This window comes from Callithrix jacchus, chromosome 16, assembly GCF_049354715.1.
Source record: "Callithrix jacchus isolate 240 chromosome 16, calJac240_pri, whole genome shotgun sequence".
NCBI classification, from domain to species: domain Eukaryota; kingdom Metazoa; phylum Chordata; class Mammalia; order Primates; family Cebidae; genus Callithrix; species Callithrix jacchus.
Window position 1 is genome coordinate 28,110,845 of NC_133517.1, and position 576,716 is coordinate 28,687,560.

The 576,716-nt window shown below is 39.4% G+C and overlaps 3 protein-coding genes, 1 non-coding gene and 1 pseudogene across 19 annotated transcripts; 2 read left to right on the top strand and 3 right to left on the bottom strand.

The window, feature by feature from the left end:
* The first annotated feature begins 12,304 nt into the window (after positions 1 to 12,304).
* Positions 12,305 to 415,595, top strand: KCNB2 (potassium voltage-gated channel subfamily B member 2). Of its 3 annotated transcripts, XM_078352632.1 has the most exons (4): positions 12,305 to 12,430; positions 13,175 to 13,451; positions 41,368 to 42,040; positions 413,195 to 415,595. In XM_078352632.1, exons 3-4 carry the CDS (start codon positions 41,462 to 41,464, stop codon positions 415,349 to 415,351), a joined length of 2,736 nt encoding a protein of 911 aa, XP_078208758.1. In that variant the 5' UTR covers positions 12,305 to 12,430; positions 13,175 to 13,451; positions 41,368 to 41,461; the 3' UTR covers positions 415,352 to 415,595. The 3 variants fall into 3 exon arrangements, with proteins under 3 accessions (XP_078208758.1, XP_035133055.1, XP_035133056.1); XM_035277164.3 differs by lacking the exon at positions 13,175 to 13,451; XM_035277165.3 differs by lacking the exons at positions 12,305 to 12,430; positions 13,175 to 13,451; positions 41,368 to 42,040 and adding an exon at positions 410,062 to 410,891.
* Positions 95,444 to 96,263, bottom strand: LOC118148545 (HAUS augmin-like complex subunit 1 pseudogene; annotated as a pseudogene).
* A 74,337-nt stretch (positions 415,596 to 489,932) lies between the features above and the next one.
* TERF1 (telomeric repeat binding factor 1) lies at positions 489,933 to 531,125 on the top strand. Of its 13 annotated transcripts, none has more exons than XM_035276495.3 (11): positions 489,933 to 490,265; positions 496,735 to 496,830; positions 504,302 to 504,423; positions 505,987 to 506,073; positions 509,505 to 509,654; positions 511,615 to 511,727; positions 515,317 to 515,376; positions 517,016 to 517,104; positions 522,702 to 522,752; positions 524,081 to 524,184; positions 529,619 to 531,125. In XM_035276495.3, exons 1-11 carry the CDS (start codon positions 489,956 to 489,958, stop codon positions 529,793 to 529,795), a joined length of 1,359 nt encoding a protein of 452 aa, XP_035132386.1. In that variant the 5' UTR covers positions 489,933 to 489,955; the 3' UTR covers positions 529,796 to 531,125. The 13 variants fall into 13 exon arrangements, with proteins under 13 accessions (XP_035132386.1, XP_035132391.1, XP_035132388.1 ...); XM_035276500.3 differs by lacking the exon at positions 529,619 to 531,125 and adding an exon at positions 526,207 to 526,297; XM_035276497.3 differs by lacking the exon at positions 529,619 to 531,125 and adding an exon at positions 525,440 to 525,659.
* On the bottom strand, positions 501,951 to 502,054 carry LOC118148673 (U6 spliceosomal RNA). The gene has a single exon (XR_004735592.1). It is a non-coding gene; the product is annotated as a U6 spliceosomal RNA (small nuclear RNA).
* Positions 531,126 to 541,112: 9,987 nt separating the features above from the next.
* SBSPON (somatomedin B and thrombospondin type 1 domain containing) lies at positions 541,113 to 568,914 on the bottom strand. Of its 2 annotated transcripts, XM_008982770.5 has the most exons (6): positions 568,597 to 568,914; positions 557,345 to 557,539; positions 550,933 to 550,998; positions 548,076 to 548,166; positions 545,695 to 545,871; positions 541,113 to 543,037 (listed from the first exon to the last, which is right to left on the bottom strand). In XM_008982770.5, the coding sequence occupies exons 1-6, from the start codon at positions 568,808 to 568,810 to the stop codon at positions 542,920 to 542,922; spliced, it is 861 nt and encodes a 286-aa protein (XP_008981018.3). In that variant the 5' UTR covers positions 568,811 to 568,914; the 3' UTR covers positions 541,113 to 542,919. The 2 variants fall into 2 exon arrangements, with proteins under 2 accessions (XP_008981018.3, XP_003735007.4); XM_003734959.7 differs by lacking the exon at positions 550,933 to 550,998.
* Between the last annotated feature and the right edge of the window lie 7,802 nt (positions 568,915 to 576,716).

The window sequence follows — 576,716 nt, forward strand, 5'->3', positions numbered from 1 at the left end:
ACTCCCATCCCACCGTAAACATAGACCTGTATCTTAATTTTCTTGTTAAGATTTACAAACCCTCTGATGTATTTCACCAAATCTAATTCTAATAATACTATAATCTCTAAAACAGGACACATAGGGCATTCATTTGGTACTCTGCATCTTATGAATAGTATTTTACAAACTTAATCTCACTAAATCCTCAAATAAATTCTATGAAAAGGGAATTATTACTCATATTTTATAGATGAGAAAACAGAGGCTCAGTGAGGTAAAGGAATTTGCCTAGGGTTGCACAGCTATTCATCATCAAAGCTGGAACGTTACCCCCATCTTCTGAAACCACTTTCGTGCTTTTGCAAGTATCTAGCAAAATACCTACTCTGGTTGCTTTCCATATATAATAATCAGGACAAATTTAAAAGAGGGAATCGTCCATTTGACTCCTGATTCAAGTGTTTCAACATATCTGATTTCAGAGTGAGTAAAATAGTCTATAGCTTAACAATCAACCGTTTCCACAGTCTTGTTCCAAACTTCGCTGTCAATTCTATTATTCACCAATCTCTATATGTGCTTTGGCTCTAGTGACACTGAGCTACTTTTTTCCTAAGAAATGATAAAAATTTATATTGTTAAAAAAATTGGGGTCATCAGTTGATTTTGACCAAGTCCCCACTGTGAGTCAGCTACTGAGAAGGCACAAAGAGAAAGAATTCATGTTTATTGAGTGCCTGCCAGGATTGACACCTTTACATGTGTTTTTTTAAATGGATACATAATAATATATACTTACATAGTACATGTGATATTGTGATACATGCATACAATGCATAACTATCAAATTGGGGTATTTAGGATAACCATCACTTCAAACACTCATCATATCTTTGTGTGGGGGACATTTCAAATCTTCTAGCTCTTTTGAAACATGCAATAAATTATTGTTAACACTTGACTATAGTTACCTATCGGCCAATAGTTAACTGTAGTCAATAATTAACTATTGCCCAATTGAAGGCAACGTTATTCCTTCTATCAGTGTGTTTGTACTCATTAATTAACCTCCTTTAATCTCGCAGCTCACCCTTCCCAGCCTTTTGTAACATTCGTTCTACACTGTGCCTCCATGAGATCAACTGTTTAAAACTCCTACGTATGAGTGAGAACATGTGACATTTGTCTTTCTGTGTCTGGCTTATTTCACTTAACATAATGACACTTAGTTCCATCCATGTTACTACAAATTACAATTTTTTTTTTTTTTTTTTTTGAGACGGAGTTTCGCTCTTGCTACCCAGGCTGGAGTGCAATGGTGCGATCTCGGCTCACCGCAATCTCCGCCTCCTGGGTTCAGGCAATTCTCCTGCCTCAGCCTCCCGAGCAGCTGGGATTACAGGCACGCACCACCGTGCCCAGCTAATTTTTTGTCATTTTAGTAGAGACGGGGTTTCACCATGTTGACCAAGATGGTGTCGATCTGTTGACCTCGTGATCCACCCGTCTCGGCCTCCCAAAGTGCTGGGATTACAGGCTTGAGCCACCGTGCCCGGCCTCAAATTACAATTTTTAATGGCTGAATAAAATTCCATTATGTATATATACTACATTTCCTTTTACATGTTATTTTAATTAACCTTTAAAATAAAGTTTCAAGAGGGATATATCTTCTTCCTTCTTACAGCCAATATCCCAAAGCTTTGAGTAGCTAAATAACTTCCCCATTCTCTGGTTATGCTATGTTAATAGATATGCTAATTACCTGGAGCTGATCACTGTGCATTATATATATTGAAACAACACTGTGTATTCCATGAATATGTACAATTATTTATAAATTAAAAATTAAAAATAAATGTATATGTAAATCACCAATACATAAAATTTTTTAAAAATAGGCCAGGCAGGGTGGCTCACACCTGTAATCCCAGCCAATCACAACCAATATACCACGTCTTTGAGAAGCTTAATAACTTCCCCATTCTCTGGTAATGTTTCGAGTTTTTATTGAGCCATATAGACGGTTATGACTTCAAAGCTAGTGGTTTTTAATTAGATGCTAATCACCTAATTAGAGAAACAGATGGCCTTTGAAATTCTCTATGAAAAGTAATTATGAGACAGTATTTAATACATACATTGTAAATCTAATCTAATATTGATGGAAAAAATATGTCTATTCACTGATCATCAGAGAGATGCAAATCAAAACCACATTGAGATACCATCTCACGCCAGTTAGAATGGCGATCATTAAAAAATCTGGAGACAACAGATGCTGGAGAGGATGTGGAGAAAAAGGAACACTTTTACACTGTTGGTGGGAGTGTAAATTAGTTCAACCATTGTGGAAGACGGTGTGGCGATTCCTCAAGGCCTTAGAAATAGAAATTCCATTTGACCCAGCAATCCCATTACTGGGTATATATCCAAAAGACTATAAATCCTTCTACTATAAGGACACATGTACACGAATGTTCATTGCAGCACTGTTTACAATAGCAAAGACCTGGAATCAACCCAAATGCCCATTGATAATAGACTGGATTGGAAAAATGTGGCACATATACACCATGGAATATTATGCAGCAATCAGAAATGATGAGTTTGTGTCATTTGTAGGGACATGGATGAATCTGGAGAACATCATCCTCAGCAAACTGACACAAGAACAGAAAATGAAACACCGCATATTCTCACTCATAGGTGGGTGATGAAAAATGAGAACACATGGACACAGAAAGGGGAGTACTAAACACTGGGGTCTATTGGGGGAAAAAGGGGAGGGCCAGTGGGAGGGGGAGGTGGGGAGGGATAGCCTGGGGAGAAAAGCCAAATGTGGGTGAAGGGGAGAAGAAAAGAAAGCACGCTGCCATGTGTGTACCTACGCAACTGTCTTGCATGCTCTGCTCATGTACCCCAAAACCTATAATCCAATAAAAAATTAAAAAAAATAAAAATAAAATAAAATAAAATAAAAATATGTCTATTCTAAATGTTACAACTTTCTAGAATAAATGAGTAGCAGATAATGGGTTGTAGTTTAGGAGACTTTCTTCTACCTAAAGTAGCCAAGAAAGGCTTCAGGGTGTAAATAAGATTTAAGTGGAACTTTTCAGAATTCTGATTGGTGAAGAAGGAAAGAAAGAGTAATTCGAAGATAAGAACATGGTGCACTTGAAAGTATGGAACTGAGAAAGTTCACGTCTCTTTGATGGACAGTGACCACAGGGTATGTGTTGGGAGTGAGGGTGGTAAAATGGGAGTAGAGTCAAATCATGGAAACCTTGGAACCCCAGGCTAACAGATTGGGGATTTATTCTATAGGCAACAGGGAATCATGCTTAAATCCAGCTGCAATGTTCTTAAACCAAGCAGCAAAGATTTTGGAAGGTGAGATGGGAAGGAAATTTCCATTGGAGGGAACTGTGGGTATAAGGCAAGGAATGAGGCAGAGCGTATGCGTATGCGCACGCGCATGTGCAAGCCTAGATTAGAAGACATTGTGAAATAAAGATCAAGACTTGGTAAGTAACAATGTGGGGGGAGCAGGCGATGAGTTAAGACGACTGTCGAAGCTTCGGTACTGGGAGATGGTGATGTCATGGGTAGACATGGTGATAAAGAGGAAGTGCTGTTTATAATGATTTCTATACCTAGCTATTTATGATGGGTTTTATATCTCCAGATATCTCAGGAGTTCTATATCTCTGTTTCCTCATTAATTTGAGATCATGGCAAAATATTCCAGTGGAAGGATCCAAAAAACAGTTGGAAACATAACACTAGTTGTTATAAAATTGTTCGAGGGTTAGAAAATATGGTTTTGGAAGTTGTCTTCTTATAGATGAAAGTTCTAGGGGTGACAATGGTTCCCAACGAAGAAAAGCGTAGGGACATCAGAGAGGAGGACACACTCAACACTTAGCTGGCTTTCCTCATTTCACTGTTTCCATGAAACTTTCCAAGGAGTAACCCAACTTGTGGTAGAATCGAGTATGTATTTCTTAGCCACTAAAACTGCAACTCTAACTTTGGTAGCTATAAAATTGCCATCAAGTATGATCATATGAAGAAAAAAAGGAAGGAGTGTCAAATAGGAAAACTAAAAACCTTGCTAAATCCACAAATTTTCTTTAGGAAAAAAAAAAATGCAGTACTTTTACCGAAATCATTTACTATTGGATAGCTAAGGAAATTTTCGTTTTAACATGACTTAGAATTTTAATTCTGTAAATACATAAGTAATGACAGGATATAGTAATGGGTAGTGCAAGTATTTAGCAATGTTAATGCTTATAGAACTGATATAACTATACATTTGCAACATAAAAGAGGCTCCAAGATATATTATCTAATGTGCCTTATTATATAAGTAATCAAAGCATCACATCTTAGTTGCTCATTACGTTCATGAGGATTATCAGGGAAAAAGGGTTCTAATAAACAGCATTTTGGGGAGTTTGGGGGATTTTCTTTGAGAGTATGAGAAAAGTAACTCTTGACCACGAGCAGTTACCCTTTGAAAGTCTAAGTATCTTTTTATTTTGTTTCACTTTGTTTTCTTCTAAGGGGGGCTTGCTATACTTGACAACTAAAAAAACAATACTTTGTATTTTGTAATTTTTTGTATATTGTAAAATGCATATTTTTGTAAATAGAAGGTTTAATTCTCTTTAATCTGATATTTTATTGTATGCATTTTAAACCATTGAATATAATCTCCATGTTGTCTTCATACTTACATCATCAATTCTTCGGACATAGGATTTGTATCTCAGTTTCATCATCATTTGTTCTGGTAGTACAGTTTTAATGTCCTTCTTCCTATTTCCTCTTTAATTGTTTGTGCTACTCTTTTCCGACTCCTTTGAATGTGGCTACATTCTTCTGGTAATAAAGTGTAGAGCATCGATTGTAATGTTCCAGGTCAAATCTTAACAGAGTCATTTAAATGTCAGCAGCCACATTTTTCAAATGAAGATGCCAAGAGTATTTTACAGCTCTGAAAGCCAAACAATAATATTGTCTACGGGCACTCAAATCTAACGCTTCGGGGAATAAACTGGAGAGTTTGTAAAGAGACAGGAAAGTGTTTCTTCCTTCCTCAGCATTTTCTATGTAACTAATTCAATATATCCACTATGCTTTTTCATTAACTTTTTTTGCATTAGTTTCTAGTTCTATAACTATTGGTAATTGCCATAAGCAATATAGAAAATTACATAAGCCAATAACCTGGCACAGTATCGGAAGTCTTATGTCTGGGAACTCCCTTGAGCTTATAGCTCTTAATAGGTAAATTTCATTTTATGTATTATATAGAAACACATTATTCTTCAGACAATTGTTTCAAAATATCCTATATTGTACCATTCAGATTTTTAAATGAATATTGTGCAAAATGCTGAGCCTCAGAGATTTTTCATAGGAATACATTTATTAGAAATATTTTAAATTAATGCAACTTAGATTATGTGATGAGATTATACTAGATTTCTTTTGCATCAACTGTTGTCAGATGAAGTTGTCATGACTATTGCATTCAGTAATTTTAAAACAATATAAGAGATTGACACATTTTTCTCTGGGTACTATGGCTGGGAATGTCACCCGATAGTAGTAATGTACACCTCCAGTTATCATATTAAGGTCTAGTTTTGTGGTGAGAATAAGTATAGAAAGAAGGAACAAGAGAAATTCTCTAATGCAAGTGAGATTTCACCCCCCAATCCAGTTAGCATTAATCATAACAAAAATGTGTTCTTAATTTTTGTTGCTGTTCTCAGGAGAGGTTAGTTTTCTATTATACTTACTCTCTTCTGTGGTAGAAAGAAATATGATAAGACGAGTCATAGCTAACTTAAATTTCATGAAGATTCGCTTATTTTATAAAACCAAGATCGTCAACAAAGTGCCAGATGAATGGATCAATTCCTGGGGTAGTTTGGGAACTTATTTGAAAGCGGGGGCAGAAAGTAAAATTAGATTGCTTTTGTGCTGATTATCCTCATTTAGCCAGATAAATTTCCATGTTTGATTCTCCTTTTCCATTTCTGTATTTTAAATTTCAGTCAAAATCACTTGCTCTTTGCTCTAAAATATATACCTGTGTTTATTGAAACAAGTCTTCATTTTTTAATTGACTGGAAATAGAGGGTTAAACAGAACCAAACACGTAAAATGCACCTTGATAATATTTTACATAATTATATATATGTAATATATGAAGTCAAATATTGGATATGAGTGCCATCATTAGAATATATGTATTCAAGTCCATAAACTGGCCATTTGTTAGTAGTAATTAAGCAACCTGCAGAGTGGCATTATTGAAAAAAATAATAATTCTTTTGTCTTTGTAGTGTATTTTAAGTACAGTGTTTGAGTTCATATACCTTCTCACGTGTTTATCAATTTTCACATTTATTTATCTTTAATACTAGTTGTTCATTGTGTTAAGCTCTTGATATAATTTTACTGAATATACAATGTCAGGATGCTGATAAAACACTCTGACTTTATACTTGTTACCAGAACATGTTTTATTTAGAACAAAACATCAAAACATAACTTTAATTAGTCCTGGGAAATGATCACTGTCAGGCTATAGATCCTAGGAATAACCGCTATTTCTATTTGATACTGCAAAGAAGCTTTTCAAGGTACAAGAGTACCAACTACAAGGAAAACCAAAAAATGTAGCCACATAACTTCTTCATCATTCTTATAATTGATGACCCCTTTGAAAGTATGTTTCTGTTAAATGTATCCTCAGCTCATGCTTTATTCCCAGTAGGGAACAAAAGCACTATTGGGATTAGTTGCCACAATTTAAACTCAGTTGATTTGTTGAGCCTGTGTCCACTTGGAAACTTATCAGAAAAGACTGAGAGTAGCTAATTTAATCTTGCTTTTTATGGCTTTTGACAGACAAGGTCCTTGCCTGGCCAGTACAGACATATTCTGTCATTATATCCACTATTTGTTTATAATGGTGTGAGGTCTGGAGCTGGCTGGGAATAGTGCCCGTGTATTTGCAAAGCACCTCTTTCACTTGTGACAGGTTACATTTTCTCAACTGTTGATGATTCCATTTCCTCTTGTTCTGAACATAGGAAGTGCTTTAAATTTACTTTTTTGCTTTTTTGTTTCTTTCTTTCTTTTTCTTTTTCTTTTTTTTTTTTTGAGACAGTCTTGTTGTGTTGCCTAGGCTGGAGTGCAGTGGTGCAATCTCAGTTCACTGCAGCTTCTGCCTCCTGGGTTCAAGTGATTCTCCTGCCTCAGCCTCCTAAGTAGCTGAGACTATAAGCACCCACCACCATGCCTGGCTAATTTTTGTATTTTTTTTTTTTTTTAGAGAAGGGATTTCAATATGTTGGCCAGGCTGGTCTTGAACGCCTGACCTTGCGATCCGCCTGCCTCAGCCTCCCAAAGTGCTGGGATTACAGGCATGAGCCACCACGCCTGGCCCTAAATTTGCTTTTTCTAAGAGCCCCAGAGCTTTTTGCTCCACTGTGTTGGTGGTACGTTTAAAATCTTGAAGTGTTTAGGACTTCTGGGTGGATTGTGATCCACATAGATATCTTCCCTGTGTGAGTCTGAAACCCTTCATCATAGTCCAGGGCAACATCCCTCATCTCCCAAGTGCCCAGCCATCTCGGATCAAATCTACAGACAAAAGTCACTAGACAACGAGTGAACACTGTGGGTGGATCAGCACCAGTCTGCCTGCTGGGAGAACAAAAGCACATGATCTACCTCCATTGCCCTTTATGACCAACAACAAATTATTTTCTTTACTTAGATTGTGTTCAGCAACACTCACATTTATACCTAAAAATGAAAAATATATAATAATTATATAAATATAAATATATTACTATAAGTACATTCATAAGTTACTATTATTAATACAATACAGAAATATATTAATATGAATTTATTGGTAATATGAATTAATATTTATATTAATAAAATATAATCTATATAATATTTTATACAATAGTTTCCCACATGAGCTCCAGACAATTTAATGAGACAGGCAGAGAGGTATTATCAATGTGGGTGCAGTAGAGTAATATAGCCTAAAATGTTAAGGTCATACTGCCTTAGATCAAATTCCAATTCATGTAAGTATGATCCTGAGTTGAAAATTCTCCCTAGTTCAGTCACCCCCTTTATTAACTGGGAGAAGAGCAATATTATCTACTTTAAATAACTATTTTAAGGATTAAATTAGCAAATACCTATAAAGAATTTAGCCCAGTGCCTGACATGTAGTAAAGTTTTTAATTTATCGTTGACTACACAGCACAATTACATAAGAGAGATGGGACTCCAGTCTAAGAATCCAATCCTTGTTCCACCACATCATGGAAAAATGTAGCTACATTTCAGATCCTAAGTGGCATGTTTTTAAAATCTCCATTACGCTGACCCCAAACCCCTTACCCTAAGCTTCATGGATTCCTAACAACAAACAAGGCTGCTTAGACACTACTGATATCTGCAAATTGGTCTAAGTGTGGATTCCAACACAATACTTACAGTCATGCTACTACCTGGCAGCAACATGTGTTTAAGCATCTGGCATCTTTCAAAAAGTTCATATTCAGAATAAGAACAGTTAAAAAAACACAAATACGGTCAGTCTGGAGCTTATCTCTTACTTTAAATCTTCAAAGGACAGCCAAGTCTCAACTAATTACGGAAGAATCAATGAGCTAGTACTTATCTCTTCAATGAAGAACACACAGACAGCTCATTTTTCAAGGCTTCACAGCAATGTGCTAGTGTAAGATTTCAGTGGCTGCTAAGATTCTGTGAGTTGCTTAAAACTGCCCAAGCTTTCCTATATTTTTATTTAGAAGAAGAAAATAAGGTGTATTAGATTTAATAATGTGATAAACTCTATGTACCTTTCGGTGGTCACTTTCTTCTATGACAATAAGTACCATCGTAATATCTGCCCTTATAAAAAATAAATTTAAAGAGTATAGTCCCAGTCTGTGTCTATACATGGTTTATGATTAAGAATGTAAAGTGGTGTCTTCATGGCTCTGATATTTGAAGATTAATTCCAACACTTTTTTGTATAATCAGTTTATACCAAATAAAACCTGCCTCTCAACTCAGAGATAGCTTTTTAATATACATCCTTCTAGAATATACCATGTGCTCACAAACACACTTACATATATGTTTATATGTTTCACCCTTTAATGGGGGTCACATCATTTTTACTTTTTAAATTTTTTTAATTAAATTTTTTTATTTTAATGGCTTTAGAAGCGTAAGTGGTTTTTGGTTACATGGATGAATTGCATGGTGGTAAAGTCGAGATTTTAGTACAGACATCACTGGAGTAGTGCACATTGTACCCAATGAGTAGTTTTCTATCCTTTACTTCCTCTTACCCTTATCCCTTCTGAGTCTCCAGTGCCCATTATTCCATTTTGTATGTCTTTGTGTACCCATAGCTTAGCTCCCACTTATAAGTTAGAACATAGGGTATTTTGTTTTCCATTACTGAGTTAATTCGCTTAGAATAATGGCTTCCAGCTCCAACCAGGTTGCTGCAAAAGACAATATTTTATTCTTTTTTATGGCTGAGTAGTATTCCACGTTGTATTTACAGCACATTTCCTTTATCCACTGATTGGTTTATGGGCACTTAGTTTGGCTCTGTATCCTTGCAATTGTGAATTGTCCTGCAATAAACATGTTGGTGCAGGTATATCTTTTTTTTATTGGTTTTGCTCAAATACTTTATTCAATCAAAAAATAACAAGAATCTATTATGTTTGGTATTGTGTGCCTATACATATAATTTTTATACACCAGCAAATGATATATGAGGAAATATATTTTTCATCTAAATTGTATCTAATGATATGCATAAGGTTATTTCAGGTTAAATTTATACTATACTTATTTTACCAAGCATTATGAAGACAGCATTTTGACATTTCAAACAGATATTTCTCTCCCGTACTGTAATATAATTTAATCATATCTCAAGCTAATTCTGAGAAATTCAAAAATATAAGCAAAAGTAATAGTTCCATAAATATCAGTAAAGATAAACAAAAAAACTTAAAGGGAGCAATGTGAAAACATGCCTGACTTTTCAGCTAGATCATTTTAACTTTCTTTGGCAAACAACTGAACAAAACCCCAAATTACCCAAATTTACTAAGGAAGTGGAGCCACATGATGATAATCAACACAAGAGTCTCTGCAGCCATCCGGAATTCAAGCTGTGCATATGGAGAACTCTGCTATTCCAAACAACTTGTATACCAGGGGTGATTCTCTATACTCCATTTGGACTATGAGTCATTTGGGAAGCAAAATTAGACTCCCCCACCCAAAGATTGTTTTTTCTTGTCATTGCATGCTCACACACAGGGCTCAGAGTTGATGGATAACTTACTCCTAGCACCCTGCTTCCCAGAAATGGAGATAGCAGAATTGTATTTTACCCAATAGATAATTTACTCTTGACTAATGACCGCTTAGATAGCAGGCAAAAGGATTTAAATTTCTAAACCCTAATGGAAATTTAAGGTAAAAATTGAAACAAATATTTGTCAAATTATTAAATTCTTAGCGAGATGATTAGTAATGCTGATACAGAGCTAGCAAAGTAAGGAAATTTTCAGCACCACTAAGTTTATGAAAAGCATGCAAACTTAAGTTTAGGCACACTCGAAATGAATTTGAAGAAGTCTTTCTAGCCTAAAAATATTTTGTAAATTTCATTCAATTAATAAATATTGACTGACAAAAACTACAAAATAAATCTTGGTTAGATGAATAGGTATCTCTCACGTGTGACTTTGGGTTAGACATAAAGAATGCAAACAATAAAGGGATATGGAATTGTTTCTAGAGGAACCTAGAATTTAAAATGTTAAGAAATGTACACAGAAAGTAAATACATGGTATAAGGAGTGGAAGGTGATATGTGTCTTTAAAAGATTTCTGGGACATTTGTGCGATGGACGCCAAAGGGGAGAAGTCATGGAAGAGGCAGAGTTTGAAGTGACTCTTCCAGGACTGCAATGGTTTGGACCTAAGACCTGGAGAAGAGTATCACAGATGCTCACATGTAATGGCACACAGGTGTGCAGACGCTGTTTGGTAGGAAATGGAAAACCAGGGAATATTTGTGAATAGGGAAATGATATGGTCAGGGTTTTGCGTCAGGAAAAGCAATCGGCAGAAAGTATTTAAACTGTGGGAGGGTGGAAAGGCTGGAGGGGAGGGAATGGACAGCCTGCAGGGCTCTGAAGTGCGGAGCTGGAGCTTGGGATCAGGCCAGAGTTGGGGATAAAAGTTTGGGAATCTGGGTGTCCTCTTCCTAGTGTTCATAATTGAGAAGCCCCAAGAAGAGCAAAGGGCAGGGCAGTTTCTTGCTGGAGGGCGACAGCATCAGAAGAGCCAACCTCCATGCTAAATATCTCGTCTAATGTCTGACATCTCGAAACAACAACAACAACACACGCGCACACACACACACACACCACCCCAAAACCAAAAACCCTCAGTACAAAGTAGGGCCACCTCCCCAAAGGGTGGTGGGAAATCAAGGTGCAGAGAATCAGAGAGGATAGCGCACTCCAGGGCCCACCAGGGCTAAAACTAAGGCAAAGATGACACAGAGTATATTTAAAACAGTGTACTTGGACCTTCTTCAACAGCCATCTTTCTTGGCCGATAGAAACTCAGGAGTCCCTGCTTTAAATAGATTGTTATGGCCTGCGTTCTTTTCTAAAAGGTGTTTTAAGCTACTTTGTTTTCCTGAAAGCCTCTGCAGCTGCGCTGGCTGTGCCTGTGAAGGAGCACTGGGGTCAGGAATATGTAGGGCCAGCGACATTATTCAAGTTCATTGTCTTTACCGCGCCCTGAAAGTGGGGTCCGAGTGTCTGCCCGGCGGCCTCGCCAAGAAGGAACTTGGCATAGTTTTCCAGCTGGTAAGTAGATAGGCAAAGGAAAAAAAGCAGGGTATGAAGAGCGCCCCCGTGGGAAGCAAGAGTTAAGCCTGCCACCGACCCGGCTTTACCCTCAAACCCAGGAAAGCGGTGTCACTCAGGGCTAGGAACTGCCCCCGAACGAGCTGGGCTGGAGGTGCTCGGAGGAAAGTCAGATCTTATCTGCGCTCCTAGTTATCTTCGCGGCTCTTTCTCCAGGAAAATAATCCTGGCACCATCACTCAGGAGCCATCTGTCTTCGCCCCAGTTCCCCGGGGTCAAGCGGCCAGCCCGGGGTCAGGGTCGTGCTGGGGGCGGGAGGACAGGGCCGAGGGAATCCCGGGAACCCGCCGGAGCGCGTCGCAGCGGGGCGTCCCGGGGCTTTCCCGGCCTCCGGTGCGCGGCAGCCGCGGGCGCTGCGTCCCTCCAGCCCAGTGCAGCCGGGTGGGAGCTACCGAGCGAAGCAGGTGGGTGTGGAGGAGCCGGGTCTGGGGCAGCAGGAGCCGCGGGCAGGCGGGAGCTGAGGGAGGTGCCCGCAGAGGTGTGGGCGGCGCCCGCCCGCCAGAGCCCCGGCCGCGCCCTGGACACCCGGGCGCTGTCCCTAGCTGAGCGCACAGCTCCGGCGCCGCGAGGCCGAGCCCCGGCGTCCCCGGAGGTGCCCTGCGGGCTCGCACAGCTCCGCCACCCCACTCCGCCGCCCACCTCGAGAGCCGCAAGCGCCGAGGAGGAGGAGGGGGAGGAGGCGGAGGAGGAGGAGGAAGAGAAGGCGGCGGCGGCTCCAGCCGGCGGGTGCGCGGAGCGCGGGAGGAGGCGGAGCGGGAGGCTGTGGTGGCCGCAGCCGTGTGTGCGCGCCGGGCTGGCGAGCTGCGGGGCGGGGGAGCGGCGCCCCAGAGCGCCCCGCCTCGCCTCCCGCGCGCAGCCTCTGCCCTGCTCCGCCACAGACACACACCCACCAAGCACCCACCGCCCTCCGCCCTCCGCCCTCCGCCCCCGCGGCCGCCGCCGAGCCTCGGGCAGCCCCAGAGAGCGGCAACTCCCGGGCTGGCGCGACTCGCTTTCCGGCTCCTTCCTCGCGGCGAGCTCAGCCCCGCTCGATTTTTCCTCTTCGGTTCGAGCCCTCTCTCGTCTGGGTGGCGGTGGCGGCGGCGGGGGATGGGGACCCCGCGTGGGGAAGAGGGTGAAGATCGACGAAGATTATTGTTCTTTTAAAGGATGCCTTAGCTTCCTCCCGCCGCCTCTCCTCTGAGCCTTCCTACTAGAGACCGCGAACCAGAGTCAGGGATGTAAAGACAGGGGGAAAGCACGCCAGGAGCTCCAGCCAGCCGGGGAGACCCTCCTCTTTGCGGAGGGGAGGGGGATTTCCAGCGACAGATCATTGGCGAAGGGGATCGTCGCGGGGAGAGGCTCCCCGGAGGGAGCGGGGAATCCCGCAGCCCTTTGTGGTGCCCGAGCCCGTGCCGCCTGCTGAGCGGGGTCTGTGGGAGCTAGGTAAGTGGAGGGGGCATTGCTGCCCCTCGAAGGGGTCTTCCTTTAAAAATGAATCATCGCAGCAGCCTAGCCAGACTTGAGTTGCTAAAGGAATTGGAAACTGCCATATGGCGCCCAGTGGACTTACACACAAAGCTGACTTAGCCCTGAGAGGGTTTTTAATGTAAGGCTCCTTCCTGGTGGGGAAGGCGCTCAAGTGTTAGCCCCTGAAAAGCTTCCCAGCAGCCTGACTGGGAAGGGATGGGGATATTATTTCTAGGAGCCGAGCTCTCGTTGCCTTCCGTCCATTTGTTGGTAAATGCCACTCTCACATGCACACACTTGTGGGACTGGATTTAGGGAGTGTGATGTCTCTGATGTATGAACGATCCTCAGAACACAGAGACATTCATGCATTTTATTCTTCAAGCGGTGCGCGGTCTCCGTTCTGTAGCACGATTCCCGAGAGGGAGAACGGGTCTCTAAGGAGAGAGCTTCATGGCTGTTTCCAACACACTCTGTTGGGGACTTGGGAATACGTTTGCCCTGAATAGGACATCGACCAAAAGACATCGAGCATTTGCCTCATCATTCGCTCCCGATGCTTAATGACCCTCTTCAAAATAGTATGCCGCCATCCATTTTCTCGAGTTATGAGCATTTATGTGTATTCATTCATAAAAACTATGAGTGTGCAGTATGCACAAACATGCCATTTATGCAACATTTATGACTGCACATGTGTTTCAACAATAAGTAATAATACAAGATGCAAAAAATTTAGTATGCACAGATGTACACTGGGTTAATTCCACGCAGGTTGAACATTCCTTCTAATCAAGTTGTGCAGTAATGTCAAGATGTTAAGTATCATATCACATTTTCATTTTTGCATTAATTTTTTTATTTTGTTGGGAATCTGATTTTTTTTAACCAAGGGAAAGGAAGAGTAAGCATTTTGTTGTTATTGCTTTTTAAATGTGTAGTATAGTGTGGGATAGAGGTCTCTTGGTTTATTTGCCAATAAACAGCAATAGAGATTTCAGTCAAAAATCTTGTCTTACCTGTCAGTGGTGAATAACTTACAGGAAAGATTTTGTAAAAGAGGGTAATATTCTAAAGTTATATATAAAGAAAATAAAGTTTTGCATTATGTATTTCACTCTTTAGGTGTGTGTGTGTGTGTGTGTGTGTAAATATAAAGTTGTCCAAAACTTATAGTACATGAATAAAACCCATAGACATCTAGACTAGAGAGTTCTTTGTTTTTCAATTAACTCAAACAGTTTAGTAATTTGGCACATTACACATGTGTATGCACATTTAATTGCTGTTTGAGGGGGTGTTTTTTAATGTAAGGGTATGGATAAAGTGCTTGTATGGTGGCATGGACTCTGAAAATACTGAAGGTCCAACGTAGAAATAACTTTCTTCCCCAGTGAAGGAAAAGTATCCTCATCACCTAGAAGAGTTAATATGCTTCCACAAAGTAATTACCATAATCCCTTCCCTCTTGCCTTCAGGTTTTTGACAATCGTTTATCACAGATAGAATTCTGTCTGATGCACCCTTCTTCCTTTTCTGGCACTACTCAGACTTGTGGAGAAAGGAGTGAATTTCTTGGCAGTTCTATTTGTTTCTTCCTCCTTTAACCTTCACCTTCCCTCTCCATGTTAGTGTTCTCAAATCTCCCTCATACACAAACCCACACGTATCGACTCCAGAAAAGCACTCTCTGCCTGCCACTTTCAGCGTTCTCATCTCACATCTTTCTTCTCTATTGCCTCTCTTTTCTTTTCTCCTATTTTTCCAAATAGAATCAATCCATGCATCAGTTGAAACTATTTCGCATTTCACTGCTTTCCAAGTCCCACAGTTCAACTTTCCAAGCATATGTATTTACTGAGTTTTCAAATGGGGTTAATGGGAATTATTACTTTATCCATTCCTTTCTGTTTGGGTTTTAAAACTTCATTGTTTATGCAATAGGGCAACTGCCTGCCTTAACTTTCAGCATGGTAATAAAAGTAAGCTTGCTAGAATAACGAAATGGCAGGATATAGTTTCAATCACCTTTCTTGGCAGCCTAAGAGTGTATCTGTCCAGGTTTTTTGTATACCTGCCTGCATGTCTACAGATGCACAAGTCTGCAGAGCATCTTTGTTAAATATTGAAAAAATATTCATTCTCGAATGCATATCTGGCGTTCTTATATGGTAGAGAGATCAGTATATGTGTATAGCATGTTGTGAAGGTAGACCCAAACCTAGGAGATCTATAAGATATATTTCATTCTGCCCTAATGCATTTTTTTTCTTTGTAAAGAACTAATTAGTTTCTTTGAAATTTGCTGTCTCTTAAAAACTAATTCCAAAGGGAGATTCTTAAAGTTGATAGGAAATCTCACACATATTTTAAGGAAAATGCATAAGAGTAAGATATTCTACTTATTTCAAAATGTAAACTTTTTAGATTTGTTTATATGCTTCAGTTTGATTTTACATAAAATTGTGATTCCTATTATTTTCACAGAGACTTCAGAGAAGTGGATGGTACAAAGGCATTATATGTGATTTCTTTTTAAGTCCAGAGGTTTTTTGTTTTGTTTTTGCTAGAGTTTATGGCCTTGTTATCCCCAAGTGATAGAACAGACTTTATAGAGCAGAGCAGCATTAGGTTTTTTAGTCACATTCTACAAGTGTTTTTATAGTCTAGATCTGTAGCCCATTCTGTTTCATTGCTTAATTTCTCCTTGTGCCTCTCAAATATGTAGTCCCACCAACTCTTTACTGCAAGTACGGGTTGTGAGCCAGAAGGTCATGTGTGTGAGACCAGGAATCCCTTGACCTGTGTGAGCCAAACACTCTTCTATTATCTTGAAAAGGGCCTATTCCTATAGGTTGAATTTTACCTATCTTTGCTATCTGATTTAATGTCTCATAGCTACTCATGACTCATTAATTAATTCATTTATTACTTATTAAATATATAGAAGAAGAATGTTTGAATAGAATGTAACGAATGCAAAAGATATAGAAGATAAGCCCTGCCCTCAAGAATTTTTTAGGATAAAAAAAAAGTTGAATAACTTATTGAAGAATCACAGTTATAGTTCAAAATGAAATATCTCTTTTATAAGGAAATACACTTAATAATTTTATACTTAGCAAATTAATTTAAACAAATCTATGAAGGGGATCATGAAAATTTTCACCAACTCTGCATTTGGCAATTGTTAGAAAAAAATAACAACAGTAATAATAATTGTATTAAAATATTTAATTTTAAATTAGAGTATTATAAGTAATACTATTTATTTTATTGACATATATAAAATAAAGTTATTGTTATTATTATTATAGCACCTACTTGAGGCAGATACTGTTTTATGCATTTTGCAAATATTATTTTCATTCTAACAACCACCCTATGGGGTAGCTGTCAGAAATGCCCTTTATTATATAGATATGAAAACTAATGCCCAGAGACTTTTCAACCCCCATATTTTCAACATGAATTTGAAATAAGAAGGTAGTTTAGAGGCTGATTTTTATAATGTAGGTGTGATTTTATCAGAATGTTAACACATTAGAAACTACTAGCTTTACAGGGACCACAGAAAATGAGGCTGGATGATTCAGACAATCTGATTGGTCAGTTTATTTTCATTTTCAGGTTTTTTTAAAAAAAGTTTGTGAATTACTTTGAATATAGTATTACAAGTATGTTTAATGTAGCTATTTTTAGAATTATTTATGTTTTTAAAAAAATATTAGTTCTGAAGTATAATTGTTTTACTCGTGGTTCCATGTTTTTCTCTGTAAAACGTGAATATTGCAATGGAAATGAAAACATCGTTACTTAAAAGATTTACATATTAGTATAGTGTCTAGAATGCATTTATTTTATTAACTGCAGAATTACTATGATTAAATTATGAAACCATAAATGAGATTTTTCTCAAGAAAAGTTTATATATTTGAAGAAAAGTTTTTTTCTCAATAGCCCCTACTTCTGTTACGTGAACAATGTCATCCAGATTAAATTTGAAAGTTGAAATGATTAAATATTGCCTGCCGGAAGCCATAGAATCAAATATTTAGATATATTCTCATGATTGACATTTTCATTTTTCACACAAATATTAGGTCTTACAGGTTCAATCACATTGTATAGCCAATCTTGAACCTACAATTGGCTTATTAGATAAAGTTTCATTTTAAAAGTTTGGTTATTTTGGAACTTGTATATGTTTCCTTATAAAAATAGTACTTTAAGTGAAGTTTAGCTCCTCAGACCAATTCACCAAAGCCCTTTTAATAACTAAATATACCTGAAATACAGCTGTTAGTACTAAAAAAAAAAAAAAAAAAAACCAAAAACCCAGCCATTATGTATAGCAATACTCCTGGGAAATCATTTGATTTAAATAATGTTTATTGGCTTCCTCTGTGTGAGACTCATTTAAGATACAGAGGTGAATGCAGTACTGCCTAGGCCCACAAGGAGGAGAGAAAATGGAGAAGGCATTTGTACATAAGTAACTGACATTAGGAAGAATGAAGGAAGCATTATAAAACTGACAGAGGCAAAGTGTTAAATATTTGATTCAGAGTTCTACCATGAGAGCCAGGGACTGCATATTCCTCGAGGTTCTCATTTGGTAGTTCATTCTAAAGGATCTACTGACCCTCTCTGTGCCAAGTCCGACATAAATATGAATAAAACACCATACACTTACAGCCTACACTTGCAGACAAATAATTCACAACAAACCATTATAAGTGCTATTGGTAGATTGGGATGGCAATTCAGTGGAGTCATTGTATGACAGAAGAATCCCAACAGGTAGCTTTGTGCTTCTAAATGTATTTACAGCCATGACACTTTACTCAGTCAGATCCAATACCCCCTTTTCATATATAATACTTTGTCATCTCCCCTTTATGTTCCTAAAATAATATCTACACAATAAATCCTATCTACACATATAACATTAAAAATCAATATAAATTCCCTATATGTAATAGAAAGAGTAAATAAGAAGAAAGCAGCTTATGATAAAATAGGAGGTTTATCAATATGTATGTGCTCAGATATAACTACACTAAAAGATGTACTAAAATAGTCAGATGCTTGCTACTTAAAATGCATAGGTTTGGATAAGGAGATAAGTTCAGATAAGATCGACGATAAATTTGGGTAAGAAGATAATATTCAATTGAATATTGTTGACACTTTTGTATATGTGGCATTTTAAAATAAGAGCAAAAGAAATATATTCATTGAATGTGACAGCAGCAATTGCAAACATGTGGGTGTACTGGATTAGTGAATCAGTTAACAGGAGCAGCATGATAGCTGGTGACATAACTTTCCAAAATGGTGAGCAAATCTTGGTGATAACACCTTCTATCATTCCTAGAAAATTCCTGTGTAAAAATATGCTATGAACAATAGGGCTAGTGTTTAGTCACAGATAACGGCAAGCAAGTTTTTCATTTACACAGGTGTCTGGTAAGATGTGTAAAAGTTATGGAGGGAGCAATATTTCCTGCATTTTTGGGTCTTGCCCTTCAGATATTTCATAACTTTAGGAAACTCACTCCAAAGGATTCTATTCCTCTCATTCAGCAGCACTGATTATGACTATATTCTCCCATTGAAGAAAGCCAATCCAATTCTACTGTGTGGGTGGCTATTTTGAAAAAGCCAAGCTCTCTAAGTTTTTAGTATGAAGGTAAGTTTAATGATTGACTAAATACAAAATAAATAGCAACAAAATGAAATCATGTAGATTGCTAAGCATTTAGAGACATCCTATTAGTGGGCACAATCTGATGATTTGATTATCACTGTAAGGAGTTTCATTTTCTACGTGGGATAGACAGACAAGACTTCACAGATAAAGTGACATCTAAGTTCCTTTTTAAAAGATGAATAAGCATTCTCCAGGTGGAAAAGGAGGTGGATGGAGAACATTCTAGGCAGAAGGAACAGCGTTTACAAAGCAGTGTCATAAAAAGGGCTTGGATGGTGACTGAGGCTCAGCATTGGCATTTGTAGGAAGTGATGGGAGACAAGGCTGAAGAAGGTAGGGGATTAGATGTGAAAGGTGTTTAGTTATCCTACATCATTTGGATTTTTTCCTGGAAGACGAGTGGGGGAGGGGGCTAACTGCAATTGTTTAATAGGTGGCAGAGTCGACTTTATTTTTGGTGACAATCTCTGAGCTAATGTGAAGAGAATTAACTTTAACAGGAGAAAAAAATGATACTTGGGAGACTAGTTAGGAGTCTTTCAAGGAATGCAACTAAGATAACATCTAAGACTTGTCTTAAAGTCTTAAGGCGAGAAGTGGGGGCGTTTTGGATTCCTGATGGCAAACACTTGCAATCTAAGGGAATCCAAGTTTTCCACCTCCCAATACACGTCATAAGAGTAGGCATTAGCCTCCTTTTTTTCTTTTCAAGGGTGATTGTATTAGTTGAGGTAACTTGAACTTCTGTGATAAACTTCCATATTTCAGTGGTTAATAGAGTGGAAATTTATTTTTTGCTTATGTGAGAGTTCAATGTGTGTGTTCAGTGCAGTGATTTGGGGACCCAAATCTTGCTCTTGATATTAGAAACATGAAGTTCTCTGCATCCAGCTAACATTGTGAAAGAGAATGAACAGAGAGAAAGCACACCCAAGTAGTGACACACCTGGTGTCCATTCATACTCTGCTGGTGAGATAGTCACATTGTTCCGTATACAAAGAGGGCTGGAGTTTGCAACTTCTAGCTGGGAGGCCACTTTCCAGTCATATTTCTGTATGATGGAAAGGGAAGCACAGATTTTGCTAAACAGAAATTTCTGCTATGTTTTGCTCTCTGGCTATAGGTAGGAAAACCTCAACCCCAGAAGACAACCTGAATCTCACCTAGTCACTGTTTTCATCTCAAAGTCCAGGTTCTATGGCTGATGCTGAATGCCCCCCATCATTTAGTCTGGATATGGACCCTCATTGTGCAGAAACATTTGTGCTAAAAGGCAAGTTATCAGCCTCCAGTATACAGGCATACCTCATTTGTATGGTGCTTTGTTTTATGGTGCTTAACAGTTGCTGCGAGTTTTACAAATTGAAGGCTTGTGGCAGCCCAACATCACCTGAGTCCCTCAGCATCATTTTTTTAACAGTGTGCTCACTCCATGTCTCTGTGTCACATTTTGATAATTCACCCAATATCTCAAATGTTATTATTATATAGGTTATGGTGATCCATGATCAGTGATATTTGATGTTACAATTGTAATTGGGGGCACCATGAGTTGTGCTCATATAAGATGGTAAACTTAATGGATAAATGTGTGGGTTCCGACTGCTCCACTGACTGGCTATTCCCACCACTCTCTCCCTTTCCTTTGGCTTCCCTATTCCCTGAGACACAACAATATTGAAAATAGGCCAATTAATAACCCTACAGTGACCTCTAAATGTTCAAGTGAAAAGAAGAATCACATGTCTGTCACTTTAAATCAATAGCTAGAAAGGATTAAGCTTAGTGAGGAAGGCATGTTGAAAGCCAAGACAGGCTGAGAATTAGTCCTCTTGTTCCAGTTAGCCAAGTTGTGAATGCAAAGGAAAAGTTCTTGAAGGAAATTAAAAATGCTACTCCAGTGAGCTCGTGAATGATAATAACAGAAAAAGAGTCCAATTACTGATACAGAGAATGTTTTAGTGGTCTAGGTAGATCAAATCAACCACAACATTCCCTTTTAAACCAAAGCCTAATCCAGAACAAGACCCTAACTTTCTTCAATTCCATGAAGGCTGAGAGAGTTGAGGAAACTGCAGAAGAAAATTTTGAAGCTAGTAGAGGTTGTTTCATAGGTTTAAAAAAAAAACCATCTCTATAATATAAAAGTACAAGGTGAAAAACAAGTGTTAAATATGGAATCTGCAACAAGTTATCCAAAAGATCTAGCTAGATGAAGGTGGCTACACTGAACATGAGATTTTTAAAATTTCCTTAGAGACAGGGTCTCACCTTGTCACCCAGTCTAGAGAGCAGTGGCATGCTCACAGTTCACTGCAGACTTGAACTCCTGGACTCATGGGAACTACCCCCTTCAGTCTTCCAAGTACTTGGAACTCAGGTGTGCACCACAACACCTGGAAATTTTTTTTATTAAAAAATTTATCTAGTTAAAAAAAGACAAGATCTCACTATGTTACCCACAACAGATCTTTAATGGAGATGAAACAGCCTTCTGTTGAAAGGTGATGCCACTTAGGCCTTGTGATAGCTAGAGAGAAGTCAATGCCTGGCCTCAAAGCTTCAAAGGACAGGCTTACATTCTTGGTAGGGGCTAATGTAGCTGGTGACCTTAATTTGAATTCATTGCTTATTTTCTATTCTGAAATCCTAGGGCCATTAAGAACGATGCTAAATTTACTCTGCCTGTGCTCTAGAAATGGAACAATGAAGACTGAATGGCAATGTATTTGATTAGAGCATGGTTTGCTGATATTTTAAGCCCACCCTTAGAACCTACTGCTTAGAAAGAAAAAACATTCTTTTCAAAATATTACTGCTTTTTGACAATGTTCCACATCATCGAAGAGCTCTGATGGAGATGTACAAGGAAATTAATGTTTTCATGCCTGCTGGCACAATATCCATTCTATAGCTCATGGATCAAGGAATAATTTTGACTTTTAAGCCCATTATTTCAGAAATACCTTTTATAAGGCTATACCTGCCGTACATAGTCATTTCTCTGATAGATCTGGACAAAGTTAATGCTTCTGGACAGGATTCACCATTCTAGATGACATTAAGAACGTTTGTGATTGATGGGAGGAGGTCAAAAAAATCAACATTAACAGGAATTTGGCAGAAATTGATTCTAACCCCCATGGATGACTTTGAAGGGTTTAAGACTTCGATGAAGAAAGTAACTGCATGTGGTGGAAAGAAGTAGAATTATAAGTGGAGTCAGAGGATAGACATAAATTGTTGTGACCTCATAATCAATCCTGAGCAGAGAAGAAATTGCTTCTTATGGATGAGCAAAGACAGTGGTTTCCCGAGATGGAATCTACTCTCGGTTGAAGACACTGTGAACATGGTTGAAATCACAACTAAGGATCTGGAATATTACATCAACTTAGTTGATAAAACAGAAGCAAGATATGAGAGGATTGACTCAGATTTGAACAGAGGGCTAGTGTGGGAAAATGCTATCAAATAGCATTACATGCTACTGAGTGATCTTTTGTGAAAGGAAGACACAGCTGTGGCAAACTTCATTGTTGTCTTATTTTAAGAAATTGCCATGGCCACTCAAATCATCAGCAGCCACCACTGAAATCTGTCAGCAGCCAAAAAGCATCAAGGCAAGACCCTCCATTAGCAAAAAGATTACAACTCCCTGAAGGCTCAGAGATTGTTAGCATTTTTTCCCAATAAAGCTTTTTAATTAAGGCATGAACATTTTTATTAGAAATAATATAAAATACAGTATTTTATAAATATTACCTTTACGTGCATTGGGAAACCAAATATTTCTGTAACTTCCCTTATTAATAGGTATTCACTTCATTGCAGTGGTCTGGAACTAAACCTGTAATATCTTGAGATATGCCTGTATAATGATAGATGAAGCTTGGAATTATTGCATTTAGAATTTCCCTTTGGAAAAGTGAAGAATGGGAGACATAGACCAGTCATTGACTCATAACATGGAAGAAATCGTAATGGATATTGTTAAAGACACCCCTGTCCTGGCAGTCAGGCACATTCCTTCCTTAGACCCTGGTTTGCTATCTTGGAAGAAATTCTTTGTACCTTGTTCTATGTAGACCTGCCACCGTATGGGAGGTTCTTCATTGTCCATTACTCTCCATGGCCACTTCCAAATGGGTATTGGGAAATATACCCTTCCTCCCTTCCTGGAACTTACAGGGCCTTATCAGCCTGCTTCTTCTCAGTCTAAGCCTAGATGCCTAGAGTGGTTTTGAAGTCATTGGGTTTTTTTTTTCTTTTTTAATTTTTTCTTAGGCCTGAATCTTAATTTCATTGACAATACAGTTTTCTCAAAATTTTCATAGGTTACTTATGTATTTGCTTTCTGTCAGTTACACTGCTAGCTACAGTGAAAGTTCTCTCCTATTCATAATTGTTGAACCTGTTTCATTCCTTTGTTTCTGTCTTACCCACCCATGTCTTAAGTGGTTATGTTGGGAGTCGTCTCAAAAATAGGCCTGAGTGGTTAGGTCACTTCATTAATGACATGTTTACTGCAAGGCTGAGTCACTTTGTTGAACTCAGAGGTTATAATGGGCTTCTGTTACTCAAACCCTTTTTCATTATTGTTTCTCACCCTTATTGTCCCTAAAGCAGTGGGCTGTTGCAGCTTTATAAGGTCTTCTGTTTCAATCGTTTTGTATACTTTGCTACAGGCAGTGAGGAGCAACTGTCACCCAGTTGCTCTTTCCAATCATTCTGGCTCTTTCCTTCTTTAGACCCTGGTTTGCTATCTTGGAAGAAATTCTTTGTACCTTGTTCTATGTAGACCTGCCACCGTATGGGAGGTTCTTCATTGTTCATTACTCTCCATGGCCACTTTCCAATCATTCTCTCTGAAGTTATAGGCCTGCCTTCTAAGTTAGCACAGTTGTGCCAGGACATGACAGGGTCCAGGCATCTTGTCTTGTATATTTCTTTCCTTGCTGATGGCCAATGCCACATAATTAGATTTTGGAAAAGGTAGCACTCGCACCCCACTAACCTCAAGGTATCAATGTTAGGATAATGCTAGCTCATCCTGTAACAAACACCAGAATGTTAGTGATTTGGCATAACAAAAGTATGTTTCTTACTTACATAACAATAAAACGAAGGGTGTGAGAGCATGGAACAGTCACAACCAGTTTTTAAACATCTTGACCCAGGTTTGACAACAACACTTCTGCTTGTAGTCTGCTGATGAGAACTAGTCAGATAGCCCTCTATCTAGATAACTAGATGCAGGGGCTGGTAGTAGGGGCTGTGAAATGTAATCTTTGGCTCAACAGGAAATTCTCAGTGAATTCTATAAGGTGAACTATAAATTTAAACAGACAACTAGCCACCCCTGCTGTAATATTTCTTCAAAATAATCTAGGAGGGAAAAAGTGTTTGAAGTACATCCACTCACTAGTTAATCCATGCTGTGGCATATCCTTCACCTCACTCCTGTGTTCTCATTGGCTCTCTGGGACATCTTCCTCTGGGACACATCTTTCCTTCTTTCTGCAAAGCATCAATCAGCATTATAGTGCTCTTACATATAAAAGACTCTAGCTAAGTGTATTGGGATAAAGGATGGTAATTATAGCATAGACAGAAAACTAATTCTAATTAAATGTTAGATGTCACTGCTCCTAAAAATGTATTGACCATTTCTCATCACAGGGTTTTTCTCACTGGTCCATATCTCACTGGGGCCCAGGCTCCAGCCATTTTCTGGATGCTTTACCAGCCACTTGCTAGGTCTCCTCTTCTTCCCATCTCTTCATCCAGAATTTTCCCATTATTCTTTCTCAAGGTGACAATGGGTGATGCCAAAAGACAGAGGTAGTTCATTATGCTGAACTATTTAACTCTTGTTTGCCTCTGACTTTCCCAAGGGCACTTGCCAGTAATAGCCAAGTAGCCCATTGTGGGTGGGTTTTGTTTTTGTTTGTTTGTTTTTCTGAAACGAGAAAGCAATTCTTTCCCTAGGAGGACTTATTGCTTCTTATACTCTAACTGGCTGGAAATTGTAGCCAGTTTTTTATAGGTGCACATTCAGCTAATATTTGTTAAACACTTTTCAGATGTAAAGTTCTCTGCTAGGACATGAAGTTAGGCAAACTTAGTCCTTACCCTTTCGAGGCTTATAGTCTGCCTGAAAACAAACACAGAACGCCCAGATCCCTGGCAGGGTTAATGGCAGTGAGTTTGCCCACGTCCAAACAATTGATGATTCTTTGGGTCATGGACTATTTCGAAGGGGATGAGGAGTAGCGGCATGCAGGCTATGGTGTGCTGAATTGCCGAAGTTGAGACATTATGCTGTCATTATTTCCCAGAGATAAATTCTGTGCCCTGCTTCTGGTCACCTCGTTGTTTTTTTGCAGGCTCCTGGTCTTAAGCTATGTGGTTCTTTTGACACTCCCCACTCCTGTTTTCTAATAGTTAGGAGAAGCCAGTCCTAAAAGGAGACAGCTAGGTCTGTGAACATGGCATCTAGAGAGAATAGACCAAATGGCAGATGGCAGTACTGGTAGACAGGAAGTTAGATTTTCTTCCTAGGGAATGTCCTGGCCGAATATGTAAGCAGTGTCTGGGAGCAGGCGATATTTGGAGATTCAGACAGGCAGGGCCGACAGAAACAGGCAGGATTAGAATGGTCCAGCCCCATAGGCTCAGAATGCTACCGCTGACACACAGTTTAGGAAGAAGTCTCTTCTAAGTAGCTAGCAGCGGCCCACAGAGTTAAGACATCTCCATTCTCAGGAAAACAGGGTGATGTTCACGTGATTAATGAAGGGATTCAGGCACAATGGCCAGGACCGTTTCTTACGCCGTCATCAAAGTACCAACCCCACTTTCCTGGAGTTCCACTACAGCTTACTAACTGGACTCTTAGCATCTTTTCTTGTCCTCTCAATTAATTTTATCCTTTGTTTTTTTTTTGTTTTGTTTTTTGTTTTTGTTTTTTACAAAAAGCAAATCTGATTGTGTCACTCATTTACCTAAAACCTTTCAATGATTTCCCACTTTTCTTAGGATAAGGTTAGGTTGCCCTTCAACTTGCGGGCAACCATATTCCTTCTTCATTTCCCAGGGTATCAGTAGTAGAAGGCTGTTGTACATGATGGGCTCTGGTCAGTCTGGCCCCTGTCTGCCAGCATCATCTCAGGCATCACTCATTCCTTGTTTTCTGTCACAATTTCTGGCTTTATTTGAAGTGCCCTGGGATTTCTTGCTAGAAGGCCATCACACATGGTTACTTGGGATGCTCCCTCTTCCCACTTTCACCTAATACATTCTTACTCATGTATCTGAACTCAGGTCAAAAATCACTTGCTCAAAAAGTCTTCTTGTCTCCCATAGCAGGGGAGGTACTTCATCATGCTGTCTTCTAGCCACCCTGATTCTTTATGGCACTTGCCCCGATCTAACTTTAAAATGTCAGGCATTTACTCATTTAATACCAGCTTTCTCACACTAATATCAGCATCCGTTGTGAGAAAATAAACTCAATAAATTCAGGGACTTCCCCTTTAATGCACTGCTTCATCCACAGCACCGCCCACAACTCCGTGCACATAGTAGATGCTTATTATTTGTTTGTTGAGTAAATGAGTAAAGGAATAGATGGAGCTTGGGCGCAAGTCAAGTTCTAGGTCATAAAATGGAACCGGGAAACCAGTTCCCAAGAACTGCTGTTCAGGGCAGGGCAGGATAGGACCGGAGCAAGTCTGCCTGATGATGAAGTGCCAAGCCATGACCATGCAGTATTTACACTCATGAACTCTTTATATTTTTCTTGACAAGGACCAGGATGGTCCTAAAACCCAAGAGGGAGCAGAGTTTGTAAGTGGAGGCCCAGCGTCTGCCACTGCTGGGAATGGAAGTAGAGGTAGAAGGTGGTAGAAACACAGTGAAGGCAAAACATGGTGCTTCCAACAGAATTTTTTCTGTCATCCTTATTCAGAAGAGGGCTTATTTCTTATTTAAGAACTGACCCTAGCCTCATAACTTCACAGGAAAGTTATCTAGACCAGTGCTTCCCAATAGAACTTGATGTGATGATGGAAATGTTCTCCATTTGTGCTCTCCAATAGTCACTAGCCACAAGAGCTATTCAATACTTGAAATGTAACTTGAGAGACTGAGAAGTTGAATTTTAAATTTATTTAATTTATGTTGAAATAGCCACACATGACTAGTGGCTACCATGCTAGATAGTATATAGGTCTAGACTATTATTAGCATGAACTACTTTAAGAAACTAAGTTTCAAAAGCCGTATGGTTTGAATTTTAGACATATTCATTTACAGCCAGTCTTGGCCTCCAGTTCACCATATAAACATGTAAGCAATCTCTGGTGCCCAGTGCCAGTTTGACTTTGATGAGTATCTCCTCGGTACATCCTATCGAAGGGATTTGAATGAATTGTCTCTTGTTTCTGTCCACAGGAACTATTCTTTATTGAGGGTTTTTCTATCTTTAGGTGGGCTGTATAAAACGTGAAGTATTATACACATGGAGAACACGTTCTCTGCAAGTATCTACGTCATGACTGTCTCACCTCTAGTGTTTCCAGGCAGTACTTTTTTTGATTACCCTCTCTTCTCTCTTTCTCTCCTTCCTCTCTTCCTGTTTCCTTTTTAACATCTAACATGAACAGACATAACACCATGTCCTTTAACAAGTTCCTTTTCTTTTGCATATTGATTTCTTTTCCTTTGTGCTTATTTACAAAAGCTGTTTATCAGTCCAGGTCCTTAACAACAACAACAAAACAAAACAAAACAAAAAAACACAGACCAAAAAACAGTTCAAATCATTAACAACACAACAAAATCTCAGAAATGCTGATCTTCCGGCTTGCTGATTAATACATTTTTGGATATTGATCAGCTGTAATAATTTCAATATCAATCACATGAGGAATGTAAGGTAAGGCACTGCTCTTGGTTTTTCCCAGTTTTCACCTAGATAACACTGTAGTTGCTTTTAATCCTTTGAACGAGCCCATTTGTCTGACTCATGAATTCTTTTTCCTGTTTCCACAAATAAAAAACTTTCCAATGAGGGAATAGCAGTATAGGAGTGTGGTGTTTAGAAGGCAAAAATCTGAAATTTGATAATAAAGTAACATTTTCAAAGAAAGGGTCTATCTTTACTCCTTTTTCCCTAGTCTGAATAGCTTAGAACAAATGTGTCTCAGGGCTTTCATGCTAAATGTTCCCAGTTCATAAAATCATGATTATTAATCAGGTTATCATTAAATATTAACTTACATTTGAGATAAATGTCATTTTAAATTTGGAATCCTACTTTTTTTCTAAATCTAAGGAGAGCATTTTCATTAGGTTTTGTGGAAAGAGTGCACATAGAAAGCTTAGAAGCTATTAAGAAGCTACTTCTTAAACTTGGCTTCTGGTTTCATTCGAGCCCAGCCAAATAGTTTCCAGCATAATAAACAGGATTTGTAAATATCTATATGAAGCTAAAATAGAACACTATAGTAATTGTTTTTGTCATTTTTTTAAATCTAGGGAGCTATTTTATTGCAGACATTTTATAATATTCAGAATACAGTGCTTGATGCATTGTAGATGCTCAATAAATATTTATTGAATGAATTAACAAGTTAATAAAACCTCAAAGAGTTTTAAAAATTACAAATGGTGGCTAAGGCTATTATGTTCATAAATCCATGCTATATTTCACAGAGCTGCATGAATTAAAATATCTATGTCATTTGCTAGTACTTTATATTAGTTTCTCTTCTTTTACAGCAATATGTTTAAATCAGGGAGAGAGTTTCAACTAGGTGCTAGTTAAATAAATATTCAAGTCCATAATGTTATCTGGGCCTGCAAAACGCATGCTAGAACACAAAACCAAAAGTTTCTGTAATATTCTTTGCAGTGATCCTGTGGGTTTCTTGAGAGCAAAGGGCTACTTTACCCACTTTTGTATCTCCCATGCTCGATATATAGTGACAGTCAAGTAAGATTGTTTTGGAAAGAGGAGACAGACGAGAGAGGAATAATGGATCTAAATCAGTATTTCTTATTTATATTTTATGGTCTTTTTCCATTCTGACCATTATTGGAATAGTAGAAATTATAGACTTATGTTGTAGCCAGGAATCATTAATAATAAGGTTCAACTCCCCAGTATTTATAGGTTTCACTGGGTGTGAGATAGTCAGATTACTCTTGCTTCACATTTTTTCTCTTCCATTGTTTACATTGTATATTCATTTTTGGCGCTCTGTGGTAGCAAAGTCTAATGGAAAGAACTAGGTTCAGAAGCAAGAGCTTTGGCTAGTGGCCCTGATGCTGAAAAGGCCCTCAGAAGATTGTTTAAATCCACCAGTGTTGTTCACCCAGTTAGAGTGAACCCCTCTTCCAACTACTGTAAATTTTATATTTTCAACATTTAAAAAACTTTGGTAGGCATCTATTTTGACCATAAATCTTGAATACTAAGACTGTTAGCATTACTTCTGAAAGTCACATACTAAAACTTATGTTTGGTTTTAAAAATTCGGAGCTGCTAAAACAGTTGCCAATTCTGTCATCTCTATCCATAAGAGAGTCGTAACATCAGAGTAGGTTTTATACATGTCATTCAGGTCAAAGGGTAGACAAAATATTTTAGGAATTATTTGTGGCTCACTCTTACCTTCAACATCATGCTACTAGGATTGCTCAATATTGATCCTATATTTTCTATATTTATTATGGGCATCCAGAATCCTTCAATTCAAGGGAAATTTCCAGTGTCATAAGGTCAAGAACATGGGCTTTGGATTAAGATAATGCTGGGTTGGAATCCTGGAAGCAGTACCTCCTAGTTGTGTTGTAAGCAAGAAACTTACCTTTCTGAGCCTCAGTTTCTTTACCTGTAAATAAAACATAATAATGGCCACCCCAACGTGGGATGAGAAATAATGAGAATTCTCACCATGGGAATTAACTGTGATAAGCACATTGGCCACATATAATAATCACTCAATATTTAGTAGGTGACAAAAATGATAATCATTAACAAAATTCACAAAGCAAATGAGATCCTAACTTTGGCTCTCCTTCAGATACAACTCTAAGGATATCCCTACATTCTAGGAAATGTAAATTTTACTTATGGGCTTTTTTATCTAAGCTGAAATAAAATCCAAATTGTAAAACTCAATCCATCACAATACCTTGTTTTACACCGACATGTTCTTTTATTGTAATCCTGACTACATGCAGCTTGCAAAGATGAAAAACAGTGCTTTAAATATCACCATCTCTAAATCCAGAAAAACTAGTTCTTTCTTTGAAGAAAAAATAAATGAAAAAATAACAATATTAAAGGAGAATTTTTTAAAAGGAAAACAGAATCCATAATTTCACAACCCTTAACCACACTACTCCTTTCAATGAGAATAATAGCCTTCATTTATTTCTGAATATTTTCTCCCTTGGTCCAAAGTAACATTCTCTGTTATATACTGTTGTATATACTGTTGTATATAACCATAATTATTATGATTTTTCCACACGGTTTATCTCATTATTTCAAGACTGCATCATCTGGTACAAGTCACGTGAACTCAGGGCTTCAGTTGGTCCATCTGTGGTCCCTAATTTTTACATTTTTATTTTAGAAAATGTTGATGGAAATTGATGAATTCATATTCCTCACCAAATGCTTTGATATTTTCTTATCAAATTTTGCTAAATTGTATTTCTAGCAGTAAATTTAACATCCTAAGATTCATAGATGCTAGTAGGTCATCTTGCCCATCTGCCTTACTTTTTTACCGTTAATTATTTATTATTGTTGTAGCTTCCTAGTGTTTTAGACAACAGAGACACATGGTAGATTGAGAAAGGGGGCAGGGGTGAGGGAAGGAATATTTATAAAGTGCCATACACAGATGGATGCTTAAAAAATGCTGTTTAATGATCCTTGCTGATGACAAGGATGGATGAAAAATATTATTCCCAAGGGATGTGGAGATGGTGGTGTCTATAGTTCAGGGAACGCTTCCCTTTTCTATCTAATAATGAATAGAAAAAAATCAACCATTCAGTCGATTGTGACAAAGTCCAAATTTTAAATTAATTCCATAATATCAATTATGTGTTAGAAACTTGTTTTTCATGCCTGAATCTAGAGCACAGTGTTTTGAGTATGAATAATCAGAAAAAGAAAGAAAAGGGACTTCCAGTTGATGCTATGCTGAGTGTCTGAAGGTGAATTTTGGAAGTAGTTCTGCTTTGAGGCTGAAGGTATGGTATCTTAGTCCTTTGGGGCTGTTACTACAGGATGTCTTAGACTAGGTAACTTATAAACAGCAGAAATTTATTTTTCACAGTTCTGGAGGATGGACAGTTCAAGCTCAAGGTGCTGGCAGATTTAGTGTCTGGTGAGGGCCTCTTCCTTAGACATGGTGTCTTCTTGCTGTGTCAAGGACACAGGCAGCTCTCTGGGGCCTATTCTGTAGACACTAATTTCATCTTGAGGGCTCTGCTCTTATGACCTAATCACCCCCAAAAGGTCCCACCTTTTAATACCATCAACTTGGGGAGTAAGATTTCAACATAGAAATTCTGATGGGATGCAAGCATTCAGACCAAAGCACATGGCCACCTGTGCATTGTGTTTAGAATACATCACATAAAACTCCCACCTTTCCCCTCACATGATTTTCCATTCCAAATACTGCCTGGCATGTATTTCCATTATTATAGGATTATCCCTTTGAGGCATCACTTGGAAATACATTCTATTATTTAGAGAGAGAAGAGATCATTATTGACAGGTATAAGTTTATATTTTGAAGAAAAAAGAAATGGACTCACTAACTTTGACACTTTCTTTGTTTTTTTGTTGGAGTAAATTCCCTCACCAGACATGAAATATCTTTCCTAGGGGTGAGTGAGTGTAAGCTGAGAAATGGGAAATTCACTTGTATGACATTTTAAACTTAAGAAATTTACCAAATTCAACTTTTTCCCATTCCTCATCAGTCCCGTAGAAAATGTAGATGAGTTGTATTCACACAGAAATCTCACAGAATCATAAAATCCCAGTGATAGGAGGCACTGAGGACCATCTTGTCAACCTCCACAAGCTAGGAGTTTCTCCTGTGCATACCTGACAAGTGACCACCCGGGCCCACATGAGCACTGCCAGGCGGTGGTCCTGGCAGTTTTTTGAGTAGCACTGTCCATTCTTGGGCAACAATAATTACTAGAGAGTTTTATGTATGTATACTTTGTTCTCTACCTAGTTCCAGGAAATCCAGGTCTTATTTTTAACCCAGGCCTTGTTAAAGTTGGCAAATAAAGATCACCAGAACTTCTAAATAAATTGGAAGTTATCCATAATATTAATAACTGGTATTATGTTAACCAAAATATCTCACAAAACAAAGATACTAGCACTTTGAAATTTATTACTTATTCATTTTTGGGGGGGTAATCCACAACATGCGTTAAGCATTCGTATTAGGTGACACACTAGCTAAGTACGAAAGATGCAAATATGGGTACAGAGATGTTTATCAATTTTAAGTAACATCTAGCAGGTATTTCTAGTTTCAAGCTCACATGGCAACTTGTGCTTTGCTGTTGTTGCTTTTATTAGAATTGTAGTTAGTTGCTGGTATGTTTGTAGAATATCTGTCTACCTCCATGAGAATGTAAGCTGCACCATGGCAGAGACTGTGCCTCTAGCAGCTTTAGGATTCATACATATTTGCTGTATAAGAAATGATTCTAGTTGAATAGTTACAACGAGAAAAGCACTATAATAGAGAAAACAAACTTCTAACCCACAAAGCAGGAAATATTAATTCTTTCTGGAGATGGTACTTATTCTTGATCTTGAATAATGAGTAAGAGTTTATTAGATGGAAAATGCAGAAAAGAACATTTCATACGTGGAAGTCATATTGAATTTGAGGACTAGCAGGTAACCCGAGGTAGCAGGAATGAGAGAAAACTGCTTTTAAATAAATAAGGAAGGAAATAATTAAATCTGATTATTTACTTTTTTATTCAACTAATATTTATTGCATGTTACTTGGGACACAATGATGAATAAGATCAGATATGATCCCTGCCCTCCAGGAACTTAGAATCTAGTGAAACAGATGGATATTCATCAAATAATCAAAGTAGTCATCCCAAAAAATATAAAATTGATGTTGTGACAAATGCTACTACAGGTGAAAGGTACCTGGTTCTATAAGTTCTTACAATGAGAGGATTATTTTATGGTCAAGGAGGCCAGGGGGCAATAATATGTGATCCTTGAGTTGGTATCTGAAGGTGAAAGGGACACGAAAAGATGTACAAATTCCCTGTGGCAGAGGGAGAATAGCACATTAAAGAAATGAAAGAAGGATTTAGAACAGCAAGGGACGTATAGAAGCACAGAGGTAAGTGGAAGATAGACCTTACAGTCTTTGTATAGTGTCACATCTTAATCCTGAGAGCCAGGAACCATGGGAGCATCTTCTACAAGAGATAGCCCCGACCTGCTGGTGTTTGGGCTATAGTATTCAGAATTGACTGGAGAGATCCAGGGCAGAAGGAGGTAGTTATTTTCAAAACCAGTGCTAAGGAAGCAGAGGTAAGGAAAGAGCAGTTCTGGGAAGTGCACCTCTCTTTGCAAGAACACAGTTAAGTTGCCTGACTGTAGCCATCACACCCTTTACTGAAACAAACAATATGTAGGAGTTAACTCATCTCAACTTGGTATAGTTTGGATTAGTATTTTTGACATGGGAGTAGATTAAGAAATAAAAGCTTTTTAAAACTCTGACTAGAAGGTGAAAAGCAAAGAATAATGAAGTGGGATTTAATGGAAAGAGACTTGTATAGACAACTAGAGATCTGGGTTCTAGTTCAAGCTCAGCAACTATCAGATGAGGTCAGCCAAATCATGCAACCTCATTGTATCTCAGTTTTAAAAGATGTAAATAAATAAATTGGACCAGATCATATCTAAGCTCCTTTCTGCTACATTCTGTGATTTTAGTCTCAAAACACGGAAGTATATAAAGCATGGTGTAATACTTAAGTCGTAGAGACTTCTCAGTATTTGAGCTTTTAATATAGCCACATCACCTATAATGTGTTTGATTATGGAGAAACAGGAACAGAATTGTAATTTAAAGTGTATTTTTGCTATGAAACAAAGATCAACTGAGAAATAGTTCTTGTACAAGAATCTTACTACCCAACATTGCAGACCATGTTATGACATGACCTAAAAGTTAATTTTTACTGGAAGAGATTTAACAAATTGTTCAAATCCTATCCAAATTTCACAAACATTTCCATATTTTGTTTCAAAGAGGCTAAATCTGTCTTATGCCAAACATCCAAATGGAATATAAAACATATGTCATTCACCCAAATAGTAAATTGTATCATTCACATGGAATACAGGGTAGTGACTGAAGTTCGTGATTTATTTTTCAGGATATTACAGGGTGGCCCATTGTTTCCCATTTCTTTGTGTACCAATAGATTCTCTGTTGGTTGCCTTCTTTATTTTTTTCATCACCTTTCATCTTTATCCCCTTCACTACACTGTGAGTCTGGGAAGACTTGCAAAAGGAAAGATTTAGAAGGACACATCTTGAGTGCCAATGTAAAGGGCGCTCTTACCATCATAATAAAAACCCACTAGCTGAATAGCTGAATGCGGATATAAAAGTTTGAGCCCTTTTCTATATGTGTTTTAAAGCAGACTAAAAATTTCCAGCCATCACTCTACCTTGTAGTCTGTAAAAGGTCCAAGATGCTTTATAACTTAATATTATATTTTTCAGAATAAAGAAGGGTTTTTTTCCTAGTCAGCTATGTTTTATAAAAGGCCATTTTTCTAAAGACAAATCTGGTGTTTTATTCTCTAATTTTAGTGAACATATATGTCTAGGACCCAATTCTTTAAATAATTATCCTCATGAAGAAAAAATGTATTACGGGTCTAAATAGTTTATTTATAAATTTGGAGACAGCTATGATATTGAAAGATGCTCATATTACGTATCCTATTTATTACTTGTCTTGTCCCCACTTATTGCAACACAATGCTTCCTTTGACCACTGGAAGCAAAGCTTTTAGGATTTCATCTGAGTGTATCTAAAAAAAGCATCGGTTATATCAAGGATAAAAGTTCTAAATTTTTTTTAAACTAAGGAGTATATAGTTGTGCTATAGTTGAGGAACAAATTGATATTAGCAGTCTTTGGTTGCAGAAAAGAAATGCCACCTTCCACTTTCTGAGGACAAGAACAGCATTTCAGTTATTCCTAAAACTTGATATATTAAAAAACAATAAACGGTATGAAATTTATTAAATATTTCCAATCAGGTTCTAAAGTAATGCAGGTTTCAGGTTTGTTGAATTTCTTAGAATAGCTGAAAATTTCCAGGACCTTACTTAAAAATATATATATTTGAATGTTTTCAACTTGTTATAATGTTATTGGTTTTCATTAGTAAATTTTGGAGATGCTTTTAAAAATTGCAGCCAGTAATGGAATTAAAAATATACATTGATTTAATCTTCATCTAACAGCTACGATGCCATTTTTCCAGATAGCTACTGCAAATCATATTGTTGTTCTCTGAAACAAACATGCTTCTGCAGAAACTTAGTACTTAATGCTGTACATGAAAATGTAAGAAAATGCCTTAGAGCTATATATGGAGTGATTCAGACTTAAAGGTCTCAGAGCTGTTTGTTTGCAGTGCCTGCTCAGCATGTACTAGCAACACAAAATGAAATGTTAAACATCATTTACATCTTTAGAAAGGTTTGCTTTTTATCTTCACAGGATCGCACATGTGACTTACCCTTCCTGGCTCCATGAAGGAAGTGTCAAGTGTGTGACATAATGCTAGTATTTCTGAGACTACAGTAAACCCCACCTCCCCTCCAAACCTAGAGTCTCAAGCTGTAATTAGGATGCCATGATGAGAAAGTTGTGTTTTGTCAGGTTTGGCCCTGAGCGGGTGGCAGCATAATGCCACGCTGCTGGTAGAAGCAGGGCGCAGCTGTGCAAATCTCAAATGTTTGTTGTTGTTTATTGTTTACAGACCCACTTTTTTTGTCTCTAGCAGACTAATGAAGGGAAGTCGAGTGTATTTGCACTGGCCAACGGATTTGTAGCTGGCTTGATTGATTGAAGGCGGTGAAATAAATCAACAAACTGCCCAAAGAAAATATTCACTGAAATTCTGCCCTTGACGTAAAAACATATGTTCTGAGGTCTCAGAAAAAAGTGTCTTGTGTTTATACTGACAATTTATGTTTTTAAATTATTCACAGTTGCATAGTACCTACACAATTTAAGCACTGAATTATTGCATTTTATAGTATACTTATATGCAGAATTGAAGTACATGATTAATTTTATGGGGTAAAAAATCATTATGATAGACATAAATTCACTTATGAAACTGTATGTGAGAAAAGGTTAGGTCATATCTACTTTAATTACTAAAACTAAAAACGTAAATTTTGTGAACACTCTAGGGTAGTAAAACGCAATACCCTTACCCACAGGAAACTGGCAGATTCATTGCTAGAGGTAAAATTAATATGGCAGAAAAGAACATAAACTTAAAATGAAAAGTTAAAGGATAGAAAATCAACTAAATGCTAAATAAAATTAATGAAACTTTCATGATGTTCTGAAGGTAGTTGTTTCAAGCCACGATAAATATTAAAGTAAAGGGTTCTTGAAATGAAATATGAAAATCACCTTCCTCAAGAAACTAGACATGGAAAATGTTTCATTGACTGTGAGGCGGCATGATAAGTTTATTTCTGTCTAAAGTAAGGATGGTGATTGGAGGGCATAGGGACGTAAAAGCAGCAGAATCACAGTGAAAGGAAAAAATTAATCAAGGGTCATAGGAAATCAAAGAATTTTAGGCATGGACAAGACACCACTTAATGGGTAAGGAAATTAAAGTTCAATTAGCAATTGAGGGGGATATGGAACTGAGGTGTCCTGAGCCTCACACAGAGCCCCTTTTATGATTCCATATGCCCTCCAACTCTCTTTAGATGTCTCCTAGAAGGAGACAAGGTATTTTCTAGCCCAGGAGGCCTTTATCTTAAAATAGGCTACAGAAAACTTAGAGAAGTACATACAAGTCTGAAAAAAATATAGTTTGGTTTTATGCTTGTTTAAGAGGCTGTGAGGATGGAAAGATCTAGGGATCAGGACAGGAAGGGAGAAGAAAAAAAAGGAAGAAAGGTAGGTAGCACGTGGCATAACAGACATGCGGGAAAGTAAGAGAGAAACCCACAGAAGAAGAGATAGAAGGGAGAATGGCAAGCAGGCAGGCAGAAAGGTTCAGTGAGTTTCAAAGGCACTGTTGATCAGGGCTTATGCTCTGCAGCTTCCATTTATTATAGGCTTATTCTGAAGGCCTGATTAACTTTTGAAACACTATTCACAGCTCTTCAACTGCTCAGGAACTTACGCCTTTGAGCCTGCACTCTTCATCAGGTAACAAGGAGAACATTCTACTCTGGGAAAATAAAAAATCTTTTAACCACAGTAACAATAATAAGAGCAGTTCATCTTTAAGTCTTAAGAAAGTTAAATCAACAGGCTCATTTCCTCACTTTTAGTTTCTCTAACCCTGCTATGAAGAAAGGGCATTGAATTTCAGTTTGTCTTTTATTGCGGAACTTGTAATCAACACTGGATTTCTTATAATAGAAAGTTCTTGATCAGTGAAGAAGATATTTTGAAATTTAAGTCTTATGACCTGACCTCTCTTCACTTGAGACACACACCCTACGAAAAGGAAAATTCACTATACACAATGCACGTGAAATTGTTTTAAGACAAATAGGGACCTACAAGTGACTATGATATAGCATTTTCTTTTTTAATAACTTCTTCAAAATGGCAAGTCACACCATGCCCTTCACCACAAACAAATGAGATATTTGTGTCATTCTGGAGTTAGCTCTCTTCCTGGAAAACTTCTTATCTGATTTTATAATCAGTTCAAAAATGATTTATCTTCTTCACATTAGAATAAGATGTGGTGTTCAAAATGAACACCGTGTTTATTTTATTTATATTTCTATTCAAATTCAAAATGCATCGGTTCGTACTTTGTCATTTATGTGGACAATTTGATGATTGATTGTGGAGATGTCAGTGTACCTGCAACTAAGTTAATGGAGACTCCACATTCAGATTAATCACTGGAATTGCCCCATCTCTATTACTTTCAGCTGTTCTGGCCTGATCCTGATAGTGTTGCTCAATTTTTAAAATATGTGTAGTTAATTGTCACTTGAATATAAAATTTGAACGTTAACATCAGTGGCACCAAAGACAGATGCTATGAGGTGCCTGTTATGCATGGGTTCAGTGCTCAGTCAAGAAAAGCTGAATTCACAATCCCAGGCCTTTATAATTCAATGGGAAGACAACATATATGTAGAGAAAAAATTTAAAAGCTAGAATTTATTTAATAGACACTGATATAGCTTTTAATCTTAGTTTTCTTTCAGTGCTTAGAAACAAAAGTTTAGGGAGAAATATGAATATTCTTATTCTATTCAGATATACCTCCATGTAGTGAGCATTTCACATGAATGATCTCATCTAATCATCGTAATACTGTCCATGAAATAGATACTATTATCTTTATTTTGTAGATTAGGAAAGTCAAGCCCAGAGAATTTAAGTTGTTTTCTAAATCATTATAGATCTTCTTATTTTTGTAAAAATAAGCATTTTTCTCATGTGTGATGAAAATGTGTATATATATGCTTAAAATATTCATGTAACTCTGTAGTTGAAAAAACTCCTGATGCAAGAATATTTTATGGCCACATTTGAAATACTTTTTATATAGTCCATCTACATTTTTCATTACCTTGACTTATATTCATTCAAGAGGATCTTTGGCCTCAGATGGAGAAATAAATTTAACTTGCAGGTTGGAGAAGCCAGAGGCATGCAGAAATTGGTGTGTATCTTAAAAGAGAGGTCTAATTATAAAGACCTCTTAAATCTAATAGTTTTTCCCTTTAATATAAGCCGTTGACTGTGTGAAACATGATGCTTTACATTAAAGGTGGTGTCTTGGACGAATTGCTTGAAGCTCCATGATTTTCTGCAAAAACATTAGAGGGGAAGATAACTAAGAAGATGCCTGCTGCTGCAGATCAGAATAATAGATCAGTAAGAGGGACTATAAGAGCAGTAATGCATTAAAGAATTAGTACACAGGAGAAAAGAGTCATGAAGCAGAAGAATACATACACACAAACACATACACACACATTCTGATGTATATTATATACACATAACATAAATATAGACCCATTTTAAGTAAGTGATCCCAATAACTCCATGTATGCATTTTCTGGCCATATACATTACTTTGGTCAGCTCTCTTATGGAAAATAAACAATTGATTAACCGTTTAATATTTATTAAATTCCTACATTGTATAAGCACAGTGCTTGGTGATAGGAAGATAATAATCAAGAAGATGGCCTTTGTCCTCAAGAGCTCCCAGCATACTATGGGAAAGGTATATTGCAACGGTATGGTGAAAGTTTCATGATCCCAGAGCGGGAATATTATGGAGAGTTCTCTGAAGGAGGTGAGGTTTGAGCTGTCTCTTGTAGAGCAAGTACTAGTTAGTCAAAAGGAAACAAGAAAGGTGATGGTCTTTCTGGAACACAGTATGGAAAGGCCAGGAGCTTGGAAGGGAATGTTGTGTGCAGTCTGGGGTTGCTGGAATATAGTCATGAGGGAAAGATGAGAGGTGAAGGTGGAGAGGAGGCTGGACCTAATAGGACTAACTAGGCTTTAAAGTGCTCTTAGTACTTCATAAATAAAATTCCAAGAATGATGAGATTTTACAGGGTTTAAAGCATGTGAGTGGCAAGGTCAAATTTGTATCTCAGCAGAGCATTCTAGTAGCTATGTGGAGAATGGTTTTTAGGTGGTTAAAACCCAAGTTTCCGATCTAATTTAAGGCTGTATTAGAAGTGTAGGCCAGGGCTGGCATGGTGGCTCATGTCTGTAATCCCAGCACTTGGGGAGGCCAAGGCCAGCGGATTGCTTAAGTTTAGGAATTTCAGACCAGCCTGGGAAATATAGTGAGACCCTGTCTTTACAAAAAAAAGAAAATACAAAAATTAGCCGGGCATGGTGGTGCATGCCTATAGTCCCAGCTACTTGGAAAGCTGAGTTGGGAGGATCACGAGCCCAGGAAGCGGAAGTTGCAGTGAGCTGAGATTGTGCCACTGCACTCCAGCCTGGGTGACAGAGTGAGACTGTATCTCAAAAAAAAAAAGAGTCCAGGCAAGTGATGCTGAAGGTTTGAACCAGCATTGTGGTAATGGGAACCTTGATAACACTGGTGGAGGCCGTAAGCAATGGCTAGGAGTTATGACTGGTAAGACTTGGTGCTTATTTGGATGTGGATGGAAGGATCGGAATTTCGCAGAGATTTAGTGATGGTGACTGGGTATGACATGGAGAAAGCCATAAATCTGAGATGGAGGATGATCAGGAACTGGTTGGCACCTTGGTCAGTTTACCTTAAGATGTATGTGGTTTATCTAGATGGAGTTGGTTAGGTTGGGGTGTGGTGGCCCACCCTGTAATCCCAGTACTTTGGAAGGCCGAGGCAAGTGGATTGCTTCGAGATCAGCCTAAGCAACATGGAGAAACCCCGTCTCTACAAAAAATACAAGAATTAGCCAGGTGTGATGGCACATCCCAGCTACCTGGGAGGCTGAGATGAGCCCAGGAGATCATGGCTGCAGTGAGCTGTGATGGTGCCACTGCACTCCAGACTGGGCAACAGAGAGAGCCCCTGTCAAAAGAAAGAGTTGATCAGCACATGGATCTTTTAGGCTGCAGCTTGAGAAAGGTTTCTCGTGACATGTTTGGGAGTTGCCAGCCTGTAGGTAGATACCATTAAATATGCAACCCCTTCTGTGTTGTCTTTTCCCCCTTTCTTATATCCTAAAGCAAAGATGTGTATCTCCAAAGGTATTCAGTCATTATATTGTACGTTCAGGTTGTAACAACAGAATGATCCCATAGAACAGGAAATACTCTAGGAAAATGCAAGTAACCAAGTGATTGTTGCTTTCTTCCAGCTGTGTCAGTGGAAATGCCTGCCCCAGAGGGATATTGCTTCAGTTGATCTCATTTTTTTAAGGACCGTGGCTCTGGGGCTTTGTCCAGCTCAAAATGGCAGAAAAGGCTCCCCCTGGCTTAAACAGGAAGACTTCGAGGTCGACACTTTCTCTTCCTCCAGAGCCTGTGGACATTATCCGGAGCAAAACATGCTCCAGGAGAGTTAAAATCAACGTGGGGGGCCTCAACCACGAAGTCCTGTGGAGAACACTGGACAGACTGCCCAGGACACGCCTGGGGAAGCTTCGAGACTGCAACACACACGAGAGCCTCCTGGAAGTGTGTGATGACTATAATCTGAATGAGAATGAGTATTTCTTTGATCGGCATCCAGGAGCCTTCACTTCCATTTTAAATTTCTACCGGACAGGGAAACTCCATATGATGGAAGAAATGTGTGCACTTTCTTTTGGCCAAGAACTTGATTACTGGGGGATTGACGAGATTTACTTAGAGTCCTGCTGCCAGGCCAGATATCATCAAAAAAAAGAACAAATGAATGAAGAACTGAGGCGAGAGGCAGAGACTATGCGAGAACGAGAAGGAGAAGAGTTTGATAATACCTGCTGCCCTGATAAAAGAAAGAAACTGTGGGACTTGCTGGAGAAACCAAACTCATCAGTGGCTGCAAAGGTATGAAACTCATGATATTACTTGCTTGTGTGTGGTCAGAAAAGATGCTACCTACATTCTAGAGAGTGTAACTTTTTTTACTGTTTTGGTAACACAGAACAAAGCATGGCTCCCAGACAGTGAAAAAATCCTTTCCAAAATCCTATTTAGTCTGATATAGTCATTAATCCTGGGTAATGTCGTAAAATGCCATTACCCTTTCATAAATATTATTATCTGTAGAAAGAGGCCTGGGCAACAGAGGATGAAAGAGAGTCCTGGTTTTGCTGGCGGTGTATAGTGTTGGTGACTTGGAGGCTGAGGAGAAAGCCCTAGCTCAGACCCATCAGACACTGAGTCTTGTGGAAGACCATGGCATGGGCTCCATCTTGAACAAAGGGAAGGTACTGTCATTGGAAGGAGAGGAGGTACCTCTTAGCCTGGCTCTGTAGAGGTTCAAGGAAAGAGATGAGAGCATGGCTCCAGGTAGCTCGAAGGGCAGGCACTGCACACGTGAGGAAGGGACTGTTTTATTAAGCTGTGAAAGAAATGAGTCAACATCCAAACTGCATCCACGTACCCCACCTGGTTAGGCCTCCTTAACAGTGCATGTTTCTGACCGTTGATGAATAAGTTTTTTTTTACAATGTAGGTTATTACCATGTCTCAGAGTTCATAAAGTATTTGCTTAAAATGAAGGTAAAGTCATATTTTCCCATTGTGACTACATATATCTAAATCTCACAGTAAATCTTTTGTCACTAATTTCAGTATGTAATTCAACTGCATGATTCTGTTTGTCTAATTTTATCTAGAGCTTTCAGGGTTAGCCCAAACCAATTTCCATTCCACATATCTAGTTCTGTATTGCAGTATGAATGATAAGTAAAAATTCAAAAAAGCCATATTTAGCTACACAAGTATAGTATTGACATTTCGTGCATAATGGATGAAAATGGAGTATGGAATGGAGAAGGGAAGAGTGTGTCATCGCATGGATTCTTTTGATTATTTATCTTTTTTTCTAATACCTTCTCTCTTGTAAATAGTAATGATTTCAGAAGTTATAATAGACCATCTGAGATTCTGGACTAAATATTAAGATTCTACGTGATAATCTACAGCATGTAAATAATTAGCTAATGCAGATGATCGTAAAACTGCTTTTTTTGGTTTTGTTTCTGGTTGACTTCAAAAGGCATTTTACTTTCCAGCCAGGCCATGCACCTAAGTGAAATAAAATGATATCTGTTGTATATAACAAAGAAAGGCATATATTTTGTGGCAAATGGAAGACTTCAACTAAGTTTTTTTTTTTTTTGTAGTTTTGGGTAAGTTGCTCACTTTAATTCTACGTGTAAGAAAAAAATTAATGTGCCACATTTGTGGGCTTTGATTGAGAAAGGATACTGTTCTTTCCAATATCAAATATTTAGTTACATGCTTGAGTTACTACTAAAAATATGGAGTGAATTTTGAAAATGAATGAGACAGATTCTGGGTTTAAGTGAGTGTTGTGGGTGTTAAATGAATTCTTTCAAGCCTTTAGGCAACTAAGAAATAAATCATTGTTCCATCAAAAGTTCCAGAGAAAGTTAGTCAACTATATAAAGATAAAGCAATTAAGTCAAAGAAAATTTGAAAGGTTCCTGTGGTTTATTTGTTCATAATGACATTATTAACATATATCTAAAGTTAAGTATGGTAACAGAAAAACATTTAAGATATATGTATATTTTCCTGAAGAATTTCTCACAAGGATAGAATAAGGTCAATAACCTGATTTCCTAAACAAGGGAGTTCATTTAATCTGTAAATTTCAGAAGAAACAGCAATTTCTTAATCTCTGAGAAGGTAATTATGACCATGGCTCATTACAATAGAGCTCTATATATGCATCTGACAGATTATTTAAATTTGCTTCAAGTTATGTCTGTATGTACAGATAAGAAATCTGCCTAGAAGCTCTACCCAGCTAGACATTGGTTTTGGAAACTTTTATATATTTCTAAATGGTAAATGTGTTTCCACATTGTTAATCAAGCTAAGTTGATTCTTTGCTAAATTTTCATAAGGGATTTATGTTTGTTTATTTTCCTCTCTGCTTGAACGTTGAAATATTATTGAAATTAATTTATATTTGATTATATAGTAGTTTAGTGAAATTATTGTTCATTTGTCTGGGGTTTAGAGCCTTTTAAAAATGGCTCTGTGTGATGCCTTCTATAAGCCACTACCTTTTCCTTTGCTCTTCTCGAGTCCTATAACTTGTTTTTTTCTTTTTGGAGTAATTCTTGGTGAGGGGAGTGGTAATGCAGGTATGTGTGGTTAGTAGGTTCACAACTTAAGAACAAGTAGTAGTATCACAGCTGCAGTAGGATGATATTCTAGCTCTCATTATTCATTTTGTGGGTTCATCAGGCTCTTCCCTATGTTATGTGGCCCTTGTGTAGGAATGCTTGGAACTTCATGTTCTTCCTCACTTGCTTAGGAGGTAAGTCAGCTTTGTAGCAGAGTATCTGTGGTCCTTGCTGTTCCAATTTTTGCTTATTCAGTTTGGTAATTTAGTTGAACATATGCCCTATGTGTGCCACACACATTAAAGTAGATACTTAGACACTCCATTCTTTCCAGAATTTAAAAATATTCTTAAACTATTATCTTTAACTGGGATTTCATATCATTGAAAATATCTGTGTGTTTTTCTCTTTCTGTTTTTATATAACTTGTAAGATTTCTGTAATGAAGAAAGTGTAAAAGCTCTAAGATTATTTGCCATATCCCTAGTATGGAAGGAAAAACTTCACTCTCTCTATCATGTGTGCATAACAGGCTAAAATACTTATTCTTCGATATGAAATAAATACTCAATAATCAGTTAAGTAATAATTGTTCATCCCACGCTCTATGCCTCCCCTATGATATAAAAAAGTATTACAAGGTCCACTGACCTATCATTTTTGTCTTTGGGTGTTACCCTGACAATCACAAGTCAATTCCTATGGAACATATTCCCTGGTGTCACATAAGGAGCCACTTCTCTTACTTGGATGTTCTGGTGTTTTAATAACTGAAGAAAAGTCCAAAACAGGGTTTAACAATGTGGTATATCTGAAATATCTACATTTAACAAATTAACATTTTTGCACATATATAGAAAGCCATGAAATATCATCATACTATTCAAAATATAATGACAGGGCAATAGAAAGAGTTATTTCTTAGTTCTCTGGGATGCCATATGATTTGGTAATGGGACACATCAGCTGTATGATGGACTCTGTCTTTTTTTACTCTTGTCAGTGTATCTTGGTGTTTGTGCATGCCCTCATATAGAAATAATGTACAGTTTAAATGTGAGGTGGTTTGTGAATGCGTGGCTCAGCTGAATGGGCCCAGGGCATGGCTGGAACAACTCCCTGGGTTACCACGACAGGAATCGTTGGCTTTAGTGTGCCTTTCATAGGATTGGGCAAGGGGAAGCAAAGGGCTCAACTGCCTGCCAGTTTCCTGGGCAAAAATGGGAATTAGACTTGATCCTGTACCTCTTCCAAGCCAGGACAATTTAGTCAGTCTCTGGACTGGAAACATTTTTCTCTATTTTCCTTGGCCTCTTCCCAGAGAAACTGCAGTAGCTATTTCCCTGTAAATATTGCATATAGTGACTTAAGTCCAAGAGGTGTTTAAAAGCATTTTTGGGAAATGGGTCTTGTGGCAAGCAGTATTCTCAGCCTTTGGGATGAAACAACAATCAGGAAGTAGCACAGCCCACCTGAGATCTGAAAGAAGCGAGATTCATCAGTACCACACAGGACCCTCACTTTGGATGTCTTAAGAAGGTCAGGAACAAAGGAAATCAGCTGGGTTTCCGGCAAATCCAGCTATCTGGGCTCAAGGCTGAGTCCTCTGAGGGAAGCTTCACTCTAAGAGCATAAGTAGATGTGTGTAGGGGGCAGGGCCAGACAACAGGCTGATCTCAGATGTCAGGTCAGGAAGTTAGAATGTAAGCAGCCCTTATTGGATAAGAACAGCAGGAGGCAAAATCTGTGGAAACACATTTCTATTCATCTGAACCAAACAGCAAGAGTACCCAGCAGCTTTTTCAGGACAGCATACAGATCAAGTGGGGGCATGGTTTAGGATCTGCTTCCCACTCCATAGGCACCACTTCCTCCCTCCCTTTCCCCCTCTCCTCTTTCCCCTCTTCCTTCTCTCTCTCTCTCTCTCTCTCTCACACACACACACACACACACACACACACACACACACCCCTACCTTGTGCCCCCTCAGGAACTGGCTTTATTTTAGCTTAATAAAAAGGGGAGAGGGGATGCTTGACTAGAGAAACGTTTTTCTACTTTTTTTCATCAATAGCCCCCTAAGGAGAAAAATTAAGTTAAAAGGAAAAGTAGAGTTCAGAGAGCCACAAATGTTGGTACTATGTAAGTTTTTAAATTCCTCCTCAGTTGCACCAGTTTTCTCCCCCTAAAATTGCATGGGATGGAGGGAAGGAGACGACTGCGTTTCCTGCCTGCATCTTACTCCCTGTACACACCCACGTGTCCGTTGTTGGCATGGTGCAGCACAGCACCTGAAGGGCCAGGAGACCTTAGCCATCCTTGGATCATGTCGGGAGCTGGTGGTGGCAGATGGGCAGTCTGTGCTTGGAAATTCAGCTCTCCACAGAGCTAGGGGTCCAAGTAATGAGTTTCTTAGATGCTGGTGCCTGTTCGGTTGCCCTGTTGATAGCTCCTTCAGAACTAGCTCCATATTCCAACCAACTTAAAGGGTAGGCCTTTCAAGCTACGAAATAGTAAAAAAGCAAGCAATCAATCAAAACAAAATAAAAACTCCTGTGTACTTATCAAGAAAGAAAGAACACATAACATTCTTATTATATTTATAGTATATGGATCAGTTATTCTAATGCTTTGAATGAAAAATGACGGAAGGCCTTGCAACAGAACCACAAATGATTTTCTTTCAGTTCAAGAACAGAATTTTCACATGTTGTGCTTTTAAGTAGATCCAGCCAAGGGAACAACTTGGGCTGTGTAACACTCTTTGTTTAGCTTTCTGATGACCATCTTAGTGATAAGAAAATATTACAAAGGCATTGAAACCACAATTGAACCAAAAACATGAAGTGATGCAGTGTGAACAACACAGTAACCCCCCTGCATTGAGGCATCTCTGTGTACTGTGCAGTACTCTATTCTTATCTGCAGTGGGCTAATTAGCATGCCAGTCACACTGTTTCTGTGTTGGTGGCTTACCATTTTCCTTTCTTCCCCTTTGCTCTCTGCAGCCCATATGTACAGATTAAGCTGTTTGTATTCTTCCAATAAATAACATAGCATAAGAGTTCAGAGATGTTAACAGGAAATGATAGAGTTTAAAAGAACTTGGCCAATCTGCAGAGGTTTAGCTTGAGGATATGCTTTTTCCTTTCTTAAAACGTATCATCCATAAAGACTAACAGTTCATAAACCTGAAAGAAATATGGCATAAGAAAATAAAACAGATAAGACAGATAACAACATTGGGTTTTGGTTTAAATGTCTCAAATATTCTGTTTTTTAGCTGCAGCGATTCTATTTCTAGATCCATGCTTCTCTGCTTTCCCAGAAAGGCTGCCCTGAAAACTCCCCACTCTGTTCAGTTGGCCATGTTTGATTATGGGAGAGAAGGCCAAGAAAAGAGGAGGAAGTCATAAAAAAGCTCACATCCCCATGTCCCATGGTGACCTAGGGTACCGTAGCTTCTGGTTTTATGGAGATAGCCCTGGTTAATGCCTTTTGTCCCAGTCTAATTATTAATAGCATCTCTTTTTACTCTTCAAAGTGTCCCAGTTTGCACAATGAACTATGTCGTCACCTTGCAAGTGAATATTTTTGAAAAAGTAAATTACCCAAGAATCATGCCCTATTTGGTTCCTCTTTGCTTCTTGGTGGCATCTGAAGAGGGCCAGTCTTAATTTCCAAGCAGGTTTTCCATCACTTTAGAAAAATCATTAGTTTTTGTTATATTAAAAGACATCAGATTCTTTTCAAGCTTTACTTTTTAAACCTCAGTAAATACAGTGATTATCATTTTCAAAGATAAAAAATGAGTTCTCCTATATTAGTGTTATCACAAAATGGAATACATTGGCAGTATTTAAATATTCTGGCTTTGAAATTTTATATACACTGCTTTGGTTATTAGCAGATTTGTTTTCTTTATTTCAAGTAGAGAGTTTGTGAAGTAAATGATCTACTTTTTAAAGCATAAGTCTTATGAAGGAAGGTTGCAATATTTAATACTCTCCACTTTGGAAGACTCTAGAAGGGTTCAAATAACATTTTTGATTAAGTGTTCTTATCTGAGCTTTCTCTACCATTAAAAGGAAGAAGAAAAACACTTTCCAAATGCTAAGAGTTTATAAGAAAATTTCCATGAGGCATATGCCTTGATTTCAGGTAGCCACCCCATATTGTTTACTTTTAAGCATTTATGTTCACTAGTAGAACTTCAGTCTGAAAGTTCATCTAATAAGTGCATGAAATTACTTTTTTCCTCAAGGAGACGGTTGGTCATTTTCTTATCCATGTTTATTTATATTGTTGCTACTTAGCTTTCCCCCCAGCATGTTAGAGAGAGTCTTATAAGGATTGATACATTGATATATATGGTATATATTGGTATACTGATTGCCATACTATTGATTAGCATTGTGATTGTGATATGGTATAGATACAGCAGTTAGTTACACTGGGACTAAACATGAGAAGATGCTATTTTGAATGCCACTGATATTTTCCTTTTTCTTAGCCACTTTTAAATTTTATAGAAATATTTGGCATATAATATGAAATGAAATAATCTTTTCCCAGAGAAGCTATAAGATTGTTTGTTAAGGAATGTTGAATTAGTATTATTGAACATTACATATTACATATAAAATATTAAATGTTTTATTGGATGCTAAATATTGCATAAATTGAATCATGAAAACTAAAAAGCTTTGGCTACCTCATTAATTTTTAATTCCTCTACACTTCTAGTTTGTTCCACAAAAGAGGCTGTCCACTAGAAATACATACACCAATTATTCAAAAAAAATTAAAAAAGAATTTAAAGCAAAAAATAGAACTGGAAGAAACATATTTTAAATCATGACAGTAACTCTACATAATATTTTGATTTTCCACGAAATGTTTCAAATTATTTAACAAGTGAAATCTTAATTTTTTTAAAGAGTTTGAAATTCATAAAGAAAATATGTTCATAATTTTAAAAACTTACCTTTCTGGCTGTACCTAACATTGATAACTGACCCTGAGTAAGAGCCATTCCTAACTGAGAGACTCTGTCTGTATGCCCATTTGAATTGATGGTTTGAATAAAGTAAGATGTTTTTCTTTATCTTAATTAACAAAGTTGATTTGAAAAGAATTGTGACCAAAACAGCTTCTATAGGAAAAAACAAAACAGCTGCTAAAGTACAATTCATGACATAACCATAAATTACAGTAGTTATTTTTGTTTTGACCATTGACTTTGCATTGGTGGTTTGATTCTATTTGAGAACAACCTCAGAGTTCCATGGCATTCAGTAATCTGTAATGCTCTGAGGTATAAATCTGCATTATGTATAATGTGAGCTTGGTGTGTAGGAGCTAGTGACTTTGAGAGTGAATGAGCTTAGCTGGTCACCCAATGCTGTCCACTTTTACCCAATTTGTTTCTTTCTCCTCACTAGTTATTTGCACTAACTCTCATTAAATGTTACAATATTTGTAAGGGAGATTATGTGGCATAGTAGAGATTTATAAAGCTCTCAGGACACATCCTTATTAAAAATATTCTATCTAGAGATTCTAAGAGGGGGTAGAAGCTTTTTAAGATAGCAGTAAGCTTGGGACTTATTTTTGCCCAGTAACAGCCCTTGTGGTCATTAAAATCCTTTCTCCCTCTGCAGCAAGACAGTGAAAGATGAAGGTGACCCCACACCATACCAGCAAGCCATTCCATATAGTAGTGGGCATTGGAGGCAAGCTGCACTTTACTGTATCTATCAGCAACATCCAGTTCTTAACCTCCTTTCCCAGTGTCTCCTGGACTGTAGTAGATTATCACTTTAGAGTTTATAAGCAGAATGTTGAAGGACTTGAAGAGACTGAGACTTCCCTGAAATTGCTATGTCAGGCTTAACACAAACATAATGAAGCTAAAATAAAACAGCTACTTATGGATGAGTGGGGAACAGAGACATGTAGTAACTGGCAAAGAGACAGGAAATAGAAAAACGGAAGAGGAAGACATTTGCTTTCATCTCTCTAAAGCTTTTCCAGGAGACACTAGGAACTAACATCAGAACTATACCAGACTTTGCACCTATATAGTATTTATTTTTGGCTGCATATATATCTAGGTTTAAGTTAACTCCTTAACTAGTGTATAAAATGAATGTATTTTCCCACGTAAATCATCTCCTTTAATGTCTTTACAAAGTTTTAAGTAAAGAAATTCCTCTGGATATTACTAAGGACAGGTACCTGAACCCAACTGATGTTTGTCGTCAAGTTTCTGCGTCTAGGGTGGCTGAAGCTGGTAGCAGCAGCCCTTACTGAGTGGTACCCAGACACACTAGTCTGGTGTGTGTGTGTGTGTGTGTGTGTGTGTGTGTGTGAGAGAGAGAGAGAGAGAGAGAGAGAGAGAGAGAGAGAGAGAGAGAGAGAGATGTTACTTATATATACTCCATTAGAATGTGTTCTATTATGAAGAAGCCACCTGCAGAGAAAGCAATGAACTTCAGCATGTATTTGGTAATTTAGAGAAGATGCAACTTTGTCATCCAAATAAGACAGTCAGCTCATTCAGAATACACAATTTTGTGATAACCTGATAGGGCATGAAAATCCATAGGAAGTGCTCTAATGGTCCAAGAATAGAGGGAAGAAATATTTTTATTAGTCTCCGAAGATTTTGTTTCAGGATGCTAGAGGTCATTGCCACCCTAGATTTCATGCTTTAACTTATCTCTCACGGAGTCACTCGTGATGCAAACACAAGTGTTGAATGCCACTTTAAATAACTACTTCAAGCCTACCCCACAGCAGTGCCAAGGACAGCCAAGTCAGCCTAGGGCAGCTCCACATGGGTTTGCTGGGTTGCAGCATCCGTCACTGTAACCAACCTCAGGATATTTGCACAGGAGAGGAAGAACCCTAGCCTTCAAGTCATAGTTTTAGCTTTAATCAATATACTATCTAGAGCTCAGTTTGGAATATTGAAGGGCAGTTGTCCTATCGGGTGTCATCTAAGTTATCAACCAAATGGATTCTTCAAATATAGATTTTTTTTTAAACACTCAAATTTTAGTTTATTCTTAGAATTGCATTTGTCTCTGGCAACATTTTGTATAGGACATCTAATTTGCACATTCATGTCAGAGCATGTGGTTTTATTCAGAATTCGGTTGAATTAAAACATAAATCAATGCCGCTATCTAGGAAGAACAGCAACAGATTCACGCTGCAATAAATTAGGTGTATTTCATTAATACAATGGAAATTTTCTTTCACTTTGGGAAGCTAGCAGAGGCCCTACCACCTATCCTACAGATGGAATGAACTATGTGTGCAGTGAACATATGAAATAGTAGGCCAGAGTCTAGGATAACATGAATTTGTCATTTTGTATTTGCTATGTAAAAAAGCTAACACATTTTATATTTCTTAAGAGAATTCTGCAAGTGTGAAAATTACTGTGTTCTATAAGTAAAGTAATTGCATTATGAGTAATATTAAAATTCAAAGCAAAAAATCTGTTTTAAGTGCTGGCCTTTATTTTTCAGACTCTAGCTCATGAGCCATTATAAATATTTTAAATTACATGGAATATTTACAATGTGCTAGTCACACACACCTTTTAAAAATAGTTTTATATAGAGAGTAGCCTGAGGAAACTTAAGGCAGTAAACTGTTTTGATAGGCAGATTTTAACAATACATCAAGTGTAATTATGAGCTTAAAGAAGTAAATATAATTAAAAAAAATTGTTTTGGGTACTGTGTTTACCTGTCTTGGTTATTTGGCAAATGCCAAAACTTTGATGAGCTTTTCTCCCCTCTTGGACTTTGATGCATACATTTAAAAATAAGTGAGCCGAAAGACCAGATGGCAGGTGTTTGCTGTTTATCTGACCTGGCTATGGTTAGGTGGTGCAATGGTGTACTTTCTATGCAGAAGAGTTTCTCTAAGGCACCATATTGCCACCACTGGGAATTTGGAAAATATCCAGATGCCATTTTCATTGTAGCACAGCCCAAGTAAGGAAATGTCTTTCTTACTTCCTTCAGTCCTATTTTCTTTCCACCAGAGGAGGCTGTGCTAATATCTACATACTTGCATCTCAGCTCCTGCCCACTGCGTGCTCTGCTCACAGCCCCACTGAGCCCCTCAAGAGGCTCCTCACCTAGGACTGTTTGGGTTATACTTTACTGAACAACCATTGATTTTCTATTGAAGTTCTTTGGTTCCAATCAGGCTTCACATTTATTTTTCATCTGGTTGTAAATCTTTTCATGAGTCGATATCCACTTAAATATTAACAAAAATGGATACTGTGAGAGTTCCAGTTGAAGCAGCTAGTGCACCCTCCAAGTGGATTTCATTTGGACTTTATCCTATAGAGGAGGTATGTGTTTTTCTTTAGCCTAAAGCATCAGAGGCTGAAACAAGGTAGACTTTTCTCTCATCAACTCTTTAAAATCAACATCTTAATAATACTTTTCCTCTCCCTTCGAGAGAAGCCAATTCTTCACCCAACCTCTGCCCTCCCTTAATCCACGAACTCAGGCTGGGCAAGTTAAGCTGGTTTTATTTTCTACTTTCTCATAATAGCGTCACTATCCCCAGAGCCTTCTGTTTTGAGCAGAAATTTAACTCTGGGGAAAGAGACTGTTAATTGATACCTGATTCAGTAACAGATGCTTTTCACAAGGCTGTATTAGCTTCTGTTTTCAAAGTCCTCTGTGAGGTATGGATACAACTTCCTACTGTCATCAGAATGTTCTTGCAATCCTTACTCTATCTTCTTATTCTGAGACCAGTTTTTTTCTAACAATACCGCTTCCTTCACAACTGGGGAAAAAAAGAAACTTGTTCCCTGCAGTCCAGGGTCATGAAGTGAAAGGCACATTCTCACATCCCCTCAGTAATTAATATGACTTTCTCGAAACAGCAGGAGGGGAGAAATTTATATTTACTTTGAGTGTCTCCTATGTTCCATACACTGAGCTTAGGGGTTTTTGGTGTTGACTCTATAGCTTTTTTGGTAAAGGGCCAGAGAGTTACTATTTTCTGCTTCCTGGGCCATAAGGTTTCTGTTGGAACTACTCAGCTGTGCTGTTGTGGTGAGAAAGCAACCACAGGTACTGGGGAAACCAATGGAAGTAGCTGGGTTCCTATAAAGCTTGACAGCATGTGGATTTGGCCCATGTGCCATAGTTTGCCAACCACTACTTTATATTAATCCTATGAGAACACGTCATTAATTGTATTACAGAGATTAGAGACTTGAAACCCAAAAATATCAAATGTGTGTTGAGTGTCCCACACTACTGCCGTATTGACATTCATACTCAGTCTGGCCACAGCCTGGCTTTCCCACAGTTGGATTTCTAGTTGTATTTTTCATTCCTTTCCCATCATTGTCCAGTGTTCTCATCACTTCTGGATATTTACTGACGGCTTTGGTTTATCACTTAAAATCACCTTATACCATGCGCTCTTGCTATACCACAGGACAATAGTGAATCTTAAATTCCACCCTAGATGTTTCACATTTTGAACTCTGCTAGCATGTGGATAAAACTAGTCTGTCTTTGGGATCTTGAGTCTTATTTACAACCATGGAGCCCTCTTCTATTTCCCACAAAATCTATACTTTGTCCCTGTTACAAGCTCTTTTAGCTTTACTTACCCTACTCCTTTTCTACTGAGTTAGGGCTACTGGATACACTGCCATGATCTAGAACTTGATCATCTCCTGCTTGGACTATTACTTTAACTCATGAACTGGACGTTCTCATTTCATTCCCCACTTCCCCCCTCAATTCTAATCCGTTCTCCACTTAGCCAGCAGAATTAAAATATGTCTTTCTCATGGGCCACTCCTGAATTAAAAACTGCAGTGATTCCCCACTGCCTGTAGTCTAGTCCAGACTTGTTAGCATTGCATTTAGGATCCCTCACAACCCTCCTGTATAACCACATGCTTTACCACTTCTCAAACACAGTGCCGCAGCTGTTGCAGACTACCAACCATTCCTGAAGACAGGGCTCTGGTCTAGACAGGCTGTTTGTTGAATTCAAAAAAGAGTATTTCCACATGGCTATATCCATCCAGAGGGGACATCATTTTTTCTAGTTTGAACCAATGTGCCTCATATACCAACTGCAGCTACGCCTACACGCACCTGGCACAGTCACACCCCTGTGGCCACCACTGCTTCCTTCTCTGTCTTTCCTTGTGTCTCAGCTCCTGTGCCACTCTCCTGTGAGGTCTGCCTGACTCTGTTTCACCTAAGTGTTCCCCTAGTTCTCTCTTCATCTTTGTAATCTCTTGATTTTGACTGTTCTATGTTCAATCCTCAGCTAGTTTGCAGAACTTGAAGAATCAGATCATGTTTCTTATCTTCAGTTACTGATACCTAGCACAGCTTCTGACACATAAAGAACACTCACCACCTGCCTCCAAATGGCACAAAAGGGCAGGAATAACAGCAAGAGTAAATGTTTCACAGTATTCCTATTTCTCTGTGAAGACTAAATAGCATAGATGGAGGTTGGATATCTGATTCTAGCGATTAGACCTGAGTAATGTTGGGTTTGTTTTCAACAGTTTAAGAAAGCCGGATGACTTCATGGTTTTAAATGGTTGTACATTTTTCATATAGGCTGAGAACCACAGATGTGGGTTTTTCATTTTTACATTGTATAAACTCTTCATCTAAAATAGCAGTGTAGGCTGCTCTGTATGCCACAGGGTTTATGCAAAGAAAGGAATTCGGTGCTGCTGACAGGCAGGCTTTCAGATGCTTGGCTCTGCTTTGCTAAGGTTGCTCATTTGGTTATCTGAACTGTAGGTTCTGGGAACTCTTGTCATAGGTAAAATGTAGCCTTTGTGTGAATGGCAGAGGAGAACTTGATCTGACCCCCAGGGTTTAGGCAGCCCTACTGCCACTGATGGCAGATGGGTAGATCATTTATTTACATTCAACCATCCACCCTTTACAGGACCTGGACCCCAAGTGTGGTTTATGAAGCAGGTTCAAGTGCACTGGTTACCAACTCGTCTGAGTTCAATGAGACAGAACACCCCCACACATAAGTTACGTGAAGCAGATTTATTACTTACAGATAGACAGCAATGGACAATAGAAACCTAGAAGTCAGGGCTAGCTGCGTCCCTGCAGACTCAGGAAAGCTGCCCAGGGCAGATGGAGTCTTATGTGCATGGGCCCTACTTGCATTGCCCAAAGGACCCCAGAAGACATCCTGTTCTGGGCTTTAAGGAACTAAAGCATTGAAAGGCATCCCATTTCTACAATAGACTAGACTAGAGTCCTGGCTGTTCTGGTCAGTCCCTCCCTGTCTCAGATGTTGCACTTCCAGTACATTCTACAGTTATTCTAGATAACTACTTAAATCAAGATAGACCGCCAAGATAATGTATGTTTGTGAGGATTTGAAGATAGTCTGAAAAATAATGAGTTCTTTTTAAAACTTGCATGATTTTAGAGATAAGATCTTGCTCTTTTGCTCAGGCTGCAGTACAGTGGTGCCATCATAGCTCACCATAACCTCAAATTCCAGGGCTCAAGCAATCCTCCGGCCTCAGCCTCCTGAGTAAGTGGGACTATAGATGTGCACCACCTCATCCAACTAATTTTTAGATATTTATTTTTTGTAGAGATGAGGTCTTGTGATGTTGCCAGCCTGGTCTCAAATTTCTGGCCTCAAGTGAGCCTCCCCGCTAGGCTTCCTAAAGTGCTTGGATTTACAGGCATGAGCCACCATGCCCAGCTTTGAAAAAAATAAATTCTTAGTGGTGTAATGTGAAAAGGAAGAATCAGGAATCCTTATTTTTTACTACAAAAGGTAAAAGAATAGTAATGATATCAGCTTATGGGAACTGACTTTTATTGTAATCCAAAAAAAGATATTTTCTGGAAACTTCTAGGTTCAGAATTTAAATAAATATTAGGCATTCATTTTTATCTCAAAAATGCTTGTGATCATCATGCTGCTTGGTCATAAAAAATGTTCAAATTTTATTCTGGCATTTCAGACCTTACTGATGGGACTCTCTAATTTAGGTTTTCAGAAATGGCTTCAGTTACTCCCGTTTAAATTCTGACTTGTTTCAATTTAATAATTCACCAAATTACTGTTTGAAGAGTTAGTTTGTACATTAGAAATCTTTAAGCCTTATATACATCTTCTAATAATTTTAATGAGATAGTTGCTAAGAATAAAATTGTTTTCACTTGTTTAAACCTTTGATATGCTGTTTTGATTTTTAGAAGATTGTATTGTAATTTAATTCTTTCAAAATTCTGCTGCAAAGAGCAAAAAAAACCTGTCACAGTATTTTCAGTTCTGCTGTTAATTATCCGTGCACTGATCAGGGGAAAGCAATCTTTGAAGAGATTGCAAGATTTTATAGGAAATGAAATTGATCAATAAAAAATGAGCAGAAAATGTTCTTTGTACTAGCATAGATTTGAGTAAACTTTTATTTGGTGTAGTATTTAGAATTTCAGAGGAGGGATCTCATATGCAAATTTGATCAGATAGAGAAAGCTTTGTGAATGAGAGGAATAAAAATATCAAGTAGCAGGAATAGAAAAATGGCTAGAGAAGAGGGAGAAAGTGCAAACAAAGGCAAAAGGAAAGGCAGGAAAGTGTCCAGTGCATGCATGGTACTGTAGGGAGACTGTCGGTGGTAGGAATCAGGCCAAAGGGCCAGGATGGGCCATGTACCGCCCTGGTTTGAGGCCCATCTGAGAGTCTGCATCCACACAGAAGGGTGTAGGTGGGTGAGGTTTGGCCTTGTAGGTGTCAGCTGCTGGTAGGAAGCGGCTAGGTAGGTAGGCACACAGGTGAGGGGCACAGGCTCAGGGGTAAGACAAACTTAGAATGGAGGCTCATTTGCCACTTAACCACCTTGGTGACCTTGCTAAGCCTCAGATTCTCAGCTGAATAGTGAAGAGGGCATTGATATGTACGGAACACAGTGATTGTGAGGATTAAATGGTCTAGTTAGCTGAATCCCTGGTGCACATGCTCAGCTAGCATGTATTATGTTACCCTTTTTACTGATACTAACTTGTTCTGAACCATTACAAGGAGGGATTTTTTTCCATAAATATTTAGTATTCTTTTGTTGCAATTTGAGTAATCTTAATTTGTGAAGGACAACATCTGCTTATAGATAACAAACTATTTTTATCTTATTTAGAACTAAACCTTTTAAAGGCAGTTAATTAATGTTTATTGACTTGTTCAAATTGTCGTGAATATGATACTTTAGATAATGGATTCTGAAATACAAATTAAAATTTAAATCTTAAAGAGGAATTTTTTTGAAAATATGGAAAATAGATCCTGCTAATAATAAAAAAAAAAACGAAAATAAAAAAGAATGAACTGACCTTCCAAAGTTTGCTTACATTAGGGCATATGTATTTAAATGTTCCAGTCTGATGGGTGCTGTCATATTAATCATCAAAAATAACATAACTACCTGGAAATTGAGTAGGTATAAATAGTTCTATTCTTGTTCACAAACAGTGTCTTTTCTTTGAGAGAGGGAAGTGATCAGACTATCACTTTGCACTTTCCGGTAGGGCCGATTGGCTCATATTTCTTATGCAAGTATTTGTTAGTAGTGTATGAAATTGAACACAGATCATTGATCTAAAGCCCTGTCATTATGATGTATTAACAGTAATGTGTTTGATTGCAAATAATTATTTGGCTCAGGAAGAAGTGGATTCAATGTAAACATAGTCTCATCTATAAAATTTGTCCATTCTTGCTGAACTGCGAGAAGTCTTGAATTTATTAAAAAATCCTACAATAACTAGGGAGTGATTAGAATGCCATTATTTGTGGAAAATAACTAGTTTTTAATTACTAGTTTTTCACAAAGAACCATATTTTCTGAATGCAAGATTGAAGTGGCACAGCATTTGTTTTCTGATGTGTAAATTTAAATAAAAATTCTCTCACAATCAAAATTTCAGGTGTTGTATTTAGATTAGCATTTGGTAAATTATCTTCTTAATTAAGAATAAGGATAGGGAGTGCCTGGGGGCTGGTAGTTCATTTAATACCACTTCTTATTTTCCCAAATTATTTAAAGCAGTACAGATATGTATAACGTGCCTTAGAAAGCAGATGCTACTATTATCTCCACTTTATAGATTATGAAACTAAGGACAAGGAGGTTAATTCATTTGCCCGTAGTCACCCAGAGAACACGTTGTGGATTGTGGATAGAGAGATAGAAAGATAAACTAGATAAAAAGACAGACTAGGTAGATAGATAGGTGAAAGGAAAATATAGGTAGCAAAATAAAGAGAAAACTGGGAAGACTGGCATATAAAAAATTCATAACACAAGTGCCTATTATAGCTGGTGGGGGAGGATACAGACCGAGTGATTTTTAGTGCTAAAGCAAACAGGAAAACATCAATAAAAAGAACAAAATTCTATGTAATCTGTACTTCTCAGGCAGGGCACATGGACCTTCTGTTACTAGGTTCCTTTCTTAGTAGGTTCCTCCCACTAAGAGGAGGTGTTTATGGTCAGCTCTTTGGGATGATCATCCATTTATTGAACAAATATTCACTGAGTACCTGGTGCTGTTCTAGATCTCAGAGAGTTCCAGCCTTGAACAGAACAAACAGACAAAACTACTACCACCACCACCACCACCACTGAATTTCCATTCTTGAGGGAGGAGATAGGTAACACACAAAATAGATGAATACATACATAACAATAAAAAACAGGTCAATAATACGGGGTAGAATAAGGCAAGAAACACAGTCAGGGAGTGCCTGGACTGGTAGTTTCATTTCAAATAGGTTTCCCAGGGAAAGCTTCACTGAAAAATGTTTGCTTTTGAGCCAACTACTGAATGGTTTTCCACCTGGGGAGATTCTGTCCTTCAGGCACACTGGTAATACAGGAGACTTTAATTTTCAGCTCTGGGGGAGAGGGTGCTAGGAGGCCAGGGCTGGTGCTGAACCTCCCACAGTGCACAGGACAGCCCACTAGGACAAAAATGTGTCTACTCAAAAATGTCAGTCATGCCACTACTGAGAAGCCCTGGTCTATTGCAAGTAGCAGTGGAGTGATCCTGGGGAAGAATAGTAGGGCCTCAGCTCAGAGACATCAAAGGAGTCTAGAATCTGTGGGGCCGTGTAGCCTTTTAGCAGGGCTTTTGCCTTTTTTCCCTGAAAAATAGCAAGAAGCCTAGGTGAGTACTGGGCAGTAGTGTTCTGGCTCACGTGGCACCAGGCTCCCCCCAGCTCCTGCATTGAAAATAGACTTTCGCGGGGTGGGAGAAAGATGAACCTGGAGACTAATGTAATAGTTCTGCAGAGACTGAATCCATTAAATGGTACAACTATATAGAATGAGTACATTTATTTATTGAATAAAAAATCATCTAGAATATTGAGATTTCATGTCTTTCATCTTAAAACTGGGGTTTATGGATACATTGTCCTAGATACCCATGTTTTTTAAATTATAAGGGAAAATGCTATCTTTCACAGTTTAAGTTTCAACAGTTACAGCAATAGAATATATCTAAAAACAAACAAAACCAAAAAACAAAAACCACCTCTTTCTTAAGTTAAACCAGTTTAAGAATGCCAGTGGTGGTAGGTTTGTTTTCAGCAATTCTTGTAATTAATTATCCTTGTTTGTTGCTGTCTAAAAAAAAAAGGAAAGAACATTTAGAGAAAAGTAAAACCAGGCACAGACAGATCTAGATACCTTTATTAAGGGACATTTAAAGAGTATTTTCTTAAATGTCAATCAAAGACAACATATAGACACAGGCACAAACAGGCAAACCAGACAAAGATAAATATGAGGGAGCCCATGAAACCAGGGAAAGCTAAAGTCTAGGAAATGCCCTGGACCTTATTTGACTCTGGAGCCTGGGAGTGAGGCTTAGAGGTGACAGTCCTAATGGCCTTTTCTCACCTCTGCTCCTCAGCGCTGTTCCATTTAAATGAAAGATGCAGTCCTTTTGGGTTTTGTTTATGTAACAGAAAACAACTATTTAAAAATTGTTTTACCTTTTACTACTTCCCTAACTATAAATAGCAGTCATGATTTATAGGATTTATAGTCATGATTTATAGTCAAGATTTAAAATGTAGACCAGGATTCAACCAATGATAACATAAACCACTCTCACCTGCCCCATGCCTTTGCAGGCACATGGACTATGTAGCAGGAAAACCACAGCAAATATCTTTATAATCGTCATTTAGTGAGCAAGTAAAATATTGTTGCTATCAAATGAAAAAGGCATGATCTTACACATTTTTAATGGTTAAAATCATGGAAAAACCCTTTGGTCTTTGCTTGATGGTTATTTGCTCTTGACAAAAACTACCATCTGGAGCCCAGATTTGGAGTTGTTAAAGAAAAAAAATCAGAAACCTTTTGCTCCTTTCTCTTTCCCCATCGCTCCCATCTCTCTTGGCTCTCTAGTCTCGATTACCACAGAGAGGTTGAAGTGGTTTGGATGAGGCCCCTGGAGCCTCACCTTACTAAACATGACTCTGGAACTCTGCCAGGGATATACCTACCTCTGGTACCATAGGCTACTCATCTCTAAGGTAGGGTGGTCATAGTTTCTGTCCCATGGGGTCTTGCTGAGGATTGAATGGTTCAATAGATGTGACATGACTTAGGATAATACCTGGCAAATATGGTTTTTTTGTTGTTATTTCTTTCCGTGGCCAAGTGGTGGAGTGTAGGCAAGAGATGCAGTAAGCTTTGTACACAATTCCCACCAACACAGAGGAATTGCAAGGCATTCCCTAGGAATTCCTCATAATATATAAGTTGATACAATTTTCTTTTAAGAAACTCTCATGCATTTATTTATTTCTTCTTAACTGCGTTTTCTGTGAATATGTTTATTTCCGCAGTTGGAGCTTAAACCCCTTGAGGGCTTGTTTTATTTTCTTGTTTTATCTTTTCTCTCTCTCTGATGCTCAAATTAATGTTAGAGTGTGGTGCAAAGCATTAAGCACATGATCAATAAATGCTCAGTTTTTCAATATTTTCTTTATTTCTTTTCTAAGAGACAGGGTCTCTCTAAGTACTCAGTCTGGTCTTGAATTCCTGGCCTCAAGTGATCCTCATGCTTCAGCCTCTCAAATGTTGGGATTACAGGCATGAGACATGATGCCCAGCAGATGTTTCCCTTTGAAGATAGAAGTTACATCAATGTTGGAAAATAGAGAAAAACCTAAGTTTTTACATATGAGTGATTATGACAAAATATGATTGTTTTGTACTAGATATCTGTTGGTGTTTTTCTGAGCAGGTTTGGAACATACCTTATTTCAGCCAAATAATGGCAACTGACATTTATTGAATTTGTCATTTGACATTTTTAAAATCTATATTTTCAAAAGAAAAAGGAAACTGACAGTTTGAAAGGCAGTAAGTTTGAAACATTTAAAAGGGTATGGTATTTCTGTCTAGTCAGATTGCTTCTAAAAATTAATTGCTATTTCTTATGTTCTCTCTTACTCTAAGTAGACTCTTATTAACCCACTAGCATTCCTAAAAAGAAATTACATAGTGATGTTTCTCCAGGTGGAGGAGAAAAAGTATCCACACTGCCAGATACCTTAGGCTTACCAGAATGAATTCCTACAGCATTTCCATTCCCTATCTCTTACTAGAACAAAAAACTTTTATAAATTAGCCACTTGGAAATCTGTGAGGCTGGTTACCAGTGTCAAACCCATTGCTATCTGTCAGCCCTACTTTGAATGACTGTCTTTGAGGAATGAAAAGCTTCCATTTGTAGCCAATTTTTAAGGTTGAGGTTTCAGAGTTCCAGGTGGTAGTTAAATTAGAATTTCTCTATTGTATACAGAAGGTCTAAGATGATTGGATTAGTTCACAAAAAAGACAACAGAATTTATAAACTGAAATCATTTTTGAAACAAATGCGTTAAATGTTTTGTAATTCCTGCACTTAGTCACAGAGGGGGGAAGAAAACCTCTTAATAAAAAAGAACTAAGGAAATTGAAAAGCCTGATAGCCTGATAGGGCAGAAGGATGCGACGTCTGGAAAACAGACAAGCATTAATTGTCTACTATAATGCTTTTTATGTTATCTTATTGCAGCTGCACAATAATCCTCTGAGTTGGATGCTCTCATTCTTACTTTTGAGGATGAAAAACTAAAGCTCAGTGAGATTAAGTAACAAAACCAGGGGCGTTTTCAACTTCAAATTCTTTTTTGTTTTGTGGTTAATTCTTTTTTTTTAATTTTTTTAATTGCATTTTAGGTTTTGGGGTCAACTTCCAATTCTGCTTAGAGTAATTCCATCGGCCATGATGTCCAGACACTATAAATAAGCCTTGAAAAGCGAAGGTAAACTAGTCAACAATCCAACCACATCACATTTTTTAAAAGCTGCCTCCAGTCCTAGGACTTAGGTCACTTCCAGGGTCATTTATTTAATTTCCTAGTCATCAGGAAGTAAACTCTAAAGAATGAGTAACATATGATCCTCTCAAAGGTTGCTAGGTATTCTCAAACCTGGTGTTGGCCTCTTTTAATTTTGTATTAAAATTATTGAAATACGACCTATGGACAGCGAAGATGAAACTTAGATATTCTGTTTGACCTTGTGCTACAGTGCACTGCTCTCAAGAAACCATTTTTTCCTGGAATTTACTCAGTATGTATAGACTAGATGGTACAGAAATAATAAATCCTGATTTTGTAACCTTGATGAAACAGTTCATCAAAGCATTGCTGCTTCAGCACCTTGTTTTTGTTTTGCCTGGCTTTTCACACTAAATGACAATCCACTTGTCAGCCTGTCTGCTGAAAGCTTCTTGAAGACAGAGAGTGTAGCTCAGCTCATGATTTTCAGCTCCTCGCACAGTGACAGCATGGTAGGTTCTCTGTGGATGGTGGCTCAGTGAAAGAAGCAGTGAATGACTTGTTCCATCTAAATATACTTTTGTAGCCTTAGTCCAAATATTGAAAATATAGGGCCAGCCACAGTGGCTCACACCTTTAATCCCAGCACTTTGGGAAGCCACAGCAGGAGAATCAATCATTTGAGCCAAGGAGTTTGAGAGCAGCCTGGACAACATGGTGAAATGTGGGCTCTACAAAAAAACACAAAAATTAGCTGGGTATGGTGGCCTGGGCCTGTAGTTCCAGCTACTCAGGAGACTGAGGTGGGAGGATCACTTGAGCTGGGGAGGTTGAGGCTGCAGTGAGTCATCATGATCACACCACTGTACTCCAGCCTGGGCCACGGAGCTAGACCCTGTCTCAATGTGGGGCGGGGGACAGGAAAGAAAAGAAAATATAAACTCTATAACAGGATGAAACTTTAAGTCACTTTTTATTTGTTAAAGTTATTACATCCAGATTACATGAAGAAAAATAGGATTAAATATTTCTTTGTAATTGGGCATGTGTCCATGAGCTGGAGCCAGAGTTAACTTTATAAAGTGATTCATTGAATATCTGAAAGAGAATGGATTTTTCAATGTTCATTTGCTTTCAAGATAAAAGGGTTAATCTTATGCTCCTTGTGCACTGTTTTTGTGGAACACATATACGGAAAAGCCATTCTCCTGATTTTTGGACTGGAACAGAACTGGCTCTGGAACATGGTCACATCTCTTAAATCTGTAAGTTCTGTCTTCCTCATGTTTACAGTGGTGCATTTTTAGAGTTTTTTATTATTATTTTCTAAGTTTTTTTTCCAGTCTGAGGTTTCTGAGTCTCTCTGGAGAGTGAGTTTCTTCACCTTAAGAGAGACTCTTCCGTATCACTCGTGTATTAAACTTGGACCACGGAACCAATGATCGCAGCCAACACTTGCTGAGTACTTACTCTAAGTAGGCACTGTTGTAAGCACTTCAGTGGAATGACTCACTTTGTCTTAATGAGCCAATAAGATTTGTATTTCTTTCATCCCATTTTACAGGTGAGGGAACAGAGGCACAGAAAAATTAAGAAACTTGGCCTGCCAGTCATGGTGGCCTCTGTCTGCATTTCCAGTGCTTTGAGAGGCGAAGGCAGGAAGACTGCTTGAGGCCAGGAGTTTGATACCAGCCTGGGCAACATAGCAATACCCTGTCTCTACAAAAAAAAAAAATTAAAAATTAACCAGGCTATAGTCCTAGCTACTCTGGAGGCTGAGGTGGGAGGATTGCTTGAGCCCAGGAGTTTGAGGCTCCAGTGAACGAACTCTGATGGTGCCAGTGCACTCCAGCCTGGGTGACAGAGCAAGACACCATCTCTAAAACAACAACAGAGTAACAAAAAAAAGAAACATGCCCTGAGCCACATAGCTGGTCAGTAGCCTAGCTGGGGATTGAACTCACAGTCTGATACTAGATCCTCCAGGCTGAATCACTGTGCACACTGGTCTACTCAGGCAGCAGTACAAAACTTGCAGGAAAAGATACCAGCAAGGAAAGGACAGGCAATACTGGAACAGACAGACAGCTCAGCTGAACAGGCTGCCCAGGGCCCACACCAGCAGTTTATTTCTTTCAGACCAAAGTAGTATAAGGTGACCCTGAATGTGTAAGTGTAGGTTACTTCTTCTTCAGAACATATAGAATGGATGATGGCAAATAAACACATGAGTTTAATTCATTGAGAAGGTTTATTTGTAATTTTGGTCTGTGTGTCTATTGCCTGCTTTGCATCAAAGTTTGTAGTATAGATAAAAGTGCATGTTTAGCTTTTCAGCATATGCTTTCCTGTTAGTTCAGTATATGAGTTAGAATAATGGCTCTCAATAGGAGTGGTACCTCTCTCTAAGGAGGCAGTGTGTGTAGGGGGATTGTCTCAGTTCTTGCAGCAGTATCAGCACTTGGTAGTGGAGACTGGGATACTCTACCCCCTGCCATGCTTACAGCCATCCCACAGAAGGAGGAACTGATTGACTTCAAAAGCCTGTCTGATTATCTAAACCTAGAACCTAATTCTGTTGACATATTTTTAAACTAAGTTTTAGTAAACGCTGAATTTTTCAGGAATACAACAAAAGTGTAAATCTAAGGACAATTGTACCTTCTTTTGCTCTGAATTTTACAGGGATGTTCGGTCTTTCTGAGAAATTGTGTATCAGTTGCAACACTGCTCATGTTGTCTAAATCACTAATAACATACATCTGCAGATGCTGCTTTCATGGTGATTATACAACTAAGGGCAGGCATGTTGTATCTAGCCTGAGTATTTACATTCTGAAAATACGAATTACTTTACTATAACTTATTTTCCTTTTATCTCTTTTATATTATACCTAATTAGGCTCTTATAGTGATTTTTAAAGTGTATGTGTAGATTATCCATGAATTTCACTAAAGTATAGTAAAAGAGGCCACCCAAAATGACGCAGTTCAAAGGAGGTGCTCGTGCTCCAAGTGATAGAATTCAGAATTTGTGGGTTAAACTCTATCTATTTGGAGCCATAGATACCCAGAGTTATTAATTTTACTCTTTAAAATTTTAAAGCAATTTTAATGATAAATAATTTAGTGACCTGAGAATTACTTCCTTTTTAGACACTATGTGGTACAGCTAAGATATGTTTGTATACTGTCTACCTGCTTTGTCATTGGTTTGAATTTTACTAAATCCAAAAGCAGAATAAGAATGGAGGTGTCTTCCTGAGATGGTTCTCCTCATTTCCCTCCCGCCTTTTTTTTTTGTTTGTTTGTTTTTTTAGCTTCTCTCTGAAAGAACATTGGAATCAAAAAGGAGCTAATACCACTGAGCTAAAGGACAAAGTTACTTCTTTTAAAAGCAAAGCTCATTTTTCGCCATGGTAATCAGCATATCATATGACATACATGCCACATGGCCTGTGTAATATGAATCCTTTCAGAAATTTATTTCTATCAGAGCATAATGAAGTTTCATATTAGTATAGCAAGGACAAGAATAAGATGACGCCTTAGGTTGATTTGGGACAAATCATTACTGTGGTGTCTTGTAACAATTTACTTGTAGTTTGCAAGAGGTAACACTTGCATTTTGTTTTTTAAAATGCTGAATGAAAGTGAACCATATGCTATGAACACAAGATAAATGCATGCTACTGAGTCTTAGAAATGGCACGTTCCCATTTCCTATGTTACGACCAATGAAAAAACCTGGGATTCATTCGATTTATCAGGATGTGTATTTATAGCTGCTTACATACTCCAGTTAAAAGAAAAACAAAAGTTAAAATCGCAGCTGAGCATAGTATTACCATAGCCACTGCTCTTTTTTTAATCATAGTAGCTAAAACCTTTGGTTCTAATTTAAAATTGATATTTGAACAAGGACTGATGAAGGAAAGGAAGAGGAGATCCTTTGATAAGTATGCATCACACCTTGGGGGAGGTTAAGAAAGAAAATGTTTCACTCAACTTTAAAAAATCCTTTACCCTTTTCGCTTGGAGATACCTTTCGTTCAGTCAGTTCTTTTTTGCTAACTTCTTTGAAAATCTCTTGTAACTATAGTACTTCCTAAGGGTACTTTCCCAACGCTAAGACACTTCATATTCAGTTGATCTAGTTTCTTAGGCATTCAGAGGTTTAATAGGTCCCTTAAGGCTCTGTGTAGCTTCAAATCCGATGACTCAAATAAGCACAGACTTCTATAGCCAGACACTGATCTGCTTCTTTCAGGGCATCCAATAGGATATTCATTGTTTTGGAGCTTAAAGTTTTCTTTACAAATATGTAAATCAGCCTAATAAACCCTGATAGTCTTTCACAAGTAATAGGAAATTAAATCTGCTATCTACTATGGGAGTGAAATTTTATTCTAGTAATCCTAATGGCAAAACCATAGAATTTCATTATGTGTTTAGGTATTACTAAAGAAAAAGTCAAGAGAAGAGTTATATATTTCTATTTCTTAATCCCATTTCTTGTTCTACTCAAATTTTCCTGTTCGCTAGACATGAATTCTCAAGATTTTAAGGAGAGGATTCAAGGAAGATAATATTCTTATACATAATAGAGAAATTTCACTGAAGGATAATCAGACCAGATTACCAGTGGATTGAAGATATAATCATATCTCATTCAACTTTGGATCCTGTGTAGGTAGCAAGGGTCTGGGTAGACATTCAGTAGATAATTAGCAAATTCAGATTATTTTGGCTATTATTTTATGCAAAGTTTTTCATTTATAATGTTAGCCTTTTGAATTATAAGAATAGTATCACTAAGAATAATCTTACATAAGTTTACATAACTAAGAACTAGATAATCTCTTAAAATGAATATTTAGCCACATAAAGTATACATGCAAAACTTAAAGCATAAGAAATTTACATTTTGGCTTAGGAGATTCACATTATTATTGAATTATGCTATGTCCATCTGCTCAAGTACTGGATATATTTAGGCTCTTGTGAGCCAAATTGAAAGATTCAATGGATTATTCATCTGCTTCATGGTTTAACACATAGAAACATAGAAAGAGAGAGTCATCTTCTCTCTTTGTTTCATGATAAGGAAATTATGAAATCTGTACTTGGGTTAAGAATGACTTTGTGATTTTCCTGTACACTCTAAAAGAGAGAAAATGGAGTTAAATATAGTAGAGTAAGTGTTTGCATTGATACTAAATTTAAGAATGGCTTTTCTTTTTCTTAACCTAATATCTCAAACAATACATCAGTATATACCTGTATGTCATAGGGGTTAGCTGAAAACTATTAAGACTTTGGGTTAAAAAAATAGAAAAATAATTTAAAGGGTGAGAATTATCAACTCTGTGTGTGTGTGTGTGTGTGTGTGTGTAGATGGTTCATTTCTCCATGTAAAATCTACCTATTATGTTGTCTTAGGGGCTGCTCACGAGTATGTTTCTTATGTGAGGCATGACCACATGATTTGCATTGGCCAGTAAAATGTGAATATTGTCGTGGGGGCCACCGCTGGGCAGACAGTTCAAGAATCAGTGTGCAATTTGCACATTTCCTTTTTCTTGTCTTGGTGAATATGAATGTGTAGTTGAGGTGGATTTGCCTTCAGCCACCATTCTTGGTGGTGTTTTAAATGAACACCTGAAGGTCTTTGCTGGATGTATGCAGTGAGAATCAGAGATTTTTGTGCATTAAGCTTCTGAGATTTTAGGGCTTTTTATTATAGCAGCATAACCTAACCTAATGTAGCATACCTTGACAAAACCAAAAATATCCATACAAATGACTTTTGTTTTGTTCCCCTGAAGGAAAATGCAAGTTGGTCTGGTGTAAGCATTTATGAGAGAATCTGAAGGAATAAAAACAAATAAAAGGCTTTTTGAATTTGAGCTACTTTGAAATTTGTAGACTTATTTTAGGCTTCTTTTATAAAGTTGTCAGAAGAACAGACAACATATAAAAGGAAGTTAGCTTTGATTACATTGAGTATTTGGCATGCTTGATAGTCAGTGGTTGTAATTTAAGTTAGAAAACAAGTAACTATATTTAGTATTCATGGTTGTTTGTTGACATCCTTTAAAGTTTGTGTAATATTTACATTTTAGAAAGATACACTGAGCCCTAAATATATGTGTGGAGAGAAGTACTTTAAAGTACCAAAAAACTGTAAAAGACTTACTCAAAGAGTTTTATTAAAGTCTTCAAGTCCTTAAGGTACACTGATTTTTGTTTTGGGAGTTGTAGACACATTATGATGTGTTGGATCATCTCTTGGGTTATGGAAAAGGCAAAAGAAACTGGCTCTGGCATCTTTAGCGACTAAAGAGAAAAGTGGCAATTCAATGCAAGAAAAGACAGGTTTTTATAGAATGTGTCATTACTGAGGTAAGTATTGAGAAAACTAGCATATCTACTTTTCTTTCTTATTTCTGCTTTAATTCCTGGGCAACTCTAGGGAAAGAGTTTAGAACTGATGTCAGATCCAGGTTGGGCTCTGATCTGTTTCTCATTTTATGATCCTTTAGGAGGCTGTGTTAGATATAGGACCACAGGGATTAAGGACCACTTCAGGTGCTGGGTAAATTTCCAGTAACCCCTTCTTGATCTAGAGCCATAATCTGCTGCCATGGCTGAATTGATTTTGTGGTGATCAATTGTTAAGGCCATTTTTTGTGTCATTTCGGATGATGCAATCTGCTGGGTTATGGTTAATGACTTAAATATTGAACGAACCTGAGTCTGCCAGACTGCTCTGTTCATTGGGCTCACAGGAAGAACATTAGAACTTCTTTTTTTCAGATGGAAAGAAAAAGAAAATTTCTGTGTAGAATGTCAATTAGTACAAACTTTTCACTAGATTTCTGTGAGGATTGTTTCACTGAACTCTACACACAGTAATTAATTGAACAGATATTGTGCTAGACACTGTAAGGGTAGAAAGATGAGTGAAACTAGCCTCCATCTCAAGGAATTTAAAGCCTACCTGAGGAAATGATCATTCAGTTATATACCTCATCTTGATATTGCAGATGACTCAGCTCCATTGATATATATGTTAGCCTTCAAAGGAATTGAAATGGCAATAAGAAGATAAAACAAGTTCCTTATTATTGAGACGTTAAGATGTTTTCAACTTCCAAAAAGTTAAAAATTTACCTCTACCACAAGAAGCAAAGCAATTTGCACTGCTCCTCCATCCTGAGTCCCTGCCACTGAGCGTTAGTCGAATGGCCCACCCCCTTCCCTGGTACGGTGATACTTATATCACTAAGAATATATTTTCCAAGTCAAATATGTAGTCAGGCAGAAGAATTGTTAAACTGCTGTAGCTTGTGATGACTAGTCTTGAAGATTTGGTTGGGAAGGTGTGGGGAGGAGGTTGGGCAGTTGACATTTCAGAAACAAGGAAGCAGAGTACTTTATCTTGGTAACTGTAGACTTGGCTTTTCTTTTGGTAATGACCAACATTTCTAGATGAACGTGTCAGTGGAAAAGCTATAAAAATTTCAGCAAGCTCTATGCTCATCACACAGCAGCACTTTTCCATACCCGAGAATCATTGACTCAGCAGATCCAACTCAGTAAACACATATAGTAAGAGTACAGATGTCCCTCATCCCTGCCCTGCATGTTACTTATAAAAGAGTTTCCTTGGCCAATTTACTTACTCTCTTTTTAAAAAAGCATAATAAACCATTTTAAAGCATTTGAATAAGTAGTTTTAAATATTATAGCAGATTCAAAACACCAAATTAGATTAGGAAAAACTTTCTTAGTGTACTCACACGAGTCAAAAGTGATGGTTAACAGAACCTGGCCACGAGAGGACACAGAAAACAAGAACTGGTCCGAGAACGAAAAGTTCAGCAACCTGAGACTATTTAGGGTAAGAGGATTCTTCACAGATTGAAAACCCCTGAGGGTGTTGCTATTTTGCAGATCAGCCATGTAGTGGGATCCTGTCACACACTGGGGAACAATCAACATCTTGCCATTAGCATGAACTCCTAACTCCCTAACAGATCCCTTCCTGTGGTCCTCCCCATCCTCAAGCTTCTTCCTGCCCATTATCATTTCCCACTCTGTTTCAGCCCTCAAACTCTCTCATGTGGCCCTGAAGGGTATCATGTGTCTCTTGCCTCTAGGTCTTTCTGATTTCTAATTTCTGAAGTCCTTGCTAATTCTACATATACTTGAATTCTCACCTTATACGTCACTAGCTCTGAGAAGCCTTCATGGAGTAAGGTGGTCCAGTCATGTGTTCCCATGACACCCTGTATTCCTGTATCTGGCCCATGCTACATTGTATTGCAATTGTTTGTTTAATGGTCTTAAGCAGGGTTGCTGAGCAATAGCTCATGGACCAAATCTAGCTCCCACTTATTTCTGAAAATAAAGTTTTAGTGGAACATAACCAAGTTTGTTTCTATGACTTTATTTATGGTACAATGGCAGAGTTAACTACTTGAGACAGACACTGTATGTCACACGAAACCAAAACCTATCTGGACTTTTCCAGAAAAAGCTTCTTGACTCCAAGTTGTTGTTTTTTGTTTTTTGGTTTTTTTTTTTATTCTGAGACGGAGTTTTGCTCTTGTTACCCAGGGTGGAGTGCAATGGCGCAATCTCAGCTCACTGCAATCTCCACCTACTGGGTTCAGGCAATTCTCCTGCCTCAGCCTCCTGAGTAGCTGGGATTACAGGTACGCACCACCATGCCCAGCTAATCTTTTGCATTTTTAGTAGAGACGGGGTTTCACCATGTTGACCAGGATGGTCTCGATCTCTTGACCTCGTGATCCACCCGCCTTGGCCTCCCAAAGTGCTGGGATTACAGGCTTGAGCCACTGTGCCCAGCCGACTCCAAGTCTTAAGAATGAGCAATATGTCTGCCAGGTTCACCACCAAATCTAATATTTAGCACAGTGTGTATACGAGTGGATATTGCACATATTTTAAAGGAATTAACTAAAAATAGATACAAAGCAACTGAACAAGGAAAAATTAGGATAATTTGTCAGCCTCTGTTATGTCCTAAGCAATGTCTAGGTGCTCATGTCACCTTTACAGCAACCCTATGAAGAAGGCATTATTATACCCAATTTGTAGTTGAGAAGCTGAAAGGAAGGTGAATAAATGATTTCTTAAGTGTTACCAAGCTGAAATGGCTTACCTAGAGTTTGACCTCAGATTTCCTTTGTAGTAAGGTACTCTGATGTTGAGAAACTATGTAATATATCATAGCAGCAAAGAGCAGCCTCTGGCAGTGGAATGCAAGATTCAAATCCTGGCTCTACTGAGTACTACCTTTCTCACCTTATCCAGGAAGTCATTGAATTGCTCTTTGCCTATTTTTCCACAGGCATAAGAAGTTGCTTACCCTCTCTGGCTTTTGTCTCCACATATGATAAATGATGATTTTAGCATCTTACTGGGATGCTGTGATGTTTAAATGAGATAGTATGTATATAATGCTTTGAAGCACTTCAAACATATGAAACAATGAAGGCATGCTCATCATGGTTATATAAGGCCGCCTCAAAATCCTTACTAACAACTTCAGAATTTTCGAGAAATTGCATTCTATTTTTAACTTATATTTTACCTAACTTCAAAGAGGATTCTCAGTGATATTTTATGTAGTGTTCTATACACTCTTTAAAGGTAAGGAAGTGATTCAGGATACAGCTACATTAAAACAACATGAAGTATTATATCTTATTTTCTGTGCTGGGCTAAAAAATAATTTTCTATCATTGTTGTTATGAACTTTGGCTGTTTTTGGTATTTTTCAAATATATATATGATGCCAAATGTGATGCCTACATTAGCATGTGGTTTACCTCCTAAGGATTTTCTACTGGTTTATTTTCTGCTGATGTTATTGCCTCTGCTACTGGCTCCAATGTTGCAGGAGCATTGGGAAACAGTCAACTGGTTTCCATTTCTATTGCCTGAAACCAGCATGCTTTCCTTTTTTTTTTTTTTTTTTTTGGAGATGGAGTCTCCCTCCATCACCAGGCTGGAGTACAGTGGTACAACCTTGGCTCACTGCAACCTCCACCTCCTGGGTTCAAGCCATTCCCTTGCCTCAGCCTCCTGTGTGTCTGAGGAGCGTACCACCACGCCTGGCTAATTTTTTGTATTTTAGTGGAGATACTAGTAAGACAGGGTTTCACTATGTTGGCCAGAATGGTCTCAATCTTCTGACCTCTTGATTCCCACCTCAGCCTCCCAAAGTGCTGGGATTACAGGTGTGAACTACCATGCCCCACCCATCTTTTCCTTTTTATAAGTGACAGGATCAACCCACTGCATAAAGGAACTTGGAAGTCTGGAGTCTACAGCTTTTGGTTTTGTATCATTGTTTTTGTTGTTTTCAGATGAAGCATCTGTGTGTTATCAGGAACCATAAGAAAGTTTCATGAACATTTTTAAAACATATAGATATGGCTACTCACTGGAAATGCCATATGCTCTGCAGTTATAGAAATTGATTTTACAGTCTTGCTTTCAGTCTATCCCAACTTCTTGAAAGTTGAAATTAGCAGAGAGGTAGAACATTTTATCCATCAAATCATTGTTAGAAGAAGGATTAATTTTATTGGGTAGATGAGTAGAGTTTATCCCTAATGATACAGTTAAGATTGGTTGTTCCAGTTCCATATGGGAATATTAAGTTGTCCTGGATTCAGGGTTCTAGAATTTATCCAGCCTGGAGGTCCCAACCCAAAAATGCTAAAAAAGAAATGAAACAGGTACTGGTGAGGTTGCAGAGAAAAAGGAATGCTTATACACTGTTGGTGGGAGTATAAGTTAGTTCAACCATTATGGAAAACAGTGTAGTGATTCCTCAAAGACCTAAGAACAGAAATACCATTTGACCCAGCAATCCCATTACTGGGATATACACCCTAAGAAATATAAATCATTCTATCATAAAGACACATGCACACATATGTTCATGGCAGCACTATTCATGATAGCAAAGACATGGAATCAACCTAAATGCCCATCAATGGTAAACTAGATAAAGAAAATCTAGTGTGTATATGCCATGGAATACCATAAAGCCATAAAAAGGAACAAGATCATGTCATTTGCAGGAATGTGGATGAGCTGGAGGCCATTATCCTTAGCAAACTAACACAGAAACAGAAAATCAAATATCACATGTTCTCACTTAAAAGTGGAAGCTAAATTATGAGAACACATGAACACATAGAAGGGAACAACAGACACTGGGGCCTACTGGGGGGTGGAGGGTGGGAGGAGGGAGAGGATCATAAAAAATAACTAATGGGTACTAGCCTTAATACCTGGGTGATGAAATAATCTGTACAGTAAACCCCCATGACACGAGTTTGCCTATATAACAAACCTGCACATGTGCCTCTGAACTTAAAATGAAGGTAAAAAAATAAATAAATAAAAATGGTAAGTTCTAGTCACAACCAGTTCTATATTTTGGTTTTAAGAGTATATTGCTACCTACAAAGAAAGGATATCAAACAAACTTTTTGATTATTTTTTATATGTTTTATATATTTGAGGCAAATTAAGAGCATTTCATTTATTGTTCTCTTAATTAACCCTAGTTTTAACTCTCAGTAGGAGTTGAGGTACTTGACTTTCACCATTTGTGTTTATTACACTGGCCTTTTATTTGCTAGCAGGGGATTATCATTAATAAGCATTTTTCACTAAATGATTTCAAAGATAAAACTTCAGTAATTAAGTTGCTAATGTACATTCCATTGGAGAGTATGGAAAATACTGTTCTTAGACTTTCATCTATTACCATTGTGCCTCATCATTTAGAAAAGGGGAGAATCATGAACCATCTAAGTTTACAAAAGGAGGCAAAACTGGAGGCACAGACCTTTCATCTGGCAGTAATACTGGAAGTTCTGGTTACAAATGTTATTGGTTTCTTTTTAGTGGTAAAATATACATGAAAAACTAATCTTTAACCCTCTTCGTGTGGAGTTGAAGTTTAAATCTTGCATTGATTGCTGGTTGGTGGGACTCATTACAACTTGATTGATGACTGAACCTCCACTTTGAAGTGAACAGAAGTGTTCTGTTTAGGGGCAAATATTCAGGCAAGTTGAGTTGTCACTATGTTACTGGAAAGGTAAATCTAAATTCTTGAAATAGGTACTCGTGTGGTTTCTTGACCTGAGTGGCTTGAAATGCTAGTTCAGTGTAGGACAGTCTATCACAAAAACAATCCTTTGAGAATATCACCCGAGCAGTATTTCAACAAGCCTAAGTGATGTTGGCAGCCAACTAATGAGGACATGGAGTCATGAACTGAAGCTCCACAGGCCTGCACAAATTGACACATACATTTTAACTTGCTTAGGTCTTTAGAATTGCAACTCAAGTTTGTCAGCAATCAAGTAGTTGAAGTCTTATGCTTCTCTAGACAAGTTCTATTTCTGTTCACTGTGTGCCCAGGTTGGGAGCGGGGAGGGCAGTGAAGGGAAAGAAGTCCTGGGAAAACTCTGTTATCTTTCCTGAAATGAGAAGTATTCTGTTTAGCTTAGAAACTTGATTCTTGATACTAATAACTGATATTGAGCAGCTCCAGCCATTTTCAAAATCTATTAAGAGAGCATTTAATTCTCAGAACATCAGAATCAGTCACTGAGTGGTCTGTTGTGATTGTTCCAGGCTAAATTTGGGGAGGTGGCCTCAAGTGTGTCTTTACTCCTCCTTTTTTTCAGGGTTGCATGATGAAATCAATAAGTAGAATTTTGCCACAGATACTACTGAATCATGGCTAGAATTTTTTCTGCCCTGCTAAATTTCAGTCAAAGGAGGACTGTGCATTTTGCATTATTTTAGTTTCTATCATTCTTATCAATATTTGCTTATTTCACTTTATACAATTTCTGTATGAGAGATTAAATGAATCATACTACCTTATTACATAGGCAGACTCCAGTCATTTTTTTTTGCATTAAAGATATACACTATTTTTTATGTAATAAAATGGCTATTGCTGAAGCCAAAATACAGCCATTTTACTATGACTCACAATTTTATGAGTTGGGAATTCAGGCAGGATATCGCTTGGCAGTTTTTCACTTCACCTTTCACTGAGGTCAGCTGGTTGAATTCGGCTGACAGCTGGCTGATCTTTGTTCATGAGCCCGACATCTTCATGAGAGCCTCTGGAAGGCTGGGCTTATGTGGGATCCTCTCCCTTTCCACATCGTCTCCAAGTCTTTCTATATGATCTCTTCAGTAGGATGGTTCTCCATGGCAGAGAATTCATGGTCATGTTTAATCTGTCACAAATGAATAGTCAACTTAGTTTCCTTTGAGGTTAAGCACTGAAAAAATAAAAAGTTAGTATGCCCACTTTTTATTTGGCTTAATGAAGCCATATCTCCTACAAACCTAATGTATACTTCATTCATTCCTTACTTATCATCTTGAGTTGTCACTCTCAAATTTAACCTCTGGACATTTCTTACATAGCCTTCTAACTGGTATTTTTGTCTACTGCTACTGCATCCTCTCCACTACTGCCAAAATCATTATACTAAAGCACACGTGGGATTGTTTCACTTCTCATCAGTGGCTCCTGTTGATTTATAAAGCAAAGTCCAATAGCCTTATCCTGGCACACAGGGCCTTCCATTATTTGGTTCCCGCCTTCGTTTTGACCATGACACCCACCATTCCCTTTCCAACTCTCCCGCAACCCCTTTGCTGTCATGTTCCCTTGCACTCTGGCTATACTGTTTCCCAAATGCAACATGCCTTTGCATGACCATATACTTAGCAGCTCTCTCCTTCTTGAATGTTATCCCTTCTCCCCATATCTACTAATGTGGCCTATTCATCCTTCAAAGTTCCATTCATACTCACGTGCCTTGCACCTTCATAACATTCTGCTTATACTATCAATACAGGAGCAGATCACTCTTTGCTAATACTCATTTCTTGGGTATCAGAGATACAGAGCAGAGTGGTCAAGAGCACAGGCTCTGAGCCAGATTGTCCCAGAGTTAATCTTCATTTCACAACTCACAAGCTGTACTGTGTTCATTTAGTGTCCTCATCTTTTCAAAACCTCAAAATATGATCGTATTTGGAAACAGGCCTGTTGCAGATGTCGTTAGATTAGATGAGGTCATTCTGGAGTAGAGTGGCCCGCTCTTACTCCAAACTTGCTGGTATCCTTATAAGAAGAAAAGATGCAGAGATAACTCTGTACAATGTAAAGAGACACCGGGAGAATGCCATACCACTTTGGAGGTAGAAATTGGCATGATGCACCCACAAGCCAAGGAATACCAAGAATTATGGCAGTACCAGAATATTGGAGAAAGATATGGTGTTGATTTTCCCCCAAAGCTTTCAGAGAAGGCTTGGCCCTGCTGGCACCCTGATTTTGGACTTAGCGCCTCCAGAACTGTGAGATAATATGTGTTGCTGTTTTAAGCCACCTAGTTTGTGGTACGTTGTTATGGCAGCCCTAGGAAATTAATAAATGAGCTGTATGACTTGGAACAAGTTATTCATCCTGTCTGTGTGTCAGAAAATGGTTATAACAATCAACTTACTTCATAGAGTTTTATATATATGAAAAGAGTTAAGATGTAGTAACTACTTAGAACCCAACCTTCACACAACGAATGCTCCATCTATAATCTATTACTAATGCTTATGTGTATGCATCATCCTCTAAGGTAGAGATCATGTCCTATTTGTTTTATATACTTTTTTGAGAAGCATTATGACATAGAAGAAAGAGTCAGTGCTCAGAAAAACAAAAACTCTGAGATCAAGTTCGGGATGTGGCATTTAAGAGCCATTGTGTGATTTTGAACAAGTTACTTAAATTTGAGCCTCAGTTGCCTTATCTATAAAATGAACAAATAATGTCAAATTTGCAGTATTCTTGTGGAAATTAAAATTAACATGTATCTGACACATAGTAGGTACTCAAATAACGAGATATGTATACTCTTCCCCAGAATCACCCAATAAAGTGCCGTGAACATACTAGTTGTTCAAAAAGATGTTTTTAATCGTATTATAAATTAATTGTTTTGTACCCATTTAAATTAACATTTTTGGCAGTTCATTCTATGTTTTTCTGCAAAGTGTTTTTGTGGTTTTAAATTCTGCGTCCTTTCACTTAGACTCCAAAGGTCATCCCTATCTTGGATTAGAATGCTGAGTAGAAGCACATGACTTTTAAAAAATGTATCTTTCATTATTTAATGAACTATCCAGCAGTCTTACCCTCTCCTGTGTTTTGTGAAGGAGAAGAAAATGATTTTAACGTTCTTGACAAGCTTTTTATGACTGCATCTTGATGCCAAGTTAGTTTTCTCTTGTTCTCACAACTTTATCGGGCAGTCTTGCTTAGAATATTTTATTTCGTTCCTGTTGTGCTGTCACTTTTAGACAGCCAATCAACCTAAGCATGGTTCACCATGGTGTGTGCCACTCAAATATGCAATAAGAAAGTATTGCAGCACCAGGCCAGGAGATGAAGTTAATTAAGAGAAGTAGGCTGTAAAAAGTCACTTGGGGGAAATGTCAGGAAGAAATGCAACGCCCCATCGCACCACTGCTGTGCTCATTACCAAGCCTGACACAGCACAGCTGGGACATGGCGTTAACAATGGTTCCACGCAGGCCGGCTTGCTCCTCGGCAGCTGGTTATGTCTGGGCTACGTTGGGGGCTCCACACTAGGGGTTTGTAGTGTTGGCAGCTTTTGATTTTGTTCTTTGGGCCTATTTGTGTTGTTACTACCGTCTGAGATGTGAAGATTTTTAACTGCATGGCTTTAAAGGATTTTCATAGGAGGAAAAGAGAATAGGATTTCATGAGAACCAAGTGGTCTTATTAAGACAGCTTTCCAAGTCATTAGCAAGGAAAGGAAAGTCTTTCAACAGTCAGATGTTACAGATAAACAGAGCGCTGTATTTAAGTACTTTTAGTGCTGTAAAAAGTGCTTCAACCTTTGAAGTTACACACAAAATAATTTGGTCCCAGACAAATTTCATTGGAAAGAAATATTCCAAATGAATCTTTCTTCCAATTTCAACTTTGTCAAGATAGTGATTCAATAAAGTTTCTAATGGTGGCAGGTGAGCATAAATATAGACAAGATGGTAATTAAATAGAATTTATGTTTATAGGAATATAAAAATTATACATTTAAGCTAACTTTGTGATAGAAGCTGCAAAAATGTCACATCCTTAATATCTTCAAAAGGAGAAATACTAATGTAGCAACTGAAAAATAAAGACAAAGGGGGGAAGAAAATGGACAAATTAATTGAAGAAAAGTAAATTGAAACAGCCTATTTTTTCAGTTGTACAGTGGCAAAGATTGCAAAGATTTTGAAAAACAGGACTCAAAGCTGGTGAGTATATAGAATACATTTATCTCCCTAGAATAAGTTAAATTGGCATCATTTTCTAGAAAACAATTTAGCAGTATGTTTATATTATTTGACCCAATAGTTTTATTTCTAGGAATTCGTCCTAAGAAATGATAAGAAGTTCACAGTATTAGGTGTAAACACTTCTCACAAAATTATTATAATAGGGAAAAACTAGAAACAATTTTAGAAGAGTGACTAGATAGTAGTGGCAAATCCATGGAATTCTGTATACTTTGAGGAATACTTAATGATATATGTATATACTCATAATCCAAGTAAAAGAAAATAAGGAATTATAGATGGAATATTATACTATTGTATAACACTATTTTTAAAAATAGGAAAATGCATCTAAGCGTTAATTATTATCTCTGCATGGCAGAATAATGGTAATTTATGATTTTATTGTTATTAACATTTGTCATATGAATTAGTAATTATTTCACCATCAGAAACAAATGGGCCATTAGTTTTTCAGCCTGGAGGCATGAGAGAGAGAGCCTCAGCTCCACATCCCCTGTGGTATGGGTCCCTCCAGAGACAGTTCATTGGTCATTTGGGCCAGCATGTGATTTGCATGAAGGTCTGATAAGCCAAGGAGGAGAGATCATTAATAGTCCACCAGGACTAGTTTCCATGGAGAAAGAGACCCGAACAAATAGATGTTCACCACTTACCTGCTGTGACTTGTGAGCACCAAAAGATGAAGTGTTCCTTGCTGAGGGACAATAAAGCTGTATCTGAGATGAGAATCAGGTTCCAGATTCCAAGACATCATTGCTGGGCAACAAGTGCCAACCTACGACTAGAGGCTAGAGAGAAACTGAGATTCAGCACCTGGAAGAGCAGGCCTGAGGGACCGGTATTGAAGAATGAAATCAGGATCTTATGGCCAAGAGTACAGATTTGGTTAGAGAAGAGACCAGGGCAAAATGAGTTATAGAGCAGTGGACTGTATTGTGTGTTGATATAGAGAGGAAAGGTGAAGACCTGGGTACCTGCCTTAAAAACGTGCTGATGTCTCCTGGGTTCCCTTTTGAGTTACTTCCAACACAGTGTTTGGGCAGCATGGGCAGTGGTAATGCTAAAGAGAATGACACATATCACAGGCAACCAGAGGGACAGCAGTACTGATGTGGGGAGAGAGATGGAGTTTGGGGAACAGGGATGGGACCAGTGGAGAGGCACATGAGAAGCAGAAGGAAGGAAAGTGGATTTCCTAAAGTAGAAAGTACTATCCTTCTCCAAGGCACTCCAAGGACCCCTTGTTTCAAATGCAGTAATTTGGGGGAGAGAGATGGAGGGATGGAAATTTAGCAATGTGTTTATTGGAGACTGAGCTAGAGAATGTAATTGTGTTACTGTTAGAGTGACTCATTCTTTACTATTGCATTTCCAGGCTGGCGTGTCCTGGCAAATGCAAATATATTGAAATGTAAGAAGAATAATGAGGATAAAACATGTAAGTGTCTCTGTGCCTAACAGTAATACAATAAGCAAGGAAATATCATTTTTTGATTTATATTTTATGATCTATTTAGACAATGTTTTTCAATCCTCAAGTGTAGCTATAGACAATTCCCCTTCTCTAGTCTCTAAGGTTTTATCATTTCCATATTGAATTATTGGTTTTAGAAAAAAAATTTTGTTTGTTATAAAAGAGAGATCCATATGCACTTGATTTAGGACTAAAGCAAGTTTAAATAACAATATAAACACTAAAAATAAAAGTTAATTTATCTTTCCAACACATTTTAAACAGCACATATTTACTTACAAAATTGAAATTATAATTATGAAATAAAAGTGACTTATTTAACTGAATTAGTAAATTAAAATGCAAAAATTCACTCACTCATCATTATTAAACATTTATTGAGCATCTGCTATGCATCAGGCACTGGTCAAAGAGCCAGTGTTTGAGTGGGAACCGAGAAGATAAGATCCTGCCTAATGGAACTTATATTCTCATGGGGCAAGAGGTAGTGATCTGAAATTTTTTCAGATATTGATGAGCTCTTTGGGGATTTCAAAGTAGAGTGATATAATAGAGACTTCCAGGTAGTTCCTGCAGATCTTGAGGTTGAAAAAAGTCCCATGGAGAAGGAGCCTGCCTTGTGTATATCTATGGCAGATGTGGCAGATGGGCGTGGGCATTCCTGGTGGAAGTGGATTGGCTGGGATGGGGAGGTGAGGGTGGACAGGGAGGCAGGTAGAGGCTGGGGAACTGGCCAGGGAGAGGAGGCGGGACTTGTTCTGACTGCTGTGGGCAGGCAATTGAGAAGTTAAAACAGAGGTATGTTGCTATCTGATTTCTATTTTTTTTTAATTACTACAGCTTCTATGTGGAAAGTGGAGTCTAGGGTTGTAAGAGGGGAAGCAGAGAACATGTTGGGAGGCTACTGAAATAGGTACATGAGAGGTGCTGATGCCTTGGGTGAGAGCTGTGGAACTGGAGATGAGGAAGTAGATGTCATAAGTTAGAGATGCCTGTGAGTGTGCTCCTGGAAGCTAGTGACTAGACATAAAGGAAGGGAGCTAGCCTTGGGGTATCACCAACAGTGAGGCGGCCGGAAGGGGGAGAGGGCCATCAAAGGAAACTGATAAAGAATAGAAATCACAGTGGTGTCTCTCCAGATGAGAGATAAGAGTATCTCAGAAAGGAATGGATGAGACATCAATGCAGCCACACGTAGGCCACCACTGGGCAGACGAATTAAATCAAAACTAGTAGTTAAGAGTATTTAGCTTCACAACTTGGCCCAACTTGTGAAATTTCGGCTACACCAGTTATCATATTGATGTCAACCATCTGAAGATCATAAAAGGATGGTTACAAGGAGGAGTTAAGATATTCAAAGAAGTGATTTCACTTGATAACTTAATAATTTAATGCAATTATGTATAACAAGTAATTTTCTATGATGGAGGTATAATTTTAGTTACGAGTGATGTAGTGGAGAGTAGGATTGTTTCATAGAGGATTAGAATGAGAAGAAATATGAGAGGTTATGGTCTAACACCTCTTTCATTTTAAAGATCTGAGACCCAGAGCATTGAGGAGAATTCGTTAGACATCATATAGCAGTTAATGAAATATTCAAAGCTAGAACTTTGGTCCATGTTTCTTAGTTCAAGTATGTCCTTAACACACTCTCACAAGTGCATGTATTTGCCTTCAACAGTGATTTGAGAGTAATGCTGAAAAATAAACTCTCTTGGAACATTTAAAGGTTTATTTGATTGATAAAATTTCAGTCAAAACGTCTTTCTCAAGAAGTTCCTTTATGAAGTGAATTACATTTAACCATGTAAGAAGAAAAGACATATTTTTTCTGAATCAAAAAATTAGCATAATACATAACTGCATTAGAGTTTATCATTTTCATTAGAGACAAGAGATTTTCCACAATAAATATTACTAGTATTTTCTGTTGCCCTTTTATTTGTGCTTGTACATAACCTAGAGTAGACATAGATAATATCGGATTTGGAATTTACTACAGAATCTGGTATCAGGCAAAAACACCAAGGAAGAAATATTTAATATTGTATATAATAATGTCAATTATGATTAACTTAGTATAATTTTATCTGTTATTCTTGGAACGTTTGTAAAATATTTTAGACTATGGAGCACTACGTTTCTGTGCACACTTACGTAAATCATTTTTTATTAACGTTCCCAGTCGACTAAAGCATTATCATCTAGACATTTTCAGTGCTACCACACTGCGCAGACCCAGAGCATCATCCCATTGAAATCTAGCATCCAGGGCTGCTGTTCCACATGGAATATTTTCACGGCTCTCCCTGGAGTTGTACAAGTTGTGGGTCTGGCTGTCTTCTTTCTTCTTATATAAAAGATCCTGAAAACCTAAAATAGCTTTTTGTTGTCCCTACTAAAGTGCAATCACTTAATAATATTTCAAAAGAATTTGGTGACTTTTCTGACCACAGGGTTAAGATAACAGGAAAACAAAATCTTCAAATCAATGAATAGAAAAGGATTAGAGCAGGGAGTTGTTGGAGGGAAGAGAAAAGATAATGACTCTTAAAGCTCTCCAAATCACATCTCTTGAAAAGTAGATGTTGTACTGAAATATAATCCCCTCAGCATCAAAGGTTTAATATTCGAGTGTTCCTGCTTAAATCAGTGATATTTCTTCCTCCAACTGATATGAATAAAAATGGAACGCTAAACTAAGTTAAGAAAAAGTTTAAAAAAGAATCTAGACTTTAAGCAATTGAATTATGATAATATGAAGATTTACTTCATATTTTTTATTTATGTTTACCAAATAGTATTTTTAAGGCCTATGTATGCAATTTATTTGCCTCTTCCTGAAATTTCCAAGACAAACTATGCCTAACAAAAGGAGAAGGATATGATCTCTTATGTGTACAGTAAAAATAACACTTATAATCAACCAAAAAAATAGATAGCATTTTCTATATCCAAAGATCTGTCCTAAATTCTTTAAAAATATAGTAATGTATTATTCCTCACAACTGACTCTATGATGTAAGGTTTATTATTAGTCTCATTTTAAAATGTGGGTAAGGAATTAAGACATCATTAAATTAAAAACTGAATTACTCTAAAGAAAAACAAAGACAAATCAACTATTAAAATGAGTAAATTCAGAAGGCAAGTGGTTTACATAACATACAAGGTTTTGGTAATTAAAAACATATAGGCCGGGCACGGTGGCTCACACCTGTAATCCCGGTACTTTGGGAGGCTGAGGCAGGCAGATTGCCTGAGTTCAGGAGTTCGTGACCAGCCTGGGGAATGTGATGAAACCCCATCTCTACTAAAATACAAAAAAAATAGCGGGGGCATGGTGGCATGCAGCTGTAGTGCCAACTGCTCAGGAAGCTGAGGCAGGAGAATTGCTTGAACCTGGGAGGCAGAGGTTGCAGTGAGCCGAGATCGTGCCACTGCACCCCAGCCTGAGTGACAGAGCAAGACCCCGTCTCAAAAAACAAACAAACAAAAAAACTATATATGTACACACACACACACACATATATATATATGGGCAATACAGGCATTTTGTCTCACTGATCTCACTGAAAGGGTAACAGAAAGACCTCAGGTCAAATCCAGTGAGATCAGATTTGTCAAAAAAATTATTTTGTCTCCAACCAGTAATGACCTTTCAGTCTGCCCTTGGGTGGAGGGAACACCTTCAAAACATTGCCTTTATCACTGACCTGATGAAAATTGGCTCAGTCAATGAATCAAGACATGTATGTTGAGATTGCTTTAAATTTATGAATCCTGGACTGCAGGGCAAGTAGGGAGCACTAAAGAAAAGGAGAAAAAAACCTATGTGCTATCCATTTTCAATCTGAGACCATATTTTAATCCTCAGAAGGTTATCAGTATTTTCTTACAGATTCCTGACAATTATGCATATGGATGATGTTAAAATATCATTTTTAAAGTTGATTGGTATTACAAGATAGATACCTGTATTAATTTTGCCAATACCTTTCAGAAAAAGTCTTTTGTAATAACAATTATCTAAACAAGTCTCTTAAATGTAGATGGGGTCACCCTATTTTCAGATGCTCCTCTGGGAACAGAGTTGACTCACTGCTTTCAAGCTTGCAACTCTTGGGTTTTTGTGACCCTAGCACACTGAAGTTTGGTATCTGAATCTGCCAACATCTCCATTGTTATTTCAGTTACCTATGACGTTTATATCCTGCAACATGGACTTTCGATGATCTATAGTTTCTCTGATGAAAAAGACTCCCTTGCCATGGAGACTGCCCACGATCTGTTTGGGAACAGAAAGGCAGAGAGGATATGTGTAGCAACTGGCTTTGCTGTTTACTGCATGGCACATAGAGCTCTTTACAATGGACTGTGAAAGGGATATCTTCAGTTTCAAAGTACCTTTCAAGTGTATTGTTCTACCAATTGCAACGTTTTGCCTTGTATTGGTGATACATGAGAATAGAAAATATCAGGCATTAGCTCACTCCAATTTGGCTTAAAATCCTGGGTAGTCTACTTTCTGCCCAACCTTGAGAAATTCATTTTTTTTCTGGATTCTCACTTCCTTGATTTTCAAATGGGAACAATAGGATTTGTGTCAAGCACTAAATAACTATTAATTCATTAATTAATATTTTTGCCTGAAACATGTCAAAAAATCACTAAATAAAAACTATTATTTAAAGTGGAAAAAATAATGCCAGCTCACTTACTATTGAGTTCAAGTGAAATAGCGCATATAAACCTTAAAAACTCCATACAAACTTCAGGTACTCTCAAGTAGTACATCCCATGCAATCATTGTAATATTTTACTTAAAACTTATCATCAATATATTCTGTGACTTTTCTTAGGTTCCAGCGATAGTATGCATTAATATCATAAGCCTGACTATTGTCCCATTCCAACTTAATTCACTAACAAATAAAAATGATTTATTGTTCCAAAATCAAAGGATTGAACAATGCAGGGTTCTTGGTGAAGAGTGACATTTAACCTGTCTACAAGTGACCAGAGATTTGTTATACAGGTACTCAACTTTGGTAAATGTAAACATAAGCAACATAATCTTTGAAAACACAAGGAAATGAAATCAAATTTAATGGAAGAGATACTGGTGAATTTCTAGAATCAGCTATCGTTCAAGTTCTTAGTCATGCATACTGATGACATTTTGCCCTGCTTTTTTACTTCTTTAAGTTTTCCATCTCTTTTAAGCAAATGACATCATGGAAGATGCTATGGGAGGTAGAAACACTTGCCTGAAAATCTGGTTCTAATTCAGGTCTTCATAGTAAAGTTTGACACAGCGAAGCAGACAGTGTCAGGAACTGAGACATCAGGGTCAAAGTCTAGAACAAGATGAACAGAAACAGCTGCCTTGGGTTTGTGGAGGTTAAATGGACATCTGAATGCTACTGGATGAAATAATTGATTTTTCCTGAGGCAAGTATGATTTTAGTCTTTAGAACTCCTGAGTTTTTTCAAGTTTTAACTTGCTAAGAATTATTGTTTTAATATAAAGTGCAGCATGAGAAAATCAGCAGGAATGTTCTTTTCAGTAGATATCAGATTTAGATTTTCTGTGTTTTAACATTTTTGGAAATTTAAATATGACAGTATTGATATGCTCTCCTGTGGAAATAACATTTCTGTCAAGTTAGCATTATTTTATTTACACAGGTCCCATGTGCGCACACGTACACACAATCTCACAAATTAATGTTGTGGAATAAAAGAAAACTAGATAACAATGGCTCAAGAGCTACTCCATGGTTATATATGGGCTCTCTGTTTCTGTCCCACTGTATCATTATTGTGTTTTCCATGCTATGGCCAGAAAGTGTGAATCTGAAGTTAGAAAGATAAGCTGAAAATAAAAGTGAAAACAGTGGATTTCAAACAGGCAATTAGCTTCCAGATGAATTCAATCATAGCAGGAAAAAAACCTACAAACAAGCAAAACCAACAAAACAGGCTATTACATCTGGTCTCTGCAAGTCCTTAGGGAACCTGCTACTATGTCTATGATAACTGTGAATTTATATTCCTCAAAAAATAATGTTTTAAATATCTTTCACACTGTTATCCAATATACATTGAGTCACTGACAAGACTATGAAATTTGTTATAGGCGCCTAGACAAATATTTCTAATTAGTTTCAGGTTTCAGCAGTATTTGACTTGGAAGAAACAAAACATAAAAATAAAATCCCTCTTCCATCGAATCAATGTTTTGCTATGTATTAAGATCTGACCATCTGTGGAGTGTGTTCAGTTGCTGATACATCATCCTTCAGTCTAAGCCGTGCTACGAGAAATGAATTGCAATCCACATTGGCCTGTCCTAGCCACTCAGGAGTACCTGATAACCATATTCACGCCTCCAGTGTAGTCTCATTATAAACCCTTGATGTGGTTAAACAGTGCACTTGTTAGTTGCTGTCGTTGGCACACTGAGCATTCAATTAGCAGAGTTCTTTTCTTCTGCTATAAATTCAGAATGGTCCACATTTAAAATTCATCACCAGAATGAAGTAACGTGGAAGAGTGAATTTCTTGAGCTGTTGCAGTTATTCAGATGGTATCTTACCCGTTCTCAATACTCAGAGATTATGGGTTTTAACTCCCACACTGCTGCTGAGATAATGACACCAACTCAAAGCATAAATGTGGACGATCTAAATTTAGTCAGGTAGCAGTGGATTCTCCTGTAGAAATGCTGCCTGTCTTTCTGCTAGGAAGGATAGGGAAACGTAGCTAGTCACACATTGATGTAAATTAGTTTTGCTCCTGAAAAAGAGCGTAATGTACAATCTGCAGTAAGCATCTCTTGTTTCTGATAACATCACAACCTCTTCTCCCAGTGCCATTTATTGGGTAAAAATCATTTTATTAGATATTGATTAAATGCCAAACAGCAAGGAAACACCTTTTAATTTTAAATGTATGTATTTTATAGATACAGAAAGAGAACTAAGATGTCTTTATATTAGCTTCTACCATTGAAGGATTTGTTGTCATCCCAGAGGGTCAATGCATGATGCTGGGTGTGGAATCAGAGAGGACTTGGGTTTAAATCCTAGCTCTACTCTAATAACACTGTGAATGTAGACAAGGTTCTTAAATTGGAAACTCAAGTTCCTGTGCTGTTAAAGGAATCTTCCTCACCTGAGTGTATGTTCTTACAGTGAAGTGAGATCACACAGTGAAATGGGGGATTGGGCACAGCATAGATGCCAGTCTCTGGCTGTTGTAGTTAATGGACACAACTTTTTCTCTATGCTGAAGAGTAGGTGTTTATAAGGGCGCCTGCTCTTATAGGACTTTTCTGATGAGAATTGCTTCAGGATGCTTTAAATCTGTCATCTTGTGACTAGGTACTCAAAGTCTTTATCTCTCTTCTGTTGGTTCTGTCCTTTCTGAAAACATCTTATTTCATTTCATAAATAACTTTCTGTCCCTACTCCATCCTGACAGAAATGTTCAGAGGAGATACGGTTTCCTTGGAGACTCAGATATATGATAACTTACATATAACCACAGTGGCTCATGGGAGCTAGGTGGCTAAATGCTGAAATACTTTTGAGGGATCAAAAATATCAAAGAAGCAGAGGCCGTGTATTGTCCCTGGCAGGCAGGACCCTATGAGCAGGTGATAGAAATGGCTAAGGAAGCAGCATCAGTCCACATCACAAGAAGAGACCAAACCTCCCTACGTAACACCCACTGCCTGAGCAGGCCCTTGGACTCCACATTTGCAGTAGATAGGAAAAGAAGGCCAGTCCAGAAAATAGTAGCATGGTGCTCCTTATGTTATATCGAACTGAGCACAGAAAGTCAACACCAGAACAAAAGTATGCCAACTTGCAGGGTTTATTGCCGGCGACCACGGAGGACTCATGTCTCTCCAACCCGTAGCCCCGAAAGAAGAGAGACAAGACCTTTTTTTTTTGAGACGAAGTTTCGCTCTTGTTACGCAGGCTGGAGTGCAATGGCGGGATCTCGGCTCACTGCAACCTCCGCCTCCTGGGTTCAGGCAATTCTCCTGCCTCAGCCTCCTGAGTAGCTGGGATTACAGGCACGCACCACCGTGCCCAGCTAATTTTTTGTATTTTTAGTAGAGACAGGGTTTCACCATGTTGACCAGGATGGTCTCGATCTCTTGACCTCGTGATTCACCCGCCTCGGCCTCCCAAAGGACAAGACCTTTTTATACCCACAAAACCACCTTGGGAGTGGGGGTGGAGATGGGAATGAAAGCTGTCAATCACCTCCCAGGCTAAGACGAGGGTGAGGGGCTTCAGACATTCCGAGGGCCAGTGGATTCAAATCACCTTCTAGGTGGAGAGGAGGGTGAGGGGGTTCCGGACATTTCGAGGGCCAGGGGACTATTTGACACTCTGATTGTTATTTAAGGGGTTCACAGATGCTGAGATTAACATTCATTTACACATCGTTTGGGTAGGGGTGGGATCCATAGATTTTTAATTATTTGGCGCCAGGATGGAATTATCTGGGGGTGCTTACTCTGGTAAACAGAGGCCAGTAATTCTGGCATTTACAGATAAGAGAAGGTATGCAGCTTTACCTCAATTTGCATCCTGCAAATGATCTAGCAGTTTACAAAAGCCAAGGTTAGCAGTCATTGTGAGGAGAATGGAAACAGTTTAGTTCTTTATAAAAATGGCATTGTACAGGTTCTAACTCTAGGCCGGCTATATCACACTTAGACCTGAAACTAGCCCCAAGTCCACCTTTTACTAATTACATACAGTGGATACATCATTTGTTTTCTCTGAATCTCAATTCCCTTATCTGCAAAATGAAAATCACAGACCTGTCTGCCTCTCACAGGATAGTTATCGGAATGAAATAAGATGTTGTATGTGAAAGCACTTGGTAACCTGTGGTTCTGCTTAAACCGACTGCTGCATGGCTCTGAAATCACACACTGAGGGGCATACAAGGCCCAGGATGAAGCAAAAACTCGCTTTAATCCTCTGTAGTTTGCCTTCTCAGTTGTGCAAGATTTCCCTAGGGTACTGGTTTAAAATACAGATTTCAGGGCTTCACCCCTAAGTTTCTAGTTTATTTGGCCCATGATGGAGACTGGAGTCCACATTTTTTTTTTGTTTGTTTTGTTTTGAGGAAGGGAGGAAGGCAGGAAGGGAGGGGAGGAGGAAGGGAGGGAGGAAGGAAGGGATGAAGGAAGGAAGGGAGGAAGGGGGGGAGGGAGGGAGGGAAGGAGGGAAGGGAAGGAAGGAATTCAAGCAATGAGAGAGACATTGCTGACCTGGATCTAGAGGTTTACAAGTTGATTTCCTTTTTTGAGAGAAGGAAAGAAAAAAAAATGAGTAAAGGAGAGAAAGAAAGAGGAAGAGAGAGGGGGAGGGTGAACGGAAATATTGCTTTATTCTGAAAAAAAATGGGTATTAATAATGGCCAATCAATGTTTCATTTAAACCTATGAGAAGGTGTGATATGGTATTGACAAGAATGTATATTTTATGTATTTGAAGTGGAGAGCTCTATAAATATTTATTAAGTTTACTTGTTCCAGATCTGAGTTCAAGTCCTTGATATCCTTATTAATTTTCTGTCTCATTGAATCTAAGTCTCTATGTATCTGGGTGTTAGGATCGTTAGCTCTTGTTGTTGCATTGATCCTTTTACCACTATAACTTTGTTGCTTTAAAATCTATTTTATCCACTACGAGAATTGCAACTCCTGCTTTTTATTTATTTATTTATTTATTTTTGCTCTCCATTTGGTTGGTAAATCTTTCTCCATTCCTTTGTTTTGAATCTTTGTGTATCCTTGCATGTGAAACAGGTCTGGATGTAACATGCCATTGGGTTTTGGCTGTGTCTTTTGATTGGGGGATTTAGTCGATTTAAATTTAGGGTTACTGCCATTTGATGTTAACTGGCTGTTTGATCCATTCGTTGATGAAAATTCTTCTTTATGTTGGTGCTGTTTACTTTTTGGTGTATTTTTAGTAAGGCTAATACTGGTTGTTTCTTTCTGTGTGTGATGCCTCTTTCAGAAGCTCTTGTAAAGCAGGCCTGGTGGTAATAAAATCTCTGAGTACTTGCTTGTTCATAAAAGATTTTATTTTTTTTTCAGTTGTGAAGCTTAGTTTGGCTGGATATGAAATTCTGGGCTGAAGGTTCTGTTCTTTGAGGATGTTGAATATTGGCCCCCACTCTCTTCTGGCTTGTAGTGTTTCTGCTGAGAGATCTGCTGTAAGTCTGATAGGCTTGCCTTTGTGGGTAACCTGACCTTTCTCTCTGGCTGCCCTTAGTATTTTCCCCTTCGTTTCAACCCTGGTGAATCTAACAATTATGTGCCTTGGGGTTGCTCTTCTTGAGGAATATCTTTGTGGTGTTCTCTGTATTACCTGGGGTTGAACATTGACCTGCTTTGCTAGTTCAGGAAAATTTTCCTGAATAATATCCTGAAGGGTGTTTTCCAGCTTGGATTCATTCTCTCCGTCGCATTCAGGTACACCTATCAAACGTGAATTTGGTCTTTTCACATAGTCCCACATTTCTTGGAGACTTTGCTCATTCCTTTTTATCCTTTTATCTCTAATCTTGTCTTCTTGTTTTCTTTCATTAAGTTGGACTTTGACCTCTGTTATCCTTTCTTCTGCTTGAACAATTCAAGTGTTTAAACCTGTGCATACTTCTTGGAGTTCCTGTATTGTATTCTTCAGTTCCATTAATTCACTTATATTCCTCTCTAAGTTGTCTATTCTCAATAGGATTTCATCAAACCTTTTTTCAGAGTTCCTAGTGTCTTTACGTTGGGCTACAACATGTTCTTTTAACTCACAGAAGTTTCTTATTATCCATTCCCTGAAGAGTGATTCTGTCATTGGGATGCGCTCGTTCTCCTTCAAGCCTTGTTCCATTGTTGATGTGGAACTGTGATCATCTTTAGAGGGAGAGGCGTTCTGATTTTGAGTATTCTCAGCCTTTTTACGCTGGTTTCTTCCCATCATTGTAAATTTATCCTCCTGTCGTCTTTGAAATTACCAACTTTCAGATTAGGTCTTTTGATTGGACGTCCAAGTTGTTAGTTCCCAGGGCCAGAACAGCGGCATTAAGACTGATGGTGCTTTTCTGCCCAGGATTCTCCTGTCTGGCTTCCTTCTTGTGTCTGTAATGGGCGACTCTGCCTTCCCGGGGCTCCAAACCTCGGTCAGAAGGGGAACCAGTCTCGTTTACTCTGTGTCGAGAGCTGCCGCGCTGAGGTGCCATCACAGCCGCTGCGCCGGTCTCAGGAGTCACGCTGGTGGCCCGTGTGGGTCCTCCAAGCCTCGGTCAGAAGGGGAGCCAGCCCTGTTTACTCTGCTCTGAGAGCTGCCACGCCGAGGTGCCAGCGAAGCCGCTGCGCTGGCCACAAGTGTCATCTGGCGGCCCATGTGGGTCCTCCACTGGGGATCTTCTGCTCTGTGAACGACCAGAATTTGTCTGAAAGTGTGACGTCCTCTAGTTCTCTGTGCTTTGACTGAGAGCTGCAATCCCGAGCTGTTATCGATCGGCCATCTTGGATCGTTCTCTGGAGTCCACATTTTAAAGAAACATATGGGTGATTGGTGAAAGCTGGTTGATTCCTTTGGGCCACATTTTTAAAAATGCCGTTCTTCCTCATAAGAGGCCAGACTACTGGGAATGGGTGTGTTTTGGGGGATAACTAAGAAATAATAACATGGAAAATTGTATATTACAGGCTGGAAACTGTACTCTAAAATTTGGAAAGCTTATAAAAAGTTGAATAGGGAAAAAAGTTTTAAAAAAGATTTTATAAACCTATAACTTGGCTTTTCTTTGCCCAAATGAGGCACAGTTTTTTTAAGGTGAGTGAATGAAATGAATAGAAGAAGGAAGAAAGTCAGATAAGGTCAACAGATTTATTCTCAGTAGTCTTTAAGCTCAGGGCTGAAGGTATTATAATTTGCTTTGCTAAGTTTCTTAAGTTAGTGAACAAAAAGATAAGTTTAAGTTGAGCAGAAAATAATTTATTGTTTTTGAAATGCTGGATGCCCTGTACAGGATTATCTCAATATTTAACTGTACCCAATTAATGAAACCTAAGGCTACCTATTGACAAGGGGAAAAAGCTTTTCTGTGGTACATGAAGAGATTCAGGCATTTTAAGGTTCTCAATTATGTCACCCTTTCTCTCTTAGGTTTTAAGTCAAAGGATTCCTTTTGAATTTGCACATTTTGTTGAAATTAAGTGGAGGACCTTTCCGAGTTGAGTTGTCAGCTTCTATTTCTTGCCCAGTCAAGCTTCCACTTAGAATAGCTATAAAATTAGATCTGCAGTGGAACTATAGCTGTAATTTTAAAATCAATATGGATTTTGATTGTGCAAGTGGCATGCTTATGGGGAGTGGAACCTCACAACAAAGCAATGCCACATCTAACAACCTCATGAGTGGTAAGAGTCAGTTTTACCAGGCATTTTTTATTCCAATGTTTATGAAATTTTTAAATCACCGAAGTCAGACACATCTCAGCCTGTGTAAAATTCTCTAGCTCTTAGGCTTTTTTCTTTTTTCATTCAGGTCTCAGTTCATATATTAAATGTGGTTCTAAGGGTTCATCAAACTACCTCATAAAAAGGAAACCCTTTCAACTCTATCACATTTTTGGGCTTCATTTTCAAAGCACTGCCTGAATTTTCAATCACTTTGTTTTATGTAGCATTGTCTGATGTTTTCTTATCTGTGTATGCATTTGTTTACTGTCTTCCGGTTCCATAGAATGCAAAGGTTATCAGAGCAAAGACTTTCGCCTATCTAGATTATTGCTCTTTCTAGGACCTGAAGCTATAACTGGAGCACAGCGAGAAAATTAATAAATGTTTACCATATATATTAAGAGGAAGAGTTAACATAATAGACACAGTTTTCCCAGGGCTCTGTGTTCTGTACTTTGCCAGTTACTGAAATCTGATGGAGGAAGAATAGAGAGGCTTAAATGGATCTCACAGCTCTTACACATTCCTTAACTAAGTGGCTTCTACAATTCCTCTCTCTCTTAACACTGTGTGGCTTCACACCTTGAGCCAGGTGTCTGCTCAATTGTGATTTATGCAGGCCACTTCCAAGTAGCAGTGAAATAGTGACTGAATAATTAAAGGTCACAGGCGCATCTATGAGGCCAAGGTCGGGGGAAATGGTGTGTGCTCTTTCCTTTCCCTCTCTTCCCTCCACTTTTCTTAGCTAGGAGGTATCCTTATGTCACTTTCTGCTTGCAACCTGTGTAATAATTTTGCTCTAATCCTCCCATCTTTCCAACATGAAGATTCCTGCCCAGTGTCTGAGCAGTATTTTGGAAGAAAACACTCTTATTTCCAATTCCAAAACAAAGGTAGTCAGTGATGTATGTTGCAGAGAGAAGAAGAAGGTAGACAGTGACAGGATTTGGGATGGAGGCAAGAGAACATTGTTTTAGAAAGGCAGGGCTTTGGTGCCCAAATCAGATTGTACTGCCTCCTCCATCCTACTCCAGAGAGACTTCAAGAACTCTCATCTTTGAATGGCAGGATCAACTTCCATGCCCTGAAGGTCCTCGCCTATTCAACATGGAGCAGAAACCCATGCATTTTGTCAGTATAGGCTAGTATCACAAAAATGCAAAAAATTGACAGTAGACTACAGCTCTCTTGATTAGTGGACATTTTTACAATAGGCTCTTAATTATTCAGTCACTATTTCACTGCTACTTGGAATTGACCCTGTTTGTCTTAGTCATTCAGGTCGCTGCCTTCCCCTCACTGTGAACTCTCCATCTAGCGGTTTCCCAGACACTGAATTCCGCACCCTCCCCCGTCCCCGAATAAATAAACAACCAATTAAAAATAGAGCAAATTTTGGCAAGTGCTGTCTACAGCCTATTTTAGAAAACACACACCATAATATTATCCAAGCAGCGTCTGAAACTCTTTAGCAAGGGATACAACTGTGGTGGAATGACTTCAGGGCTCACAGCATGGAGCTTCGGCAGTGACATCTGGAGTCTTTCATTATGTGGTTGCTGGTGCTGCACAGCCTCCCACTCACCTTGGTACCTACACACACTGCTGTTTCTCTTGCATCTGTACGGTGGGGAAACTAAAAATACCCGCTGAGATGGCAATGTAGACTGACATTAGCTCATAATCCTTGCAAGCTGCACATGTGTATTTAAAAAAAAAAGAAATCCCAAAGAACTAATGTACCAAATAATTCAGGTTTCTATAGGAACAAAAAACAGAGAAGGAGGTTCAAGATTAAAACCAAATAGTGCCCCCAAATTGCTTTTTGAGTTATTGTACCCTTAGAATCAGAGAAACTCTCCTTCTTTTTCTTGCCCATTAATTCACACTATTAGTTTAAAAATACAGTGTTGCTGTGTTGTCATATATCCAAGTAGTTGATAAAACTACAAGATTTTAATAAACATAAATTTTTATTATTTTGCAGTTGATATTGAGATAGAACACTAGTGAAGGAATTTTAATTACTCATTTTTTTCAGAGAAAAGGCCTTTTAATATGAAAATGGTATATTTGGACACAAAAACTGCTATACATAATAAGAAACCATGATTTGATCAATTATGACATTATCATCTCTTCTAAAAACACAGAAATTACATTATTAAGCAATTCCAAGAGGAAAAAATCAGTCTGTAAAGTCTATTTAATTTACTTTTTTGAGGAAAATGATGTTTATGTGACTCTGGTCACAGTTCTATGGTGTCTGATTTCTTTGTAAGTTTACCTTCAGTGTTACCTAATTCACTCTTTGCTTCTTCGATTTTCACTTGAGCAAAAGATGGATTCAGCATTAAATCTAAATAGAACTCCATTTTTTTCTTCAAAGGTATGGTCTGTCGTTTTAACTCTGATACTGCTACTAGGGACTGATGAAACAGAGAAGCATCCATGCCTGTGGCTGAAAGTTGCTCCTCTGCAGCTTTAATTCCAAATCTGAACTCCTCTGACTTCACTTTTAGAAGATCTCTGCTCTGAAGATGACTGTCAACTTTGGCCCTGTCCAAAGACAATTGCAACTCTACTTTCTTGAGATCCTCTTATAGATACTTTTCTAATACTAAAGTTGTGGTTAGGTTTTTTTTCAAGATTCTCCCATTCAATGTTGATTTCTTCAGTTTGGGATTTCATTTGAAAAAGATCAAGTGTCGAATTACTCACTTTAGGGATAAACCTAGCTAGTGAGGTAAGTTTTGTTTCAAGGGCCATGTGCTGTCAACCAAAGCATACAGATATCTGGAACCAGTGCTGGAGAGATTGGCAGGGGAAAAAGTCACACTCTCCATGAGAAGGTATTGAAGAGGCCTGGCTTCTGATTTATATTCACTTGTTTTTTGTTTCAAGTCATGTATTACCAGGTAGACATCCCTGTCCTGGACCTTGTTGCATTCTAAAAGGTGCTGTAAAATCTCTGGTTCACAGGTTCACCTCATACTGTGGAATGGGATGATCTCCATTTTTTTTAAATCACACAGCAACCTGCACCTCTTTCTCCTCCTGGGGCTCCATAGCTGCCACTCCTGCCACTTCACATGGAACTCCTTATGGTAGAAGTGCTCTGCAAGCCCCTTATTTACTAATTTTCATTCTAAGAATACTATTTTATTATCTTCAAACTTTATTTTATCTAAATCTCATCATCCACAAAAAAAGAGTTGTTCAATATTTCGCGGTATACAGACATGGTCAGTTAGCTTCAGGCAACAAAATAATCTTCAAAACCGCAACAGCAAAATAAGTTTCAGAACCATTTGGTTGATAATGATTTATTAAAGGACCTTATTATTCATTGGAGGTATTGACGCCTTAGAGCTGTGCTATCCAATATGGTTGCTACTGAACTCTTCAAATGTGGCTAGTCTGAATTAAGATGTGCTGTTAAGTGAGAGATTCACAGCAAATTTGTTTTGAAGACTTAGAACAAAAAAGGAAATAATTTGTTTATAAATTCTTATACTGATTTTGTGCTAAAATAAGGTTTTGGATATACTGTGATGAATAAAATATATTATTAAAATTAATTTCACCTGTTTATATCTACTTTTAAAAATACCTCTTCCAAGAAAATTAGTCTGTTTCTATTACATTGCACTGCTTTATCTGGTTATCCTACTGGGAAACAGTTAAAATACAACATTGCCAAGCAAGACAGAAATCTAACAGGCAGTTTAGATGTTCTGCCAGAGAACCTGATCATTGTTTCTTGAGAATATACTGCAAAGACACCTCCCGAAGAGGCCGTTTTATAGCACATGCTGATTCAAACCTGAGTCCCTCTTCTGCCAGATCATCCATATCACTTAGTGCTAGCTAGAGAGAGTTAATGGATCTTAAATTACTGGAACGAAAGGATTCAAATAAACTAACATGTGCAGTAGAGGGAGACATTTCAGTGCCCTCTGAAGTTTGTCTGTGATAAAACTGAAGCATTTCCCTTCAGCAGCATTGTTATCCAAGGTTGGAAGGCCTTCCAGTACTATATTTTATTTTATTTCATCTTTTCGAGTTAAAGTTTCACTCGTGTTGCCCAGGCTGGAGTGCAATGGTGTGACCTCAGCTCACTGCAACCTCTGCCTCCTGGGTTTAAGCGATTCTCCTGCCTCAGACTCCCGAGTAAATGGGATTAAAGGCACCCCCCACAACATTGGCTAATTTTTGTGTTTTTAGTAGAGATGGGGTTTCACCATGTTGGCCAGGGTGGTCTCCAACTCCTGACCTCAGGTGATCCACCTGCCTCAGCCTCCCAAAATGCTGGGATTACAGGCATGAGCCACCTCGCCCAGCCAATACTACATTTTAGATACATTAATTCATTGGATTACATTTTAGGTCCTTAGACACAAGTGAATGTGGTCTCTGGACTTTTGTCTTCCTGAGACTTTTTTCTTTTTCTGTGAAACCTAACCACCTGGTTCATGAATATTCCAGAATAGGAAATAGTAATATAAAAGTAATTCTGTTTATTTGAGCCTTCGTTTTGATACAAGAAAAGACCATAAACTTACAGGAATGCATTTTTAAAACAGTCCTGCTAAAATATGTACATTTCATCTCTTAACCTTTTCTGACCTGTATATCTTTATTTGTTCCAAATGATTCAATCCCAACATATTAGTAACAATTTCCCAAACATAGCAAAAAGCTTCTGCCATCTGGTGGTATATGTGGAGGATGTGGCAGTCAAGATCCCCAGCAGGATCAAATCCCCAGTCCAGATCCCAGCTTCCAGATCTGTTTTCTCCAAAAACTTGAAAGATGGAATGAAGTGTAGCAACCCAATACCATCATCAGTTCACCTAATGGTTCTTTCTCTTGCTTCCCGGAAAGTTAGTTTTGTCTTTTTCTACCATAGTAATTACATGACTTGACTTGAACATTTCCATGCACTTGTTATTTATTACTGATTTATAATTTTTTTAATGTTTGTGGGTACATAGTAGGTGTATATAGTTATAGAGTACATGACATGTTTGGATACAGGCATGCAGTGTGTGATAATCACATCATGGAGAATAGGATATCCATCCCCTTGAGTCTGCACTCATTTTAATTAGCAGTTGTTTTGTTTTTACAGAAGTAATCTGGCATTCACACCACAGTTTTAATAAAATTTAGACTAAAATTCTCAATTAATTACACAAGTAAAATAAGGATCTTATGAAATCTGTGGCATGATTTCCCCGTCTTTGAAACTGACGGTGACAAAGACGGTGATGTCTTTGACAACTTTTTGAAAAGTTATCTCCCAGTTTAGTGTTGGAAGCTGGTTTTCATAAATCTAGTAAGTGTTCATAGTGTTCATGTAACCTCAAGCATAGGCAATATTTCCATCTTTCATGGTATTTCGCCTGCTCTACTAGACCCTTAGACAAATTGTTTATAGTTAACAGTTTGCCTTTTAAAATATAAGTTTGCAATATCTAGAATCAATTTTTAAAAAATCATTTTGTCAGTTGGTGCATATTTCATGAGTAGCTATGACATTACCAAGCCTTCTGGGAAATGTTAGGGATAAATTGATGAATAAGATATCAATCTAATCCTTATGGATTATACACCAAAAATAAATAGTGTTTGACTTTTCTTAGGGCTTTGTTTTGTTCTGCAAAATAGGAATCAAAATGTTTGCAGAGTTTCAATGTGATAGACATTGTAAGTTGTATGCAAGTGATTCAGAAGAAGAAAAGCCCTGCGCCTCTGTAACTAGTCTTCTGAATAATGTCTACACAGTCTTTCACTATAATCCAAGAATACTGAGACTAATTGGAGCATTTCTTGACCTTCCAATAATAGGTAACTTTCAAACATGTTATTAACATAATCTGCCATATAAAGAACAGCTGAAATAATGTGATATGAATATCATGATCAACCTTGATGGAATAAACATCTTCCTACAGATACACAGTGAGATGGGGATGAAAGTCCTTTTTCTGTGTCAAGCTTCCAAAATGGTTAACTTATTAATTTGAATACTTTAGGCAATTTAAAAAAAGGAATAAGAGGGATGTGAATAATCTAGATAATTAAACCCTACTGTGCAGCTTCTTTGAAAGTCTACGGTTTATGTCATAAGGATTATGTAAGAATCTCTTAAGAGAGCTTATTATTTGATTGTTTTGGTCTATATAGCAGTGTTAACTAAAACATAACCCGTATTCACCAGAATTTGGTTTGAAGTGGATCTGTCTTGGACCACTATCTACTAAAGTGCTCCACGCATCTTAGTTCCCTGTAAAAAAATCATGTAGTAAAGCTCTGAGCGCCCCTAGACACCAGCACTTCCATTTGGGATCTGTTCCAGCTCCGACTAGAACTCGTCATGTGAGTTTATTCAAGACACCATCTACCTGAGCTTGAATTTCTCTATCTATTAAACAAGGGAGTGGGCCCCAAATTCTGATTTTACAAAAATTAGAATACGATAAGAAGGAGGAAACTGGAGGTTTACAAATACCATTTTGTGTGTGTCTTTATTGACTGGGTGTTAATCATGCTGCCATTTCATTGCAGCATTTTTGTTGTAAAGATTTCTGTTCTGTTCTAGTCAGCCGGAGTCAATCAATGTTGAGGTGAACTTTCTCTGGCTGTATTGATCGGGTGAAAGTTATCCCCAGAGCTGGAGGAAGCAAATAAATTCCTTCTACCAACTTAAATAGTAGAGATGCCTGTCACAATTTAGGGGCATTTCTCGCAATTTGGAGTTGTTTTGATTCCAGGAGTACAGACACTCAACTCTAGCTTTGAAGAGGAGGGCTAGAGATGAGCAGAGGGAGATACATCTGGGCCCAAGGAAGCAGCTCCAAGGATGGAATGGGGAAGAAAATCAAGTGTCACTTGTTGAAACACAGTGGGTGGAGATGAAAGAGGCAGGAAAGCGAAGGCTGTGGTCTGCAGTTTCTGGTTGTTCTGATAGAGGACTTTGGAACCCAAGCCACCTGGACATATTTCAGAGACAATGAAGAATTGAAAGGTTTTACAAATAGAAGGAAGGTTGATAGGATATCAAGGGAAAATATGAGTGATGACCCTGTGAACTACTTTAGAGGAACCAGGCTCCCAGCACACAGGAGGCCTTGACCAGATTAAAAAAATAACTCATTTGTCATGTGTCAGAACATGGAACCTGTATTTCAGGGTTAGATTGGAAATAAGAAGAAAACGGCTCTTGGAAACGGTATATTAGTATTATGAATAGGGCCTCTTTCAAAAATATCTGACTGAATTTACAAACTCTTTTTTCTACTTTTTATGTTTTTATGAAAGAAGGTATTTGGATCCCTATCGGTTGGATACTAAATTGTTCATTTAAATCTGTTTTTCTAAATAAATAATACAAAATTTTACAGTTAATATTGATCTTCCTGGCTATATTAAAAATGCATCAACTACCACTGCAGATAGGTCCTTTACTTTCCTTATTTAATACATGAGAAGATGGATTCATAAAGAAGTCAGGTGGCTGGGCGCGGTGGCTCAAGCCTGTAATCCCAGCACTTTGGGAGGCCGAGGCGGGTGGATCACGAGGTCAAGAGATCTAGACCATCCTGGTCAACATGGTGAAACCCCGTCTCTACTAAAAATACAAAAAATTAGCTGGGCATGGTGGCGCGTGCCTGTAATCCCAGTTACTCAGGAGGCTGAGGCAGGAGAATTGCCTGAACCCAGGAGGCGGAGGTTGCAGTGAGCCGAGATCGCGCCATTGCACTCCAGCCTGGGTAACAAGAGTGAAACTCCATCTCAAAAAAAAAAAAGAAGTCAGGTGCCCCAAATCACAGTTGTGAAGCCTCTGACCCACTGAGGGTGGCCCCAAAGATAGACTCTCATTGGCACAAACGTTCTTTCTGGCTTCAGTTTTCTTAGTTCCCTCATGATCACCCCTTTCTTCCACAGACCCCCAGATGCTCGAGAGCTTCCTGATCAGTGCATAAGCATATGTTCATTAGTTAAGAGTGCTTATGCCGGTAGGTAGCTTATCTACAAATCGTTACTAGAGACAGAATTAGAAGCCATGCCACCTCCTTTTTCTACTCACTCTGCTCTTCTGTTTAAATTAATCAAGTCTCTATAATCTTCATATTAGTTAACTACTTAAACATAAGCTATTTTACAAATACATGCTAAGTTCTTAAATATCTTCATTCTGCCTAATGCATGCTTGACTTTCTGTACTGGTGTCTCAGTCAGCGCATATGGAATTGGGTAGTTCAGGTAGAAAACTTCTCCAATTAACTGTATGTTCAGAAACCTGGGAAAACATCCTCAAAGAAGCAGCACTTATTAAGTGCCTTTTCCCTGACAGATTTTACCCTACCATAGGATGTTAATATTTTGTGCTTAGGGAAGCACTTTTTCAACAACAAAAAAGAAAACGTTGTGATTCTGTGGTACACTGTTATGTCTGGCAAACCTTCTTTATAAGCCTGAGATGGCTTTTAACAAATGGTTTTTGCTCGGAGGTGTGGCTTTCTTTTTTATTAAAGAAGGAATGGAAAATCTGCTAATTATAATGGAATAATGGACTCAAAATGTAGATTAACCCTATGTGCTCACACTAACAAGATACTGTGATTCTGCATTCGTTTGGTCAGCACATCATATTGTGCATTGCAATGGGCAGATTCATATGGCAGTCCCCATGACACCCACTTCCTGATGTTCACATGTAGATGGGGCCTATGACTTGCTTATAAACAACAGAGTAAAGCAGAGGCAGTGGGATGTACTTGGGTACATCACAGAACACCGCAGTGCATGTCTTGCTGGAGCCTCTCCTTGCTGGCAAGCTGCCATGCTGGGCTGCCCATGTTGGGAACCCACCTAGCAAGGAGATAAGGTGGCCTCTTAGGGCTGAGGGAAGCCTCCAGCCAACAGCTAATGAGAAATAGAAGCCCTCAAGATGACATCCATTAGGAACTGAATTCTGCCAATAAAAGCAGACCCTTTCCCCGTCAAGCTCAGCACCACCCAACAGACACTTTTCCAGTAGCCAGGTCAGACACTAGCAGGAGACCCAATCAAGCTGTGTCTGGACACTCCTGACCCACAGAAGCTGTGAGATGCTAAGCCTCTGTTGTTTTAAGTCACTGAGTTTGTGGTAATTTGTTATATAGAAACAGGAAACCAATGCAGGCACCCTTAGTATTCCAGATACATGTTGAAAAATTGGAAACGGAGCAGTGAACAAAACCAAGTCCCTGTTCTGAGGAGCTCGTATTTCAATAAATCTAAAAAATAGATATTTTAGAAGCTTTAATTCATCTCAACTATAATTTTAAAGTAAAAACCTCATTGGTTCCAAAATGGGAAAGAAAAATTTGCTTAAAATATTTATTTTTTATTTTTATTATTTTCTGAGGCAGAATCTTATTCTGTCACCCAGGCCAGAGTGCAGTGGCGTAATCATAGCTCACTGCAACCTTGACCTCCTGGGCTCAAGTGATCCTCCCACCTCAGCCTCCTAAGTAGACAGGCTTGTATGACCATGCCTGGCTAACTTTTGTATTTTTTGTAGAGACAGTGTCTCACTTTGTTGACCAGTCTGGTCCTGAACTCTTGGTCTCAAGTGATCTTCCTGCCTCGGCCTCTTAAAGTGCTGGGATTGCAAGCATGAGCTACTGCATCCAGCAAAACGAGCATTTCTTTTCTGGTCCAAAGGAAGAAAAACAATGCTGAACATATCTCAGCACTGACTTACCAGGTGATATTATTTGAGGAAAGAATGGAGGACAGAGGTTGTCAGCTACGGAACACGAGTTCTCCATGGGCTCTAGCTTTAGAATCAGAACTCTGCAGTCCCATGATAATGCAGTTATATAATACATGTCACTATTTAAAAAAAAAAAAAAGATACCAAAAAGCTTAAATACGTAACTGCCAAAAGTCACCAAAATAAGAAAAGCAATTTCAAAATCAGCCTAGTGATTCGATTTCTATGGAAAAACGATTGTCTAATAGAAAACCTAGAATTCATTCAGCATTTTCAGAAGATTGAAGTCACATTTATTAAAAGCATGTATGTTAGTGCTGGTGTTCAGACAAGAGAGCTGAGAAGGGCCTGAATTTCCACACAAGCTACCTGGCTTTATAAGCAGCCCCAGAATGCCCAGGCACACAGGCCACAGTACACCCTAGGCCCAATGTCCAGCAAGTTTGAGCTGACAGTCACTTGGGGGACCAGGAGCCTGTACTGTATTCGAGAAACAGCAAAGCTAGTAAGGTCACATTCTATGGAATAGACTTAAATGTTTTCTTGGAATTAATATGTAATTAATATATTCTTATATGTACACTGTCTTGCATGTAGTTAAATGACTCTAACATTTCTATTGTATACAGAAGGCGTTCATAGAGCTAGCTCTTGTTGAATTGCTGTTATGGCTATTAATATTATATATTGAGCACTAGTTCTGTCTAGACATTGTGCAGAGCACTTTGATATGTTTTTAATTTTATTTTCTTAAAAGGATTATGTCCCCATTGAATAGAAGAGACTAAACCTTAGAGAGCCCAAGACACATACGCAAAATCCAACAATGAGAAAATGTTGGGGTCACAATTTCAATTCAGGCAGTCTGATTGCAGAACTGGTGCCCTGACCACTATGCATGGCACTTCCTGTTAATGTGACAAGCACAGTGCCAGATGCCATGTTCTTTCATTTGTTCTTTATAACAAACCTGCACTCTTTCATGAAAGCAGATTTTTATGGAGAAGAGGATACAAAAACTTGAGGATTATAGATGCTGAATCTTCTTTAGAGAGGGAGTTCACTAGGAGTGAAGAAAAAAGCAGAAGAAGGGATTTACCCTAATGGCTACCAGAGATATTAAAAACACTTTCTGGTGGCCTCAAATTTGAATATTTTCTGTATAACTAATCACGTATTCTGTCATTGACAACCTTGCGTCTAACCTAGAAACAGTAGAAAGTATATGGTCCAAAAGCAAGGTACCATCAGTTCTGCTCTATATTTATTTTGAAAATTGGAAATTGTCCCAACACATTTTGATACATTAGAGAACAATTTGAGCATAATGAAAATGTCTTGTTTTCTTATGCATCATTTTTATCCATGATAACACTAGGTGAATGCGGAAAACTGCATCCAGCTAAACAGAGCTGTATAGGAATGTGCAGATTGCATACAAGCTCACACCTCAAACATCTGCAGGCTACCTCTGCTCACCATGTGTTCCAAGCCACACCCATCTACATCTGGTATTAGAACTTTCCTTCTGACTTCAGATAGCCTTCCTACCATACTTCACAATGATTTAACAAACTGCAGCCTTGTGACACTCACTTCTGCAAGCAAACTCCAGTTCTTTTTCACGATAAAATATAGTTTTATTGTAATATTTATACATTTCTTAACCATTTAGCATGTGTAAAACTGTGTTATTTTTATCAGGTTTTAAAAAAGTGTTTCCCTGATTAAGTATTTTGGGTTTTTGTTTTGTTTTTATTTTTGTTTTTTTGAGACAGAGTCTTGCTCTGTTTCCCAGGCTGGGGTGCAGTGGCACAATCTCGGTTCACTGCACCCTCTGCCTCCTGGGTTCAAGTGATTCTCCTGCTACAGCCTTCTGAGTAGCTGGGACCACAGGCATGTGCCACCACCACACCTGGCTAATTTTTGTATTTTTAGTAGAGACAGTTCGCCATGTTACCCAGGCTGCTCTTGAACTCTTGGCCTCATGTGATCCACCTGCCTTGGCCTCCCAAAGTGGTGGGATTACAGGTGTGAGCCACTGCACCCGACCACTGATGAAGTTTTTGAGGGTCCCATTTTTCTGACGAGTCCTGTGGGATTTTTTATAGATTTTGCATAGCCCAGTGATTTTTTTTTTTTTTTTTTTTTTTTTTTTTGAGACAGAGTTTCGCTCTTGTTACTCAGGCTGGAGTGCAATGACGCGATCTCGGCTCACCACAACCTCCGCCTCCTGGGTTCAGGCAATTCTCCTGCCTCAGCCTCCTGAGTAGCTGGGATTACAGGCATGCGCCACCATGCCCAGCTAATTTTTTTTTTGTAATTTTAGTAGAGACGGGGTTTCACCATGTTGACCAGGATGGTCTTGATCTGTTGACCTCGTGATCCACCCGCCTTGGCCTCCCAAAGTGCTGGAATTACAGGCTTGAGCCACCGCGCCTGGCCAGCCCAGTGATTTTTAGGAATGCGTGTGTACATGTGTAACTTTATTGCAGAACTGACTTTATTGTCCTTTATTGTGTAGATTTTCCCCATTAGGGTGTGTGTGCATGTCATGCACTTGAAGGAGTAGCTGGTAATTATCTGAAGTACTTCTTTACACAGTGGTTTAGCAGGTTAGCAGATTTTTCCCAAGAACGAAGAGCTAACAGTGCATCAAAATAACACTTTTTAGGAGAATTTTTAGAGGATAACCCCAAGGAATGATGCTCACTTCATTCTTTATTAAGGTTAGTATCTCAGGAGAACTCTCACTGATAAATACGCATTGCTCCAGTGCCTCCGGAAGGAAGCTTCCAGATAGTGATGTTCTCACCTGTGCATGCCCCATGTCATCGTTAGATCTAGCTAATATTGGGAGTTGGTGGATTTCTCTTAGGATCAACATTTGGGAATAGGCCTAACCCTCCTCCCTGTACACATCACTGTTGAATAACATCCAAATGAAAGCCTTACTCTGAGGTTAAGGCCTTGGCCTGGTAACCATGCCAGCTCTCTCTTCTTACCTTTCTAAAGTCCTGCATGCTCCCCTTCCCCCACTTCAAATCTTCAGAAGTGTATGTGTGCTTTTTGAGCTATGTGCAGACCCAGAATCTATGAGAGCTACAAATAAAACATACTTACAGTTTATGCACTAAATAAATGCTAATGTAACTGAGGAGTGTCAAACTAATTGTCAGGAAGTGAATGTAAGACAGTGACACTACAGACAAAAAAAGAAGACATTTGAAATATTCATGTCACACAATACTCTTGATGTAGAGGAAAACCAGGTATGGTTAAGTCTTGGTAAGAAATCCATGACTTCTGAAAAATAAATTAAACTCATTCTCTAAGAAATGCCCAAGAGAAGATTCAGTGTTAACAATGGGAAGAGTCCCAGTAGCAGGAGGAGTAGGCCCCACAGTGGCTGGTGACTCCTTATTGAGAGGCACTGATGTCACCTGAAGTTAATCCCAACTCCACTTCCATCAGTCAGGTAAGCTCACCCCTTATGGGAGTTCATGCCTTCTAGAAACTCCACACTTAACAATCTGTTCTCTCATTCTATCTTTGTTTTACACAGTATCCCAATGGAAAACAAACTTCTCTTCCAGAATTTCCAAAATAATAATAACAATAACCGAACAGTCAGCCTTATTGTTGTGGTCTCAGTCTGATGCCAGCCCTGGGCTAGTCATGATGGCTGGTGTAGTTGGGGAAATGTGATGCTCTGATTGGCTACACCTGATTCACATGCTCAATTTGGAGCCAAAGAAGGAATTGTATCACTTGGATCACATTAATTGAGAAAAGAAGATAGCAGTTTCTCAAGGAAAGTTTGAGGTGCTGTCACTAGAAGGAGAATGGGTTCTGGACATGCAAGAATATCAGATGGCCCCTCTCAGAGCCTCCTAAGCCAGGCTCTGTGCTAGGCACTGATCCTGTAACAGTGAGCATGAGACAGGGATTTGGATATTAATTCAGTAAACACACAGGTTAGGAAACTTAGCCTAGAGAGATGAAGTCACATTTTTCAACATTGCACAGCTAGTTAGAGCCAACACACTGTCTAGAAATCATAGCCAATATCAAGATGCCATCTTGCCTTACTCCTATAGCAAGCTGACCTATTTGAAGCATGGTTGTCTGTCAAGCACACAATTGTGTAGGATATTACTGTTATAGCCAATTGTATGCTGGAATTAACTCATACCAGCTGGTGCAAAATTATCATGTACATCTCTTTCCTATGTAGATGTGGTGATATTTGCACTATAGAAATTGGCAACCATCACTGTGAGCTGATTGTTACACCTTTACCGACATACTACCAGTTACCATGGTTATAGGAATTTAGTCTTCAAGCAAATTTCTTTTCTTTTCCAGGATACTTAATAAAATTCACATAATTACTTATACAGATGGATAGATGTGACAGGTCGGGAAGTTCTTAAACCACAGAGTTTTTGTTTCTTTTTTCTTCCATTCTACTCCCAATCCCAAGGTCTTTAATCTTATACATTTAGTACAATCTATATCTTATTTTCATATTTGGTGCATGTTGATCAAAGTGAAACCACAGATGAGAGGAGACTACTGTACCACAAACTAAGTGGCTTAAACAGCAGAAAGGTATTGCCTTGCAATTCTGGAGGCAAGAAGTCCTAGATCAAGGTGTCAGCAGGGTATCTCTATTAGTAAGGCATCTGTAGGTAACACGTATGAATTTTCAGCATCAGACTTGACCTTACTAATACTGATTTTTTTTAGTATAGCAAACAGACTAGACTTTAGCTATGTTCTTCTTAATTGCCCAAATTAGTGGCCAATCACCTATACCTAATGTTTTCAACTATCAGATTTGTTAGCATTATCCTTTATACTAACATGCATTTATTTTGGTAAAATGGGAGAAAGAAGACACATCAACCCCTTGATAAACCTAACTCCAAAAGGAATCTTTATTCCAAACCTTTATTCCAAAAGAATAAAGGGATTTGTATCCGTTTTTGTGGCTACTGTCACAAAGTGCAGTAGGCCCCCCTTATCTTCAGGGAATATGTTCCAAGCCCCCCAGTGGATGCCTGAAACTGTGGATACAGTATGCCTGAAACAATGCCTGCCTGAAACATACTGTATACAGTATGCTTTTTTCTATACATAGATGCTTATGATAAAGTTTAATTTATAAATTAGGCACAATAAGAAATGAACAACAATAACTAATAATAAAATAAAACAATTATAATAATATATTGCAATGAAAGTTACATGAATATGGTATCTTCCTCTCTCTCAGAATATCTTGAAATTTACTCTACATATCTAAGGGTAACTTAAACTCCCGCCAGTGAAACCGTGGATCATAGGAGATTACTGTACCACAAACTAAGAGGCTTAAGCAATGGAAAATGGATTGCCTTGCCATTCTGGAGGCCACAGTCCTAGTTCAAGGTGTTGGGAGGATTGGTTCCTTTTGAGGGCTGTGAGAGAGAAATCTGTTTATGCCTCTCTCCTAGCTTCTAGTGGTTTGCTGGCAATCCTTAACATTCCTTGGCTTCTGCGGCATCATTCCAGCTCTCTTCATCTTCACAAGGTGTTCCTGCTGTTTGCATCTCTGTGTCCAAGTTTCCCTTTTTGCATAAGGACATCAGTCATATTGGATTAGGGCACACTCTGATGACCTCATTTTAGCTTGATTACATCAGTAAAGACCATATCTCCAAATGAGGTCACATTCTCAGGTACAGGGGTTAAGACCTCAACATATCTTATTTGGGTGAACACAATTCAACCCCTGACAGTATTGCAATTAAATTGTTAAATTGTCACGCACTAATATCAACAGGTAAAATGTTCTTTGTCAAGCTAGAGTTCTAACAAGTAAATATTTCATTCATTTTGAAAAACAGGAATTCTTACTGAGTTGATTTCCATATTATTCAGCATGTCTTCAGGACCTGGTCTTCAGTCTTATGCTCTTTGTTCAAATGCAGCATTAATTTTAGGACAGGGCTCAGCCAACTCAGCCCACTGCCTTTTTCTGTAAGGTCTACAAGCCTAGAATAGTTTTTACATTTTTAAAGGGTTAGGTGGGCCTGGCATGGTGGCTCATGCTTGTAATCTCAACACTTTGGGAGGCTGAGACAGGAGGATTTCTTGAGGCCAGGAGTTCAAGACCAACTTGGGCAATGTGGCAAGATGCCCATCTTTAAAATAAGATTTGTTTTTTCTTTAATTAATTGGATGTGATCACATGCACCTGTATTCCCCACTACTTGAGAAGCTGAGGTGGGAGGATCACATGAGCCCAACAGGTCAAGGCTGCAGTGAGCTGTGTACATACCACTGAACTCCAGCCTGGGAGATGAAGTGAGACCCTGTCTCAAAAATCAAAAGATGAATAATATTTCCTAAAGTGAAAATTATATAAAATCCAAATTTCAGTGTTGTCAATAAATAAAGTTTTATTGGCACACAGCCACACTTATTTTTATGCATATTGTCTATGGCTGCTTTCACACTACACAGGCAGAGTTTCAGAGTTGCAAAAGAGTCCTTTAGTCTGCAAAACCTAAACTATTTACTCTCTGGCCATTTACAGGTCAAGTTTACTAACCCCTGTTTAAGGATGCTAATTTTGTTACCTATACCTCACTCACAACTAATTGCTGCTGCTCCAGAATGGCACAGCCCAGTCACTGAAGCAGGCAGGCATGAGGCTGCCGACCTTCGTGAGGGGTGTCTTCAGTTATAAATTAAAGCATCGTCATGATTCTCCCTATTCTGTTACTATCAGAAGAATCACACAGCTAATTAATGAGCATTTAATTAGAAAATGGAACCAACATTGTTAATGAGCATGCTTAATATTCCATCGACAAAAGTAACTGCTGGCATCAAAGGTGTGTGGTCATTGCCAGCTCCAGCCCCCACCCAATATGAGCATTTTATGTCTATTTGTTAAACATACACTCCATGTATAACTTTCATCTTGAAATAATTTAGTTCCATTGAAACCACTGGGATTGTATTTAATCCTTTCTGTATTAGTTTTCTTTTGCTGCTAAAGCAAATTACCACAAATTTTGCAGCTTGAAACACCACAAGTTTTCTATCTCAGAGTTTTCCAGGCTAGAAGTCCAGTGGGCCTGACTGGCTCCTCTATTCCAGGTCTCACAGAGTGAAGTCAAGATGGCAGCAGGCTACCTTTCTTTCTGGAAGTTCTGCAAAGAATCTGCTTTTGTGCTCTTTCAGGTTATTGCCAGAAAGAGGATCTGATTTCTGCCAACAACCTGAATGAGGGTAGTGGTCCCTGCTTCCTGGCTGGCAGTGGGTGGCAGCCTATCTTAAGGCTACATGACTTCTGCTCCCATTGCCCCCTCCATTTTCAAGCTGCGAAGGGCATGTCAAACCCTTCTCATGCTTCAGACCTTCTCATGACTTTTTCTGCCTCTAGCTGGAGAACAATCTCTCCTTTTAAGGGCTCATGTGATTAAATTGGTTTCTTTTGGATAATCCAGGATAATCTCCCTATTTTAAGGTACATAACCTTAGCTACACCTGCAAAGTGCCATTCATCATGTAACTTAACATACTCAGATATCGGGAATTAGGGCATGGCAGTCTTTCAGGGGCCATTCTGTCTGGCACACCTTCTCTGGATCCCAAGTCTCTCCATCTCTGTTTTTGCCTAGAAGACTCTGAGGGATCAGCACTTGGCCCTAGAGACTGCATTTGCTTTTTCAATTTGGGAGCCCCCAGAGAGTTTCTTTCTCTTGCAAAGTTGACATTTCAAGTTAATTTTTCATGGGTGTATCACCATGTTATTCCCATGCAACATAAATAAATGGGCCCGCCACCACAGCTCAAAGCATTTATACTTAGTTATTTCATAGAGCTGTGTTAGAAAACCACTGCATACATCAACTGTGATATAAACGTGGCCTGGTAAAGTTGGGCAGTGTACAACCAGCTTAGCCTTAAGCTACAGGCATAAAGAAAAGTGTGCATCTTGGTCACACAGTTTATTTCTCCAAAAGACAAAAGCCAGGGAGTCAGACTGGAACACCTTGCCACTTTGAAGTTCAGAATACATCCATTTTCATGACTGCTCAAATTATAGGTAAATTGTCACCTTGCTGTATATTGTAGTATTTCTGGTTATCCATCTAAATCTGGTTGATGTCCAGGTTTAGAAGAATTCCTTATATTTGATCCGAATGTAAGAAAACTTGATGAAGCATTTTGGAAGTTCAGGCTGAATTGTAGTTGCATTTTTGAAATGCTAGATACCTAATAATTAAAGAGAAATTCCAGCAAAGTGGAAGTGGAAATAGTAATGGGGAATTAATCTTTTTGTTCACTGACAACAATCCTGGCACAGAGGCCCTCAGAGTGCAGACCAGGACTTCATAAACACTAACATGCTCGTGAATCACCTGAGATCTTAACATTCACGTTCTAATTATCAAGGTCTGGGATGAGGCCTGAAACCATATTTCTAACCACTTCCCAGGTAATGCAACCTCTGCAAGTCTGTGGGACACACTGAGTGGTAGGAATTGAGCCTGTGAACATAATGGATCAATTTCTTCCCAAAGGGTTGTTTTTTTATACTAACTAATTATGACTTCTAGGTTACATATGTTCATATTACTGGCAAAGCCAAAGAGCTCGGCTTTCCTTTCCTTTCTTGGTATTAGGATTTAAGTATAACTTTAAGGATGCTGCATTTCCTCAGCATGGGAAGAACAACCATGAAGAACGCCATTAGTTTTAATCAACTCAAACCTCATTTAAGAGAATAATGTAATTTAAAGTGAAAATTTGGATTCAAATAGGCTCTTGATGACAAGATTAGCATAAGAAGATAATTTCTTTAAAATATCCTAAGTATAGTTGGAAAATGAGACAATGTGGTTTAATTATTTGTGTTGATAGGAGACATTTAGGGCCTGAACTAAAATATTCTATTCCTTCATTCCCTCCTCTGCATCTCATTTAAGCCCCCTAGAATTCTTTGGAAAGCCCAGAGATGTGCTAGCTTTTATCATATTGGGAGCGGTTCCAGGAAGTATGAATGTGAAATTTTAGCATTTGTGTAACTGCCGGCAGGTGTGCTCTGAATGTGTAGTGCAGGCTCCACTTTCAGATTTCAGGGAAGAACTACGGAGTTTCTCGGTAACGTTCTGTGATGCTAGAAGCTTGGTGTGAAGGCTGGGCATTCCTGGGGAGGGAACTGCCTGTCAGTGGCCCTGATTCTGTGTCTACTGGCAAGGCTGGATCCAAAAAAGTTTCCTCTTCCCCTTTCTGCAGTCAGCTGCAAATCCTGAATGAAGGTAGACAGAGGCAACACCCAAGATGCTGACACCATGTCTTTCACCTTCCAAGATCAAAGAATTTAGGAGTGCTACTAAAGCAATATAATCCAATTTATTTGAGATTCTGGATCACCTAGATTAGGCTTGGTTATCATGAAAATGGAGAATTATCTTCTCAGGGATCTGTCATCCTGTCACTCCGCTAAGTTTGCCTGGTTGACAGGAAAGGCCCCAAAGGAACTCCATGTAATTCTGCCTGGGAATACGAGGCCCAGTGTCAATGAAGAGTGCCCTGTCTCTGCTGCTGAGATTGCACTGCGGTTTAGCGGGAAATGTTTCTAAACTTCAGTTTTATGTCCTCACCTCTAGTATTGTCAGGAGCAGCCATTTGCTGTTTTCATAAGATGGAGGTCCCCTGCAAATGCTGGTAAATGTACTGAGTGTTTAGGAAGAAGGATGCAGAAACTTTATTTGGGGTGTGGCATATAAAGAAGAGAAAGTAAAGCATCTGTGTCAACAAGGAATTCAAAGTATAACAACTCCCCGCTGCCTCCGGCCTTACAATGTCTTATCTGTGTCTACTCTGTGGCATGGTGGTCAATAGTGCAGGCTTTAGAAAGAATCAGTCGATTTCTGATACATGCCCTAATATCTACTTGTTTCACTGGGCAAATTTTATTTCCTTGTGCCTCAGTTTCCTCATCTACATATTGGAAAGTGTAGTACTGTACTTCATAGGCTTATCATGAGATTAAATAAGTTTACAGATCTGAAGTGGTTACTACAGTGCATGGCATTTATAAGTGTGCCAGGGAGGTTAGCTCTTATTCGGATGCTCAGAGAACCAGAGGTAACAGAAAAGAAATCAGAAGACATGGGTTCAAATTCTGACCTTTTTATAGATTTAGGTTTATCACAGTGTTTCCAAAATTCTTTGTAAAACAGGGACCATAATACCTATCTACCATGGTTTTAGTTAAGCTAAAAGAACAGTTTATGTGAAAGAGTCTAGCAATAAATCATCACTCAGGGACAGATGGTTGAAGTCCTACTTGTTATAGCAAATACGTTCTCCTAAAAGGTATTAAATTAACTGATAGCAAGCAAACTAGATTTTTATGTAAATTAGAAATCTATTTGGAGACAAGTATCCATTATGAATTATGGAAGGGATGCAATTATTTTCTATTTAGTACTAATCCTTTCATTTTGATTAGATTAGGTTATAATCCTGACAGTGACATTTATTGAGTGCTTTTTACTTTATCTTATCAGTCCTCAGCACACTCAGGCAATATTATGGTAGATAGTATTATGATCACTGTTACACTGCATGTTGGAAATATGTGGCTCAGAGAGGTTTAGTAATTTACCCAAGGTCACACAGCTACAAAGAAGGAGAGGCAATGCTGTAGCCTAGTTTTCTTTGACTCCCACAAAAGTGCTCTTTGTAACTATGGTGTTTTCTCTTCTCTACATCGAATCAAATCTCATAGTCTCTTAGAGCAATTTTTGTCATGACAGTTCAAATTATAGATCAGATCTTAGTTTTAGTTCAAAGTCTGAAGCAAAGTCGTCAAATGAGAAGAAAAATATAGAGCCATAAAAATCAGGTATTGGCCCATTTCTGCCACCAACATGCCATAAGACTGATCACTGTTTTCCAGTCTTGAAATATCTGCTCCCCAAATCAGAGGCAGCCCCACAGTTTTGTTCTAGAAGAGGCTTCTGGACAATATTGAGTTGAAAGGGGAAAGAGCTTTTGAGGCTCTTGCCTTGAGTATGAATTTGCCAAGCAAGCAGATAGTTTGTATTATAGTACCATGCTTGCTAGATGATTTTGCATGCTTCATAGAGATTTTGGAGGCTAAAGCCCCCCGCCCTGCCACATTATAGTCTTACACCTTTGACTCAGTTTCTGCTCACAATAACCAAAATATATGAGGATGCAATAGTTTACTGCACTGTGTGGTCAGTATTTAGTAGTGTTACTAGATTTAACCAGACCACAAAAAACAGTTCTACCCTAAAAAAAAAAAAAAACCTCTGTATTTTACAGTGGCCTGGTCAGGAAAGTTAATCTGTTTCTGCTTAGCAAGTTGTACTAGGAGATTTCACAGTTTAGTTCATTGCTTTTGTAAAGTGTTTTCCCTCATCTCTGTGAATAGATCTTTTTTGGTAGGGAAATTGGAGCTATCAATCTATCCAGTCTAATTTCATCCTTTTCCATCAGATGAACTCTACTAATGAATCAGGAAGCCCGTGTGTGGGCTGGGAGACGGGAGGGAGCAGAGAGGATATAGAATGAGGAAATGTAAGCAGCACTGCCAGTGATGCTCATGCAGAGAAGATATGCCCCACCATCACTATTATAGCCTCTCTCCCACACACACACTTCTTTAAAAGCAAATTCTTAGAAGCCTTGGCAGAACCCTGCAAGTCCCTCTTCTCTCATTTCCCTTCCATGCAAATCACATTTAACAGATGACTTGCATGGCTATGCACTTGACTAAAAGACTGTTCACTAAACTACAGGTCACTGGAGACATACCACTGAGGAATTACACAGTCTCATAGGAGAATATGTGACACAGAGTAGGTGCTGAGAAGCCTACTGAAAGACCAGATTTGAAGGTGGTTGAGAGGGAGAAAAAAAGAAATGAACAAGTTGTGGAATAAGAACTAAGTTAAAAAGGCAAAGACATATGGGACATTGGTCAGTGTTTCCTTGTTCCTCCTCTCACCAACTCTGAGACTGTGGCTCACTTAGCCTTTGTGCTCTTATCTGCAAAATGGGATAATAATAATTCCAATCTCCTATTATTGTAAATATTAAGTGATAAAATGAATGGAAAGCAATTAACACTTAGTGCTTCCATTCATTCACTGTTAGAATTATCCCTTTTTACCCCATCGTAGAGTCCAGTCTCCACCACTGAGAACTCTGTAAGGGATCATCACTTAAGATCCTGTGACTTTTGAAATGGGTCAAGAGCTATCCTTCTGTCCTTGTCTTCTTTTTTCTCTTTATTTTTATCTTTCATTCTACAGGAAACTAGAGTGAGCACTCTGAATTTCCCCCTGTGGCTCTATGGAAACTCATAAAAAATTGGGCAACTACCATGAAGTTAAGCCTTTTCACTCTTTAATCCCAGAAGCTATTTCCACTTAGGACACTGACTTTGGGAATTCACTCAGGGTGATGGCAAAATATTAAAGGAAAAATAGTAGAGAAAGCTATAGAATATAGTCTCAAACCCTTTTGGAAGGTCTAAGCATTTTTTCTATAGTTGATGGCTGAAGGCAGCCAGAATCTCTTTGCAGAAGCTAGAGAGATTAAGGCGCAAATACAAAAGAATGTGAGTAGTACCTAGCTAGCTTGTTTACTTGTGTAGTCTTAAAACTAACCTTTGAGTTGGACAGCCCTCTTGGAGGGGTTTACTAAATAAATGCAAGTCTCACTGGCTGGTAAGGGCTGGTGGTTGCAACTGTTTACAGCACTCTCCAAAGAGCCTGTAAGCCGCCCAGTCACTCCGCCGAAACTGGCAAAACATAATATTATGTGTCAGTATACTTTATTCATCCATCATTAAGTCAAGGTCTGCAAGAGAGACCCCCACAGGTAGTGACCCCAACAGTGGTGCCCAACATAAGGTGACTCCAACAACTGACCACCAAGCTTCGTAAGTGTTGCTGAGTCTTTGACCTCTTTCTAAAAATAACTACATGATTATTTCTTTTTCACAGCTCAAGGGAGAGCACCTCTTCTACAAGCTGGGTTCTTCTAATTAGCATTTGTATTTGTGAAGTTTTCTTGTATAAGACAAACATATATTTGTAAGCTGGCCATAAAGTTGTAACTACCATCTTATTTCTGTCTCTTAAATGAAAAATGCACAAGCCAGCAGTGTCCCCAAACCACTATGAAATCCAGTCTCAATCAAGGCATATTCTTTTGTAGCTGGAAAAAACTCAGCAGCCATTTAATGCCATTTTCTCAATTTTATGGTTGAAGAAACTGTATTAGAGAGGTTAGGTGACCTGCTAAGCATATAGTTATTCCAGAAGAGCCTGGAACCTTTCCCACTACACTGTGTTGTTTCCACCCTCAGACGGAAAAGCTCCAAATAAACATCCTTCTCACCTTTAGAAGACAGATGCCTGAAGGAAGGGCATCCAAGTATTTTAGACAGTATTAAATCTATCACTCAACTTGTGTAGATCACTGCAACTTCCTTGAATTTTCATTATTGGCTTCCAGGCACATCTAGTGTACCTAAATCATCACCTATAAAGCTCCTTACTACCTCCAGTGATGGCATGGGCTGAAAATATGAATTTGTTTTTACAATTTAATATACTTCTATGGTTAACAAATCCATCATGATACTAAAGGAAGCTAGAACTGTTGGGAATAGGTCCCTGACCTTGGAAACTGATGAACACATCTTTCCCCACCTTGATCTTTGTTGCATCTGAGAAGAACTCTGGGCTGCATAACTCCTGGGTCTGACCCAGCATGCTCTACCACCCACAGTGAAAGCACAGACATAGAACCAGAAGGACCACTATTTATTAGACATCCACAAGTTATATTACTGATTACCTACTCCTCAATCTTCAGGCAGGCAAACACGTTTTTAGCTCTCATGAAGTCATTTATTTTCACACTTCTTAATATTACACATTTTCTTCCCTTGGTTTTAGACTTTTCTACCTCTGGCTGTGAGGTTTGCCTTGTGTATTATTTGTGCAATGGAGTCTCCTTAGTCTGGCCTCTTTTCTGCCTCTTATCAGATATTCTGCAACTCTCCTAGATGGGAGCATGCTCTTTCCTAAGGAATGTTGTGCAGAGGTACAAGGGAATCTATAACTTCATCCAAGTTTGGCCTCTCAGCCTTCATGATCATTGAGTAGAGCAGTCACTTGGAACCCATTCTGGTTGCTGCTGGAAACACTGATGCTGGAATCTTTGAAAAATGCAGGTGCCAGGCCTGCTAGAGACCAGTGAAACACTGTTTCAAGGGAGAGATAATGGCATCGGTCTATTTTTTAAGTTCACCAAGCTAATCTAATGGGCAGCCAGGGTTAAGAGCTACTTACCTGGAATTTTCCTATAGCAGAGAATAAAACTAAAAATAGAAATAAGGAATGGAAACCCAAAAAGGTTAAACAGATGGTACAATGTCAAGTAAAGGAGAGTTGATAGCAGAGAAGGTAGGACTGGGTGTTTGTCAGTACATCATGGATTTTTTTTTTTTACTGTCTTTTCAAGAGTCATTGATCAAATGCATCATTGCATGAGTCTAGTATTACAGCCCAAGATGGTGTGGTGGTGGCCGTGACCTGTGATAAAGAGGCTTTTGGGGCCTCTTAGGCAAGAAATGAAGGAACAAAGTGGTGTGTCCTTTGTTTAATGGGCAGTGACCAGTAACTCTGATTCCAGTTTATGCTTACTGAAGTGAGCCTATTATTTTTATATTGGTCTTCCCATAAGACAGCAACTTCTCTAATGATGGAAATGTGCCTGTGCCAGACACACAGCAGGAGCTAAATATGTGCTTGTAAAACAAATAAATCAAGGAGGAATGAGTAAATGAACAGCTGAATTATACCTATAGGCCAACCCACTGTTTTGCTGGGTGTTTTTTTTTTCTTTATTATGGTCCTCAGTGATCTCATATCAGGGCATATTATGGAAATGAAGCAATCCAAATCCTGTCATCTCAGAGTGAAATCCTCTAGAAAGTTATGACTTAGGTATTTTTAAGAAAATGCTGCTTTCAATGGATGTCTGTAGTAACCTTCAATCCAGTGCTGCTGGAAACACTGATGCTGAGGAATATTGATTTTTTTAGAAACTTCATTAAAATTTTTATTTTTAAGCTTTACAAAATCAGATCCTAGATAGGAGACTATAAGAAAGTCTACAAAATGACTCATGATAAAAAATATATGTATTAGGAAAATGTTTAATTATAGTTTATAAATTATTGATGTTGTGTAGCCAATAGACTCTTCATAATTTTGATGAAAAACTTAATCTTCTAGACCTAAGATCTTTTAAATGATGCTATTATCAGCTAATCAATTAATTCAATTTTATAATACAAGTGTTACAGAACCAGTCTTAAGAAAAGGGTATAAAAGTAAAAGAAGTTGGTCTTCAGTGCACTCTCCAGCCTTAATCTTGTAACTTACATGGTAAGTGTTCATACTATGCACATCCTTACAGGTATTGGGACAGGAGGTGTGTGTGTAGGGGGTGGAGGAGATGGGCGAAGGGACAATGAGAATTTTGAAAATGGAAGCAAAAGTGCAGCAGATCAAGCAGTTGCTACCTTGTATAATTATGGCATTGATGAAACCACCCCAAGTTCCCTCCTTACAATCCACTAAAATTTTACTGGATGGAAAATCAAAGTACCATATACATGCTTTAATTAGGGAATTATTATTTTGGTGTTAATGGTTCTACTGTTAATAATAGACTTGTTCCTTACTTGTAGATGCATTCGTATTTTCTCATCCCTAAAGTTCCATTTTACAGAGCACCTCATGATATACTAATTTTTTTTCAGTATATGGGTGAGTTAAATCACATCCATATAATTAATTCTTTACTGTCTACTCAAGGGAGAGATATGTATTGTGTGCTTCTATGTCAGGTGTTTCTATGTCTGAAAGAAATGGGCCTTCCAGACATCCTGACCTATACCTTCCTTCCTTGCTTAGTTACTCCCATTACTTAGGCTTCCTGTCCTTTTAGCCTTTGTTTTTATATAGTGTTAAATTTGACACCAGTGAAATCGGATAACTTTGGATCTACTTAAGCCATCTGAATACCATGAGTACATGATAACCAAACACCAGAATTTGGGGACAGGCTGTCTAGACTTCAGTCTTGACAATGCTTCTTACTAGCAGCATGACCTTGGGCAGGCTACTTAACTAAGACTCAGTTTCCTCATCTGTAAAATGAATAAGTCATATTACCTACCTCACTGGCTACTTATGATGATCAATAAAATAATGTATATAAAATAACATATGTTAGTGCTTAGGATAAGTAAGGAGCTAGATGGTTAAGTACTAACTGCAGTGCCTGGAATTTCATGGGAAGCTATACCAGCTGCAGTGTGTGACTTCATAAGCCAGAAACCCCTTTTCAGTGAATTACCAACTACTTATTACACATGTCCTCTGAATATAGGACTGTGCCAAGCTCAGGATTTGAATTGAACCTTGAAGTTTCATTAGGTAGGATTTTAGTTAAGCGGAGAAGAAGAATGATCTATGTTGGTCAGTACAATAGATGGCCTGTAGTTACATGTGGCTACTCAGCACTCGAAATGTGCCCAGCCTGCATTGAGCTATGCTGCCAGTGCAGAATACACAGCTGATTTTAGAAACATAATGCAAAAGGAGTTGTAAAATATCTCATTAATAATTTTATATGGATTATATATCAAACTTATAATGTTTTGGATACATTGTATTAAATGAAATATATATATATGTTGTTGTTTTTTTGTTTGTTTGTTTGTTTGAGACGGAGTTTTGCTCTTGTTAGCCAGGCTGGAGTGCAATGGCATGATCTCGGCTCACCGCAACCTCCGCCTCCTGGATTCAGGCAATTCTCCTGCCTCAGCCTCCTGAGTAGCTGGGATTATAGCCACGCACCACCATGCCCAGCTAATTTTTTGTATTTTTAGTAGAGACGGGGTTTCACCATGTTGACCAGGATGGTCTCGATCTCTTGACCTCGTGATCCACCCGCCTCGGCCTCCCAAAGTGCTGGGATTACAGGCTTGAGCCACTGCGCCTGGCCAAATGAAATATATTATTACCATTTATTTTACTTATTTATTTTTACTTTTTAAAAAGATGACTGTTAGAAAATTTGAAATGGTATATGTAGCTTCTACTGAATTTCTAGTAGGCAGCACTGTTTTAGGTGGTGCAGATCATCCAGCATTGAAAAGAACACAGGCGCAGGGAGTGAGCACTGTTTGTGGACTCACACAGCTTACAGTCTAGGCAAGGGACACAGTACCTTACGTGACTGTGTTCATAGCCCGGGGGCTTTGAGCTCACCTGTACCATTTGCACTCAGTGGTGGAGAGTGGAGGCAGGATAGTTGCAAAAATGCCTGTCACTCACCGAAAGCCCGCCTACACAACAGAAGAATTTTCCTAACCAGTTTAGAGAACTTAACAGCAAGTTTTGTTTGTCATCTGCAAAACTGGATATCAAAATAGTAAAACAAGGGTAAAACTTCTCACTGCTGCTTCTGCAATCTTCAAAGCTTCTTTGTTTGGAGAAAAATTTCTTGCATTGGTTTGCGTAATGTTTTGGTCAATATAGTTGAGACATGTTTTGTAGTACTTTGTTGAAATAATATCAGATGTGAAATAAGCCAGGGTATAGAGAACTTGAAACAAGAATTAAAAAGGCACATTTTAAAGCTTTTAGCCTTGTCAAGAAATAGCTATTTTGACTTTCAGATAGATGGCTTTTGAGCCTGCCAAGTGAAGGAAACGAAATTTAAACTAGTCTACCAGAACTTTATTTTTCTTCTCATATATGCCAAATGTGAAGTGGCTGTTCTGCCTTCCAGTCAAGAGTGTGCTCTCATGGCGTTGCCAGGGCTGCACAGTAGATTCCTTCCATGCACCCTTTCTACACAAAGCCAAAACCACAAAACATCTTGCGCCTTCATTTTTGGAAATAGAAAAAGGAAGGATGGAAAGAAGGGTGGAAGGAAGGAAGTGGCCATTGTTGAACTTCTTTTATGTGCCAGGCCCTGTGCCAGGCATCAGCATGTGTCACTGAGGAGGCATGGGATGGGCTAGAATTCCCTGGTAAGTAATAGAAGGTATGAAACTAACAAATGTCGTCCCAGGACATGTGTGACAGTATGGCACACCCCAGACTCTGCATCAACCCCTAATCTAGACTTCAACCACATAGGTTTACCTTTTAAAAGTTCCTTCTGCCCATTTTGTATGTCTGACTCATGGAGTGGCCTGAAATCTGCATATACCACCAAGAGCACTCCATGGTGTGGAGTGTGGCCCAGTCACTCTGCTGAGGTGTGTTGGCTTGCCTTTTGATGAGAGTGCAATGCTCATATTTGTGACCTACTCATCATTTCCTTCTGAGCTTGTATCACTTTTTATCATTGCTAGGTTTTTATTTCTGGAAAATTCTCTTTAACTCATGAATTCATAATGGAAAGCATAGAGACACTTGATCACTTCCCATACAGATCGGATTTTTGAAGACTACTGACTTATACAAGAACAAGGGAAAACACATCAGATGGACCCGTTTCTCTTTGCTCTGAACAAAGGCTTGTAGAGAAATAGTGTAAGGAAAACACCACCCATACTCAAGGAAAACATGAACCCTTCAAAAATGTACATAAAGGGAGTTTAAACTTTTATAGAATGTTCCCAGCAATTTGCATTTGGTTTAAATGAGACAAATCAAAGGAAATAATCTTTGCTATCAATAGGTTATAATGCTTTGCAACATCTGGGAAAAGAATGCCTCTTTATTAATTGAATTGAATATGCAGTGAATAAGTAATGATAACTTTATGGTCAGCAACCTAAATCTGTACATAAAATGTCATGTTCTTTGAAAGAGGGTTGTGTGCTGTATATGAACCAATTGTTTTCATACTCTGAAAACAATAATTCATATCAAAAACTTAATTACCCATGTGCACTGTAACTATGCCAACCACATTAAACCCTGATTTTTAAAAATTTCACACCCCTCTTCTCTTCAAATGAATGCTAACTGGAAATAAAGTAGCATTTTTGTTTTGCTTTGCCCTGAATTGTGCGCTAAGTGATATTAACTGGTTATTTACTGGATTTCTTTTTCCTTTTCTGAGATGGAGTCACACCGTTGCCTGGGCTGGAGTACAATGGCAGGATCTTGGCTCACTGCAACCTCCGCCTCCCAGGTTCAATTGATTCTCTTGCCTTGGCCTCCTGAGTAGCTGGGATTGCAGACATCTGCCACCATGCCTGGCTAATTTTTGTATTTTTAGTAGAAATAGGGTTCACTATGTTGGCCAGGTTGGTCTCGAACTCCTGACCTTGTGATCCACCCGCCTCGGACTCCCAGAGTGCTGAGATTACAGGCATTAGCCACCGCGCCTGGCCTGGATTTCTATCCTATGCTATTTATTCAGTCCTGACAATGCAGGCTGGGTCTTTACAACAAAAGGGAAAGAAACAAGGAATGAAAATTCATTCAACTTGCAATGTAACAAGGTGGCACCACATACTAGAGCCCCAAAGTAACACCGCCATTCCTCCTGTAGCTTTAGGACAAGCTTTGCCAAATTGGAGCTGCCTTATTGGAACACCTACATGTTTGTCTGTAGAACATAAACATAGAACATAAACATAGCTTCAAACTAGCATCTTACTTGAAGAAGTCTGGTTATAAAGTAGACAGCCATCACTTTAATTGTCAATTTAAATATGTGTCGAGTGCTTTCTTTGATGTCAATTGTATTATCTTACAATTTAATTTTGATTTGTTGAATACAACTTTCCCTGTGCCAGGTAGTTACTGAACTGCTCACGTACTTTATCTCATTTAGTCCTTGCCGAAGCCTGTGAGTTTGTTTCTCTTGCTTTTACAAATAAATAAACTGCTATTTAGGGAAACTGAATGAATGACGTGACCAAAAGAAATGAAAGTGAGAACCCAAGTCTAGGTCAGCTGACTCCAGGTCTGGTGATAGGTGTGTTGGCGTTCCAGTATTCCAGTATCGATGCTGAAGGATGGAGAGAAGAATGCCCTAGATTGTAGTACAGAAAAGCAAACAGTGCCAGAGTTTTCTATACAATCATCTTTTTCGAAATTAGAAAAGTTATATTCATGCTATCTATGGAATATAATCTGAGTCACAGCTCCATGAGGTGGTCCATTGCCAGTGAGCACTTGGAAGAGCCCTAACCAATGCCACACCAGTGATGACCATCTCCAATATGCAATGATGCAAAATCCTAGATTCTATCTCCAGTCTAAGAACCCTGTACCATGGTGGCAGACATTCATCCCCAGGAGCTGGCATTTTATGGCCTGAGCATATATACTAGATCTCTACCACTTGTCATTTTACAGGCTCCTTATCGTAGACCATATATTCTGTAGTTGGAATGCCTTGGCATCGGCTGCTCCTGGACTCTTCCCATGAGCAGTTATGAGATGGCAGTAGTGCATTTTATGCTCTCAAGTGCATCATTTTTTAAAAATATATCACAGCCTCAATCCTGCCTTCGCTAGGCATAGTAATAGAGCTATTGTCTTCCTGTACTGCTAAAGGCAGACCCACAGAAAGTATTATATATAGTTCACTTTTATTCACTTGGCTTAGCTCTTAGTGATGTCAGAGATACCAGGCTCCTATTTCAAAGTAACTTATGGGTGGCTGTGTTCTGATGGAGCTTCAGAGGGGCACAGGACTGCTCTACATGCTATCAGCTAAAGTGCCTGGTGACTGAACTGAATTATGTTCTGATGCTTTTGCCAGTCTTAGGTACTCATGAATTAAACCACACCTACTTTAGGATGAAACTTCAAATGGAAAGATCAACGATTCTTCTGCCTTTACCACTTTTAGATACTGATCCATCAGTATCTCAATTTCTTCATTAGTATGACAGATGGTATTGATGAGTCTTCCCAACTGTGGTCTTTGATATTCAACACATATTCTGTACAATACAATACATTACAGATCAGATTGGTATGTTAGGCCACCTGCCACTGAAATGTCAATTGATGATCTTTTTCTCTTCAGTTTTTCATTGATGTGGGCACAAGACTATTTCACCTTCATTCTAAAACACAGGTGATGCAAGATTTTAGAACAGGTGATGAGAGATTCACCATGTTGGGTTAGGGAGTGTTTTGGGAGTGTGAATCAACTGTATTTTTACTATTTTTCTATGTATATTCAAGTTTAATAAATGTTGAAGTACATATATAATACGTTGATATAGGTATATCAGAAATACTATATACACTTAAATATATAATATTTTCAAATATAACATATTACATGCATTTTATATATTAGTGCTGTTTGAATTATGTTTTGTTTTGTGTATTTTCATTTTTACTTATTGATATTTAGTGCTTAACATTTTAGAATCCATATATTATGAGAAGTCTAGTTAAGAGACATATTTTTTCTAAAGTTCTTCTATCTTGTGGGTGAATATAGTGATTGTCCCTCAGAACTAAACTCTTTCAAAGACCTGAATGATTGAAAGACGTAAGTCTTCCAGCATGTCTTTGGTTGCATGATGAAAGTTGGAAAGATAATATTCAGACAAGGATTATACTTCCCCCAAAGTTGATCAAAAAGTAATTCTGTATTTAGCCTTAAAAGGGAAGAAAGTTCTGACATATGGTACAACATGGATGAACCTTGAGGACATTGTGTTGTGTGAGGTAGGTCAGACACAAAAAGGCAAAGAGTGTGTGATTTCATTCCACTTATCTGAGGTGTCTTGAATAGGCAAGTTCATAGAGGCAGAACATAGAATGGTGGGTCCCAGGGGCTGGGGGAAGGGCCCATAGGGAGCTAGTGCTTAATGAGTATGAGGTATTTGGGATGTTGTAAAAGTTCTGGGGTTAGTGGTGATGGTCTCACAACAGTGTGAATGTGCTTAATGCCACTGACATGTACAGAGACAGAAAAATGAGAATATGTGTTTATGAGAAAGCATTTTTTTGGTACTGAAATCCTCTAAGGAAAGTTACAACGATTCTATTTTCTTGGCCAAAGTTCCAAAATAAATAGAGGTTAAGTAACCTCAAGATCACTCAGTAAATAAATGAAAGAGCTAAAAATGGAACGGAGAGTTTCCCGACACTCTTGAGTCTTTCTTGCCCTGCGTCTTGATGAACACATGCACGTCCTTCTCTGCACAGTGAGGTTGGCAGCATGCATGAGGGGTTGGCAGCCCGAAGAGAATCTTCCATGTCTTAAAATAGTTGTGGAGTTCTAAAAACCTATCATGGCAGAGCAGATTCTGTTACAAATGCTGACTCCTCATCCCAGCCCCAGCACTCTTTACTAAGGAACTGAGGAACTGAAGGAAATAGATGGCCTTTGAATAACCACATTGTCATATCCTGATGAATTCCTGCTATTTAGATACTTAATTGTTTGGGTAATTTTTAGCATTGCTTTTCCTCTTTTTTTTAAAAAAAAAAAAAATAGCATCTGTCAAGTTTGCTAGAACCTTTTCAGTGCCAAGGAAATTAATAGAAATTTTAAAATCAATTCAATTTCAACAAACATATTACTCTTCAATTTGCTTTAAAAGGCACATACATTAATTGAAATTCTTTGGAAACCTACTCAAAGTTATGAGTGTAATAATTATATTTCTATGAAAAAAAATGAGAGCATAGTATTATCAAAGATAAACACAGCTGGACATTCATTAAAGCGGTGAAAATAGATTTTATTCACTAACCACTGAGAGTAGGGGCAGAAAGGAGCTCCATTCTGATTTGGACAGCAGTGACTGGGCCTTTGAAAGGGAGAAGGAGGAAGTGGGAAGTGAGAACGAGCAGAGAAGAGAAAAATTACAGAGTTGGTCTGTGTAAATACAATTAAGGTAGCTGTGCCCCCTAGCTGTCAATTATCTAAGTTAGGATGCTATCCTTCCACCACGACTGGGAAACAGAGGCTCTATTCTTCCTTATGATTATGTTTCAAAGGAATGGCATTCAGGTCCTTGAGAAAGACACTCTGAAGGTTTGATAGATGCATATTGATCTCAGAGAGACAGAAGAAGGATTCTCAATTCAAAATCCTTTTTAGCAAATGCTCTAAGAAAGAGTAGTCAGAGGCCTATGGTCAGGTGTAGGCTAGAATAAACTGTAAATTCTTTGGACGGCCTTGAACTTTTGCAAACAAGAGCTCTAAAGCAGGGTGGATCATCCCAGGGATGCAGCCTTGGGTTACTAGAAGCCATGCTATAAGTTTAGTCAAGTCTCTTAATGCAGAGGTGTGAATGGAATGTTCATGCCAAGAGTTTCTACAGGTCTTGGTACCCTTGATGTTATATCTTTATAGGAGAGAATATAGTGTCACATAGAGAGGTGACAATAGAACGTTTGGCTTTAAGCTGTGCTTTAGGTCTTCTGTGTCACATTAGTTAAGAGAATCATGAATGAAGTTTGACTTTAGATAAACACTTTGTGTGTGATTGCCTTTGTTTGGAAGAAAAGTATCAGTGGTTCACCAGGCTCAAGGAATTCTCCCACCTCAACTACCTGAGTAGCTGAAACTACAGGCATGCACCACCATGCCAGGCTCATTTTTATTTATTTATTCTTTTTGTAGATACAAGGTCTCACTATGTTGCCCAGGCTGGTCTGAAACCCCTGGGCTCAAGCCATCCTCCTGCCTCAGCCTCCCAAAGTGTTGGGATTACAGGCGTGAGCTACCACATCGGTCTTTTTTTTTTTTTTTTTTTTTTTCAGAATACAAATTAATAGTTTGAGTAAAATATTAACAAAGTTATATTAATGAATGGGTGTTTGGTAATCTATTCAGTTTTTTCCTTGTTTTAGTTCACAAGCCAGACTTTCCCCACTTAAGTAGGATATAAGATTTATTAGCCTAGCTGGAAAAATCTATGTTAAATAACGCATATCAGAAAAAAATAAAGAAATTGTAATTCAGAAATGACATCCTGTCTAAATAGCTTTCATAAACAGAAAACTGTATTATTCACCAGACCAAGAGTAATACCTGAGGATCAATAGACAATATCTATAAAATAGGCACTAATTTATAAGAAATATATTTGCTACTGAATTAATTTGACATTGCCCTTCCTGTGAAATTTTACATTGTGCAAGTTTTTTTATTTGTTTTTTTCACGTATTGCATACTTTTCTCATCTTTCAGATATGTGCATAATACAAAACCATGCCTTCTGTGTTTTTCTATTAAAGATATTTTTATTGTCTCCTTTTAAAAGAGGTTGTTTTCATTATGTCGAATAGCTTAAGAAAATATTGATTTCTGTTATTCCTCTGTATTTTACAGAATGGAATAAATTGTGCTTTTTTGACATCTTGCTCATAGTTTTCAGAACTTTTCTCTTTGGATTTATGGATATGGGTTTCTGTTTTCAAGTTATATAGTCTGTTATTGCACTTGGTCTAAATGCTTCTGTGAGAGATACTAGAACACCTCTCATTCACTTAAAGGACTTAATATTCAATTTGCCAGGGTGAGATTGGAAGATTAGTCATGGGCCCTTTGGGTTTCCCACTGGGTATTCAAGCATATCAAAATGGCAACAATAGACCCTGGAGACTACTACAGCAGGGAGGAAGGGGAAGGATTGAAAAACTATTAGGTACTATGTTTGCTACCTGATGAGATCAACTGTACCTCAAACTTCAGTATCACACAGTGTACTCATGTTATGAACCTGCGTATGTACCCCTGAATCTAAAATAAAATAAAAGCTAATTTAAAAATAACCCTGATTTCCACTAATCTTCAATGGGAATAGATACTTCCATGGTGGAAGTGTGGGGTCGAAAGTATTGAGCCGTGTATTATGAGAAATTTTCCAGGCCTCTGTCAGAGTAGTTCCCTTTTTTTTTTTTTTTAGAGTCCCAGGGAACTTCTCAGCATCATGATCTTTTTCTATTTGTGGGGATTCTGAACAGTCCTAAACATGACATGATCAAATAAAGTGATTAATAATAGAACCACCTGGAATGACTCCAACAGGTGCAGCCATTAAAGTGCAACTGAAAGGATGACTTCTGCATCTCGCTAAACAGATGGTTCACCTATGAGTGACAGCTCTGTTTTTAATTAGCTGGTAATAAGAATGCAATGAACTTAGAGGGGATAACAGGGAGGAGTGATCCAGTGTTCCAACTCATTCATGTCCCTATGGATCATAAAGGAATTAAGCACCATTAAAAGGAAAGCCAATCATACTGAGAAGCCTGTAAACTAAAGTAGTCACTTACATGGTTAATAGTTAAATAAAATATGTGATTGTGTGGGGAAAAAATAGTTAAGTAACACCCTGGATCTATTTTATAGCCCATGCCTAGAAATTTCTATATGTAGCCTGTGTTTATTTTTACAAGTCCGTTCAACTAATGATTTCAGATTTCTTAACTACCTTAGACACTTTTCCAGCCTGAGACTTTCAATAGCCAGATGCCTCAACTTTATCTTCTATCTCACACTTAGTTGCCACCTTTTTCTAATGGCTCTGCCCTGCACATCTGCTCTTACAACAAAAAGAGACCGGAAATGACATTAGAAGAGCTCTGGCTTTGAGGTAGACACTTTTAGTACCTTTCACCATTTAATCTTTCCAACCATCTCCATATCACTAATGAAGAAACTCAGATTCAGAAAGGTTAAGTAATTGCTCAAGAGCGTGTTGATAGCATTTATCAGAGCATAGGGTCACTACCAGGTCCCTCTGATTGCCACCTACTATTCTCACTATGCATGCAGCATCCTAAGATCTTGTCACTGACTTAGTCACCCACTGATGAGAAAGTGTTTCTAGTATCTACAAGAGTCTGCTTGGAAAAGAGCAGTTTTAGGATTTATAAGGTATATTTGTGCATATTTTTAAAAGGACAGGCAACATTTATCACACTTACTAAAGAATTAACCTTGCTTTCAATGGCTGTAAGCTCTGGTGAAGATTTAGAAATAAATATAAGGAGAGAGATGTTGATAGAGGTCCACCTCCCTAGTAAAAATGACTTTTAATCTCCCCATATAGACTTGTATTTACTATATGGCAGCCAAGACCTATTTAATAGATGAATACATTTGGAAACCTCCAGATAGCATTGGAGCAATGGAAAATGAATTGTCAAAATTGACATTCATTTTCCAAACCCTAGAATTACCATGTCGCAAGGCTGTGGGTTGCATTGGAAAAATGTCTGTTCCTGTGCTCTGCAGCATTCATTGAGAAAACTTCAGTGAAGAGATTATAGGAAATGAGGAAAAGATGAAGCATAGCCTAATAATTTTCTTTCAGTATAAACATGTTTAGAATGTGTGCATGTAGCATAGTTATATGTCATATTTCATTTTCTACAAGCCTTATAAAATAATTATATTAATATCCAATTTGACCTATGGTTGATTAAAGTCATTATTTCAGCTAGTAAATAATTTTTGGTGAGGGCCTAGGGAGATTGTTTGGGCAAAGGAATAATAAACAATTTTCTCTTGGGAATTCTTTCAAAAGTTGCATTTCAATTAAGATGGTGTTGGATAACAAAAGCAGTTGAAGTGGAATTATGGATTTGAAGTACTTACCATCCAACACTAAAACAACTCATTAAACCCCTACTGTTAAAGATTACTTAACATTAACATCCACGGGCACTTTCTGCCCCCCCAAAGTCAATGAAAGTAGTGCTGAGCCACAGAAACCTGTGATAAAAGGCTAAGCAGTGACTTGGCTAGAGGCCCAGATGTGGATGTGGTTCATCCACTATAAATTTTACTAGATAATCATAGTCAATTCCAAGCACTTTTTGAAAATTACTTCTATTTTTTTATCTTTGGGCACCAGATCTGCATCCAGTCTATCCAATAACCTTAGACTAGAGGGAGAAATGTAACATCAATATAAATCCATTTATTATATCATTTCATGATATAACAACACTGGAAATGAGCGTATTAGAAATTAACCCCTAATTTATTGTATGTAACTCTCTACTCAGTCTCTTTATTTGGATGTTTAATAGATATCTCAAAGCTAAATCCTGAGTTCATCCCTCTCCCGTACCACATAGGCATGATCCCATTTGCCCCGTCTTGGTAAATGATACTACCCAGTGGTTCAAGTCAGAAAAATAATGTCTTCTTGACTCTTCTTTCTGTCTCTTTCCCTGTGACAACTTCTAAAGTCTATAAATTTCACTTCCATAATCTACTTTCAGTTTGACCATTTCTCAATACCTTCCCACCACTTATCCAAGGCGCAAGCTTCAATAGCTCATGCATTGCCCTTGGACAAATTTTTTAAAGGGATCTCTTTCTCAAGGCAAAATCAACTGTTAGAATATTGCTATAATATACTCTTTCTCTAAAGAAAACATATCATGGCCTATCTGCTGGAAAGCTGTTGTAATAAATATAAAAGTCCATAATGCTCATGCTCATGCCATAAATGACACCTCTGGGATTGTGTCATGCAAAATCCACAGAATTGTGTATGGCAGCCCTGAGTGAGGCCACCATTGTCTGATGTCTAGACTACTGCAAGAGCTATCTATCTGGCCTGTATCCTCTTTTGCCGTCCTGCAAAAAAAACACAGTCAGTGTTTTCTCATGGGGCATCAAGAATGGTCTTTTAAAAATTATATATCTAATTTTGTCCTTCCACTGTTAAAAAGCCTTCCAATGGCTTCAATTTTGCTCAAATAGAAAGTAAAATCCAAACACCTTTCCATGGTCTATAAATACCGCTAAGATCTGGCCTCAGCCTGTCTCTCCAATCTTCCCTCCAACCTCTCAGGCTGACATTTCATCAGTATCCATTGACGGGGTTTAATGACTGGTATCCCTTCTGACTGACTGGTTCCCTGCCATGGTGGACATTAATATGTTTAGAATGTACTTTACTCTGCTCATTTGGCTCTACTCATATGAATTTTATGGCTCCTGAACACAGCAAGCTTGTTTTAATCTGTGTTAGTTTCTTAGGGCTGCCCTCACAAATTACCACAAACTGAGTGGCTCAAAATAACAGGAATTTATTTTCCAACACAGTGTGGAGACCAGAAATCTGCACTCAAGGGGTCAGCAATGTTGATGCCTTCTAGAGGCAGTGAGCAGGAACCTATCGCCTGCCTCTCTCCTAGCCTCTGGTGGTTGCCAGCAATCCTTGGCATTCCTTGGCTTTGGGCTGCATACCTCCAATTTCCCCCTCTGTCTTCACATAGAGTTGTCCCCTCCTCTCTGTGTCTGTATCCCCTTGCCTTCTCTCATAAGAAGAGACTTGTCATTAGATTTAGGACCTCTAAATTCAGGGTGATCTTGTCCCAAAATTCTTAATTTCATCTATAAAGATTCTTATACCATTAAGGTCATAATCTGAGGTTCTGCATGAACGTATCTCTTGGAGGACCACTGTTTAATCCACTACATTTTTTAGCAGCTTTTGCATGTAAAATTTATTCCCTGCATATTTTTCACCTGGCAGAATTGGCATTGTTCCTTTACTTCATCCCAGGCTCTTCTCAAGGAATACTTCCTGAGAGGGCCCTTTCCTGAGTACTCTATATAAAATAGCCTTCCCTTCTCCCATCCATCTTGATTCTCTTATTCAGCTTTTATTTTTGTTTTTTCATGGTACGTTGATATCACCTGCCATATCATTGGGTTATTATTTATTTTTTGTTTATTGATTATTCTCCTGACTATAAGCTCCATGAGGTCTTTGTCTTCATCTCATTATTACCTAATAAGGAATCAGCAAACCATGTCCCACTGGCCAAATCTGACCTGCTATTTGTTTCTATGAAGTTGATTGGAGTACAGCCAAGGCCATATGTTTACAGATCATCTATGGCTGCTTCTGTGCTGTAACAGCAAAGTTGAATAGTCATGACAAAGACTGTATAGCCCACAAAGCCTAAAATACGTGCTAGCTGGCACTTTACAGAAAGCTACATGTTGATGGCATATGTGTCTGGGTTATATTATATACTTGTTGAATATTTATTGTAAAGAGTTATTTCTAAGCAGAGAAATTTAATTTGGTTTTAGGGTTGACACTGAAGAGAAAGATATCTGGTTTCTTTTTTTTTCTGTTTCTAATTTAGAGCGATTCATAAATACTAATTTCAGTCGTGAAAAGAGGAAGAGGAAATTCTGTTAAGATTAGAGAATGCAGTTTTTAGATCACAGATTGCTTTAAGGAGTATGCCATCTTGTTTAATTTCCATAATGACCCAATTAGGTCAATATTATGCTCTCTGTTACGCAGGAAGATAAAATGAGGTCACTCAACAGTAAGGGGCAAAGCCAAGACTCCACTGGGCTCTGATTTCAGGTTTCAGTCTTCCCTTTGCTTCTGTTCCACAGCAAATATCATCTTCCAAAGAGCGTAAATCTAGATGCCTCACTAGGGCCATTTCATACATCCAGCAGTTTCTATTAATAAGTATATATCTTGAAGTATATTCAGGCTTCTCAAATTATAAGCATTTTCTTACATCTTAGCATAAGATGTAAAGATGAAAGGGTGACAGCTGGCCGGGTGCAGTGGCTCTAGCCTGTAATTCCACCACTTTGGGAGGCCGAAGCAGGCAGATTATCTGAAGTCAGGAATTCAAGACCAGCCTAACCAACATGGAGAAACCCTGTCTATACTAAAAATACAAAGTTAGCTGGGCATGGTGGCACATGCCTGTAATCCCAGCTACTCAGGAGGCTGAGTCAGGAGCATCGCTTGAACCTGGGAGATGGAGGTAGCGGTGAGCCAAGACTGTGCCATTGCACTCCAGCCTGGGCAACAAGAGTGAAACTCTGTCTCAAAAAAAAAAAAAAAAAGAAAAAAAGAAAAGCAGAGAAAAAGGAAAGGGTGACAGCTATTTCAGAGCAGAAACAATGCCATAATCTTTGTACCCCCAAAACCTCTAGAAGATGCAACATAATAACCAAGGGAGATAGCCAATAATTAGTAAATGTAATTGTATTCAAATACCCAATACAATATGAAAAGAAGTACTCTCTAAAGGCCTGAAAAACTTATGATATTTTCTTGAAATCTCAAATGTCCACCTTAACAATAAAACAATAGGTACATGGGTTTTCTTTAAAAATTTAGATTATTTGTGTCATTTACTGCTTTTTCAGATTCTTCAACTGTTTACTAAAGAAATGTGAAATTAAAAGGTGGGAACATAAACATGGGTATTTTTAAAGCAACTAGTGAACCCGAAAAATTATCCTAGAACATAGGAAAGAATGACAAAGCAGGAAAACTGTGAGAAAAAGATAGAAGATACTACTAACAAGGTCATGGAGAAAAGGGAATACTTATACATAGGTAGTGGAATATAAATTAGTTCAGCCACTGTGGAAAGCAGTTTGGTGATTTCTTGAAGAACTTAGAACTACCATTTGACTCAGCAAACCCATTGTTGAGTATATACCCAAAGGAATATGAATCATTCTACCATAAAGACACTACCACGTGTATGTTCATCACAGCACTATTCATGATAGACAAGACATGGAATCAATGCAAATGCCCATCAATGGTAGAATGGATAAAAAAAAATGATGTACATATACGTCATGGAATACTGCACAGCTATGAAAATGCATGAGATCGTGTCCTTTGCAGTAACATGGATGGAGTTGGAGGCCATTATTTTAAGCAAACTAATGTAGGAATGGAAAACCAAATACTGCATGTTCTCACTTGCAAGTGGGAGCTAAACATTGAGAACATATGGGCACAAATAAGAGAACAATAGACATGAGGGCCTACTTCAGGGTGGAGAATGGGAGGAGGATGGGGATTGAAAAACTACCTATTGGGTACTATGCTTGTTACCCAGGAGATGAAATAATCTGTATACAAAGCCCTGCAACCTGCAATTTACCTATGTACCAAACCCTGAACCTAAAATAGCAGTTAAAAATGAATAAATGAGGAGAATGATCCAAGATGGCCGATCGCTAACATCCCGGGATTGCAGCTCTCAGGGAAGGCGCGGAGAACTAGAGGACGCCACACTTTCAGACAAAGTCTGGTCGCTCACGGAGCAGAAGATCCCCCAGTGGTGGAAACACACGAGTCGCCAGCGTGACTCTCATGGTCAGCGCAGCGGTTCCGCCGGCACCTCGACGTGGCAGCGCTCGGCGCAGAGTAAACAGGACCGGTTCCCCTTCTGACCGAGGTTTGGAGCCCCGGGAAGGCAGAGTTGCCTACTACGGAAACAAGAAGGAAGCCCGACAGGAGAATCCTGGGCAGAAAAGCACCATCAGTTTTAACGCCGCTGCTCTGGCCCTGGGAACTAACAACCTGGACGTACACTCAAGAGACCTAATCTGAAAGTTGGTAATTTCAAAGACGACAGGAGGATAAATTTACAATGACGGGAAGAAACCAGCATAAAAAAGTTGAGAATACTCAAAGTCAGAACGCCTCTCCCTCTAAAGATAATCACAGTTCCACATCAACAATGGAACAAGGCTTGATGGAGAACGAGCGCCTCCTGGTGACAGAATCACTCTTCAAGGAATGGATAATAACAAACTTCGGTAAGTTAAAAGAACATGTTGTAGCCCAACGTAAAGAAACTAGGAACTTTGAAAAAAGGTTTGATGAAATCCTATGGAGAATAGACAACTTAGAGAGGAGTATGAGTGAATTAATGGAACTGAAGAATACAATACAGGAACTCCGAGAAGTATGCACAGGTTTAAACACTCGAATTGTTCAAGCAGAAGAAGGCATATCAGAGGTCAAAGTCCAACTTAATGAAATAAAACATGAAAAAAAAGATTAGAGAAAAAAGGATAAAAAGGAATGAGCAAAGTCTCCAAGAAATGTGGGACTATGTTGAAAAGACCAAATTCACGTTTGATAGGTGTACCTGAATGCGACGGAGAGAATGAATCCAAGCTGGAAAATACCCTTCAGGATATTATTCAGGAAAATTTTCCTAAACTAGCAAAGCAGGTCAATATTCAACCCCAGGTAATACAGAGAACACCATAAAGATATTCCTCAAGAAGAGCAACCCCAAGGCACATAATCATTAGATTCACCAGGGTTGAAACGAAGGAGAGGATACTAAGGGCAGCCAGAGAGAAAGGTCAGGTTACCCACAAAGGCAAGCCTAGCAGACTTATAGCAGATCTCTCGGAAGAAACTCTACAGGCCAGAAGAGAGTGGAGGCCAATATTCAACATCCTCAAAGAACAGAACCTTCAGCCCAGAATTTCATATCCAGCCAAACTAAGCTTCACAACTGAAGGAAAAATAAAATCTTTTATGAACAAGCAAGAACTCAGAGATTTTATTACCACCAGGCCTGCTTTACAAGAGCTTCTGAAAGAAGCATTACACACAGAAAGAAACAACCAGTATTAGCCTTTCTAAAAATACACCAAAAAGTAAAGAGCACCAACATAAAGAAGAATTTACACCAACAAATGGATAAAACAGCCAGTCAGCATCAAATGGCAGTAACCCTAAATTTAAATTGACTGAATTCCCAATCAAAAGACACAGCCAAAACCCAACAGCATGTTACATCCAGACCTGTTTCATATGCAAGGATACACAAAGACTCAAAACAAAGGGATGGAGAAAGATTTACCAACCAAATGGAGAGCAAAAATAAATAATAAATAAATAAAAAGCAGGAGTAGCAATTCTCGTATCGGATAAAATAGATTTTAAAGCAACAAAGATATAGTGGTAAAAGGATCAATGCAACAACAAGAGCTAACGATCCTAACACCCAGATAGGAGACATAGATTCAATGAGACAGAAAATTAATAAGGATATCAAGGACTCGAACTCAGATCCAGAACAAGTAAACTTAATAAATATTTATAGAGCTCTCCACTTCAAATACACAAAATATACATTCTTGTCAATACCACATCACACCTACCCATTAGTTTAAATGAAACATTGATTGGCCATTATTAATACCCAATTTTTTTCAAAATAAAGCAATATTTCCATTTACTCTCCCTCTTTCTCTTCCTCTTTCTTCCTCTCCTTTACTTATTTTTTTTTTCTTTCCTTCTCTCAAAAAAAAAGAAATCAACTTGTAAACCTCTAGATCCAGGTCGGCAATGTCTCTTTCATTGCTTGATTTCCTTTCTTCCCTTCCCTCCCTCCCTCCCTCTCTCCCTCCCCGCTTCCTCCCTTCCTTCCTTCCTTCATCCCTTCCTTCCTCCCTACCGTCCTTATTCCCTTCCTTCCTGCCTTTCTCCCCCCCCCCCAAAAAAATTAAATAAATAAATAAATAAATAAAAGATCTGAAGGACAGAGCAAGGGATTCGATGTCTATATGGTAAGAGTTTTAGGGAATGACAGGATTAGTGAATGAAGAAGAGATATACAGGTATCTGCTACTTTCTAAAGTAAACAGAATAGCTATAACCCAATAGATCTAATAGGTTCCCCAGAAAGGTAAATTAATCAAACATCAAACAACAAATATAGTTTTGATCATGGTATATTAGGAATTCTGCTGGTATTTGTAAGATTATTTAGGGGGTAAAAAAAGAATTTATAGTAATGAATAAGACTTTGAATAGAAGAGTGGAAATTTCACCAGTCACATTATTCTAAAAGATGACAAAGATATAGCAACCTGAGACTCTGTCCTTTCTGCTTTTTTATTTATTCATCTACTGTGTATGGTTGCTGGGCATGCAATGCTAGATGCTAGTTTTATACAACAGAATATGGCATGTTCCTTGTCCTCAGGGAGTGCATAGTCAGACGAGAGGCAATTTCAATAGATGTGGCCCTCAAGAAAGGTTTCTTAGTGGAAGAAATTTTCCTCTCCACTCAGGAAGGAAAGGACATTATGGGCAGAAAAAACAGTGTATTCAAAAGCACAGAGGCAAAAGAATACTACTTGAAACCTCAGAGTCCTGGGCTTTTCTCCACTTCTTCACACCATACTTTCAATTTTGCAGCACTGGAACTTTCAGACCAAATATTTCCTAGGAAAATTGACATCTTCCTTTATTTTTTCAATGATATTTTCCAAAGGAAGAAGTGCACAAATTAAGGCAAAAGATTGAAAAGGATAAAGAAAGAAAAGGACACGTATCTTAAAGACAAAGCAACTTGCCCCTCTGAGAGTGAGCTATCCTGAGAAGTGAGAGATTTACAATGAAATATTTTGCCTGTCTAATTCATTCAGAAAGCCCCAGGGCAGAAACCTGTTTATAGCTTATGCAATGCTGAATTGGCTGTCAACATTCAAGTCATAAATAATAATAATAATGGCACACAAAAGCCAATAAATGCAAAAGCAAAGGCTTTCATTGTAATGTTAACTCATCCAAATTGTACAAGTATAATCTCTCTTAATATCTGGATAAACTTTCCAGGGCTGTTTTGTTATATGAAAAATGTGTAATATAGTCAAGTTGAGATTTTAATGAGAATCTTAGATTTCATAATTTGGTGCTTTTCTAAGGCTTGTGGTTTGAAGCCTTCACATTATATTCATAGGAAGTTTCATATTGAGAAATAGAAGCAGACTCTCTTTTGTATTTGTAGGTAACACTTTTCTTCCTGTATGGAAACAATAGCACATGCATGGTGGAACCTAGTTTTTTTCAGTAGAGGTCATAGATTTGCTCAGTGACCTTCTCATCAGATCCAGCTTAGGACCAGCAGCTCACTTTCTCGTTATAGGGCTACCAGAAAGGAAGAATTGCGTTGCCTGAGACAGAAAGCTGATAGTTCACTTCTGTAAGCACATATGTGGGATGGAAGTTCCAGCCTCTAACTTATCACTGGCCACACACTCTTATTTCATTAGGGTAGAAAACCACTCAGCATACCTTCAAATTCACTTAGCTAACTTACTTTTAATTCAACTTAATAAATATTTATTGACCTCCTTGAATATGTCTGTGTTTAAAACATATGCTAGGCAGAGTGCTAAATACACAGATTGAAATATAGTTACTACTCCAGAAACCCACAAAATTATAATCCATAGGAATAGTGATCGACTACACAAGGATTTAGCAAGATAATACACAATTAAAGAAGCATAAAGTACTTTGAGAGTTTGTAGGGAGAAATTACAGGAAAAGATCTGAAGCAAATTCTTAGGAAATAAACCACTAAAGATAACATTTTAAAGATGGACAGGATTTTTAAAATCAAAATTTATTCAGTTAATAACATATTAGTCTTGAGTAAATGTAGCCCCAGTTACACAAAAATATTCTTTGAGTTTCTAATATCTCCAATTTCAAGATTACTCATGTAAAATTCTTACTACATTCACGTTCTGGAGAAGTTGTTAAACAGCAACAATTGAAATATCATCTTTAAACTAGTAAAAGAAGTAAAGAGAAAATTTATCCATGAAATTCACTTTTAAGCTACGTTTATAAAGCAGTCTCCTAGGAATTACAATGCTACCCAGTTTCCACTGAGCAATTGTATAATCACAACTACAGCACTGAAAATAAGTGAGAGGAAATTCAAACTTACTTTGTAAAAGAAACAAACAAAGTTTCTGTGCTTCTGGATCAGTAGGAGAGATTTGTTGAATGGCTCTAACAAGACCGTTAGATAATCTAAAAACAAAACAAGATGCAACCACTCATACAATTTACATTTATGTAACATAGATCTAAAAACATTCTCCTAAAAATGATGATTTTTGGGGTGGCACAATTTTCACCCATATAAGACAGTGAATTTAAATGACAAATGTGTGTGTCCTGACTGCTCCACTGGTCAGCTATTCCTCCATCTCTCCTTTTCTCCATGGACTTCCTATTCCCTGAGGCTCAGCAATATTGAAATTAGGCCCATTATAACCCTGCAATGGCCTCTAAGTGTTCAAGTGAAGGGAAGAGTCACTTTTTCTTCACTTTAAATCAATCACAAACTAGAAATGATTAAGCTTAGTGAGTAAGGTGTCTCAAAGCCAATTTAGGCTGAAAACTGGGCCTCTTGAGCCACACAGTCAGCCAAGTTGGGAATGCAAAGAAAAAGTTCTGGAAGGAAATTAAAAGTGCTACGCCAGTCAACACACACGATTAGAAGGAGAAACAACTTTATTGCTGATATGGAGAAAGTTTTAGTGGTCTGTCCAGAAAATCAAACCAGCCACAATACTGCCTTATACCAAAGCCTAATCCAAAGCAAGGTCCTAACTCTCTACAATTCTGTGAAGGCTAAGAGAGGTGAGGATGCTGCAGAAGAAAGTTTAAAGCTAGAAGAAATTTGTTCATGCTGTTAAAAGAAAGAAGTCATCCTAGTATCATAAAAGTGCAAGGTGAAGCAACAAGGGCTGATGCAGAAGCTACAAGTTTTCCGGAAGATCAAGCTAAGAACATTGATGAAGGTGGCTGCACTAAACAACAGACTTGCACTGTAGATGAAAGGGCCTTCTGTTGGAAGAAAATGCTACCTATGACTTTGATAGTTAGAGAGGAGAAGTCAAGGCTTGATTTCAAAGCCTCAAAGAACAGGCTGACCCTTTTTAGGGGCTAGCTGGTGACTTTTCAAGTTGAAGCCAAAGTTCGCTCACCTTTCCAAAAACCGGCCATTAAGCATGATGCCAAATTCTCTCTGCCTATGCTCAATAAATGGAGCAACAAAACCTGGATGACAACATATCTGTTTATAGCATGGTTTAGTGACCATTTTAAGTACACTGTTGAGGCTTACGGCTCAGAAAAAGATTCCTTTCAAAATATTACTGCTCACTGACAATGCACTTGGTCTCTGATGGAGATGTGCAGGGAGATGAATGTTGTTTTCATGCCTGCTTAAACAACATTCATCTTGCAGACCATGGATGAAGGAGTAATTTTGACTTTACATTTTGTAAGGCTATAGCTGCCATAGACGGTGATTCCTCTGATGGATGTGGGCAAAGTAAATTGAAAACCTTCTGGAAATGATTCACCATTCTAGATGCCATTAAAAACATTCATGATTCGTGGGGGAAGGTCAACATATCAACAGTAACAGGAATCTGAAATAAGTTGAGGGGTTCAAGACGTCAGTGGAGGATGTGACTGCAAATGTGGTGGACATAGCAAGAGAACAAGAATTAGAATTGGAGGCTAAAGATGTGACTGAATTGCTGCAATCACATGATACATCTTTAATACATGAAGAGTTGCTTCTTATGGATGAGCAAATAAAGTACTTTCTTGAGATGATGGATATGCTGTGAACGTTGCTGAAATGACAACAAAGGATTTAGAATATTACATAAACTTAGTTGATAATGCAGCATTAGGGTTTGAAAAGATTAATTCCAATTTTGAAAGATGGGTAAAATGTTCTTCAACTGCATTGCATGCTACAGAGATGCACGCTGAAACTGTGAAGTTTCATTGCACATTGAAATTCATGCCACATTGGAAGTGGAGTCAATCTGGCAAACTTCATTATTGTCTCATTTTAAAAATTGCTCTACCCACTCTAACCTTCACAGCCACCACCCTGATCGGTCAGTAGCCATCGACACTGAGAGCAAGACCGTCCATCAGCAAAAATTCTCTGAAGTCTCGGATGATCATTAGAATTTTTTCATAATTAACTATTTTCAATTAAGTCTTGTACATTTTTATTAGACATAATGCCATTTCACACTTAATAATTGACTACAGTATAGTGTAAACATAACTCTTTTGTACACTGGGAAACCAAGAAATTTGTGTGACTCACTTTAATGTAATTTTTACTTTATTGTGGTGATCTGAAATTTAACCTGCAATGTCTCCAAGGTATGCCTGTAGAATTAAATGGACAATTAATCTATGACATTCACATTTAAATATTCTAATTATAAAACATTATACTGAGAATTATAGTTATATCAAGCTTCTGTTTGATCTATTGTATAATCACATTATGGCAATATAACTAATAGAGGAAACATCAAAATTATTTTCATCTCATAGGGGAAAAGCCTCTTGCTGTGGCTCTAGACCTTCAGAAGGAGGCTTGTTAAAGGAGAATGAACTTAGAAGGTGGCTCACTTTTTTCAGGTTGTATAGAGGAGAGACTAAATCCAGAGCTTGGTGTAGAGACATTTCTTGTTGCCCATAGAGGATGTGCTATACCAGGGAAGTTCCTCAGTGGAGAGAGAGAATTCCTAGGAAGCCTTGTACTTGCTTTCAAGAACAGAGGAAGGAGAGAGGGTTCTTTGTTAAAGAAATGCCTTCTGAGATCTCTTGGTAACATCTAACCTGTGATAGGACCACGAGGTAGAGGTGGGAGACCAGCTGCCAGTAACTCCTCATTCAGTTCAAGTGGGAAGGTTGAATCTAAAGGTCTCAAGTATCTGCCAGTTCAGGGAGCCCCAGGAAGTGCTTTGGAGTGCCTTTGTAGAGGATGAAGGCAGTCTGATGAAGGAACCATGCCTTAGAGTCCTTACCCCAGCAGGGTGGCATCCAGTTCACATGGGATGCTGGACCTGGCTTCCTGTGTCATCACAACCAGATGCTCCTTTTTCCTTGAGGATCTGGCCATTCAGAGGATTCCCTGGTGGTTCTCCCAAGCCCTCCCAAATACCTCATTTCCAACAGCAGAGACGTAAGTATGCATTTTGGAATGTTTAAATTCTTCCATAATATATTTTGTCTGATTTCATCTCTCTTTTAAGGTTATTGAGATTTCTCTCAGCTGTCAGAGCTCTCAAACTATCACCAAGAGTTTTTCTTTCATGGGAAATAGCTGTCTTTGATAATAGTAATTTGCTAGAGTTTTTGTGGAAGTATTTAGGATTGTACTTTATACATGTCCAGTCTTTACATGGATAGCTGATCTTATCATCAGCTTTGGATAGAACCTCTGTTTTTATGAGTTAAACTTGTTATTTGTCAGATATTTAATAAAAATTCATTCTTTAATATGGTTTCAAAAGGAACTAAACTTTCTCCTGAAGTTTTTGCATCTTCCTTTCTAGTGCTTTTCCCTAACACAGGGACGCTTTCTAAGCTTTAAGATTTCTAATTTGATCATTAAGTGCACTGCATCCATTATTTTGTTTCATTCTGTTAATTTGGTGTACATTCAGTTTTTTTTTTTTATTTTTCAAATACTTCTTTTTTGAGACAGAGTCTCCATTGCCCAGGTTGGAGTGCATTGCCTTGATCTCGGTTCACTGCAACCTCCATCTCCTGGGTTCAAGCGATTCTCCTGCCTCAGCCTCCCAAGTAGTTGGGATTACAGGAATGCATCACTACACTCAGATAATCTTTGTATTTTTAGTAGAAATACGGTTTCACCATGTTTGCCAGGCTGGTCTGGAACTCTTGACCTTAGATGATACACCCACCTCAGCCTCCCAAAGTGCTGGGACTACAAGCATGAGCCACTGCACCCAGCCTCAAATACATTTTTGACTCAGTCTTATCAGTTGTTTTCTTCAAAACTCCTTTTGATTTCTGTTCTAAGAGGTCTGCATTCTCTGATGCATTTATTATATCCAATTCCACATGTCCTCACCATTCATGTTGTCTTCTTCAAAAATAGCAACCCAGTCTCATCTTTAGCAAGAGATCATCCAGATAATTCATTTGATGTAGTTATTTAAACTTGTCTCATAGATACTTTAGGATATTCTGCCATTTTACTGTTTGACGTGTTTTCTTCTTTCCATTCCCCATCCTTTTATGAAAGCCACTTTAACTTCCTTGGGGAGTGAAATTTTCATTCACAGCATCTTTTAGTGCTGTCTGAAGTTGTTCTTCATTTCTCTGATATGTTTTGAAGGCTGTTTTAGTTGCAGCTACTTAAAATTGGATGTGTGTTGATGCATCTTCTAAAAAGATGAATCTTTCTTGCAATGTCAGGCATCAGCTCAACTTGTTCTAAATATTTAAATCTCTCTTCTCAAAGACCTATTCTAAAAGTCTCTATTTTAAACCCAAGTAGAGACCTGGAGAATTACAGCTTTTTTATTAATGATCTCGGTTTGGTTTTGTTTTGTTTCTGGTTCTTTGTTTTTAAGTCTGGCTTAAAGTTGATTAAAGCCCTTCAATTTCTTTTTCAAAGAGGTTAAACCTCTCAAGAATTTGATATTTTCTCCCTGAAGGGTAGAAATTCCACCATCCAGTTCTTTATCCTGCTCGCTTAACTTCCAATGATTAAACATCCTACCATGATTATCAATGCCACCACTCCTGTAGCTCCATGGGCTCTGTGTCTGGTCTCAGGGCCCTGGCAGCACTACTCCCTCCTGGCATTGATCTCCAGGCCCAGCACAGTGCAAAGCATCATGACCACCTGTGGCTTCTCCATGGCCCTGACCCTTCTTTTCAGGAACTCAATGACCATAACAGATTGTAGAGGGCACTGGTGAGCATTCCACTGAGGGCCAAACCAGTATAGGGCAACCAGGACAGACCTCAGTAGAAGTGGGAAGGGAGGACAGTTTCTCCCAATGTTCTCCACATCACAAAATACCTAGGTAATGATAACAACACATGCCTGAGGGATATGAACTGAGGCTACTGGAGGATATGGATGATGGCCAGTGGCTCCAGCTACCCCAGGCTCTCAGTCAACTAAGAGCAGCAGTGTCACACTATAACCCATTTGGGTTACTGGTTGGACAACTCTGTGGTGGAGAATCCCCAGGCCCCTGACCCTGGTCCATGCTGTTTGTTTTCTTGAGTAAATATTTTATTTTGCAGTCCTGGAGATGTCATCCTACTCATGGAGGTAACAGAAAACTGTGCTCTCAGCGTTTCATTGTTCTGTGTCTGGCCTGCCTTGAATAGCAAGGGGAGTGGGACAGGAGGGCTAGTGGAAGGTTTGGCTTCTTTCACTCACTTTATATTTTAAAATGAAAGAAGAAGTAAGTGAGATTTTCATAGTCGTGCAACTCAACTGTAAGGAAAGAGTGATTTTTAGTCTTTTTATACATGATTAAATGCTTGGAGACATAGAAGTCTTCAGGGAACTAATGATCAGAATGATCATCTTTGACGCAGGAGTGCTGGGCCACCTGAGCTCCTCCCTAGCATGGAGGCTGTCCCTGGGCACATTATACTGACCCACATTTATGGGACATTTCTGCATTCCAGGTGGGAACCAATTGCTTTACCGGGGTTAACTCATAACATTATGAGATAGGCACTTATATTTTTAGTTGTGGTAGGTGGATTAACTAAGGACTGTAGAGGTTCTATAACCTGTCTAAGGTTTACACAACTACTAGACACTTGATTCGAACCCATTTTTTATGGTACAAGACATGGCAGACTGTAAGTGAAGAAGTATTCCAAGTAAGAAGTAGGGTGCTTTGGTGGAATATGGAATACATGTTGGATATCATCAGAGAATAGTGGGAAGGTAATTTGAAATCATTAATTGTGGTAGATCTTGGCTAGCAGTTTTTTTTAAAGCTACTTAATTCTTCAGGCTGGAGTTTTCCAAACTGCTTCACCAAGTTCTGATGTTTCTGAATGTATGCCTTGATGGGTGTTGGGGTAGAGTATTAGACTAGTCATTTGGTCTGTAGACTCACCACTCCCACCCTACTTAAAACAGAGCATTTCTACTTTTATCTGTATTATAACTTAGTGAAACACTCATTTTCAAGAAAGGGTCCTATTGCTGAAATGTAAAAGTTTGACTACTGTTTGGAACAATGAAAAGTCACTGGAGCTATTTGAGAATGGAGAGACATGACACCAGATAAGCTGCAGTAAGGTGCAGATATTTATGTAAGATAGATTGGCATGGAAAGAGCAAAGGTAGGACAACCAGAAAGGATGACATTTACATTGAAAAAATAATAGTTTTTCTATTTCTGTACTTGTATTGTTAATTTTGTAAACAAGGACCTTAAACATTTTAAAGTATTACTTCCAAAAAGCAACTGCAGTTTGTCTATTTGTTAATGTAACGTCGTTGGCTCCTTCTGAGTCTCTTTCCATAAATAAATGGTCCTCTTCCTTCTGGCTTCAAAGGGAGCCCTGCCTTAAATGAAATTCTCTTTGAAAGCAGATGTCAGGCCATTTTAGCTTTCAATATGCTCCAGTTTTCGGCTTTAGATTAAAGTAAAACAGGGAATTCGTTCTCACTGCAGGACTTATGTGACTCACCTGGGCTTTCAAAGCTATAAGATCCCAGAAGATTAGAATGAGGCTTACCGGCTTCCCTTTGTCTTGTGTCCACCCTGTGTCAGCTCAGCTTCTGGCTCTTTTACTCTTCAGCGCCCTCCCAGGTGAGGTTCATACTGGTACCCTATGCAGGGCCAGCCCAGGGATTATGTAAAGGTAAAGTGTCAGTGTCTGAGGAAGGAAGAGGTTTCCTACATTTGTGCAAAGGGTGAATTTGAGTTCAAGCTGGCATGCATTTCTGTGCTTGAGAATAAAGTGCCATAAACACATCCAGAGATAACATCCACAAACACCTGTCACTTCTCCCCCAAGAGCTCCAACAGTTTTCATCATCTCTGGTTCGATTAATGGCCTGCTGGCGAGGGCCAGCATAAAATGCCACCTCCATCAAATAAAACCCTTTTATGTCACAGAGACCTCTTCTATAGAATCTGTTATTTCAAAGGAAGAACTACCCTTTCTGATTTGAAATATAGGAAGGATCTCTTTCATTATAACCTTAACACACATAACAAATCTTTATTACGAACTTGTTACATTTCAGACAGTATTCTAGTTACGAGGGACGTGGCAATAAGCAAAGCAAAAATCCCTACCCACCCAGTACTGCTTTCCAGTGGAAAGATATAGAAAAAGTAAAAAAGTAAAATCACTGTGTGTTAGAAAATGCTAACTGCAAATGCATGAGACTGATTTGGAATCATTAGGGATTGTAAATTTAGGTAAGGTTATCAGAGATAGGCTAAGGAAACAGCAAAGACAAAAGCCCATGGCAAGAGAATGCCTACCGTATAGCATAGACAGAAACAGAGTCAGAGAAACTGCCATGCTGAGAGCTGAGGAAAAGGGCAGAAGAGGCCAAGGGGGAAGGAAGTGGGGAAGAACATCTAGGCCCAGGTAGGCATTTACTCCATATCACCTGGAAAGCCACCAGGGCGTATTGACTTGGGGGGTGCTTGCCATAATCTCACTTGCTTTGGTACATGACTGCTTGAGGTGCTGCACTAATAGGATGAAGGGGAGAGGAAAGAATAGGTAAAATTGTGGTATTTGTAATTATCCAAACAAGAGGACCACAGCCCTTGCTGGAGGAATGGAGAGAAGTGGGTGGATGCTGGTATAGGGCTTGAGTGGAAAAACCAAGGAGGTCTCCAAGGCGTTTAGCTGCAACCCTGGGAGGGTGGAGTTCTCACCAACAGAAGTGGGAAACTGCTGGGGGAGTCAGATGGGGGAGGAAAGAATAAAGCAAACCTGTCACAAACCTGCTGCTTGTCCCTCCTATCCCTATTTAAAAAGTGAAAGAAAATGGTTTAAAACATCCAAATATGTTGATTAAAAGTATTTTGGAATTTCAGATATATATATGAAATTTTTGTTTGTAAAGAAAAGAAAGTTGAAGGTCTCATGAAGCAATTTAAAAAGATCACAATGTCAAGATGTGTTCCTCTTGAAAAGGAACACATCTTTCTAATTTCACTTTAAAAACTAGACACATGGTCATAGTTGGTCATAGTAGTGGAGCTGTGGCAAGTTAGAAAAGAAGGGATGCTAAACCCTATCCAGAGGACATGGGAGCCCATAAGTATATATGAAATTCCCAAGTATTTTTAATCAACATTATAAATAACATAATAGAAATATATCATCAGAGGATGTGGGGAAAATCTCTTATTCACCAGCCAAATCAACCCTGGCGATCAATGGAGTGACAGATGTCGCAGCCAGATCGCCCTCACATCCTCTTATTCACCATTATACCCTTAGAACCTAAGGTGAGCCTGACACAGAGCAAGTATGCAGTCACTGAGTTCAATCACATTTCCTAGTGTGGAGGCTAAGGTATGTAAGTTTGTTCTTAAATCATTCCTGTTTTTATGGGTATTTACAAATTATAGGATTGTATTAGTCCCAGCCAAAAACTTAGTTCCATTCAGATGATTATTTCATTCAACTAAAAAGCAACCATAGCTCCAGCCAAAACAGACTAGTTGCCTCCCATCAAGCTAATCACTAAACACAGTCAAATTTTCCCCTCCTAACCAACTGACACGCTGTGAAAATAAACTGGTTACCACAGCAAATGAGGAGAGTGGAGTTGTGCACACTTGGAGAGGAGGGAACCGGCTCCTCATGTCCCCTGGACAGGGTTCAGCGTCCCTTCTTTTCTAACTTGCCACAGCTCCACTGCTATGACCAACTATGACCATGTGTCTATTTTCTAAGTAAAATCAGAAAGATTTTTGACACTGATTTTTTAAAATTGCTTTAGGGAGCCTTCAACTTTCTTTTCTTTACAAACACAAATAATAATAATGCAATTAATCCAATGAGATTCTTTATGCAGATGCCTCCAGCAGGCCTCATTTTCTCATCAGAAGCACACACCTGATACCATCTGCCTACATGAGCAAGCTACATTTTGGATCCCTTTTTCATGGTTCTTTCTGCTGCTTAAAAAAGGGGAAAAAGGCCCTCCCACTTATTTTATATGTCTCCCACCTTGAGAAAGTATGATTTTGCCCATTCTCTAAAAGCTTTAGGAGAATGTTAATGGTCAATATCTTTAACACTTTGAAAAGTACTTTCGAGAACATTATCAAGTGTAATTTTCATATCACTATCTTGATTTTGTAAAGAAGAATATCAAAAGCTTTGATTGAATTCTGAATGAAAAGTTTAGGAAGCAGTATTCTATGGTGCTATGTTTTATTCAGTAAGTTGTCTGAAATGTGGACATTTTTCTATTTTCTTTGGTGACCTTCAAATAAAAAATGGAAAGATTTTTATACTTAAATTTTTTTTTTTCCTGAACATGGAAGTTATAACCACTAGAAATTTCTTCAATCCTTATCTGTTTTCGTTGCTTTTATTTTTGGTTTTCCCTTCTAGTTATAACATTGAAGTAGAACAAAAAAGGAACACAGGTTTTGGATCCAGATGTTCAGATTCTGTCTTTTCCACATAATTGGGTGTGTGTGTGTGTGTGTGTGTGTGTGTGTGTGTGTGTGTGAAAGAGAGAGAAAGAGAGAGAGAGAGACAGCGCAGAGACAGAAAGAAACTGAACTGAGATACTAAAGTTATGTAAATTCTTTATGTCTGGGTTTGATCCTCTATAAAGCAGGTATAATGATAAGCACCTCGCAGAATCTTTGTGAGGATTACCTGGGTTAGCGCATGTAAAGCAGATAATACTGGGCCTGAAGCATAATAAGCTACCTCTTTATTCTTTTCCTAACCTCTGAATGATGAAGGTCCTCAGGGATTGGTGCTGATTCCTCTCGCTTGTATGTGTACACATTCTCTCTAGGTGGCCACACCCATTACTGTGCTTTAAATACTATTCATCTGTCCACCTGCTTCCACCTCCCAAATGTATGTGTTTGATTCTCTCAGCTTAGATGTTTCACAGGATCTCAAACTTAACATGTCTAAATTTGAATTTTTCAATCCCACAAATATTTTCTTCTTGTAGTCTTCTTCATTTTGGTAAATAACACCACCATCTGCCTGGTTAATTAAGACAGAAACCTAGGAATCATCTGATTCATCTTTTCCTTCCTATCTGAAATACAACCCACTACCAAATTCTGCTTCCTCCATATCAGTATATATCTCAGATCTGCCATGTTTTCTCTTAATCATTGCTAACCTCCCTCACCCCAGCCCCATCTAAATCACCATCATCTCCCTCCCGCATGGCTGCCTGAGCTCCATGCTTCCACCCTTACCCAGCTCTAATGCCTTCCCCACAAAGAAATTATGGTGATCTTTGGAAGATGTAAATCAGATGGCACCCTCTTACTTAACACGCATTTAATGGAGCTTGTTGCACTTAAAACTTAAACTCATAACCTTTAGAACCTTCACACCAGAGATTCCTCATGACCACGAACTCCTTACTCCTGCTCTCACTGACTGTGTTGAGGGTCCCCAAGACCACTCTCAGGCTAAATGATACATGAGAAGGACTCAAAGAACTTAGAAAACTGGTTGTACTCATGGTCATGGTTTATTGTAGCAAAAGGATATGGGCTGAAATCAACAAAAGAAAAAGACACATAGCTTGGAATATAGGAGAAACCAGCTATCAGTTTCCAGTTGCCCTCTTCCAGGGGTCATATACATAGCACTTAATTCTCCCAGCATTGGCATATGTGACAATACATAGGGAGTACTGACAACCAGGGAAGCTCCCCTGATCCTTGATGTCCATGGATTTTATTGGGGATCGGCCACATAGGTGTGAAGCACCCATGTGACTGACCTTAATTCCTCAGTTTCCAGCCTCTCCAGAGGCCACATTGACACTACATGGCCACCATAAATCACATTATTAGCATAAACTCTCTAGTGTGGACCATGGCCCATGTAGACAAATACACCGTTATCAGGCAGGGTATTCTAAGTATTTAGAGGTTGTTTCTTAGGAGCTGGTCAAAGGTCAGACCATCCTTCAGAATACACAGGGTTTGGACAGCCCAGGCCTGATGAATTAATCCTTTACTGCACACTCAGCATCTGGCAGTTCCTAGAGCAGACCAAAGCGTTTTTCTCCTTGGGCCAGTGTCCCAGGTGCCTCCTCCTCGCTATTCAGATCTTACTTTAAATATCACCTCTTCAAAGAGGCTTTTTCTGACCACCTGACATAAGTAGGTCCATTCCCTTTATTTTCCATCACAGAATCCTGTTCGAATGCTTTGAAATACTTGAGTCATGATTATGTTTGTGTGTTCATATTTACTTGTCTGTTGGTTGTGTCCCCAACTAGATCTGAAGATCCATGAGGACAGGGATCATGTTATTCCTGTGCCTCACACGTTGTGTGAGACATGATAGTTATTCAAAAGACATTTGTTGATTGATGGGAGCTGTCATTTGTTTATTATATATTTGTGTGTTGTGTGAGTGTGTGCATGTGCATGTATGTGTGTATATTTGTCTCTTTGGGTTTTATTTGTAATTTGAGTGAATGTTTTATAAGTTATTCGAGTTTGGCATTCAAAGGTAAGGATATTCTATCTACTGTATCTATAACCTCTTGGGTTGATTAGACTGACCTGGTGGTCAGGAAATTTCTAGTTTCTATTTCTCCAGGTGTTTCTTTGTGAAACTGCTCACTTTGTGAAGGAATGAGACAGACCAGTCAGAAAGCCACCTGTTCTTTCAGCTCCTTACCAGAATTACTGGCACAGCTCAAGATCTGTTATGATCATTTGATCATGCCTCCATTTGCTTTGTGAATTGCATGTGTATGACATTTACATTTTAACTGAACCAGTGCTATTCAGTGGGTTTCCTAGAATTAATGTATCATAGCTCAGTAAGACTTTGAAGTAAGTATGGCATTTTGTTTTGAATTTGACTCATATATTTCACTAATAATTACTATAAAAATAACTGAATAAAAATGTATCTTTTTAGTTTAAAGAAACCTCACAGAGAGAAAAGAGATAAATACATTCAAAAGATTCTGATTCACAGTGATGTGTTTAATTTTGGAAATGTCACTATAATAAACAGAAACTTCTCTTGGTTTTGAAATTTAAAAAAAAAAACCTCTTAATTGCCCATGGCAGTTTTCAGAATATTCTTTTATTGTAATGAAATCGTATGACATATATTTCATTCAGATTTTGTACAAGAATTTTAGAGACTATAGTACTTTTAAATAAAGCACAGTTGTAAAAACCTTCTGTGAGTGAACATTTTCTATTTCAGTACAAAAGCCTTGGCATGTCATTCAAAGCTCTAGAGAATTAAGAACCAGCTTATATGTACAGCCTCATCTTCCAATCACCTAGAACTACTCCATGCCAGCCTCATTGCCTACTTTTTCCAGCCTTCATATATTTTAGGGTCTAGCTGGAACCCCCGGGATTGAGAATTTTGACTTGAACATATGAACAACATCAATGTGCCTAAGAGCTCATTAGCATCATACAGAGAACACCTGCTAGGCACGAGGAGAGCTGGGCTTTGGTCTCAGTCCTTCCTCTGATTAGCTGGATCACTTGACTACAGCTCACTGAGCCTCAGCTTTTTCATTTGTAACATAAGGACGTTGAACAAGACTATCTCTAAATTGCTTCCAGCTCTAAAAGCCTGGGTATTATCTTTTTTGTGTCAGTAATCTAGAGGACTTCACTAATTATCAAGAGATTCAATTGTGCTCAAGTACCCACATGGACAATTCAGCCTCAGCAAAGGTAAATGACCAGCAAGTTGCTTCTAATGAGTGGTCACTGCTTTTAGAGATAAATCAATTTGAACTTCTCATTACTTTAGTGGCGCCTGCAAGGCTAATTAGTATGACAAGGATCTCTCTCTTTGCTAGAACCTGGATTTGGAATAGATTAATTCTAACAGAAAGTTGTGGGGAAATTTGGAGAACTATCATTTATGGTAGAACATCTAAACTTTGCATGTACTTTGGCTTCCTATGAACAAGATTTCATGGGAACCGTCTGGGCTGTTCCTCTCTTACCCACAGCTCTCTCCTTTTCAGAACCTTTCCACTCTCACTGTCATATTCCTAATTCAGGTCCTCATTGTCACCTGGACACTTTCAATGCCTATATGATCACCCATTTCTTCTCCCTACTCAAGGCAATTCTGTGCTGTAAGGCCAGATTAATATTCCAGAAGTAGGAGTGTCTGTAGAAATAAGTACAAACTCTTTGCCTTGCCAATTAAGGCAACAAACAACATAAATCCAACCTGCCTTTAAGGTGTATCTCCCACAAATTAATCATTTATCTTTGGTCCAGCAAAATTGGATCACCGCCTGTCCCTAACCATGTCCAGTCTCACCTGCCTCTGCACTTTCATCACCCTTAATAGTTTTTAAAGTTCTTACGAGTTTTTAAATATTACCTCTCCCAAAAGAGCTGAGATGTGTTACCTCTCCTATGAAGACTTAATTTTCCAACTCCAAATGGATATGACCTCTCTCTTCTTGAAATTCATATGTTATTCTGGATGTCTCTCCCATAGTGCTCATATTCTGCATTCTATTATTTTGTACCTAACATAATACAGTTATGGAATTTCAGAGCTGCATGAAATCTTTCAGAGTTTCCTTATTTGACAGATGTTGTATGCATCCGACAGAATTCTAAACAGGTTGATTTTCCATCTAGCCTATTGCCTTCACTACAGATACTATCACTCACCTTTCCAATTTTGTGCCATAGTGTTTTGCACAAAGGAGATGCGCATTCTATTGTTGGATAAATTGGACAGAAATACCCCAACATGGAAAAATAAGTATAGATATACAAATACTTTTTTATGTTAATTAATAATACTGTTGAAAGTTACTAATACTGTTGCAAGATAATAATGTTGAACATTGTAGGCTGCAAAACCTTGATTCTTTGATTAGTTCATTCAGCCAGCATTTATTGAACAACTACTGTGTATTAGGCACTGTGTTGGGTTCTTATTGCCCTGGAGTACTTACAGATTAGCAACCTGCTTATTATGAGACTTGTGATTAAACCAAAGAGAAAAAGAGCCTTACCACTGAAATTGTGGTAAGAAAAATTCTATCCCAGCCTTAATATATGAAAGTGAATACGATGGACTGCTAGCCATAATGGCTCCATCTTCCATCCTTTCCTGTATCTAGTTTGTTTTTCAGTGTGACTTTGTAGTTCCTTACTTCAAAAGGTGTAGTGTATCTGACTTACCCCTGATTCTGAGCTAAGGCACATGGATTTCCTTGGTCAATATAATCTTAGCAGTTGTGCCATAGGCAGAGGCTTGAAAATGCACTTGCCTGCCTCTGTTTCCTTTCTACTTCATTGCCATGATCACAAGAACATACTGACAATAGCCTGCTGAAGGAGAAGATAGTGTTGAGTTCCCTGTATCTTTTGAGTTGTAACTGTCCTGGGTCCACTATCAGGCAGTTAACATCTAGATATGTGTTAAGATGTTAACTGCCTGATAGTGGACCCAGGACAGTTACAACTCAGACATCAGCTAAGTCCAGGACACATCAGTCTCTGCAGACTCATGGGCAAAATAAATGGATATTGCATCCCATTGTGGCTGAATCGTTGTTTGTTATGCACCATTATTGTGGCAACAGATAACTGATACAGTGAGAGGACAATCCTCAGTTCTTCCCTAGCAAGGAACTGACAGTTTGTTCAAGGAGTTTCTTGTTTGTTTAAGTATCTAAGGGTGACTAGATCCAATATTAATTGAATAAGCAAAGATATTCTGAAAAGTTTATTTTGTTACAAAATTATTGCATTAAATTTAGGTTAAATGAAGTAGAATAATACAAAGGACAGTTTCGGATCCTATGGAATTCTCTAGTTAGAAACATAAAAGAGATAATACTCAACTAGCTCATTTCACCCAAGTTAATTAGTGTGGACATTTCCACTACAGTTGCAGTAGATTAATATGGCTGCTTCTCCACACCAGCAATTATCAATATGCTAACACATCTTGAATTATGGATGGTTTAATAAAATTTGACAATTTGACATTACTCTTTGAGAAACAATTCTAGTGGCACCATAAGACTTTGGACAATTGTGATAAATTAAGATGTTATATTTTTATCATAATTGGTCCTATTATCATTCGCTGATATTTAATATAATCTATAGAGAAAGTTGTTTGTGATGTCTTGAATTTAACAAAAGGGCTCTTTTTTTATTTAGTGGCAACTGCTCCTAAGATGTCCAAGGTCTTCTGTTTATTAAGGTTTTTGCCTCAAATGCACCGGCACTTTAGGAGCATGAATCTCAATCTCAAGTGCAATCTTCCTGACTCCTAGTTAAGTGGAGACCTCATGACCAGTATAAATAATTCATATTCTTATAACTCATATCATGCATGCTGTTATTGATACATTGTGACATAAAAAATAATTTGTAGTAGTATAAAAAGATGCAGAAAATAACAAGCATTAATGAAGATGTGGAGAAATTAACTCTTGTGCCTTGCTGGTGAGAAAGTAAAATGCTGCAGCTGCTGTGGAAAATTGTATGATGGTTTCTGAAAGAGTTAAACATAAAATTACCATACAATTCAGCAGTCCCACCTCTGGGTAAATACCCAAAAGAACTGAAAGCTGGGACTCAAACCAATATCTGTACACCAGTATTAATAACGTTATTCACAATAGCTGAAAGGCGAAAAAAGCCTAGATTTCTACTAACAAATGAGTAGACGAGTGAAGTGTAGTGATATGATTTGACTGTGTCCCCACCCAAATATCATCTTGAATTGTAGTTCCCATAATCCCCACATGTCATGGGAGGGACCAGGTGGAGATAATTGAATCATGGGGGCAATTTCTCCCATCCTATTCTTGTGAGAGTTAACTTAGTTCTCACAAGATCTGATGGTTTTTTAAGGAGCTTCCCCTTTTGATGGGCACTGATTCTTCTCCTTCCTGCCACCATGTGAAGAAAAACATGTTTGCTTCCCCTTCCACCATGACTGTAAGTTTCCTGAGGCCTGCCCAGCCATGCGGAACTGAGTTAATTAAATCTATTTCCTTTATAAATTACCCAGTCTCAGGTATTTCTTTATTAGCAGTGTGAGAACAGACTAATACATGTGGTATAGACATACAATGGATTATTATACAGATTGTAAAAGTCATGACGTTCTGTTATGTAGTACAACATGAGTGAACCTCGAAAACATTATGTAAGGTAAAATAGCAGACCCAAAAGAACAAATATCGTATGATTCCACTTAGATGATGTACCTGGCATAATCAAATTCGTAGAGACAAACGGTAGAATAGTGGCTACCAGGGGCTGGGGAACATGGAAATGGGGAGCTATTTTAAGGGGTACAGAGTTTTAGTTTGAGAAGATGAAGAAGTTCTGGAGATGGATAGTGATGTTGATTTCACAACAGTGTGAATGTACAATGCCACTGAACTGTCCACCTAAAAATTGTTTAGACGGTGATTTCTATGTTAGGTATATTTTACCTTAATAAAAATATGAAAGTGAAAAAACTGAATTAGTAGTTTCAGTGGCATCAGGTAACTTCCATGGTCATTCTGGGGACGTTTTCCCTCAGCATCCAGATAGTCCTTCTCTATTGGAAAAACCAAGCATGAGGTAGTGTCACAGTGATAAGGGCACAGGCTATAAAATCAGATGCATGAGTCTGAACCCCGAGCACAGCTCTGATGACTACGGGGCAAGGTTTAACCTATTATTACCCTTAATTCTCTGCTCTGTAAATGGCAATGATAATATCTACCTAAAAAACTGGTTTCAAAGTATTAAACATTTTTGAGTTCAAAGTGTTAGTTATTTTTCACTAAAGCCTTCTGAAATTCCTTCATTTTGTTTACTAAACACCATTTATGTTAACCACATTTAAAGTTGTAAGTTTATTTAAAGATCAAGGACATATGAAGGACCGCTTAGGTGCTGGAAGAGTATACCGGCATTTCCTGTTTGCATCTTTAGGCTCTTGAAGAAGGATAAATGTCTTTTACAAACATACTTTTATTGTTCAGCACCTGTAGCTTGTCAAAGAAAAGTTCAATATAAATAAAAGATGCCTTATAAATATCATCGTGATAAAGATTGTAATTCTCTTCTAATAATAAAGATAATGTGAATGAAGTTATATGCTTAAATCACTAGAGATAGATACATGCCATTTGCTTTGTAGCCCTAGCGTTTGGCATATTTTAAGTATTTAACACATGTTTTGCATGGAAGGAACAAACACTAACTTCTGAGTGCTAGAGAAGGATAGATTGAAAACTATAAGGGCATAGCTTGAAATTGTGCTGCAAGCATAAACTGTAAGAAAAAGTTTCAATAGTTGAAAGAATTGTCAGAAAAGTTTATTTCTTGCTACTGCAGAGTGTTGGATGAAGTCACATCAAGTAAAAAAATAAGGATTTTTTTTCTTGTGTGAAAATTTAGAAAAAGGTATTATGTGGTTATGAGAAATAAAACGTGTTCCTATAACAACCCAAAAGTAACTGTTACGGTTTCACTTTGCTGGAGGGGTTGACTTCTGTTTGCTCCGTTAGTCATCACTTTGCTGGCGCACAACTAAATGTAGAAATGACTAATGGGGCTACAACACATATTGGAAGAGAACAATATGAAGGAAAAAATTGATTGTTTTCATCACAAAGCAAGGTAGTATATCTAGGTATATTGGGAAAAAAACGTAATAAAAAGTGTTTAAGTATCTTTGCCAAGAATTTTTTTAATCAAAGCTTTTATATTTATGAGTTTCCCGATGGAAGCAATAAGTAGTAGTCTTTGCTTAATTTGTTTCAAAGCAATATTGAAGAAAATATTCAATAAGAAAAATTCTTCGCTGGTCCCCAAGGTATGGGCTATCTGACAATATAATAGATGTTTTCTGTTTCCCTGTGTCTAGAATTTTAGGTGGTTACAGGCCGTATATTACCCTTGTCCACTCCCACCATTTTCCCGGACATTAATGGCTGTTTTGTTGCAGAAATAAGGCAATCTGCAGTCGAATTTTTATTTATGGAATGAGATCATTCTATCAGGTATAAGAGCTCCATTGTCTTTTGTTACACACTCAAGACAGACAAAACCTGCTAATAGCAATTATGTGAGTGCATTGGAGAATAATTAAGACTCAGAAAAGTGTAGTGTTGAAAACATCCACTTAAACATGGGGATGTTTTCAGTAAAGCAGCAATAAACATTGTAAACTGGTACAGTTGTTTTTGTTCACACTATGTATCTCCTCTACCTCCCAAACCGAGTTAGATTTCACATATGTATAGAGGTGCAAATTTTGAGAAGATGACAATATTTCTTTTGCCAAGGTCTCTTTTGTAAAACCAAGTATAGTAATTGCTAAACATGAAGAGCTTGAAAACAGTTCATTTAAATCAGAAAGTAATTGGGTCCAATAAGCAATGTGCATTCACCTAAATTATCATGGGTAATAAAACTGTTGTACCTCTGTTCTGAGTTATTAAAATCCATATGCAGTATTTCTTCTTTCCTAAAAGCATCATGGAAAGACTCTGCCATATTTCTCCTGACTTGGTGAGGGTTTCTGCTTCTGAATGGCTCTCTCTGGTTCCTATAATCTTGCTCTCATTATCTTTTCTTTACACATCCACTAATCTACCATTCTAGGTGGTACTAAGAACTTTTTCATATACTAGATTATAACTCCTTAATTCTTAGATTATAATTCCAGTTAGAACTTTGCTGTTTTGGGGCAATCCATAGAATTTACGTTTAAATATTAGTGGATTAGAACAAGGATCTCTGAAGAAAACATATTAACTCTTATTGGAACTCACTTATTAAGTTGATTAGCCAGTATTCAGCAGAGGTTTCGGTTAGTTGGGTAAGCAAGGGTTAACTTTCTGATGATGTTGCCTTTTATTTCATTGAGGAAATAGAACCAATTACAGGAGAACTTCCACAGACCCCACTATCATGGCTAATCCTTGATGCATCTGAATCCATACACATTCTATTCCTTCCCTCCAGCCCTTCCACTTTATATTGGATCCTATCATGGGCTGAATTTTCTGTGTTCCCCTCACCCCTGCCAAATTCATCTGTTGAACTCTTAACCCCTCAGTACTTCAGACTATGACATTATTTGAAAATATTGAGTTGCAGATGTAGTTATTTAAGGTAAAATGAGGTCTTACCAGAGTAGTGTGTGCCCCTAAACCAATATGACTGGCATGACCATAAAAAGGAGAAATCTGGACAGAGACATGTACACAGAAAGAACTCCTGTGATGCTTGGAGTCATGCTGCCACAAGCCAAGCAACCACAAGAAGCTAGGAGAGAGGCCTGGAACAGATCTCTCCAGCTTTGAGATATTTGACACATAGAGACGTCTAGTAACCGTTAGTTTTTTCAGAACTGCTCTTGACCTCCACACTGCCAAATACAAGGCGCATATCTCAGTATTTATTTTATGCCATCTGTCAGCAGCATTTGTTTGGCTACCAAGAGGCTTACTCTTTGTTCTTCCCATAACTTACTGGCCACTTTTTCTTAGTTTCCTTTGATGGTTCCTTCCATTCTGCTGCCCTTAAATATTTGTATTTCAATTATATCTCAATAAAGCTTTTATATAAACAAATAGTGGAGTGCTTCAGATCTCGGCTCCTGGACCTAATGAGATGCTCTGAATCTACATTCATTCTTAAATGAACCCATCCAGTCCTCAGAGCTTCAGATAAAATACCACTATGCCAAGGGATCCAAATTTGTGTATAGCTTAGACCTCACTCTTGAATTCAATAATTGCCTATCTAATAGTTACTAGACATCTCTATGTGTCAAACATCTCAAATTAAAGCTGCCTCCCCTAAACTGATTCTCCCTCAGTTTAAATAATAATGATTCTATTCTTCCTGTTGTGTGAACTAAAAATTTTGGAAACATCCTTACTCCCACCTTCTGTAATACCCCCATATCGATTACATGAGAAAATAGCATCTAAAATTTAACCACTTTTCACCACCTCCACTGCTTGCCTAAGCCACCATCGTCTCTTACCTCATTTATTGCAAGACCATCTACTGAAGCCATATTGCATTACTAATTGCCCTGTAGCTTACTCTTCACATAGCTGCCTGGGAGATCCTTTTAAAGCATAGTCACACTACCACCTGCAGTGGCTTCCATGTTACTTCCATCCAAAGTCTTTATCAGGTCCTCAGTGAGTCCTGCAGGGTTCATGTGATTGTTTCTTCATGCATTCTGTTTCAGCCAACCTGGCCTCTGTGCTTCCTCCCCACTCCCAACCTCTGCCTCAGCATTCCAAGCGTGATTCTACCTCAGGGTCTTTGCAATTCTCTCTGCCTCTGATGCTTTTCTTCCAGGTGGCCATATGGCTCACTTTCTCATCCCCTTCAAGTCTCTGGCTCAAATGTCGTCTTTGAGAGAGCATTCTTTTATAAAATCGTTGCCTAGTTATTCTCTATCCCTCTTGCCTTATTTTATTTGAAACAACAGCAACACTGAAAGATTCATGAGGTCACGGATTTTGTTTGTATCATGAGCCAATTAGAACAGAACCTGACACACAAATATAGGTTGAGTGAATTCCTGAATGGTCCAGGATTGGGCTTGGTAAGGTGAGACTTCCAAGAACAGCCTGAGGTTTCTGTACTTCATTCAATGCTATGTTGTGCTCATCCTACCCAACCATGCAGCTCAATGTAAACTTTTGCTACTATTTATTCTGCCTAGGACCTTGCCATGCGTCCCTGTGCAGATTCTTGTGGCGATGCCCTTTGAGGAATCTCTTTTTGTCTTTATGTTTTTTGGTATCTAGATGAGTGCCCATCACATGGTTGATGAAGCACTTTTTTAATGGCTAAGTGTATAGTCGGTTTTTAGGCCTTTGATTTTGAGTCTTGAACTATAATCCTGGCCCAAATAGATTCTCTGGCTATGATCTTATTTCATGACAGGTTTGCTTTAAAGGGATTTCGATTGAATATTTTCCAAAATGTGATAGCTAAGCCATGTTTTGGAAATACATTGTGAAACCTCATTTAAGTAACCTAAAGCAGTAAAAGAGACATCCAGCTTTTAAGGAAGAGTATTGACAGTGTTCTTATGTTCTTATTTATACACAGATTCACATAAGGCAAGTATCAACTTTGTTCTTTTCATATTTATTAATGGGACATGCTCTTCATGTCTGGAAAATGTTTTTCATCACATGATAATGAGATTCCACTGGGTCTTGGTCCATAACACTTAGCACATTACATCAGCATTTCTCAAGCATTTCCACTGAAATACTTCTAATATCAGAGGAGAGCAACATGCATTCCCAAGTGTCTGGCTCTATAAACCAAAGTTGTCAACAGCAAATTCAAAAGTGTTTTATTATTACAAATTATGGAATTTTCCATTCTATTCCATAATAAGCCTTAGAGTTTTTAACGTTTTCACATAAAATATCATGAGATATTTTCAGTTAAATTATTTACATTTTGTCCTGAATCCTCAAAAGGAAACTAAAGATGAACCATGTTTATCCTGTGGCTTTGAATAGCCCCTGAGACCTGGCATAACTCTAAATGCCTGATCTGGGACTCACTGCACGATCTCTGGACAGCAGCAGCACTGACCATCCTTGTTAGATGTGACTCTGGCAACTATTGAATCAAACTAACTGCCTATGAAGACTGTTCCCTGATTATATGGCTGCCCTTGGCAGCTGACCACTTCCTGTCTGATCCAATCCTCATCTCTAATGGAATGATACATCACTGTGTAATGGGTCCTGTTTTATTCATCCTGTTCTATTAGGCCAAGATCAATAATGCAACTAACATCTTGAAGGTTCACATTATACCCAAGTTTTACTATAGTGTCACCCACCTTGGCACAAGACTTAGTGTAATAATACTGAATACCTAATAAGATTATAATTATCTGGATTTGTCAAGCACTACAACACAATTTCAACTCTATTTCTTTTAGAGGCTTTCCTGGAGCTGTACTCCAGGGAATGAACCATTGGAGGGATCCTAAAGGAAGAGCTTACAAGGGAAGCATGAATAAAAGTATGAAGAAATGAAGCAGATGGGTAGGGGTATAGAGAACCTTATTGTGAAGGAGCGTGGGAGGTGAACTCAGAAAGATAAGAAAGATCAGATAGGTACATGGAGCAATGCTTATCTTACCTTCTCACTTGGCTCTGAATGCTGGAGTGACACAATTGGAATTCATTAGGTAAAAGCAATAATGCAGCCAAGGGGAGGTCACTGGAAGCTTTTGTTCCAGAACAGAACATGATGAAAGCAGTATTGTATGGAAGTGGATTTCATGAATCCTATCTGGGCTGCTGTGGCGTGGAACAGCTGGTGAAGCAGAACTGAGGCTGTCCCATCTTCCAGGTGGGAGGCAATGAGTCATTGAAGGGTAGGAAGGAGAATGGGCTTGGGAGCTACCTCCTGACTGTGAGAACTCACCTGTAAAGTGAGGATGTGACCTAGTTCACAAGGTCATACTGATGAGTAATGAGATAAAATACAACAATGTTTAGCAGCATGCCATGCCAGGACCTCAGAAGTGCAAGAGGCAGAGTGGCACAGCGTGGGCTCTGAGCCTACTGCCTGGATTTACATTCTGGCTTCACTACTATGGGTTGATGGGGTCTGCTGCACAATCCTTAACTTCTCTGAGCTGCTCCCTCTTCCCCAGAAGATAGGAGAATTACAGAGCCTGCCTCAAAAGCTTGTTGAAAAAATTAGATACAGTAAGTGTCTGATATGTGCTCACAATTGTATGCCCTCTACCCTCCTGTGATAGCCTCAGGCTGGGAGCCAAAGAAATAGAGGAGCAGACATGCAAAGATTAAGTAGAACAGATGGGTCCAACAACTTGTTTTATATTAAGGACACTGTGAAAAATAAGTCAAAGATGACCCTCAAAATGGTTACATTGGAAGAGAAGGGAAATCAGGAAATCGAATGAGTTTGGCTTAGGGGACAAGGTTATATGACTGGCGATGTAAAACTTGAAGAAACTGTATAACAAAAAATTAAAAATTGTAAGAATAGAAAAAGACAGTAGGGATATAAAAGACACTGAACATACACAGGTTTTTTTCTATTCTTAAAATTTTTAATTTTTTACTCTTTAAACTTTTTTGCTAAGAACTGAGACAAACACACATATTAACCCAGGCCTACACAAGGCCAGGATCATTAATGTCACTATCTTCCATCTTCACATCTTGTCCCACTGGAAGGTTTTCAGGGGCAATAACATACATGGGGCTGTCATCTCCTAAGATAACAATGCCTTCTTCTGAAACACCTCTAAAGGACCTGCCTGAGGATGTTTTACAGTAAACTTTTTTTTAATAAGTAGGCATATCCTCTATAAAATAAGGATCAAAAGTATAGTATAACAAATACATAAACTGGTAATATAGTCATTTAATATCAAGTATTATGTACTATGAAGAATTGTATATGCTCTATTTTTATACAGCGGACAGCACAGTAGGAGTGTTTACACCAGCATCACCACAAGCAGGTGTGCTAGGACATTGTGACTGCCACAGTGTTACTACGTGTCAGTAATTTTTCAGCTCCATTATGATCTTATGGAACAGCTGTCATCTACATGGTCCATCATTGACTGAAGCTCTGTTACACAGCACATGACTGTGTAGGGATTTAACATCCCCTGGTCCTTTAGTGAGTGTTCTTTAGAAAACTCTCTAAATCTAGGGGTTAAAAATGTATTTTCAAGTCTTCAGCTTTGCTCAGTTAAACAAGACATTTGACTTCACAGACTGTAACAAGGGTTTCTGTTTTCCTGTTTTCTAGACATGTATGGTTAGTGTTCCTGAGATAACATATCACTATTAACCTGTCTGATTATATGATGTGTATGTAAAAACTAGTTCACTTTAGGGAATAACCGAAGCTTAGCTTTTGAAATATATTATAATGGGTTCAGGCCATGATAAACATCTTCTGGAGTGTGCTACCCCACCTAACTTACGTAGCATGGTCTCCTGAAAAGCTCAACACAAATTACTGGGTGGCTGTAGACCAAGGCAAAGAATATCTTATACTTTTCTAAATTATACATATTATTGTTATACCATGCCTTTTAACATTTAAGGAAACTGCTGACTAATATTATAAAGGAGTTGCTAATTACAATATTAATATCATTATGTTCACCCAGGAGTTTTCCTAAGCTATAAAGCCAATTCTAGTAAATCCCAGGAACTAAAAAGTCCATATTTGATTGTGCCTCTTTGTCACTATAATGCCTGACTCAGCCTCAGAGTTTTGTCAACACAGTTGTCCAGGGAGTCATGGACACTAAAGTTGAATTCTTTTTTTTTTTAAAGGACAGGATCTCACTCTGTTGCCCATGATGGAATGCAGTGGCATAATCATGGCTCACTGCAGCTTCAATTTCCTGTGCTCAAACAAACCTCCCACCTCAGCCTTCTGAGTAATTGACACCTCAGGTGTACACCACCATGCCCAGCTAACTTTTTTCTTATTTGTAGAGATAGGGTCTCACTATGTTGCCCAGGCTAATCTTGAACTTCTGAGCTCAAGTGAGCCACCCACCTCAGCCTCCCAGAGTGCTGAGGTTATAGGCATGGGCCACCACACTTAGCCTATGGTTGAATTCTAATTGTTACCTAGGCAACTCCGATAAAATGCCATCATTGAGATAAGATTGCTTCCAAATAGTAGAAAAAGTTGTTTTGCGTTCTTGTTTATCATGTATCTACATAATACGTTAAGTGGAGAGAGAATCAAAGGAATCACAGGCTCTGGTGTGGATTAATAATTGGTAGATCCTTCTGAACAGCGTTTATCCTGGCATGATGAAAGGACTTTCTTATTCTTTCCTACGTAATGTCAGGAAATATGAAGTAAACAGTAGGGATGTAAAAGACACAAGTAGCTACCACCACCGAACAATGTTGGCACTGTCCCTAAGCCTTTTCCATTGCTTCTGACACTTTTTTTCCTATTTCCCTTTAAAGGTTTTGATTATTCATGCATGTTAGTATTAATGCTTTTAAATGTTTATTGATTTCTAGGCACTGTGCTAGACCAGTAGATAAAGAAAGAAGAAAACAATAAAATCCATTTTTATTTGAAGTAGGGGGAACTAAATTCTAGGAATGCTGTGAATAAGGCTATCATTTTTTTTATAGCCTTATAGCCAATGCTGCTGTCATTGGCTCTGGACAGCAGGAATTAATGCACAGTTTCACCAGGGCACTGCTGCTGAAGAGTATCAGTACTCATCCATTTGTGGTCGTTTACCCAATTAAAATTCTAGAAGGAGCTTCTGATTGGCCAGGCCTAGGTCAGGAACCCACCACTTGGCCAGGAAGAGCAGGGCACCTTGATTGAAAGGCCCACAAACGGAGCTTGAGGAGTTCCCAAGTTCTGCTAGCAGAAGAGAAGAGAACGGATACTGCACAGGCAAAAAGAGCAGGTGTCTGCTACAGAGGAGGCTAAGTAGGGGCTATTTGTTGTACAATGTGAGACACAGATAATTAGAGACATGGGCAGGGTGCTGCAGGAGCGCAGAGGCAGAGCACTTAGGGAGGAGGACATTCACTCATTAGGAGGCCACAGAAGATGGGTTTGGAAAGGTTGGCAGGAGCTAGGTCATGAAGCTCCTTATATGGCATATTTGTGAGTTTATACTTTTTCTTGTGAATGATGGAGAGAGATTAAAGGATACTAATTAAGAAAAATCATTTTAGAAAAATTAGTCTGCTGGTGAGGCAGTGGGACAGATTAGAAGGTAACACTTGGAATGAGGTACTCAGTTAGAATAAACGGTGAGGAGTGGCCTAAAAACAGCATCTGTGGAGTCAGAAGGGGATGCGTTCTAGAGATTCTTAGAATCTAAAGGGATTGGTGACTGACTGACCATGAGACATGAAGAAGAATTAGGATTCTGGGTGGCTTTCAAGTTCCTGGCTTGAGCCAAGTGAGTAGTCACTAATAGAAGAAATACAAAATAATGTGTTTCATATCTGACCCATTTATCTGATGTTTCCCTGGGACATCTGGGTGGCACTAGCCAAGGCAGCAGTGTTGTAGAAGGATGTGAAAACCAGAGAGAGGTCAGGACTGCAGATGTGCAGTTGACAGTATATATCGGTGGTAGTTAAAGCCCTTGAACCAGGGCAGAGTGGGTGGGAGTAAGGGGTGCAGAGTCAGAGTCCTTGGGAGATGCAGGAGCAAGAAAGCAGGGTATGAGGAAAGAAGGAAGGTCAGTTGCCTCTGGGTCATCCCCTCCACACCCCCACCTATCCTCAAATGATAAGAAGGTTTGAGAAATCTATAGAGATTCAATTAAGTCTGTTTCTGTGACTAAAGCCCTAGTACAGTGCATCCTGGTACCATGGGGAGCTCTTGAATATGTGAGATTTAAAAAAGAATATTTATCAGTGACTAACAGTTAAAACAAACTATAACTAGGAGGCTTAGAATTTGTTAAGAACTAGACTGGCAGACCTGTAGTCAGAGTAGAAAGTCACTGAGTACGTTTCTGAGATGTGTACCTCTCCCCTGAGATATTCACACAAATTTGTTCAAATTTATTTTATGGGGTTCACACAACATAATTTAAGTGTCAATTTTATTGTGCTTCAGCCCTAAGAATAATTACAGTCATCTTTATTCCTTTGCACTATTAATGTTTCCTCTCTAAATAATTTATGTCAAAACAAATTTGAGAGGTTTCCATGGAGTAGAAAACATTATAATTTCACTAAGGTCAAGAAAAGAAACTCTTCTCTGAAGTACAACAGGACTTCATTGCTATTCTGAAGGAGAAACGTTGGATTTAATACGTATTATATCCTTCTTATAAGTCAGAAAAAACTTCTGACATGAATCCAACTGTGGCAGGCTATATATAAATTAATATGTAACTGAAAGGAATGATTTGGCATTTGGGAAACATCACTCTTTTTTTTTTTTTTTTTGAGAGATGGGGGTTTTACCATGTTAGCTGGACTGGTCTTGAACTCCTGACCTTGTGATCCACACACCTCGATCTAGCACCACATATCCTTAGGGTGTTTTCAACAATTTCAGGGCATTTTTTCCCCATTTCTGAAAACAGTATATAAATAACATATGTTCAGAAGGACTTTGGCAGTGTTAATTCATTAATAAATATTGTTAGGTTCCTGCTATACTCCACACCTTGTCTTAGAGGCTACAGGTACCACGTTGAATCATGCCAACACAGCGCCTGTCCTCTCTGTTTACAGTGCAAGTAAAGACAATGTACAGTGTTAACAATGAGGAATGATGGGTGCTCTGACATTGTAAGTCCAGAGAGCCATGGGAACAAGTAGCAAGCACATTTAACTAAATGTAGGGGTCAAAGAAGGTAACCCAGCAGAGAGGAGGTTGAAGCTGAGACCTGAAGATGAGTGGCAGAGAAGGGGAGGCAGGGTCTGAACGAGAGGACAAAGGAATGCCAGTATAAGAAGGTCCAGATGTCAGAGAGCATGGCACCTGGGCACCTGTATGGAAACAGAAGTTCAAGATGCCTGAATTGCCCCACAAGAAAAGGAGAGTTCTCTTGATGCCAATCCATTTTTTTTTTTGAGATTTTATCTATAAGATTGTTTTTCCCATTTGAAACACCAAATTTCTCAACCTATTGCTTTCTGTCAAGACCTTGACCTTTTTACACAGAAAGAGATACTCTATCCCTGTGATGGCGTCTGCAGTATGAGCTTGTTGGAGTGTAACGTGGGCGATCAGTGTCCTGCTATTTGTCTTATAGGTCTATTTGGGCTGTTCCAAGTTAACAGTATATGATCATCCTTTTCTGGATAATTTTTTTCTTGACACAGGGTCTCAATCTGTTGCCCAGGCTGGAGTGCAGTGGCACAATCATAGCTCACTGGCCCCTCTAACTTCTGGGCTCAAGTGATCCTCCTGCCTCAGCCTCCCAAAGTACTGGGATTATAAGCGTGCACCACCACACCTGGACTGGAGATTTTCTTATTTAAGAAACATGGAAAAAAAAAAGGAGAAAGAAAAGAAACATGAAAGAGAATGAGAAGCCAAGCTACAGGGCAGTAAGTTAGTATCAAAGAAAGCAGTCAATAAATTATCTTGCCAGCATGGTAAGCAACCTAAAAACAAACAACCTCAAACACAATTCATCATCGAGTGTTTGGTGATGACCTCTCAGAAATTGTTTCCTGTCACTGGGTGATAAATCATTTTCTAAGGCTAATGTGGGATTGTTCACCCTATGGTAGAATCACATATCCTGGGTTATTTGGATTAGAAACAGAGTCCTGGGCCCAAAACTCAGAGACTAAACCCATATCATGTTTGTCCAGATAAATACTTAGAATTAAATGTATGACCTAAATAGCCATCATAAAATTATTTTACTCTTCAGCACAATAGTCTTCTTCCAAGCTGGATGGCACAAAATAATGAGGACAGGCATCTCCTGATTCCGGTAGAATTCCCTGGAGAAATCTGATTCACAGGAGAGCTCACCTCATAACATCAATTACCTAGGGAGCTCTGTGGGAAGTCACTTGGGACTGCTACTGAGAATAATAAAAAGCATCCTCTCTCACTGACAGGAAGTTGATGATATCTTCATAAATCTTTGGAATGAATTAATATGATTCAATTTACTCTTTAATGTGGATGGTCTCTGATAGCAATATATTGGAATATCAGTTCCTAAAAACAAAGCAATTTTTAGAAAGCCGGTTAATCAATACTGGCTTTTGCATGGTATTTTCTCATGACTTGGTGAGCATTTTTTTTTGGAACAGTTTAAGTATTTTTCTTTCAGCTCTGTTGTCATCACCCAATGGAAATTTTAGACAGCTTTTGTGACAATAACAGAAAAATTTCCTTGCTAAAATGTAATTTTGTGGGAATATTATATTTAGCCTGTTTTCAAGCTTGACCTGTCATCCTTCTCCCCCAGTGACTGGTGAGAAAGCTGGCGAAGGAGATTTAGTCTTTGTCCTTTCCAGCAAATATTGCTTTCTTGGGGTGGACATGTGGTTTTTCTCAGTGGGGAAGGGTCACAACAATGGAATTCATGAAGGGTAAAACTGCAGCAATAAAAATACAAAAATAAACCATGGTCTTAGTACTGTGCCATTAAGCCTAAGGTCACAAGCTCAATTGTTTCAAATGGTTGAAGAATTAGTTGGTTCTTTCAAACTAAAATTTTGTTTCTGTAATTTTGTTTTGACCTTATGCAAGTGATGGTTCTAGTCTAGAAATATAAAAGATGCCTTGGAAATGGAGACATTGATCCACATGCTTTTACTTGACTGTTTAAAATAAGGTGCATGACACCTCCATATCCCATGTTTTAGAGGCCCAGAAATGGCTTGACCTAAGCAGCTATGGTTGGGAGTTGGGTTTCTCTCAGCCTAGGCAAAAGCAGGGAATCCTATTTGGGGAAGCAGAAGAGGTTTTGACTATGGAGCACAGGACAGGCCAGAGTCTGTGAGACAACGTGTGGAAAGACCAGAAGGCAAATGACATCCTCTTTACTGGAGATAAACCAAAGCCTGGAATCCTGAGAGGCAGGGCCCTGAGCGTTGACTGAGAGCATTGTGCCAGGCCAGTATAGAAAGACTATATATATATATATATATATATATATGTTATATATATGCATTATATATATATATTTGTAGCTCCTACATAAGGCATATCCTGGAGTCTGTCCTCCACACTGATATGAAAGTGAACTTTGCAGAATACCCATGTGATTATCATGTACCAACTTGAAATCCTTCATTGTCCTATAACTTCCAATTTAAAAAAAAAATCTGAGGGCCTTTTTGAGCTCCTTCACTTTCTGAACTGATTTCCTATTGGTCTCTGAGTTTATGCATTCTTATACCCCCAGAACCTAATCAACGTTCCCAAGTGGGTCAAGCTGTTTCATTCCTCCATGTCGGTCTTTCCACTGGAATACCTATTCTTGGGCCATCATCTAGCTAATTCCTACTTAACTTCCTTGAGTTGGCTGGGTTGAAGAAATATCTCCCCCAACAATACCCTACACCTGGCTTCATGATAGTATTCACCATGTTTTTCTCTAATTCTTTAGTGTTTGTCTGTCTCCCACTGCACCATAAGTTTCTTGAGGGCAGAGACCAGGGCTCATTTTACTTTGCATTTCAGTGCCTAGCAAGGTGCTTTACAAATAATTGGATAAATGTTGAATAAATGAATTAACCACTTTAGAGTATAATTACCATAATTTTAAAAAGAAAGGAAGAAGCTTAATTTACTCATTATTTTATTTATTTGTTTATTTATTTTCAAGACAGAGTCTCACTCTGTTGCCTGGGCTGTAGTGTAGAGGCATGCACTCTACTCACTGTAACCTCCGCCTCCCAGGCTCAAGCAGTCTTCTCACCTCATCCTCTTAAGTAGCTAGGATACAAGGGCACACCACCACACCCGGCTAATTTTTTTGTATTTTTTATAGAGTCAGGTTTCACCATGTTGGCCAGGCTGGTCTCGAACTCCTGGGCTCAAGCGATCTGTGTGCGATAGTCTCCCAAGTTGTTGGGATTATGAGCATGAGCCACCATGCCCAGCCTACTCATTATTTTAATTTGTGGTACATTATGTTTATAAATAACCTTCACATTTTCAGGAAGGATAAATATGTGGTGTATATGGAATTAGATATAAATGGAGATAGGTAGAGAGAGAGAGAGAGAGAGAGAGAGAGAAAGAGAGAGGATACTTTACAAGTTATTTCGTTTGTGTAATTGCTCATCAATAAATATGGATTGACCAGTTTGCTCTGTGACAAGCACTGAGCTTGGCAGTATAGACAGAAAGTGATTTAGAGACAGGCCCAGTCTCTAAAACTCGTTCTCGTAGAAATGAAGAGACACACAAGCAATAAATGTAGTACATTTTGACAAGCACTGGGGTCAGCATGAACTGATTCTTGAACTTTAATATTTTACATTTAACATTGAACTTTATTGAGGTTAAATGTACAAATCGTAAAATTCTCCCATTATAAATGTACATAGAACAATTCTTAGTATGTTTGCAGAGTTGTGCAATGACTACCATGCCCTGAGTTTAGGACATTTTAATCGCCCAAAAAGAAAGCTTGTGCCCATTTTTAGTCACTCACTCTTCATTGCCACTCCCAGCCCCAGGAAGCTGCTCATCTCCTTTCTGTCTCTATAGATTTGCCTTTTCTGGACATTTCCCTAAGTGGAATGGTACCGTATGTGATCTTTGTGTTTGAGTTTTTCCCTTAGCATAGGTTTTTGAGGTTATCCATGTGGTGGCATATATCAGTATTTCATTCCTTTTTATTACTCAATAGCATTGCATTCTAGAATATAGTACCATTTTGGACCAAATTACCAGTTAATTTAAATCCTCTTTTGTTTATCTCTTCACCAGTTAGTGGACATTTGAGTTGTTTTCCTTTTTGGGCTAAGGACTTTGGAATTAAAAAAAAAATTCTTCAGATTGTGAGTCTGCCTTATGTTTTGCATTGCTACCTATGAAATCTGTCTTTATTTTACATTTGGTGACTAGACTGGGGCCCAATTTCTTTTACTCGTGATGCTAGAACAAAACTATTATTTTTCCTGTAATTACTCATTCCATTAACAGGTCTGCATTAAAGCTTGCCCTCGCCATGAAAAAAAGAAGTCCAATTTCTTAACGTTTTAAAGCTAGGTAGCTGTAGTAGGGTGCTATAAAAAATATATTTTTTCTGAAGCCCATCTGCCATATTTTCTGCATTCATTGAGCTTTGAAAGCTGGGAAGAATTTCATTTCACGTCGCTCACTCTCATGAATCGTACACTGTGTAGAAATGGACATGTGTGAGACATCTTGATTTCTTTGAAAGTAGATTTATAAAATGCTGCCTAGTAAGAGCAACCATATGATTCCATAATTATTGTTTTCCAATAAGCTCCCAAGAAGCAAATTGCTCCCAAGAAGCAAATTGCTGTCATTACTAACTGTCATCAGTTAAATAAACTACGCTCTTTGTGTCTGTAGACCAATTGAGGATCCCTCCTTTAGGAGAATAAAGCCAAAAATAAGTGTTCTCTTTTCTCAGGAGTCTTTCTGCCTTTTGCATAGTCCCATATACATGCTTGCATCTCTCAAAGCATTGGCACTTTCTGTAATTCTTGGTTTGTCACTCCCACTAGACTGGAATCTTCTTGAAGACTAAAACCAAGTCCTACTTGGCTAGAACCATCATTTCTCGAAGTGCCCAATTTCGGGTTTTGATAGGACTTTAAACAGCTTACCACAAAAAGTGTGTGATCATTTTATTTCATTGTGTCATCAGATACAAGCTATGCTCTTTAACTGAAAATTATTAAAGTACATTATGATTAATTCTTTAATTCAGATGCCCATGAGGGAAGCATGTCTTTGCAGTATGTTTTAATGTCACAGGTAAAAGAAGAATCTCATCAATTCTCTCACATTTTAAAATCAAAAAGGGGTGGTTGACTTTCACATTTGCAAAACCCTCTGGCTCCATGCTCCTGAAAGTAATGACAACTGAATGTGTAGAAGAAGTCTTGAGCGTACCCGATGCCTGTCATATTTGAAATAGCCACAGCCGACCCTGAACTTGCTGCATCAATGGAGCCAAGTGTCAAGTTGACTTGATGCCCGTTTTCATATGATGGGCTGGTTTGACTCCCCCAGGCTAAGAGGCATTTAATCTGTTTCCCTTTTGAATTAAGTGTTTATATAACTTGACATTTTAAAAAATAGGCTTTGTCTTCCCCAGTGCCTGTCGTTTTCTGTAATACTCTGATTTGAACTCTAGCAACAGACATCACTGGGCCTCCCTGAGCACCAAACTTTCTCATAGCATAAAAGTGAAGTCGTGTAACTGTGAGGACACATAGTACCATTTTGGACCAAATTACCAGTTAACTTAAATCCTCTCATAACTGACGATGTTGAAGTTGCCATGAAAAGAAAAGTCTTACATACTTGAACTAATGCCATTTCAGTGCATGATGGGAAACTCCTTCCAGTTGCTACCGGTTTTAGACACTGAAATCTCAGAAGGTCTAAGCCTTTTAATTATTTTAGTGAATGTAACTGGTAGTTTGTATTCATGTGTAACAAGCTAATCTGTTTGCTGTAATAATATTCAACATCTGCAGGTGCCACAGGTTAAGTCACATTGCAGCTACAAGTGCAGCAACATACTAATCATTTGATATCCTCAAAAAATTCTCAAGCCCAGACATTCTCATGGAGAACCTGGTAGTTTCTTGACTCTCCAAAGCTGATCATCAGGGAGCTTGAATGGCAGCTTCATTGTCATGATTCGTCCTTGCATTGATAGTTACATGCTTCGTTCTATTTTACTTCTATTCCTTACTGTTTCCTTTTGTAATTATATTTCCATGTGAGATAATTAAACATCACTAACTTTCTATCCCACTGCAACTTAATATTAGTTATTTGTCAATGATTTGTGATGAGATCAATACAGAAATGGGCAGTAAGCATTTATATATGAGTGTGATTATATCTGCTGAATCTAATTTTAAAAATTAAAAGCTTATATTTTGTACATCTTTGTTCATTGATTTTTCTATTAATTAATTTTTATTGTATGTTACAATCCTGTGAAAGATTGTAGGTAGCATGGGGAGTTATGTTCCTTACCATAGATAGTTTAAGAAACACTGCCCCATTCCAGAGACATTTGGTTAGTGGGAAGAACTGACAAATTCCATGTTTCCCACCTGAGAATATAGTTTGTTACTTGTAAAAGTTAGTGTGACAGTTCTTCTCCTCTAATGGTCTGAAACATTTACTGTCTAACATTATGCCAACATCCAAGAATGATATTTTGGGATAAAGAGGTATTGGAATTCCAGGCTTGTACCCATCAAACTACTCCCCACAAATAATGTCATTCCATCTAACATACATAATCTAACAAATTATGTAAGACAGCTTTCTGTTCTAGTTCTATAATTGTATTCCATATTACTGGTTTTAATTCCTAATTTTGGGGTTATTAGTACTAAATATTTTATTATTCATTATATTTTAAAATATATTAATATATTTTGTAATATGCAAGATTTTTTCCAACAGTGTCAACTAAGAACAAAGCCTAGGTCTTTGAAAAATTTTAAGTCAAATAGTAATACTGCTGGTGACATAAGTCTCATGAGTTTTGTTTTAAGGTTTATTGCTAATGATAAAATTATGCAACTTACATTTGACAGTGAAAAAATGAAATATTGTGATTATCATAATGGTGTGATATTTTTAGCATCTGATAGCTCTCTTTTGGCCACCAGTCTTAGCTGCCTTGTCTAGTTTGAGCAAATGAAGAACAACTGGGTGCCCTTTGCCTTACTTCCTGTCATTTGCTGCTGGCTAGTTTACAGTTACAGCCAGATACGGTAGATGATGTGTGTGTCTCTGTGTTTGCATGGGAAAGGTGGGCAGGGCTGGGTAGGATGAACTTTCCACAGCACTTTTCTTACCTCAGTTTGTCTCTGTTCTTTGCACAAAGTGGAGACTGATCCTTTGGTGCATGGATGTCCTTTTGCAAAAGCACTGCTGTGACACCTCTTGTGTCTGAGCGTATACCTGCTGATGTGAAGCTTTGTCCTTCCTGTGCCCGTGTACAAGGTTCTCAGGGGCTTGAGAGGCTGTACCACAGAGGGAGCATAAATCCTATTGTCTGTCAACCTGCAAGTCCACCCCACAGCCAGGGAGAGGGCAAGCTCTGTATTCTGAAAAAAAGCAACAATTCATTGTACAAATTCTCAGTCATTTGGCCTCAAATGGGTTCCAGGCTCAGAACTATATAGGCAGTTCATAATATTCGAGAAGTATTCTCAGAATGACTTGAAAGTTAGCCAGTTGAACCTTTTCTATGGATGCCTGCTCTCCCAATGGTCACAGAGTTGTAGTTTGGGCTGGATGTCCCCTGACAGAAAATAAAAGGAGAACAGAAAAAGAAAGAACCAGGGATGGGAGAGAGTACCAATATTTCTTGTTTCTCATTCCCTGCATTCAAGAGCTATCAATCCTGCTTATCTAAAAATCAGCAAATTATCCTAAATTGTGGTTTAGAGTTCAACATTGTTTTTTCATTTCTTAAACAACAAGAAAACTTGTATCAAATTGACCACTATTCCAAATATAATACAGAATGTTAATCTTGAGGATCAAATGATATGTATAAATTGGAAAAGAAAATAGAAAATCAATATCGAATTTGAACATTTTAGTGTTATCTTCTGTCCCCATGAGAAGAGAAATAATTAATTGTATCATAACTAAATTATAAACTATTAAAGGATACAGAAGTATTATGGGCCTAATTTAATTTTTGTTTGTTTATTCTGCAAAGGTCGTTTCTTAAAATATCCTCTTGCAGACATGCAAAGCCCTTTATTTTGCATAAGGTGGCTAGGACAAAGACTGGCTTTTAGAGGCAAATCAGCAAGTTTGCATGTGTGACATACCACATCTGTTCACTCACAAATATGTCCCTTTCTTCTTGTCTTTCCAACTGGAAGCCCTCGTCAGTATTCAGAAATACCAGGATTTATGTGCTGTGTGTATTTGTTCTGTTTACATATTCCTCCATTTTATAAAGAGAAAGCCGCCTTAATTGATCCTTTTAAAAACCAAAAATAAATTCATGATGTAGCAGTTTTTAATTAACAACAGTTTTTAAATGTGTATGGAAAATCTTGATCAAAATATTCTAAAAGATGGAGACTTTCACATAGACATTTTTTAAAAGTGTTCTTATATCTTGCCAGAGATAGCAAAATAGAGGATAGTAAATACTAATTTATTACTATGAGCCATTGATAAGCATATTTTTTAATATTACAGTACAGTGTATTACCTTTATTATCAATCTGGATCAAGCAATAAGTCGTAGCAGTGGTTATTTTCAGTTTAAAAAGCTTTAGGCGGCCGGGCGTGGTGGCTCACGCCTGTAATCCCAGCACTTTGGGAGGCCAAGGCGGGTGGATCACGAGGTCAAGAGATCGAGACCATCCTGGTCAACATGGTGAAACCCCGTCTCTACTAAAGATACAAAAAATTAGCTGGGCATGGTGGCGCGTGCCTGTAATCCCAGCTACTCGAGAGGCTGAGGCAGGAGAATTGCCTGAACCCAGGAGGCGGAGGTTGCGGTGAGCCAAGATCGGGCCATTGCACTCCAACCTGGGTAACAGGAGGAAAACTCCGTCTCAGAAAAAAAAAAAAAAAAAAAAAAAAAAAAAAAAAAAAAAAAGCTTTAGGCATCTGTATGGCCATCTTTTTCTGTTTGTCCATGTTCATTATTATGTGACTATGGTAAATGCTATAGAAGATGGCAGATTTTTAAATGTTAATCAAGTAGTCTAACAAAATATGTATTCAAAAAAATGAGAGTCTTCTTAATCTGCATTGGACATCTCCTCTGATTCATTCATGATCCTATATTCAGAGGTAGAGGTTTCTTTAAGCGATAAAGGTAGAGCCATCAGTACCACAGTATCAAATACCTGCTCTTTTTTTTCTGGCATAATTCTTCTATTGTCTAATTCATCTCATCCAATGTATTTCCTAGAACTGACTTTTGACACATCAGTATATTCATAATCCCTGAAAGAATCACTGACAAAACTTTGGTCATTGTTTTAACACAGCCAAGTTATTCCAGCAATTTTGTCATCCTAATTACTTAATACTGTCTGCATCTGTTATGTATTTTCCAAGACCTCTTGCAAATCTGGTATTAGCTGCATCAGGTGACACATCAAATTAGTAACAGAGATAGAATACAGATTGAGTCAAATCATGGTCCTCAGCTGTAGCCCATGAACCACACTGAGAAAGTGATTTTCCTAAAGTGATTTAGTAGCTGGCCCTTGCAGTGTCATCTATTGGAGGCAGTTTGGTGTAACCTTGTCAGGAGACGAGACGATAAATCTGATGGTTTTTGAAGTTTCCCTCCTTGCTTTCCTTCCTCTATTTTTACTTCCTTCAGTAAATATTTATTAAGGGCTTTCTCTGTGCTAAGTGCTTGGGCAAGAGTTCAAGAATGAATCAGACATGGATGTTACCCTGAAGAGGTTAATAATCTAGCTGGGAGATAAAGCAGGAATAAGGAGGATGCATGTGATGAGTGGCCTAAGAGTTGCATAAAGAAACAGGATAATTCACAGGCAAGAGATTATTTCAGTTTGGGGAATTAAGGAAAACATTAATCTCTTGGAGAACCTGATAAAGGCAATAGACCTTTCTCCAGAAAAATCTACCTCCCGTTAGGCCTATAATCTCAAAGAGCTCATGGAACCAGTGGAAGTGGTGTTGGGGGCTTATGATGTGGCTAGACCCAAGGTTAAGAATCTCTTTCTTGGAGGATGTGTATTGGACTAGAGCCTTCAAATCATGTAGGATTTGGATGGGAAAGGTATAGTGGAAGAACCCATGGATGGAGAGAGCATCCTGAGGTCACCTGGAGTGAGTACGAGGATCATCAGAAGCATTCTGATCTCAGATTCTGCTGTATTATCTAAGAGCCAGTTTTCTGTATAAATCATTCTGCTAACTTTAGGGACCTTTATGAACCATGGGCATGCTAAAAGTTTCTCATTTAGATAAAATCCTTTCTTTTCATCCTTGATTGTTTTCCTCTATGGAGAAGGTCTATTTTTTTTCTATATGCTAGTCTTTCTATGGGGAAAGCAAACAAAAAAGAATGGCTCTGTATAATTAATTTGTTGTTTTTCAAAATCATTCCTGCATACTTTTAAACTGGAGTTATCCTCCCAAGAAACTTTGCCACTTCATGTTATCCCAATCATTCATTTGCAGGACTAAAAAGTATCGATCATAGCAAATTACTATTTAATCAGTCTAAATATCACTACTGGCTTATTGTTAAAGCGTATTATGCTGTCATTTGCCATTGTTTAGGGTGTTTCAAAGCCTGTATTCAAAATAAACAGACTGGTACAACAACTACTAAATGAACAATTCTCCTTTTGTAATATGTGAAATATTCATGAGTTGGATAATAGCCAGCTCCTACAACTCCAGTGCCAATTGAGCTAATACTTGAGTATTACATTTTACAAGTATTGAGATAATACTTGAGCATTACATTTATAAGTATTTACTTGTAAATATGTAATGCTCAATACTTGAGTATTACATTTACAGGTATTATTTGCTTGTAAATATGTAATGCTCAATACTTGAGTATTACATTTACCAGTATTATTTGCTTGTAAATATGTAATGCTCAATACTTGAGTATTACATTTACCAGTATTATTTGCTTGTAAATGTGTAATACTCAATATTTGAGTATTACCTATTGCAAGTGTTACTTGAGTATTACATTTTACAAGTATTGAGATAATACTTGTAAAATACTTGGGGAAAATCTCAGATTCATAGTAAGCACTCTGTAAATTTCATCATCATCATCATTAATTAATATTTTTACTGGTACCTTGGATATTATCTCTGTCTTTTCATTACCTAATTCTTCAACTAAATGCTGCTCACATGCTACGCAGCAAAGATTTTACCTAGAGGGTCATCACTCCCTAAAAATTGGACTTGTATTAGAAATAGCAGCAAGGTGTGGCGGCAGGTGCCTTTACTACCAACTACTCTCTACTTGAGAGGCTGAAGCAAGAGGATAGCTTGAGCCCAGGAGTGCAAGGATGCAGTGTACTGTGATTATACCTGTGAATAGCCACTGTGCTCCAGCCTGGGCAACAAAGTGAGGCCCCTGTCTCTAAAAGAAAACAGAAAGAAAGAAAAAAAATAGGATCCACTATTCCAGAAAATTCAATCCAGTTTCAGAAAGTTAGAATTTACTAAACAGGTAATTTGGGAAGCAGTTATTCTCATGAAAAGTATTTTTTTTTCTAATGTGAGGCAGCATTTGAATTACAGTTTCTTTCAATAAGTTCCCCTAAAACTGCGATTTTCTAAGTGTGATTCTTGTACCAGCAGCATCAGCATCATCCAGCAATTGTTAGAAATACCAGTGCTGGGCCCAATCCCAGGCCTCCTGTATCTGAAACTCTGGGGTTGACGCCGAGTCACAACCCCTCCAGGTTATCCTGATGCAGTGAAGTTTGAGAATCACCATCCTGCAATCATGCAAAAGAAAGAAAGAAAAGGCTTTCAAATAGGAAAGGAAGAAGTCAAACTATCTCTCTTTCCCTAACAACATGATTCTATACCTAGAAAACCCTAAAGACTCTGCCAAAAGACTCCTGGAAATGACAAACGACTTCCATAAAGTTTCAGGATACAAAATCAATGTGCAGAAATCAGTAGCATTTCTTTTGCCAATCATGTTCAAAATCAAGCAAACTCAAGCAAAGTAAGGAATGCAATCCCATTTATAATAGACACACACATGCACACACACACACACACACACATACACACACACACACTACCTAGGAATACATATAACCAAGGAAGATCTCTACAAGGAGAACTACAAAACACTGCTAAAAGAAATCATAGATGACATAAACAAATAGAAAAACCTTCCATATTCATGGAGCAGAAGACTTAACAGAAACTATCAACACATAACATACAGAATGTGAGAAAATATTGACATACTATGTAACTGAGGTCTGACATCTAGAATCTATTAGGGACTTATCAATTCAATAAGCAAAAAACTACCTCATTAAAAAGTGAGCAAACTAATTTACACTCTTGCCAACAGTGTAAAAGTGTTCTTATCTCTCCACAGCCTCACCAGCACTTGCTGTTTCTTGACTTTTTTTAAATAATTGCCATTCTGATTGGTATGAGATGACATCTCGTTGTGGTTTTGATTTGCATTTCTCTAATGAACAGTGATGATGAGCTTTTTTTCATATGTTTGTTGGCCACGTAAGTGTCTTATTTTGAGAAGTGTGTTCATTATCCTTTGCTCACTTTTTGATGGGGTTGTTTTTTTTTCTTGTAAATTTGTTTAAGTTCCTTGTAGATTCTGGATATTAGAACTTTGTCAGATGGGTAGATTGCAGAAATGTTCTCCCATTCTGTAGGTTGCCTGTTCACTCTGATGCTAGTTTCTTTTGCTGTGCAGAAGCTCTTTAGTTTAATTAGATCCCATTTGTCAATTTTAGCTTTGGTTGCAATTGCTTTTGGTGTTTTTGTTATGAAGTGTTTGCCCATGCCTATGTCCCGAATGGTACTGCCTAGGCTTTCTTCTAGGGTTTTTATGGTTTTAAATTTTACATTTATGTTTTTAATCCATTTTGAGTTCATCATTGTGGAAGACAATGTGGTGATTCCTCAAGGATCTAGAACCAGAAATAATTTGACCCAGCAATCCCATTACTGGGTGTGTACCCAAAGGATTATAAATCATTCTACTATAAAGACACATGCACACATATGTTTATTGCAGCACTGTTTACAATAGCAAAGACTTAGAACCAACCCAAATGTCCATTGATTATAGACTGGATAAAGAAAATGTGGCACATATACACCATGGAATACTATGCAGTCAGAAAAAAAGAATGAGATTGTGTTCTTTGCAGGGACATGGATGAAGCTGGAAGCCATCATTCTCAGCAAACTAACATAGAAACAGAAAACAAAACACCGTATGTTCTCACTCATAGGTAGGAAGTTAAAAATGAGAATACATGGACACAGGAAGGGGAACAACACATACCAGGGCCTGTTGAGGGGTGAGGGGCAAGGGGAGGGAGAGCATTAGGACAAATACCTAATGTATACAGGGCTTAAAACCCAGATGATGGGTTGATAGTAACAAACCTGCATGTTCTGCACATGTATCCCAGAACTTAAAGTAAATAAATTAATTAATTTAATTAATTTAATCAAATTTTTAAAAAGTAAGCAAAGACATAAAGACTTTTCTCAAAAGAAGACAGACAAGTGGCCAACAAATGTATGAAAACATGCTCAACATCTCTAATCATCAGAGAAGGCAAATCAAAATCACAGTGAGATACTATCTCACACCAGTCAAATGACTGTTGTTAAAAAGTCAAAAACAAACAAATTCCAGCAAGGTTGCAGAGAAAAGGGAATGCTTATACATTGTTTGAGGGGATTTAAATTAGTTCAGCCTCTGTGGGAAGTGGTTTGGAGATTTCTCCAAGTACTTAAAACAGCACTACCATTTGACCCAGCATCCCATTCTTGGGTGTATATCCAAAAGAAAACAAATCACTCTACCAGAAAGATACATACACCCACACGTTCATTGTAACACTGTTTACAATAACAAAGATATGAAATCAACCCAAATATTCATCAAGGATTGGACAGATGGTACATATACACCATGGAAAACTACACAGCCAGAAAAAAGAACAAAATTTTGTTCTTTGCAGCAAGATGTATGTAGTTGGAGATCATTACTCTAAGCAAACTAACAGAGGAACAAGAATACCACATGTTCTCACTTATAAGTGGTTGCTAAACATTGGGGTACTCATAGACATAAAAATGACAACAATAGACGCTAAAGACAGCTAGAGGTGGGAGGGAGGAGAGCAAGGATTGAAAAACTAACTGTTGGGTATTATGTTCATTACCTGGGTGATGCCATCAATCGTACCCATGCCTTAGCATCACACAATATACCCATGTAACATGCCCGCACATGTACACCCAGAGTCTAAAATATAAGTTAAAATTATTTTTTAAAGAAAGAGAATCACCACTCTAACACATTTCAAAATAAAACCAAATAGGCACTGTTGATTGCACATTTAAAATTTTATTTAGCTATTTTCTTTATACTTAATATTCAAGAAATTAACCAGTTACATAAAAGCAAGCACATCTCATAGCAGTGGAAGTCATTTAATGACCAAAGTATCTATTCATAACCCCATCCTCTAGTATCTTCACTGCCCTACATTCCACAGCATGTTGATACTGCAGAGATGCAGTATAAGCTGTGATATTTTACCTTACACCTGTCCCTTTATGTTGATTTTTAAAAAGCTTTCCTCTACTTCTATTTTTTCAGACTTCCTAGATTAGGAAAGAGGAAAGAGGATAGGCTCTGGAAAATAAGACAGGCAGGCAATTACTTTGCTAGTGGCCATTCAGAAACCTTGGATTCCTTGCACATCAGAAAGGGGGGAGGACTGACCCTAACTATCTCAGGCCACCACTCTTGGAAGGAAAGAAACAATGTGGAAATATTGAACCATGATGTTCATTTAATTCAAAAGTCAGCTTCTGCTAGGAATCTGCTAGAAAAAAAATAGTGGACTTGAGCTGTTAAATGTTGTGTTTTGTTTAAGGGGATCCTTTCAGCCTGGCTGACAGCTCTGGCAGGGTGTTGTGATGTGGAGCTGGTGTTACACCTTTGCAAAAGCTCTGGAAGCAGCCAGGTCACCAGGTGTTAGGGGAGAATGCTAGGCGTCCTATGGATTTCCGGGATCCACTCCCCAGGGCACATCTTTCCATCTGCTTTCTGTGCACTGGGTCTGGACTACCCTTCTGCACAGTGACCTGGCCCAGCCTGCAGACTGACAAGGAGCGTTAAGGGACCACTTCGGCAGCTCATTTCCATTAAGAAAGCTTTCAGGTTTGTTTTTCATCTTGCTGGAGCAACAATTGAGAGCTCTTATGTAAATATCAATGAAGGTTTAATCAGAAGGCAAATTAAAGGCCCTTTTTTTTCCTAGCCATTTTCTGCACGATTTTAAGCTCAGTCTGGTGCAATTGGAAGGCAGGAGTTTAACCATCCCCTTACATAGAATGTTACAAACAACTCCCACTATCGTGAGATCAGAGTAGCAAGGTTCAGCTCCTGGGAAGCCTCTCAGAGATGGAGATTGGCAGGTAATAAGTGATTAGGAAGTGCCCCTGGACTCAACACCTGTGGGAGAGCATGGAGGAGCACAGAGAGCCAGACTGGGGAGGGGAAGAAGTTGAATTTGAACATCACTGCCACAGCCTCCAGCTGGTCCAGAGCTAGGGTGACACATCACAGCTGTTGGCAGTTGGGGCAAGGGGCACTAGGCCTGTGCACCTCTACACCAACCACTCCTTGGGTACAGGCTATCCCATGATCTTGGACCAAATAGCTCTCTTCAGCCTCAGAGAGTCCCCAGAGAGGGTCTCAGCTGAGAACTGCTAGCTGCATGTACTTCCAGAGAATGAGGGCTTCTGTGCTGAGGTGGGGGTAGGAGAGAAGCTGGGCCATGCCTTAGTGTCTACTATGAAGAATAGCCACTCCCTCACACACACAAAAAATCTCTCAGTAATAGTTGGTTAAAATGAAACCATGGAGGTAGCTTTGGGCTAAGAGATATGAAATCATTGAATGGCATGTAAACGATGTGTGATGGGGGAGGAAGCACTGCACCAAAGGATATGTCATTCTTGGAGAGTTAATAATGCTTCCAAGTATCATTCTATTAATTTCACTCTTAGTTGTATATGGCCTTTGATTCTATGCTTAAAAATTTAAACATAGTATATAAAGTTCCCAGAACTAGACCCAAAGCTGATGTCTGCATTGAGTTTTCACTGTACAATTTCCAGAGGGTAGTCATCCCACATGTAAATCTCACAGCTCGAAATCTATTCTTGGATAATGTCAGTGACCATGAAAAACAGATCTGTTACTAGAGTTAATTGAGAGAGTTCAGGTCCCAATTATTTTAGCAGCCATTTTCTCAATGACATTTATTGAGCAAATAACCTTTTATATAAAGGTTATAGGGCACTATCAAAGTGGAATGGAATTAATGACTACTAACATTTGGCTCGTTCTTCATTCTCTATAGAACATTTTAGCTAATTTTATCTCCTTTAATGAGTTATGTTAGTGTCCCCATTTCATAGATTAGGAAAGAGTTCAGAAAAGCAAGTAACTTGCTCCCAATCAACTATTAAGGGGTATTATTACCCTAAAATTTTGCTGGGGGTCTTCCATCTGAAAGGAATTACTAAAATGACCAAACAATTATAGCTCTCTCTCAGAGACACAGTCAGAGAGAGCTGGTGTGTGTGTGTGTGTGTGTGTGTGTGTGTGTGTGTGTGTGTGTGTGTGTTGATAAAATAGCCATGTAATCCTGAACAAGAGGCACAGATAAGAGGAGCAGTGTGTCCCCAAAAGGTCCTCAGCTTTCAAAGGAACCCTCCTACCTAGCACAAAAACTGTGGAGTAGGCTTCAAGATAAATCAGGAGTTGCTGTCTTGAATGATCTCTTTAAAGGTGAGGAATTTAGCAGTGACTCCAAATACACTCACCCTTCAGTATCCACAGGGCTTGATTCCAACCATCCTTCCCTCTCCACAGGTAGCCGAAATCTGCAGATGCTCAAGTCCCTTATATGAAGTGGCATAGTATTTGCATACAACCTATGCGCACCCTCCTTATACATTAAATCATCTCTACATTTCTTATAATACCTTAAATACAATGTAAATGCTATGTAAACATTTTTCATACTATATTTTTAAATTTGAGTTTCTTATGGATGTATTGTTATTTTTTTCTTGTGTTTTCTTGCTTTTTCCCCAAATATCTTTCATCTGTAGTTGGTTGAATCCTCAGATGCAGAACCCATGGGTGCAGAGGGCTGACTGTATGAAGTCGTGGGTAATAAAGCCTAGCAAGGGTGGTTTAAATCTTATTTAGCTTAGAGTGACCCTCTCTTTCTGCATGAATGAGTCCCTTTGCCATTTTTCTCACTTCCTCACTATGTTCTTCAGCTAATCATTTTTGGGGATTAAAGCTTGAGCTATTTACCAGTAGGGTGATTTAGCTAAAGAATTGTTATCCCTGGAACCCTTTTCTTGAGATGGCGCCTTTCTGTAGCATACAGCCTTCCTAAAGTTGTCTAAGCCCACCTAGTTATCTTGTCCTGATTGTACATGTAGGAGCCATCTCCCATTCATTAACTCCATCAAGGAATTCCTTCCCATACATGGTCCAATCCAGTTTATCTAATAGAATGTAAAGACAGAGTAAAAGATGACATTACAAGGCATTTAAGCTAGATTTCACTCATAGAGAGAAGGGAAGTAAAGATCAGCAACCTTGGAGACACTGTGCCTGGGCAGAAGTAGATCTCACTGGCAGGTCATGTGAGTGTCTGTAAGGATGGAAACGATGGAGTGTTTTTCCAATCTGCTGTAAGCTTGGCTGTAGTATAGTGGTAGGGTAGCTCAGGAGACAGGAGGAATCCACTCAAAGTTTTTTGGCTGGTGAAGGAAGGCAATCAAGCCAAGAAAACCACAGCATTTGGAGAACACGGGTGTCAGTGGATCTTAAGAGACACCAGAGTTGGTTTGTATGACATGTGGAGCATGAGAATGAAGTGATTGTTACCAGGGTGTCTGATAGCAGATAATGGTGCCCCAAGCACCCTCAATGGGAGAACCAAGAGTGCAAACAAGAGGCTCAGTTTTTAAGACCTGAGGTGATAGGCAGATTATTCAGACAGGTTCAGACTCACAGAGACAAGAAAAGGACCAGGTTACTGATTTAGCTATTATATGGAGAGATGGTTCGAGGACTAGGGCAGAAGGCCCATTCCTAGAGCTGGGGCTCCCCTGTTTGAAGGAGCCAACAGCAGACCTGGCTAGGGAGGGAAAGATGGCAGACAGAGACTCCCAGAGAAGGCCCCTCCAGGGCCAGGGCAAAACTGAAAGACTGTGAAGAAGCATGCATCTGGTCAGCACAGAGTGCAGGTATCTGTTGAAACGAGTCTAAAACCCTTCTGATGAAAGACTCTGATCCTTCTCTCTTCCTCTTACTAAACTCAGTTAAAGTCCTGAGTTTCCAAAATTAAAAATCATTGCTACAGATAATTATTGCACTGTTCTGATAGCTAAATGTTGATTTTTTTATGGAACTGTTGATGGAAGTGCATCATGGATTTTGGCTCAAAGTGTTGGTTTCAAACAACCAACTATGTCGTTTTTAAAAAAGTAAAAAGTAATTGGGGTCCTCAGTGACCCATATTAAATAAAATGCCTTTTCATTAAGGTGACTGTGAATTGTTCAGGCATCAGGATTGCTGTTTAATTTCCCCAGAAAGGTAAATTACCAGTTAGTGTTATGGTGCCAGGTTTTGCCTCATACCTATGGGTACAGGGATTTATAGCTTTTCACAAAACCTTTTCTGGAATCTTATTGTTTCCATCTATACACACTACTGTGCTGAATACTCCATGAATTAGGAAAATAAACATGACCGGTCTTTTCATTGTCTCACATATAATAAAAAATATGCTGATAATTTTTGTGTAGTATAAGATTCCCTTTGAAGAAGAGGGATGGGCAAAGTTGCCACAAGTTTGTTTTCTTTATTATTCTACTTTAAGTGCTGGGGTACATGTGCAGAATGTGCAGGTTTGTTTCATAGGTGTACACGTGCCATGATGGTGGTTTGCTGCATTCATTGACCCATCATCTACATTAGTTTCTCCTAATGCTATCCTTCCCCACTCCCTCCACCCACTGCTATTCCTCCCCTAGCCTCCCACCCCCTAGACTCCAGTGTGCAATGTTCCCCTCCCTGTGTTTTCTCATTGTTCAACACCCACTTATGAGTGAGAACATGTGGTGTTTGGTTTTCTGTTCTTGTGTCAGTTTGCTGAGACTGATGGTTTCCAGTTTCATCAGTCTCAGCAAACTGACACAAGAACAGAAAACCAGCAAAGGACGTGAATTCATCCATTTTTATGGCTGCATAGTATTCTATGGTGTGTATGTACCATATTTTCTTTATCCTGTCTATTATCGATGAGCATTTGGGTTGGTTTCAAGTCTTTGCTATTGTGAACAGTGCCACAATAAACATACGTGTGCATGTGTCTTTGTAGTAGAATGATTTATAATCCTTTGGGTATATACCCAGTAATGGGATTGCTAGGTCAAATGGAATTTCTAGTTCTAGATCCTTGAGGAATCACCACAGTGTCTTCCACAATGGTTGAATTAATTTACACTCCCACCAACAGTGTAAAAGTGTTAGTTGCCACAGTTCCTTAAAATAACCATTGGGCCTCATTGCTTTAAATCACATACTTCTCAAAAAAATATTTCCAGAAATTAACCTGTTTTAACCTACCCACAGCCCCAGTCTCTATTCATGAATCTGTTTATTGAGAGTAAGCGCTGCTCATTGCCTGACGTTCTCTGCCGAATTGCTCTTCATTTTGCTGCCTACATCCCGTGATCAGCTCTGGGACTTCTTTGTTAAATACCAACCTTGTACTCCATTCTGCACATTACCTTGTAAAAGTTGCTGTTTTCCAATTAGTACTTTATGGGATAAGTAGGAACCACAAGAGGTTATTTAATCTCAAACCTTGCCTTCACAGGGCAGAAGTAAACCGTCCCAGAGAATAAGAACCTGAATTGCAAAGACATCCGGAAAAAGCAATTTCACAACTTTCCTTACTAACCCATTTTCATGTTTTAAAGGATAATAACCTCACAGACAGGAAGTGGTTCTGTTTAAAATCTTTAACTTAATTCCTCATGCTGCAATTTAAATTCTTCTTGGGAGCCTAGGGAGGATGAAACAAAGTTGGTGGATGCCTTTATGTTCCAAAGGAGCCTCCTAATTTTCCCTGCATTTCTCTTCTTCTCCTTTAGCGACCTGACCGTTGATCTGCAAGCACAGCTTTTTGTTTGGTTGGGCTGCTTGGGTCTTTTCTTTACCCTGCATTTCCACAGAGCCCCAAATGAAACAAAAGGAGGTGTGGTGTGTCAGTGATATGAGCAAGACGGTGTCGGAAGGCCTAACCTCACTCCCACAAACACATGCTTCAGGGGAACATTCATCTCTACACATGCGGAAGTCCTGCCAACATTCAATGCCCATAAAGAGGCTATCCAGAACTCAAGAACGAAAAGTGGCACACTGTCTAAATAGGAAAACAGAGCATGAGTAAGGGTTGATGTTTTTTCCTGCTCACAATGTTGTTGCTATTTTTCTCTAATTTTCCTAGTCATCTAGATATGATTTGGGAAATACATTCTTTCGCTTTAAAGGAAATCATCAATTAAAGTCTCAGCCAGCAGAAAACAGACCACAGAACACATTTATATTAGAGTAATTTGAGGGCAGTGCAAAAAAGGGACTCTTTACAAAGGTGAAGAGGGAGAGGAGAGCCCCAGGAGGTGGTGTTTAGTGCTCTCTTCCTACCCCAAGACCTAAAGACTTGAGGAAACCAGAACCCAGCCACAGAAGGACTGTGTAGAGAGAGGCCCAGACAGGAGCTGAGACGTGGGGCCATGGAGGCATCCAGACCAGTGTGATGCCATGGCCCACTGCAGCCAGTTCTCACCAGCACACCCAATGGCTAATCCCAACGGGATGCCGGAGTGCAAGGGAACCTGCTGCTCTGGTCCAATCCAGGCAGACTTGCAAGGCCAGAGCGAGATATCAGGAGGTGTGGGGAGAAGACTTTAGGAGCAAATGAAAGATTTCCAGCACAGATGATAAGAAGAAATGTGGCTTCTTATGAGAAGTGGAATTTGTGTTATCTATTTGGCTTAGCTTCTTTTTTCTTTGGAAAGGACATTATTTCAACAGTGCAATTGCTGAATGAACAGCTAAGCGCTCGTGGAGGTGAATCTGCAATTTTGTTCTAATTTGCTGAGATCATCTAAAATGACTTATCCTAGTACAATAAGGAATCAATAGATGAGTATGGACTGGAAGTTGCCATTGATTTCAGAGAATGCCATCTTCTGGTGCATTATCTTAGAGTTAATGCTTCTCTCAAGGGTTGAAACAGGCCTCAAATCTCCCTGCAAGCTTTTCTGTACCAGTGTTAATTATTCAGACATTTTACCCTTCAGCAGTGGAAAGAGTGATTACTTTTCAGTCTTTGATTTCAGTATCTCCATGAGCCTGTCTGTCCTTCACTCCCCTCAGCCAGGAAGCAAAATGCAGACTTGTTTTATATCAGAGTCATGTGGTTAAATATCTTTCCTGGTTCCTACCTCTGGAACACACAGTAATGTCTTTAAGCCTCTGTTTTTTCTTAATAATGGGAGCAATGTGTTTCCAGAGTCTGACACAGTTTAAAGAATGAAAATCTGGCATAAGGTTATTCTTATCTCTGTCCTATTTTTATCTGCAGGCTTAGTGACATGAGAGATTTTAGAAATCCAACTCTCTCCCAGGATCCCCTTTCTACCTTGCGGACATGAGTAGCCTAGTATGTAACTTGGCTATCTATCCTGCCAGATTGTTAAGGAACCGCTAATAAAAAATGGCAGGCACTGAAAAAAGAGACACATTGTTTGCCTTTTGATAACACTGCCCTAAGTACTGACGTTATTTACTTCCCCTTTGCATATTCTCATCAAGCAGTCAGCTCTTTGATCTTAACCTCTCCGGTTAAATATATCTAGAAGAACCGAAATAATAATTTTTTTTCTACAGAAACAAAAGCAAAAGTAAAAGAAAAATCTCCCTAAGCTATCTGTATCACTTTCACTGTGAAACAAATAAAAATAAATAAATTTTCATTGGCATGTGGTAAGGACAAAAGAGGATTCTCAAAACAAAATTTCTAATTGTGTGAAATTTGTCTAACCTCTGTATTAGACCATTTTTGCATCACTATAAAGGAATATTTGAGACTGGGTAATTTATAAAGAAAAAAGGTTTAATTGGCTCACAGTCCTGCAGGCTGTACAGGAAGCATGGTGCCGGAGTCTGCTTGGCTTCTGGTGAGGCCTCAGGGAGTTTTTGCTCATGGCAGAAGGTGAAGCAGGAGCAGGAATATCACACAGCGAGAAAGGGAGTCAGAAAGAGAGGAGAGATGCCACAAACTTTTAAATAACCAGATTACTCTTGAACTAACTGAGTGAGAATTCATTCATGAGGGATCCACCCCCATGATCCAATCACCTCCCGCTAAGTCCCACCTCCAGCACTGGGGATTACATTTCAACATAAGATTTGGAGGGGACAAACATCCAAACCATATCACCTTCTTAAAGAACCAGATTCTTGCAATCTCCCTGCTTCCTTGTCAAGCGTGGCTCTGTTTCATGATAATGGAGCTACTAAGTTACTAGGTACTCAAAATGGACAGATGTTTCTTCCAAAGATGCCTCTTAGAGCTGAATGGTTGCACAGTAATGGGAAATGCCTTCCGTGATCCTAGATGAAGCTGTAAAGTAGGTTGACTTTGTCACCTCCTGCATTTTTGGTAACCCATACCCCAGGTGTCCATGGCCTTCAGTCTTCACTTCCCTGTCCAGGGAGACTACTGAAGCACCCCCCAGCATCCGTAGAAACGTTGTTAACCTGCGTACCTGTGCTCTCAGGACTATGTTAGCTGGCAGATATTTTAGGGAAGTAAGGAATAAATTTTAATCCATCCCCAAATGAGTTATTTAAATTTTATAAAGGCTTCTCAGAGACCCTAACACAAAAGAACATTGGTGATTTAAGGGCAGTTCTACTATCTAGGCCTCTTCAAATCACATGCCAAAAGATGTGGCTCTTACTTTGCAATTCTATTTCATTTTTCATGTATCATTTCTTTCAAATCATATAATAATCCCCAAATAGGAAACTAATACTTGAAAATGATAAATGCTTCAACTAAAGACACTAATTAGAGCCAATAATGAACTGCTATGGGAATGTGGCTTTAGTTATGGTGCAGGCTCTGCATGTGTATGACTATAACTAAAGAAGAGTATGCGGTGCACGCGTGTGTGTGTGTGCAAATGTGTGTGTGTCTGTGTTAAGCAGGAGCAAAAACTAAGGGAAAACTGGATGGGAAGAGCAAGCAGGCCCATGTACCTCAGTAATGGCAACAGTCAGCCTCACACTGAGCTGACTTACCAGTGATCTGGCCACAGTATGTATCCCAGACCCAATAGCGTAGTGAAACTACACAGGACCCTTCAGTATGGTCAGAGACACTGTATTATACATTATGTTACCTCCTTGGATAGATACAAAGAAAAAATTCTTAAGATGTTATTAAACATCCAAATATATTTCTGAAAATGTCTAGATATTTTAGAAAGAAATTTACATTTCATCTTAAAATTAAAGTACAGGTTTTTCTGAATGGGAAACAATGGATTAGAAGGCCTCTCAAGGCTATTTAAGCAGGTGTAGAAGTCCGAGTGCTATTTCTTCTTATCCATTCATCAATATTTTGAACTTCCCAAATCAAGATAGGCTATTATCCTAGGAACAAACAATACCAAAATCTCAGCACTCTGTGATGGCAGTGATTTGTCTCTTGCTGGTGTCCATCAATGACACTGAACAGAGGGGCTCTTCTCAGCATCATTCTCACTGCAGGACCCTGACTGATGGAGCAGTCACTATCTAGGAAGTTGCTATTCGCATGGCAGGGGGAAAGAGAGCTGTATAGGGTCTTGGACAGACAATTGATTACCCTGGACCAGAAGTGGTACCTTTCACTTCCACACAAACCTACTTGGCCAGAGCATCTGCACAACCCAAAACAACCACGGGCAGGCCAGGAAGTCCAATCCTGCCATGTGCCCAGGTGGCAAATTCTACCAACAGCCAGAAGTATTTGTGAGCAGCACTGGTGACTCCCATGCTGCCTGCATGTGCCAAGCCTCCTACAAAGTCCAGGCTCACCATCTCTTCTGCTGTGGCCTGTGCATTCACACTGAAGAATCCATCCATAAACTGGGAACTTCAGTAACATTTAATATGGTCTGCAATAAAAGGTACACAAGAGCATATAGGAGGGAAACCCTTGCTTATGACAGGAAGCCTTTTAGAGAACATAATATTATATTTATGATGTACCCTAGAGGATGAATAGGCACTAGCCAGGCAAAGACAAAGATGGTGCACAGGGTTCCTGACAGAGGGCATAGCATGTCCAGAGGCCAAACACTGGGCTCTTGAGGGGACCATTTAAAAAGTTACTTAACTTGGGTCAGGTGCAGTGGCTTACACCTGTAATCCCAGCACTTTGAGAGGCTGAGGTGAGTGCGCAGATCACTTGAGATCAGGAGTTCAAGGCCAGGCTGTTATGCTAGTAACAAATAATACCCAAATCTCAATGACCAACATGATGTAACCCATCTCTACTAAAAATACCAAAACTTAGTAGCAAGACATGGTTGCAGGCACCTGTTGTAATCCCAGCTACTCAGACAGGAGAATCACTCGAACTTGGAAGGTGGAGGCTGCAGTGAGCCAAGATCACACCAGTGCACTCTAGCCTGGGTGGCATAGTGAGACTCCATCTCAAAAAAAAAAAAAAAAAGAAAGGAAGTTAATTAACTTGTCTTTTGTCCTAATTGATTACTCATTTAATGTTACTTATTCTAAATATGTGATCAAATATCCTTTTGATTTGCCTTCATTTAATGGTGACCACTTTCCATAAAAGAAAAAGCACATAATTGGTAATAGATATTTTATCTTGTTGACTCATATGAGCAAGCTCAGTGTAGAAAGAGAAGGTGTTAGGAAGACAGGAAAAGAAAAGGGAGAGAAGAAGGAACATATTTTTAAGGACATATCAGGCGCCACATCAGGCTGTAAGGCCTACCCCAAGTCTTACTGGTAGAATGGATAGTAGTGTCTTACTCATAGCTCCCTATTCATTGGCAGGTTTCTTGCCCTCTTTCACCCTATGATATGCTTTTTGTTTTGAAGAAAGTTGGCCTGCTGGCATAACTCAAAAGGCCAAACTCCTCTATGGGCCGATCCTGTGACCTGCGCTTTTAGTTGGTTAATGTGGTTTTCTTTGGTAACAATGACATAACAGGAGTGATCACTGACAGGATGCTGATTAAATGCCTCCGTCAGTGGTCCAAGCTTTACGTGTATTATAGTTTATGTGGTTCAGTATTCTTATATTTAATAACCACTTTGTCAGAAAATTATTCATTATGACAATGAATCTGTAAGGTGAGTATTGTTATGGGGTTTCCTCCCTTCTTTCTTGTGACTAAGAAAACCAAGGCTTAGAGATATACTGAAGGAATAAATTTGCTGGTTCATAAGGTGAGATTTTTCACCCACCTTTCAGTAGAGCTGAATACTTACCTCAAATGTCAAGATAAGAATTGTGGCAAATTGTTGTAACAAGAGATTTGAGGTGTTTGAGAGGCAATAGTGTTCGTTTTTTTTTCTGATAAGTCAGACATGGAATCAAATCTAACCTTGCAATGGGAATACATGGAATATTCTCTCTAATCACTGTTTTAAATTCCTTTTGATATTGCCCTTGACCTGCACATTGCCCAGGGTATTGGCCACATCCATAAGGAAAAACTCAGCTCCCAATAAATCCTGACTTTTTCATGTTCTTGTGGAAATAGTGGAAGCATTGGGAAGATATGGCTCTGCTCTCTTAATCCCTGAAACTCAGTTTTCTTGGGGACACCAAACATAAAACCATCTAATTTGTCTATCTTTTTGCTTACAGAGAATAATGACATTCCTTTCATCTCAGATTTTTCCTGCTGAAATTATCCTGTTGTATTTCTTGCTAAACACATTTATTTAGCATCTAGGTACTTAACAGTTTAGTTTACCAAGTGGCTGGAATTGTCCCATCAAAAAATATGCATATACATATTTTTTAAAACTCTAGATTGCCTCTTACTTTTCTATCTGCCTAAGTCATTATAAATGTCCTCCTATTTGGTTTCATTTTAATTGAAAAATAGAAAAAAGCTTTTGGGCCTGAGGATTCAACACTTTTCTCCTCTCTGCTCCCTCACCATCTACCAGGGAGGCATCATGAGCAGGGAGAGGCAGCTGGCACTTGCAGAACTTTAGTGGCTTAAAAAAAAAAAAGAAAGGAAAAAGAAAAACTGATTCTAATTGAAAAACAAGGAGCCAAAAAGACAAAAGGAAAATCCTAGGGAAAGTGAATTTCATTAGAAAATACAACAGAGAAAAAAAAGTAGTTAAAAGAAACAGATGGTAAGATGGCCAGTCTTTCCTTCTATATTCTGAAGAAAACCCTCAGAGGCTCTGAAGCATATAAGATGGCGCTCCTTGATTTCTATGAAAAATGGAGCCCAAAGAAGTTAATGACCAAGCCTAGGATAATCATCCATTTTACCTTTCTGCATGTTCCAGTCTGGCTTTGATACACTGTATTGTAAGCCACACATTCTGTTTTTAATATATATTTCTGCTGTCTTCTTCAGAGGTGAGCTGTTAGCCATTGAACTTCCAAACATGACAAAGTCCTGCTCTCTCAGGGTATACTGATATGTTGGTGCTAGGAAGGAGATACATTAGCTACTCAGTTTACTGGGACTCAGTTTGGATGTCTGAGAGAGCAAATGATACTGGTCATGTATGGATGACATGTATTCTTCTTTCCATTTCCTTATCTATTCTGGAGGAAACCCCTCTATATTTTAGTCTTTGCTGTTTTTCTGTAATTCTTCACCTGACAGTGGTTTCTCTAAATTTCCATCAGAGCATGTCTTCTCCAATTTCTTTAAACTCATCTTCAAAAGGAATCTTCCTTTCAAAAGCCCTTCATGGTCAAGTTTATCTCCTTGCAAAGCGTTTGCCGACTCTCCACAAATACTCTTCCTATCATATTTGTTTTCTCCCCACACTCACCCTTTCTGCTTCACCTTGTCAACATCATCACAGTGCATTGCACTTAGTTGTCTGCACTCTCTCCCCTGCTCAGTCATGGGTCCATTCATCTTGGCATCCCCAGGGCCCAGCACAATGAGTGACACATAGTAGACACTTTATAATAATTTGCTGAATGAGTAAATGAACACAATGGACATAGGTTGGATGTCATTCGATAGACATTTATTGAGCAACTACTGCATGCCAAGGTACTCAATCTCAATAAGATATTATATGATCCACACTAGATACTATAAATTATCAGGGAATCTAAATACTTTTCATTATAACGCTCATGCTTTTCCAAGTACTTAGATATAAATTTTCTAAGTTTTCTTCCATCTCTATTAAGTATTCACATTTTGTTTAGTACTGTGTAGACACAGTAAAACTAGCTGATCAGGGCTTTTTCCAGAAGTATAAGAGAGAGATAAAGAAGTTTCATTTAATTTTGGCCTCAAATTCACAAAGAACTCCAAATTTGGACTTTGTCATAGCTCTAAGTGAGGCTATGCCTACATTAAAGATACACTAAAAAAATGGAAACTTTAAAATTGAAAATGAAACATTATCCGACATCATCCTTTTATCCCATCCTTGGCTCACACTGCCTCTGGTGTCTATACTGCTATTTTCTTTATTGGATCTCTCTCAAGCCCAGCCTACATATGCCACATCATCTAGAGTTTGCTGTCTTTCCTGGTGAACTCTGCTGAATGGTGATAATGTGGGAATGAGTCTAGTCTGGTCTTTCCTCCTTTAAAATAGTAGCAAAGACCTCTTCTCTTTATTCCAGCCATATTCCCACTATCTAGCAAGAAATCTGACAAATAATATGTCCTCAATATTGTTACATCTCTGCTACCTAAAAGAAAGTGAGAGTAAGGTCACTGATTGTGCTAATGTAAGAAACAAAGGAAAAATAAGATGTCAAAGGCAGAAGGAATGGGAAGGTAACACTGGCTCAGCGATCAGTATAGAGCCATTCATCCCTGGTGCAGGGCTCTCCAGTTAACTCTATACCCTCACAGACATGAAATCATCTTCCTCAGACCTCACCCTGCACCATCATTCTCATTTAAGAAATGCAGACATTGAGTCTACATGGAGCAGGAAAGGTCTGGAATCAGTTATGTGGCTTGAGGTTCTTTCTTCTACTCACGCCTGCCCTAAAAAGCAAACACACACCGTCCTCTTTGACATACCTGGGCAATAGAAAGTTGAACCAATGGCTTCTGTTTTTCTCTGAGCTCCAGATGTAAATATACAGCCACTAACTGGACAGAATCCCCTAGATGGCCCAAGAGCAAGCTGTCCAAGACCAAATGCACTCTTTCTCCATTGAGAGTCCATGCTGGATCCATTTCCAGCACATGCTGTCTTAGTGATGATCACCCTGGTTTTTCCAGCTATGCCAGCTGGAAACCCCAGGATCCTCTTTGAAGTCCCCTTGCCACGTCTTGAAAGCTATCGTCAAATCCTGTTAATTTGTCTCCTCATTGGTTCTCAAATCTGACCACATTTTCTCTACCACCATCATCTGTCTGGGCTATTGTGATGGCCAACCACCACGGCAGTATGCACCTCCTCACCAACCTTCCTGCACGTACTGTGGGCCCCGTTCTAGTCGACTCTACACCCCGCAGGCAGAATGATCTTCCAGACTAAGTCTTACCTGCCAAGATCCTTCTTCAAATGGTTAGATGACTTCTTATTGCTTCTATAATTAAGGCAAATCACCATGATGTCCAAAGGACCTGCTGCCTACCTCCCTCTCTCACTGGCCTCTCTGAACCAGCCGTGGGACCTTCCCTCCTTCCCTGGGATATGCAGCGATCCCCTCTAGCCCAGAGCCTTTGCTTGTTCTGGGCGATCTGCTCAGACTGCTCTTACCAGTCTCTGTCTGGTGTTAACCTGCACTCCTTTGTAGTACTTGTCAGAGTTGCAGCTTATGGGGTCAATGAATCAGTGTCTGTAAGCTCCAGAAGTCCAGGGTGTGTGTCTCTTTCTGCTCACCTGCTACCAGTAGATGCTAATTGAATAAATGGGCAAAATGGTTCTAGGCATATGCAGGTTCAAGCATACCTTGCTCTAGATGCGGAGAAAATCTATGTTGTTTCAGAAAAGTTAGGAAGTTAAATGAAAATAACCATGCCTGGAAATCTGTTGAAAAAGTCAACTATATCAAGTACAATATAAGTATTATCAATTAACTTATTCAACAAAAGTGTTTAGTACCTGCTATGGAGAATGCCAGATTTTGTACACAGGCCAAGCCCTGTTCATATTCTCCTAGTCCAAGCACACAGAAAACCTCATCATTAGAAAGAGCTCCATCTTTTCCTCACCAGTAACTTGAAAACTTAAACTGTCCAAAATGCTGAGAAGAGCCAGCCTCCCTTCTTCTTTTGATATTAGTGATGTTATAGTCAGTACATATTCTTGCCTGGAGAATTAACATTTGCCTGAGAGGACTGATAAGTATTTGATTCGAATATGTCAAGTAATTTGGAATTTTTGTTTTTTATACTGTTTGATTGTGAAATGATTAGTTAATCAGATTGACGATTGGACAGGGAGATGCACAGAAGTGAAATTCCTCTTAAATTATTCACCCTCCATGCTTCGTTTTAAGTAGAACCTCAGAATGATTGCATTAATGCATACTGAGAGCATGCTTTGCACAAGGTGCTTATTTGTACTGAAACATATTTTAAATGGGATAACACTAGAACTAAAGAAACTAAAATTCTTAATAGTCACTAAAAAACTAAGCCTTGTTGTCCCAAATGAATTGACCATCCTGATTTCTTCCGTATCCAGTATAAAAACCACCTCTTTACAAATCTCAGACTGTGTGCCCTCTCACAGGAAGTGATTGTCCTCATGGCCTCCCTGGAGCCCCAAGCCCTCCAGTGTCCTGCGCTCCTGCTCCTGGGAGACCCAGTGGGCTCTGTTGTCATGTTGGTGGCCACTCAGCTTCCTGGCACCAGTCCCTCCTCTACCTAGCCTCAGACACTAGGTGGAATTGCTTCCCTTACCCTCACAATCCAAGGGCCCCAAATACAAAAGTCTTGGTGTTCTGGTCATGTTTTCGGATCCAAAATCTGTCGGACACACACTCTTTCAGATACCCAAGAAATGGTAGAATTTTCCAAGCCCACCCTAGGACATTCAATTATGAAACAGTCCGAACCAGATTTCTGTCACTGGCAATTATCTGAAAAGGCTAGAAGGCTTAGCTGTGACTTGTTAAATCAGAGCAAGTACTCTCTGTGCATACATTTCTACCATGATCACTCCCTGTATCGATTTGCTTGAGCAGATTATGAGTAGCCAATTCCTCCCTGGCTGTTCTATCACAATGTTTACATCTTGTGCCTGGGAAGTGGCACTGCTTTCCTCGTTCCATTATTCAGGTTCGGAGTACCTTCCTCATATGAGTTAGAGCTTTTCATCTTCTGCTCAATTAGTCTCTGGTCCTTTTATTTGCTCTGTCCTCTTGTCATAGTGTTATAGCCATATTTCATCTTCCTTGAGGATATCACATGTCACTGTCTGCTTTTTATTTTTATTGTGTACCCACAGTTCTGTAAATTAAATATGAGTGAGTGGTTATGGCCAGGAAAATCAATCTTTAAACAAATTAATATTTCAATGTCAGTTGTACAGCTATTCCTCCATTTAATGTTTGTCTTGGCTTACAGATGGAAGACAGAGAATGTATCACTTTGGAAAAACTTAAATCAAAGTGAAGACAAAGAAAGGAAGCCAAATATGCCATAAGATTTTGAAGCTGAGTGGAGGAGAGCTAGTGCCTTAGTTGGTGGAGCCCAGATCTTTTAAGACAAACAGCTGTACCTTAATTTGACTTCTTTTCTGGCCATTTCATTTCCGTGATATGGAAAGTAGAATATGAATCAGCACACCTACCTAAAATTGCCAAATACAATATTAGGACACTCAGTTAAATTTGAATATTGGATGAATAACAATCATTAGTATGTCTCAAATACTGCATGTGACATACTTAGACTAAAAATTTATTTGTTGTATATCTGAAGTTCAAATTTAACAATGCATCCTGTGTTTTTTCTTGATAAACCTGGTAATTCTACCAGATAGGGCAGTTGTGAGAAATAAAAGCAGTTTCCTGAGATACTGTAAGGGGAAGGATCTAGAATAATACCTAACATACTATTAGTAAATATATTAATTTCCCTTCCCTTTACTAGGAAGTCACAGGTTGTCATTCTGACAATTTTCTTTTATTCAGAGAAATGGTTTAGGTTTGAAAGCTTTAGCACCTAAGACATGCTGCCTTTTATTTTTTATTTTCCTAACCCTGGAGATATCACAATTACTTCCACAAAAATTGTTTTAAGATTCAGTTCTCTTCACATCTCTAGAAAATCAATCATTCCCCTTCTCCATTTAAAAAATATGTTTAAAAAAAGAAAATTGTTCTTTTGTTTGCAGCAGTGATTTTTTTTCTTCCCCACCAGATTATTCCAAAATTAAAATATAGGCAAGAAATGCCAGGTATTTTGAAATGTTCATATCTTGATTATACCTCAAAACAGGGTATTTATGGCAAATGTACATATTTTATTTCCATCTCTGTCTAATGAAAGATATTTCTATCATTATTTGGAATAGTTCTCAGCATGGAGCCCGCACATTGATTACGAACAATTTAAAAGCACAAGAGTTGTAGTGATGGGGCCAACTGAAAGTCAAATTCAGTCCAGCAACTTTTCAAAACTGAACTGACACTTAGGGAAGTCGGCTCTCTTCTCTGCTTGTGGGAGCATCGTAAGTTTTCTAGAAGATGGACTGGCAATATATATATATATATATATATACACACACACACACATACACACACATATATACACACACACACACACATATATATACACGTATATATATATAATATATAGCAAAGTTATGCATTCTTCTGAAATGAACTGCCTCTGTAGAGACAGAGAAAAGAAACTGCCTCAGCTCTCGTTGTTTGCTTGCTGGACCTCCTCTCCTGCCCTCGTCCTTCTGCCCAGACTGTGAACTCCTTAGGAGCAGGGCTTGTCTCATTTTCTCCTTGTATGCACAGTAACTTACACATAGTAACCCCTTAGTCATGATTTGCAAACTGAATTAATTTTGAATGAAAATATACAGTTTGGTTAACCCAAATTAATTTTTAAAGGCCTCTAAAAGCACATACCTTTTTGTCCAACAGTTCTATAAATTTATGCCAAGGAGAGAGGATTTTACATTTACAAAGATAAGTGTAATTATCACTTTATTATACTACTGCAGAGCGCAAACAACCTAAATATCTACTGTGGACTGAATTGCATTCCCTTGCACATTCATTTGTTGAGGCCTTAATCCCCAACGCACTGATAGTTGGAGATGGGACTTTTGAGAGGTAACTAGGTTAAGATGAGATAAGGACGGTGGAGCCCCCATTATGGAGTTAGTGCACTTGTGAGAAGAGACACCAGAGAGCTTGCTCTCTATCTCACCCTGCCATGTGAGGCCATAGCAGGATGGTGGCCAACTCCAGATCAGGAAGTGGACCCTCACAAGAAACCAACCATACTGGCACCTTGATCTCAAACTTCTTCCAGCCTCCAGAACCGTGAGAAAACAAGTTTTTGTTGTTTCAGCTACCCAGTCCATGGCATTTTATTATGGCAACCCATGCTGAATAAGACCAATATCTAAGAATAGGAAATTGGTTATATATGTGATAGTAAATACATACATACATGATTGTGCAGTCATTCTTTAGCAGGCTTGTAGTATGGGGAAGTTCTTATTATGTTTAAGTGAAAAGCCAGACTATAAAACAGTATTAACTATGGTACTATTTTTTATAAAAACTAATTAATATGCACATACAACATATCCAATCTGTTTTAAAAAATACAAGGTCATATATCAAAATGTGAACAAATAATTGTTTCTAAGAGGTTGAATTCAGGTTATTTTTCTTTTATTTTTGGGGGGCCTTTACCAAATTTTACAAGTTCTGCATTTTAAATATTTTTAACTTTTGTAATCAGGAAAATCAATTAAGAGATTTTGTTGTTGTTGTTATTGGTCGTTGTTAATGAGCCAACATACATTCCAGGGAGTGATGCTGAAAATGGAAGAGGCAGCTCAGGAGGTACCTTCTCAGACCCAAGAGTCTTGCCCCATGAGAACTGAAAGCTCCCAGCTCTAGCCAGTAGCCTCTTGATGTGCTAAGAGACAGAGTTCAAAGCTCTCATAGCAACATGAACCTCACCTAATGAAAATGCTCTCTATTTTCGTCTTTTTCTGCTTTTTATCTAATCACTATACTACTCTTGCCCATTTACTGGATATTTTTGCTCATTGGATTAAAAAGACTAGTAAGCTAAAAAAGAACCAGGAAATCTTTAACAAGTAGAAGCAGGAAGATTTTTTAATGAGCTAAAGACCTTCAGAAATTGAAATGAAATGAAGAGAAATGTTTCAAGCAGAAAATGACTTGGCTTCTTTATACATCCCCCAGACCTATTTTAAATCCCCAGCACACTCACTCATTTGCCTAATTTCTACAAAATTTGAAAATTTGTTTAGCTATCAAATATTTTAGCAGTAACACTAGAAACTCAGAAATAGGGATAAGAGCCTAATCTTCCCTTCACTATTGCAGTAAGCTCATTAATCAAGACTTTTGCTCCTCTTTTCTTTGTTCTTTTTGTCATACAGCTCATTATAGCAGCACATATGTATAACTGTACTACACTGTTATAAAATGGAAGCATTTTTATAGCTTACATTCAAAAGCCAAGTAGAACTACCAGTCTATGTATTTGCTGGGTGACCTTAAGCCCTCAGCATCGATGAAGTCTTTATTATACCTTGGCATCTTGTTTAAAGTATTGGCAAAGTCTGTATCTAATTGGAAAGGCTGTGGTTCTCTTACATTGTCACAAAGTATATGAAGTAACCATGAGCCAGGAGAATTACATGGACTTCCCATGAAGTGGCTGATGGCACACAAATTCATAGCGAAGCAAGTCACAGGGAAGATTAGACAGGAGATCACATATCATGACTGAAAAACATACAACGTAACATTGAGGATCCTTTATAAAGAAGGAAATATACTTGCTAGTATTTCTAGGAACTGATTACAGATTCTTCAGCTATTTTAAAGCATAGTTTTATAAAGTGCACATAAATAATGATCTTAGCAATACCATACATTTTTCCATTTATAGTCTTTATTTGACTACCGAGATTATAGATCTAAAAATGCGAGGAAAATGAAACTAATTTGGAAAGCATAAAAACCAGTTCAAAACTGCAGAAAACAGGACGCAGTCTCCTTGTTGGATAACTTGTAATTGTCCTCCTACCCGAACATGTTGCAGTTGTGAAACCTTGCATAAGAATCGAGTCCAACTCTGCTTGCAATTCCAGGGCTTCCAGAAATGTCCCTGTTCTCAGTTTGACTCTGTTCTCCTGACATTTCTGCTCGGTTTTTAACTTGAGAGAATGGAAGCAAACATTAACCCCATGTATTGTTGAGGAAATATTCAGGTCAAATATCTGTATTATTTATAATGCTTTCATTTAGCCTGGTTAAGTGTGGCACTCAGTTATTCTTCACAGAGAAGCTGATCAAGAAATGTCACACATGTTATTTCATCCTGTTCCTGCTAATCTTGCTTTCTGGTCTTGTTTCTCTGATCTATACGTTCATCTATAAGAGCTAGATGAATGAATTATAATTCAGGACTAGTTAAAGACAAGCAGTAGATAAGACAAACCAATGAACACCTACAGGTATCATGTTTCAAGCACCGTACTCCTCTCAAATGTAAAAGGAAACAGTAGCCCTCAAGGTAGCCATGGTCTGTGACACCAGCAGATATAGATAGCTATCTATGATATAATATATAATGTGATACATACTATAATGGAGGTAATAATATAAAAGAACACTATGGGAAAATTAGCTGCACCTTAATTAATAATTAATTTTTTACCCGTAAGGCCAAGGGAGAGGGGAGGGAAAGTAATATAAGGGAAGTTACTGAAAAGGAGTAATATTTAAGCTGGGCCTGGAATAATGAGGTCTTTGCCAGAGAAAGCAACAGGGCATTGCAAAAAGAACAATAAACTATTTGTTTATAACTGACGTTATTCTTCAAAGAATTTGAGGTGAATTTGAGTTAAATGGTTTATCTTGCAATAAAGTAAATAAATAAAACTTTAGAGTTAGGAAACCATAAACACAAGTACAACATTAAAGATTGGGTTTAGATTAGCATGCATGTGAAGATGATAATGTCATCCACAGTTACCAAAAACTGAGAGACAAACCTGTGTCCTGACAATTACAGTGATCAAAGAAACTCTTTGTAACTTGGGCTCAGCTCTGGGCGTCACTTTGTCATCTGCATAATGAGGAGTTCCCACTGCATGGAGTTGTGGTGAAGATGGTGTGAAGCACACGGCACATGGGAAGTGCTGAGGAAATCTCATTGACCTTTAGACCTAGTGTCCATTGGGTTTACATATTGTTCTGCCAGGAATGCACACCAATACTGTTACAGTAGTCTATTTTCTATTTTTAAATTTGCAAATATTACTTTGGGCTTCTGCTCCAGCATTTTGGACATAGAGGATATAAAGGTTAAAAACAGACTCTTGAATGCAAACTAACAGGGAGGCTAATTTCCTGATCATGCATTGGTACCCAGAGAGAAATCTGCAGTGAATTGTCATCATGTGAAGTTTCACTTGATAGCCTCTTAGCAAATGTTTGAGGAAGACAAATCCAATTTCATGAAGTATGAAGATAACTGACAATGTTCAATGACTCCATCTCCTAAGAATATTTGTGTCTTAACGAGAGGCAGAGAATTAACTTTGGTCATTTCAGTCTTTCATAAACATGGGGAGATAAATTTTCCTTATAATTCTGTGGTGCTGCTGTTTTTGGTGTTGTTTAATGTAAAGTTCCTTCTTGATGCCTCTAGACATCACTCCACATAGGAAGCCCCCAATTCTGTCTGCTTCTGAGGGGAGAATGTATGCTATACGTTAGTAGCAAAACTTTTCAGAGTTGCCTAGATAGTGGGGGAGGAGTTGAGCTTGTTAACGGCCAACTAGAGACGAAAGTACTCTATAGTTTCGCTTTTGACACATCTCCCCTTGAAATGTTTCTTATCCGTAAGCAGTCAACTGCCATTCCAAATATATTTCAATAAATTTTAACCTGGATATCTAAAATAGCCTTTGATGAAATCTAGATTAATTTGTATTAATTTCAAATTAAATGTCAATTGAATACTAAAATCATATTAGGAAAGAACAAAGTGTATGATGCTTATCTTAATGATTGATTAATTATACCTGTTGTGATTGGCCTTTTTTATTAATCTACCAAAGTCTTACTGAATTTATAATAAGGCAATAACTCACAAATTAATTCTTTTGTCCTGGTTCCTTCACAATCAATGTCATTTTTTTCATCTTCCCTTTTGGAAAGGAAGCGAAAAAAGCAATTCTCTGTTTTTTAGATACATTTAGTTTTAATACTGAATCTCCACATTTAAAATGGTGGAGTTAAATCATCTAGGTAAAATATAGTATGTGTAGAGAGAAGGAATATAGTATATAATTTTTTAAAACATCAGAATCAACATATACTCAAGAATTTTGACTTTGGCTTCAATGTGTGAGACAAAGTGTAGGTAATTGTTATACCAATGTTGAATTTCTGAAGACCAGCCAACTTGGAAAATGTCTTACAATCGTATTTTTAAGAAATTATTCAGATAACTCTCACTAAAACAAACAACGTTGGACTATTAAAACAAAATGGAAAAGTTCTTACCAGAAGAAGATGTTCTCTTCTACATATCAGTGATGCAAGGGTTTAGCCTTCCTGACCAGGAAACCATGGTTAACCCTTCTTACTATTCCTTCCTTTCTGTTGTGTGTCATCTCACTGAGGGATACGAAATGATGGCTGAATGTGAGATGTGGATCCTTAATGATTGTGGTGCAGTGGTCAGAAATTCACACGTTAAAGAATGGGGCCCTAAGAGTCAATTGGATAGAAAGGTGAGGCAGGATGGAGAGAGTGAGAGGAAAACATCTTGCAGCATACATATATATTATCCTATACTTTCAAATGATTAAATATTCTGGCTACTCACATATTTCATTTGCAAGAAAGGCACCATTTAAATATCAGTGATGAATAGTTCACTTAAGAATTAACATACGGTTAAATACACTGAAGACAAAACCATATTGGACATAATTTAATTTCTCTTAACGATTCGGAAGGCATTTCAGAATCTGGCAATCCTCATTTTGAACATCAATCATCGTTGTATGTTAAACATGGAAGTATCTGCCAAGAGAGTTTGCCCATTAAGCAAGTGTTACTGTGCTTTTTAAAAATATTTCACACACAAGAATATAGCAGTTTCATATAAAAGGTACCAGTTTAGGAGCTGCTTTGGGCAAGGCCACTTGCTCAAGGATAAATATTGTGATGCAGTGTGGCTCTTAGTCACAAGTGAGAGGCAGTGTTCAATGTGAGTGTGAACACATCATTTGACCTTTCTCAGCCTCCACTGCCTTCGGGCAACGGAGGATGCTAAGGCCACTCCACTGAGGAAAATGATGAGAAATCAAGAGGAGAGAAAAACAGATCATAAATCAATATATATATCATACAACTTCTAATGGAAAGTGTTCTATGTTTGAACAGATAATTGATTTTAGAAATTCTGATTCTTTGATGTTTTGCCTGGTAAGCTAGATCTTTGCCAGTGGCAGTCTTGTGAGTCTGGGGCCCCTTTGGTTTCCTAAGAACCAGCTGCCTGAAGATCATCTCTGCTGAAGTCGTATGTGGCATCTGGTAGCGCCCATGAGTTTAGCTAATTCATCTTTGCAGAATAGAAAAGGTTTCTACACAGTTAGATGTGAGCTCCCTGCTGAATCTCCTCCTTCAGATGCCAAGAGGAAGCCTCTGTTGGAAGTCACTGCAGCCAAGTGGATTCTATCTGGTACAGGGTGTTTTGTTTATTTCCCACAGAAGATGTTTTCTTTTATTCTGTTGGCCTTGGCAGTTGAGCTGTCTGCCGTGGTAGTTTCCTAACTTGCCTGTACAGTTGTCTGTTCAGAAGCAGCTTATTATGTGTCTAGCTGATGGCCTTTAGTTGGAAGGTGCTACTCCTCAGCTAGAAGCTGTGATCCCTAGTCTGTCAACTCTAACTCTGACTTTACAAGTGAATGTGAGGCAGAGCTTGCTTGTGTGACAAGCTGTAGTGGTGTAGTGAGTCTTCACTCTGCCCTGACTTTGCTGCTCAGAGGCAACCCACAGGCTTCTTGGAAACTTCTGGCAACATCATGCTGGCCACTTTCTATCCTTTGAACATTTAGACGTTGCAAGAAAGCATGACTAGTAGACTTGAGATGCCTAATTGATAGCTACATTTGTTTTTCAAAGGATTTTTGATTGCAAGGATTGATTAGAAGCACGTGGCCAGCCCATATTTACAGTGGCTGAGATGTTTCGGCCATTGCTGGTGATCTTGTGGATCTTGCATAAGCATGACTTCCATCTATTAACTACTCTTCAACCATGTTTAAGATTAATATTAAGCATAAGGCCTGATAAGAGCATGTAAGAGCATATTGTACCTCTCTAAGACTAGGCTGCCTACTCAGCCCTGGTGCTATACTGGTACTCCATGAGATGTCCCTGTCATAAAGTGTATCATCCTGCACTATCACTTACCTGTGACTGACCTCTCTCCCGAACTAAAATGTAAGCACTTTGAGAGTAGTAATTTTCTTTTTGCATCTCCAGCACCTAGCATTGTGCCTGATGTGTTGAAGATGCTAAAAAATAACAGAACAGATAAATACATGAAAAGACAAATTAACATGTAAGAGAAAGGGAGTAGAGAGGGGAAAATGCAGAGAAGGTATGGAAGTAGAAAGAACAGAAGGAGGGAGGGTCATACAAATGTGAAGGTTATTGTTATTTAGTCTGGGCAGATGCTATACTAAGAGTTGTAACTTCATTTATCACCTTTAAGCTATGTGTTCTCATAGTGTGTTCAGTTTTCAAGTAAAGATTTGGCAAAATGATACCCCTTTACTTTTTTACTTTTCACTTAAGTTGATCTTTTTAAAATACAAGACAACTAGACTCAAGAATGTTGACTTTGGCTTTGATGTGTGAGACAAAGTGTAGGTAATTGACATACTCACCTCAACCAGGATGGACTTTCAACCAGGATGTGCAACGAGTCTTCCATTCTTGACTAAACAGGAGGCAGCCGAGCATAATGGCTGAAAGCCTGAGTTCCGCGATCAGATCTGGGTTCAGTGTCTACCACTTATTAAATATATGCCCTTCAGATAAATATGTGATTTATCTGAACCATCATTTCCTCATCTGTAAAGGAGTGATTATAGTGACCGTGATATAGGACTGTTGGCAAACTCAAAGTAGTGCCTGTAAAGCATTCAGAACGGTACCCAGCACCCTGTAGACATGTTCTATATGTTGGCACTCCAACACCATCCCTTTCCAGGAAGATAGTCATTAGGACAGCAAGGAGGAGGAGTGTTCTGAGCTGGTCACCCCAAGCTGCAGTTTCTGACGTAGCCCCGCATTTTCGATGTAGCCCCATTTGGTGTTGATGACTCGAAGCCACTGCTATGAGTGCTGAATTCTTGAAGGTGGGGAGGGAGATCGGGTGGTTGGAGGGGGAAGCCTGACATTGAAGTGAACTAAATCTGTGCAACTGGCTATTTTTGTCAGCCCAGCCACAGTTGGGTGTGTGATCGGTTGTCTACTTTTGATCCAGCTCTTTTTATAGATGCTGCTTTTTCTTAAAGGCGACTCTTCCTCTATCCTCTACCAGGCTGCTGAGCTGATTAGGAAGATTGCTTATGGAGTATTTATCATCTGCAATCTGGAATAGACAACATTTAAATTAGTAATTAGATACTCCTTTAAGATGTAAAAGCAGTCTCATTATCAGCTCTAGCATAGATTCAGCGTAATGGTATTTTATCCATAAAGACTGCAAACACAGCATTACCATTTCAAAAGTGCTTCATATTGTCAGCCTAGGCTCAATCTGTACAGGCAGTTTGGTGAAAATAGGAGCCAACATCAGTACATCCCAGCAGCCAATCCTCTTTATGCTTGTAATGAAACTTTGACTTCAATCATTTCAAAACATGTCCCTATTATCATCACTCAGACTGGTTCAATTAGAACCCCCTAGCTCTTTCCAAAAAGCATGTATATGAAGTTACAAACTGTTGGATATAAAGGGAGGACATCTGTGTCATTTGGTGCTTTTAAATATTTTTAAAGAATTGTCCGAAATCTTTCCTACCTGTATTGACACACTGAAAAAGGTATTTTTAAGAAGCTGGATGCTACTTTGAACCACAGGATCCATAATGGCATGCCAGGTGTGTCTCTGGTAACCATGGGTGAATATTCCCTGGGAGAAGAAAGCTGAATGAAGTTTGTTGCCATGCCCCCTGAATGTCTTCAGTACCAAGTAGACTGAACACTACATCTTGAAAGAGGAAATCAGTGTCAGTCAGTGAAGGTGTGCTCTAGGGGATTACCTGGCTGCATGAAACATGAAGCACCTCATAATAACAAGGAGGATTTTTGACAGCTTCAGATAAAGGTCAGCCATTTAAGAAAAATATGAACTCTTTTCTCCCTTGTTTTTCTCCCACCCCCACTACCCCAGGGCCAGGCAGGTGGTCCATGCAGGCTTGTGCTAATGAATTAGGCAGCTTGTCCTGTACGAAGTGCATTTTCATTACTATGAACAAAACAGGCTGTGGAGCAGGGGGGTGGGGGAGGTGGAAATTTGATAGGTGGCTTCCACTCAAAGGATAAGATGCATTTATCTGAAGGCAATTCAGTGGTTTATAATGGACAGCAGGGCCCCTTTATCTCCTTGTCACAATCTTCCTGTGAGCATCACCATGATTCATAGTCAAATTATAGTCACTTTATGCCGCTCCAGCTATTTAAATCAGACTCCCCAATCCACCATCTTCACAATTCTAAATGGCATCCAGGAGTGAAGTCCATTTTTTAACACAATTTGTACAAATAAGAATTGGTCACCAGGAAGTGACTTTTTTGATTATTTCTTGTGCTTTGCTATAGATAAGTATTGAGGCTTTTAAAAGTACTTTGATTAGAGTCACATCATTTCCCAGAAAGATATTATTTTGCTCAGAAGAGTCATTGTGTATCTTACCAAAAAAAAGGCAGTAATTTCCCATTTTTTCACAAGAAATCGGTACATCAACCTTGATACTCAGCCGGGGTAAAGGTCTCCCATGCAAAACGGCTGAGGTGATAATGTAACAAGGTATTGTCTAGATCAGCGATTCTCAAACTTCACTGTGTAGTAATGTCATCAAGTACGACTGGCAAAAATTCAGACACTGAAGCTCATTCCTACTTCATGAAGGCTGGCCTTTCTGTTCCGTATGTTCTCTCCAGGTATTGATACAACTGGACTAGTTCATTTTGTTTGCTAAGTATATTAAGAAGAAGAATCCTGGTCTGTCTTTGGAGAGCGGTAGGGCACAGTTTGTCTAGGAATGTGCATGTAATAGACACAGTACACGCAGCAGTCATTTACTAGATGGATTGCCAGTCCCTTAGTCTCTTAGTTTGTTCAGGTGCCTACAAGATTGTGGTTAATGGATGTCATTAAGATATGTCACAGAAGCTGGTCAGAGTGAGCCAAATTTTAACTTTCATATAAATTATAGCTCTCTAGTAAATCAAACTACAGGTTGATAAACAAGTAGTTTGACCATTGCTCCTGCTTAGCGAGTATGGTAAGGAAACAATTTTCATACCTCTGTGTGGGACCACGAGTTCTTAATCTGTAATTCCAAAATTCCAGCAACACTGAAAACTGAAAAATTTCTCAAGTTTTGCACCAAAATTCACTTGACAGCAAAACTTGGCCTCAACTGATGTGAGGCTACTAATAGCCTTTACTTATTGTATAATTACACAACTTAATGTGACTATTGAAACATTTCACTGAAAAAATATTAATGATTTGGATTCCCCAATGGACATATTATGCAAATTAAATATATACAACCTATTCTTTCTCTATCATTAAAAAAAAGAAGCTTGAATTCTTAAATATATCTGGCCCCAAGATGTTTGGATATGAGGTTGTGGACCAGAAGTATGTTACTCTAGTTTGATGATGGGGAACTGGAGGACTTGTCTGCTACCTTGATTTAATCTCAAGAGTTGTTATTAGTAAAATTCAACAAGATAATTAGTTTCTAAGCTTCATTAGGTGAAACCTAAAATGATTAACTCCTCTTAAGAATCCATGACAAGTGTTAATATTCATTCATTACTCAACCATGGATTTTCCTTAATTTCTTTGACAAGGCGCCATGTTTGAAACAAACAAAAAAGGAGTTTGGTTTTCAGATGCATTCCCTATTATCCCCTACCTTCCAACCAACTCTTTCAGCACCCCTGCTTCAGTCTCTAACTAACAAGATACAAGGATAATGCATTCTAAATTAACTTAGAGTTTATAACTGAAATTTGAAATAAAAGTAAATACAATGGTGAAAACCTAGCCAAGCTAACATAATATGTGGCTAGTTATTTTGGAATGATGTCAAAGATTTCTTTGGGAGAACTCTACTGCAGGGGACCTCAACTGCTGAGAAATTTAGTATTATTTCTGCTATGGTGAATGTACTGGTGATTACTTGGAAGATATGCTCCTTGAAAAAAATATACATATATAGATAAATATTTTTCTACCCTTGTATTTACATTTATATGTTACATGTTAACCTAAACAATTCATAATTGGGCTCTACAGTTGTGCAGCATTAAAATGAAGTTGCTATTGTTTTTTTATTTTTATTTTTTGTTATGGTTGTTTTTATTTGTCTGATTAGGCGTACAAGAAACCAAGGTTACTGAAAATTTACAATTAGTAAAAAAACTCTTTCTCAGGGTATTTAAGAATAATATATGCTTTATGAAAGACTCTAATGACTATTTCTAGCTGATTTTTAACGTGAGCTTGGATTATAGTTTAGTTTGCAAACAACTTCTGAACTAAATAAACAGCAGTGTGCGTCCAAATAAGGACCATTAGTTGTGATTGATCATATCTGGATTTTGCCAACTATATTAAGCAATAAATGTTCCTTATGGGCAAAATAAGTAGGCTGTTCTGATTACAATCTTGGCTTCAATTCAGAGTTACTATGGGACAAGGTTACACCTTCATAGCTTGTAAACATGCCTACTTAGCAGTGTTCATTAATGCAAATTAGTTGAAGATAAATGTTCTCAATAGTAGTATTTAAAGCGAATGTAGATCCTTCTGTGATGTTTTCTAGTACATAGCCAGATTCAATGTCTGGTTTCAACTATTATTATTGCAAACCTCATGACAGCATGGAAGATAACGTGATTGAGGTACTGAGTAGCAAATTGTGTCCTCTGCAGTAAGATGGGAAAACTACAAAATTTATTAGTACTAACTAGTAGTTGGACATGGCAATGGGGTAGATTGGGACAACAGTTGAGGAGGACTGTCCCGCTCTAGGTTCAAAAACAGACAGTGGTCTGCATTTCTTCTTCTCAGAAGAATACACAAATCTCAGTTCTTGATTGTTACAGAGCCTTTAACTCCTAACATTTGTTTTTCAGATTCCCTAGTTTTGATGGCATTTTTACTGTAAATTTAGAAACACCTCTATCAGGTACCACTAAAAAATATCCCAATGAGATGCAGGATTTTCCTCATTTTAAAAATGGCGGCCCTAGACCCATTACAGCCTTGCACCGTACACGTATAATCAAGAATTTCCAGACTATTTATATCAAAAATATACCCCTTTACACAAATTGACATACTCTAAACAAATGCAATTTTCAGAAATTCTTCAATAGAGTTCTCAACTTGAAGGGCTCTCTGAGAGGTAGGGTTTGGGTAGCCAGTGCTCTGTTATATGTAAGAATTGCATATTTTCTCATGGAAGATGGTCCACAATGTCCACCAACTTCTCAGAGTCTCCATGATACCTCAAGAAAGGTTAAGAGCCTTCATTTTAGAGGGAATGCATATGTACAATTCCTGAACTACGAACACATTTCTTTTTGCTTTTATTAGAAATTTATGCCGATCTTTAACTCAGCCTGAGCTCTGACTCTAGGCAGGAACTCCCTCTGGGAATTGATCACCAAATCATAGCTTGAGTGCTCATTCTACCAAAAGTGACTTCTAAGATTGTTTCCTGATGCTTAAAGTGTTGTTGTCTAAGTTGTCTTCTAAGATAGTGAGTGCCAGTCCCAAGTTTGTTTCCTCCTCCTCAGCTCTCTCTAGTGTTTACTGCTACCCTTCAGAGCCAGCCCTGGCTATGTGTCACTGGATACACCAATGCATTATGGTAGGGAACCACATAAAGCCCTCTATGCCTCTGCCAATCCCTGGGAGAAAAGCAAGTTATTTCTACTCCACTCCTTGCTGTTCTGCTGTGAGTATACACAGTTGGCACGTGGTGATTAAGATTAATTGGTTGCTGCAACTTGGTTGCTCTAGCAAAAAGCAGCTGAGTACCAGGGCACAGAGGGTCAAGTTTGAGCATCCCTGGCAAGATAATAACACACTGAACCAAGAGTTAAGTTAAAAAGAGTTTTATCATATTGAGTGACATCTATCTTCTAGCCAGAGTTTTTGTTCAATTGGGGCATCTGGGAACATTTTGACATAGGATGTGGTTTTCATTTTGACATCAAGTTTAATAGGTATTTTTTTTAATTTACATATTCCAACTATACCTTTTACTAGGATTAAAAGATTCTTTTCTTTCTCTTTGAATTTACCTTTCAAGTAATAAGTGACAGGTCCTGGCTTTAGGATATATTGTGGGTTTCAGTGTGTCTATTTGTCTCACCTATATCCTGTATGTTTTCATAGCTATCACCTCATAATCGCTCTGACCTACTATGTTCTCAAAATTTCTTCTTTTTATAATCAAATCTTTCAGCCCTCTGGAAGAAAATCTGCCTGCCATCTATCTCCTCCCAACCCTCACCCCCAAACTGGGATTCATTTAATAAATATTTATTGAACACCTATTACATGCCATGGTTTCACAGTAGGCATTGGAGATAAAAATATAAATGAGATACAGATCCTTACTCACTTTTTAAAAACAATGGCAACAGGGATGAATTAGACAAATAGAGAAGTTGTTTCAACACTTTGTGAAATTGCTGGCCTAGGTTAAAGACATAGATACAATAGAAACAAATTGGAGGACACAAAACTTTTTAGGGATTAGAGAAGACTTCTTAGAGGAGAAAACTTTTAAAGGGATGAGTAGGAATTAAGCAAAAGTGAGTGGAAGTACATTTCAAGCAGAAGGAATGGTCCGGAGGTGCAAAAACAGATGATAAATCTGGAAAATTACATATGGTTTGGTAGGGCTGTGGCTTTGCGTTTATAGAAGAATGTGCTAGAAGATGAGGCTGGAAAAATAAATAGCCACCACGAAAAAGGATTCCCTAAAACATGGCAAAGGATTTGTCCTGTAGATAAAAGGGAACTTTGGAAGAAATAGAAAAGATACTCAATCATCAGTTCTATCTGTAACACACTGTTCACCCCTTAAGCTTTTTTTCTGATCGTTTGATGGGAATTCTAACTTTCCAACTAAACATAAGAGAGAAACCACATCAAATTGTGCCATGTACAATACTGTACACAAAAAAGACATTCAGTGAATATTTTCTGATTGATAGACTGGAAGAGTACAGCTGCTTCTAGATATTTATACTTTGGGCCTAGTTTAATGATGGAATGAATAACATTTTGTAAATACTCTTCTGAGAGTTTCAGAGTATGTCTGTTAAGAAAAAAATACTTCTTGTGAACTTATGTGTTGTATCTTCTTCTTTCTAAGTGTGCTTGATATTGATATGTTTTTAGCCTGGCTAATATTCGATGATAGTTAAATTCAGATCAAGTTGAAATATTTGTATGATATTTGAAATTGTGTCATTATCAAACAGGTACTATTTTTATTGATACTGACCCAGAAGAAATAATGTGGGAATCATTCCTGAAACAGATTCAAAACAAGAAAATGAGATAATCATTCCTGAAACATAGTTTCAGAACAAGATTTATGGCTAGGGGATATAACAAGGGACCCATGTGTTGAACACTACGGCTCTTGGAATGCCTCAGATCAAGATTCACCTCTCAGCATAACTGGCTAAAGCTTCAAGTTCTTCAATAAGAAATTGAGACCACTGTCCCCTACAAGAAGTGAACATGGTAGAGGAAGATACCCTATTAAACCGTAGTAGTCATTCATATCTCATATGAACAGCCTTATAAAACCGTTCCCAAAGAGCAAGTTCTCATGGGGAAAATATGAGAGGTTCATGAACAAATGGCTGAGAAAAGGAAGGAGCAGAGCAGGAAAAGGCTAAGATGGAGAAATACAAGCTTGACCTTCTTCACAATGTACTTCCAGTCCTGAATTCTCCATTGAATGCTTCAGCCTGAATTACAGCCAAAGAAATCCCTCAGCCTATCTTTTAAAGTCCTAAATACTGACCTTTATTCTCATAATATCTTATATTTGTCAATTCTTCTAACTGCAATCAAGCATTTTGGAATTTATGTGACTTAACTGTTTTTTAATATTGAGAGGTAGTATTTCCAGCAAGAGAAAAAATAAATTCTAAGTTGTTTCATGGGTTTTTGAATCCTGCATATTATAACTCTGAGTATTTTAATTGATGTCTTAGATCCCTCATTGTTGGTCATCTCTGTTCTCAAGACATGTTCACTTTTCAGATCCATTTTGTTTCTTTTTCTTTTTCTTTTTTTTTTTTTTCTTTTTTTTTTTTTTTTGAGACGGAGTTTCGCTCTTGTTACCCAGGCTGCAGTGCAATGGTGCGATCTCGGCTCACCGCAACCTCCACCTGTTGGGTTCAGGCAATTCTCCTGCCTCAGCCTCCTGAGTAGCTGGGATTACAGGCACGTGCCACCATGCCCAGCTAACTTTTTGTATTTTTAGTAGAGACGGGGTGTCACCATGTTGAGCAAGATGGTCTCAATCTCTTGACCTCGTGATCCACCCGCCTCGGCCTCCCAAAGTGCTGGGATTACAGGCGTGAGCCACCGCACCCAGCCCAGATCCATTTTCTAATTGTGAACTGAAATACTGAAATACAGTTAATTAGTAAAATGAGAAGAGTTTTCTCTCTTTCTATACATTATGTTTTAATTTCATGTGTTTTCTATGTCTCCCTTTTTTATTATAATCTGACATTTCATAGAAGCTGATTCTGATGACATTGATTTGAAAGGAAAAAGACCAGATTTGGGGCCTGCCTTCCAGCCTTGTATTCTGCCACTTCCCCATGAACACCTGGTTCGTGAACTATCTGCAGTTTCTAGAATTTTCTATGTACCTTTGTACTTAACGAGTTTTACCTTTGAAAACCTCCTTCTGCCCCCTGTTGCCTGCTGAGTTCTTACTCATCCTTTGATACTCAATTCAAAATCAACTCTTTCTTTACTCTCCCAGGTAGAATTAGTGTATTATCTGTATTGTCTTATCTGTATGATTATTATTATTATTTCAACAGATTTGGGGGAACAGGTAGTATTTGGTTGAATGGGTAAGTTCTTTAGGTGTGATTTCTAAGACTTTGGTGAACTAACCACCTGAACAGTGTACACTGCACCCAATGTGCAGTCTTTTATCCCTTACCTCCGAGTCCCAAAGTTCATTTTATCAATTCTATGCCTTTGCAACCTCATTTCGTAGCTCCCACTTGTAAGTAAGAACCTACAATGTTTGGTTTTCCATTCCTGTGTTACTTCAATTAGAATGATGGTCTCCAACTCCATCCAGGTTGCTACAAGTGCCATTATTTTGTTTCTTTTTATGGCTGAGTAGTATTAAACTACAATGCCATATCACCTTACTCCTACAAAAATGGCCATAATTTAAAAATCAAAAAATATAGATGTTGGCATGGATGTGGGGAAATGGAACACTTCTACACTGCTGCTGGATATGTAAATTAGTACAACCACTATGGAAAACAGTATGGAGATTCCTTAAAGAACTAAAGCAGAACTACCATTTGATCCAGCAATCCCACTACTGGGTATCTATACCCAGAGGAAAAGAGGTCATTATATGAAAAAGACACTTGCACATGCATGTTTATAGCAGAACAATTTGCAGTTGCAAAAATATGAAACTAGCCTAAATATCTGTCATATAAGCACCATGTGCTTATATTTCAAATCGTGAATATTTTTGCTACCCTGTTGTGTTACATTGTATTGTTATAATGGTTTCAATTAAGCCTTCTTTAGATGTGGCCACAGTAAAAAACTGTGTTTGTTCACCATTGATCTTTGAATTTCATTCTTTCTTTCTGAGTGCAAGATTCCCTTTTTTGAAGTAGGTTCTTTAGTAATTCAGCACAGGTCTATAAAAATTCGTGTAGTCTTTTTCTGAATATGTTTATAATTTTGGTTTCTCACTTGAAAAACAGTTTAGCTAGGTAGAGGTTGTCTTTGCTTAGGATTCCTAACACCATGAGCGTGGTATAAATTAAGACTTTATACCCATGGCTGGTGCAGCCTTGGGATTTCTATTTATCACTGGAGACACCTCCCACTTCACCACATTTGAGATCCACAGGCGAAATATGCTGGCCTGCTGCCTCTCTGGCTGGCTGATCCCTCATGCTAGTGATGGGCATCCATGTGGCCTCTAACTTTCCACACCACAAATGATGTGGAAATCAACATCCCCATCCCCTTAGGGACTTGTTTAGAAACAACATTTCCTGTCCTCCTGTGTGTGGAAGGAGCATTTTCTGCAGGGTTCTGGCTTTCTGCAGCTTCTTATTCCAGCTTCCACTCACGTCTCCCACCCATGGCAGACAGGGTCAGAGTCAATGCATGGGATTCTGCAGTAAGCTATGACTTTACCCATGACATCTGACGATAAACTCTTCTTTCAGACTTGGCTCTGTATTTTTTTAAAAAATGATTGCTATACTTTAACAGCATGTATAAATGTCATTGGGGTTGGGGTGGAATCTGTACCAGCTCTGTCCATATGTTTCCAGGACTAGAAACATGGCATGGGCTATGTCTCATTCAGCCATGAGCACCTTTTAGGCAGATGACAACTCTTAGTCCATTTTATTTTTAATGAAGTACAATCTACATCCATAAATAAAAGAATGGGGATATGTGCTCCAGGTGAGAACATGGATCTGTCATTTATTGGTATTAGAATGAAGGCCTCTGTTCATATGTAAAATTAGGACCTTGAATTTCAGCTAAACATTCCAAAAGATCTTTTATAGCCGTAGTATATTATGACTTTAAGAAACACTAAGACAATTCCTTGTGAAATATTAGACACTAAAGTTGCCTTTCCATACGCGAGTCATAAATGTGGCAATATTCTAGGCAGTTATGGCCCAGAGAGAAAACACATGGCTACTTTTGTGTGTCATCTCTAACTGTGACCTGTACCTTCCCTAGTATATGTTGAGTGTGTTACAAAAGACTGCAGGTGTTTATCTGGAGAATAAATATTCAAGCAGAATGCCAATTTCCCTTTAAAAGTACATTTTTTATTTCAAAAGATTGTATTGGATGGCACTTAAAAAGGGATTGCAGCTGGTTAAATTTAGGGTGTCGAACAAATTCCAATGCAAGAATAATCCTTGGCACTGAACCTATGGCATTTTTATTTGATTCCAAATTGGAAAATTGTAACTCATTTAAATTATTTGCTTTTGGTATTTTTTCTTCTGAGACAGGCGACCAACCAATGGTATTTTTTTCTGTCTTTAACATGACAGTGAAATTATGACGTGCTGTATATATACTATCACATTTCCTGTAAGTTTCACATATTGTTATACAGATTCAACTATATTTTAAAATATATCGATCTCATTAGATAAAATCCTACTAAAACTTTGCCCATAGAAAAATATGAGAAAATAATTGCTCCATAAGTCTTTTTCCTGTAGTTAAGATGGCCTTACATTTCATAATGTAGTTTTAGTGAATTTGAGAGCCCTAAATCTTATTTTTCTGTACATTTTCCCCAATTTCTTTATCAGATTTTGTATTCTTCTTCTTTTTTGGGGGGGTGGGGGCTGCAGGGGGGGAGGGGGCTCTACTTTATGCTTTCAGAGAGACAATATTAACTTTTAAAAATAATATAAGGAAAGAAACAGGCCTTTTGTCTATTTTGTTGAGACTGTTGGAATTGATTTAGGGATACTGTTTGAAATCTGGGAGAGGATAGATCCATTAAGCCAGGAATCAGAGAAGATCAAGTGCAGGACCTTGAATAAGGCCTAGTAGAGAGCAAAAGGAGCCACATAAATGACTGCAGTTCTGTCTTTCGTATGTGTATCAGACTTAGTTTCCACAGTTCCTTAAGAGAAGAAATGAGTATTGTGCATTTCCTAAAAGCCTCATGCCACCTATCACAGTGAGCAGCACTTGGTGAATGCTTTTTATTCCACCATTCATCCACTAATAACTGCCAGTTATTCCATGGGCCAAGGACACAGTGTAAACAAGTAAAGACCCTGTCATTTCTGTGTTCATGTTAGGGTTATATGTGTGGGAGAGGTAGAGACAGGAAATATATTTGTAACAGAATATAGGAAAAATATAGTATCTATAGCAGTAAGCCCTTTAAAGAAATAAGCCAAGTGAATGGCTAGGAAATAGCTCCAGGATGGGGCTAGGTAGAGGAAAGGTGGGGAGTCTTTTCACTCCCTCTGGATACCTCTGGAAGGAAGTAATATTGGAGCTAAACTGTCCATGCTGAGAAGGAGCTACCACGTGAATTGCTTAGGGCTGAGCATCCCAGAGAGAAAACACAAGTGCCAAGGACCTGAAGCAAGAACATACTGAGAGCAGCTGAGCAGTAGTAAAAAGGCTGATGTGGCTGGAGCCTAATGCACAGTGACAGGAATAAAAACCGTAGAGATAAGCCAGATCCTGAGGACCTGTGGCCAGGAAAGTTGTTTGAAATTTATTTCTCTTTGCAGTCGACTTGTAGGCTATCCCACTGGGTCCTGTGTGTCTTCTACTTCCACTGCTGTGGCTACTGCCAGCTTCACTGAGCTGCATGGTCCAGGTTGACAGGGTCTAAAGAGGCTTAGGACTCAGGCAGAAAGAACCCAGCACACTGCTACCACAGCTCTCTCTTTCACCTTCTGAATTAAATATGCATGTTGGGATCCTTCCACCTCCCTGATCCAGAGAGACCTGGTGCCAATTAACCACTCCATCTTGGGAAAGAAACCTAGCAAGTAAAAAACCTGCACTAATAAAATAAATCTGCAATAAGGAGTTTTTATCCTAAAAATATGTGCAGTGTTAGGAGAAAAGGAATGTAAGAGAGAATGAGCATGCACATTTTTAGGGCATGCATGCTCCTAGTTACCTATAGGTTGAGTGCACAGTCCTCCATAAGACTGTCCTGATTTCAGACACCAACCACAATTTCAGAGCCCCAGAGCCATCTTTACTCCTAACCAACTGGCCACAAATTCAGGCATTCCTACCACCCTCTCAGGTTTGATAATTGACTAGAAAGACTCACCAGAAGTACTGTGTTTATGATTATAGTTTTATTACAAAAAATATAAATTAGAAAATATACACAGAGGGCAAAATCTGGGGTGATTTCAACCATCAAACTTTCACCATTCTTAGGGATGCATTCCCCTCTCAGCACATTGATGTGTGACAATATGCTGAGATTTGCCAACCATGAACACTCATCTGACCTTCAGTGTCCAGAGTTTTTATTGGGGTTTTATTAAACCAGCAAGACTTATTGGATAAGAGATCAGAAGGTTGATCTTGATCTCCATCCCCTACTGCCCTCCCCAGAGGTGAAGTTGATATCACCTGGCTTGGGGCATCCGCCCTTTAATCTCATGCTTGGTCTTCCTGGCATAGACAGCCCCCATCCTGAGTCACTTCATTTGTATAAACTATCGGGCATGAGCCCATGGGCCTACTATGAGTAACAGACACTCTTATCACTCTGAAAATTTCAAGGGTTTAGAGGCTACCTCCCAAGAACTACGGACAAAAGTCAGTCAAATTTTTGCTTGCATACTAAAACTCTCAAATCAGATTTGTCATCAATTATCTATTCTGTTTGCTAATCCTGAGTACAATTTAGGTTGCTTGAGTATTGCAGAAGCAGTACTTGTTGCTTGAATTTCTTGGCAGGCTAGAGCTGTGGGATTTAAGTCATCATTATAAAGTACTACAGATTTGTGTTATTCATCATAAGCATTACGCACTCCTTTCCCAAGCAGCATTTTTGTGTGCTTCTTCCCTAGCTGACAAGCATCATGAATCCACCTCTCTCCTCTACCAAGTGCATGTTGGATATTTGTCCATGCCTGGCAAATGTTACATTGAGCAGATGACATCAATATTACGAAAAGTGATGAGAGAAAGGCAACTGTAGCTTGTCCTTTTGTCCAATTGAGAGTGGTCATAAATAGAACCTTAATGTCCTTAAACATTTAGAACCAGAGGCTGCTGACAACTCTTTAAAATTTTCTTTGTCTACTAAAGAAAAGGCACCAACAAACAAACATAAAACAAGCCTGGGTGACGCAACAGAAAGATCATGCAGAGAATTTCATGTCTGACTGCCTAATGGTCTGGGAGACGTGGCCTCATCTACTGATTTTCCAGATGACCTTGAGCAATGCACAGAAACTCTGCCTTCTCTGCTTCCCGACATGTGTGACAGCTGTAAGGTACAGCCTCAAAATGATTGCATTGCTCTTTGAACGGCTACAATATATCTTTCTGTGATTGCTGGGCCTGTACTGACCTGAAGAACTCTGTGGGAGATGATAGCCACATGACGGCTAATTTCAGATGGAGAGCCGTGAAATTGAATCACCCAAATGTTTCCAAGCAGTGCATAGACCAACCATCCAGGAAACTAGATTTTCTTCTAACTAAATTTTATTGTCTTGGTGCCTCAGTTTAATACCCTCTCTCTCACCATTCCAGTTCATTCCGAGTGAAGGTTTTTCTGATCACAGTTCCTGAGGAAATCTGATGTCATCTTAATGAGTTTAGTGGGGTGTTTTAAAAGGGTACCTGGGATTTGTTTATTGAGGGGTAGAAAGACACATGGACAAGGAAATGAGTGTCATGAAAGAAATTCTTTATACTCACAGATCCCTAGAAACAGGAGACGTGACATACATTTCACCACCCCAGAGGGAAGCCCCAGGGGCTGTAGGAAAGCAGAGGGAGAGGGAATAAAAAGAGGCTGGAGCCATTGTTGTGGTTTCTACCAAAAAAAAAGGAAAGGATAAGGCAGGGCAAATAGGTTTAGTACCAGCTATTTTCAATACTTTCAGCAGGCTCCGGGGCAGAGGAGCTGTCCATTTGCATGGTGCCTGGCCCTGTGCTGATTAGGGGAGATGGACAGTGAGTGGCACAGATTTTAAGAGCTTGAATTTCATAGAAGAAGTGGTTAGGGGTATGGGCTCTGACTGGTTGGTTAACACATGAAAGGCAAACTCCAAGCCAAGCTGTGTGCTGTCTTTGAGAGAAGTCCCACCAGGGTCAGTCCTTCCATGTCAGCAAGGTCTCAAATCTCAAAGTGTTACCAGAAAGGGGTCCTGATCCAGACTCCAAGAGAGTCTTGGATCTCACACAAGAAATTATTTGAGGCAAGTCCATAGAGTAAAGTGAAAGCAAGTTTATCAGAGAAGTAAAGAAACAAAGAACCTAATTTATTTCCTGAACTAGAGATTCTGTAAGTTCTGTATCAATAAAACCCTTTGACTTTGCAAATCCAAAATCTTAAACTACAGTAAGAAAACGTATTTCTGAAAGAATATTGTGATTATTTCTAAAAGCAAAGGAAATGAACAAGGTAATTGTCAACTTACCATGATATTGTCATGCTTAGTATAAAGTTCAAACCCAGGTGTTACACTTTTTATTTTAGAGAGCAATTGAAATTATATGTTGACACGTTTTTTTCTACTCACTCAAATAAAGCAGCCTGCAATTTTTCTTCTGTTTAGGAACAATATGGTGCTTCGATCTTCAAAGCTGCTATTTACATATCAACAGCTTTGTTCAGCTCTCCTGTTCTCTGGTCAAGTGTGAAACTAAATGAAAAATCCACAGATAGTAAGATAATAAAAAAGGCAAAGAAGGAGTAAACAAGATGATTAGAAGAAATAAACAATGTAATTTAAAAGTGGACATGGATTATCGTAATTTAAAATGAATTTAATTTTATCATCGTAACTCCTTTGAACATTCTGCATGTTAATTTCCTCATTGGTTCAAGTCTCATTGACTTGAAAAATGTAAAGTATTTTTTTTTCCTTATGAAGACACTTACTGAAGTGAATGTAGCCTCTAAGATGATTTTATGTCATTCAGCCTTGTTCTAACAGATAAGCTTCAACAGACCTCCCAAACTTTCCCTGTTCTGGATGATTGCACACGAAATCCATTAGAGGAGCAAACTGTCATTCATTAGGTTTACAATATTGAATTTTGTCATACAGCTCATGCTATTTTTTTTTCAAAGATCTGTAAGCATTCAGTGTTTTGAGGGGAAGGGTCTTAGAGAAGAGGGATCAGGTTAAGTAAATAAATATTTTTCCAATCCTACTGAATTTACAGAGAACTCACTTTGTTTTTTTTTTTCTTTGTTTGTTTTTTTAGAAATTAGAAGCCAAAGACATATAACATGGAGTTGTATTATGATGGTTTATTCTTTGTAAAAATCTGATTTAATTTTTTTAATTTTGTTTTTATAATTTAATCTTTTTAATTTATTTTTATTGAGTGACAATATTATATACTTATTGTGTACATGATGTTTTGAAATATGTGTACATTATGAAATGGCTCAATGAAGCTGTTAGCATGTGTATTACCTCACGTACCATTGTTTTTGCAGTGAGAACACATAAAAATCTATTCTCTTAGCAAGTTTTAAAATACAATACATTGTTATTAACTACAGTCACCATGTTATACAACAGATGTCTTGAGCTTATTCACTCAGCATCTTTTCTAGTCCACTCATAGATTCTACTCTGACCAATCATTTTCGTTTTCATTTATTTATTTATTGAGATCGGATCTCACTCTGTAGCCCAGGCTGGAGTGAATGTCACGATCGCAGCTCACCGCAGCCTCCAACTCCTGGGCTCAGTTGATCCTCACACCTCACCCTCCCAAGTATCTGGGACTACAGGTGCATACCACCATGTTCTGCTAATTTTTTTTTCTTTCTTTTTAGTAGAGACAGGATTTTAGTCTCCTTATATTCCAGGCTGGTCTCAAGCTCCTGATTTCAGGGAGTCCTCCCTCCTCAACCAGGGATTCTGAGAGTGACCCACTGTGAGTGGCCTGACCAATCATTTTCTCAGAGAGTGTGAAATAAAGATTTTTAGGTGGTGAAAGTGTTTTATGATAAGGAATGATCACTGTGTTTTTATGGACTCTACAGATAATGCCCTTTCCCCCACCTAAGCAAAGGAACCAGAAATTATTTTTAAACATAAATATAAATACTTATAAGCCAGCCTATTTATTATTGCCTAGAACTGTTCAGACAAGAGAGGTAACATTTTATACCCAAAACAACATGATATAGCTTTAAAAGTTTTTCTTTTTACTGTGTAATATTTGGCATATATGAAAAAGTAATATACATATATATATACATATTTAAAACATAATAATAAATTAAATACCCAGGAGCCAACACACAAATGAATGTATAAAATATTAGTAATACTTATGTGCCTCTTATCTGCCTCCCCACACTCAAAAAGGTCCACTAGAGTGAATTTTGTGTTTATCAAAGATTTTACCATCTATATTCGCCCCCTTAAGCCACATATACTCCTTAGCTGTGCTTCTTGTTGAGCTTTATAAAGAGTGATATCATCCATAATGTGATAGTGACTCTACATAGTTAAGACTGTACATAACCTTCTGTGGCTTGCTTTCCACCCCCTCAACATTATATGTCAAATATTTGTCTGTTTTGTTACATGTCACTGAACTTCATGCATTTTTCCTATTATATGGTATTCTCTTATATGGATGTCACAATTTACCTGTTCTTCCAGCAGTGGATGTTTGTGTTATTTCCAGTCACTTGCTATTATCTCAGTGCTTATAAATGAGTGTTTCTCTTATAACCAATTCCTGGGCTATGGGTTATGTTTATGCTCATCTGGACAGTTGAATTTAAAATTGTTTTCCAAAGTGGTTAGATGTCCCTCATCAGCAATATATCCCACTGGTCCTTTGTTTGTCAGACTTGGCAGTCTAAGGAATAATTAATGTTTACATCATTGAACTGATTGGGCATACTTCTTTCTGTTTGTTATTTATTTTTCAAGGTCTCAGGAGGAACTTCAGGCCTTAGTAAGGTCATTACAGCACATTAACTTTGTCTTCCGGGTTTCTTGATTTTATTTTAGTTTGCTCACAGACACCCCTTTTAACCAGTGCACCATCTGCTTAAGCTTTTCCGCCATAATTGGTTCCATCAGCAATTTCTGTTTTTTGCTGTGCCTGAATACACTCGCGTTCATGGCTACATGTACTGTCTTACTTGTACAGGCGTAATAACCATCTTATCAACAACAATAATGTTAACTGACATTTATAAAAATCAAATGATATCAGCCACTCATTATCCTTCCTTTCAGTTTCAGCCAAGAAGCAAGTGAAAATCAAGATATAATGTCACATTTCTGCTTGTGAAATTGCACTGGAGAAATGGAAGAGCTTGGTCCCATCCTTATTCAGTCTGACTCCAGTTACTCCTGGATAAACTTAAGAACTTTGCCCTCCCTGTATCAGGGGTCAGGCCCTGGCCTGAGACTATCACTTAGTAGCAAGAAGCTAAGGAAGAAAGGATATTCAACTTCAAGGGATGCAGGTAGGAGGCCGGAGACAGAGACAGACAGACAGGAGATGGAGACTTAGGTTGCCTACATTTCGGTGTAGCAACCCCGCCTCTGGAAACCATGGCCCACTGCAAGCCAGACTCACCACAATCACATAGCTCATCCCTCTTCCTATGGAGGAAATGGACCACTCTATTAAATACCCTATATACGTCATACTATTTAGTATGTAAAACATTCTTATGCATGGGTATTAATATTTCATTACAATGTTATAGATGAAGACACTAAAAGATTACAATTGTATAGATAATGTCGTAGCTAAAAGTGATAGAGCTGAAATTTGAACACAAGTCTATTGACTACAGAACCCAAAAAGTGTAGCCTCTTCCCCATACTGCTCCTTTTTAACAGGAATCTTCTGGAAACCCATGCCTTCATTCAACAAAGTTACTTTACCAAGGTAAAGACCTGGCACCAAGGCGAGTCATAAGGAGATACCTCAGTACTTCTTGGTTCCCCTAAAAATATACCTTGTACATCGGTTTTGACTTCAGAATTCCAAATTCAGCACTGAAAAACTAGCTTGGTAATATTTCCACTTAGACATTTTAGTACTTAATTAAATGAATATCCATGTGAGGCTTATTAGGTGCCTGGCACTCTTTGGCATGCTGTACGAGCCCCTACATGTACATTCATGCACATGTACACACATGAACACCTAAACACATATGCACATAAACATACAAAATGAAAAAGACATTGCTCACCCTCGAGAAGCTTGAAATCTAATGGAGGTCAGGAGGGAAGAAGGAGAAAATATTCAATAATTTTAAGTGTCTCATTCAGACAGAGAGAGGCCTGTGGTATACCTGGTAGAAACATAAAGAAGGAGATGGATGCAAGAAATATTCAGGATTCAAAGGATTGAATAGCCCAGGGTGTAGAGGTGTGATAGAAATGAATAGTGAGATCTGAGTGAACTCCCCACTTTAGGCTTGGATGACCAGGTGGTATCATTTACCAGGAAAAAGAATAAGTGAGGGAAGAACAGGTTTAAGGGAAACAGGATGAGTTAAATAGATGTGTGAAAATGGCTGTAACATAAAGCCACCATGAAAGATGATCATAGAGCTCCATAGCTATTACCACAGAAGCTATGATCGTTCATTTAATGTGTCACCTTGACTGGATCAGAGGTACCCAGATACCTAGTTCAACATTATTTCTGGGTGTGTTGGTGAGGGTGTTTCTGGAGGAAATTAGCACTTACTCCCTAAAATGGATGGTCTTCTCCATTGAGAGTGGGCATCATTTAACGTATTGAGGGTCTGAATAGAATAAGGAGCAGAAAGAAGGAATTTGTCCTTCTTTTCTGTCTCACTGCTGGAGCTGGGACATCTCATTTGATCATCTACTTCACTCAGATTGGGAGTTACATCGTTGGCTCCTCTAGTTCTCAGGCCTTTGGGCTCATATTGGAAGTAGACCACCAGCTTTTCTAGTCTGCCTTGCTAAAGGAGCTTAGAGTCTAGTCTAGCTTATAGATAGCAGATCATGAAATTTCTCAGCCTCCATAATCACATGAGTTGATTCCTCATTTTTTATACATATATAGCTATGGATATATTTCCCATTGGTTTGCTCCCTGGAGAATCGTGAATGATACAGAAGCTAAGGGCTTTTTACCAAGATGAAAGATGATTACTCTAATTTCTCATCCTTCCAAGATGCGATACACACTACTCAGGTACTTCCAAGACACTGTGCACTGAACTCTCAGACAGGACACCTAAGCTTTCATATGTCCCTGTTTGCTTCCTTATAGAATATCATAAAATCAGTGCTGACATTTAGATGACATATTTCCATTTTTTTATCTTCTGGGACCTCAGTCTATGAATGAAAATGTTAAGCACTGAAGGAGAGCTTCTGTCCTGAATGTGTCAAGCTGACAACCTAAGGAAAAGTGCATTCTTCTTAAGACTGCTGTATTTTCTTCTTTTAGAAGTATCTGGATGGCAAATCTGGATCTTTGAAGAGAGTAATGATTTTCTTTGGTAGGAGTAGTGGTAAAAATCCCTGTTTTCTTCAGAATGTTAATTTTCAATCATTCATTATTTCCTTTGACTTAAAATCTTTAGTTCTTCCTACTAATGAGTTTATTTTGATACCACAGTATGATGTTAAATATGTGACATGACATCACAATGATCATTTTAGCAATGTGAGCCTTATAATAGTACAAACATATCTTTATTTAGCAACTCTTATGCCCCGGCAATACAGTAGTGAATCAGGCAAGCATAGTGTCTTCCTTGTTCAAGAAGCTTCTAGTCTAGTCCAGAAGAGTCATTGAACAAGTAATTGCAGTTGGGTTGAGAGTTACACACTGGGAAGTACAGAATGCTATAGGAACCTGGAAGGACAGAATGCTACAGGAACCTGGAAGTACAGAATGCTATAGGAACCTGGAAGTACAGAATGCTATAGGAACCTGGAAGTACAGAATGCTATAGGAACCTGGAAGTACAGAATGCTATAGGAACCTGGAAGTACAGAATGCTACAGGAACCTGGAAGTACAGAATGCTATAGGAACCTGGAAGTACAGAATGCTACAGGAACCTGGAAGTACAGAATGCTATAGGAACCTGGAAGTACAGAATGCTACAGGAACCTGGAAGTACAGAATGCTATAGGAACCTGGAAGTACAGAATGCTACAGGAACCTGGAAGTACAGAATGCTATAGGAACCTGGAAGTACAGAATGCTACAGGAACCTGGAAGTACAGAATGCTATAGGAACCTGGAAGTACAGAATGCTACAGGAACCTGGAAGTACAGAATGCTATAGGAACCTGGAAGTACAGAATGCTACAGGAACCTGGAAGTACAGAATGCTATAGGAACCTGGAAGTACAGAATGCTATAGGAACCTGGAAGTACAGAATCCTATAGGAACCTGGAAGTACAGAATGCTACAGGAACCTGGAAGTACAGAATGCTACAGGAACCTGGAAGTACAGAATGCTATAGGAACCTGGAAGTACAGAATGCTACAGGAACCTGGAAGTACAGAATGCTACAGGAACCTGGAAGTACAGAATGCTACAGGAACCTGGAAGTACAGAATGCTATAGGAACCTGGAAGTACAGAATGCTATAGGAACCTGGAAGTACAGAATGCTACAGGAACCTGGAAGTACAGAATGCTACAGGAACCTGGATGTAACCAACTGAGAAGCCTGTCAGTAACAAACAGTTGTTCTTTGACCTTCATATCAACTCTGTGAAATAGGTTATCCCATTTTGAGAAAGCAGGCTCCATGAGCTTGATTGACTTGCCCTCATAGTAAGTGTTCAGAATTAGAATCATACCTTTTATTTTAATTCCCAAGCTCTTTCCACTAAACCACTGCAGAATAGCAATCGTGACTTAGAAGAAACTAATCCTAGATATGGATAAAAAGGGAGGATTAGAAACTCTTCCTAAGATTTTTGGTTTCTAGTCATCCAACAGAACACACATTAAGCAAGATGTTCTTGGTTATTTTCTGCTTATTTAAATCTGTGAGAACCGAGGTCTGGAGTCTGCAGCTTTGCACCTATTAGGTGAGGGGAGGAGCCTGCAATTCAGGTACTGCCCACATGGAGCCTGAGAACAGAGTCTCCCTGGAAAAGCACAAAGACAAATCAGTTCCTGGCAAGAACTTGGCCTGGAACTCCCTTAAGACTCATCAAACTCACTCTGAACTGGAGCTATCAAGCTTGGATAGAATGCATGGAATCACTATTAAAGGACTCTCAAAAGGCCGACTGGGGACAAGACGAGAACTTAAGGTACCACTGATGGCAGTGAGTTTCTCATTTTCCTATGGAATTTCCCAGCCTGGAATCAAGACAGCCCAAAGCCTGGAAGTGGACCTTGAGTACAGACAGAGAGAATGCCAGGAGAAGCCCCCTAGGTCTAACTTAATACATACAAAAGGGACAACCAGTGGATATTTTTCCTCTCAATTCTTTCATGACTGAACTCCCAGATAGTTCCACTGCAGCAGCTAAAACAGGATTCTAATCTGCAGGTGCCTAACACCCTGAGGGAGGGGGCTCTTCCTTTCTAGTTCAAGGAGCTGAATTCCCAAAAGGGTATGGAAGACCTACCTCCTCTCTGTGCTCTTGCAGCTTAGCCCTGAATATGGGTGCAGTTGCAGCTGTTGTGACTAGAACCCAGCTTTCTGACTACCTAGAAGACAGAAAGTGAATAATTTGGACTTGAGTAAAATTTATAAATGTTGTCTTGCAAAAATACTGTTAAGAGAATGAGAAGACAAACTATGGTTGAAAAGTAAACGTTTGCAATTCATATAGCTGATGAAGGACTTGTGTGCCGAGCATGTAAAGAACTCTTAAGGCTCAACAGTAAGTAAACACATCCAGCTGAAAAATCAGCAAAAGCAGAAGAATTCCACGAAATTTATATAAGTCCGCCCTCAAGGAGAGGGATCAGAACTACCCACTCCTTGAGTGTAGGTTGTGCATAATGACTTCCTTCCAAAGAGCACACTATGAAAAGAGGGGGAGAGATAACTCTACACTGGTGAAGTCTGACAAACACTACCTGAGCCAGGTGATCAAGGCCAACATCAACAGTTGATAGAATACACTCTCGGTAAGATATGATGGGGATGGTATTTTTCCTCTGTGGCGTTCTCCCCCAAACCCACCATCTCAGTCTAATATTTAATGAGAAAAACATGAAACAGATTTCAGTTGAAGGATGTTCTATAAAATACCTGACCAGTATATCTTAAAATTATTAGTCATTAAAACAAAAAGTCTGAGTAACTGTCACAGCCAAGAGGCCTAAGGAGACATGATGATTAAATGTACTGTGGTGTCCTATATGGGCTGCTGCCACAGAAAAAGGACATTAGGTAAAAAGAAAGGAAATCTGGATTAAGTTGGACTTTAGTTAATAATGATGCATCAATATTGCTTCATTAATTGGAACAACTGTACCATACTTTTTTATACAAGATGTTAATTACATGGGAAACTGAATACATGGTGCAGGGGGACTCTATGACATTTGCAAATTTCTTACAAATCTAAAATTGTTCTAAAAAATGAAGTTTATTTTCTAAAATTACATTAAAAGGCAAAAGAAATGGTAAAAGACTTGACCAGACACTTCTTCAAGGAGAATATAAATGGCAAATAAGCAAGTGAAAAGCTGCCCCAGCACCTTTGTTCATTAGGGAAATGCAAGTTAAAACCACAGTTAGATATTAATACACAAAACCCAACAGTACACAATTCTAGAACCCGGAGAGCTAATAAGACAAGATCTTAGTTGTCATTTGTACTCAATGTGCTTATGAATAAAGGATTGCTGCTTGTTTTATAAGGCAAATGTTTGGGCTTTCTTAAGCCAAGAGATATTTTCCATTCTTGAAAGTTCATTGACAAGAAAAACTGTTTCTCCACCGCACCCAGCTCCCTACTCACCATAACACCTCCCTGTATGCAGGAGCTGGCGAGGGTGGAGAGGACAGTTATAGGAACGAGCAGCAGTTTCATCCTGCAGGGGAAAGGAGGCTGGCTGGGCAAGAGGTGTCCAGGAGTCCTGCCGGCTGGGGAAATGTGGCTCTTGTAGCCCTCCGCAGCTGTACATGTGATGCTGCTTTCTGGCCACGACTGCCAGAAAAGTCTGGATCCTCTCACAATTGGATCAGTTGTGAAGTGGTCAGTATAAGTTTCATTTGCCAGGAAAAGCCCAGATCACTGTACTGGGAAGGACTCCATGGAGTCTGCAGTCAGGAGCAGGCTCTGAAACACATGGGAAGCAGGTCACAGTCTTCCACGAAGCAGGAGCCCTGTGACACCACATAGGCCAGTGAGTTGCTGGGAGCAGTGGCTCCTTCTCACTTCTTGCCATTGCTACTCTCTCCCTTCCTGTTGCCCTATTCCCTGTTCCACCACACTGCCCCATCCTCAGTTATCCTCCACTCTGAGTCTTAACTGTGTGATATCTTATGCCAGAATCTTAGGTCTTGTATATGAGCTCATGTTTTTATGCCACAGAGGTAGTACAGACAGTGATCTAGACAGTAGTTTAGATCCATGGTTCTTGACCTCGGCTGCATATTTGAATCACCTGTAGAGTTTTTAAAATTCCAATGCCTAGAAGTACACCAACTAATTACAACGTATTTTGGGAAGTTGGGAGCCAAGAATCAGTATTTCTCTAAAGCTTTCTAATTGATTCCAATGCTTGGCCAAGCCTTAAAAAAACACTAATTTAATCAGAAGCACAGTAGAGGAAAGGAGGGAAGTTATTGATCTAGCTATAGTTTCTGACCCTTCTTACAGCTCAGTTGGAAAGTTTCTGCAATAGGTCAGGTAAGATGAGAAGAACAGCAGTAGTGATGAAGAGATGGGACAGCTTTGAGTGATCGTGAAAGGTGGAATCAGCAGAGCTTGCAGGAGTCATTGAATAGGGAGTCAAAGAGGGGTCCAGAGGAGGCCATGTGTTCAGGTTTTATTAAATCAGTATAAGGAAGGCAGGACGATGAGAAACATAATTTTGGTTGTGGACGTGTTGGATGTCACGTAATTCTGGAGCTATCCAGGTGGCATTTTCAGACTCTCAGAGGAGAGTTGGGCCAGAAATATAATTTGGAAATCATTGACAGAGCATGGTACCTAGAAGCTTGAGAGTCAGTGAGATTATCTTGGGAGAGCAAATGAAGTGGAAAGAACAGAGCCCTGGGGAGCACCAGTGTGCTTAACGGGAGGGCAGAGGAAAAGCCAGCCAAGCAGACTGATAAAAAGAGAACCATGAGGAACTGTCACAAAAGACAAAGGAGCAGACAGTTGCAGGAGGAGAACTCATCAGCAGGTCCAGTGCTGCTGCTAGATCCAGTATGGTGTTTACTGAACTGGCAATGTGAAGGTCAGTGGGTACCTATGCCGGAGCATTTTAGCAGAGTGGCAGAAGCCTGACCACAATGCAACTGGAGAGGGAAATGAGGAAAGGGAGACAGCAAATATAGATTACGCTTCTGAAAAAAAATGGCTGTGAATAGAGAGATACTCCGTGATCCCTGGAGAAAAAGGCGGAATTCGGGGAGGAATTTTCTCTTTTTGTTTTTGTTGTTGTTGTTTTGGTGAATTTATAAGCTACAGGAAAGGGACCAGTACCAATGAAGAAATTGAAACTCCAAGACTCCTAGGAGTCTCATTATGCCTTTGATTCTCCTCTGCCATGCCATGCACACATGGTAATTCATACATCAAGGATCCTTTGCGGGAGGAAGGGATTGATATTTAGAGAGGGTGAAACTTTGAGCACAAGGGACACCTTTGTTTTGTTTATTTTATGTGTTTGTGTATGTGTGTGTGTGATCCTAGAGAAACGAAGAGTTTCTTGAGGGAAGATTATGGTATCAACACATTTTTATTTGAGCCTTTCCTTATAGAAGACCAAGGTTGGTACAGTCGGGGCTGATGCAAAAGTTTGGGCACTGACTGCAAAGGAAAATTGAAACTTTCAGGAACAAAGGAGCCAAGATGTGAGCTCAAACTGAATCCCAAGAAGTGCTGAGTTTCAAAGTTGAGGAACTCAAGAGTGGTCTTCAAGTTCAAAGGTTACAAGCAGGACCAAGATTATGATATCAAGCCAAGGCCACATGCCCAGGGTGTGCACAGCATGGCAGAGGAGAATCAAAGGCATAATGAGACTCCTAGGAGCTGAGGCTTTGTTAGCCATTACTTGGCGCTAAAGAAGAGGAGATACCATCTCACGCCAGTTAGAATGGCGATCATTAAAAAATCTGGAGACAACAGATGCTGGAGAGGATGTGAAGAAATAGGAACACTCTTACACTGTTGGTGGGACTGTAAATTAGTTCAACCATTGTGAAAGACAGTGTGGCGATTCCTCAAGGACCTAGAAATAGAAATTCCATTTGACCCAGCAATCCCATTACTGGGTATATATCCAAAGGATTATATATTGTTCTACTATAAGGACACATACACATGAATGTTCATTGCAGCACTGTTTACAATAGCAAAGACCTGGAATCAACCCAAATGCCCATTGATGATAGACTGGACAGGGAAAATGTGGCACATATATACCATGGAATATTAGGCAGCCATCAAAAACAATGAGTTCGTGTCCTTTGTAGGAACAGGGATGAACCTGGAAACCATCATTCTCAGCAAACTGACACAAGGACAGAAAATGAAATACCACATGTTCTCACTTATAGGCAGGTGTTGAACAATGAGAACACATGGACACGGGGAGGGGAGCATCACACACTGGGGTCTGCTGTGGGGAAACAGGGGAGGGACAGTGGGGGGTGGGGAGTTAGGGAGAGATAGCATGGGGAGAAATGCCAGATATAGGTGAAGGGGAGGAAGGCAGCAAATCACACTATGCAACAATCTTGCATGTTCTTCACATGTACCCCACAACCTAACATGCAATTAAAAAAAAAAGAAGATCACAGGAAGTTGAGAGATTGCCTTCTGCAGAGTGGCTCATTCTCTCTGCTCTGAACAAGCAGGGCTCGTGGTGTCTGATTAGCAAAAAAGGCAGGAGTTTGGTAAGGAGACTGCAGGAGAATGGAACAGTTCTGGAGTGGCCACTGAGAAGAATCCAAAAGGAAGCTGACCAAGGACAAGTAAAAAAGGATCCAGCTGAAACTGGAGACTAGCAATGTGTAGTGGCATTGTCCTCATAGTTGAGTTACTGTCTCCATTTGTGCTTGGCAGCCCAGGTGTAGTAGCAAAGAAACAGCACTGTGAGATCCATCCTGCCAGGTGGGTGTGGCAAAGTCCAGGACCCAGGCAGGGGAGGAGGCTGGAAAAGACCAAGCCGAACAGGTGCAAAACAAATGTGTATAAACATAGATCTAAATGTAGCCATGCCCTTATATAGCTAATGAATGACTCACAATTATGAAAATTAATCCTAGCCTGTTTTTAGATGGCATTTTGTCAGTTTCCTGAAAGTAAAATCTCCTGTTAGTTTTATTCAAGAGGCTCATTTGCTCCATGTTTATTATACAAACCTCTGCGTCTTCATTTCCATTTTGAAAGGAGAATGTAGTACTCTCTTCCCATTGCTGCATGATAATCAGGCAGATAGAGAGGTAGCTGAAGCTCTGGAGGTGCTTTTCATTGAGTACCTAATGCTTAAATAGTGATTTAATTGGCAGTCATTGAAAACTCAGGGCTCACAATTCTATATTTTTTAAAGAAAGAAGATTGGTTATTTCCCATGAGCATTTCGTTAATGGAGAAAAAGCAGAACTCCGTGGACTAACCTGGTTTGACATTTACTTAAAATACACCAAGTGCTATTTATCTGGATTACCTTATTATATGCCCCAGCTCTGCTGGATAATTAAGGGACAGCTGGAGAATGAGTGCCAATATTTTACAAGAAGAACTTTTAGGGCTGCTTCTCCTGTGTTTAATGAACTTAATCTGGACTAATGAAAGTGCTATGTTGGGGCCAGGGGGATAGAGTGGAGGCAGAGGGGAAGGTTGAACTCCTTGGTTTAAAAAGAGCCTTGCTTATTTTAATCAGAAAAAAAGTTGGAGGGATAGAGGGAAGGGTGTGATTCTTTTCTGTTTTAATAGAAAAAATTGGTTCTTGGATCATTTATTCTACTTTATGATACTATATTGCATTATAAAATATGGAAAATGAAACTCACCCTGTGGAGAAAAGAATACCACTTCTCTATTTATTGGAAATTAAGACATAAAATGTCTTAATGAGAATTTATGAGAGAAATCCCTGGGTAATCTGGGAAGAATTCTGCAAAGGATCATGCCTCCTATAGGCACTTACTGAATGTTAATAGGTGGCCGTAAGAATTTCAGTTTGGTTCTCTGCTCCAACTCTGCTGCCTTCTTTCTCCTACCACTGTTACCCAAAATTATGCAGCCACAGTGTGCAAAGCTTGGAAGATAACTTATATTCCCATCTTTTGCTGAATGAATTAACCACAACTGCAGCATGGCTGATCTGAATGCTGTGATCCACACTAACCATTGAAAGTAACAGAAAGCACCATTCCTGTGCTTTGGAAGTTGTGATGACTAGGGCCTTGGCGACAGAGATAAAGAGGGTGAGACAGGATACAAGGTTCGGTCTTCCTCAGTTCTAAATGGCATCCTCATGGGTAAGGTGGCTCAGCAGTCAATCATCATTCATGGAAGGATTTATCAGGAACCCTTTTAGGATAAGCCTGTTATTCAAAGCCAAGGAGTGCTGACTAGACAGCTGACTGAGATGAGATCAGAGTCAAGGTCAGGGCAAAAAGCCATCAGAATTCAGGTAAGGTAACCAGTGTCACTGGCAGAAGCAAGGAAACTCAGCATGACTGGGGGTGTAGTGTCTGGAGTTTGGACAGCCTCTTCCTAATACAAATAAATCAGTAGTCCACATAGTCAGCCGAGACGCATGTTGATACTTACCTTTGCTTTGTCCCTTGGGATTTTAAAAGCTCCCTCTTACAAAAAGGAGGCAAGTTGTTGTAAGGACAAGCCCAGATGTCATGGAAATCTACAGATTTGGAGCCAGACCAACCCAGGTGAACCTCAGCCTCAGCACTTGCTACTTGCAAGGACTTAAGCAAGTTAACTAACCTCTCTGAGCTTCCATTCTCTTAACTGGGAAGCAAGGACAATAATAACTACCTATCAGCCTGCTCTGAGCATTCAGTGAGGTAATGTATGAGGTTTCTGGCATATAAGAGTGTCTTAATAAATATTTCTCTTATTCACGCATAGACATTTAAAAACTGAAGTCATGAAGGCCAGTACTGAAGTCCCCTATTTTTCAAATGAGGCAACTAAAACATTTTCTTGCCCAGCATCTCAAACCATCATTCTCAAATTTGGTCCCTGGACCAGCAGCAACAGCATCATCTAGGCACTCAGGCCCCATCTCAGACCTACTGAATCAAAAACACGTGAGATGGGATCCTGTGTTTCACCAAGCCCTCCAGCCGATTGTGATGCAAAATGAAGTTTAAAAACTATTGCATGAGGGTAAATCAGATCAGTAACTCACAGTATACGACAGGTACAGAGCTCGCAGGCCTCAGATTAGCAGCCTGTACTAAATATGGTCTCATATTTACCTACTAAGATTCACTTGGTGTTGGCAGTTTACTTTGAGCTGCATGATATTGGCCTCAAATGGGGTCCACATCATCATGGTACCAAAATCCTGGACTTGGGGATGACAGTAATTTCCCAAATTATTTCTACTGTCAGACCATATGTGTGATCACATATTTGAATCAGGTCTGAGAAACAGAGCCCATCACCTCCCTGGTGCGTGAAGTCAATTCTAAGTGAGCACCATCACCTATTCTTTCCCTTCTTCCCAGCTGTATTTGGTGGCTGAATATCATAGTGGTCACTAGGTAACTTGGGATGCTTTTGACTATTGTAAAACCTCAAAGTCTCAAAAACAATGATGATTATCAACAGCAGCAGCCCAGAGAATAAGCTTCCGACTGTCCTTGGATAGTTTATCCTATGGGGTTGGGGAGCAAGGTCAATCTACAATATCGGACTTACAAAATCCAAAACAGAGGTGTACTCGGAGGAGCCACTGCCCCACTCTCTACCCTGCACCCATCCTGGGGTCCCTGCACTGGGTGTTGCCTCACTGTGGAATTTGAAATTGCTCTGCAGCAGATGTCTGTCATGCTGTCGGTTACCTGCACACCTGCTTCCTCTCTCTCCTAGTCCTTCCAGGCGAGAGAAAAACAAAACACAGCCTTGAGCTTGAAACACATGCATTCACAACTGAGCCCCTTCCAACAATGCCCAAGGAGATTTGGAAAAGAAAACCAGCTCTTTCTCTCTTGTACACACTGCGGTCGCCAAAAGAGAAGCATTGTTCTGTCAAGGTCCACCACATGCTAGAGTGATTGCTGGAACCTTCAGAGAAGAGAGATTGTGTTTATAATGAGAGGAAAATGGATTAATCAAAACTCTAGCCTTCAGCTGTCAGCACTAGAATACAGGATGTCAATTGGAATATGAGGTGGCTTTGACAAGAATACCATCTTGCTTGCTTTAGCCAATCCTATTTGGAGCAACCTGAGTTAAGCAACAATTTTCTCTGCAGCAAATGAATGCATACCAACAAAATCCATTAGCTACAAAAGTTATGGCATTGATTTTAGAATAAAATGTTGTTGCAAAAGAAGGAAATCATAGTCTAATATCTCCACTGCTGACAGCCGGTACAAGTCTCAGGAGAGAGCTACTTGCAAAAGTATATCCCCTTCATAAGGCACAGATAACTTGTGTATCTTAATCAATAGGCTATAGACTCTATAGTATAGAGTCTAGTCTATAAATATCACCAGCAGTTAGATTTATATTAAAAGTCTAAAACAAAAATTTGTTTAAACTGGCATTACTTTTGGGGTTTAGAGATATTTGTATTTCCATAGGTTCTTTATGAAATACATTGTGCTACCTACCAACGAGTCCGTCTGAGTAATGCCACCCTCCTGTCCTAAACAAACATGCAACCATGTTTACATTAGAAACCCATTTCAGTTACCACCTGCTTCACAGCCAGTGTGGCTTTCTGACAGCGTTCTGTGATCACGGGGAGTGCTGTGGATTTAAGGCCATAACGTTAACATTTTCCGGGCGTGAATGATGTGGCGTCTGTACCTATTCCAGTGTAAGCGTATCAGCAGTCTAAAAGTGATCTGCTGACATGTTTAGACAAATTGTCTTAATATTGCCCAAAGCAAAAACTGAGAAGAAAATAATTTTTAATGGAATTTCGCTTAGAATCCACCCCATCTGAGTTCACCTTCACACTTAACATCTCCATTCTTCCCAGGGTATCCGATGTCTTCATACCACCCTGGGCCTTACTCTGTCTGATAAGGGCTGCATTTCTTGATTTCTTCATATATAAAGTGAGGATATCCATTATTCATATACATGCATATTCATGTTCATAGGGACTTCGGAGGATTCAATGAAATAATTATATATAAGGGAGCTCGCCTATAGAAAGTGTTCAATAAATGTTAGCTCTTATTATTATTCTTTGAATGCCAACCTGTTCCAGGAAGCCTAAAGCTCAATAATTTGATGTTTCTCTTTCTACATTTGAGCAATGAAAGGTTGACTTTATTTCCTAGTAGCTAAGGACAAAATCAGAACAAAGCAAAAAGTAAATCATATTAATAAATATATATATATTTGTGTGCAAATATTCATGAGCATACATATATCCATACGAGTGAATTTTTCATTTTAATGGCAAAGAAGGCATATATATATATATATATATATATATATATATATATATATATGCAGAAAATCCTTTCCTTAAATTAAGTTATCTTCAACCTGGGCTTTGCAAAGTAAAAAAAAAAAAAAAATGCTTTTAAACAAGTTGTCCTTGGGTCATCCTGTCCTAAACCTGAGGGTCTGCTATCTGTTTCTGAGGTAGTAACTCAGAAAGGACTTTTCTCTAGAGTTTTTCTCACTAATGATGTATGTTAGCTTGAGGGTAGAACCTGAAGACTCCAGAGCAGTGCACACAGCTCACCGTCACCTCCTGGGTATTTCACTAATGTCTGCAGATTCCTAGGCCCAACAGAGACCTAAGAAATCAGAATTTCCAGGGACTCCTGAGCCTCCTTTTATTTAACTCCCTCTCATCCCCAAGGCAAATGCGATGAGCACTGAAGTATCATAACCACTGATTTTTTACTATCTCTGGCTACATGTTGACAGATGTGCTTTTGAAAAATCCAGTGTCTAGATGGGCATTGGCCAGATGCTTGATCCTCTAAAACTGAGACGGAACTATGTGGAAGATTGGAGCAGTGAATGAAACAGAGCCATTTGCTTAGACACAAACCCAAGGAGAGAGGCACCATTTGGTTGTGATTATTTAAAACCCAGACTTCAAAGTCACAAAAATAGTTTAGCATGGACATTGGAAACTGAGTGTCTGCCAGTAAAGCCAATCGTTTCCAATGATAGAAACCGAATTCTTTAAATACTTACTCAAATATGTGGTTGAGTCACTGAAGTTGTCTACTGCTTGGCACATTTTAGGTGTGCAATATGATAAAGCCTAAACACCAAGAAGAATGTATTATAAGCTTAAACAATAAGTATTATTATAAAGGCTCATGTGCTGTGCTGCTGGAAAACAGAACAGATGGCTTCCCAAAGGAGGAGACCCTGAGGAAGGAGCGGGGCTTTGGTAGGAAGGTGGAAGAGGAACAGCATCCCGGGCAGAGCAAAGAGAATGTACAAGGCACAGACATAGCAGAGACCTTGTCTTGTTCAGGAATACCAAGTAGTTCTCCATGGTAGGAGTCCCACAGTCACACAGTGAAAGCCACAGAAACCAGGGCCAATGACCAACATCCATTGAGATCCTAGAATATGATTTCAGGGATGAAGGTGGAAAGGAAGACTAAGCTAGATGCCAATGACTTTAGGGAAAGAGGTGCAGTGCCCTGAGAGTTGGCAGAGCACAGGGATGGAGACAGGCAGGATGGATAAGATGACCTTCACTGCTGGAGGATGGACAACCAGCACCTGATTGGTTAGATATAGGAGAATGTGCCACCTTTACTCAAGATTTGGCAAATAAGAGAAGAAGGGCCTGCAGAAGGCAAGGAGGTGGAGACAACATTTCACAAAGAGGCTGGAGATGTAAGGGAACTCTACTCCAAAGGACAGGGTAGAAATGGCCAAGGAGGGGACACTAGGGGTAGGAAGAGCTGGAAGAGGGTTAAAACACAGAGGACTCATGGTTCTGTCAAGCAGCATGGTGGTCAGAAAGGGCAGCCATGGGAAAGAGGCAGTGCCATCCACTTGGCCCCCAGTTCTAAGTAGAAAGTCTGTCCTGGGCCCCAAATTGCCTTTTGGACAGTTGATGTACACAGTGTACCTTTAGACTTGGAGTAAGGCCCCTTGTCTTGGCCATCACATATAGTCTTATGTTCCACTTGCCTATGTTCTTTCTTAGTCGAGGAAATAGGCAATAGTAATCATCACAGAATAATCTTACCCAATTCCTGATTGCTTCTTATATACATATTTAGGTGAGTATGTTCTCAAATTTGTCAAGAGAAAATGAGCACTAAGAGGCTGGCTTGTTTTCAGTGCTTTTCCACTCAACAGAAGCATAGATCAGAATTAGTGTCCATTCTGGGCAAAATATATCTGCAAAATTCACAAGGAGAAATTCCCTGACAGGAGATGGCAGGAGTCCCCCTGCCCAACACAGAGTATGAACTAGCTATAACAAATATTCTTTTAAGCTTATGAAGTTAGTGGTTCTCAATTACAGAATATCCCAGGAATCTATAAAATAGGAAGAGACAGACATAATTCTGTCTAATTGTGAAGTCTAGTCATCGGCAAACCTTGTTTCTGGATCCCAGTTGCCTAAACCACACTGCAGGAAATGATGTCCTAAACTTTCACTCATTATTCCCGGCAGCCACCCTGAGCCCCAGCCATTAGGATGGACTCTCACCCAGAGTTGTTTGTCCACAGTTTCCTCCTACTCGGAAGATAATTGCTGGGGAAAGTCCCTAAACTTGTGAAGCTTTCAAATGAAATTATCTGACTACCATTTGTTTGTTGTGTTGATAAATAAGCCATTAGTTTCACCACCACTATCTTTTCTGGCAAACCTTATTAAAACAAAATATTATGGCAATCCTCTGCTAATTTCAGTCAATCTCCTTTTGCTCAGATGTAGTTAAAAGAACTATTTCTCCCCAAACCAGAATGAGTGTAGTCATATCCAAATCTTTATCTCTGGGAAGCTCCTCAGTTTTAACCTCTTTCTCTCTCAAAAATAACGCAAATTTAAATTGTGTGTGTTGTCAGCAATTTTGAGGGTCAGAATATGTTTAATGGAAAATAGTCACTTTCAAGATGATTGGGATCTCTATCTGTAGAGTCGAGATAAGCATAGACTAGCTGATTATCAAATAATCAATATACTAATTAGTTTATTTAAAATACATTTGTAATGAATACTACACTTTATCCTAGTGGTTCTTGAACTTCAGCATGCATCAGAATCACCGTGGAGGGCTTGTTAAGATACAGATTGGTGGGCCACCCCCAGATTTTCTAATCCACTGGCTCTGGGATGGGGCCCAAGGATTTAAATTTTTTTTTTTATTGCATTTTAGGTTTTGGGGTACATGTGCAGAGCATGAAATACAGTTGCATAGGTACACACAGGGCAGTGTGTTTTGTTTGCTTTCTCCCCTTCACCCACATTTGGTATTTCTCCCCTGGCAATCCCTCCCCACCTCCCCCTCCCACCTGCCCTCCCCTTTTCCCCCTATAGACCCCAGTGTTTAGTACTCCCCTCTCTGTGTCCATGTGTTCTCATTTTTCATCACCTGCCTATGAGTGAGAATATGCGGTGTTTCATTTTCTGTTCTTTTGTCAGTTTGCTGAGAATGATGTTCTCCAGATTCATCCATGTCCCTACAAACGACACGAACTCATCATTTCTGATTGCTGCATAATATTCCATGGTGTTTATGTGCCACATTTTCCCAATCCAGTCTATCATCGATGGGCATTTGGGTTGATTCCAGGTCTTTGCTATTGTAAACAGTGCTGCAATGAACATTCGTGTGCATGTGTCCTTGTAGTAGAACGGTTTATAGTCCTTTGGATATATACCCAGTAATGGGATTGCTGGGTCAAATGGGATTTCTATTTCTAAGGCCTTGAGGAATCGCCACACCATCTTCCACAATGGTTGGACTAATTTACACTCCCACCAACAGTGTAAAAGTGTTCCTTTTTCTCCACATCCTCTCCAGCATCTGTTGTCTCCAGATTTTTTAATGATCGCCATTCTAACTGGCGTGAGATAGTATCTCAATGTGGTTTTGATTTGCATCTCTCTGATGACCAGTGACGATGAGCATTTTTTCATATGATTGTTGGCCTCATATATGTGTTCTTTCGTAAAGTGTCTGTTCATATCCTTTGACCACTTTTGAATGGGCTTGTTTGTTTTTTTCCTGTAAATCTGTTTGAGTTCTTTGTAAATTCTGGATATCAGCCCTTTGTCAGATGGGTAAACTGCAAAAATTTTTTCCCATTCTGTTGGATGCCAATTCACACTAGAGACTGTTTCTTTTGCTGTGCAGAAGCTGTGGAGTTTCATTAGGTCCCATTTGTCTATTTTGGCTTTTGTTGCCAATGCTTTTGGTGTTTTGTTCATGAAGTCCTTGCCTACTCCTATGTCCTGGATGGTTTTGCCTAGATTTCCTTCTAGGGTTTTTATGGTGCCGGGTCTTATGTTTAAGTCTTTAATCCATCTGGAGTTAATTTTGGTGTAAGGTGTCAGGAAGGGGTCCAGTTTCTGCTTTCTATACATGGCTAGCCAGTTTTCCCAACACCATTTGTTGAACAGGGAGTCCTTTCCCCATTGCTTGTTTTTGTCAGGTTTATCAAAGATTGTATGGTTGTAGCTATGTTGTGTTGCCTCTGATGCCTCTGTTCTGTTCCATTGATCTATATCTCTGTTTTGGTACCAGTACCATGCTGTTTTGATTACTGTAGCCTTATAGTATAGTTTGAAATCTGGTAGTGTGATGCCCCCCACTGTGTTCTTTTTGCTTAGAATTGACTTGGCTATGCGGGCTCTCTTTTGGTTCCATATGAAGTTCAAGGTGGTTTTTTCCAGTTCTGTGAAGAAAGTCAATGGTAGTTTGATGGGGATAGCATTGATTCTGTAAATCACTTTGGGCAGTATAGCCATTTTCATGATATTAATTCTTCCTAACCACGAACATGGAATGTTTCTCCATCTGTTTGTGTCCTCTCTGATTTCGTTGAGCAGTGGTTTGTAGTTTTCCCTGAAGAGGTCCCTTACGTTCCTTGTGAGTTGTATTCCAAGGTATTTTATTGTGAATGGCAGTTCATTCTTGATTTGGCTCTCCTTAAGTCTGTTATTGGTGTAGAGGAAGGCTTGTGATTTTTGCACATTGATTTTATATCCTGAGACTTTGTTGAAGTTGCTTATCAGTTTCAGGAGTTTTTGGGCTGAGGCGATGGGGTCTTCTAGGTATATTATCATGTCGTCTGCAAATAGAGACAATTTGGCTTCCACCTTTCCTATTTGAATACCCTTTATTTCTTTTTCTTGCCTGATTGCTCTGGCTAGAACTTCCAGTACTATATTGAATAGGAGTGGTGACAGAGGGCATCCTTGTCTAGTGCCGGATTTCAAAGGGAATGCTTCCAGTTTTTGCCCATTCAGTATGATATTGGCTGTTGGTTTGTCATAAATAGCTTTTATTACTTTGAGATACGTTCCATCAATACCGAGTTTATTGAGGGTTTTTAGCATAAAGGGCTGTTGAATTTTGTCAAATGCCTTCTCTGCATCAATTGAGATAATCATGTGGTTTTTGTTTTTGGTTCTGTTTATGTGGTGAATTATGTTGATAGACTTGCGTATGTTGAACCAGCCTTGCATCCCTGGGATGAATCCTACTTGATCATGATGAATAAGTTTTTTGATTTGCTGTTGCAATCAGCTTGCCAGTATTTTATTGAAGATTTTTGCATCTATGTTCATCATGGATATTGGCCTGAAGTTTTCTTTTCTTGTTGGGTCTCTGCCAGGTTTTAGTATCAGGATGATATTGGTGTCGTAGAATGATTTGGGTAGGATTCCTTCTTTTTGGATTATTTGGAATAGTTTCAGAAGAAATGGTACCAGCTCCTCTTTGTGTGTCTGGTAGAATTCGGCTGTGAACCCGTCTGGACCTGGGCTTTTTTTGTGTGGTAGGCTCTTAATTGCTGCCTCGACTTCTGCCCTTGTTATTGGTCTATTCATAGTTTCAGCTTCCTCCTGGTTGAGGCTTGGGAGGACACAGGAGTCCAGGAATTTATCCATTTCTTCCAGGTTTACTAGTTTATGTGCATAGAGTTGTTTGTAATATTCTCTGATGATGGTTTGAATTTCTGTGGAATCTGTGGTGATTTCCCCTTTATCATTTTTTATTGCATCTATTTGGTTGTTCTCTCTTTTATTTTTAATCAATCTGGCTAGTGGTCTGTCTATTTTGTTGATCTTTTCAAAAAACCAGCTCTTGGATTTATTAATTTTTTGGAGGGTTTTTCGTGTCTCAATCTCCTTCAGTTCAGCTCTGATCTTAGTTATTTCATGTCTTCTGCTGGGTTTTGAGTTTTTTTGATCTTGCTCCTCTAGCTCTTTCAATTTTGACGATAGGGTGTCAATTTTGGATCTCTCCATTCTTCTCATATGGGCACTTATTGCTATATACTTTCCTCTAGAGACTGCTTTAAATGTGTCCCAGAGATTCTGGCATGTTGTGTCTTTGTTCTCATTGGTTTCGAAGAACTTCTTTATTTTTGCCTTCATTTCGTTGTTTATCCAGTCAACATTCAGGAGCCAGTTGTTCAGTTTCCATGAAGCTGTGCGGTTCTGGGTTGGTTTCTGAATTCTGAGTTCTAACTTGATTGCACTATGGTCTGAGAGGCTGTTTGTTATGATTTCAGTTGTTTTGCATTTGCTGAGCAGTGCTTTACTTCCAATTATGTGGTCAATTTTAGAGTAGGTATGATGTGGTGCTGAGAAGAATGTATATTCTGTGGATTTTGGGGTGGAGAGTTCTGTAAATGTCTATCAGGTTTGCTTGCTCCAGGTCTGAGTTTAAGCCCTGGATATCCTTGTTGATTTTCTGTCTGGTTGATCTGTCTAATATTGACAGTGGAGTGTTAAAGTCTCCCACTATTATTGTGTGGGAGTCTAAGTCTCTTTGTAAGTCGTTAAGAACTTGCCTTATGTATCTGGGTGCTCCTGCATTGGGTCCATATATGTTTAGGATCGTTAGCTCTTCTTGTTGTATCGATCCTTTTACCATTTTGTAATGGCCTTCTTTGTCTCTTTTGATCTTTGTTGCTTTAAAGTCTATTTTATCAGAGATGAGGATTGCAACTTCTGCTTTCTTTTGCTCTCCATTTGCTTGGTAAATCTTCCTCCATCCCTTTATTTTAAGCCTTTGTGTATCCTTGCATGTGAGATGGGTTTCCTGGATACAGCACACTGATGGGTTTTGGCTTTTTATCCAATTTGCCAGTCTGTGTCTTTTGATTGGTGCATTTAGTCCATTTACATTTAGGGTTAATATTATTATGTGTGAGTTTGACACTGCCATTTTGATGCTAGCTGGCTGTTTTGCCCGTTAGTTGTTGTAGATTCTTCATTATGTTGATGCTCTTTAGCATTTAGTGTGATTTTGGAATGGCTGGTACTGGTTGTTCCTTCCTATGTGTAGTGCCTCTTTCAGGAGCTCTTGTAAAGCAGGGCTGGTGGTGACAAAATCTCTGAGTACTTGCTTGTTCGCAAAGGATTTTATTTTTCCTTCACTTCTGAAGCTCAGTTTGGCTGGATATGAAATTCTGGGTGGAAAGTTCTTTTCTTTAAGGATGTTGAATATTGGCCCCCACTCTCTTCTGGCTTGTAGAGTTTCTGCCGAAAGATCTGCTGTGAGTCTGATGGGCTTCCCTTTGTGGGTGACCCGACCTTTCTCTCTGGCTGCCCTTAGTATTTTCTCCTTTATTTCAACCTTGTTGAATCTGACGATTATGTGCCTTGGGGTTGCTCTTCATGCGGAATATCTCTGTGGTGTTCTCTGTATTTCCTGCATTTGAGTGTTGGCCTGTCTTGCTAGGTGGGGGAAATTTTCCTGGATAATGTCCTGCAGAGTATTTTCCAGCTTGGATTCATTCTCTTCATCACATTCTGGTACGCCTATCAAACATAGGTTAGGTCTCTTCACATAGTCCCACATTTCTTGGAGACTTTGTTCATTCCTTTTTGCGCTTTTTTCTCTGATCTTGGTTTCTCGTTTTATTTCATTGAGTTGATCCTCGACTTCTGTTATTCTTTCTTCTGCTTGGTCAATTCGGCTATTGAAACTTGTGCATGTTTCGTGAAGTTCTCGTATTGTGTTTTTCAGCTCCTTTAATTCATTCATATTCCTCTCTAAGGTATCCATTCTTGTTATCATTTCCTCAAATCTTTTTTCAAATCTTTTTTCAAGGTTCTTAGTTTCTTTACGTTGATTTAAAACATGTTCTTTTAGCTCACAAAAGTTTCTCATTATCCACCTTCTGAAGTCTAATTCCGTCATTTCGTCACAGTCATTCTCCGTCCAGCTTTGTTCCCTTGCTGGTGAGGAGTTTTGGTCCTTTCTAGGTGGCGAGGTGTTCTGGTTTCGGATGTTTTCCTCCTTTTTGCGCTGGTTTCTTCCCATCTTTGTGGATTTATCCACCTGTCGTCTGTGTAGTTACTGACTTTTTGATTGGATCTCTGAGTGGACACCCAGATTGTTGATGATGGAGTATTTCTGTTACTTGGTTTTCCTTCTACCAGTCTAGCCCCTTCGCTGTATGACCGCTGAGGTCCACTCCAGGCCCTGCTTGTCTGGGGTGCACCTGTAGCGGCTGCGGAACAGCGAGGGATGCTACCAGTTTCTTTTTCTACGATCTTTGTCCCAGGATGATGTCTGCCGAATGTCAGTCTTATGGATATAGAGGGGTCAGGGAGTTGCTTGAGGAGACAGTCTGTAGGAGCTCAAGTGCTGAGCTGTGAGCTCTGTTGTTCATTCAGGGCTGCTAGGCTGCTATGTTTAGTTCTGCTGCAACCTAACTCGTAAGAAAACCCCTTTTTTTTTCCTCAGATGCTCTGTCTGGGGGGGGGGGGTTGGGGCTTTCCTTGTGAGTGTCCGCCTCACTGTCCTGCCCAGCTAGGAGGCAGTCTAGTCACTTTTTGCCTGCTGAGGCTCCGCCCTGCTGGTGTGAGGTTCACCCTTTTCCTGCAGGCTCCGCCCTTCTGCTGTGGTCTCCGCCCTGTTGCCTCGGGCTACGCCCTGCGGGCGGAGTATCTCTGTTGTACCGGGTTGCCTCGGCAGCGGCAGGCTGCGTCAGCACTGGGCGTGTACCTCAGTAGGGGCTGATTGCCTCGGTAATGGCTGACGCCCCTCCCCTTCGGAGCTGCACTTTAAAAAAAAAAAAACCTATTCACAGGGAGCGTTTGGAATCGCCGTTTTGTTTGTTGCACTGCGCTTCCCCAAACGCTGAGTCCCTGGGATTTCCTGGGCTGGGTCACAGTTCAAGACCCGTTCAGTCTCAAGTTCAGCCCTCTCGGGTCTTAGTTTACCGGTTCAACAGGGCACCCGTAACAGTGCACTTTTGTATGGAGCGCTGTGGAGCGCCTCTGCGCTCCGGCGCGGGCCGGAGCCACACCGGCTGCCGGCTACGCCAGCGGAGACCTCTGCCTGGCGTCCCGCGTCTCTTTTATACCTGGGAATTTCCCCGTTCTGTGGGCAACTAAGATCCGTCTGGAAATGCTTCCCCGACTCACCCTCTCCGTGCGTCCAGCGAGAGCTTCAATCCTGGGTTGTTCTCACAGCGCCATCTTGAGTCCTCCTCTCAGATTTAAATTTTTAATGTGTTACAAAGCAATGTTGATTGCTGCTGCCCTGGAAACCAGGTGTGAAAACTTCTGTTTTATCCCAACAACTGTTAATATCATTTTTAAATTGCAGTTTATGGTGATAAATTGAGTAAGCCAGATGTTTTTCTCTTTCATTCTTAAAGAATAGCATAGGGCCAAATACACCCAACTCACCTGGATGCTTGTGCAAAATGAGAGGGATCCGTCCCACATCTCCAAATCTAAGACCTTGAGTGATGAACACACTTCCTAGGGATAACTATGAACTGCCCAGTGACACTGATTTTCAAGCTTTGGCTCCCTATTGGAATCACTTGAAGAGCTTTAAAGAACACAGACTCCTGGGTTTCAGATACAGAGATGGCAATGTAATTGATTTAAGTGCAACCTGAACATTGTGTAAAAGCTTCCCAGAGATTCTCACATACAGCCAAAGATTCACTGCCCTGACAGGTTAGCCTATAAAGAAACTCTTCCCAATTTCTTCTTTCTTAAACTATATTCCTCAAGAGAATTTGTGGTCCACCAGATGTTTATAACTGGATTTTTCTAATCTAACATGGCCAAGAAATACTGGGTTAAACAAAGTTACTAGGTTGTTTGACACCAAGATGCCTCAGGGTCCTTAATGTATTTCTTCACATCGAAATGCTTCCCTCTGAGATTTCCCACTTTCACCAGAAAACTCTTTTTCAAAGCTTTCTTGAGTGGATTTCAGAGAACCCCTTAAAATTGTGTGCATGCTTGTATGTGAATGTATTAACACATGCATTTACGTTTTCTGGAAGGAAACATAACATTCATCAGATTTTCCCACCAGTTCTGAATATGATCCATAGATACTTAGGAAACACTCACTTAGACTGTCAGATCGATTTAGGGTGCTAAGAAGACCTATAAGGAGTATATAAAAGAAACAAAATTATTCCTTCATTATCTGAAACAAGATGTATCAGTCCATTTTCATGCCATTAATGAAGACATACACAAGACTGGGAAGAATAGGGGGTTTAATTGGACTTACATTTCCACATGACTGGAGAGGCTTCAGCATCATGGCATGAGGCAGGAGATGAAGGATACTTCTTACATGGTGGCAGCAAAAGAAAAATAATGAGACAGAAGCAAAAGCAGAAAACACTGATAAACCCATCAGATCTCGTGAGCCTTATTCACTATCATGAGAATAGCAGAGGATATACTAGCCCCCATGATTAAATTACCTCCCCCTGGGTCCCTCCCACAACATGTGGGAATTCTGGGAAATACAATTCAATTTGAGATATGGGTGGGGACACAGCCAAACTATATCACGTGGTATATTCACCACATTACCTTTACACTAATACTTGCTAGTTCCTTTCATTTATTAATATCTTTATTGATATAGTATTTATATACTATAAAATTCACCTTTTTTTTCAAGATGGAGTCTCACTCTGTCACCAGGTTGGAGCATGGTGGTATGATCTTGGCTCACTACAACCTCTGCCTCCAGGGTTCAAGCAATTCTCCTGCCTCAGTCTCCTGACTAGCTGAGTGAGACTACAGGCGTGCGCAACCACACCCAGCTAATTTTTGTATTTTTAGTAGAGACAGGGTTTCACCATATTGGCCAGGATAATCTTGACCTCTTGACCTCATGATCCACCTGCCTTAGCCTCCCAAAGTGCTGAGATTACAAGCATGAGCCACAAAATTCACCTACTTAATGCATACAATGTATTCGTTTTAGTGTATTCACCAAGCTGTACACCCATCACCACAATCTAAGTTCACAACTTTTTTGTTCCCCAAAAAGAAATCATTAAGATTTCTTTAAACGATTTTTAAAGAGTCACCACATCCTCCCTCCCTCCTAGCACTAGGTTACCACCAATCTGTTTCATATAAATGGAATCATATAATATGTGGTCTTTTGTGAGGGGTTTCTTTGACTCAGCATGTTTTTAAAGTTCATCCATGTCATAATGTGTGCCATTACTTCATTTCTTTTTATTGTTGAATAACATTTTATTGTATGGATATACCACATCTTATTTATTCATTCACCCATTGATGGGCATTTAGATTGTTGCCACTTTGGGACTATTATGAGTAACACTACTAAGAACATTCATGTATGAGTTTTTGTGTGGATATGTGTTTTCAGTTCTCTAGGAGTGGAATTACTGGGTCACATGGTAACTCTATGTTTAACATTTTGAGGAACTGAAAAATTGTTTTCCAAAGTGCCTGCACAATTTTGCATTCCCACCAGCAACGTAAGAGGGTTTCAGTTCCTCCACATCCTTGCCAACTCTTGTTAGTATTTGTCTTTTTTGTTATAGCCATCCTCCTGAGTATGAAAAGGTATCTCATTGTGATTTCTATTTGCATTTCCCTAAGGGTTAATGACGTTGAACATCATTTCATGTGTTTATGTGCCTTTGTATATTTCCTTTGGAGAAAAGTGTATTTAAATCCTTTGCTTATTGTTAATTGTATTTAACTTTTTATTATTACATTGTAAGAGTTCTTTATATATTCTAGATAGAAATCTTTTATGAGATTATGATATGCAAACATTTTATATTTCATCCTATTTTGTGTGTTGTCTTTTCAACTTTTTTCTTTCTTTTTTTGAGACTGAGTTTCACCCTGTTGCCCAGGTTGGAGTGCAGGGGCATGATTTCGGCTCACTCCAACTTCCATCTCCCAAGCTCAAGCAATCATCCTGCCTCAGCCTCCTGAGTAGCTGGGACTACAGGCATGCGCCACCATGCCCAGCTAATTTTTGTATTTTTAGTAGAGATGTGGTTTTTGCCATGTTGACCAGGCTGGTCTAGAACTCTTGACCTCAAATGATCTGCCCATCTTGGCCTTCCAAAGTGCTGGGATTACAGATATGAGCTACTGGGTCCCGCCATCTTTTCACTTTCTTCATGTAAATGTTTTTGGTGCTGTATTATATGCTGCACAAAAGCTGTTTTTATTTTGCTGTAGTCCCAGTCCAATGTATCCTTTTGTTGTTGTTGCTTGTGTGGTGTCATAGCTAGGAAATCATTGCCTAGTCCGAGATCTTGAAGCTTTATGCCTGTTTTTTTTTCCTAAGAATTTTATAGTGTATCTCTCACACTTATTCTATGATTGATTTGGGGGTTAATTTTTCTGTGTGGTGTAAGGAGCTGAAGCTCATTCTTTTTGCATGTGAATATCCAGTTGTCCTAGGACCATTTGTTGAAAACACTGTTCTTTTCCCCCGTTAAATTGTCTTGGCACCCTACTCATTCTTTTTAAAATTGAGTGACATAAAAAGATGAAATAGTAATATTTTCATAGATTAAAACATTCACTGCAAACCGGATAACGTGGATATGTATGCTGGATACTATTAATGTCCTAGGGTAGTTTAAGAGCCTAATTCAGGCTCTATTGGACACTGATCAAGTAGTTCCTGTTTTCTGGATTCTCGGGTAGAAAGGTAAATTCGCTGGGCACGGTGGCTCACACCTTGTAAGCCCAGCACTTTGGGAGGCTGAGGCAGATGAATCACGAGGTCAGGAATTTGAGACCAGCCTGGCCAAGGTGGTCTCTACTAAAACTACAAAACTTAGCTGGACGCAGTGGCGGGCATCTGTAATCCCAGCTACTCAGGAGACTGAGGCAGGAGAATCATTTGAACCCGGGAAGCAGAGGTTGCAGTGAGCCAAGATGACACCACTGCACTCTAGCCTGGGGAACAGAGCAAGACTCTGTCTCAAAACAAAACAAAACAAAACAAAAAAAGGTAAATTAATCTCAATTTCTATCCCATCTCTCAGCCAGGTAAACAAAGAAATATTGCACTATAGTAAATGTTCTCAAAGACATATGCAGAGGCAAAATAGAAACATAGTAGTAGCCCAGTGCTTAATTCTGCCAGGGGTACAGTTTGAGCTCAGTTTTGAAGGTGGGAAAGACACTTCGGGGAGAAGCAAATGGCAGTGGAATGGAGGGAAGTGACCTGCAGGGAATTACACTGGAGGTCACTGCAGGGAGTGACTGGAGGGTTGGAGAGTGAGAGTGGATGGTGTAAAGTATTTGGAGAAGAGACAGACAGGAAATCGGATTGGAAAGAGCTCTGCATGCCTCCTGTGGAGTATAGGCCCCATTCTTTGGACATGAGGAAGCCACTGAAGGACCATAGGAAGGAGTGGTTATGTGAATTTCTGGGAGGTTACTAAGCCCTCTTTGGACATCTGGCTTTGTCAAGAAGTGGTCCCAGATCTAGCATCACTGACCACAAATCATAGAGCATTCATCAAGCTTTCTTTCACCACGAATCATAGAGCTTTCATTGCCTCAAACCCTGCGGTTTGGTGTCAGGTGTTTCCGTTACCCCTTAAATAGGAAATTTTCTGTTCTAAGGATCTCAAGCACAGCTCAAGCTTCCTTCATTATACAGAGCCCTGATTAAAAAAAAAAAAAAAAAAAAAAAAACCAAGCCTGGGAAAGATAAAAGAAAAACTTCTCATCGGAGGCCAACCAACTCTCATCAGTTGGAGAGTCAGTTCCCATATTACCCTTTAGAGAAAGGAATAACAGCCCTCAAAACTGTAGGAGCACCATAGCTACAGAAACCTACAGCGTATGCCTGTGGCTATAGCAACTAAAAAATATCCTTTCCTCAGCAGACATGGGATATCCTAGAAAACAGTAAAAGGTGTTTTTCTTGTGCAGATGAGTCAGGACACAGACACCTACCTATAACTCTTTTTACCCCATATGTCATCTGTGTCCCTGAAGACTGTAATGGTATTTGATAATTTCTATTATTAAGACAGGTTTTGTGTGTGTGCTTAATTGAAAAGATCTCTTAAGGAAACAATTTATTATGTCCAATCTGAGCTCCAAGGAGGAAAGTCCGAGTGCTGTAGTTCATAAAACAGAGCAGGAAATGTTCTTAAACATTGCAAGAGAGAATTAGCAGTGAGGAGGGTAGCATAAGCAGTGAAGTATTGGAGCATGGTCATGCTATCCAAATTTAAACTTGGCGTTTGTCACTTACTGGCTGTATAAGCTAGGGAAAGTTACTTCTCAAACAACATTTTCTTGATCTCTAAAATAAGAAATAATAATGATAGCTATCTCATAAACCATTGTGGGGATTAAATGGAATAATCCATGTAAAAGGCTTTGTTACCCAGCACAAATTAAGTGCCCAATAAATGATTACTATTATTATTACTAGGACAAAGAGAGTTTGTGTTTTCACTTCAGAAATTAAGATAGATGCAGTACACTGCAGATAATCATGTGTATTCATCATGTATAAAAGCTTCAGAACTGAGTCGTTGGCCAAACCGCACAGCTATGCACGTTCACTTTAAGCAGTATGCATTAACTCCTGGGTAAATTGCACTGTTCTTATATTATTCCAAATGATATTTTAAAAACACTCCATTATGATAGGAACTCAGCTACATTTGTGTATGATTATTTGTGTATTGTTTCAGAAAAAAAGCCCCCAGGTATTGGCTAAGAAACATGACCAGGAGTAGCTCCAGCTGAAATCTGTGGTTTCTCCAGAAAAGTCATCTGAGGTTACAATTACTATACAAGATATGGATGTAAGCTGTATAATTAAGGAAGGGATACATTAACCAAAAAGTTACAATGATGAAAAGGCAGAAGATGATATGTAATTAACCTTTCCAACAGTTAACATCAGCGGTTACCTAAGCCTCTTTTCACAGAACTGCTCATTTGAAAAGCATTGAGTTTTGCTGTGGCATTTTCTTAAATATTTAATTTACCTGCCTGCAGATAAAGTGATTTCCTTTTTGTATTTTTTTATTTAAGCTATAGAGTTCTGCTTTTACCACATCAACATTCAAAATTTTATTTTATGAAAGGAATTGATTTTGAAAGGAGCTGATTATTCTCTGGATTCTTTAAATAGAAACTCATATCTGATAAATGTTAATTATGAGGAGGTCAGCCTACTGTTTTTATATTAGGTTGGTGCAAAAGTAATTGCACTTTTAACAATAATATTATTAAATAATAAGCTTGAGAAGGGAAATTTTAGGTTCTGTGATCCCAAGTCCCAGTGAGTAAGGTGATGGGCCAGGCAAGGAGCAAACAGGTTCAGAGACCATGGAGACCTCTGGGATCAGACAAGAGAGGGTGTCAGAAGATTCGCAATGAGGGATGTCTTGCCAGGGCCAAAAGCCAGGTGTTCAAGGAGCTAGAAAGAACAGTCCCTTTGATATGATATTATAAAAAGAAAGCCCAGGCCTTGAAATCGGAAAGGTAAGCATGTTTACTCAGTCATCATAGAGTCTTCAGGAAAACCTAGGAGCAGAAAATGAAGCAGATATCCTCAGCACAGGGTAGCTAGTATCAGGAAGATTCCATGGAAGGCCACAGAGTGCTGGCCCAGAGGACTAGTGGGTAGGACTCAGGACTTCAGTTGCTGAAGAACTCAGGAATAAAGCTAAGACCATAGTTGGTGATGAACCAACCAGAACACCAGTTAGGAAGCCAACTGAGGGAACGCAGGAACATGGGACAAAGAGAGGAGGCAAGAGCTAGGCACAGGGGATCAAGGGCAGAGCAGTCTAAGTTGCAAGGCTGATTCTTCAGCCAGAGGCATTGGCTGGAGGACCCCAAGCAGGGTCAACATTACCCTCTATCTACAGCAGGTTGTACCCATAGGCATGAGTTAAGCCAGAGTTGCCTAAACTCGGCATGACTCTGTTTGGGACCAGATAATTCTTTGTTGTGGGGCGGTCCTGTGCATCATAGGCTGTGGCATCCCTGGCCTCCAGCCATTAGCATCCAGTCATGACAATCAAATTGTCTCCAGTCATTGCTAAATCAGTCATTGCTAAATATCCTCTGGTGGGCAAAATTTCCCCTGATTGAGAACCACCAGGTTAAGGGGGCAGCTCCCTGAGTTTGAAGAATGGCAAGATGAAAAGCCAAGTAGACGATTAGGCATTCAGAGCTTCTGTTTTGCTGTTGTTGATGATTAAGTTTGTCTTCTCCACCCTTTCTATTTGGACTTCCCAGAAGATCTTCTTATTCTTAAGCACCAGGTCTTTTCTGGTCATGTTTGTCATTTTTCTAGACTCCTGTAGTGTGGTGGTAGGAAATATCTACAGTATTCAGTGTTTTCCCTGAAACAGTTATATACCTACATGTGCTTTACAAGGTGATGGTTACAAATACACTGGTCTGTTCATTTCACATAAATACCTGGATGAAAGATGTTCTGTTCCAAAGCATTGGTAGCACTGTGCAAACACAAGTATGACCTGTGGGGAACTCCATTGTAGGTTAGGTGGGTCTGTGATACTGGTTTCTGGTCTATGCCTGTCTCTCAGATGTCAGCTAAGGCATTCTAAAAAGCCCATGGGCACCAAAATATCCCTCTTGCTGGCTGGTCATTAATGCTCAAAATGGCCAAGTCAGGTGGCAGTGGTGACAAGTCCAGCTCATCCTGCTCAGTAGGGGGAGGTTTTCATGATAACCCTCCTCTTTAGTCCATTCTCTCAATTGGCCAGAATCTAATCTGGAAGAGTGACACATAAGATCTTAACAGCATTAGCATCTTTCTTGGCCCAGGCATGTTCTGGACAGCACTACTTAGCATCTTGTCCTGTGAATTATTTGATAGATGAGAACCAGTTGCTCAGCTGCCTCCCTGCTAAGCTGCCCATCATGAAAACTTACCCAGCCTGCTTCATATTGCCCAGGCCTGCCAACTACTCATAGATCTTCCCCAAAGCAGTGAAAACAGGCTGCGTTTTTGTTAGGGTGGAAGAAAGCGGACTCTAATCCAGTCATGTCAACACTAATAGAGTATCAGAGATCTACATGAAATCCCATAGAAAGCCCTGTCAAGCCTGAATGGGTCTCCTGAGGAGAACATGACCCAAATTTGACCATTCAATTATTCCTTCATCCTCTTATTAGCGTAGATTACTTTAGGGTAAATACACCAGAATTTCTCCATGGTGGAAGGGAGATAGTAGAGGTACTGCTCAGATTATTTTTGGTGTGGGATTGATTTAAGGGTGCTGATAGAAATTGTGGGGAAGGGACCTAAAGTCTGCCCAAGCCGTTTTTGGCCACATTAAATTTTATTACTAGAGTATTTTCTGAGATATTAAGTAAAACCTTTTAACTTATCAAGTATTTTGAGCTGGTCAGGTTTACTTTTATTTTCCTAGAGTTCTTTTATCTTCACAATTAATTTTGTACCTAAGAACTTTCAGACTTAAACTATAGAACTATGTGCTAAAATAGTTACATACAACTTATAGTATGTTACTGTAAGTTGCCCATTTATTGTAAGGTCTGAGCTGTGGTTGATATGAGATATAATAATTAGTGAGAAATTCAAGAACCTAGAGTGGAAGTCCTATGAAGCTTCTCAAATTCTTAAAAAGAGTAAAATTCAAGTCAGGTTATTAGCTATACTACATAGTAACAATAATAACAATAATTTTAAAATATCAAGGGCTTATTATATGCTACTGGACCAAGGGCCTTTACATACATTTCTCATTAAATCCAGTATAACTCTGGGAGATTGTTACTACTATTAGCCACATTGTATAATAAGGAAACTGAGGCATAGAAAGTAACTTTCCTAAGGTGAGTCATGGGGTTAGTGGGTGGCTTAAATGCCAGCCAAGTATTTAAGCCCAGGCAGCCTGACTTCAAAGTCTGAACCCATGATAATTACACCATCCTGCCCATTTTTCTTATATATGAACCAAAGGAGAATATTTCTGCAGTTTTACTTCCCACCCTTTTAGAAATATTTTGTTATCTTCTGTCATCTTAATTATTATTATTTTTGAGACAGAGGCTTGATTTGTCACCCAGGCTGGAGTACAGTGGCATAATCTCAGCTCACTGCAACTTCCACCTCCCAGGTTCAAGCAATTCTCCTGCCTCAGGCTCCCAAGTAGCTGGGATTACAGGCGTGTGCCACTATGCCCAGCTAATTTTTGTATTTTTAGTAGAGACAGAGTTTCCCCATGTTGGCCAGGCTGGTCTCAAACTGCTGACCTCAAGTGGTCCACCCACCTTGGCCTTCCAAAGTGTTGGGATTACAGGCATCAACCACCACACCCAGCCCTATCATCTTAATTATGTATACATGTATAAACTTTACAAATATAAAAATTATATTGATCAAACATAAATGAGAGAATTCTCATGCCCTCCTATAAATTTATATTATCCTGAGTTATATACTCAGCAATATGTTTAGAGCAGTAACTACAAATAAAATAATGTGAGGATCTAGTGTTAATTCCAGTCCCTCCTTTTTAGAGACCTGCTGGAATTCTTTATCTGCATGGCTCAGGAATGAACTCTCCTGGGCTCCAGAGGCAGATAGCAATCCAACCAGGTTTGCATTGCAAAGAGAAAGTAGAGCAGCCCATTAACAATTGGCCAGGAAAGAAGCATTTCAGCAGCTGAGATGAGGATGTGGGAGAGGTGTCAAGGAACCAGAGAAGGCACAGCTCAACCCTGATGCCAACACCAAAAGAATTCTTGACACAGACCACACCTCACGAGCTCTTCACCTCCCCCCTCCCATGGCCTCTAAGGCAGAGGAAGGACAGTGAGGCCAGCTCTGTCCTTTGGGTTAGGGCCTTCTACAGCCTGCAGTCCCTCCCTGGAACAGACAGCAACTGAAAACCCAGGCACCCAGGGGTAGCCCAGCACACATCTGGAGGTGGTAGACCCCAAAGAGAATAAGAGTGCAGGTAAACTCAAACACTGACATTCTAATTTTTAAAAATACCGTGCCTGCAGAGCAAAGCCATCTGTAGTCAGATTGTGGCCCCAGGCTGCCAATTTTGACCTCTGTTAGAACATCCCAGAATGAGAAGACCCAAATAATTCCTTCAGAATAGAGAACAGTTTGACCTAAGAGGAACTGTGGCGTTCCCTTCAATAACAAGATGTGTGCATGTATTTTTAAAAAGCATGTTCTGTATTCCCCCTTTAAGTAAATATATATTTTTAAAAAACACAGATGCATGACTTGACTTTGTTACTCACAGTAAACAATCCAGTGGCCACGCCCCTCAGCCTTGGAGCAACAGCAGAGAAGCACTTTGCCTCCTCACCTCCCCACTTCTAGCCTTTTATTAATTAACAGGGGAGATTAAGTGGCTCTATGAATGAGGTTTTTTAAAAAAAAATGACCCACAGGTAAGAAGAGCCAGGTAGGCCACATTTTGGATTACAAAATCTTAGGATGTGCCTTTCTTTAAAAATCATTTGATTATTTCCTGTGTTTTTAAAAACACATTGCTCTTTATTTATCCTTCTGTTCTAATTTACATATGTTTGGTTTGTGTGGGCATTGGGATCTCGAGAGGATGCTATCAACTCTGCTGGTGAATATTTTTGGTGCTTTCAGTATAGGATTTCTTGTTCACAGCATCTTATTTGTGTTTCTATGATTGCTGCTAACAAGTCTCCTTTACACACATCTGTAGGGTGGGGACTTGGGGACTGGGCCTGAGGCGGACGAATCTAACATGGCCAAGAAAAGGGTGTAGGGTGATGGTTATGACACACACGTTCGGAGATCCGCATGCATTATCCAGGTGCTGCGAATCAGTTAGTTGTAGGTTATGGCATCTCCTAGACCATCGCCGGAGCAAAGGTTTGTAGGAAGAGAGGAGACCTATCTGCCTGCTGTCCACTGAGCAACCTTGGACCTAAACTCTCTACCCTCACTTAGAAAATGAGAGGGTTCGATGACTTTTGAGGTTCCTTCCAGTTTCAGGTTTTAGGACTCTATGATTCATTACTGTATTCGTTTAATGCTGTAGAATGATTTAAATGGAAGAGTCCCCCAGAAAATACACAGGAAACGTAGGCATCATCTTAAAGCAAAGAAGGTGAATTTCTTTATTTAATTGAATCCACATTGTACCAAGACTAAAGAATTCTCATGTGACTTAAATTAAGTAGTATTTTCTCTCTTCCTCTTTTTGTAATATACTGATATACCAATGAATCCAGTGCCTAGCAGTGAAATAGTGTTAGCTAAACATAAAGCTTAACAGACTGGTGAATAATACTGTCAATTTGTTGTGATCTTAGCCTTGAATATTTGCAAGTGCTACTGAGTCATTTCGTGAAGCAGTGTGATGTGGCACATGGCAAATGAGAGGACAAGACCCTTAAGTTTGGTAGGTATGGGGGTGATGAAGGTTTCTTGAAGCTCTTCCAATTTAGAAATGATGGAGACTGTAAGAGGATTGCATAGTGTCTCAGCAGGCCAGGTCATCCAAGGTAACCTCTACAACGGGAATTCAGGGGCCTAAGTGTTCAATGTGCCTTAGAAAAATCACCCTTGTTTGGTCTCCAGTTCTTGGTTTATAAACTTGATGTGACAAAAAGTATTGTCCCAGTTAATTGTTGCCACCATGTTTGTCCTAACAGTTTCCAGAATCCCAGATGTTTACAAAGTGATAAATGAATGTGCAATATGCTTATATTACTAAATAGACTCTTTAAAAATTGTGTTTGTGCTGGCATGCTTAAAATACCTAATTTACTTCTTACACTCAGATTTAGTGGTCATTGAAGAGAACGAGGAAGTATTATAATACATGACATTCTACCTTCTTTAAGACAAAAAACATACATATCACTCTTCAAAAAAGTTGGCTGCTATCATGTTTTTGGAATTTATACATGTCTTGCTTTGTTATAGAGCATGCAATTTGTTACTGCTTCTGAGGGAAAATCCAGTGCTGCATTTTCATTTCCAGTTTTCTCCTATACTAAATGTCCTATTATTCCGGACGGCCTGTTGAGCTTTCTTAAAGTCAGCCTTTCTTCCTCACTGTCTTTTCTTTAGTACAGGATATTAGAGGTGCTGCTGTTTCCATGCTTTGTACTTATAAACTAATGTTAGACTAAAAATGAATTGTCTAAAATAGCATCCACGAGAGTTAATAGCTCCTGTGGGTGGGCCATATAACACTACCATCACTTGCTGTGTGATATTTATAATTAATACTCTCTCCTTTCCAGCCAGCAGTTCTGCAGCTTAGTTTTCTAATTATGGAAACAAAGAGTGAGTTTTCACACAGAGGTATTGTTTTTACTGCCCTGGAAAATGAAGATTTATGAAAAGAAAGTTATTACCATTGGCCCCTGGCTTCCTACCAATCCTTTAGGTGCAGCAGTTACCTCACCTTACTTGACGGAGGGGAAGAAGGCACACCTCTTTGTTGGGGGAATATTAAAAGGTGGCTCAAAAGATTCTACATCTCATTTCTCTAGAAATTATTCCGTGCCAGGCCTGGTGGCTCACATCTGTAATCCCAGACCTTTGGGAGGCCCAAGCAGGCAGATTGCTTGAGACAAGGAGTTTGAGACCAGCCTGGGAAACGTGGAGAAACCTGGCCTCTACAAAGAATAATTTACTGGGCGTGATGGCACGCACCTAGAGTCCCAACTGCTAAGGAGGCTGAGGCAGGAAGATACCTTGAGCCCAGAAGGTCAAGGCTGCACTGAGCCATGATCACACCACTGCACTTCAGCCTGGGCCACAAAGCAAAATGCTATCTCAAAAAACTACAGAAAAAAAAAAAAAAAAGAAATCATTCAAGATAACAGAGTAATATATTCCAACACAACCTCGTAGCCTCATTTCCTGCTGGGTCACTTGGAAAGCCAAGCATAGCATTTGGCTGGCGTGTTCCCTTCTATACATAGCTCCCAGTGCTACCTGCAGAGCAGGTGGTGGTAAGAAGCCAGGCTGCACCTAGGCAGCCAGTTGGAAGTGGTTGGATTGCTGAGCTCTGTGGCGATTCCCTGTGCCCCAGTCACAGCAAATACACAAACTGCTGGAAAGGAGCCAGTGCCCTCCTGACCTGTGGCTCAGTCACAGCTTAGTCCGTTGCTTTCTGAGTAGATGCCAATAAAGGCTTTGGCATCAGAGGCCCGAGAAGAGAAATCTGGGCTGCATCCTCAGCCTGCAAAGCCAAAGGATAGTGCAGCATTTCTTTCACTTCTCTACCCTATGGTGCAATTGTTTTTGCCTCCAGTAAAGGAAGGCATTTGTCTCTATTCAATTTCACCTAGTGCTGACCATAGGAACAAAGGATAAAATTGCAGCCACCTGAATATTTGCATACAGGACAGCTTCAACACAGAATGTTCCTATTTATTGGGCAGAATGGCCAGGCAGGCTGAATTAAAACCAGATGCTTTCCTGCCAGCAATCTCTCCATCCAGCTGAAAACTACCTGGAACCTGAGTTCACCAGTGAGGACACAAAAAGAAAAGTTTTTAGATATATCTGACATGGTTATATCTGATCCTATTAATTTTCATTTACCCCTTTCTGGAATTATTGTGAAACTCAATTAGTGAGTTTTATTGCTCTGAAAATCTGACCGTCTGGCTAGTAGTCTTCTTTTTTAAAGCAACTTGTCAATTTTAGAATAGAAAATTACTGATAAATGAGAAAAGGGTGCCAGGTCAGTACACATAAATCTGTGGTGATTGAATGATATTGAGGGTAAGTCAGCTGAATATTATTCTCAGCTCAGCACATAACTGAATAATGAGAGCTGCATAAAAATGACTGCTGCTTCCCAATGACTCAGTATTTCAATATCCACCACTATGTTTCAGGATTGTTCCTTTAGTTTGACAATGTTGCTGAGATTTATCTAGCACCCGTCTTCCAATCACTATAGATAGTGTTTCGGTGATAGAATAGGCCTCTCCGTTTATTCTGGGTGGTTGCTCTGGATAAAGCTATCCTGCAAAGCTGCCGTTTCACTATAAATCAAGGCCTCTAGGTCTAAAGTGTTATTTAATAATGTTCAAAGCTGTAAGTGGAATCTAGTGGTTCTCACTCAGAGCTAAGAGCCAAATACTTTACACTGCCCTCTTATCCCAGATACTTTTACTTTATTGCAAAACTTATGACTGTCTCTATGCTTGGAGACAACTGAAAATCTGATGCCAATTTGACAAATGAAGACCAAGATATCTGCAGGAATCCAATCTTGAAATCATTTTATCTTAAATTATATGGTTAATATATGCTTTCCACTTCACTTTGCATAATTCCTCTTCTATTTCCTCTGTCAAATAACTGCAAATATCATTTAGCTGTTGAAAAAATTTTAATATTCTCAAGTAGAAAGAGATCTGTAAAACAAAGTATTCAGGATCAGAGAGCTTTCCAGATTTTAAGTCTGTTCCTAAGTTTGAGTTAATTGCATAAATCTCAAATCATTAACAAAGTCTAATTTTTTTCCTTCAGTCCAGAGTTTCTTAATGATTAATACTGTGCTTAAATCACATTGAAAGTCCACCCTCTTCCTTATCTAGTCTATCATTGATGGGCATCTCAGTTGATTCTATCTTTGCTGTTGTGATTAGTGCTACAATGAACATATGTGTGCATGTATCTTTATAACAGAATGATTTCTATTCCTCTGGGTATATATGCAATAACGGAATTGCTGGGTTAAATGGTATTTCTGGTTCTACATCTTTGAGCAATCGCTACACTATCTTCCACAATGGTTGAACTAATTTACATTTCCACCAACAGTACAAAAGCATTTCTGTTTCTCAACAGCTTCACCACCATCTGATGTTTCTTGACTTTTTAATAATTGTCATTCCGACTGAGGTGAGATGGGATATTTCATTGTGGTTTTGATTTGCATTTCTCTAATGATCAGTAATGTTGAGCTTTTTTCATGTTTGTTGGCTGCATAAATGTCTTCTTTTGAGAAATGTCTGTTCATGTCCTTTGCCCACTTTTAATGGGTGGTTTTTTTTTGTAAATTGGTTTATTCCGTGTAGGTTCTAGATATTAGACCTTTGTCAGATGGATAGATTGCAAAATTTTTCTCCCATTCTGTAGGTTGTCTGTTCACTCTGATGATAGTTTATTTTGCTGTGCAGAAGCTCTTTGGTTTAATTAGATCCCATTTGTTAATTTTAGCTTTTGTTGCAATTGCTTTTGATGTTTTTGTCATGAAATCTTTGCCTGTGCCTATGTCCTGAATGGTATTGCCTAGATTTTCTTCTAGGGTTTTATAGTTTGGGGCTTCACATTTAAGTCTTTAATTCATCTCAAGTTAATTTTTGTATAAGGTGTAAGGAAGGGGTCCAGTTCCAGTTTTCTGCATATGGCTAGCCAGTTCTCCCAACACCATTTATTAAATAAGAAATCCTTTCCCCATTGCTTGTTTTTGTCAGTTTTATCAAAGATCAGATAGTTGTAGGTGTGCAGTCTTATTTCTGAGATCTCTATCTTGTTCCATAGGTCTGTGTGTCTCTTTTTATACCAGTACCATGCTGTTTTGGTTACTGTAGCCTTGTAGTATAGTTTGAAATCTGGTAGAGTGATGCCTCCAGCTTTGTTCTTTTTTGCTTAGGATTGTCTTGGCTATATGGGCTCTTTTTGGCTCCATATGAATTTTAAAGTGTTTTTTTTCTAATTCTATGAAGAATGTCAATATTAGGGTGGAATACTATGCAGCCATAGAAAGGAATAAGATTATGCCCTTTGCAGGGACGTGGATGGAGCTTGAAGCCATTATCCTCAGCAAACTAACACAGGAACAGAAAATCAAACATTGCATGTTCTCACTTATAAGTGGGAGCTGAACAATGAGAACACATGGACATAGTGAGGGGAACAACAAACCCTAGAACCTGTGGCAAATAGGGAGAGGGAAAGCATCAGGATAAATAGCTAATCCACTTGAGGTTTAATACCTAGTTGATGGTTTGATAGGTACAGCAAACCACCATGGCACACATTTACCTATGTAACAAACCTGCACATCCTGCACATGTATCCTTAAATAAAATGAAACTTAAAAAATGAAAGGCTACCCTTTCCAAACGTCATGTTGGAGTGAGACATGAAGACGTTTTTATTACACTTACTCCCCAAGTGTCTACTCCTCATGTAGTGTTACTAAAAATTCCAGGGAAGTCCACTTAATCATTTAGAGTTGCTTAGAGATAGGGACAGTTGTAGGGTAAATGCACCTGGTAGCAATAACAAGCATACCCTGAGATGGCAGACACATCTGAATGTGTGTTTTGAGCTAGAGAATCCCCTTCACCACCACGACTCTCTTCCCTGTATGAAACCCCCAATAAAACCCCATGCATCATTTGTTGGCTCTGGTTCTCTTCTTTGGCCTCTTGAACTTGGTGCCTTATCTACTGAGATTAATAGAAGTTTGGCACAACAAGATTGTTCAAAGAATGCCTTATTATTTCATTTTGATTATTAAAACATCTGAGAAGACCCTCAGCCTGCAGATCCTTGTTATGACCCACTGCTTTTGTGAGACCCCATCCTTCTAAACCATCCATGCTAAATGGCTCTTTTCATCCACTTTTCCTGAATAACTCCTGTGTAAGACCCACTTCCCTCAAGCAATTTTCCCAATATCTGTCTTGCTGGCTGTGAGTGAAGTTCAAGTTGAAGTTCCATTCCATTTTGAAAAATTTCTGTTGACCTTGGCAGAGTTTTTGAGGAGAGTATTTAGCAATTAAGTTTTTCTCTCTCTAGGCCTTTTTTCTTTTTCTTTTTCTGCATTTGATTATACTACAAGTTTTAGTTTAAGATTCTTTCAAGCAATTGTTACCATTATAATATAAGAGAGAAATTGCTTTTACTATTGATAAGAATGGTCATGGATTCAGAGCTAATTTGAGTTGTAAGTAACTTTAAATTTTACCTTCTGCAACACCACCTGATGCTTGAATCTACTCTATATTATAGATACATCTGATCTTCTGTCTTACAGAACTCTTCCCTGCAATAGTTCTAAGAACTTTACAGATACCTTATGGGAATCCATTTGTTTCCACTTTACAAGAAAATAGTCAAGCCGACCTTATATCTAGCCTTTTCAAGGGGTCCCAGTTTCTACTTCCCATCCCTTCAGAATTTATTCCTCACATAATAGCCATAGGATCTTTTTAGAGCACAAGTCAAATCACGTTCTCACAGTGACTCCCCATGAAATTCAACCCCTTACCCTGGGCTACAAGGTCTTGCAAGACTGACCTCATGTTCCCTCTCCAGACTTTTTCCATGCCTCTTCTCACCTCCTCTCTCTGTTCTTCAAACTGCTAATCTCTCTGGCCCTTGAGTATGTAGGTTTCTTCCTATCTCAAAGCCTTTTCAATTGCAGGTGCCTCTGCTTATAAATCCCTTCCTGAGTCTTTGGATGCTCAGGATAGAATTCAGTATCACCTTGTCAAAGAGGCTGTTGCTGAGCCACTATCTAAAGATGCCCACCCTCCCCACAAGTCTTCATCTCTATCCCATTAACTTTTTTTCCTCTTCACAGAATCCATCACTATCAGAAGTCACTTACTTATTTGCTTGCTTGCTGTCCTCTAAATGTAAACTCCGTGGGAGCAGGGACCTGCCTCTTGTTCCCTGCATAAACCAGGCACGTAGCCATTTGGATGAATGAGAAATTATGATTCAAGTTTTTATAAACTTGTATCTAGTCACATGAGAATGGAAAGAAAGTCCTGCTTCTGTGAACCTGTGTTGATATTCATGGTTCCATGACCTCACCTCTATACTGAAAGGCTGTTTGTTGTCTTCTGGTTAAACCCTATCATACTTTAAAACCAGTCCAGCTGCCTCGCCATCTAGGAAATGTTTCCTTCCCTCCTCAGGCTGGATATGTAACCATTTATAAGCATTCTAATATTATAATGCTCCCTGCAATCTCTACCATTGTGCTTACCACAGTGTTTTAAAATATTTAATATATTCAAGCTATCCAATGGGATGATTGGATATATTATACATATGCATTGTGTAATGATTACCACCTAAACATCCATCACTACTCACGCTATGCATCATATCCCTAGAACTTCTTCATCTTATAACTAAACCTTTGTGTCCTTTGATTAACATTTCCCCCACAACTACCCAGCAGCCCCCTACCCAGCCTCTCTGGTAACCACCGTTCTACTCTCTGCTTCTGTAAGCTTGACCTTTTTGGATTCCACATATAAGTGAGATCAGATAGTATTTGTCTTTCTGTGTCTGGCTTATTTCACTTACCACAATGTTTTATCATTATTTATTTGGTTGCTGGGTGTATTAGTCCATTTTCACTCTGTTGTAAAGAACTTCCTGAGACTGGGTAATTTTTAAAGAAAAGAGGTTTAATTGACTCATGGTTGCTGGGTGTATTAGTTCATTATCAGGAAGTTCTCTAAAGAACTTCCTGAGAATGGTTAATTTTTAAAGGAAAGAGGTTTAATTCTGCATGGCTGAGAAGGTCTCAGAAAATGTACAGTCATGGCAGAGCAGGAAGCAAACATGTCCTTCTTTACATTATGGCAGGAAGGAGAAGGATAGAGCAAAGGGGGTAAAGTCCATTATAAAGCCATCAGATCTCATGAGAACTTACTCCCTATTATGAGAACAGCATGGGAGAACTACTTCCATGATCTAATCGCCTCTCATGAGGTCCTACTCACAACATATGGGGATTATAATTTGGGTTACAATTCAAGGTGAGATTTTGGATGGAGACACAGCCAAACCATATCACTGGGCTCTTCCAGGAGACAGGGATCTACTGCAGGGAAGGGACTATCATTTTTATTTTCCCAGCCCTGAGCTTGCACCCCAGCCTCTGCACAATAAAAATTTGTTGAAGGAGAAAGGAACCTTAAACTTCTGACTATAGTTGACTATGTTGCAAAATTGTATTGTGTGTTCTACAGATGGCAACCATTAATACTATAGTCTACATTTCATTACTAATACTTATTTAGTTAGACTTTCAGAGTTTTAAAAAATAACACCTTCATAATCCAATGTCTCATAATATTTAAATTATTTTTGACATAAAGGGAATATGGCTTGCTGCTATAATTTTAAAAATAATCTGATAGATAATGTGAGTGGTTGCTAGGAATAACCTAAATCCACAAATAATCCACAAACCCCATTTTAGAAATTAATTACACCAAACATTGGATCAAAGCTGCTAACTGATAAGAATTATACTGATACGAGTTTAATTTCTATACATTTGTCTTCCTAACAAAATATGAGAGAAAGGCAGGGAAAAAATTATAAACAACCCAAATACTGGATAATAAGGTCTTGCCTGGTTAAGAATTGCCTGAGTTTGTGTTAGTCATGTTTTATATTTCCCTAGGACTGTCAAGTTCATCCTTGGGAGTGATGAGAGCCATTGAGGAAATAATAAAATACACTCTGCTATAGTTCCTTCATTCTCTGGGGAAAAAAATAAAGTAGTTAATCAAGTTTACAATTCAGATAAACCCAGAAAGGAAAATAACAGAGATTTAATAATGCTCTTTAATTGAAACAAGTTGTTGTTTTTTTTTTTTTTTTTGCCCTAAGAGAGATGATAACATTTAATCAGGGATTTTTTTTTACATCTCTTTCATATGATTGAAGATATCTGCTATGAATAGTAAGTCATTTGTTTTGTTAGTGTATTTCTAAAATTTCTGGTATATTGTCTTCTCAAGCAAAGTGACTTTGCCTCCATAAATCTGTTTTTCCTTTGGCAATGGTTTAAATAGATTCAGGAACTAGATGTAGAAGATGAGATTCATTCATTCAGTAACTACTGAGTGCCTGAATGAATGAATCTCATCATTCATTCATTCATTCACTGGTTTAGGTGTTGAATGAGACACAGCATGGGGTTCATATTTAATCATATGTTTCCCCATAATCAGAATACTGAAAAGGGCAATTCCATTTTTAAATTTCTAACTATTTCCATATTGAAATGTGGCTTGAAGACACAGAAAGGTCAACAGTTATCTGCAAAAATAAAGTCGTTCATAATTAAATGTGAAGGGGGAAAAAACCAAAACTGAAAAAAAAAAGCAAAAAGACTTCACTCGCATTTTCACATTTAGTATGCTCACTGCTTATCTGTTTATAAAATTATAAATCATACTAGATTTTCCTGTCAACTCCTACAAGCACAAAAATAAGTTTATAGTATAATTTGACCTAGCTGTATTATTTAATATATGTGCACTCATCCCTGATGAGACCCAGAGCACATTTTGCTCATGAATCCCTGTAATCCTTTAGGCATTTTATGACAAATCTCTTATTAGCCACAACTGTGGCATGAGCAATATATGATAAATGGCTCAGCAAAGGTTGTTCAGTGAGTTTGCAATGCTCTAGGAAGAGTACCCATGTTTAAGAATCTACACAATGCCTTACTCTTTATATTTTATTCCCCTTTGTCTGTGTAATTGACCTTCAAACACCCCTCCTAAAGCACTTTGTAAGACTGCAGTATGAGATTGTTTTCTGGAACTGCAAGATTTTCCATGGGATATTTTCTCCTCTTCCCATACAACTAGGTAAATTCAGCTGGGGTTCAGCTCTGAGGCTATGAATTATCACTGGAGCATTGCTATCTCAATGGTTCTCTGTTAGATTCATTGGACAGATAATTTTACATGATCAGACAATTCAGTTAATCCTCTTCAGGGCCAGGAGAACTTGAGGATATCTTCTGATTTGCTTAATTCTGAATACTTTAAACTGATTATGGCTATCTCAAAGTGAAAACAGTCTTAAAGGCACTGTAATAAAAATGGGCAAGAATAATAATCATTGGAAAAAGAGACTCTAAAGGAAGAACAGACATCTCATTTTCCATTTTTCTCTCATTATGTCTGCAGAGTAATACTTCTAGGGCTCAGGGATATCAAATTTGATATAAATTCACAAATGAACATGATAATAAATCAAAGCCTAGAGCTCTTAATTTCATTGCTTCATGCTAGTACTTTCCCCACCAATCATTTGCTGACTATAAACTGTCCCATGCTACTGATGAAGTACTCATTATTATTTTTGCCCCTGATTCTAGCTAGAAAATGGATCTACCTTTCCCCTGACATAGGGAGTAGACCATGAAATGATAATCACTTAGCCTAAGAACAGGAACCACTCCATGGAAACACTGAGATGAAAACCTCAAATATGACATTTAAATGAATGAGCAACATAGAAAGATCCCATCTCTATGTTTTTTTTTTTTTTACTTAGCCAGTGGTGGAGCACACCTGTACTAGCTACTGAGTCAGGGTTGACTGTGAGGATGGCTTGAGCCCAGGAGTTTGAAGCTAAAGTGGGCCTTGATTATGCCACTGTACTCCAGCCAGCACAACAGAGCAAGACTCTGTCTCTAAAATAAATAAATAAATATGAATAGTTTTTTGCTTTTATGTAAACTAAAGTGAGTGCTTTCAAAATGTTTGGCTGAATTTTTTTTTCTTTGTAATTAGTGTAGGTATGTCAGTTTTAAAAGACTAGAGAGAGAAAGAGTATAAAACTCCAGAAAGATCTTCACACAAATTGCTTAGAAAGGATTTTTAAGGACTCATTTCACTTTGAAGGAATTACAACTGGAGATTGGAAATGGTAGATTTCACGGTACAGTTTATGAAAGAAAGATAATGCAGAATTCTAACTGTCTGTATCCAAGAAATGAGAGTTGCCTTGCCTCTTCCCTAACTCCCACCCCAGTAAAATATTGGCAAGTGAATGTGTATTCATGCATTTTACATTAAAATAACATTTTAAAATTATGTATTCCCATACAACTAAGTAAATTCAGCTGGGGTTCAGCTTCATAGTATACTTTTTACTGATTTTCTCACTTTAACCAATTTTTGTATTAACTACTAACTACTATTTTCACTCATGTCAGATAAGTCAGCTTTACCGCATAGCAAGGTGGTTGAATATGTAGGCTCTGTAGACAGACATCCAGATCTGGACCTTCTTACTGTCTGTGACTGGGCAAGCTGCTTAACTACTCTGATCTTCTATGACACTATTTGTGAATCAATGACGATAATAGTATCTATTCCTTAAGTCAGTAAAGAGGATTAAATAAGCTCATTCATATTAAGGATTTGCCATTCTGTTCACTTCTGACAACAGAGTAAACTCTTAATACACAATATCAATTAATGTATTTTTATAGCAAAAACTGTAACCCAGGTGAATTTGTCTACTTGGCCTGTGTAACAAAATACCACAAACTGGGTAGCTGAAACAATAGAAGCCTATTTTCTCACAGTTCTGGAGAGTGGAAGTCCAAAATCAAGGTACCAGAAGGATGGGTTTCTGGTGAAGTGTTTCTCCTCAGCTTGCAAATGATGTCTTCTCACTGTGTCCTCATAAGGCATTTTCTTAGTGCACACATAAAGAAAAGGAGTCCTGGTGTCTCTTCCTCTTCTTGTAAGAGCAGCAGTACTATCAGATTAGGGCCCAACTTGATGACTCTATTTCACCTAATTACCTCCTGAAAGGTCATTTTCCCAATATAGTCACATTAGGGTTTATTATTATTTTGGGGGAAACTCAAGTTTGTTCAAATGCTAGTACATTTTTACTCTACTTATGAAGAGTAGAGTAGCTTTGGGACATGGAAATGACCCGTCATGAGGATGAACTCCAAAGAGAGAACAAGTTTCAGTCCACAGTGATCCAAATTGAAGAGAATTAGAGAACCTGAACTTCATACTTAAATCTACCATTCACTATTTGCAATTGCAATGATGACTTAATTTCCTTCTTTCTTAGATACACACATTAAATCTAGTTGTAGATGAGCCCATCATCCACTTGCTTTAGAGGATGTATAAAGGACTAACATGACACTGCTTAATGTAATAACTAGTCTGAGATTTCTGGAAAGGGTAAGGTAAATTCCAAGGAGCAAAGATGAGCTTATTCTCCTTGGTATTATCTTTATTAATTCTCCTATTCATTCATTAAAAATGTATTGATTACCTACTATGTGCCAGACACTATGAGTACAGAGGAAATAGTTTCTAGAACATGAAGTTAAATGGCTCACAGGCCACTGGGAAAGGGATACATGTAAAGAAGTAATTGTAATGAGCCAGAAACATAGTACACAGTTGCAAGGTTAAATGCCATGAAAATGTAATAATAGCTATCATTTTTTGGGTGCTCTCTATGATATCCTAGTTACCATGGCACATGCTTTATATTCACCAACCCATCTAATGTTTACAACAGTATCGAGGTACATACTGTTATTAACGACATTGTATGGGATTAGAGAGATTAGGTGTCTTGTTCAATGGCTCATAGTTGAAAAGCGATAGACCTTAGGTGGGAATTCAGTTGTGTCCAATTATCAAGTACATTTTCATAACCACAGTCTCTACTGTCTCCCTGCTCTGGGAGCACACAGGAATTTCTAAATCTTTCAGAACTGTGGAAGATCTAACAGAAGAAGTCACTGTTAAGCTGGCTGTTGAAGGATGAAGAGAAGTTGGCCAGGTAGAGAAGGAGGAAGTAGCCATGTAGGAAGACAGAGTCATGAAGGAACATAACTTAGGCATGGAGAGTAAGGCTTATATCAGGGAATGGCCCTCTGTGAGATCAAGAACGTGGGAAGGACTATGCTTTATCCTCAAGACAGCAAAGGACCCTGGAGTTTTTTGAGCAGGAGAGAAATGTAAAATGAAATTAGCTTTCTATTTCATTAGAGCACTCTCATGAAGATGGGTATTCTGGCATGGAGAAGGCAGTATATCAGAAAGTCGCAACATATTAGAGAGAAGACCAGTTCACAACTATAGTAGGCCAAGCAGGAGGTGATATGAATCTGAATTTAGGAAATGGGAGTAGAATTGCCAAGGAGAATGTTGAAAAGATATACTTAAGAAAGAGACTTGCCAGTAGTTTGCAGTTAATTAGAGCTGAGAAATGAATTGAGTGAGGGGGTGCGACTGACTCCCAGGTTTCTAGTTCAAAGAATTGGGTGAAGTATGTTGCTCAGAAGCAAGAAAGGGGAAATAGGAAGAGTGGGTTCAGAGTGGATGATAGAATTCCCTTTAGATACTCTGAGTTGCTTGCGGGATATATAAGTAAATGTTGCTATGGACAACACTGAATGCAGTTCCAGAAGCCCAGGGAAAGAAGTCGGGGCTGGAAGTGGTGATTTGGAAGCAATTATCGATAGGCCTTGACCTCAAGTCAAGGTTGTAAATGAAAGACCCCAGGATAGAAGCTTGGAAAAGAGAACCCTGTTAAGGCCAGCACCCAGAGGAACTCGAGTAGATGAAGAGACACTAACTAGGGAACTCAGAGACACAGGAGAGAACCAGGGGAGAGTGACATTCTGAAAGTCAAGATAATTCAAGAGGGTAACAGGACTCGATGCCACAGAGGTTAAGTAAGGAGGATTTTTTAAATGTCCACTGAATTTGACAAGTGGTAGGTCACTGATGACACTGCTGAAGCGGTGTCATTAGATTCTGGGGACAAATGCCAAATTGTAGTGGATAATGGGAGGAGGAAATGCAAGCCTTAAGAAAGAATATGTCTTTAAGAACTTTGACACTCTAGGGAAGGATTGTTCTGTGATAGCAGCCAGAAGGGAAGCAGGATCCAGAGAGAATGGGTGGTTTTTAACTCCCTACTACCCCTAATATTTCTAATGCTATCCTAACTTTTCAGGCCTTTGAAAAACACCTTACAGACACTTTTTAAAGTTTTACTTCATTTGCTAGTGATAAATAAAATTTGTTTAGAAGATTTTCTTATACTTACTCTGTCTGGCTTACATAAAAGCCTTAATAAACTCGTCTTTCCTAAGGAGTATCAAGTTCAGAATGCTTTCATGTACTCTTTCTCTGTTGGTGCTCATTAAAACATATTATAAGTCTGTTAACGTTATTTCATTTATTGTTACCATATGATCAGAATAAAGAAAACATCCTTGTGAGCATTTCCATGAATAAACAAAGACTGGCTTAGGGAAGGAAGAGTCAGCAAATGACTCTTCCCAAGGATTTGCATGTTCAGATCATGTAACAGGGAGAGATTCTTAAAAAGTGACTGAAATGTTCAGAGTGATTAGTATCAGGTAAGATGTTAGAGACTCAGACAGTTTTCTAAGTTTCAGATGAGAGATGTACAGTTTTAAGAAACACTGATTTGCCCTTTGCAAGTGGCACATTTTGGCATCCTGTTGGGGTGCCAAAGAGCTGTAAAGAATGCTTGGGGCTGGGTACAGTGGCTCACACCTATAATCCCTGCACTTTGGGGGGTCAAGGTGGGTGGATCGCTTAAAGCCAGGAGTTTGAGACCAGCCTGAGCAATATAGCAAGAACCCATCTCTACAAAAAATAAAAAATTAGCCAGGCATGGTGGTGCATACTTACCTGGTCCCAGATACTTGGGAGGCTGAGGCAGGAGGATTGTTTGAGCCAAGGTCAAGGCTGCAGTGAGCCCTGATCATGACACTGCACTCCAACCTGGGTGACACAGTGAGACTCTGTCTCAAAAAAAAAAAAAACCTCTTGGGTCCAGGCTTCACTTACTCCTTAAAGGAAACACAATTAATTAACTGGATTAGAAAGCCCTCCTCAGTGAAATGACAGAGTGTCAGAGTTCCCTTTAATGAAGCATCTTCTTCAGGTCAAACTAAAAGGCCACTTCTCTTTATGAAATGCCAACTGATAATCATTTTAGAGCAACCAGTATCCTCCAAGTTTTCTAGTTTGGTTATCTGTTCCAGAGCCCACAAAAGAGATCTGATCTCCTTTGCAAAGTAAAGACTTCAAGTAACATGTTGAAATAATATCTTCTAGGGCTTGAAATAAGATTTGTCCATGTTAAAAAATCTATTAATAACAATAGGCCTACTTCTTTAGCACTTACTGCAAGCCAGGCACAGTCCTACCAGTGAGTATACCTATAGTTCAGAGACAGAAAGAGAAAAATTACAAGGAGTGCCCAGGGCTTTACAGACATAGTTGTGTTTATTATAGCAATCCAGTGAGGAAGGGTGGCATCATCCCATTTAGCAGCAGTAAATGGGGCTGAGAAAAGTCAGAAATTTGTCCAGGATCACAGAGCTGGTGACAGAAGAAAGATTGTCCAACACAGGGCTCTGGGCCTGAGGTCTGATTACCTTGCTCCAGGATGCCTTCTGGTGGCCAGATAGTTAAGCCCTTTGTGTCTCTCAATAGATTGCACATCCCACACTTTCTGGCTTAATCAGCATTTTGAAAATATTTCTCCCCACCTCCCAAGCTGTGTGTTTACTTTTTATGACCACTAATAGCATTTGTGACTTTGTAAGCTAAGATGATGAAGTAAAAATCAATTTGTCTCAAGGTAAAAATTAAGCATCTTTAGTTTTCTTGTCAACAAAAGATTTCTCCTGTCAGGGGTGTTTTCTACCTGTATTAATGTATTTAACAGATTTTCCCCTTCTTCCCAGCCCAAATTGTATTGACTGTCCGTGGCACTTAAACTGGCTGCACAGTACCTGGATAGCCTGGGGAAAAAAAAAAAAAAGAACTTCAAAAAATACTGATGTCAGGATCCCATACTCAGATATTTTATTTTAATTATTATGTGGTAGAATCCAGGCTTATAAATTTTCCTGGAAGGTTCTTTGGTATAGCCATATACCATAGATTGGAAATCACTGAAATCCACAGTCTGATAGCTCTACTGATAGAGGATTGGAAATCACTGAAATCCACAGTCTGATAGCTCTACTGATAGAGGATTGGAAATCACTGAAATCCGCAGTCTGATAGCTCTGCTGATAGCCTGCAGGCTAAGTCATGTGTTTATAAGACATCCAAGCCTACCCAGTTAAGTATCTTGCCTCAATCTTTTATATAACATCAGCCATATGGAAGATAGCATGGTGCAGAATCAATAACACTTATCAATAAAACCACAGGTCCCTGGAATTCTTTTTACTCTCTGATTCAATATCTTAGAATTTAAGTTGTTGAAATATTTAAGAAAAATGAACAATAACACCCTTTCCCTCTCCCTCTTCAAACCAAAGAATGATACTTTGAAACCCGAGACTACTTAGACAATTCTAAATGTTCTTGTTTGTTAAGCAACTAAAATGTCCTAGATTTTCCTGTACAGCACAATTTCAAATATCCTTTCGTATTTTGATGATTACACAGATACCACATTCATGTGTTCAGTCATCAAATATTTGGGTGAGAACCTATCAGATTCTAAATACTGGGGTTGGTTTCTGCTTTTACCAAACTTACATCCTAGAGGGAGGATTAGAAATTAAAAAATTAATGAACCGGAAAAGAACTAGTGCTAGGAAGAAAAAACAAATGTGTCACAGATACTAATGGGTAGTTACTTCAGATTTAGTGATTAGGGAAGGCTTTTCTGTGAAGGTGACAATTGAGCTAAGAAACAAATGACAAGAAGGAGCCAGTCTTGTGACAATCTAAAGAGAACAGCTAATGTCCCCAAGGGCAGGGATGGGCTTAGTGTGCTAGAATACCAGGAAGGAAAGCAAGGATCAGAGGAGATATGGATGTGGAAGTAGGCAGGCAACCAATCATGTAGGCAATGTTTCTATAATAACTCTGCATCTGCCAGAGCACTTTTTTAAAAACATCAAAGCCTAGGCCCACCCCAGTCCATCAATTCAGAATTTTGGGGATTAGGGGAGCAACTCCACAAAATGACCCCTTAAATCAATGATCTGAATGTTTTCTACTACTTCTTCAAGAGTTCTGTTAACAGTTCTGTACGGTAAATGGAATAGTATTTTAAAAGCAACATTAACTTGTTTAAAAGAAAATACACTACATGAACTAATCCATGTGCCACACAAAAGGCCAGATGTTTCAGTGACACAGAAAATCCAATTACAGTTACCTTGAGCTTAGTCATTTATCCATCAGAGAGTTTCAACCTTAGATTTCTCTAGGTGTTCCCCACGTGCGGAAAGGTCTGAGAGCCTCTTAAGTAAGCCTTTGAGGGCCAAGGTAAGGACATAAGGAAATGGGGCTTTATTCTTTATATAATGAGAATTAACTAACCGAATGGCTTTAAGAAGGGAAGTGATGCCACTCAGGGGAAAATGGATTTCGGCAGACTCAGCAGGATCAGAAATGAGGAGAGCAGTTAAGAGACAATTGCAGTATTGTAGGAGAGAGGTGATGGTGATTTGTCCTAGTCTGGAACAAGAAGAGAGAAGTGGTCAGGTTTGTCGTGTCACAGGCATAGTTATAAATGTGGTTAGAGTCTACAACATTTACTGGACTAGTGAGGGGATGACTCCTAAGGCCAAGGTTAAAAAATGGTGTGGATGGTGGTATTCTTTCCCAGGATAGAGAGGGCTGGGAGGGGAGCAGGTTAAGGTTAGGTGACTAAAATATAAATATGTTAGCTCTAATAACCTGTCATTCAACTTGCTGATTGGTCAGCTAAGTGACAAGATCAAATAGGCAGTTGAATAGATAATTATGGAGCTCTGAACAAGATTGAGGCAAGAGATACGAATTTAGAAGCCCCCTATTACGTAGAAACTATTCAGAGTCATTAAGACTGCTTAAGAATATCTGGAGAGAAGACAGTCAAAGGAGAAAGTATTTAGAGGAGAAAGGAATGGTCAGCTGGGCCAAGTACTGGTGAGGCTCTAATAGAGAAGTAACCACTGGAAAAAAAATTGTGTCTCCGTTTTAGGGTTTAGGAAATACTGGTAATGACAATAAGATTCTTTCCACGCGTTAACAGATACATTTGGCAAAATAGCCCTCGACTGAAAATAAATGGGTAAAAATGGTAAAGATGTGTGTGTGCAGGATCAATACAAGATCCTTAAGAGGTAGTAAGATTTAGTTTTAATACCCCCAGACAAAAAAGCATATGAATCACATTTCTTTCTAAAGCAGAAAAAGTAGACAAATAGTGACTCAGTAAATTTTACATATTTTCTACTTACCTTTTTAAAAGAAAATTCCGTTGGACCTTGAGTGGATGTGTAAGATAAAACAGTTATGGGCTAGGCTAGAAATTTCAATCCATAAAATGACCTATTCTGGGTCTGGGGAGCAACTCCACAATATGACCCTTTAAATAATTGATCTGAATATTTTCTGCTAAGATTTTAAGAGTTCTACTTAAACTTGTGTAATTTGAACAGAATAGTAAGCTATTTTATTAAAGCAAACTGAATTTGCTTAAAGGAAAATACAGTGCATGAGCAAATCCATGTGCCACACAAGGAGCCAGATGTTTCAATGACACAGAAAATCGGATTACAGTTACCTTGAGCTTAGTCTTTTGTTCATCAGAGGCCTTCATTTCCAAAACAAACAAACAAAAACCAAAATTAGAATTTCCCCCTTCAAATGTCCTAAAATGTCTCAGAATGAACTGGGAAAAAGCTAAGATATCGTACAATTCCTGAGGATGACTTTACACACATACCAAACAAAGCCAAAAACATTTGTGCAACCATTATTTATACTGATGATAAAGAACAGCATATTTCTGTTGTTCTTCACACAGCAAGCAAGCAAGCATCCCTCTCAGAGAGGCATAAAATTATGCATCAAAAACTCATTAGCTTCTATAATTTTAAAGAGTTTGAAAGAAGCAAAATCTTTTTCCAAATGACTGATACATGAATATATGGCCTCAAGAAACTATTGTCCAACTTGCAATATGGTGTGTAACACCCAGGAAAAGTACACCCGATAAAGTAAAGCTCCTTTCTTACATAATAAATAGATCATAACAGTCACCCTTTTAAGGCTCCATCTGGCATGCCTACATTAGTCAGCCACATTTATGACCCATGATCTCTTGTATCACCAGGAAATACTTACTGAAGGAAATATTTGTTCAGGTTTGTTTGTCGTGAGGTGACCACCTGGTTGGAGCCAATGTGATAATCAGTGTTTGAATTATCGCAGATTCAGATTTGCTCTTTACAGCCAAAATCTGGCATTTCTCATATCTTCCTGGGTTTTCATCACAAATACAGAAGGGTGAAATTAAATAGATGATCATATGTATTAAAGGATATAGAGATAAATATGTTTGCTCCTTTTTTATTGAGGCAAACAGCTGGCTAATGTTAATCATATAGCCAGTGATTTGGTAACTTTCCAAAGATGTAGAAAATAAATTTATTTTATCACTATTTCTGTGACTTTTAGATGGTTTCAGAAAACAGATTCATGTCAAATTTAAAAGTAATTATGGTTTTCAGCTTCCCACTGGTGCTATGGGAGATTTTAGAAATATGTAGGTCATTTTTTGAGATAATAAGATTGGGATTAATGTACCTATCCAATCGAATCAGATTTACTCTAACTTACTAAAAATTGTAAATCAGAATGCCCTAAAAACTCCTCTGGAAACGAATATGAGGGAAGCGGTTTTTGGCCTATTGTTACAGAAAAAAATAAGCCAAACAAATATTTCAGTCTTATAGTAGTTAAAGTAAATGTATGAGAACTTTGGCTTGTCACCAAAATGATATCACCTGAATACTGAAAAGTATACTCTGGGGTGCATGTCTTATGTGGAAAATTTCAGCTCCATTTGCAAAGTCCAGGAAGTTATTTTCTGATAATTCCCAAGCAGAGAGAGCTTGCTAGATACTCTCAGAAATGTTTCTAGGCAAATCTGATAACCAATTAGGATCAACTGTGTGAAAGTGCTTTGTAAGTTACAAATAATTCTATTTATTTGAGCATCATGACTTCTTCAGGTCAATAATGATGATAGGATATGACATTTGATATGATATGATTTAATAATGAGAGCTCCAGATCCTAATGGGCTCCTTATTTCATGATTCAGGTGATGCTGGGGATGACATTTTAATCTCTAAAGGAAAATCCTTGTTTGCCTGAATTTGCAAAGATTATTGTTAAAAGTATCTTGAAAGATTTTTAAAGAAGTCTATCAAGGCAGTCAGCTCAAAGTCTTCTGGAAAAGTACTATATACTAAAATGAGTCTTCCCATTTTGTCACCTCAGAAACCAGAAACTCCAACTTCCATGGATTACTAATAAACATAACCCTGCCAATAAATCACCCCCCAAGCTGTATGTATAATAAAAAATTACCTCATTTTCACTGGGAGCATCAGCAGCAAAACTCTTCCAGGCCAAGGGGCTGCTCCCCGCATCCTAGAGGCCACAAGAGTTCAGCTTTTACCTCCTGTCAGTTTGATCAGTTTATTTTTCCACTTATATTTTTAACTTTATCACCGAGAAAATGTGCTACAAATGGGAGTAGCTTAATAAAGTGAAATGAAGTTTGTGAGATTCAACATCTAGCACCTGCCAGGTTTAGAGCATTTTCTCATCCATCTGGGATAACCCATGCTGACAAAGCTTAGCTCTGTGAAACCAATTATCCACATCGCTTACAGGGACATGGCCTGAACTAGATTATGATTATGCCCACTGCTGTGAATACATGACAACTCCCAGGGGTTGTTTGTAATGCCATTGAGGCATACCCCTTGGATGTCTTTTTGGAGTGTGAGGAGGAGGGGGTTGGTAAACAGCTAAAAGAGGACTCCTAGTGCCTTGCAATTTTTAAAATGTGTTTGATGGTCAAAACTTTAACAATTTTGTATCTGTGTCTAACCATGTCTTAGATCCCATTTCCTATCCCACTTGTCCTTTACAACATTGTTTTCTTATCTCATTTCTTTCCCTACCTTTTCCCTTCTTCATATACAACACTGAATCCTTTCCTTCAAAGTATTAGGATGGTTTATGATGGGTCAGGGTTGGAAAACACACAGCAATTCTGCACTTGCCCTTGATGCTAAGAAGCAATTTTCATCTTTTGCATTTTGATGACTTTTAAGAAAATGGCCCCTAGTTTGAAAATCTGCAGGCTCTGCCTAGATTAATGATACCCATGGGAACTTTCCTGTTATAAGAGTAGCCTACAAAGATTGAATTTTGTCCCAAATCTCTACATCTCAATGATTTTATAATCCGAAACAAACAGGCAATTCTTCAGTGACACAAGCATGAATGCCCTGACACGCCCACTGGAAGGCGGGCTCTTTCTGAAGGCAGGCTCTGTGTATATTTTTTATATCATCCTACCATAGCACTCAGCATAATACCTTGCTCACAGAATTGTTCACTAAGCGCTTGTGAAAGTGGCCCTTCTACTTCTACCTTCTGCCTTTTGACTCCTGGAAACCCCCAAACAGCTAAATATTAAAACCTAGCTCCTCCAACTTGAGAATCCTGGTCAAATTTAAACACATACCAACAGAGATGTTGATAAAGAGTGGGTTTCTTTTTGGTGGGAGAAAGCAAGCCAACTCTCCCTCCCTCCCTCCTCCTCCCCCTCCTGAACACCAAACACATTGGTATTCCATTTCTGTTTCCTCACTTCATCCAGCACCCATTCCTACAGTACTACTTCCCCTAATGGTAGAGACAGTCTACCATGTGACACAGATTGGTAGGTATCCAGTGAATTAATATGGAAAAACTGATTCCTTTAAAAACTGGTGTTTTAGGGAAGGAGGGACAGGATGACCAAGTTCCCAGGTAACTATCTGGTGGGCAAGGAAGTGACAAGTGAAGAAAATCCCTTGCTGTCTCTTTTCTTCTTGCAGCCCTTTGGTCCTGCCAAGCCTCTCCAGGACCACATTTGCCAACAGAGCACCAACTCTGGGGGCACTATCGTCGTGAAGTGTCTCCATGGGAGTCTTAGAGCACAGCTCTCTTAGTTATAGGCTTTAGTTCCAAAATGCAGAAAGCAGGCTATGTCCCTGTGTGAAGAACACATGAGAGTGCCCCATCACCATCTTCTCAACTCTATAGATGACCCCTTGGTCACACCATCCCACTTGTTTTGCACAATTCAGAGAGCCAGGTGAAAAGTACTAGAGAATAAACTTTTCCTACATTCTAGTGTACTGCTGTCACCTTCAGCAAATCAATGTTAGTTTTCTTAAATATAAAATTAAATAACATTTTCCTCCTGATCCCCATCTAAAAAACTAAATAAATAACAAATAAATATGCATTAAGGACTCAACTCTTTTTAAATAAAATACGCTGTTCAAGAGCACATTATTATTATTATTATTATTATTATTATTCCCCAATACAGGTTTGGTTTTCAGAATGCCACAAAACATAGCGGTATTCACACTTTTAAACAAAAAGAATCTACATTCAAAACACTGATGAAGTAACTTTCCTTAGCACCTTTCTATGTTTCTAGAAATTGGAAAACTACATTGTGGCTTATAAGAAAGGGTAGGGAATCAGATAAGACAATAATGTCCATGACCATAGAGTCTTAGAATGTTAGGTCTGTCAAGTACCTAAAAAGATAGGAAGAGAAGGACAAGTAATGCAAAAGTAGCAAAGAGGTATTCCATACGTGCAGGCTCTGTATCAGGTACTGAAAGAGGGAGGTATCTTAAGATGTGGACGTACAGAGATATAATTGAAGGAGAAATTTGATTTGTGGGAAGACCCAGATGAATTTTAGTCAGAAAGGCTTCTTGGAAGAGGCCATGTTCAATAGGAACCCTAAAGGGTAAGAGACTTTCAGTAGGTGGAGCTGTCAATCCTGCATACTTAAAGCAGGACAGTTTACCTGTTGGGGTGCTTTCTGGCAAGGCTGCAGTCCATTTCCTTGGTCCATGTGCAAAAATGAAGATAAGAGATCAGTAGGCTAGCTGGTTGAGGCCAGAGCATGGTGGTCCTTGAACAGCAAGTTGAAAACCAATTTAAATGTTATCTGTAGAGCTTAAACTTTGAAAGGTTTTGAGCACGGAACTGAAATGATCAGAATTATCTGTGTTTAGGTACAGAAGCAGGCGTTTATCTAGGGTCCCATGAAATACATGTGTGTGTACACTTAAAGTTGTGTGTGAACATATTTTGTTTTGCTTTTGGAATGGCTTCATAGGCTGGAGAGGACAATTTTAAAAATAGACCTTTAGAAACCAAGGTTAGCAGAAGCATCATGTCATTGCAATATAACTATCCTCCTTCTAGAAAGCAGTCCGGTTTATTTTGTCGAAGATACAACAGGCTGCAGCTCTGTATTTCAACTACAATTTGGGAATATTTACAGCGTTTAGCACCTGACTCCTGACTATCGGCTGCTGTGTCTCTTGGCTGATGATTTTTGTTATTAAATAAATTTGAATTTTGTATGATAAGAAGATTCCTGAGAGAGTTTGTTTATACCTCAACAAAAGACTCTGTGTTTGTAAAGAATCCCCAATGAGGCCAAGAGCTCACTTGAGTCAGTGCCCTACCTCCTTTAGGCTCCATATTTGAAAAAATAGGGTTATTAACCAGAGCTCCATAAAAGTTTCAATATCTAATTTGTCTGTTGGGAGTCAATAAATAAGTTTTGCCAATGACACAATCTTGACTCTCTTTATAGAGATTCTTTTTGTCCCCCAACCCCTCAAGGGCAAGGAGGCAATTGGCTGCCATCGTGTTTATTATTATAACAGATAGAATTTCAGATTCTCTTTCTGAAGTGACACTTTGTGGAATGACTCTGCATTTACAGTTACTGATAATAAAAATGGCTCTTAAAGTGCAAAGGTTTGTCTTCCAATAAGAAGAATACCAACTAAGTTAAAACCTCCCCATACATGCAGTCTTCCTGAAAGTGTGACACTTCCATTCCAACATAGGTTGACCTCACACGTTTCCCTCACATTGTGTTTGCTCTGTTCCCTGTATGAGACGGTTCACTAGTGGCTCAAAACATGAACAAGAAAAACTGTAACTGAGATCTGAGTGTTTTTCTGCCCGCTACCCCCATCCCAGGGAACACAATACAAGCTCAACCCCTGTTAGTCCTTGATAGGATGGGAGCAATGCTAAGTTTTACTAGAGTCTTTTGAATTAAAAACATGCCATTACTTGATTGAAATAGTACCATTAACAGCACGTAGTCATCATATACCTGCTTTTATAGATGCTTGTCCCAAAGACCTAAGATATCTTTATTGCTAGCAGTGTCCTTTTTTCTAAAATAAATATAATAATAAATACATCTTAATTCTGTAAAAAGAATAGAACATACTCACTGATTACCTCTGAACACCTTTTTAGTGAGTCCCCTTGGGAAAATGGATATTGTACCCATTATAGTTCAGGTTTTAGAACTGAATCCTTTGAAGGTCTGATAGCAAGATACTTTAATTTTGTAGATCATTTTGTTATCATAATACTTTCCATTATCCCTAATTTTTTTCTAAAGCATCTCTTGATTTCAAAATGCATTTTTGAGTATGAATTGAAGCAGTGGATAGATAAAAATGAATGGCATGATCCCTGTCCTCAAATCTAGTGAGAAAGAGATTCAATAAACTCTCCACTGTAATGTGGTACAATGAAGACTGTGATAGAGGTAGGACCACCGAGGAGGAGGTTCTTCACCTTGGCACATCAGAGAAGGTGTCTCCGAAGAGGTGGCCTGTAGAAGCTTGAAGCTGGAGCAGAAGTTCCCCAGATAGACTAAAAGAGGGCTATGTGACAGCCAAAAAATAAAAATAAAATTTTAGTAACTGATTTCTTTATCAAACTTCTGTAAAAGATATTTATTACTACTCCTGTTAGCCTGCCTAGATCTCAGTTTGAATAATTGCATTCCTCCTAATTTATCCCTGTAGTTTTAATTGGTTTCGGAATTTGACTTTGCTTCTCTTTAATTGTTATGCAGTATTGTCATTTAGTATTAAACAGCTGTTATGTTCTACCACAGAGCCGAACATTTTTCAGCAGATGCAGTGATTTCAGTCCTATAAGGCAGATAAAACAATTTGCGAGGTCTTTGACATGACAAACCACCCCTAAATGGATAGACGTGGCATTAATTATTGATAACCATAGTTACTACCATGTAGTCACTGCTCTTAGAATAACACAGAGTGTTGTCTTTGGTCTATAAAGTCACATATGCACAGAAAAATTGTTTCTTTAGATGTTGCCTTTAGACATACACTCAAAAGTGTTGATGTTCTTCTACTTTGCTGAGATTATATTAGTTTTAATTAGATATGTAATATACTAAGAACAGATGCTCGTTTGGCTTTTTAATACTTAGAGGAAGTTTTTTAGGTCATTTATATGTTTGGCAGTGTGCTATGTAACCATTCTTCCTTCCATCACTTGTTTGTTTATATCTTACTGGAGATGACAATAATGAAAGTCTGCAACTAAAGCTACTCTGAAGCCTGACATCGATTCAGCATGTTCACGAATTCATTCCTCTTAGGGAGACATCTTATTGCTACCACTATTGTTAAGGGCCCTATTTCAGACCCCTCATAGAGACTAGCATTCTCTGCCATCCATTATTTTCACTCTGGGTTAAAGTTCAGGCCCAGGGTAAGCAAGAAATGTAAATAGTAGAAATGTAAATCGCTTCCTTCTCCAGTTTTTCACATCAAAAAAATGTTTTTCTTCACTGTTTCAATGAATGCTGTGGAATGTCTGAAATATCTGTCTCTGAAAACTGGTGTTCAGTGAAAGATTCATTTCTATCTAAATGTCCTTAAAATGTATCATGCAAACCTTTGAAACGTTGTGCGACCTAGAAAAATGATCACCACCATGAGATGCATGCTCACTGCTGACAGCCATAGCTCTGTGTCCATGGTCTCGACCTGTGGAAATGAAGAAGGCAGAAAGCACTTCCTTCATGTTGTTGGGTATATATGGAACAAGAGCAGCACAGATAGCATCAGCATTAGGGAGTCAGAGCAGATGACCCTCAAGATCTGCCAGCTCCCTGTCCTGTTGCTTGTGGACATAGCAGTCCACCCTTCCTAACATTCCCTGTATTGCCTGCTGCTCCTACTCCAGACTGGTTTCAGATGCCCATGTCTTGTTTAGTGATTCAAACATCTCACCAACATTTTCCCAAACTTCCCTAATGGCAAAAATGTTCAAAACGCCATTATAGTCACTCTAGAAAGGTAGGAACTACATCCCAAGGTAGCCTCCTATCTGGACCACCAACATTGCATCTCTATACAATGGACACAATAGTACTTTCACATACCGATGATAACTAAAATGCATATCAAGCTTCCAGAGAAGTCCTAGTATATAGGGCTGTCTAATAAATATCAGTTCCCTCCTTCACTCCTCTCTATAATCTTGTGAGTTTACGGGTCTGAAACAGAAGGAGTTAACACTACCTGCAGAAGGTGACATAAGAATTTAGTATCCCAAGGATATTTTTGGCATAAGGACAGGCAGATACAATGCTGAGAGAAAAGCAAATGAGTGATGAGATGTCTGGTAGGAGCAGAGAGAAGCCAGAATCATGAATGAGGGTTACAAACTGTGCTTCTTCTGAGCTGCTGGGATAATGGAGTTGGAGGAACAGAGAAAGCAGTAAGGAAGAGCTGAGTAGGCCTGACTTTGGACCATATCTTTACCTTTCCATTCCAGGTAGAGAGGTGTGTATGTACAGGCAGGAAGGCACTTTACAAGGGTACCCAAGAGTGGTGTGTTTCAGAAGACAGTAGCTCAGTATGCCAGAGTGAGGAACGTGAACAGATGTGGTGGGAGGGGTTCTGGAAAGGAAGTTGAGTCTGTTTGTGAGGACTTGCAGACCTTGTACAGAGTTGCCCTTATCCCCAAGGCAGTGGGGAGCCATCAAAGCACTTTAAACAGAAGGGCGACTTCTGTTAGCGAGGTATACTGAAGTGGGGGGTGATTGTAGAGAAGCAAAAAAGAAACAAAATTAGGAAGCTTCTTCAGTAGTCCAAGGCAACAGCTAACGAGAGCAAGTACACCTGATTTTCTCCCTGCTTTCTTCTTAGCCAACATATAACTACATATCTTTCTCTTTACTCACTGCTGTGATGGAATATGGAGCCTAGAAAATCTAGTCTGTTTTGCCTTATAAAGTAACATCAGGATATGAAAACTGCTAATCATCATTTGGAAATAGGATCACAATGGGGAAAGACTGAACACCTAGGAACAGGAAAAAGAATTAATTAAATTAAATCTGCTGATGAAGATTAGTATTGGTATTTGATTGTAACCCCATTAAAGGTTTTCCAGATCAAAAGTTTTAATCAGTGTATTTCTTCCTGGCTTTCCATTCCACCCCAACCCCCCTGAGGTTAAGCCAAATTAACTTCTAATTAAAACATAACATTTGAAAATGACTTGTGGGGCTTTGCCACATAATTAATAAATGAAAGAAATGGCAATTAAGTTCTGAAAATTAATTCTCTTATTGAGCAAACACTATTGGAACACCTGTTATCTGTGGCATTCAGCTTCTATGCTAACTATTGGGACTGCCAAGATGGAAAAAGCAGTTCCTGCTTCTTAGAGCTGGGCCAGAGGCATAGGAGGGGTATGTCAGGATTGGACTGAGTGAGAAATTTGAAAGGAAGTCCTGGACCCCACAGGCTTCACAGAAGAGTGGATCTTTTGCTCCTTAGAGTAGATGTTCCAATGAGAATATCAACCTCAAGTCATTAGGTTAAAGATGAAATGTGGCTGCAACTCTTCTGCTGGGCACTGGGGTCAGATTGACAGGTTCAAATCCCAGCTCCCCACTTATCACCTCAGTCTCCTCACTGGAAAAATGAAGAGCCTCACCTCACAAGGATAATTCAGAGGATCATGTGGGTTCACATACATGAAGCGCCCAGAGCCGTGCCTCACACACTGAAGCTGCTTAATCATTCTTATTATTGCCAGTAATATTAAGATCAGTAGCCAAACAATTTACAATAGTGAAAGGGGAAAAATAAAATAAACTTCAGAAAGATCAAATATGTCAATATAGAGCTGTCTTTCCCCTGGTGTCTCCTCCCTCCACAGAAGTATATTTTCTCCCTTTGGCCATGGTTCTAACCATAGAATTATTGTTCCTACAATCAGACAACCACAAAAAAGAAATTGTTGTTGTTCTCACTTTCCAAAATTCTGCCTGGCCCCCTCCTCCGTAAAGTGTGACATGCTGGTGTGTAGATCCCCTAAGGGAATTAGAAGATGGAGTTGAAGAACATTATCTTAGACTATAAGTCTGTCTGCAATCACTTATGTTCTCAAAGATTATTCTTGCTGCAAATAAAGATCTTGGGAAGAGCAATATAGAATTAGCCCAGTCTATTGACCCAAATATGTTTAAAATTAGCCCTTTTTACCCCTCATTAGCCAGATTGATTCATGCTCCTCTCACCCTTAAACTATTTTCAGTCCAGTTCTTTAAGTGGTATAACCAACCAAAATGCTCGTAATTGTTTTCAAGGTATGAGACTCTACCAACATCATTATGCCCCTTTGAGCACTTCATGAAATGCTTCATTGTAGTCTGTGTGCATAAAAGCTGCAAAGGTAACCTTTGTGCAAAACGAGACCTGACTACTGGAACCCTTTATTAATAATGTCCTTCTCTATTAGAAGTCAAGGTGTCGTGGGAAGGGCATTGGCTGGATGAGGAAAAGAGACCTGGCTCTAGTCCCAGCTGTGACCTTGAGAAGCCACAACTTCTACAGCTTCAATTTATTCATTGCAAAATGGCAGCAATAGACTTTGTAAACCCTATTGTTTTACTTTACTTCATGCTCTCAATTCCTTAAAAGTGATGAATAATTTGGCCTGGCACAGTGGCTAACGCCTGTAATCCCAGCACTTTGGGAGGCCGAGGCAGGTGGATCATGAGGTCAGGAGATCAAGACCATCCTGGCTAACATGATGAAACTCTGTCTATACAAAAAAATGCAAAACATCAGCCAAGGATGGTGGCACGTGCCTGTACTCCCAGCTACTCAGGATGCTGAGGCAGGAGAATCCCTTGAACCGAGGAGGTGGAGGTGCAGTGAGCTGAGAGCCCACACCACTGCACTACAGCCTGGGCAACAGAATGAGACTCCATCAAAAAAAAAAAAAAAAAAAAGATGCATAATGTAATCAAAGACATAAATCAGTAAAATCCTTAATGTAAGGATAGAAAATGTAAGATTATTTACATGAAAAAATGTAAGATTATTTCATTCCTTCACTCAACAAGTGTTTATTGAATGTTCAGTGTGCCTGTACCAGTTACAGTGATGGGACACATAATGGACAAAGATGGGTCTTTAATGGAGCAAATATTATAATGGGCAAAACAGAAAATAAACAGAGAAATTAGCAAACTAATTTCAGATTGTTGGAAGCACTCTGAAGGAAATAACTGAGTGATCAATGAGAGAAGAGCAGAAGGCTCACACAGCTAAGGAAGGTATCACAGATCTCTCTTTCTTCTTTCCTCTCTCTTTTCTTCTCCCCATCCCTCTTCTGGAGTAGATACATCTTCATGGTGCACAGAATGATAAAGCTTGGCATGAAGGAAATGGCACAAAGGAAAATATGATTTCCTACTACAAAAACCCCAAGGGAGGAAAATAATTGGGATTTTTAACACAACTACCAGGCCTAAGTATGCACACATTAGCAGCCAGTGGAAGATTTATGGCTCTTTTTGGAAGCTGCAGAGATATGGTTTCACAGCATGCAGCAATGTAGTTATGTCCTATACTTCAAAACATGTCTGCTCCCAAAAGAGCTCTTGAGATGAAGTATATGAACTATATACTGTGTGAAAGCCAATACGAGCAAGCTGTTTTCTGCGATTCAAGGTTCTTGTGAAAATCATATGAGATGCTCTTAAGTAAGCCTTTGTAAACTTGACCACCCTGCAGGTATAAGTTATTACTGTGCTTCCTGCTAACATAGATCTTGTTGATGGCTTCTGAAAGCACCATTCACCCTAAATAGACACTCAGAATGGCTCTGTGGGCAACTCTGTTCTTTCCTGCTTCTATCTGCCTTTGCATGTACCAGACTAACCTTGCTTGGGACCCTACTCAGAGCATCACAGAGGTGAAGTCTGACCTTTCATTGTTCAGACAGATTTGTGTTTGACTTGCTCACTGTGTCCCAGGAAACTGCTCAGCAGCACAAATCGGAAAACACCATCTAGATGGCATCCGGGCAGGGGGAGATGGCCAGCCACTTGTGCATCACACAAATGTAAAACCAGAATAAATGCCTCCATTTGGGTCATACATTTCTCCAGGATAATAGATGAAATAACAAATGAAAGAAGGAAATGTAGATAAAAATGAGCACATGTAAAGAAGTGAGCATTTTTCTAAATCCTCTAATGAGCTAATAAGGGACATTCTAATTTACTTACTCTTATTTCTTTGGATGAAATATGAAACCAAAGAGAAGGAAACAGAAGGGCAAAGCCAGTTAGTAAAGGTGAGATATGAAAAGAACTGAAATACCAGAATATCCTACCATAGCAATCTCGTGAAGCTAATCTTCCCAACAGTTTCAATGCAAGTTATACAAGAGCCAAGAATCTTCAGGTTGCAGTGTTTCTTGGTTTGCCAAAATACAGCCTTCAGTTTGATTTCACTGAATCTTATGCTGACAGGGATCAGTACTGCCCTGAAACGTCTTCTAATACAAGCTCCAATGCCATGAAATAGGATGGATTTTGTCAGTAATTTCCTGCACATCACTGACAAATTTTAGAATATATACTTTGATCAGAAGTCAATCTAAATCTATATATTACCTCATAATTTTTTTAAATATTTTTTGATGCTTTATACTATTTCTAGATACAAGCTTTAGCTTTTTAGATGACAACATATGAATGAACTAAATGATCTATTTCATGTCATAGTTTTAAGAAGCACCTAATATAGTGCCTGACATATAATGGGCAACTCAGTAAATGCTTCTTGAATTAAAACTGTTCAGCAGAGTCTTCATTTCTAACAAGAGTCACTGTAATCTACTCTCATACAAACCTTAAGTGTGTTACAGAATTCATATCCTTCACTTAGGAAGTGGACAAAAGATTCAGAGGATGCTTGCAATTAGAAATGTTAGTCATGAAGCTTTTAGTGTCTTTGGGGAAATTTTCCTAATACTATTGAGGATTAGATCATTTAGTAAGAAAATAGACAAAGATCCCATGTACTTGACATGGTGCCCCACCCCACCCCCAAGCCAGCTCTTCAGCTAGGTGATGCCTTTTTATCCATCTAGTACAGGCTCGTGTTCTAAGGGAAACTTCCTGACCCTAAATCTGCATCAAATCTTTTATACATTCATAGTACACATTCATTGCACTTGTGATTCTGGCCTTGCTAAGGATTCTACTCAGAGCTTTGCAAAGATGAGGTCCCTTTAACTGTTTACACAGTTCCAGTTTTGTATCTATTTAGCTCTGACTCTTTGCACCCTAGACCATAAGATCCTTGAGGACAGGATCATGAGAAATGTTGCTTGCCGTTTTAGCATGGTGCCTGGCCAAAACTGAGTGCTCAGTAATTACTTGTTTACTTCATACAGGAAGTATGATGTGGTTTAGTGTGCAGGACCTGTGTGGCCCAGTAAGTTATCTTAGCAATCAGAAAAGCTGCCTTTAGATCTAGTAAGTTACACTCCTGTGTTTTCCTCTAAATGCCCAGATTTATGTGGTGATAGGGATAATACTTCATTCCACACGAAGATAAAGTTCACACATCATGTATTCTTTCTCTTTTCTAAGACAAACACTTTAACCAGTTTCCCTTCTAATATCTGAAAATCAGCTGTCCTTCCTCCTATGAATTTCATTTTCTCCCAATGGTATATGTGACATTTACAAATTAAAATTAAATTTTAATTAAAACACACAAAAGGGACAATGTTGAACTTGGAGTAGTTACAGCTCTCCTTCCTGGAACTCCTTGCAGCAACTACCATTACCCTGGAGAATTGAAAAGAAGTAAATTTGATTAGCTCAGGGACATTGGTCTCTGAGACAAAGAAAGACTTCTGCTTTCAACTTTATTAGAGAAATATGTCCTTAAAATGAATTCATAGTGTTAATATTGCCCCCAAATATGATTTCTATTATTTCTCTGGCAAGGATAATCAATTTGTAAGAATGCCTCTTCCTATAGAAGCCCCAAAGATCCCAATTGCTCTCAGTTCTCCAGTAGATTCAGTATACTATAAATGGAATCAGACCTTCTTCCTTAAAATTTAGAAACCAATACCAAACTGAAATAATAACCTTTCCTCTTTTTAAAGAAATAACTGCTTAATGCCTTTTGCAAGGGGTATTTCGTTTTTAGCCCGTTTTTTCTTAATAGCCATTGTTTTTTATTATTTTCTTTGTATCTCTTAGTTTTCAGTCTTTTTTTTTTTTTTTTTTTTTTTTTGAGACGGAGTTTCCCTCTTGTTACCCAGGCTGGAGTGCAATGGCGCGATCTCGGCTCACCGCAACCTCCGCCTCCTGGGTTCAAGCAATTCTCCTGCCTCAGTCTCCTGAGTAGCTGGGATTACAGGCACGCGCCACCATGCCCAGCTAATTTTTTGTATTTTTAGTAGAGACGGGGTTTCACCATGTTGACCAGGATAGTCTCGATCTCTTGACCTCGTGATCCACCCGCCTCGGCCTCCCAAAGTGCTGGGATTACAGGCTTGAGCCACCGCGCCTGGCCAGTTTTCAGTCTTAATACCCATCACTCTAACTATAATTACCTCACACTTTTACATACTGTCAGTGGGACCAGAACACTAAAACCCCATTGGCATAATATCCCTCTCACCTTGGCTCTTCCTAGAACAGTTTTTACCTCTACAATCAGGCTGCCTCCTGACTAGAATCTAGGTGGGTGTGGTGGGAGCGGTGGGAGCATCACTTATACTCAAGATGCCATGGGGGAGGAGAAATGTCTTGAGAAAATGCCAATCAAAAATCAGAACAGATCATCCAATCAGACTGAAGGATATTACCACAGAGTGTTCAGCACCAAAGGGACAGAGGTAAGAAAACAGGTGAGACAGAGAAGGCTGCAAGGTTAGGGGCAGGAGGCTCATCTGATTTATCATCCATTTTGTTTTGAGAATGAAAGGCACTATAAATAACAAGAGGCAGAAACCTGGACTGTCAGTGATAAACAGAGACTCTTGGTCATAGTCATCAGAGTGGGAAATAAATCTAAAACAATCTTGCAGGCTCCGCTGTGGTGGAGGCTTTGTGTCTGTCCTTATTTGTTCAAGTGTCCATTGCTGACCAGCCCTCCTCTGATGTGCATATGAATTCCTTCTTTGGTTTAGATAAGGAAATCACTTTCATCAGATGTGGCAAGTCTTGTCTTTCACTGCCAGTGTCCTTAAGGTGTTATGCCTGGATGTCCCTAATGGGACAAAATATGTGTTCATTGTATAATATAGCTATTAAAGGAGGACAGACTTATATCCTTTATTCTTAAGTTTTTGAAGGCGATCCTCCATCCTCCTGTAGTTACTTCCAAACAGTTCCTATATTCGTTAGAAGGACTTCTGTTTAAAAAAATGTATTTTTCAGAGTTTTGGTTTTGACATCAAGCAATCTTGGCGTTTGGCAGAGGAAAAGCATCCTTAACATCCCAACCTAAAATCCACATTTTGGGATGGATATTCTTATCTAAAATGCAATTGAATCAGTAAGAAGGGCAGGGCATCCGTTATGTCAGTTATGATCGTATGAATCAAAGCTGAATTTAGTGTACAAGTCACAGCTATCAAGCCAAAACATAAAAGCAAAGAGAAATGATGAACATCATTTCATGAAGAGACACCTGTTCAAACCATATTTATGTTATCTTTTATCCTACCTTCTCCATCTTTTTTTTTTTTTTTAGCTGATATCTTACATAGAATGTTTCAGTTGCCTGGAACAAGTTGCACAATACCAGATACCAGATATGGAAGGGTTTTTTTAACTTTCCTTGTATTAAGTCAAAATTTTTAATGGCTTTTCCTATTTAAGGTTCTAAAAGTATTTCATCCTTTTCTTATAAAACATTTATGGTTTTATTTTATAAACATGTAAATCTTTGGTTTGCTTGAAGTTTATCTTCAAAAATTTAACATAATCAGTTTGGGAGGGAGAATTGATAGCTTTCTGTTGCCACATATTTTGATCTAAAATATGGGATGTCTTTTCACATGTCCAAGTCCTACTTTTTGTTCTTCCGAAATGGCTTGAGGTTGTTACTTCCACATTTCTCATTGTTTTATCTTTGGGAATACTATTCTAAATAGAGTCTTTTCTTCAATTATGTCTTCTAACATATATTTATGTATACAGAGACTAGTGATTTCTATTAAGTGATGTCTTACTGAATTCTCTCATTGTTTTTATGCATTTCTGCTGATTCTCTTGGGTTTTCCAAGTAAAAAAATTTTTTTTTAATTTGGAAAGAAGATCTTTGTTTTTCATAAAGGGTTGCAGCCTGCAGCATAGCCATTCCCACAGGCTGGGAAGCACAGCCTCCTGCCCAAAGCCAGAAAGAAACACTTGAGGGGAGGGACAAAGGAAACAGGAACTAATGCTGAACAGGGTGGCCAAATATACATATTCAATAAGGTACAGGAGTAGTCATGAATATGCATAAGAGGAACATGCACATGCGCAGTTGAGATTTATGCACCTTCATGAGTCCCATGTACAAAAAATGGTAGCATTAGCATAATCCAAAGGTGAAGTTTCCAGACCTCTGGTATCAAAAGGTGAAGCATAGGGTAGGAAAACCCTTTGGGTATACTTTCTTATCTAAAAACAGTAACAGATTTACCTTCTTCTTTCCAGTTTTTACAGTTGTTTCTTTTTCTGGTCTCCTCATCTCATTTGTAACAGCATGAATGCTCTTTTTTGTTTGTTTGTTTGTTTCTCCCGTAATTTTGATGCCAGTTTTTGGCTAACGCAGATGATACATGGATAGATAGATAAAAATATAGAGATATATTTATTACTTTGAGGAAATATTTATCAATTCTTACTTTAAATCATGTTTTTTTTAAATATAAATAGTTGTTAGATTTAGGCAACTACATTTTCTGGGTCTTTGGAGATGACTATATGTTTTACCTAAGTCTGTAAGTATAATAAATTATATTAATAAATAGCCTAATACCAGTCCATCCTTGTATTTCTGGAATAATCTCTAGTTGGTCAAAAGTTTAATTTTAATGTGTTGCTAGATCCTGGTTGCTACTATTTTATGTGGTATTTTTACATTGATATGCATAAGTTCTTTGGGGCCATAGTTTTTTGTGCGGTGCTTTTCAGATTTGGTACTGATGTTGTACAGACATCATAAAGGAGTTTGGAGTTTTCCTTATTCTTCTGAATCTTAGAGAAGAATAAATTGTGTGGGAATTAGATGCTCTTTACCTATATGGTAAAATTCCTAGCAGTCTTGATTGATTGCCTGCTCCGAGCCAAACATTGTGCTTGGTTGCTGGAGATTACAGAGATGAGTTAGAGATGGTCCCTATCTTCCAGGAACTCACCATCTTATGGAGGCAATAATATATTACGAAACCGAGTATTGGTTTCTGTAGTAAAAGTAGGTAGGAAGTACTAGGAGAATATGAAGAATGATTTCACAAAGAGAATAGGAAACTGTGCCCAACCAGTGTTAGCATTTCTCATTAGAAGGGCAAGCAAAAAGAACACAGCGGGGGGCATCACACTACCGGATTTCAAACTATACTACAAGGCTACAGTAATCAAAACAGCATGGAACTGGTACCAAAACAGAGATATAGACCAATGGAACAAAACAGAGGCACCGGAGGCAACACAACATATCTACAACTATACAATCTTTGATAAACCTGACAAAAACAAGCAATGGGGAAAGGATTCCCTATTTAACAAATGGTGTTGGGAAAACTGGCTAGCCGTGTGCAGAAAGCAGAAACTGGACCCCTTCCTGACACCTTACACTAAAATTAACTCCAGATGGATTAAAGACTTAAACATAAGACCTGGCACGATAAAAACCCTAGAAGGAAATCTAGGCAAAACTATCCAGGACATAGGAGTAGGCAAGGACTTCATGAACAAAACACCAAAAGCATTGGCAACAAAAGCCAAAATAGACAAATGGGACCTAATCAAACTCCACAGCTTCTGCACGGCAAAAGAAACAGTCACTAGAGTGAATCGGCAACCAACAGAATGGGAAAAAATTTTTGCAGTTTACCCATCTGACAAAGGGCTGATATCCAGAATTTACAAAGAACTCAAACAGATTTACAGGAAAAAAACAAACAAGCCCATTCAAAAGTGGGCAAAGGATATGAACCGACACTTTACGAAAGAAGACATATATGAGGCCAACAATCATATGAAAAAATGCTCATCGTCACTGGTCATCAGAGAGATGCAAATCAAAACCACATTGAGATACCATCTCACGCCAGTTAGAATGGCGATCATTAAAAAATCTGGAGACAACAGATGCTGGAGAGGATGTGGAGAAAAAGGAACAGTTTTAAACTTTTGGTGGGAGTGTAAATTAGTCCAACCATTGTGGAAGACAGTGTGGCGATTCCTCAAGGCCTTAGAAATAGAAATTCCATTTGACCCAGCAATCCCATTACTGGGTATATACCCAAAGGACTATAAATCATTCTACTATAAGGACACATGCACACGAATGTTCATTGCAGCACTGTTTACAATAGCAAAGACCTGGAATCAACCCAAATGCCCATCGATGATAGACTGGATTGGGAAAATGTGGCACATATACACCATGGAATATTATGCAGCAATCAGAAATGATGAGTTCGTGTCGTTTGTAGGGACATGGATGAATCTGGAGAACATCATTCTCAGCAAACTGACACAAGAACAGAAAATGAAACACCGCATATTCTCACTCATAGGCGGGTGATGAAAAATGAGAACACATGGACACAGAAAGGGGAGTACTAAACACTGGGGTCTATTGGGGGGAAAAGGGGAGGGCCATTGGGAGGGGGAGGTGGGGAGGGATAGCCTGGGGAGAAACGCCAAATGTGGGTGAAGGGGTGAAAGCAAACAGAACACACTGCCAAGTGTGTACCTATGCAACTGTATTGCATGCTCTGCACATGTACCCCAAAACCTAAAATGCAATAAAAAAATAAAGGAAAAAAAAAAAAAGAAGGGCAAGCAAAAGCTCAAATGAAGTTATTTCAGAAGCCTTTTTCCCCAAACCTGCCTCTGCTGCTGAAGTTCCTGTAACTGAAGTCTAAAGACTGCTTTTTTTCCTGTTAGAAACACTGTAAAACTTAAAATGCAGCTGCCCCTGGAAGACAGGAAACTCCCACTTAAGTTTATACCCAAAAACAATAACTTGTAGATGTCTCCCACAGATAATTTTGGTACAGAAAGAGTAAAGATTGTAAGGTCCCCAGGTCCATGAAAATGAGACTAATAAGGAAGTTCTAAAAGGGAAAGAAAGGGCTGTCAAAGGTAAACTGTCAAATTTACTCATTTGTCTGAGTCTACCCAGGGTGCAATCAATGAGTAGATTAGCGTGTCTCTTCACAAGCGTCTCTCCTTCTCTCTCTCCCACTTTGTAAAGTTTATTGAAGAATTATACACATACACAAGAATACACAAATAGAAAGTGGATAGCCTAATTAATTCTCACAAATTAAGCATACCCATGGAAACATCAGCCCCTTTAACCACCCCCAAGGGGTACTCTCCTCACTTCTATCATCATAAATTAGATTGCCTGATTGTGAACTTTATGTAAATGAAGTCATGAGTGCATGTTTTTTTGGTCTCTAATTTCTTTTGTTTAATGTTATTTTCATACAAGCAGCCATGTGGATACATATTAATTTAATTCTCATTGCTGTATAAGTATTATATGAATATACCACAATTTATCCATTCCAATGCTGATGAGCATTTAGATAGTTGCCAGTTTGGAGCTATTATGAAAATCTCATACTGCTTATAAGCATTCTTGTTCATAATTCTTTTGTTATCTTTCCTTTAGGATATATACATAGGAGGGGAATTGATAGGTCACTGGATAGGCAAATTTTCAGCTTTTATAGGTACAACCAGTTTTCCAAAGTGGTTGTACTAATTTACATTCCCCCTAGCAGAATGTGAGAGTTCTATTTGCTCTATATCTTCAGTGGTATTTGTTAATTCCCATTTTTATAATTTTAGCCATTCTGTGCAATGAAAGTTAGTTTAGTGCTTTGTAAAACTTTGGCTAATTTTGATTAAAGGACCCAATTTTAAAAAAATAAGAAAAAGAAAAAGAATAGGAACTTTTTAAGTAGCCAAAGACTATTATTCAGAGAATAAAATCCCCCTATTTAAGCTAATTTTCATTTAGATCAATACTAGGCAAAGTTCTAACATTGAGGACTTGCCCTTTTAAATGTTTCCATTCCAATATTGCTACTTTATTCTGCACTCCATAGCTCTAATAATTGACATTGCCAAGTGTGTGTAATAATAACTGTTTTGAATAAATAATGCAAGATAATGAGCCAAAGAATAGTGTTGCGAATTACAGAGGAAACAGTAGGCAAGCTATAATAATTACTAGAAAAATTAAAGAAGTCCATCAGAAGGTCAATACAGTTATTAAAGAGAAACAAAGCAGAGCCAAGCAAAGAGACTTTTTCTACTATGGTTTTATAATTCCTTGTAAAATGATAAATAAAGGTCATGAAGAAGAAGTTGCAAAAATATGCCTTTTAATTTTTAGGATGTTTTCTCCACCATGCTTCATGAGCTCTTTAACAAAATCTACCCAGGTAAAAGTAGCAGCCAATTGTACCCATTAATGCACATACTAAGTACATCCTCCTTTTAATATTAAGGAAGAAAGGTAATGGAAATGGAAGGGGTAAAACAGAGAGAAGTTAGACTATTTTGAAATGGTTTCTGGGAAGTTGCTTTTATGAGATATGGCTATTTTAATTTTTCACTGCAAACTCTATCCAGAATGTACTCAGACATAAGTGCAAAAAAAAAAAAAAAAGGAAAGCCTATTTTATACCTTTCTATTCATTCTTAAGTATGAATTTTTAAATAGATAAAACATGTGCTTTCTCCCGTAGTAGCACTTATCAGTGTTACAACTGACTGTTTATTTGTTTTCATTCCTCATAGACTATGCACTCAGAAAAAGCAGAGACCTTTGACCATTGTTCTCCATTGTATCTCCATTGCTTATTATATCACCTTAACCACTCAATAAATATTTGTTGAATAAATGAATGAATGAACAAACAAATAAGGACTGAGACTAGGTTAACACCTTCCTTAGTCTTTCATTAATTCCCAAATCTTATCTTTCATACCTTATATCTGGAAAAAAGGGCGGGGAATTGAATCTAGTCCATTATATTGAATTTCTTTACTAAAAGAAAACTTTTACATGAAGGATTCTGTAACAAGAGAGAGAATGATAAGGTCAGGAGAGGGCATGAAGAATTCTCTAGAACTCTGAGAGCAAACCCAAAAATTGAAACCTTACTATGAAAAGTTTGTAAGAACTAAATGAGGGTATGAAGAAACAGTGACATAATAGAAAAGAAAAATATTAAAGTGTAATTTTTTGAATTAACAACAAATGATAGTGATGAGAGTGGAGAGAAAACAAGAAAGATTAAAGTTTTTGTAATTAAGTGATTCTAAATCACACCACTGTAAGTAGGACAAATTTTAGAATACTGTATTTTATAAAGAGAGAAAAAAAACTTAAAATCAGCAGTGCTCAAGACCAAGAAGGGAAGCTGGGGTAACATGGATCGTACTAAAATGAAAATAGATTTCCTTAAAGAGGCAAGATTGAACAGATTTCTGCAAAATGTGATGAATAGTAATGCTCATCACCATGAGACCGTAGTGAAGATAAGCTTCGCGAATTTAAGCTAGATCCCTGAACCTGGGTCCTTTGCAACTCACACAGCTGCCAATGCATCAGCCAGGTTTTATTTTAACAACATTGACAATTTTCCTTTCAGTTGAAGCAAGGCTGAGGGACCATCTGAACAGATAATGGAATAACTGTGAAAGTTCAGAGCATGCTGAACAAAACAAAATATGTTTTGCCTGATTTATGCAAACTAAACATATTGTCAAGGTTTTGAAGCAGTTAGTCCAAAATATGCACAAAATACAGCAATTTCTCAAGTAGCCTGGCAGCAGATGAATTCAATGGAAATGTGTCTCTGAAACAGTTTAATCAGACTATGTAGATGTGCTGAACATTTTGATATTTTTGTGGTATGAATTCATGAATAATGTCTTTTCCTTAAGGTATGCCCTATCAAACTCACCCTAAAACTTCAACTCTTGACCCATAGTAGTGGAGTTCTTCCCTTAAGGATTCTAAGAGCACCTTTATTTTTGAAGCATCTGTTAGAGAAAAAAATGGAATTAAATATGTTACTTGCTCCTTTACCATTGTAAGCATACCAGATCAATGATGGTAGACCTCCACCACGGTTTCTTGCACACTGTGACTCATCCTGAGGCCTCCCGATATGGGGAACTTCCAAAGCTAATTGGAAGAAACTCAGAGAATGCCCAGGTCTTTCTATGTCTGTGGGGAATTTTTTAATCCCAAGTACAGCTGTGATGAAAAGACCATTGAACTCTGCAAATATCCAAAGTTAGAGAATTCTGAAATCCAACTTTTTTATACACCCTGCTGTGTTAGGTACTGAAAGAAAACACAGCCTGTAAAAAAATAATCTTCCAAGGGTAGGGCTGGGGTGGCGGGGGGTGGTGCAGAACATTGTCCTTAGAAAAGACTTTAAAGGGTTTTGAATGAATCAAAGAGTGTCTGCTTATGACAACTTCTCAATGGTTTTACATTTCTGAAGGAGGAAATTGTGATTCACCAGGCAAAACCTTGATTAAGTTTGTGGCAAGTGGTGCTGGAAACAGTCATGTCCCCTTCTTGTCGCTCGACACCCCCTCACCAAGCAGGTTCACCCAAGGCCTACCCTGTAGGGCTGAGGAAGAGCACTGCCTACTGTCACTGTCATCCAAAAGAGACATAGCAAAACAGCCTAGATAGTCATTGATTTTTCTATAATGGCTTTAGAGCAAGCAAAGTAATCAAACATTTGACTCAATATTATCTTGGATTTTGGTGTGAAGACTTTTTGCTCTTATGAAAAGCAAAATGTCATCATTTTTCAACTTCTTTGAGGTGACTGAACGTATTTCTAAGTCCTTTGTTTTTCACCTTTCCTCGTTAAACTCTTCAGTAGTCAGTTTCATTCCACAGAATTTAGCATTTCTCTCAGTCACTTTCTCAAAAGAAACCCAAGAAATTATTTCTCCTAGGAATTCATGGGTGAGTTGCCTAACCTGCTTTCTCCTTGTCAGTCTTTGAGCTGGATTTATTGTTAGCAATTTTTAGGGGATTCCTCAGTGATTGATAGAAGTGAAGGCAGTGCCTTGCAATTCTCTCTTCATAGAAATATTCCATTTTCTCAGAACAGTACCTATAGATGTTTTTATGCACATTCTCAATCATTTCAAAATCTAAACTAGTAACAATAAATAAATAAATAATTTCTACTACACCTCGAACCAATGAGGTGTTTTATAAATATCTTCATGCAAGTCTGTCATCAAGCGGGAAATCTGAGTTGTGGGGGAAGGATTAGCTAGCAATATTGTCATTTGGCAAGTAAAGAATTGTGGAAAAAGGGGTTTGATGGATATATACAGATTTACCCAACAAGATTTCATTCTTAAAATGTGCTACTTATTCTAACTCAAAATGGAAAAATCCTGCAATGGCTTTATTTCTAGGCAAGGGAAATTTATTATCCTCCAACAACAACAACAACAAAAAATCTTTAAAAAAAAAATACCATGACCTATCACCCTAGTATGTAACAAAAATATTACATAATTTATTTAGTAATGTCAAGATATTGTTTTCTGATATTCAGACAACTAGCTAAATTCAAATCTATTACTCCTATTAAAATGCATCCAAATCCAATATTGTTTGTACCTTAGGAGAGGACGTGATTTGGAGTAATTATATAATAGGTAGTAAAGAATACCAATACAATCCTAGCTCTACTAATAACTTGATCTGTGACCTTGAGACTGTCACTTTAACTTCCTTGGACTCCCCTGGAAAATGCACAGTCATACCTCCTTCATACACTGCTATTTTAAGAACTAAGGAATATGAACTAACATGGTGCCATGCCAGGTGGGTGGGAGAATCTTTTAGGTAATAATGATGTAAACCTTAAAATTAATTGATACTGAATGAATATACTCTATGATGCTAGTTTAGAAACCATCTAGCTTCATTTTTCTTACTCACCTGCTAATCTTTAGGCTCCATATTTCTCTTCCATAGCCTAAAATAAAATTCTTTCTCTTCTAATCCTCCTGATGCCCTCTGTGGTATGCCTACAGGGTGCCAAGATACACTGTATTCACTGTCCTCTCTCATTTCTCATATTTAATTAATCACCAAGTTTTTCCAATCCTTTTGTTCACAGCACCTTTCCTTTCCATTCTGTCTCCAGTTTACTCTCCCAACCCCTCACCTAAACAACTGCAGGGTTGCAACTTGGTTCTGCTAGTTACCAGTTGTGTAAAACCATTCTTCTGTGTCTCAAATTCACCATTATTTATTTGTAGAATACTAAGAGAGTAAAACCTAGAACTGAGAAAGTCAGCTCATCCTGCTAGCACTCAGGCTGTGATAGCCAGCAGGTAAATTCGGAGACAAAGCCAACACAAAATAATGATTCTTTCAAGGTCATAGCACAACACAAAATGTCTTACACCCTTTCTTTTGAACAAGTACTGCTTTTTTATCAATGAATTCCCCAGCCCCATTTTGTTGCTCTGCTTTCGAAAAAAAAAACATTACAGCATTACCCAGTCACTAAACTACCCCCACTTCATGGCAGCAACTGGCCCAGAGCTAATCCCCATTTCTGCTAATCCAACTTCAGAAATAGCACTCAATCCAGAGGTGATCCCCATTCACCTCAGCTCCCCCTGAGAAACATTCAGTCAAGCCCAAACCCCACAAAAAGCCCCTGTCTACTTCTTACCAAGACACTGCACAATTTCTCCTTAGTGTAGGCTCATCTTTGTTGTAGCACATTGAATAATCCTTGTGGGACTACAGGTGTGTTTCTTATTGTCTCTCTTGGATGAGATGACGTCAATAGTAATAGGAATCAATGGGAATGTGATAATTACAGGAATAATAATATAACTCCCTTAAGGATGCTGAGAGAGTTCTATGAGATAATGTATATGAAGCACTTAGAATGCTAGGTGGCACATAGTAAGCACTCAATAAATACCAGCTGCTATTTTTATTTTTGTTGTTATCATCATAATCATTGTCATTGTAATACCTTCCTTATTGATGTATGCTACCAATACATCAATATGTCCCACCCAAGTCACTCTGCATGGGACTTCAAGTTATTCTCATCTATGTATTCCACTATCTGAAACTCAGCAGATTATCCATTGCTATCAACTAAAGTGCAAACTCTAAAGTCCGACACCTGCTGTGTTGACACTAAGTACCTGTGTGTTTATATTCTCCTACCAGAGGCCTCCACTCCAGTTGGCTGTATTTTTTCCTGGCTCCCAAAGCATGGGTTACACATGATCTGTATGCTTCTACTCAAGACAGTCTCCCATCTTGTATGGCCCCCGACTTCCTTCCCAACTCTCCAGATACCCATCCTTCAGCTTACCGCAAAGCCCTCCTCCTCCAGAAAGTACCCTCATCCACCGCTCATCCCCTCTGAGCAATACCAAACCTAAGGTTCATCCCACTGCCTTAGTAAAAGCACAAAGTCATATCCTTCTTTGCATGGCTACTTTTCTCACAAACACATTTTTATCTAGACAGCAGGCCACCAACAAGTACTGGATTACATACCTCTTTTCATCACAAATGATTTTGTCATAAATAAATGATATCCCTTGAATAAAGAGCTTCACAAATCAACCTTTCCATGTCCCTAAATAGTGTATTTATTCCAATGAACTCCTTTCCAATTAATTTGGACGTGAATTTCTCTAAGTATGAAGGGTTTTCAGGGTGGCCTCCTCAGTCATGTTCAGAGTGGGATTTTCGATTCCCTACTACAAAATAAGTAGATCGTTTGCAGTTACATTACCTTTACCTGTCTCTCTGTTGTAAAATTGTATCTAGATATACTTCCCTGTATCTAACCCATGACTGTTTTTGCTCTGTGACAGTTTTCCTTTAAATTTTTCATTTTCTTACTTTGTGAAATAGATTTTAGTGAATCTTGTGACTATTTCTACCTCAATTCTATTTCTCTTAATTAATTTAATGTTACTTTCTTTGCCTTGAAGTTTTCAAAACTACTGAACTTATCCTCTCTAAATTTATTATCCCACTTCTGATCCTCTCTGTCAGATCATTTTATAATAACCTTTCATTTTGGCTCTGATTCATTCAGACAGAATTGTCCTATTTCCATAAGTTCACTGGTTCTGCTAGTGTCTTCTCAACAATTATGTCTTTCCTTTGAGGCTTTCCTCCTACAAAGTCCAGGACATATTTTCATTCTTTTCATACAAACCAAATACATTTTTCCTAGTCTCCTTCAAAAGAACTGTGATCTGCTAAGGTTTTATTACAGTGTTCTGTAACATGTTTTCGTATTCTTTTCTTACAAATTTAAACACCCCAAAATACTGAATTAAGATTATATTTTCTTCCTTAATTTTCATATCTCAAAAGGAAATATTATCTAATAGACAAAAACAAAGGTGAGGTTGGGGAATCTGTCCCACTGTGACTTGCTTTTGCTGCTAACTTTTCACTGAATGAGATTCAGGGAGTCCAATCTACCTTTTAAAATTGTTAAATAAATGTATAGTATTTATTATTAATATGCTTCAATATTTAGTGTTTATTATTAATATGCCTGTTTATTAGAAAGTTAGTCTGCTAGTGTGCTAACATATGACTAAAGAAGATCTGTACAACTTTGCAGGGGTTGGGGGAGTACTAGGTTTAGGTGTAAAGACCTAAGTTCAAGTCCCAACTGCAACCTCTTATAGCCAGATAGCCTTGGATGACACTTAGCTGCTTTGAACCTCTGTTTCCACTATGAAGTGGAGATAATAATAGCTATGTAATGGAGTTGTTACGAGTTTTGCAAAATGTGAAATATCATCATAGAATTTGTTAAAGAATTTGAAGCTAGTAATCTGTTTTCTGGTATACTCATTCCAAGTAACTTTCTACACACACACACACACACACACACACACACACACACACACCCCAAGCCCCTGAAGTGTGTGGAATTGGAAAAAAAAATAGACAGTGATTAATGAAATGTGGTGCCATTCAATTTACCTTCTATACACAGTCACAGATAACAAATGAAAGGGGTTGCTTTGTTTAGTTTGCTTTTTTTTGCAACAGAGGTGAAAGGAAGAATGGAGGGAGGGAGGGAGGGATGGAGGGAGACAGAGAGACAAAGGACAACCTGCAAGTCATCCTTTCTTCCTGCCTTTCCCTTAGCCCACCTCTCCCCACACACATCCAGTCAGTTACCAAGTCCAATGGATTCCGTCACCTCAATATATCTTACACTCATCCCCTTTCCTCCATCCTTTTCCCCACTACCGCCACCAACAGCTCATCCTGTGCTACTGCACCGGCCTGCCTGCTAACTAGTTTCGCTGTACAATTTTTGTCTCACTCCAATCCATTTGCTAATCTGATCATGTCACTGTCTTGCTTAAAACCCTCTGGTGACCTCTCAGGACATTTTAAATAATGTTTCTTCAGGAATTAGCTATGAGCTCCTGTGGCTGCTGCCCTCTTCTTCGACAAGACCAGTACTTTTGTCTTTATGGCACCTGCCAGACGCTGTACTGTTTGCTGGTTAATTGTATATTTGCTTTATGTTTCCTCCCTTCTAGAAAGTTCCTTGATGGGTAGAGCCAGTGCTACACACAGGGCCAGTCCTTAGTATCTATGTATTGAATGACATGACAGTCTAGTTGCAAAGACAAGACACAGATAGGAAACAGTGGAGAATGCATTTGAGGCAGTATCCAGTGTTCATGTGCCACAGGCTCTATGCTCAAGTGTTGACTGAGGTGTTCTGATCTTTCAGTAGAAGCAAGCACAGTCAGCATCTCTCACTCACTGTCTCTCCACCTCCACCACCCCAGTCCAGGTGCCATGATTTATCATTCAAACAATTCAATCTCTTTCTGCTTACCTCTTGCCACCCTGGCCCCCACCTCCTAGCTAGTTTAATCTCCAGCAGCAGCCACAGTGATCTTTTTTAAGTGACTATAAATCAGCTTACCTCATTTCCCTGTTTATAACTCTTTAATGATTTTCTGCTAAACTTAGAATAAAATCTAAACTGAGGATAGGTTCCTCCAAATTCAGATACCTTCCTAGTTCTCTGATCTCTGGCTTTTCTGTGGTTCCGGAATCTTTGCCAGGATCTTCCCAAGGTAGAGAGCTTTCCTTTCTTTAACATCTCACCTTAAGTACACCACCTCATTTTCTTGTCCCAAAGATTGTCCATGACAGCTGTCACTGTGGGATCATTTATTTGTGTCCATGATCTATCTCTCACCGTGACCCCTCCCCACCCGACTCCAATGGCTCACTGAACAAAAGGCATCCATCCGCATAGCTCACCAGTTTTCCCAGTGCCCAGCCTTCCCTGCCCCCTAAGAAGCAGGAAGGGAATATTTGTTAAATTAATGAGCACTCCCTCATGTTCCGAGCAGGTCATTTTGCAAATCCTTCTTCTCTGCTTTTATCAACATGCTCTCTGCCTCATCTGGGATGGCTGTAACCTAGGAACCTCTTGAATACCATATGTTTGCTCAGCATTTATGACCCAGCAGAAGCCAGAAAGAGAAAGCCACCATGAGTCATGCTGTGCAATTTTGAGTACCTTGAGAACAGGTGATATTTTTCACAGTGTCAGCTGCAGTGCTCTGCAAGTGCTTCCCTGTTGCCATGGTAAAGGTTTTATGAAGCAAATCCAGCCCGGGAAAGCAGGTTCTCATGCTTTGGAGTCTGTACACAGACACCGTCCCCTAAATGGACACTGGACCCAGCCAAGAGCATTGTTCATGGAAGGTCTTTCATTAATCATGATGTGAGTTCAGTCGAACTGGAACTTTGATACCTCTGCTTCTAAACTCCTTGTCAAATGCAAGTTTCTAGGATTTCAGGTAGAAGATTCATGATGTTTGAGTTGTTGAAACTAAATTCTCAAAAGGCAAACACCTGTAATTTTTCTACCCATAATAATAATTATAGCTCGCATTTATTAAGCATTTCCTTTCATTGTCTCATGAATTCTAAGAACCATCTAGCTGGCAGATACTATAATTAGCTCCGTTTTACAAATGAAAAAGCCAAGGCTCAAAGAGGTTAAGTAAATGGTCTCAGATGACACAGGAAATGCAAAGCAAGCTACGTGGTAGAGCTAAGACCAGACCAAAGCCCAGGGGTCACCCTCAGGCCCATGGGCCGGCCTTACACCTCTGAAGGCTTTTCATGAAAGCTACACCAGTTCTTCCAGGACCCCAGGAGCCCCGTCTTGTAGCTGGTACACACAACAAGCATGATAGGTAGTTGGTGATCACAATAAACATTTTTAATTTCCCCCATCCCTTTCAACTCTATACAGTATGAGTAATATTGCTCTTGTCCACAGACCCCATAATTTTTCCACTCACTCAGAGGGAGCCATTTCATGTGGCAAACACAGTCCTGGGTGTGCAGTCCAAAGTATTAGTCAACACTTGGAACTCGACCTAATGTCAAATCTCTGCTCTCTCAGCTTGGCTTACTTTAGGCCACCTTTGTGCCACCCCTTCCTATATCCATCCTGCAGGGGTAGGGTGAGAGGCAAGAGAATAAGACAGTTCTGATGTGAATTAGCATCCTGTAATCTGGCTTCCTGCTCCTTAGCCCAGCAGGGGCTTGGAAGCTGACTCTGTGCCATGTCTCCTTGTACTCTGAAGGATCCCTGCTGGGTTCTGCCCCCACAGTTCCCTGGCCCTCCTGTAGTGGCCAGGTGATCACTCCCTAGGCTTCCTTCACTTCCCAGGCATCTTGAAATGTGCCACCAGACCACAGCTGCTGAGACCCTTTTACTTCTAAGCCTCTTGGGTGGGATCTAAGGAAATGTGATGACCCTCTTCTGCTTGACCCCAGGCACACTCATGTTCCTCATCTCCCAAAACTGCAAATGCAGGCCCATCCCAAAGAAGCAGTTTTAGTGTAATGAAACCAAAGCAATGAGTCTGCCCTTCCATATATATATACTGGCTCATGATGTCCCAGATGCAGAGACAAAGCTGAGTGTCCCACAGCTACTCTGATCCCCCACGACCAGACCTGCAATAAAGGAGAGATCTGCCCTCTGAGAAGAGGGAGAGTGGATGGGATCCCTTGCAGGGCTTCCTCTAGAGACCTCCTCACAGGCCGCCTATCCCTACTCTGTACTCTGGCTCCTTTTTGAAAACGGTGGTAGAATATACATAACATAAAATGTACCACTTTACCCGTTTTCAGGTGTACAGTTTTGTGGCATTAAGTACATCCACGTTATTGTGCAGCCATCACCATCATTCGTCTCCAGAACTTCTTTATCTTCCCAACCTGAAAGTCTGAACCCGTTAAACACTAACTGCCCTCTCCTCCTCATCTCCTGGCCCCTCGCAACCACCACTCTACTTCCTCTTTCTATGAACTGGACTACTCTAGGCATCACATCTGCGTAGAATCATATAGTATTTGTCCTTTCGTGATGGGCTTATTTAACTTAGCATAATGTCTTCAAGTTTCATCCATGTTGTAGTATACATCAGATTTCCTTCCTTTTTAAGGCTAAATAATATTGCAGAGAGAGAGAGATGACATTGTGTCTATCCATTCATCCATCTATGGCATTTGGGTTGCTTTTACCTTTTTGTAATTGTGAATAATGCTGCTGTGAACATGGGTGTACAAATATCTCTTTAAATCCGTGTTTTCAGTTCTTGTGGGTATTTATCCAAAAGGGGAAATGCTACATCATATGGTAATTCTATGTTTGATTACTTGAGGAACCCTTGTACCATTTCCCACAGTGGCTACACCAGGTTGTGTTCCCACCGATGGTACACAGGGCTCCAGTTTCTCTGCATTCTTCCTGAGGCTTTTTATTTTCTGTTGTTTTGATAATAGTCATTCTAATCGGTGTGAAGTGGTATCTCATTGTAGTTTTGATTTACATTTCCCTAATGACTAACAATGTAAAACATCTTTTCATGTGCTTACTGGCCATTTGTATGTCTTCTTTGGAAAAATGTCTAATTTCTTTGCCCATTTTTTAATTGCATTGCTTGGTTTTTTATTGTCGAATTGTAGAGTTCTTCATATATTCTGGATATCAGTCCTTTATCACATACATGATTTACTACTCTGTGGGTTTTCTTTTCACTCTTTGGATAGTGTCCTTTGACACATAAACTTTTAATTTTGATGTAGTCCAATGTATCTATTTTTCATTTTGTTGCCTGTGCTTCTGGTGTCATGCCAAAGAAATCATTACCAAATCCAATGTCATAAAGGTTTTCTATTATCTTTTAAGAGCTTTATAGCTTTTTCTTGTGTTCATGTTTTTGGTCTATTTTGAGTTAATCTTTGTATATGGTATAAAGTATCTGACACTCTTTTTACACTCTTACTCTTCTGTGGATCCTAGCATCATGGATTTTCTTTGGAAAACTCATATGCAAGTTTCTCTTGTACTTACTTTGGTATCCATTACCTATCACATCAGTACCTCAGTCATAGCTGAGGCTGGAAGAGTCTAATTCTAACATCTGTAGACAGGAAGTAGGAAGCCGATTTCCAACAGTCCCCCATGGAACACAAATCCTACTGCAGTAGCAGGTTAATATGGCGGGGTTTTGCATCTTAACAAAAGTGCATTAGGAGTGGAATTCTTGATGCCCATGAACAATAAGGAAGGGGAAAAGGAGTATTCAACTGGAAGAAGAGAAGGCTGCAGGGGATAAGAATAGTTTGCAAGCATATGACAGGGGTTGTGGACAGCTGTTCCCTTACCTCACTGAGGAAGGAATAAAAGGAAATAGGTTTAAATTGCAGCACGGAAGATTAATTTAGATATTTCCTGAGAGTGTGTATCTAGGTTACCAAGGATGGTAAATCTTCCTTTAGAGATTTATCTTTTTAAAGAAAATAAAAGTGAAGCTGAATGGAGGTGGGGATGAAGTAATTGACTCCTTAGAGTCTTCCCTATTGGGACACGATATTGCAGAAGAAAATTCATATTTGGAAAGGAATTAATTATTCACTCATCAGTAATTTTGAACACAAAGAATTAAAATCCAAAGCACTCTCAGGTATAACTTCCAAATATGTTGCTGCCTGTTGCCTTTGCACAATTTCTGTGCCATCTATGATGGCTAAATGTAAGTGGCAGCAATAGCTACATAGCATCTTTGTGTTGCTTTTGCTTCTTAGTTCTCCGCCATGTTTATTTTAATTTGAATGCTGCAGGGAGAGGATCAAACAGCAGTAGCATTTCTTTGCTATTATGACCACCTTTTGACTGGCCAGTGCATTGAAGAGGGTTCTGACTTGATTATCTACAATATTAGATAATTCAAGATTATTCTATTTGGTTTTAGAATATATCCTGTGACTTAGCAGAAAGAGATTGACTTTCATATGATAGTTGAGGGTTGGGGAAGCTGGCTATTAGTAAAAATAGTTTTCATCCTCTGAGCATATTCCAGCTGCTCAGAAGAAGAGAAAGGGGAGAAATAACTTGGATGTATGCTGGGAAGTCAATCTGACATTGAGAGTTTTTCCCACAAGTAATCCATTAAATAAATCATTGATGTGCAAGAGCAACCAAATCTAACATTTGAAATATATCAGAGAGATTTTTTAAACCAATATGCTCTGCCATGGTGAAAAATGCCAACCAAAACATTTCCTTAGCCATGACCTTTAAAAAACTGAACAATAAAGGACAAATGAGAAAAATGCTTTAATTGCTCCATTGGCAGGCAAGAGTTGTGAACTGATCCTAACGTCCAGCTATTATTCACTCATTTACATAGTCATTCAACAAACCTTTATAAATGCCCATTCTCTAAATAGGCCATAGACCAAATATTGGAGGTACAAGCTTCAGAAAGTGCTCATTTTTTTCTGTAGCTGAGCTCCCTTTCTGTTCTGTGCCTTCAATTTCAATGAATATTGTTCTTTCTACAACAAATATCTTTCTAATTGCAATCATGTAGAAAAAGAAAAGGTTGATGTAAGGGATAATGTGAAATATATGAAGGGAGAATAAGGTTGAATAATACAAGTTTCTTTCTTTCTTTTTTCCCTTTTTTTTTTCTTTCTTTCTTTTTTTTTGAGATGGAGTCTCACTCTGTCACCCAGGTTGTAATGCAATGGCACCATCATGGCTCACTGCAACCTCTGCCTTCGGGGTTCAAATGATTCTCCTGCCTCGGCCTCCCAAGTAGCTGAGATTATAGGCATCCACCAACACGCCCAGCTAATTTTTGTATTTTTTTTTTAAGATGGAGTTTCGCTCGTTACCCAGGCTGAAGTGCAATGGCACGATCTCGGCTCACCACAACCTCCGCCTCCTGGGTTCAGGCAATTCTCCTGCCTCAGCCTCCTGAGTAGCTGGGATTACAGGCACGTGCCACCATGCCCAGCTGATTTTTTGTATTTTTAGTAGAGATTTGGGGTTTCACCATGTTGGCCAGGTTGGTTTCGAACTCCTGACCTGAAGGGATCTGCACACCTCAGCCTCCCAAAGTGCTGGGATTATAGGCATGAGCCACCATACCTGGCCTACAAGTTTATTTCTAACTGGTTCTCTCATAAAGACCAAGCTTAAATATTAATAATCAAAAAATAATCAAATGGTATAAGTGGCCTTAAATTATTGTAGTGTCTTGTTAAGTAATGGCCTGAGCACCTGGGAAACTAACTTAGTGTTTATGGAATTTCAATATGATTCTCTATTTGGTCTAATATCCTGAGTGCTTGGGTTGTTAGAGTAATAAGCATCCCATAAGTACTTATGCATATTTCCATTAATAAGAAATGGGTTAACGTTTATGCTATGAGGCCATTCATCATATGGCCCTAGAAGAGAAGTTGGCAGGGGTACCTGGATTTTTTTTAATGTGCATATTTTATTACAGCAGCTCTCCTAATCTCATAGGATTTTGTTTAAGAAAGGACAGATTTGCCGCTGCAGGGTTTCAGTGTTTATCCAATTTTAAAACCCTGGACATGTTACAAAACAGCACATGGGCTACCATCTGTTTGCTCTTTCTATGGATCTGTTTTTTGAAAGGATTGAAAAGATTTATTATGCTAAAAATATATTATATTCTATAGTTTTCAAACCAAACTAAGATCATTCATTTTCCAAGCCGTCTAAGAATGAGGATGCTATATTCACACATTCTTCAATACTTTAAGCCTAGAAAGTCCTTTATACCACTTCCCTATAACTCCCAAAGTAGAACACTCATTAGTAGTAAGGCTAGTGCATTTCCCTTCTAGCACTCAAAGAAGGCTTAGCATTTTTGACAGTTTGTAAATACTGCCTTGTATTTCTTACTGGGCCTTATTCAAACTATCATAATAAAATATTATTAAACTTATGTTGACCCACATGCATTTATTATCTCCAGGTTAATGTTAGGTTTCTCTGTTCGTCCCTAACTTGGAGGTGCTTCTTGGGTCCCACCTTTCATGATTCATTTTAATTTCCTTTCCCTTGTCATGGCTCTACCCAGAGAAGATTCTATATATCTGCCCCTAATGCCAAAATCGCAACTGTTGAAAAGTGAAATGAAGGGTTGAGTCAGTAATTTATTTTAGATATTACTGCCTAAAATAATTCCCCAAAATTTATAGATATTAGAGGTCTGAATTACCATTCCCGAAGACAGTCTTATAGGACTTACGTACATGAAATACGCCACATTAAACTGAATTCAGTAATCATCCAACTTGCCACATCACTTTAGAAAAGCAGCCTAGATTAATGAAACTACTTTATCAGTAAATGGTAGGTAAACTGGACCCAGTTGAAATCTTCAGAATGAATGGAAATCTACTAATATTGTCAGAAAGTGGTTCTTTGACACAGTGATAAGACAGCTTCTGTATAAAGAGTAGATGGGATAATAATGAAGGGGAATTAATATTTGCACAGCTGTTCATAATTCCCAAAGAACATTTTAAATATTTTCTCATAAATTCTCACCACAGCTCTATAAGGAGGATCTTGTTTTTATTACCTCACAGATGGGGAAAGTGAAAGTTGCAGAAATGAGTTGATATTGCCTCAGGTTATATTACTACTAAATGATGGGTCAGAACTGCAGCCCGGGTCTGCTGCTTCTAAATTGCACTTTCTTTCTACCATGCTACATTCCAATATTACCTTTCAATATATTGTTCTATTTGGCTTTGTCAACCCTTTTATATGACTTGATCATTTAAAATAAACCAAAAAACGTGTCTGAAATTAAAACGTCTTATTGATTCTTTTTATTATGTGCCTGGCCTTCATAACCATCAACATATGAATACTGGGAAACAAAGTGAAAATTGTATCCAAAGTTCTCCGTGAGGATAAAGGGTAGTACGAAGGGAAGAAGAAATGGAGGAAAAAATAACTGCTGTTTCAAAAAAAATAAAGCCAACTAGGTATTCCATAATTGGTCGCTAAAAATTGCTACTATTTGTCAACTGAGAATATCCAGTCTTCTTCAGAATTCTGCTCTTCACTATGTCTTCAGCTTTTAGTGTAACACAGCCCACTTCATCATAATCTCCTTGCCTTCAAATGACATACTCCCACATATGTTGCTGTAACAGCAGAAATTCTTGGAGCTGAAAAATGTCTTCATAGATATTTTCCAAAAAAAAGAAAAAAAAAGGCAGAGAGGGAGGGGAAAACAGAGTGAGAGAAAGAGAGAAGGAGACTTCAACTTTTCTATCCAGATGGTAACCATAGCATAGGTTATTCTCACCTGTGTAAATGTGCTCACTCATCCACAGGTTCTGCTCAACCAAGATAGACCTATTCAAAGATACAGGGCCATTCAAAACCCATCCTGGTGCTAATTCACACTTAAAGAAGGAATCCTTGGACATCATATACTAAATACAACAAGTCAACCAACTCCTTATTCATGTAAGAACTGCTTGTCAAATTCTAATTACTACCCATCCCACCCATCCCAGAAGTAACTTGTTTCATGTTTCATTTACTCTCCTAACCCTAGTGCATGGTAACTTTCCATTTTAATATCTATGTATTGGATTATCTTTCATGATTTATGGAATGCTTTTCAGTTCATCTGTGTACCAGATCAGGCTTCTGGCTCATCAGCAGGCAGACATGTGTGCCTGTCTTTCCATGGGCACACCAGAATTAATAATCAATGCCTGGTCTCTTGGTTCATGCTTTGAATGCCATTTTAACCTCACCCAGGTGACATCTTTTATCTCTGCTTTTTGGCACTGGATGAATGAAAGCAATAAAACTTTGAGTGACATGAGACTCAATGCCTGATCATCTAATCTTCATTTGGAATGAGGAGGAGATTGAAATATTCTGTGGCTTCACATGAAATCCCAGGCTTACCAAAGCTTTAGCTCAAGTCTCCAGCCACTTATGTTTGAATTTTGAGCAATTTCTGTTTTGTTATTCTGCTGATCTACTAATGCCATAAAATAAGAATTAATTTTAAGTATATTAGAAGCCTTCTGCTTTAATAACTCTTCAGATTGACCTTGTGCCTCATGCCCTGGGTAGTCATGCTGACTGGGGCTCCTCCCAAGCCAAAAGCTTAGGCTGTGGGCTACCCCACGATGGTCTTGCAGTTACACCCCACAGCAGAGCTCTGTGCTCACCAAAATCCCATTATGGTCACTTAGCTCATTTATACTTGTATTATAATTATGTTATTTAAGTAAATACTACATCTGCCAATAAAATATGAATGCCCAAAGAGAAGAGAGCTGTTTCTAGCATAACTAAAATAATGCCTTAGAAAAACACAATCAAAGCGAGTTTTTAAAAATCTCTACCAAACCAGATGTGGGTTATAAAAGATTAAGAAAAGAGAATATAAAACTCTAGAAGGAACTTAGATTGTTTGCAAAGTTTTAAGCCGCTTTAGGGAAAGTTAAATGGGAAACTGAAGATTACATTTTATGGGTGTGGTTCAAGCAAACAGTGGACACAGAACATTAATTGGCTGGCATACATGCATATTTAAGAGGCCTTCGCCTCTATCAAAAGGTTATTAAATGAAGGTACATTTATGTGTTTTTAATTAAAATAAAATACTGCAAATATGTTCATGTCAACTTTTCTGCTTTCTCAAGTTGTCCAACCAATATTTGGTCCCAACTATGTGGAAATATACTTCAAGAACCCATGAAAAGATATGAAATGAGATTGAATAACTGTTCATTGCTTTGTCTAAGAAAATGTATAAGAAATTACACTTTATATATTACATGAGGTTTTTGAAGAGACTATCCTTTAAACAATCAGATCATATTATACTTGACCTTAGCCAAAAGGCTAAGAAGCCATCAGATTGTATTATAAGTGATCATTTTAGCATACTATTTTCAGTCTTTTAAGAGTCAGATTTTAAACCTATTTTCTAGTAATACTAAAAAGTTTAGGGAAAAGAATTGGGGAAAGCTTCAAATAGAAACATTATTTGGCTGATCCTTAAAGGCTTAAGAGAGATAGGAAAGACAGAATTTGAATCAGAAGAACTAACATGGAAACATATTTTTACAGAAACATATTTTTATAATGTATGCTGTAGGAATGAAGGATATAATCCAAGTTTTCAGGGAAAAGGTGTACATATAAGAGAAACTTGGAGGATAAAATTATAAATGGATAGCCTGGAATGTCAGCCTAAACTGTTTGAACTTTATTCTACAGAAAATGAACTATCAAAGCATTCAAACAGGTTATAATACAATGAGGGTTGTATTTTCATATAATGAAGACCAATAAAAGATAATTTTCTGAATTTGGCAATTCCAAAATTACTGATGACTTTTGGGGAACAGTTTTAGAAGGATTGGAGGCAAAATTCTGATTTAAGGTAATATTGAGTACTTAGTAAGGGAAATTTGAGAAACAGCACCGATGTCACTTTTAAGAAGTTGCACAGTGGATGCAAGGGAAAATAGGACTAAAATTAAAGCAGTACCAGAGACAATGGAAGACTTCTTTAAGTGAAGACCTACATTATTTGTGTCAAGAGCTGTAAAGGTTCTGAGAACTAACCAGCTTCCAGGCTAACAAGTTAGCATGCCACAGTTCTAAGGACACTGACAGAAGTGGACCCCCTGAGTCAGGGACAAAGGACTTTATTGCAGCAACTGCAGTAACCAGAGGATAAGTGTTTTCTCATGCTGTTTCCCTCATGTCCTCGTCCCACAGGACAATGCAGAGAAAGCCACATGACACCTACATGCACAGTGGGTTTCTTTATAGGAAAGTAATGCCAACTCTTTTATAATGGACAGTAAGTGAGAGAGAGTGAGATACTCTCTGTCTTCCAAGGCTACTTCCTATATAAACATCCTTGGGATAATAGTCCAGAACAAAGGCAGTCATGCCTCTGCTCAAAGACAGAAAGATACATAGGAGACCTATGGAGAACTGTTTCCCAACAGTAAGTAAAAGATATTTGGAAGGAGAAATGTTGAAGATCATAAAATATTATCAAATAATTTAATGCAAAAGGTTTGAGAAGGTGTTAGAAGAGCTAGAATCCAGAGCATTGAAGGTGATGTTGGTTTTGGAAAGCAGAAGGAACTATTTCTATCTAGAAAAGGAGAAATCAAGAAAGTAATGAGTATGTTACAATAAAATTTTAAAGAAGAAAAATGGGAAGCTTCAGGAACTTTTATCAGCATGAATGATGAGGCCAACTGAGATCTACCAGGATGGTTCAGTGCTAGGAGCTGGAAAAGGTAAGACGGAGAAGATATAAAAAAGCTTCTAAAGTTTTAGATACCTACTGTGAAAAATATGACACAATGTCAGCAAGGAACAGATAAAAAGACTGCATGAAATAGTGAGGTCCTAGCATAGGAGAGGTAAATTGTGTGACTTCATAATCAGGCAGATCAGACCAGTTTTGTGACTTTGACCAGTAATGCTCTGCTCTATGAAAATTGAAAGACAGGAATCAAATTATAGGAATTATTTAGGGTGGGAGATAGTAGAAGGCCTAGGGGATGAGAAATTCTAAACTATTGGCATCTTTAGGAGGAAAAAGAAAGTTAATTATTAAATCAAAAAGTGTGGAAAGCAGGGAGCTGTCCAGCAGAAGTGTGGCTGATAGCTAGGAGATACAAATGTTACTGTTGCAGAGGGAGAATGCAGTTCCGCAGAAGAGCAGTTCTAAATGAAAAAGGGCCTTCAGAGTCGAGATGAAGAAAAGTTAGAAGTCAAGAGGAGAAGGCCTATCAACCAACTGACTCAGAATAAAGGCAGAAGAAGACAGCATGGGCAACAAAGGGGTCCACCACCCTTCTTAATTTTGTTTCTTTTTGTAGACTTGTATTTGGCTCGTATACTTTCTCACTTCAGCAAATGTGATCTTGCCAAAGTGACAGCAGTTATACATTAATACAGACCAGATACTGATTTTTCCACAAAGACATTTTTCTTCCCACAGGATTTTTAAAATAATAGTTCATTGAGAAACATATTCATTCTATTTTTCACATAAATTAGTTATATCTAAGTATCTACTTATTTATGCATCTGTGTGAGAAATTCTTTAACCTGCAGGGGAACCAAGTATCTCACATTTTAAACTTCATATTGTTTCCTTAGTGCCCTTAACTTCCCCCCTCTATCAAGTCTCTTAGTGGCAAAAATATCTCATTATACTAATAAGGAAACACTGGGGGAAGAAACATCTGACCCTGCAGATTACAAGCTATGAGATGACTCTAGAATTTTGATATATTTGGAGAACTATTGCTATGAGAAGAGAAAAGCAATTCATAGGAGAAAATAATAGCTGAAGCAGACAGGGCTTGAACTTGGATCAGGTCTGGAGTGATGTGAGCATCAGCCTTCACTTAAGCCTCCCAGGAGACTCCTTCCCTAACCCAAGGACTCCTCCCCTAGCCCAACTGACAGAACTAAAATAATTTCACATCTTTGATGTGGCATGGAACCAAACCAAAATTCCTTGCTGGAAGTCCTGAGACACAAACCTGAGCCAGACCTACAGCAGGCTTCCAAGGAGCTAGAACTTTCCTGAGGCAGCTTCAGTCCCCATTTGATGCAAGAGTAGGGGAGTGATCTGGGTGTCCAGTATACTGGTATTAATTGACAGAAAGGATACACCCAACCTGGGCATACCTTTCTATAAAAGAAATGAGGTGATATTCTGCTTGTCCCAGTGATAGTTCAGGGAAATAATTACTATGAAGATGTAGAACAAAAAGTCAATCACCATCTTTGAATATAATTTAGGAACTCGTGCCTGAAATATACATACCATTGTCTTCTTGTTTTTGTCACTCTGTGTGGAGCCAGACAAATAAGGCAAACGATTTCTCCAGATAGTGCCATTGCTAGTGAATGGAAAACTGGCAGGAGGAAGGGGATAGGGTGAGTCCTGTAGTATTCCTCTAGTGAGACTCATCCCTCCTGTTCCAACAACAATTTATCTTTGTAGAGTAACTCAGCTTATACATTACTGAGGGGGTAGAAATTAAGCAAATGAAGCATGTATGTGGGACAGAAGCTAATCAGGACAAATTCTCACCAATACCACTTTGTCAGAGTATTTCAAGTCCTGAGAATGTTCCTGAGACTGCACATTAATGCAGAACGTAGTTGTGTTTTCAAGCATTTTAATTGCATCTACAAAGACTGTTTTTATTATAGAAAGAAATAGTATACCTCACCACCCTCAAAATTAAACTAAAACCAGCTGTAGTTTATGGGATATGGTCACTCTGGCTTATCAGGAAAGAAAAAGCAATCAATGACAGGAAGGTAACAAGCTAAGTATAAGCTCCAAGATGCTGAATGAAAGATGGGGAGTTCCCAAAGCAAAGAATTCTGGGAATCATGTTTTCTTTATTACAACTCTGGCAGGATAACCTATAAATGAATCTTCTCCATTTTTTAAGGTTGGCACTGAGAGCTATGGGAACTGAACTTGACGGTAATTAATCTACTTCAAAATAAAAATCTGCACTTATTCTGAAGTTTTGTGTGCAAAAATCCCCCAGTTGTGTAATTTGCAAGGACCCCAGGGGTGTAAGCAAACTAGAAAATACAAATCATGAATGGCACAAGTTGAAAATTCACAATTATCTGATTAATTGGATACTATGGAGAGCCAAACTAAATAAATCAGATCAAAAACCTACCTCTTTCCCTAACTGTTGCAAATTCACTTCTAGAAAATAGTCATTCAATCACACTCCCATTCACTCCTTCCTCAATCCCACTGATGCTCACTACGTTCACCAGGTGCTGTGCTAGCTGTGAAGCTGAACAGACCTCAGAGTACACAGGCCTGAACTTTTGACTTTCCCAATGTAGGCAGCCTTGCCCTTGCTGCCTTTTTCTTTGTCTTCTTGTAATAATTCATATTTAACATTTCATCCTTTACTCGTTTTGGAATATAACAGCAAAATTTTTAATCGGGATGTTTTGCTCAAAGACTTCTATAGATTTTAAGTTAAAATGTCAATGCCACATCTATTCCACTTCTGTTCACCTGCCATTGTTTCTCTGCCCTTGCATTTGCCAAGTGCCTATCACAGGATTAACAGAAACCAGTGTTCAGAAAAAGGTTCACGGCAGAGATGTTACTGAAAATGTTCCCATCACAGCTATAACTGCTTTTTATCTAACTGGCTACAATTTACAAAGTAAATTTATTTTCAAACAAGGTCACTTTCTCATCAACTTATGGTAAATGAAACAACAATGAAAAGTAGATATGTTTCTTTGGAAAAAGTCTCCAATAGACTGAATAGAAAATGGAAGTATTTTTCAAGACCTGTGACATGCCTTTTATTGGGGCCCAACAATAGACAGATGCTTGTTTCAAGTCATAGTGCCAGCCTGAGTTGACTCTTCTTGGAATTTTCATGGTTTTCTAGAAATTTAACAAGTTAGTGTGTTTCTTTGACAAATGGCTACCCCATGCCAAGGAGTATGAAGTTGCTCCATATTTCTTTTTACCTTTGTATCTTCTTCTTCTACTTGAATTACCCAAAACATTGTCAACAGGCTGGGTGCAGTGGCTCACACTTTAATCCTAGCAGTTTGGGAGGCAAAAGCAGGTGGATTGTCTGAGCTCAGGAGTTGGAGACCAGGGGCAACATGGCAAGACCCTGTCTCTACAAAAAATAGCTGGGTGCGGTGGTACGCACCTGTAGTCACAACTACTTGTGGAGCTGAGGCAGGAGAATCCTGGAGCCCAGGAGGTCGAGGCTGCAGTGAGCCATGTTCATGCCACTGTACTCCAGCCTGGGTGAAAGAATGGGACCTTGTCTCAAAAAAACTAAAATATTATCAACAACTTTCTCCTTTTGTGCAGGCACTTCAAAGTCAAGGTGGACTTCAATAAAACACTTCCCAGAGGGCACTACTGCTTAAGGTCTGAACATTTCTCCAGATGATGGCCTCTAATTCAACAAAATGAGTTTAATTAAGCCCTACTTTTTCTATTCAATATGTTTAGAACTGGGCATACTCACTGTTCTCGGAACAAGAGAAATCTTTACTGATAACTAGTCTCTGGGCTACAGCTGTCTAATGTTCTTAAAGTTGCCCTTTCTTCATGATCAAAAGGGCCATACTATGTTTGTGGGTCCTTATCAGAGCAGCCACATCCCTTCATACTACCCTGAGGCCTCCAGAGTTACCATCTACAATTGGAAGCTCTTGTGTCTCTGTTCATTGAACTATCCTTACGTCCATAATGGCTGGTTGGATAATGTGGGCCCTCTTGCTCTCCAGAGATACTTCTTAGCAAATGTGGATTTTAACAATTACACAAAGATTTTCACATTAGAACCCTCTGATGCTTTACAATTTCTTAAATCAGATAGGCACCATCCTTAGAAGTTGTGCTGTTGGTCAGATTACTGACCAATGAAGAAGTTTTCATGGGTCAGATTACTTCTCAGTCTTCTCTGGACTTAGATTATTTGAGCAAGAGTTATTAATTACAAACAGTGAAATCTGTTTACTTCAAAATCCTACCAGTTAAGAATCCATGATTTTTAGGAAATAAAGAAAATTAAGTTTAAAATGTATTGTCTCACCACCTAGTCAATAAAATGTTAAGCCAATTAATAGCATAGCAAGATCTGTTAATTCCTTAATAATCAGTCCCATAGCAATTAATCCATAGCAATGGGAAATGTTACAAACTTTTAAAAACAAAATTTTTCAGGCACTTTAAAGTACTTCCTATGCTAATTTCAATCCTTTTTTTTTAAAAAAAATTACTAATTTATTAACCAACAAAGTCTATGAAATATGTTAGCAAAAGTTAGGCCTGCATGCATATTTAAACAACGCAGATATATTTGTAGAGAATTATTTATGGAGTTTTATTTACATATTCATACTGGGCTTACCTTTTTATATTAATTAAGTTTTGTGACATTAATATTTTTAGGAAAGTACTCATCCTTTATACTCTCCTAAAATATTCATTAGCGCCATTGCATTCCAGCCTGGGCAACAAGAGTGAAACTCCATCTCAAAAAACAAACAAACAAAACAGCAACCACACACACACATACACACACATACACACACACACACACACACACACACACAATCTTAGAATTATAAGCTTTTCCAGGATAAAAAAATTATCCTCATTGCTTGTTTTTGTCAGGTTTGTCAAAGATTAGATGGTTGTAGATGTGTGGCATTATTTCTGAGGCCTCTGTTCTGTTCCATTGGTCTATATATCTGTTTTGGTACCAGTACCATGCTGTTTTTGTTACTGTAGCCTTGTAATATAGTTTGAAGTCAAGTAGTGTGAGGCCTCCTGCTTTGTTCTTTTTGCTTAGGATTGTCTTGGATATGTGGGGTCTTTTTTGGTTCAATATGAAATTTAAAGAAGTTTTTCTAATTCGGTGAAGAAAGTTAATTGTAGCTTGATGGGGATAGCACTGAATCTATGAATTACTTCAGGCAGGATGGCCATTTTCACTATATTGATTCTTCCTATATATGAGCATGGAATGTTTTTCCATTTGTTTATGTCCTCTCTTATTTCCTTGAACATCGGTTTGTCGTTCTCCTTGAAGAAGTCCTTCATTTCCCTTGTAAGTTATATTCCTAGGTATTTTATTCTCTTTGTACAGTGTGAATGGGAGTTCACTATGATTTGGCTCTCCATTAGTCTATTATTGGTGTATAGGAATGTCTATGATTTTTGCACATTGATTTTGTATCCTGAGACTTTGCTGAAGTTGCTTATTAGCTTAAGGAGATTTTGGGCTGAGATGATGGGGTTTTCTAAATATACAGTCATGTCATCTGCAAACAGAGACACTTTGACTTCCTCTCGTCCTATTTCAATACACTTATTTCTTTCTCTTGCCTGACTGCCCTGGCCAGAACTTCCAATACTATGTTTATTAGGAGTTGTGAGAGAGGGCAACCTTGTCTTGTGCCAGTTTTCAAAGGGAGTGCTTCCAGCTTTTGCCCATTCAGTATGATATTGGCTCTGGGTTTGTCATAAATAGCTATTATTATTTTGAGGTATGTTCCATCAATACCTAGTTTATTGAGAATTTTTAGTATGAACAGGTATTGAATTTTGTCAAAGGCCTTTTCTGCATCTATTGAGGTAATCATGTAGTTTTTGTCATTGGTTCTGTTTATGTGTTGGATTACATTTATAGATTTGCATATGTTGAACTAGCCTTGCATCCCAGGATGAAGCCGACTTGATCATGGTGGATAAGCTTTTTGATGTGCTGCTGGATTTGATTTGCTAGCATTTTATTGAGGATTTTCACATCAATGTTCATCAGAGATGTTGTCCTAAAATTTTAGTTTTTTGTTGTGTCTCTGCCAGGTTTTGCTATCAGGATGATGCTGGCCTTGTAAAATGAATTAGGGAGAAATCCCTCTTTGTCTATTGTTTGGAATAGTTTTAGAAGGAAGGGTACCAGCTCCTCTTTGTACCTCTGATAAAATTCACCTGTGAATCCACCTGGTCCTGGGCTTTTTTTTGGTTGGTAGGCTGTTAATTGCTGCCTCAATTTCAGAACTTGTTATTGGGCTATTCAGGGACTCAACTTCTTCCTAGTCTAGTCTTGGGAGGGTGTATGTGTCCAGGAATTTATCCATTTTTTCTAGATTTTCTAGTTTATTTGCATAGAGATGTTTATAGTATTGTAGTTTGTGTTTCTGTGAGATCAGTAGTGATATCCCCTTTATTAATTTTTATTGTGTCTATTGGATTCTTCTCTCTCTTCTTCTTTATTATTCTGGCTAGCAGTCTATCTATTTTGTTAATCTTTTCAAAAAACCAGCTCCTGAATTCACTGATTTTTGGAAGAGTTTTCATGTCTCTATCGCCTTCAGTTCTGCTCTGATCTTAGTTATTTCTTTTCTTCTGCTAGCTTTTGAATTTGTTTGCTCTTGCTTCTCTGGTTATTTTAATTGTGATTTAGAGTGTTGATTTTAGATCTTTCCTGCTTTCTCCTCTGGGCATTTAGTGTCATAAATTTCTCTCTAAACACCGCTTTAACTGTGTCCCAGAGATTCTGGTATGTTGTGTCTTTGTTCTCATTGGTTTCAAATAACTTATTTATTTCTGCCTTAATTTTATTTACCCAGTAATTATTCAGGAGCAGGTTGTTCAGGCTCCATGTAGTTTGTGGTTTTGAGTGAATTTCTTAATCCTGAGTTCTAATTTGATTACATTGTGGTCCAAGAAACTGTTTGTTATGTTTTCCGTTCCATTGCATTTGTTGAGGAGTGTTTTACCTCCAATTATGTGGTCAATTTTAGCATAAGTGTGATGTGGTACTAAGAAGAATGTATATTCTTTGGATTTGGGGTGGAGGGTTCTGTAGATGTCTATTAGGTCTGCTTGGTCCAGAGCTGAGTTCAAGTCCTGAATATCCTTGTTAATTTTCTGTCTCATTGATCTGTTTAATATCGATAGTGGGGTGTTAAAATCTCCCACTATTATTGTGTGGGAGTCTAAGCCTCTTTGTAGCACTTTAAGAGCTTGCTTTATAAATATGGGTGCTCCTGTATTGGATGCATATATATTTAGGATAGTTAGCTCTTCTTGTTGCATTGATCCTTTTATCTTTATTTTAAAGGCCATTTATGTAATGCCTTTCTTTGTCTTTTTTGATCTTTATTCGTTTAAAGTCTGTTTTATTAAAGACTAGAATTGCAACCCCTGCTTTTTTTTTCTTTCCATTTGCCTGGTAAATATTCCTCCCTCCCTTTATTTTGAGCTTTTGTGTGTCTTTGCCTGTGACATGGGTCTCCTGAATACAGCACATGGATGGATCTTGACTCTATCCAGTTTGACAGTCTGTGTCTTTTAATTGTGGCATTTAACCCATTTACACTTAAGGTTAATACTGTTATGTGTGAATCTGATCCTATCATTATGATGATAGCTGGTTATTTTGCCCATTAGTTGATGAAGTTTCTTCATAGTGTCAATGGTCTTTACAATTTCATATGTTTTTGCAGGGGCTAGTACCAGTTTTTCCTTTCAATGTTTAGTGCTTCCTTCAGGAGCTATTGTAAGGCAGGCCTGGTGGTGACAAAAATCTCTCAGCATTTGCTTTTCTGGAAAAGATTCTATTTCTCATTTGCTTATGAAATTTAATTTGGCTGGATATGAAATTGTGGGTTGAAAATTCTTTTCTTTAAGAATGTTGAATATTGGCCCCCACTCTCTTCTGACTTGTAGGGTTTCTTCAGAGAGATCTATTGTTAGTCTAATGGGCTTCCCTTTGTCAGTAACCCAACCTTTCTCTCCGGCTTTCCTTAATATTTTTTCCTTTATTTCAACCTTGTTGAATCTGACAATTATGTGTCTTGGGGTGGCCCTTCTTGAGGAGTATCTTTGTGGTGTTCACTGTATTTCCTGAATTTGAATGTTGGCCTGTCTTGCTGGGTTGGGGGAGTTCTCCTGGATGATATACTGAAGAGTGTTTTCCAATTTGGTTCCATTCTCTCCATCACTTTAAGGTATACCAATCAAATGCAGGTTTGGTCTTTTTACATAGTCCCATATTTCTTGGAGACTTTGTTCATTCCCTTTCATGCTTTTTTCTCTAATTTTGTCTTCAGGCTTTATTTCATTAAGTTGATCTTCAATCTGATATCCTTTCTTCTGCTTGATCAATTCAGCTATTGATACTTGTGTATGCTTCATGAAGTTCTCATGCTGTGTTTTTTAGCTCCATCAGGTCATTTATGTTCTTCTCTAAACTGGTTATTCTATTTAGCAATTCCTCTAACTTTTTTTCAAGGTTCTTAGCTTCCTTGCTTTGAGTTAGAACATTCTCCTTTAGCTTGGTGGAGTTTGTGATTACCCACCTTCTGAAGCCTACTTCTGTCAATTTATGAAACTCATTCTCTGTCCAGTTTTGTTCCCTTGCTGGTGAGGAGCTGTGATCTTTTGGAGGAGAGGAGTCATTCTGGTTGTTGGAATTTTCAGCCTTTTTGCTGGTTTTTCCTCATCTTCATGGATTTATCTACCTTTGGTCTTTAATGCTGGTGACTTTGGATGGGGTTTTTGTGTGAACATCCTTTTTGTTGATGTTGATGTTATTCCTTTCTGTTTGTTAGTTTTCCTTCCAACAGTAAGGCCCCTCTGTTGCTACAGGTCTGCTGGAGTTTGCTGGAGCTCCACTCCAGACCCTGTTGGTCTGGGTATCACCAGCAGAGGCTGCAGAACAGCAAAGATTGCTCCCTATTCCTTCCTCTGGAAGCCTTGGCCCAGAGGGGCACCTGTCAGATGCCAGCTGGAGCTCTTCTATATGAAAGGTTTGTCAACCTCTGCTGGGAGGTGACTCCCAGTCAGGAGGCAGAGGGGTCAGGGACCCACTTGAGGAGGCAGTCTGTCCCTTAGCAGAGCTTGAGCACTGTGCTGAAAGATCTGCTGCTTTTTTCAGAACCAGTAGGCAGGAACGTTTAAGTCTGCTGAAGCTGTCCACACCCACCCCTTCCCCCAGGTGCTCTGTCTGAGGGAGATGGGAGTTTTATCTCTAATGCACTGACTGGGGCTGCTGCTTTTCTTTCAGAGATGCCATGGCCAGAGAGGAGGAATCTAGAGAGGCTGTCTGGCCACAGTGGCTTTGCCAAGCTGTGGTGGACTCTGCCCAGTTTGAACTTCCAGGTGGCTTTATTTACAGTGTGAGGGGAAAACTGCCTACTTAAGCCTCAGTAATGCTGGATGCCCCTCCTCCCACCAAGCTTGAGTGTCTCAGGTAAACTTCAGACTGCTCTGCTGGCAGCGAGAATTTCAAGTCGATGGATCTCAGTTTGCTAGGCACTGTGGGGGTGGCATCCACTGAACTAGACCACTTGGCTGTCTGGCTTAAGCCCCCTTTCCAGTGGAGTGAACAGTCCTCTCTTTCTGATATTCCAGGTGCCACTGGGGTATGGGAAAAAAACTCCTGCAGCTAGCTCAGTGTTTGCCCAATGACCACCCAGTTTTGTGTTTGAAACCCAGGGCCCTGGTGGTGTAGGCATCCAAGGGAATCTTCTGGTCTGTGGGTTGTGAAGACCATGGGAAAAGCATAGAATCTGGGCTTGGAGTGTACCATTCCTCATGGCACAGTCCTTCACAGCTTCCCTAGGCTAGGGGAGGGAGTTCCCCAACCCCTTGCACTTCCCAGATGAGGCAACACCCAACCCTGCTTCAGCTTACCCTCCATGAACTGAACCCACCATCTAACCAGTTCCAATGAGATGAACTGGGTACCTTAGTTGGAAATGCAGAAATTACTCGCCTTCTGCATTGATCTTGCTAGGAGCTGCAGACCAGAGTTGTTCCTATTCAGTCATTTTGCCAGCCCAAAGACGAAAGTCTCCTTTAAAACGTGAAATTATTTCATGAGTTGGGTCAGAATTCCACTCAAGAAACAGAATACAAGACCAGCTTTCTCAGGAAGAGGTTGGGGTCAGAAGCAAACTTTAATGTTCTCTTAGGAAAGACAAGCACCCACCTAGTGCCCTTTACAACATCGCCCCCTTGTGGTCTTCCAATCTCTGCTTCAACATAGGACCTCCGGGACGGCCAACCTTGCAGGCTTTTCAAATCTTAATTGCTAGGATTGCAAACAGTGCTTCTACAGAGAAGTTGCTTTACATCTTCTGGCCCTTTGTTGCTACTTTAGCTGTTTGGTTTCCCAGATATTCGTTAACCCATTTATAAGTTCAAGTATTCTTACGTCAAGACTATATTTTCTTTTGCATCTATACAACCAACCAACGATAGGAAATCACTTTGAATTTGTAAAGGATTTTAATTTCATTTGATGGACTCATCTGTTTCTACTAACCTAGGAGGCCCTGATTTTCTGACAAGTCATTAGAATTTCTCTATGTTCAAACTGAAGAAAATACAAAAAAAAAGTGATTGTCCAAATAAAGCAAGGCACGAAACACCAAATATATTCGCCACAATATCCTAGATATTCCAGGCAAATAGTTGAGAGAATCAGTAGATGAATGTTTTCCACATGTAACCCAGGTAGTCAGTCATCTCAGTTCCCCAACTCATTGTAAATAGTCTCTCCCAGAGTGATATTTGCTGCACGGGAGAGCTACGGTAGAACAGAAGTTTCTGTGGGAAGTGTATCAAATTCTCTCTTCCTAAACACTCATACAGCTCGTGGTAGATCACAAGCCAGGCCTGCCCTCTTGCATAAAGCTTTCCCTTTCTGTTATTTAATGTGTGTTTCTCCTGCATTGCATTGTTTCTGGCATGAATCCTAAATATTAATGCTGCTAGGAGGCTGTTATCTACACCAGCGAGGCCCAATTTGCATTTGGAATATAGAAAAAGAACTGCTTTCTATTTCCATTCTATCAATCGTAATAGATCGTAAAGTTAAGCCCTTAACTACAAAATTGATTTGTTTTCCAAATAGGAAAGGGCTTGGAGCTTTGGCTCCAACCACCCAGCCTTTCGTGGCTACTTGAGTTATTGGCTTTGGTTTCCTCATCAGTAAAGTTGGAATTGTAGTACATACTTTACAGCAGTGTTTTTTTTAACTCTCTGATGAAGGAACAGTTTCTCCTTTGTTTTATTTTGTTTCAATTTGTTATGGACCAATACTTTTGTAAAGAGTAATAATAAATATGTTGAGATAAACATAGTCATGTTCTTGACTATTTGGGTAGTGTCACAATTGCTGTAAAAGAAACTCTGAATGCTTACTCTAAATTCTGGTACTTGTCTTTTATTAATGACGATTTCCAGATGGGTTCAGTCCATGGTCCACATTTTGAGTAGCATTGCCTTTCAAGACTGATCTGTGACTTCCTATGTAAAGCACCTAAAACAAGACAATGCATAACATATAATAGGTCTAAATAAGGCTAGTTTCATTTCCTTTCTCCTAAAATTTAGTATTCAAATCATTGATTAATTCATCTATTTATTCAACAGATATTTGTTGATAACATATTAAGATTCAGGCACTGCTAAATGCTAGATACACAGTAATGAAAAGAACTCAGTTTCTACCCTCAAAGAGCTTACAAGCCATTGGAAATGTTTTCACTAGAATATCCCAAAAAAATGAAATTAAAAATTTAACATTAAGTTATACTTTTTAAGCTTTTATATCTAATATTCTTTTTTATTTTTAAGTATTTTCATCTTTAACAATATATAATGTATATATGCTATATTAATATAGTATATGGTATAAATATACAAATATCTATTATTTCTTTTAGGCCCAGCTAAGTATTTATGACTCATTTTCTTAGCCACAAAAAGAGGTTTTTCCATTATCAGCCCTGCAATTTTTTATTTTACAATATCTAAATCACAATTCCCTTTGGTTTCATCTTCTTAAATTTTTTTAATTAACCAATAGGTAATTGTACATGTAGGATACATGGTGCTGTTTCAATAGATACAATATGTCAGATCAACATAATTAGCATATCCATCATCTCAAACATTATCATTCATTTGTGTTGGGAATATTCGAGATCCTTTTTCTAGATATTTGAAACTATATATGATTGTTAACTATAGTCATCCTATAGTGTAAAGAATACTACAACTTATCCCTACTGTCTAGCTGTTTTCATCTTCTTTAACTGTGCCTGAGACATTGGGATGAGTTCTACCAATGTTCTTTCTAATGCTAAGCACACATATTGTATGAATATAAAACTCATTTTTCCTAAATATAAACTCTTTTAATCTGCCAATCATCATTTAAAATAGATAATATAAACCAGCATTCTGCTTACTTTTTTTAAAAAATCTCCCCTTCTTTGAAAATTTATAGATTTTTAAAGTGAGAAAGTTAAGTATCTTTATTGCTTTGGAGAAAGTTAAGTATCTTTATTGCTAGCCAAAAATATGCTTTAAAAGCAGGAGCTCTGCTGGTATCCATTTTTCTTTTCAGTCACTCTTCAACTATGCATGGTATCTGTGTCATCCTATTATCACTGTCATGAAACGTAAGGCTTGGGAGGCAGTCTGGGATCCTACCAAGACTTTGAATCCAAAACCTAACATTTAACTCTTCTGTGCATCCAGGTAATCAAAGTGTGGCTATCAAGGTACATCAAGGGGTGTTATCTATAACACCCCTCATTTGTCAGACAGAATCATGTGCATTGTGAAGGCTGGGACCGTATCTAGTCTGTCTTTGTATCCTAAACCTAGCACTGTTTTGACATCTAGTAGTGAACACCTAACAAATGTTTGTGTTTTTTTTTTTTAAATTTTTTATTGGATTATAGGTTTTGGGGTACATGAGCAGAGCATGCAAGACAGTTGCGTAGGTACACACATGGCAGTGTGCTTTCTTTTCTTCTCCCCTTCACCCACATTTGGCTTTTCTCCCCAGGCTATCCCTCCCCACCCCCCCTCCCACTGGCCCTCCCCTTTTCCCCCCAATAGACCCCAGTGTTTAGTACTCCCCTTTCTGTGTCCATGTGTTCTCATTTTTCATCACCCACCTATGAGTGAGAATATGCGGTGTTTCATTTTCTGTTCTTGTGTCAGTTTGCTGAGGATGATGTTCTCCAGATTCATCCATGTCCCTACAAACGACACAAACTCATCATTTCTGATTGCTGCATAATATTCCATGGTGTATATGTGCCACATTTTTCCAATCCAGTCTATTATCAATGGGCATTTGGGTTGATTCCAGGTCTTTGCTATTGTAAACAGTGCTGCAATGAACATTCGTGTACATGTGTCCTTATAGTAGAACGATTTATAGTCTTTTGGATATATACCCAGTAATGGGATTGCTGGGTCAAATGGAATTTCTATTTCTAAGGCCTTGAGGAATCGCCACACCATCTTCCACAATGGTTGAACTAATTTACACTCCCACCAACAGTGTAAAAGTGTTCCTTTTTCTCCACATCCTCTCCAGCATCTGTTGTCTCCAGATTTTTTAATGATCGCCATTCTAACTGGCGTGAGATGGTATCTCAATGTGGTTTTGATTTGCATCTCTCTGATGAGTGACGATGAGCATTTTTTCATATGATTGTTGGCCTCATATATGTCTTCTTTCGTAAAGTATCTGTTCATATCCTTTGCCCACTTTTGAATGGGCTTGTTTGTTTTTTTTAAGACCTGGCACCATAAAAACCCTAGAAGAAAATCTAGGCAAAACTATCCAGGACATAGGAGTAGGCAAGGACTTCATGAACAAAACACCAAAAGCATTGGCAACAAAAGCCAAAATAGACAAATGGGACCTAATGAAACTCCACAGCTTCTCCACGGCAAAAGAAACAGTCACTAGAGTGGATCGGCAACCAACAGAATGGGAAAAAATTTTTGCAGTTTACCCATCTGACAAAGGGCTGATATCCAGAATTTACAAAGAACTCAAACAGATTTACAGGAAAAATGTTTGTTAAGTGAATATTAAATGCAATAACAGCAAATTTTCAGGGATGTTTGTATATAGATCTAATTTCGTATAATTAAAGGTATTTAGGATTGCTCTTGCCATTTAGATATTTGTGTGTGTGTGTGTGTGAGAGAGAGAGAGAGAGAGAGAGAGTGTGTGTGTGTGTGTGTGTGTGTGTGTGTGTGTGTGTGTAGACAGGGTCTCACTCTGTGACCCATGCTTGAGTGCTGGGATACAATCTTGGCTCACTGCAACCTTAACCTTCAAGGTTCAAGCCCTCTTCTCATCTCAGCCTCCAAAGTAGCTGGAATCGCAGGTGCCTGCCACCATGCCTAGAGATGGGGTTTCACCATGTTGCCCAGGCTGGTCTTGAATTCCTGGGTTCAAGTGATCCTCCTGCCTCAGCCTTCCAAAAAATTGGGATTACAGGTGTGAGCCACTGCACCCAGCTACCATTTACATTTAATAAATTGAAAAAAGTTCCTTTACCCAGGGAAGCCAAATAAGTAATTATGGTATGCAACTCAGATTCTGTTTTATAGAAAGAAATTATTTAATGGAGACTTTTATGGAGTGTGGATCCTATAAATTCCATACTCCAGTTAATGCATAGAATACTTGAAGAGAAAATTTAATGGAATAGTTTTATAACCCTGGGGCTGAATGAGATGCAGAAAGTTAACACATGGCATAAATTGGAGAGGCTAATTATTCTAACCTCTTGCCATTGATATGTGTGCATGTGTGTGATTATCATATAAGACAGACTTCTGTATGAATATCAATCTTAAAAATTCCTTTATAGTCAATTTGATTGGGAAACCAGTATTTGTGTCTAATTCAGTATTCCATAGAGCTCCTCTTATCATCTTGCAATTTATGTCTACGATGAATAATTCTCTACTGTGATTGGCATGGACTAAACCAAGGCATCCAGACATAGGCATTAAAGTATATCCCATAAAAAGAGTTCATGATCACCAAACTTTATTATCTTCCTAGAAGCTAAAGCTAATGCAGCAAAGCCTATAAAGTTTATGATCAAATTGGCTTTTTCTATAGAATGAGCTAGAATCCCTCCAAGGGTTAACCACAGAAAACTCCAGCTCTCCTTATTTCTACTTCTGCGCCACTGCCTTACATCTCAAGTACGTGTCGAACTTCTCCTGTGTGTCGAGCCTGAGGCTGGGCACCACTGGGAAACAATGAAGTCTATGGGAGAGACAAGACACTGATGTCTGAGACAATCAGTGACAGAACAATACATGATAAAGTGGCTGTACTGTACTATTTAGCACTGTATTACATTTTCACGTTCATTTTGCCTTAGTCTAATAATTTGAGGTTCAAAATGAATTTTGATGTGGGGAATGTGAAATGACCTTAAATCTTTCTAAGGAATTGGATATGGTTACCAGAACCAGAAGTCGCCTCCAAAAACTAAATACAGTATATGTCTCAACTGAACTTCCATCACTTTCTCGTAAGCGGCACGAATCCTTCCGGAACAGGCAAGTTGACTTCCACCCTGGAGCTCTCACTGAGTGTTTACATACTGAGGTTTCAGTGATCTAAACTGTCCGGTGGCTCCATGTAAGGGAAGGGAAGATTCCAGCACTACCATTGCCATAATTTGTTTAAGCAAGGATGCTGCCACTCCTTTGGAGGGGAGAGCTGATGTTTGCCTGAACTGAGCAAAGTGTTCTTTCTTCTTCCTTTTTTTCTTTTTTAATGTAGAAGCTGTAGGAAAAAAACACGTACTGCTGAGTTCCAGGATTTTCCCCACTGTCATTACAGGTTCCTGATTAGATATGAGAAAATCTGGTGTGTTATGTGTAAAATATAAAAAGGCACATAGAGGTTGGGCATGGTGCCTCATGCCTGTAATTCCAGCACTTTGGGAGGCCAAGGCAGGTAATCACTTGAGCCCAGGAATTCGAGACCAGCCTGGGCAGCAGAGGGATACCCTGTTTCTACAAAAAAAAAAAAAACAATTAGCCAGGCACGGTGGCATGCATCTCCTGGAGAGGCTGAGGCAGGAGAATCACGTAACCCCGGGAGGGCAAGGCTGCTCAGAGCTACTTGGCAGGCTGAGGCAGGAGAATCACTTGAGCCTGGGAGATCAAGGCTGCAGTGATCTGTATTCAAAAATACTATTTTGAATGTATTTCCTAGGTTTTTCTTCCCGGATTTAACTTTTAGGATCCATATTATCCTCTTTTCACTATTGTACCATGCTTTTCATGACCATTTCTAGTACTTTCCCACTAATCAAAAGAGAGATTTCTATTACTCATCAGCAGCATTACATATTTTATTTACCCCTTTGTTTATACCTCTACCACTGTGATACAAACTACAGTTGATATATTGCAGGCCCCGTAGTTCTATTACATTAATCTTAGTTTTATAGCAGAATATATTATTAAATGTTTATGTGAGATACAAAAGCAATCAATAGCCATATTCTACAGTGGATCATCTACAACTAAATAGGTTCAAATGTAATCATTCTTTGCACGGGATGGTGGAGATACTTCAATAGAATCTGATGGTTAATTTCTCAGTCTTATTTCTTTACGTAAAGGTATTTTATAAATGAATGTACAACAGTGAGCAAGTGCTAGAAGGTTTTTAATCACCCATCATTTTAGAAGTTTAGTCATTTGTAACTTCTAAAGTTGATCAGGTAACTTTTTCAGTAATGTGGATTTTTCACTTCTAAATTTCTCATATGTAAAACTCAGAAAATACATCTGTGATCATAACAGTTTCTAACACAATGTAATCAGTAGCACCAAAAGAGTGACTATTCTGAGAGTGTTTGCACTGCCATGTGTGTAATAAACTCCACCTCAGCATGTGGGCATGTGGCAATAGTCTCTTTTTCTGGAGGGGAGAGGGAGTGAAATCATTGGTTTCTGTTCAATTGTGTTGAAAAGAGCACTAGACTTGCAATCAGTAGGTTTGGCTCCAAAGCATAGTTGATACACGTGTTATCTTGGACAGCCACTTATAGTAGACACTTTTAGCTCCTTCACCCAATCCCCTTTACCAGGTTGATACCCTGCTCCCTCAACTGCTCAGAGTGTTGGCTGCCAACAGAACAGAGCTCTTTGCTTCTCCAGGCATGGAGGCTAATGGAAGGCCAAAGAGGAGCTACCTAGGAAATCACTCGGCCACCCAATCCCCTTTACCAGGTTGATACCCTGCTCCCTCAACTGCTCAGAGTGTTGGCTGCCAACAGAACAGAGCTCTTTGCTTCTCCAGGCATGGAGGCTAATGGAAGGCCAAAGAGGAGCTACCTAGGAAATCACTCGGCAGCAGCCAGTGGCTGAGCTGACATGGCACATAAACACTGGTTCCCTTGCCTCCTGGTGGGACCAGCTTTGTGGTACAGTATGCTCCAGAGCTCCCCAAGGGATCAAGCTCAATCTGACATTCAGCTGAGACCATATTCCTGGATCTCTTTTTCCCTTTGCACCATCCTACCTTCCGCACTCTCCTTCTGCTGAAAGTACTCATTCCATATATCATTGAACAAGAATCCCTGTCTCAGGCTCTGGCTCTAGAGAACCTGACCTAAGATACTGTAACCTAATGTCTAGGCCTCAGTTTATTTATCTGTAAACTAACAATAATCATTGATTCATGGGATTATTGTGAGAATTAAGCCATGCATCATTCGGTGAAAGTGCTTTTTTAACTGAGAAAGAATTAAATACATGTTAGCCATCTTGAATGTTATGACTAAAACCAATGCTAATAAAGTGATTCTTGTAATTCTCTGAGAGTTATTGTTTCCCCTCCCTCAAAGTGTGTTGTAAATGCCCTTTTTGTATGCATCTAAGGTGACAACCCTTTCTCTGCGCCTTCACATAACTTGAATGAAGAATTTCCTAGTTTCTTCCAAATTCTGCTTATGTTAAAATTTTAAGTAGTGTTTTTCCATATAAGTAGATAGATATTTCTGTAATATTCAGCTTTCTTATCTACCTTTCTCCCTATCCATGAGATATTGTTCTCTTAAAATAATAAAAAAGTGACAACATCTCATCTGTAAGTCTGAAACATTTCCTTCCAATTAAATTAGAACTATTTAGGGCTATTTTGCTTCAGATCATATGAGATATTTATCTACTTATTTATGGGGTATTTACTTCTTATTTAGAGTATCTAATTGCTTCCTGGACTAGTCAAACCTAGTCAAGAAAGCTATTATGGCATTCCCTAAACTGGATCCTGCTATCCTTTAATATCATGCATTTTTCTTAAGCAGGCAAAATAAATTGGAATGAGTAAAAGCCCACATTCTTACATATACAATGGGCATATACATCTGAGATAATATGTAAGTGTCAGTTATATATGTTTTAAGTGTTAGGAAAAGAATATTTAAAATTTTGCTTTTGATGTTTATTTTTATCCTAGAGAATGTCATGTTTCATAATGCTAACCCTGGGCCATACTTTTTCAGATTTTCCAAAATGCCTAGAACAATAAAACCTATACATTCACTTAACAAATGTTTACCAAGTATCTGCTAAGTGCCAAACACTTGGCCAAGAATATGGGGATCCAATGGTGAGGAGAAACATACAGGACACCTGTCCTCTTCAGGTGCAGTGTAGATAATGAGACTGACTTCAATTGAAGAATGAGCAAATGTAGCTAACTTGTGCTAGGCACTATAAGAATAGTGGAAGTTGAACAACTCCAAGTTATCAGATAAGGCCTCCCAAAAAAGTGATGGTTAAGCTGATATTGGGAAAAAAAGTGGGAGGAAGTAGAAGGAGAAAGAGCATTCCAAGCAGAAATACTAGCATGTACAAAGGCACTGTGGCAGGAGGGGACATGGTCAAATATTATAGGTCAGGTTAGAAGGCCTAAGATAATAGGGCAAGCATTTAAACTAAGAGCAATAATCCAAACAAGCTACAAGCATAATTGAAAAGGGAAGGTCACCCAGCTAAGATCCACCTCAGTCCAGTGAAAATATATTTTGTGTCTTCCACATCAATGGACTGTGCCCACATTAGATCAAGGAGGCCTTTCCAGTAGGGACCCCACCAGCATCCTTCAGGGCCATTGCACTCTGTCCTCCACACACCTGCCTCTGAAAAATTATCCTTCTTTAACCCTGAATGGCTAGCTCTCACACAAAGGCTACTAAAAGTAGTGAGATCCTTATGATACAGTTATATTTACTAAGTCTGAATCCATCCTCCACTGTAGCTTCCTAGGTTATATGCCTGACATGGTTATGCTATAAACCCTCCAGAAGTTTATCCTTGCTTGTAGAATAAAATTTGGTTTTGTATAAGAGACCTTCAAGACTGCATTCTCTCCACCCATCTCATATTTCTTCCTCCATCATTATATCCCAGCAACTCCAGACGGCTTTTGGTTTCAAATCTTCAGCAAAACTGGTGCATACCATAATGTTTCAGGCTTCTGGCCTTCTATTTCAGTGCTCAGCTTAAACAACCTCTCCTCAAGGAAGTTTTTCCTAACTTCCCATTGCCCCTCCCAAACAAGTTATCTGTCCTCTGCTGTGACCCAATATTGTTTTTCCATATTCTTTGTTGTATTTTCCATATTATTAAGCATATTCAATTATGTGTCAATCAGTAGCCCCCACTAAACTACAAGTTGCACAAAGGCAAATACATGATCTGTTTTGTTTCTGTATCTCCAAGGACTAGTATAGCTTCTGGTTAAAAAAAAAAAAAAAAGATTATTAGACTAACTGAGCAGGTGGTGAGTCAGTTTGCCTTCCAGACCCTTTAAATCAACTGCCCAGGAATCTAGACCAGCACTGTTAAATGGAAATACAGTTGTTTATCAATATCTGCAGGGGATTGGTTCCAGAACCTCCCACAGATACCACAATCTGTGGATGTTCAAGTCCTTTATATAAAATGGTATAGTATTCGTATATAACCTATACACATTATCCCATATACCCTAAATCATCTGTAGGTTTCTTATAATACCTAATACAATGTAAATGCAATGAAGATAGTTGTTACAGTGAATTGTTTAGAGAATAACAAGAAAAAAGTCTGTGTATATTCAGTACAGATGAAACTTTTTTTGAACAGTTTCAATCTGCAGGTGGTTGAATGAACAGGTACAGAACCCATGAATAGAGAGGGCTGACTGTATAATATAATGCAAGCCACATTTTAAATTTACTAGTAGCCATATTTAAAAAGTAAAAATAAACAGGTAAAATTAACATTAATAATGTATTTTATATAATGTATAGCCAACATATCAACATATAATCAATATGGAAATATTCATATTGTTATACTAAATATCATAAATCTAGTGTGTATTTTACACTTACAGCAGCTCTCCATTTGGACTTATCACCTCAGAAGTTTTCAAGAGCCACATGTGGCTAGTGGCTCCATACTGGACAGTGCAAATCTAAGATAGTTAGCAACCAGGTAAGGTCAGCAACAACAACCAAAGAAAAAAACCTGAGACTAAATTGAACGAAATCAATAGGGGCCTCATCGAAAAGACCTTGAAGAAGTCAATTGAGAATTCAGAGGCTTATATAATCTGATTTGGCTTTCTATGTTGATGGAATGAAATGTTTCTATCTGTTTCTACATAATATCTGGAGATTAAGTATTATATCATTATCAACTGAACAAATAAGTCAAATCAGTGTTTCCTCTGTTTTTTTATGAATCACTGTTCTTGGTTCTAAAACCCAAGATTCATTTGAGGTTGGCTGCAGTGAGTTAAAGAACATTGTGAGATGATATTTTAAATTTTGGAAAATGCAGTATTATAAAAGAAAAAGCCAACTAGAATACTCTTGACTCTACAAACCTTCAGATTTCACAATTAATGCCTCCAATTTTTAAAGCATGAGTGTCTGAGAGAGGAGGACCTCTCAGTGTGAATCTGAGACAAAATGTTTGTTCTCTCTGGGTTCCTATGAGGAAGAAAGAGGATGGAGTGGTCTGCTGTGGTTATTGGCATCTCACAGATGGGGAAACATAAGAAGGAGTTGACCTGAGATTCCTCACAGATAGCAAGCAAAGTGAGGAAGTCTAGTGTGGAATATTATAAAGCAGCAGTGTCCTATAAGTTAATACATTGATGCCTTTTTCAAATAACACCATTATTGAAATATAATTCATATCTCATACAATTTACCCATTTAAAATGTACAAATCAGTGGTTTTCAATGTATACAGAGGCCTGCATTCATCCCCACAATTTTAGAACATTTTCTTTACCCCAAGAAAGGAACTCTGTGTCCCTTAGCCATCACCTCATCACCCCACCATCTCCACTTTCCCAACCCTAGGCAAGTTACTTATCTACTTTCTGTTACTATAGATTTGCCTATTCTTGGCATTTCATATACATGGAGTTATACAACACAGTATATGATCCTCTGGGATTGGCTTCTTTCACATAGCATAATTATTTCAAGATTCATCCGTGTTGTAGCATGGATCAGTACTTCATTTCTTTCTATTGCAAACAATATGCTATTGCATGGATATATGATATTTTATTTATTCATTAGCTGATGGTCATTTAGGTAGTTTTTATCTTTTGGCTATTAAGAATGCTGCAGTCAACATTTATTTACTAGTTTTTGTCTGGACACGTTTTCATTTTCGTTCAGTATATGAGGTGGAATTGCTGGACCATATGGTAACCTGTTTCACCTTTTGAGGAACCATCAGACGTTTTTCCAGTGAGGCTCTGACATTTTACATTCCCACCAGTAAGTAGTATATGAAGAATCAATTTCTCCACATTCCCATCAACACTTGTTATCTTTGTGTTTCTTGTCATCCTAGTAGATGTGAAACAGTATCTTATTGTGGTTTTGATTTGTATTTCCCTGAGGGCTAACGATGTTGGGCATCTTTTCATGTGCTTGTTAGCCACTTGTATTAATGCCTTAAAAAAAATTCTCTGCTGCCTTTTAAAAGTAATGCCAGTTGAATACGAGGTAATGGACAGAGTCCTTCAGATAAACCATTGGCTTTTTGGCCTGTCCTGTTTCTGCTCCCATCTATAAAGCTGCAGCTCCATTTGCCTGGGGAAGCAGCATCCCATAGCAAGCAGGCCCTTTACTGCTATCTGAGGAAATGCACTTAAAAGAAGTCATTTCTACCCCTAGCATAAGGAAATCAAGAGGCAAAGTGCATTCCACAGTCCTTTTTTTAAAATCTGTATTTAAATGGTCACAAGAACAGATGAGTAACCCTCCAGATATTTCTCAAATGCATGATGCATCTTCTTGAAGGATAAACCAAAAGATTTTTGAAGGAAAAGTTTCTGATTTACAAGTTGTTTTTATGTGTATGTATACTATATTACAAAACAACTTCAAATCAATTGCTGTGTCATTTCTTTAATACCACCACTAAAGTTCTTTACAAAATACAGGACACACTGTAGCTACTCACAAATTAGAACATTAGTAAGTGAATTGTCTGGCTTAGAAGAATCCATACCTTAAGCCTCAGTAAGCTAGGAGGACACCGGAAGTTTCTCTTCTACGTACATTCGTTTATTTGTTCTCAAGATAGTAAGATCCATAATGAGAGTGACTTTTCTTGCTTCTCAGCTTAAGTGATAGTAAGATCCATAATGAGAGTGATTTTTCTTGCTTTTCAGCTTAAGTGTCTTGTCTGAACAAAGTCCACTTATAAATATTGAGTTCTACACATTTGCTAATGTCCCCAATGGAAAGAAATGAAAATGATCAATTTGCAAATTGTGATTTTTCTGCGTATTTCCAACCTCAAAATGATTATGTTATTTGTTATAATGCAATTTTGGTAAAAATAAGAATTTGATCATATCCACGCAATTTAAAAGCCAAGGGATGCTTTCTAGTTCCTCTTGCTTGACAGCTTTTCAGAGGTAATTACAGCACCATTTCCCGAGGCTGGTCTGGAGAGATAAAAGCTCAGCAAAGAAGCCTGATGGCTCAAGGGTGGGCAGCAGCACCTGCAGTGAAGTGCAGGCAGACACAAACTCCTGAGGCTCAGCCGTTGAGTACCAAGGGTTCCTTTGTGCAGCAGAAGGTGGGAGGAGGCCCGAGCTGGTTTTGGCATTGACCCTTCCTGGTGGGCTGCTGTGAGCTGCTCACCCAGCCTGCCTGCAGCAAGACTGGACTAAATGTTCCCTGACAAAAGGAAATTCTCAATTTGCCTGCCTGACCAGAAAAACAAAGAAAGTGAAAGACTATTCACAAAAGTTCATTGATCTTGTTAAAATTATTAATGTGCTTAAAGATTACCTACTGTTATTTATGGTGGCCTTCTAATGTCCCATGAATGCTCTGTAAAATAGGGATAGTTTACGATCTTGTGGCCAAAGTCCATCCTTACCAGAGTTGTTACCAAGGGCAAGCACGTGGCTCATGCCTATAATCTCAGCACTCTGGGAGGCCGAGGCAGGCAGATCACTTGAGGTCAGGAGTTCAAGAGCAGCCTGGCCAACAAGATTAAACCCCATTTGTACTAAAAATACAAAAATTAGCCATAGTCCCAGCTACTTGGGAGGCTGAGGCATGAGCATCATGCCACTGCACTCCAGCCTGGGTGACAGAGCAAGACTCTGTCTCAAAAAAATCAAACAAACAAACAAACAGAGTTGTTACCAAGTTAAGAAATGTTTGGTTGCATCTTCATTTCATTGAGAAACGCTAGCAATTTGAAATTCAAAGAAACTTGTAAAAAAAAAAAAAGGCCATCATTCTTAATTTTTGCAAGTCTAGAGACAAGACAAATTTAATCTTTTTAATTAAAGAAATCATTAGTTTTCAGGTATCCATACAGATAGGAAGAGAAGTAAAAGTCATGAACGTACCAGTATTTTTGCCAGCTGTGGGTAAAGTGGCCATTCACTCTATAGTCCACTCCTTTCTGCAATTTTTTTAACACAGTACCTAAGACCTACAAAATTCTTAGTGGTTACTAAACATGAAGTTTTTCAAGATACTTACATTAAAGAGATTTTATGATTTCTAAGATCATTTTTATTGAGAATGTTTTCGTTTTCTAAATTTAAGTCATTGGATTTAACACTAAAATTATAAAGGACAAGAGTTTCCAGTTTCCTCATCTATGAAAAGGGGGATTCAAGAATAGCTGGTACTCAGTAAATGAAACTGTTATTTTTACTGTTACTATCATTACTCAGGTCTCCGTTCTTGTTCCTGTTCTCTCTAGTTTGTGGGCTGATATTGTATTTCTGTGGGAGTTTCATTTTTACTTCTCAATCCAAAGGCTGTCTAGGTAGAAACACTAATGAGCCCTTATTATGTGCTAGGAGTGGTTCTGGCAGCTTTACAGGTAACTGTGGTATCTTCACAAAGACTCACAAAGGTCAGCATGTACTCTTCATTTGATGATGAAACTAAAGTTCGGAGACATTAAGCCACCCAACCAGAGTTACAAAGATGGTTAAATTAAAAATCTGTGATGCAATTTCAGACTTTCTGATTCCAAAGCCCATGATTTTTTGCCCTATTCCAAGTGTTCTTTTTAATTACAATATGTTAAGAAGTACAGTTTTATTCTCTCAAAAAACCATACAATCACTCAAAATAAGCTAATTCAGTGCTTCCTAGTAGGGAAAATCTGATTTAATTAATGAATTCCAATGGTTTAGAAGCAGCATGTCATTTGTTTCTATGTAAACAGCACTCCTACAGGGCTTGTCAGTGCTGAAAACAATTTGTCCTTTAAGTATTTTAAACATTCCCTCTGCAATCTGGTTTGCACTATTAATTTTTCACTATTAAGAAAGCATTTACCAAGCAAAATATAAGCCAACACAGCTTGAACCTATCAAAATGATAATAAATTTTGAATTCATGGAATTTTTGTTAAGTTTTTATATATTTTAGTGGATTTCAGAATTCACACCATATTATTATGCAAAAACCCATGTGAACTAACAAATCCTTTGAAGGAAAAGAACAAAACAGGCATACATGTGTATCAGCATTCCTATCAGCAGTGCCATTTGAGCTCTCTTCCCACCTGGACACCCACCATCGTGTCGCCATTAGTGGTCAATGATCTAAGAGTTGGTGTCTGTATACACACAGAACATTCCTTTACAGGCCTCCAGCCTCTGAGACAGTAATGGAGTCCATGTGACAGCCCACCAACTTATGAAAGTGTGAATAGGAGTGTAAAATGGCATAGCTGCTGCTGGGCATGGGGGCTTACACCTATAATTTCAGCAATTTAGGAAGCTGAGGCAGGCAGATCCCTTGAGCCTAGGAGTTTGAGACCAGCCTGGGCAATATGGTGAAAACTCATCTCTACAAAAAATTAGCCAGGCATGGTGGCATGTGCCTATGGTCCCAGCTACTTGAGAGGCTGAGATGGGAGGCTCACTTGAGCCCAGGAGGCAGAGGTTGCAGTGAACCAAGATGGTATCACTGCACTCCAGCCTGAGTGACAGAGTGAGACACTGTCTCCAAAGAAAAGGAAGGGAGGTGGGGGAATAGTTGCTTTTTGCACACTTACCCACATGGCAGAGGAGGAAAAAAACCACTAGTTTCTCAAACCAAACTCCAGACTGCCTCACAATTGCCTCCGTTGTCTCAATTGATTTCCTAATCCCAATTCAAAACAATTCTACTTCCTGGGTAGAATGACTGTATGGTGGCCAAGGTGATGGATCAGAGCTTAAAGGACACAGATGTCATTAAATGAGTAATAAACATCAGGTTGAAGAGACCAGTACCCCCACTGTGCACCCAGAAGACAATGGTGGCCCTTTCATGCTCCTTATCAAGGAAAAAATGCACTAAATAGATCTATGAAAATGCAAAATTGTTTCATTCTAAAGTCTTTCTTGTATGTCTTTAAGGTGGCTCATTTATTCTGAAGCTATTCTCTTTTCTTTATCCTGGTTCTTTAAAACAGAAACAAAAACTAAAGTAAAAAAAACCTGTGAGTTCCCTTAGTAGACACCCTTCTGCCTGTGGTAGAGGAGGTATAAATAATTTATTACATTTCCATTAAGGTCAACCTACAGCGTACATGTGTCAGAGGAGTATGAGCTCTGAGCTAATGATTAAGGATCAACATAGGAAAGGCTTCTGATGCATTCTGAATACCGATGTGTCCTGACATGTAATTTGCCAATAGAGAAAGGGAAAGTAGCAGAAAGACGAAGGTGACTGTAACAGGATTCTACAGACAGCATGTTATATAGAGCCGTCCCCAGTACTTTCTCCTCTTTCCTTTCACGGCTTGATTAGCCATCTGATGTTTCTTCAAGAGCATTTGTAGAGGAATAGGAATTGCTGCCAGCCAGGCTCTATCAGAGCGCTGGTTAATTAAATCTCTCAAAAGGGATTCTGTTTGGTTTAATGAAGTGGGTATGAGAAGGAATCAGAACCAGCATTAGATACTTATGTGTTTGTCCTGCTGACACCCCAAATTCAAAATCTCTGACAGAACTCATCTTCTCTCTGACCTCCTGCTGGGCCTCATTCACCTCCCACCTGTCTCACCTATGTCCCTCCTCTGCCCACTGCCACTTTCCTGGCAAAGGCCTTTGGAATCTCTTCCCAGAATTATTGCAACGGCTCCTGGCTGACTCTGAGGAACATTCTAGGCTGCTCTTTCCCTTTACTTCATCCTGCTATTGGCTGAGTTGTAGCCATAAACTAAGCATGCCTGGCCTCTGCTCAGAAACACCTCAGGGTCCCTTGCCACTCCTGTTTTCATTCCCTATTCCTTACGATTGTCCTTTGCTTGGCCCCCAAAGGCTCAGGATTCTATTCCCTCCACCAGGACCAGATACCCCCCTGCTAACTAAAGGAATACTCCGCTCCAGAACATCTAGTTCCCAGGCCTGCACCTCAGTTTCCCTTCTGCTCCATCCTGTTGTCTTTTCCATCTCTCTGAAAGAATTGAAAGTTCCCTGGGACTCCAAGAACATATTTAGTTGGGCAGATTTCATGAGAAAATGTATTTTGAATGCATATAGCATAGCACTTGACACTCATTAAATAATTAACAATGGCGAGGATAATCATTATTAGATCACTTAGAATAGTCCCATAATAATTGCTTAATATTAGTCTTCACGTATAAGAGGCACTCACAGAACTCCAAAATTATAAAAGCTTTACTTCTTAAAAACTTTTTACTTTCAGAGTTGCCAACACACTAAACTCTTTCATGCCTTCTGTATTCTAGTCTTCCTGCTCTTCAACTCACTGCCTCTTCCTTATCCTTCTGGTCTCTTCTGAATGTCACCTCCTCAGCAAAACATTCCCTGGCCATCCTAAGGAAACATCCTGACCCCCATCCACTCTAACTTCACTTTGTCACTTTGCTTTCGGTGCTCAGTGCTACTTGTAATCATCTATTTGTTTGCAGTAATTTGTTAGTGTGATACTATCTGTCTCTCACCCTATACTATCAGGTCCATGAAGACAGAGGCCATGACTGTATCCCAGCTCCTGGCATAAGACCTGCCCCACTGTGGTCACTTTATAAATATTTGTTGAAATAATGACCCATTTCAACCCTTTGCACATTGACATTCAGATGCTGGAAATGAAGACCACAAAGAGCTATCTGTAATGAAAAAGGCCAAGAGAAACATCTGAGTGTGCTGAGCATTCTGACTTTGGAGAAAAACAGTTCTCATTGTGAAATGTGTGCTCTGCTACTGCTGGAACACACTCCCATTGCTCTTCCCAATGTGTGTGTGACTTGACAAGCCATCCTTCCCACTTCCACTCAATATTGAGAGCATTCTACTGGAAAACAGAAACATTATCTGCTTCAAACATCTGTGGTATCGGAATTCAGTAAAGTGCCCCATAGGGAAAGTCAATGGAGCAAGCTTAGAAAATGGGAAACTGTCCTTTAAGTATGTTTGCCCAGATTTATTTCTACCTCAGCTTCAATTACCCAACTTAAGTTTCTGTTGAACACCTTTGCCTAACAGATACAAGATAGGCATGCACAGGATCCCAAAACTATTACATTTTCCACTCCAAAAGTACTTGATTTTGAGAGTTAAGCTTAAAATTCTTGTTATTGCAGTTGCTCTGTTTGAACACATTGCAGAACAATCCTTTTGGGAATACACCTTTGTCAAGAACACATTCTTGAACCTCTCAGGACCCCCTTGCAGGGACATTCAGAGAAGTGGGTGTGCTTTCTACAAACAACCCAACCATTGCTTGCTGTGGGCACCTCTCATTTTATTGTTTTTTAAAGGAAAATCAAAATTCTCATCTCATTTTTTCAGTGCTTTAGCAGAGAAAGGTAGGTATTGTTTTCTTAAAAGTTAAGGACTCCCAATAAAATTAATCACAGGCTCTTAAATTAATTCAGGTGGAAGTGTCAGCCTCTCCAGGGAGGCATCCAGAGCCCCCAGTGTGTGCTTGGTGGCCTTTTCTGTGCTGTCATAGCAACCTACGTATCTGAGTATTGCACACTGTCCCAAAGGACTTGCCCCCTTGAGGACAGGTACTGTGTCTTTCAGAAATTCCTGAGGAATTTCTAAATCCCAAACTACATCTTGCACTCTGCCTGGCATACAGTAGGAGCTTAATAAATAATGATAAATGAATAATTAGCCAATGACTTGGAGATATGTGAGTCAATTGCTCATCTTTTTATAACCTTATTAATTTTCCTCTATTTTAGACAGTCTCTACACAAGTAATACCTAATTAATATGTCACCAAATACCATATTGTGATTTTCATTTCATACCATATGGCTTGATATGAGATATCAGGTTCTTACTCAGTTGTAAAAAAATTATTACCTATATTGTACACTAAGTACCGTGTTGAGCATGTCTTAAAACAGTGGGCCAGAGACCGGATGTAGTGGCTCACACCTGTGCTCCTAGCACTTTGAGAGCAGATGCAGGTAGATTTCTTAAGCCCAGGAACTTGAGGCCAGCCTGAACAGCAAAGGGAGACCCTTTCTCTACCACAAATGATAATAACATTTGTGGATAAAAAACAATGGCTCTTGTTTAAACTTAGTCAAATGAGTGTGTGATCTATAGAACTATGTAAAAAGTAATCCACAGTGATACAAGCTACATTTGTCATGAATATAATTAGAGAGTTCAGTATTTTTTGCTCCTGCTTGTTGAGGTTTTTAAGAAGGCATGCTCTACAAATCCACTCACGTTTCAAGTTAGCTATTAGGACATACTAGACATGGTGTGACCTGAACCATTCCTCCAATAACAGCAGCCCTATTTCAAGGTCTTTTTTTCTTTTATGTCAGATGAAAATGACATCACTACTACCACTTTTTAGACTAGGGCAGTGGAGCAATGGTCATTTGCTGTAGGTAGAGTCCAACATTACTTGGATGTTATTTTCTTTATTTATTTTACCTCATAAGGACGACAGTCCTTAGGATTCACAGGAAAAATTATATCTAGATCTTTGAAATATGATAAACATAACAGATATTAATGTCATTGGCCGATGAAATAATAGTCTACAAGCCAGTAAAGGTTGATTTTGTATTTTTAGAGACAGGATCTCACTCTGTTGCCCAAGATAGAGTTCAGTGATGCAATTATAGCTCCACTGCAGTCTCAAACTCCTGAGCTCAAGGGATCCTCCCAACTCGGCCTCTTAAATTGCTAGATTACAGGCATGAGCCCCTGCACCCAGCCTATTCTTGCTCTGTAATTATCACACATTGATTTCTAATTCTAATGAGGACCCCATTGTTAAAAGTGACTTTGAAGCTTAATTGTCTACTTTAAGTGAACATTTTTATGATGCTACCTTAGTTACCTGAGTTATAGTTCAGGCAGAAAGACATAAATGTGTTGTTCTAAATTGATTTGCTCATAAAAGTGGAAATACTCAAAATAGAGGAAGATAGTTGAGTATCAGAAGGGCATATTTGGGCCAAAGGTGCACATCTGTGTCCATGAAAGGCTCCAACTAGGACCTATCCGTATCCCAGTATCACCACCACCCATCACAAACCAAGCGACCCTTCAACAGGAGAGCCTCTTCCTTTTTCCTCCAAAGCCCTTATTTATCAAACTCAGAACTAAGCAGGTGACTATATTTGGGGGCTGGATAGGGGACCGGTTTTAGTAAGAGAAACTGGTGCCAGACCCCAAGAAGATGACCACTCCATACAAAGCCAACACACCAGTTCTTTCACTACCATAGAGAGGAAATGCATCCAGCTCAGGAGGCTTCCGAGAGGTAAGAACTGGGGTATGTTTTAGTTACTGCCTTGAGCTTAATGACAGCAACAGGTTTAAGTGGCCTTGGGCGGCAGAGAGAAGTAGATGTGTGCCTACAGACCAGCTAGAAGGGCTTGAAGGGAGAAGCAAGCACAAGGAAAACTCACGGATCCTTCGCAAGGGTTTAGATGCATTAACATTAGGAAGGGGACAAGGGAACCAAGCTGCATTTTTACTTTCATGGGCCTCAGGCACTTTTGCTTTTGTGGGTTCCTTCCTTTGTTAAAAACATATTAAGGAATGGGAGAAAATATTTGCAAACTATATACCTGATAAAAGACTAATATCCAAAATATATAAGGAACTCCTACAACTCAATAGCAAAAAATAAAATAAAACAACCCAATTTAAAAACAGACAAAGGAATTAAATAGTTCTCCAAAGAAGATACACAAATGGCCAACAGATATATTAAAGATGCTCAACATCACTAATCATCAGGGAAATGCAAAGCAAAACCACAACGAGATGTCACTTCACAGCTGTCAGACTGGCTGTTATCAAAAAGACAAAAGTGTTGGTGAGGATGTGGAGGAACTGTAATACTTGTACACTATTGGTTGAAATGTAAATTAGTACAGCCACTATAGAAAATGCTATGTAACTTGCTCAAAAAACTTTAAGTAGAACTACCATCTGATCAGGTAACCCTACTTATGAATTTCCATCCAAAAGAATTAAAGTGATTTCAAAGTGATATCTCCACCCCTATTCATTGTAGCATTATTCACAATAGCCAAGGCATGGAGACCACCTAAATATCCAGCAGCAGATGAATGAATAAGGAAAGCATGCTACATACATACAATGGAATATTACCAGCCTTAAAAAAGGAAATCCTACCATATGCGACAACCATATGGATGAACCCAGAGAGCATTATGCTGAGATAAGCCAGTCACAGAAGGACAAATACTGAATGATTCCATTTATACAAAGTTCCTAGAGTAGTCAAATTCATAGAGACAGAAGGTAGAATGGTGGTTGCCAGGGGCTAGAGGGAAGGGAAATGGGGGGTTGCTGTTCAGTGAGCATAACGTTTCAGCTATATAAGATGAATACTTTCTAGGGATCTGTGTGCAATGTGGTGCCTACACTTAACAATACTGTATTGTGCACTTCTTCTGTTAAGAGGGTAGATCTCAGGTGTTCTTACTGCAATAAAAATAAATTTTAAAAAACATATTAAAATTGTATTTTAAAATTGCTTTGAGAAAAAGATGAATATAATTCAGGCTGGGTTCTGTATATTACTTATATTCTAGTCATTTTTCTTCAAATTCTAACTGAACTTGAGTTCAATAAAGCGGAACTGGAGCAGTCCTCACGTTACGTTTTCATCTGAAAGGAAACTCTGTGTCCCATAATGGGAAACAGTATAGGGTAGGGGTTCAAATGTCACTTTTTTTCACCTATGTATGAGCTTGAGCAAATTAATATATCTGAGTTTTGGCTTCCCCATAAGTTGTAATTTTGAGGATTTCAGTGAGATAATATATACAAAATAGTTTACATACTGCCTGTGACAAAGCACTACTAAAATGGTGGCTCTTAATAAGAATAGCAATTTTGTGACATATAGAAAAGCTACCAGCCTGGACAACATGGCAAAACTCCATCTTTATAAAAAATACAAAAAATGTGCCAAGTGTGGTGCCATGTACCTGTGGTCCCAGCTACTTGAGAAACTGAGATGAGAGGATCACTTGAGCCTGGAAGGCAGAGTTTGCAGTGACCCAAAATTGCCCCACTGCACTCCAGCCTAAGTGATAGAGTAAGAATTTGTCTTGAGGGGGAAAAAAAAGGAAAAGAAAAATTATTGTAGTGCAGTCAAAACAGATGGCTACTAGTTTTGTTCTCCCTCCCCCACCATACTAGCTATGTGACCTTGAGCCACACAGTTAACTTTTCTGAATCTTATTTCATCTGTTATAATATTCAGCCTGCCAACCTCACAAGATTGCTGAAAGGAACAAATGAAATAATAGATGCAGAAACACATGTATTATAGCTAAAAGTATCATACAACAGGAAGTTGTATGATAAACCAAAGAAGTTTTAAAATTATGTAGAGAAGGGAAGTATATAGTGCCTAGCACACAAAGCTATTCAATAGATGTTTGTTGAATGAATTAATGAAAGAATGCCTACCTTACAAAGTTCCCAACTTTTGAAGTATGAAAATCTTGATTAGTATACTTAATTAAAAAACATTACAAAGACATCCCTAGAAAATAATAATGAATTTAATGAAAAGGAGATCACAACTAATAATTCATAACTCTAACTTTTGCCAACATTTAAGTGTCTTAGATTGCAGGCTTCTGCAAGATACACATTACTTGTAGTTTTGTATATCCAATATTTCCCATCCGAGTGCTGATATGCAATAGGCACCCAGCAGGTACTTGCAAATTAAACTTATTCAATAAGACTTGCTCTTGTAACCAATCTTACAGTAATATCTCTTCATAATGAATCATTCTTAATTCTCTTATTTCCTCCAAACTCCTTTGTTCTCTATGTGAGTAAAACTCTGAAATTAAAAAGGACTTTCAAGATATATTATTTAAATGAATAAATTCCCTGCTGTACTTCTGTTTTAAATTTGTGTTGTTACCTTTACAGCTAAAAGATACTTGAGAAAATATACTTTGTATTATAGAAGATCCAGTAGAATAGTTTCAACTTATATGGTTTCTTACCCAAATCAAACTTCAGAAATTCACTAGTGATTCTTGCTAGTATGAATGGCTTCCATCATGCAAGTCCATTACACCTTGGAGCATAATCACGACCAAATCTAAGAGCTTCTCACTGATAGGACCAGTTCCCCATGCTGTTTTCTCTGCCATAAAGAATAGCCCCTCCATGTCCAAGAACAATATGCTCAAATGTGAAATCTTATACCAGCCCGTCAGCATCACACAGCCTGTTGAATCCTTGAAGCAGTGACCAAGCTTGTTACAATAGAGAGTGTCTTTGGAGAATAAGCATGTGGTACATTTTGTGGAAATTGCTCCATTTGGCAGCGTCTCAGTATAAATTGGCATCTCAGCAGTGCAGCTGTGATTGTAATTGACTAAAGTTCTCAGCAGAAAGACCTCTGACCATCTTTCTCAGGCAAATAGCTCTGTCAGAAAAGCTTCATCCCCAACATCTCCCAGTGAGCCTTTAAAAGTTAAATCTCTTAAACTGGCTTTCTTTGATGTGGTCTTCTGCAGTTTTCTCTCTTCCCCATCAGTCCTAATGTTGTGGTGGTTTGTGCACTGCAAGAGTCCCTGAAGAGTTGTTTGGATGTTAATCAGCTTTAGTTCTGGGAAGTAACTTCCTCCAGAAGGAAGCCTGTAGATTTCTCTTACAAGTTGAAGATGCTTCTGTGACTCTAATTTTTGTCCTAGAAATCACTAGTGAATTATCACGAGTGGTACCTAACAGTTACAGAAAGGTGTTCTACAGGGAAGAGAGAACAGCTTTTCAAAACAAACAGAAATGCACCTTTCTATAAAAGAAGAGCGTGGAGTTAGAAACATGGTCTCCATTCTTTGTGTAAGATGCTCTCATTAGGATAACGCATACAACAATCAAGAAGAAAACTTCTAAAATAAATCTAAAACATCCTAAGGGGTTAGCTTATCTGCCTAGCACAACTTTACATTTCTCTGTGTGGGCCAGCTCTGTCCTGCTGTCCTGAATCTGCTCAAAGGGTGATGTCTTCCCCAAATGAAGACTGTGTCTGAATATTCCTCATTGAATTCCCAGTGCCTCTCCATGGCTGGCACACAATAGGAACTCAGTAGATGTTACTGATGAGGTAAATCATAGAGGCTCCCCTGTGTGCACTGAGGCAGCAGCACCCATGCTTAGAACAGCACAAAGTCAGGCTCTTCTCCCCGACTCGCAGCCACTTCCTTGTCCCACAATGGCACAACTGGGGGGTCTCAGTGGTGACTTTTTGTCTTCAAACCCTTCATTCATTAAAATCCAAACTTGAGAGTGAGCCACAATGGCCAGCCTCTACTAGTCATTTCCTCTTGAGCCACAGAGAGGGGACCACATGTCACATGGATTAAGGCTGCTTCATTTGTGAATGGCAAGTCAGTGCACAAATGCAAGGCCCCACCCCTTCACTGTTTAGCAGGACCAATAGAAATGACAGTCTGAGAGTCAACATGACTTTGAAATCTGGCTCAGACACATGCCATGCGGCCTTTGACTTTAAAACAGCGACAACAAAAATTAACCTCTTTAAGTTAGGGATTTTTCATAATTAGAATAATGAAAGCAGTGTTCCTTACCTCACTGGGGTGGGATTCGGTGATGTACTTGAAAGTGCCTGATGCAAAGTTAGTTCCTTGCTATCCATAAGAGCCTCTGGCAGGGCCAAGCCAACCAACAGGTGAACAGGAACCCATACTGTAGGTGGTGAGAGGGTGGTAAGAGAATAAGACACACATAATCTGGTCTTCTGTATTTGTGTGACAGCACAAATTTCCCCCTTCTGGGGACAAAGAGAATGACACAGACCCAGGGTCCTACACAATGCAGTGGGCATGTCTGCCCTGAAGAATCTTTCCATTGAGACCAAAAGGAAATTCACATCTTCTGCTGTAAGTCACGGTGCAGTTCCACTGGGACTGGGTGACTTGCAGCAGACAGCAGCATCCACCTATTAGCCCATTTACCTTTAGGTGAACCAGAGCACCCCCTATGGACTTCCACTCCTCCCTTTTATGTAGAAATAGCATGTCCTGAAACTCATTTTCTGATAGCAGATAGAGTGTTTACAGTTTTGACTGACAGATTTGGTATTCCATGAAATACAAGTAGTATTTTCCTCACTTCCAAAAGAAATCTCAGCAGGCAAGTGTGGACTCGCCTTCTCCTGCTCGTTCAGGTCTTCTTCAATTTAAAATGAATTGGGGTTATTTGCTCTCTTATCAGTTGGAGACTGTTCTTTTCCTTTAACTCATTTTCCTTAATTTGAGTAGGACATCATTCTAATTTTTAAAAAAATCATTATCATTGCCAAAATTATTTAGGAAAGATCTTAGGTATAACTTTGTCCTAGAAACTGATCAGAATTAGTTGGGGATATTCTAATAATTTTGAAGACATTGTACACTGAGGGCTGCTAGCTTTATTTTACTCCAGCCATGATGAATACTGATGGGCCAGCACCTCTATCAGAGTGTATGAGAGAGGTAGTGAGTGGGATTCGTCAACTGCAGCATCTGGACAGTCGGTGAGTCTGCTTTCCCCCAGGTCTGTATATAGGGCCTTCTGCAGTAAAGTGGTAAGCAGGGCAAGCTTTGGGAACGCATTACAGCCTCTTCCTGTCAGTAGCTAACCAGCAAAAGCCTGGACAGGTGGACACAGACACCTCTAAGAAAGGAATTGTTCAAAGGCAGAACAGCGAAAGAACTGGAGCTGATGAAATGTTTACATTGCAGCCAAGGCTCCTGCTCAGTTGCTGGAACAAAAAACATCTGTTGCAGTCCTACAGGGCCTGAAGGCCCTCAACACCTCCGTGTCAGGAGCAGGAGGGGGGCTGGCCTGACTGTGACCCCATCTGTGTGCCAGGGACTCTGGCCAAAAGGCCTGGCACTTAAAAGCTTAATTTCACTCCATCCAGTCTGCGATAGGGAAAAATCTTGGAGCAGACTAGTAGCATCCTCACCCTCTCTCTCTCAATTACCTAGTCTGCCACAACCTCAAAACAAACACAACTGATAATTTGCTGCTTTCAAGCGTCCACAGAGCTTCTTTCCACCAACACCCTCTGATTGCAGGCTCACCTCCTCCAGCCTCAGCTACTGATCTAGAATCCTGCAGAATACTTGTCAGGGGAGCTAAAGAACCAGAGCTTGTGTTCTGAAAACAATGACTGCTAGCACTGTTGTCTTTTTTTCACAAAGAAACACACACCCGCAGCCTCCTCCTGGGTCCTTGCTGGTAGCCAAGGCTTCCTCCCAAGAAGGTAGGCTTGGATGATGGATGATTATCCTGGGTGAGGCGAGAACAGAAGAACCTCAGAACAAAAAGAGGGAAACTGCATCTTCTCCTTCTCAGCCTCCCCTTCTGTTATCCTGAACCCTCCCTTGCTCCTCCAGGTGCAGTCCATGAGCCAGCAACATCAGCATCACCTGAGAGCAATAGCAGCCTGGCAGCCTGCTCCACGAACAGCATCAGAATCTACATTTTAACAAATCCCCCAGGTGATTCAGATGCATGCTCAACCTTGAGAAGCCCTGGTTCAAGTCTTATATTAATGATTAGAGGTATGATCATTTTATATTAACACCAAGTAGAAGGAAATCTCTGCTCATTGCAAATCTTAAAAGAGAAAGGAATTAAGGCACTCAAACATCTGTAGACGGAAAAGTACTACCAGAAGTTAGATGTTAATATTGGCAGTCTTGTCTAAAGGTCTGGCTACCTTTGCCTTGCCTCTAGCTCAGAGAGGAAAGAAGAGAAAAGAGTGTTGTACAGGCACAATTTGTGAAGCAGCAGCACCCAGACAATGGAGAGGGCGTGTTTCCTCTGCCTGGCCATTCCTTCAAACATGGGGAGGCCCTAGCCCCAGCATTCACCTTCTGCTGCAGCCAAAAAAAGAGCCAGTAAAAACCACTCAGAAATTCCCCGTCACTGAAAGGCCATTAAATTTTTACGAGACGAAAAGTACTTTTTCCAAAAATAAAACCGAGCGTTATCATCTTGGAAGGCTGGGAAAATGTACAGTTCCTTTTTATAACTGCAAATAAGAGCAGTTCTGCACCAATTCTAAATTTTTTCTTCTGATTCTGCAATCTTCTCTCCATAGCAGGAAAAATATATATATATGGTGAAGTGATCAGGTGTTATTTAGACCCTCAATGCACACCTGTGCCCGACAACACACTCATCAAATTCCTGAGATAGCACCGGTGCCTCTACGCAGAGGCGGTTTTCCGGATGTAACACTCAGTGTTGTGACTCATGGGCCGCCTATGCCGTGCTGGCCTTCAGTTTCCCCACTTGCAGTAAGCTGTTATGAAGGAACTGGAAAAACTCACGTGGCTTCAGGGGCTACCCTTGTGATGCAAGTGAGTGAGCAAGTGGGAGGAGACTGCAGAAGTGCATAAAAGGGACAGTGTAAATTGAGGTCACAGTTCATCACGCGGTGAGTGCCACGGCTCTTTCCAGCTCATTCAGTGGTCCTGTTTGGATTTCACAAGGCTGACATGCCAGGTTTGTGCTTTATTTTTGACTATGCCAATTGTTGACAGTTGAGAGAGAGAGAAAGACAGGAAGAAGAGTATGTGCGTCTTCATTATTGCTCTGCACTTGAAGTTCCTCAGCAACTGGGGCCAGTAGTGAGACCCAGTCTGTCGTGGGATTCCAGCAGCTGGTGCTTTCTCTGACAATTCTAAACAAGATGATGGTCTGCTAGCAGAAATCTTCAAGGAGCTCTAGAAATAGAATGAATAGAAAAAAGAAAAAAAAATCCAGGAGAGGCTTGCTTCATGTTGTTCTCGTTGTTGTTTTCTGCTACATATTATTTTAAGATATGTTCAAATTACTTGAAGCATTTAAAAAACAGGAGATTTCACATTTTAAAAAAGAATTCAAATTTCTGGTTTCCTCTGAATTGGAAAATCTGATGACATAGCCTCATTTCCATGTGCCCACAATCAGCTAAAGCTGTGGCCACTTTCCTCCTTAGCTGCCTTCTCCAGGCCCTCTCCACTTCCCCTCCACTTCCCAGGCTTACACCTGCCCACGTCTGGATCCTGATGATTTACCCTCCTGGTCCCAGAAGTCATTTACGTTCTCAGTTCTTTCACAATCTGATGTGAAGCCAGATTCCCAGTCTCTGCAAGGCCAGATGGTTGAGAACATGGCTGGGGGAGGGTCCACTTCACTAGGTTTATGAAGCACAAAAATGTTTATCTCAGAACATCAGATTTTAAAAATAGGAAGGCACTGAAAAGAAGATGAAACTGTGGTGAAACTATAAGGCAGTTATTTAATGGGGTGCCAGCCACCAACAAGCATCTAATTCTGGTGTAACTATCATCTCTCTGCATAGGTTCCTGCTGTTCTTAGCCACTGACCTGGCTGCAAGGATGGTCTTAGTCTCTCAGCTGACTCAGTGACTTGTTGTTGCTGCATGTATTGCTGCATTTCACCTCAGTTGTAGAAAAGCAACTCATTTGTTGCTTTTCCTTTATTTCAATTTATTAGGAGTTATTCCAGATCTATAGAAGAGAACTGAGAACAGCATAACCCAGCCACTTCCCAGCTCTATTGGAAGCTAACACTTTGCCATATGGCTCCATGTTGTTTTTTCCTAAGGAATAAAGTAGTAGTGTAAAGGGATAGTTGAAACTCCCCAGGGTATTTCCTCCCCAATCCATTCTCTTTCACTTTACAGAGGTTAGCAGCAGCCTATCTTGTTCATGCAATATTCTTAATATATTTTTAGATTTAACCATTTGTCCACAGGTCCATTTTGAAGCATTATGTAGTGTTCCACTGTGAAATACATCATTATTGATTTTATTTATTTATTTTTTTTTTAATTTTTTATTGGATTATAGGTTTTGGGGTACATGAGCAGAGCATGCAAGACAGTTGCGTAGGTACACACATGGCAGTGTGCTTTGCTTTTCTTCTCCCCTTCACCCACATTTGGCATTTCTCCCCAGGCTATCCCTCCCCACCTCCCCCTCCCACTGGCCCTCCCCTTTTCCCCCCAATAGACCCCAGTGTTTAGTACTCCCCTTTCTGTGTCCATGTGTTCTCATTTTTCATCACCCACCTATGAGTGAGAATATGCGGTGTTTCATTTTCTGTTCTTGTGTCAGTTTGCTGAGGATGATGTTTTCCAGATTCATCCATGTCCCTACAAACGACACGAACTCATCATTTCTGATTGCTGCATAATATTCCATGGTGTATATGTGCCACATTTTTCCAATCCAGTCTATTATCAATGGGCATTTGGGTTGATTCCAGGTCTTTGCTATTGTAAACAGTGCTGCAATGAACATTCGTGTACATGTGTCCTTATAGTAGAACGATTTATAGTCTTTTGGATATATACCCAGTAATGGGATTGCTGGGTCAAATGGAATTTCTATTTCTAAGGCCTTGAGGAATCGCCACACTGTCTTCCACAATGGTTGAACTAATTTACACTCCCACCAACAGTGTAAAAGTGTTCCTTTTTCTCCACATCCTCTCCAGCATCTGTTGTCTCCAGATTTTTTAATGATCGCCATTCTAACTGGCGTGAGATGGTATCTCAATGTGGTTTTGATTTGCATCTCTCTGATGACCAGTGACGATGAGCATTTTTTCATATGATTGTTGGCCTCATATATGTCTTCTTTCGTAAAGTATCTGTTCATATCCTTTGCCCACTTTTGAATGGGCTTGTTTGTTTTTTTCCTGTAAATCTGCTTGAGTTGTTTGAATATTGTCTTGTCTTGATGGACATATAAATTGTTTGAGTTTTTGCTGTTATCAACAACACTGTAATGAGTGTTCCTAATCTGTCTCCCTACACACCTGTGCACGGGTCTCTTTACACCTCCGGAAGTGGAGTTGTGAGTCACAAGGCAGCACTTTTTTAACCTTTATTTTATTGCCAATTCTTCTCCTTTTTGTATTGTTTTAGTTCTTTGAGGAACAATATATGAGAACTTTCATTCCACTTCCTCTTTTCTAGTACTTGGCATTAATTTGGGCCAATATGAGGATGAAATGACATCTTGTCATTGTTTACACTTTTGTTTTTTGATTTCTAGTGAGGTTGAGCATCTTTCCATGTATTTGTGGACCATGGGCATTTCTCACACAATAGATTGCCTATTCACTTATTTCCCCCCTCCTTCTTTTTTCTATTGGGTTGTCTACTTTATGTTTACTTGTAAGCATGGTTTTAATTCAAGTAACAACAATTTGAAGGTTATGTGCATCACAAATATCTTCTCCCAGTGTGGGTGTGTTAGCTGGGGGGAGGGGGTACGTGTGTGTGCACGCATGGGCATATGTATTGTGGGGCTTTGTTTTACAGAAGTTTTGAGTTTAATGGAGTCCAATTTGTTTATATTTTGCTTTATGGCTTATGATTTTTATGTCTTGTTTAAGAAATATTTTTCTACTTTGAGGTCATAAATATATTTTCCTGCATTATTTTCTAAAAGTTTTCAAATTTCACTTCTCACCCTTAAATCATTGGTCTCTCTGGAATTTGTGTATGTTGGGAAACAGGGCTTTATAATTTTCCATCTTTATTGAAGATTTTATTTTTTCCATGCTTATCGGAAATAACACCTCTGTCATATATGTATTTTCATGTATGTTTGGGGTTGTTTCTAGACTCCTTATTCTGTTTCACTGGTTCTTTTTAATCTATCCCACACCAAGATCACGTCTTAGTCACCAAGACTTTATAATAATGACAAGTCCCACTATCTTTTGTATTTCAAAGTATCTTAGCTCTTTTTAACTTTTTGCTCCTCCCAGTGACCTTTAAGACAAGCTTGTCATATGTCATGAGAATCTCTATTGGATTTCAATTGGAATTACAGTTATAGATTAATACATAATTTTGTTTTATAAAGATATCTTTTAGCAAGTCAGGACATTCTTATTTGCAGTTTGGTTAGAATTCTTAATCCTAAATGAATGTTGAATTTTATCAAAATTTTTTGTGTCTATTGGTATGATCATATGGTTTATTATATAATCTCCTTTATAGTATTCATTAATATATTTTAAAATATTAAACTATGCTTGCATTTCTTAAATAAATATTCTTTGGTCATACATACTGCTGACCTAATTGACTAATATTCTACTTAGGAATATCTCATTTATATTCATTAGTGAGAGTAGTCTGTAACTTTCTTGTACTTTCTTGTTTACTTTTAGTGACTAGCCAGATGAGTTAGATAGCTTTCTCTTTTTCTATTCTCTAAAACGCATTATGTAATAAAGAGACTATTTATTGCTTGAAGATTTGTTAAGCATCACATATAAAACCATCTGAATTTTATGTAATCTGGGTAAGCTTAGCCTTTTGATTACTGATTCAGTTTCTTTAATGGCTGTTGGTATATTTCAATTCCTAATTTCTCCTTGAGTCGTTTTTTAAATTATTGTTTTCTGGGAAATTATCTATTTTATGTTAGTATTAAACATTACTGGCAGAAAGGTGTGCATCAAAATATATTATTGACTCTTTAAATTTCTACAGTATTAGTAGTTATATCCACTTTTTAATTTCTATATTGTTTCTATTACTGTGTCTACTTCTCCATCTCTCTTGCCTCCATCCTTTTTCTCCTGCCTTTTTCCTTTTTCACTTAAACATCACAAAGCTCAACCCTGAATAGTAATTTCTTCTGCTACAATTTTGAAAATATACTTTTTTTTAAGATAGTATGAAGGGCTATTTCTAAATGCTCATGATTTTAAGTAGAATATGCTGCCAGAAAGACTGTCTTCTGGTATTTTAATCTACCGTTTTCCAAGATATTTTTCTGAATCTGACTAAAGACATCAATGTTGCAGCTTTGAGTGCCATCAAACCTCATCCCTCAACTCTGGGACTTCTAAACTAGTTGCTCTGGAAAAAAAAAGAAAAAGCATGTTATTCCCTATCTTCATATACCATAAATTATCTTTCCCTATATCAGAAATCATTTTAATTGGTCAGCTTTATATATATTTAAAGATTGTGTTTAGATCAAACTTAGTTGAACAACATATTCCTTTTTAGATATCCTGTGTACCCACTACTGCCTAACTTCAAAGGCAGCCTGTGAGCCTCTTCACTCACCTCATGACCTGGGCACCCTGCAGCCTCTCCCACCTCCCTGTTGCTCTGATCTGCGTTGCCACCTTGTAGAATCTGTGGACTTGTTCTTCTCAAAGCCCATGTCACATTTCTGTTATCCTAAAGGCTGTTCTCTCTCAGTTTCTCTCTCTTTCCCAGACAGTAAAAAGAAAGCCAAGCCACACAGAAAGAGGGGGACAAAGAACACGACATTCTTGTGACAGTCTTTTGACTCCTGGCCAAAAGTTCTACTTAGAAAGGTTTCCTCTTTCTTTCCTAGACATTCTGTCTCCCACAAAGACTTAGATGTAAATCACCTTTCTATCTGGGAAACATCAATCCTCACCATCTACTTCTCTCTGCTGAGAAAGAGATATTTTCTCCAAGTCAAGTTCCTTCGGGAAGAGAACAAAGCTATCTGCACCTCTAAGCTCATTCATCTTATCCCAAAAAAGCCTAGAGCTGGCCTCGACCCTGTATAATTTCCCCTGATGCTGCCGTGGCAGTGACATTCACAGACTGCCTCAAAAAGTTTCAAGTCCAGACTCTTTCAACCAAACAAAATAGCAGCAATTTAAACAGATCATCAGCTACTTGCATCTCAGTGGCAGCTGGCACATTGTGAACATTCAGTAAATATTAATCAATAGCTATCCAGTGGCACTGAAGAGAGACAAGAGAATAATCTGATGGCTTAACCAAGGTCACATTAAACAGTCACAGGGCCCTAATTTTCAAGGGATGGCACATGTTCCCTCAGCTAGAGAGACTCAGTCCAGGAGAATCTGCCCAATGCCAAAAGAATTTTGCTTCTGGGTGCCAAACTCTCTAGGAAAAAGGATATGCTCTGTTTATGGTTGATCTGTATTAGTGAAAGGAGATCATTGAGAACACCCTCAGCCAGCTTTGTGAGAATTTTCTATAACTGCTTTCTGACCCATCAAGTAAGGGAGCTGAGTTAGATCCTGAGTATGGACCATAAAATAAAACTGCAGCATTATAAATGCCTCATTCTATCCCAGAATGGCCTATTTGTCTAATACAAATGCAGTCCAGTGTCACATCTTGTACAGTCTTCTATATCTGAAAGTTAGTCATGATGGCAATTGGTCTTGACTACTTAGTGATCAACCTTCCAAAAACTAAAGCGAGATAGAAAATATTACCTAAAAGCACAGAGAGAGGGAACTTTACCAAAATCACAATGAAGTTAGTGTACCAACCAGTTATACAGGAGGGGACCTGACATGGTTCCTGATTTTCTTGGATGGCCCAATTTCAAATAAATACTGGACCAGCTCATTAGAAGATGGGCCCATTCTCTAGCCAGGAACAGAAAGACAGGAAGAAGGCTTCTGACCAAAGGCCACTGTGTAAACTGGCTCAATGAATTTGCCCTGGCCCCCTGCACATAGGAAGAGCTACAGTTTCCCAGGAAAAGGCTTCCTTCCAAGGCAAACTGTTGTTACCAGAAATATTTCAAGCCTCTACTTTCTTAGGGTTTTATTTCTCTGGCCTAACTAGTTATCCCTCTTGGATTTTTATCCCTGCCATTCCCAGGTGGGATCCAACGCAACCTTATCCCAACATCTCATTCAGTCAACTTCAGCTCTGAAACCCCCAGATGGAAGCCAGAGCTCTACACTTTCTCAGCCCAGAAAGGAGCTTGGAGTTTGAACAGGCCTGATGGTGTGAACACACCATCACAATCCTCTTCAGCCTATTCCCTGGCTCCCTGAAGGCTGTTACTTGGAAGATACACCCAATAAACACAGTCTGCCTTATACCACCTGTGTATCTTGTCCCCCCAAGATTTTAAGCTCCTTAGGCAAGAGCCTTGCTGATTTAATCAAGTGTTTTGCATGTAGTCATCTCCTCATAAACATTTCTTGATTGATTTCCATTCAGTTTTTTTTTCCACTCTGTCACCCAGGCTGGAGTCCAGGGGCACAATCATAGCTCACTGCAGCCTTAACCTCCTGGCCTCAGGTGATTCTCCCACCACAGCCTCCTGAGTAGCTGGGACTACAGGCACATGCCACCACAGCCTGGGTTAATTTTTGTATTTTTTTATTTTTCTAGAAACAGGGTTTCACCATGTTGCTCAGGCTGATCTCAAACTCCTGGGCTCAAGCCATCCACCCACCTCGGCCTCCCAAAGTGCTAGGGTTACAGACGTGAGCCACCATGCATGGCCTCAGTCAGTTAATTTTCTAATCTCTCTGTAATCACAGTCATAATTATAAAAGATACTTTTAAGCAGCTATTAAAACTTTGATTTTAGTACATGAAATTCATGGAGAAACAAGACTGAAGTAAATTTCTTAAGCCTTTGGCTAGGGCTGACTATTGCTTTTGACACAGCTATACATTTTAAAATAAGAAAACATTCCATAAACGTAAAGGTAAAATTATACCCGGTATCTTGCTGTCATTAAAGCCTGACTTGAAAAACAGCAAAAATTAAGCTCCTTGTTTCTCAGTAATAAAAGCTTGTGTTATGATTCCCCAGTAAAACTATGGGACATAAATTGCTGCTGCCTCTCAGCAGAGGGGAACATAAGCCAGTCTCTCTCCTTGATAATTATTTTATTTAGAAGCCACAGAAGAGACATATAGAAAAATAACAGTATAAAGAGTACAGGGAGAACTCATTTCTTGGAGCAGATTTTAAATGAATTAGAAATGTATTTTTGCCATCTGCTGCTGCTACTGCTCTTATGAAATTTGGGATTCACAAATTGCAGTTTGTATAACACTAACTCTGGGACTCGGAAAATCTACTGCAGGATCTGTCGCCTGAAGGAAATGTTCTGGATTACTTCTGAAAGCTGCTCGGCACAGTAGAGAGCACTGTCTCTGCAGGACTCCCCCAACATGTGATAGGCACTACCATGCTCCTTAGGGGAGAGGGAGTGTGATAGCTGCATGGTACCAGATATCCCACCACATTTCATGGTTGAAAAACCCCTTTGCAACACATCACTGTTACTATTACCAGCATCACTGGATGTAGAAATCTTCATTATACAGCTAAAAAGACACACTGAGGCTAAGTAACTTACAATCCCAGGGCACTAAAGGATAAGGTAGGAATTTAAACTAGAGGCACGTTTTCACACAGCCTCACTCAATGAGGAAAACAGACATTTCCCTAATGAAAACGAAAACAAACAAAACACATCAACAGCCACGTGCAGTAGCTCATACCTGTAATGTTAGCACTTTGGGAGGCTGGCACAGGAGGGCTGCTTGATCCAGGTTGGCAACATGACAAGACCCTGACTCTACAAAAAATAAAAATTTCATCAGGCATGGTGCTGCATGCCTGTAATCACGACTACTCTGGAGGCTGTGGCAAAAGGATCACTTGAACCCGGGAGGTTGAGGCTGCAGTGAGCCAAGATCACACCACAGCACTCCAGCCTGGGCAACAGAGTAAGACCCTGTCTCAAAAGAAACATACACACACACACTTGAACAATCAATCAATGGAGTGGTAAATGTAAAACTCTTGGCACCCAAACAAACCCCATTATTTTATATATATACGTATATACACACACACACACACCACATATATATATGTATGTGGTGTGTGTGTGTGTGTGTATTTAGATGGAGTCTCACTCTGTCACCCAGCTGGAGTCCAGTGCCACAATCTTGGCTCACTGCAACCTCTGTCTCCTGGATTCAAGCAATTCTCCTGCCTCTGCCTCACAAGTAGCTGGGATTATAGGCATGTGCTAACATGCCCAGCAAATTTTTGTATTTTTAGTAGAGACAGGGCTTCGCCATGTTGGCCAGGCTGGTCTTGAACTCCTGACCTCAAATGATCTAGCCACCTCAGCCTCCCAAAGTGCTAGGATTACAGGCATGAGCTACCACGCCCAGTCTTATTTTTTCGTCTTTATTTCTGGGCTTGGAAAGGGAAAGAAAAGAGAAGGATGGAGAACATGTTTTCTAATCATCTGATGGAGGGTCCAATTCAGATTCTATAGTTCTGTAACATTCTCTGTAACAAAGCAACCACAGATGATTCATCTACCTAAATACAAATACCTAAAGTCAGTCCATTTATTCTTCTACTAATACCCAGCACCAGAATGACACAGATGAAAAGACACACACTGAAGGAGCTTTTTAAGTCTAGTTGAGAGTGGGGAGTGGCAGCCCTAATGGGTCATGACCCTGTTTTAATGGAAGAAGGAACAGGGTGTGGCAGGGGCGGAGACTGAACTCTGATGTTTTGCAGACTCAATACAAGTAAGTCTCAACCCCAAACAAAACAACATTAAGCCCCTTGTTCCTCAGTAATAGAGGCTTATACTATGCCTTCTCAGTAAGACTGTGGCACATCAGCTGCAGCTGTCTTTAGGCAGTGCTCTTCAGAGCTGTGAGGCTCAGGTCCCTTCCCCGGTCCCATCAAACTGCCTCACTTGTTCCCAGCGGTCATGATAGGAATCAGCAGCACCAGCCTTATGGAGGAAAAAGTAGATGTGCATAAACTTTGAACTCCTGTTGCCTCCAGGGGGCATTATTTTATTTAATCCTCACTACAGCCCCATTTTCCAGATGAAAACACTGAGGCTCAGAGAAGTCAGGTAGTACTAGCATCAAGAAGAAGTGAAGGCACCACCTCAGGCCTCAAAGTCCGTTATGTTTCACTGGTTCCGTGGCTCTTGCACATAAGCAATTATAAACAATAATGGGGGTAGTCCTGTTACTGCCTACTTAAATTGACACTCTAGTGTAGATTGCAATTCGTGGCAGAAAATTAACTCTCACATTGGTGACTTGTTACATAAAATTTAGGACTGCCTTGAAGAATCCCAAGGAATAGCAAGTATAGTTCTCCCACGTGAGGACCTCAGCACACACCCCGTCAGCCTCAGAACCAATAAAGTTACATAAGGGAAGACTGAATCCATATGACACATACTTCAATCTCCTTTGTTCAGATTTGCCAGGCTACAGTGTCATTTCTAAAAACAATTGAAATGGAACACTGGTTTTGTGTTTTGATAGAAAAATCTTAGTGGCTCTAAAACCACATGCTGCTTACATATTTTTAATGTTAAATAAATACGTTTTCTTTGCACTGTGATGATATTGCAGTCACATCATCATGAGGCAGTAATGGTAGAAGCAGCCCAGATTAGAGCTGGAGATGGTAGCATTTACCACTTAAATGTACAGTATAGTTAGGGATTATGCAGGATGTGTTCCATAAAGCTCTACCACTGTCTTCAAAATTATTTTACATGCTTATATAGCAAGACTTAGGAGGGATTAATAGCAAAAGTATGTGCTTATACAATTAGGAATTGACCAGGGTCATATGAGGCACTTCTCTGAAATGGTAACCATTCAGCTTAAATTACAAAAGAACCATATCCTTTTCAATGTAGGTACCAAGAAAGCCAACACTAAAAATTTAGGCACCCCAGTGTCTTGTGATCCATTTTAGCACTAAAGTATAACACCTAAACTGCAGACAGAACTTTGATGAATGAATAACTAAATGGATGACTTTGTTCATTCGTGGTTCACAAATCTTTGTATTATAGAACATTATCTGAGACTTAACCAAAGCTGGTCTTCATCTAGATAGGGGGGATGATGCTTCCGCTTAATCTAAAGGGATGCTTTGGCCAAAAGTATCTAGAGATGTTTTTACCTTTTAAATTAGAAAAGCAATCCCTCAGGAATTAACACATCACTTTCTACCAACCATTATTCCTTAGTGTAAATAACGTAATCAAATATTATCCTTGTAATGGATGACTGGTCACATGGGATTTTGATAGGCTCCAAGTGGAAGGGAATTTGGGAGCCTGGCAGGTGGTCACAGGTCTGAGAAGCTGGAGCACCTTGAAGGAAGGTAGGTCATAAGATGGAGGGAAGCCGAAGATGTTTCAATACTCTCAGTTTTGCTACATTTCATTGTTAATGTACACACAAAACAGCGGGAGAGGAAACCTGAAGTTTCTCCCTGAGCTGTATTAGGTTCTTCATGTTAAACCCCTCTCCCACTGGGGACTGATTCAAAGTTAGTATTTTTCCCTGTACTGGAATCTCACTATTTGATTCCTGAGGGGCAGTACTCTCACTGTGGTCCCGAGTAAGAAAGGGGAGAGAACGAGGGCTGTGAGTGTGGAAGGCAGCCCCAGAAGCAGTGACCTTAGGAAGGGTTCCAAGTCATGGAATGTGGCAGAAAAGAGCTTCCAGTTGGGTCACCACCCACAGAAAGTCAAAAATGACCTCTTCAGTAAATTAAAACATCTAAGCCTACCTCATCCATTTTTCCTATTTTTGACATGGGAAAACTGGCTCTTCTCAGTTAATCCAGGGCCATTTGCTAGGCATCCAGCACATGCCACATGTTTTATGGAAATCACTTCACTGAACCTTCAGCAGCCTGAAAAGTTTGCAGACCATCCATATTTTGTAGATGAGGAAACTGAGGCTCCCAAAGTTTACACAGCTTGCTCAAAGTTTATGCCCCTGCAGAGAGGCAGAACTAGAATTCAAAACCATCTGTGAGACTCCCAAGCTTAAGTTCTTTTCCTTCTCCTATACTGCTTGTCATCCTAAATTCCCTATCTTAATTCTTGGTTTTTTTTCTAAATCTCCTATGAAAACTGTTACCCATGGAAAATTTTCCACCATCCTATAACTCTGGACATACAGCCATTAGGTTGTAAATTAAATTATTGCTCAAATAAATATGCAAAATTATCTTTAAAAGCATCAGATATGCTTAAGGAAATGGCCATGATAACATTTCACTTCGGAAACTATGAGCTTTGCAGTGTCAGCTGATCAACCCTTGGGAATATTTAATGATTTTGTCCCAGACTACTGCACAGCGAGAACATTGGCTTTGACCTTAGGATGATGAATATGCATGGTTCAGATCTGAGGACTGGTAAAAGGAAGGAGGTTGATGCCAGTTGACCAAAAAAAAAAAAAAAAAGATGGCCATGGCGTGGTATGATTTGCTATTTATGAAGAGATTCTGTTTGCTTTTGTGGTAGATTTATCTGCCCTGACATTTATTCTGATTATTAAAAAAAATTCATATTCATCAGTTTGTTCTCTGGGCATAATAAATACATTTCGTGTCCCAAGTCCTATTACAGTAAATTTATTTTTTATTTCAATATGGGACAAAAACTATCTTTTTAATGTTTTCCAACTCTGTCAAGTGTTTTATCACCTAGATTTTATTCAGTTCTTACTGTTAGTTATTTTATTTGCATTTCTGGGACTTCTACCTATTTTAATACCAAAAATAAAACCCTCTCATTTTTAATAAGCACAATTAAGAGCTAAAATTTAACCATAATTCCTTTCACAAATTAATAGCACTAAATGAGCTGTGTGAAGTGTTTTTATATGGACATCACTGTATTCAATCTCCATGTATATTGCTTATCAAAATTAGCTGAAGCAACTAAGATTAAAGTAACTCATCATTATTATCCCATCTTTTTTCGGCCACTTAGCAGATAATGCAAGAAAAAATGTTGAGGCTTAAGTAGTATCTACACACACCAAAACGTCCAGAGAGTTTCTTTTTTTCAATACAGATGTTTGTTGTTATCCAAACTTAAAAGCCAAATGTTTTGATTGAATTGATTTGCCATATGGCCAGTGAACAGAAATGTTCACAGAGAAGAGAGCAAATTTCATAATAATGTAAAATCAGGTTTGAACCCAGGGGTGTGCCATTCAAAATGACACAATAATAAAGTCATGTGTAAATCCCGTTGTCCATTCCTTCATGCCCTCCCTTTCTATTGAGTCCCTGCCCTCTGCCAAGCACAGTTCTGGGCACAGAGGATACAGCAGTGAGCCACAGTGATACTTTCTTTGCTCTCTTGGAGCAAATTACCTAGTTACGAGAAAAGTCTCAGAGTGATAAATACTATGCCCGAAATTCATATAAGGGTTTGGGGTAGGTACATGATGAAGGTCTCACTTGAACATTTAACCTGAGATCCAAATGACAAGGAGGAGCCAGCCATGCAACAGGAAGAACATTGAAGGTGTAGGGACAAACTAATGTAAAGAACCTAAAGGTGGAGCTCAGCTGGAGGACTGTGTGGCTGCAGATCACTGGTCAAGGTGGAGGAGGAAGGAGATGAGGTCAGAGAGAGTGGAGGCACAAGGCCACGTGGGGCTTTACAGGCCTGGGACAAAGAGTTTGCATTTTATTCTAAATGAGAGGAAGCCCTTGGAGGATTTTAAGAGGAGGATGTGATTTAATTTATATATTCTTTAAGAATAAATAAATAAAAGTTTAAGTTAAAATCATAACTATGCATTAATTCTTAGAATAAAGACAATTAATTGCATGTTGATTACATCCGATTGCATGGCATCATATCACCTCCTGGCTTCACTTTTCCCCTTGCAGTGTGACCCCCATTTGAAACTTTCATCAGTCTTTCCAAGGCCTGTCTTCCAAGAATGCCCTGGGCAGCAGCATCCTTGCCAATTCATCCTGTTTGGATGTTGACTGCTCTAAACTCCATTTCCCAATAGCCTTATATGTGATTTAAGCAGTTCTGCATCACTTTCCATAAGTTCATAAAATCCTGCCTCTTTCTCAAGAATTGTAATTTCACTTTGCAATAGGTTTGCATTAGATATTTTAGACCATCTGGTCACTCAGTAAGAACACAGACATGATGGGGATAGATAGACCACAGATGGTAAGGAGGGATGTTTGAAAAGTATTGTTAAGTAATCAGGTGACAATTTTCATGTTCTGTTTTCCTAGATCCCTTAAAGCAGGGACTGAGATCATAAATACTCCTGTGATCCATTGGACCCTCCCGCTAAGGCTCTTAGAAAGTGGTTGGGAAAATGGACCAACAGTTATAAAACAATCAGCAAACACAACAGAATGAAACTTATTAGTTATCTATAATGACAGATGTGAGAGGCAGTATGATATTCCCCTAAAGATGCCCATATCCTAAGTCCCAGGACATGTTGATAGGTTATGTCATATGGCAGAAAGGAATTATGATTGCAAAGGGAATTAAGGTGGTGATTAGCTGACCTTAAAATAGGGAGATTATCCTGGATTATCCAGTTGGGTCCCAGGTAATCACAAGGATGCTTGAAAGTGGGAGAGGGAGTTAGCAGAGAGCTGTAGAAAGATGGAGTTACGGAAGAAAGGCATAGAGCAATACAGTGTTGCTGCCTTTGAAAATGGAAGAATGGGATCATGACTTAAGGAAGCTGGAAAGAGCAAGGAAATGGATTGTCTCCTGGAGCCTCCTAAAAGGAACACAACCCTGTCAGGACGCCTTGGTTTTAGCCTAGTGAGATCCATGTCAGACTTTTCAGCTCCAGAACTGCCAGATAATAAATCTGTGCTATGTAAGTCACTACATTAATGATAATTTGTTACAGCAGCAATAAGAAATGAATGCAACAAAGCAAAGTTCCATATGGTGTAGTAAGGAAGTGCAAGAGGTGAGGATGAGAGAGATGAACATGAAGTCATAGGCTCAGGGTTTCATAAAAGAAGCAAATCTTTGTCCACAAAACCTGTGATAGAACACCTTACCTTCTGCAGAAGGTAAGACAAACAAAGCTCTTAACGCCTTTAGGACCAATACTCAAGACCAGCAGCCTGCCTAAATTAGTACAGGGTACAGGGATGTTTTTGATTGATTTCTGTATAAATTAAAAAATACTTGGGCTAATTAATATGACTACTGATTAGGGATAGATTTTGTTCCTGATTTTGAAAGTCTATTTTATAACCATTTAAGTTCTCTTTTACAGCTCATAAAATTTGCAGGGCATAATATCCTTGAGCTTTTATTTTTTCAAGTTTCCAAAATAAGTTTGTTACCTTCCTCGAATCTTTGAGAGGGGTTGTGATGAAGCATTGCCTATACTCTGGCAGAGTTTTGTTTTGCTGAATGTTCCAGACTTAAAGAAAGCTCAGGAAATCCTCTTAAGTGGCTATTGATATTTAATAAGCTTAACTCTAATGACAAGTTTCAGCCAGTCCCTATTCCAGAAAGTCCAGAAGGTCCCTTTTTATTTGTTATATAAGTTAGAGGAGGATACCATGACCTGGATTCCTTACACTGGGAATTATTGTGGATTTGGCATTTGTCCCTCTCTAAATTTTCTCCTTCCTTTGGACAATTGCAACGTGTATCTTTCACCTTTGTTTCCACATGGTGCTGAACAGAGTATTTTTCATAAAGCCAACACTAAATGATATTTCATAAATGAGTAAGTGAAACATTCAAATTATATCAGAAAGGTTTAGCAAAGGGTCCTTTTCAGATTCATAATTATATATGGATCTTTATGCATATCCATAAAACTACTGTATTCAAACATTTGTGCAAATATGTGTCTGTGTAAATATACAATGGTTATCCTAATTTACCTAATTTTGCCAGCACCAAATATCAGGCTTCTTAGTGCTAAATTATTAGATCAAATACACTAATTTCAATGATCCAGAAGATATTTCAAAAGAAAGCATTGTATTTAAAACTCAGAAATTCCCTTTCTTACTATGCTGTTTCAAAATGACTGATTTTCATGCACTATCCTAATTGAGGGTTCTTCTACATCTAGGCTCTGTCACTAGAAAGAAAAAGCCAAGAAATGAGTCATTCATATCTTCAGACTAACACAGACATCAAAATCAGAAAATTTATTTTCACTCTTAAAGAGCATTTTTGAATTAGTTTTTGTTGCTGTTGTTCTGGACTAGGAAATTGGAATAGGCCTATGGAAAATACAGACTAGGGTTGTGCTTATACATGCATAGATTTGTGTAACATGAATGCATTTTCTAGATTCTAGACAACTCCAGATGGAACTTTTTTCATTATGTCATTACAATGTAGGAAAATACCTTGATCTTTCCTACATATGCCCCTATAGTTTGACTGAGACCACACCTAATTAATTTTGTCTAATCCCTTACACTCAGAATATAGTGGCCATCCTAAATTTTTGTTGAATTTTACTCTGTAGATAATAGAAAACCAATGATACAAATCGAGTCAAAATAAAAAAATTATCTAACTAATTTACCTGTTTCATGTACACAATAAAACTGGGTAATTAAGGCCTCCAGATCCTATCTCATCCAGTTTAGCAAGAAATTACCTGAACATCAAATTCAGAAAACCAACTTTTGCCACTAAGATATTTGATATATAAATCATCTTCAGTTCTAATTATCCACAGAATATTTCAATGCCCTCTCCTTGTTTTGCATGTGTAATATGTGTTTTCATAGATCAAGATTAAGGGTTTTATTTAAGAACCTATTTAAAAGGTGGTAGCAGCTAATCATTTAAAATTAGCTCCATGACCAGAATGACACAACCATGCAAAATTGAAGCTTAGGGTTTGATCCTAATCATTTAAAATTAGCTCCATGGCCAGAATGACACAACCATGCAAAATTGAAGCTTAGGGTTTGATCCTAATTATTCACATCATCTGTTTGTCCCAAATTCATTAATTCATAACTTCTGTTTTTAGCATGCCCCCACATTTGGGCTGTTTTGATCTAACTCTTGAAAGCACTGGTGCTTGGAAGGAGGGATGGCTGTTTTAAATAAATCCCAAATGTAGGAAATCAATATAAATTCCCATCCATAAAAGAAATTCTCACCTTGACACTTGGTTCTTCATTTGCAATTTTGACTTCTTGCTTGCACTGTATTCTCAGATATGGAGGTGTATCTTGGAGAAAACTGTCACAGACCATCTTGGAGGGACAGAGGTGCCCTAGGCAGTGACAAAGCCTGTGTGCCCAAAGGCACACCTCCGATACCTCTAGCTTTTAATGGATTTCTTGGGCTTTCCAAAGGCAGCCCTGGGAAATGGATTATCTGTCTTTTGTTTTATACTTCAAAGTCTATTTTTTAATGGGAATTTATTTCTCTATGGAATTCAAGAGAATTTGCATATCTAACAAGGACTGACATATTTGGAGAGAATTGAGGAAAATTCCTTTGAAACCATTGAACACCTTTAACATTGGAAAGCTGATCACTTATTTTGTCTGAAATAGTCCCTAGACTGCATTAGAGGCCAAAGCAACACTGGCTTAAACTATACTTACCAAAATGTATTGAAGTCAAGCCAGGGCTCTTATCAAACAAAGCCAGAAGTTTCCCTTGCTCTGTCCTATTCCTTTCCAACTTTGTTCAGTTTCCTAGAAATGCTATTTTTATTTTTCAATTTCAACTTTATTTTAGATACAGGGGCTACATGTGCAGGTTTGTTACCTGGGTATATTACATGATGCTGAGGTTTGAGGTATGGATTTCATCACCCAGGTAGTGAACATAGTACCCAATAGGTGGTTTTTCAACCCATACCCCTGACACTCCCCCTTCTAGTTGTCCACAGTGTCTATTGTTCTGTTGTTCCCATCTTTATGTTTATGAGTACCCAACATTTAGTTCCCACTTGTAAGTGAGAACATGCAGCATTTGGTATTCCATTTCCTGCTTTGGGTTTAGAATTATGGCCTCTAGATGCATCCATTTTGCTGAAAGGGACATTACATCATTTTTAGGGCTGTATAGTATTCCATGATATATATGTACCACATTTTCTTTATCCAATCCACCATTGAGGGGCACCTAGGCTTTATTCCTGGGATGCAAGGCAGGTTCAACATATGCAAATCAATTAATGTGATTCACTACATGACAGAATTAAAACAAAAATTTTATGATCATCTTAATAGTCACAGAAAAAGCCTACAATAAAACCAAGCACCCCTTCCTGATAAAAACGCTCAACAAACAAGGCATCAAAGAAATATACTTCAAAATAATAAGAGCCATTTATGGCAAGCCCCTAGCCAATATCATACTGAAGGAGCAAAAGTTGGAATCATTCCCATTCCTATTCAACAAAGTACTGGAAGTCATAGCCAGGCCAATCAGGCAAGAGAAAGAAATAAAAGGCATGCAAAGAGAAAAAGAAGTCCAACTATCTCTTTGCTGACAATATGATTTTATGTCTGGAAAACCCTAAAGACTATAAGAAAAGCTCCCTGAACTGATAAATGACTTTAGTGAAGTTTCAGGATATCAAATTAATATACAAAAATCAGTAGCATTTCCCTACACCAATAACATTTAAACTGACAGTCAAATCAAGAACACAATCCCATTTACAACAGCCACAAGAGGATTGAAATACCTAGGAATATACCTAACTAAGGAGGTAAAAGATCTCTACAAGGAGAACTATAAAACACTGCTGAAATAAATCAGAGATCACAAAATAAATGATAAGACATCCCATCCTCATAGATTGGTGAATCAATATTATTAAAATGGCCATACTGCCCAAAGCAGTTTATAGATTCATTGATATTTCTCTCACACTACCAACATCATTTTTCACAGAATTAGAAAAAAGTATTCTAAAATTTCATATAAAACCAAAAAAACAGGCCAGGTGTGGTGGCTCATGTTTGTAATCCCAGAAGTTTGGGAGGCCAAGGCAGGAGGATCACTTGAGCCCAGAAGTTCAAGACCAGCCTAGGCAACCAAGTGAGACCCCATCTCAAAACAAAACAAAAACAGCCTGAATAGCCAAAGCAATCCTAAGAAAAAAAATAACAAAGCCACAGGCATCATACTATCCAACTTCAAACTATACTATAAGGCTACAGTAATCAAAACAGCATGGTCTGATTCAAAAACAAATATATAGACTGATGGAACAGAATAGAGATCCCAGAAATAAAGCTCCATATTTACAAACATCTGACCTTGACAAACCACAAAAAACAAGCAATAAAGAAAGAACTCCCTATTCAATAAATGTATCAGGGATAACTGGCTAGCCATATGTAGAAAAATAAAACTGGACCCCAAAATGTCACCATGTACATACATTAACTCAATATGGATTAAAGGTTTAAATGTAATAATTCAAACAATAAAAGTCCTAAAAGAAAACCCACAAAATACTCTTCTTAATGTCAGTCTTGGCAAATAATTTTTGGCTAAGTCCCCAGAAGCAACTGCAACAAAAACAAAAATTGACAAGTGGAACTTAATTAAACTAAAGAGCTTCAGCACAGCAAAAGAAACTGTCAACCAAATAAACAGACAACATACAGAGTGGGAGAAGATATTCACAAACTATGCATCTGACAAAGATCTAATACCCAGAATTTATAAGGAACTTAAACAAAATCAATAAGCAAAAAACAAATAACCCATAAAAAATGGGCAAAGGACATGAACAGGCACTTCTCAAAAAAAAGACATGCAAGTGTCCAATAAACATATGAAAAATGATCATCATCACTAATCATCAGAGAAATTCAAATCAAAACCACAATGAGATATCATCTCATACCAGTCAGAATGGATATTATTAAAAAGTCAAATACCAATATTAGGAAGGCTGTGAAGAAAAAGGAACATTTATACACCATTGGTAGGAATGTTAATTGGTTCAGCCACTGTGGAAAGCAGTTTGAAGGTTTCTCAAAGAACTTAAAACAGAGCTACCAATTGACCCAGCAATCTTATTACTGCACATATACCCAAATAAATCATTCTATCAAAACATTTGTGGGTTCACTGCAGCACTATCCACAACAGCAAAGACATGGTAACTTTTGAAACCATCATTATTTCATTATTTGGGTCCTCTCCACTCCTCTACTCTGGAAGCAGTAGGCCAGAGACCCGTGGGAACACAACGAGCCAGGCAAGGAAGAGTAGCTAGCTGGGATCCAGTGGGAGGCACAGACTTGCTATAGGAGATGACTCCAACAGTACAGTGAGGAGGAGGTGGCAGACTATCTGAGGGCAGTAACAATGTTAGGCACATTTTAGCAAGTGACTGGCAAGAAACAGTAGCAGGGTTTCAAATAAAGAGACAAAACCCTGTCTGGGTTTTCCAGGCAGTAGTCAATATGTAAGAGTCAAACAGCTACACATGTTCCTTTTGAAAATATAAGCAAAAGTGTATACAGATTTATATCTTTACCACCATTTCTGCAACAAAAGTAGTAAATTATAACTTTCTTCTATACTTTGCTTTCTTCACTTAGTGAATACCAAAGCTCACTCCACTATAATCTATGAAGATCCACATTTCTTTTGTATAGCTGCACAGTGCTCCATTGTGGATGTGCCATAGTTTATGGTCCTGAAAGACATTTGGGTCATTTCCAATCTTTTCTTCTTACAACCATGCTAGAATTAATAGGCTTGTGTGTGTTTTTGTTGGGATAGATTCCTATAAGTGGGTTTGCTGAATCAAGGTATATGCACTGCTGGATGCTGCCAAACTCCCTTCCATGGTGGCTGCACTATTTTGCATTCCCATCAGCAATGACCATTAACTGTAGATAATTTTATATTGGAGAAGCAGGGTAGGAATTTGAGTTCCTTTAAACCTGGCGTTTTGTTTTCTGTTGAAGTAGACAACAAGGTCATCAGTGAATAGAGGAGCTAGGTTTCAGTTGATGTCTTGAGGGGAGCAGGGAAGTTAGAAAAGTAAAGTACTAAACAAGTAAGGCAGCACCATTCAGTAATGTTAAGAGCTCAGCCAAGACTCTGTTCTTTGAGATTCTTCTAACATTAGTCAGCGCAGTAGGGCAAATTTCTTCAGCAGTGGTTCACGGACCAAGTATACGACTTAAAAATAACAAATGGTTGGATTAATCTATGGGAAGGTGGGTGGCAGATAGTCCAGGGGGCAATGAAATTGAAGATATTGGCAAAACAATGGAGTCTAGACTGAATGAAGAAGGAAATGAAGCTAAAAGGGCCTAAATAGAAAGGACTTAAGGAACAAAGGACCATGATGAAGAGCCAAAGATAGGTGTTGTGGATGGAGAGTGAAGGGAAAGCCAGAGAGATATGAAGCTGTGATCAGAGGGTGGAGTTTAAGAGTTTGAGATTTCAGATATGGAGTAGTGTCAGGTCATAGCAGAGTCCTGGTGGAGCAATGGATGTGGACAGATGAGTTGGGAGATAATTGAAGTTAGGAAGGTTGAAAAACTGAAATGCTAGAACATTATAAGGGTATGCCACATGGATATTGAACTCTTCTAGGATTTAAGCTAGATTTGACCAAATATTTCATCAATGGAGGAAACATCTATTATTTGACTCTGGTAAGGCCTATTGCCTAACTTGTAGTTGAAGTTTATAAAATAATGTTTAAATGAGAAACTAAATGAGTAATCCAATTGCTGTAGGAGAGACATATTCAGGGTTTAGGAGATAATATGACTTAAGGATATTAGTGATATCTACTTTTAGTATTCAAGATAGTATTACTGACTTGTTCTGTGATTTTCTCTGACAGTTGACTAGTAACGAAAATAGGCATATTTCTTTTGTTTGTTTGTTTGTTTGTTTTTGTTTTTTTGAGACAGAGTCTTGCTCCATTGCCAGGTGCCAGGCTGGAGTGCAGTGGTGTGATCTCGGCGCATTGCAACCTCTGCCTCCTGGGTTCAAGCAATTCTCCTGCCTCAGCCTCCCGAGTAGCTGGGACTACAGGTGCACACCACCACACCCAGCTAATTTTTGTATTTTTAGTAGAGACGGGGTTTCACCATGTTGACCAGGATGGTCTTGATCTCTTGACCTCGTGATCCACCTGCCTCTGTCACCCAAAGTGCTGGGATTACAGGTGTGAGCCACTGCGCCTGAAAATAGGCATATTTCTTTCCTTGAATCTTATTTTTCCTCCTTCTATGAAGAAATATATAGGGGAAAAATGTCTAAACAATAAGATAGGAAATCAGAGATTTGGTCCCAGGTTTGCTACTCACTACCTGTAGCCTTATTCAAAGCCCTTATTTATTTATCTTTAGAAATAACAGTGGTTCTAGATAACCTCAATTTCATTTCTCTCTCTCTTCTTTTTTTTTTTTTTTTTTTTTTGAGATAGTCTTACTCTTTTGCCAGGCTGTGCAGTGCCGCAATCTCAGCTCATTGCAACCTCTACCTCCTGGGTTCTAGCGATTCCCCTGCCTCAGCCTCCCAAATAGCTGAGACTACAGGAGCACACCACCACATCCAGCTAACCTTTTGTATTTTAGTAGAGATGGGGTTTCACCATGGCCAGGATGGTCTTGATTCCTGACATGGTGAACCCCTGCCTAGGCATCCCAAAGTGCTGGGATTATAGGCGTGAGCTACCACGCCTGGCCCCCTATTTCATTTCTAATTCCAAAGTTTAGGTTTCTGTGAGTATGGAATTTCAAGTAACTCAAAGTAAAAATTCTAGTTGTATTCACCCACCTAGTCTAAAATTCTTTTGAATTAGGACTGCTTTGAGGGCAAACACTGAAACTCTTGATATGTCCCAGCAAATCCTGGGACAAAGATGTAAGGGCAAGTGGTTTATTTGAGAGCTGATCCCTGTAGCACTGGTAGGTGGTTAGCAAAGGGAAAGAACCTGACACTGGGTGTGTTGAGGACCAGGTCTTTACTTTGGGTGTTTGAGGCTGAGTCCTGGCAGGGACTGCTGGGAGGTGGAGGTTGAATTGACCACCCACACAAGGAAGGAGGATGGAACATCTGTGCTCCAACTCTTGTCCATCACTGACTGGACAGCCTAAGAATTCAACTGGTTGGACATGGTGGTGTGTGCCTGTAGTCCTAGCTATTGGAGAGGCTAAGGCAGGAAGATCTCTTGAGTCCAGGAAGTTGAGGTTGCAGTAAGCTACGATGATGCCACTGTAGCCTGGATGACAGAGCGAGACCTTGTCTCAAAAATAAATAAATAAAACTACTTAAGGGAAATTATGCCAGTTCCTGGCCAGAGGATGAGAGAATGAGATTCAAGCTGTTGGAAATAACCTCTCAAATATTCCAGTGACTCCAAGTCAAAGGTCATCTATGGAAAGATGCTCTTCCCCATGAAAGCTAGATATCTAGGAAGCCAGATACCTCCATTTTTATCATGTCAATAACATATAAATTTCTCTTTCTACCTCTTCTAGGTAGGTTACCTAGGTTTTAGAAGAAAAAAATACATTTTTTATTCAAAATAACCTTAAATTTATATAGTACTTAAATGGATAAGACACAACTCTTTGCCCTTGAGACTCCCATGCTAAAAGGGAGATAAAACTGTGGGGAAATATAAACAAATAACCACAGTCCAAATCTGTCTTACTCCCATGAGAGTAGTATAAGTAAAAATAGATCTCTGGGTTATTTTTAAAGGTGTTTGAGAAGTAGAGTAATTAAAACATTTGCCTTTCTCATTTTTTATTTTTATACCATCTTTTTTCTATTTTCATATATTTCTATTTTTATCTAAATGCCTTACTCTTGTATGTAGAAGTTGGCTGCATCACCAATCACTTTCGTTGATATGCTTACAGATAAGTATAGAGCATTCCTCAGATGCATAACTACATGCTTTTTAAAAGTGTGTATAGATAGTTTTAGACTCTTTGAAAGTTATTTGCTTTTCTTTATAATATTGACTTCACCCCATTTTTCCTCTGTACTTGGAGACAGACTTGGATATTTTGAAATTTTTTAACAAGTAGTGTGGAAGGAGGGAGAGGATCAGAAAGAATAGCTAGTGGATGTTGGGACTAATACCTGGGTAATGGGATGATCTGTGCAGCAAACCACCATGGCACACGTTTACTTATATAATAAGCCTACACATGAACCCCTGAACTTAAAAGTTGGAAATTTTTAAAAAGAAAATGAAACAGAAATTCTTTAATAATTATACAAGAGAAAGAAAAAACATACAAATTAAATTAGCTGGTTTCTTCTAAGTAGCTTTGGTATTTACATTTTTTTTCTTTTTTAAAGCATTTCTCCATTAGTGTTCCCATAGTAGTTTACATAAACATATACTTGAAAATTTATCACTCCATGTTATAATCTCTTGCTCAAATGCCTCCCCACCCCTCTCTCCCCTTACTTGCCTCCTTTCCCCCTCCATCCTTCCCTTCCTCTGCACAAGAATACAGCATCCAGGAGACTGGAATCTTGTCTTATTCACTTTTGTGTTCTTTGTACCTTGTATTGGGTAGATGTGTAGCTGGATGATGGATGGAAGATAGCTATAAGTGAACTCTTCCACAAGATCTGGAAAATGATGATGATCATGATGATCATTTAACCATGAAACACCTGCTAAGTAAAAGTCTTTAAAAGTTTATCAGAATCTCTTAGAAGCTACGCTTGACCTCTGAAAGTGAAGGTGATTTAATATTTTTAAAGTTTACCTCAAACTGAGTGAGCCAAGTGATGAAATGCACTCATAGGCTAAATTCACAGAGCTTTATCAAGGATTCTCTCCTGTCCTTTTTGCCCCTTCAGTCTGGCCACCTAAAATATCCCCAGTTCCCAGAATTCCACAAGTCTGTATTTCAGTTTGACCATTCTGATGGAACTTAAGGAAAGACACTTGGAAGTGTAATTGCAGAAAATAAACAGGAAACTCAGAACCTTAAAGAAATATTTTTGTACTAAAATTATAAGAGGGTTAGAAAGTTAAGTGAATTTTAATGGTATGAGGCAATTTTATAAGGAAGAAAGCTTTCAGCACAAGAAGAGTAATGGCACTTAAGCAGGGTGGAGGGGCTGCTCAGTGCAGTCAACTGCAGTCCTCTGCTATGGGCATTTGTTTCTGATTATCATAGAACACAAGTACTGCAATGCCATTGACTGTCCATTAGGAAGTAGAACACGTCAGCTGCTGTGGGTGAGAGGCAGGCTTCCTTCTAGCAAAACAAGCTGTCAGTCAGATGCCCAGGGTGTTCCAAAAGCCTGACCTTAACTCTGAACCCACCAAGAACGTTGGGGAAACTGATTATTGCAGTCCATCCAGAATTCGTGTAGTATACCATGTTCACCAAATGCCACCAGACCATCAGGAATTAATATAAGATGTTCGGAATATAGATCAAGCGTGCCTATGAAGGAATGTAGAATTCCTCAGGGTCACTGCCCATCGCAGGGACAATTTCAAGCCAAACCCATTGGATTCACCCCAAACAAGACCTTTCTCCTCTTTATCTGAAGTAAGCCAAAATTCAGTTTTCTTTCTTCTCAACATTTCTGTTAAGTTATCAAACAGCTATGAAGCTGCTGTTTTCATTTTCAGATGAATATCTTAGACTTTGTTTTTGTGTATAAGTAAAACTGTTTGCTATATTTAAGGAAGTTTTAGGGGAAGAAAAATACATAGCAAAGTGAGAACTTGCCTTGTGTCTTTTGCTCTTTTCCACTAAAAAAATTCATTTCTGATGGCTTAATTTCTTTAGCCATGTATGGTTTTTAATCTAAAACTCCTATTTTAAGAAGCAAAAGAATCTTTTGCTTTTCAGTCCCCTATAGATCTTATGACTCTGGCTAGCATCAAAAACACTTCCAGAAGAGGTTTGGGTCACCTTCATTAGTCCTGGGATTAGGTCACCTTAAACAAGAGAATTTATAATTTAGAAAAAGTATTTGTTTCTGTTTTTTTTAACAACCAAAATGTTCAATGGTTTAAAAATAGTTTAAAAGATATTCTGTAAAACTTAAACTATATGGTGAAAGAAAGCTGCTTTGGTGATTTTATGTAAAAAATTATTTCCTTTCTTAGAGTAGAAGTTGGTTTGCAAATTAACGAGGTGGAGCCAAAATAGAGAATTGGATTGTAAGAGAGTGACTCACAATGTTTTGACTTTTTAAAATATATCTTTCCCGACAGCAATGACTGCCTTGTCATTTGATTGCTTTCTAATTAATGTTAATCTTTCCATTATAAATATCACAGTTTTGCCACCAGCACTACTAGTTGTGACCTCGTATTACCTGTCCTTGTAGGACACACTGGGCAATTATGACCATGGGTGTCTATGACTGAAAAGATGTATTTCCTCATATTCTAACCTTAGGTGTGGTACAATCAGTACTGCCATAAGAACATTTCCATTAATAGCAGAGAAACAAATCAATGTTTATTTGCTTGGAAGTAAAAATAGGTACTTGCTGACAAGTGTGTATTTCTTGCTACTTTTATTTATGAAGAATTAACCAACCATGAAGTATCCTTGATGAATAAAACCAACTTGCAATCTTTAAAAACTATTTAAAAGTAGATTTTTTAAAAAGAAGGAAAAAAAAGCTGTATACTATGGAAAATAGAAGCTGGATTGAACAGATAAAGTCAATCCAAGGCTCACGATACGCTCAGCAGAGCAGACCCTGCTTGAAACCCCTTCCTAAAGGCTTCAGGCAACCTAAAAGGAGAATTCAACCTGGAAGGAATACAGAGAGGTATGTGAATTCTCTAACACAAAAATGTTTGCAAATAGAAAATCAAAGCTGTGTTTAAAAAGTTCTGAAGTCAGATTATGCCAAAAGTAGGTTTGGTGGCTCACGCCTATAATCCCAGCACTTTGGGAGGCCTAGGCGGGTGGATCACCGGGTCAAGAGATCGAGACCATCCTGGTCAACATGGTGAAACCCCGTCTCTAGAAAAAAAAAAAAAGCAAGCATCAGTAAAATCTCAATCTCTCTCTCTCTCTCTCTCTCTCTCTCTCTCTCTCTCTCTCTTTCCCTCTTCCTCTCCCTCCCCCTCCCTCCCTCCCTCCCTCCCTTTCCTTCCCTCTCTCTCTCTCTGCCTATATGAGCCTGTATTTAGTCATTTAGATTCAGTGGTATCTGAGGGTGGCCTCCCTATTGTCTGTGAACCCAATGAACAAATTTAAAAGTTTAGCCTTAGTATACCTTGAGTGTTATATAATAAGGCTTACAACCTGAATTAGTAAGTTCTTACATTTAACTTCCAATTTATTTTTTCTTATTTATTTGAGTTAAGGAAAAAAGCTGTACACCTATCTACAAGAACTGTCATCATCCACTTGAACAAAGACCATTCATCTCTTCTTCTGGCAAATCCTGAAAACCTCAAGCCTTTGAATCACACTGTATGCATAGCTCGGTTAGTCTTCCTCTAAGACAATGTCTAAACTGACTTCTTCTTAGGTACTTTTTTTTTCACCTTGCTGATTCTTTCAGTAGATAATTATTGAGCTCCTCTTTTGTGCCATGCACTGGAGAGATCTTTGAACTGTGAAGGAATATAAACTTTTCTCCCCATTTTATACCTAATTTAACTCTTTCTTTTCCTTCATCATAAGCATCAGTTCCTCACAGAAGTACCCCTGACCTTCTAGTTTAGGTTGGTCATGTTTATTGCATAGAACCTGTCTTCCTTTATAGAATTGACTGCATTTTTAAATCAACTCATTTATTAAAATTATTTTACTAATGTTTACCCAGCATTAGAACAGGAACCACGTCTTATTTTGTTCACCTGTTTATCCCAGTACTTGGCCCACAGTACTGCTCAGTTAACTGGTGGACTGATTAGTACTTCATCAATGAATGGATGGGTCAATGAATGAAACATAGTTTCTTCCCTCCAAAAGCTCATAGCATAGTATAGGAAAATAAGCATAGCTGGGCAGGAAAAGTAGATGAGACTGGAAAGGCAAGTGTGGGATAAAATTATAAACATCCTGGCTAAGGTGTTTTTGCATTATTTTGTTGGAAAGAAGATGCCAACGAGATGTGGTTTAGACAAAAGCGGCAGCTGCAGAGCAGCAGGAGCACAGGGGCTGAGTCAGAGCACTTCACATACCCCTCTGCTTCCCTGGAAGAGTAATAAGGGTTGCAAGGAAGAACCTTTAAAGGATTATCTCCTTCCCATAGACTGGGACCTGGCTTACAGAAAGTCCCTGACCCTGGGGACCCACACAACAAAAATAGACTTGAACCAAGGGCTGGTCCAAATTTGGTTTTGACACATGTGGTAATACAGCAGAGTAATGAGTTGCTGTTTTTCTTCCAAGTCATTTTTCAGACAGTTTCAGGAAGATTGGAATTCCTGGTTTAGTCAGCCAGACAGTCAACAATATTTATTAAGCACTGGTCATGTACCAAATCCTGGGGAATAGAAGGATTTTTTTTTTAATTGATGTGGATATGGCCACTGCCCTTGCAAACCTTAGAGACTAATGAGCTAAAAAGAACAGCAAATAATCCAGAGCAGTTCCATGTGGTAAGTGTTTTGATAGGGAAGGCACAGAGAGCTGTGGGCTCACATGGGTGCAGCTCATGGGTCCCAGATGACATGTGCTCTGAGATGTGAACCCAATGAATAGAGTTAATCAAGGGAGAAGGGGAAAGAAGAACACATCAGGCAAAGAGACCAAGGTATGTAAAAACTCATAGACAAGAGAGACATTGCATGTGAGATGAAGGGAAAGGTATTCTGGAGCATAGGGTGGAGGAGAGGAGTGGCAGGAAGGCACCGGGGGCAAGAGGTGAGGGAGAACCTGTAGAATTCAGCAGGACAAGATCACACAGTGCTTTGTAATCCACGCCAGGAGTGCAAGCTTTATGGTCAGGACAATGGGAAGATTAGAGGTGATGGGAGGATTAAAGAGTTGACTGTCAACAGCATGATAGATGTACTCAAGGAGCAGGAAGTGGGAGGAAGGACAGTTCCAAGGCTTGGGCATGAATCTCAGGAGAAATGATGGCAGCCCCACACTCAGGTAGTCGCAAAAAGGATAAAGAGTAATGAGGAGATATGAGAGATATTTAAGAGGGCTATTGGTTGGGCTTTGGGAACTGATTGGGTGATAAGGGAAGAAGAAATGAGGAATCAAGGATGCAACTTGCATCACTGCAGGGCGGTGGGACCTTCCCCTAAGCTGTGGCACACGGAGTAGGAATAGATTCAGTGCCAGAGGAACGATGGTGAATTCTATTTGAGATATGTTTGGGTAAAAAGTACCCATGGGACATCTTAGGGGTAATATTCAGCTGCCATTTGGATCAACAGATCTGGAACTAAGGATAGAGATCCCAATTGTCTCTGTGACTCTTCCTGTTGGTAGTCCTTACATGTTGACATATACAATAGTCATAACAACATGAACTTTCAAGTCAGGGGAGACCAAGGCTCAAGTTACTTATGAGCTGTGTGAGCTTGGACACATTACATTGACAAGACTTTCGGAGCTTTAGTTTCTTCATCATAAAAATGTGTTCATAATGTTACCTACTTTACAGGCTATTGAGAGAAATAAATGAAATAATCTTTGTAAATCACTTAGCCTCAATCAATCTTTATTGATGGTGGTGGTGGTAGTGGTAGTGGTGGGAGTAGTAATGTCATCTACCCTGAAAATGTAGATTTGAGAACCACCAATGCATAGAACCATGAAAGGTGGATTTGAGAACCACCAATGCATAGATGATACAAGGAACCACTAAAAGAAATGATGATAAGAATGTGGAAAAAAACACCAACATTGAAGGGATACAGAAGGGGCATACACAATGGATATTGAGAAATAGCCAGGAAGGTAAGAGGAAAATGAAGAGAGTGCCATAGCACCATGGAATCTAAGGGAAGAGAGGGCTTGAAGAAACTACTGGAAGCAGTCAGTGGAGTAAAATTCTACCAAAGGGTCAGAAAGGTAAAGGCTGTAAACTGACACTGAATTCAGGACAAGTTAGGATCAGTGACCCCTGAGACAAGTGTTTCATTAGAAGGGCAGGGATGAAAGCAAAATTATAACAGGTTGAGAGAAGTTGCCAGATATGGATCACTACTTAATATGCAAATACTTCTCATTAAAAACAGTGCAGGGCAGGAGCATAAGAACAAAGTTAAAAGTGTGTTCTGACTATGGAAATTTGATTTTGCCTCAGTGCTATGGTTCGAAGTGTAACAAAAAGACCTTCAGGGTCTGAATTTGAATGTTCCATTCTAGTTCTTTATCATGCATTGTCAGGCGCTGCCAAAGGAAGGGGAAAATAATTCTAAAGTCATTTCCTATAGAGGAGACTTCTTGAATACACCATCTAAGTATAATGTGTTTATTCTGTTCTCACGGCTTTTTGGAAAAGGAATTAAACTGTATATAGCATCGGTAGCAATTTTCTGCATTGCATTTGTATTCACTTGGAGAATTCATTTTCCCATTTAAAGTATTATAAGGTCTTTGTTGAGCAGGAACTCTGACAACAGCCTGCATCACTAGATCCCATTTCAGGGTCTTCTCAATGACTTTTGTGGATTTGAAAAGAGCTTTGCCTTCTCTTCACTATCAGAGAGAACATACAGATTTGGGATTGGCACTCAGGATTCATGTATCTTTGTGAGAACATTTCACATGATCTGTGTTAGAGCCTTTAACCTCAAATGAAATAGGCTTTATTTCCTCCAAACACACACACACAAAAGCACACACTCCTATACATACATGCACGTGTGTGCAGGGGCACACACCATTCAAAGCCTTTCACCTGGAAATAACATTGAACAGATAAGGAAACTGAGGCACCAAATGATTTATTTTAGCCAAGACTGTATTATGACTGTATTATGTGTGTATATATATATATATATATATGAGTAATATATAATATGATATAACATATGGAGTATATACATCTTATATATATATATATATGATGTATGTAATCTCATGTCTTGCAGTGTTCTGAGCACTTTAGATAATTTAATCTCTACAACAACTTTATCATGTAGTAGTAGTATTATCAGTATCCTCCTTTTACATATGAAGAAACTGAAGCACAAAATGAATAAGTAGCTCAAAGAAGATCAATCAGGTAATGAAAGGCAGAGCCAGGATTTGGACCCAGAGAGTCTGGAGCCAGAGGCTGCATACTTAACTTTTACCTATACCATCGCTCAGTAATTAACACCTGAGATCATCCCAAAGGATGCTCAACCCAGGGCTTCATTTTATGGGCAAGAGAATAAATATTTCAGAGAAAGATTTTGGCCTTCTGAGCAGCCTCACATACCTAGAAGCTTAGTTGTTGCTGTTTTGCTCAGAAATGCACCACTGATCTGTATGAGATAAAGCTTAGCAACAAAGCTAATTTAAGTACCAAAAGGTGAAAGGTGGTTTATCTTGAAAACACACTGCCACATTTTCGGCTACCAGTGCTGTGATGCAAGGCCAAATTCAGAGCTAAAGTGAATATAAGTAAAAGGATACGTTATTTTATCTCTTCTCTATAAAGTATATAGTTTTAAAGAAAAGGTACCTTTTATGTAACATCAATATTTCCAAGAGAACCCAGGACGAGTTAGGGGCAAATCATGATAGAACAGAGACACCTACTGGTGAGAACAACCCTCACTTCATAATTTATATTCTATCATAATTTATTTCGAGAATGACAGTGATCCCATTACCATTTGAAATGTATTGGATATGGACAGTATGGTTATATGATACAGAGTATCCCCTTCAGGAGATTACATTTTAAAAAGAAAATATCATATGTATTCAAGTATTTTTGTAATAAGCACAGGATTGCCATTCTCCCTTATAGAAATACCAAGGTACTTTTAAGGGTACCTTGAAAGTAGCTATACAATAAGTAGCTATACTTGGATGAGGCAAATACCCGGCTAGTTGCAAGGTCCCTTGAGTCCTTCATTCTTCTCATTTCAGTCAACATGTTGCATTCCAAAGCACCCCACCTCCCAAAGCATGCCCCCCCATTCTAATACAGTTACCTTGGGGGTTATGATTGCAACATGAATTTAGTAGGGACACAAACATGCAAACCAGAGGAGGATGAAGGAAACTGAAGAGGGCTACAAGGCACTCCCAGCTTAGAAGCTAGGAGCCAAGGGGCTGATCATTCTAAACGTCTCTGGCGGCTCTTGACAGGCAGTTCCCAGCCAGTCTGGGGATCAGAGCTGGTCTTATCAGATCAGATGTTCATATTTCTTCTGCAGTACTCAGATGTTATTTTGATTCCCCAGACATGACACTTTTCATCAAACATTTCATGAATATATAATTGTTTGAATTTTCTCTTGTCAGTTGGTTGATGTTGAGATTGTACTTTGAATATTGTACTTTCCCAAGTTTTGAATAGGAGAAAGAGTTCAAAAAGGAGAAATGCATAACTTATAAATGACAGAAATTTATTTCTCACAGTTCTTGAGGCTAGGAAGTCCAAGATCAAGATACCAGCAGATTTAGTGTCTGGTGAGGACTCATTTCCTTATTTGTAGATGGTACCTTCTCACTGTGTCCTCACATGTGATCTCTCTTGGGCCTCTTTTTTGAGGGTACTCATCCCATTGATGTGGGCTCCACCCTCAAGACCTAATCACCTCCCAAAGCACCCCCCAATTCTAATATAGTCACCTTGGGGGTTATGATTGCAACATATGAATTTAGTGGAGACACAAACATGCAAACCATGGGAGGGTGAAGGAAAGTAAAGTTTAGGAGAAGAGAAAACTAGATAGGGAGAGGACAATATTACTTTGTTGTTTGTTTTTTTAGTTAAAACACTTTGGATTCTCAGTTTAAACTTTCTAAACTTCCTAGCCATGCTCACTCAATTGAAAAGTCTTAATAGCTTTAGAAGAAATAGTTCTGTTGGATTGTTTGGATGCAATAGTTTATGTTGTTTGGTTTTAGTTTCAATGTGGAATTTGAAGTTAAAGTCAGACAGTCCACATACCTGAAAGTGAAATTGAATGAAATTGAAAGTGATTACACCTCAGATTCAAACAGGATACTTTTATTTGAGGGAGGGGAGAGGATAAGAGAATTTAAAACAGTTTAATGGACGATACATTAGTGTTGAGAATTCAGCCAACTATTGAGATACAGACTTAATATTAAAAATAAATTCATGAATATTACTGATTAGAGTTTATTCATTAAGCACCTAAGCAGAAGCATTGTGTTAGGTGTTATAAAGTAAACAGATCTCAATCAGACATATCCTGACCATTGAGGAGTTGTAATCCAGCAAAAGATGAGATAAATGACTAATCTTTAAGACGATAGGAAGAAGCTGCAGGGAGAATGAAACAAATAAGGACAATGGAAAGCATCCTTCGCTTTTTGAATTCCCTCTTCCCCCACATCCATTCTACCCCCAAAAAGAAGTAAGGCAAGACTGGAAGCAGTTGAGCCAGTTAGAAGGCTAATGCCATTGTTTAGGAATGAGAAGTAAAGCATCTGAATTAACATGGGAGTAGGAAGGAGGTATGGATTGAGGGAAAAAAAATTGCAAAAGATGAGAATAGAATCTAGGGACTTTGATATAGAGCTTATGGAAGAAGAGTTATACATAACCATAGATGTAGACATAGAATATTAGAACTGGGGGGAAAACTTTAATTTCCAAGTGGAAAAATGAAATAAAGGCAGTACTTTTAATAGAAATAGAAAAATTTGAAAGAACTATTTGCCAGAAGGTAGAGAGCAACATCATGAGTTTCCTTTTTCAACTATTTCTTTTTTTTTTTTTTTCCTTTTTCAACTATTTCTAAGTCTAGAGGGACCAACAGATTTGTAAGTGAAACTATCACAGAAGAATTTGGAAATGTGGAACTGATCTCAGGAGACTATTTCTAAGACAGGAGATCTATGGAGAGAATTCAAGAGATCTTGAGAATTCACTGAAATCTTGTGCAAAAAATGATATTAATTTGTTTATATTAAGGGTTAACTTTAAATCACTTTTATTCCCATGTGCTTTTGTAGAAGGTGATTAAATATAAAAGATTATTGATTATAAAGGAGATTTTGAAGAAGGATATTTCCCTGACCCCTTCATGGATGGGAAGTAAGGAACATGGGCAGTGGAACTAGCCAGCCACTTCATTGCTGGCAGGAGCAGACTCCACTTGTTTGGTCCTGCTACATTCCACCCCAAACGAGAGGTGGAGCACAGGTAAGTGGGTGCAGCAGGCAAGGTGAAAGCTTTTAGGTGCCAGCAGGAGCAAAACTCCATGCAGGTCCTGCGCCAGCATCCAAGGGTGGTGTCTGCAACCCCTGTAGCCCAAGAAGGAGTGCTACGATGCTGTTTTAATTGTTAATAACTTAGTGTAGGTTCAGTGTGACAGCCTTTTGCATCCACACTCCTGGCACCCAAGTTCTTATCTGGCATCCAGAAGGAATAAGGTCACATGAATGATTTAAAGATGGTAAATGTGGGGGATTCTATTGCCAATGAAAGTGGCTTTCAACAGGAAGGGGACCTAAAAGGGGGACAGAGCAGGAAGTAATCTTCCTGTGAAGTTCAACCAACCTCAGCTGATGTCTCTCTAAAGGTATGCCATCAAGCTGTCCCTCTGAAGTCAAGCTGTTTCTCTCCAATGTCTCACCTTAGTCTCCAATGTCCAGCTGCTTCTCCTCTCCTTGTTGGCTGAGCCTGGGTTTTTTATGAGCACAGGATGCGGGGCAGGGAAGGCCATGGGTGGTTTTAGAAAAGGCAACAATTGAGCTGGAAAACAGGGATGTAGTTTCTCTCTTTGGGCCATAGTAACAGGCTTTTTGGCTTCAGGGTCCCTCACTGCAGACCCACCCTCTTCTGCCAGAATTTCCCTGCCTCTTGTCCCTATCAGTTTCTAGACATAAATAACAGTAAATTACTAATTTGAGAAGAAAATCATTTCCTTGTGAGACTTTTTCAATAAGTACTAAAGTTGAGAAATGATTTTTTGAGAAAAGAGTGAATAAATCATGTACAGCAAAGAGAAACAAGGATCAAAAGGTTGAATTTAGCACCAGATAACCTTTCAGTGGAATGAGAGAGTAAATACTATAATCAGTTGACTAAAAGTAGTCATTAATATGTGAGATATCACCCTTATTATAGTGTTCAGATTTTTAAAAAATCAAAAAGAGATAATATGAAAAGATAATAAAAAGATAAGTATGCTGTTCTTAAATGAACATATGATTATTTTATTGAAAATTAGGATAAATTCCAGTATTAAAAACCTCAGTCCTAGTCAACAAATCAACTCCATTTAAATATATTCTTAACTGGCAATTGCATATGACATGAATAAAGTGAAGTGTTTTTATTTCAGTTCAAACAGAATTGTTATTCTGTCAATGGAGTTGAAATTGGGAAAGGAATAAATATGGTCATATATAATTTAAGTGGTAAATTTTTAAAAGAATGGTGGTCCCTTATACCAAAATATGTATTTCCAGTAATATCAGCTTTACAACTAGTTATAATAGGTGAATGTTTTGTGGTATAATTTAAAAGCCACTAAAAAGTCACTAGTCAAAAATATTTCCATTGCCTGATATTCTACAGATGATGATGAAATTCTACTGCTGGGTTCAGATATAATCTGACTCTCATAGTGATATCAGGTTGGTAGAACAGGAGCTGAAGGCAATGGTTGCTTGGGCAGATATTTTGGCAGGGAAGACAAAGGACTCAAAGAAGAGTGAAAGGTGTAGAGACGAGGGGATGCAGGCTAAAGGGTACTCAAGGGAAATAAAACTTGCCCCAGAGTGTTTCCCAGGCTGACCAGGAATGCCAATATGCAATCAGGCAATTATATTCTCATTTTCGACCTACCTAGTCATGGTTTTACAGAGAGCAAATTAGTTCCTTTCAGCCTATTCCTATTGTGAATTTTGGTGTTCTTTATTTATCTGCCAAACCTGTGGTACCTGACAATCTCCCAACCATATCATTAGAATGAGAGCTTTAAAGCAAAAAGATCAAGCAGCATAAATCTTGTGTCTTCTATAGCAGTGTGAAGTCATCATCTGTCTTTGCTTTGTTCTTTTGTCTACTTAGACTTTCAGAAGCAAACACTATTTAAGCAATGAGAGAATGGGGTTGTGGGAATGACACAAATGGAATGTTTATTATTATTATTGCCTTTATTTATGTAGAAATCATAGAATTTGTTTCACTTAGCTTAATGTCTTAGAAAATAAGATTAAGAAAGTCTAAAGGCCATGATAGTATTTGTTGTATTGCATTTGCATAAATAAAAATTTGATGAAAATAACAGACATATTCAATAGGCATTTAAGGTAAGTACTCAGACCTGGGAAAATTCCTAAAAACCATTTTTAAGGAATTCTAAGCTAGTTTGAAAATAATGTGGCAAAATGAACTCTGTATATTTTATTATGTGTATATAAATGATTCAAAACCATAAATAAAATATTACTCCAATAGTAGGAGAAAATTGATGATTCAGTTTCCCCTGGTACACAAAGCTTTCAGCCTCCTAGAGGTCACTTAATGTGGTGCAGCTGGCCAGTGGTAGCCAGGGCTCACTGGGTTGCAGTTTTATGTGCTATTGTAGTATAATGTATTTAGTCATGCCCTCTGCCTGTTTTAGGAGGTCAAATTTTAGTTTCCTGGCATATACAAAACTAGCCTGGCATTTAGAAAACCTAGAAGTCTAAAAGACAATGCTGTGCTCAATGACCAATTCTGCAAAGAACAGCTGTGGCCACAAATAAAATACCATGTATTTGTCAGTAAATAGAATGGAAAGGGCTTTTTGACACCCACAGGTCTTTTCCACCAGATCTTCAAGTACAGCTAGCAATATTTATCAGTATTATCATCTCCAAAGGAGATATACATCTGTTTATATATGTAAATCCATGTATTTATATGCGTGCATATGTTACACCATAGCATTAAGGTGTTTCTATGAGAATTTTTCACGTCTTTACATGTTTAAGCATCTTCAGCACTATGTGGAGGGACAGCTCCACCTGGTTCATGGCCAAAATGGAGTTCACATAGCCCGGTCCTCTAAGTTTTCTCCTTCTCTCAGCAGTGACTCCCAAGGCACATCCAAAGAACCCCTAGGCTTCTGAAAATCACAGAAGGAAGTGATCTTCACTAAGGAGATTAAGAAAGACTTTTGGGAGGGGGAAATGTGTAGTTTTTAAACTGGGACTGATTCAAAATAGTTGTGTGCCACACAAAAGATAGGCTTCTGAACAACCACTGCTTTTTCCATCATTAGAAGACAAGATATGTGTGGTAGCCTTCAGACATGACCTGCCTCCTTCCCTTTGTAGCCGATGAATATTTGACAGGCTACAGAAAATGAGGCATGGCCACAGGCTGTGATGGAGTGACTGTATAAAGGTCTACCACTGACAAACAGATTGCATTTGACCAAGTGAGGATCCCTAGCTTGAAATTACAGAAATATCTTAAACTTCTATATAAAAAGTAATAAATTTAAACATGAAAATGTTTAGGCTGTATGTGAAAATTATCTGGACATTTATCATAATATACTCTGTGTATTTTTATCTGTAGACTAACTTGGTTAAATTTTGCTTTGACAATCAGATATTACTGCTGACATATGTCTTCATCTATGAAGACTATTTGTTGAATATATGCAGTAAGGTTAGCCACTATTTAAAAGCACTTACTAGGTGCTAGATATAATTAAGCTCTACTTTCCTTTTTTTCTGAGACAGAGTCTCACTCTGTTGCCCAGACTGGAGTGCAATGGCACAATCTTGGCTCACTGCAACCTCCACTGCCTGGGTTCAAGCCATTCTCCTGCCTTAGCCTCCTGAGTAGCTGGGATTACAGGCACAGGCCAGCAGGCCCAGCTAATTTTTGTGTTTTGAGTGGAGATGGGGTTTCACCATGTTGGTCAGGGTGCTCTCAAACTCCTGACCTCGTGATCTGCCCACCTCGGCCTCCCAAAGTGCTGGGATTACAGGCATGAGCCACCATGCCCGGCTAGCTCTACTCTTAATGTTATCACCTCTATTACCTGAAAAGTAGATGCCTCATAGCCAAGTGAGTGATGGAACTGAAATTTGATTCTAAAATGTGACCTATAAGCTAAGACTATAGTTTAAAACTATTGAGTCAATTATTTTTAAATTAACCACTTAAGTCATATATAACTTAAGTCATATAAGATCAATAAACATTTACCTAATCAAAACATGGGTCTTTTATTTTGAGACAAATCATATAACTGAAATACCCACATATGTAGAAACCAATATCAATCAATAATCTATCAATAATGTTAACTTTTCTTAAATTTCATCAGCAATTTAAAAATAATGTCCTGGCCAGGCACAGTGGCTCACACCTGTAATCCCAGCACTTTGGGAGCCAAGGCAGGCAGATTGCTTGAGCCCAGGAGTTCAATACCAGTCTGGGCAACATGGCAAAACCCCCTCTCTGCAAAAAAAATAAGTATTTTATATGTATATATATATTAGCTGGTCATGGTGGTATGCACCTGTAGTCCCAGCTACTCAGGAGGGACGAGTGTGAAAATGGCTTACACCCAGGAGGCGGAGGTGGCAGTGAGCCTTGATTATGCTACCACACTCCAGCCTGGGTAACAGAGCCAGACACTGTCTCAAAAAATAAAAAAATAATAATAAAAATACTCTCCTAATATAAATTCAAGTAATTTATTGTATCAGATAATAATATGGTCATTGTTATGCATTTTCTACACTTTTTAAGGTAGCTGCTTTGATGCTGAAATTGTTCAATTAAACTATATGGTTTTTTTAATTTTTATTTTATGATGAAGATGTAAGTACTAAGTAGCTTTGCTAGTGATTAATGAAAATTTATCAACCCAAGTTATATCCTAGGAAATATTATGAAGTAAACTACTTTATTTAAAACCCAGATAGCAATAGAATACAGAAAGCAGTAATAAAAGATCAGAAATATAAATGTTAGAACTAAGAAAGGGCTAATAGGACTATAACACAGAACTATGCACAGACAAATAAGTTGTAGATAAGGTATACACGGGGGTATAACAGGTAGATAAGTTGTAGAACTCCTAAGCTAAAGTTATGTCAAAAGAGTGAGAGTTCTGTCCATTTTTACAGAGTGTGGAAGGTAGCCTACCTTCTCTCTTACTGAGTCAAATTATCCAAAGTTCAGCTTGAGAAACATTGGGCCCATGTTACCTTCATATGAACCATCAAAATATAATAATTATTATAATTTAATATAATAATGACTGTTATCATTTTGGGTAGGAATATGGCTTAGTATACACATGCAAACATCAACAAATATTTTATGAATCACCGTTTACCCTTCCTTATATTTTCTCTTCTATTCTACTTTTTTTTAAATGCTGATTATGACTATCAAATTTATTTATAACCCACCAATGGATTGCTAGCCACAATGTGAAAAAAATGCTGTTATGATGAGCCACACATAGGTAATTGCCACCACGTTTTGGTAGGACCTGCTTTTACTAAGAGCTGAATAGTCGAGAGTTGAGGTACAGTACAGTACGTAGTTAAACTTACTGCTGCTTCATATGTAAACACTGGTTTATCTAGACAACAGTATGAGCAGTCCCCAGCACCTTTAACTGATAAACCGCCACTAGAGGAAGTGTTTTAAACTTGGGTTTTTTTAATTTCTTAACATCAGAGAAATTTCTTATTGCTAACCTAACTGTTTTAATCTGTTATTTTGTAGTATTTCCTTTTTTATCTTTCTCCTGCCTTCTGCTGATGTAAGTGATTTTTACAGCTTCTGGGACCACACGTTCTAACTTGTTCTAGGCTACTACTTACAATGCAGGTGTTAATTACCTATTTAACGAATCATAGCTATTTACTTCCAGCAGTAAATACAACTTAGTTTCTCCAAATTAAACTGGTTTTCCTGCTGACTAAGGTTCCAAACCCCTATGACTTTATTCTCCTTTTCAAATGACATTAGGTTTACTTTTGAAAGGAATGTATGAAATGGCTCTGTGACTGTTCTTAGCTCTCTTTCATTAGTCTGGACCTTCTCACTGAATAATACAACCTGGCCATATTCATTTCCTCAGGCTAAGAAAGGTATTGTCTCACAGTTCTGGAAGCTAGAAGTCTAAAACCAAGGTGTGGATAGGGCTGTGCTTCTTCTGAATTGCTAGAAAAGAATCCTTTCCTGTCTCTTTCTAGATTTTGATGATTGTTGACAATCCTTGGCTTGTAGCCATACCATTTCAATGTCTGCCTCTGTTGTTACACGGCTATCTGCCCTCCATGGGCCTCTCTGTGTCTCTGTTGCCTTCTTATAAGAAGGCACTGGTCATTGGATTTAGGGCCCATCCTAATTGAATATGACCTGATCATAACTAATGACATCTGCAAAGACCTTGTTTCCAAATAAGATCACACTCTGAGTTTCTGGATGTACAAGAATTCTAGGGAGATGCTATTGCCTTAGTCCATTCCTGCTGCTATAACAAAATACCTTAGACTATGTAATTTACAAACAACAGAAATTAACTTCTCAGTTCTGAAGGCTAGAAATTCTATGATGAATATTTCAGCAGATTCAGTGTCTGGTAAGGGCCTGCTTTTTGCTTCAAAGATGGGGCATCATTGATGTGTCCTCACATGGTGGAAAAGGCAGGCATGCCCTCTTCAGCCTCTGTTATGAGGGTATGAATTCCAGTCGTAAGTGTGGTCGCTCTCCGTCTTAATCACTTCCCTAAAGGCCCCACTTCTTAATATTATTGCATTGTGGATTAAGTGTCAACAAATGAACTTCAGAGGGACATAAACATTCAGACCATAACACTATTCAACCCAGTATGCTGATTTCCCAAAGGGATCTGTAAACCAAAAAGGATCTGAAACAGGTCTCAATCAGTTTAACAGCTTATTTTGTCAAGGTTAAGGGCATGCCCATGACACAGCCTTAGGAGGGCCTGAGAACAGGTGCCCAAGGTGGTTGGGCTACAGCTTGGTTTTATATGTTTTGGGGAGACATAAGACATGAATCAAACAACATATGTAAGATGTACATTGGTTTTATCTGGAAAGGCAGGACAACCCTGGGGGTGGGGGGTGGGGGGGAGCTTCCAGGTCATAGGTGGATTCAAAGATTTCCTGATTGGCAATTGGTTGAAAGAGTTTGTCTAAAAACCTGGAATCAATAGAAGGGAGAGTCTGGGTTAAGATAAAGGATTGTGGGGAGGAAGGTTCTTATTATGCAGATGAAGTCTTCAGGTAGAAGGCTTCAGAAAGAATAGATTGTAAGTATTTCTTATCAGACTTAGAAAGGTTCCTGACTCCAGCCTGCCTGGTAGCTCATGCCTGAAATCCCAGCACTTTGGGAGGCCTAGGCATGTGGATTACCCGAGGTCAGGAGTTTGAGACTAGCCTGATCAACATGATGAAACCCCATCTCTACTGAAAATACAAAATTAGCTGGGTGTGGTGGCACATGCCTGTAATCCCAGCTACTTGAGAGGCTGAGGCAGGAGAATAACTGAACCCAGAAGGTGGAGGTTGCAGTGAGCCAAGATTGCACCATTGCACCCCAGGCTGGACAACAAGAATGAAACTCCTTCTCAAAGAAAGGTACCTGACTCTTAATTAATTCTCTCCTGGGTAAGTAGGGTGGAGGGGAGACCTGGAAATGGAAAGGAATTCTCTACAGAATGCAGATTTTCCCCACAAGAGACTGCTTTGTAGGGCCATTTCAAAAATATGTCAAAGAAATATAGTTTGGGGTGAAATACTTAGATTTGTTTTAGGGCCTACTATCTGTCATGTTGGTATTTTATTGCTACAGTGTCTGCTTTGTCAGTCTTAAAGTTTCTGCTTTAATGTTATATGCTGGTCAGCTGTCCCTGAATTCCAAAGGGTGGAGAGCATAATAAGGCATGTCCAACCCCACTTCCTATCATGGCCTGAACTAGTTTTTCAGGTTAACTTAGGAAAGCCCTTGGCTAAGGAGGGGGTGGTCCATTCAATTGGTTGGGGGACTTAGAATTTTATTTTTTGTTTACAGACTATATATTTATCTCTACCAAACTTAATGAAATCAGTCAGCAACAGGCACAGAAATGGGCTAACTGGCAATTATGTAAGGGAGAAGGCATTGATGTCAAACAGGACTTAATGAGGATAAAGTTCTTCTACCCCTAACATTATATAGTAGCTAATAATTCTGCCCAAAACTCTTTAGTTCATATATTGTAAAATTTAGTTAATTATCATTAAAAATTGGCATTTATACAGAAATGTCTAACTTCCAAAACATCTTCTTATGCATTATATAATTTCAGCACTACAACCTACTAATGTAAAAGTAGTTGTCGTGATTAGCACCAGTCTACGGATGAAGAAACAGGCTCTGTGTCTTGACTGAGGTCATGCAGTTAATTCAGTAATACAGAACCAGGATGAGGGTCAAGTCATCTGACTCAAAATCCAGAATTCTTTCCACTACCAAGTTGAATTGTATTATGTGAAAGTGTTTAAAGCAATGGCTGTCAAGCACAGGGTGGGAGAGAGGTCAGAGTGGAATTAGAGACCTCTACAGCATCACCTCCAAGGCTGTTTTCTATATAACTACACCCACCCACCCACCCCAGAAACTCTAAACAGTGTTGAAAAGCCCCCAGAGCCCCTGAGGATCCACTCCTGCCCCCTAGAACTGAGATAGACTGGTTAAAAGTGTATGGGGGAACCTCCAGTTCTGATTTTTTTTAAGTGGCATGCATTTATGTCTGAGGTCAGTGCCTCTCAAATTTAAATGCACATATGAATCACTTGAGAACCTTGTTAAAATGCAGATTCTGATTCAGTGGGCCTGAGGTGGAGCCTGAGATTCTGCATTTCTAATGTGTTCTAGGTGATGCTGAAGATTGAAGAACCACATATTGAATGGCAAAGCCTTATGTGGCCCTCATAACAGAATCCAGGAGCAGGTCTATGCAGATAATAGAATGTGTCTATGTTATTGCAGAAAATGTCCATATCAGACAGCTATAAAAAGCAGGTCCTCTCTGCCCAGTAAACACCTCCTCAGTCCTTAATAAATACGTAAGTGCTTGGGCCCTTTCACATCATGAGTCCCAGTGGTTGCTGCCCAAACAAGCTAAATAAGACTCTGTAAAAGGCCCTTGTCTGTGATGCTCAGCTTCATGACAGGAAGAAACCTGTCATGCTTGCAACAGAAGAGCCAGTGAGATACTACTGTTCACAGGGCCCTGGAATGCACAGCAGCCTCCCCTAGTGGCAGATGTAAAGTGAACCATGCAAGTTCTCTGCAGTCACGGCTGGATTTGGCTCCCATCTGACTTTTCCTTGGCAGAGTCACTCCATTTCAGCATGACCCTCCATATCTTCTATTTTCTGGCATTGTGTAATGTGGTCTTAATGACACTGACCCCAAAAGTACTTTTCAAAAGAGGTTTACTGCAGAGATTCATTAAAAGGAAAAATGATTGCATTATGGCTTTTGTTTTTTCTTTCCTTCAAGCTGCTGGGACACAATCTTTAGATATGGGGATAATGGTGGAAATAAATCCCTGCAATTCTCTGTTAATGGTGATAGATGAGATGATGAAGCTGGCTAGGTGTCCAAGGAACAAAGCCAGCTTTTAATGGCACTTTAATTCTGGAAATTTAGAAGACTTCCTTGCAGAAATTGGAAGTTGGAGTGGCAGAGAAATAATTCAACAAATGAGCATGCTTCAGGGGACAGCTAGTAAAAATGGGTCCTTATACTAGTCTTCTCCGTGTGATTTCAGAATGTACTTAAGACAAAATTTTATACAAGAAAATAGTTATGGTAAATAATATAGTATTTATTTCATCATTTTCTCGTGTACCAATGAACGTTGGTACAGAGAGAGAACGTTGTTTAAGAGAGAAATGTTTAAACATATGGAGAAAAAACTCAACATCACTGATCATTAAAGAAATGCAAATCAAAACCACAATGAGATAGCATGCTGGCAAGATTGTGGAGAAAAAGAAATGCTTTCACACTGTTGATGGCATGTAAATTAGTTCAACCATTGTGGAAGGCAGTGTGGCGATTCCTCAAAGATCTAGAGGCAGAAATACCACTTAACCCAGCAATCCCATTACTGGGTTTATACACTAAGTAATATAAATCATTCTATTGCAAAAATACATGCATGAGTATGTTCATTGCAGCACTATTCGCAATAGCAAAGACATGGAATCAACCCAAATGCCCATCAATGATGATAGACTGGATAAAGAAAATGTGGTACATATACACCATGGAATAGTATGCACCCATAAAAAGGAACTAGATCATGTCCTTTGCAGGGACATGGATGGAGTTGGAAGCCGTTATCCTCAGCAAACTAACTCAGGAGCAAAAAAGCAAACACCACATTTTCTTACTTATGAGTGGGAGCTGAATGATGAGAACACATGGACACATTTCAGGGAACAACACACACTGGGGCCTCTCGGGGCTGGGGGTTGGGGGAGAGAGAGCATCAGGAAGAATAGCTAAGGGATGCTGGGCTTAATACCTAAGTGATGGGTTGATCTGTGCAGCAAACCACGTTTACTTATGTAACAAACCTGTACATCCTACACATGTAACCAACAACTTAAAAGTTAAAGGAAAAAGAGAATGTTTAAGAAATTTCATAGCCTGAAGTTTTTATTAGAATACTCTTTAACATGAGGAAATATTTTTTCCAGAACACATAAACTTTATTTATCTTGCTCTCAACTTATAAAATCTAGTTAAAATATGTTCACATTTATTATTTCCATTCTATTATTTCTTTTTTTATATCCAACTTTTATTTTAAGTTCAGGGGTACATGTGTAGGATGTGCATGTTTGTTACACAGGTAAACATGTACCATGGTGGTTTGCTGCACAGATCATCCCATCACTTAGATATTAAGCCCAGCATCCATTAGCTTGTCCTAACATAAGAAAATATTATTTGGAAAGATAAATGATGATTTCAGTCAGGGATCACTCTTTTTCTACCTCTGTAAGATAATAGTGGATATTGGTTGGAGCTACTCAATCTTCCTGGTAAATTTTAACATAAATATGCTCAAGTCCTAGATCCTTCCATCTCCGTAGCAAGCAGGGTTGACATTCTGCTTCATATATATTTGTATAATGAATGTATTCCCTTCTTTACCTTTGCTACCGCCATTGCAGTAAAAATGTATTGTCTTGTCTTCATCTACACCCTGCCTCCCACATCAGTGCTATGCATTGCAGTCAGCAATCTTTCTAAAATGCAAATCTGAGCATACCTTTGCCTTGCTTGAATTCCTTGAATGGCTTTTACTGCTTACAGCAGTCTTTAGGCTTTGGCAAGCATCAGAATCACCTGGAGAACTTGTTAAAACACAGATTGCTGGGACATTCCCTGGAGTTTCTCATCCAGGAGGCATGGAGTGGGGCTGAAGAATTAGCCTTTCCCGCAAGTTACCACATAATGCCAGCGCTGCTGGACTGATGCTGTTTTTCTGATAACCACACCTTGAGGAAAATTGGTTTATAGAAGGAAGCCCATCAAACTCTTCATCACTACATCGATTGCCCTTCAGAATTTGTCCATCGCCCAACTCCCGAAAAATGTCTCACCCCTACTCTTTTCTTTATTTTTTTTCTTTCTTTTTAGATGAAGTATTTTTGTGTCACTCTGGCTGGAGTGCAGTGGTGGGATCTCGGCTCACTGCAACCTCCGCCTCCTGGGTTCAAGCGATTCTCCTGCCTCATTGGCGTTACAGGTGCATGCCACAATGCCCGGCTAATTTTTATATTTTTAGTAGAAACAGGGTTTCACTATGTTGGTGAGGCTTGTGTCATCCTGACCACAGATGACCCACCCAACTTAGCCTCACAAAGTTCTGGGATTACAGGTGTGAGCCACCCCACCAGTCCCCCACTCTTTTCTGTGCCTCCACCTGCATTCAACCACACCACACTACTCAATTCTCTGAAAGCAAGGCTCTCACAATTGGTTGTGCAAGTTTTGCACTGCACAAAAGATGGAGGCATCATTCACATTATAATCTCTTGATGGGATCCCTCTGGAATTGACCAGTTTACAGCCTATACCGTTATATGCAGCAGTCCTAAAATAATCACAAACCCCATGCCTCTTTATGGATGTGCCCAGCCACGCAAAAGTACTTGAAATTTTGTGAACAAACCATCATCTTTTGGGATTCAAAGCCTTTGCCCACCATTTTCATCAGTCTGTAATGCCTTTTATCCCTTTTCTGTGTAGAAACCTCCATGCATCTCTTAAGGCCTCCCTCTCAAAAAAGATTTATGATTAGCATTATCCTGAGATCAAAGAAAACACTTTTCCAACAGGAAAGGGAAGAATGTTATAGAATCTGGATAGAGCCATAAATACTCTGGTGTAAAATTTCAAAACACTCCAAGTATTCAAAATGTGTTTTGTCTCCCTCAGCTTTTCATGACTTGTCTTCAATGGGCTAGAAAACTGATAAGGAGAAAAGTGAGGAAACTTCTTTCCACTTTCTTTCTTTTTTTTTTTAGACAGAGTCTTGCTCTGTCACCCAGGCTGGAGTACTGTGGTGCAATCTTGGCTCACTGCAATCTCTGCCTCCTGGGTTCATGCTTCAGCCTCCCAAGTAGCTGGGACTACAGGCACGTGCCACCACACCTGACTAATTTTTTTTTTATTTTTTGGTAGAGACAAGGTTTCACCACATTGGCCAGGCTAGATTCAAACTCCTCACCTCAAGTGATCCACCTGCTTCACCTCCCAAAGTACTGGGGTTATATGCACGAGCCACCTCTACTTTCTTGTTTTGTTCTAGATCTCCACATATCTAAGTTGTTGTATGTACATGTATGTAGTAGTTCAACAAACTATGCTTGTGAATATACATTTGTGAAATGGAATATACAGCATTCTTAAGTTTACATTTTTATGACCTTTTTATTACTCTCCTGTGGGGCTTAAATTTCAATTACATGGATCAGTGATTATATATTTTTTACATACATACATACACATGCACAATCATGTGCCACATGAGACAGTGATACATATATGCCATCATGTGCTGCATAACAATGTTTCCCTCAGTAACAGACTACGTATATGAGTGATCCCATGAAAGATGACAAGATTGTATTTTTTTTAAATTTTTTTATTGCATTTTAGGTTTTGGGGTACATGTGCAGAACATGCAAGACAGTTGCATAGGTACACACATGGCAGTGTGTTTTGCTTCCTTTCTCCCCTTCACCCACATTTGGCATTTCTCCCCAGGCTATCCCTCCCCAGCTCCCCCTCCCGCTGGCCCTCCCCTTTTCCCCCCAATAGACTCCAGTGCTTAGTACTCCCCTCCCTGTGTCCATGTGTTCTCATTTTTCATCACCCGCCTATGAGTGAGAATATGCGGTAACAAGATTGTATTTTTACTGTACCTTTTGTATGTTTAGATATTTTTAGATACACAAATACTTGCCAATATGTTACGATGTCTACAGTATTCAGCACAGTAACATGCCACATGGTGTGTAGCCTAGGAACAATAGGCTAAACCATATAGCCTAGGTGAGTAGTAGGCACTGCCATCTAGGTTTGTGTAAGTGCATGCTATGACTTTTGCACAGCAAAATCATAATGATGCATTTCTGAGAACATATCCTTATTGTTAAGTGACACATGACCATATGTATATATAAACAAATATAGAAAATATGTGTGTATATGTGTATATATGTATATTTTTAATGGATAGCCTATATTATTAATTCTCAGTGGCTTAACCTGTTATTGCATGAACCTGAATCTCCCCAGATCTATCACTTAATTAACTGTGGATTAACTGAAGACTCCAAATTATACTCTGAAAAATATATATATATTATAGGATATGGAATGAATACAGCACTTTTATTTAAGAAAATTTGTTTTGTGATGTGAAGCCCAAGGCCTATATATATAGTCAAAAGCAGGCTTTCCAAAGAATAAGGTTTAAAGAAAAGGCCATTTGCCCAAGATCATGAAAAAAAAGAAAGAGAAAAGAAAGATTACTAAAACGTATAGAGTTTAAAACTAGGGAAAGATAATGCTGTTGATCTTGTAAAGCTATTCTGTTATCTCAAAATAGGCTACTTGTAATATGAATTCTTATTGTTAAAAAAATTCTATAGCTAGTTAAAGCTTTTAGGCTGACTGGGCAACATGGAAGCAATTAAAAATGACAAGAGGTCTGTCTTACTCTTCTTGGATGATTAGGAAACATTTGGTTTCTTCAGGGTGGATTTTCATTTTCTCCAGTTCTGTGAACTTCTCCCTTTCTCTTTCTTTCTGTCTTTTTTTGAAGGTGGGGATTTAGGGGTGTTATTCCTGATTCAAATTGGATTTGCAAAGTGCCTGTTTTGTGTTAGGCACTGCAAGAAATTATATAGAAAGTCAGTAGTCATTACCTACCATAATTCTTTTTTTTTGAGATGGAGTCTCACTCTGTCGCCAGGCTAGAGTGCAGTGGCACAATCTTGGCTCACTGCAACCTCCGCCTCCTGGGTTGAAGCTATTCTCCTGCCTCAGCCTCCTGAGTAGCTGGGACTAAAGGAAAGGTGGCTGATTTTTTATATTTTAGTGGAGATGCGGCTTCATCATGTTGGCCAGGATGGTCTCGATCTCCTGACCTCCGCCCACCTCGGCCTCCCAAAGTGCTGGGATTACAGGTATGAGCCACTGCACCCAGCCACCTACCATAATTCTAAAACCTTAGTTGAGGAAACTGTCATTTCATATGAAATTGTCAAATATTTATTAAAGAAGGTGGTAAGGTTTGATGGGTATAGCAGAACCTGATTAAAATTCTGGCTAACTTAAGCTAAAAGTAGGAAGGAGAAGAGCTTTCTAGAAGATACTACTCAAAGGCAGAAACAGAGGCTCCCCATAATGCAAGTTTACTGTTCCTCCTCCTAGAGCACTACCATTAATTTGACTCCATTCCAAGCTCCTAATGTCCCAGTTTCTCCGTTCAAACTTCCATTTTTCCAGAAGCAAGAAAATCTGATTGGGTGATCCTGGAGCAGGGAGTGGCCCCTGGATCAGCATGCTAAGGGGATGAGGTTGCTATATCAAATATAGGACACCTAGTTAAATTTGAATTTCAGATAAACAGCAAGTTTTTTTTTAATATAAGTATATCTCATACAACAATTTTATTTAAATATAGTTTTATTTCCTAGACCTGGCAACCCTGTACAGAGGCAGCTCTCTGAATGCAGGCAAGGCTGCAAAGGGAGACCTGCTGAGTTAAAGTAAATGCAAAAAGTATCCATTGAAATTTAGAGTATTTGATGAATACAGGGAATAAATGCTACAAGCATCCAGAGGAATGCTTCCCTCAACTTCCCTGAGTTTACTTCAGCTCAGCTACGTGGAAGAGGGGGTATCTTAGAAGATTAGCAGCTATTAAGAAAAGTCCAACCTAGGAAATTCTTGATTCATTTTTACCAAGCAACTGAGAACCTGCTGTTCCTATGTCTCTCCTAAAGAGGTCATGCTCAGGCTGGGCGCGGTGGCTCACGACTGTAACCCCAACACTTTGGGAAGCCAAGGCGGGTGGATCATGAGGTCAAGAGATCAAGACCATTCTGGTCAACATGGTGAAACCCCGTCTCTACTAAAAATACAAAAAATTAGCTGGGCATGGTGGTGCGTGCCTGTAATCCCAGTTACTCAGGAGGCTGAGGCAGGAGAATTGCCCGAACCCAGGAGGCGGAGGTTGCAGTGAGCCAAGATCACGCCATTGCACTCCAGCCTGGGTAACAAGAGCGAAACTCCGTCTCAAAAAAAAAAAAGTCATGCTCATAAATATGTTCTCTGTAGGATATTGAAAGGACCATCATCCAGGCTTTGGGGGTCCCAGAAAGAATTAGGAACTGAGTTCTTCTTATGCCTCAATAAGAATTGATATATGATTTGGGAAGTTCTCAAGTAAGTATAATAATTAACATTTTAGTACTTTATACTTTAAAAAGTACTATAACACACTTTGTTTTATTTGTCCTCAAAACAGTGCTATGTAGGTAAGCAAAACATGTGTTTATGTTCCACACTTTCTATAGGGGAATACTGAATCCCAGAAAAGCTTAGTGTGGTATCCAGAGTCATAAAGCTAACAAGGTATGTCAGAACCAGGATTCAAACTCAGGCCACTTTACTCCATCCATATTACGACCACCCCTCCCCATTAAGTTCTTTAGTGGTAATTTCTGGGATTTTGGTGCACCCATCACCTGAGCAGAGTACACTATACTCAATGTATAGTATTTTATCCCTTACCCTCTTCCCACCCTCCCCTAAGTCATTATAGTCCATTATCTCATTCTTATGCCTTTTGATCCTCATAGCTTAGCTCTCAATCATAAGTGAGAACATACAATATTTAGTTTTCCATTCCTGAGTTACTTCACGTGGAATAATGGTCTCCAGCTCCATCCAATAGCAGTTGCTGCAAATTCCATATTTCATTCTTTTCATGGCTGAGTATATGTCCATGATATGGATATATACCAGATTTTCTTTTTCTTTTTTTTTATTGCATTTTGGTTTGGGGGTATATGTCAAGAACATGCATGATAGTTGCATAGGTACACACATGGCAGTGTGATTTGCTGCCTTCCTCCCCATCACCTATATCTGGCATTTCTCCCCATGCTATCTCTCCCCAACTCCCCACCCTCCACTGTCCCTCCCCTGTTTCCCCCCGACAGACCCCAGTGTGTGATGCTCCCCTCCCTGTGTCCATGTGTTCTCACTGTTCAACACCCACCTATGAGAGAACATGCAGTATTCGATTTTCTGTTCTTGTGTCAGTTTGCTGAGAATGATGGTTTCCAGGTTCATCGATGTCGCTATAAAGGACACGAACTCATCATTTGTTGTGGCTGCATAGTATTCCATGGTGTATATGTGCCACATTTTCCCTATCCAGTCTATCATCAATGGGCATTTGGGTTGTAGACAGTGCCGCAATGAACATTCATCTGCATGTGTCCTTATAGTAGTACAATTTGTAATCCTTTGCACATATACCCAGTAATGGGATTGCTGGGTCAAATGGAATTTCTATTTCTAGGTCCTTGAGGAATCGCCACACTGTCTTCCACAATGGTTGAACTAATTTACACTCTCACCAGCAGTGTAAAATAGTGAGAAATAGTGTTCCTATTTCTCCACATCCTCTCCAGCATCTGTTGTCTCCAGATTTTTTTAATGATTGCCATTCTAACTGGCGTGAGATGGTATCTCAATGTAGTTTTGATTTGTTTTTCTCTAATGACCAGTGATGATGAGCATTTTTTCATATGTTTGTTGGCATCATGTATGTCTTCTTTTGTAAAGTGTCTGTTCATATCCTTTGCTCACTTTTGAATAGGCTTGTTTGTTTTTTTCTTCTAAATCTGTTTTAGTTCTTTGCAGATTCTGGATATCAGCCCTTTGTCAGATGGGTAGATTGCAAAAATTTTTTCCCATTCTGTTGGTTGCCAATTCACTCTAATGACTGTTTCTTTTGCTGTGCAGAAGCTGTGGAGTTTGATTAGGTCCCATTTGTCTATTTTGGCTTTTGTTGCCAATGCTTTTGGTGTTGTGGTCATGAAGTCCTTGCCTATGCCTATGTCCTGAATGGTTTTGCCTAGATTTTCTTCTAGGGTTTTTATGGTGTTAGGTCTTATATTAAAGTCTTTAACCCATCTGGAGTTAATTTTATTGTAAGGTGTCAGGAAGGTGTCAGGAAGGGGTCCAGTTTCTGCTTTCTGCACATAGCTAGCCAGTTTTCCCAACACCATTTATTAAACAGGGAATCCTTTCCCCATTGCTTGTTTTTGTCAGGTTTGTCAAAGATCAGATGGTTGTAGATGTGTGGTGTTGCCTCCGAGGCCTCTGTTCTGTTCCATTTGTCTATATCTCTGTTTTGGTACAGTACCATGCTGTTTTGATTACTGTAGCCTTGTAGTATAGTTTGAAGTCCAATAGTGTGATGCCTTTTGCTTTGTTCTTTTTGCTTAGAATTGACTTGGCTATGCTGGCTCTCTTTTGGTTCCATATGAAGTTTAAGATGGTGTTTTCCAGTTCTGTAAAGAAGGTCATTGGTAGCTTGATGGGGATAGCATTGAATCTGCAAATTACTTTGGGCAGTATGGCCATTTTCATGATATTGATTCTTCCTAACCATGAGCATGGAATGCTTCTCCATCTATTTGTGTCCTCTCTTATTTGTTGAGCGGTGGTTTGTAGATCACCTTGAAGAGGTCCTTTACGCTCCTTGTTAGTTTTATTCCTAGGTATTTTATTCTCTTTGTAGCAATTGTGAATGGCAGTTTGTTCTTGATTTGGCTCTCTTTAAGTCTGTTATTGATGTATAGGAATGCTTGTGATTTTTGCACATAGATTTTATATCCTGAGACTTTGCTGAAGTTGCTTATCAGTTTCAGGAGATTTTGGGCTGAGACAATGGGGTCTTCTAGATATACAATCATGTCATCTGTAAATAGAGACAATTTGACTTCCTCCTTTCCTATTTGAATACTCTTTATTTCTTTTTCTTGCCTGATTGCTCTGGCTAGAGCTTTGAATACTATATTGAATAGGAGTGGTGAGAGAGGGCATCCTTGTCTAGTGCCAGATTTCAAAGGGAATGCTTCTAGTTTTTGCCCATTCAGTATGATATTGGCTGTTGGTTTGTTATAAATGGCTTTTATTATTTTGAGATACATTCCATCTATACCTAGTTTATTGAGGGTTTTTAGCATAAAGGGCTGTTGAATTTTGTCAAAGGCCTTCCCTGTATCAATTGAGAAAATCATGTGGTTTTTGTCTTTGGTTTTGTTTATGTGGTGAATTATATTTATAGACATACATATGTTGAAGCAGCCTTGCATCCCTGGGATGAAGCCTACTTGATCATGGTGGATAAGCTTTTTGATGTGCTGTTGCAATTGGTTTCCCAGTGTTTTATTGAAGATTTTTGCATCTATTCATCCTAGATATTGGCCTGAAGTTTTCTTTTCTTGCTGAGTCTCTGCCAGGTTTTGGTATCAGGATGATGCTAGTCTCAAAAAATGATTTGGGAAGGATTCCCTCTTTTTGGATTGTTTGGAATAGTTTCAGAAGGACAATACCAGCTCCTCTTTATATGTCTGGTAGAATTCGGCTGTGAACCATCTGGACCTGGGCTTTTTTTGGGTGGTAGGCTCTTAATTGCTGACTTAACTTGAGCCCTGGTTATTAGTGTATTCAGGGTTTTGACTTCATCCTGGTTTAGGCTTGGGAGGATGCAAGTGTCCGGGAATTTATCCATTTCTTCCAGGTTTACTAGTTTATGTGCATAGAGTTGTTTGTAATAATCTCTGATGATGGTTTCTATCTCTGTGGAATCTGTGGTGATATACCCTTTATCATTTTTTATTGCATCTATTTGACTATTTTCTCTTTTCTTTTTTATTAATCTGGCTAGTGGTCTGTCTGTTTTCTTGATCTTTTCAAAAAACCAGCTCCTGGATTTATTGATTTTTTTTGAAGGGGTTTTTTTGTGTCTCTGTCTCCTTCAGTTCTGCTCTGATCTTAGTTATTTCTTGTCTTCTGCTAGGTTTTGAGTTTTTTGATCTTGCTCCTCTAGCTCTTCGAATTTTGATGATAGGGCATTAATTTTAGATCTTTCCTTATTTCTCATGTGGGCATTTATTGCTATATATTTTCCTCTAGACATTGCTTTAAATGTGTCGAAGCGATTCTGATACGTTGTATCTTCATTCTCATTGGTTTTGAAGAACATCTTTATTTCTGCCTTCATTTCATTGTTTATCTAGTCAACATTCAAGAGCCAATTGTTCAGTTTCCATGAAGCTGTGTGGTTCTGAGTTAGCTTCTGAATTCTGAGTTCTAACTTGATTGCACTGTGGTCTCAGAGACTGTTTGTTATGATTTCCATTCTTTTGCCTTTGCTGAGGAGTGATTTATTTCCAATTATGACATCAATTTTAGAGTAAGTGTGATGTGGTGCTGAGAAGAATGTATACTCTGTGGATTTGGTGTGGAGAGTTCTGTAAATGTCTCTTAGGTTTGCTTGGTCCAGGTCTGAGTTCAAGTCCTGGATATCCTTGTTAATTTTCTGTCTCATTGATCTGTCTAATATTGACAATGAGGTGTTAAAGTCTCCCACTATTATTGTGTGGGAATCTAAGTCTCTTTATATGTCATTAAGAACTTGCCTTATGTATCTGGGTGCTCCTGTATTGGGTGCATCTATATTTAGGATCGTTAGCTCTTCTTGTTGCATTGATCCTTTTACCATTATGTAATGTCCTTCTTTGTCTCTTTTGATCTTTATTGGTTTAAAGTCTATTTTATCAGAGATGAGAATTGTAACTCCTGCTTTTTTTTTTTTTCTCTCCATTTGGTTGGTAAATCTTCCTGCATCCCTTTATTTTGAGCCTTTGTGTATCCTTGCATGTCAGATGGGTTTCCTAGATACAGCACACTGATGGGTTTTGGCTTTTTATCCAATTTGCCAGTCTTTGTCTTTTGATTGGGGCATTTAGCCCATTTACATTTAGGGTTAATATTGTTGTGTGTGAATTTGATACTGCCATTTTGATGCTAGCTGGCTGTCTTGATTGTTAGTTGATGCAGTTTCTTCATTGTGTCGATGCTCTTTACCATTTGGTATGTTTTTGGAGTGGCTGGTACTGGTTGCTCCTTTCTATGTTTAGTGCTTCTTTCAGGAGCTCTTGTAAAACAGGCCGGGTGGTGATGAAATCTCTGAGTACTTGCTTGTTCATAAAGGATTTTATTTTTCCTTCACTTATAAAGCTTAGTTTGGCTGGATATGAAATTCTGGTTTGAAAGTTCTTTTCTTTAAGGATGTTGAAAGTCCTTTTCTTTAAGGATGGCCCCACTCTCTTCTGGCTTGTAGGGTTTCTGCTGAGAGATCTGCTGTGAGTCTGATGGGCTCCCCTTTGTGGGTAACCCAACCTTTCTCTCTGGCTGCCCTTAGCCTTTTCTCCTTCATTTCAACCCTGGTGAATCTGATGATTATGTGCCTTGGGGTTGCTCTTCTTCAGGAATATCTTTGTGGTGTTCTCTATATTTCCTGGACTTGAATATTGGCCTGCCTTGCTAGGGTGGGGAAGTTTTCCTGGAAAATATCCTGAAGAGTATTTCCCAGCTTGGATTCATTCTCTTCGTCACATTCAGGTACACCTATCAAACGTAGATTAGGTCTTTTCACATAGTCCCATATTTCTTGGAGACTTTATTCATTCCTTTTTACCCCTTTTTCTCTAATCTTGCCTTCTCATTTTATTTCATTGAGTTGATCTTCAAACTCTGACATCCTGTCTTCTGTTTGGTCAGTTCAGCTGTCGAAATTTGTGTATGCTTTGCAAAGTTCTCATGTTGTGTTTTTCAGCTCCATCATTCACTTATATTCCTCTCTAACCTGTTTATTCTCATTATCATTTCATCAAATCTTTTTTCAAAGTTCTTAGTTTCTTTGCATTGGGTTAGAACATATTCTTTTAGCTCAGAGAAGTTTCTTATTACCCACCTTCTGAAGCCTGTTTCTGTTCATTCATCACACTCATTCTTCATCCAGCCTTATTCCCTTGCTGGTGTGGAGTTGTGATCCCTTGTAGGAGGAGAGACATTCTGGTTTTGGGTGTTTTCATCCTTTTTGTGCTAGTTTCTTCCCATCTTTATGGATTTATCCACCTGTCGTCTTTGTAGTTGTTGACTTTCAAGTTGGGTCTCTGGGTGGATGTCCAGTTTGTTAATGATGAAGTTATTTCTTTCTGTTTCTTAGTTTTCCTTCTAATAGTCTGGCCCTTCTGCTGTAGGACTGCTGAAGTCCACTCCAAACCCTGCTTGCCTGGGGATCACTTACAGCGGCTGAAGAACAGTAAGGGTTGCTGCCAGTTTCTTCTTCTGCTATCTTTGTCAAAGAAGGATACCTGCCAGATGTCAGTCTGAGCTCTCCTTTATGAGGTGACTCTCTGGATATATGGGAGTCAGGGAGCTGCTTGAGGAGACAGTCTCTCCTTCATAGGAGCTTAAGTGCTGAGCTGTGAACTCCATTGTTCATTCAGAGCTGTTGGGGAGGTATGTTTAAGTCTGCTGCAGCAGAACTCATAAACCCTCTTTTTTTTTCCCACCCCAGGTGGTCTGTCCCAGGGAGTTAGGGCTTTATTTATGAGTTTCTGTTGTGTTGTTGCCTTTTTACAGCGCTGCCCTGCCCAGCAAGGAGGCAGCCTAGTCACTGTCTGCCTGCAGAGGCTCTGCTGAGCTGCTGTGGGCTTTGCCCAGCTGCTGTGTGAACTTCCCTGCAGTCCTGTTTATATGGGTATAGTTAGAACTGCCTCGGCAATGGCGGCCCACCTCTATAATGGCAGACTCTCTCTATAATGTTGGGCTGCCTCAGCAATGGCGGACTACCTCCGTAGTGTTGGACTGCCTCGGTAATGGCCAACACCCCTCCCCCACAGAACTGGACCATCCCAGGTTCAGCTGTCCTTGCTGTGAAACTCTCAATCCAGAGCATTTCAGATTGCAGTTTTTTTGTGGGGGTGGGACCAGCTGAGCCTGATCACCTGGCTCTCTGCCTCAGACCCCTTTTTTTTTTTTTTTTTTTTTTTTCAGTTGAATGGGCGACTCTGTCTCCCAGGTGTTCCAGTCACCTGTTGAAAATGTGTTGGGATCTGTATAATTTTCCGTGCAGTGACCCACTGCATTGGCTGAAACAGGCGTGCTGAGATTCGTGGCACTTTTTTGCCCAGAAATCTCCTGGCCTGGCTCCCTGTTTCATTCCCCTTTTTTATCAGTCGAATGGGTGACTCTGTCTCCCAGGAGCTCTAATCGCCAACTAAAATGGTGCACAGACCCATGTATTTTGTACAGAGAACCGCCACGCTGGGTTGCCAGCCAAAACAGCCACACCAGCCAAAACAGCCATGCTGGTGACCCATGGGGCTCCTCTGCCTGGGAATCTCCTGGTCTGTGGGCAATAAAAGTCCGTCTGGAAATGCAGCATCCACCCACCCTCTGCACCTTTGCTGGGAGCTGCAATCCTGAGCTGCTCCTAATGGGCCATCTTGGATCCATCCAGTTTAACTCTTTAATAAACATTGGCAAACTAGGTATTTCAATCCTAAGGAAAGAAAAAATTCAATTATCTAGGTTTGTCATGCAAACCATTGCTTAGACTAATGTGTTCCAAAGTGTTAAAAATAAGCACTAAATAGTCCTGGAATTGTATATAACTGGAAGATATACAGTTTAGTTGTTTTGTTATTCTTTCCCAATGCTGGCTAAAGGCATTTTCTAAACACATCTCCAGCACTTCTTACACTTATTACTTTATACACTTGGCAGGATGCTTTCATGTGCATGATCCACTTTGATCCTTAACAACCCTTTGAGGCAGCCAAAGCAAGTATGAGGCATCTCTTTTTGCAGATGAGAGAGCTGAAGCTCAGAGAGGGACCTGGCTTGTGCATGCAGCCAGCGGAGGTATAGCCATGTGTTTGAATTGCTGGTCCTGTACTTCTTTCCACCACAAAACATCCATTATCTTCTAAGGACTAAAACCAACAAGCTGGTTCAATTGAGGCAGGTCTCTGGCTGCTTTACTTTCTCCCATAAACAGAAATCAATCCAACCAACATTGGTACCTACTAATGCAAGTGCTCAAAGCTCTCTTCTGAACTCCCTGTGATCCTGAGAATGTCTGTGTCTAAGTGATAAAATAACGTAATCACCCAAATGATTCAAGAGGGAAAAAATGTTGTATCCAGAAAGAATGTCTATTTTCAGTAACTAAATGCTTATAACATACACAGCACGATATTTTTCAGTCTTCCCTTTTGAAGATTTTACTCATTATATAACAGAATTTTACTTTGGATATTCAACTAAAATGACAGCATCAATTATGACTTGTCCTGGGTTTGGTTGACAGACTGACTGGAATTAGTAAAATGTTTTAGTTTAGACAGAGAATCACCTCTGTGTTAGAGGTTAAATCAACCTTGCAGATGACCTAACCCAAATTTCCAAAAGGAAATCAACCAACATCACGCAGTTAATTGCTTGGAATCTCCACTTCCCTGGCCATATACACACATAATTCTGTTAGAGCTGAAATAGTTCAGTCCCGCCAGCTCTAGAGGTCAGTTGTTGGAGGTGAAAGGGATTAAAAACCTCAGGCAGGTGGGGAATGGTGACTCATGACTGTAATCCCACCACTTTGAGAAGCCAAAGTGGGTGGATCAATTTGAGGCCAGGCATTGGAGACCAGCCTGGCCAACATAGTGTAACCCTGTCTCTACTAAAAACACAAAAATTAGCTGAGCATGGTGGCTTACACCTGTAGTCCCAGCTATTTGGGAGGCTGAGGCACAAGAATCACTTAAGCCTGAGAGGTGTAGGTTGCAATGAGCCAAGATTGTGCCACTGCACTCCAGTCTGTGTGACAGAGCCACACCCTGTCTCAAAACAAACAAAGGAACAAAAAACACCTGGGGCAGTGAGGTTCTAACTTTTGCATGGTTATGGTAAGTGAAGCAATACTCAAGTGTTCCCAGACCAAACCAAGGGTCAGGCTGCTTATTCTCATGGCCCAATAATAAAATGCAGATTAACTGGTAAAGGAGGGAGTTTATTTCTGTAATTGGGTACAGGGAGAAGGCCTGGAAATTATTCCCAGACCAACTCAAAATTACAAAGTTTTCCAGAACTTATATACCTTCTAAACTATATGTCTACATGTAAGTGTGCATTCTTCTACAGACATAAGTGGTTAAATTCTTTTAATCTATAACTAAGATCTGAGTCCTGAAGAGCTTCCTCTGGAGCCTCAGTAAATTTACTTAATCTAAATGGGTCCAGGTGCTGGGGTGATTACTTTTATCTTGTCTCCTGCTAAATCATGGAAGTTTGGAGAGCTCCGTCAGACCCCTGAAAAACTTATTTGTGGAGGCCTAGGGAGTTTCCTTAGCCCCCAATAAAACTTGCTTAATGCTAAACAGACCCTGTTAAGAATTCCTTCATTATTTTTTCATGCTTCAGGGCCCAAGAAAGGCCTGGCAAAACTCTTGGACTTTTGTTCCATTCCAGCCTTTGCATAAGGGCACTGGCTCTTTCAGGTTTTAATATTTAAGTTAACCACTCTGTCAGCACTGAAATAGCTGTTGTGGAGGCCAGCATTAGTGCCATAAGAGCTTGCTACATTAAGTAGTCATGTTTTGAAGTGCATCCTCAAGCTTACCGCAAAATTTCACATTTATTATATTTATCGTGTTTTTTAAATACTCTACAATAAGACAAAAAATGTATTTCGCTTATTGCACCACGTATCACCTTGGTATTTATTGAATAATTTGTCTAAAGTGCTGCCTTTCTGGGAGAACTCCAAGCTTCACAAGATGTTTAGAATAAGTCCTTCCTCTAAATTGAAAGCAAATGGGTTTTGACAAATTGAATTTCAACATGGGACTTCAGTCACCATGGTTCTCTTTAAAATGAATGTGGAATGGCTAAGGCCTCGATTGATTCGTTTTTCCTTTAGTAGTTATTTGTCTTCAAGAATGTGCCCTAAGTCCTGTTGTGCATATGCTAAATTTCCAAGTGTTAAAGTGGACATATTTGTTAAGCTGTGGTCAACTAGACAACAGACTACAGCACAACTCTACCATGTTTTATCATCATTTCCCAAAATTGGCTGCAGAAGTAAAGTGACCTACAGTCTAGCTCTGATTGCGGAATCAAGGACTGAAGGCCCACCTTGGACTTTCCACTTTATTCTTTGCCAGAAGATTGGACTACAATAGAATGGACTCATTTGCATATCTACTTCTCTCCTCTCTTTTTGAAGTGATAAACATCAGTAAAATGCATTCAAAATGAACAAATGAACGGATTAGATATGGAAAATCTAGAGTATGGATTGTCAGTACAAGAAGAATGGCAGTAATCCCAATACTTAAAACGCCCAAAGATGTATTAGCAACAGCATGACCTCCCAGAAAACATCTTGGTTCCTTATGGTAAGAACATAGCAATGGATGGGATATGACCATTGATTTTTTGGGAATATTTTACTAACAGAATATTGTGCATGTTACCCTGCCATTGGCCTCTGAGTGTAGGGATTCGAGGTGAGCATTCCCAACTTGCCTTTACAACCATCTGAATCTATTAGCCAGGGATTTATCCAAACCTTTTCAAGAGAGTTTCTAACTTTAGCCTTCACAGCCTCTTACAGGAGTTAAAGAGAACTTTTGCTTTTCTCTTGTGATTCACTGATCCACATTTTTAAAGGAAATTCTGAAGTACTCTCAAGTAAAAAGTATTTAACCTAGTTCTAAGAAAAAGTAGAAAACACTAATATTAAAAACTGCACTTTCATAACTTTTTATTTACCCTCTACAACACATTCTGAAATGCATTATACTCCGGGTTCACTTGATAGCAATTGAAGGAGGAAAGATGGAAGCTAGAAGAGGATAAAGAAAACAATGAAAGATGTAAAGGGGCCAGGAGCAGTGGCTCCCAGTACTTTGAGAGGCCGAGGCAGGTGGATCACTTGAGCTCAGGAGTATAAGACCAGCCTGGGCAGCAGGGCAAAACCCCATCTCTAATGAAAATACAAAAAATTAGCCAGGCATGGTGGTGCCTACCTGTAGTCCCAGCTACTTAGCTGGCTGAGATCAAGGCCTGAGGGAGAACTGTTTGAGCCCGGGAGGCAGAGGTTAGTGAGCCAGTGAGCTGAGACTGTACCACCACCCTCCAGCGGGGATGACAGAGGAAGACCTCCCCCACCCCCCAAAAAAAATACATAAAGGAGGCATAAGAGGAGAAATGCGGAAATGAAATGAAAGGAGAATAACTCAGAAGTGGAGAAATTTAGAGAGATAAAAAGAAGGAAATGCAGGGAAGAAGTCAGAAGTCCTGATGTAAACTAATTTTTAAACAATCGAATGTGTACTGAGCTGCGTGCTGTCAAAGTGTCTAATCATCGCCCTTTGAAATATTTACTAGATGCTTAATCTCTAAATGAAACAGTCACTATCAGAATATTTTTCTCAGAGCTAAATATGATAACTGAAACCAGTGACACCTCCCAAGGTCACTGGCAAAGGTCAGAAGAAACCAAGCCAGACCTAAACTAGGTAAGAGGTTTCCTACTTCACCAAGAATTGAGTATACTAAATGCACACTTTAACTAAGCAAAGAAGCATTTCCTTTGTGTTACCCTCAACTCTTCATCCTTCTGCTTGCCCCATAAATCTAGAACACGAGGTTTTGGTGAGAAAATCCCCACTTGGGCTGTCTATATCTTGTATGGCTTTACAGATATTCCACATACCTGTTCTTGGTCTTTATCCTTCCAGACTGCAGTCCTGGGTCATTTCATTTATTTAGTGATGTCTGTGTACCATGTAATTTTTATAAGCACTATGAAGTAGTATGATTGTTGCCTTTATTCAACAGATCTGTACTTTGAGACAGAGAGGTTAAATAACTTGCCTAAGGTCACCCAATAAGTGGTAAAGTCAGGGTCAGAGCTCAGACTGACTCTAAAACCCAATCACTAGTCCTCTCCTTACTTCATTCTGAGCTTCCTCTTTCTTTTCCTGTCTGACATCATGCCACCTGGAATGTCAGCCCTTCACTGAAATCATTGGGGATGTTCTTCAAGCTCTTCTTTGTGAAACCTTCCTGCACTGAATGAAGTTAGCATATAATCTTCCTTTTCCACATGATGATGGCCAGAAGTCCACACATCTGAGGACAAAGGCTATACCGACTTGGTTCTGATGTCAGTGTTTGCCACGTGAACAGTATCTGTTCTTAGAAAAAGCAGTGTTGTACTGAGTGCCATGTTCTCTCTCCAAGTGTCGGTCTGAGTTTATGTTTTTAATTGTAGACTGAAATTCCTAGAGATCATCAATTCTGTCTAGCTTATGTGGCATGTAAAACAATTCCCTTAAGAAAACACAAACCATGTGGTTAAGAGAGGAATTACAGATAACTAAGAGAGGAGAGATCCTTACTCCCCCAAAAACTATTCCAGCCATATGTGGGCCCTCATCCAAATCGTGGATGCCCATATACACGTTCCTAAGAACAATGAGCGTGGAGGGGGGAATGGAATTTAAATTTACATTAGGCTTCTAAGTGAAGTATTTGTATTAGTTAGGGAATTTTAAGTGGTAAAATTACCTTCTTATAATCTTGGAAGAACTTGGAGCATTCCATATTAAGTTGAAGAATCCCCAACCCATCTGTCTCCTAGCTGCCTAAGCAACTAAGAGGATTTACTGACTTGGACTTTTCTCTTTTCCAGATCCTGGCCATTGTGTCTATCCTGTTCATCGTGCTTTCCACAATTGCTTTGTCTCTCAACACTCTGCCAGAGCTGCAGGAAACAGACGAATTTGGACAACCTAATGATAATCGCCAATTAGCACACGTGGAGGCTGTGTGTATTGCATGGTTTACCATGGAGTACCTGTTGCGATTCTTGTCCTCACCAAACAAATGGAAGTTCTTTAAAGGTCCACTGAATGTCATTGATTTGCTGGCCATCTTGCCATACTATGTCACCATTTTTCTCACGGAGTCCAACAAGAGTGTGCTGCAGTTCCAAAATGTGAGGCGTGTGGTCCAGATCTTCCGAATCATGCGCATCCTCAGGATCCTGAAACTCGCCCGGCATTCAACAGGCCTGCAGTCTCTGGGTTTCACCCTTAGGCGGAGTTACAACGAACTGGGCTTGTTGATATTGTTTCTGGCCATGGGGATAATGATATTTTCCAGCCTGGTATTTTTTGCTGAGAAGGATGAAGATGCTACCAAGTTCACCAGTATCCCTGCATCATTTTGGTGGGCCACCATCACCATGACCACTGTTGGTTATGGTGACATTTACCCTAAAACGTTACTAGGGAAAATTGTGGGAGGCCTGTGCTGTATTGCTGGGGTTCTGGTTATTGCCCTTCCTATCCCAATTATTGTGAACAATTTTTCTGAGTTTTACAAGGAGCAGAAACGCCAAGAGAAAGCAATTAAAAGGAGGGAGGCTCTTGAGCGGGCCAAAAGGAATGGAAGCATTGTTTCTATGAACTTAAAAGATGCCTTCGCTCGAAGTATGGAACTGATAGATGTGGCTGTCGAGAAGGCTGGAGAGTCCACCAATACGAAGGACTCCGCCGACGATAATCACCTGTCTCCAAGCCGGTGGAAGTGGGCCAGGAAGGCTCTGTCGGAAACAAGCTCCAACAAGTCTTTCGAGAATAAGTACCAGGAGGTTAGCCAAAAAGACTCCCACGAGCAGCTGAATAACATGTCTTCCTCCAGCCCACAGCATCTGAGTGCCCAGAAACTGGAGATGCTATACAATGAAATCACCAAGACACAGCCTCATTCTCATCCAAACCCAGACTGCCAAGAAAAGCCTGAGAGGCCATCTGCTTATGAAGAAGAGATTGAAATGGAAGAAGTGGTGTGTCCACAGGAGCAGCTGGCCGTGGCACAGACTGAGGTCATCGTGGACATGAAGAGCACTTCCAGCATTGACAGCTTTACCAGCTGTGCCACCGACTTCACGGAGACGGAGAAATCACCCCTACCACCGCCTTCCGCCTCTCACTTGCAGATGAAGTTCCCAACCGACTTCCCAGGGACAGAAGAGCACCAAAGAGCTAGGGGCCCCCTGTTTCTAACTCTATCCAAAGAGAAAGGGCCTGCTGCCAGGGATGGCACACTGGAGTATGCCCCAGTCGACATAACTGTGAACCTCGATGCCAGTGGCTCCCAGTGTGGGCCACACAGTCCTTTGCAGTCTGACAATGCCACCGACAGTCCTAAGAGCTCTCTAAAAGGCAGCAACCCACTAAAGTCCAGATCCCTCAAAGTGAACTTTAAGGAAAATAGAGGCAGTGCACCACAGACCCCACCCAGCACAGCCAGGCCACTGCCAGTCACGACAGCTGAGTTTCCGCTCACCACCTCACAGCACATCAGTACCATCCTCTTAGAAGAAACCCCCTCCCAGGGAGACAGACCCTTGCTGGGTGCTGAGGTCTCAGCACCTTGTCAGGGACCTTCCAAAGGGCTGTCCCCCAGGTTTCCCAAGCAGAAACTGTTCCCTTTCTCTTCAAGAGAGAGGAGGAGCTTCACTGAAATAGATACTGGTGACGATGAAGACTTCTTAGAGCTCCCAGGGGCAAGGGAGGAGAAGCAGGTGGACTCCAGCCCAAATTGCTTTGCAGATAAGCCTAGTGATGGGAGAGACCCTTTAAGAGAAGAGGGCAGCATGGGCTCTTCCTCCCCACAGGACACAGGTCACAACTGTAGGCAAGACATTTACCATGCTGTGAGTGATGTCAAAAAGGACAGTAGTCAAGAAGGGTGCAAGATGGAAAACCACTTGTTTGCCCCAGAAATTCATTCCAATCCAGGAGACACAGGTTATTGCCCCACACGTGAAACCAGCATGTGACTAGTTACAAAAGCAATAAATCAAAAAAAAAAACTTGTTTCTTAAAAATGCAGTTAATAACACCAGTGAACTAAAAAAATGGGAAGCCCTCCCCAAAAAAGTACATAAAGTGTTATTTTTGCATGGCATGAACAGTTTAGCTTAAGTACTGTTTAAATAAAGAATCAAGACTGCATTTTGTAACAAACCAACAAAATGACTGAAGAACAGTGAACAAATAAAAAGAGCTCTATTAGGAACCAGTATTCTGCAATGTCTGACATTTTTGATCCTTTCATTTCAAAGTGTAGGCCAATTTTCAAGTGTTAACTTTTATGTTACGATAAAGTTTAGAATTTTCACATGAAAGGATGAAATGTCATTGCATGCATTCATAATTATGAGGAATAAGGTACTGTGAGCTTGCAAAATGCATAACTTTATAAATATTGAGGCCTGGATGCGAAAGGTCACGAACACATGGAAACAAGTTTCTGAAACACAGGTATTTCCTTCACAGCTACTGCCTGGAGGAGCTGTACAGACTTCCTGTTGCAAAATTGCAACCTCTCCTTAAACCATCTTGCATATCTTGCTTTGAGTTATGAGCTCTTAGAAGCACATTTGTTTAAAGGAATACAGTATTTTTATTTACTTGTGGTATAGTTCATAGAGTACATTTTACTTTTTTCCTTCTGCTTAGTTGTGGCATTTGTGGTTTCATTTGTAAATCATAGACATGGGCAAGATTTAATGACCAGATATCAAAATATCTAAAATTTAAGCTTGAAATTTTGCCAGTCAGTTATATATCATGCCACAGCCTATTACAAAAATGTATTTTTTTAAAAACCTGAAATTATTTAAAAGGTTATATCATACAATTAAATGTTTTTCATGGCAGTCTACATTTGGAAATTAGTTATTTTAAAAAATGTATTTTGGCCACCTAATGATGACGTATTTTTCATTTGAATCCAATATAACATAACCTTTTCTAACTAAAGTTCTTAAAATAGAATGCAGATATGCCAAAATGGAAATTCCAAAAAGTGACTTGACAAACTAGAAGCAGAGTCATTTAAGTCAGATTTCCACCGCCACTCATAGAGTTAGCTGGGAAATGAGTTACCATGAAAAGAGCCCAAGAGTGGTAATAGGTCACCCAATATTTCTCAACATGGGATGTAAGGTGGGGGGGGCACTGCAATGTGTGGGAAGAAGTTGTTCTTTTTGCAGGATATGAATGACAGAACACCGAGCACAGATGGCAGTCACACCCTCCTGTAATTACAGCAACTAGAAACACTCCCTTCCAGGGGGTGATTGGGACTGTCTGTGTTCAAAGTGACTTTCAGTGTTTTTTACTGGGAACAGTGAAATCCAGAGAAGTGAAGCCACTGACCAGAGATTGCCTTGTTGATGAAGTCTGTGCTAGAACCCAGGTCATCTTAATTCACTTTGCTTCATAAGAATCAAGGCTCTGGTCCAGATTTGCAACTACCAGATGTTTGATTCTAGGCAAGCCTGTACAACCTCTCTTGGTCTCAGTTTTGCCCCAGTAAAAATCAAAACAAAATTATTTCCAAGCTCCCATAAGACCTCAAATTAATGATTCCTTGGTCTCCCAGGAAGGTCCAGATTTTGCCTCAGCCTAATGCACTTTGTACGTGTGCGTGTGTGTGTATAAAATTCAGGGAAATAGATGCTGGGCCAGATTTAAAGCACAATTTATTGTTGAAAGAAAAAAATTCTAAATTTTATTTTATTTTTAAGGGAAAAAAATAGCCCAAATATTTAGACTCTTATTTAAGGCTTTAAAGAAAAACATTTCTTTATTACCAGAATCTGGTCATTATATCTCAGATAAGAAAACAAGTTTTGATCTTAGTTGAAACCTAAGCAGACCTATTGCTAAAAATAATTTTAAACATTTCTTTTTTTTACTGTGCTTAGAATTTCTTAGTAGTTTTCATGTTTGTTTCAAAACATAACTGTTAAGAGTATATGGTCAATAATTGTTGATATTTACATTACTCATACTTATTTCAGTGTCTAAAGCTAAATATTGATCAGTTTTGTAAATAGAGTGAATTTTCTATCTATAGTTTTTTAAAGTCAAACAGGTATATCTGCTGTTAGATGATTAGCAAATAATTTATGAAAATCATTTTCTTTACATAGCTTCATAAAGCAATTATTTTCAAACGTCTCTTATTGATGAATCTCAACTCCTTTTATTCATCTTTCTGTATAAGTGAACTTGTCTTAATGCGCTGAGAGTTGACTAATGCCACCTTTCCTGTGTCTGTCAGGATTTCTCTGAGAAAACTGCTCCAGAATGTTTAATATTGGAAAACTTGCCTAGCAAAGAATCCTAGACACTCCTGTCTAGAAGCATCCTCCCCCAAATATTTTTTCCCTTCATTCTAAGGTAATTTTTTATTTTAAAGAGTTTTCTAGTATAACCCATGGAAAACTTATCCTTCCATTTTTCTTAGTTCCTCTGACCATTTTTCTTAGTCTTCATCTAGAAAAAAAAGAAAATGCTCCTCTAAAAGACATCTTGGACTTTGGTGTTTTACAAGGAGGCAGTGTGGGGACTGAAGGCTCCCAGGATGCACTTGTGTAGCACTTCCCAAGACTTTTCCACGAACTGCACCTAACGCAGAAAATAAACGTGTGCCTGGAATGGTCTGGGAATGTCCCAAGCACAGAGTTTTTTCTAAGTCTTATGTTTTACATTAAAAGGTCACGTAAATGCTGCATTTTACTTCATAATTTTATATACTCCATATGTTTAAATATTTTAAAAATAATGTTTTATATTATTTACCAACTGGTAAAATGGATACTCTTATAACTTTAAATATGTCTTTTGTACCCCCTGGAAAAATAGATCCCCAGTTTGAGATACACTGCATGCATGACAGGAACAGAGATTGGTTCCCTGAGGGCCACTGGAGGTTTCTGCTGCTGAGAGTGCTCACTCCTTGTTACAAGTGAGGATTATTTGAACGACCACAAAATAACTCAGTTCCACGTATGGCTAATTTGATTCTTCTGAGTCTCTTAACAACCAGCACAAATTGCCACAATATTGTTTGAGGTCAAAGATAGAGTCCAATCCTACGAGGATAGAAATGGGTGCATCAATGTGTGTCCTGAGTCAGACCACACATACACACATATGCTAAGTTGGTCCCTGAAATTGATTTGATTTGTCTCTAAACACTTTTACTAGAAATTTCTCAAGTGTGACACAAACCAACTGCTTTGAGGCAAGCATTTGATCAAGTATTATCCTGATATGACTAGATTTGGTAACAAGGAGAATACGTGCCAAGTTTCTGTTCCCATTAACTTCTTGTCAAAACAGTCTCACTCTCATAGACACTGGCCTAGGAAAGTCAAAAATTCAACTATTTTCTCTTGAAGTTAGAATAGCAAAAAAAAAAAAGCCATATGTATGTAGAGTACTTATAGTTTCTTATCTCACAACAGTCTTTTGAATATTCAGTAAAGTATAACCAGAGGGGTTATACATTTTGCTCAATTTCATACATAGCACTGGTGAACAGTAGAACCTGGCCTCATCCGTGTCATCTGGCTTCAAGTCTGGCATTCTAATATACCACATGAAAGTCTTAGGCTTGGTTTTTTCCCCAGTAATATCCAAAATATGTAAATAAAACTGGAGGTGCATTTATAGTCACACACCAGTAGAACATGCCAAATGGTAAGGACATGAGAGAACTGATATTAACCATCTTTTGCGTATATGTTTGCCAATTTGGAATTCTGACCATAAGATACACATCCCTGTTAAAAGAATTCATTGTTCTTGATATCACATAACATAGTCATTAAGCAGAGGGCTGCAGGAAGTCACTCGATCTGAAGCAAAAGCAAATAGAACTTTAGAAATACTAATAAGTTCAAAAATATTGTATAATTAAATTTGATAATCATTTCAGTGTTCATTCATTCAGATACTAGTTGAACATCTCTGTATGTGCTAGGGTACAACCCCTGGCTTCATGGAGCTTACTGCCCTCTCCCACTTAAAACCAAGCTGAGGATTTGAGTTACAGAAAAATGTCTTTTCTGAGGATTAAAAAACCACTCAATTATCGAGCCAGAGAAGCATACAACAGGAACAAATGAAATGATTTTCCAAAGAACTGTTTTCCTAAAAAGTAGATGGATGACATAACATCTGATCTATAATTATTCTTGAATCACAGTTTGGATTTCACGCTTGAAATAACAAATTGTTACACTGATTGAGTGAGGTTATGGGTTGTCTTTCCTTATTATATGATACAATAAAAAATAATTTTAATTAGATATATTGCTTGTAAAAATAGCTAATTATAGTCTGTAACAAATCACTAGAGAAAAATTTATTACTGGTGGAAAAGTCTGTTAAAAAGTTTATGTTTTAATAGTGTGCTTGATAGTTATATTATTAAAAGCAAAGCATTTTAATGCTTTTTTTTACTTCCTATTTACTATTGGCAACATTTTAGGGATATCTCATTAATCTTTGCTTTATCTCTAAATTTCTAAATGTAAGATTTTTTAAATTCAGTATTAAAAACTACTTAGTTTGACTCAAGATGTTTAGTCGCTAGGTCCATGTGGATTTTGCCATTGCATTGTCCTCCCCCAAAACAGAATTCTAAAAAAAAAAAAGAAGAAAGAAAAAAAGAAAGCCACAAAATCTAAGTTAAAATGGAAACATTTTAAGGCCCGTCCCTACTAAGAAAAAGGAAAGGTCCTGACTCCAAATCTTGGTGAAACCTCATATTTTTCAGTTTAGCACTTATTGTGACATAAATGCTATCTTTAGTGGTTTCAATGACCACTTCTTCCACTTATCTTTTTAAAACAGCCTAAGTTAATTTCATAAATTTATTTACCATATTCTCTTCCTTATTAAGTCCAAAGGGATCTTAACCTATAAATACACATATAAATAAAGGGAAGTGGGAGATTATCTTTCATAATAAAGTCACCCAAGGCCAGCCAGAGATACACGTAGAAAAAAAAGAAGAACGACTACGAAAAACGTAAGTAAATTAAATATGTTTTAAGCAGAGAAATTTATGTTAGGTATAGACATGTATTTGCATAAAGTTTAGACTAAATACTTATTATTTACAGAAAATTTAGAATTCAGCCCATAATTACAATTCTTTCTCTCCTGAAGAAATTATTTCTTATCATCTGACAGATACTTCCAGATTGCTGTTAATAAAATGTTTTATTAAACAAATATGTATTGAGGGTCTCCCATGTACCCAAAATTAACTCAGGTACAGCTCATTCCCTCAAATTTACAGTCTAGCAGAGGTTTCATATTTAAGAGGTTATATTAGTAAAATCTAATTCCAGTGGATTACAGTGAGCTAATAATAGTATGACAGTAGATTTGAGTTTGTTGTTAGAGAATGTCTATAACTCCTTTCTATTTTCCTTCAAACTCAAGTTATTTTTTTCCATTCTCTAATCTAGAATCTGAATTTCCACCGCATAGGGTTTCTAAACACCCAGGCTTTAAATTGCAGTAGCTGTCTGAAATCTATTGGCAATGTATTTGAACGAAGACATTTTCCATTTCGGCAGAACAGGATTCTAGCCAAAAATGACTTTGAAAATGATCGTTTCTATACTCCCATAACTGTTCTATTTGACTTTTTTTTAAATCCTAGTTTGCATGCTGAACTAGATGCCACATCAAGCTGCTGATTTTATGAAAGCCCAAAGCCCATCTGAGCAATGATTATCTTCCCTCCATGGTGGGCAGTGCTGGCCAACAACATGGCTACATAGTTTTTCTTTTAATTATTTTTGCTCCATTTCAACATAAAACAGATTCATGATGGCCTACCAAATACTTAAAATAGACTTTCAAAATCAAGACCCAGGGAAACTGACACGGAATAGTAAGGGCAGAGGCAGAGTAGAAAGGTACGGGTTCAAAGACGTCATGGGCGCTCCGCCGTCAGGCTTGCTATTCCCTGTGTCGAGTGCCCTCTACTGGTCAGTCTGAGAGAAGATAGAAAGGATGCCTTAACCAGGACTTGAAAACCACCTTCAGTTTCCCTGCATATACCCAAAACTACAGTAGCATCCCAGGCATTGTTTTTTCAGTGATTACATCTCAGGTTTTTTATTCTTATTCCAAAAATATTTGATAAAACTGTTGCTACCCTTTTCACAGCACTTTCAGAGTATTCCTAGCTCCTAAATAAAAACAAAATCACAAGTGTAGCTAAATGTCTAGCAGTACCCTAGTCTACACTTGGGATACACAGAAAATGCTATTTTGACCTTTATGCCATTAGTGAGAAGCAAGATAATAACTCAAAATGGTGGGTTTAAAAAAATTATGGATCTGTAATGACAAGTCTATTTGGGTTGACTCTCCCAAAACCCACCATTTCCATTCTACTTGAAGATTACAAGTAGAGCCTGAAATACCCTGAATTGACTCTTGAAAAAAAAAAAAAACAAGTGGTTTTCTAAAATCCCCATAGACATCTGTGTGTGCTGGCCAGAAATTCTACTACAGCTAGATTTCCAACCCATCTTTAAAGCAACATGCTTCTAACATTATTTGTGTATGGGTTAGGCTATGTTTTCAACCTGTAAATTATACTCACATCATAATGTTTAATGAAAATTAGGAAGATTTTTGTAAGGAAAACATTCACAGAAAGAAATATGTATTGATATTACTCAAATTACTTATCCAACAAAATGCTATCACTAGAATTAATTGATAAACATGTACGTATTCTATGAAAATCACACTAAAGAATTGGCAAAAATATTTCTGTTAAGATTTAGCTCAAAACCAAAGAAAAGGGAAAAAGAAAAACATGCAACTTATAAAACACTTACAAAAACTAGTGTGTGACACTATCCTGTCACATAGCCAAGTTCCGAACTTATGCAATTTTAAAGAGATATGATATTAAACCATAAAAAATTCAGGGAATGCATAAAGAAGGTTTATTAAGCAAATATGAGGTACCATTAACACACTGACACATTTTTAATAACCTTTAACTACATAGCGGCTATGTTTGCTTTTAGCACCTTGATTTCAATCTGAAGTCTTTCTGTTTCATACTGTTACTTGTGTGTTTGCTTGCTTGCTTTGTTTTGTTTGGAGAAGTGAGGGTAGGTGGGAGAAAATGTTTAAAGGGGAATATTATTGGGCAACTTATTAACATTACCTAGTGTACCCTGGAGTACAATAGAAACCATTTGTAGACATGCCTCGGCCATCTCACTCCCTTCCCCGTTTTTGTCAAGTTTTGCTATCCTGGTTTGGAAACAGATTCTTGAGATCAAATTTCCGATCCTGCTAATTAAGATTTTTCATTACTCTCCTGTCTGCATTACCCCCAGCAATCCTTCCCTAGGATCTGCCTGAGCAGAGTGTATCAGGTACCAAGTCAAAGTGAAGACGAAATGAGCCATTAGCAATCACAACTTGAAGCCCAAAGCCAAGAGAAACTGGAGGATGTTCCAGCAGTCAGAAAACATAGCAAGGCATAAGGACAAAGGAACTGTCTCTATACAGCATAATAATACGACTTGACCAACAAAACAGTGACACAGTGCTTTCCCCCATGATGGACAAAAAAAGTACAGTACTTTTTAAGCCTCTATTAAGTTCTTTAATTTCAAAGGTACACAGCTGGCTTGATGAGAAAGGTGGTCCCTAATTCATAACTTTATCACAAAGATTTAGGCATCTCCATTAAATTTGTGTAACAGGTTGTTCATGTGCCTGTCTTCAGGGCAGTACACAAAAAGGAAAATATCAATATTACTCTTTTAATCATTTTCAATAGTAACAAATACTTCAATCAGGGAAAACTGATATTGCTCTGGTAGTTTTTTTATGGTTCTGGGCCAAAAATATCTGTAATGGCAATTTAAGCAAAACTTTAGCAAAAGTTTCTAAGAATAGAAAGCTCTATTGAAAACTTATACTTTGCTATACATTCAATTACAACTAATTTGCATTTGGATCAGTATTTTTTAATTCATGTAAAAATCGTTTCAGGTGATCATTTGAAATTAATGTTTTTTCTTATAAATATAGATTTTTTAAAAATAGCATAAATAAGATGATATACAGTAAAATGACTGGCAAATAGGAGATATGGATTTTCTTTTTGAAAAGTATTTCAAAAGAAATTATTTGATCCACATTAGTATGCTAATGACTTAGTCTTCTAAAATTCTTCTGTGGCTTCCTAAACAGTCAAAATTTTACATATGTATATGAGTAGAATTCACTGTTACATAAAATGGAGGGCATTTTACTTGCTAAATTATACATATTATACACATGTATAATTATATATATTATACATATTATACACCTGTATAATTATATAATATGTATAATATATATTTATATAATATATAATATTATATAATATAATATTATATATTATATAAATAATACATATACACATTATCTACCAACCCATGTGGCTTTACAAAAACATTGACATTTGGACAAACAACATTCTATTAAAACTAGATAGTGCATTTCTTTTACCTAATTGCCATAACTTTTTAGTGTTTAATAATCAAATATGAATTTCTTCTGAAGGGAGAAATTACTTGTCCATTTCTTCTACAATTTGTTTTTATTTTTTTATGGAGATAGGGTCTTGCTATGTTGCCCAGGCTGGCCTCAAACTCCTGACCTCAAGCAATCCTCCTGCTTCAGCCTACCAAAGTGTTGGGATTACAGGTGTGAGCCACTGCACCTGGCCCTTACAATAATTACGACTTCAAATATACTATCTATCTGAGGAGACTTTTACAGTCTCCTTATTACCACACATTTGAGTATACTTAGTCATTATGTGAATATTCAACAAACTGGTCCATCTTTCTGATTTAAGTATTTGTACACCTCAGGATGTATTTCATAAAGTAATTCATAACCACTTTGGTTCTAGATTTACTATAATTGGCTATCTGCCAGAATAAACTATAAAATGAGAATAGAAGCTTATGGTGTCAAAATTTTTTCTTTATTAAATTTTCTTTTGATGATCAAGTCTAAATTTTCATCTGTTTAGATTTAATCCGAGACTTTTTAATTTTTTAATGTTAATCTCATTGATCAAGAAAGATAACAGAGAGGGAGGCTCATTTTCTCTTCTGATTTATTTAAAATGCCAGATCATATAAATTTAGATAGGGCCCTTATTTTCTGCGAAAGGAGTGGAGCTGGGTGATTACCAAGGACTACATAGAATGCAGCAAGCACACTGCACACTGCATAGTCCTTACATCGTCTAAATGCAACTACTCAACCAAAGCAGATGGTCACTGTGGAATGAGGGTGCAGACGACACTAATACTAAAGACAGGCTAACTTGGAAATTCTTGCATTGAAACTGCAAAGGAATTTCCAAATACACTGAAATTTCACCTTTAGAGTATCTGCTAGCCATCATCAGTAAAAGGAAAACAATACCTTGATTTTAATGAAGTTTTATTGTTTGGTTAATTTTTGAGTGATTATATGGGTTTTTTTTTTTTTGCTTATTTATTTTATGAAAACTTTAGTATAACACATTACTTAGTTTGGACTTGAAGTCAACTTATGATGCTTAAAAAATCCATGTTCTAAATCATAATTGCATGACAGTTTAGATTTGATTACTATTTAGTTATAGCCTAACAAATACTGTATTCCTGTTTTCTCAAAAAAAGTTCCTAGTTTATTAAATAGTATTCAGATGAAGCATCATGCTGCCCACCAGCTCACTAAATGTATTAAATACCTGTCTATATGCAGCTTATGTAAAAACTCAATATTGACTGTCCATGTCTACTGCATTTAAAAGCTCGTCGTGATTCTATCATCTTGCTATGCCAATGCCTTACGTTATGATGTCATGTACATAGGCCATGGTACAAAAGTGACTGTCAACTGCTTACTCAACATCTAGTCAGAAAAGGTCTGAGGCAGTGCAATAACACTTTTAGTTAAACTAGCTCACTTTTGGAATCATTTACATCTGTGTATTCTTTACCATAAATACTGAAATAGTATTTTAACTGTTTTTTCAGGCTTGTAATACAAATCTCTGTGTCATATCTACATAGTCAAAATACATTAATTCTGTTTAAAAGTATTGCCTACTAACAAACTAATGAGAAATATCTACTGATTTTCCCATATAATTGCTTATTTTCCATTGCCAATGTAGACCTGCCTCAAATGGTGTCTTTCACCACTGTCATGTGTAAAATAAAGGGAGGCTATTGTGGTGAATTTTTATGTATGACATTAGCTCTTTCACTAGTCAAAGTATGTACATACCTCAGAAGTGACCTGTCTACCGAGGTCCAGTATTCAAAAGTGTATCTTATTTTAATTTTTGGATGTCTACAAAATTAACATAGGTAGACTTTCAAAGGCCAGCATTGGTGAGGAGGGGAAAGGAAAGGATGGAAGGAAGGAAGGATGATGAGAAGATGAAGGAAGAGGAAGGGGAAAGAAAAGAATGGAAAAAAACTAATAGAGGAAGGTAAATCTCTAAATGAGTTAAATAAGGCTTAAATAAAGTTTACATGTATATTCTCTAAAAGTTGATTGGCTTGGAGGAGGCTGTATGTGTTTGTGTGTGTATGCATGTGGGCATGTCTATGTTTAAAGTCAGGAGGGGGAGCCTGAATTATCTACCACATTTTTTGTTAACTAGTCATACTTTTAAAACTTTGTCTAACTCCCAAAATTTATTAATCCAACATTTAGTACTAAAATTATAAGATTATTGTTAAACTCAGGACAGTTCTGTGGCTATTCACAAAGTAATTTTATGAAAACTTATGAGGAAGTTGTTTAGTACTGTCACTAATTAACGGGCACAAAAAAAAAAAAAAGAAAAACCTTGTCGGAGATAATTATGGGTGATTTCCCTGCAAAATAAATTGGTATACAAGTTATTCTTTTTTCTCAAGTTGCAGAGGTTTTGATTCTTTCTATTGTCTCTAACATCTCCCAGATTAAAAGCACCCAAACTATTTTTTAAACTTAAGAAATAGAGTATCAGAAATTAAACATTAAATTAATAGTTATTAAAGTTGCTATATATGGTAAGTAAAACAATTTCCTATTTCTAAGTTATACATGGTATTAGATGTCTAGGTACAGTCACATGAAATATCATTGACTTTTATTAACTTCAGTGTTTTAGAGGGTTTTCATACTCGTCTATGAATGCTCTGAATGCTGCAGGGAAAAAGAAGCACAATCAGTATTTTGTTTTTTATGAATTTTCAATTGAGTTATCCTGTCCTGTCCACACACATAATAGCATTAGCATTTCATCTTATACCATGTTGAAATACTTTTAACACAAACTCTCAATAGAAACTTATTTGTAAGTGGTTAAGTCTTGTCTAGTCTCATTCACCTGCCTCAATGTGCTTTCTTTCATTCTATTTGCATATGAAATGTTCTTATTTCAGTTTTGTAGAGAGGATATGAGTTAGCATACTCATGTTTGTTCAGCTGTCCATCCTGCATCGTTACTACAATGCCTTTCTCTGCCATTTAATGGTGTTTGTATCAATGTTCCCATATCTGCTGCATTTTAACTCCATAAAAAGAAAATGTGATTTCGTATTAATAGTTTTGTTGATCAACTCAACTCAATATTTCTGCACCAATCAGCATACCTATATGCATGTAGTAGTCTGTACAACTGTTCAACATCAAAATACTTGTTTACTTTATGTCAAAATGTCTATAAAATTGCTGGCATTGTTCTCCATTTCAGTCTGGTAGAATAAGCAAGATAGAAAATAAATGTGTAAATGAATCATCGTGTCATTTCACTTCTCTGCATGAAGCCACTTTAACATGAAACATGGCTGCTACCCAACAACCCATGGTTTCTTGACATGTCAATACTGACCCTTTAAGCAGGCTGCTTTTGGAGGAAGTGTAGAATAAAACGACCCATATGGAAAAATAAATAAAAGTTGGATCCATTGCCATTCAAAGAAAAGAATAATACTCTCCTTTTCAAATGAATCCTTTTGCACAGCCAACAGATGTATCATTTGGTTTACATTTTTTTAAAATTCCACAAAGCCAGGGGCAGTGGCTCATACCTGTAATCCCAGCACTTTGGGAGGTCAAGGTGGGGGCACACACGGTCAGGAGTTCGAGACCAGCCTGGGCAATATGGTGAAACCCCATCTCTATTAAAAATACAAAAATTAGCCAGGCTTGGTGGTAGGCACCTGTAGTCTCAGCTACTTGGGAGACTGAGGCAGAAAAATTGCTTGAACTCAGGAGATGGAGGTTAAGGTGAGCCAAGATTGGGCCACTGCACACCAGCCTGGATGACAGAGCAAGACTCTGCCTCAAAAAAAAAAAAAAATCAATATAAACCACCTTGAAATTCTGGGGTGAGATCTTCAAAAAGCTTAAAGATAGTTTTGAGATAGTCTCTTTCTGCCATCTCCTAACAGTCCTTGCTGGCTAAATCAAGTCTTAATTCCTGACACCAGGGCCAGCTGGATGGGTGAGCAACTTGTACAATTGCATGGAAGGGCAGACACTTAAAAGGGGCTCACACTTAAGTTAATGCCCTGTTGTCATTATCTTGAAGTTCTTAATAGTTTTAGAACGATGGACCCTGCATTTTCATTTTGTATTAGGCCCCACAAATTATATGGCCAGTCCTGCTTGACCAGTGAGGTAATGATAAGACTACTCATTGATTCAGTCTATTTAAGTCAAGAGGTTACAGATAGTGAAGAAAGAGGCTTTTTTTTTGAGACGGAGTCTTGCTCTGCTGCCCAGGCTGGAGTGCAATGGAGTGGTTTTGGCTCACTGCAACCTCTGCCTCCCAGATTCAAGCAATTCTCCTGTCTCAGCCTCCAGAGTTGCTGGGATTACAGGTGCCCGCCACCACACCCAAGTAATTTTTGTATTTTTAGTAGAGACGGGGTTTCACCATCTTGGCCAGGCTGGTCTCGAACTGACCTCATGATCTGTCCACCTCGGCCTCCCAGAGTGCTGGGATTACAGGCGTGAGCCAACACGCCCGGCCAAGATGCTTATTTATTTAACAGAGTTTTTGTGGTTGTTCTGTTTTGAGACAGGGTTTAGCTCTGTCACCCAGGCTAAAGTACAGTGATGGAATCATAGTTCATTGCAGCCTCAACCTCCTGGGCTCAAGCAATCCTCTCACCTCAGTCTCCCGAGTAGCTAGGCCTACAGGTGCATTCCACCACACCTGGCTAATTTTTTGTTTTGGTTTTTGATTTGTTTGGTAGAGACAGGGTTTCACCAAGTTGCCCAAACTGGTCTCAAACTTCTGGGTTGAAGCGATCTGCCTACCTCAGCCTCCCAAAGTGCTGAGATTACAGGCATGAGCCACTGCAACTCATCCAGCAAACTCTTATATATCACTTACAGTGTGCCAGGTCCTATATGTTCGTTTGTTCATTCATTCTTCATAATACTAGTAGTATTATCATCCCCATTTTACAAAAGAGGAAGTCGCGGTACAGAGAAGTTAAGTATCATGCCCAATGTTACACAGCTAGTAATTCGAGAATTTGAACCCAGGCATCCTGGCTACAGAATTTTGGGCACCTGACCACTGAAGCTGTGCTGGCTCTTGCTTTGCTCTGATACCTTTTCATCAAAGAAAAATTGTCATGTTGTTTGTTAACAGAGCATTGGGGCTATGCATTATACTCTTTACTTTGAAGACCTTTGCATAGTACTATAAAAATTTTAAGGATGACTCCTTCTGAGAAGTTGCAGCTCTCCACACCGACTTTTCCCCACTCCTGTTGCTGAAGACACTTGCCTGAGTTAACAAGAGATGTCTATAAATATTGAGTAAAATATTGCCAGTGTATCTATGGCCCAACACAGTTGTGAGTGCAGAGTGCCTGGTCTCTCTAAGCCAACTCTTACACTGACAACAGAGGGGAAAGAAGTGACAAGGAAAAAGGCTGGTTGCAGACTTAACACTTTCCTCCATTTGCTCCCTCTGCCTTTCTGGTTCAGACATCGCCATGTAGCTTCCTGAAATTAAAGGGACCAGAATGCATGAACAACTGCCACTCTGGGTGTCATTTTGTTTAGAAGAGGAAGAAGCACATAAAAGATCCTTTTTGACGGACATTAGAGGTTAGTGCTGGTAATGCAGAGTAACTTGGTCCCGTGTTGGGAGAATTAGACAAGAAACAATGTGTTCCCTACTCATTCAGGCTGCAGGAGCCCTTCTGCTTTGGGCCGGAGCTCAAGGTCAAAGACATACATGAGGAAAGGATACTTTAAAAGCCTGCTTTACCCACACCCTTCAGGCCTGACTGTACCTCCCAGGAGCAGCTGTTCTAGTCCAAAGCCTGGTAGGATTCTTTAGTCATCCCAGAGGGCCAGCTGTCCTCAGGAGAAGGGCACTCTGTCCACATAAAGAATATAAATCATTTCCCACTTCTGTTTCTCCCTGCTATCCACCATACTCATCTCCTGATTCTTTTTGAAAGATCAGGAGAAACAGACTAAGAGAAAATAACTAGAAGTTGGGGAGGAGTCATCCACTCATGGATTCCATCTGAACTAAGAAAAATGGAATTAAAACATATCTTCCCTCTGTTCATCTGGCTGAATGTGAAATTCTCACCCCAAGGTATGGTCCCTTCTCTCTGCTCCAGTTGCCTTCTTCACCCACTTCCCTCAGCCCTAGAAAAACAAATCCTACAGTGCACAATTGGATTCCTACAGGGCCACAAGAAAAAAAAAATGAAAGTAGGAGGGGGAATAAGAGCATGCCATCTACTCTAAGAGAACTAAAAAAAGATATTTTTTCTTCCTTTTCCATCTTCTTCCATATTCAACCTCATGTAAACAGATGGGTTTAACAGTGTGACTCAGACGGCTGTAGAACAGCAGAGAAAATGCTGGAGCCAAAACTGAGCATATTCAGCCCCAAGGGTTTCATTTCTCAGCCCTTAGGACTCCTCTAGCAATCTTCTAAGAACTAAAATGTATCCAAATCCCTCAGCAACAACTTTACAGCACCACTGGCAAAGTGGTCAATGACTCCTATCAGAGCTAAATGTTCCATGAACATCTCTGATTGGCTGGAACATGGTGACAGCTCACATGAATTTGAACATTATCATTCTTCACATAAGAAACCAGTGTGACACCAGGAAGTGTCAGGGAAGAGCATGAAATAGCCAAGCCCATCATGGTATTCAAGATTGTCACAAGACACGGGATTTACTTCTGTCCTCTGTAACTCACAAATAGCCTGGATGAGCTTAAAGCATCTCCAGAAGAAAGTCACAGTGGCCTCTCCACCAAAATGATGAAAACAACAAAGAGGAAACAGAAGGTAGACCTGAGAAATAACAACATGTTCAAGAACAAATTTTTGTTTAAGTATACCATAGACTAGGTGACAGGAATATCAGTCATACAATAACTTATATTTTCTTGAGTTATTTTTTACAATAGTCAACATCCAATTATTTAATGCATATTTTGTCCTTCTTTGTTAACCACAGTGCTAAGTAGTAGGAATGCAAGACTAATGAGATGGAGTCCCTCCTCTCAAAGAGCTTACAGGCATCATTACAAGGATGGCAGACAGTTGATGCAATGTGGCCATTCCTTTCCTGCCCTCTTCCCTCACCCATGTCAGCCATTAATCATGTGTTCCTTGCCACTGACCCAGGATGTAACCTCAGGATACAACACCCAAATCAACCACTAACAGGCAGTCAGAACTGCTAATCCCAAAACTACTCAGTGTTTCCTTATCATCAGATAGACAAAAAAAAAAACCTGATGTCTTTCTCCATAATATTATGACCATTACTATTAGTGCAGCTGATGTTCTTTGAAAGCCCATTATATGCCAGACACTGTTCTAAGAGTTTTATAGGCACTGCTATCTCCTTCAATCCCGTTTCTCTACGTGGTTGGTTAACAGAAATTTTATATGGTCCTCGCTGAAGTCTCATTTAAAGGAAATGGGAATAAACTCCAGTCTGAGGAAATTAGATGTCCTTCAGACAAATTTTCCACAAGTGATGGATGTTTCACATTAGTGATAACGAGAGCACTGGTTAGATCTTCTTCCCTGGATGTCTTCAGAATTAGGATAGATTCTCCCCCAGATGTAATGAGAAGTGCAAACTGGTCAGAAGGAAGAAGGACAAACCAGATGACCTTTCTGTGTTCTTTTCATTTCCGAGATTTTATAATTTGTGGTGCTCCAGAATCAAATTTATGTTTTGCTAAAGTCTATGGTAAATTGTATTCATTAAATTGTCTCCATATCCACTTAGCACAGATGACAAATCAGTAATGGAGGGAGACAAGCAATTTGCAATAATGTATTTTTAAACCTCTGTTGGTTGAATATCTACATTTTTGTGCTGAAACACAAATCTTGCTTACAGAATCACTCTCAAACATATCTCAAACCAAAAGCTAGACGTGATGCAAAGGTTAAGGCCTGAAAACTTGAGCAGTTTCATAATATTATACCCATCCTGAATTTATTCACACAAGTGAATAAATTAATTTGTGCTAAAATACCTTATGTTAGGATGGGTATAATATTATGAACATACATTACTGGTAGACACAAACTGATTCTGAAACCCCAATGAATTAAAGAAGAAATAAAAACAATGAAAAACATTAGACAATATTTTAAGAACTCAATTTTTTTCTAGCCAGAATTGATAAAATCATAATTTATGTTGCATCTGATTTTAACAAGAAATTTGCCTTATATTGCTTATTATAAAATCATTTCCCCAAGAAGCTAAAGCTTTAAATAAGAAAATCCCATTTTGTTTTTCAGCTTTAACTAATGACATTCTAACACTTATATTCCATCACATAGGACCATCTGGCTTTATCTATTCTCAAACCCATTGTCTATAGGGTGAAATCTAACCTATGGTCCCTACTCTGCCATTACCCAGAGTAAAGTCAACATAGACCTTCTTTTTGTTTGTTTGTTTGAGTCCTACTTTGTTGCCCAGGCTGGAGTGCAGTGGCACCACCCCGGCTCACAGCAACCTCTGCCTCCCAGGCTAAAGTGATTCTCCTGCTTCAGCTTCCCAAGTAGCTGGGATTATAGGTGTACCACCATGCCTGGCTAATTTTTGCATTTTTAGTAGAGATGGGGTTTCACAATGTTAGGCTGATCTCGAACTCCTAACCTCAGGTGATCCACCCACCTTGGCCTCCCAAAGTGCCAGGATTACAGGTGTGAGCCACCATGCCCAGCCAAGACAGATGTTCTCAAACAAACTAGAATTCCAATTTCCAGTGACTAACTTAGGGAAAGAACAAAGCACATGCCAGTGCAATGAAGGAAAAAAAGAAGAAAAGACACAAGAATGAGGAGAAGCTGGAAAAGCAATTTACAAATTACCAAGATTATTATCACATCAGGAAACACAGAAAAAGAAAAGACACGAGGGCTTCTGTCTTTTTGTTAATAAAATTTTGTTCCTTTTTTTTTCCTTTTTTTCTTTCGTGCAGCATTTTGGAAAAGCCACAAGGGAAGAGAAAGTCTAGCTATCATGAGTCCTAAGCATTGCATCCCTTTAGAGACTTTATCCAGATACCAGACATCTGCCAATGACATCAATTAGATGCTTCTCCTTCAAGGGTTCAAGGCTTTCTGTGGCCCCATTCATAGTGAGCACATCTCTGGGTGTGGTGCAAAGAGAGGAATGGAGGACCTGGAGCAGCCAGAAAGACCATCACTAAGGCAACTCCAGTGCACCTCACCAGAGAAACTGAGTCACTGTTGAGGGCATGAGCCAAACCATAGTCAACACTCAATTCCTGGCCATCCTAGCCATGTTGTGCTCTTATCACATCCTCCTGCTTTATTTCCCCTCATAGCTTATCATACTGGGAAATCTTCTTTTTCATTACTGGTTTTTGTTTTTGTTTGTTTGAGGTTTTGTGTGTGTGTGTGTTTTGTTTGCTTTTTGGAGACAAGGCTATTCTCCAGCCTGGAGTGCAGTGGTGTTATTACAGCTCACTGCAGCCTCAACTTCCCATACTCAAGCAATCTGCCTGCCTCAGCCTCCCTAGCAGCTGGGACTACAGTAACACATCATTGTGCCTGGCTAATTTATTTTATTTGATATTTTGTAGAGACAGGGTCTCAGTGTGTTGCCCAGGCTGCTCACCAACTCCTGAGCTCAAGCGATCCTCCCACTTCAGCCTCCCAAAGTGTTAGGATTACAGGCACAAGCCACCACACTCAACCTCCTACTCTGATATTTTCTTATGTTTATTTATTTGTTTACTGTGTGTAGCTTGTTTTCCACTCCCACAACCTCATCCTATCAGAATAAGTACTTCTTGCAGCAGCAACTAGTCTGCCTGTTCATCTCCATAGTTCTAGCACCTGAATAGTGCCCAATAAATATTTATTAAATGAAGAAGTGGCAAATGAGGATAGAAAAAAGAAAAGAAGATGTTGATGTTCCAAAAAGATGAAAGCAGGAGGCCAGGCGCGGTGGCTCAAGCCGGTAATCCCAGCACTTTGGGAGGCTAAGGCGGGTGGATCACGAGGTCAAGAGATGGAGACCATCCTAGTCAACATGGTGAAACCCCGTCTCTACTAAAGATATAAAAAATTAGCTGGGCATGGTGGCGCGTGCCTGTAATCCCAGCTACTCAGGAGGCTGAGGCAGGAGAATTGCCTGAACCCAGGAGGCGGAGGTTGCGGTGAGCGGAGATCGCCCCATTGCACTCCAGCCTGGGTAACAAGAGCAAAACTCCGTCTCAAAAAAAAAAAAGAGATGAAAGCAGGAATAGATTCAATGAAGGCAACGTAAATGCATCCTGTTGCCTGCAATAAATATACAAAACTTCATCATTTTTTTAAAAAATTTAATTAAGGCTGGCTGCAGTGGCTCATGCCTGTAATCCTAGCACTTTGGGAGGCCATGGCGGGTGGATCACGAGGTCAGGAGTTCAAGACAAGCCTGGCCAATATGGTGAAACTCTGTCTCTACTAAATACAAAAATTAGTTGGGCATGGTTGAGGATGCCTGTAATCCCAGCTACTCAGGAGGCTGAGGCAAAAGAATCATTTGAACCCGGGAGGTGAAGGTTGCAGTGAGTCAAGATCGTGCTATTGCACTCCAGCCTGGGCAACAGGGTGAGACTCCATCTCAGAAAAAAAATAAATAAATAAAATAAAACAAAAACTAGTTCTATTTGGGCTATGGGGAAAAAATTAATTAAGAAAAAGAAAAATAGCATGGATGCATCGCAAAAGCATTATGTTGAATAGAAAAGCTTTACACACAAAAGCGTGCGCACGCACACACATACACACACACACACACTGTGAGGGAACCGGGACATCCCTTGTTAGGAGGTACATGAGAGGAGTGGTGTCTTAAACCAAGCACACCAAGCTTAGCTCCTTACACTATGCAAGGTCTCGTGGGAAAAACAAGAGAAATAGAAGCAACTTCTGCGCTTAAAGAAGCTACATCTTGTAAATTACCATCTATAAACAGAGGCAAAGAAAAATAAATGCCAAGACCAAAGTGCAAGCAGAGTACAGTAGCACAGCAGAGCACATGGAAACGAGGTGTGGAGACCTCAGAGGGCTTCACCAAGGAAGCAACATTCATGTTGAAGGGCTGTTGGGAGGTAAAAATGAAAGGAAGGTGGGGCACCATAATTAAAGATATGAAAGTGACCACTGTATTCCAGAAGCAGCAAATACTTCACAAAACGCATAAAGATATTGTGTTACTCGGAGTTCTCCAGAGACAGGACCAACAGGATAGATAAAGATATAGAGTGGACATATAAGAGGCAATTTATTAGGAGAATTGGCTCTTGCTGTTAAGGAGCTAAGAAGTCTCACAGCAGGCTCTCTGCAAACTGGAGCCCTTGGATACTTGTAGCCTGGCTCAGTCCAAATCCAAAAACCCCAGCACCAGGGATGCCTAAGGTATAATTCTGAGCCCAAGGCCAAAAGCCTGAGACCCTGGAGGGAGTAGTGGAGGTGCTGCTGTGAGACCTGGGGTCCACAGTCTGAAGAACCTAGAGCTCTCATGTCCAAGGACAGGAGAAGAGAGAGAAAATATCCCAGCTCAGAAAAGAGAGGAAATCGTCTCTCCTCTGCCTGTTTGTTCTTTCAGGCCCCCAGCTGACTGGACAGTGCCAGCTCACATTGATAGGGGATCTTCCCCACTCAGTCCACCAACTCACATGCCAGTCTCCTCTGGAAACACCCTCCTCACAGGCACACCCAGAATTAATGCCTTACTAGTTCTCTAGATTTTCCTTACTCCAGTCAACTTGACACCTAAAAATAACCATAACAGGTAGAGAGTGGCTTCAGGATAGAGGTTATAGGACTTGAAAGATATGCTGAGGAATTCCACCTTTACTCACTAAAGAATGAGAATTTCTTGAAGAAGAGAATATCATGATCTGATAGGATACAAATAGGGCATTCGAGCAAACAGGGGAGAAACTTGACAGTGAAGAAGTTACTGATCACTTATTTTTCATGCAGTAAAAATTATACTAGGAGCTTGACATGCCTAATCTTATATAATAGTCACAAGGGCCACGTGAGTAAGGAAGACACTCCTGCTACCACTTTATAATATAGAAATTGAAGCTCAGAAACTGAGTTTTGGAAGGAAGAACACTATTTTAATAATTTAGATAAGAAATAATGAGGGTCTGAACTAGGACAGAATAAGGCCCAAGAGAAATGAAAAGAATGAATGGTATTTTAGAGAATTGCATTTTATATGCATTGTGCTCCATTATTTCCATGAGGACATTTTGTATTACAAGTGACAAAAAAAAAAAAAAAACTCACATTTGCTTAAATAATAAAAGGAGCTTATTGGCTCAGGAGCTGAAAACTCCAGTGCCAGTAATAATTTCAAGTGTGGTATGTTCAGCCACCGAAACTATGATACCAATGACCCAAATGCAGCTGATGTCACTGCTCTACCTCCTTTGGGGTCAGAGTCATCTGCAGTCACCTCATGGTGATGTTAGCAGCTCTAGGCTCTCCCCTCCTCACTAAATACAGCTGCCTCAGTTTCAGGATTCCTGTAACACTGTGGCTCTCTTTAAGAAAAAAATTGATACAAAGGAAAATAATTTTAGAATGCAAAAAGAAAATATATGAAACTACAAATTTTAAAAGTTGACAAGGCTAGCTGCAGTGGCTCACACCTGAATCCCAGCACTTTGGGATGCCAAATCAGGCAGATAGCTTGAACTATGGAGTTTGAGACTAGCCTGGGTAACATGACAAAACCCCATCTCTACTAAAAATACAAATAATTAGCCAAGCATGGTGTGCACACCTTTAGTCCCAGCTACTTGGGAGGCTGAGGTGGGAGAATCACCTGAGACTGGGAGGTCAAGGCTGCAGTGAGATGAAATCATGTCTCTGCACTCCAGCCTGGGCAACCAGAGTGAGACCCTGTCTCAAAAAAAAAAAAAAAAAGCTGACCAATACCAAAACATTACATGACAAATTAGCATCGTACTTTATCAGTAGTAGTAGTTAACTCTCTGATACAACTGTAGAATATTTTCTTTCTACATTTTTGGCTAAAATATCTTTGAACACTTCTTCATATGATTTTGTAATATTTCCTATGAAGAATATAGAAATTAATTCAATTTTTCCTCTATTGTGGTGGATAAATATTTTTATTATTATTTCCAGTTTACCAAAGAGTTTTATCCCCTAATGTTTTACAACTGGATTTTAGCAGTACTGCTTCTGCCACTTCCTCCAGAGTTTCCCACTTAGGTCATGCTTTGTATGCCTCAGAAAGTTCAGTCATTTGATCTTGCTGGTTGTGACCTCCACTGGCCAGTCCTGAAGCAGCTGACCCCAGTCAGTCTTCTGCAGCATTCTATCTCATGACATTTTCCTTTTCCTTTCTTTTCCTTTCCTATACTGTTGTCAGTAAATTCTTTTTACTACCTATGAGCCAATCACTTTCTGTTGTTGGGGCTCTAACACCTTGCCTGGTAGGAAGGCTAAAGTGGGAGGATCCTTAAGCCCAAGAGTTCGAGACCAGCTTGGCAACATAGTGAGACCCATTGCTACAAAAATACAGAAAACGAGTCTGGTGTGGTGACATGCCCCTGTGGTGCCAGCCACTTGGAAGGCTGGGACAGAAAGATCACTTGAGCCTGGATGAGCTGTTTTTGTGCTACTGCACTCCAGCCTGGGTAACAGAGTGAGACTCTATCTCAAAAAAAAAAAAAAGTTTAAGACAAAAAAATTGATTATAGCAGGGATCAATGTGGGAAAGGCCACAGCTGGAGTGCAAGAGTGTGGGTGCCGAGGCCCTTGGCACCCTGAAGCTTCACTGAAAATCACTGACTACCCTTGACAACCATAGAAATTTATTTAACATGTATACACAGGAGTTTTCAGAATGAAGACCCAACCTCACAATGGGGTACAGAAGCTTATGTACCATCTTGAAGTTACAGAAAGAATAGACACTCTGAATGTGGCCAAAAGTAGGTTTTAGTGGCAAGATAGGGTATAGGAGAAAGAAAGGAAGAAGCTTGGCTAGCACAGGTGGCCTTGTTATGTAGATGAAACCTCACAGGTAGCAGCCTTCAGAGAGAATACATGATAAATGTTTTTTTCAAATCTTTAAGGTGTCAAACTCTCAATTCATCTTTCCTAGATCCAGACAAGGGAAGGCCTAGCTGCATTAACAGAGTTTCTCTGCAGAAGCAGATTTCCTCCACAAAAGACAGCTTTGCAGGGTCATTTCAGCCTGTTGGCCCTGTGGCAGCCATCTCAAAATGTGTCAAAGAAATAGATTTTGGGGTAAAATATTCTGACTTCCTTCAAGAGGTCATCTAAACTTAAGAAATGCAAAGAATAGAGGTGAGGGTGAAGCATCTGTGCTCATCTTCCCTTCTCTTTCCTCATGATCACAGCCCACCCTGCTACTTAACACTGTTTTAGGGTCAGAGAATAAGCCTCATAGGAAATATTTCCAAACTAATTTGAGTGACAGGTAAAGGTTGGGTGGCAGACTCTGTGCCATGCTTGCGTGGACCCTGACTTGGTGCACAATTCCAGTGGCTGCTTCCTCCTTCCCACTGACCTGCCTGCTAAGAATTTTCTGCTTCCAAAGGCACATCCTGTGAACGTTTTAAGGGAGCTTTAGACCTTCTTTTAAACTTGTTTGAATTTTCCCTGGGTAGTTCACAGATATCGAGACACTGAAAGAAATTTCCCAAACAGCCTAAAAATTCTTCTTCGTGGAAATGGAAAATTTGCTCTCACTGAACAGGTAATCAACCATTATTCTCCAAAGAGTCATTTCCTCTTTGTGAGTACCAAAGTCCATTTCATTCCTAGTCTTCATAAATGTAACTGTTTTAAAAATGAGCTGCCATCACAATGGCCACTCCACCATTATAGATGAAAGCAGAAAAGTAGGAAATAAGGGACCTAGCAGTAGTGGGATAATTCCCTTGGCTCTGAGAAATTGTCTACATTGCCTTTTAGGCTGCAGTTTTGTAGATGGGCCAAGCAAGTCCAGACTCAAAGTATTATTAATAGTTTAACCATCAACAGAAAAGTCAGGCTGATTTAAATTTGCTAGGAAAAAAATTGCTTTAACAAGATTAAAGCACACTCTTTATACAGATGAACCAAGATGCAAAAAGTTAAAATGAAAACAGCTGTCATTTTTGCAAAAGATAAAAACAGTACAACACAGAGTCATAAACTATAATTACAGAAAAGATCTGGGGCAATTATTGTAATCACCCAACAGATTCTTCCCAGCTCCTGCACAAACAAAACCAGTTTATTGAGACTGTGGTACTGAAGTAACCAAAGTTTAATTAATGTAAGACTGGTCACACAGAAGCCAGGGTTATTCCTCAAATCAGTCTCCCAGAAGGCTTGTAGATGAGGATTTCTCAAGGATGGTTTGGTGGGGGACTGGAGAATGGCTGCTGCTGATTAGTTAGGGATGCAATCATAGGGATGTGGAAAACGGTCCTTGTGCACTAAGCCTATCTTTGGGTGGGGGCTACAGGAGCAGATGAGTCATGAGTCATGAGTCTGAGTGGAGTTGTTCTGAAAAACATCTCAAAAGACCAGTCTTAGGTTCTACAATAGTGATGTTATCTACAGGGATAATTGGGGAAGTTACAAATCTTGTGACCTCCTGACCAACAGCTGGCTATTATTTAACTATGCCTGCATCTTAAGCAGAATTCAGGCCCTTCTCATATCCTAAACTTAAAGCCCTTCATAATTTTTACAAAATGTTGGGCAGGACTGTTATAACCCTTGCTTTACAGTTAAACTATAAACTCAATCCGTCCCATAGTTAGCTTGGCCTATGCCCAGGAAAGAGCAAGGACAGCTGGTCTGTGAGGCCAGAAGCAGGATGGAGTCAGCCATACTGGATTTCTCTCATTGTCATAGTCTTTTCAAAGGCAGTTTCATTATCTAGTCTCCATTAAAAGCAGGTGGTAATGGTTTTTAATCTTTTTTGGGGGTCAGAACTGTCTTTTAGAATCTAGTAAAAATGTAGCTGTTTAAAAATACAGGTCCGAGAGTTAGATGGCCTGAGTTCATACCTGTCTACTATTTATTACTTTTGTACCTTGGGCAACTAACTTAGCCCTTGAAAATCTCAGTTTTCTTATCTATAAAATGGAAATAAAAACAGTGAGTGTTTAATAAGGTTGTTGTGAGAGCCAAGTAAGATAACCCACATACAGAGCTTACAGCAGTGCCTGGCACCTAGAAAGCACTTAATAAGTGCTACCTATGACTAACACTATATGGGCTCTAGTGTCCAAAAACACAGGGATTTCTGGTTTTAGACAGAACTGGATCCAGTGGCTCAAATAATGCTCTTGTATGTCTTCTGTTTTCTCTGTGTTGGCTCCATTCTCAGGCAGGCTTTCCCCAACAGGAATATTCTCTCTGAAACATGAATTAAAAAGTATATCTCCTTAATATTCCCAGATTTGAGTCTCATTGTCTCTAAATCATGCCCAAACCTGAACAAATTACTGTGCTCAGAGGAATGCATAACTCTGATGGACCAAGCTGGTGTCACTGAGGACAGGGAAGATCGTCCCCACCCAAGCACACACAGGAACAGACAGAATGGAAGGGTGGTGTTTCCCTGACAAAAATCAGATGTCATCATTCCTAAGAAAAGACAGAATGGAAGCTGGGCAGGGAAAACAATAGACAACCACCTCTTTCAAGGTTAATAACCTCTGTTTTAATCAAATACCTTTTCAATTGTCAGGAAAATTGGAAAGATTCCATGATTTTTTCCTTTGTCCATTCAATATTTAACAGTTCTAAATGAAAAATTATTCTTTTGCTTAACAATGAAGCTTTAAGAGGAATTAAAGCTCTCTGTCTCTAAGACTCTAGAGTCATTTTCAAAAGAAAACTTGTTTTTACCATGTTTTGATTCTATGGTTTTTGGAATCTTGGTTACTTTGTAAAAACAAGAGGGTTGGCTTGGATCATCTCTAATGTCCCATGCAAACATCTGTGATTTCTAGGAACAATAGCAATGACTCAATGAAAACTTTGCTTGTTAGCATAAATTCCATGTGCTCTAGAAAAGTCTTTTTTTTATTTGGGCCAGTTCTTCAGAGCTCCTCTCTGAAGTGGACTGATTTCAGAGGACATACACTAGATCCACAGTGTCTGGTCCATGTCCTGCCTCAGTTCATTACAGCTGTGTGACTTTGGACAAGTTGCATAACCTTTCTGAAATTTAGTTTCTTTATCTGTAAAATGAAGGTAACAACAGACCTTACCTCATAGGGCTATGTCAGCATAAATACTTTAATACATGAAAGTGTATGGCCCTGTGTTAATAAAGTGTTAGTATAACTGCAGGACCAGCCCAAACTGGGCCTACTCTGTGCATAACAGAATGTCAAGTTACCTTGCAGATATAACAGAACCAAAACTTCAAGTCATGTTGCTCAGGCATGTGCAATAGAAAAAGCTTTGACTTCTAATCATACCCAGAACCAACAATTCCTCTCCAAAGAACCAAGAAGACAGGGACATTACCAGAACCTGAACATCAGAACCTTTCAGAAGTGAGGGGTCCATTGGCCCAGAAGATCTGAGACTGAAATCTACCTCAACATACCTTACCACAAATGGTCAAATTTAAAGCCCTCCAATCAAACTCTGCAAATTCCACATTCCTAACTTATTTCCCTCGACCTCTGAGCCCTTAAAATTTGCCCCAAACCCCAAACTGGGAAGATGAAATCAAGCTGCATCTCCTGCCTCCTTGCTAGATGGCCTCATAATAAAGCCTTTCTTTTCTCAAAACCTAGTGCCATATAGTATTGGCTTCTAAGCCCATCAGGCAGTAAGCCCAATTGCTTGGGATGATAACATTAGCTATTACTAAGAAAGCAACATCACCACAAGTGAAGAAACATACTGGGCCCCCAACAGCATGCTGCATTTTTTCATTTAAAATTTCTGTCTTGGCTGTGCATGGTGACATACCTGTAATCCTAGCACTTTGGAAGGCTAAGCCAGGAGGATTGCTTGAGGCCAAGAGTTCAAGATCAGACTGGGCAACATAGCAAGAATCTGACTCTATATTTTGTAAATGTAAAAATTAAAAATCTCATCTCTATTTTTAAAGATTCGTACCTTTCCAAAAATAAGGATATTATTTTTCTTTCCCTTGAGTTTTTCAAATATGTATTTGAAAATAATTAGTTAAGTAAATGCTTCAAATGAAGACTCTGGCACAAGTTATATTCAAAGTAGAAAAAAAATACTAACAAAAACCATTCCCTTCAGGCAGTTCTCCAAGTTACCGAACTTGAACTTGACATACCCATTCTGCTCTGGCTTCTGGCATAACTGGTTCTAACAGGTCCAGCTACATAATGGAAATCCTGCCATCTCACATAAAGTTTTCACAGATCCACATTACAGTCAAATAGACAAACTTCTAAGTCCTAGTACCAAACAATATATAGTACATTTTACATTGTAACCCAGCACATACAAACATATATGAAACTACAAACGCATTTATATCAAGATTCATAAAAATTTGATGACATAATATATAATCTTACTAGGTAAGACTGATTTTTCTTCTTTTTTTTTGAGACTAAGTCTCATTCTGTCACCCAGGCTGGAGTGCAATGGCACAATCTTAGCTCACTACAACCTTTGCTTCCTGGGTTCAAGCTATCCTCCTGCCTCAGCCTCCTGAGTGGCTGGAATTACAGGCACACGCCACCATATATGGCTAATTTTTTACTTTCCATAGAGACATAGTTTTGCCATGTTCTCCAGGCTGGTCTCAAACTCTAGTCCTCAGGTGATCCACCCACCTAGGCCTCTCAAAGTGCTGGGATTACAGGCTTGAGCCACCGTGCTTGGCCAAGACTGATTTTTCTGTACTATTTTATTTTATGTTTTATAAAATTTTAGATACCCACTAAATTTATTTCAAGATCTGCTAATAAGTAGTACTATAAAGTTTAAAATAGCCTTAGAGACCTCAGTTGGTACATTAAGGAACTTAATAAGAAAATAGCTGGGCGCGGTGGCTCAAGCCTGTAATCCCAGCACTTTGGGAGGCCGAGGTGGGTGGATCACGAGGTCAAGACATCGAGACCATCCTGGTCAACATGGTGAAACCCTGTCTCTACTAAAAATACAAAAAATTAGCTGGGCATCGTGACACGTGCCTGTAATCCCAGCTACTCAGGAGGCTGAGGCAGGAGAATTGCCTGAACACAGGAGGCAGAGATTGCGGTGGGCCGAAATCACGCCATTGCACTCCAGCCTGGGTAACAAGAGCGAAACTCCATCTCAAAAAAAAAGAAAATAATAAGATAACTAAAAACTAAATAAGTAGTGTTAGTTATTTTGAAATTTTAATAACTGGGATCTTCTTAGTTTTGCTCTAGCCAGAAACAATTGCATCCTTCTCTGACGTCTCTAGACTTATTTCCCAAATAAGTCAAATTTATTCCCCAGCTCTGCTGTAAATTCCTTGGAATACAGATATTTCATTTTATGTGTTAACTAAGATACAGGAGAAAGAGCTCTGAATTTAAAGTAGGAGAATCTAGGTATGAAGTCAATTCTGCCATTTGGAAGCTCAGTGATTTGCGGTAGGTCACACACTATCATAGAGCCCCAGTTTTCTCATCTGTGAATTCAGGATAATTATAGTCACAAAAAGTCAAGTAGAAGTTTCAGTTTTAGGTTCAATGTGTAAAGAGCTTGTAAGTCATTATTCCCATTCTCAAAACAAGAAAAAAAAGTGAAACAAACTGAAAATTAATAACTTTTCTTGGACCCATCAGAGAGTTGAGGTCACAGAGCAAACAAACTGCCATCCCCAAATCTGGAAAGATAGCTGAATGTAGACAATCACAGCCAATATCTACTGACTTGGAACAGAAACCACTGGAGTCATAAAGTGGTAGAAACACTTACATGGAGGCTAAATGGACTAGAATGAGAGTGAGAAACTCCTGTGGGCTGTAGTCTTTGGGGAACCCCCACACTTTCACGGACTTTACCTTCAAGTATTTCAGCAGGTTCTCACCTTGGAGAGTGAAGGAAGATCCCCCAATATCTCTGGCAGTGGGAAGGGGATCGTAACCATTTTGAAATACACTGAGAACTCCAGAGCATTCCCCAAAACAAAGGTCAAATTTCTAGCAAAAAGGCTTTACCAGAGCCTTACCCCATCTACAGAAAAGGCATTTATCCAACTCCACTCCCTCTAGCCTTCCTTTACCTAAGATGGAAGAAAAAAAGCTAAAAAAATTTGCAAAGGGTACAACCTATGGAACACAAGACCAGTAAAAGGCTAAGATTAATCATATGATTATAGAATGTTTCCCCTCCCTCACACTTTACCACCACAATGGCAAGCCTCCAGTATAATAACAATGAATTGCTGCTGAAAGAGCTGCAAGGCTCTTTCTACATAAGGAGGAGTTCTTAGGGAAGCTCAAAGATAATAAAGAAGACCACAGAAAGAACAACAGAGTAATTCGAAGCCTCTGGCTTCTTCAACTGTAGCAAACATTAAACACAGCTCAACTCTTAGCCAAACTAACATTCAACCTCACACTAATGAGGTCTTTTACCTCATTTCATATTAATAAATACCTTGTAGCAGGATCAGCAGTGAGAAACAGAGCTCTCAAACACTGAGTGGGAAAGCAAAGGGTTTTTTATTACAGTCAGGAGCTGAGGAAATGGTATGTCCAATTTCAGCTCATCTAACAAAGGAAGGTTCTGCCTTTATATAGGCTTATACTTTAGATGCTACACGTGGAAGAATCTTAGGTTTACAGCTTCAGGAATCACATATGAAAGGGTTTTGGTTCATAGTTTTAGGACTCACATGTGAAAAGGCTTCTGGTTTGATCTTGTTTTAAGTAAAAATAGTGCCTTCTGGAGAGTTTCCCCAAGACCAAGCCTGCCACCTACAGGAAGGTGAAACAGGAGGCACCAGTTGGTCAGCCTTTTCTTCTATTGAAATGCAGTGTGATAGTCAAAGGGAAGGTTGATCTGAGATGCCTGGGTCTCCCTCTTCACCCCCTCCACTTTGAGAATCTTATCACTTTATATCAATGAGAGGTCTCACTCTTATTCTCACTTGCCAGATCCTGTGAAGAAACTGATTAATGATTTATATAATATACTTGTGATATTATTTTTCTGGTCTTATTACAGCAGTAAAGGATTTCTTAGCCATTTAGAGGAACAAGGGGGGAAGCAGGGGAATAGTAAACAAACACCCACTGTTGTTATTACACTAATGAGGAGGGTTTTTAATCCTCCCAAGGCTGAGGACCAACCTTTAAACAAGGACTTAGGGTTGAATTTATGCTATACCTGCACAGACAGGTGTGCCAGTTTGGTTATATTCTTTTTTTTTTTTTTTTTTTTTTTTGAGACAGAGTTTCGCTCTTGTTACCCAGGCTGGAGTGCAATGGCGCGATCTCGCCTCACCGCAACCTCCGCCTCCTGGGTTCAGTCAATTCTCCTGCCTCAGCCTCCCGAGTAGCTGGGATTACAGGCACGCGCCACCATGCCCAGCTAATTTTTTATATTTTGAGTAGAGACGGGGTTTCACCATGTTGACCAGGATGGTCTCGATCTCTTGACCTCGTGATCCACCCGCCTCGGCCTCCCACAGTGCTGGGATTACAGGCGTGAGCCACCGCGCCCGGCCCAGTTTGGTTATATTCTTAACTGCATGACCCTGGCCCGTTATGTGCTGGCAGCAGTTGGTTAGTTTGAATTTTCCACAGACTCCTCCTTCAGCTGCTAGCAAATCATCTAGGGCCAGCTGGTTCTGATAAATTACATTCCTTATTTGAGTTTCTTGTTGGGCTAAAAGGGACAGAGCTTTGCTCATTTCATTAGTGAGTATTTTCAAAACAGCCTGCAACTGGATGATCCAGTTGAGCATGCAAATAGGGGTCCGGTATGCCCACGAGCCATCCTCCACCCATGTGGCCGGCCCATAATACTCAATAGTTCTCTCCGGTGGCCACTCATTATCTGGCCAATCTTCTATTTTTAGGTCTCTTTTCTCCCTAGCAGAGTAGACTGAATAACAGCTCACCTTTCTTAACAAATAATAGGAAGAAAAAGAGCTTAATGATGCCTATGACACAGCTACCCGTCCATCTCACGGATTACATACCTTGTATTGAATACCATTATATAAACAGGTTCCCGTCTGTGTCCCTGTACATTTATAAGAACCATAGGACAAAAGTATGGCAGTAACTTTTACATCCTACCTGGTGTCCATACTGAGGGCATTCTTTAAAATTAATGTTCCTGCTGTACAAGTCCAAATATCAAGGAGAAGAAGTCCCAGGATGAATTTCCTTGTGCTTCGGCTGTGCGTGGACCAGCCAGCTTCCGGGATGTGGCTAGAGCAAGGCTGGTTGTCCTTTTAAAGGTGATTCTGCAGTCCTTGCCTTGGTCCAAGTATCAGCTGCTGCTGGTTTTTACACGGTTGTGGTGGATTTAGGCTGTGATTCCCTCTGCCTTCATGGCTGTGGGATTGGTCAGCATCAGGTCTCGGGTCCTTTCCATTGTGGCTTTAGAGGGGCTGTACTCCCATCCTTTATCCACACGTAATCACTTAGTGAGAAAGGGTGAACTGGGGAGAAAATGGCTTACAGGACATTTGTTATTTATTTAGGTTGAAGTATCCTGAGCGATTCTCCCTAGAGCTGGTAACTAGCATCTTAACTCAATATCTCCCAACTCCCAAGGAGTTCCCAGGAGTGCCTGGAGTAGGGGAGGGGCCTATGATATAAGACTTCATAGGGGAATATCCTGTCTTCCTAAAGGGGGTGCCTCTAATTTTGAATAACACCAAGGGAAGTACCTACACCCACTTTAATCTTGTTCCCTGACACACTTTCCCTAAGCTGTTTTTGATGGTCCAGTTCATTCTTTCCACTTTTCCAGAACTCTGAGGTTGGTAGACAGCGTGCAGTTTCCAGGTGATACCCAAGGCCATTGTTGTGTTCCAGACTAAATCCTCCACAAATGCTGGTCCATTGTCTGATCCAATGCATAGTGGCAGTCCAAACCTAGGGATAACATCTTGAAGCAGCACATGGGTTACTTCACAGGCCTTTTCAGTCCTAGTCTGGAAGGTCTCTACCTACCCAGAGTATGTGCACACCAGGACTAACAAATATTTATGTCCCCCACACTTGGGCAGTAAAGTCTACCTGGAGATCTTCAAATGGAGCTGCTCCATAAGTTTGAATGCCAGGGAGAATAGTTGGGAACCTGCCTCGCATTGTGTTGCCAACATGTAATGCATCGCTGTGCCACAGTTTTGGTCAAGGCTGATAAGTGTGAGAAGTAAAAGTACCAGCCCAACGTCTTTTCAAGTGACTCCTGACCTAAATGAATGGTATCATGTACAGCTAGTACAACTGCTGCACATACCAGGCCCTGGTATTTGGTCAGCCTAACATTTGATAACCAATGATGCCCTCCGGTATTCATTAGAGTCACTATTACGTGGGATGCCTTGATATTTAAATTCTTCCCAGAGTTGAGGCTAGAATCTTTGATTTCCATTTTTATTCTTTCTTTTCTTTCTGACAGCATGAAAAAAAAAAGGCTGTTAAATCAGCTAGCCCCAAAGCCAGGGCTGACAGAAGTTTCGCTTTTAGCTCCTGCCCCATTCAAAGGGTGTCTTGTCTTCTTTCCTCCCCACTTTGTCACTTTGTGTAAGGGTTTGGCCAGTCCTGCGAAGTTTGGAAATCCACAATTTACAAAACCCATGGCCCCCAGGAACTCTCTCACCTGTCTTTTAATCTCAGGTTCCATCACTTTGCAAGCAGCTTGCTTCCTTTCTACTTCTAGGCTGCGTTCCCCCCTTCCGGATGGTGAGCCTCAGATATTGCATTTGCTTTTTGGCAAATCTGGGCTTTCCTTTTAGACACTTTATACCCACAGTCCTCCAGGTGCTGAAGTAAGGCATTAGTTTGCGCACCCGACTGCCATGGGGTGTCCTAATAGAAGGTCATAATGCATATGGGGGTAGCATGCAAGCAAGAAGCTTCTAGGGGGCGGTTATGGGCTGATGCCTTTCCAAGGATGATGAGAGAGTTTCTGAGGCCCTAGGAAGCTGGGTCCAGATGTAGAGTGGTTACACCTGCTTCTGGGTTTCTCCTATTGAAATGCCAATAGTTTCTGACTTTCAAAAAAGCCAGCCTGATGCTAAAGAAGTATTCTTTAAGTTTAATTAAGTGAACTAACTATCCTCTGCTGGCAATAATCTTAACTTCATGCACAAGGTGGGTGCAAAGTCACGCAAGCCCTGTACTGGCCTGGGTGGAAATACCAGTCTCCCTCCCAGGCTAGGAAGGTCTTTACCCTCTATTCTGAGGGACAATGAGAGCCTGTATGACCCATGATGGAGGCAGTCTTAGCTGCAGGGTGTCTTTTTTATTATTGAATAGGATAGCCATAGCTCTCAATTTGCACAAGTTTTGCTGGAGAAGGCGGGCAGGGGCGATCTGTTAAGTACAAAAAAGTCTGTTCTCTTAACACCTTAATAGCTCTAACAACATTGGTTTTGTTTTTTTTGATGGGGGGGTTACAGGGCTGTCGTCTGGACCGTGGGCTCTTTGGGGGCTTATGAGTCCTGCCCCCCTCTCTTTTAGTCCAGTGGCCCTTCCATTAGATTGAACAGAGCCCCTTCACTTTCATCCGTACCCTCCTGCTTAGGATCGCCCTGTTCTCCAGTTAACAGTGGATATTTTTTCTTCCAATGTCCTATTTTTCGACAAAATGCACACTGATCGCATTTCGACAAAATGCACACAGGCGTGGGCGGGCAGACTGTGGGGCTTTCCAGGAACCTCCCTTTTTCCACACTCTTAGGGGCATTCCTCTCTCTCACAGAAGCAGCTATCAAGTCAGCCTTCCGTTGAGCCTGACATTCCTTTTCTCTACGATCTTTCCCTCTGGCTTACCGCCTCTCAGTTTACAAACACTTGGTTAGCTATTTCCAATAACTGTGAAGTATTTGTGCATGTAAATCCTGCCTGTTTCTGCCACTGAATTTGCCCTGACCTTGGGAGACTGCGTTTCTCGGTGGCGAGGGGCATGGTGGTTTCTAGCAGTCTGTCCCTTGGCCACTGAAACAGTCACTGTATCTGCTCTCTTAGCCACTTTGGAGGGTTTAAAACTAACTGCAACCACGAGTTTACGTATGGAAATTGATCGAGGTGCTCTAGCTTGCTGTATATAACCTCATGCCTTACTTTGGAGATAAGGAAATTGTCTAGGGTCCCCTCTGTGGGCCAGCTTACCCTAAATGCCGGCCAATCTTCTCTACATAAAGCCCTTAATTTCTCTGGTGTCTTCGTTACTTTATAATTCCCACTAAATTCCTTCTTGAAATTCTTCAGCATGGTCTCTAAAGGGGTGGGCCTGCTATGGGAGTGACCCATATTAACACTTCAAAGAAGCAATTCCCACAGTTAGGAAGGTGTTAGTTCACTTGAAGCAGTTCCCGCCTAGCAAGACCAGCTCAGAGCACTCTCCAATTTACATTCACTTAAATCCTTTCGCAATGCCCAGAGGCTTCTTCACTCAGCCTTATGTGTCTGTCTTTAATTCTTACAAATTGCTCAACGTATGAGGCCCCTCCTAATGGGCCCAACACCTTTCACGACTGATGAGTCTGGTCGGACACATCTGGTCAGAAACACATACAATCGCTCTCCCTCCAATTCAAAACCATAAGCAAAAAGCTTCCAAGGTTACAGAGAGAGAGCTACGTTCTAAAGTGCAGAATCTGGCACCCGTGGGTGATCAGACCACACTTCCACCCAAAATGGGGTGGGCTACTTTCCCAGGTTCAAGCTTACCAGATTCAGGGGTCTGAACATCTCAAATACCTGTTCGTTCTTGGTGTTCAGCCACTGGGTGGATCCACACTGCAGAGCCTCCTTGCTCCACTCTGGCGAGGCTTTTCCACCAGATAAATACCTGCCCAGGAGCGCTCTCAAGATGCGTCACCCCAATGAGTAGGAGGCCTCCCACAGGGATGCTCCACAGGGCTAGGCAATCCGCCTGAGAGACTTTTTCCCACCGTCTGCCAGCCAAAACTCACTTCCCGGCCAATGCACCAAAAATGTAGCAGGATCGGCTACGAGAAACAGAGCTCTCAAACACTGAGTGGGAAAGCAAAGGGTTTTTTATTACAGTCGGGAGCTGAGGAAATGGTATGTCCAATTTCAGCTCATCTAACAAGGAAGGTTCTGCCTTTATATAGGCTTATACTTTAGATACTACACGTGGAAGAATCTTAGGTTTATAGCTTTGGAAATCACATATGAAAGGGTTTCGGTTTACAGCTTCAGGAATCACATATGAAAGGGTTTTGGATCATAGTTTTAGGACTCACATGTGAAAAGGCTTCTGGTTTGATCTTGTTTTAAGTAAAAATAGTGCCTTCTGGAGAGTTTCCCCAAGACCAAGCCTGCCACCTACAGGAAGGTGAAACAGGAGGCACCAGCCTTTTCTTTATTGAAATGCAGTGTGATAGTCAAAGAGGAGGTTGATCTGAGATGCCTGGGTCTCCCTCTTCAACCTCATGCCCTAATTTCATAGAAAAAAAAAATTTTAAGCCATGCTAAAAAGCAAGAAAAAGCACAGTCTAAAGAGATAAAGCATGATGAGAACCAGCATCAGATATGACACAGTTTTTGTAATTATCAGACAGAAAATTTTAAATAACTATAATTAATACATTAAGTGCTCTACTGGAAAAAGTAAAAGCAGAGAGATGGAAAATCTAAAAAAGATTAAGAAATTCTAGGAATCAAAAACACTGTAGGAGAAATGTAGAATACTTGTGATGGGCTCATTGGTAGACAGTACTTGGAATACTAAGAGAAATGAGAACAAAGCAGAAGAAATCTATAAAGTAATAATGGCTGATAATTTTCCAAAATTAATGGCAGACACCAAACCACAGATCCAGGAATCTCAGCAAACACCAAGCAGGAGGATCTCCTGAGCCCAGGAAGCCGAGGCAGCAGTGAGCCAGGATCATGCCACAGCACTCCATCCTGGACGACAGAGCAAGACCCAAACTCAAAAAAAAAAAATTACAATAGACTTTTTGTCACAAGCCATGCAAGAAGTGAGAAGAGAAGGAAGCAAAATATTTAAAGTGCTGAAAGAAAAAGTCAACTAGGGTGATTGGTTTCATATGTGTATACATTTGACAAAACTGTACCTTAAGATTTGTGCATTTTATTTTATGTAAATTTTAATGCTTTTATAAAGTTTGGGTTTTTTTTTAAATCTACTAAAGTCAGTTATCAAAGAATGACCTGGGCCTTTTTTTAAAATGAGTAGGTCTGGGAGGTGCTCACACCTGTAATCCCAACAATTCCAGAGGCCAAGGCAGGCAGATCACTTGAGGCCAGGAGTTTGAGACCAGCCTGGCCAACATGGCAAAACCTGTCTCTACTGAAAAATATACAAAAATTAGCTGGGTGTGGTGGTGCATGCTGGTAATCGCAGCTACTCAGATGGCTGAGGCACAAGAATCCCTTGAACCCAGGAGGCAGAGGTTACAGTGAGCCAAGATCATACCACTACACTCCACCCTGGATGACAGAGTAAGACTCTGTCTCAAAAACTAAAAATAAAAATGAGTAAAACAGCCAGGCATGGTGGCACGTGCCTGTAGTCCCAGCTATTCAGGAGGCTGAGGTGGGAGGAGCACTTTAGTCTAGGAGTTCTGGGCTGTAGTGCGCAATACCGATGGGGTGTCTGCACTAAGTTCTGCATCAACCTGGTGACCTCCCAGGAGTGGGGAACCACCAGGTTGCCTAAGCGGGGGTAAACTGGCCCAGGTAGGAAATGGAGCAGGTCAATACTCCCTGCCTGTGAATAGCCACTGCACTCCAGCCTGGGCAACATAGCAAGACCCTGTCTCTTAAAAATAAATAAATAACTACAAGAAAAATGAGTAAAGCGGCTGGGTGCAGTGGCTCAAGCCTATAATCCCACCAATTTGGGAGGCTGAGATGGGAGGATCCCTTGATCCCAGGAGTTCAAAGCTGCAGTGAGCCATGAGGGTGACATTGCACTCCAGCCTGGATGACAGGAAACCTTGTCTCAAAAAATAAAAAATAAAAATAAAAGATGAGTAAAGCATAGCCCTCATCCCTCATGACTTAAACTCCATTAGAGATAGTCATGGGGTAGGGAGGAATGATTATTATAGGATGGTGAGTGGCCTCAGAGAAATAGAAACAAGGCATTAGGGGGACAAAATGATATGCCTCTGACATTCCTGCAAGACCAGGGAAGGTCATTAGAGTAAGTGACATTGGGGCTAAGGCCTAGAGGAAAAGTGGGAGATAACAAGTGTCTTTTACTGTCTGCCATATTGTTGTCTCCAGTTACCATTATATAAACCCATGTAACACCTAAGGCACACCGCTTCCTGAAAGGCCAGCCTGCTGCCCCAGGAGACCACTGCTGTGTGGAGAGTCCTGGAAATCTCCCGCTGGCTCAGCGTGAGGGAAGACAACCAGGCTGATTGTGGCTTTGAAACTGATTACTTTGCATCCTTGGGAATTTGTTATTTCTTTCACTTTAAATTAGAGACCATAACAAACATCCAAAATGTAGTCCAATTTCAATTTGTAATGCTTTACTATGATTCTTTTCCAAAAAGAACAAATTTTTTTTTTTTTTTTTTGAGACTGAGTTTTGCTCTTGATACCCAGGCTGGAGTGCAATGGCGCGATCTCAGCTCACCGCAACCTCTGCCACCTGAGTTCAGGCAATTCTCCTGCCTCAGCCTCCTGAGTAGCTGGGATTACAGGCATGCGCCACCATGCCCAGCTAAATTTTTGTATTTTTAGTAGAGACGGGGTTTCACCATGTTGACCAGGATGGTCTTGATGTCTTGACCTCGTGATCCACCCGCCTCGGCCTCCCAAAGTGCTGGGATTACAGGCGTGAGCCACCGCGCCCGGCCCAAAAAGAACAAATTACATGCAGAAAACTTCAGGTGTCAGAAAGACTCAAATGTTTCACTTTGTTTTTCACTTTGTTGGAGTTTTGTGTCCACGCACAAACTATGTCACATAGTTGTTGCCATTGCTGTTTTCTAAAGGTCTGGTGAGTGCTGACTAAAATTGGGAAAATCAAAAATAAAGTCAACCAGCCAGGTACGGTGGCTTATGCCTATAATCCCTGCACTTTGGGGGGCCGAGGTGGGTGGCTAACCTGAGGTCAGGAGTTCGAGACCAGCCAGGCCAACACGCAAAACCCTGTCCCTACTAAAAATACAAAAATTAGCCAGGCATGGTGGTGGGTGCTTGTAATCCCAGCTACTTGGGAGGCTGAGGTAGGAGAATCACTTGAACTTGAGAGGCGGAGGTTGCAGTAAGCTGAGATCGCACAACTGTATTCAAGCAGGGGTGAAAGAGCAAAACTCTGACTCAAAAAAAAAAATTTTTTTTTTTAAAGTCAACCATTTAAAAACAGCATTCTTCTGGGGATTGTTTCTCACCTCTTTCTCCTCTCTGCAGTTCCTCTCCCATTTGCCTCCCTCTGTTCTACAGCAGCCCAGTCCTTGCAGCCCTTGCAGCCCAAGCAGGATTCATTTTCTGTGAAATTAGTGCAACTTTAGCTTCAGGGCACCTAACTGCAAGGGCCTATTCCAAATCTCCAAAGGGACAACAGCTCAGACTTTGCAAAATCTGGATCTGTCCTATTTTGTGTGACATGAATTTTTTTTTTTTGAGACAGATTCTCACTCTGTCACCCAGACTGGAATGCAATGGTACATCACAGCTCACTGCACCTCAACCTCCCAGGCTCAAGTGATCCTCCCACCTCAGCCTCCTGAGTAGCTGGGAGCACAGGCCCACAACACCAGGCCTGGCTAATTATTTATTTCGTTATAGATACTGGGTCTCCCTACGTTGCCCAGGGTGGTCTCAAAATCTCAGACTCAAGTGATCCTCCCGCCTCACTCTCCCAACTGCACCCGGCTGAATATCTCGTAATCTGGGGTTGCTGGGTGTCTTTACAGCCACACTCCATAGTAACTCCCAGGCTTATCCAGAGGGGGACAATGAGGAAGGGGTGGATCTAATCTTTTCTCTCTGGTTACCTTATAAGTAAATCTACAGATCTGGTGAACCTACTACTACTCCTTGGCTCTTAAGAAACCTTAATAATCTTTGAACACAGGCCGGGCACAGTGGCTCACACCTATAATCCCAGCACTTTGGGAGGCCAAGGCAGGTGAATCATGAGGTCAAGAGATCGAGACCATCCTGGTCAACGAGGTGAAACCCTGTCTCTACTAAAAATACAAAAATTATCTGGGCATGGTGGTGCGTGCCTGTAGTCCCAGCTACTCGGGAGGCTGAGGCAGGAGAATTGCCTGAACCCAGAAGGCGGAGGTTGCAGTGAGCCGAGATCGCGCCACTGCACTCCAGTCTGGGTAACAACAGCGAAACTCCGTCTCAAAAAATATAATAAAATAATAATCTATGAACACAAAATTTTACATTTGAAGCCTAATGAAACTGGAAACTGATAACACCACTACTTTTCATCTTGTGTGTTAATGGGGACACACAGAGCAACTACAAATAATGACTCCCATTAAAGAAAGAACAAAACTAGCATTTATAGATTCTAATTAAATTCTGACTTCCAATTTGATGTTTTTGCTTTTCACTAAAAATAGTGAAATTTTACATTAGAGAGGAAAAAATAAAATACCCAAATAATCCAAAGGAAATTGATGCAAGAGTAGCAACATGTTATGTTTCAGTCTCTGATTCTTCATGGCCTACCCAGAGTTCTAGGAGACTTCAGAAACCTAGGTTCACAAGCAACACAGAATAAGATCAATATTAAATATGGGAGGGGTGTGGTGGCTCATGCCTGTAATCCCAGAACTCTGGGAGGCCAAGGTTGGTGGATCACTTGAGGTCAGGAGTTCAAGACTAGCCTGGCCAACGTGGTGAAACCCCAATGTGATGAAACCCCATCTCTACTAAAAATACAAAAATTAGCCAGGCATGGTGGTATGTGCCTGTGATCCCTGCTACTTGGGTGTCTGAGGCATGAGAATCACTTGAACCTGGGAGGTGGAGGTTGCAGTGAGCCAAGATCGCACCATTGCACTCCAGCCTGAACAACAGAGTGAGACTCTGTCTCAAAAAAGAAAAAGGAAATGTGAATGTGCTATGAAAAGAGTAAGCATTTCTTTAAAATATCAGTAGTTGTGTATTATTATTGTTCTTGCTATTTTCATAATAAACACTGGCCCTTGGGACTAAAGTCTATATGAATCACAAAATATTAAATACATAAAACTGAAAACTCTTAGCACCTTCAGTTTTGCCAGGGTCATGAATATCAGAAGTTGTTCATAAAAATCAGAAGCAAACCTGCTTCCATGTGGCATGAATGGTTAAAACAACCAGAAAGACATTGTCTCCCAGGAGCATTTCACCTGAACCCTGTATAACACGCTCACACAAAAATAAGGCTTAAGGTTTTATTTTCCTCCAAAATACTCTGAAAAATGCCTACAACTGCTTAGTTACTACTGAGGGAGGGAAGATGTCTCCTTCTATTTTGGTGGCCCTGCAGCTTTCTCTCCCTAATTAGAGCCTCCATATTGTCTGGCCATCTGCTTCTGGGCTTTGCCCAAGTTGTGGTGATGAAGGGGTATTTCATGATCTCATCCATTTGGTGGGAGGATAAATTCCATATTAGTCTGGTCAGGACAAAATGCCTTTGGAGAAAACACATAGACCCCATCTGGTGCTTCCTATGTAAGAGCTAAACATTCCCCCTGGCTACAGATGTTCAGGTTTTCCTATTTGACCATCTCACAGCCACCTAGCATGAAGATACCATAGGCAGAACATATTCTCTCTGCTTTTTCAACCTCTGTCTCCTTCTACTTGATTTGTTACTTGACAGAAATCTTTGTATTTTCCCCATATCTATCTGCCTTCTCTTAAATTGAGTCATTTTGGCTATTAGGTACAACTCTTTGGAGAACCACAAACATTGGCTAACACTTTGACCCGAACTTCTCATGTTTTTACATTCAGTCAAACACTGTGGTACACTGTCTGCAAAGAAAATCTTCAACAGCTCCTCTCAGCCCCAGACACACACATTCCTCCTCCTATCAAAAGATGAGGTCTACTTTTCCACCACTGGATCTGGGATGGCCTTATGGCTTGCTTTGACTAAAGGGACAGGGAGATAGTGACACTGTGCTGTTCTGTGCCTGGGCCTTAGAGGCCTGAGAGTGTCTGCATTTGCTATTTTGGAGTGCTGGCTGCCATGGAAAGAAGTCCAGCATATCCTACTCAAGAGAGAGACCATGAAGACAGGTCCTGGAGAAGACATCATGTGGGAAGAGAGGCCACATGAAGGAAACCAAGGACTCCCAGCATATGCATGAGCCCAGCTAATACCATGAGAAGAGAGAGGCCCAGCCACCTCACAGTCTTTTGAGCCATCCCTGTTAGTGCCAGATGTGACTGAGATCATCTCAGGTCCTCCAGTCCCAGCCAGCACCCTGTGGGGCAGAGGAAAGCTATTTCCATCAAGATGTACCCGAGTTCCTGACCTACAGATTTGTGAACAATAAAACAGTTACTATAAGCCCCTAAGTTTTGGGGTAGTTTGTTATACAGCAGCAGGTACTGACAGAAATACTGCGATAGACCATTGTAATCATGGCCCCTGAAGCAGGAGGCTGCCCTGTGTCTATGCTCCCTTGTAAGGAGAGATTGCCATACCTCCCATTACAGGTCCCCACCTCTTGATGGGAGGTACAGTAATATCTCATTACAAGGAAATGAATGTGGCAGAAGAAACTGTGCAAGTCCCATAATCTAGGCCACAGGAGGCCTTGCAGCTTCAGACCTCACACTTTTGGAACTTGAAGACCACCATGATGGAAGAAGCAAGCCAGTCTAAATCAGTGGTGGGTGGAAGGTCACATGGAACAGGGTCATGTACCCTGCTGATACCAACTGCATATGCCAGAAATATGAGGCCATCTTGAACCCTCTGCCAGTGGATTACTGTAGACACATCAGTAAGCCCAGGTAAGACCACCCACATTGTCAATCCATGTAATAATGAGAAATAACTGTTTTTGTTTTAAGCCACTAAGTTTAGGGGTGGCATTCTGCCTAGCAAAGGATAGTAGAAAAAAAAATCCACACCTATCTGGCTCCTGGCTGGTTTGTATGGTCTGAGCTCCTCAGGCTTCCCCATGCCAACCGCAAGCACCATGTAGCCTGACAATCCAAGCACACCTGTGGCCTGACAATTTACACCACCTCCGAGCTCCATTTGACTATTGGGAGTAAGAGCAAGGGTCAGGCCCATAGACTCTAGAATTGCACTGGCTAGAGTCAATGACGGCTCCACCACTGGCAAGATGAGCAAGCTAAGGCAAGTTTCCCTGTTGGTAAAATAGGGATAATAATGGTAAAGACCTCACTGGGTTGTTGCGAATAGTCAATGTGATAATCTACATAGAATGTACTCAATAAATATTAGACAGCTCATTTTCCAAAGGCATGAGATAGGTTTTTATGGAAAGTCTTTGCAAGTTTTTAAATGAAGTCATATTCTTCAAAGATATTTTTATAAAATGAAACTGAGAATGAAAAGCCCACATTCCATAGCCCTCCAAACCTTCTTCAGGGAGTTGTCATGGTAGTACTGGAAGAGTAATAGAGGAAATGCTATAGGGCATTTTTGACGGGATAGCTCTGTAGGAGGGAATACTTCTAAATGATAATTTTAAATATTTTTGGGCAACACTTTAAGCTCGACTTTAACAAAGAAAATTGCTATTTTCAATTATTTCTTAAATGAGAATTCTTGAAACTCCCTGTCAATATGAAAATAAGCACCTAAATACTAGTTGTTTTTTATTATAATTTTTAAAAATAAACATGGGATCTCACTATGTTGCCCAGGCTGCTCTCAAGCTTCTAGGCCCAAGCAATTCTCCTGCATTGGCCTACTGAAGAGCTGTGATTACGGGTGTGAGCTCACCATGCCTGTCCTTTGTTTGCTATTGATGTTGCACACAGAAACATTGATAAACTGAAGAAAGCACACAAAAATGGCACTACTGTTACTGTTAAATTTCTTAGGATAGAGTGAGAGGTTTTCTTGAGGAGATACGGCAGTAGAAGCAGAGGGGAATTAAGCAGCTCTAAAAATTAAAAAATAATTACTAAGATTGAAAATTTGATTATAAGATATGTCTATGCATCATGAATGTATACACTAAGAATAACAGGGGCAGAATAAAGGTCTATGGCCCAATTTCTTGCATTATAATACAAAGAATGTCTTTTAATTAGTTAGGGGCTCTCACCTTAGTATTGCTTCATATAATCAAGATATCAACAAAATTGTCAAGATAGTAGATTCAGAGTAAAATATTCTCTTTAATAAGAACAAATAAGGTGAGAATTCTATAGAGCCAGAGACCATACCATAAGTCTGAAATATTTTTAAGAATCAGCATTGGAAATACTAAAAGAAATTTGATCTCCTTAGTAGTCATATTTAGTTTAGGCTGCTATAAAAACAAGACACCATAGGCTGGGTAATTTATAAACAGCAGAAATTTATTTCTCACAGTTCTAGAGGCTGGGAAGTCTAAGATCCAGGTGGTAGCAGATCCAGTTCCTGGTGAAAGCCCTCTTCCTGTGCAGATGGACAGCTTCTTGCTCTATCCTCACATGGCAGAGAGAGAGTGTGCTCTTTCCAGTCTCTTTACATAAGGTCACGAAGCCCATCATAAGGGCTTCACCTTAAGACCTAATTACCTCTTAAAGGCCCCATCTCCAAATGCCATCACACTAGGGATTAGGGTTTCCACATATACATTTGGGGAGACATCAACATTCAATTCATAGCATTAGTTAAAATGCCACTGTGGCAGATAGCATTTCTTTAAACGGCCACAATCATCCTTCTCATCTCACATGATCTTTCAGAATCTTTCCATTCTTCTATAAATAGATGGAAGCTATGTCTCTTACCCTTGAACCTGGGCAGGACTTTGTGACTGCGTCAAATAATAGGGCAACAGTTTTCATCCAGAGGAATTTTACCCCCTAGGGAACATTTTACAATGCCTGGAGACATTTTTTGGTTGTCATAAATGGTGGGGCAGGTGCTACTGCTGCTAGACATCCTATAATGCATAATGTCTATAGTGCTAAGGTTGAGCAACCCTGTAATAGAGTGTAGTGGAAGTGACGCTTTATGACTCTCTATGCCCAGGTCGTGAAGAGCAATACAACTTCTGCCTGGCATGCAGTTTTGGGAATTGGTCACATTTCGAACCCAGCCACCACACAGTGAAAAACCCAGGCCATAGGGAGAAATCCACATAGAGAAGAACCTAAGCCCTGGCTTTTAGTCCTTCCTGAGGTCCCAGCCAACAAGTAGTAGCAACTCAGCCAGACTTGTCAGTGCCATCTATATTCAGATCCTCCTACCTTCAGTCAAACCATCTAAGCTGATGTTGTATGGAGCAGAGATGAGCCATTCCCTATGAACCCTTCAAATTGTAGCTCTATTCAAATTACAGATTCATGAGAAAAACATGAATTCACTGTTTGGAAATGGTTTGGTACATGACAATAAAAAACTGTCGGATATATACCTATCTCTCTGTCTACCAATCAAGCATGCATGCATCCATCCATCCATCCATCCAATCTCATGAGTTGAGATTAATAAATGGTATTATGTTGTTGATAAAACATTTCTATAGCTTATTGGAATTATGTTGTTGATAAAACATTTCTATAGCTTATTTTCACATGCCTTATTACCTAGTAAAGAGAGACAAGTAGGAGATCAGAGATCTTTGGACAACAATGGGCCCTTCCAGGCAACCCTTTAGTCACAGTGCATTAGTGGTCACCTATAGAGAAATACCTGTGAATCTGGCATGAACATCTATAGTTCTTAAACCAGTAAAAACAAAACAGTGAAAACAAATTGGAATTCTAAGATTGTATAGCAAGAACATAAAAGAGCACAATTATTGATCCTTTCATAACACTTTTGAAATAAATATAAGGATTAGATGCATTCAGCGTGGTAAGAATATTCTTTTTAAAGAATCAATACATATAGTATGCAGCTATAATGCTTTATAGGAAAAATTTTTCAGTAGAAAATTTGCCCCAGGGGCAAATTAGTAAAAGACATTTAGATGATGGTTTTATTTCTATTCAGAATTTCTATATTACAACCTCTCAAAAATTATACCAAGGAACTTTTACCAGGCCATTGACACACTAAATAAAATAATGTTGGCAACTGGAATGTTTTAAACATTAGTTGGTATCTTAGAATTTATCAGGATATTTCTAGTCAACATCCTTACCTTCATGGTACCATGCTTTGAATTTTATATATCTTTAGAAGTTAATACTTTTTCATTAACGGTTTTATATAGTTAATATTTAAAAATCATAATAGTAAGGTAAAGAATACCATCGTTTTTCTTTCTTCACCTTATCCCCCCTTTTTTTTTCTTTTGAGACAAAGTCTTGCTCTGTCACCTAGGCTGGTGTGCAGTGGTGTGATCTCAGCTCACTGCAACCTCCGTCTCCTAGGTTCAAGCAATTCTCCTGCCTCAGCCTCCCCAGTAGCTGGGATTACAGACATGCACCACCACGCCTGACTAATTTTTGTATTTTTAGTGCAGACAGGGTTTTAGCCAGGCTGGTCTCGAACTCCTGGCCTCATGTGATCCACCCACCTTGGCCTCCCAAAGTGCTGGGATTATAGGTATGAGCCACCGCACCTGGATCACATTATTCTTATGTGTCTTATTTTTGCTGTGAGTGCTTTGTGAAATGATATTGGATGGATGGATGGATGGATGGATGGATGGATGGATGGATGATGGGTGGAATGGTGAATAAACTGATAGATGACAGATCAGTAGATAGGTAGTTAGGTAGATAGATGATAGGTAGATAGATGAAAAGACAGGCAGATATATAATCCTCTCTGACAACAGAATTAATCCAACTAAGATTTTAAATCATTCCAGTTTCCTAAGTAAAATTTATCACTGAGAATATGATAATACAACCCCAAACTCTGCCTGGAAAGAACCGACTGCCTTTTTCTCTGTCCTCATACTGCCTGTTCCAGCTCAGTGTCCTCACTTATCCCCACCAACCAGCCTCAGATCAAGGTAGACAGAGTACTGGCCCCTGACTATTTAGGGACTTTTACAAATATAATTCATGGCCTTGTTATAGCTGTCTCTCTGAATCTTGTCCTGCCCTGCCCCCATAGTTCTCTTGGGGTTTCTTGCCCCTGGTGAGTGATCATCTGCCTTGTTCCTGCAAATCACATCATTCCTACCTGTTGTTTTGTGCTGACCCTTTCATTGCTTATAATCTTACGGTTGTGTGTGTTCCCTTGCTTTTCTAACTGGTCCTGGGAAAGTCTTCCACAGCCACCTGAACACACACTTTGGACTCCTTGTCAGAAGCCCAACAACAACCTTGCCCCTCCCAGATATGTTGGCTCCATAACCATCTTTCTTCTGCTTTCCCCATTCATTGTCACCCGCAGAGGCTTCAACCTTCTAGTGACCTGGTGCAAGACCTACAACATAGTTTCTTGCAACCAGAAGAATGTAATAATCTTTCAGAAATCTTCCTAAAATAGTAACACTGACTAATTTTTGAATTGGCTTAACTGATACGTTTAATTCGTTTTAGAACGGTGCTTCAACAATATGTAGTGAAGGCTCAGTTTCTTTTTTTATTTCCAATCTCTGCCGTGCATCACTAGTTTGTAGGTCTTTCTATATGCTCATATGAAACTCATCACAGTGAGTTCAACACTCGAACATGTCTAGACTTTTGCTCAATCAGACAAGTCTACTGACTATATATGCTGGGATGTCTTAGCAATATTTAATGCTGTAAGGTTTCTAAACACTTAATTTTAGCTTTGAACTTTGTGGGTCACAAATCAGTTGTTCATAGACTGACAGCAGTTGTAGACCATGCTCTGGGTAGCATTGAACTAGAAAATTCACTTAGCCTGGGCCAGGCATGGTGGCTCATGCCTGTAATCCCAGCACTTTGGGAGGCCAAGGTGGGCAGATCACAAGGTCAGGAGTTCAAGACCAGCCTGGGCAACATGGTGAAATCCTGTCTCTACTAAAAATACAAAATTAGCCAAGCATGGTGACATGTGCCGGCAGTCCCAGTTACTTGGGAGGCTGAGGCAGAAGAATTGCCTGAACCCAGGAGGCAGACGTTGCAGTGAGCCAATATCATGCCACCACACTTCAGCCTCAGTGACAGAGCAAGATTCTGTCTCAAAAAAAGAAAGAAAAAGAGAGAGAGAGAGAAAAAGAGAAAGAAAGGAAAATTCACTTAGCCTAAATACCTGCTTCCTGACAGTATCACTTAATGAAGATATTAAGTATAGAAAATTTAGAGTCTCTTTCTCGAAACATTTTATTTGTATATGTTTTGTGTTCCAATGAGTCATTCTAAGAGTGAAAAGAACAAGAGTTTGACATCAGTGCACATAGACTCCAATCCTAGCTCTATTGTTTACAAGATACCTGTTTTTGGACAGGTTATTTAACTTTCTGAGCCTCAGTTTTGCTCATTTGGAACATGTGGATGACAGATTATAGAGACTGTGTAAGAACTTGCCTGATTATGTTATAAAGCATTTAGCACAGTGCCTGCAATGTAGCCATGAACAATAAATTGTGGTTCCCATTGTTTTTAAATGGTTAAATCTACCTTGCTATTAAAATTGTCATCCAATTCATATCATTTCATTTTCTTCAAGTAAGACTTTCTTAAAACTGTCTTGTCCTCTCTGGTTAAAAACAAGAAAGAGTTACTTAACAACTCTAACCAATGTCTTTTTTTTTGAGACGGAGTTTCGCTGTTGTTACCCAGACTGGAGTGCAATGGCATGATCTCGGCTCACTGCAACCTCCGCCTCCTGGGTTCAAGCAATTCTCCTGCCTCAGCCTCCCAAGTAGCTGGGACTACAGGTGCACACCACCATGCCCAGCTAATTTTTGTATTTTTAGTAGAGACAGGGTTTCACCTTTTTGATCAGGATGGTCTCGATCTCTTGATCTCGTGATCCACCCGCCTTGGCCTCCCAAAGTGCTGGGATTATAGACATGAGCCACCGTGCCCAGCCTAACCAATGTCTTTAAACTGCAACAAAGTGGTTATCTTAGTAATAGATATCAACCCAGCAACTCTATATTGGAATTTCTTTCAACATACATACACTGGAATGTCTTTCCATTATTAAATGGCCTGAAAGAATCTATGAAATCCGAATATATCTGATTTAAATCCAGAACAAATTTTTGTATTGAGACTATCAGGGCTGATCTGTGTCACCCACAGCCTAACAAAAACTAGCGGGAAGCATCAGAGGCCCACACTCCTCATTCTAAGTCTCTTGCAAAGACCTGGAGATGTAGCTGGAATTGGCCTGATACAATTTGGCTGTGTCCCTACCCAAATGTCATCTTGAATTATAGCTCCCATAATCCCCACATGTCATGGGAGGGACCCAGTGGGAGGTAACGGAATCATGAGGGCTGTTTTTCCAGGCTATTCTCATAATAGTGAATAATTCTCACAAGATCTGACGGTTTAATAAAGGGCAGTTCCCCTGTATATGCTCTCTTGTCTGCCACCATGTAAGATGTACCTTTGTTTCTCCTTCGCCTTCTGCCATGATTATGAGGCCTCCTCAGCCATGTTAAAATGTGGGTCAATTAAACCTCTTTTTCTTTATAAATTACCCTGTCTTAGGTATTTATTCACAGCAGTATGAAAATGGACTAATACATAGCCCTAATGATCAAACACACGTTTTGCTGTTAAGTCTCTTTTTGCTTTGGGACAAAGAGGCTTTGTCTCAAATTCTTTCTGGATTTGTATCCTTTTATTTAGTTGTAAGAAATTAGGTAGACTAAAAAATATTGATAGTCCAGGTTGATATGGATGGTTAAGCCAAGCCACTGAAAACTGAAATCACATGCTTTAAATCAAAGTGCTTCAAATTAGTTCCTGTTTGTTTTAACTGACTTGTTTGGCTTGCCAAAAACACATTGAAAAGACCTCTATACACGTGTAGTTGTTGGGAGAGGTAACTGCCTCTTAAAGACAAAGGTTCTAAGCGTCTTGCATGTTCTTGCTGGTTATGCCAAAAATGCAAGGTCCTGATGGCTCTTTAGCTGGACCATTTCTCAGGGTTGTATTTGTAACAATCTTGAAGCAATGTCTCCCCTGAAGGCAAAGAGAAGTCTTGCTTATCACCCACTATAAAAGCAGTGGTGTCCAGGTACAGGGGCTCATGCCTGTGGTCCCAGCACTTTAGAAGGCTGAGGCAGGCAGATCACAAGGTCAGGAGTTCAAGACCAGTCTGGCCAACATACTGAAACCCTGTCACTACTAAAAATACAAAAAATTAGCCAGGTGTGGTGATATGCAGGTATAATCCAAGCTACTCGGGAGGCTGAGGCAGGAGAATCACGTGAACCTGGGAGGCAGAGGTTGCAGTGAGCCGAGATCATGCCATTGCACTCCAGCCTGGACAACAACAACAACAAAAAACAGTGGCTTCCACAAGCTCAGTGTCCCTCCATGTGAAAACCCACTGTGTGCAGAGTATCCACCTGGACCCATCTATATCACCCCAGTGGAGGTAGAGGGGAGGGAGGAGCAATGTAATACTATGCTCATTCTTGCTGTGAGGAATAAAGTCTTTTGTTTCTGATCCCGAATCATGCCTTCTGCTGGCATCTATGAAACAGTAACAGGCTAACTTGTAAGAAGTATAAAATCTCAGACCTTTCACAGTTTTTTTTTCTAATACAGTAGTAAGTTAAAATATTGCCCAAAAAAAGCAATGAACAGGATAGAGGAGGTAGAGTATGCTGAAACATGGAAACTAGTTCCACCTATCACTTAACTCTCTCTAAAAATTAATGTGCTTTTGATAAGTTAAAGGGAATTTTCTGGATTCAAGCCTCTGGATTAACCAAGTGGTGGCAGGGTTCACTCCAACTACATTAGCTTCTCTCATTTCCTGCTATTGTCAAGACACGTGAAAAGAAGGATCTGTGTGACCAAAACAGCCTGTCAATACTGTTGTGTCAAAGCTTTCAAGGCACAGCAAATTTCTTTAAAAAACAGTTTCACACACACACACACACACACACACACACACCCCACCTAAGTTTTCTTCCTTGCATCAGACACCACCAGAGGTTTTGCTTGGGTAAGCTTTTGACATAAGAGTCCCAATAACAATAATAAATTGGTGTAATGTAATCATAACTTGATATTTCACAAAATAAAAGCCAGCATTGGCTAAATTTTTAATTATTAAGATTAAAAACATTGTAAAAATAATATAACTTCTAAACAACAAAGACTATTCAAAATTCCATCAGTGTTTTTAACCAATGTAAGACAAATTTTCCACAAGAGGCTTATGAACTTGTTTCAAAGTAAGAACAGCCACAAAAGTGGGATTGCAGCTATGTCCTACTTTTAAAAAGCAGACATACAGACCAGGCGCGGTGGCTCATGTCTGTAATCTCAGCACTTTGGGAGGCCAAGGTGAGTGGATTACCCAAGGTCAGGAGTTTGAGACCAGAATGCTGAACAACATGGTAAAACATTGTCTCTACTAAAATTAGAAAATTAGCCAGGCGTGGTGGCGCATGCCTGTAATCCCAGCTACTTGGGAGGCTGAGGCAGGAGAATCACTTCAAACCAGGAGGTGGAGGTTGCGGTGAGCCAAGATCTTGCCATTGCACTCCAGCCTGGGTGAAAAGTGTGAAATCTGTCACTAAATAAATAAATAAATAAATAGGCCAGGCACAGTGGCTCACACTTGCAATCCCAGCACTTTGGGAGGCCAAGGCAGGTGGATCACCTGAGGTCAGAGAATAGCCTAAGCAACATGGAGAAACCCTGTCTCTACTAAAAATACAAAATTAGCTGGGCATGGTGGCGCACGCCTGTAGTCCCAGCTACTCGGGAAGCTGTGGCAGGAGAATCACTTGAACCCAGGAGGCAGAGGGTACAGTGAGCTGAGATCACACAATTGCACTCCAGCCTGGGCAACAAGAACAAAACTCTGTCTCAATAAATAAATAAACAAACAAACAAACATACAACCATCTAGATTTACCAAAAAAAATAGATAATGATTATTGAAATCATAAAAACTCTTTGATTTAAAATAGCATTACTTTAAGTCAGTGGTTCTCAACTTGAGACAATTTCTCCCCCAGGAGACATTTGGCAATATCTGGAGATATTTACAGTTGTCACAGCCAAGGGGATGTGACACTGGCATCTAGTAGACAGAGGGCCAGGATGCTGTTAAACACCCTGAAATGCACAGGGCAGCCCCCATAACAAAGAATTATCTGGCCTAAAATGTCAAGAGTTCTAAGGTTGATAAATCCTAGTTTATATAGAAACTTTCAAAAAAATATGTTTAAGTACATTTGAAATTAATATGTTGAGCCCAGGCATGGTGGCTCACACCTATAATCCTAGCACTTTGGGAGGCTGCAGCAGGCAGATCACCTGAGGTCAGAAGTTTGAGACCAGCCTGGCCAACATGGAGAAACCCCATCTCTACTGAAAATACAAAAATTAGCCCTGTGTGGTGGTGTGTGCTTGTAATCCCAGCTACCTGGGAGGCTGAGGCAGGAAAATCACTTAAACCTGGGAGGTAGAGGTTGCAGTGAGCTGAGATTGTGCCACTGAACTCCAGCCTGGGCGACAGAGCGAGACTCCATCTCAAAAAAAAAAAAAGAAAGAAAAAGAAATTGATATGTTGAATAAGCACTAATCATGATATAATCAAAAACCATCTGCTTTTTAAATTTCATTTATTTTAATGTTACTTATTGTGGATAATTTTACTCCAACTCTTGTTGAAAATTATTGACAGCTCCCTGACTTTTCTAGTCTTTACTCTTAGGTCCTGTGCCCACTTTAATGGACAAATATAGGCCAAATTAGCATATTCAGTCCAAAAGTTTAATCAATACTCTGAATTTGATTTAATGCCAAATATCTCTTGCCTTAGCTGAATCCTAGTTCAGAATGGAAGCCTGGTGTGGTGGTGGGGGTAGGATTGTGGGGTGAGGTGGGGGCTGTTAGTTGGCATCCTTGTCTCTTGGTTCTCTGTTTCTCTGTTCTGTCTTCTCTTAGGTCCTAAGTTTTACCTTTAAAGGACTGGCATACTGGAAGAGAAGAAGGAAAAAGTAACAAAGTTCTTGCTTGAAATCCTACCATTATCAGCTGCTTTCTCACATTCTGGGACTGGCAGAAGTTTACAAAATGGTTCTCTGTCTCCTGGTGCTTTCTTTGGCCCTTCAGAGGTTTTTACTGAACACTTTATTGTATAATAATTAATTATTTGTATGGTCTTTGACCTCGGTTCCTGGCACAGGGCTTCTAAAAACCCTGGAATTTTCTGAGTGATAGAGATACCTTTGTTATCATAATGAGGTGACCTGTGGTAGTCCCTAGGCAGCTTTAAGATGGGGGCTGGTTACTAGAAAGACCAACCATGCAAATAGAGGGTTGGGATTTTGGGCCAGCTGGACCTACAGGGAGAGGAAAGGGGCTGGAGACTGAGTTCAAAGATGTGGCCACTGATTTAATTATTCATGCCTAAGGGATAAAACACCAATGAAAACTAGACAGACAAGCTCTGTGGAGCTTCCTGCCTGTCGAACACATTGACGTGCTAGGAGGGTAACCTGTCTTGATTCAATGAGGGTCAGGGCATAGAAGCTCTGCATTCTCCCCTAGACCTCGCTTTATGCATTTCCTTTATGTTAAAACTATAACCATGAGTATAGCACTTTCCTGAGTTCTGTGAGTCATTACAGAAAATTGTCAGCTGAGGGGACTCATGAGAACCCTCAAATATATAGCCCATTGGGTAGAAAGTACAGGTAGCCTGGGACCAGTCTTGTTGGAGAGCAACACTTAAATCTATAGCATCTCTGACACTAACTCCAGGTGGTTAGTATCAGACTTGTATTATAATACACACCAGTTGAATTTTTACCAAAATATCCTCCAACAATACTTCTGTGCTCCCTTGATAAATTGCGGGTGTTTTTCTACCAAAGCTTGTTCCTAACCACAGCTTCCTCAGCTTCTAAGAAGTCACCTTCAGCCTCTTGCTGCTGAAGTGCCTTCATTATTCAAGGCAAGCCTAGTGATCAGGACTCAAGACCACTCCATACTGATTGAGTTGAGTACTGCCTACATCTGGTCCATAGGGAGCACTCACACCTCCTTTGCACAACAAACTCAACAAAGCAGCGCCTTTTAGCAACCCCCACCAAAGCAAGAACTCTTTTCTTGCCCTCCATAGTTGACAAACAGGAGTAAACTTCAGTCTACTACTCCTCCAACTATTTGGTCACAAGTTAAGGTTCCTGTATGAAACACTTCACAGGTCTCTGAAGAAGCTTCATTAGATCTGATGTAAAGGAAATAGAGACTACCTCCCAGACCTTTCCCAAGAAAGAGGTACAGGCTCAGAATATAACAGCTCTGTATAAAGAAACTTTTTTCAGCCAGACCCGGTGGCTCAAGCCTGTAATCCCAGCACTTTGGGAGGCCGAGGCAGGTGGATCACGAGGTCAAGAGATCGAGACCATCCTGGCCAACATGGTGAAACCCCGTCTCTACTAAAAATACAAAAAATTAGCTGGGCATGGTGGTGCGTGCCTGTAATCCCAGCTACTCAGGAGGCTGAGACAGGAGAATTGCCTGAACCCAGGAGGCGGAGGTTGCAGTGCGCTGAGATCGCACCATTGCACTCCAGCCTGGGTTTTTCTTAAGAGCGAAACTCCATCTCAAAAAACAAAAAAAAAGAAACTTTTTTCACAAAATCTCCCCTTTTCCATTCTCTGGACCCTTGTGTAATCTTAAAGTAGGTGAGGGAAATTAGAATAGGTTCTTAGCTATTTCCTTAGAACACCTGAAGACCTATTGGTGATTTGGTCCCTCACTTAAAAATTTCATATTTATTATTTTTTGGCAGCACCTTACTTGGAATTTTAGCATCCATTATATATTTAATTGAAAGTCACAAACAAAGCTGAAAAACTAGAAGAAAATAGGAATTTAAATAAAAAATTTTAAAATGTCTTGATAATTGAAAGCCAGCTGTCAATTAAGACAAAACAACCCTGAGTTAGTCAGGAGTAAAAACATTAAACTAAAAGTGGTTTATTTTTTAAATTAATTTATTTTTTTGAGATGGAGTTTTTTTGCTCTTGTTATCTGGAGTGCAATGGCGCGATCTTGGCTCACCGCAACCTCCGCCTCCTGGGTTCAGGCAATTCTCCTGCCTCAGCCTCCTGAGTAGCTGGGATTACAGGCATGCGCCACCATGCCCAGCTAATTTTTTGTACTTTTAGTAGAGACAGGGTTTCACCATGTTGACCAGGATGGTCTCGATCTCTTGACCTTGTGATCCACCTGCCTCCCAAAGTGCTGGGATTACAGGCTTGAGCCACCGCACCCGGCTAAAAGTGGTTTATAAGTAACTTTTTCTGGGAACCAGTTTGTTGTTAGATCTGTTTAAAACATTTAACAATGGACTTTCTAGTTGGTCATTTCAAAATTATCCCTGCTTTGACAATTTCCTATTAAGGTTAATGAAGCCAAAGTAGAAAAATGGATCTTGAAGTTCACAGTAAGATTGAAAGTTTTCCCAAAAGCTACACAGCTCACAACTGTAGTTAACATGTAAGTCACATCACAAATATTGTACTGTTCTGTGAATATTAATAACATTGTCTTCTATCCCCTATTAGGGAGGTTTATAAGAGTAAATTTTGTTTCTCTGTCACTTACTAGCTTAGTCAAGATATTTAATCTCTCTGAGTTTTAATATTCTCATGTGCAATGTGGTAAAAACAAAAATCGTACTCAATGAAACAATTCAGGTTTAAAATGGTGGGTGAACACATTTTTACCCCCTCTCTGTAATGCCACTAAAATGAAAGTAAATAAGTGATTAAATAAAAAGACAGAGCCCTTCCTAAAATAGAGAATAGATGGAGGATAGAAGTAGACAACAGATGTCTACAGAATTATGGAATGTAGATGAATCAGGGTCATTAACTTAGCACATCACGGAAGCATGAAACTGAAGTCAGGGGATTTTTCTTCAGAACGCTAGAAAACCTAAGAAATTAGACAAACCAGGTACCTCTGAAAGCAGAAATGCAGTGTGAGCTTCAAAAAGATACAGATAGGCTAGGCCAGGTTGCTCATGCCTGTAATCCCAGCACTTTGGGAGGCTAGCTCAAGCCTGGGAATTCAAGATCAGCCTGGGCAACATAACAAGACACCCATCTCTACAACAAAATTAAAAATTAGCCAGGTGTGGTGACATACACCTGTAGTCCCAACTACTTGGGAGGCTGAGGTGGGAGGCTGAGGTAGGAGGATTGCTTGAGCCTGGGAGGTCAAAGCTGTGATGAGCTGTGATCATACCACTATATTGCAGCCTGGGTGACAGAGCAAGACCCTGTCTCAAAAATAAAGGTGGGGGGGTGCAGATAAATTTCAGATGCCTTGGCCACCCAAGTATACAACTAGATTCACCACTACATCCTCAAGTACACAGGCCCAGCTGAAGTAGGGTAGGGCACTGTGCTAAAAACAGAGATTTTGTGTGAAAGTCAGTATTCTGAATATTAAACCCCAGCTCTTTCCCCCAGTTTGGCTCCTAGACCATGGACATTCTTGCTGAAATCATAGGGAGGGTTCCTCTCCACAGAAACCAATCAAGTCAAAGGAAAAAAAAGACCTCTAGATACTAAAAAATGGTAGAGGTTAGGGTTCCAGTGAAATATCTAGGTCTCTCTCAATCACTCTACACCATGGCCCACAATAGACCAGCCCCACCAATATCATATACAACATACACAGCTTCCAACTCACTTCTTAGTGTTCCATTCTCAAACATGGACAAGGGTTGTGATGTATTTGAGGAAAATATTTAATATTAAAGAAGAAACCAAGACAAACGAGCAAATAACCAAAGAAGTCAAAGGGGAATACTGAAGTAATCAGGCTAGAGACAAACTATATAACACATACTTTGAGAAAGATAAAAAAAGATCTGACATCTGTGAAACAAGAACATTAAGCAACTTTTCAAAAAGAATACTCGGAAGAAAAGTAAGAGCTCTTGGATATTTTTTAAAAATAGCTATAAGGATTTCAAAAGAAATGTTTAAATTGAGACTATTTCACACAAAATAAAAAGATAAAAAGACAGTTTTTCTTTTCTTTTCTTTTTCTTTTTTTGAGAGAGGGTGATATGATTTGGCTGTGTCCCCATTCAAATTTCATCTTGAATTGTAGTGGGAGGGACCTGGTGGGAGGTAATTGAATCATGGGGGCAGTTTCTCCCATGCAATTCTCGGGATAGTGAGTCAGTTCTTACAAGATGTGATGGTTTTATAAGGGGCTTCCCCCTTTGCTTGGCTCTCATTGTTCTCTCTTCTGTGGCCATGTTAAGAAGGACATGTTTACTTCTCATTCTGCCATTATTATAAGTTCCCTGAGGCCTCCATAGTCATGCTGAACTGTGAGTCAATTAAACTTGTTTCCTTTATAAATTACCCCCTCTTGCGTATGTCCTTATTAGCAGTATGAGAAAAAACTAAAATTGTAAATTGGTACTGGGAGTAGTGTGGTGTTGCTGTAAAGATATCTGAAAATGTGGAAGTGACTTTGGAACTGGGTAACAGGCAGAGGTTGGAACTGTTTACAGGGCCCAGCAGAAGCCAAGAAAATGTGGGAAAGTTTGAAACTTCCTAGAGACTTGGAAGGCTCATAAGATAGGAAAATGTGGAAAAGTTTGGAAATTCTTAGAGACTTCTTTGATGGCTTTCACCAAAGTGCTGACAGTGATATGGACAATGAAGTCCAGGCTGAGATGGTCTCAGATGGAGATGAGAGAGTTTTTGGGAACTCAAGTAAATGTGACTCTTGCTATGCAAAGAGACTGGCAACATTTTGCCCCTGCCCTAGAGACCTGTGGAAGTTTGAACTTGAGAGAGAGAATTTAAGGTAGCTGATAGAAGAAATTTCTAAGCAGCAAACCATTCAAGAGGGAGCAGAACATAAAAGTTTAGAAAATTTGCAGCCTGATGATGCCACAGAAAAGAAAAACCCATTTTCTGGGGAGAAATTCAAGCCAGCTGCATAAGTAACGAGGAGTCAAATGTTGATTTGACAATGGAGAAAATGTCTCTAGGACATGTCAGAGACCTTCACTGCAGCCCCTCCCATCACAGGCCCAGAGGCCTGTGAGGGAAAAATGGTTTCCTCGGCCAGGTCCAGGGCTCCCCTGCTCTGTGCAGCCTGCAAACTTGGTGCCCTGCATCCCAGTCGCTCCTGCTCCAGCTCTGGCTAAAAGAGGCCAAAGTACAGCTCAGGCCATTGCTTCAGAGGGTACAAGCCCCAAGCTTTGTCAGCTTCCACATAGCTGGTCCTACTTGTGGGCAGAAGACAAGAATTGAGTCTGGGAATCTTTGCCCAGATTTCAGAGGATGTATGGAAATGTCTGTATATCTAGGCAGATGTCTGCTGCTGAGGCAAAGCCCTCAACTGGGAAAGTACAGAAGGGAAATAGTGGTTGGAGTTCCCAGAGTCCCCATTGGGTCAGTGCCTAGTGGAGCTGTGAGAAGAGGGTCACCATCCTCCAGACCCCAGAATGGCTACCAATAGCTTGTACTATGCACCTGGAAAAGCTGCAGACACTCAATGCCAACCCATGAAAGCAGCTATACCCTGCAAAGCAATAGGGGTGGAGCTGCCCAAGGCCTTGGGAACCCACCTCTTGCATCAGCATGACTTGGATGTAAGACATGGAGTCAAAGGAAATCATTTTGGAGCATTAAGATTTGATGACTGCCCTATTGGATTTTGCACTTGCATGGGGCCTATAACCCCTTTGTTTTGGCCAATTTCCCACATTTAGAATGGGTGTATTATCCAATGCCTGTACCCCCATTGTATCTAGGAAGTAAATAACTTGCTTTTGATTTTACAGGTTCCTAGGCAGAAGGGACTTGCCTTGTCTCAGATAAGACTCTGGACATGGATTAATCCTAGAATGAACTAAGACTTTGTGGAGCTATTGGAAAGGCATGAATGGGTTTTAAAATGTAAGGGCATGAGATTTGGAAAGGGCTGAGGTGGAATGATATGGTTTGACTGTGTTGCCACCCAAATCTCATCTTGAATTGTGGCTCCCATAATCTCCATGTGTGGTGGACCCTTCAATTACCAGTGTGAGGTAACTGAATCATGGGGGCAGTTTCCCCAATACTAATCTCATGATCTCATGAGATCTTATGGTTTTTATCAGGAGTTCCCCATTTGCTTGCCTCTCATTCTTCTCTCTCCTGCTGCCATATTAAGAAGGAAGTGTTTGCTTCCCCTTCCACCATGATTGTAAGTTCCCTGAGGCCTCCCCAGCCATGTAGAACTGTGAGTCAATTAAACCTCTTTCCTTTATTTCTTCATAGCAGTGTGAGAACAGACTAATACACAGGGTCTCACTCCATTACCCAAGCTGGAATGCAGTGGTGTGTTAACTGTAGCCTCAAACTCCTGGGCTCAGGTGATCCTCTCACTTCATTCTCCCAAGTAGCTAGGATTACTGGCATGCACCACCACAGCCAGCTAATTTTTTTTTTTTTAAGAAATGGGGTCTTGCTGTGTTGCCTAGGCTGGTCCTGAGCTCCTGGCCTCAACAGATCCTCCTGCCTTGGCCTCCCAAAGCACAGGGATTATAGGCATGAGCCACCATGCCCAGTCATGAGACAATTCTTATGGAAAGAAAGGATTTTAAAAACTGAAATAATTAGTCATAGAGCCATTTTATAACTATTAGGAGTTCCAGAAAGAGAGAACAGAAAAAAAAAATGGAGAGAAAGAAGTTATCAGAAATAACACAATTAGCCGAGCGTGGTGGCTCACGTCTATAATCCCAGTACTTTGGGAGGCCAAGGCAGGTGGATCACAAGGTCAAGAGATCGAGACCATCCTGGTCAACAAGGTGAAACCCCGTCTCTACTAAAAACACAAAAATTAGCTGGGCATGGTGGTGCGCGTCTGTAGTCCCAGCTACTCAGGAGACTGAGGCAGGATAATTGCCTGAACCCAGGAGGTGGAGGTTGCAGTGAGCCAAGATCGCGCCATTGCACTCCAGCCTGGGTAACAAGAGCGAAACTCGTCTCAAAAAAAAAAAAAAAAAAAAGAATATTATTTTTCAGATTAAAAATAATCACCAAGGGTCTACTATAATAAATAAAAATAAAACTACATGAGAGAACAGTATCATGACATTTCAGATGACTAGCGATAAAGAGAAAATTGTAAAAGCTTCCAGAAAGGAAAAAAAATAGCTTCCAAACAAAGGATTAAAAACTATAAATGCATCAGATCTCTCTACAATATTCCTGGAAGCTAAAAGACAATGAGCAATATCTTCCAGCAATTTCTAATTGTTCATCCTGAACTCAAACTATCATTCCAATGGGAAGGGAGAATTATTGTATTTTTAGGAAAGAATAGTTACCTTCCACATGGAGAGTCAGACCCTGAAGAAAAAGGCACAGTTGATTGTCTATTTCTGCTTCAATTCTCCTGGAGGCCAAAGCCTGATATCCACCCCCACATCTCTCACCCCCCAGTATCCACAGCCACATGCTTCAGGAGACTCTGAACTCCTCCCCAGCTCCAGCTTCAGAGGTAAATCATGACTGGTCTCTTTCTTTTCTTTTCTTTCTTTTTTCTTTTCTTCTTTTTTTTGAGATAGAGTCTCGCTCTTGTTGCCCAGGCTGGAGTGCAATGGCATGATCTTGGCTCACTGCAAACTCTGTCTCCCGGGTTCAAGCGAGTCTCCTGCCTCAGCCTCCTAAGTAAAGCTGGGATTACAGGCATGCACCACCACGCCCAGCTGATTTTGTATTTTTAGTAGAGATGAGGTTTCTCCATGTTGGTCAGGCTGGTCTCAAACTCTGACCTCAGGTGATCCGCCCACCTCAGCCTCCCAAAGTGCTGGGGTTACAGGCATGAGCCACCATGCCTAACCTCTTTTCTTTCTCTTTTTTTTTTTTTTTTGAGACAGAGTCTCGCTCTGGCACCAGGCACCAGGCACCAGGCTGAAGTGCAGTGGCGCGATCTCCCCTCACTACAACCTCCACCTCCCAGGTTCAAGCAATTCTCCTGCTTCAGCCTCCCCGACTCGCTGGGACTACAGACGCGTGCCACCACGCCCATCTAATTTTTGTATTTTTAGTAGAGGTAGGGTTTCACCATGTTGGCCAGGATGGTCTCGATCTCTTGACCTCGTGATCCGCCCACCTCAGCCTCCCAAAGTGCTGGGATTACAGGTGTGAGCCACCGTGCCCGGCCTCTTTTTTTTTTTTTTTTTAAGACAGGGCTCACTTTGTTGACCAAGCCAGTCTGGAACTCCTGGCCTCAAGCAATCCTTCCACCTCAGCCTCCCAAAGTGCTAGGACTACAGGTGTGAGCCACCACACCCGGCCCATGATTAGTCTCTAAATCAGCCTTGGTGATCCAATTCCCCTTGAGATAGAGTTGGCTAAGGCATAAGCATGTGACCCTCTTCTGCTCAATGATAGTTAGGGGAAGTTGGCTGAGAGTCTCCTGTGAGAATTTCTTTTCAAATTAAAGGTATGTGTCTGAGGTCAGGTTTAACACCGAGATGGGAATTTGTGTACAAATAATTTATTTGCAAATGCCAAAGCTCAACTTCTCAGCTCTTGCTGGCTAAGGAGCTCCAGTAGCCCAAGGGCAGTTCTAAGAGCGACAGGAGCTGATTATCAGAAGTAAAAGGGAGGAACGGGTACACGAGTAGTTGAAAAGAATAAAAGAAAGAAAAAGATTCAAGGGGTTCTGGGTGGAATGCCAATATTGTCTTCTATAGCAGTGGTCCCCAACCTTTTGGCACCAGAGACTGGTTTCGTGGAAGACAACTTTTCCATAGACTGGGGTGGTGGGGGATGGTTTTGGGATGATTCAAGCACATTACATTTATTGTGTACTTCATTTCTATTATTATTAAATTGTAATATATAATGAAATAATTATACAACTCATCATAATGTAAAACCAGTGGAACCCCTGAGCTCATTATCCTGCAACTGGATGGTCCCTTCTGGCGGTGACAGGAGACAGTGACAAGCATTCAGGCATTAGATTCTCATGAGGAACACAAAACCTAGGTCCTCTGCATGTGAAGTTCACAATAGGGTTCACACTTGTGATGGTTAATATTGAGTGTCAACTTAATTGGATTGACGGATGCAAAGTATTGTTCCTGGGTATGTGTATGAGGGTGTTGCCAAAGGAGATTAACATTTGAGTCAGTGGACTGGGAGAGGCAGACTCACCCTCAATGTGAGTGGGCACCATCTAATCAACTGCTAGCTCACCTAGAATAAAGCAGACTTGCTGAGTCTTCCGACCTTCATTTTTCTCCCATGCGGGATGCTTCCTGCCCTCAAATGTTGGATTCCAAGTTCTTTAGCTTTTGGACTCTCGGACTTATACCAGTGATTTGCCAGGGTCTCTCACGCCTTTGCTGCAGACTGAAGGCTGCATTGTTGGCTTCCTACTTCTGAGGTTTGGGACTCAGACAGGCTTCCTTGCTTCTCAGCTTGCAGATGGCCTATTGTGGGACTTCATCTTGTGATCATGTGAGCCAATACGTCTTAATAAACTCCCCTTCATATATACATCTATCCTAGTAGTTCTGTCCCTCTAGAGAACCCTGAATAACATAGTACTCCTATGAGAATTTAAAGACACACTGATCTGACAGGAGGTGGAGCTCAGGCGGTAATATGAGTAATGGGTAGTGGCTGTGAATATAGATGAAGCTTTGCTCACTTGCCTGCCACTCACCTCCTGCTGTAAGGCCCCATTGCTAATAGGCCACAGACCAGTACTAGTCCATGGCCCAGGGGTTAGGGACCCCTGTTCTATGGGATGCAAGAGGAATTCTCTCTGACCAACCTGCTTGTACCAAGAAGTAAAGCATTCAAAAAGAAGGTGGGGATGTATGGAGCAGGGTAGGGTAGACAGATGACAAGAATCTGGGTCTTTGATGATGTTGCTGAGCTAGTGATTGACCTACACTGGCAGTGACCCACACCTAGTCTTCTTGTTATGTGATATAATACATTCTCCTTGTGATTTGAGCTATTGTAAATGAGGTTTTCCACTATTTTCAACCAAAAACATGCTAAATGATCCAAGGAGAAAGGTAAAATATCTATGATAGAACAGAGAATAGTTGTAAGCAAAAATTAAAGCAGTCCTGATGCAGAGTAAGCACTGAAAGGATCCTTCTGGGAGACGAAGGAGAATGCTAGTGGGGATGTGGGGGGCCAGTGGGTACCACCTTGGCCTTTTCCACCAAGGCACCCTCTGAAAGAGTGGCTTCATGCTCCTTAGCTCCCTCTGATAGACTTAGTTCCAACAGGTACCATGTTGGTACTCTGTGGAGAGCAAATAGAGAAAACTTAGATTTTGAAATCAGAAGACATTTTTAAAACCAGGAAAGCAAACATAATATGCCACATTCACAAATGCTACTTGTATTTGCACAGTAGCTTTCAAACCAGCTTCAGAGATCTCAAGCCTCCACCCCATTTTGTGTTTAGCCCTTTGACACACGGGGGTTACAAGTGAACTTGTAAGAAAAAATTTTATAGATTAAAGAAAAAGAAAGATTAAAAAATCTTTGCATTATACCATGCAGTCTATTGTTTAATGAAATATTTCATTGCATGGTGACCTCTACTGGCCAAATAAATGCATCACCAGGGCTGATGAAATAAGCCAATTTAGTCTGTTTAGTAAAGGAATTGGCTAACATGGAAAGACAATGCTAGCCAACTATGTTATTTAAAATTGTTAAGGCCCAGTTGTACTCTCAATATGTTTATTTTAAAAAAGATTTTGTAAAATATTTCAAACATATGAGATACGGAGGATAATATAATAAACACATACCTGCCACCTAAATTTATCAAGTCTTGATATTTTGTCTTCTTTATCCAGAGTTTTAAAATTAATTAATTATTTATTTATTTTAGAGAGAGGGTCTCATTCTGTCACCCAGGCTGGACTGCAGTGGTGTGATCATAACCCACTGTAACCCAGAACTCCTGAGCTTAAGCAATGTCCTGCCTCAGCCTCCCAAGTTGGTAGGACCAATGTATTTTTTTAAAAATAAGACAGTTACATACATGTGAAGCCCTTATATCCTGACTTCCTGTAAACAGACCCTTTAATCCCCTCTCAAGAGGGCATTGTGGCCGGGCACAGTGGCTCACACCTGTAATCTCAACACTTTGGGAGGCCAAGGCAAGAGGATCACCTGAGGTCGAGAGTTGGAGACCAACTTGACCAACATGAAGAAACCTCATCTCTACTAAAAATACAAAAATTGGCGAGACATGGTGGTGCATGCTTGTGATCCCAGCTACTCAGGAGGCTGAGGCAGAAGAATCACTTGAACCTGGGAGGTGGAGGTTACGGTGAGCCGAGATTGCACCATTGCATTCCAGCCTGGGCAACAAGAGGGAGACTCTGTCTCAAAAAAAAAAAAAAAAAAGAGGGCATTGCTTAGCTGGGTGGTGTGGCTCACACCTGTAATCCCAGCACTTTAGGAAGAACACTTGAGCCCAGGAGTTCAAGACCAACCTGGGAAACATAGTAAGAAATCGTCTCTACAAATAAATAAATAAATAATTACCTAGGCATAGTGGTGTGCATCTATAGTTCCAGTTACTTAGGAGGCTGAGACAGGAGGATTATTGCTTGAGCCCAGGAGGTGGAGGCTACAGTGAGCTATGATCATGCCACTGCACTCCAGCCTGGGCAACAGAGCAAGACCCTATCTCAAACAAAACAAAACAGGCAGCACTGCTTGGTGTTCATCTTTCCCATGAATCTTCTCATATTTCTTCATATGTATTCACACATATGTATTCATACAGAATATAGGATATTGTGTTGCAAGCTTTACGGTTTTATATAAATGGAATAACATATATATAGTTACAAATTTCACAATTTTTTGCTGGTTGAATTGGCCCATTATTGAGATCATGTTCCCCTTCTCCAGGACAAAAAAACAAAACCCTGAGATTTAAACTGATGGGGAGGGCTGGGCCTGTTGACTCACACCTATAATCCCAGTCTTTGGGAAGTCAGAGAGGGGAGGATTGATTGAGCCTAGGAGTTCAAGACTAGCCTGGGCAACATGACAAGACCCTGTCTCTTAAAATAAATAAATAATAAACTGATAGGGGAAAAAAAAATCCCTTCATAATAGAGGTAGGGGCCGGGTGCAGTGGTTTATGCCTGTTTTCCCAATAGGAGGCCATAGCAGGTGGATCACTTGAGGTCAGGAGTTCAAGACCAGTCTGGTCAACATGGTAAAATACTGTCTGTACTTTAAAAAATACAAAAATAAGCCAGGTATGATGGCAGGTACCTTTAATCCCATCTACTTGGGAGGCTGAGGCAGGAGAATCACTTGAACCCGAGAAGTGGAGGTTGCAGTGAGCTGAGATTGCTAAGACAGTGCCACTGCACTCCAGCCTAGGTGACAGAGTGAGACTCCATCTCAAAAACAAACAAACAAACAAATAATAGAGGTAGGTAAAATAAAGTTGCCAAAAGAGATTCCGTACAAAAATGTTTGAAAACCAGGACAATGGAGAAAACTAGCGGTAGCTAATATTATTGAGCACTTACAATATGCCAGAAAGGCTTTAAAGAAAGCTTTTCTAAGTGCTTTCTTTAAATCATTGAATCCTCACAGCAACTCTATGCAATATCTTCTATCATGACCTCCATTTTACAAAGAAGGAAGCCAAGGCAAAGAGGTTGCCAGCTTGTCTAAGCTCACATATCTGAGTCGTGGGGCCTGCAGTCTGACTTCCTGCTCTGAATGCAATACATAGATGTAGCCCTGTCAAGAATTTTAAGCACCACAAGAAGCACCCTTATAAACCAATCACTTGCTGCTGCTGATGCACTTGAACTATACCATGCCCCTTCCTTGTGGCTTTCTAAGAACCCCAGCCAGTTCAAGAGAGGGCTGGGTGGTCCTGTCGCCTCTTTTCAGAGATTTAACTGGTCAGAACTTGAGCATTGCCTTACATGCAAAACTTCATTGTCCCTTAGCATGAGAAACTATTGATAAGATTTGTTCCTGATTCCAACAACTGTGACCTGAGACAAGTGAAAAATATTTTTTCTGGATCGTTAACCTTCTCTAAAATAAGACAAAATATTATCCTTTTCCTTCTGAAATAATCTTGTTGTGACGAAGAATACTTTATCATGCTGTGACATCCTAAGTCATTATTAAATGAGAGGATCTGGCAGCCCTGCTTCATACACCCACGCACTTATCTGCAAAAGTTGACGTGTATGAGAGCTTGTGGCAGCTGGGCGCGGTGGCTCAAGCCTGTAATCCCAGCACTTTGGGAGGCTGAGACGGGTGGATCACGAGGTCGAGAGATCGAGACCATCCTGGTCAACATGGTGAAACCCCGTCTCTACTAAAAATACAAAAAATTAGCTGGGCATGGTGGCCCGTGCCTGCAATCCCAGCTACTCAGGAGGCTGAGGCAGGAGAATTGCCTGAACCCAGGAGGCGGAGGTTGCAGTGAGCCGAGATCGCGCCATTGCACTCCAGCCTGGGTAACAAGAGCGAAACTCCGTCTCCAAAAAAAAAAAAAAAGAGAGAGAGAGAGCTGTGGCTTTAAGTCTTTAGCAGAAAGAGAAGGTGGATTTCCAGGCCTAAGGAACACAGATGAGGAACGTGAATTCTGGCTGATGTCTACTCCCCTTGGGAAGGCCTTACTGGGAAAAAAGAGAATAACGTGGAATCTGAATGTCTGGTTTCAAGTTGTGGATCCCTAAATTACTAACTAGCTTTCTCACTTTCCAACCTCAGGTGACTTAGTAACCCTCTCTGTGCTGCAGGTTCATCCTCTACAAAATTATAGTTAATAAACTTATAAAATAAAATAGTATCTACCTAATAAACTTGCTATAAAGAGTAAATGAGTTAATACATATGCTGCAATTAGAAAGTTGCTGACACTTGTTATATACGTAATAAATGTTAAGGATGTGGTATGGTCTGAATTGTGGCATCCCCCTCAAATTCATATGTTGGAACAGAATATCCACTGGGATACTATTAAGAGTAAGGGCCTTTTGGGAACTAATTAAGTCATAAGAACATTACCCTTGTGTATGGAATTAGTGTTCTTATAAAAGAGATTGGGCTGGGTACAGTGGCTCATGCCTATAATCCCAGCACTTGGGAAGGCTGAAGAAGGAGGATCACTTGAGCCCAGGAGTTTGTGACCAGCCTGGGCAACATAGCAAGACACCGTTTTATTTAAAAAAAAAAAAAAGTTCGAGCATGGTGGCTCACACCTGTAATCCCAGCATTTTGGGAGGCCAAGGCAGGTGGATCACAAGGTCAGGAATTCAAGACCAGCCTGGCCAAGATGGTGAAACTCCGTCTCTACTAAAAATACAAAAAAATTAGCCGGGCATGTGGCAGGTGCCTGCAATCCCAGCTACTCCAGAGACTGAGGCAGAGAATTGCTTGAACCCAGGAGGCAGAGATTGCAATGAGCCAAGATCACACCACTGCACTCTAGCCTAGGCGACAGAGTGAGACTCTGTCTTTAAAAAAAAAAAAAAAGTGGCCAGGCGCGGTGGCTCACGCCTGTAATCCCAGCACTTTGGGAGGCTGAGGCGGGTGGATCACGAGGTCAAGAGATCAAGACCATACTGGTCAGCATGGTGAAACCCCGTCTCTACTAAAAATACAAAAACTTAGCTGGGCACTGTCACGTGTGCCTGTAATCCCAGCTACTCAGGAGGCTGAGGCAGGACAATTGCCTGAACCCAGGAGGCGGAGGTTGCGGTGAGCCGAGATCGGCCATTGCACTCCAGCCTGGGTAAACAAGAGCGAAACTCTGTCTCAAAAAAAAAAAAAAAAAGTTTAAAGGGAACTGCCTTGCCACTTCTGCCAATCAAGAACACAAAAAGAGGCCAGGCGCGGTGGCTCAAGCCTGTAATCCCAGCACTTTGGGAGGCTGAGGCGGGTGGATCACGAGGTCAAGAGATCGAGACCATCCTGGTCAAAAAGGTGAAACCATGTCTCTACTAAAAATATAAAAATTAGCTGGGCATGGTGGTACATGCCTGTAGTCCCAGCTACTTGGGAGGCTGAGGCAGGAGAATTGCCTGAACCCAGAAGGCGGAGGTTGTGGTGAGCCGAGATCGTGCCATTGCACTCCAGCCTGGGTAACAAGAGCGAAACTCCATCTCAAAAAAAAAAAAAATGGTTAGAAACTAGGTAAGGAAAAAATCATGTAAGGCCTTGTAGTCTTTAATAAAGAGTTTGAGTTTTAGTCTAAAAATGATCACAAATCATGGTAGGTTTTGAGGAGACAAATGACAAGTTGTGATTTACATTTCAGATTACTGTGTAAAAAACAGTGGGGTGTAGTGGCTCACAGCTTTAATCCTAGCACTTTGGGAGGCTAAGGCTAATGGATCACCCGAGGTCAGGAGTTTGAGACCAGCCTGGCCAACATGGTGACACCTCCATCTCTACTAAAAATACAAAAATTAGCCAGGCATGGTGGCAGGTGCCTGTAATCCCAGCTACTCAGGGGGCTGAGGCAGGAAAATTGCTTGAATCCAGGAGGCGGAGGTTGCAGTGAGCCGAGATCATGTCACTGCACTCCAGCCTGGGTGACAGAGCGAGACTCTGGCTCAAAAAGAAAAAAAAAATAGACCATGGCAGACCAAGAGTGGAAGGAGAGCCATCCTGAGGCTACTGTTTGGGCCACATGGGACATGAGGGTCACTTGACTGAGGGTGGAGATGCAGATCATGGGAAATAGCCAGATTATGGATCTTTTTTGAAGGTAAAGCTGACCAAAGCTGTTGAAAGACTAGATATGATGTGTAAGATAAAGAAAGGAAACAAGGATGAAACTTGTGTCATTGGCCCAATTAATTGGCTAAGTGAATAGAGGTGCCATTGACTGAGATAGGAAAGATGAGATAAGGTCTAGTTTAGGGGTGTCCAATCATTTTGCTTCCCTGGGCTACACTGGAAGAATTGTCTTGGGCCACACATAAAATACACTAACAGTAACAATAGCTAATGAGCTTGAAAAAGAAATCACAATATAATCTCGTAAAGTTTTAACAAAGTTTATCAATTTGTATTGGGCCCCACTCAAAGCAGTCCTGGGCTACGTGCCACCCACGGGCCACAGGTTGAATAAGTGTGGTCTAGTTTGATGGGGTATGGGTTATATTTGGACTTTTCAAATTTAGATGAACAATAATCCAAGCAGTGATGGGGTGCTCAGCAGAAATTTTAGAGAGGAAGATTTATCTTTGGGTGTCAACAGGATCTAGATGATATTAAACAGAGTAGATAATATCAACTAGGGAATGAAGTTCAAAGGCTGAGGTCAAGGACACTACAACATTTAGAGTTTAGCAAGAAGAAGAATAACCAGCAAGGAATACTAAGAAGTGTCTAGTGAGGTGTGAAGAATACCAGCAAAGGATGGTATGCTGTAAGTCAAATAAAGAAAATGCATCCAGGAGGAAGGCATGATCAAATGAGTCAAGTGATCTGAATCTTCTATAATCTTTAGCTATCACGAAATAAACTTAATAGCTGTCATCTGCATATATTTACCTAATAGTTTATAGCAGGATTTCTCAAAGTGTGTTTGTTGATATTGAAGGAAATTTAAATATTTTACTGCAAAATATATTTCTTTGACATATTTTGCAATGGCTGCCACCTGGCCAGCAAATAGAAGCAGCCTTGCAAAGCTGTCTTTTGTGGGGAAAATATGCATTTGTAGAGAATTTCCATTAATGCATCTATGTCCCCTCCCCGTTCTATGCCTTTCTTAAATCCATGAAAGGTTGAAAGTCTGACCACTTTAAAAGTCTGAAAAGAAACATTTACCATCTATTCTCTCCAAGGGAGGCTTTATCTACATTACAAGGCCACCTTTGCTAGCCAAACTTCTTACTTTCTCTCTCGTCATCTGTTGATTTATCAACATAACCTGTTTCTGGCCACCCTCTGAGTCTGTATTATTGACTGTGGCTCAGGATGTTGGGTCTTCACTCTTTTTTTTTTTTTTTTTGAGACGGAGTTTCGCTGTTGTTACCCAGACTGGAGTGCAATGGCATGATCTCGGCTCACCGCAACCTCCGCCTTCTGGGTTCAAGCAATTCTTCTGCCTCAGCCTCCCGAGTAGCTGGGACTACAGGCACGCACTACCATGCCCAGCTAACTTTTGTATTTTTAGTAGAGACTGGGTTTCACCTTGTTGACCAGGATGGTCTCGATCTCTTGACCTCGTGATCCACCTGCCTCGGCCTCCCAAAGTGCTGGGATTATAGGCATGAGCCACCGTGCCCAGCCCGGGTCTTCACTCTTAAGGCTTCTGTGTGCACACATTAAATAAATCTGGATGCCTTTTCTTCTGTTAATCAATCTGCCTTATGTCAGTTATTTTTCAGTGAAGCTCTAGATGGTCAAGAACCTATGGTTCCCAGAGTACAATAATTGTATAGGATGTTCTCCAAAAAAGGAGTGCAATGATCAATTATGGGATATGTTTCAGAAATTCATGATCCACATTAGTATATTTAAAGCTCTGAGCAGTCCATAGAAAAGAAAACTTCCACCTTTTAAAAACAGAAATTTCCCAAACTGGTTTTTCCTAAAAATCAAATTAAGGATAACCTACAGAGTAAGCCTGCACCACCACAGTGCCTGTATTCTGTCAGAGGCAAGCTACACATGGATCTTGTAATGCATGAAATAACTTTTAAGAAATCTCTGGAGGCCAAGGTGGGCAGATCAGGAGTTCAAGACCAGCCTCACCAACATGGTAAAACACCATCTTTAAAAAAATAATAAAAAAATAAAAAGAAATCTCAAGGGGTTACAAAGATCATTTAAATATGTTAAAAGCTCTAAATGATTAGAACTGCCTAAAATAATGTTTCCCTTCCCAAAACCCACTTTGTTATAAACTCAAAACATTCCTTTCAGTCCTTGGGCACAACTTCATTGATTCTAAAAAGGGAGAAAGTCCTCATAAGGAAGAGTGTGCTTCTTCATCATTATTATATATTATGTACACTACCTCAAAATGGAGTGGTCCATTTTATTTGCATGGTTTGGTAGCTAGCAACCCTGATTCTATATTGGAATTACCTAGAGATACTTTGAGAAACACACGTGCTTGCGCCTTCCCCTTAAAAATTCTGAGTTAATAATACAAAATCTAACTCAGCCAACTGAGAATATGTGACACACGACAAAGGTTGAGAACTATTTGTGAGGATAGCAAAACTAGTGTTTTAGGCCCTGTAAAATTTACTTTTAAAAAATCAGTTCAAGCTGGGTGCGGTGGCTCATGCCTGTAATCCCAGCATGTCAGGAGGCCGAGGCAGGTGGATCACAAGGTCAGGAGTTCAAGACCAGCCTGGCCAAGATGGTGAAACCCCGTCTCTACTAAAAACCACAAAAAAATTAGCCAAGCAGGGTGGCATGCACCTGTAATCCCAGCTACTCAGGAGGCTGAGGCAGGAGAATTGCTTGAACCTGGGAGGTGGAGGTTGCAGTGAGCCAAGATCGTGCCACTGCATTCCAGGCTGGGTGACAGAGTGAGGCTGTCTCAAAAAAAAAAAAAAAAATCAGTTCATACCCACGTCTCTCCCCTCTGCATCTCTGTTCAAATCTTTTTAATGAAATCTCACTGGCTTAGACACTCTCCCTGTCAAACCGCCTTTGCAAAATTCGTAACTGAGTAACTACAGTGAAAGAAGTCTGACCTAACTGACACCACCTTATTTCTAACATCCAAGCTGTCCTTGTCCATTCCTAGGTGTAGGCCAAACTAACTTTGGGAGGAACTTAGTTTATAGTTTAGCTTTAAAACAAAGAATATGGGGCTGGCCGTGGTGGTCAAGCCTGTAATCCCAGCACTTTGGGAGGCCAAGGTGGGTGGATCACAAGGTCAAGAGATGGAGACCATCCTGGTCAACATGGTGAAACCCCGTCTCTACTAAAAATACAAAAATTAGCTGAGCATGGTGGCACACACCTGTAATCCCAGCTACTCAGGAGGCTGAGGCAGGAGAATTGCCTGAACCCAGGAGACGGAGGTTGTGGTGAGCCGAGATTGTGCCATTGCACTCCAGCCTGGGTAACAAAAGTGAAACTCGGTCTCAAAAAAAAAAAAAAAAGATATTTTGCAGACCCTGCACTTGATGGATCAGCCGGCACCACCCAGATCAATAATCAAGCTCATCTAATCTTGTGGACCCCACCCAGGAAGTGACTCAGTGCAAGAAAGCAGCTTCGACTCCCTATGATTTCATCTCTGACCCCACCAATTATCACTCCTGATTCACTAGTCCCCTACCCACCAAATTATCCTTAAAAACACCAATCCCCAAGTTTTCAGGGAGATGGGTTTGAGTAATAATAAAACTTTGGTCTCCCATACAGCCAGCTCTGCATGAATTACTCTTTCTTTATTGCAATTCCCATGTCTTGATAAATCAGCCTGTCTAGGCAGCAGGTAAGGTGAACCCGTTGGGTGATTGCACCTCCACCAAACTCCTGTTAGGGATACTGTTAGCATTACTCATTAATCTGATGTTTATGTACAATGTGTATGTATGTTGCTTATCTTCCCAACCAGTCTATAATTCTTTATGGAGAGGAGTAGTATCTTTATGTTTACCATGCATCATTCTAGCACAGCACATTTCACATAATAGGTACTCAGTAAAGGATGTTTCAAAAGTACATATGTAGTGTGGACATTGATAAGGCATTTATAAATGCAAAAATAAAGCAATGTATATAATTCATAATTAGACCATTAGTTTATATTAGCAATGGGATAGACTAAAATATGGGTTAAAACACAATAATTTAATATGGCAGACATAAGAATTTAGGAAATTTACAGATTTCAAAGTGTTGTTTAGGAAATTGTCCAAATCAAATACAGTCTTGGGAAATGCAACAGCATGGGAAATGTCATCTAGGCTTTATGGGAATCTTTCCACAGTATCTCTGCCTATTGGCATCCAGAATCATAAATGTATACTTACCTGGCAGGGGACATACCACGATCACAGGATCATCAATGATTCTAGTGGTGGGAAATCAGTATCTGGCAATAGAAATCAGCACTTTATTGTGGGAAAGCCTGAATGGTTGGGAACCATGTGGGATATGAAGTCAAATCTGCCACCCCCAACTTTCAATCTTTGGTTTCAGGTTGTGCTTTTAGGATCATCACAAAACAGATTGAATCTCTCCCCTCATAGCAATCCCATTAAATGACTATAAAGTCAACTATACTTGTGAGTCTTACTCCATGAACTCAGTTTTACAAGAAATATAAATTTACTCAAGGGATGACTTTTAAATCACAGAAATCACACAGGATTCTCTCTCTTAGCCCACTCCAGCCCAAAAGCACCATCTTCCAATACCATCCCATTGGGGGTTAGTGTTTCAGCATGCAAATTTAGGGAGAAAATAAATATGCAGTCTATAATACTAGGTTCATAATGTGCCTTAACCCTTATTCCCTTAACCTGTATCCCCATTTCACTGTATTATTTTAAAGCAGAACTTACTTCCCATGGAACCATCAGAGCCTGAAGCAGAGATCTCTTCTGATGCATCATCCTTTTTCCTGGCAGCACAAATACTCTCCCTGCTAATAGTAATTGAGCACTTACTATTTACCTGGCTTTCTTTTTTCTCTTCCTTTTTTTCTTTTCTTTTTTTTTTTTTTTTTTTTTTTTTTTGAGATAACACATGACTATGTTGCCCAGGCTGGTCTCAAACTCCTGGGCTCCAATGATCCTCCCACCTTGGCCTCCCAAAGTGCTGGAATTACAAAGTGAGCCACTGTGCCTGGCTGAGGCTTTGTTTTAAACTCTTTACATTTATCAAGCCCTTTAATCTTCCCAAAAAAGCTTATCGTGCAGTTATTATTATTATTATTCACAATATACAGACAAGAAAACTGAGACGTAATTTACCCAAGGTCACACTGCTAGCAAGTAACTGGTAGGAAACATTCCAACGTAAGCACTTTTAATACTAGAATACAGTGCCTTAGTTACTCAACATTCAAACTGTTCTACCTTAAAGACAGTAAGTGTGTGAAAAGGTAGAAAGGATTTGATGGCGTTGGATGCATTATAAACAAAAGGGCTTTTAAAGTAAACTTGTTCTTCAATTATGACATACATACTGAAAAGTACATAAATGATGTTCAGTGAATTTTCATAAAGTGAAAACATTGATGTAACCATTACTCACATCAAGGAACAGAAAACGGAGCCAGGCCGGGCGTGTGGCTCAGGTTTGTAATCCCAGCACTTTGGGAGGCGGAGGTGGGCAAATCACAAGGTCAGGAGTTTGAGACCAGCCTGACCAACACGTTGAAACCCTGTCTCTACTAAAAATACAAAAATTAGCCGGGTGTGGTGGCACACACCTGTAATCCCAGCTACTCAGGAGGCTGAGGCAGGTGAATCACTTGAACCCGGGAGGTGAAGTTTGCAGTGAGCCAAGAGCATGCCATTGCCTAGGTGACAGAGACTCCACCTCAAAAAAAAAAAAACGGAGCCAGGCGTGGTGGGTCAGGCCTGGAAACCCAGCACTCTGGCAGGAGGATCACTGGAGGCCAGAAGTTGGAGAGCAGCCTGATCAACACAGGGAAATCTGGCTCAAAGGAAAAAAACAAACAAAAACCGAAAAACTAACCAGACCACTCATCCCCACTTAGACTCTCCTTTTGTGCTAAGTTTCAAAATTCAAAATAAGCATTCACTTATTATTTTCTGTAAACTGCATTCTATAGTCCATCTCAAACCTTGATTGAGATACATTTTCGCAGCAGTATCCTCTTTCTAGAGCAGTGATCTCAAAATGTGCTGTCCTGCCAAGTAGCGTTAGACTTTCAAGTTCAAGGACCTCCAAGCTAGACTAACAGAACAGGAATTCTGGGATTGGAGCCCGGCAATTTGTGTTTTAGCAAGCCCCCAAGCTGATTCTGATGCATCTTGAGGTTGGAGAAGCACGGATGTTAGTCAGTTGGAATAGTTGTGGTTCGTGATTATGTAGTAACCGTTAGATGAATACTAGGGTTTAAAAGTGCTATACTTGACTACTAGTGACAAGTTCTCATTACCCACCTCTTTCTGAAATAGGCGGCAGGCAAATGCGCTTTCATTTTAACTATGCATTTTAACTATGCGTTCTCATTTTAGTGTGGTTGTTCCAGTCAAGGTTGCATTTTACAAGGAATAAGGAAGATAAAGCTGCCTCCCAGCATAACCTCACTCCTCGCTCAATATGGAGTCTTCCAGTTACATGCAAAGCCCGGGCCTCAGACTGGCGGGAAATTCAACGCCCAGAGGCAGAAACAGGTCTCGGCCAATCAGAAGCCAGGCTTGAGCCGCTCTCCCATCCTGGCGATGTGATTGGTGGTTTCCGCCGGCGGAAGCGACCCTCCGTAGCCACTACCAGCTCCCTGGAGTGCTAGCCAATCGTTGCTCGGCGCCTAAAGGGGCAGTACCCGCGCGAGCCATTTGACATGGCGGAGGACGCCTCCTCAGCGGCTCCGAGCCCACGGGGCTGTGCGGATGGTAGGGATGCCGACGCTACCGAGGAGCGGATAGCAGAAACGGAGAGGAACGACGAGGAGCAGTTCGAGTGCCAGGAACTGCTCGAGTGCCAGATGCAGTTGGGGGCTTCCGAGGAGGAGGAGGAGGATGCGGGCTTTGTGGCCGAGGCCGAGGCTGTGGCTGCCGGCTGGATGCTCGATTTCCTCTGCCTCTCTCTTTGCCGAGCTTTCCGCGACGGCCGCTCCGAGGACTTTCGCCAGACCCGCGACAGCGCCGAGGGTGAGGGCGGACCGCGTCCGGGCTGGGGACTACGCATGGGGCGGAGGCGGGCCCAGTGGCGCTCGGCAGAGGCCTGGTTCCCATCGTCGCCTAGGAAGGTCGGGAGAGAGGGGAAGCTGCGGCCAATTAGCCGGGGGTCCGAGGGTCTGGGCTGAACTTTGCGCAAATCCCTGTTCCGCCCGTTGTCAGCAACTGAGTTTTGTCAGATTGTTTTTCTCTTCGATAAAATGAAAAGACCCTGTTTAGGGTTGATGCAAGCATTAAATGATTTAAAATGTATGCACTTGCACTCAACCCAGTACCTTTGTCTCTTTGGTGCTTTCTACTCAGTTATTCGGTGGTGATATTCAGCAGTCATTATGGCCTTCAGTGACAACCTCCCTAACCGCCGCCATCACTGTTTTGTGTTAATTTGTGATATATTAAACCTCATTTGGGCTGCTTGCTACAGCAATTTTATTTTGTATAGGCTCAGAATAAAAGTAAATGTTTTAAGGCCAAATGTTACAGGCCACATGCCTCTAAGTCCTAGGTACTTAGGAAGCTGAGGTGGGAGAATCACTTGAACCCAGGAGGCGGAGGCTGCGGTGAGTCGAGATCTTGCCACTACAGTCCTGCCTGGGTGACACAGTGAGACCCTGCCTCAATAAATAAATGAATGAATGAAACTTTATGAAATCTTCCTAGACAGCCTGTAAGTGATGAACAAAGACATAGATCCGTAGAGAAAGCCAGCATAGTTTTTTCAGTCTAACACTCTCCCAGCTCAGATGTTTGATTAAAGGTGACTTCCCGCCCCAAGTTGGGATCTCAGTCTTGCACCCAGGCTGCAGTGCAGTGGTGCCATCACAGCTCTTTGCAGCTTTGACCTTGCTCAGATTCAGGTGATCCTCCCGCTTCAGCTTCCCGAGTAGCTGAGACTGCAGGCGTGCACCACCACGAGCAGCTGGCTGTAATATTACAGGCATGAGCCACCACGCCTGGCCTAGCGTAGCTTTTTGAAAAATAACAGAAAGATGTTCTGGTACTTCATTCAGAGTTGGCACTAAAATTGCTGTGCAAGTATATGTTTATAATACAAGTATGCTATTTAGCAGAATTCTCAAAGACATATTGACACGTTTCACTTCACCATAATCCTGTGAGTTAGGCAAATAATCTTAAAGTACTGATAGGTTAAAAGGGGGTGTTTCAGCCCCATGCTTTTTCTTCCAGTTCAAGGATCTTTTCTCTATTGCAGATAACACTGGAGCCATAGATAATTAACATTAATAAGTGGAAAATTAAATCCTGGAATGAAGCTAGTTCCTCAGAATTATTAAAAAGTTATCTTAGAGTTGGAGATATCAGTATGAACTGTTTAACTCATGTAGGTATAGGTGACTCTAGAAATATTTATGTATGCTTGTGTAGATACCGGTTACTATACAAACATGTATTTCCTTGCTCTGTCAGATAAAAGGGCACAGAAGCAACCTAACTCTAGCAACAATGAATACACCTTGCCCCCAGATCTTGTTTTCTAATACCATTCTGCAATAAAAGGAACCAGGGCTCTTTGGAGAAATGACTGATTCTGAAACTAGGATAGGAAATATACATGGTAAACCTGGAGCATCTTCTAGTGCCAGGAAGTAAGGAAGTGCTAAGAAAGAAACAAAAACACCTCAGTGACCGGGTTAGAAAGGGACACAGAAGCCATCTGCAAGACTTCCCAGTGGCTACAGCTGAACCACTAATACGAGAAGATAAAGTGGTATTAGAGTATAAACTTAAAGTATAAAATAATTTTACATGAGTCAATACTGATTAAATAATTGAATAAATGGGAAATCTTGCATGCAGCATTCCAAGTATTAATAATTTGATGTTGCTACTCTCTCAAGGAGTAGAACATAACTAACTCCTTGAGTGTGGGTTGCACACAGTGCTTTCTTCCAAAGAGTACAGTATAGAAAGGGGGCAAGAGAGAGTAAGTTCACAGGGGAGAAACTTGTCAAACACTACCTCACCTAGGTAAGCAGGGTCAGCATCCACAGTAATAGTTGATGATATGTTCACTTGTTCTAATGAAAATAGTCCTATTCCCAAAACCCCATCACTTCAATCTAATTATGAGAAAAGTATCAGACATATCCCATAAGGACATTCTACAAAATACCTGACCATTACTCAAAATGTCATCATCAGAACCAAGGAAAGTCTGAGAAATTCTAATAGCCAGCAGGCTCCTAAAGAGATAGGACTAAAAGTAATGTGGTGTCCTGAATGGGATCCTGCCACAGAAAAGGGGCATTAAGTAAAACTAAGGAAATCTGAATATAGCATGGGTTGAGTTCATAATGTATCAACACTGATTCATTAATGTAATGCAACATACTAATGTAAAATGTTTTTAAAAAGTGAGATAAATTGCTTCAGGGTATATGGAACCTATCTACCATTTTTATATTAATTACATCAATTTAAAACTGTTCTAGAAAATAGTTGATTGTTTTATGAAAAAAAAAAAAAAAACGCTGTTCATAAAAACACCCAGAGCCAAGGTTAAAAAAGAATTTTTTTTTTAAAAATCCATGTTCAGAGTTATAGCTCAAGACTGGAGAAATAATCTAGGCCACTGTCATTATTTTAAAGTTAAGGGTACAGAAACCAAAGAGAGCCCACTATTTTTCAAGTGGCACTGCTAATCAGTGGCCAGTATGCAAATTGTGAACATAGTGTTATTTTGGGGTTCCCATTTTTAATTTTTAAGGACACTTTTTACATTTTCCTTCCTTTTTTTTTTTTTTTTTTCTTTTCAAGAGACAGGTTCTTACTATGTTACCTATCTTGAGTGATTCGGTACCCAAGTTGACTTTGAACTCCTGGACTCAAGGGGTCCTCCCACCTCAACCCCCCATGTACCCGGGACTACAGTATTACAGTTTTCAAAATTGTAAAAATATACAACTCTTCATGCTTTCTAGAAAATTCTTAATTGTTTTATTCTGACTCAGAATTATTCTCATATCTCACAGATCTCAGATAGTACCTTTCTTTTTTGTCTTTTTGTTTTTTTCCTTTTTGTGGAAAATGGGTTCTTGCTATATCGCCCAGGCAGGTCCCTAACTCCTGGGCTCAAACTATCCTCCCACCTCTGCCTCCCTAAGAGCTAGGATTACAGGCATGAGCCACAGCACCAGCCAGATTATACCTTTCATAGACTGTTAATCATGTCATGGAAGGCAGTGTAGTATAACAGTTAAGAACATGGGCTCTGGAATAAATTGTCCCAGTTTGATTCCTGGCTCTGCTATTTTTAAGCCTTATCCCTGTCAAAAGACAAAATTGCAACTAATTTAGTTTAAAGATCTCACTTGGCTTTAATGTGATTCTAGATTTAGGTAATACTTTATTCCGTAAAATACGTGCTCAATAGTGCTCAATGAATTGAGCAGTTAGGGGTTGGCTTTATAGACAGTAAAGATTTAAGGAAGCTTAAACAGAACAAAAAGCAGATTGGTTATTTCAAATTTACTTGTAAGGCTGGGACGGAGAGAAAACTAGATCCATGAGATGTAGAATGGATGTTATGTTAACAGGCATGAAAGCAACAGTAATTTTCTTGTACGTACATCTTCATCAGAGCTCTTGGGTGGTTAGGTGCATTATCAGTTAGCAGTGGTATTTTGAAAGGACTCTTTTTTCCGAGCAGTAAATCTCAATAATGGGCTTAAAATATTCAGTAAACCATGGTGTAAACAGAGGCACTGTCATCTAATCTTATTCCATTTCTAGAGCACAGACAGAGTAGATATAGCGTCATTTTTAAGGGCCTTAAGATTTTCAGAATGGGAAATGAGCAATGGCTTCAACTTAAAGTCACCGGCAGCATTAGTCCCTAACAACAGAGTCAGCCTGTCCTTTGAAATTTTGAAGTTAGGAATTGACTTCTCTTTGGCTATGAAAGTTCTATATGACTTCTTCTTCCAATATGAGGCTATTTCATCTATAATGAAAATCTGTTGTTGACTGGATGCAATGGCTCAGGCCTGTAATCCCAGCACTTTGGGAGGCCAAGGAAGTTGGATCATTTGAGGTCAGGAGTTTGACACCAGCCTGGCCAATATGCTGAAACCCGATCTCTACTAAAAATACAAAAATTAGCTTGGTGTCGTGGCACACATCTGTAATCCCAGCCACTCGGGAGGCTGAGGCATGAGAATTGTTGATCACCCGAGGTCAGGAGTTTAAGATCAGCCTGACCAACATGGAGAAACCCTGTCTCTACTAAAAATAAAAAAATCAGCCAGACGTGGTGATGCATGCCTGTAATTCCAGCTACTCTGGAGGCTGAGGCAGGAGAATTGCTTGAACCTGAGGGATGGAGGTTGCAGTGAGCCGAGATCAAGCCATTGCACTCCAGCCTGGGCAACAAGAACAAAACTCCGTCTCAAAAACAAAACAAAACAAAACCACACAATATTTATGGAATAAACTTGTGTCTTATATGGGCCTGATTTGTGGTACTCTAAAATATTTATAATAGTAATATCAGAAATTATTGATCACAGATCACCATACAGCTATAATAATAATGAAAAATTTCAAATATTACAAGAATTACCAAAATATGACAGGTACAGATACTCTTAGAAAAATGGTACCAACAGTCTTGGCTCAAGCAGGGTTGCCATAAACTTTCAATTTATAAAAAACATGCTGTATGCAAAGTGCAATAAAATGAGGTATGCCTGCAACTGTTCATGGTACTCATTAAAATTTTAATCAGGTACTTATATAACTTTTGGTTTAATTTATGTCTTCTCAGATTAAAAATTTCATGAGGGCCGGGCACGGTGGCTCAAGCCTGTAATCCCAGCACTTTGGGAGGCCGAGGCAGGTGGATCACGAGATCAAGAGATCGAGACCATCCTGGTCGACATGGTGAAACCCCGTCTGTATTAAAAATACAAAAAATTAGCTGGGCATGGTGGCGGCTGCCTGTAATCCCAGCTACTCAGGAGGCTGAGGCAGGAGAATTGCCTGAACCCAGGAGGCGGAGGTTGCGGTGAGCCGAGATCGCGCCATTGCACTCCAGCCTGGGTAACAAGAGCGAAACTCCGTCTCAAAAATAAAAATAAAAAACTTTCATGAGGACAGGGAATGGCTATCTTGAGTCACCACCTCCTAACACAGGCTAGTAGTAGATGTTCAGTAAATAATTGAATGGCTTGTGTTTAAATTCTACATAAATTTTGTGCTCTCTTAAAATCCTGTTAATTCTATTATGACTGCATGGTCCAGTTAATCTCCGGTATAGCATAAGATTATGTTAGAATTGGGCTGGGCGCGGTGGCTCACGCCTATAATCCCAGCACTTTGGGAGGCCGAGGCAGGTGGATCACAAGGTCAAGAGATGGAGACCATCCTGGTCAACATGGTGAAACCACATCTCTACTAAAAATACAAAAATTAGCTGGGCATGGTGGCGCATGCCTGTAGTCCCAGCTAATTGGGAGTCTGAAGCAGGAGAATTGCTTGAACCCAGGAGGCGGAGGTTGCGGTGAGCCGAGATCATGCCATCGCACTCCAGCCTGGGTAGCAACAGTGAAACTTCGTCTCAAAAAAAAAAAAAAAAAAGATTATGTTAGAATTGGAGGAAATTGGGTAAAAATATATTTGCCTTATATGCCTGATTGCTAGAGAACTACTTTTCAGTTTGTTATTTAAGCTTTTTATATATACCAGGCAAGCCCTGGGTTAGGTGTAATGCACCTAGTAGCACCTTCAGGTCTTAGGTTAGATACGATTTCTTCAGAGAAGCCTTCCCTGATACCTCCTTTGTGCAAAAGATACTTAAACACACAGATTTCTTTGTTATATGCTTCCATAGCATTCTATACTTGTCTTTTTAAAGTTTTCACCATGTTTTTACTGTAGCTCAATTGTTTATCTCTCATTGCTGCATGGTAAAAAGCTCACTGTGGTCCAAGAGTATGGCATACTCAGTATTGCATGTATTCACTGCCTGACTCAATATCTGGGTGGGCATTCAAGTTCTGGGGAGGTTAATATTAATATGTGTTAAAAATACAGCTTTGTAAGCTAAGCAGACTCACTTAACTGAAACCATGATAGAAATAATATAAAATACATTCTATTGTATGGAGAGTTTCTAGGTGTAAGTATCCAACCAATGATTTTACACATTTTACAATTTATATCTAAATCTTTTTTGTTAATGTAGACTACTACTGGTAAAAGAATTTTCAACAATTTTTATTCTCCATGTGAAAGTTATATTTTGTAAGAAATGTGTTCATTGTTATTCTTTTTTTGTTCTGATTTTTCATCAGACTGTAAATATACCACTCTAAATTTATGGTAATTTTTACATGTTTGTAACCTATTGCTGAGCAAACCACACAGTGGCACCACTGGTTCAAGTCTGATTTTAATAAAATTCACTTTTTTTCTTTTTTAGCTATTATTCATGGACTATCCAGTCTAACAGCTTATCAGTTGAGAACTGTATACATATGTCAGTTTTTGACAAGAATTGCAGCAGGAAAAAACCTTGGTAAATATGTGTTTTTATTTTATGTTGGAAATATTTCAATCTGTGTCTAAATATAAGACAATGAGAAGAAACAGATGTTTTTGGGGGGGGAGTTTGCCTACAAGTGTCTGGTGCATGGGGTGTGTGTGTGTGTGTATATACACACATACAATCATATCTAAAACAAGTAAAATTAATGTAGTTCCTGTCTTCTTAGAACATTGGTTCTCAAACTTTAACCTGCTCCAGAATTACTTAAAGGACTTATTATAAAAATATATAGTGTTGAGTCTCACTACTTCCCATGAGTTTCGGATTCAGTAGGATGGATATGAGGCTCTGAAATGTACATTTCTAATAAATTCTCAGGTGATTTTGATGCCACTGTTGGGGCAGTGTGTTTCATTAACTATTTGGTAACTTTGTGGTGACTCCAGTCATACACACTGTTTTTTACAGGCAACTATTATATTTGAAAGCTCATATTTGAACTTCATGCCAGCACTTATTTATGTAAAGAAGTACAATTTATAGCTGTGATTTCTCTCCCTTGTCTTGGTAGTTCATTTTAAATTGTAATGGGCAAGGCTGATTCAGTTTATCAGTAATGGTTGGTATTTACAACATGGTCATTTTAAAAGGCTATTTGATGCAAATAATTTTATATTTATATTGGTTTTTATAATTTACAAAATGCTTTTTCAACAATTCTGAGTGGTGGGCAGTACTTACATAAACCCGCTTGCTTATCAAAGTGTTGTCTTACATAAAATCCCACTGTATTAGCACCACTGTCAAGGCCTTTACTCAAGTAGCTCTGGCTGATGTAGTCTGCTTTGTTTAGGGGTGAGGGTAGGTCTGGAGTTGGTGCCAGGACCATAAATGGATAGGACTAGATAGGCGCAGAGTAGTCGTGAAAGAGACAGAGCTGTAGGTAGGCCTGGGCCAGTTGCTGGAGAAGAAGCAGGCTGGAGCAGAATTGCAGACCATGTAGACCATAAGTTGACACTGTTGTTAACAGGATTGTTTTCTAAATTAAAGGTGGGAAAATATTCTAAAGTGCCTGGCAGTGCTTTACACGTAGCAGTTGTTCAGTACATCTTAGTTGCTTCCTGGATAACCTTTTCTTTTCTTTTTTTTATTTTATTTATTTATTTATTTATTTATTTATTGACCCAATTGCTGGAAATTGCCCACTAGATAACCTTTTCTTCAAAAAAGGCGGGGGGAATCCAGATTTTATGTGTGATTCCATGGTTTAATCTGGAATTTACCGGGATACTTTTTTGGATATATCCTAGATATAATAGGCCTGAGTCAGCTATCAAGAATCAGTGTATTTCACCATAATGCACTCAACTGAGGCAGCATTGAGAAGTTTATGTATTAGATTTTCATCTATACATAAACCTTTTGTTTTGCTCTGTAGTGGCACTGGCTAATAGAGGTATGTGAGCCACATGTCTAATTTAAAATTTTCTAATAGCTATGTTAAGAAAAGTAGACCACACACAGTGATTCACACCTATAATCCCAGTACTTTGGGAGGCCTAGGCAAGAGGATCACTTGAGGCCAAGAATTCGACACTAGCCTAGGCAACATTTCAAGATCCTGTCTCTACAAAAAATTTAAAAAATTAGCCACATGTGATCCTGCAGTCCCAGCTATTCAGGAGACCAAGGTGGGAGGATCGTTTGAGCCTGGGAGGTTGAGGCTGCGGTGAGCTGAGATAGTGCGCCACTGCACCCCAGCCTGAGTGACAAAATGAGACCCTGTCACGAAGTTTAGAAATTCCCATTCCAAGCCAGACACTGGCTCACTCCTGTAATCTCAGCAGGCTGAGGCGGGCAGATCATGAGGTGAGAGGTTCAAGACCAACCTGACCAACATGATGAAACCCCATCTCTACTTAAAAATACAAAAAAACAGCCAGGTGTGGTGGTGTGCACCTGTAATCCCAGCTACTTGGGAGGCTGAGGCAGGAGAATTGCTTGAACGTGGGAGCAGAGGTTGCAGTGAACCAAGAGTGTACCATTGCACTCCAGCCTGGACAAAACAGCAAGACTCCATCTCAAAAAAAAAAAAAAAAAAAAAATTCCCATTCCAGCAGGTGTAGCTAAAAAATAATAATAATAATTAAATAAGTAGAATTAATTTTGATAATCTTATTTAACCCAATATTTCTAAAATACTATGTCAACAAGTAATCAGTGTAAAAAATGTTAATAGGGCCAGGCATATGGCTGATATCTGTAATCTCAGCTCTGGTAGGCTGAGGTGGACAAATCACTTGAGCCCAGGAGTTTGAGGCTGCAGTAAGCTATGATCACACCACTACACCCCAACCTGGGCAACAGAGCAAGACTCCATCTCTAAAAAAAAAAGAGATATTTTACCTTTTTCTGTAGTTAGTCTTTGAAATCTGGTGTGTATTTTATACTTAAGGTATATCTCAATTCAAACTAGCCATATTTTAGCCGTTCAGTAATTATGTGTGGCTAGTAACTACCATATTGGGTTTAGTCTCCTATCCCACATAGGGACAAGACAGGACATGTTCAGGGTAGTGTGGCCATAGACCCCCACATAACTTTGAAATACAGCAGATATCTTAAAGGGGAAATGCTTATGACAGTAATCCTGTCATAGAATTTTAAACTTTTTTTTTAGACAGGGTATCTCTCTGTGGCCCAGGCTGGAATGCAGTGGTGCCTTTTCTTAGCTTACTGTAGCCTCAAACTCTTGAGCTCAAGTGATCCTCCCACCTCAGCCTCCTAAGTAGCTAGGACTACAGCTACACCATCAGGCCCAGCTAATTTTTTATAGAGACAAGTTATCTTTATGTTGCCCAGGCTTGTCTTGAACTCCTGGCCTTAAGTGACCCTCCCACCTATGCCTCCCAAAACTGAGAGACTTGTGTGCCTTTCTACTGCTGCCTATTGCATTGTTCTGGAACTTAGCGCATGTCCTGTGGAGAAAAGCCAATCATGTTTGCAGTTCCTCTAGTTTCCAGTTGACCATGCCAGCCCCAAGGAAACCACCAGAAGCTGTTCTTATTTCTCTTTCCCCAGTAAAGTCTCTCTGGCTGGAGTACAGTTGATCCTCAGCCTTCTTCAAAATGAGCAAATCAGCAGCTCACCTCAAAAGGGATTTTCTCTCCAGAATTTTAGTTCATCTCATTTTCATTGCTTCCATAGCTACCCATGTCTTTAGCAACATGATTTTGCAGTTTATCTTAACTGTTCTCTAGTTGTAGTGGGAGTGTTTTGTTTGCTGCAGTATGCTACATCCTACCTGGAAATTTTCGAAGCTAAGATCTAATATACATTTTCTATATGTCACATTTATAAGAAGGAAGGCACATAAGTGAGAAGGGTTAAGTAATGTCAGTCAAGAAACACTTATTTGAAAATGTGTGTTGAAAGTAGTTTTTGAAGGAAAGCAAGCAGGTGAAAAATGAAGAAAAATTAGGCAGTCTACTTTTGCATTTTCATTTCACTACTTTTGAAACACAGTAGGTGATTTTTAAGTGTCTTATTGTCTGCTTTTACTACTTGCTAGGTGTGTGACCTCTCTAGCTCTCAGATCTTACTGTATAAAACAAGAGTGCCACAGTGCCTCACACTCAGTGTTAGTTACTAGCATTAATATCTTTTGTATACTTCTTCCGTATCTTATGCTGCTCCATTTTCCTGAAGTGTTTTCCTTCCCATTGTTGTACTCTTCACTTAGTTACCATACGTTTATCCTTAATGTCCCAGTTTGGATGACTTCTGTTTCATCAAGGATTCACTTCTAGTTTTCCTACTTAGAGTTAATACCCTGTTCCTCAAATACACTAGATTATGCTTGAGAATTTAATCAATCTGGGAGATGGGTGTAGGCATCAATATTTTTCAAAAACTCTTCAGATGATTCTGAGGTATAGCAAACCTTAAGAACCACTGGTATAATGCACAATTCCATTAAAGTCCCAGTTATATTGATTTGTCTGCATGTCTTCCTCCATAGCTAGTATGTGAATTCCACAAGGTCAGTAACTTTCTTCTTCATGTTAGTATCATAAGTACCGGACACAGAACCTGGAATGTAAAGACTTAGTATGTGAATGAATATATTTTTATATCTAAAATGTTGGGAAAACAATTAGGAGAGGACAACAAGAAATAAAGTAAAAATATTTTTTTCATCAACTCAGAAAAGCTATTGTTCCTAAAGTAAAAATATTTTAAACTAAATTTAAACTGCATGCTCACTCTAGTTTTTCAAGGAAAAAAGAATGTGCCATTTAAAATTCTCTTTATTATTCTTATTTGTTGTGTACTTGCTATGAAACTACAAATGTGTTAGGAACATAGGGGTTTAGAAAAATAGTGAGTGGCTCCAGCCCCCCAAAATTTGAAATATTACGCATTATTGAGTAAGGAGTTTTTGTCTTCAAGACACTTTAAAAGCTAATAGCATTGTTGAGGTAAGTATAAAGTACTGCAAGGCATTAAAAAAGGCATAATGATATAAGTTGGTTTTGTTTTGTTTTTGAGGCGGAGTCTCTGTGACCCAAGCTGGAGTGCGGCGGCGCGATCTCAGCTCACTGAACCTCCTGGGTTCAAGCAGTTCTCTGCCTCGGTCTCCCAAGTAGCTGGGATTACAGGCACCCATCACTACACCCAGCTAATTTCTATATTTTAATAGAGACAGGGTTTCACCGTCTTTGCCAGGCTGATTCTTGAACTCCTGACCTCATGATCCGCCTACCTTGGCCTCCCAAAGTGCTGGGATTATAGGCGTGATCCAGTGCGCCTTTTGTTTTGTCTTGTTTTGTTTTGTTTTTGTTTTTTTTTGTTTTTTGAGACGAAGTTTCTCTCTGTTGCCCAGGCTGGAGTGCAATGGCACAATCTCAGCTCACCGCAACCTCCACCTCCCGGGTTCAAGCAATTCTCCTGCCTCAACCTCCTGAGTAGCTGGGATTACAAGCATGCACCACCATACCTGGCTAATTTTGTATTTTTGGTAGAGACTGGGTTTCTCCCTGTTGGTCAGGCTGGTCTCAAACTCTAGACCTCAGGTGATCCTCCCGCCTTGGCCTCCCAAAATGCTGGGATTACAGACATGAGCCACCATGCCTGGCTGAGTTTCTTTTTAATTAATGGAACACTTCAGGAATTTGTGTGTCATCCTTGTAGAGGGGCCATGCTAATCGCTGCATTTTTCTAATCTTTATATATGTGCTGCCAAAGCAAGCACATACAGGAGATGTAGAGAAAGGACATTTCCTAGTCTCTTAGCTGCTGGGGTAAGGGCAGCATTCAAGAAGGAGGTGAACTTTGTGCTATTCCTGTAAGAATTGTTAGGTTTTGTCAGAAAGTATAAAAATGACGGGGCCGGGCACAGTGGCTCACACCTGTAATCCCAACACTTTGGGAGGCTGAGGCGGGTGGATCACGACGTCAAGAGATCGAGACCATCCTGGTCAACATGGTGAAACCCCGGCTCTACTAAAAATACAAAAAATTAGCTGGGCGTGGTGGCGTGTGCCTGTAATCCCAGCTACTCAGGAGGCTGAGGCAGGAGAATTGCCTGAACCCAGGAGGCGGAGGTTGTGGTGAGCCGAGATCACCCCATTGCACTCCAGCCTGGGTAACAAGAGCGAAACTCTGTCTCAAAAAAAAAAACAAAAAACAAAAGAAAGTATAAAAATGGTAGTCTGTCAACATCCTCAAATATGGGGAGGCAATGGGGGGAAGGTAGTCGAGGCAAAATGAAAACATTAGCATTATTTTGAAAATAAACCATAGTTTACCTAGATAGTAGAACTCCTGATTTCCATATACAACTTCATAAACTTGGTCCTCATCCAGTCTTCCTATGATTGTAAACATCAGCATGATTTATTCAATTGTTAAAACCCAAGAGTTCTCCATTTTTTCCTCATGCTCCACATGCAATCCATTAGCAAGTTCTATTCTACATTCAAAATAAGTTCCAAAACAGACAACTACTTACTTCTTCCATCATCTCTCTAATAGAATGCATCCAACTTGCCCACTGGCGTTCCTGCCCTTTGTTTTTTCAAGGTAGGGTCTTGCTCTCACCTAGGCTGGAGTCCTGTAGCACCATCCTAGCTCACTGAGGCGTCAAACTCCTGGCTCAAGCAGTCCTCCCACCTCAGCCTCCCAAGCAGCTGAGACTACAGACGCACGCCCCCATCTAGCTTTTTCTGCCCTTTGAACATCAAATTCCTCCTCAGAATCTTTGCACTTGCCATTCCCTCTGGAATGTTTTTCCTCCAGATCTTTATGTGACTATTCCTTCTGCTTTACATTATGCTTTTCTTAGCTCCACTGCCACTTCCTCAGAGAGGCCTTGAACCTGTCTGAAAGAGCTTTCCCCTCCCCTACCATTCTTCATTTCCAGTACCTTTTTTCTTTTTTCTAGCCCCTGCTACTCTGAAATTGTTTTATTTACTAATTTATTGTCTTTCCCTTTAGCATGTGAGCATCATAAGAGAAGGGATTTTTGTCTTATTCACTGAGGCACTCTAAGTATTTGTTTTGTTTTTTTGAGATGAAGTCTCACCCTCTTGCCCAAGCTGGAGTGCAGTAGTGCGATCTGTGCTTACTGCAACCTCCACCTCCCGGGTTCAAGTGATTCTCCTACCTCCAACTCCCAAGTAGCTGGTACTACAGGCACGCACCACCATGCCCGGCTAATTTTTGTATTTTTAGTAGTGATGGGATTTCACTATGTTGGCCAGGCTGGTCTTGAACTCCTGACCTCATGATCCACCTGCCTTGGCCTCCCAAAGTGCTGGGATTACAGGTGTGAGCCACCACCACGCCTGGCCAAGACACTCCCAAGTTTTTAGGTGAGTGCCTATATATAGTGAGTGGTCAATAAATATTTATTGAATGAATTGTAGACTGTAGGTGCTAGCCATGTAAGACATCATAGTGAAGGTTCTTGAATGTCCGAATGGGTTGTTGGTGTGTAATTTGCTAATTAGTTATCAGCTGTTGTGAGTCTTTGTTCCAAATAACTTGATCACAGTTGTTTTAGGAAAGCTTAATAAGAGTAAACTATTATCTTATTGTATATTCATATAAATTCTATGAGATAGTATTTATTGTCACTATTATGTAGGTGAAAAAACTGGCCTATCTTGAGGTTTGTTATAATGTATTGGACTTAAGAACCACTTGAGAATTCTGTTGCTGTGACATGTTATATAAAATAGTTTAGTTCTTAAAATTCATATTTTTCTAAAGCAAATCTTCAAATGTTTATAATTTCATCAACCTTTTTCCATTTGAAATTGATCTTAATGAGCAAATTAACTTAGAAAATAAAATCACTTCTCTAAACTAGTATAAACAAGAAGAATACCTAGTACATAGTATTCACTCAGTAAATATTTAAAGGAATGCACTCTTAAAAACTGACAAAATTTTACTTAGGTTTCTGAGCTACTTATTTTTGTTCTGTTTTTAAAAGATGCACAGTTTGAAAATGATGAACGAATTACACCCTTAGAATCAGCCCTGATGATTTGGGGTTCAATTGAAAAGGAACATGACAAACTTCACGAAGAAATACAGAATTTAATTGAAGTTCAGGTATGAATAAATTACTTTTATGCTTATACTTATTATATTGCTAGCAAATATGAACATTTAACACCTGAAAGAAATTAAGAGGAACCTAGTGGAAGTTGAGCAATAGTAAAATTTAATGTATTCTTTCTTATCTTTTTGGTTTTTGTTTTTTCCTTTTTGTGGAGAACAGGGTCTCACTATATTGCCCAGGCAAGGTCTCGAACTCCTGGGCTCAAGGTATCCTCCCACCCCTTCCTCCCTAAGAGCTGGGATTACAGGTGTAAGCCACAGCGCCCAGCTAATATATTCTTTCTCTTCAGAAATTTGACCTTTGGTTTGTAGTCTTAACATGAGCACTGGGGTTTGGGACTTAATGTTCCATACTTAAGTATACGTGGCTTCCATGTTGTGGAAAATTTTAAGACCAAGGGTTTGTGCTCTCCCAATTGATATTTAAAGATTATGAAAAAAGTAGATAATATTTTTAATTAATGGTAAATTTTAGATTTTTATGATCAAAATTTTAACCATGTAGGGAGAATTTTAGTAGACAGTGAGTAGCCCAAAAAAGTCATTCAAAGATATAATAGCTAGCAGTCAAAGCAAATAGTAGGTACTTTCTTAGTTAAATAAACTTTTTCTCTTCTGAGAATTTTAAAAATTTCTTTACGGCATAGAAAAGGAAAATCCAGGTCGTTCCCCACCTTCCCAAGAATTAGGGTGGTGATTGTCAAGTAGTATTAGGACCTGAAGAGAAGAAAATGGGCATAAAAACAGCTGCTTCCTTTATGAATTCAACCCAGGGCAAAGAGATTTGTCATGTTATTACAGTCTTTTGGCCCACTAGAGGAAGCAAGTCTTTGTCAATACGCTACTATAAAGTTGAATGGGCAACAAAGTTTATAACAGATGTTTAATATATTGCCTACTGTTTGCCAGGCACTCTTCTAAACTCTTTCACATAGAACTCTTACATCCTCGTAACAATCCTATGAAATAGGTACTATTGTTTCCACCATTTTACATATAAGATAACTGGGGCACCAAGAAGTTAAGTGGCTTACCAAGTTTACATAGCTACCCAGATGGTAATGGTGGTCCTGTCTTACCATGTTACCAAAAAGGCAGGAAAAAAGTGGTCATTCAAAAACATTTAGCTTCTTACCTTTGTATTAGAGATCTTCCAGAGATTCTGACTAGCAAATTTTATGTATCCTAATTATTACAAACATCATCTCATTTTCCTTTTACTCAAAATTAGTATTTAGGTTGGTACTAAATGTGCATGGTATGGCTTCTAATTTATTTATTAACACATACTTTTAATTTGGTCTAAATTAGAGATAGAATTCTGGGCATTTATAAGTAAAGGTACATGGGACCAATGCAACGTTTTCATGTCATTTCAAGCCACACTTATTTTGTCTTTAAAAAGCATTTGTATCATTTATCAAATTAAAATTATTAAACTACATAAAAATGTTTTCAGTAAAGGATTTCAGACTTCCCTGAGTTATTTTAATAATTAAATAACTATTAGATATTTTTAAATGCAGTCTGAGGTTGGTATTTTTCATCTTTTAGGCTATAGCTGTTTGTATGGAAAATGGCAACTTTAAGGAAGCAGAAGAAGTCTTTGAAAGAATATTTGGTGATCCAAATTCTTGCGCGGTAATTGTTTAATTACAACCATAGAATTTTAGAACTGTTTATATAGAATGAGGAAAACTGAAAGAAAATTGGAGGAGAAAATAATTGCTTTATCTTTTAAACAGTATAGAATAATACTATGCAATAGAAAGACTGCCGGTCACATATGTGATTTAAAATTTTCTAGTAAGCTGGATGCAGTGGCTTACACCTATAATTCTGGCACTTTGGGAGACTGAGGTGGGAGAATCCCTTGAGCTCAGGCATTCAAGACTAGCCTGGTCAACGTGGGGAGATACTCATCTCTCAAAAAATAAATAAATAAAAAGTAAATAACGAAAGATAAATAAAATTTTTCAGTAGTCACATTAAAAAAGTAAAAAGAGGCCAGCTGCAATGGCTCATGCCTATAATACCAGTACTTTAGGAGGCTAAGACTGAAGGATCACAGCAAGACCCTGTTCTCAACAAAAAAAAATAAAAATTAGCTAGGTATGGTGGCATACTATTGTAGTCCTGAAATGGGAGGACTGCTTGAGCCCAGGAAGTCAAGGCTGCAGTGAGCTATGATGCTGCTGCTGCACTCCAGCCTAAGCAACAGAGAAAGACCCTGTCTCTAAAAATAAATAATAAAATAATGTAGTATTCGCATATAACATATGTACATTCTTCTATATACTTTAAATCATCTCTAGATTATCTATAATGACTTATGCAATGTAAATAGTTGTACTATTTAGGAACAAAAAAATACAGACAAAAAAAAGTCTGTATGTGTTCGGTAGAAGTGCAATTTTTTTTCCCCCATGCATTTTGTGGAACAAATGTATGCATTTCTTTTGTGTTTATATGAGGAGTCAAATTGATGAGTCATAAGATATGTACATACTCAGTTTTAGTAGAGTATGTACATACCTTTAGTTTTGCCAACGTGTTTTCCAAAGTAGTTATGTGAATTCCTCCAGTAGTATGAAAGAATTCTAGTTGCTCCACAGACCTTACCATCTGTTTTCATTTTAGCCATTCAGGCAAATATATAATGCTATCACATTGGATTTATCACATTGGATTTTGTTTCCCTGATGAATAATCAGATTGAGCACCTTTTGATACACTGGTAAGATAGAATTGGAGAGTGACTACCTTAATCCAATAAGGAATCTGGGCCTAGTTTAGAGTAGGTTTGTCAGGCTTTGTCTGTCTCTAATTTGATTCTGTCCCTGGGCTATAACCCTCCAGAAATTTCATCCAGTAGTCTGATATGTCTGTTGGGTTTCCTGCCCTTATATTTTCTCCATAGCACGATGAGACTACTGAAAATTCTACTCTCCTTATACCTCCCAGAAAAGGAAAACTTATGGCCAGGAAGCATTAAGAGGTTAAGCTAAGTGCTTAACCTCACTAGTATTAGTGTTGCCTTATTAGGGCAATATTAATTAATATATTGAAACACCACTTCTCATTTCTCAGATTGGCATCAGTTAAAATGTCTTAGAATACCAACAGTTGTCTCAAAAGTTTAAGAAATGATTATACTGCCTGCCATAACTTTCTTTCAAGACTGTAAATTGGTACTTCTGTGGGAGATCATTTTAGCAACATCTTTTTTTTTTTTTTGAGACAGAGGCTCACTCTGTCACCCAGACTAGAGTCCAGTGGCACTATCTCAGCTCACTGCAACCTCTGCCTCCCAGGTTCAAGTAATTCTCTTGCCTCAGCCTCCTGGGTAGTTGGGACTACAGGCACGTGCCACCATGCCCGGCTAATTTTTGAATTTTTAGTAGAGACAGGATTTCACCATATTGCCCAGGGTGATCTCAAACTCCTGACCTCGTGATCCACGCACCTCGGACTCCCAGAGTGCTGGGATTACAGGTGTGAAGCCCACCCCCAGTGCAAAATCTTTTAAGCATGTATTCTAGCAATTCTACTTCTAGATAATACCCTAGAATGGCTGGTTTCACTTTTAACTGCACATTTTAAAAACTGTGAAGCTTTAAAGACAAAAACAGGCCGGGCGCGGTGGCTCACGCTTGTAATCCCAGCACTTTGGGAGGCCAAGATGGGAGGATCCTGAGGTCAAGAGATCGAGATCATACTGGCCAACATGGTGAAACCCCGTCTCTACTGAATACAAAAAAAATTAGCCGAGTGTGATAGCGCACGCCTGTAGTTCCAGCTACTCAGGAGGCTGAGGCAGGAGAATCACTTGAACCTGGGCGGCAGAGGTTGCAGTGAGCCAAGATTGTGCCACTGTACTCCAACTGGGTGACAGCAAGATTCCATATCAAAAACAAAACAGAAACTAAAACAAAAAAAACAGGCCTTCCTGAGACAATTGGTCTGGGATCAAGCCTAAGAATTTTTTTTAAAGTTTACAGCTTTTGTTGTGCAGCCAGCATTGAAAGAGTTACTAAGAAAAACACATACAATGCACAGAAGATAATGTTTAAAAAATGCCTAAGAGCAATGCAGTAATTGCAAATAGCCTAAATCCCTCAATAGGCTTGAAGAATGGATGCATAGTGATGTTTTTGATCAGTATAGTACTTTACAGAGGTAAAAATAACTATTTCTAGGAATATCAGATCAGAGTGGATAAATATAAACATCAAGTTGAGTAAAATAATAGCAAGTTTCAGAAGAATACACATAGTAAGGCACCACTTGTTTAAAGTTAAAACCATGCTATTCATTGCTACATATTATTTGTGGTTATATTCGTATGTAGTGCAAGTAAAGGAATTCATGGGAATGGTAAATTTTAAATTCAGGGTAATGGTTACAGTGAGGAGAGGAAAGGGGATACAATCAGATTATGGTAGTAAACAGGGATTTTACATGTTGATAATGTTTTATTTCTTAAACTGGGTGATAGATACTCTGGTTTATAATACTTAACTTTTTGCGACTGTCTGAAATATAAAATATTTTTTTAAATGAGGTAGAGGCCAGAAGAAGTCAGAAAAAAGTACATTGGCATGTCATTTAAAACTTAATTTTAAAAATCTCTTGTGTCTCTGCGTTTATAAAGTGATGTTAATTGGCCGGACACGGTGGCTCACGCCTATAATCCCAGCACTTTGGGAGGTCGAGGCGGGTGGATCACAAGGTCAAGAGATGGAGACCATCTTGGTCAACAAGGTGAAACCCCGTCTCTACTAAAAATACAAAAATTAGCTGGGCATGGTGGTGCACGCCAGTAGTCCCAGCTACTCTGGAGGCTGAGGCAGGAGAATTGCTTGAACCCAGAGGCGGAGGTTGTGGTGAGCCGAGATCGTGCCATTGCACTACAGTCTGGGTAACAACAGCGAAACTCCGTCTCAAAAAAAAAAAAAAAAATATATATATATATATAAAGTGATGTTTTCAATTAAATAATATATGACAAAAATTCTTGTGTCTGTAACTTTATGTGATTTATGTTAATAAATTTCTTCTGTTTTCTTTAGCCTTTAAAAAGGAAATTGCTTATGATAATCTCTCAGAAAGATACATACCATTCTGTATTTCAACACTTCAGTTACAACCACATGATGGAGAAAGTTAAGAGTTATGTGAATGATGTGCTAAGTGAAAAATCATCAACCTTTCTAATGAAGGTATACGTATTATTCAAGAGTGACTCTAATAATAGACTTAAAGGAAATGTTTTAATAAGGAAGAATACTTGAAATAGTAGTCCTTAAAACTAAAAAGAATCTACTGGGCGCAGTGGCGCACTCCTGTAATCCCAGCACTTTGGGAGGCCGAGGTGGGTGAATCATAAGGTCAAGAGATTGAGACCATCCTAACCAACATGGTGAAACCCCACCTCTACTAAAAATACAAAAACTAGCTGGGCATGGTGTTGCGCGCTGTAGTCCCAGTTACTCACAATGCTGAGGCAGGAGAATCTCTTGAACCCAGGAGGCAGAGGTTGCAGTGAGCCAAGATCATGCCACTGCACTCCAACCTGGTGACAGGGTGAGATTCTCAAAAAAAAAAAAACAGAATTTTTCATTGTGGTTTTGTAGAAGAATGTGATAAAATGTTACATTTTGTGGACCTAATTAAAAGATTTATGGGTGATCTTTGTAGTATTTTTGTAATTTTTCAAAATTAGTTTAGGAAACTTTTTAAAAGAAAAGGTTGAGGGAAAAACTTAGAATAAATTGAAAATAAGAAATAAGCAAAAGCAAATATTCATTGTAATTTAAGTAAATTTTAAAGATGTTTTTAAATACATTTTGGGAGAAAAGTAGAATTGCATTAAAGATGGGGCTTTTAAAAGTTTCTAGGCCAGGCGTGGTGGCTCACACCCATAATCCTAGCACTTTGAGAGGCCAATCTTCAGGAGTTCCAGACCAGCCTGGGTGACATGGTGAAACCCCTTATCTACCGAAAAATTAGCAGGGCATGGTGGCATATGCCTGTAGTCCCAGCTACTTGGCAGGGCTGAGGTAGGATGATTGCTTGAACCTGGCAGGTTGAGGATGTATTAAGCTAAGGTTGAGCCACCGCACTCCAGCCTGGGTGACAGAATGAGACCCTGTCTCAAAAAGACATTTCTGGTCAGGTGCAGTGGCTCACGCCTGTATCCCTACACTTTGGGAGGCAGAAATGGGTGGATTGCTTGAGTCCAGGAGTTTGAGACCAACCTTGGCAACATGGCAAAACCCCATCTTTGCAAAAAAATACAAAAATTTAGCCAGGCGTAGTGGCAGACGCCTATAGTCTCAGCAACCTGGAAGGCTGAGGTCGGAGATCACCTGAGCCCAGGAGGTTGCGGCTGCAGTGAGCTGTGATTGTGCCACCGCACTCCAGCCTGGGCAACAGAGCGAGACCCCGTCTCAGAACAAACAACAATAAAAGGCTTTTTTGGTTTTTTTTTTTTTGAGACGGAGTTTCGCTCTTGTTACTCAGGCTGGAGTGCAGTGGCACGATCTCGGCTCACCGCAACCTCCGCCTCCTGAGTAGCTGGGATTACAGGCACGTACCACCATGCACAGCTAATTTTTTGTATTTTTAGTACAGACGGGGTTTCACCTTGTTGACCAGGATGGTCTCGATCTCTTGACCTCGTGATCCACCTGCCTCAGCCTCCCAAAATGCTGGGATTACAGGCTTGAGCCACCGCGCCCCGCCTAACAATAAAAGTTTTCTAATAACATTTTTTTCTTTGTTGTGGCCTCAAAAGTTTTAAGTTGACATTGTTATTATAGTGAAACATATTGATTGACTTGAGATAATTTTTATTTCAAAATATCTAGAATTTTTATTCATTTTTTTCATGCAGCATTTTCTTTTAAAATTGCCTAGAGATCGTTGCATCTATCAAATATATTTACAAGGAAAAACCACCTTCATAATGCTGATAAACCAAGCAGGTAGCTAATGTAGCTGCTGGCAGTGTCATAATGATTGGTGAAAATAACAACACAGTGCCCTTTATTGGCCTGGGAACAAATACTTTGGCAATGACTATCAAAGAATTATGAGGCTTAATTTAATGCTATTTGTTTAAAATGGCTTAATGCATTTCTTCCTATCCCCCTACCTCCACACACACTGTTTTTTAAGGCAGCAGCAAAAGTAGTAGAAAGTAAAAGAGCAAGAACAACAACTTCTCAAGATAAACCTAATGGTAATGATGTTGAAATGGAAACTGAAGCTAACTTGGATACAAGAAAAAGGTTTGTAATTTAATCAATTAGTATATTCTTTGTCTTACGAATGTTCTGTCTTTCGGTAAAATTGATGCAAATCTTTTTATTAAAAATAATTATTGAGTAGCATGTTATCTTGCTGATGATTAATATTTAGGTATATGGAATACTGTAGAGTTATTTCTTGACCTGTACAAATTATATATACTAAGCAAAAGTAGAGAATAAGAAAATATTACAGTTTAAATAATGTGGATAATTTACCATTCTCACTGAGGGTATGCTCAGGAACAAGGGTGAGGTTGGAATCCCATGCCCCTTAGTTGTTTTTAGGTTTTACATGTTCTCCTTATGTGATTCATGTTTCACTGTACTATGAGTCTAGTGTTTTAAGATTTATTCATGTATCTTCTCTAAGGGTAAGCTCACTGCTTCATCCAGTGCTCAACTGAAGAAATAGTTATTTGCTTTAATACTGGAGGAAAACAGGTTGTATCAGTCCTAAATATTGAGAGACAGTTGTTAAGTCTCCAAACTTATTTTTTCTTTAGAGATTTTCAGGGGTGATTTTTGTCTTTTGCTTTAGAAGCTTAAGTATTTTTCCTTATTGAAGATACAACTTTAACATTATAAAGATCTTCTTTTCTATTGAACTCATGGTCTATTTTCTCAGTTCTTCTACCCTTAAACCAAGGCCAGATAATCAAATCCCTGTGGTAGGAAATGGGTATAATATTACTCTTTTTTTCTTGGGACCATGACTTAAGTGCTGCAGGGACCCCATCTTAACTACTTAATTAGAGGTGATTGGGGTTCAAGTTGGATCTACACTACATTTGTCACATCTCAGGACTGAGGCTGTCATCTTATAGTGGTCCCTCCTATTGTTCCTGCCTGTCAAAGCATGACCTGTTCCTCACTGGTTCGTCTCTCCAAATTCTGTACTAAAGTCTTATTTCCCATTGATGTACTGTTTATTTCTAAAATCCAGTTTAAGAAGTAGAGATTCCATATTTATTGGCCCAATTACTTCATTTTATTTAGAAAATCAAAGTTTAATGATACTAATACCCAATACATTCTATGGCCAAGCCATCTTGCTCACAATAATACTGCTAATACCATGGCTCTTACAGATAATGATGAGAACACTTCCTATGGAAGGACTCTTCTTATACAGTACTACCCACTTACTACAGGTGCGCTCCCAGACAAAAACACAATGCAATCCGTGTGTACCAAACAGAACTCTTCATGTTCTCATTTGCCTATCTACACCCTGCCTCTTTAACTTCACACATCCAGTTGTCTCTCCAAGTATTAAGAAACCCACCTCAGAAATGCTTCTCCAATCTATTATCATTTATGTAGCTTTGTACCATTCAAATTCATCCTTGACATAACCTCCAGAGTTAGCTTCCACAGAAATAAATCTCTTTAGATCACTTCTCAGCTTAAAAAACTTCTGGCTCCTATTTCCTACTAGATGAGTCAGAATTTATTGGCATGGCTCATAAAGCCTTACATAGACCCTTTCTATTTTTTTGCCATATACAATCTTATCCCTAAGCATGAATCCCTCTGCCCACGTACATGGTACTTTCTAGCAGCACAGAACTTCTCCTTTATCTTAAAATGTTAGACGTTTTCCTACCTGTACCCTTGCTTTGTTCCTTCTATTTGAATTCCTTTTATTCTCTTCACGGCAAGCTCTTACTTGACATTTAATATATCTCAGAGATCATCTGTATGAAGTCTTGCCCAGCTCTCATCAGAGTTGTTACTCTTTGCTTTCATAGCATACATCTCTATAAAAGGACTTATCTTCATTAGTAACTTATCTGTTTACCTATCTGATGCTTTTACTAGATTGAGAATTATTTGAAGTTTCTTAATTAGCTTTGAAGCATCTTCATTAGCTTGGTATCCTTGTTGCCTAATTCATTACCAGGCATGTATTAGAATTACTGTACACTAGTTACAGGGAATAAAACTAAAACTAGAAACAGGTTAAAGATCAAGAATCAAGCAAATACTAAAACTATCCTGGAAGCAGAGCCAAGGCAAATAAAACATCAAATCACCAGTATCAGGATGGTTACCAGTAGGATTCACATGAAGCAAGTATAGAATCAGAAGTGTGATTGTGAGGTCAAATGCTAGAAAAATTAAAACCCCCATGTTATTCAGACTAGATGAAATAAGTATTTTGCTCTGATATAGTGTATACAGTTGTCCCTTGGTGTTTGAAGGGGATTAGTCCTAGGACATCTATCCCCCATGAATACCAAAATCCACGGATGCTCAGGTATCTTACAAAAGTTGTGTAATAGCCAGGAACAGTAGCTCATACCTGTAGTCCCAACACTTTGAAAGGCTGAGGCAGGAGGATCACTGGAGATCAGCCTAGGCAACATGCAGAAACTTGTCTTTACAAAAATTAACCAGGCATGGTGGTACATGCCTGTAGTGCTAACTACTTGAGAGGCTTAGGTGAGAAGATCACTTCAGCCCAGGAGGTCTGCAGTAAGCTGTCCTCCAGCCTGTCTAACCCTAGGCAAGACTCTGTCTCAAAAAATATATAAAAGGTGTAATATTTGCATATAACCTACATACATCCTCCCATATACTTTAAATCATCTCTAGGTTACTTAAAATATCTAGCACAATGTTTAATAATTGAGATGGACAGCTTCATGAAGGAACTAGTCTTGAGCAGGGGCTTTTGTAGGATGGTTAAGATTTTTATAGACGGATAGAAGAGGAAATACCATTTTAGGAGAGAGGAATAGTACCAGTGAAAGCATGGAGGTGTAAATAATCATGCCGTGTTTGTAGAAACTATTTTAACTATAATAGAGGGAATTAATCAATGCCCCAAAGTTCAATTGGACACTGGTGGAGAGAACAATAAATTAAAATTGAACCCATCAAATTACAAACTTTAAACATGTGCTTTTTAGGTATCAGTTATACGTTAATAAAGCATTTTAAAAACTTGAATTCGGCCGGGCGCGGTGGCTCAAGCCTGTAATCCCAGCACTTTGGGAGGCCGAGGCGGGTGGATCACGAGGTCAAGAGATCGAGACCATCCTGGTCAACATGGTGAAACCCCGTCTCTACTAAAAATTACAAAAAATTAGCTGGGCACAGTGGCACGTGCCTGTAATCCCAGCTACTCAGGAGGCTGAGGCAGGAGAATTGCCTGAACCCAGGAGGCGGAGGTTGCGGTGAGCCGAGATTGCGCCATTGCACTCCAGCCTGGGTAACAAGAGCTAAACTCCGTCTCAAAAAAAAAAAAAACTTGAATTCATGGAAATAAAATACCATAGAAGTTTGAAAGAGATTATTATTATTGAAAGAAGATTATTACAAATGCTTGACTACAGCATTAATTATGCTTATGTTTGGAGGAGCTTGATTTAATACCTCTTATAAGCATGTTTGGACAAAAATTAGCCATGATGTAATGGACTGTGTATGTCCCAATGTTACCAAGGTTTCTTTCCAAAGTTATTTTTTAAAAATTGAAATATGGTTTGACTATGTGGAAAATACTATCCTTATGAAAAGTTTCTTTTGTTTACATTCTTACAAATTTTTTCTTCTTTTAAAGTGTTAGTGACAAACAGTCTGCGGTAACTGAATCCTCAGAGGGTACAGTATCCTTATTGAGGTGAAGTAAATTGACATTTTTCTTCTTTGTCTTTCAAATCTTTGATTGAAGCAATTCATGCAGACCTAATATAATAACTACCACATAAATGGTACAATTTAAAGAATATCTCAGTGTCCTACTTAGCCAAATATTCACGACTCTGAGATATCTCGAAATTCCAAACTATAGAGACCTGCTTCTGAGACTGGGTTGTTTCACATTGCTTCTACAAAGCCACTATTGAAATACACATATAGGGAGTTCTTGAGCTTAAAACAGAAGTTTAGTAAACTCTTATCTGTCATAGAAACAAAGATACAATACTGGGGCAGGAAGGGGATGGGGATTACATTTCTAATGAATGTCCCAAATGCCAATTTTATGAAATTTACTTGAAAAACTATTCAATCTACTAGAATTGCTGTGACAGACAATATAATATGTCCAGAGAGCAGAAAGTCTGCATGAATGATTTCGAAGATAGAGCAGTTTGGAATCACAAGTGGAACCATGGGAGGGGGTGGCTGACTTGGTGTGGTGGAGGTGATTAGACATGAGGAATTGAGAGGTCAGAATGGTATATGAATTGTCCGTGAGAACACTGAAATAAGTCATAATAGCAGCCCTTAGGTGTAGAGAAAGATCTGTGAATGATGAAGATCTTGGAAGGATGGTGAATGGCTGTGAATAATGATCAAAGGTGTTACATCTCAGTGGCATGAACCCTCAAGGCTGAAGTTTCTATGGAAACAGGACCTTGGAAGTGGCATTCATTAGGAAATGAAAACTGCTGTCTCTGGAGTCCTGTAGTTTATGGAGAGTGGAAGATTAAGCTGATCTCTACTAGAGAAGGTTACCAAGGAGAGAAACGTTGTCCCCGGGGGAGAGCTAGATTTTTGACAAGGCAAAGAGAGGAGGAATGAGGTTGAGAATGACATTCCAGAAAGGACAATAGAAAGTCTTGTGAAGTGGGGGAGAGGGGAAGAAGGAAAGGATATCTGGTGACATAGAGTATCCATAGGGATAAAAGTATAGCTAAAAGAACCTACATTTTAAGTGGAGTTAATACAGCTGCCTAAGTTTAGGTGAACTGCTTTTTGAATCTTAGTTCACTCCTTCATAAAACTGGATTAATATACTACCAACTAGGCAGGGTTTTCTAAAAAATGATGCCACTTCCTGTGTTTCCAAGCAGCCTCACCTTTTAAAACTCTTTTTGGAAGCTGTAAAGATAGTCAAATGATATCTGCCATTATGTAAAAGAATTTTGGAATTTGTCTTTGGGGAAATAAAAGCCATGAGAGAATGAAAACTAATGCTTTGTAGTTTAAGGATTTTTTTCCTCGATGTATCTAATTGGAAGGCCAAAAGAGTTTTGTGTTTTTGTTTTTTATTTATTTATTTATTTTGCCGCCTCCTGAGGCATCAAAAAACATCTTGATTTCTGCTGAGTAGATGAAATGGAGAAAGATGAGAGAGGCAACAGAAACCTTAAGAGGCCACAGGTTAAGATGGGGCACTAAGCAGGGAGAGCACCAAAAGAAATGGGCCAAAGTATTAGTAGAAGATCCTAGAATAGATTAAGGCAAATCATTTACCTTTTTTCTGTTGCTTTATCTTTCTAGAACCAATCACAAGCTTTCATATTTTGTTTTAGGTCTCACAAGAATCTTTTCCTATCTAAATTGAAACATGGAACCCAGCAACGAGAACTTAATAAAGAAAGAAGAGTAGGAACTCTTCAAAGTGAGTACTGTTATGACGGTTTTAGAAGGGGAGAATTGATGTGTCCTCAGACAATCCCCCCATTGACCTTACTACTATAACACAAAAAAACACACACTTCAGAAAACTGAAGCACAAAGTTTTGACTTCATAGAGTTAATTGAGGTGGTGTAGTGCTTAATTTAGAAAGTTAACCATTTGATTATCTAGCTTAGAGTTCTTTTACTATAAAAGTACACTGCTTTTCTACCTTGACTATATTCAGCAACTTCAAATGTAGTTATAAGGCACATCGTGACATTTCGCTCAAAGAGAGACTGCATTGCATATAGGATGGTGGTCCTGTAATAATGTAATGGAGCATATATAGAATCTTGATAATGTGGCACTTGATATTGGCATTGCATATGAAGTAGGGGAAATGATTGATAATTAGCAATGGAACTGGGAACTGTGAGTTTTCTATAGGAAAATATAAGTATATATTTTCATTTCTATATAAAAAATATATATTTAAGTTTGTGTAAGTGCACTCTTAGAACGTTCGCATAAGGACAAAATCACTCAAAGACTTTTTTCTCAGTGTATCCCCCTTGTAAAGCAATGCATGACAGTAGTTACTTTTCTGAAACACTAAACTACATGACTGTAGTTACTTTTCTGAAACAAGTTGTTTCTTGTTATTCACAGTAGTTACGTTTTATAGTCTGAGAGTGTTGAATTAGCAAATACTGAATCATTACTCCTAGGGGAATTAAAGGGTTATGTTTCTGCAAGCCTATGGTCACAGCATTTTTGTGAACTAATCAGTACATAACCTTTGTTTTATGTGTGTTTCTGTTTAAAGACTCTTAATTATTGTTAACTCATTAACAATGAATCACTACCAACAACACTATATTACTCCGGTCTGAGTGAAGCTTATATAACACATTTGTTTTCTCTGTAAATCACATCACAGCCTCTTGAATTTAGGAACACTATATAGCACTTCATTGCTATATTTGGGGTCCATTTTAAACAGCAAAACCACCAACAGAAAGCAAAAATGTGTCACTAGATAAACTGTGAGAAAGACCCTTGTTGATAGTATGAGAGCTGAAAGAAGGCAGAGTGTTACCTTGTGTAACCTCAGCTGTAGATGTGTGCACTGAAAACTCAAAATTTTTGCTGCTTTGCACATATCTACCAGTGACTCTAAAAAGTGCCACAGTATTGATTTTGGGGTTAGACAGATTTTTACTGGGTAGACAACAAGTAGAATTCATAAATAATGAAGATTGATTATATACACACACACATGCACACACACAGGATCTATATACTCTTCTTACGGCATTTATAATTTATTTTTTTATAAAAGGCATTCCTTGATTTAAAAAAAAAGAAAATACAAAAACCTCTGGATGTTGTAGAAGGGACTAAAAAAAATCCCCTCCCAAAACAAAAAATAACAAACTAACAATACCCAAAAAAAGAAAATACAAAGTTTCTTAAAAGCAGTCCATAATTGTTTTCAATTTTAATTTGATTACAAGTTTTTTGGGGGGGTGATATATATTCATTTAACGAATGTTTATTGACCCCACATTAATATTTTAGGTACTGAACTGATAACAAAGATTTTTGATATAGATCTAAGCCTAAATACTTATTGATAAAAATAACAGACTAATGAAATTAGGTTTATTGCTCAATGCTCATAAGGTACCATCTTGATGCCAGGCAAATGATAGGCCTGCAGTAAATATCATAGAATAATTTTTTTTTCTTTAATCCATCTCCAGTTAGATAGAATACATTTGTTCATACCTGATGACTGATGACAGGGCTACCATTAGCAAATATTTGTAAATACAGCTCTAAAATATATACATTCATAGACATCATTCTTATTTTAAAGATGAGAAAATGGAAATGGAAACTCAATAGTTATTTGCTAATATTGGTGGAGTTCCAAGATTGGTTTTCTATACCTATTGCAGCAAGGTGGCTGAGAATCATTTTAAATGAGAATAATGTGAGCATTTTTGTAGACTTTTAATTTAATAGTACGAAATTCAAAGAAAAGAAAACACAGGTTTCAAAGAAAAGAAAACACATGAGCAGTGGCTCATGCCTATAATCCTAGCACTTTGGAAGGCTGAGGTGGGTGGATTGCCTGAAGAGCTCAGGAGTTGGAGACCAGCCTAGGCAACATGACAAAACCCCATTTCTACTAAAAATAGAAAAAATTAGCCAGGTGTGGTGGTGCCTGCTTATAATTCCAGCAACTCGGGAGGCTGAGGCACACGAGAGTCCATCTTGAACCCAGGAAGTGGAGGTTGCACTCCAGACTGGGTGACAGAGCAAGACTATCTCAAAAAAGGAGAAAACATGGTTTATCAGCAAACTCAAAGACTGTAAACTCATTGCAGACTGGCTTGACAGTGACTGTGGCTGTTGAGCCTATAAAGTTTGAGTTTTAGCACATTTTATTAGGTATCAGTAGTAAGTATGTTTTCTTTTAAAAATCCAGTGTACTTCAATGGTACCCAAGTACCCCCTCTTTATAGTTTGCAGACAATAAGTAATAAGTTTATTTGTGCTAAACCTTTTTTTCTTTTCTTTTTCTGTTTTTGGCGATAGAGTCTTACTTTGTTGCCCAGGCTGGAATGAATGCAGTGCAGTGGTGATATCTTGGCTTACTGCAGCATCTATATCCCTAGGCTCGGGTGATCCTCCCACCTCAGCCTCGCAAGTAGCTGGTACCACAGGCACATGCCACCACACCTTGCTAGTTTGTGTGTGTGTGTGTGTGTGTGTGTGTGCTTTTTTTTTTTTTGAGACAAGTCTCTATCACCTCGGCTGAAGTGCAGTGGCTCAATCTTGGCTCACTGCAACCTCCGTCTCCAGGATTCAAGTGATTCTCCTGCCTCAGCCTCCCAAGTAGCTGGGGTTACAGGAGTGTGCCACCACACCTGGCAGATTTTTGTATTTTTAGTGGAGATGGGGTTTCACCATGTTGGCCAAGCTAGTCTGGAACTCCTGACCTCAGGCAATCCACCTGTCTCAGCCTCCCAAATTACTGGTATTACAGGCATGAGCCACCACACCTGGCCTTTTTGTAGTTTTTTGTAGAGATGGGGTTGTGCCATGTTGCCCTGGCCGGTCTCTAACTCCTGAACTCAAGCGATCTGCTCGCTGTTATTGTGCTGAGATTACAGGCATGAGCCACTGCTCCCAACCCTCATCTTGTTTTCAAAAATTAATTTTTGTGTTGTAAAATTGACATGTGCTTAGGGAAAAAAATCAGGTAATTCAGAAAAGTTGAAAAAGCCAGATTATCCAGATTTCATCTGTGCAGAAAAACTCACCAGCATTTAGTGAAATTATTAATATTTGAGTGAAAGCTTTTTATATGTAAACTCATTCAATCCTCTTTTTATATGTAAACTCATTCAATCCTCTTTTTATATGTAAACTCATTCAATCCTCAAAACAACCTTATGAGATCAATGCTTTTTCTTTTTCTTAAATCATCTCCATTATATAGATGAGGAAGCTGAGATTTAAAAAGGTAAATAAAATGTCTTTGGTTACACAGTATATGAACAGAACAGGAGCCAAAATTTGAAATCAGATAGTCTGACTCCAGAGCCCACGCTTTTAATTGCTTAGATGGACTGCTTCAATAGAAGAGTGGGTAGATTCAAAGCAAATAAAATTTTAGAAAAATATGATCAAGTTACACATGTTAACTTTAAAATATATTTACATTTAATTTTTAAAATGTAAAACAAGGATTCAGTACTTCAGATAAAGGTGGTTTCACAAGAAGTCTGTCAGTAACCTTTATGATCTTTGTAAAACAAAGAATATGAAATGCTTTAAGAGGTCAGTCAACCTTAGTCAATCAACTTTAGCCTGTTGCTTGACCTTAGCAAAAATTTCTTCCACCAATCACCAGTTTTTCTTGGTTATATTTTATATAATCAAGATTTGTAACATTGTTTTTCCATGTTGGATTTTCAGTTCAAAACATGTTTTCATTTCCTTAGAGACTTTTTTACTGACCTATGAGGGAAGTTGTTTAGTTTCCAGATACCTTTCTGTTACTGATTTTTAGTTTAATTCTATTTCAGTCTGTGAATATGCTTCATAGATTTTTTATTTAAGATTTGTTTTATGGCCAATAGTATGGTTTATCCTGGTCCATTTGAATGTGCACATAGAAGAACGTGAATTCTGGTGTTGTTGAATGAAGTGTTTAAAATGTCAATTAGGTTAAGTTTTTAATAATGCTGTTCAGGTATTCTATATACATACTCATTTCCTGCCTACTTTTTCTATCAATTAGAGAAGTGATAAAATCTCTTACTATAATTATGAATTTGTCTTTATATTTATGTTAATTTATTTCCTCTTAACTTTTTTAGTCCTCTAGTACCTGTTTAAACATTTATCCTAATACTAAAATCTCTCCATCAGAGTTAGTATGGTTTCCAATTTCCTGACTGGGACCTACCCAATTATATATTGGTATGGTAAAATCCCACGTATGTTTAGGTCTCTTGGTCTACTTCTGCAGCAATACCATATTGTTTCAGTTACTGTAGTTTTGTAATAACTCAATTTGTAGTAGGGTAATCTTACTGTTCTTCAAGAGTATTTGACTATTCTGGTGTTTTGGTCTTCCATATTGTCAGGGAAAAAACTTAGCCATAGGGCTTTATAAGCAGTAAACCTGCTCCTACTTTATAGGTACAAAAGGTAGACAATAAGACTTAATGACTTAATGAGTTAGAGTAAGACAGATTATTATGGCATAGCAAACATCATGGCATTGATATAGTTGTTCAGATTTCCCTAACCTAAGTCCCATGGACTATGCAGCAGATCTAAATGTGTGCTGTGAAGGCAGTAAGTTATATTTCAGCTGAGGAAAACTGGGAGCCAAGGGCTCAGCGCTTTTGAGTAAGCAACAAAACATTGTAACAAATAGCAAACAAGCCAGTACCCTCTCCCAGAGAGAGCAGTTGCCTGGTGGTCATGCTGTGGTTTCCTTGATCTGCTTAATTGCCTATCTGACTGGCTATAGAAAATGCACAGTATCAGGAGATGAATAAGCTTTTGTACATTCAACAAGAATTGCAGGGGTGCTCAGAGCCAATGATGGACTACTTCCCTTAACACATAATTTTAGAATAATCTTGTTAAATTATACAAAGAACCCTGTTGAAATTTTATGTGAAATTGCATTGTTAACAATAGATGATTTTGCAGAGAACTGACACCATTACATTAAGTTTTCCTATGCATGAACAAAATATACTTCTCTAACATGTTTTTATATATATAGTCATCCCTTGGTTTTCACAGGGGGTTGGTTCCAGGACCTGCATCCTCCCCTACCCCATGAGGGATACCAAAATTCTCAAATCCCTACATAAAATGGTATAGTCTTTGCATATAGACCTATGCACCTGCCTACCACATGCTTAAACTCATCCCCAAATTACTTAGAGTAACTAAAACAATGTAAATGATAAATAACTAGTAAATAGATGTTAGACTATATTTTTATTTATATCATTTTTATTGTTGTATATTTTCCCCCCTGAATATTTTATTCCAAGGTTGGTTGAATCCACAGTGTGGAACCTGCAAATATAGAGGGCCAACGATAGGTAGGTAGAGTAAAGCTTCTCATAATCTGTTTTATATACATAGTACAGCTTTATAATTTACTACATATAGACGTTGCACCACTTTTGCTGGAGTTATCAGAGACCATGACATGATGGCTCACACCTATAATTCCAGCACTTTGGGAGGCCAAGGCAGGAGGATCACTTGAGCCCAGTAATTAAGAGAGCAGCAGCCTGGGCAATATAGTGAAACCATGTCTTTACAAAAAAATCTTTTAATTAGCCAGGCATGGTGGCATATGCCTCTAGTCCCAGTCCCAGCTACTCAGGTGGCTGAGGTGAGGGAGGATAAAGCAGAAGAATCACTTGAGCCCAGGTGTTTGGGCTATGATTATACCACTGCATGTCAGCCTAGGCAAAAGAGAGACTCTATCTCTTTAAAAAAAAAAAAAAAGTTATCTCTAAGAATGTTAGATTTTTGTGGCTATTGTAAATAGTATCTTTCTATTGTTATAATTAAATATTTTAACTGTTTGCTGCTAATGAATAGAAATCCTATTGCTTTTTTGTGTATTGCTCTTACTGATTTTTTTTTTTTTTTTTTTGAGACGGAGTTTCCCTCTTGTTACCCAGGCTGGAGTGCAATGACGCGATCTTGGCTCACTGCAACCTCCACCTCCTGGGTTCAGGCAATTCTCCTGCCTCAGCCTCCCAAGTAGCCGGGATTACAGGCACGCGCCACCACGCCCAGCTAATTTTTTGTATTTTTAGTAGAGATGGGGTTTCACCATGTTGACCAGGATGGTCTCGATCTCTTGACCTCATGATCCACCCGCCTCGGCCTCCCAAAGTGCTGGGATTACAGGCTTGAGCCACCGCGCCCAGCGATCTTACTGATCTTTTCATTCTATTTGTAGATTCTCTTAGGCTTTCTGCCTAAACAGTTATCATTTTTCAATAATTACAGTTATGTTTCTTTTCAGTTAGATATATTTTAAATAAGAAAGGAGTGAGGAAAGGATTATACTTCTTAGTACTGCTAAAACATCATAAGAAAATTTCAGTGATCCTATACAATAAATATTTTTCCTTTTTTTTAAACGGATGATGGAAAGACAGGCTCAGGGATATGAAATGACTTGTTTAAAGACATATAAAAGAATTAAGACTCAAAACACTCTCCCTCTGATTTCAAAGACTGATCTTTGCACTATACCATGCTGCTTCCAGATCTGAAGGAAAAAATTAAACATGTATAGTACTTTTTCTTAGAATAGCTTAAAAAAGGAATTTCATGATAACCTTTAAAAATATAACTGCTCTTTTTTCTTTAATATGAAACTATCACATTATTTTTCTACTTTTAGGTGCAAAAAGGAAAAAAGAAAGCAGAAGAGCCACCAAAAGTAGAATACCTGTTTCGGAGAGTCAACCGGTGACTCCTGAAAAACAACGAGCTAGAAAAAGACAGGTATTTGTTTTTATTATACTTGGATAACACTTACAGACATTAAAGTTATAACTTGAATAATTGTGATTACTTCTGTTCAACCCTCCAAAAATCTTGAATATAAAATATTTACTCTTTACCATCTTTGCCTGTTAAAAATGGAATACTTCACCCACATTTTAAAAGTTTTAAGTTGGGTCTTGATACTGACATCTATTTGGAATTGTTAAACTATTATAAAATCTGTTAATCAGATGTAAGGTGGCACTAAACTTCACATTATAAACTTTGATATTTAAATTTTCCTAACAGGGATCCAATTCCAAAATCTCTGCCATATCTGAGTGTGGTCCTGATGCTTACTTTGTCTCTTCAGACTGTGTTTTTTGCTTTTTAGCATGCTTATAATATTTTGCTGATAGCTAGACATGATATATCAGGTAAAAGGAAATGAGATAAATGACCCTTTAATGTGAGGTTTTATGTTTATCTGGCTAGGAGTTATCGTTTGCTGTAGCTGTAGGTGTCAAAGGTTAAAATTTCCTCTAGTGTCTTGTTTTTGTCTCTCTTGTTGTCCATGTGTTTCCCTAGAGACTGCTTTAATAAGAGTCTGAGGGAGCTCTTTCAGTTGTAATGCCCAGGATCCTGACTGATGTGGTGGTAAGATAAGGGTAGGTGAAGCCTTCTGGAGTATCTGTGCATAGGTCTCTTTCTTTTAGTAAGCCTGTGACCTTCATGAATACTTCTTAGCCCACCACCCCTTGGGTGAGACTTGAAGGCTAGAGAGGGTTGCGGTTGAGTATTTCCACGGGTAAGTTAGGCTCTTTTAAAGCCTTGGTTAGTTAGGTTCTGGCAAAATTAGTTTCTCTAGAGGGCAGGATTTTTGTTAAGGAGACCAGAAGGCTCTCCTTATTTATTTTGAAATGGGGAGTATTTCAGAATGGCTGCTTTTCCCCTCCCCCTGTCAGAAGCAGGAAGGAATTTTTGTCTGATCTTCACCATGAGACCTGGTAGGACTCCTGGAGATAAAACTCATACAAGTTTATGAGTCCTTCTGAAACTGGGCCCATGGAGTTTTAACTCTCAAGCTTATCCACACTGAGCCTCCATCAGTTCCTCAGTCTCAGTTAATTGCTTCTACCAGTATTGGCTCCACCTGTGAGCTTCTGCTCATCTGCCTCTCTGCTTCTCTAGTTTTTAGAGCAGCGGTTTGCCGTGTAACGTTAGTTCTTTCTTGTATCTAAGAAGAGTTACTGATTTTCAGTTTGATCAACAGCTTTTTTCTTCTGGGGACTGGCATGATGATTTCCAAGCTCTTCACATGTGGGACTGGAAACCAGAAGTCTCTGCCTTATACAACAACTGATCTTTCCCTGTAGTTTTTCCAGCAACCATTCCAAATGAGATTGTAGGTGTTATTTACAGATATATATAAAGAAAGCAGTTTTTTCTATTCTATTCAAACCAAAATATAGGATATCAATCACATAATCAGTGATAATATCTGTCACCATTTCCTATGCCAAAAAAGAATTCTGTAGCTATCACAGGTGCCTGGTTTTATTTTTTACCTTTCCATTGTTGGCTTTTTGTTAAAATACTTGTTTTAGAAGATAAGTGACAGACTTAATTTTATTTTGTATTGAGATTTTTTAAAAAAGATTTATGGCAATAGCCTATGTCTACTTGGACAGTTTTCTTTTTGATGCATTGGTCTGTTAAACAGACAGATATTTCTTCCTTCCTTATCAGAACTAAAGGGCCCTTCTTTTATAAATGTGTTCCATTAAAGAAGAAAAGCAAATGGCTTTCAAACTTTTTCCCATAAACAGTATGTAATGAGAAATACTCATTACATATACAATACGCAATACAGTATTGTCTTTTACTGTTAGTGGTATCATTTTAAGGCATTAAAAAAGCATTATTTGTTCTTTAGGATGGATGTACAGTTTTCAGATCTTAAGTTATGTAATTCCTAGCCTTGGGAAAGAAAAAGATTTGTGTGTTTTAATTACTTATGTGCTCTTTGTATCTTTTCAGGCTATTGGCATGGCTGGAGTTGTTATGATTTTGTATTGATTTTATTTTTGATTTTTCGAGAAAATAAAAGACTAACAACAATAGAACAAAAGAAGTGGGTTTTATGGGTTTAATGTCCAGAAATAGATCATCTTAAACTCTTCCCTTAAACTATTACTATGAATGGAATCTGGTACAATCAGTTTAATGTATAAAATGAGGAAATGGAAAGTTTTAAGCACAGTAGTAGACTTTATGAAATTGTACTGCCCTTATGTTTTCTTTCTGATCTGACACTGATAGGTCAGTTGTGTCACTCATTCAACTCTAGCTATAGAAAGTGGTAGGAGTTGGTGCCAGTGATTACTAGACCACTTTAACCTCTAAACTTAAAAATAAGAGCTTTCCTTACTTGCCAGACTGATAGCTTATTCTATATGATGTTTTTCAAGACTCTTTCAGTCACAGGTAAAATTAAGCAAAGACTGAAAACGTTTAGATCAAGCAAAATAATCAAGGCATAATCATTATATCAAGGTAAAGTTACTATTTTTCAATAGAAGAAAAATATACTTAATGCTAAACACTGTTGTTCAGTTAATCTTTACTGACAACATTACTACTTTCCTCTAGGTTAGGGGTGAGCAAAATTTTTCTATAAAGAGCAAGATTTATAGAAACTATGTATGTGAAATATTCATAGTTTCTGTTACATATTTTAAATATTTTAACTTTTTAAATGTAAAAATGATGCTTAGCTGCAGGGCTGTAGAAAACCAACCTTGGACTGGGTTTTGGCAGTAACTTGCTGACCCCTGCTATAGATGATCCACTGGAAAATAACTGCTTAAGCTTACTGCACCCAGGACTCCAAATAGGATTCAAACAGAGAATATTGGTCACTTCTTGAAAGAAAAGGGCTTTTGTATTGTGTAAGACATCATCTATGCTCCTTATTAAAAATACTATAGCTCAGATAAAAACAAGAAAACAATGCTGTATATGTGTATGAAATATTCCTAAACCACAGACTACTTTTTAAAGCTAATGATATATGACAACTTCTTGAAAGAACAGAAATTCTTAATTTGGAGACCATGGAGTTGATAGGCTCTTTAAAGGGAGTCTATGTGGCCCCCAAATTTGTATATAAAATTTTAGATACATACACTTTTCTGTGGAGTGGATCTATAAGATTTATGTGACCCCAAATATTAACCCACTGTTGAAGTCCTTTTAATCAGTCACCCCACATATGAAAAATTTATTAATACATCTCTTGTTTTTTATCAGTTAATGACAAGCAGTGTCGTGAGGTTTTGTAGGAATGAAGGCTGAGTCAGGCAGTAATAGATGGGCATAGGAGGCTGTCAGTCTTTGTCTAGAGATTGAATAGCCACCTACTTGTAAGCAGTACAGTTGCCGATAGGTGTGCCACAGACAAACAAGTAAAAGCAGGTACAGAAGAGACCAGGTTGGTATCTTGGATTAAGTTACAAAGCAGAGGGATGGCAAGAGCAGATAATCAGGTTTAAGGTAGCTCAAACAAACTTATACCTGGGGTTTAGTTGTGGTCACTGCCAACTCTTTGGTATCAAGTCATATGCAAGATGGTTTTCACATCATGTTTGTCTTCCTCAGGCCACCTTGAATTCTTTCAATAATGGCATCAGACAAGAGGTTTTTTTTTTTTCTTTAATTGTAGTAAAGTACACATGATATAAAATTTGTCATTTACCATTTTAGCTTTTTTTTCTTTTTTTTTTTTTTTTGAGACGGAGTTTCGCTGTTGTTACCCAGACTGGAGTGCAATGGCATGATCTCGGCTCACTGTAACCTCTGCCTCCTGGGTTCAAGCAATTCTCCTGCCTCAGCGCCCTGAATTGCTGGGACTACAGGCGCGCACCACCATGCCCAGCTAATTTTTGTATTTTTAGTAGAGACGGGGTTTCACCTTGTTGACCAGGATGGTCTCGATCTCTTGACCTCGTGATTCACCTGCCTCAGCCTCCCAAAGTGCTGGGATTATAGGCGTGAGCCACTGCGCCTGGCCATTTTAACTATTTTTAAATGTACAGTTTGGTAGCATTAAATATATTCTTATTGTGCTACCATCACTACCATCTATGATAGCACTCTTTCTCTTACAAAACTGAAACCGTACCCTTTTAACAGTAACTCCATTTCCATCCCCCCAACCCCCTTGCAACCATCATTCTACTTTCTGTTTATGAATTGAACTATTCTAGGTAACTCATATCACTAAAATAGTATAATATTTGTCTTTTTCTGTCTAACGTAATGCTCTCAAGGTTCATCTATGTTCTAGAATGCACTGGAACTTTCTTTTTAAGGCTGAATTATAAATATTTTGTTTATCCATTTATCAATTGATGGACAGTTGGGTTGCTTCCACATTTTAACTATTGTGAATAATGTTGCTATGAACATGGTTATACAAATATCTCTTCAGGCCCCAGCTCTCAACTCGCTCTCAACTCTTTTGGATATATACCCAGAAGTGGAATTGCTGGATCGTATGGTAGTCCTTTTTTAAATTTTTTTGGTTAACTGTATACTGTTCTCCATAGTGGCGCTGTAATTTTACATTCCCACCAACAGTGTGCACAGGTTCCAATTTATCCATATTCTCACCAACACTTATTTTGTGTTTTTTTGATAACAGCCATCTGAATGAATGTGGGTTGATGAACTGGGTTTTTAAAGAAAATGTGAAGTGCTGGAGAATTTCTTGTAGTCTAGTCACAGTAAATAATCACGCAGATGGTCAGATTGCTTTTTTGGCATGCCAACAGAAGGAGTAATTAGTTGGTCACCTGTAGCAAATGCCAAGTATCAGTAATTTTTTTGTGTATAGTATTAAATTTGCTTTTTAAATTTTTTATTTCAGGCATTTTCTCTCAGCCTAAAATTAGATGTTTTTAATTAGTTTACGTTAGTTGTGTTTTTCAAAGTCTGTTTTAAACAAGATTTGAGTTGTATATGTGTGTGTAATACTTCCCCTAACATAGGCAGAACAGGGTTTCCACTGAGTTCATTAGTGAACTACTAAACATTCATAAATTCTATTTGGTGATTTGGAGGATTAATAAATACAACTGTTAACAGTTGTAGAAGAGCATTTTAAGAGATAGTGTAGCCTTAAAGTCAGACAAATTGACTTGACATGTAGCACTGTCACTTTCTATCTGATCTTGGCCAGGTGAGGTTACATCAAATGAACAGTAATAATAATGATCCCTAAAAATGTTACGATAAATGTAAAATCTCATAAAAATCTAGGAAATGTTTAGAAAAATCTTCTGTCTTTAAGAAACTGAGCATTATTTTGATTTTTTTTAACTGATATTTGTAGTAGGTATTTTTTTAAATAATTGTTTCTGTTAATAACTGTTTTACTTTTTATCAAAAGGCATGGCTTTGGGAAGAAGACAAGAATTTGAGATCTGGCGTTAGGAAATTTGGAGAGGGAAACTGGTCTAAAATACTGTTGCATTATAAATTCAACAACCGGACAAGTGTCATGTTAAAAGATAGATGGAGGACCATGAAGAAACTAAAACTCATTTGCTCAGACAGTGAAGACTGATTTTGTTTGTAAAAGCTTGATGAAAGGACAGTTAAGTACATGTAGATCACTACATTTTGTTTGAAACTTACATCACTGATGTACTTTAAAACTTTTGTTTAAAGCATTACAGTATTTTTCTGTGACCATCAATATAAGGGTTTGTGCTATAAGAATTAAAGTATATGCCATCATTGTATTCTTTAAGAACCTTTTGATAAACTGTAAATTTGTTGAACCCTGCCACATTTAGTATCCCCACCCCCAAATCCTATTCCAGCGAAAAAATTAAAAGCTGATCTGAAGAAATATTTTAATTAACCTGTTCTGTGTCTATAGGCTGACCTCAACCCTGTAACATAATCCATTAAAATGAATTTTTTAGATAATTGAATAACAATAGTCCTTTGATAGGAGATAATGACTTGGTTTATGGCCTTAATATACGGCTTAATTCCTTAAGACATTCATTAATAGAATGATAAATGTACAATGTAACCTATAAGTATGACATACTTTTGCTTTCAGTGGCTTCATGTAAAGAAAAAAACTTGAAAACAGTAATACCCAAGGACACATGGGAACAATAGACACTGGGGAGGTAGGGTAGGGAGCAAGAACTGAAAACTACCTACTGGGTACTCTGCTCACTACCTGAGTGAGAGGATCATCTGTACCCCCAACCTCAGCATCACAAACCTATTATACCCAGCTAACAAACCTGCTCATGTGTTCCCTGAATCTAAAATAAAAATCAAAATAATTTTTTTTTTAAAAGCCAAAGATGGCCAGGTACAATGACTCACGCCTGTAGTCCCAGCACGTTGGGAGGCCAATGCGGGTGGATCTTGAGGTCAGGAGATTGAGACCATCCTGGCCAGCATGGTGAAACCCCGTCTATACTTAAAAAAAAATACTGGCCATGCTGGTGTGTACCTGTAGTCCTAGTTACTTGGAGGCTGAAGCAGGAGAATCACTTGAACCCAGGAGGCGTAAGTTGCAATGAGCGGAGATCACGCCACTGCACTCCAGCCTGGCGACAGAGAGAGACTCTGTCTCATAAAAACAAAAGGTATTACCCAGGGGACAAAATTTGTACTATTAGCAAGAATCCTTTTGTGTCTTATTTAGAAAAAACTTGACTTTTGTTCCAGTGTTTAAACTTTGACAAAAAATGATTTTGAATAGATCTTTATAACCTGATGCCATAAATACAAGATTCTCTGATACCTTCATTTAATATGTCAATATTTGGCCTAAAACAGTATTCTGTAAAGCTTAAGTTGGTATTAACTATGATCATCTTGATGTCTATGATAGGTAATAAAGTTGTACATACCTTACTGAGCAATTTGGTTTTTCACTAACATTTTATTCTTTAAAAGATTTAGACAATTATTTAGCATTTTGAGTTGTGTGCTTTATTTAGCAAGTGAGTAAAAATATTGGAATATTGAAGTATTTGCATTAAAAAAATCAAATGGTAGTGTTTTATAATCTCTATTTCCTATTAAGGTTTTATTTTTATTTTTTTTTTGGGAGGGAAGGAGGAAGGCAGGAAGGGAGGGAAGGAGGAAGGGAGGGAGGAAGGAAGGGATGAAGGGAGGGAGGGAGGGAAGGAGGGAGGGAGGGAGGGAGGGAAGGGAAGGAAGGAATTCAAGCAATGAGAGAGACATTGCCGACCTGGATCTAGAGGTTTGCAAGTTGATTTCTTTTTTTGAGAGGAGGAAAGAAAAAAAAATGAGTAAAGGAGAGAAAGAAAGGAAGAGAGAGAGGGAGGGTGAACGGAAATATTGCTTTATTCTGAAAAAAAAAAAAAAGGGTATTAATAATGGGCAATCAATGTTTCATTTAAACCTATGAGTAGGCGTGATGTGGTATTGACAAGAATGTATATTTTATGTATTTGAAGTGGAGAGCTCTATAAATATTTATTAAGTTTACTTGTTCCGGATCTGAGTTCGAGTCGTTGATATCCTTATTAATTTTCTGTCTCATTGAATCTAAGTCTCTATGTATCTGGGTGTTAGAATCGTTAGCTCTTGTTGTTGTATTGATCCTTTTACCACTATATCTTTGTTGCTTTAAAATCTCTTTTATCCACTACAAGAATTGCAACTCCTGCTTTTTATTTATTTTTGCTCTCCATTTGGTTGGTAAATCTTTCTCCATTCCTTTGTTTTGAGTCTTTGTGTATCCTTGCATGTGAAACAGGTCTGGATGTAACATGCCATTGGGTTTTGGCTGTGTCTTTTGATTGGGGGATTTAGTCGATTTAAATTTAGGGTTACTGCCATTTGATGTTAACTGGCTGTTTGATTCATTCGTTGATGAAAATTCTTCTTTATGTTGGTGCTCTTTACTTTTTGGTATATTTTTAGTAAGGCTAATACTGGTTGTTTCTTTCTGTGTGTAATGCCTCTTTCAGAAGCTCTTGTAAAGTAGGCCTGGTGGTAATAAAATCTCTGAATACTTGCTTGTTCATAAAAGATTTTATTTTTCCTTCTGGCTGGATATGAAATTCTGGGCTGAAGGTTCTGTTCTTTGAGGATGTTGAATATGGCCCCCACTCTCTTCTGGCTTGTAGAGTTTCTGCTGAGAGATCTGCTGTAAGTCTGATAGGCTTGCCTTTGTGGGTAACCTGACCTTTCTCCCTGGCTGCCCTTAGTATTTTCTCCTTCATTTCAACCCTGGTGAATCTAACGATTATGTGCCTTGGGGTTGCTCTTCTTGAAGAATATCTTTGTGGTGTTCTCTGTATTACCTGGGGTTGAATATTGACCTGCTTTGCTAGTTCAGGAAAAATTTCCTGAATAATATCCTGAAGGGTATTTTCCAGCTTGGATTCATTCTCTCCGTGGCATTCAGGTACACCTATCAAATGTAAATTTGGTCTTTTCACATAGTCCCACATTTCTTGGAGACTTTGCTCATTCCTTTTTATCCTTTTATCTCTAATCTTGTCTTCTTGTTTTCTTTCATTAAGTTGGACTTTGACCTCTGTTATCCTTTCTTCTGCTTGAACAATTCGAGTGTTTAAACCTGTGCATACTTCTTGGAGTTCCTGTATTGTATTCTTCAGTTCTATTAATTCACTTATATTTCTCTCTAAGTTGTCTATTCTCTATAGGATTTCGTCAAACCTTTTTTCAAAGTTCCTAGTTTGTTTATGTTGGGCTACAACATGTTCTTTTAACTCACAGAAGTTTCTTATTATCCATTCCCTGAAGAGTGATTCTGTCATTGGGATGCACTCGTTCTCCATCAAGCCTTGTTCCATTGTTGATGTGGAACTGTGATCATCTTTAGAAGGAGAGGCGTTCAGATTTTGAGTATTCTCAGCCTTTTTACGCTGGTTTCTTCCCATCATTGTAAATTTATCCTCCTGTCATTTTTGAAATTACCAACTTTCAGATTAGGTCTCTTGTCCAAGTCATTAGTTCCCAGGGCCAGAACGGCGTTAAGACTGATGGTGCTTTTCTGCCCAGGATTCTCCTGTCTGGCTTCCTTCTTGTGTCCGTAATGGGCAACTCTGCCTTCCCTGGGCTCCAAACCGCGGTCAGAAGGGGAACCAGTCTCGTTTACTCTGCGCTGAGAGCTGCCGCTCTGAGGTGCCATCACAGCCGCTGCGCCGGTCTCAGGAGTCACGCTGGCAGCCCGTGTGGGTCCTCCAAGCCTCGGTCAGAGGGGGAGCCAGCCCTGTTTACTCTGCTCCGAGAGCTGCAGTGCCAGGGTACCGGTGAAACTGCTGCGCCGGCCACAAGACTCGCGCTGGCGACCCGTGTGGTTCCTCCACTGGGGATCTTCTGCTCCATGAGCGACCAGAATTTGTCTGAAAGTGTGGCGTCCTCTAGTTCTCTGCGCTTTGACTGAGAGCTGCAATCCCGAGCTGTTATCGATCGGCCATCTTGGATCGTCTCCTATTAAGGTTTTATATGTTACTTTCCCATAGTTAGTGAATTTGTTGTTTTATATACTATATATTAACAGAAACATGGATGATTACCATATGTTTCCTTACTCCTTTATCTTGTTTAACCATGAAATACCGTGATCGTTTATTGGAGACATTTTGATGATTAGTGCAAAGGCTGGCATCATGAGTCAAAATAGACTTGTTAAGTCAACTTCATTCTAAACACTACCATAAATCATAAAATCTAAGTTGCCATCAATTGTAAGATGCCCTGTTATTTCACATACAACTAGAAAAGAAAAATTTGTATCAATTATAGTATAGTCCTTTCTTATTTTGAATTTTACTTCTTAGAAGAGCTATTTTAAATTTATTTAAACATAAGATTTTTAATCACATAACTTGGGGATACAAAAAAAAGAGAAATTATAAGCAAAACAAGTTGGGTAATATAGTCCTAAAACCTCATCTTCTCCAGTCTGAGTATTCTGAATCCTGTTTTGTTTTGTTTTGAGACAGGATCTCACTTCATTGCCCATCCTGGAGTGCAGTGGTATAATCACAGCTCACTGCAGTCTCTACCTCCTGGGCTCAGGTGATTCTCCTACCTCAGCCTCCCGAGTAGCTTGGACTACAGGCATGTGCCACCACACCCAGCTAATTTTTATATTTCTTTGTAGAAATGGGGCTTCTTCATGTTGCCCAGGTTGGTCACAAACTCCTGGTCCCAAGAGATCCACTCACCTCAACCTTCCAAGGTGCTGGGATCACAGGCATGAGCCACTGCGCCTGGCCACTGAATTCTTTTTAGTGGGAATTTTTGTTGAGATAATGTAAATTCACATGCAATTGTAAGACATAATACAGAGATGTCTTGTACACTTGGCCCTTTTTCCCCAAATATTAATATTTTATAAAACTATTATGTATCACCACCAGGATATTTATATTGATACAGTCCATTCATTTTATTTCCCCAGTTTTATATTCTGTATATTTAGATCTAAACAATATTATCACTTGTGTTCATATATCCACCACGAGAATCCCTCACATTGCTCTTTTGTAAGCATGCGCACCCTGCATCCTTCCCAAAAATCCTGACACCCACTATCCTATCCTCTGTTTATAAAAGTTAATTATTCTAAAATGTTATATAGTGACATCATCAAAAATAGCAAAAGAGGAAGCTCCAAAGATCTGTCCTTCAACTGAAGTGACCATTGCTAGCAAAAACTTAAGATCGACTTTTTGGGTCTCTGCTATCTAATAAAAACAACCACCACAGGAATGCTTAATAAAGAGGCTATTTAATAAGAGGGTTTTGCTTATGTACCTCCCATACCCCATCTCCCAGCCAGGCAACAGCTGAAAGGACAGTGGCCTCTGTTCCTGGTGAATTTTGATGGTGCCAGAGCAGGCAGTACAGATCTTGCTCTCACAGAAATGTGGATGTGCTTTGACCTGCCTGGCAGCTCCTGAAGGTTCAGCTCAAGTTTGCCTTTGTTTCGCCCCTCTCCATGCTGGAACAGCCTCACAGTGCTTATCAAAAGTATTACCTGCAGCCACCTGGGGCTGGGGACAGCAAATGGGGCAAGCAGCAAACAGACCAAAAAGCTTGGGAAGGAAATACTGGGAGGAAGATATGAGAGAGAGAAGGCTCAAAAGGCCTCTTGTCTGTAATAGGTAGTCTGGAAGGCCACAAACTTGCCTAGCACCAGACACATTTTCAGAAAAGACCTGAGAGGACTCTAGGCCTACACCTCTGACTGATCTTTAGGCTCCACAGGAGGAGGAGATGGAAGCTAAAGCAGAATTGTAGATGGCCTGGCTAAGCACTGAAGGAATGCCCAATCAGAACCAATCTGCAAAGCCTGGGAAAATTATCATTTTTAATTTTTAATTTTATTTTTTTAAAATAGAGATGTGGTCTCGCTTTGTTGCCCAGGCTTGTCTTTAACTCCTGGTTTCAAGAAATCCTCCTGCCTCAACCTCCCAAAATGAAAGACTATATTTTGTTCTTTTGGACTCACGACCATTAAGGAAATTAAGTGAAATGCTCTACATATTCTTTGCCATCTTTCACTTGGCATGTTTATACAATTCAAATTGTTAGAGTTTATTTCTACACTAATCCACTACATGATTCTATCAATAATTTACGCAGTTGATGAGCATTTGAAGGGGGAAAATAAATGAAGACCAAACATGAGTAAAACACACTATTCATTTAGAGCTTGCTGTAGCAAGGGAATCAGCCACAATTTCTTCTGTTTAGCATACTCAAAGGCAGACAGGGTTATAGTTGGGGAAAAAGGGGGAAGGTTCAGGAATGCTCTGCTTGGAGGGTGTTGGCATGAAAGCTGGAAGCTGACCAGCTAGCCGCAGGCATCTTACAGGATTGTTTTATGGAACTTATTTGGGTTTCTCTGATTGATCCCAAGTTGGAAGAGGGAGCAAAATGTTGAGATAGTGGCAGTAATTGAATAAGTCCTGATCATTCTGAACAGATTGCTGTGGAGATTGTGGTTTGGCTTCCAGGACTGGTTGCTGCAGAGGGTGTAGGTGAGAGTTCTATTGTCACAGAAGCTCCGCCCATCGTCCATGTATATGCTCAGTCTCAGATTTGTTTCCAGTTTTTGGCTACTAGGCTTTTGCATTTCACATGAAGTGTGATTTTAGAAAGAATAGCCTGCCAGAACAAGGTCCAATGAATTTTAAAGGAAGGAAACATAATCGAACTCCACAGCAAGGGTCAACCATGAAAAGTTAGGTATGAGTATGGTAATTCCTAAAGCAAGCATTTTTTCAAAAACACAGATAGATAGCCAATAGAATACTAGATTACTCTATTGGGAATAATAAAGATTATTCACACAAACGAAACAAAAAGTAGTGAAACAAACAAAACCACAGGGACAAACAGAAGAAATAAAATGGTACACCTAAATCCAACCACATCGATAACTACATTAAATGTTAACGGTCTAAGCCAGAAGGGGCATGGCAAACTTTTTCTGTAAAGAGACAGATAGTACATATTTTAGGCTTTGCGGGCCATACAGTCTCTGTACACTGCCTCATATTAGCCAGAGGCAGTACATAAATGAGCGGGTATGGCTGTGTTCCAATAAAACTATATTTACAACAAACAGGCTGGATTTAGCACAGGTGATAATTTCCTGACCTTTGCTGTGGAGTTCTAGAGTGTGTTTCCTTTCTTTAAAATTCGCTGGATCTTGTTCTGGCAGGCAGTTAAATTACTTCTGAATCTGGGAACTTCTTTTTAATTCTCTTGGTTTCTTTCCAGTTTGGGAAGTTTCCAAGTTTGGAACCACTTTTAAACTACATTAACAGATTGGTTTTCCAAGCTTAGCCTGGTGATGAGAATTTGGGCTACAAATCCATAGAATAGCTGACTGCCAATGACCTCTTAGTCCCATTCAATGATCACACAGTTCCTCGAGAAGGGAGGGTTTGAAGTGACTTCTGGTTCAATTTTCCCCTAAGAATATAGTCTTTCAGTGTCCTCATTTAATCATTCCCACCTCAATGTGTCATTGGGCTTTGACTTCTGGCCTCCTTGCTGAGGAAGAGAAGACAATAGTGGAAGTAAGAAGTATAAAAGGAGGCCGGGCGCGGTGGCTCAAGCCTGTAATCCCAGCACTTTGGGAGGCCGAGGCGGGTGGATCATGAGGTCGAGAGATCGAGACCATCCTGGTCAATATGGTGAAACCCTGTCTCTACTAAAAATACAAAAAATTAGCTGGGCACCGTAGTGCGTGCCTGTAATCCCAGCTACTCAGGAGGTTGAGGCTGGAGAATTGCCTGAACCCAGGAGGTGGAGGTTGCGGTGAGCCAAGAGCACACCATTGCACTCCAGCCTGGGTAACAAGAGTGAAACTCCATCTCAAAAAAAAAAAGAAAAAAAAAGAAGTATAAAAGGACCCCCATTCTTCCAAGGCTAAGAGACCTCTTCAAAGAGGACCTTCCTACCCCTGGCCACAGCCTGCAGGTGGGGAAGAAACTGGCCAGAGGGCACAGGTGGAACAACAGCCCATCATGACTGGAGGGTGTGGCCTGGAGGGGAGGTAGCCTGAGGATGCAAGTAGAACTCATCCGCATAGCTCTCCCCTGAATAATAATGACAGGGCCAGAACTTGAAGGGAATGGTCTTCCTGTCACTTTCACCCCAGAGACTTTCCAAAGCCCTCTGTTGGTAAAGCTTAATAGTCATTTTGTCAACAGATGTTTACAGAGTCCAGCCCAAGTCCATCTATCACAAAGCAGGGCAAAGGATGGATTTGGAGCTGAGAGCCATTATATTGATAATTGACACATAAAGTACTTTTTATTTTTTTCAACTTAACCCACCCAAGCACACACCTTCATATGTCAAAATAACATTAAAGTAAGTTTTCATTTAAATCTATCCTATATTGAAAGAGCAAAAAAAATGAAGACAATTTGACTCAGGAAGTGCAGTGATTTATACGACCTACAACTTTCAAAGGAAAAGAGTAATAATTTTCCAATGTTTTTATAGTATTTACAGGTCATAATTTAAATAAATATATATTAATTTTTTCCTTTTTGCATAAGTCCTCAAGGAACTCACATCTGTTTTAGCCCAAATTTGTATAATGTTTTGCTTTGCATGGGTTATCTCATTTAATTCTTGCAGAACCTTGATGAATGGTATTATTAATTAAAATGATAATATTAACAGGTAACGTGGTATTATTAATTGCATGCTTCAGTTATTTTTACTTGCCCATAATTGATTTGGTAAGTGACAGAACTTTATTTGCTGATACTGCACGATGAAAACTTTTCATTATTCACGCAGTTTATTCAAATAAAAAAGCTGATTCAGTTCTGTGAGCACTGATGGGGCATGTCAAATGTTTTGGACTGCATGGTTGTGTCCCCCCAGAATTCATATGTTCAAACCTTTATCCCAAATATGATGGAACTTGGAGTTGAAGATGGGCCTTTGGGAGGTAATTTAAGTCATAAAGATAGAGCCTTCATGATAAAATTAGTGCCCTTGTTAGAAGGGATATGAAAAAGCTTTCCCTGCTTGCTTTCCTCTTTCTTTCTCCTCCTGTCCCATCTCTCTTCTCTCTCTCTCTGTCTCTCTCCCCCCCCCGCCCCCCCCCCCCCCCCCGTCGCTGCTATGTGAAGACAAGAAGGCATCCATCTCCAAACCTAGGAGAGGGCTCTCACCAGACATCAGGTCTAGAGGTACCTTCATCTTGATTTTCCAGCCTCCAGAGCTGTGAGAAATAAATGTTAGTTGTTTAAACCACCTTGTCTATGGTATTTTTTTAATAGCAGCCTGAACATCCAGGTAGAGATATGTCCGTATAGTGATCAGACTTGGCTCTTTCATTAGGGGATCTTCAACTGTCAACAACTGTAGTCATTTCTCTTTAACAATCCCCTTCCTCAGAGAGGAAGCTAACAAACTTGTGTGTGGGGATGAGAGTAGCAGTGAGGGAGTGAAGGAGGGGCGTATCTATCCCTGCTTGCAATATTCTCAGAGCACATGGAAAAGGGAACCAGGAGTCTGCAGTCAGAAAAGAGACTCACTCAGGCTTCATTCTCAGTCCTCATGACTGGTGTTTCCAATTTGGAAACGCCTCCATAGACGGAACCTTCTGTCAGGCTGTTGACCTGCAGCATGGGGCAGGGAATCTAAGGCTCTAACTTCTTAGACCAACCATCAGCCATTCATTCCTTTGAAGGAAATACCTGGAACCTTCCATTCCAGAGCCTTTCCAGGATGCTAGAAATGACCTTGCTTACTCAAATTCCCTGCAGATCTAGGTGTTTGGCTTTCTCCTCTGATTTTAATAGCCATCTTTTCTGGTCCTGAAATGTTGTGGCCATCTCTTCTGCGTTTTTTTCTCTTGACCTCCTTCTCATTACATATGGACTTTGTTATTGTTTTGGTGTGTGTGTGAGGTGGGGTAGCTTTTAAAATCTCTTAACTGTAATTTTATTGGAAATTGAGATGTAAATATGTGTCCAACCTGGAAACAGAATGTACTGCTTAGGACCTTTTAATAAAGCTTCCTATCCTCGTGCCTCTAAAAGTCTGTATGTTGCTTCCATATTTTATTAGTGATGGCTGCTATCAAATGTTAGTTTCACATTCATTTTCCCTCAGAGCTTAGAGGCTTTCTTCTGTTAGACTTTGAGCATGTGCTGATACTGATGAGAAGAGTGCTCTCTTCATGGGGACTCCTGTTCCTTTACCGGTAATCTGTTGTTCTCTTTCTGGAAGGTTTTATGGTCTTTTCCTTATCCTTCATTTTCAATTTAACAAATCTGTCTCTAGGGGTTAGAGTCTTTTTATTCATCATTTGGTGCTTGGGGGGACCCACCACCACCACCAAGAATGGCTCTCACCTCTGATTCTAGCTTCTTCTGTAACCGTGTTAAAGGGTATGGCCTCTTTATTCTGGTTCATCTATCAGTATGTTCTCATTTGCTTTCAGTCTTCAAAAAAATTATTCAAAATCTGTGGGCTGATTCTGCCCACCCCAATTCTCATCTGCTATGGACTTATTCTCTTCTGTGAATCCTGTCACTTGAGTGGGATCTGAGGAAGGAGAGAGGGTAAACGTGTGTCTGTCACCCTGACCTAAGTGTAACCTTCTCCCTCACGGTGCTCTTCTTCTGATTGCTTGGACCTCAGAAGGCCCAGGTCTTTGCTTTCTAAGCCAACCTGTGGTTGTATGAACCTTCGCTAGAATATTCTTAGAGGTCAGGAACCAGTTTTATTAATATCATTTTTGTGCATATCTAGAAAAGATATTTACCTGAAATTTTTATGCCAGATGAGAACCAAACACTTTATTGCTGTTGCGGTTTATGCTTAATTGTAACATTCTCAAAAACCAAAGCATGACTCTAAAAAGAGTACTGTGATTATAGTTCACCTTAGTCCTTTCTCTACTCTTTTTATTCTTCACTTATTTTTCACTTTTCTTTTCAAAAATGGCCATTATCCCTAGCTTCTTTCTCCTTCTTTCTTGGTGGCTGTATTTTTGTTCAAATTCTTTTCCACATGTACTTTTGAAAATCAGTCTATTAAGGGATTCTAGAGTTTGTAAATCTTTGTAGAATGCCTGGGGATAGAGCCCTAAGACTAAGGTACTCATTAAAAAAGAATGCCAAGAAGTCTTATATGCTTTAATTTTTAACTTTGAAAATAAAAACTTTTGGGTTTTCGTTTATCACTGGGACTACATGTTTCAGTTCTGAACTATTTCCCTTGAGCTTTGCTGAAATTAATAACAAGCTTTTCAAAACTGTTAGTTAACAGTTTCTAGCCCATAAAATGTTCTCAAGAATAGAAATAGCAAAAGTTTAACTTCAATAAGAAAGCAATTACTGGTCAGCCACCAAAAATTAAATGCATAGGTGAAAAATTTATTTTATACGACTCAATTATGTTAAATATTATAACACATTGGAACCATTAATGCATCATAGCTTTATTGCTGATAGTAGTCATTGTACCTATACCTATCTATTCTGAAGGATTTTTTGTTTTGTTTTTGGTGAAATTTTATCATTCTCTGACTAGTCCAGAAAATTTGGGTTATTTTCTAGTCAAACAAGTATAGAGCTTTTATAAATGTGAACAAAACATTTATTTACTGGTATAAAAATGTTAAGTAACATTGAAAATTACCAAGACATAGCTTCAAAAATCTAGCTTTATAAATGTTAGAAATCGTATGAAAAGGTTAATACTGAATTGAAGTTGCTAGCCTTGATGAGACTCACATATTTTATTATTAATTTCTGAATAATTTAACTTTCCACAAAAACAACTTTGACAATTAAATGAGAATATAGTCAGAAATATTGCTACTCGGTGTTATTAATTATTGGGGAAATTCCCATCCCTATTGCTGTTGTCAATCTGTCATTACATGGTAAGGACCAAGAGATATGTATTTTAGTAAATCATTTGTTAGTAAATATTATTTAATTGAAACCAAAGGCATTTCATATAATTTACATCTTAAGACTCAACTCTCTAAATATCCTGAATTTAAAATTTACTTCAAAAATAAAACGGGCTTAGCTTTTCCAACACAGTTTTTGGCAAAATCAGGCTTTTAATGGAGTCCTGGATGAGAAGTCCAAATTTGGCTCTGTGGCTGACTACAGAATGACTTGTCACCTTAGGTCCTTAAACATGCCATTTTGCCTCTAGTTCATTGATTTTCAGTCATAAAATAGGGACACTAATATTTACTTGTGTGTGTGAGATCATAGCATCTGTAATGAAGTCTATGCCTTCCATAATCTACATGCCATCCACCCCAAACATTAGAAAATGCATGTGACAGGAAAAAATAGTAAGCTTAAGTCAACTCAACTTGAAGTTGGACTCTGAAAGATTATGTAATTCAGCTTAAGGCTTTAAGCCTTGAAAATAATCTTAGATGCAAATGGTGATAGAATTTTCAAAATGAAAGCAATTGCCTCATTCATTGGTGCCAACATTTCTCTTCGTGAAAATTATAACATTTAAATTAACTCCTTGACCTAGAATAAGCATTTGATCCTTTCACTTAACTGAAAAAAAAATTCTTCTTCAAAAAATGTTTTTTATAGTATAGTTGGTTTTTCATTACAGAATGCTTACTAAAATTTTAAATAATTTGTCCTGTGGAAAAATTATTTGTGATAATTTGCCTGAAATTATTGCAGAATTTATGGAATAGTAAATGTATGGAAATATATGTGTCAGAGTATACATATCTGTATACATTTTTTTAAAGCGAGAAGCTTTTAAAAGATTATAAAATAAAAAGAAAGACTGCAAGATTCAAAACATAGTTCCCCTTAAATGACACTTCCATCACCAATAATTGGACTCAGTTGCAGTAATTTTACTTTAGCAAACAGACATGTATTCTATGTCTCACCGGCCACCTGCTGAATCAGAGGACTCCAGATGAAAGGTCAAGAACATAAAACCACAGGAGCTTTTAGAATGGGTCTTCCAACTTAGTTAAAATAAAAATAAAGGACCTGTGTTCCCTGAGAACTGGCCCCTAAATTTTCTTTCTCTGCTTCGGAGTGTGGTAATGATGTGTTCAGGGACTTTGGCCAAAATCGAAGGTTTAGGAAGCATTGAACATAACTTGAGAGTATTTAGCACGTTTACAAATGCATTTGGAAATATTTACATCACCATCTATATAAAAATAAAACTGTGAACAGCTGGACAAGAACACTGGTCTACTCGCCGAACTTTTTTCCAAGTTCCTTGACATCGAGGATTACCAATTGCTTGCCAATGCAGAGTCTGATTTCTGAAACGATATTTTGAAAATGTTAGTTACACTAAAAGCATACCAAAGAAAAATCTAATTTACAGAATCAAAACTTGAAGTTAAAAAAATTAAAAATTTTTAATTTAACCCCATTTATACAAAACAAAAAATTATTTTTAATTAGCCAGACATGGTGGCACCCACCTATGGTCTTGGGAGGCTGGGGTAGGAAGATTGCTTGAACCCAGGAGTTGGAGGTTATAGTGAGTCATGATCTCATCTCTGCACTTCAGTCTGGGTGACAGAGTGAAACCCTGTCTCAAAAAAAAATTGTAATGCACTTGAAAACTCTGTGTTATCACATTTCTTTCCTTCCCTCCTTCCTTCTTTCTTTCTTTTTTTTTTTTTTCTTTTTTTCCTCTGCCATTTAGGCTTTAGTGCAGTGGCACAATCATGGCACACTGCAGCCTCTAACTCTTGGCCTCAAGCGATCTTTCCACCCCAGCCTCCCAGATGGCTGGGTCCACAGGTGCCTGCCACCACATCTGGCTAACTTTTATAAAGAAAAATTATTTGTAGAGATGGAGTTTCACTATGTTGCCCAGCTGGTCTCAAACTCCTGGGTGCAAGGTTATCCTCCTGCCTGGGCCTCCTGGCTTATGCTGGGATTAGAGACGTGACCCACCACACCCAGTTCCTCAATTTTTTTTTTAATGATCACAAACAGAGTTTCCCTTCTTTAGTTTCTGTCAAAGCAAGTTTTAATTAATCACTACTTTATGACACTTTCATGTTGAGAGTAGCTTGTGATTACTATATTTGCTTTTTTCCCTCTATCTCAGTACAAGTGCTGCATAAAGGAAAATGACTGACTATTCCATGTATATTTTAATTGGGGGTCTGAACCAAATGATCTCTTTTAATGCTTTCCAACTCTTTGATTTTATAGTTTAAAAAAAAGGGAACTGAAAAGAGCAAAGCCAGATTATTAAAATTATTATTTTTAAAGTCACTGCTACCTCAGCCAGGGTTTAAATACTTTATGGATACAAATTAAATTATAAATTCATTTAAAATCAAAACATGGATGAGGTATTCAGAAAAATATTATGTAAATATTTTCTATTTGATATAAATTCCTTACCCACTTTATTGTTCATATGGTATGCTCAATGGAGGCCACAAGGCACTAGTGACTGATAAACATAAATTCAAGTTATTAAACATGAAAACATTCTACAGGAATAATAATTGACTGGAAAGGCCCATATTTTGCTTTTTAATCTGTATTTATACCAGTTCCACCTGACATACTGAAAACCAGTATCTATGTGTGACGTAAACGAGTCTTTGCCCAATAGTTGCTCATCAGGAAGTTGACTCTTCCTTTAGTGTTGAATAGTGTTATCAAATTTAAACACTAAATAAATGCAGAACTGGGATACACGTGCATGGTGGTAAAATGTTTTTGGAGTCACTTCTTCCAGAGAAATCTATAGATGTATATAAGATTATTACACTGCAGAGATGAGCCCACCCCTGTGTCAGCCAGGGTTTTGTGAAGAAGATCCATGCAGCAACAGTTCTGAAACTTCACTGTGGGGATGAAGTACCTGGGCAGGAGTCCTCAAACTAGGACCCTCTAGAGGCCAAAGCCAGCCTACCCCTTCTTTGCATCTGGACTGTGAGTTAAGACTAATTTCTATGTTTTAAAGTGTCAAAATCAAAACAACAATGGTATTTTATGACACAAGAAAATTACATGAAATTCCAATTTTAGAGTCCATAGATAGTTTTGTTAGAACAAAGCCAAGGTTTACATGTATGTGGCTATTTTCCTGCTACAAAATTAAGAGTTGAGGAGTTGTCACAGAGACCACAGAGCCTGAAAAGCCAAAAATATCTACGATCTGGCCCTTTACAGAAAAATTTTCTGGCTTCTGACCTAAGACATTATTAAAAACCCACTGCCACTGTACTCCTGGCCGGGCGACAGAGCGAGACTCCATCTCAAAAAAAAAAAAATCCGTCTCCAAAGAGTCTGATTCAGTTAGTTGGAAATGAGGTTCAGAATCACGAGATTCTGATTCTAGTGATCTTTAGACCACCACTTTGGGTGATCAGGTTTTTGGTGATCATTTGGGACCCTTTCTGAACTCCAATATCCCTTTTTTTTTCTGGAGAGGGTCTGGCTCTGTCACCCATGCCAGAGTGCCGTGGTGGGATCTCGGATCACTGCAACCTCTGCCTCCCGGGCTCAAGTGATCCTTCTGCCTCAGCCTCCCCAGTACCTAAGACTACATGCATGTGCCACCATGCCTGGCTAATTTTTGTATTTTTTGTAGAGATGGAGTTTCACCGTGTTTCTCAGGCTGGTTTTGAACTCCTGAACTTAAGCAGTCCACCCGCCTCAGCCTCCCAAAGTGCTGGGATTACAGGCATGAGCCGCCACTCCCTGCCCCCAATATCCAAATGAACCCATGTTCACTGCCAATGTATAGGGCCTCTGGGTTCCATAGTGGGAACTGGAGCCCTGGACCCAGCAGTGCCAGAAGGATGGTCCTCCCCACTACTGTTTTGACTTCCTAAATCATGCCTTGATATGTTGCATATTGGTCCACTGTTCTGGACATGGAGAGGACAGATCTCTCAGAATGAGTGACAAGAAAAGTACTTCAGTTAATTTTCCTCCTTACCCATCAGAGTCCAGGCCATCTCCGGAACAACGGAGGCTCACAGAGTTCATAGCTGGAGGCTGACAATCCACACACACCGTGTATCCCTCTCGAAGATACTGCATCCATCTAGTCAGGGGCCGGTTTTCCACAGCACAGTGAGGGGTCAAGGACTCTGTCTTAAACTCTACACAGTATCTAGAGCAAAAGAAGTAACAATGACACTTGCTATAATGAGCAGTGGCCTAATGCTGTAGAAAGCCTTAGGAAGCCTGTCACCTCTAAGGGCATTTGGCCAACTGGAACAGATAGTGAGAGAATCTTCACAAGTTATGTGTCAATTACAGAATACCTTTAGGGTTTGTCATTCCCTGAACCGTGGTGAAATACTACTGACAAACACAGAGAACCTTTGTGCCATTCTTCAGTCCATCATTGAGCTCTCTGGGCAATATATATGTGCAGAAGTTTGGATCTCCTGTATCCTGTCCAATCAGATTACTAAATTGTGCCCAGAAGTCCAGGTTTTTGTAGAAACCCATCCCTTGGTAATTTTGCTGACCTTAAGAAATTCTATAAATTGAACGAGCAGTTGCTTGAGCCCAAGAACCCTAAAACATGAGCCCAGGAGGGCTAGCCCTTGACACCTAGGTGAGCACCTCTGCTGTTCTGCCCCACAAAAGTACCCAGGAGCTTCCCCACCCTCTCCACCCACCTCACTTGTGTGGTCTGGAGTAATGATGATGCGTTTTGAGTTGAAGTCAATCATCACAGTTACATTGGGCCTCACAGGTGAAAGCAGAAGTGGGAGGCTGAGACATACTTTTCTGACAGAAGTTAGTGTCACCTTAAATTGAGCTGCGGAAAACTCTAACATTACATGTGACTAGACACTGAAAGCCACAGGGAGCATCCAGACATGAGGAATATTTTAGAAATTTGTACTTCAACACAGTTTTCCAATTCTTTAAGGAAACAGGACATAGTAAAAACTCTGAGTATTGTAGCAGAAACTTGTTGCATTTTCAGTTCCATGGTCTAATTCTTTTTTCTTTTTTTTTTTTTTTTTTTTGAGACGGAGTTTCGCTCTTGTTACCCAGGCTGGAGTGCAATGGCACAATCTCGGCTCACCACAACCTCCGCCTCCTGGGTTCAGGCAATTCTCCTGCCTCAGCCTCCTGAGTAGCTGGGATTACAGGCATGCACCACCGTGCCCAGCTAATTTTTTGTATTTTTAGTAGAGCCGGGGTTTCACCATGTTGACCAGGATGGTCTTGATCTGTTGACCTCGTGATCCAAAAGTGCTGGGATTACAGGCTTGAGCCACCACGCCCAGCCCTCCATGGTCTAATTTCTTACCCACAAAATTATGAGTTGCAATGGGTTAAATGGGAAGTGTTTGGAGAATCTGCTTTAAAGATCTTTAACAATACAGCTAATTAGTCATGAAAGGTAACACGTACATTTAGTTATTGAGGTAAGAAATTCTACAATGTGGCTTCAATCAATTTCAGACAGCTAAGCCCAAACAGCTCTTTTTATTATTATTATTTATTTTTCATAGAGATGGGTTTCTCACTATGTTGCCCTGGCTGGTCTCAAATTCCTGGGCTCAAGCAATCCTGCCTCAGCCTCCCAAAGCACTGGGATTACAGGTGTGTGTCACCAGGCCCAGCCTCAGGCATCTCTTCAATGCTATGTTCTCATTAAGTGTGCAGACCAACCTCATGTGGTAGGTTATTACCAGTCTCATTTTTTAGGAAGAAAAAACTGAGGTGGAACAAGTTGTCCAAGGTGTTATGCTAGTGAGGGCGGTGTGAGGACCCGAGTGTGCAGCTGTCTGGCAGCCCTTATCTGACGGCAGAAGAATGGACTTCAGCTGAGCATGAAGGTACTTCCAACCTGTGCGAATAGGTTTCTGTAAGAAACCTGAGTTGAAGTGTGTGTCACTTTCAAATTTACCAAACAGAGGTGGCAAATGAGGAAAAGAGGAAGTTTTTAAAAATGAAAGAAAGAGAAATGGAGAAAGGGGAAGAAAAGAAGATAGTAAAATAATAGAAAGGAAACAAAGAAAGAAGAAAAGAGAGAGAAAAGACAAAGGTCTAAGGTCCATAAAGACTGCAAGAGAAGCATCCTTCGTATGATTGATAAAATAAGATCATAACATAATCTCATTTGTATATAGTTTGTTTCTTGTTGGAGACTGGACCTGAGAGGTAGATACATCTTTATAGCCCCACAAAAATCAGGAAGGGGCAAGTATTTTCCCAACTCTGATGAAGAGTCATATTTTAGCCGAAGTCAAAGAGCAAGTAACAGAAGAAAACATTAAGTCGACTCTCTTGCACGTACTTGACTACATAATTGGAAAAACATGATAAAAAAACAAAACACGAATTTACCCGGCATCCTCTGCGTGTGTAGACCAGCGTGGAGACACAGCTTGTCGTGTTCTCTCCTTGTTGAATGCAGAGGTAGTTATAAAGGCAGGAACTGGAAAAGGGAGAATTCTGTTGAATACAGGGAGCCAAAGTACTCAGAGCGTTGTTCCCCAACCTTGGTTTTGTACCTGTCTAAAGGTCCCCATTTCTAAATTCACAGGGCTGGGGTCCACCATCAAGGTGTGAAATGAGGCCAAGTTACAAATTCCATAAAATGTGTGTGCACACAGATGGGTAGGGAGGGGACCGGCAGGCCTTCTACAAGCACATTTGTCTGCAGAAATAAAACTGTGAGAGGAAAGAGGAGGGCCTGGAGGAAAACCCAGAAGGAAATAAAAGAGTTGGGGGTGAGAAGGGGAAATAGGGAAAAAGTGAGATAAAAGATATTATGAGGAGAAGAGGAAGTTTTTAAAAATGAAAGGAAGAGAAATGGAGAAAGGGAAAGAAAAGAAGATAGTAAAATAATAGAAAGGAAACAGAGAAGAAAAGAGAGAGAAAAGACAAAAGGGATAGAAGGAGAGAAAACAGACAACCAAGGGGAGGAAAACTGAGAAAGAAATAAAGCAGCCAGGCACAGTGGCTCACACCTGTAATCCCAGCACTTTGGGAGGCCGTGGCAGGTGGATCACCTGAGGTCATGAGTTTAAGATCAGTCTGGCCAACATGGTGAAACCCCGTCTCTACTAAAAATACAAAAATTAGCTGGGCATGGTGGCAAGCACCTGTAATACCAGCTACTTGGGAGTCTGAGGCAGGAGAATTGCTTGAACCAGGGAGGCAGAGATTGCAATGAGCTGAGATCACACCCTTGCACTCCAGCCTAGGCAAAGGAGTGAAACACCGTCTCAGAAAAAGAAAAAAAGGCAGAAAAAGCAGAGTAGGAAAGAAGGTGAGTCTTTCCCAAACCCAGGAAAAGTTCATGGAAGCTCTGCCCACCACATAGTACCAATGTAGCTGCCCAGTACCAGCTTGCACATCATCGTCCCCACACCAGCTCAGGGAAAGGAAGTCTTCAGTGGTCCCCTTCTTTTCCCTTTTTCTCCCCACAACCCTACTCCAACTCTGATGCTCTGGGTCAGAGAAAAAAAAAAAGGTGCTAGGAATCCTTCCTCCTGCCTCTGCTCACTTTAACTCTACTGTGTTTGTGTGTCTCCTCCCTACTTCATCACCAAGTCTAGGGAGGCATTTGTTGCTATAATAACACCTACAGGATCCAGTCTCCTGGATCAACTCTGTTGTCATCTTGAGGAAGACAGGGTTTTGGTATCACTATAGCTTCATACATTTACACACTCAATAAATATTTATGCAAGGAATGAAGGGGCCAGTGAGTGAATGAAAGAAGTCATGGGCTTGCAGCCAAGACACACAGGCTCTACTTCCCTGTAGTCTTCTGTTCCAGTACTGAGCCTAGCAGCCAAGATGGCTCGACAGTCCTTCCTACCTTTGTTTCAGAAACTGGGCAATTCCAGGAAGGGTAGATATAAGCTGATATTAACTTGTGAGATACCAAAGTCATCATCAACATGAACTCAACAATGTGAGGGTATCGGTTGCAAAATAGATGCTTCAAGCCTACTTGTTGATTTTACCTGACTTTTCTGTATCAAAATGACAAGCCTTAAGTCTTTTTAAGATTTTCTTAATGAAGCATTATTTTTATACTACTAGGGAGTTTAAGACAAGAGGCTGGGCACAGTGGCTCGTGCCTATAATCCCAGCACTTTGGGAGGCTGAGGCAGGCGGATCACTTGAGGCCAGGAGATCAAGAACAGCCTGGCCAACATGGTGAAACGCTGTCTCTACTAAAAATTATACAAAAATTAGCCAGATATGGTGGCATTCAGCGGTAGATCCATCTACTCAGGAAGCTAGGCGAATCGCTTGAACCCAGGAGGCGGGGGCTGCAGTGAGCCAAGATTGCACCACTGCACTCCAGCCTGGGTGACAGAGCAAGACTGTCTCAAAAAAAAAAGACAAGAGCTACCTAATACCAGGTAGTCACTTGCTCCCAGGAGCTGCAAGAGTTCTTGTCTCATGTGGTTTGGTGGCTAATCTCTCCAGTCTGAAAATTATGCACATCTAGACTGAACTCTAGAGTCCTAGCTTGTATTTTGCTGCACTGACCTGTTTAATTGTTTTCTAAATGTGACCAAAGCTTTTGTATTTCTAAGATCTCCAGACAGAATTAGAAAGAACACGTGAGTGCGTGTATCCTTCTCGGTTTCTCTCAGACCTAATTATCAGAAACACAAACATCTGAAGGATTTTCGTTCTCCCATATGTTTTCATTTCTGTTCTTCAGACAGAAGATTTCTATAGATTTCTGTATGTATTTCTTCACTAAGTGAAGAATAAACTTACTGCTAAATCCATGCAGCACTACACAAGTCAGTCTGTAATTTTTTCGGGATTCTTTAGCTCAAATATGTATGTATTCTAAGTTGTACTGCATTTATCGTTACAAAAGTTTAAAGGCAAGGTATTTAATTTATAGCTCAGAAAAGGAGGTTATGAAGTAGAGGAAAAACATAAATATATGACTCTAGTTTCTGATACAAAATTCTTGGAAACATTCTATAATAATAACAAAAGCCATCCTCCTTAGTATAGTGGTTAGAAGGAAAAAAATAAATAAGCAAGCAAAACAAAAGGCAACAATTATGCGCTTTTAAGTTTCCAGGGACAACTTAAGTCACTTTTCATGTATTAATTCACGTAATTCTCACAGCCTCTTGAGATAGATCCTATTATATCTTCATTTCACAGATGAGAAAATTGTGGCACAGAGAGATTAAGAAATGTGTTTAAGGCTCACATGTAAATATAGCACAGCCAGGCAATGTCCCGAAATCAAACTCCCCAGGGTGGCACTCCACCGCCTCTGTAACAACACAGATGGCAAAGTTCCAGTACTGTATGCATCTTTCCCATGAATTATTTCAGTTCGGCTTTATTTTCCCTTTCTGTCACTAATCACTATGCTCTATGTGAAGTCAGATTTAAGAAAGGAAAAGAGACACTTTTAGCCCCTTGTACCTGGAGTGCCCTCAGGCCACGAGAGAGGTGGGGGACCAGGAAGGGCACACAGTGGGTGCAGGGTCACCCCCTTGGTACCATGGCCCCTGGTATGTGCGTAGCCTGCTCGCTTACAAAGTATACGTTACCAACTTTAATAAAAATGGTGTTATACCAATTTCATTCATCGGAAAACTAAGGCTCACTGAGATTAAACGAAAGGGAAAGAAGCAGTAAGTGACTAAGCAAGGACCCAGCACAGAAGCTATTTTCTTAGGGGCACTTGGGGGTTTTCATTTTTGTTTCCCTTTTTCCTTTTTTTTTTTTTTTGTTTATGATAGAGATGGGGTCTCGATCTGCCACCCAGGCTGGTCTTCTGGGACCCAAGCAATCCTTTTGCCTTAGCCTCCCAAAGTGCTAGGATTACAGGCATGTGCCACTGAGCTTGGCCCATCATTTTTTTAAGACTTTCTATCAAGCTCAGTTTCATGCTCTTGGGATTAGGGTGCATCCTAAGAGCAAGCCAGGTACCCAGGCCTTGGGCTTGTTTGGCGGCACATTCTATTGCCAAGATCCCTCTCCTCACAGGAGCCAGACTGCCTGGAGGTCCCTGAACCAGCACCACTTTTTAATACACCCCCCAAATTCACTTTTCATCACTTAAGTAATGAAATAGCTTAGAAATTGTTTGTGCCTCCGGCCCCACTTCTGCTAATGCGGAGGCCTGTGACCCAGCAGCCCTGGGACAAAGGCCTCCAATAAATCTAAGTTCTCCTTCCTGGCAACAGTATTCAGATGCAATATATTCTTTGTTCACAGGCGATCTGCCGAAGTTTCTGGCGTTCTACTGGCCTACCATTGTTTGGTTTTGCAACAACTTCCACTTCTAAAAGCTGGGCACTGCATATACTTACTTTGAACATGAAAGTAAATTAAATTTGCTTTGAGAAATTTGTAACGCCCTCTGACACAATGGGGTGTCACAAAAGCAGGCATGGGGTCACTGGTCTGTAGATACAGTGCAGTAGAGAGTAAAATGAAAAATTGACAGATAATACTTACCTAGAAGCATATGGTTTATAATACAGCACATTGATCTCCTTTTAGGGGGAAAACACACATATATAAACAATTGTCAATGATGTGTAACATATTCAGTAATGCAGCTTTTTAGATTTGTTTTTATGATAAAAGTATCATGCTTGCATTAAATGAAACAGGAAAAGGAAGTAGCTACTCGATCATGAATAAGAGAGCTTCAGGGATCATGCTTCCTTCCTGGCTTGACAGGCCTTTATACTTCTACTTAGTTACGAGAATCTGTAGTTACAATTTTAGCTGTAATGATGCAAGTTAATCGCAAAACAATATTGAGGTTGGAAAATCCCATAAGACTTAGAGCCAGGAGATCCAGGTTTACGTTCCATAGTCCTTCACACAAGCTGTCACTTTTTGGAACTCCAATGTCCTCAGGTATAAATCAAGGAGAATGACTCTGTCCTACCTCTCCGTGGAGGCAGAACTGTGGTCCCCCAAAGATGTCCGTGTCCTGATCCCCAGAATCTGTGAATATGTTATATTACGTGGGAACAAGGAATCAAGGGTTAAGGTTGCTGTTCAGCTGACCTTAAAACAATGAGAGTAGCCTGGGTCATTCAGGTGGGCCCAATGTAATCACAGGATCCTTAGAAAGAGTTGGTCAGAGCCTGGCCAACATGGTGAAACCCTGTCTCTACTAAAAAATACAAAATTAGGCCAGGTGTGGTGGCTCACGCACTTTGGGAGGCTGAGGCGGGAGAATCACCTGAGGTTAGGAGTTCAAGACCAGCCTGGCTAACATGGTGAAACCCAGTCTCTACTAAAAATACAAAAATTAGCTGGGTGTGGTGGTGCATGGCTGTAATCCCAGTTACTCTGGAGGCTGAGGCAGGAGATTCACTTGAACCCGAGAGGCAGAGGTTACAGTGAGCAGAGATGGCACCACTGTACTACAGCCTGGGTGACAGAGCGAGACTCTGTCTCAAAAAAAAAAAAAAGATGTGGCAATGAAAATAAGACACAGACAAATAATGCAGTATTGCTGGCTCTGAGGATGGAGACAGTGGAAATGAGGAAAGGATGTGGGCGGCCTCTGGAAGGTGGAAAAGGCAAGGAAGAGGAGTCTCCCCTAGAGCCTCCAGAAAGGCCTGTAGCCCAGTTGACACCTTTATTTTCACCTGGGGAAACCCATGTCAGATTCTGACCTTCAGAACTGTAAGATAATAAATCTATGTTGTTTTGAGCCACTAAGTTTGGGGTAATTTGTGGCAGCCACCATAGAAAATGAATACCCTCCTTCACAGGGTTGCTACGAAGACTGGACCAATCATATCTATAAAATCTCTTTGCTGTGCAAAAGTAAGGGATTCGTGTGCCGCCCACAAAGGTGCCTGCTCTGCGAACAGGAAGTCTGGTGGGGGTGGGAGGCAGTAACAGGGACACAGGCGACCATGCAGCAGGATAAGAACCTCCAGGTTGAGTGGAGGCTTCTTCTGCATGCTTCCACGCCAACCTGCGTTTCCTTCCATCCCAGAGCTCAACTGTGAGTTCTGTTTAGCTGTGATATGTTTGTTAATCAAGTTTAGATCTCTAAAACCTAGCACGGTGCTGGCACACACAGGAGGTGCTCAGTGAGTGTTAAATTAATGAAACACATAAGTCCAGGAGCAGTGGTTCATACCTGTAATCCCAGCACTTTGAGAGACCAAGGCAGGCAGATCACCTGAGGTCAGGAGTTTGAGACCGGCCTGACCAACATGGAGAAACCCCATCCCTACCAAAAATACAAAATTAGCCAGGCATAGTGGTGCATGCCTGTAATCCCAGCTACTCGGGTGGCTGAGGCAGAAGAATTGCTTGAACCCAGGAGGCAGAGGTTGCAGTGAACCAAGATTGTGCCACCACACTCCACACTGGGCAACAAGAGCGAAACTCCATCAGAAAAGAGGAGAGAGGAGAAGAGAAGGGAGGGGAAGGGAGGGGAGGGGAGGGGAAGGGAGGGGAGGGAAGGGAAAAGGGGAGGGGAGAGGAGGGGAAGGGAGGGGAGGGGAGGGAAGGGGAAGGGAGGGAAGGAGAAAGGGGAGGGAAGGGGAGGGGAGGGGAGGGGAGGGGAGGGGAGGGGAGACATAAGTGAATGCACAGTGGCTGGAGTGAAACAGGGCCTGGGACCCCTGGATAATTCACCAAATTGAATGTCCACATAGTTGCCTCTCATGTCCCCCTTGTTTTCCTCTAGTAAGCCATTATTTTCCAAGGAGCATTCCACAGCACATGAATGATTGTAGTGGGACGCTCTGTGGAAAAGGGGTCATATAATCAAATTAAGTGGGAAAACATTGGAAATCCTCTTTCTCTCTTACAGAATGAACATGCAGATCTGCATAACAAAGGCTCTGAAAGTTTCTTTGGTAGAGAAAACTGTCTGATTTACCCCATATTTTCCTAATAATTCCCTTTTTTGCAGAACTATTCTAATGAAAGTGGATGCGTTTTGGGAACATCTGCCTTCAGGAAAGTGCTGCTAAGGTGACTCAGCTATGACAGGGTGTCGGTCACACTTGGGCCACAGCAGCAGCTCTCAGACTCCAGTGAGCATCAGAGCCCCTGCAGGCCTTGCTGCAATGCAGAGTGCTGGGCCTGCACACAGGGATTTTGATCCCATGGTTCTGGGCGGGGCTGAGGAACCAGACCCTAAGTCTGCTGGTCCAGGACCACCAGTTAGGAATCACCACACAGGGTTGTTGGAGGGTTCTGTCTTCCCCAACTAGCTTGTAACAGGAGTAATCAACACCAAGACATCTCCAGCAGGAGGGGATGCTGGGGCCCAAGGTCAGGACTACAAATGCCAGCAGGTCTACCTCAAGTAGAGATTTCTCCTCTCTTCCCAAGCTGACATCTTTTATTTTATGATAATAGGGAAGGAGGCTGTTGGGTACAGATATGTCTTGCTGATGTTAAGACACAGTCACTAACAACTTCCTGCGTTGTCCCAGTGTAGAGATTAGGGCTGGGAAGGGGAGTGCAACAGCCTGGATCCCCATTGAAGAGTTTGATGTGCTAAAGAAACCCTCTAGCAGCCAGGCGGACATAGGAGTAGGCAGCTGCTTTTCCTGATAGGTTGGTGCTAGCTTTTAAGAACCACCAGAAACATCCATAATGTCCTACAGCGTCTTCCTCCTGGAGCTGTTTGTGTGGTGTCTCTGCAGAGAGCATGACTGAGTGTAATTTTGTTCTATGACTGTGTCTGTGAGCAACCACATCTGAAGCGCTGAATGATCTCCCTGTGACCTTAATATGACCACCATATCAATGCGGTAACAACACTCTGACCCCTCCATTCGCCACCCCACTACCAGAGTGATCTTTTCCTGTGCAGAAAAGATCACCCCAATGGCACTTAAGATAAAGCCCAGAATCCCAAATAGGGTGCTCTCTGTGCACCCCACATGCCCACCTTTCTTTGCCTTCTCAAGTGGGCCTTGTGCTTCCTCGTGTTACATAAACGAGCCAATGATGTTCATTCCTCACCCTAGGCTGAGACCCTCACAAATATGCTGGCACCAAACTCAGTTTTTTGACACATGGAACTGTTTTTAAATAGCCAAACAGGCAGATGTTTAGCCACTTAGGGCCTGCCTGCATACCTGTGAAACTATACCCAGCATCTGTTGGACACTGATAGGCTTTGTGTTATCAGCTCCCAAGATGCTGCTGTCCTTCTGAGGTCTCTGACCCAGAGACTCCCACATGAGCTGCTGGATGATTTCACCTTGACATTTAAGATGATCTCACCTTGACATTTAAAGCCCTTTCCACTCTCCCTCTCCCCCAGGAGTTGCTGTGCCCTCCTCTCCTTCTAGATGGGCCCCTCTCCCCAGCTCACCATAAGCCTCTGGACAGTCTCATGCTGTGAGGATGTCCCCTCTCATGCAGCCCTGTCCAGGCATTGCCCTGTAAAGCTTGCTGTGCTACTGCCTTTTGTGACTATAGCTTTTCCCTTGATGAGCTTTCAAATCCCTCAAACCCTCTACACCTGGCCATCGGTTTAACCACACCAGTCTGCCTGCCTAGGCAGCTGTACAAATCTCAGCCCCATCTCTGGGGAAGCCCCTCCTCCCCCCTCCCTCAAGACCAAGGGGAATCACCTGATTATACCTGCGGATAGCTTCATGCACGTCTCACTTGTTTCCTACCAGTTGCACCAATTACTGTAGCTGTAATCCTTAATTCCCTGAGATTATCTGATTACTGCACCCCTCTCACTAGGCTGTGATCTACCTGACAGCCGGCTCCACATCAACTCTTCTCACCATTGTGACCCCAGCGCCCAGCCCAGCACCTGGCATCAAGTAGACACTCAATAAATATTTGTGTGTGGAAAAAAAGAAGGAACAAAACGGCTTGACAAGGATTGTGTTGACATGAAATTTCCAAGTTCCTATGAAAAATATATGGTTTTTGCTATCCTGAGAAGTCAGTGTTTTGCCCTATTGGAGTCAGTACAGATCAACACATGAGCTTTTTCATTTATTTCTCTGTGAGCGTTGTATGATCCTCAGCTCATTAATGAGTCAATTCCTGGCCTCTCCATTGGCCACTCCAAAACCAGAGTGATCTTTTCAAATCACATTAGCCCTGATCCAGTCTTGAGAGGAGAGGCAGGTAAAGGTAATCACGAAAAAAAAAAAAATGATAAAACAATCATTTTATCATTGTTTAGAATTTTGTGATTTTTCCAAGATTTTCACACATGTGAGTGTGCATAAACAGAAATTGCCATGGAAGGTGAAATAAAGTTATCCTTCCTGGATACTTACTGTGCTGTGTGAAATGTCACCATCCTATCTAAAGTCCTTTATCACCAGCTTGATTGAGTTCATTCAAAACCACAAGCATGGGATTTATTTCATTGCTGAGTCTATGCACAGCGAGAATGGGTCACTGGATTGTAAAACACACTGAGGGAAGTGAGGGAAACGGAGGCGTTTGCACAGCTGGCCATAATTCCTTTATTAAGCATTTCCTGAGCTTCCTATCTACTTTGGGCAGCCTGGCCCATCCCACTCCCTGTGATGCATGGAAATTTCCCTGCACAGCCGATGGCCTTTTATGGGATGAAGTAGTCAAAAAGTCGTCACAGATAACAGAGGGAGCAACCATGAAAACATCAGTACCATAGGAGTGCCCGCAGTCCTGACCCTGCGGGGTGGAGTACTCCAGGCAGCCGGCTCTCTCTTCCAGGGGTGGGCAGGGCGCCCCGCCGTTCTGAGGCTCCTGCTGCACCGAGCGCCTCCGCACACGGGTTGTAGGCTTGCACTGGTCTGCACAACCACTCCAGGGGCTCCATTCCCCCACGAAGCATGGGCGAGCTGAAAAACAGCACAATGCTCACCTGAGTAAATCCCCACAGACTGCCAGGCTGTTCCCACCATGTAAATTTCACCTGGCCCCAGGCCCTTTATCAGAAGCACACAAATTCTCAACAGGTCTCAGTTGGCACTGACCCCACCTGCCCACCCTGATGGTGAACTGATAACCCGGTACCCCTTAGAAGCAGCTGGATACCCCAGGATCCTAAATATGGATCTGACCCAGGGAAACACACCCAAGCAGATGAGGTGGATGCTTTCCAGGGAATATCTCATACTCCCAGACTGAGATCAGATCTTTGCTTTTGTTTTTCCTTGGTATTAACTTTATCTGCTCTGCCCATGCATTTTTATTATAACAAGACATTCTCATTGTAGCCCACATAAACAAACAAAAAAGTATAAAAAGGAAAATGTACTTCACCCACCAATAATCCCATCACCAACTCAGGTCAATTCTTCTCAGCAAATATGTTTCCACAAGAAACAGGGTTTAGGGTCATTCATAGGGACCCCTATACTTTAAGCTTCTCCTGTTTATTTTCTTTCTCCATGGCTTGTAGACTCATGAACTATGAGGGCTGGAGTTTTGTGGTGAGCAACCAGGGCCCAGAGAGATAAAGAGTATTCGCGGTCACACACAGAAGAGGCAGAGGCAGGCCAGGAATCTGGCCCTGGAGTCGTGTTTGTCCTGTTGGTCTATGCTCCTCCACATGATTTGGTCAGTGTGGGGTTCAGCTGGTTTCTCAGCAGCCAGCAGTGCACTGGGCTGCTCCCTGGAGTCCAGCAGTACGTCCTAGGATTCTGACAATGGACAAGTAAAGCCATTCTCCTTCCTTGATTTTGAAGTCTACTTACCAAATCTGAAGATGTAATTTAAAAATGCAATTTCCTCACCATGACCATAAAATCAATATGGCGTCACATTTAACTTCTCATTAAAAGTTCTAATGTGTCTCAGACTGTAATAAGTTTTTAAATTGAATTATTTCAGGACTTGAAATTAAGAAAAGGAAAGAACTAGAAGACAGATGTGCCCATGTCCTAGGTGCCAAACTTTTTTTTCCACAAAGTGTGATCCACTTTCCTATTCCCCTCATACTTTCAAATTCACAGTTTCCCACAAGAAAGCACTCTGACTTCTTTGAAAGTTTGATTTGAAATTCTGGGTTCATGATTTTTGGAGGACATGTGATTTGGCAGCACACAGCTACTCCCAATGTAAAAAGGGTCTCACGAAACAAACATACCAGTAATTTTAAAATTTCCATACTGATTTAAAACATGCTTTCAGTCATCATTTAAATTCCCATGGGTATCACATGTCAACTACCTAAAGAAGCAAGAATGAGCCATGTTAGGATTCATTCCCAGTATCTGCCATTCGTACATCTTTTGGAAAATCACAAGCAGGTCACTTCCTGCTTTTGTTGGCTTTTTCTTTTTATGATTTCATAATTTCCTTTTTCTTTTTATGATTTCATAATTTCATTGGCCCATCAAAGCAAAAGGCATTTAAAGAGATCCCCTAGGCTGCGAGCTGATTGAAAAGGGCTCCTTCTATCCTTTGTTATTTCAGTACCTCTTTTCTTCGACCCTGAGTCTAGCTAGTCCTGCTGTGATGTGTTGGGCTTGAACAACACTTAATAATGCATACAAAAGAATGTACTTGTTTCAAAGATTAACATATGGACATCACTATAAAATTTTGCCATAGCATTAAGTCATAACTTAGTAATACGGCCTTGAGTTAGACTCAGTGATGACACTGGGGAGGGTTTTCTGACTGAATTTAGCCTTCCAGGATTCCATCATCATATGTGTCTCTTGTCTAATATTTGTTTCTTGTTTTGGTTTGGTCCCACAGTTGAAGTCCTCAAAATTACACAATCAATCATTGCATCAAGTTGTTTCTACTGGTGAAGGTTGTCCCTAGCAAAACACTGTATCCTGTTTTTCTATTCCATGATTTTAAAAGCTCCATAAAGAGAATCAGAAAGTTTTGGGTCTAGAACAATGACATCTCAATAGCTGCATTATGAGACAAAAAACACTCATTACATTATGTGAATAAAAAGGTGTTTCACAAAATAGTTTGTGTGAGAAGATTTATTAAATTAAGAATTATTTATTCCTATTCTGCACCAAAGATTCTGTTCTTGGTTAGCTTGTGAACGTTTGATTATTTGGATTGCAAGCCATCATAAATCACAAGAGATCTTTGGTCAAGGAGGTTAGGAGAAACATGAAAACTTCTGACAGATTTATTACAAGTCATTTATTACGGCTGTCTGACACAGATTTCCTTTTGAACGATTCCATTAGTATTCTTTTCCCCTTTCCCACCAGTTCATCTAATTCACATCTATTCACGGCATATTGAAATATTCTTTTTACATTCTGACCTTCTCAATCTTCACTTGCATTTCAGCAGCTGTTAACGGAGCCGATAGAATGTGGTACCTAGGAGCGACATGATCGCCTTTGACTCCAAGTTTGTCACAGCTTCCCAGCTGCTTCACAGTTAGGATTTGATAATATCACCCACCCCTTTTAGGAGAAGAAAGCCTAGATTTAATGGATGCCAGAAAGCTCAGCAAGCTTGCTCTTTTCTTCTTTGTTTAAACTCAAGCTAATATTCAGGTTGGGTCTCCCCAGAAGCAGTCCATGAGACATGGATTTCAATGAAAGTAATTGATTTGTGAGGGGATCTCAAGCACCATACAGGAGTGGAGAAGAGAGTCAGAGAAGCAGAGGGAAGAGAGCACAGAGAGAAAATAGACACCTAAAAGCTCTACTGAAGGCCTAGTGGGCATCCCCGGCTCTCAGCTCATTGGAGAGTGAGATAATGGATGTAGATTCGGAGTGCAAGTAATTATCAAGTCCTTGCCCATTTACCAATTGGTCCCCCCTTGCCCATTTACCAATTGGTCCCCCCTTCTCAAGACTTTTCCAGTTATCGGAGATCCCTACCACAGCCAAAGGAGAATATGTTATATATTTGAGGAATGAGTAGCACACAAGAGTGCAGCACATTTTCACAGTCCTAATGGCCAGCTTTTTCAAGTCTTCTCCCAGTCCTGCTGCGCACGCGCGCGCGCGCGCACACACACACACACACACACACACACACAGATGTTTATTTCTTCTCAGAGCTTAGTGTTCCTTGCCTTGTAGCATTGCCATAGTTCATAATTACATATTCACTTGTTGTGTTTATTGTTCATGCCCCTGAGGATCATGACAGCTTTTTATTTCATTCCAATCACTTGGCACATGGTAGGTGCTTAGTAATAGTCATTGAATGAATGAGTGAAATGGTATTAGGCATGTTTTCCCTCCTCCCTGGATAATGTTCTACATTGAAACAGACTCTGATCTCATATCATTAGTTAGAAGCCAAAGCACTAATGGAGGCTCCAGCAAAGGACGGAAGTGGGGTGGAAGGATAGGAGCAAATCAGAAGCTCCCCACAACCAAATCCATGGCAATTCTTAGCCTGGCCCTGAGTTTGGGCTCTCCTGGCAGCAATGGCCCCAAAGGTGTCCATTGGAAGGAGCATTGTTTTCTGTGCCTTAAGGTCAGGTAGGTCCAAGCTTCTCCTGGCAGCTGCAAGTCCTTTAGATCCTTTCTGATCTATTTATATCTTCTGCCAGAACCATATGTTGAAAGTAACAAGTTTCTTTACTTCTATTATCTGTGGCATGAAATGCCATTTCCTTTCATTTGATCCAAACTTCCCTCACTTAAGAATTTCAGAGTATGGTGGAGAAAAAAAAATCCGTGCTTATGATTTCTGTGCCACTCATGGTCTGACTGTTTGGGGAGGCCTCCTTTTCTCCCAGCCAGACTCTTCAAGGTCACGTCTTTCACTTTTGGACCCATCTTTCCAGGCACTTCTCATCTCGGAGTTACCACGGGACATTCTCCAGGTCTATTTGCAGCTCTGGGAGTTGTGCCAACCAGAGCAAGACACTCTATTCTCAGCCTTTAGGTACAAAAGAATCTTTAAAAAAAATTTTTTTTCAAATGCTTTTCTAGGTGATGCCAAATACGTGCAAACAGAGAGCAACAAAACGAGCTGACAGCCAGAGTCATTCATTTTATAAAGAGAGTTTGGACTATTTCTTCTTCAGTGTGAGGCCTTGTTCTTGTTTTAATGTAGCAGTGTCTCCTTGGTTAATCACAGAGACTCATGCATTCTCCTTTGTAATCTAGCCCTGCCTGCTTGGCTTTTTGCCACCTAAAAGTTTAAGGCCACCCACAAACAAGTGCTTTCTCCCTCACATTGTTAAGTTCAAATAGTCCTAATCATTCCTAAGGAAATGTTCTTACACTATACCCACAGCAGTACCCATTTATGCATAGCTATTGTTTCTTTATCTTCTATGGAAGAAAAATAAAACAGCCCTATTATCCCTCAGTACCCACACATGCACACCTCATAGTGAAGTAAATTAAATATATGTCATCTCCCCCCGCATTTTTTTTTCTCTTTTTGAGAGGGAATCTTGCTGTTTTGCCCAGGCTAGAGTGCAGTGGTGACATCTTGACTCACTGTAACCTTTGCTTCCTGAGTTCAAGTGATTCTCATGCTTCAGCCTCCTGAGTAGCTGGGATTACAGGAGGGCACCACGATGCCTGGCTAATTTTTGTATTTTTAGTAGAGATGGTGTTTTGCCATGTTGGCCAGGCTGGTCTCGAACTCCTGACCTCAGGTGATCCACCTACCTCCGCTTCCTAAAGTGCTAGGATTATAGGCAAGACCACCATACCCAGCCATCATCTTCCTTTCTCTTTCTCCATGTGTATTCCTCTTTCTGTAGAGCCTTGTCAAAGCTTCTCTGAAAATCAAATGAGACTACATTGCCCAAGTGCCTACTAATCTCTCAAAAAGACCAAATAAAATGTTCAAGATTTTTCTCCCCTCTTGCAGAAACCATGTTATCTGGCCCCCAACAGGTTTTTTTTTTTTCCTTTTGAGACATTTACTGGACTAGTTCACAAAGTACTAGCGAGATGATATGGGCTGCCTTGTTTGATAAACAGAATTTTATACACTATGTAACCCAGGAAAAAAACAAAGATATGAATAAAAAAGATAATAGTACTTTTTTTTCCTGGGTAACAGGTTTCCAGGTGAGTTGTTTTCTTGTTCTATGCATTTCTGTATTTTCCAGATTTTCTGCCACAAACACATATTTTGTAGTCAGGGAAGGAAAATCTTTTATAAAGGAAATGTGGCCACACCCCGGGTAGCAGTGTTAGCTGAAGCCATGGATGACATCCCGCTGGGTATGGGTAGGATGACTGCTCACATTCTTTTGACAAACATTATGAAGTGGCATCATGATAGTCATTGGGGGTTATGAAGATGGGCAAGACACACTCTGCCCTCGAAGAGCCCAGAGTAGATGGAGGGAAAAGGCTTGCTCACTCTGCTGGTGTTTATGTGGGGCCTACTCCGCAAAGCACACTGCTTCTCTTAAGACCTCATTTCTCTGAGGCAGAAAAACATCATGTTTTGGCGTTGGGCTCTGGATCTGCATGACCTGGGTTCATATCTCACTGCACCACTTATTAGTGCTGTGACTTTGGACAAGTTACCTAACCTGTCTGTGCCTTGCTTACCTCGTATGTAAAATGAGACCAAAATGAGGAATAACTTCAGTGGGTTGTAAGATCCAAGTAAGTTAATAACTGTGAAGTCCTTGGGAGAGTGCTGGCATGGAGTAAATGCTAAGTGTTAACAACATGACCCTCCTTCACTGCTCACCCAGGGCCACAGCCAAATTCTGCTAAGTCAAGTGCATTCGAATACTGGCTCCAGGCAGGCCTGTCTCTCAGACTGTTCTGGCTCCTGTAAAGCTCAACTCCCTAAATCATCTTACACTCTGGCATCTTTCCTTTGGGTGAGTTTTGGAGCCCATATTTTCAAGCATGGTGCCTCTTTCCCTCCAGAGATGTCATCAGACTTCAGCTAGTTTGTTTCCTACACTCTCCATAAGTCTAGGAGAAGGCACCAGCCCACATAGGCTATTCTATGTCCTGCTTCATTTGGGTTAATTACCCTCTCCTTAAGCTGCCAATCAATGATCTAATGCAACTACTATCCTATGATCTTAGAAAAGGCAAACTCTAGGAACCCAGCTGGATAATTAGAAATTGGGGTGTTGTCCACCTCATAAGCAAGTCTTCCCAGCAGTTCCTCCAGGGCAGGGTGACTTGGAACTGGTCCCCTCCTCTACTTTCCGCCATCCCTGGTAAGGCACAGCCAGTGGAGAAGTTTCCATCCCTTTTTTAGTGGAAGTGGGAAGTGAGCTGTGATGCCCCTTTGGTGTTGAAACTCATGCCATCATCATAATGAGATTTCCTGAGATCATTTCAGAACAGATGTCTTTGACAGTTTAGAAATTGTATAGATCCAATAATATTTTAGTTTTTAAATGATAAAAAGTCTTTTTACTTAGAAAAAGCGATGCCAGTATTTCATCTCTTAGCTACATAATAATAAAAATAATGATGCGTTTATCAAGATGAAAAAAATCAGAAGGAATGGAAGCATGCTTAGTTACATTGACTTGGTTACATTTTCCATTCACATTGAATGTAATATCATTCAAAATAGGCTTTAAGCAGCAACAACAGATAATATAATGGGTAAGAAGGGAAAGAGGGCCAGGTGCCATGGCTCACAGCTGTAATCCCAGCACCTTTGGAGGCCAAGGCAGACAGATTGCTTGAGCCTAGGAATTGGAGGTCAGCTTGGGCAACAGGATGAAACTTGTCTCCACAAAAAACAGCCAGGCTTGGAAGCACAGGTCTGTATTCCCAGCTATTCAGGGAGCTGAGGTGGGAAGATGGCATCTGAAGCGGAGGTATGGAGGTTGCAATGAGCTGAGATCATGCCACTGTACTCCAGCCTAGGCGACAGAATCAGATCCCGTCTCAAACAGGAAAAAAAAAAGAGAGAGAGAGAAGAGATTCTAAGAGGCAGAATGGTTCTATGTGTATAGAGTAACTGAGGGCTCTGAGATGCTGAAACCTGATTTATCTAGGAATACATAATAGCCATAAACTGGCACAAATATTTGTGGCAATTGGCAATCTAAAATCAGACAGTTCAGAGCTCAGCTCTGCTCACTGGTGTTAACCTGAGTAATGGAAACCTTGGAAAGTCTTAGCTGTTCTGTCTGTAAAAACACTAGTAGAGGTCACCAGGTTCTTTTCCCAAATGTTTGAGATTAAGTAAGTCTCAGAACTTAGGATTTCCTGGCTCTTAGAAAGGGAATACAGTCTATGTGCCTTATTTGGGGTGCCCCCCTCTCCTTAGCAGGGTCTGGAACAGCTCACCTCAAAATATATTAATATTTTTGCTGTAAAATATAAACAAAGATGATTAATATCCTCCTATCAGTGCAGGTCAGGTGAGATTTTTGCCACCAATTGAGTTATGAAAAAGCTTTAAAATGTTAGCACTTTTTAGACTGGGATTGTCATATAGGTTTGTGGACCTGACCTGCCTTTCTTAAGAACTCTTGGGATGGCAGGGCACAGGGGCTCACACCTGTAATCCTAGCACCTTGGGAGGCCGAGGGAGGTGAATCACTTGAGATCAGGAGATCAAAACCAGCCTGGTCAAATGGTGAAATCCTCTCTACTAAAATTACAAAAAATTAGCAGAAGCTTGGTGGCAGGTGCCTGTAATTCCAGCTGCTCAGGAGGCTGAGGCAGGAGAATTGCTTGAAGCTGGGAGGCAAAGGTTGCAGTGAGCCAAGATCGTGCCATTGCATTGCAGCCTGGATGATGGAGTGAATGAGTCTCCATCTAAAAAAAAAAAAAAGAATTGTTGGGAGGATTAAATGAGACAAAGTATTAAGTCTCTGGCACATGGTGTGAGTTGAATAAAATATATTTATGATTTAATATTAATGAATATAAATTATAGCAACATGTTGTAAGAAAATCATGATGTAAGTATTTAATCAAATAAAATATTGGTTGGTGTCCACCAGTGCTAAGAGCTGACCTACAGTACATTGGCTACCTAAATGTCTACCACATTGCAGGTGCAGTGCTCTGGCTTGCCAGGCATAGCCTTCTTCTGTCAATTCCACAATCCCACACGGTGGTTTCATCTCCTCTGCCCACCGCTTGTTTTTGAGATAGGGTCTTACTCTGTGGCACAGGCTGGAGTGTAGTGGTGTGATCACAACTCACTGCAATCTCTACCTCCTGGGCTCAGGTTATCTTCCAACCTCAGCCTTCTGTGTAGCTGGGCCACAGGTGCACCACCACACCCAGCTAATTTTGTATTTTTAGTAGAAACAGGGTTTCGCCATGTTGGCCAAGCTGGTCTCAAACTCCTAAGCTCAGGCAATCCATCTGCCTTGGCCTCGCACAGTGCGGGGATCACAGGCATGAGTGATCCTGGCAGTGTCATTCCCCTTTAATGAGGTACTTTAGGCCGCAGGAGGGCGACTTCTCCAAAGTCACAAAGCCAGTGGGCACCAGGGTAAACGTTGAACCCAGGATTCTGACTTTAGACACAAAATTGAGGCATTCAGTTTACTTCTGGGATTAAAAAATAATTCACAGATAAAAAAATAAAGATTTGAGGCTGAGAGTCTGTGAGAGGGAAGGCCGCATTCGAGGAGTTGCCCTGAACCAGATTCCAGCTGCCAGGTCAGCTTTGGGCCCGGGAGGCAGGCTGGTGGCTGTGCTGCCCAGGAGCCACAGTCCGCATGGTTGTGACGTGGGTCCAGGGCTGAGCAGGTTGGGCCCTCTGCTCTCACCCTCGGAGGGGCAGGCTCATTCCTACTGAGTGGCCACCTACCAGTTGTCTGTATTTTTCTCCTCCCTTCACAAGAAACTTTAGGCACCAAGAATTTCTCAACACCGAGTCTTTCAGTTCCAACCTGCTTCCATCTAGGTTTGCACGGTCCTCTGTTGACTCTGCCACAGGGTATTGATGGCTTCAGAATAGACTCCTTTTAAAATTCAATCTGACACCATCTCCTTTTCCCCGACTCTCAGTTTTTCTCAGGGGCACACACTTGCAGTGATTTCTGTGAGCTTCACAAGACAGCAGGCCGTCTCACCACTTCCATACTTACCCACTAAATCCCCACTCCAAATCCTTAGGCTCTTTGTCTCACTATTCTACCTCCTAGACTGAAATGAGGCAATTTCTTTTTGACCAAATAAAGACTGAGGGTTTTGCAACTCCTGGGAGCACTGTTAGGTCTCAACAGAAAGCAAATTTTTCTCAAGACATTTGCCTTGTCTCTCTCGTCCCTCTTATGTGCCTGAGTCTCTCCAATCTGGCTGCCTCCACCATCTGTCCTGTTCACTGTTTTGGCCTCAGGGCCTAGCACAGGGTCTGAAACAAGCAGGTGACGCCCACAGTAACTACTGGACTGTGACATTGAGCTTCCCTCCTAGAGCCTGCCTCTCCCTCCTCTGGCAAGCCTCTTCCTCATTCTCCAGGCCCAGGCTCCCCATTACTTCCTCTAGGAAGTCTTCCTTGAATTCCTTGGTCTTTTAAGTGTTCCCTTCCAGGTCAGCTCCCAGATCACCTATTTCAGTGCTAAGTGTGTAGCACAGGTTGCCCAGCTAGAACAGAAAGTCCTAGAGAGCAGAGACTGCTTCTTCGTCACTTCTCTATCCCTGCACCTACCACGGATCAGGGCACAGGGCACATGATCTGGACCACAGGAATTCCATAATTTCCTTTGCAACGTAGGCAAGCCCCTCATGAGAGAGACGCTTTGCTTGAGTTATTCAGGGAAATGAGGCCCACAGCCTAGGATGCTGTGAGCAGGGGCTGGAGTCACCTGGCTCAAGGGTGCTGCATGTCCTAAATAGCTGACTCTTCCATCTGAGGTTAGTAGTAAAATACTCTGGCCTTGGAGCCAGAAAGGGAAAGAAGCTTATCAAAAAGCTTTCTCCAAAAGAATATAAATATTCACAGGTAAATCATTAGCTTTCAACCAGGGTCAAAAAATCTAATGCTTTCAACTGTGTTCTTTCAGCCTCAGGCCTGACCATAGGCTGAAGCCCTCTTCAAACAGCGCAGAAGCAGGAGGGGTGCTCCCTGCCACTGGGTATCCAGTTGCCCAGGGAATAGCATAGCCCCAGAAAAAACTGAGGATCCCACACGTTGGGATCCTTCAGCTGGAACCCTAACATCTGTGTGGCTTTGGGGATGAGGTGATTGACAGGAGCAGGGCAACTTTCATTTCCAGGGCTGGTTTCTCTCAGGCACACCTTGTTCCTCAGGCCTGTACTCACCATTTGTTCCTTTTAATTCAATTAAAACAGCATTTACTGGGCCCTTCACAGGGACAAGGAACTGTGAGATATTGTGGGAAATTTAAAGTTGAAAAAGACTAACCCTAAAGGAAAACCAGCAAGATTAAAACGTAATAGGGACCTCGAGATAAAATCCTTGTCATGCTGAATAGAGAAAATTGAATTCTAAGAACACATTGAACACCTCCCAGGAGAAAGAGGCTGTGCTACATTTTGGGGTCCAGTGATCAAGACACCTTCAGTTTTTTAAGACCTTGCTCTCCAGAAGAAAGTGTTAATATCTTCCCCAGAGCACGCCCTTGGCACAAAGTGGGAGGATTATGCAGTTCTGCCCTCATCCCCCCCTCACCAGTCCCAAAGGTGGTGGAGCCTGGCGCAGGGGGCATGCCCATTATCTGTCAATAACATCTCTCCCGGCCACCGATGGCCCTACCCAGCTGGATTTCCTGAGTCGCAGATTTTCTTGCCCCACTCCCTTCCAGGAGAGCAGAGGGATCCAGCCCTTCTATCCAGGCTCTGGTCTGTCTAGGTGGAGGGCACCGGGAGACCCTAGGATGAATGGAGCCAGGATACCTGGATGGCGGTGTTTGGGATGGGTGGGGATAGAGGGGCGGGTACGCCAGGAGGGAAGGGGCTGGAGGACACCTCGCTCAGGGGGCTTAGGTTCTTGGCACAGCACCCTGCCCTGTGCCCGGTGATTGCAGGCGAACGTCCGGTGCCCCACCCTCGGCCTGACCACCCACCTGGGCACGCCCTGTCGTAGTCGAAGCAGCAGTCCCCGGTGAGGCGACAGGCTTGGTCGCAGAAGCACGTCCCGTAGACCCTGTCCAGCCTCCAGCCGCGGGCGAAGCAGGCGGGGTCTCGGCCAGGGCAGCAGCGCCTGGCCTCGACGCAGCCGGCCTGGGCCCCGGGCCACAGTCGCGCCAGCGCGCACAGCGCCATCCACAGGGTCCTCATGGCCAGGGCTCTGGCGGCGCCGGAACGCCACAGTCCCTTGGGGCAAGCGCTCTGCTCCTCCGCTGGCCGCGGCCGGGGATCTGCGTGAGCGGCCAGCGAGGCACAGCCCAGCCCTGCTCTGCGCCCGGCCCCCGCCCTCCATGCCGCCCCTCCCCAGCCCTGGCAGCGCGCCCAACGGAGCCCGGGCGGATGGCGGGGCTGCCCCTGCCCAGGTGGGGAGGGCGCCGCAGTTCCCGGGACGCGCCCGAAATCGAGGCTCCCGGCGCCACCTGCTCCCCGCTGCCAGCCTGCGCCCCAGCCCCAGCCCGGGGACCTCCGGGGCGCAAGGAACGGAAAAGCAGGGGCTGGGGGGCGGGGGGAGGCGGTGCCGGGGCACAGCCAGGAGCCCGGCCTGGGAGGCCACATTTCCTGACTCTAAACTGTACTTCCTAACGCCTGGGGACACGTTAGCGAGCAGGCATTTTCACCCTAAAGCCATGGGGACCAAGAGCTCTCGAAGGGCAACAAACGGGTCTCAGGAAAACCCATTCAAATACAGAGTGGACTCCAGCTCGCCCACCCTCTCAGTTCCGCGGACCGCAGAGAAGAGAGGAGATAAGTCCAAAGAAGCATCCTTTCTTTCTGCTGCATTTTGTAATGAGATTTCTCTGCCCCAGGAAAATGCCACTTCACTTCACGAAGAGGCAATTTCATGAAGGGTGGGAAGAATAAATAAAATAATGGTGCCCTGTTTTCCGATAAAGCTAATTTCTCCCCCTAAAAACTCTGTGTACTGTTTTAGAACTTTCACTTTAATAAAGTGCTTGCCTAACTTTTAATATATATGTTGTGTATATATATGTTTGCAGTAACACATTTCTCCAAGTGTATTACTGCACATGTGTTACTGCAAATGTTTTTTGCAACTCACTCCTTTTGTTCGCCAAATTTATTCTGGAACGTTCATTTTATGTTCCTAAATCATTTAATCTAATATAGTTTTTGTATGAAACCAGGAATGTAATGTTTTTTGCATCTGTGAACCTAAGAAACCAAATTAATTTCATAGACTTTCTTCTTTTCTCATATAAGGACTTATAGAAGAATTTTCTTTACTCATCAGAGAGGAAAGTTAACAAAAGTGGAAACGAAAAACTTGACTGCAAAAGTAGTGAAAGATACAGTAATCAACCATAAAAAACACGTTGTGGAATGAAAAAGATTTAATACATTATAAGAATTGTATCTTATAAACTCTAACCACAGAGAAACTTTAACCAATGTAGACTTGTAATCTTATTTCATCTTCCAAGAAAAACCCACTCTAAAGTCAAAAAGAAATTTTTTTCTTTGTGAGCTTATGCAAATTCATTCTCAACATTGGGATTTTTTTTTTTTTTTCCTTTTTAGGTAAGTCTCTCTTACTTTTGTAGTCTAAAGAAATAATACATACTTTGTGTGTGTGTGTGTGTGTGTGTGTGTGTGTGTGTGTGTGTATGCAAGTATGGGTATGTATCTTTAGTTTTTGTAGCTGGAACTAAATAGCTTTGCCTGTAAATTATAACCTCTGCCTTTTCCCATGTTATAGGTTTTATTAGCAGTTTTGTATTAACTCATTGATGTAATTTATACCCACTCCTTCTCTACAGATGTCTGCTTTATAGAACGCCTTTAGGCAGATACTTATTTTGTAATGCCATAAGAATCTGGAAGAATTCCAAAAAGATGTAAAGGAAAATGATCCGCTGACAAGATCACTTTCAGGAATAAAACATGAAATGAAGTGATAACAGAAAGAAGAAGATGAGATCTGGTTTAAGAGAATTAAAAGTATAAGGCCAAATGCCTGCTCAAATTCCCTTTTTTACAGCTCCCTCCTGACCCCCACCAGCCCCACCACCAAAATGAAAATTGAAAATCAAAAACAAAAAGTTAGGGGGTCTGCGCTCATGCAGTTTAGGTTCCAGAATTACACAATTTGGATCTAGTTCCGATTCTATGATTTCTGACAAATCTCAGTCCTCCCATCTCAAACAGAGAACACGAAACCTTCTCAGATTATTGTGAGATGCCCATAGAGACGAGGCAATGTTAATGGGAACTAAATATCTATTAATGTCCTAGTGTTCACCCCACTCCCATTCCGTAATTTAAGCCTAAACCAAGTAAAGACAAGCGCAGTTTTGGTTGCGTGTAAAATAGGGGAAAGCAAAAAAGGTTTTATTGCTTAAAAAAAAAAAAAGAGGAAGAAAACCACAAATAAATAATTACTACTTTAACAGCAAAAATAAAAAGGAGCTTGTCTCTCGTAAGTAACATTAAAACAAACAACCTCAAGTTAAAGCTTGCATTGTCTTCAAAATATCAAGATAAGCCTCCCATAACAGGCTCTAGCAAAGGAAGCAGTTCCTGCAGGAATGGGCAAAGTCAGAGGACCCTGACATTTAAAGCAATGGAGTTGACATCCTTACTGGAAACTGGATGCAGTCAACTGTAACAATTAGTGGCTTTGTTTTCCTTGCCCTGGAGATGTTGGGAGAACAGAAATCATCCCAGTGATCAGGTGGATGACTATAGGAAGTAATAAAGACACTCTTTATTCTGAAGTGTTGTCTTTGGAAGCTGTCCAGGATTAGTAAAATTACAGGGGGAAATGGAGATCTACCTATTCATCATTCTAGAAGACAGTAATCTTTATTTATTTGTTTATTTATTTGTTTGAGACAGAGTCTTGCTGTCATCCAGGCTGGAGTGCACTGGCACAATCATAGCTCACTGCAGCATCAAACTCCTGGACTCAAGCGATCCTCTCACCTCAGCCTCCCAAGCAGCTAGAACTATAGGCACATGCTGCCACACCCATCTAATTATTTTTTGGAGACATTGAGTCTTGCTCTGTTGCCCAGACTGGTCTCAAATTCTTCGTCTCAAGCAATCCACCTGCCTTGGCCTCCCAAAGCACTGAAATTATAGGTGTCAGCCATCACCCCTGGTCGGAATATAGTAATTTTAAATAACATCCACGTGCATGATCGTATTTGATGCTACATAATTGTGAGGAAAATATTAGCATCCTCATCTTGCAGATGACAGAGAGATTAGACAAGTGGCTAATTAGCAACAAAACAGGACTAGAACTGAAACTATTCTTTCCAAAACACCGCAACGTTCTTCCCCTTACATAAAGCTTTTTATAAGGAGTGGGGAAAGATTGGAATAGAAATTAAAGACAAATAAGATTAAGTACTGTACTAAATTCTGTAACTATAATAGTGTATGTGGAAGTCAAAATACAAGTATTTCCAGAAGGTTTGAGTACATTTAAAATGTAAGTTTTACTTTTCTTTTTTTTTTATTTGGAGACAGTCTCACTCTGTCACCCAGGCTGGAGTGCAGTGGCAGGATCACAGCTCACTGCATCTTCCACCCCCTCGGGGTCAAATAATTCTTGTGCCTCAGTCTCCCGAGTAACTGGGATTACAGGTGCCCACCACCACACTCAGCTAATTTTTGTACTTTTAATAGAGACGGGATTTCACCATGTTGGCCAGGCTGGTCTCTGGTGAAAGTCCACCTGTCTTGGCCTCCCAATGTCCTGGGATTACAGGCATGAGCCACCATGCCTAGCTTATGTTTTACATTTTTATCTGTGTAAGATGAATAAGAAGTTCTAAAAGGCAACCAGGATGCTATGAGGGCTGTTGAGGGAATCTTTTGAGGTTGACAATCAAGGCAGTTGATTCTCACATAGCTTGGTGACATTTGTCAGAGGCAGAATATTGCATGGATAGCGAGAGAGAGAGAGAATATTTCATTGGATATTAGCCACTTTTGCTTATAAGATGCACTGGTATTTTATTTGACATTAACACACAAAAAAAAACCCAATCCTGTCTGCCAATTACACTGTGATGTATACTTACAGGTAAATTGTAGGATGGATTTCAACTTCAGAGATGTTTAAATTTGGAAGCATGTGCATCCTGAGCCAATGAAAAATGGAAAGAGGTAATATTTGCACCATTTTATAACATGCTCTTTGGGCAATCTTAAGGAGTTGATGTTTACTTGGTTGTTTTGCTTAAGTGGAGGTTAAAAGGAACTAAACGACCTGGACAGTGTCCCACAGGCTCAAGACCAGCCCTCTCTGCAGAGCTAGCACTGTTCATTTGGTTGCATTTCTTCTCTTCCTGAGGGTGTGATGTCACTCCACATTGAGGGTCAAAGATGGGTAAACACTGTTCTTCCCTAAGGAGACCAAAATCCAGTGGAGGAGCTAGATATGTCAATAGTCACTGCAGCAGGTGGTGATAAGTGTTACTATTAAAGGGAAGAGGAAGGGATGTCTGAGATACTGACACTGGAGCTTCACAGACGAGAAGGATTTTGAATTTGGGTTATAAAGATCAGGACTGGGTAACTATTCGTCTCTTTACGCTCTCCCTGGAAAATGCAGATTCGACTACCAGGAAAACTCCAATAACTTTTGGAAAGGTACTGCCTGTATAGGCTAGTATGCATCTATTTAATAATGCCAAGATGTTTAGACAAGTATCCAGAGATGCCTGTTTAAGGTGGTATGCATAACACTTTGAGTAATTCTTCTCCTATCACCTTATAGAAAGCAGTCAAGTACATCACCACTAAGGTTTATGCTGCCATTTCTATGCCCTTGACCCCATCAATTAAAAAAATGCAAACTGGATATGGAAGTGGTAAAATAAATTCATTGGTTGCCTATAAAACATCAACTTTTTTTCTTCTTTTTCTAATAAATGTTTTAGATTTTCCTCTCCAGAGGAAGCACCTCTTCCCTCCATTATTAGACAGCACCCCTAGTTCTAGGGATGAGCTTTGAGGATTAATCTTATCCTCAGTCTATGAACCCATCACTCAGGGCCTGGTCCAATCAGGACAAACATTTGTTCAATAGATGACTTGGTTTTACCTCTTTGCATACTAGGGGAGAATAGGGATGCATTTGGCTATGTGAAGCCAGTCTGAGATCTTAGGCAAAAAGCCAGGGAAGACAGAGCCAGGGAATTACAGGGGCTTTGGGGTTGACATTAGAAGTCGAACTTCCCCTTCTCAATCCTCTGCCCTATTAAATCCTTTTTATAGTTTATGCCATTTTCAATTACAGTTTCCGTGGCTTTAAACAAAAGGACTAACAGAGGGGATATGGAAAGTGAAAAGAGCTCAAGTTTTAAAGAGAAAAGTAGATCTGAACTGTGGTTCTATCACTTATTATACAACATGAAATGAATTAATGTAAACTCATACCTCAGCTTTTTGATCCGTAAAAATGGAGATAATTAAGAAAAGCATTTAATTATATAATTTACACATGTCTAGTATAGTTCCTGCTTTATAAAAATGAGCTGGTAATTAATGATAATTATTGTATCTTTGCCCTGGACTTTAACACAAAAGACCTTGCTTTAATGATGACTAACATTTTTTTTCATTAACTAGTGTGTTAGACTGCCTGGTGAAATCAGAAGAGCTCTGTAGTGGGGTCTAAAGCCCTGGTTTCGATCCTGCCAATGAGTGATCTTGGGCGATTCATTTAGACTCTCTGGGTCTCAATTTCCTCCATATAATTTGATAATAAGGGCCAAGAAAATCTCCAGGAACCCTATTAGCTCAAAAATTGTAATGCTCAATTTAAGTGACAGTGTAAGCCACAAGAGAGTGGTCTCATGTAATCTCTTTGACCTGAATAGTAGGCTACAAGTAACACAACTGAAGAAGTGACTTTGCAAAGTCTCTCCAAGTAGAGCTAATTTGGAGACAGACATTTACATCCACTGCTTAATTACAAGTTCATTATAAATGCTTTCCTGGATGTGCATAAGTCATGGTGATTATTGAAGCAATTACATGCTAAAAATATTTTTGATTTAAGAACGTTGTAGTTGTGTGTCCATACTCACTAGTTGTATGATCTTAGGGAAAGTACTGAGTACTGAATTTCTCCGAGCTCAGGATCCCAGCTATAAGATGAAAGACTTTGAGAAGCTCTATTAGATCTCCTGCAAATCCAACACTGATTCTATGAATATAACCTTCTAATTTAGGGATAGGCAAATTATGCCTATTTGTATGGCCTGTAAGCTAAATGTTATTTTACTTTTTTTTTAAATGATGGGGAAAAATCAAAAGAAGTGTGTCATGTGAAACTTAAATGAAATTCAAATTTCATTATCCATAAGTAAAGTTTTATTGGAACATAACCATGTCCATTTGTTTCCATATCGTCTATGACTGCTTTTATGGTAGAAGGGCAGAGCTGAGTAGTCGCAGCAGACAGAAACTGTGAGACCCGCAAAGCCTAAAATATTTACTACCTGGCCTTTGTGGAATATGTCTGCCAATGCCTAATGTATGTGTCCAGCTCTAAAATTCTGTGAACTAAAACATAGAGCTGGGCCAGATGTGGTGGTTCACACCTATAATCCCAGTACTTCAGGAGGCCAAGGTGGCTGGATCACTTGAGGCCAGGAGTTCGAGACCAGCCTGGCCAACATGGTGAAACCCCATCTCTACTAAAAATACAAAAATTAGCTGGGTGTGGTGGTGCACACCTGTAATCCTCGCTACTCTGGAGGCTTAGGCAGGAGAATCACTTGAACCCAGGAGGCGGAGATTTTAGTGAACTGAGATCAGGCCACTGCACTTCAGCGTGAGCAACAGAGTGAGACTGTCTAAAAATAAATAAAACTTAGAGCTAGACACATTCAGTAGGCATTGGCGTCTGCCAATGTGCCAAAGTGACATTAAACTCTTTGTATACTACACAGCATTCATCCATATGTCAGGGTTCAGATAAAATGGAATGCTGAAATTAAAAAGGTGCAGCCAGAACATTTCACGCCCAGCAAACGTTGTTAATGATGGTAAAGCTACGGACAGTGCCAAGTTTACTCCTGTGCTACTAGAAAATGCTGTGGAATTGTAAGAGAGCTTACAAAAATGAAAAGAAGAAAATCATCTGGATGACATTAAAGAAGTCATCTATTTTTTTCCTTGTACAGTAAATAGCCTTCTGTGATCCACAGCAGAGATCTTTACAGCAAATTGTTCTTTCTTCCTACATGAAAAACCCTCCTTGCATCAGCAAAGGGCAGAGTCCTTCGAAGTCTGCCACACGACAAACTAGCGAGAAATGTGCCCCTTTGAGGGAGAGAAATGTCCTACCCCATTTAGCTCTAACAGTAGGAAGTAAGTGCACTCACTGGCCGGTAGCAGCCCTGCGTGGGTGTGAATGCAGCTCATAGCTGTATATTATGGCTTTGACCTTGATCCTAGACACTTGCTTGAAGGAAAACCTGTTTTTTGCATACTAAGCCTCCAAGTACTCTCTTACTCACAAGACATTTAATAAGGCCTATTTAGTACCAGGAACTATATAACATATTTAATGTTATCTTATCTTGTTGAAGCTTACAAGGCAGGTGTTACCATTTATTTTTCACAGTTGAAAAAATTGGAGTTTGATGATGTAAAATAACATGCCCAAGTTAGAAATATTCAAACCAGTTCTGCAATTTCCAGAGTCCACAGTTTTTTTTCTACTTGGAAAACGAATTGTATAGTTAGCAATTGAATTTTTATTAAGATTTCATAGACTTTTTATGAGAAATATCTTGATGACAAATAGGGCATAGTTAGACCATTAAAAGAAAACCTAAGACATTAAACCTTGTGGCATTATTTTCTGTTAAGTTTCTTAAATTTTAAAATAATTAATGAGGCTGGGCGCAGTGACTCACGCCTATAATCCCAGCACTTTGGGAGGCCGAGGCGGGTGGATCACGAGGTCAAGAGATCGAGACCATCCTGGTCAACAGGGTGAAACCCCATCTCTACTAAAAATACAAAAATTAGCTGGGCATGATGGTGTGCACCTGTAGTTCCAGCTACT

Excerpts from the sequence above, each read along its gene's own strand:
- SBSPON (XM_008982770.5), bottom strand. The coding sequence starts at position 568,810 with ATGAGGACCCTGTGGATGGCGCTGTGCGCGCTGGCGCGACTGTGGCCC. Across the intron at positions 557,540-568,596 it reads CTACGACAGGGCGTGCCCAG|CTCGCCCATGCTTCGTGGGG; the intron begins GTGGGTGGTCAG and ends GCTGTTTTTCAG. Across the intron at positions 548,167-550,932 it reads TGGCTGTGCTATATTTACAT|TTCCTGCCTTTATAACTACC; the intron begins GTGAGCCTTAAA and ends TCCCTTTTCCAG.
- KCNB2 (XM_078352632.1), top strand. The coding sequence starts at position 41,462 with ATGGCAGAAAAGGCTCCCCCTGGCTTAAACAGGAAGACTTCGAGGTCG. Across the intron at positions 42,041-413,194 it reads ACTCATCAGTGGCTGCAAAG|ATCCTGGCCATTGTGTCTAT; the intron begins GTATGAAACTCA and ends TCTCTTTTCCAG.
- TERF1 (XM_035276495.3), top strand. The coding sequence starts at position 489,956 with ATGGCGGAGGACGCCTCCTCAGCGGCTCCGAGCCCACGGGGCTGTGCG. Across the intron at positions 504,424-505,986 it reads AGAATTTAATTGAAGTTCAG|GCTATAGCTGTTTGTATGGA; the intron begins GTATGAATAAAT and ends TTCATCTTTTAG. Across the intron at positions 511,728-515,316 it reads AACTTGGATACAAGAAAAAG|TGTTAGTGACAAACAGTCTG; the intron begins GTTTGTAATTTA and ends CTTCTTTTAAAG.